The sequence below is a fragment of the Meriones unguiculatus genome, chromosome 6, assembly GCF_030254825.1.
Source record: "Meriones unguiculatus strain TT.TT164.6M chromosome 6, Bangor_MerUng_6.1, whole genome shotgun sequence".
NCBI classification, from domain to species: domain Eukaryota; kingdom Metazoa; phylum Chordata; class Mammalia; order Rodentia; family Muridae; genus Meriones; species Meriones unguiculatus.
Genome location: NC_083354.1, coordinates 7421758 through 7998473, shown reverse-complemented (window position 1 = coordinate 7998473; position 576716 = coordinate 7421758). Strand labels below are relative to the sequence as shown.

The 576716-nt window shown below is 38.6% G+C and overlaps 1 protein-coding gene across 2 annotated transcripts; it reads right to left on the bottom strand.

Moving 5' to 3' along the window:
• Window positions 1–515108: 515108 nt before the first annotated feature.
• Window positions 515109–520674, bottom strand: Htr1b (5-hydroxytryptamine receptor 1B). 2 transcript variants are annotated; one of them, XM_021656672.2, is made up of 2 exons: window positions 520530–520674; window positions 515109–519753 (listed from the first exon to the last, which is right to left on the bottom strand). In XM_021656672.2, the coding sequence occupies exon 2, from the start codon at window positions 519432–519434 to the stop codon at window positions 518274–518276; it is 1161 nt and encodes a 386-aa protein (XP_021512347.1). In that variant the 5' UTR covers window positions 519435–519753; window positions 520530–520674; the 3' UTR covers window positions 515109–518273. The 2 variants fall into 2 exon arrangements, with proteins under 2 accessions (XP_021512347.1, XP_060240676.1); XM_060384693.1 differs by having other exon boundaries at window positions 520505–520602.
• Window positions 520675–576716: the final 56042 nt, after the last annotated feature.

Below are 576716 nucleotides of genomic sequence, written 5' to 3'. Positions count from 1 at the left end.
TGGAGCCTACCACAGATGTCCTCTAAAACACTCCAATCAACAGAGTATCAAAACTTATGTAAAGACTCACAGCCAAACTTTAGACAGCTTGTTTCCAAATTGTGACTATTACAAACAAAGCTGCTATGAACATAGTTGAGCAAATGTCCTTTACGAATGATGGAGCATCTTTCCAGCATATGCCCAGGAGTGGTATAGCTGGATCTTGAGGTATCACTAATCTTAATTGTCCGAGAAAACACCAGATTGATTTCCAAAGTGGTTGTACAAGTTTACATTCCCATTAGCAATGGAGAAGGGTTTCCCTTTCTCCACATTCTCTCCAGCATCTGTTGTCACTCACGTTTTTGATGTTAGCCATTCTGATGGCTGTGAGATGGATTAGATCAAAAGTATGGGTTGCACTTTCAACAATGGCCTCCTGGCCTCTCTTCAGAGATCCCACCACATGGTGCCAAGCCTCAGTCTTCATGATCCAGTCAATCATGAAGTTTTCACTCAACTGAGACTAAATGTTCATCAATGGCATTTTCTTTCATAATGTCAAGCTCAGATGCTCCCCAAGATCCTTTAATCCTGCACCTCTTCTGCTGCCAAACTTGTGATACATGGGAGATGCTGCACATTTACCAAATCAGGGTACAAACTGCATTCAGCCTCCCTCCATTCTGGATAACAACTTCTGTATTCTGATTTTTAGGAAACAGTTCACATAAATATTTTGCCATGGTAATCCTGGTCTCTTCGTAATCACAGCTGACCAACACTGACTGCCCTAGTGAAGTATATATTTCACTCCAGTGTTATCTGATGTCGTTAACCACAATGTCCCCAACCAAATCATCGGCATTGGTCTCAACATGGTTTTCCAACTTCCCACAGAATAGCTTAGTAAGGTCTGAACACTCAGTGGCTTTTCTATCCTATGGTTTCAAATTCCTTTGACAATCTTCCCTCAAACAACCTGGTCAGGTCTGTCACAACGATAGTCTACACTTGGGCACCACTTTCTGTCCTAGTTATTTTTTTTAAAATGCACTCATTAAAACAATGGTAAAAGCAAATTGAGAAAGAGCGTTTATTTTAGCTTACAGATAATAGTCCTTCATGAAGAGAAATCAGGACAGGAACTGTAGCAGGGACCACAGAGGAATGCTGCACTGCCCTGTTCTTTGTGGGTTGTTTCATCTTGCATTTCTCTACAACCCAGTGCCAACTTCTCCAAGGTATGCATCTTCAGAGGGATGGACTCTTCCACATCAAAAAAGTGCCCTACAGGCTTCTCTGATGGAAGCATGTTTTCAATTGAGATCCTTATTTCCAGAAACTCTAATATATCAAGTAGAGAAAACAGATGAGATGGCAAGTCCTTTGGGCATATGACCAGCTCTCATTGTGAAACACAGTAACATAAACGATCAGCACAAACCATACCCTCCTAAAAAAAAAAAAAAAAACAAAAAAAAACATGCCATTCCTACAGAAACTTTCTCTAAGAGCTCTAAGAGAGGAAAGACAAGATATGCATGATTTTAAGTGGGGGTGGGAAAAACAATTGAGAGACTTTCATAACAAAGGTGACAGGAGGACAATACAAAAGGCAGAGAGGAGAGATAAATAACACTTAAGATGTTTGTAAAAGTCATAGGAATTATTATTTTATATTTACCTAAGATTAAGTATGTGTGTGCATACCTATACTGCCATTTCTAAAACCAGCACAATTCTTATACCCACAGATAAGAATAGATATCACTACTCATCAAAGAAGCTGCTCTTTGCAGCAGAAGACCATTACAGAAAAGTACAACTAGTTCAAATATAAAGAACAACACAACTGTTGTATCCCAGGCAAGGGGATATCAAAGATGATGTCATGAAAAGACTGAAAACACCAGTACAAAATTAAAAGAACAATCATAAACTTTATCAAAGAACTGAAGGAGTTTAATGAACACAGGAACAAGTAATTCAATGAAAGTAAGGAGACTGAAAATGAATGTCAGAATATATACAAATACAGCTGAGTTAAATGATAAAATCATCTAGGATCTGAAAACTGAATTCAATAGAAAGACAGAAATATTTTTAAATCTTGGGGTAAAGACTGTTTGAAAACTCCATCATCCAACTGGGAAACTCAGGGGACAAGCCTTACAAATAACACACTAAAAAACAAGATAAAATATCGAGGTTCAAAGATAAAGTAGAGGAATAAGACCACACAAAAGATATCAAAATGTCAAAATAACACACAAAAATATGCAGGAACTATGGGACACCAAGAAAAGACCAAATCTTCAAATTAAACCCATACCTGAGAAGAGTCTCAGGTCAAAGGCATAGATCAGATCTTCAATAAGATTATAGAAGAAAACTTCGCCAAATTAAAGACATAACTATACAGAGATAAAAAGTATACAGAACTCCAAATAGGAAGGACCAAAACAGAAATTCTCCACAGAATATGATACTCAAAACAGTACATGCCCAGAACACACACACACACACACACACACACACACACACACACACACACACAGAGAGAGAGAGAGAGAGAGAGAGAGAGAGAGAGAGAAAGAGAGAGAGAGAGTCAGAGAACTGAAAGCTGCAAGAGTAACCTGACAAATCATATGTAGAGGAAAACTTATTAGGATAAAAGCTGATTTCTCAGTGGACATTTTAGAAGACAAAAAAAGTTGGAGCAGTTTACTCCATATTGCAAAAGACCACGGATACCAATCTAGAATCCTAGGATGATCTTCTCTAGTTCCTTCCATTTGCTTGCAAATCTCATTTTTTCTTTCTTTTTAAAAGCTGAGTAGTATTCCATTCTGTAGATGTGCCACAATTTCTGTATCCATTCTTCGGTTGAGGGACATCTAGGCTGTTTCCAGTTTTCTGGCTATCACTAATCAATCCCCTATGAACATGGTTGAGCAAATGACCTTGTTGTATTGTGAAGCATCTTTTGGGTATACACCCAGGAGTGGTATAGCTGGGTCTTTTGGTAGAACTATTTCCAATTTTCTGAGAAAGTGCCAGATTGATTTCCAGAGAAGTTGTACAAGTTTGTACTCTCACCAGCAATGGAGGAGTATTCACCTTTCTCCATATCCTTTCCAGCATGTGCTGTCACTTGAGGTTTTGATCTTAGCCACTCTGACTGGTATAAGATGGAATCTCAGAGTCCTTTTGATTTATATTTCTCTGATGGCTAAGGATGATGAGCATTTCTTAAGTTTTCCTCAGCTATTCAGCTTAGGCTCCTATACCCAGAAAAAACACCAACCATGGTTGAAGAAGAAAGAAGAATTAAAAAAAAAAATAGTCTAGAATAATTTGTGTCCACCAGACCAGCCCAACAAAGAATACTGGAAGCAATACATTGAAGTGAAGAGAAGAATGAGCAGAGACATATAAACATATAAACATATAAACAGCCTTACACAGAGGAAACACACAGCTCACATAGTATTGCTCTCTCACCCAAAGCACAGAGACAGAAATGTAGCAGGCTACAAATGCTGAAAGAAAGACCTAGCCCAGAAACTTACAGCCAATGAAAATATAATCCAGAATCAAAAGAGAAGGTCAAGACAATCTCAGGTGAAAAAAGTCTAAAAGAGCTTATAAAACAAAATGGAGGAGTTATTAGATGAAGTTTTCCTAATGAAGTTCAAAGTAAGACAGTAGGGAGAACATGAAAGAACAAATGTATAAACAAATGCATTTGTTTTGAAAATTCTAAAATAAATTTAATGTTGGAAACAAAAATAAAATGCTTTCTGATGTAGTCCTAAACACATATAAAGAAACAAATTACTACTTGCATACAAGTGTGATGATGAAGGAAAAGAAACAGAAACTGTAAGCAGGTTGGATTTGAACTGTTGTAATAGTTGTGCCAGTGATTAGGATGCACCATGTAAAGCATCATAAATACCTAAATGCTCTCAGAAGGCAGAGTCTATAAACAAACAGAAGTAAAATTATAAAGAAAAGGTCGAGGAGGGGCAAGATGGCGGCGCTGGGAGGATTCTCATTCTGAGCAGCAGCACCGCAGGATCAGCACAGTGACCAGCAATCAGAACTCTCGGCCATAAAAAGAAAAGGTCAAAGATACCATAGAAAAGACATGGAAATGGAGTTAGAGAAGAAAAATAGGATAAACAGAAAGCAAAACAAAATGACAGGAATAAACTGTCGTAATTCAAGTAGTATATTTTAATAATCCCCCAAAAAACTTATTTCAAAAAGGCAGATAGGATTAAAAAGCATGATACCTCTAAAATAGAATAAAATAGACAGAAAGAGATATATCATGCAATGATTAAGTGAAGAAAACAATTACCATATTAATGTTGGACTGAACAGTTTTCAGAACAAACAAAATGATCAGAGACAGAGTAGGACATTATATAACAAGAATAGTTTAGTTCTCTGAGGTAATAAACTCCTTAAGCACGAAACAACAGACTTGCAAAATGTATTAACCCAAACTTAAAGGATGACAAAAATATAAAAATCAGCATTTGCATTTGAAAGCTTCAACATTCCTGTAGGCATCTGAAAGACTACTAGATAATAAATTATACTAATTGTAGGTGTGTATGTTTGTGCAAATAAGATTTAAAAAAAACTTGAATAAAGAATAGGTCAACACCATCAAACAGTAGAATCTGAATGACAATTATCAGAATCCATCCCTCAATGGCCACTCAATGTGTAAAGATACACAGAATTAAGTTTAAATGAACATATAATGCCAAAATTTGTGTGACAATGTTAAGGTAGGGCTAAGAAAACAATTTATAATATTAAAATAGAAAAGTATGTAAAAATTAGAGGAAAGTATTTCTCAAAATATTAAGCATCGATAATAAAATCTTAGTTGTTCTAGCTGGAAGGAATTAATAAAATTAAGAACAGAAATAACTGAAACAAAAATATAAACTCAGTGAATCAATAATCTTGTTCTTTGTAAACAAAATAAAATTGACAGGTCTCATGAGACATGGCAAAACCTAGCCAGGAGACACAATGCTTCAGTATTAGAAGTGAAGCAGAGGTCACTCCACACCATCTGTAGACATCAAACTAGAAGGAAGGGACTCGGGCCAGAAACTATTCGTGAAGTATGACAACTTAGAAAAAAACAGTTCCTCAAGATGTACACAGTGCTGCAGGTCAGATGGTAGAAACACACTCAGGTTAAGTAATTCTGTACCGATGAAAATTATTGACTTCATAATTTCAAAGCACTAACAATGGGAATATTTATACTGCTTAGTCAGAGGATTATACTAAAGTTTACAGAATGATTTCTGCATAATCTCTTCCTAAAATAGAAGAGAATCATTTTAAAATTAATTTTAAGAGACCAATATTAGACTCATTTTCAAACCAGAAAAAATGCAGTATGAAAAAAGTAAAGACAAATTATTTTTCATTAATATAGATCTAAAATCCCTTAAAAGATTTTATTAAATACAAATCAACAATGGTAAAATAATTTTAAAACATCTCAAGAGTTCTGAGAATTGGTTGTTATGTTATTTCTATATTTGAAAATCTAAATTTGAAAGCTACATATCAATAAGATAAATATCAAATAGTACAAGGTCATCCACAATCTGCATTTCACTTAGCTCACTGTTGATTTACAGCCAAGGTCATAAAATATGAATAAAAGGAACTTTTCAACATGATCAAAAGCAGCTATAACACTATGGCACACATGGAATGACTTGTTCCTAGAATCAGGAATTCAACACAATACTGAAGTTTGGACAAGTACAACTATCAAAAAAACAAAACAAATGATGTAAATAAAAGAAAGAAAGAAAAAGAAAATGACCTTATACCTGTAGAAACAGTGTTCTGCATAAAAAAATCCAAATGACTTAAAAAAAATTACTGAACCTTGACTTCAAGAAGACTGCATAGCCAGGCAGTGGTGGCACACACCTTTAATACCAGCACTGTGGAGGCAGAGGCAGCTGGATCTTTGTGAGTTTGAGGACAACCTGGTCAACAGGCCAAGTGCTAGGATAGCCAAGGCTACATAGATAAAACCCATCTTGAAAAATGAAAACAACAACAAAAAAAAAAGGAAAAAAAAAGATTTCATGATGAAACATAAAATAGAAAATTAATTGTGTCTCTATAGTCCAGCAATGGATAAGTATGAACTGAATTTAAATGTAAAGAATAATTTGCAATTTAATTAAGAATGGGGACTCATAAAAACAATGTGAACTGATGCATTGTTATCAATTATATTTGATGTTAGGTTCAACTCTTCAAATGGATTACTTTGTTTTATTAAAATTTTCTATTACTTTGTGGGTTTAGTTCAACGATTTGCATTTCCTAATACAGTTCTCATTTTGCAGAAGTTTGATATGTGTTTACACAAAGGCATTCACGTTAATTAAAAATTTCTTCTCTTTCAATGCAATTTTCTTTATCATATTATTTTTTTATTTCCTTTTTTAATTGATAAGTTTTTCATTACTTTTGTTATAAGAATGCCTCATGCAATTATTGGTTAAAATTTACAAAATTTATGTTGTTAAAGGCTGAAAGCAAACTAATTACTTCAAAACAAAGTTGTAAAGACATATAAAATATACATATATGTGTTAATATACATGTATGCATATATGTGTGAATTTATTTATATTAATTTCATTTGCATGCATTCATTGTGCATGATAGATTTCATAAAGTCTATTTATTCCAAAGCATGTCATGAGATTTGATCATATTCAGCCCTATATAATCCTCTTTCATATTCATTTTCTCCTTTCTCTGTCTGGTTTTGTCAGAAACATGTATTGAAAGGTTATCTTTTCTTAAGTATGAGTTCTTATCATCATTATTTAAAATCAGATGGAACTTGCTATGAGCTTAATTGCAACGGCACCATTCTGTCCAGTCCTCTATGTATTATCAGTTTTGGTGCCAATTCCAGACTGTCTTTTCTTTTTTAATTTTCAAAATTGTGAAATTATAATTTAATTTCAACATTTAATTATAATTGTAATGATTTAATTACTACATTTCACCTTTTTCTCTCCTTCCTCCAAACCCTCTTATATACCTCTCTTTGCCATCCTTCAAATTCATGGCCTCTGTTTTTTCTAATTTTAATGACATGAAATAAGTTATGTATACATATACATATGTGTATTTGTACATGAATATGTATACATGTATGTGTATGCCTATGTATATGTATACACATGCCTATTGTGCATATTCCTAAATGTCCATTTAGTATTACTTGTATGTGTGTTTTCACACAAAAGTCTCACTGTTTGGCAATGGACAACTAATTGCTAAGAAGGTTGTATCTCTTGCTCTCAACCTCTCTCACTTGCCTGTAATTCTTTTTAAAGGGTTGAGGCATCATGGGCTTTTCCTGTTCCAGTGTGGCATGCTTGTTGATGTCATTCTTGTTCAGCTTCTGTTTGAACAGTGACATGAAGGAGACTTTTTGAAAGATTGTAAGAGCCCAGAATATCAGGGATTTTGCTGTGAGATTTGTCTCCCAGTAATAATAGAAGGTAGATTTGTACTGCCTTGCTTTGCCACTGGTCTGTAATATAAATTTAAATTATGTACAGTAATACCCAAGATTTGTTCTCCTCTCAAAATTTATTTAGCTATGTGGAGTCATTTGTTCTTTCATCATTAATTGCATGATTGTTTCCTTAAGGAACAACATCATGGGAATTTGGGAGACGACTGAATTGAATCTAGAGACAACTTTTGGCGATATAGGCATTTCTCCAATATTCATTCTGATGGCCCATGAGAATGAGAAGTTGCCATCTCATTTGGGCACACATAGATTGTTTGATAAACATGGTGGACAGGATCTCTGGGCATGATCACCCTTTTACAAATGAAAAAGGCACTTTGAGGGTCCTGCAGATACTAATGCGCCAACCAAGGGACTATGTGTTGGGAGGATCTAGAACCCCTGCTCAGAGGTAGCCCATAGGCAGCTCAGTCTCCATGTGGGTCCCTGAGTAAGGAGAGCAGGGGCTGCCTCTATTATGAACTCAGTTGCCTACTCTTTAATCACTCCCCCTGGTGATGCAACCTTGAAATGACAGAGAGGAAGTGCACCCAGGCAGTCCTGATGACACTTGATAAGTAAGGTCAGATGGCAAGGAGGGAGGACTTCTCCTTTCAGTTGACCAGGAAAAGGGGATGGGGGAAAATGGAGAGAGTGTGGGACTGGGAGGAGTTGAGGAAAAGGGCTACAATTAGGATATACAATGAATGAATTGTAAAAAAAAGTAAAAATAAAAAGAAAAGAAAAGAAAAAAGCCCTTTGATGGTGAATGACAGAGCAACTTCAAGGTGCCTGGAGCATACACCTTTCTTTCTTGCTGTATTTCTTAGCACTCTTTACTAGTAAAGTTGATCCTTGTACTCTCTGCGATTAGAGGTGTTCAATGGACCATCCTCTTATTATTATACAGATACCAAAGGGAAATTTGTGTCTAAAACACAGTGTACTTATAACCAGCATACTTTAGATTCTTGAATTTTCAGCTTAAAAACATATTTTCATGCCAAAAAAGTGAGATTTATGGCATCATCTGATGGAGTTTATATTATGTATCAAAATGAAAGTATACATTCAATTCCCAAAAAGAAATATCAAGTTTCTATTATGTATTTAGTCCTAACGTCTGGTCTGTTTCTTGCCTATTATTGTCTAGATGATAGTTTATGAGTATTGTTTTATTTTTCACTCTGACATTTTCTCACATCATGAAAGATAAATCTATGGTTTCCACAGTATTTATATATTTATACAACTTTATTTTCAGGCAACAAAATTAGTTTTCTTGTCAAAAACAAAATTGAACTGAAGATGATTATAAGAACAATTTTCTAAATGTTGATGCTTGAAGCTGATTTTGGAGACTTTACTTAAAATGTAGTTAAACAGGCCTCAGAGAGGACACATAATATTTGGTTAAGACTTGAAACATGCAAAACTGAATTTTAAAGTATTTCTCAAAGTAGGAAATAATCCTTCATGCAGTTATCAGGTAAAATGGCTTTAAAAGTCAGTGCATCTGAACGTTGGGTTGTTTCCAGATTTATCTTCTGTATCAAAGCAAATCTAATGTTGTGTCTTGTATAGAATTATATGAGATGCTCATATGTTTCAACTGATATTGCTTGAAACTCTGTTCTTTGTGAGCTTTTCTTCTCAAACCAAGCACTAACTGAACATGCTCGAGCTCATCTTTAATGTCCACTAGAACCATTAATCAGATGGCATCAGGTTAACAAGTCTTAAAAACAAAACACAACAATCTCCTCCCCTCAAAAACAGTATTTCTTTATACCAGCCCTCAAAATGTCCTTCTAGAGAAATTTTCTCTTACCTTCTGCTGTGCAGCTTGTGTTTCTCACTTGTTAACTAGCTAGGTAATTCTTTTAGACAGGTTATTAGCTTCAACACAGATAGCACTGTTAGGATAATTTATCTACTGTCCAAACTAAAGAGAAATGAACACTCGAAGAACTGGGGCGTAATTTGAAGTAAGAGGGAACATAGATGAATAGTGATTTGGAAGGTGGAAAATTGATTTAAATTTTTCGAATTAAAACTATATTTGAAAATTGTTCTTAAATCAATTAGAAATTGAAGGTGAAAGAGGATCTGTGACATCGCTTGAAATGCCTAGATTGATTTATCATAGTAATAGAATGGTGGCCTCGTAACACTGATTGACAGTCTATGACTAATTCATTTCAATGGAAGTTGTTTATAGGGAAGAATGAAAAATTTTACAGACAATTTCTAGTCTGTTTAGTACTTATTTAGAGAAATAATATCACGCCCCCCTAATAACTACTGTGTGTGTGTGTAAAAGAGAAGGGGGAAGAGAGGGACAGAGGAAGAGAGAGAGAGAGAGAGAGAGAAAGAGAGAGAGAGAGAGAGAGAGAGAGAGAGAGACTGATGTGTTACATTACAAAGCTTAGCTTGAGTAATCTTGGACTGTTGGATAGCAGTTTCCTCCCAACTGGAACAGTCTCTTGTAAGGAAAGGGGGTGGTTCATAAAGCAAGTTACCATAACTTACAAGTCTGAGGAAGCTCCTAAAGGTTATGAGATCTGCAAAGCTCGTCCCTAGGCTTATAAATGAAGTAATAATTGCTGGGGAAGGAGACTCTAATTAGTAGGCACGACTAATTAGTGAGGCAGCTCCAGGCATGCATGTTCTGTAAGTTGTTACCCATGCTGCTTTGGGCTTCTCGGTGATGGAGCAATGTATGCGCCTGTGAGTAACCCATAGACCCATAGCAATCCCAGAAAACTAGTTAATTAAGCTGGATGGTACTATTCCTATGATACCTTATTAATGCCCTCTCTGGAGTTAGAGACATTTGTTACACCTCTATTGTAGTAAACAATACAAAGAAGTAGAAATGAGTGTTGGGCTATAGAATGTTTATTATTAGCCCTAAGATTTTCGTGGCGGTATTATCTAACCCTCTTTCACAAATAATAAGACATAGACACTGGTTAGATTTTATAATTGCCTTATACACCTTCTGCTGGGCAGATATTCTGATCTACACTATCTGAATAGCCTCACCATCCATCTCCCAGTCCTCACCCCATGCCTTTCTCCTGAACCATCCTATCTTCCATCCCTAATCTTATAAATACTTGCTTTTATTCTTCATCTGGGCCTTTTCACATCATTATTGGAGTCCTGCCTCCCAGTTCCACCTGGTTTCTTCTCTAGGCTAACCCATCTGGGAGTCCTCCTTCTTCCTCTTTTCCAGTCTGTCTATTCCTTAGCCATGCCTATCTCACTATCTATCTCACTATCTCATTTCACCCTGTTCTTTAACCAACAATCAGATATGTCTTAAGCAGGTGTCAAAAAAAAAAAAAAGATAGGTACAACCAGATCTTAAGAGACAGTAACATGCATCAGACCAACCTACAGCACACCTCCATGAAAAAAAGACATCTCAGGTGACAGAATCAGCACAACCATGTGTTCAACGTTGGCACACAGACCATTTAGGAATTCAGTGTCGCATAGGGAATAGAGTCACATCAGACTATAGTTAGTTATTTAGCATGTATGGAAAATGTGATCGCTTGTTTGAGATCATGTTTGTGTCTCACTTGCATGTATCACTTAAGATGTGATTGTTCGTAAAGCTATTGGCTTTGATAGCATGGAATGAACTTCTTTTCATCAAGAAAACATATACTAAAGGATGAATGGACACAATCTTGAGGGCACTGTGTCTGTTGACACATTCTGTAATAGAAGCACAAACTAGATTGTGTTTGGTAGTCTCATCCCACAGTTTACAAGGAAGATAATCAGTTTGTTTTCTATCAGTTCAGGAAAAAGCTCAAGACCTAGAAGACAATCAATAAATATATATCTGTTGTGAACAAATACATATCAATATGTTTATTTACTTCATGGTAACAAGGGTTATTTTCTACTGATCCCTTAATGCTGGCATATAGTACTTATAATGAGATAACACTTAAGCAGGATTAGAGATTTATTCTGTTATCTATGTGGAATTAAATTCAGTATTTTAAATGGCATTTGTCCTCATAGCCAAACTTTGGGCAGAGTGCAGGGAATCTTCTGAAACAAGGGGGAGATAGAAAGACCTGGAGGGGACAGGAACTCCAATAGGAGACCAACAAAGCTTTAAAAAAAAGAGCCCTGGGGGCCCTGAAGAGACTGATAACCCAACCAAGGACAATGCACAGAGAGGGCCTAAAACCCTAACTCAGATGTAGCCCATAGACTCAGTCTCCAAGTGGGGTCCCTAGTAAGGAAATCAGGGGCTTTCTCTGGAATGAACTCAAGTGGCTGCTCTCTGATCACCTCCCTTTGGGGGATGCAGCCTTGCCAGGCAACAGAGGAAAACTATGAAAGACAGTTCTGATGAGACCTGATAGGCTAGGGTCAGATGGAAGGTGAAGAGGACCTCCCTTATCAGTGAACTAGGGGAGAGGCTTAGGGGAAGAAGAAGGAGGGAGGGTGGGATCGGGAGGAGAGGAGGGAGGGGGCCACACCAGGATACAAATTGAAAAAATTGTAATAAATGATAATAATAATTTTTTAAAGGGGTTGGGGAAAATAAACAAATTTTAAACAAGTTTTTACAAGTCACTCTTTAAAGGCTTAAGAGATCTCGGAATTTGAAAGGGATTAGTTTTCCTTAAGGTTTGCCCTAGAGACAAAACAACAATAACAAAGCCATTACTGTGGTTAGAATGCGTCCTCCAAAAGCTTGTCAGACCTTTTGCCATTGTGACTGTATTAAGAGGGACAGTCATACTGAACAATCAATGATACAATTTAAAAAGTGGGGTTATCACAGATGTAGAGTCCTTATAAAGGGACAGTTTTTGTTCTGTCCCCTACCCATCCTCCTCTCCACTCTTCTCCCCTCCCTTTCCTCTTCTTCCCCTTTTTCTTCTCTCTTTCCTACCTGGTGTTTATGGCATGGTATAACAGTACAATCCTCAGACAGAAGTTCACATTGAAAAAGCTTGTTACTCTGGTTTGATCTCCAGAACAGACTTCAGAAAACTTCCTTTTGGCTTCCACAAGTGTCATAGCAGGCACATGCCCCTTTACCCGAACACAAAACATACAACACACATGTATACCCCCCCACATGCTCACATGAATAGAAATAAAATACAAATACATTTTTTTTCAATGCAGTTTATTCAGGAACCTTGAACAATCCTCGGACCCCGGGGAAAGCCAGCCCACAGCTTAGCTAGCCTCTGGGTAGCCAACCCAGGCGTGCCACGTGGGCAATGCAGATAGGTCCACATACATGGAAGCAAGCCAGATCCTCAGCCTTAGCCAAATGTGGAATTGTTCGTGACAGAGAGCACTCTCATTGGCGGCTGTTGGAGCTACCACCGGGGCATTAGCCATGAGTCACACTGGGCAGACTGCTCAGACCCTGAACAATCATTTAGCCAATGTAGCTCATGCCTTAGTTGTACATAAAGGAATTAATGCTCAACTAAAAGGAAGCTTGATGGTGTTCAATCAGAGGATTGACCTCGTGCAGGAGCAAATTGATACCCTATGGCAAATTGCTCAACTTGGCTGTCAATGAAAATATGCTGGACTTTGTGTCACTAGCATATAACATGAGAATTTTTCCTGTGCTGCAAATCTGACTAAACAATTGTCGAGCTATATTTTAGGTAATTGGACTGGAGAATTCGATACTACGATGGAGCAGCTGAGAGTGGCCATTGTCACACTGTTAGGCCACAGAGGAGGGCTTTGCAGCCAGTCCTGAAGATACCTGATAAAACAGGATCAGATGAATGGGGAGGAGGTCCCCCCCATCAGTGGACTTGGAAAGGGAAAATACATTTTTTAAAGGAAGAAAGAAAGCTTTCATCAGATGTTCTTTTTAAAAAACTATTATGTACACAATGTTCTGTCTGTGTGTATACCTGCACACCAGAAGAGGGCACCAGATCCCATTAAAGTTGGTTGTGAGCCACCATGTTGTTGCTGGGAATTGAACTCAGGACCTCTGGAAGAGCAGCCAGTGCTCTTAATCTCTGAGCCATCTCTCTAGCCCCCAGATATTCTTTTAACCTCAGGTCTCTCAGTTCCTGGAACCATGATACAAATAAGGTTCTGTATATAATAAATTGCTCAGATTTAGGCATCCTCAAATGGACTAAGCATGACCCAGGTACTGGCAGGTATCATTCATGTATGAACAGTTGGACAGATTGATGAAGCTCTCGACAAACACACAGATGCCCTTTGTGGTCCTGAGGAACCTGAGCCAGCACCTGTGTGTTGAATCACAGCATGGCATTTGTGGAGCCAACTTCAGAGAAAATGCCAGGCAGGACCCTTTTGAGAACTGACCCTGAACGTGCCATCTGTGGGTCCTTATTCTGGGATCTTGCACTGCCTATTGTTTAAAAGCCTTGGTCCATAACCATGGGTTTGTGACATTCAACTTCTTAGAAACTTGGAGTACTGTATGATGCATGTTTTATAGTCTGTATCTGTGTGATTTCTGGCCAGAATACTTATGTTCAATTATTAGAAAAGGGTTTTAGGTAGTGTCCAGTCTGTATGAGTAAGTCAAAAGACTGTCTAGAGTCAAGAGCAACAATACTAAAAGTAAACAAAACCTAAGTAAATACAGATGGACCTATTACCAAACAGTAGTTGGAGGAAAGTGGAACCACATTTGTGAATACATAAGCAAAATGAAAGAAAAGTAGGAAAAAGGGAGGAGTGAGGCTTTTATGACAAGCTGAAAAGAAAAATCGATATATTTTCTCTCCATATTGTTTGAAATAGTCACTTTACTATTTGTTCATGTGTTTTGAATTAGTGTCTCTAGATTCCTGGGACCTTTAACAGGTACAACGTGTGTGTGTGTGTGTGTGTGTGTGTGTGTGTGTGTGTGTATCTCACAGAGACACATGGGATTTGTTTCTGCTCATGAACCTAAGGAAATTAAGCTGTGTGATAGTGAGTCTGGGTTCAGCAGCTGCAGTGATTTAAGAACAGGCTGAAAAACTCAGCAGGAATTCCTAGAATCTCTCAGTTCCCCACACTGACCCTTCCCATTTCCTTCTCCCACAAGGTCTAATTCACAGAGGCAGAGCTACATTATACCTGCAGACCTCAGGAAGAAGCCCCTACTCCCCACAGCCCATGTGCTGGCCTGGAGTATGGCAACCTCTCCACACATGGGCATGCACCTAGAGAATTGATACACTAGGGAATGTAGCTGTCCTAAATGTTCTCCCCTAAGACTCAGGTTTCAGGGATAGACTGGGGCTTTGGCCCTTGTCAAAGGCTATCTTAGCAGGCTTTGGTTATTTTTCTTACCCCTCCACCCAGTGTGACATTGTCTTCTCTGTTTCAGCTGAGATCTCTTGGCGAAATCTTCTCCCTTTACGCAAAAGTCTTTACTCCTATGAATTTTTCTCACTTAGCCAAGCCAGGTTCTCGGGCGCTGTGCAGGAGGAACAACAACAACAACAAAAATAAAACAACTCTAGAACTTATGGAACGTGGCCCCCTGGTTAGCAAAACTACGATGGTTTTGTCTCAAGAGTGGCATAACCCTTAGGACGACATGTCCTGAGGATTTCAGAGCTGTGCTCTGCTGGTTGTCTTTTGTGCTCACCACATCCCTCATGTTAAACATGAGTGTGTGAGTACTCTAAGGGGGCTTCCAGCCCCTCATTGGATAGGATCACTGGCACTCACACTTGATCTCACTTGATAATGCTTGATCTCTTTCAGGCATGGCTGCTGGAGCAGATTAATGATTCGATCACCACCCTTGAAAAAGAACATAGAGATAAAGATTTTTTTTTTTTTTTTAATCGATGACCTTAGAAAAAATTTGGATGAAATAGATTGTTTAGCAAGGTTAGGTAAAGATGTTTCTGCTAATGGCTCTGATGTAGAAACTCTTAGGGAACAATTTGAAGTCTAAAAGTGCACCAGAGACTTTTGAGCTTGGCAAGCAAGAACTATTCCCCAATTAGAACTAGCTTACAGGACTCTCTCACTATAGCTGGACTTCAAGGTGATTAATGTCTTCAACTCATTTTTCCCCTCAGCTTCCTGATATGATTTAATAAAAACTCTTAATGGGAAGATGCACACCTGGAGGATTTAAAGTAGAAATGGCTGATTGAATTTTTATATAAAGGTTTAGATTTTTTATTCTTCTAAGATTTTTATAAGATTACTCTTTAAGATAATTGATTCTTTTCTTATAATCACAAATTACAGTAAAGAAAAGCCAGCAAAGAAAAGCCAGCTGAGAAATCACCTTGTTCATTCACACTTTGTTAATTTATAACAAGTTGCTAAGTTACAAATTTATGTGGGTTCTTGGGAATAATTTATTTTCATAGCTGTCTGGTCATGTGAAGGTTTTAGAGAACATATTTTTCTTATGCATATCCATCATACATTTTCACTTAAAGAAAAACAGAATGTAACCACATTGTGATTTTTTTTCTACTGCTTGAACGATCTTGCTGGCGTAGACAAGCTCTGGGAGAAATATTAAATGTTGTTGGAAATCACTCTTCAGAGCTTGTTCCATTCACCAAATGTATATATGTGTGTGTGTAAGGATGGGTTGGACTCCATTTCCATCCACCTAATGTGTGTGTGTGTGTGTGTGTGTGTGTGTGTGTGTTGTGTTTGGTCTTTTTCTCCCCTTCTTTCCTTTCCTTTTAGATGCTACTACAAGTGAATGCCCACACTAAGAGCCAATAGTTCTAGCCCATGCTTGCCACCAGCAATGGAAGCCCATGTCAGGATGCTACCAGCATCTGACCCGCCACCAGCAATTCAGTTGGCCCCTCAGCTTGCCACTCTTAGATGAAGGGATGGTCTGTAACTATCAGATCAGGCCTGGGGAATTACACACAGAGAAAGCCTGCAGGGTAATCAGACAGTTCCCGCTCTACATGCCTTCAGTTTCCCCTGTTGATGTCAAAGCTGGTCTTCAATACCGGGTTTAATCTTCAGTCACATAAAATAATCCCATTCTCTCCTTCAAACATGGAAAAGGATGCACCAGTACTAATTGATAAATGTTAATTAACAACTTTATGTGCCAAGGCCTTCAGTGATAACTAAAAGCTTAAGAAAGAAAGTCTTCCCTAAAGTCTTATAAGGTAATGGAGAAGTACGGAAAATAACCCTGAGTGAGAATAGTGCCTGAGCCTGAGCCAACAGCATTTAGCTCTGTAGAAAAGGTCAGAAGCTTCTAGAAAGATGTATTTAGCTGAATAACAATGAAAAACATAGTTCTAAAAGATAGCCCTGCTTTTCTTTGATTATATTAGCTCCTTAATTATAGATAAGACAATAAAGCTTGTCACTTCACCATCTCAGCACTCCTCTCAAAAGAGTCTTATTTATATTAGTAAACTTAATCTCAGCTAAGAGTGAATAAATAAAAGAAATCTGTTAATTCATATGATAACTGGGGATTAGACAGTAAGACGTGAGGGAAGTCATAAGAACCAAATCATACCTGCACTGCCTAAAGATGCGCATTTCAAGTTTCCCATTGCTCTTCTGTTCGGGTATGCAATATGAGTGGACTAGATTTGAACTGCTCTGCTAGCTGATCCCTATCAGCTGGATCCATAAAGTTTCTAGAGCAGAGGTCCAGAAACCTGTGCAACATTTGTGTTGTGATTTAGACAAACAGAAATGTAGATATTAGCCATTTTCACACCAGTCTGAATTTCTGTTAACCTAGTCCACTATTTAACTAATAGCACACACATATGTATATAATAGATAGATAGATAGATAGATAGATAGATAGATAGATAGATAGATAGATAGATATCATATAATATATATTACAAGAGTTGTGTCTTTTCATGCTATACTGGAACGAATTATTTGATCAGTAAAAAATCCTAGAGCCCATCTATTTGAACTGCAAGAAGACCTGACCTCCAGTTCTGATTCTGCTGCTTATCAACAGTTTGATCTCATCTCGAGAAAAGAGATTTGCCGCATGAGATCCCTCACCTGGACAAAGTGTCCTGGTGCCTCTCCTGAGCCTTCCTTAAGGACCATGTGCATGAACCTCAATAACGTCTTGTGTAAATGGTTCAGAGGGTGAAGAGGGTCACAGCATCGCTAGATATTGTCTTGGCTATATCTCCCACGCTTGACTTTTCTTTCTTCTTTCTTTAGTTTTCTTTTTGTGTTCTTTCTTTTGTTTTCTTTTTCTTTCTTTCTTTCTTTTCATTCTTTTTTTTGTAGCATCTATCCTTTATGCTTTCTTCAGCATAAAGGCAAGTGACTTTCTGAACCTATGAGTTGAGGCTTTGGTTCTGCTTCATTGAAATCCCTGTATAAATCATTACTGATCACACACATTCTGAACCAGCTATCTGTTTCTCTTATTTGTTTTATCTCAATGATTTTACAAAGACAATTTAAATAATTCATTAATATGAAAATGCCACAAGTGATGGCTGCAGATTAATCCACTTGAACTGATTCTTGTGTTTAATTTAAAGCCAGTGTGTATTTGCTTTAGGGAGAGTAAGGATTCTTTGTCTTGTTTTTACTTTGATTCTGTACAAGAAAAATAACAGATAAGATTTTGTGTCATTCAGATAGATGAAGTTTAATATAGTTACAGAATATTCTAATTGAAGTGATTATGTCAATGTTATTATGGAACATTCAGTGATTGTTCAGGACATTAGTACAAATTTGTTTTCAATGTATTTGAGATGTATTTATTATTTTTATTATATCATAGATTCCCATTAAGGGACTGGAGAATAAATATACTTTTTGACAGTAATATTTTATTGAGCTTCCTTCCCTTAAATGTTTATTTCATGCTTGATCAAAATGGGAATTTATCAGCTGAGACTGTTGTAAAGTTTTGTTTGACACTGAAATGATTTAAATCAGTGGAGAGGAAAATGTATATTTGAATGGTGTGCTCTCTCTTTTATACATAAACCAGTTGTTTTTAATCTTTATTTGATAATGCTCCATAGAGAACATTAAAGGCCAATAATAAATGATTATTTAAGTACCTAATATCTTATTTCAAATATAACATGGGAAATAAAATGCTGAAGTCATAGAGATTATTTAAAATACTTTTTATCTATTTGAAGTCCCAGAGTGATGAAAGATAAACCTTCCACATCATTGACGGGAAAGCAGATACCTGAGAGCCTTCTGTCTGTCTGCCCGTCTTATCAGAAGGGAAGATTGGTTACTCAAGGTTAATCAGTTACCTGCATACTAAGTTATTGCATTTACTGATATTTAAGGCAAAGTTTAAGGAAAAATTTGCAGTTCTTAAATATTATTAATGTAATATCTTTGAGAACCTCGTACTTTAATCATGTTCTTTTCTCCTCTCCCCACTTTCCCAACTCCTTGTAAGTCTTCCTCACGACGTTACTCACCTAACTCCATGTTCTTTCTCTACCTTAAAAAAGAAACTAGGAAAAAACATCCCAATTGTGTAGGCCAAGTATATTTAAGCATGAAGCTGACTTTGGAGTGTGGTGATATACCCAGTGTCGCTTCATTGACTATAACTGAGTTTTCTTTTTCTAGTGCCTATCATTTGCAACTGGCTTTTTGCCAGATGTGAGATTTGATGTGCAATTCCCTTACTCTGGGACTGGGATTTCTGTCTGAGAGGTCTTGCGCATGATGTTACAGCTTCTATGAGCTCATATGTCCAAAAACCCTGTTGTGTCTGGGAAATATTGTTTCCTTGAAGTCCTCCATCACCTCTGGACCTACAGTCTTTCTGCCTCATCATCTATATAGATCATTGAGCCATATGATCTGGACGCATCAGTAGAGCTGAATTCACATTTTAATTCTCTACATAATACCCAGTTTTAAGTTTCTGTGTTAATTACCATCTACTGCAAGAAGAGGTTGCTCTGATGAGGACTGGACAATGCACTGATCTATGAATATAGCAATATCCCGAGTTTTTTATTTATTTATTTTTTTTTAGGAGAATAATAGTAGCATGTTTTCCATGATGGCCCATTAAGCCATACCAGGTCTCAAGTTTCTGGCCTCATTAATGGTGTCAGGTATGGTTTCTCAATTAAAAAAAAATGATACTCCCATAACATCAATGCCATCATTGCATTAGTAAGCATCTCTTGTAATAGGGATTGTAGATCGTTTTCAGGGTTCAAAACTAAGTGACATCTATGATTATTTTTTTATCTTCCAGAAGTGTATATAGCACATTTTAGCTCTGTGGATATTATACAGTCGGGGTGAAGCTTCAAGTTGAACACCAGCTATATTTCTCCATGTTATATGACTTAAGTATGCACTGTCGTCATCAATTAAGTTTTAGCATCAAGTTGTGGAAGGTAACCATGAACACCGATACTAACGTATAGTCTGAGGGATCTATGGGACGGTATTGGTGAATAACTTAGTGGAACCTGTCCTTGGTACTGAGTTGTTTTGATAGTATATATTGTCTAGTTGGATGTCTTTCTTATTATATGCTAACTCTATTTAAGCTCCTGTTACATATGTATATGTTATCCGACTTATGTGTTAGGAAGCTCCCATATGACCCTCTTAAAGACTTCTTGTGTTAGTTATTCCTTCTCTACTCCCTCCTCTACTCTGCTCCATTCCACAATGCATTTAATCATCTCGTTCTAATGTTCTATTTTCTTTCTTTGGAAAACCATCTTTTTCCCCAATGTCGTTTAGGCTACTAACATTTGTGAGTATTCTAAATAAAAGAAAAAACAAAACAAAACAAAAAAATACAACTAGCATCCATCTAAGAGCAGAACATACAATGATTATCTTTATGGCCCTCGGCTACTTCACTTGGGATGATTGTATCTAGATCCATCCATCCATTTACCAAGCAATCTTATAGCTTCAGTTTTCTTAAAAGCTAAATTGCATTCTATTGTTTAATGTACCACATTTTTTAATGCAATCATCTATTGATGGAAATCTAGGTTTATTTTACATTTTCTGGCTATTACAAATAGAACAGAAATGAACATGATTAAGAAAGTATCTCTAGAGTATGTTGTACAGTCCTTTGACTATATTCCTAAGAGTGGGAAGCTGTAACTTGTGCCAGATCTATTTTTAGCTTTATGATTTCCATGGCTGCAGTACTAGTTTATTTTCCTACTAGAAAAATGGATAATTGTCCTTTTTTATGAATCTTCTCCATTTTTATCTCATTACATTCAGAAAACGGCTTTGACAAAATTGATTATTACTTCATGCTAAGTTCTGGAGAGACTAAGGATATGAGAAACATAGCTCAAAAAAAAGAGAACAATTTGTAGGAAGTTTACAGGTACTGCCATAAAAAGAGAGAGAGAGAGAGAGAGAGAGAGAGAGAGAGAGAGAGAGAGAGAATTCCACTAAAACCAGATGCAGGACAAAGTTGTGCACTTTTCACATTTCAGCAGAGGAGAGGATAATTCATGTGTTTACTGTATGTATGTCAAAGGACAAATATAATTTGGGGTTATTTGTTTCTCCATGATGACGTTTTCATTATGTCAATTTTGGATAGTTCTGCCTTAAGAAGGCATGTAATCATGTAATTCCAATTGCATTATATTTGATCATAAAGATTTATGCGTGTGTGACTAATAATTTGCATTTTAATAGCCTAACTCTTAGAAAAGCTAGTTGAAAGTCCATTATGGAAATATTTAAAAAAACATGTGGTTATGTGTTGGTTGCAGAAAGAATATTGAAAAACTGTCTCTAAGTCTTGCTTTCAACTTTACTCTGTCTATTTTACCTTTCTATCCTGTCACTACTCTAATACATCAAGTAACGTTTGTCCTAACAGGAACACAGCCACATTAAGCTCAAGGAGAGGTGGATCTAGTACCAGGCCAGAAAGAAATATGCCCTGTTGTCTTCCCTCACATAAGTGTTTGGCTATTGACTCAGCTTTGTGGAGGAATCCTTGGGAGCATGAAGTCCTTTCAAAAGAAGCCACATGCTACTTTCTTCACTGCAGGTGGTTTATTCAACCATCAAAGGACTTGCTCTTGATCCTCTGTGCTTTTGTACTCCTTCAGTTATTTACCTCTATCAAGGAATTTAAAAAGCATAGCAAAGACTTTTCAGTGTAAGACATTCTTTAGCACTGAGAGACCAGCTGTCCAAAAGAAAGATTAAGTCATAATGAAGAAAGGCAAAAAGGAGTGATAGAAAGGGAGGTATGCATTAACAGTTGGATTTTTTTAAAGGTATTTCCCATTGCTACAGCTTTCCATTCAACCTTCCTATTAGAGAGTGGAAAGAGCCTTTCTCTAGAGGTACTTTAGTAGAGGCCAAGATGTCTTCCTAAGCCAGGGGTATCACAGAAGGCACTGTATAATAATATTAAGTTGAAATGTTGAGTATGTTTGATGTCCCTCTAAATCAATCTAAATTCACATTTAAAATTCGTTATTTTTGTAATTATAATACAATTACATCATACCCCTTTTGTTGCCTTTCTTTAAGCACAAGAGACCAATGATGAAGCAAACTTCCTTTACAAAATATCGTATACTTGGTGGACAGTGTTTTCATCACTGGGTTTGTCCTCACCCACTGACATCTTGGTGCCTCCCAGAGACAGGAACTCCTCATACACACTTTAAGTAAAATGCTGATTTCACTGATCAGAATCTTGATTTTTCTTAGGTTAAAATACAATATGCTACTCTCAAGACAAATACATGAGTCACATGTTAGCATTTTAACTAATATGTCATATTTCACTGAAATCAACCTTTCAATGAGTTGCTTTCTATGACTTTTCACTCTGTCTCTATTTTCCTGTGATTTACTATGTAGGCTAAATATTTCTGAAGTGAAAATTATGTATGCACATCCTTTATACAAACTGCAGGTGCTTTGTCCCCCCGCAAATCATAAAATACAGCTTCATAATTTGCTTATTATAAAATGGTATTATTTTAAAATAGATTTTTATGTGTGCATGTTTGTATGTGTGTATGAGAGAGAGAGAGAGAGAGAGAGAGAGAGAGAGAGAGTGCAGGTGCCTGAGTAGGCCAGAGGTATCAGATACCGCTGAAATGGGAGTTACAAGTTAGTGTGTTCCTAACATGGGTGCTGGGAACTAAACTTGGGTCCTCCGCCATACCAGTGTCTGGCCTTAACCATACAGTCATGTCTCCATACCCTGGGAATTATTTTATAAAAGCAACACATAAGACGTTCAGATGAAGACGCAAAGTACCAACCTAGAGATCACTTCAGAATGACAAAAGCCCTCAAAATCTGGTTGCTTTTTTATTTTTCAATTAATTGGCTGTGAGCTAGATTCCTCTTAGGAGTCTACTCCCACTATTCACCTTCTGGCTCCACAATGTATCACTTGAGCTTGATACTTTATAAAGGAGGAAGATTTATCTAGTTCCCAGTTCTGAATGCTGAAATTCCAAGGTGGACTCGTTTAATAAAGGCATCCTGGCTGGGACTCAGCTTTGCAGATGGTATCATATGTTCTCAAGGTAAGGGTTACATGGAAAAACAGGACACCAGAAAGAGATCTGGGGATCAAGCTTGTTCTTTTATAAAATGTTGCATTCGTGACCTGACCATTTTCCACTAGAGCCCACCTCTTAAAGGTTCCATCAGTTGTTAATACTCCTGCATTGTTGACCACATGCCCACCACCCAAACTTTAGAGGACAATCCACATCCTTGCCATGGCACCAATCTTACATTTAACACACCTCTATTGCTTTGTTAAAAGTACTGAAAGGCAGCCACTCCTGATGAGACCTGAAAGACTAGGATCAGAGGGAAGGGGAGGAGGACCTCGCTTTTCAGTGGGCTAGGGAAGGGGCATGGTTGGGGAAGTGGGAAGGAGGGGGAATTGGAAATGGAGGAGGAAAGGAGCTACTGGGGGGATACAAAGTGAATAAACAGTAATTAATAAACATAAAAATAAATTTAAAAAAAGTACTGAAAGGAGAGGAGAGTGCTGACTAGGACAATAGCATTGGTCCCAGATTGCAGTGTCTAAAAATCTAAAGAAAGCTTTTGTAAAGTGATACATTACACAATGGCTCCATTCACTGAACCTTTGCCATTCTGGGGAGTACTTTACAGGAAAGTTTATATGTAGAACAAACAAAAATCCATAAAAGTCTGGGGACAAGGGATTGATCTTTCCTGTCACAGTTCTAGGGGAAAACAAAACCCTGGCAATATCGCTGAAAAGGAAGACTTCTCAATCCATCTGTCTTCTGCTTGGAATTGTAGTTTATTTGTAACATTCTTAAGTCCTTTAAAGAAATCGTCCTGGAAGTTTGCAGTGGTGTACAAAATATCAAAGGAAACAGACTTTGACTTGTAAGGCTGGACAGAGAACAGCCTCTTAGGAGTTTCTTGTCACACTGTGTTTTCTCTCAGTGTTTTCTCTGTGTTTCTGTCATTTTGAGGTACATTCTTAGTTTTCCTGTTTTTATTTTACTGTGTATTTTAATTATGTCTTAATTCCCCTAAAATTTTACCACTTCTTCTTATTTTTCATTCCATTAAGAATTTAATAACTAGCTGAAATAAAAAACCCTCTATAATTAGTATATAAATGATTTATTTCTTTTAAGATTCTGACAAAAATAGACTTCGAAGACCCCAGTAGACTAAGCAAAAATGTGTTAATAAAGACCCTTGAGTGCTCATTCTTGGTGACCTTAGGCAAGCTTTGTAGTCTTCAAATGTCAGAGGTGCTAATTAATTTTATTCTTTCCAAGTTATAAAATAATGCTTACTCCTTAAAAGTTCATTGCTTGAGGAAATCAATACTGCATATGAATTAATATCAGGGAGAAATTAATCTATACAAAGGAAGAGAAATCTTGTTTAGCTATAAAGCTGGTATTCAAAGCAGAAGCCAAATACTGAGTTAGGAATACTATTGCCAAGAGAGTCTCTACCCTCTTTTGCTTAACGCTTTGTTACACCTTTCCTCAATTTCTTACATCAGGCTTTGCCTCCATTGATGAACTTACTATTTTTCTCGCTGCTGTGTATCTCTAAATCCTACCCTGATTCTCTCTCATGAGCCAGTAACACTCTTTTGTCAAGCCCTGGCTCTGAAGCAGAAATTCTACCACAAGGACAATCCTGCATTCCAGAGCACTGAAAATTCCATCTCCTACTGTTGCTTTACACTCCTCCTAGCTGCCTTCATGCTAATGAATGCCTTCAGCTACACAGAGAAAAAGCTCTTATGCCACAGAGACTTAAGCAAATACATGCTGTGTTATTCCCGCCAGACTTATGTGCTTGTTCTTCTTTCTCACGCATGTTACTTCATGGCCTCAGAGAGCTGCTGGAGTTGTAGACATTTAAAGCATTGCCTCCCTACCACACTACTTCCTGGTCTTTCTAATACTGCCTTCATCCATTTTTACCTGTAACTAATTATTAAGATATATTACTGGCATTTTGACAGAAAATAACCTTTTTATAACATTAAAATTATATCTACACATACAGGCATAAAAATTGATAAATTTCATGGCCAGAATATTTGATCATGTACTTGCCAGAAATGAGACATAAAAGTTCTAAAGACAAATAAATATTACTAGGAATTTTGACTCATGTAGTTGTAAGTGCCTTGGTTTTTAGAACATCACATCAACTACAAAAATAATTCTAGAGGATAAATTTTTCTGTTACTTTTCATTTTATCTTCAGTATCAAAAACCTGTTGGCAAAGTGCTAACTTTGTTAAAAGCATATATATACATTAGTCCCTTTAAATCAGCATTTGCACCCAATCCACTAGTTTGACTTCTTGATAAGTTTATGTACTACCATAGGAGGCCAATTGTTTTCTCTGTTTACATTCCTGGCATTTTTTATGCTTTATTTCTTTTGAGAGGTATTTAGCTGCTGGCAACAATAACAAGCAAACCAAACCAAACCAAAGAAAATCTACCATCCTTCCAGCACTCTCTGTCTCTGAAACTACATATACATATAAAGGCAAATCTATGTTCTCTTCCCTGAAGTCACAGACCTTGGATATGTAAATTATCAACCTATTGTGCAAATAGTTGAGTTAAAACATGAGGAATTTAAAATATTCTTCTTAAATTGTATTACAAATGAAAGCTGTGACTATGTTACTGTTCAGGCTAAACCAACCACACATTTAAAATCCCTCTTCTGAAGCATCTGAAAGAGTAGAGGCAATTGTTAACTACAAGTAAAGATATTCCCTTACAGTGTATTTACTGAGCACACTGAAATTTCCTTGTCTATGTTATTTTTAAGTACTACCTGCTTATATTCAGCTTGCATCTTTTTACTATTCTTTGCTTCTATTCAGCTTGTCCCTGACTGACTTAGCTACTTTTCAGTGAAAACATTTTTTTCTTCGAAGTACTGCATTTGGACTCTGCTGAGAAACATTCTGTGTGTGTTGGGGGGGGGAGATATGACCTCAAACAGACTGGAAAAGACCAGCAAGGAGTTGCCAATCTATAGCTTAATAACTGTAGTTATTAAGTTATCTAATAAAAGATATTATCTAATAAAAGAGAGTTAATCAATATAAAATTGTACATTAGAACTTTGTGTTTGGTAAATGCTGCTAAGCCTGACATTGTTCATTATATTAACACAAAGAAGTTTGAAAAAATGTTTGTTGTATGTTCAAGTAAAACATGTCTTCAGGCTTGTGATTGCCCACTTAAATATTAACAAGGTTTGTTCCTAGTGTATATTTTCTATATGAAAATTTGTTTTAGTTTCTGCTTTGCCAGTAGAGTGTGATGGAGAATCCTGAGTGCAGAATATTTTGAAAGACATCACTATCATAAGATTTGTATACCTTCCACTGATCGTTTGATCTTCTCTGTTTCCCAAAGCAAACTGTACATAGATTGTTATGAACTGAAGTTGCTTAATTACTATAGGAAGAACTTCATATTTTGTGAAGGTTTAAGGTGATTGATTCTCTTAAAAGCTCATTTTTTATTTCTGTGTACGTGTGTGTGTGTGTGTGTGTGTGTGTGTGTGTGTGTATGTCCACAGAGGCCAGAAGAAGGAATTGGGTTTCCTAGAGAAGGAGTTATAGGCTGTGAGCCATCAGATATGAGTGTTGTGAACCAAACAGTTCGTTCTGGAAGAACAGCATGTACTTTTAACCAGATATCCACATTTAAGGACTCAACAGCTGCCTTTTTAATGGCTACACAAGAGTTCTCACTAAAACTGATTTAAGAATTATTTGTGTCCAGACTGTATAGCTTGGAAATCTCAAGTACAAATTGATGAAGCGAAGTCATGTAACCAGTCACATGAACCACAAAGGTTCAAATTCAATTTAGGACTTTTAATATGTGAATAAACTGTAATTAGTAGGAAGATAAATAAATTTTAAAAAAAGATACAAAGGCATTTCTTTCCTGTCATGACAAAAATACATTTTAAGACAGTTTTTTTTTCCATGAGTTACAACAAACAAGTATGGCACTGACACTTAAATATAGTATAGGATATAGATGTCTATAATGACAGAGGTGATTTGGTGGCTAATTACAATGCTGGGAGGATCAAAGACATTAATAGGGGATGCTGTTCAGATATGAATAGGGTCATAAAGGGATATACTAGTGCATCAAAATCACACCAATCTTTGTTAAGTGCACCTTTGCAGCCTTTCCAACTTGCTAAGACTAAGAAAACCATATATAGCCTGGGCTGCACCATTGTTATTGTTTATGGCACAAGGCGAAAAACTCTCACTTCTTATTCTTATCATTTTAGGGAAAGACATTTCTTCCTGTTTACAAATAGAACAAAGTCTATAATATCTAAAAGTCATGTCTCTGCCTATTTATAGTGCTCTGCCTATTTTAAAACTTATCCTGATAGATATGCAAGGAGAATCTATATTTTCAGGAAGCCTTGTCACATATTAAAGTAATAATGTAAGATCTGTGTTACTTTAGATGTCACCTTAGAAAATACTTAAAAACTGAAGCAGCCTGAAGGTGATTGAACTTTCTAGGTTTTTTTTTCCTTCCTCATATCAATCAAAGAAAACACAACAATAACTGTTTCCTTTTTAAATATTTATATGGTGTTTCTAAAGAATCCTAAACAATAGTACAAGTTACATGCAAAGTTTAGAGTCAGCATTCTGAAAATAGCCCAAAGCGCCTCATTGTCTGAATTTCTTGAAGATCTTTCCTAGCCTCAGTAAATAAAAAAGAATCAAAACGGAAAATGTGAACAAACAGAACAAACAACAGCCAGCAGACTAGGAAAAGATCTTCACCAACCCTACATCTGACAGAGGGCTAATATCCAGAATATATAAAGAACTCTAGAAATTAGATACCAACAAACCAAATAATCCAATTAAAAAATGAGTACAGAGCTAAGTAGAATTCTTAACAGAGGAATCACAAATGGCAGAGAGACACTTAAAGAATGCTCACCATCTTTAGTCATCAGGGAAATACAAATCAAAACGACTCTGAGATTCCATCTTACACCCATCAGAATAGCTGTGATCAAAAACTCAAGTGATAACACATGTTGGAGAGGATAAGGAGAAAGGCAAATACTACTCCATTGCTGGTGGGGGTGCAAACTTGTACAACCACTTTGGAAAACAATTTGGCACTTTCTCTGAAAACTGGGAATAGTGCTACCTCAATATCCAGCTATACCACTCCTGGGAATATACCTAAAAGATGTCCCAACATTCAACAAGGACATTTTCTCAATTATGTTCACAGCAGCTTCATTTTTAATAGCCAGAATCTTGAAACAACTTAGATATCTCTCAGTGGAGGAATGGATACAGAAATTGTGGCATATTTTGAAGCATATTTACAAAATGGAATACTATTCAACTATTTAAAAAAATCGTGAAATTTGCAGGCAAATGGATAAAACTAGAAAATATCAACCTGAGTGACCATCCTAAAGATCTAAGCAGAGAGACATGCATGACATATACTCACTTATAAGCGCATATTAGCCTTATAATATAGAATAGCCATACTAAAATCCACAGACCTAAAAAAGTTAAGCAACAAGGAGGACGCTAGGGAGGATGCTTAAATTTCATTCAGAATGACAAACAGGATAGACATCAGAAGCGGTGGAAGAGAGGGAACAGCGTGGGAGCCTACTATAGAGGGTCCTCTAAAAGGCTTCACCCAACAGAGGATGGAAGCAGATGCCGAGATTCATAGCCAAACTTTGGGCAGAGCCCTTGGATCCTTATCAAAGAAGGGGGATAGAAGGACATGGAGGGGACAGGAGCCCCACAAGGAGACCAACAAAGCTAAAAATTTTTAGAAATCAGTCTCTGCAGGGTTTCCTGCAGAAAAATCCTGCACCAACCAAAGACCATGCATGGAGAGAACCTAGACCCCTGCTCAGATGTAGCCCATAGACAGCTCAGTCTCCATGTGAGTTCCCAAATAAGGGGAGGAGGGACTGCCTCTGTCATGAACTCCTTTGCCTGCTCTTTGATCACTTGCCTCTTCCTCTGTGGCCTGGCAAGGCCTTATAGCCAGGGGCAAGTGATCAAAGAGCAGGAATATCCATTAACCTATAGCCTTTACCTATAGAGTCCACAGTCATAAACCAGTATCCAAGATACCAATGTGTCTTATTTAGCAGTGTGTGACACAGAGTTCTGGGTTTCCTGTCAAAAGGACATTTCTGGTTTCTCCTCACCTTTTGCTGTCGTTGGCATCTGAATTTCTTCCCACATTTACACCATTCCCCTAATATCCCTGAAGTCCTATGACATCAATGGGTATGAGGGTTAAAAGTGAATCCCAGATTCACCTCTCTCTGAATTCCCAGGCACCTGAGCCTTACTGATATCACCAGAAGGATAACTCATTAAGTTTCTGATAGCAGCTTATTCAAAATGACTTCGCGCTGCCTTGCCAACTTATCTTCAATTTTTCCATGTCTGACAGTGTTTCTAGATTTCTCTCCACCTCTTAACTCCATTGTTACTTTTGTCATTGACTTCTCTCATCTCCTCTTTCTCAGATACAGTCTTGTTTTTGCCTTCCACCACACTACCTGGAAACAATTAAGTTACCTTTGGCTCCACTTAGAATTCTAGTTCAGTACCTGGCTTGTCAATCCTCATATTTTTAAGGAGCTCTCTCTTTCTTTCTCTCCCTTTCGCTCTCTCTCTCTCTCTCTCTCTCTCTCTCTCTCTCTCTCTCTCTCTCCTTCTCCTTCTCTCTCTTTTTCACTTTATTTTATATATTCACTTTACATCCCGATCACAGCGCTAGCCCTCCAGGCCGCTTCCTTCCACTCTCTTCCACTTATTTCCCCTCCCCTTCTCCTCAGAAAAGGGGAACACCCCCTCCCCCTTCCTAGTACATCAAAGGGCATCAGATCATCCTTATCCACCGAGGTCAGGCCAGGAAGTCCCACTAGAGGGAAGCAATCAAAAGTAGATAACAGAATCCATGTCATAGACAGCACCTACTCAACGAACCCACTTGAAGTTCAAACTTGCCTATTTGTTTCATATGTGTTGGGTGCCTAGGTCCAGTCCATGCATGCTCTTTGTTTGGTGCTTCTTTTCTGAAAGTTCCCATGGGTCTAGATTAGTTGACTCTGTTGATATTATTGTGGCATTCTTGTTCCCTCCGGCCCCTTCTACTCCCTCCACCCCCCATTTTCCACCCCCCCATCTCCCAACAAGCTCTCCATTGTCCACTATAGTTTTAAGTAATTAGATTCATATGCTAGGTCTAGAACCTAAAGAACAAGATGGGGCAGAACTTTTTCCTTTTCACCTGTTGAGGTTGGTCATCCCCCGGGAGGACCTGTGATTCTGTGATGTCCCACATGTTTCAGACTCCTCCCATCTCCTGCCTGTGTAATATTTACAGGATAATTTCAACACTTCTTACAGCACAGTGGCAGCAGAAGCTCAAGGAAGCCCGCTGTCCCTAGGGAGTGGGATGGGGCTAAATAGAAGAGGAAAAGTAAACGGCCATGTGATAATCTCCCTCACAGAGTTTTCCTGTAGGTATCGATGGACAGCTTTCTTCAACCAAACCTTGCTCATTCTAAACTTCAAGAGACATTTGAGAGGGTTTTCATATGGTGAGACAGTCAAGACTTCAGTTTCCACCAACGCTCTTCTATTGAAGGCTTGGTTCCCGGCCCAGGAGAGAATTGGGAAATGATGAAAATTTCAGGAAAGGGGGATTCTAAAAGAAAATTAGGTCGCCAGGGGCATGGATTGAATTAGGAGAAGAGGATGCTAGCTCCACCTTTTCTCTCTTTGCTTCCTGATTACCCTCCTCAGCTACCTGGTCCTACTCTGAAATTCCACCTCACCCTAGGCTCCAGATCACTGGGATCACCTGCACCTGGATTAAAAACATAAATCAAAGTAAATTTTTACTTCGCTCTCTGCTCTCTAGGTTTATCTCACACATGTTTATAGTTGCAGCAACTTGGCTGGACCTGGTGACTGCTCCTTTTAAAACAGAGATTTCAGAGCAAAGAGGAGAACTGTGTGGACTTAGCAAATTTATTTTAGCAAAGAAAATCTGCGTTTTTCTCAGCATAGTACTTTTTGTAGGGTTCATGAAAATATATAGTCACACTTCAATGAAAAACCCTTAAATGTAAATTAATCTAGCTTTTAGAGAGGCAACAGTCATTCATTCACTTCTAAAACATTGCTTATATTAAAGAAACTTGGAAAATATATTTTTTTTGAATCATGGTCGTTTTCTGTCAGTATGTCATAGAGCACTGCAATTATAAGCAGAGGATTAGAATGCAGCATATATAGTGGGAAAAACAAAATGTCCTCAAACACAAGGTCTTCTGGGCCACAAAGAATAGCAATTAATCTTGTATTGGAAAGGGAATGTATCTGTGAAGCATGCTGTCAATGAGTTCCATGCAGACTGCAGATACATACTCACATACAGTACTGTGTTCAGCACATAGTAAATGTTCAATAACAGTTTACATTACAGAAGAAGGAGAGGCAGGCAAAGAATGGGAGAGCAATTTTTCCCCTCATATGTGGAAACCTTTTGCTAAGATATGAAAAGGATGCTCAATCTGTAAAAATTCAATAGCTTGTATTGGTAACACAACCTCCAAGTCGGAAATATGCATGATTTGAGGCTAGAGAGCCGCAGGTAGAAAAATTGTGAGGAATTTTCAATAATAAGCCAAGGTGTGAGACTTTTAACATAAAGGAAATCTTGGTTCCTTGACAAAGCTTAGCCAGAGTATTGCTTAACTTGTTTATTCATCAGGAAGATGCCTCGCAGTATATTCAGGAAGAAGCAGAATGGTACTCAAGATAGGAACGGGTGCAATCGGAGGGACTAGAACCTGTAAAGTGAACAATGTCAGCAGGATTCTGAACAAAGTGCATCGTGGTGTGGAGATGGAGCAGCATCTAAAGATTTCTGGTGCATGTTCCCTCCATTTCTCCACCTACCTTCTACAGGACCATAGCCCGTTTTATCCCTGTGTTGCTGCATTTTCTGTTTCTAATTCCTTCCCATCTCCTATCCATTTAAATCCCATACATCTCCTAAGATGCAGCAAAGCTTTTTTTTTTCCTGGAAAACTTTTCTCTCCCCTATACTAAATTTATGTTACTCTCCACAAACTTCTCAAACACTTGATTTTTCCATTGGACTGAAGACCATTGAACCTAAGAACTGTGCCTTATTAATCCCTTTCCCTAGATCCATGAATAGTTTTGCTGAATACCACAGGCAATCACTCCATTTTTGCAAATGATAAGGGTGTGATTTCACACTGTGCTTCATCAGGCAGCTCTGCTCGCACTGGTACTTCCATGACCTTTGCCAGGGAATTTGTCTTTCTGCTCTATAACTTAAGAACATAAGGAGGTCATACTGGTATTCTTTTCTCAATGTATTTATCTTGCAATATTTATCAAACATCTATTATTCATTCTGCCAGTTTGGGGGGAAAACAAATGTAAACATGGCATGGTTTTTACCTTAACAGGATTTTAATATGAGAAATGGAAGATATAAGCAAAGAATTGGGGACAGAGAAAGGAGGAGGAGAAGGTTTAGAGTTCAAAGAAATAAAATAAGAGGACAGGAGCAGAAACACTGGCATGAGCAGTTGTGTCAAACAGAACAACTAATGTATTGCTAGACAATATTCTGAAGATAACGACTCAATAGAAACAGACCAGCAGAGCAGCATGCAAGAGTCCTCATGTTTAGACCTTGCCACCTAGTGGGACACAGGGACTGAGGAAGCCTAGAAGCTAGGGTGGACTATCGGGAGATCTTAAAAGGCTCCTAGATAAAACTGGGGGGAGCCTGATTTCCTCCTGAAGATCCTTAGATCTTTACTTCTCTTGATTAGATGTTTTCTAGATGAAACTGTGGGACAAAGTGTTGAGATCATTTTGATGGTCAAATTAACATCTTCTCTCTGTTGTTCCCTGCCTTCTGCTTTTCTCCAACAACACTTTTCACTCAGACACAAAATGGTAAAGCGGTGGTATAAACAGGTGGACAGACCTATTTTAATTTCTTCAGTTACAAAATAAGACGTTTATGACTGTGTCAGTGTGTGTGGTTGTCTTTGCGTGTGCGCATTGTACTTAACATCTCCTAATAGCTCATACTTTGAATCTCCCTTGGAGTTTCTTATAATTTTAAAGTATCCTATTTTGATTTTGTTGTTTTTTAAATAACAAATCTTAGAAATACACACGATAATTATCTTCTAGAAAAAAAAACAATGGCTTTAATTTTTGGAGTGTTTCCTCATGATTTATTTCAGGTAAGATTTTAGTTTTTTAATGTTTTTTATTAATTACAATTTATTCACTTTGTATCTCAGCTGTAGCCACCCCCCTGTCCCCTCCCGAATCCCACCCTCCTTCCTTCATATTCTCCCATGTCCCTCTCTAAGTCCACTAATAGGGGAGGTCCTTCTCCCTTCCCTCTGAACCAAGCCTATCAGGTCTCATCAGGACTGGCTGCATTGTCTTCCTCTATGGCCTGGTAAGGCTGCTTCCTTCTCATGGGAGGCTATCAAAGAGCCAGCCACTGAGTTCATGTCAGAGACATGTTTCCTGTTCCGCTTGCTAGGTAACCCACTTGGACACTGATGTGGGCTACATCTGTTCAAGTGTTGTAGGTTATCTCCATGCATGGTCCTTGGTTGGAGTATCAGTCTCAGAAAAGACCCTTGGGACCAGATTTATTGGTTCTATTGATCTCCTTGTGGAGCTCCAGTCTCCTCCAGGTCGTTTTAGCTCCCCTTTCTTTCATAAGATTCCTGCACTCTGCCCAAAGTTTGACTGAGTCTCAGCATCTGCTTTGGTATCCTGCTGGGTAATCTTTCAGAGGCCCTCAGTGTCAGGCTCCTGTCCTGTTCCTTATTTTTTCTATCTTCCAATGTCCATTCTATTTGCCTTTCTGAGTGAAGATTGATCATTTTACCCAGGATCCTCCTTCTTGCTTAGCTTCTTTAGATGTACAGATTTTAGTATGTTTATCCTATATTATACGTATAATATCCACTTATAAGAAAGAATATACCATGTGTGTCTTTCTGCTTCTGGGATACCTCATTCAGGATGATCTTTTCTAGCTCCCACCATTTGGTTAAAAATTTCATGATTTCCTTGTTTTTAATTACAGAGTAGTATTCCATTGTGTAAATGTACCACAATTTTTGTAGATATTTTCTATTAATAATAAAACATTGAAAATATCACTGAGTATCACATATCCACAGACATGTAAGACATTGCTTTTTGTCTTTTTTCTTGCTCTTTGTTTTCAGCATAGTTTTGTAACTCTGCCACTATTAGTATATTTAACTTGAAATTCCCACTCATAGCAGGCTTCAGTGGCCTCTTCCTCCTTATGCATTATTTAATTTCCAAGGAAAGCAGACGAAACCCATCACCCACCTCTTAGTGATCCACAGTAATACACTGTGTGTGTAAACATTTGTACCACAAATATACTTTTCTGAGCAGAGTAGTAACATGACCAAGTAAGCAGATGGAGTGGTGTTGTCTGGGGTAATTATGGGACCTTTAATATGGCCTTCTTGGAGGAAGAATATCACTTGAATGTACTATGTGAGTTTATAGCCTCACCCCACTTCCAGCTCATTCTCTCAGCTTACTGCATGTGTACAAAAGAAAATGTGATCTCATCTTTCTGCTCATGCTACCATACCTATTTACTGTTGCTTTGCCCTAGCTACCATTAAACCCTCCACACACCTCCGGAAAAATAAGCTCTTTTTTAATAAGTATAGTTAGTCAGAGTATAAAACATACCTTAACAGAAAACCAACGAATGCACTGATCTGTGTGCCTTGAAGTATCGTTATCAAGTACAATGAAAATAAATTAGAGACCTTTTTCCAGTGAGCATTGAGGTACGTTTACACTGAAGAAAGAAGTTCTCATATGCATTACAGGGTGGTTATAGATAACAATAATGTTCTGTGAATTTCAAAAACCCAGATGGAACACTCAAAAGATAGTTCTGTTGGAAAGGTGCCTTCCTTTTCAGCACAAGAGCTTGAATTTGATCTCAGAAGCCACCTGAAAAATGCTTGGCATATATACTTGTAAACCCAGAGCTCAGGAGGAAGAGACATTTGTATTCTCAGGACTCACTGACTAGCCAACCAGATCACTTGGTGAAGTTCAGACGACTGAGAGACACTGTTACAAACTCCAGGATGATAATATCTGAAGAAATATTCATGAAGTTGTCCTCTGTCTTACACACACCCTCACATACAAACACAAACAACATACATGCAAATGAATATATACACAGGCAGAATATTCCTTAAAAGTTTGAATCACAAAGAACTGATAAATATTTGAGGTGTTAAATATGTTAAGCTTAATTTGAGCATTATACATTTTATTTGCACTTTGAAGTATAGTTTACCACCCAATTAACGTGAACATTTCTTATGCTTTTATAGATCAGCTGAAAAAAAACTGCAAAAAAGGACTTAATTTAATAGATTAGAAATTTAGAAATTTTCATAAATTAAACAGAATATATTTTAATAATAACAGTCCAGTAAATAGATACAGGGAAATTAAAAACTATTCAAATGAATTCAAATAAAAACATAGTAAGCTTTATGAGACACAGGGAATATGAAGTTAAAGGGGAATTGGTTGCTGAAAACACATTTTAAAAAGAAGAAAAATCTCAAGTCAACAACTGAAACCTACAATTTAGGAAAACATAAAAAGAACAATAAACGAAACCCATACTTACCACAGAGGAATACATAATGAACAGAATACAGATAAACCACACAGAGAACAGAATCAATAGAGGAAACTGAAACAAACAACTGGTTTTCAAGAATTCTAACATAATAGACATCTCTACCCACACCAACAAAATAAAAACAAAAATTGTTATTAAATATCTGGAATAGGTAATGAAAGAGGAAACGTTTCTATTGATTGTATAGAATTTAAAAGTATGATAGGGGAGTACTATAAAAACAATTATATACCCAAACTTCATAGTTGAATGACAAGAAGATGACTTAGCAGACAAGAGAAATTGTCATAAAATCTTTATGACCTGAATTCATTTTTTTTTTGGAGTCTACACACACACATGCACACACTGTGAGAAGAGGAGGGAGGGGGCACCCTTAGGTTGTAAAGTAAAAAATAATAATAATAACTGAAACAAAAATAGTAATTAAATAAAAACAAAACCAAATGTGGGTTTATTATCTTCAATGAAAAAAATGGTTGAACACATAAAATAAATTAAATATTTTTCTAATAGTTAGGGTATGTGAGCTTTCTCTCCTCTGTGCTGGAATGTTTACTGGCTTACTCTTGTGAAAAGCTGCTATAGTCAGCCACAGCTGCTTTGAACTTATGAGTTCAACTATTCGGTCTTGTCCAGATGATTTTGTTTTACTTCAGCGCTTTCTGACCCTAGCGCTTATATTCTTTACAAACAATCTTCAATGGTGGTACATGAGCCTTTGAAGAGTGGGCATTTTTCATATATGTAGCTTAACTGCCATCCACTGTACAAAGTTGTCTTAAGAACTGAGAGCTGCACTAATTGATGGGTACAGACAGATCGATCTAGTTTGATAAAGTATCTGTTTAGAAAAGTATCCCAGAAGCAGAAAGACACACATGGTATATACTCGCTTATAAGTGTATATTAGGCATATAATATAATTGGTAAACATACTAAAATCTGTACACCTAAAGAGGTTTACCCAGGGGGACCCTGGGTAAGATGATCAATCCTCACTCAGAAAGGTAAATGGGACAGACACTGGAAGAAAGAGAAAACAGGAAACAGGACGTGAGCCTAGCACAGAGGGACTCTGAAAGACTACCCAGCAGGGAATCAAAGCTGATGCTTAGGCTCATAGCCAAACTTTGGGCAGAGTGCAGGAATCTTATGAAAGAAGAGGGAGACAGAAAGACCTAATAGGGACAGGAGCTCCACAAGGAGATCAATGGAACCAAGAAATCTGGTCCCAGGGATCTTTTCTGAGACTGATACTCCAACCAAGGACCATGCATGGAGATAACCTTGAACTCTTGCACATATGTAGTCCATGGCAGGTCAGTATCCAAATGGGAACTCTAGTAATGGCACCAGGGACTGTCTCTGACACGAACTCAGTGGCTGGCTCTTTGATAACCTCTCCCTGAGGGGAAAGCAGCCTTGCCAGGCCACGGAGGAAGACCATGCAGCCAATCCTGTTGAGACCTGCTAGGCTAGGGTCACAGGGAAGGGAGGAGGACCTCCTCTGTCAGTGAACTTAGAGAGGGACATGAGAGAATATGAGGGAGGGAGGATGAGATTAGGGAGGGAATAAGGGAGTGGGCTACAGCTGGGATACAAAGTGAATAAACTGTAATTAGTATAAAAATTAAAAAAAGAAGAAAAGTAATAGTAATAGGTTCACCCCTGGAGCCCATGAGCTTCCCAACTGCGGGGTTCTCGGCTAAAAGTACCAGATATGCTTTTGCTCCAGGGTAGCAGTTGGTTACCTTCATGGCATTCTTGCCAGTATTACACATCTTGCAACGCTTGTTATTATGGAAACCGATGGCATAGACAGCTGGGTAACACTGTTGATGACTCTTCTCCCCAGGGACCCACATAGAATTATGTAGTACTTTCAAAACTAGCCACAAGAGAGGGAACTTACTGATCAGTACCAACTTGATCTATTGACCGTTGATGGCTCCTTGGGGAAAGATTATTAGTTCTCTTAAAGTGTATAGACCATGGTACGTCACTAACACTTCAGTGGCTTTCCCTACACCCTACAATTTAACCTTGAGTTTTCAACAACAATTGAGCTTTGTGAATCATAGTAACCAAAAAATCATGAATGAAGAAAGAAGCATAGAAAGTAAGGATGTGTTAGATAGGGTAGGGGTAGATCTGGGAGGAGTTAGGGAGAAGATGGGATGCTGAATATTATCAAAATAAACTGTATTTATATAATATAAATTGTATTTATTATATAAGTTTATATTAAAAAATGACAAAATCAGTTGATATGCCATATTAATGGCGAACGTCATGATAGTCAATACATTAAGTGACATCACTGATAAAATTTAAAACTCTTTTATAATTAAAAGTAACCAGCAAACTAGGGAGAGATGGATTTGTTAATTTCTTTAATAAGAAACAACTTTATTTCTGGTTATATCAGAAGAAATGAGAATTGGTATATTCAAGGAGGAGCCACATGTATATTGAAAATCATAGAACATTTAAAAAAAACAAGAAGTTGCAAATAAATGGAAACTCATCCTATACTGATTAGAAGACTTTGCATCATTAAAAAGTCTTCTAATGTTAACCACGTTTTCTACAGATTTAATTTAATGCTATCAAATTCCTAGATATGCTTTTGTTAGAAATATAAAATATTCTACCTAAAGATTGCATAGAATTTCAAGGACTATCAATCTGACAAAAATATTAAAACAGTAGAACACAATTGAGAATCTCCGACTTTTTCTTTCAAAATTGCTGCAGACTACACATAATACATTTTGGTATTGTGATAAAAACAGAATAATAGATCAATGGAGTAAAGCAGGACGACCAGTCTTTACAAAAAAACTGCTATTTGAGGAAACTGAATTTCCACATAAAAAGAAGTAGGTTGATCCTTTACCTAACATCATTTGCGAAATTTGACTAAAAATTGATCAAAGGCTTAAATGTAAGAGCTAAGTGAATAAAAATCTCAGAAGGAAGATTTAAGGAAAATCTTAAGGAAATAATTCATAAAAATGGATCTAATAATACTCTCTTAGATATAGCTTCTAAAGCACAGGCCAAAAAAGAAAAAAAAAAACACAGATTTTTATCTAAATTAATATTTCTGTATCAAAGGACACTGAAAATAAAAAAGACAACTTAACTAATGGGGAAATATCTGCAAACTGCATATTTTATGCAGCATCATTATCTATCACACTCAGCAACCACAAAATTCCCTGTTCCAAAAGAGGAAAATAAATTGAAGGAAGATAAACTGAAGACAAATATTCAAGTAGGCCCAGGGATAATTTCTCAGACATTTCAGATGCTTCAGAAAATAATTTTATTAAAACTGCAATGAAATACTTTGTTACATTCATTAACATGATTATCAATAAGAGTGGAAAACAAAAGTGTAAGCTTTGATATTGATTTTTTTTAAATTGGCACTTTTGTGGGGGGAATGTAAAGTAATCCAAGTGCTTGTAAAAATCAAACATGGAAATAACATATATTTCACGGATTCTACTCTGTAGTATATATCAATAATAATAATAATAACAGTAAAGAGCTTCTGTAAACCTGTTTTACAGGGATGGTCTCTGACATGAACTGATTGGGATGCTCTTTAATCACCTATCCCTGAGGGAGGGAGCAGCCTTACCAGGCCACAGAGGAAGACAATGCAGCCATTTCTGATGAGACCTGACAGACTAGGATCAGAAGGAAGGAGAGGAGGACCTCCCCTGTCAGTGGACTTGGAGAGGGGCATGGGAGGAGAACGGGGAGGGAGGGTAGGATTGGGAGGTGAGGAGGGAGGGAGTTACAGGGGGGATACAAAGTAAATAAAGTGTAATTAATAAAAAGTAAAATTTAAAAAAGTAATATTAAAAAACCTGCTTGAAAAGTATTAATCACAGATATTTATCAACACATATTTATCAACATATAGTAAAAAGTTACATATACATGTATTTGCCTATAACTATATCTGGAAAACAAGAAAAAGTGAGTGTGTGTGTGTGTGTTATTCAGCCTGGAATAAAGAAGGCAAGTCTGAAATGTTGAAATGGGCTAGCTACAGTATTCATGAGTCTTGCAGATATTACGTACCAAGTCTGATGAGTCTGTCAGAAAGGATAAGTTCTGTATGATTTGACTTATGAAACACATCTGATTCATAGATAGAAAGCAGAATGTGATTACCAGGGACAGAAGAGTTATTTTCCAATGGGTGTAGAGGTTCTGTATAGGAAATTGGAAGAATTTTGCCAGGGACTGTTGTAAGAGCAGCACACCAAATGTATTTAATTCCCCTTTCTATATAGTTAAAATGGTTACAGTGATAAACTTTATGTTGTTTTATACTTTATCATGGCTTATAAAATCGTATTCCTTAAAGCTGGCGATTCTGAGCATGACTTTAGCTCTGCTGCTCACAGTTGAGTCATCATCAACATATCACTTAATCTACTTCCCTTGGTTTCTTCTATGTCAGTCAGTGATAATAACAGTCCCGCTCTTCAATTATTCTGCAGATAATGTGTATAAAATATAGTAAGTTCTTTTACAGGTCATTTGCCATTGAAATTGCTCAAAAAGGAGTTGAAAGTATCATTAAATGAATCTTTTAATAAAAATATCAGGAAAGGATATCTCTGAGACTATGAATTATTTTAATAGATACTGTTTTATTCTACATACTGTATTTATGTAGGTATTTAGGAACCGCTGTTTCTATCCCGTGTGCAAAAAGAAAGGACACTATTCTAGATAAAAGCTTTTCCACATAGTATGGCATAGACATGGTCAGTTTAGAATGTGATTCAGAGCTGGCAATAATTAGAGTTTTCATGATTTTATAGAACAACAGAATCAGGCTAGATGGCATGTAATAGAAATTATTGGGTTGTGTAACTCTGAGTGTTAGTTTTGTTCTGTGAGGCCTTTGCTTTTGTTTCAGGAGAATGAATACACACACATTTGCACTGAGATATGATCGAAATACATTTCTTAATGTGTGTCAGTGTTTTCCATTTTTCTTTTAACCACAAAAGACAAGACTGTATTTTAAAAGAAAGAAGGAACCGTTTGTTTCTGGTATGCTTTAGAAAACCTGGAAGGATGTGGTATTTTAACAACGTAAGATGACATAAAGTAGTTGCAGACAAAATGGTGTGTTCTGATTCAATTAGTCTCCTCACTTCTGTAATGATTACATTTTACCTCTCAATATGACAAATTGATTTTCTAGCTTCCAGAAGTTATACACTTGGTCTCCTGCTCCTCAGTTATGAACAGTTTCCAGAGCCACACACTGTAGATCAGAGATATCAAAGCCTACCTTTTCTTCTCTTAGTGGACATGTGCCTGAATAGCCTGGATGTCACTGAATTTGCCCATTAGAAGGCGGCATGTAAGTATACTAGAATGCACTGGTTGACTTCTGTAGTTGGCTCTGTCTCACTGGCAAGCATTCCGTAGGGTTGAAGGCCTTCAGCAGTAAGCACACAAAGGCTTCATCTCCCCTTGACTTCTAGCCTCCTGCACGTCTCACGACTGACACCATTTAATAGCACATCTTGATACAGTTTTCAGTGGCCTCACCTATCTCTCTGTAGTCTTCCCGCATCCACTTTCCACTTCTCAGTTATTTAGGACATGACTAAATTGTATGAAGCTCAGGGGAGAGAATTTAAGGAAGGCATTCCATATGAAGCTGACATAGCAGAAAAAAAAAATAAAAAAACTAGGGAGAGCAGCCACCAGTCTGGGCTGTGCTACTGCAAACACATTTCCTGTGTGCAGCGTGCTGAGCAGGATGCTGGAGAGCCCCTCACCATGAGGCAAGACTTCACAGAGTAGAGATGCAGGTCTCTGTGACCTAGTTTCTTCTTCAGCATTCAGGACTGGCCACCTGCATCTGGAAATAAAAGCAAAGTACTTTGCTGTGCTTCAGGAAAAACGCTGAGGCTAACCTAGACAGACAGTACTCCATTATTTATATAAGCGTTCTGATGGCAAATCCAGCATCATGTGAATTCTACCACACAGATGAAGAAGCAGTTTAAGCATGTAGGGGGTTGGGGACTTTCGGTTTCGTAGATTAATAACTAAGGAAGACAGAGCTTTACCAAACATGCTGTCCGTGATTGTAGAAGTAGAATTTGGCCAATTCCTTTTATTAGTTACTTTTATTTTTTGGAATATGACCTCATGTTTGGTAAACTCTATTCTCACTCACTGCATAGCTCATGACTTTGGGTTTCAGACCCTCCTGTTTTTATCTTCTTAGTGCTGATACTTCAGATGTGTGCTGTGGAGTTGATTTTATGTGGTTCTACACATCAAATACAGGGTTTTGTGCAGTTAGTCAAGCATTCTAGCAACTGAGTTCCATCCGCAGGCACAATTTTAATGTTTTTTATGTAAAACGTACTTGTGTTACTAATTCCATTTAAGTTTAGCATTTACTTCATTATTTTTTTGAGGCAAAGGAGCATAGTACTGAACAAAATGAATAGAAAGAAAGAATAGTTATAGTTAGTTAAATTGTCTAATTGAGGCATGTTGCTATTATATTTTCTTTTATCATATATTTCAATTGTAAAGTATAATATTTTACTTATTGTCTGATTTATTTCTATGAAAGCTCTCTCTTAAGTTGATGCTGTTAATGTGCTTGTACATATAACAAAGAGTCAAGTGGGTGGCTTTCAGAGTTTCTATAATCTTTCTAATAAATAAGCAAGTGTCGCTAAAACTCCATTTCTCAGACTCAGAAGACTAGACGCTTTGAAGAAAGGCAGTGGAAGAAGCATAGAGAACGACTCTGCTCATCCAGGAAGACAGGATCAAAGTGCACTGCAATCCTGCTCAGCACAGCAGGAGCCATCCATGCTTGGCTTGAGTGTCTGCACAATACCCTGCTGAATGCAGAGGCATCCTGTAGTTACTGGTCCCGGAGTAGCATCATTTAAAACACATTAAAACAGTGTTCACCTCATCCCTGGATATGTAAAGGTTAATTGCCAAGAATGATGTTATTTATATGGGCATGCATTTCCCGACCAACATTTAGGTATTCATCATGTGTAGCAATTACCATTGTTTAAACTGAAGCTAGTGTCACCACATCTCCACAGGTACCTGTGGTCATCAATCTACACTGTCAGCGTGACTGTATTTAGATTCACTTGAGAAACAGACTGTTGTGTGTCTCTGTACCAGCATTTCCAGAAAGCTTTCACAGAGACGGGAAGAGTTATCCTGAGTGTGGGTGGCACCAATCCATGGCCTGTGGACTGAATGCAAAAGAGAGAGTGGAGCTCCAGCATGCATCTACCACTGCTTCCAGCATGTGGCTGTCACGTGACCAACCAGCCGCCCCATTTTGCCATCATCATGGACTATACCATCTCAGTCTGCAATAACCATTTCTCTTTTAAAGGGCTTGCCACTTACTTCTTCACAGCAGGAAAAAAAAAAGTTACCAAAAACAGCCTCATTAGTCATCCTGTCATTTTAATGATTTATCTTTATAGTCCTTTCCCAGTGGAACCACGTAATGTGTATCATACTTACTATCCTTCAAATAATAAGGCGAAAAGCAGTGGGAAGGAAGGATTCAGGACATGTTCGTACTATATAGAAAAAGTTGAAAATGAAAGCCAGTCCAAAAAAAAAAAAAAGTTTGGGGAAAGCTGCAATAAAAGATACATATCAGATATTGAGGATTTAAGAGACGGTAAAGACATACTAAGAGTGACAGAATTCAGTATGAAGGTTGTATGTTCTGACAAGAAGGAAACCTTGAAAAAGTGAAGCAAAAGGAATGAGGCTAAGACAAATAGTGTAGCCAATCTATCAATCTACAGTAGTGTCAGATATTATCAATAGAATGATTAAAAAGAACATCTTAAGTTTAAGGAATGAAAGCAATATTAAAGGAAGTGGATATAGGGAAAAACAGAACCACATATTAACTAATAAAAGGAAGCAAAAATCATCTTGACAAAATGCATCACAACATATAACATTTCCAAATACCTTTACACAAGATAATAGAGCAGAAAGGACAGATGATGGAAGAGTAACCACACATAAACGTTCATATTATAAATTTCATGTCTTTTCTGCCCCAAACACATCAAGTGAACAAAAACAAGGACAGAGAAAACATGTGAGCTACTAAACTTGATAGATATGTATATTTATCACTGTACCTTAGAGGCATGTCATCTTTTATTTATCTTTCTCATAAATTTTATGCAAAATAGATAGAATATTCATATTATAAAATAAGTTTCAATAAAGTAAAAATTGATAAAATTATTTTAAATTTATCTATTACAAATAAAGCTGCTATGAATGGTGGGGTATTTTTTGGGTATATGCCCAGGAGTGTTATAGCTGGATCTTGAGGTAGTGTTATTCCCAATTTTCTGAGAACATGCCAGATTGATTTCCAAAGTGATTGTACATTTGCACTCCCACCAGCAATGGAGGGTTTTCCTTTCACCATATTCTTTCCAGCATGTGTTGTCACTTGAGTTTCTGATCTTAGCCATTCTGTTGGGCATAAGATGGAATTTCAGAGTTGTTTTGATGTGCATTTCCTAGATGACTAAGGCTGTTGAGCATTTAGGTGTTTCTCTGCCATTGTATATTCCTCTGTTGAGAATTTTCTGCTTAGCTCTATACCTAATTTTTAATTGGTTTACTTGGCTTGTTGGTGTCTAATTTCCTGAGTTCTTTATATATGCTGGATATTAGCCCTCTATCTGATGTAGGGTTGATGAAGATCTTTTCCCAGTCTGAATGCTGTCATTCTTTTCTGTGACAGTGTCCTTTGATTTACAGAAGCTTTTCAGTTTCATGAGGTCCCATTTATTAATTGTAGATCTTAGAACCTGAGCTATTGGTGCTCTGTTCAGGAAGTTGTCTCCTGTGGCAATGAGTTCAAGGCTATTCCCCACTTTTTTCTTCCAACAGATTTAGTGTGTCTGTTTTTATGTTGAGACTGTTGATACACTTGGACTTTAATTTTATGCAGGGTGATAGATATGGGTCTATTTGCATTTTTCTGCATGTGGATTTCTAGTTGACCAGCACTATTTGTTGAAGATGCTATTTATTTCCATTGTATGGTTTTATCAGCTTTATTTGTAATAGCTAGAATCTGGAAACAATCCATGTCTCTCAACAGAGGAATGGATACAGAAAGTGTGGTACACCTACCCAATAGAATACTACTTAGCCATTAAAAACAAGGATATCATGAAATTTTCAGGCAAATGGGTGGAACTAGAAGAGATCATCCTGAGTGAGATAACCCAGAAACAGAAAGACAGGGATGGTATATACTTATAAGAGAATATTAGCCATATAATATTGGATAGGCCATCTACAGACCTAAAGAAGCTAACCAACAAGGAGGATCCTAGGGAGGATGCTTAAATCTCATTCAGAACTGCAAACAGGATAGACACCAAGGGTGGTGGAAAAGAGGAAACCAAATGGGAGCCTACGATAGATAGATCCTCTGAAATGATTCAACCAACAGGGGATAGACGCAGATGCTGACACTCATGGCCAATCTTTGACCAGAGCACAGGGAGTCTTATGAAGGAAGAAAGGGGTGTAAATAGTGGGACATGGAGGATACAGGAGCCCCACAAGGAGACCAACAAAACTAAAAGATCTGAGCTCAGGGGTCCTGCAGAAACTGATGCACTAATGGAGGACCATGCATGGGGAGGACTTAAACCTCCTGCTCAGATGTGGCCAATTCAGTCTCTATGTGGATCTCTGAGTGAGGGAAGCAGGGGCTGCCTCTATCATGAACTCAGTTGGGTGCTCTTTGATCTCACACTCCTGATGATGCAGCCTTGCCAGGCCACTGAGGAAGGAGATCCAGGCAGTCCTGATTGGACCTAACAAGCTATGGGTAGATGGCAGAGGAGGAGAACTCCTCCTTTCAGTGGGTGAGGGGAAGGGAATTAGGGGAAGAGGGAGGGAGTGTAGGGCGGGGGTTGTTGAAGGATGGGGCTTCAACTGGGATATATGATGAATAAATTGTGAAAAAAATAAACAAAAATAAAAACATTTTAAGTTTAAAATACTGAAAATATTCCCAAGAGTAGAGAAAAATCTTTCTAGATAAAATTCTTAAAATAATAAACATTGGATGTAGAAATGGCTCAGAGGTTAAGAGCACCAGCTGCTCTTCCAAAGGTCCTGAGTTCAGTTCCCAGCAACCACATGATGGCTCACAACCATCTCTAATGAGATCTAGTGTTCTCTTACGGCGTGCAGGCAGAACATTGTATACATAATGAATACATAAATCTTAAAAAATAATAAACATTGAATCTAATGACATTTATATGGCTTAAAAAGATTTAAAATGTGCATGGCAATCTATGAGAAAATATTTTTATTTTTTCTTCATACTAATTGGCTTACAAATACAATGAATAGGCAGTGATTATTTTAAAACATGTCTGGAGAGAGACAACATCAGAACTACCAGGTAATTTTTGAGAGCATAATCCAATACGGAAGTGAGGAACTCAGCTGTAATTAGTACATAGGAATAAAGAAAATCATTATGTACTTATGGAACTTTAAGTCAACTGTAATGATATGACAACTCTAAATATATATGCATCCAATAATATGCAAGGCATACATGCAATTCCATAATGGTGTGTATATTTTAGAAAAATACCATCACTGAGTAGTTACCCATCAATAAAGAAACACAAAATTGAGGATAAGTCTGTAAATTATATAGTATGTAATGAAAACAAACTAAATAGTAAAAACTGTTTACTGGAAATCATTACTAGAAATTCATTACAGTATAAAGGTTTCATTGCCACATTTTTGTGTATTTACACAGCATGTAATCCCTTATCTCTGTTTCTGAAAAAAGAACATTTTTAAACATAGGAATTTCACATCATTTGAAAATAATACAGAAGTTAAGTAATTTATTGCAGTAAATAATAACAAAAGCATTTCATATGAAAACTTTTAATGACAGTGCTTCAAAGGATAAAATAATGCTACCAGAACAAAAAAAAATGCCCCGAACTTTAAAGAATATGTCTTCATCTTAGGGCTGAGAAGCAACAAAAACAACAAATAATAAAGAAAACAAAGGAAAAATATTAAAAAACATAGAATAAATTCATAAACAAATCATAATAAAAACAGTGAGCAGGAAAGCCAAACACTGTTTCTAAGAGTCACTAACTACAGGACTCCAGAACTTAGAGAAAATTGATGTAAGGTATAATATCAAAGAGATAGTGCAAATTTCAAAAATAATCAGATGTTTTTGTAAATAACTTTGTGGTGATCAGTTTGAAAAAGTACATGGCATGCACAATTTTCCAGAACAATATAACTTACTAAAGTAAAAGCTATAAGTGAGAAACCCAAATGGATAGATTTGATCCAGCACTGAAGCCACCTTCTCTAACCTGTCATTCTAACTCAGTTTCAACTTTTCAGTCTTTTCATTTTTACAGGTTTGGATTGATTAGAATTTCTTTATAGGTGTAACAAAGTTTGTACTCTAAGGTTATATGTATGTGTATACAAATATATGTATGCATGCATGTATGTATGTATGTATGTATGTATGTATGTTTTGTGTTTGGGATAGGTTTTCTCTGTGTAGCCTTAGCTGTCTTGGAACTCACCCTGTAGTCCTGACTAGCCTCAAAGTCACAGAGGTCCTCTGCCACCTCTGGGATTAAATATGTGTGTCATCATCACCTGAATGTTTAAGACATTTTTAACAGTGTCTTGCTTTGTGTTATATAGCCCAGCCTAATTTCAAATTCTCAGTTTTCTGCATAGGTGGTACCATGATAAACTAAATTGGTATGCTATGAAAAATGATTTTCCTTCTGACGGATTGATAGATTTTTTTTTTTCATTTTCATTTCTTTTTTTTTTTTTTTTCAATGCAGTTGTTTATTCAGGAACATTGAACAATCCTCGGACCCCGGGGAAAGCCAGCCCACAGCTTAAATAGCCTCTGGGTAGCCAACCCAGGCGTGCCACGGGGGCAATGCAGATAGGTCCACATACATGGAAGCAAGCCAGATCCTCGGCCTTAGCCAAATGTGGAGTTGTTCGTGACAGAGAGCACTCACCATCGGGAAGGTGGAAGGCGGAAACCAGCTCCATCTTTAAGGCATAGCATTCCGCAGCTCTCTACAGTTCCCCCTTTTTGTTTTAGACGCATCAGGCAAGAGTAGAGGTCTGATCTCTGATATTAGAAATAAATTGGGACTTTGTACAGATGTTCATTTAGGTGTCATCCACCCAAAGAGCATCAGACCCGTCCAATACCTTTTTCTCAGAGGCAGGACCTGGGGCATCAACCCGCATGCAATCAGACATGCTCTTCTCTGGGTCCAAAGCGGCTGACCCTGAGTGCAGTGCTTAGCCTCGCATCCTGAGCGTATCATTTTAGCTTTTTATGGTATCCAACCATGCTTGGGGAGAATGTCCTGCTTCAATGGCTGTAAAGGCCTGAATGATCATGGCTGCATCACACTGTTGTGAGACTCTAATCTTGCATATATACCACAGGCAAACCAAGGAGACCAACACCAGAAGGCCTGCTAACACTCCCATGCCCGCCCATTCCTTCAGATGATTCATGGCTGCAGCAATCCATGTTGATAATCCTGTGGCTAGTCCTGCGTCCACTCTGATAGAATTTACTGTGACAATGGCCACTCTCAGCTGCTCCATCGTAGTATCGAATTCTCCAGTCCAATTACCTAAAATATAGCTCGACAATTGTTTAGACAGATTTGCAGCGCAGGAAAAATTCTCATGTTGTATGCTAGTGACACAAAGTCCAGCATACTTTCATTGACAGCCAGGTTGAGCGATTTGCCATAGGGTATCAATTTGCTCCTGCAAGAGGTCAATCCTCTGACTGAACACCATCAAGCTTCCTTTTAGTTGAGCATTAATTCTTTTATGTACAACTAAGGCATGAGCTACATTGGCTAAATGATTATTCAGGGTCTGAGCAGTCTGCCCAGTATGACTCATGGCTAATGCCCTGGTGGTAGCTCCAACAGCCGTCAATGAGATGGTAGTAACAATGGTGGCTGTAGTTCCAAGATCCCTTTTCTGTCTGAAGAGAGTCATAGCGTGAGGGGCATCAATGGGCATAGGCACCCAGTGAGGCATGCGAGTAACCAGGGCATACCTAACTTTACTAGCATTCCAGCATTGGGCAAAAAAGCAAGTATCATTACCACAATTACTTGGCTCTATCTGGCTAATTTTTACATACCTTTTGACTTGCCTTTTCATACCCATTTCTGTTCATTATCATATTTTCAAAAGGTGCTTCCTGCCTGTTTTATAATTTTTTCTTAAGCTATAACTTTGATTAGTTCCACCTTAAATGCAGTTACTTGAAATGAGCTCTTTACCATTGTCTGTGTCCTAATTTTCTTCTAAGCATTTCCGTATTTTACTACAAGTGTAGTTTGAATGAGAAATATCTCCCCATAGGCTCATTTATTTGAACAGTTGATCCTTGGTTGGTGGTGTTATTTAGGGAAATTATAGATCTTTTCAGATTGTCTATTTCATCTTTCTGGAGTAAGTATGTCTTGGGGGTGGGCTTTGAAAATTAATAACCTACTGTTCTTCCAGTTTGCTCTTTCTGTTTCTTTTGTGATTGCCTGTGTAGCTTTCAGTTTTCTCTTCCAGCAGCCTGCTTCCATGCTTTCTCTGCCATTATGGACTCTTCCTTTGGTACCATTTGCCAAAGTAAACTTTCTTGCCCAGCTGCTTTTTGTCATGGTGTTTTATCACAGCTACAAAAAGTGCCAGGTTTCTGCCACGTGGCTTGGGCCACCATTAGCTCTCTCTCTAATTTTCCTTGATTTCATCTCTACACTTCTGCATATCCTGTCCCTCTTTGTTACAAATTTGTCATTGACTGTGCATGTGTGTATAATATTTCACTGGAATTTGAAGTATTGGCTTTTTAAAAGCCAAGCATAAGGAGTCATCATCTTTAAAATACACTAAAGTTTTTTGTTGTTGTTGTTGTTTATTGGTTTTGTTTTCTTGAGACAGGGTTTCCCTGTGTAGCCTTGGCTGCCCTGGACTCAATCTTTAGACCAAGCTAGCCTCAAACTCACAGACATCTGCCTGCCTCTGCCTCTCCAAGTGCTAAGATTACAGGCCAACATGCCTGGTTTACACAAAAGTATTTTATATTTTATTGATTCTTTCTATTTTTTTTAAGGAAATTTAAAGACATGTGGAGTAAGGCTCCTTCCATTTTAGTCTAGAAGATGTTGATTTAGTTACTGGAAGCTCATACAGAATGACTTCAAAGTTATGCTGAGGATGAAAAAGCAATGGAGAGCCATCAGCCAAGAGAAGCATAGAAAACACATTCCAAGGGGGAGTCGAGGATGGCAGCAACCAGAGCACACTGTATCTGAGGGGCACAGGATCTGAAACTTGGAAACTGGTGAGTGGAGGGGCAGCTGAAGCCAGAACATCAACATTGAAGCTTCCTGGGTGAGAGGGGACAACCCGCGATCCGGGACAGTTTGGATCCAGGTCACCCCATGAACATCCCCAGGGACTGAGAGTGGAGAATATTCAACACCCCTGCACTTCCACTTGCCCCAAGGACAGGCCTCCCTGCTCAGGGCAGGCAGCAATGGTTGCCCCAAGCACTATCCTCCATGCTTGGTGACTAAGATGGCAGAGCCAGTGGCAGTTTAGATCTCCCAGGTCTGTGGCTGCAGCAGGCGATTATACAGCCCTCACAGATCTGTGGCTGTGGCAGGCAGCAGCTAGCTAAAGCAGGACCCTCAATGCTTGGTGATTGAGACAGCAGAGGAGGCTGCCCCTAGCATGGGTCTCCCTTCCCAGTGGCCAAACACTGAGCTGACAGATCTTCGAAAATTTCATTTGCCCTGTGGGCCCAACTCTGAGAGTAGAGAACAGGGGGGAACACTTGTGCTTTCCGATTAGACCTGCAAGTAAGTGCATGCAGAGCCCCAGATTCAGGGTCCCTCCACACTAGTAGCCATACATCAGATCCCTCCCACCCACACCCCCACTGTGGGCAACATAGGGATCCTTGGGACAACATTCTTAACATTGAAGGTCCTGATCTGTGGATCTCCAAGTGGAGTCCAGGTGAAGAATTCCCCAAGCACAGACAGATCTAATAACGGGAGGACAATACAACAGGCCTGTAGGCCACTGAGATATTTAGGGCACCTGCCCATGTGCATTGCACCCATGAACAGTGCGAGCATTCTCTCCATCCTTCCAGGTATCTACACCCTCTAGTACCCTGTCCTTCAAAGCATACTTTCAAGCACATTCCCTCTCTGCACACATGCTTCTACAAACTTCCTCCCTTAGCTACAGCTGAAACACCAACATCCACTCTTGAACTGGCAGACTTCTCTCATCTGCCTGAAGAATACTCCAGACACCAGAGACATATGGACTCAGTCTGAAGTACAGACCCAAGAACAAGCAGAAAAGGTTATAGATAAGCAGATGGCTAGGGGTCTGCATAAGAACACATCCAACACAAATCAGGACATCATGGCTTCACCAGCAACCCCTAAAAATCAATGGATATGCTAATTCATCAAAAACACAGGAAAATGATCTCAAATCTATGCTTATTCAGTTATTAGCGACATACCAACAGGAAACAAACAAAGCTCTCAAAGAAATATAGGCAAATGCAGCCAAACAGAGGCACAACCAGAGGCATATAGAGAGAAAATAAAGAAAGCTCTTAAAGAAATACAGACACGCAAATAGAGGCAGATATAGAGGTACAAGTAGTGGCATATAGAGAAGAAATGAACAAAAAAAATAAAGGCCATCATGGAAAGACATGAATCCACATTCAAACAGATGAAGAAAATGGTGCCAGATATAAAAACAGAGTTAGAATCAATAAAGAAAACACAAACAGGAAAAACCATAGAGCTGGAGAACTTGGAGAAAAGATCAGGAACCACAAAGATAAGTATCACCAACAGAATACAAGAGATGGAAGAGAGAATCTCAGGCACTGAAGATACAATTGCAGAAATTGATACATCTAACAAAGAATAAGTAAAATCAGAAAAGTCTCAGACACAAAATATCCAAGATATCAAGGATGCCATGAAAAGACAAAATCTAAGAATCATAGGAACAGACAAAAAAGAAGATTTAGACTCCAAGGTCCAGAAAATATTTTCAAAAAAATAATAGAAGAAAAAATTCCCAACTTAGAGAAAGAGATGTCCATAAACATACAAGAGGCCTATAGAACACTAAATAGACTAGACCAGAAAAGAAACTCCTCCTGTCACAAAGTAGTCAAAACACTAAATCTACAGAATAAAGAAAATTATTAAAAGCAGCAAGAGAAAAAGGCCAAGTAATACATAAAGAAGACCAATCAAAATCACACCAGACTTCTCCTCAAAAAAAAAAAAAATATAAAAGCCGGAAGATCCTGGATAGCTGTCATGAAGACTCTAAGGATCCACAGAAGCCAACCTAGATTACTATACCCAGCAAAGCTTTCAATAAACATGGATGGAGAAAACAAAATATTCCATGACAAAACTAAACTTAAAATAATATCTACACAGAAACACAGCCCTACAGAAAATACTATAAGGAAACTCCAATCTAACAAAATCAGATACACCCAAGAAAACATAGGATGTAGGTAGATTTGCAACCAAAGTTAAAAGAAAACAAGCATAGAAACACAGTAACACCACCAACTCCACAATAAAAAGAACTAACATTCATTGGTCACAAATATCTATCAACATCAATGGACTCAATTCTCCAATAAAAAGACACAGACTAAAAGACTGGTTGCAGAAATAAGATCCTAACATTTCTCTACATCCAAGAAACACACCTCTGCAACAATGACAGACACTACCTCAGAGTAAAGGGCTGGAAAAATGTTTTTCAAGCAAATGGACCCAGAAAACAAGCTGATGTAGCTCTCCTAATATTTAATAAAATAAACTTTCAACCAAAATTAATCAAAAAAGAGGAGGAGGGGCACTTCATTCTCATCAAAGGAAAAATTCTCCAGGAGGACATTACAATCCTGAACCTCTTGTATTTGGGAATACAAGAGCACCTGCATTTATAAATGAAACATTATTAAAACCTAAATCACACATTGATCCCAATACCTTAATAGTGGGAGACTTCAACACTCCACTCTCACCAACGGATAGAGCATCTAGACAGATGTTAAATAGGGAATAAAGGGTAATTACAGAAGTCCTAATTCAAATAGACCTAATAGATGTCTACAGAACTTTTCACCCAAACTCAAAAGGATATATATTCTTTTAAGTAATTCAAGGAACCTTCTCAAAGATTGACCATATAGTAGGACACAAAACAAGCTTCAACAGATACAAGAAGATTGAAATAATTCCTTGTATCCTACCAGACCACCATGGCCTAAAACTAGATCTCAACAACAACAGAGATAACAAAAAGCCTACACACACATGGAAACTAAACAACTCTCTACTTAATGACAGTTTGGTCAGGGAAGAAATGAAAAAAGAAATTAAAGACTTCCTAAAATTCAATGAAAATGAAGACACAACTTACATAAATTTATGGGACACAATGAAAGCTAAAAGGAAAATTCATAGCACTAAGTGCCTCCAGAACAAAGTTTGAGACATCTCCTACAAGCAACTTAATGACACACCTAAAAGTTAAAGGGAAAAAAAAGAAACAGACACACCCAAGAGGAGTAGATGTTTGGAAGTAATCAACTAGGAGCTGAAATCAATGAATTAGAATCAAAGAAAACAATTCAAAGAATCAGTGAAACCAAGAGATGGTTCTTTGAGAAAATCAACAACATAGACAAACCCTTAGCCAAACTAACAAAAAGGCAGAGAGAAACTATCCAAATCAGCAAAATCAGAAGCAAAAAGGGGGACATAACTACAGACACTGAGAAAATCCAAACAATCATTAGGTCTTATTCCAAAAGCCTATATGCCACAAAATTTGAAAATCTAAATGAAATGGACAATTTTCTTGGTAGATTTCATTTACCAAAATTAAGGCAAGATCAGGTAAATAGATTAAATAGTCCTATATTCCTCAATGAAATAAAAAGCAGTCATCAAAAGTCTCCCTTCATAAAAAAGCCCAGGACCAAATGGTTTCAGTGCAGAATTCTAGCAGACCTTCAAAGAAGAGCTAACACCATTTCTCTTCAAATTATTTCACAAAATAGAAACAGAAGAAACATTACCAAACTCATTTTATGAAGCCACAGTCACCTTGATACTTAAACCACACAAAGACCCAACAAAAAAAGGAGAACTTCAGACCTATCTCTCTTACGAACATTGATGCAAAAATACTCAATAAAATACTCACAAATTAAATCCAAGAACACATGAAAGATGTCATCCACCATGACCAAGTAGGCTTCATCCCAGGTATGCAAGGGTGGTTCAATATATTGAAATCCATCAATGTAAACCACCATATAACCAAACTGAAGGAGAAAAACCACATGATCATCTCCTTAGATGGAGAAAAAGCATTTGACGAAATCCAACACCCATTCATGTTTAAAGTCTTGGAGAGATCAGGGATACAAGGCACTTATCTAAACATAGTGAAGACAAGCAAGCCTATAGCCAACATCACACTAAATGGAGGGAAACTTAAATCAATCCCACTGAAATTAGGGACAAGACAAGGCTTCCCACTCATTCCATACCCACCATTCCATAGTTCTTGAGGACATAGCTAGGGCAATAAGACTACTGAAGGAGATCTAGGGTATACAAATCTGAAAGGAAGATGTCAAAGTATTACTATTTGCAGATGATATTATATACATGAGTGACCTCAAAAATTCTATTAGGTAAGAACTGGGAAATAGTAAGAGCTGGAGAGGACAGGGTCTCCACAAGGAGAGCAACAGAACAGGAAAATTTGAACACAGGGAACTTCCCAGAGACTCATACTCCAACCAAGGACTATTCATGGAGATAACCCAGAACCCCTGCACAGATGTAGCCCAGGGCAGTTCAGAGTCCAATTGGGTTACATAGAAATGTGAAGAGGGACTGCCTCTGACATAATCTGATTGGTCTGCTCTTTGATCACCTCCTTCTGAGGGGGAGCAGCCTTACCAGGCCATAGTAGAGGACAATGCAGCCACTTTTGATGTGAACTGACAGACTAAGATCAGAAAGGAGAGGAGAACCTCCCCTATTAGTGGACTTGGGGAGTGGCATGCAAGCAGAGGGAGGAGGGAGCGTGGGATTGGGAGGGGAGGAGGGAGGGGCTTATGGGGGATGCAGAATGAATAAAGTGTAATTGATGAAAAATTTTAAAAAAGGGAAAAAATAATTTAAGAACATTAAATGACTTTCAAAAGTGGAGGAAAACATGGAGTTAGTCAATTGGCATGGAGCACGTCTCGCCCCTGGGGGCAATGCTCTCCTGAACCTACTCAGACCTCGGACACCACCACTGCTAGTTCTAGAACTGACGCAGGATGTTCCAACGAGGGGATTAAGGTTTCTCATAATATTTCCTATAAGCCCACACCTGTTTGTCTATATCCCCCATTTTTATTCATTATTAGCCAGATAGAGCCAAGTAATTGTGGTGATGATACTTGCTTTTTTGCCCAATGCTGGAATGCTAGTAAATTTAGGTATGCCCTGGTTACTCGCATGCCTCACTGCGTGCCTGTGCCCGTTGATGCCCCTCACGCTATGACTCTCTTCAGACAGAAAAGGGAACTTGAAACTACAGCCACCATTGTTACTACCATCTCATTGGTGGCTGTTGGAGCTACCACCGGGGCATTAGAAAAAAAAAATTCTACCAGAGAACTACTGTAGCTGATAAACACCTTCAATAATGTAGCTGGATACAAAAAAAAAATCAGTAGCCCTCCTATATATGAAAGTCAAAAGGGCTGAGAATGAAATTAGGAAAACTACACCTTTTACAATAGCCACTAATAACAGAAAGTACCTTAATGTGACTCTAACCAAATGTGTAAAAGACATGTTTGAAAAAAAACTTCAAGTCTCTGAAAAAAGAAATTGAAGAAGATATCAAAAGATGGAAAGATCTCCCATGCTCATGAATAGGTAGGATTAACATAGTGAAAATGGCCATCCTGCAAAAAGCAATCAACAGTTTCAATGCAATTTCGATCAAAATACCAATACCATTCTTTACTGACCTTGAAAGAAAAATTCTCAATTTCATATGGAAAAACAAAAAAAAAACCAGGATGATCTTTTCTAGATCCCACCATTTGTCTGCAAATTTCATGACTTCCTTGTTTTTAACTGATAAGTAGTAAGTTTTCCATTGTGTAAATGTACCACAATTTTTGTATCCATTCCTACAGTGAGGGACATCTGGGTTGTTTCCAGGTTCTGGCTATTACAAATAAAGCTGCTACAAACATGGTTGAGCAAATGTCCTTGTTGTGTACTTGAGCATGTTTTGGATATATGTTTAGGAGTTGTATAGCTGGATCTTGAGGAAGCGCTATCCCTACTTGTCTGAGAAAGCACCAGATTGATTTCCAAAGTGGTTGTACAAGTTTACATTCCCACCAGCAGTGGAGGAGGGTTCCCCTTTCTCCCCATCCTCTCCAGCATATATTGTCACTTGAGTTTTTGATCTTACCCATTCTGATGGATGTAAGGTGAAATCTCAGGGTCATTTTGATTTGCAGTTCCCTGATGACTAAGGACATTGAGCATTTCTTTAAGTGTTTCTTTGCCATTCTATATTCCTCTACAGAGAATTCTCTATTTAGCTCTATACCCCATTTTTTAATTGGATTACTTGATTTGTTGCTTTTAACTTCTTTAGTTCTTTATATATTCTGGATATTAGCCCTCTGTCAGATTTAGGGTTGGTGAATTATCCTTTCCCAGTCTGTAGGCTGTCATTTTGTTCTGAGGACAGTGCCATTTTTGTTACAGAAGCCTTTCAGTTTCATGAGGTTCACACACATTATATACTCATTTATAGGTTGATATTGGATATATAACATAGGATAAACATACTAAAATCTATACACCTAAAGAAGCTAAGCAAGAAGGAGGACCCGGGGTAAGATGATCAATCCTCATTCAGAAAGGCAAATGAGATGGACATTGGAAGAAGAAGAAAACAGGAGACAGAACAGGAGCCTACCACAGAGGGTAGGGCCTTTGAAAGATTCTACCCAGCAATGTATCAAGGCAGATGCTGAGACTCATAACCAAACTTTGTGCAGAGTGCAGGGAATCTTATGAGGGGATAGTAAGACCTGGAGAGGACAGGAGCTCTACAAGGAGAGCAACAGAACCAAAATATTTGGGCCCAGGGCTCTGTTGTGAGACTGATACTCCAACCAAGGACCATTCTTGGAGTTAACCTAGAACCCCTGCACAAATGTAACCCATGGAAGCTCAGTCTCCATGTGGGTGCCCTAGTAATGGGAACAGGGACTATCTCTGACATGAACTCAGTGGCTGGCTCTTTAATCACCTCCTGCTGAGAGTGGTATAGCCACAGAGGAGGAAAATGCAGCCAGTCCTGATGAGACTTGATATGCTATAGTCAGTTGGGAGGAGGTCCTCCCCTATCATTGGACTGGATGAGGGGCATAATGGGAGTAGAGGGAGGAAGAGTGGATTGGGAGAGGACAAGAGAGGGGGCCACAGCTGGGATACAAAATGAATAAATTGTAATTAATAGAAAAGTAAATTAATTTTAAAAATAAAATAAAATTAATAAAATGTCCACATTAGTTCTTCATTTACAAATTTCTACAGCAATCCTTTATTTGGATAATTTTGATAAGAGAGATTTATCACTTGTTCTAAAGAAAATAAACCTATTGTGATAAGGACATTAGAATATGATTAAGAGTCTATTTAGTAGTGTTTAGGAGTTTTATTTTACAATAATTACACAAAGTATATTAAAGTTGTAATCAATGCAAATACCTTGAGTATTTAAAAACAGGATTCATAGTTTCTTAAACCCAAAGCTCTAAATACTAAATCAGAGGATACTCAAGTATCCTCTGATACTTGTTCTCTGTAAAAGCCTGGGTAAGCAGCAAGGAAACTGAAAATAAGCTTTCTTGAGGAAGCATGGTTGTTGAGTCTAATGTCCTGTGGGCAGTCTTGCTTTTAATGTCTATTGTGTGACCAAAGAAACAACTGTTTACTCTTTTTTTTCTATTCTCCTGAAAAAGCAAATAATAAGGAAAAGCCACCAAGATGAATATGTGCAATATGTCCATAATATAAAATATTTCATGGCCTACTAATATTTTGATAAAACTGAATTAAAAATAAAAATAATTTTGATCCTATGAACATTAACGGTTCTGTGAACAAACCTTTAAATTTACACTAAATTGGAATTGATGGTTTCTGATAATAATTTTTCTTGTAGAAAATGATGAAAAACACTAATCAAACACAGTATCAGAACAACACAAAAGTAATTATAGCAACGCAACTAATTTTGCTGTAAAGTGATTTTGCTTCATGATGTTTACTTTAATTCAAACAGCTATAACTAAAATCATTATATGAAAGTTCCTTCATATTGTTTTTATTTATAAATGAAACAGAAAAATTTTCCTTCAGTTTCAGTTTCACTTCCTGTAATGTCCTCATTTTTCTATTGACTTTTCTGTTTTTTTTCTTATTAATTTGTATATGTCCATCTTAAGTTGTGAACAATAATCTGTCATATATTATCATATATTTTTCTAATTTCTCATTCTTTAGGGGAACATTTCTAGATTTTTATTTTGCTACTTAAATGAATTTAAATTTTCAGAAGCCAGAATTCTCTACTTTGTGATTTTATAAGCTAGTTAAGACATAACTCTTCATTTGAAGATGGTAACTAAACCCAGCTGTGCTTTTCCTTTTATCGAATTGCTTCATTCCAAGTTTACATACTTGAATAAAGAAAGTGACTTTTACATATAGAAGGATGATCCGTCTGGCTTTGCTTTTTTCCGAGTTGATAAATTGCTGGTCAAGCACTCAATCAGTTTAAAGTCACTTCAGCTCTCCACTGCCTCTATTCTTCAATATTTGTGAGTAGCCAGTTACAAAACTATCCTTTCTCCTTCTGGGATATTTCACTCAGAATGATCTTTTCTAGATCCCACCATTTGCCTGCAAATTTCATGATTTCCTCCTTTTTGATTGCTGAGTAGTATTCCATTGTATAAAAATACCACAATTTCTGTACCCATTCCACCGTTGATGGACATCTGGGTTGTTTCCAGGGTCTGGCTATTACAAATAGAGCTGCTATAAACATGGTTGAGCAAGTGTCCTTTTTGTGTACTTGAACAAACTTTGGGTATATACCTAGCAGTGGTATAGCTGGGTCTGGAGAAAGCACTATTCCTATTTGTCATAGAAAGTACCAGATAGCTTTCCAGAGTGGTTGTACCAGTTTACATTCCTACCAGCAGTGGAGGAGGGTTCCCCTTTCTCCACAACCTCTCCAGCATGTGTTATCGCTTGAGTTTTTCATCTTGGCCATTCTGATGGGTGTAAGGTGATATCTCAGGGTCATTTTGATTTGCATTTCCCTGATGGCTAATGAGGATGAGAATTTCTTTAAGTGTTTTTCTGCCATTCGATATTCCTCTGTCGAGAATTCTCTGTTTAGCTCTGTTCCCCATTTTTTAATTGGATTACTTGGATTGCTGCTTTTCAGCTTCTTTAGTTCTTTGTATATACTGAATATTAGTCCTCTGTCAGATAAAGGGTTAGTGAAGATTCTTTCCCAATCTGTAGGCAGTCGTTTTGTTTTGATGACGGTATCCTTTGGGATATACTCACTTATATAGACCTATAAGATATGATAAACATAATGAAATCTATACACCTAAAAAAGATAATCAATTGAGCGGACATGGGGTAAGATGATCAATCCTCCTTTAGAAAGACAGATGGGATGTGCATTGAACCTATGATAGGAGTCTACTGAGCGCATCTGAAAGACTCTAACTAGCAGTGTTTTCAAAGCAAAGACTCATGACCAAACCTTTGGCAGAGTACAGGGAATCATAAGAAAGAAGGGGAGTTAGTCTGATGGGGAAAGGATAGGAGCTCCACAAGGACCAAATATATCTGGGCACAGGGTCTTTTCTGAGACTGACATTCAACCAAGGACCATGTATGGATATAACCTAGAACCTCCACTCATATGTAGCCTGTGGTAGCTCAGTAACCAATTGGTTTCCCAAAGTGAGGGGAACAAGGACTATTTCTAACAGGAACTCAATGACTGGCTCTTTGGTCTCCCCACCCCCGAAGGGAGGAGCAGTCCTTTTAGGCCACAGAGGAGGGCTTTGCAGCCAGTCCTGAAGATACCTGATAAAACAGGATCAGATGAATGGGGAGGAGGTCCCCCTTATCAGTGGACTTGGAAAGGGGCACGGTGGAGATGAGGGAGGGAGGGAGGGACTGGGAGGGAATGAGGGATCGGGACACGGCTGGGATACAGAGTTAATAAAATGTAACTGATAAAAAAAAATTAAAAAAAAAAGAAATATGAAAAAAAAAAACAAAAAAACAAAAAAACAAAACTATCCTTGTTTTGCTTCTACATTGTGCATTGTGTGTCCTGTTTTGGTGCTCTGTTGATTTCTGAGGAGTAAATTATTTTATTATTAAAACTCCATTCTTTTCTTAACTATCAAACTATCTTTTTCAAGTATTTATTTATGTTTTAATCTTTACTATATGCATGTATGCATGTGTGTTGGTGCCCTTCGAGGCCTGAGGATCATACAGAACTCGGGTTAAAGGTGGTTGCCAGCCACCCAGCATAGGTTCAGGGAAACGAACTTGTCTCCTCTTTATGAACAGTACTTGCTCTTAACCTCTGAGCCACCTCATGAGCCCCAGACTATCAGATTTACCTATGGTAGCCTAAGCCATAGTATCTTTCCCCAGTTTCTCCTTCTTTAATAGCATCCTGATTTGGATTTGGCACAGCTGGACTTCTAAGACTTTCTTCCCAGAAGGACTGTGAGTCAGTGTCTACAGGTCAGTCCTTTTGTCATAGAATTGGAAAACAAAAGGAAAGTAGCAGAGTGTTCTAACATATCTCGACAGCATGACAAGATAACGAGTGATGTTCAAATCCTATGTATATAGCAAGATGTCCTCCAACAGCAGTCCTACCTGATCATTCTTAGTTTGATTTCACCTGGTGAAAGTAGGTGTTTTGCTTCTTAGTAGATTTTAGGCAGTTGCAAGTAGATGTTGTCTGGTAATGCAAGTGTTCACCTGGCTCTGTTAAGATGGATCATTCACGGCTGGCAGAAAACCCAGACTACAAAACCTGGGATTCTCTGTGGAAGACTCAGGAAAGTTTATATCCATGAAGTTAGAAAGCAAAGTTCATGAGTCCTGTGGTTTCATCTTAATGTAACTTTCATTTCTGTGTGTTTTGATCACTAGCACCTTCAGGGTAAATTCATGGTCATTTTAGTTGGAATGCCTAATATCAAATTTAGCATAAGTTTACTAGTTTAAATACTGAGCTTTTTGTGCGTTTTTTTTTTAAAAAAATTAAGTAATTTATTCATTTTATATCACAATTGTAGCCCCCTCTCTCATCACCTCCCAGCCCCACCTTCCATCATCTTTATCCCTCTATCCTTCTTCCCTAGTCCTCAGAAAGGGGAGACACCCTCCTCTATCATTTGACCTCAGCCTATCAAGTCTCATCAGGACTGACTGAATCCTCTTCCTCTGTGGCCTGGCAAGACTGCCATGGGGAATGATCAAAGAGAAAGCAACAGAGGTAGCCCCTGCTCCACTTACTAGGAAACCCATATGGAGACTGGGCTGTGAGTAGGGAGACTAGATCCTCTTCTTGCATGGTTCTTGGTTGGTGCATCAGACTCTGCAGGGCCCCCTGCTCCCAGATTTGTTGACTTTTTTGATCTCCTTGTGGAGCTCCTTCCAATCCTGGTTTTTCTATCCACCCACTCTTCCATAAAACTCCCTGAACTCTGCCCAAAATTTAGGCGTGAGTCTCAGTATCTGCTTCAAACCCTTTTCAGAATCTTTCAAAGAACATCTACGTTAGGCCCCTGTCCTGTTTCCTCTCTTCAGATGCTTCTGGTGTCTATACTATTTGTGCTTCTGAATGAGATTTGAGTGTCCTCCATGGGACCCTCCTTGTATTTTAGCTTCTTTAGCTCTGTGGATTTTAGTATGGCTATCCAATGTTTCATTCCCAATATCCGCTTTTAAGTGTGTATAAACCATGTGTGTTTTTCTGGGTTTGGGTTACCTGACTCAGGATGATGTTTTCTAGTTCTCCTCATTTGCCTGCAAATTACATGATTTCCTCATTTTAAATAGCTGAGTAGTACCATTGTGTAAATGTACCACATTTTCTTCATCCATTCTTCAGTTGAAGTAGACCCACACTTATCACTCTGAACAAAACTAAAGTCCAAGTGGATCAAAGAGCTCAACATAAAACCAGACACACTAAATCTTTTAGAAGGAAATATGGGGAAGAACCTTGAACTCATTGGTATGGGAGACAACCTCCTGAACAGAGCACCAACAGCTCAGGCTCTAAGTTTAAAAAAATTAATAAATGGGACCTCATGAAACTGAAAAAGTTCTATAAAGCAAAGAACACTAGTGAATAAAGTGTAATTAATAAAAAAAGCAAAGAACACTGGCAACAGAACAAAACAATATCCTACAGACTGGGAAAAAGATTTTCACCAACCTTACATCCCACAGAGGGTCAATATCCAAACATATACAATCTCAAGAAGTTAAACTCTAACAAACCAAATAATGCAATAGAAAATGGCATACAGAGCTAAACAGAAATTCTATACAGACAAATATTGAATGGCAGAGAAACACTTAAAGAAATGCTCTACAACCTTAGTCATCAGGGAAATGCAAATCAAAATGACTCTGAGATTCCATCTTACACTGATCAGAATGGCTAAGATCAAAACCTCAAGTGACAGCACATGCTGGATAGGATTTGGAGTAATAGGAACATTCTCCCATTGCTGGTGGGAGTGAAAACTTGTACAACCACTTTGGAAATCAATTTGGTACTTTCTCAGAAAAAAAACAGGAAATAATTCTACACCAAGACTCAGCTATACCACTCCTGGGCATATACTCAAAAGATGCTTCACCTTATAACAAGGACATTTGCTCAACTATGTTCATGTTTTGTGCAGGGTGATAAGTATGGATCTATTTGCCTTTTTTCTGCATGTGGACATCCAGTTAGACTAGCACCGTTTCTTGAAGATGCTATCTTTTTTGCATTGTATGGTTTTGGCTTCTTTGTCAAAAATAAAGTAACCATAGGTGTGTGGGTTTAACTCTGGGTCTTTGATTCAGGTCCATTGATTCACGATTCTGTTTCTATGGCAGTACCATGCCATTTTTATTACTGTTGCTCTATAATACAGCTATTTTTTTAATGATTTTATACATGAGTACCGAACTTACAAAATTTTACCTTTCATTGTCTTTCCTTCATTTGTTCCCGTATATCCTATCCTCCCTCTCAAATTCAATGGCTTCCTTTAATTAATATTTTTACATATACTGATACAGTGCTAAACACGGTATGTGTGTATACGTGCGTTTGTATATGTGTGTTTGTGTGTGTTTGCACTAATGTGTAGATGTGTATGTTTAGGGATACATCTAAGGACAATGATAAGATTTTCTTTCTTTCCTCTTTTGGTGGAGGGTAGATGTGAGCGCTTTCTAAATTCACTGTGAAGAAAACAACGGGGTGGGTGCAGATTATAAATAAATGTTAATCAAATGCAGCTGAACTTTATTTACACTCACAGGGTAAAATTATTTAGGAGTGGGCATTCACAGGTTCCGCTGCCTTGCATTTTGTTTATGTTTATGTTAGGGATAATTTGGAATCATGTTTTAGAGGTTACAGAACCTTCTCTAGCCTTGCAGAGAGCATTTCAGACATACTTTCTTTTACCTTTGAAAAAAAATTATTAAAAATATTTGAGATAGATCGAAGAATAATAATAGATTGAAATAAGCAGAAACACATTTCTTGATTATAAAGAAATTAAATAATTGGTAGGGGTTTGAATAGTGAGATATTTATATACATTATTTGACTCAATTTAGTAGGACAATTTAATTAGTTGGCACTGATTTAATAGAAGTAGGAAGTCATTAAGACATTTGGTTCTATACAAAATAATCTGGAGGCAGAAGCACACAAGAAATAACAAAGTACAATGATTTAAATTAGTCTTATTTTTCAAACATAATGAAAACAATGGCAAAACTTATCATAATTAATGTTTTATAATATAATTACAAAATGAAAAGTTCTTAGAATGGGTCCAAATGTTGCAAGAATCAGCGTGATAATGATTCAGAAAGAGACTGTAGGTTTGTGCTGTTTAACTTGCTTTGTTTTTGCTCACTACTTTCCGGAGCCTTCAGAACCATCAACCGTATAAATACCGTAACTGTCAAGCCCAGCTGTCTAGTATGCACTACCGGAGCCAAACAAATTTAGGATTCACTAAAGCCTGATCCACAGAAAGCTATCACTGTTGAGTCTGTCTGGAAGCTCAATTAAAAATTTCACTCTCAGGAGTTATTTGACATGATTTAAAACACATCTTGCGCAGACAGTAAATCCAGAGGTTTCCATTGAAAACAATACGCGATAATTACTTAAAATTGCAGCTGCTTCAATGGCTGTAAAGGCCTGAATGATCATGGCTGCATCACACTGTTGTGAGACTCTAATCTTGCATATATACCACAGGCAAACCAAGGAGACCAACACCAGAAGGCCTGCTAATACTCCCATGCCTGCCCATTCCTTCAGATGATTCATGGCTGCAGCAATCCATGTTGATAATCCTGTGGCTAGTCCTGCGTCCACTTGGGTGGATGACACCTAAATGAACATCTGTACAAAGTCCCAATTTATTTCTAATATCAGAGATCAGACCTCTACTCTTGCCTGATGCGTCTAAAACAAAAAGGGGGAACTGTAGAGAGCTGCGGAATGCTATGCCTTAAAGATGGAGCTGGTTTTCGCCTTCCACCTTCTCGATGGTGAGTGCTCTCTGTCACGAACAACTCCACATTTGGCTAAGGCCGAGGATCTGGCTTGCTTCCATGTATGTGGACCTATCTGCATTGCCCCCGTGGCACGCCTGGGTTGGCTACCCAGAGGCTATTTAAGCTGTGGGCTGGCTTTCCCCGGGGTCTGAGGATTGTTCAATGTTCCTGAATAAACTGCATTGAAAAAAAAAAATTGCAGCTGCTTACAGTTATATTGGAACAAGTAAGACTATTTTTAATTAACCAACAAAAAACAAATATTGCATAAAAATATGTCCCAAATGAATTTCAAAAAGTTGTGAAATATTATTGAAACCTAGAAAATCATACGTGTAACCATGGTTGTGTATATGCTTATGAAAGACATAAAAGGTTTTGATTTCTCACATGTGATCTTTAAAGCTTTGAATAACAACAAAAATTGCAGGGTTTTAAGCTACCTTTTGGAGTATGGAAAGGCTGTTGCAACATACCCATAAACTCTTTCAATAAAGGAAACTTTCTGTCTTCAAGTGTTATATATATATAATATATTACATACAATGTATAATATGTGACATATGGTACATAATTTACCATGTATAATGTACAACATACAACATAGAAAATAAAAAATATAATTTACACTATACAATATATAATTAATATACAATATAATATAATACAATATACAATGATATACAATATAATATATTGCAGAATGCAATATATAAACTATGAAATATGATTGTGGTGTATGCTTATGAAATATAATACATACATGTATGTGCACATACATATACACACACAAATATATCTAGCCTATGATCAAAGTAACCAAGCAAGTCTTTAGTGTTACACACAAAAAAGATCAGTTTTTTTACATAATCAAAAATGTTTTATGAAAATAAACAGCAACAAAAACAAACAACAAACCCCAGCATCAATAAACATACATAGCCAATAATGGTTTGTAAAGGAGGATTATAAGTTCCAGAAATAAAACATTATAATTCAAATGTCTGCTTTACACTTCAAAATTATGAAGCACAAAATTGAATAGTAAATTTGTGCTGCTTATACTTAGATACAATATAGCTAACAGGTTTTGTATCTAAGCATGTACAAATGGCAGAATTTCTTGAGGTAGATATTAAAGAATTATTATTAAAATCTTGAAAACGATTAGGACTATTATGCCAAATACTGACAAATTTTTGACAATGATGTGCCACAAGAATAAATAAAAGAAAAAATAACAGAAGTTCGGAAATTTCAAAGCTTATGAATTGAAAAACTCACTACGTAGGCTCTGAGAAACATTTAAAGAAGGAAACCTCATGCACAGAGGGATAGAGCAGTTGGAAAGCACAAAGAAATGGGAAAGAAAATTTATCTAAAAGGGTCACGTGATCACTTGGCATGATTAATCACACCTGACTTACAATAGGATGAGCGACATATGTCATGCAATGTATTGACATAAAAGAAAAAGAAACAGCAAATAAATACCTCATTAAAGGTAGAAAAAAGACTTTGATGAATTCATTGCAGCATCTTAGAAAAGTGAGGAAACAGTCATCCTGTTAAACTGATTTGTGGAAAATCATGAGTTTACATCACACTTAATGGTAACAAGCTATGATTTTTCCCATTGATCAGGAAGACAGTCAATGAATATACTCTCACTACTTCTCTTAATATTACATTAAGAACTGTAGATAGAGCAACTGATTAAGAAAAATTTAAAGGTTTGAAAATATATTATTTTTCTTGCAAATAGATCCATATTTATCACACTGCACAAAACTAAATTCCAAGTGGATCAAAGACCTCAATATAAAACAAGACACACTAAACCTGTTAGAAAAAAAAGTGAGAAAGAACCTTGAACTCATTGGCACAGGAGACAACTCTCTAAACAGAACACCCAATCAGTAAATGGGACCTCATGAAACTGAAAAGCTTCTGTAAAGCAAAGGACACTGTAAACAGAACAAAACAACAGCCAACAGACTTGGAAAGGATCTTCACCAACCCTACATCTGACAGAGGGCTAGTATCCAGAATATATATAAATGACTCAAGAAGTAAAACACAACAAACCAAGATATCCAATTAAAAATGGGGTCCAGCACTAACAGAAAATTCTCAACAGAGCGATATCGATTGACAGAGAAACACTTAAAGAAATGCTTAACATCCTTAGTCATCAGAGAAATGCAAATCAAAACATCCCTGAGACTTTACCTTATATACATTGGAATAGCTGAGATAAAAAATTCAAGTGACAAAGCATACTAGAGATGAGATGGAGAAAGGAAAACCCTCCTCCATTGCTAGTGGGAATGTAAACTTGTACAACCAATTTGGAAATCAATCTGGCATTTTCTCAGACAATTAGGAATAGTACTACTTCAAAATCAAGATTTAACACTCTGAGGCATATATCAGAAATACCACTAAACTATACAACAAGAACCTTTGATCAACTATGTTCATAAAAGCTTTTTTGTATTAGCCAGAATCTGGAAACAACCTAGATGTTCCTCCACAGAGGAATGAATACAGAAATTGTGATACATTTACACAATGGAATATTACTCAGCTATTAAAATGAAGGAAATCATGAACTTTGGAGGCAAATGGATGCAACTAGAAAAAAATCATCCTGAGTGAGGTAACCCAGAAGCAGAAAGACAGACATGGTATATACTCACTTATAACTGGATACTATACATATATCATAAGATAAACATACTAAAATCGGTAGTCTTAAATAAGCTAAACAATAAGGAGGACCCCAGGGAAGAAGCTTAATCAACAATCAAAAAGGCAAACAGGATAGATATTGAAAGTGGGAGAAGACAGGCAGTATGACATGAGCCTACCACAGAGGGCCTCTGAAAGACTCTGCCCAGCTGGGAAGTGAAGCAGATTCTGAGACTCAGCCAAACTTGTAGGGAATCTTGTGGAAGAAGGGGGAGATAGAAAAACTTGGGGGAGACAGGAGCTCCACAAGGAGACCAGCAGAGTCTACAAAGACCAATATTCGAACCAAGGACCATGCATTGATCAGACCTAGACCCTCTTCTCAGATGTAGCCCATAAATAGCTCTGTTTCCAAGTGGGTATCCTAGTTAAGGGATCAGGGGCTATCTCTGCCATGAACCCAGTGACTGGCTCTTTGATCTCCTCTTCCTAGTGGTTGCACCTTGTCAGACCACGGAGAAGACAATGCAACCAGTCCTGATGAGACATGAGAGGCTAGAGCCAGATAGTAGTGGAGGAGGACCTCCCATATCAGTGGACTAGGGAAGGGGTATGGGGAAAAACAGGGAGGGAGAGTGGAATTGGGAGAAGGGGAAGGGGGCTATAGCCAGGGCACAAAGAGAATAAATTGTAATAAATAATTAATAAATAAAAATTAAAAAGAAAATACATTATTTTTTTTATCCACTGATACACTATTTATGCCTTTAAAACACCCATTCCACAAAATGTTTTGAACCAATAAATATTTCATCAAGGTAACAGTTCCAAGACCAACACAAAAGTCAGTACTATTTCTAAAAAATAGCAATAAACTATTGTATGTGAGAAGGGGGAAATAGTAAGAGCTGGAGAGGACGAGAACCCCACAAGGAGAGCAACAGAACCAGAAAATTTGAACACAGGGAACTTCCCAGAGACTCATACTCCAACCAAGGACTATTCATGGAGATAACCTAGAACCCCTGCACAGATGTAGCCCATGGCAGTTCAGTGTCCAAGTGGGTTCCATAGTAATGGGAAGAGGGACTGACTCTGAAATAAACTGAATGGCCTGCTCTTTAGTCACCTCCTCCTGAGGGGGGAGCAGCATTACCAGGCCACAGAAGATGACAATGCAGCCACTCCTGATGAGATCTGATAGACTAAGATTAGAAGGAAGGAGAGGAGGACCTCCCTTATCAGTGGACTTGGGGAGGGGCATGCGTGAAGAAGGGGGAGGGTGGGTGGATAAAGAGGAGAGGAGGGAGGGGCTTATGGGGGGATACAAAGTGAATAAAGTATAATTAACAATAAAAAATCTTATTCTGAAACTAAAAAGAAAAAGAAATTGGGAAATAAGTTATTTACAGATGTACAAAAATAGCACAATCTATATGTACTGAGGACAAGTTCTCAGCATTAAACACCACTAATTCTAATGAAATAAAGAATGTCTGAGTAGAACTCCTGGTACCCCATACCTGTGAATCAGAAGTGCTGTAGTCAGATCAACATGCTCTTTAGCTGATCTACAGAATCAACAAAAACCCTATCGAAACTTCCAGCTATTTTTCTCTGAAATTGACAGCTGAGTCTAAAATTCATATAGAAATACAAACATTACGACTATCAAGTCAATCTTTACACACAGACAAAATTGAATTTCTCATATTCCTGATTTCAAAATTTATTGTAAAGCTATGATAGTAAAATTATTGTATCCTGAGATAGGGCAGGCATAAGGAACTAAGGCATATAATTGGGATTATTTATTTATTATTATTTTTACAGTTTATTCATTTTGTATCCTAGTTGTAGCCTCTTCCCTCATCCCCTTCAGATACCACACTCCCCCATTCTTTCTCCCCCTATCTGCCCTAGTCCACTGATAGGGACAGCCCTCCTCCCCTACTATCTGACCCTAGCCTTTCAAGTCTCATCAGGATTGCCTGGAAGTGCTTCTTCTGGGAGCTGCCTAGGTCATCACACCAGGAAGATGTGATCAAACAATAGGCAACCAAGTTAATGTCAGAGACAGCCCCTGTTCCTCTTACTAGGGAACCCACATGGAGACTGAGATGCTTATGGACTGAATCTTTATGCATGGTCTTAGGTCAATGCATCAGTCTCTGCAGGCCCCCCCTGAGCCCAGATGTTTTGGCTTCCTTTGTCTCTTTATGGAGCTCCTGTCACCTCCAGGTTTTTCGGTTGGCATATGTTCTTGTGGAATGTATACAATTTTCCCTTGTTCATTCAAACACTGATTTCTCTACCAAACTGTCTGATTTCAATCCAGACTTTGCATTGTGATTTTTATTCTAAGCATCATCTGTCTCAGGTTTGTATAAACATGCCACCATTTGTTCTCTGTATTTTCAATTAAAAGACCAGCCAATTCTGTGCAATGGAGAGAATAGGGTGGGACACCCTGGTCTAGAGGGGAGAATACAGAAGTGAGTGGGAGGAGTAGGAGAACAAAGAAGCAGGAGAGGACTTCGAACCATGAGGAGAAATGAACTGGACCTAAGATATAACTAAAAGCAAGTACAATGGGTGAAATCTGAAAGGTAGGAAACTACATGGGCCTGGAGGTTTAGAATGGAATAATTATTGCCCAGCATTGTGCTCTAGGTTAATTAAATAATTCTAGTGTCTGTGTGGTGATTTGGATACACAGCTAGTTTAGGAATAACCACTGCTTAACTAAAAGATAAATCAATAATAAATATTAATAACCCACAGCATTTTTCTATCTACCCCTTCTTCCTTAAGATTCCCTCTACTCTAACCCAAGTTTGGCTATGTGTCTCAGCATCTGCTTCGATACCCTGCTAGGCAGAGTGTTTCAGAGGCCCTCTGTGGTAGGCTAATGTCATATTACCTGTCTTCTCACACTTCTGATGTCTATCCTGTTTGCCGTTTTGAATGGGGCACTCAGGGTCAGCCGCTTTGGACCCAGAGAAGAGCATGTCTGATTGCATGCGGGTTGATGCCCCAGGTCCCGCCTCTGAGAAAAAGGTATCGGACGGGTCCGATGCTCTTTGGGTGGATGACACCTAAATGAACATCTGTACAAAGTCCCAATTTATTTCTAATATCAGAGATCAGACCTCTACTCTTGCCTGATGCATCTAAAACAAAAAGGGGGAACTGTAGAGAGCTGCAGAATGCTATGCCTTAAAGATGGAGCTGGTTTCCGCCTTCCACCTTCCCGATGGTGAGTGCTCTCTGTCACGAACAACTCCACATTTGGCTAAGGCCGAGGATCTGGCTTGCTTCCATGTATGTAGACCTATCTGCATTGCCCCCGTGGCATGCCTGGGTTGGCTACCCAGAGGCTATTTAAGCTGTGGGCTGGCTTTCCCCGGGGTCCGAGGATTGTTCAATGTTCCTGAATAAACTGCATTGAAAAAAAAAAATAAAATAAAAAAAAAATAACTCAATTAAAAAAAAAAAAGAGATTCTACCCTAGGGTCCTCCTTGTTGTTTAGCTTATTTAGGACTCTCGATTTTAGTATGATTATCCTATATTATATGTCTAGTACCCACTTAGTGAGTATATACCATGTCTGTCTTTCTGCTTCTGAGTTACCTCCCTCAGGATGATCTTTTCTAGTTCCATCCATTTGCCTACAAATTTCATTATTTCTTTGTTTTTAATTGCTGAGTAGTATTCCATTGTGTAAATGTAGGACAGTTTCTTTATCCATTCCTTCTGTTGAGGGACATTTAGGTTGTTTCCAGATTCTGGCTATTACAAATAAACCTACTATGAACATGAACATAATTAACAATGTCCTTGTTGTATGGTTAAGCATTTTTCAGATATATGCCCAAGAGTGGTATAGCTGAGTCTTGAGGTAGCACTATTCCCAGTTTTCTGAGAAAGTACCAGATTGATTTTCAAAGTGGTCATACAAGTTTACATTCCCACTAAGAATGGGTGATGGTTCCCCTTTCTCCATATCCTTTCCAGTGTGTGTTGTAACTTGAGTTTTTGATCTCAGGTATTCTAATGGGTGTATGGTGGAATTTCAGAGTAGTTTTGATTTGCATTTCCCTGATGACTAAGGACATTGAGCATTTCTTTATATGTTTCTCCACCATTCAGTATTCCTCTGTTGAGAGTTCTCTGTTTAGCTCTGTACTGATACAAATTTGAAAGGAAGAAGTCAATGTATCGCGATTTGCAGATGATATGATAGTGTATATCAGTGACCCCGGCAATTCTACCAGAGAACTCCCCCTGCTCATAAACACCTTCAGCAATGTGGCTTTATACAAAAGACAAATTGACTAAGAAAGAAATTAGGGAAACAAAACCCTTCAGAATACCCACAAATAACTTAAAGTACCTTGGTGTGGCTCTTACCAAGCAAGAAAAAGACTTGTATGAAAAGACTTCAAGTCTATGAAGAAAGAAATTGAAGATGGAAAGCTCTCCCATGTTAATGGGTCAGCAGGAGTAACACAGTAAAAATGACCATCCTATCAAGAGCAAGCTACGGATTCAATGCAATTCCCACTGAAATACCAACACAATTCTTTAGAGACCTTGAAAGAATAATTTTCAAGTTCATATGGAAAAACAAAAAACCAAGAATAGCTAAAATAACCCTGTACAACAAAAAGAACTTCTGGAGGTATTTTCATCCCTCATCTCAAGCTATATTATAGAGCAACAGTAATAAAAAAATTGGCATGGTACTGGCATAGAAACAGACTGTAGGATCAATGGACTTGAATTGAAGCCCTAGAAATAAACCCACACACGTATGGACACCTGATTTTTTACAAAGAAGCCAAAATCATACAAAGCAAAAAAGATAGCACCTTCAACAAATGGTGCTGATCTAACTGGATGTCTACATGTAGAAAAACACAAACAGATCCATACTTATCACCCTGCATAAAATTAAAGTCCAAGTGGATCAAAGACCTCAGCTTAAAACCAGACACAACTTTTGGTATTATGTTCTTGTGGAATGTATATAATTTACCCATATTCATTCAAATGCTAATTTCTCTACCCAGATATCTGGTTTCAATCACGACATTGCACTGTGATGCTTATTCTAAGCAGCATCTGTCTCAAGTTTGTGTAAACATGCCACTATTTGTTCTCTTCATTGTCAATAAAACAACCAGCCAATGCTGAGCAATGGAGAGAATAGGGTGGGATAACCTGGTCTGGAGGGGAAGAGAAAGAATTGAGTCAGAAGAGACAGGAAGAAAGATCTGGGAGGAGAGGATCTGGAACCTCCTGGAGAGATGAACCAGACCTAAGATATAAATAGCAAGTATAATGTGGGAAATCTGAATGGGAGGAAGCTTTGTGGGCCTGGAGGTTTAGGATGGAATAATCATTGCCCAGCATTGTCTTCTAGATTAACTAAATAAATCCTAGTCTCTGTGTGGCAATTTGGGTATACAGCTGATTTAGGAATAACCTCTGTTTAACTAAAAGACAGATCAATATTAAATATTAATAATCAATAACACAAAATAAATATGTTAGAAGAAAAAGTGGTGATGTGCCTTAAACTCATTGATACATCAGACAACTTTCTGAACAGAATTCCAAGAGCTCAGGCTCTAAGATCGACAATTAGTAAATGGGACCTCAGTTTGAAAAGCTTCTGTAAAGCAAAGGACACAATCAACAGAACAAAACAGCCTACAGACTTGGAAAAGATCTTCACCATCCCTACATCTGACAGAGGGCTAATGTCCAGAATATATAAAGAACTCAATAAGTTAAATATCAACAAAACAAATAATCCAATTAGAATTGTGTTTCAAAATAAAAAATTACTCTCATATTTCAATAACAGCATGAAAATAATACATTTCAGAAATGATTTATACTATCAAAAATTATGTCAAGGAGCCAGGGAGATAGCTTAGTGGATAAGAATGCATTCTCTGCAAGCAAGAGTACCAAGAGCTTGAATGCCTCAGTATTTAGATACATGAAAGATGAGCATGACTCCATACGCATCTAATCTTAGCATTGGTAGATGAAGACAGATCTGGAGAGGTTCCTGGGCAGCCAAGTGAACTGAGAAAGGCATATTACATTAAAGATTATAAAATTCACTACTAAGTAGGTCAATACCCTCCAATGGACAAGTGGGTTCAATACAATTCTTATAAAAATAAGAGAAAAGATTTTTTATGGGTATAGTCAGTTTTATTATAATTTTTTTTTAAATTTTTCATCAATTACACTTTATTCATTCTGCATCCCCCCATAAGCCCCTCCCTCATCCCCTCCCAGTTCCACCCTCCCTCCTCCCTCTGCTTGCATGCCACTCCCCAAGTCCACTAATAGGGGAGGTTCTCCTCTCCTTTCTGATCTTAGTCTGTCAGTTCACATCAAAAGTGGCTGATTGTCCTCTACTATGGCCTGGTAAGGCTGCTCCCCCCCCCCCAGAGGGAGGTGATCAAAGAGCAGGCCAATCAGATTATGTCAGAGGCAGTCCCTCTTCACATTACTATGTAACCCAATTGGACTCTGAACTGCCCTGGGCTACTTCTGTGCAGGGGTTCTTTTTATGCAAAATGAAAAAAGAAGAGCAGACAGGAATAGTCTCAAGCTTTATTAAATCCAGTTTTCTACTTTTTGTTTTGTTATTACTATCATTTATTGCAACCTATCACTTTGTATCTCAGCTGTAAGCCCCTCCTTCATCTCCTCCCAGTCCCATCCTCCCTCCCTCACCTCCTCCCATGCCCCTCCCCAAATCCACTGATGTGGGAGGCTTTCCTACTCTTCCTTCTGACCTCAGCCTATCAGGTCTCATCAGGACTGGATGCATTGTCTTCCTCTGTAGCCTGGTAAGGCTGCCTACCCCCCTCAGGGGGAGGTGATAAAAGAGCCAGTCACTGAGTTCATGTCAGAGACAATCCCTGTTCCCCTTACTAAGGCACCCACTTGGACACTGAGCTGCCATGGGCTACATCTGTGAAGGGGTTCTAGGCTATCTCCATGCATGGTCTTTGGTTGAAGTATAAATCTCAGAAAAGAGCCCTTTGCCCAGATTTTTTGGTTCTGTTGCTTTCCTTGTAGAGCTCCTGTCCCCTCCAGGTCTGTCTATCTCCCCCTACTTTCATAAGATTCCCTGCACTCTGCCCAAAGTTTGCCTATGAGTCTTAGCATCTGCTTTGATACCCTCCTGGGTAGAGTCTTTCAGAGGCCCTCTGCAGTAAGTCCTGTCCTGTTTCCTGTTTTCTCTCTCTTCAGATGTCTATACAGTTTGCCTTTCTGAATGAGGATTGACCATCTTAGTCATCAGAGAAATGCAAATCAAAACAACCCTGAGATTTCACCTTATATTCATCAGAATGGCTACGATTAAAGACTGAAATGACAATACATGCTGGAGAGGATATGGAGAAATGGGAACCCTCCTCCATTGCTGGTGGGAATGTAAATTTGTACAACCACTTTGGAAATCAATCTGGCCCTTCCTTAGTCAACTAGGAATAGTGCTTCTTCAAGATTCAGCTATACCACTCCTAGGCAAATATCCAAAATATGGTCAAATACACAATAATGACATTTACTCAATCATGTTTGTAGCAGCTATATTCATAATAGTCAGAACCTGGAAACAACCCAGATGTCCCTCAACTGAAAAATGAATACAGAAATTGTGGTACATTTACACAATGTAATACCACTCAGCAATTAAAAACAAGGAAATAAGGAAATTTGCAAGCAAATGGTAGGGATTAGAAAAGATCATCTTGAGTGAGGCATCCCAGAAACAGAAAGACACACAAGGTTTATACTCACTTATAAGTGGATATTAGACATATAATATAGGATAAACATACTAAAAATCTGTACACCTAAAGAAGCTAAGCAAGAAGGAGGACCCTGGGTAATTTCATAACTTTTTTAAGACTCTGAACTGGCTTGCTTATGGTTCAAGCCTATATTCTCAGCATTTAAGTAATTGAGGCAGGAAAGTCACAAATCCTAAACAAATTTGGCTTCACTACTGATCCATTGTCTCCAAAGAAAAAGCAAATAAGGAAATCAAGACTCTAAAATACAAATCTTCATTGTAATGACATAAACTTTTTCATAGTATCAACAAACAGAGCATAAATAAAATTATAATACGGCTTGGTCACAACATAGATTGTTTTGTCTTAGCATTACTTTAAAATTAATGGTTTAATCATCGTTTTTTATCAATAGCTCCCATTCAACTATCTCAAATAGGTAGAGAGTTTAGGATATAATAAACAAATTAAAAAAACAAAACTTGGAGTGGATTAATTGGCTGAGATAGCATATGAGAAATGTATTCAATGACAGTAATTGCCATGCCTTTGATCCAAACTAGAAAATTACTTCTAAATGAAACAACCCATTATACATGCTGACCATGGCAACAATTGGGTTGTGACAATGAAAAAAGCAATTGAGACAATTAACCAAAGGCCACCAACCATAGCAATTAATTGTCTGAGCAGAGTATCCATTGCTGAGGAAAGGTCAGGATGCCACAGTAAAAGCAGAGAAGTGCAAACAAAATCCAAGTTGGAAAAAGACTGAAGTTATTTTTGAATGAGAATAGTGATTAAACATTTAAAGGCTATCTAGATAGGATGCTTATCCAAACTAGCAAGCCAATTTTCACATGTTGTGGGAAAATACCATCAAATTTTAAGGAAGTTCTAGGGTTGGTTTAGTGAGGTGTGTGGTCAGGTGGCTCCTTAGAGAAGCTTGCCTTCAAGTAAAGATTAGTGTATGAAAAATGGGGCAATGAGAAATAATAATAATGAGAAATAATATTGTCACAGACTTTGCTCATTGAAGAAAGAACAAAATAGCCCGCACTTAGAAGAAGCCACAAGATTTGAACCTGTCAAGAGCCACTTCAATATTGATGAAACCAAACCTAAATCATGGTGTGTTAGAAGTCTGCAATCAGAAGGCTCATGATTCAGTAGTCTTTAAAAACCTGAGAAATTAAGAGTGCCAAGGAGGTTTGAACTCTTGATGACAAATGAAGCCAGCAGTTATGCAAGGAAGGCGAATTGAAGGAAAACTGCCAATCGAACATAATGACAACCAGAATACAAAATGAATAAATTGTAAAAAAGAATAATAATAAATAAAAAGATTATTAAAAATAATAGGTCTTCCCAATGTCCTATACAATAGCAGAACACTGGTCATATGGTATCAGTCCAAGTCTGAAGCCTGTGAATTAGAAGACTGAAGGCATTTGTAATTTCTAGTCTAAATATGGGAAGGTTGGGATCTCAGTCTTAAATAAATATTCACACTTATTCTTCACTTTGCTCTGTTTCAATGGTGGAGTAATGATGCTCACTAACTTTGAGAAGGGCAAACAGCCCGACTCATTACATGGATTCATATGCATGACTTCTTAAAATACCATCCTGGGATTTCATAAATAAAGTTAACTTGTTTTGGACATTCCATACCACAACCAAACTGCTATGTGAAATTAATCATGAAACATCTACTTCTTCAATAAAGAATCATCAACCCTTTCTGTGCAGTTCATCTAGCTAAGATTTTACATGTATATCACAGGTACTCAAGTGACAAGATGACAGAGTATGAGAAGTGTCCAAATAGAGCAGTAGCTGTCAGGAATAAGAAAATATGACAGTGGAAGAGACAAAGGGATTGTGGTTAAGTTTCAAATAGAGGAGAAGCTAAGGAGGAGCATTAAGGAGAGATGTCCCTTGCCTGCCAATCACTGCTGTTAGAGCAATGAGCAAACTTCTATTCTCTGCACAGCATGAAGCATTTTTCTGTCTTGAGGATTGATAAAGCCTTAGATATGTTTTAATCTGCAGATTAAGAATAGATTTCCCACCCTGCGTTACAGACACTGGGTACCCACTACTAGCCCAATACTACACAGCTCACCTCATCAGTTTTCTTAGCTAAGTGATCTTATGAAAGTGAGTTAAATCAGAAAGTTTTAATATCTATAACCTATCAATAAATACATCTGAAAAGTGTAACGATAGCTAGAGCTGTAGAATTTGGTAGATGTACAGTTTCAGTAGTGGGACATCTCACTACATTTAGGTTTCTTAGGTATAAATTGAACATTCAATTCTTTTTTAAATTAAATTTTTATTTTTTATATTAATTACAATTTATTTACTTTGTGTCACAGCTGTAGTCCCCTCTGTCATTCCTTCCCAATTTCACCCTCCTTCCCTCATCTCTTCCCCTGCCCCCCTCTAATTTCACTGATAGGGGAGGTCCTCCTCCCCTTCCATCTGATCCTAGCTTATCAAGTATCATCAGGACTGGCTTCAATGTCCTCCTCTATGGCATAGCAAAGTTACTCCTCCCTTGGGAGGGGGAGGAGGTTGAAGAGCCAGGCACTGAGTTCATGTTTCCCTGACAGTCCTTGTTCCCCTGACTAGGGAAGCCACTTGGATACTGAGCTGCCATGGGTTATGCCTGAGCAGGGGTTCTAGATTATATCCATGCATGGTCCTCGGTTGGAGAATCAGTCTCAGAAAAGACTCCTGTGCCCAGATATGTTTGGTTAAGGCATTGCAAGATTTGTGCCATTTTCATGGTTCATGGACATCACGGTCAAAATAGACAAAGGTAAATATTAATAATAAATTGTATAATACTTAATACATTTTTATGTCAAAATCCAGTCTGCTTCTATGTGTACGCAAGAGATATTCATTTTATTAATGAAATACATTAAGTAAGGTTGGATTTATTTGGGATTTTCTTCGTTAGAATTTTGTTAGCTAATAGAATATCTTTTGTTTGCTCATTTTGAAAACGCACCTGTTGATCGCTTAGGGCAGGCCAGAACTTTGTGTGCTTTAACAAATCTGCTGACTTAATCCTCAATGAAACAGCCCGAGGCAGGTAAAATTTTCAAATAACTCCTCTCTGTACTGTGGAAGTTGAAGTTATAGGGACTGACTATTCTGCTGCAGTAGCAGCCTGTGAGCTGAGGGTGGGCTCTCCCAGGATGCAGTCTACATGATGTAGCCATTGGCACTGCATTCATACCCTGTCCATCTTAGTCTTTCTTGACTCTTATTCTTTTTTTTATTATTATTTTTTGTTTAACTTTTATTAATTACACTTTATTCCTTTTCTATCCCCCCATAAGACCCTCCCTCCTCGGTCCCACCCTCCCCCCCCTTTCTGCATGCATGCCTCTCCCCAAGTCCACTGATAGGGGACGTCCTCTTCTCCTTGTTTCTGATTTTTTTTTGTTTGTTCTTCTTAATGCAGTTTATTCAGGAACCTTGAACAATCATCTGACCCTGGGGAAAGCCAGCCCACAGCTTAAATAGCCTCTGGGTAGCCAACCCCAGAGTGCCTCGTGGGCAATGCAGATAGGTCCACATACATGGAAGCAAGCCAGATCCTCAGCCTTAGCCAAGTGTGGAGTTGTTTGTGACAGAGAGCACTCACCATCGGGAAGGTGGAAGGCAGAAAACAGCTCCATCTTTAAGGCGCGGCATTACCCAGCTCTCTACAGTTCCCCCTTTTTGTTTTAGACGCATCAGGCAAGAGTAGAGGTCTGATCTCTGATATTAGAAATAAATTGGGACTTTGTACCAATGTTCATTTAGGTGACATCCACCCAAAGAGCATCAGACCTGTCCAATACCTTTTTCTCAGAGGCGGGATCTGGGGCATCAACCCGCATGCAATCAGACATGCTCTTTCTTCTCTGGGTCCAAAGCGGCTGACCCTGAGTGCAGTGCTTAGCCTCGCATCCTAAGCTTAACATTTTAGCTTTTTATGGTAGCCAACCATGCTTGGGGAGAATGTCCTGCTTCAATGGCTGTAAAGGCCTGAATGATCATGGCTGCATTATGCTGTTGTGAGACTCTAATCTTGCATATACACCACAGGCAAACCAAGGAGACCAACACCAGAAGGCCTGCTAATGCTCCCATGCCCGCCCATTCCTTCAGATGGTTCATGGCTGCAGCAATCCATGATGATAATCCTGTGGCTAGTCCTGCGTCCACTCTGGTAGACTTTGCAGTAACAATGGCCACTCTCAGCTGCTCCATCATAGTATGGAATTCTTCAGTCCAATTCCCTAAAATATAGCTAGACAATTGTTTAGACAGATTTGCAGCACAGGGAAAATTCTCATGTTGTATGCTAGTAACACAAAGTCCAGCATAATTCCATTGACAGCCAAGTTGAGCGATTTGCCATAGGGTATCAATTTGCTCCTGCACGAGGTCAATCCTCTGATTGAACACCATCAAGTCTCCTTTTAGTTGAGTATTAAATCCTTGACTCTTATTCTTTTAAAATATATTTTTACTAGTTATTTGAGAATACAACATACACACACGATCTGTTGGTATTACTTCATCTTTCAACCTTCCCTTACATCTTCTCAGATCCATTTTCTCCCCTAGTTGAACTATTGACGGTTGATAACATCTGGGGAATGGGAAGTCAGGCTTCCTTAAGAGCATGGTCTGTGTTAAGTAGACCATACTCCAGTGGATAGCCTCAGACCCATGAGTACATGGGAAGCACAAATTAGACTTGATGAATTATAAAAGTAGACATGAATTTGGGACTGGCGGGATTTTATATGGAGTGAATCTTGTTATTCTGTCATTGCAATATCCAGATTTCCCAGATGCATTCATGAGCCCTGGAACAAAGACCAAACATACAACATTGGTCATAGCTACAGGTCCTTTGGAAGTATTACCTAAGTGTATTGCACATCACCTCATACAAACATCTCTCCATTCGTTAAACACTTATTAAATAGCAGCATAATACCCCTGTAGTAGTACTTGCTAGCTCAGACAGACGTTGATGTTTCAATTAGACTACAACTGGAGTATAGTGCTCAGTGGCGAACCTCACACTTTAAAGAAACCATTGCGAATTCTAACTTTGGTGGGTGTTCAAGTACTAAGCTGTGTTAGAGTCCTGAGTGGAAAGTGGAACTACATGGAATGAGTGGGTGAACTGGAAATGTATAAACTCTGAAAACAGAAGAAAAAGGCTGCTGAGGATATATGCTTGGTATGAAAGATGCTTTACAATATTAGAATGGTAGCAAAATTAATAATGAACTTGATAAGCAAGGCACCGTGGGGCATGCTTATAATTCCAGCACTCTGGGAGGCAGAAGCAGGTAGATGGCTGTGAATTTCTGGCCATCATGGTTACAAAGTAAGTCCAGGATGGCCAAGGCTACACAGAGAACCCCTTTCTCGTAAAACAAAATTAAAAAAAAAAATAAAAACATAGACACAACAAACATGATAATATTTGATCCAGAATCAAGTGATGGAAATAGGAAGATGACTGATATAAATTTCCTTGAAATGTGATATACTCCATCACCTGACTGTAGGTAATTGGAAGTAGTGCAAGGGATGTAGTTGCACTGCTTAGAAATCATATTTTATTGCAGCTAAGTCATTTCCAAACTAAAAAGGGTTTTGTTGTTTTGTTTGTGGGATGATTAAAAAATAGAGACAGGCATGAAAAAACTTAATACTAAGATGTAAATTCCTGAGAATGACTATATCCAAAAGCTTGTGACACTTTCTCAAGATTTATTAAATGACATGTATGTTTAGGACCTTTGTTGTAGATGCTGAGGCTCCTTAAAATCATCTTTGACATTTTATAGGTGGGAGAACAACTCCGTTGAAGATCAAGGCCACCAGAGCCCCAATGGCTAGAGTTTGGAAGCGTTACCTTTGTGAACGATTTGTGTTATAATTTTTTTTTATTAAGGTGGATGTTGTGTGCACTGTCTTTCATCTTCATATGAGATGCAAAAAAGATACAGCATCCAAGTGCAACAGGAAGATATCTCTGGGTGTGGTGGAATGTACCAGCCTTGGAATGCTGGTACAGACTGAAGATCTTACAAGCACCACTTTTCAAAACCGTCATAATCCCTAACTGTTTTCAAATGATTCCTGCTTTTACCCACAGGTAAGTGTAGTCCTCACCCCTTGTTAAGGGAACTTCCCTTTGCAGCAGAAACCTGCTACAGAAAGCCAACACCAATAGAAATGCAAAATTATGGAGCCCTATTCCAACTTATTAGGCTACAGTAGAGCTCCTTCACCTAAGGCTCGGATCTTAATGAGGAAGAGGAGACTGAGAAGGAAGAAAGATTGTAAGAGCCAGAGAAATAGTGGTTTTCCTGTCAGATTGTGTCTTATAGAAATATCAGAAGCTACACCCATGAACTCTCATCATCTTGACTGCTACTAACATTTGTGAACCGATTCTGTAACCTGAGCTTTACTGGATTGGTTTAACAGTTCTAACAGTTGTTGTTTTTTTATTTTTTATTTTTTTAGTATTTCTTTTCTTTTTTTTAACGACTTGAAAAAAAAAACTTTGTTGTAGCCACTTGGGTTGGTACATGCCTGTAATTTCAGCACTCAGGAGGCAGAGGCAGGCAGGGCTTTGCAGGTTCAAGGCTAGTCTCTTCTACAGGGTAGGTTCCAGGACAGCCACGGTTACACAAAGAATTGTCTTGAAAATACCCCTCCCACCAAAAGAAGTCTTTGTGGTTTTCCTTATATAGGTTTGTGTCTTCTATAAATGAAGATATTTTTAACATCTTTGTGATCTGAAAAACGGTATTGAGATGTAGGGCAAAACCCACTAAACTCTCAGTGGCATTTTCCACTGAGATAGAAACTGTATGGAACCTCAAGACAAAACCAAAGTATCAGCAGCCAAAGCACTAATGAAAAGGAAAGCAAACTTAGAGGCCTTCTACATACTAAGTTAAAATGTTTTTATAAAGCTATACTGGTAAGAACAGTATAGTATTAACATACTACAGATAATATAGGAAATTAGATTAGTGGAAAAACATGTATTTACTAAGTACAAACTAAGTCAAGTAAATTTTGACAAGGGAAGTAGGAGGACATAGTGGAGGGGATGATCTGAGTGAATGGTGCTGGGAAAACTGGATTTTCACATGCAAAGGAAGAAATGGAACTTTAGCATACATGTTTCACATGACAGAGCTAAATGAAAGAGCAAAACTGCTAAAGAGCACACAGAGGAAAGCCCTAGACATTGTTTTGACATTGATTTCTTTGAGTAGACAATCAATACCAGAACAAGTTTTCCACAGAAAAGCAGGTAATTCACAAAATAACACTGAATGTGCCTTCAAATTAATTTTAAAAACCTGCTACTTTAATGCAATAACTATTCATTCTAATGTTGATACAAATTACATCTCTCTCTCTCTCTTTTTTTTTTTTTTTTTTTTTTACATATTTAGGCACTTCCATTCTGATTTCTCCCTTTTTTCCCCTGGCATTTCTAAAATTGTTTCTTTTCTTTTATTTTTTTTCTAAAATTATTTTTATTTATTAAAATTTATTCACTTTGTATCCCAGCTGTAGCCTCCTCCCTCATCCCCTCCCAATCCTGCCCTCCCTTCCTCTTTTCTTCCCCTTCTCCTTCCTTATAAGGATTGTTTCTTTTTAATTCTTTATTAATTACACTTTATTCACTTTGTATCCCCCCTGTGGTTCCCTCCCTCCTACTCTCTCAATCCCTTCCTTCCTCCACCCTCTGCATGCATGCCCTTCCCCAAGTCCACTGATAGGGGAGGTCTTCTTTTCCGTCCTTCTCATCCTAGTCAATTAGGTCTCATCAGGAGTGGCTGCAGTGTCTTCTTCTATGGCCTGGTAATGCTACTTCCCCTCAGGGGGAGGTAATTAAAGAGCAGGCCAATCAGTTCATGTCAGAGACAGTCCCTGTTCCTATTACAATGGAACCCACTTGGATACTGAACTGCCATGGACTACATCTGTGCAGGGGTCTTAGGTTATCTCCATGCATAGTCCTTGCATGGAGTATCAGTCTCAGCAAAGACCTCTGTGCTCAGATTTTTTGGTTCTGTTGCTCTCCTTGTGGAGTTCCTGTTCTCTCCAGATCTTACTGTTTCCCACTTCTTTCATAGGATTCCCTGCACTCTGCCCAAAGGTTGCCTATAAGTCTCAGCATCTGCATTGGTAGTCTGCAGGGCAGAGTCTTTCAGAGGTCTTCTGTGTCAGGCTCCTGACTTGTCCCCTCTTTTCTTCTTCTTCTGATGTCCATCCTCTTTGACTTTCTGGATAGGAATTGAGCATTTTAGCAAGAGTCCTCCATCTTGATTAGTTTCTTTAGGTGTATAGATTTTAGTAGGCTTATCCTATATTATATGTCTATATGAGTGATTATGGGATTGATTTTTTAAGACAATTCTCTGTGTAACTAACCTTGGCTGTACTGGAACTCACTGATAATCCTCCTCCCCTGCCCCCTGACCCTAGTCTATCAGGTCTCTTCAACACTGGCTGCATGGTCTTCCTCTGTGGCCCGGTAAGGCTGCCCACCCTCCCTCGGGGGGGGGGGTGACCAAAGAGCCAGCCACTGAGTTGATGTCAGAGACAGCTCCTCTTCCCATTACTGGGGAACCCACTTGAACACTGAGCTGCCATGGGCTACATCTGTGCAGAGGTTCTAGGTTATCTCCATGCATGGTCCTTGGTTGGAGTATCAGTCTCAGGAAAGGCCCCTGGGCCCATATTTTTTGGTTCTGTTGCCCTCCTTGTTGAGCTCCTGTCACCTCAAGATCTTTCTATTTTCCCCTTCTTTCATAATATTCCCTGCACTCTGCCCAAAGTTTGCTTATGAGTCTCAGCATCTGCTTCAATACCCTGCTGGGTAGAGTCTTTCAGAGTCCCTCTGTGGTAGGCTCCTGTCCTGTTCCCTGTTTTCTCCCTCCTCTGATGTCCATCCTTGTTGCCTTTCTGAATGAGGAATGAGCATTTTACCCAGAGTCCTCCTTCTTGCTTAGCTTCTTTAAGTGTACAGATTTTAGTATGTTTATCCTATATTATACGGCTAATATCCAGTCATAACTGAGTACTTACTATGTGTGTCTTTCTGCTTCTGGGATACCTCACTCAGGATAATCTTTTCTAGTTCCCCTCCTTTGCCTGCAAATTTCATGATTTAGTGGTTTTTAATTGCTAAGTAGTATTCCATTTACTTCCAATGACTGTGGAATTATAAACATTTTGTCATCATTTAAATCCTTTGCAGTCATCAGAATCTGATGCTTTTCCTTGTTTCCTATAATATACTTCTATAATGTCTTCATCACCTCTAATAAAAATAATTTGGCAGTTTTATAGCAAGTCTTCACTAGTATATTCTCCGTTTTTATCAGGCATGTTGAATCTTTGCTGTGAAATGGTCATCCATCAGAACCTCTTCCATATTCTCCCCAGATGACATCTGTTCAGAAAAACCCTGCCAGTTACTTCCCTGCTGCATTCTGACCGGAAATACTGAAATCTCTAGACATAAGCCTTGAGGAAAAAAATACATTGCCCTAGAATCTTCTCATGTCAGTGTTAATAAGGACCTTAAATACATGCTTTCTTTGGATTTTTATTTTTCCATTACTTTCAGTAACATAAAATGAAATGCTACTCTCCAATACCGTTTATCCAGCAACTGACATTTGGTTCCTTTTTAAAAATTTTGTGGTGATATCAACAAAGTGTTACCACAGAAATTATATATTTAAAAGTGCTTAAGCCAAAGTGGGTGGAAAAGAAAATGAATTTAATCATAAATCTGATCAGTAATAATGTTTATCACATAGGTTTTAATCCTCCAAGGTGTAGAGCTTTTAGTGCATTTACTTGAAAGTCAATTGTTTTCATTTCTTCACATAAGCCTGACCTCTACTGATTTCTTTAAGTTGTTTTATTGAGAAGAATAAAGATGTAATTTAATCCTGGAAATAAGTGTAGAAATAAAAAGTTTCCCGAGGATACTATGCCACACAAACTACAACATATGAACTTATCATTAAGCCAAAAGGTCGAAATGCTGTTAGTTTGACAGAATGGACTAAGGTGTAAACAGAGGTTTGCTTCAGGACTGTATGGTGTGTTAGGAAAATCTTCTGCGAGGGTCTATCGTGAGTGAGCCACAGCACAGGAGGAATGGTAAGTGAAAAGTGCTGATTCTTCCAACCACTCAAACATAGACTCCTTTCAAGTGACATCTTAAATAAATTCTGTATGTAAATGTGTGTTTTGTACATGTTATATATCTTATGCATTTTATGCTATGCAATTTAATTTATAAATTTGACTCACATTTTTTTTTCCTAAAAATCTTGCTTTTCTCTATGAGTGCTCAGTTTCTGAGGCTTTTGTTTCCTTACATTTTATGAAAGGTTCAGCTAATATCAAACATGACATGGTTGTCAAGACCCTTATAATGCCTTTCTGAAAGTATATATATATATTCTCTAGTACCATTTATATCTCAATTACATAAAAACTTCCATAACTTCCTTTAGTAATGCTGTCTAATCTGTCTTCTACAAATCCAGAGTATACTGTTCAAGTATACTTTATTAATTAATGAATTATTTCACTCTTTTTAGATGTCTCCAACAGTGTGAGAACTAGGAGGTGAAATATCTCCTCTCTATAGTTAGATTCTCGAACAGTATCACCCTGATGATAGCATTCATAATGTTAGATAAATGGCTGATTCTGTGGTGATCTGTGGAATGGCACAGACTGCTAGCAATTTCTCCATTCTTTTCTCACTTTTTTTTTTCTGTAAGAATAGACAATGACCCCTTGTTTCCTTAGACTGCCTCTGTGATGTGCTGTCTCTCTTGTTGTGAAGATACTTTATAGCTTGATGTAACCTAATGCGCCTAATTTTACTTTTATAAAGTATTTAAAAAATAATCTTATAATAGTTCCTTTTATTTTCCATAAAATGTAAGTGTAATATATTGCCATAGCATAAGAGTACATTAATTAAAATATTTTTCATTACAATAATTTATCTAAATATTTACATTACTACAATGAGAAACCAGCTATTGTCTCTGAAGAAATTGTATAACCCATCTGAAAGTCCATATTATTCTTCATCATATTGTATAATTTGGTCTGGCATAAATAAAATAAAAGAAACCCTGCATATTATAATCTTGATGTACTTTCAGATCTTCAGTTTTTTTATAATCTATTAACATTAATCCACCTAAAAATGGAAGTTTAAAAGATTTCACTTGCTGCAGAAATCTAACCCATTAATAGAAATTAAGTGAGACCAATTGTTTAATGAGTAACAATAATGAAGGAGACACTTTTAGTTTTGCATTTTGATTATAGTCAGCAACTAGCAAGGTTAATGAAAAACTTGCCTTACATCCAGCAGGGGCAGCGGAAGCTGCAGATTTCCTGATGCTGAGTGAAGACTGCACTTGCTAATGCTCCTGTGAGCAGAATCTCTTTACCACTTCTTGTCATTGGCTGTGTGATAGCAGGCACCATATTTCTGATAACCCAATACATTCCTCGGGCACTCTATTGGAAATGTAGATTTTCTTTACACAGATAACAAATCTGACATTAGATTAAACTTTTATTTTATATGATTTGGAGAAACACGATCAAATCATATAACATGTGTGTTCTAAAACCCTTATGCCATTAAATCAAATGGACAATTTAAGGTTTATGCAATATAAAAAAAATCATTTGGGACCAAATTTGACTAATTAAGACATTTTATTGTAATTTATATTCAAAAGAAGTAAAATAATTGGGCCTTGTACCTTGTGTGGTCGGCACAGGGGAGCTGGGTTTGGTGGTTTGGGCACTGGAAAGCTGATCCGAAGAGTGGAAGAGTTGGAGAGCTGACCCTGGTGGAATGGATGCAGGAGAGCTACTGGTCTAACCAGATCAGAGCACCCAGGCCCAGATGCAGGGCTCTGAGTTGGCCTACCCAACAACCACCCCATCTATGAGCAACTGGAGTGTGTGAAGGGGCCCATCCTGCATATCCAAAGCTGTAGGATCTCTATGACCCAGGGCAACAACAGGATAGCCAAGAGGAGTCCAGGAGAGGATCTAGTATTGATGGTACGGCTGAAACCAGAGGCCTTGAACTAGACCAATGACTCATTGCAATGAATATTTGCAAGTATAAAGATGTGTGGACAACAGGGATATACTTACTATATGACACACTGTGACACTGCAGTTTCCATAGAAGTATTTTTTTCATTTTTGTTTTGTTTTTCTTTGTTCTTGTTTTCTTTGGGGGTGGTGATGCAAGACCTCAGGATTGATATGGGGGGACAGGTAGATGAGTAGGATTAGGGTACATGATATGAAATGTACAGAGTATCAATAAAATTGTTTTTCAAAGAAGAAATGTAAAACGTGAAGTCATAAACCTCTGTTTGCTAAGTGCTAGCCTGATGACTGACAGGTGGCTCCAAATGTTTCCTTGCTCACTAGGCTTATCATCATCTTTACCTTGACATCACCTGTGTGGAATCAATATTTTCTTTATTGCTGAGAATTTAAGCAATGATGGAATATGCCTAAATCATGTTAGTATAAGTATATATTCAGCATTATTTTTAGTAAATATATTATTTGAAATAAAATACAAGAAATGTACTTTCTATTATACAATAATAATATTTATCTGCACTGAGGTCACAGAAGATTGTAATTTTCACTTAGATTCATTTTAACTTAATAAAAAATGTTAAATTTGCTCCTCCCTCTTCTTCCTTCGTATGTTTATCCTGTACTATATTCTAATATCTACTTAATAGTGATTACCTACCATGTGCATTTTTCTGGGTCTGGGTTACCTCACTTAGGATGATTTTTTTCTAGTTCCAACTATTTGCCTGAAATTTTCATGATTTCTTTGTTATTAATAGCTGAGTAGTATTCCATTCTGTAAATGTACCACAACTTCTGTATCCATTCTTTGGTTGAGGGACATCTAGGCTGTTTCCAGTTTTGGGTTATTATAAATAAAACCACTACGTCATTCTGAAGAGGCAATAGAATAGACAGCAGAAATGGATGAAGAGAAGGAACTGGGCAGGAGATGGAATGGGGGGAGAAACAAGTGGGGAGATCAGATGTGGGGAGAATAGGGGTGGAAGATGAGAAGGTTGGGAACAAGAAGGGAAAGTGCAGAGGGACATCTCTTAGTCAAGCGGGAAGGCTGCTACAGGGTAGGTGCCTGGGATGATATGGGGTGATCCTAACGGAAGGAAGAGGTACGTGAAGACTGAAGTGACAACCTCTTATCCAGGCAGGACTAGTGGAAGGAGGGGATCAACAACCCACCGACCAAACCTGTGAATCAAAAATTACCCTGACTACAAGAAGTTGAGGGATAACGAGGGAAAAATCCAAACTAATTGGCCCAACCTGAGACCCACCTCACGGTAGAGAGGCAGCCCCTGACTCTAATAATGATACTCTGCTATGGTTTCAGACAGGAGGCTAACTTCACTGTTGTTTGGGAGCTCTATTCAGCAGCAGATCTAGACAAATGCTGGGACTTGCAGCCAAGCATGCAGCGGAGCTCTGGGGGTCCTGTGGAAGAGTTGGGGGAAAGATGGAAGGAACTGGAGGGAAGAGGAACCTCACTAGAAGAGCAACAGAGACAAGTATTCCAGTAACATGGGGAATTTCAGAGACTAGGACATCAACCAAGAAGCATGCATGATCTGCATTTAGGGGCCCTGCACGTATGTAGCCGACGGGAGGCTTGGTCTTTGAATGGGGTGCCTGGTAAGTCGAGAGGGGCCTGCTTCAACATGAACTCTATTGCCTACTTTTGGATAACTTTCTTCTGGCAGGGCTGCCTTTCCTGGCCTCAGGAGATGAAGATATGCTCAGTCTTGATGTGACTTGATGTTCTGGGAAAGGTTGATACAGGGGAGAGAGGGCTTCCTTTTTCTTTTTGAAAAGGGAGAGAGGAAGGGGAAAGGAGGGAACCCTTGGCATGTAAAGTAAATAAACTAATATAAAATTAAAGAACAGAACTGAGAACTCCTCCTCCTCACAGGAATTCCAATTCAATGGGAGAATGCAGAGTGCTCAATCCTCAGCACTCATTTGTTTGTGAGATGATACATTCAATACTGATTGATGAACCAATGTATTTAATAAACATGAGATAATCTATTAATATTTCTAAAGCAAACAATTATATTTATGAAATAATCTTGTCAAAGTGAGGAGTTTTATTATATCATTACAGAAGATGGATAAGCTAGTTTAAATATCATAGGTAGAAGGTGCTTTGTACTCTCAGAAGAGATTTAGATGCAAGCATTTGAGACTAAATGCAAAGAGCCACATGATAATCCAAGAAATTGAAATTTTGGTGCACACTGGTAATATCTTTGTCCATGTGTCTTCCGCCCTGTCTTAGTTGGTGGAAAAGACACCATGGCAACTCTTACAAAGAAAGCAAAGAATCGTGGGCTTGCTAACTCTTTCAGAGGGTGAGTCCATTATTATTATGGTGGAAAGCATGGTGGCATGCTGGCAATCACACTGTTTTTTTTTTCTTATACAGAAAGACATTTATTTGGATCCATGTATACATGTATATACATATACATATATATTATTCAACTTCATAAAAAATCACAAAAATTTAACGGACTTAGAATACTGAGCATGGAAACATAATCTCAGAAAGAAAAAAAATGAACACATTCTCACTATACCATCATAGTTTTTTTAAAAGTAGCTAAGAGGAAACAGAAAGAGAGAGAGATAAAGAGAGGGAGACCATGAGCCTGACATGGGCTTTTAAAAACCTCAACGCCTACCCATAGAGAAATAACTCATCCAACATGGCCACACCTACTCCAACAAGGTCACAATTCCTAATCCTTTTCAACAGCTTATCAGCTATGGACTAAGCATGAAAATATATGAGCATATGGTGGTGGAGGGGAGGATCTCATTCAAAATACCACATGCCTTTGAACAAAATTCAAAAGTGGCCAGTGAATCAATTCCACAGCTTCATCTGTGGAAAGGAATAATTATCTTTGTCTCTAGCCATCAAAACATGACCAAGTCACCTTCATTCTGCGGTCTTGTTCTTTAAGATAATATGGATCCTTAGTATTAGACCCTCCAGATTTGTTTGAGTATTTTAATTTGATCAGAGATGCTTTCTATTCTATGACATTTTAACTTAAGTGCATAGTTTCCCACATGATAAAACCACTATTTAATTTTTTTCAGCAAGTGATTTTAAAAATGTATTTGGGTTTTGAAATTTGCCAGAAGAAGGAATTTGAAAAACTGAAGGAAAATTTTAGGTTATATAGAGAATTAGAGATGAGGTTTAAAGGTTTATACTTTTTCGTATAGGAAATGTTCAGAGTCTTTGAAATATAGAAGAAAACCCAAGAAATGTATGCATCATGAAGACAAGTTTGACAGTAGCATGTGCACAAATTGGGCTGGGACAGGGTGGAAAAGTCTGAATAAAAAGAAAGAAAATATCTAGTTTCCTGAGTGGTTCCTCGGTGTCATCCCTTTCCCAATTCATTTCGTGGGTGGTACTGACAATATCTTAAAAGGAAAGAAAGTTAAAGGAAAGAAATCTAGATAGATAAAAACATTCTAACTTAGAATTGATTCTAACAGTCTTTAAGAAACGCCTTAACAAAATAATAACAGCGCTAATCAGATAACATTGCACGTAAAACGCTACACAATACACGAAGGATCCTGCATCAGACATGAAGGCTTTGATCCGTGCTGCAGTGCATCCGATTTCATTGTACCCTGCCTGTCTGTCAGGGTGATGGACTGGTCCAAGCTTCATGAGGTTTCTCGAGTTTAACAGTCATCCTTCCAGAAATCCTCTCCAGGAGTCAGGGAGCAGAACTTTAACAGAGATTTCTGCCTTTTAGGTGAAAGCAACCAGGTTTCAGTGTCAACGGGATCCAAGACAGACCTGTTATACTTCATTTAGTTAGCTCACTGCACTTTCCTCTTTCTGTTACTGGCAGTTTATATTTGCAATGCACAATGTACACCATCCATTGTTGAATTGTGTGTGCTGGGATGATGTAAAAGTGATATTTAATGGTGTTAGATAAAAACATCTTATAAGTCCCGTGTATTAATGCTTATGTTTTGTACCAACACTATATTGTTTCAGTGTTAAACCTGGTGTGTATTTTGAGCATTTTTTTTCCCTTAGAGCTAAGGTTATAAAGGAATCCTGAATCGGTATGGGTCAGGTATCACTAGAAAAGGGCCAATTACTGTGTAACATAAGGACACTCACAAGGACAACAGGGAAGTGAAGAACAGAACACACTGCACAAAGTACAGCAGTGAATTTGGCTTTGAGCTCAGTGGAAAAGGGAATGGGAAAGCAAATAAGATGACACAATCTCACAGTTCCATCACGTGAGAACTAAGTACTTGTCAATCAAGAGTCACCATCTGACTAAGTCACATCAATGTTCAGTTGGAAATAATGGGAGCAGAATGTGTTTGGAAATTTAACAGGAGCAAGCCTAGAGCCATATCTTCTAAACCTACTTTTACTCACCTGACATAGTTGTCCTCTCAGAGACTTACTGCCGCTGAATAACTGGCCCTTTTCTAGCTTTAACTGAGCTTTTTTAACTTGATGATTACTTCCCCCCCATGTATTTATCCATTTAATCACTTTACAAACTGATCCCAGCCCTCTCCCTCTTCTCCTTCCAGTCCCATCCCCCAAATCCCCCTCCCCCCATTTCCAATTTCCACCAATCTGCCCTGGTATCTCAAGTCACAGTAGGACTAAGCACATCTTCTCCCACTGGGGAGTGACAAGGCAGCCCAGCTAGGAGAAAGTGACCCAGCATCAGGTAAGAGATTCAGAGACACCCCCCTCCTGTTCTTAGGGGGCCCACATGATGACCAAGCTGCACATTTGCAAGGTAGTGGTAGGGTGTCTACGTTCAGTCTGTGCAAGCTCTTTGGTTGGGAGTTCAGGCTCTGTGAGCCCCAAGTTAGTTTACTCTGTACGTCTTCTTGTGGTATCATTGACTCCTCTACCTCCCTCTATCCTTCCACCCACTCTTCCAGAAGGATTTCCCTAGCTCAGCCCATTGCTTGGACTTGGGTCTCTGCATCTGTCTCCATCGGCTGCTAGAGGAAGCCTCTCAGAGGACAGTTATACTAGACTCCTGTATGCAAGCTAAGCAGAGTACCATTAATAACGTGGTCAGCCCTCTCCTTTGGGGTGGGTCTCAAGCTGAGCCACTCACTGGTTTGACATTCCTTCAATCTCTCTTCCATCTTTGCCCCTACACTTCTTGTAGACAAGACACATTTTGGGTTAAAACTTATATGTGTGGGTTAGTGTCCTCCTCTACTGGAGTGCCACCTGGTTAAGTAGGTGCCGACTTTATGCTCCTTTGCTTGAAGTCTCAGCTAGGGTCACCCCCATAGACTCTCAGGAGCCGCCCCCATTTCAGAGATTCCCCACATCAATTTCTATTCTCTTTCCCAGTTTTTATCTTCAACTCCCTCCTTCTTTCTCTGTTACCTGATCCCCTCCCTTGATCCCCTCCTCATCCCATTTCCCACCCAGTTCCCTCCCTCCATCTACTTTTAATGTCTATTGTATTTCCTCTTCAGAGTGAGATTCAAGCATTTTCCTTGGGCTCTCTTTGGCTTTTTGGGGTCTGTTTATGGTTATTTTGTACTATATGGCTAATATCTGCTTAATAGTGAGTACATACTAAGTGTGTCATCTGGGTCTGGGTTACCTCACTCAGGATGATCTTTTCTAATTCCGTCCATTTGCCTGAATATTTCATGATGTCTTTGTTTTTAAAAAGCTGAATAGTATTCCCTTGTGTGACATAGTTTTGGGAGTATCTAGGTTGTTTCCAGTTTCTCCCTATTATGAGTAAGGCTACAAACGAACACAGTCGAGCAAGTATCTTTGTGGTAAGGTGGAACACCTTGTGGATATATACCCAGGAGTGGGGTAGCTGAGTCTTGAGGTACATATATTCCTAGTTTTCTGAGAAAGTGCCAGATTGTTTTCCAAAGTAGTTAGCACTTTGGAATGTTAGCACTCCCACCATCCTGCCAGCATGTGCTGTCACTTGAGTTTTTTATTTTTTTCTTAGTCATTCTGATGGCTATAAGATGGAATGTTAGAGATGTTTTGATTTACATTTCCCTTATGACTAAGAATGCTGAGCATTTCTTTACGTGCTTCTCCACAATTCAAGATTCCACTGTTGAGAATTATCCCTTTAGCTTTATACCCCATTTTTTAATTGGCTTATTTGGTTTCTTGGCTCTGCTTAATTTCTTGAGTTCTTTATATATTTTGGATACTAGCTCTCTGTCAGATGTGGGGTTGGTGAAGATCTTTTTGCTGATCTGAAGGCTGCAGCTTTGTTATAGTGACAGTGTCCTTTGTCTAACAGAGGCTTTTTAGTTTCATGAGATCCCTTTTTTTATTAATTGTTCTTCTTAGAACCTGTGCTGTTGGTGTTCTGTTCAGGAAGTTTTCCCCTGTGCCAATGATATCAAGGCTATTCCCCACTTTTTCTTCTAATAGATATATGTGCTGAAAAAATAGTGAAACAACACTCTTTTTATTATTTTTTTATTATTTATTAAATGTATTCACTTTGTATCCTGGCTGTTGTCCCCTCCTTCATCTCCTCCCAATCTCACCCTCACTCTGTCTTCTCAACTTATGCCCCTCTCTTAGTCCACTGATAGTAAGGTCCTCCTCCCCTTCCATCTGACCCTAGCCTATCAGGTCTCATCAGGACTGGCTGCATTGTCTTCTTGGGAAGCAGCACTTTTTATAATAACCACAAATAACTTAAAATATCCTAGTATAACTCTAACCAAGCAAATGACAGACCGGTGTGATAAGAACTTCAAGTCTCTGAAGAAAGAAATCGAAGAAGAAATTCAAAGATGGAAAGATCCTCCATGCCCAAAGATCAGTGGGATTAACATAGTAAACAGGCCCACCTTACCAAAATCAATCTACAGATTCAATGCAATTCCCATCAAAATACCTACTCAATTCTTTATAGACCTTAAAAGAACTATTCTCAACTTCATATGGAAAAAACAAAAACAAACAAACAAACAAACAAACAAAAAAACAGAATTGCTAAAACAATTCTATAAAACAAAAGAACTTGGAAGGAATCTCTATCCCTGATTTCAAGCTGTTCTACAGAACAACAGTAATAAAAACTGCATGGCATAGAAACAACGTTGTTGATCAACAGAATCAAATTGAAGACCCAGATATAAACCCAAACATCTACAAACACTTCATTTTTGACAAAATCTAAAACCATACAATGAAAAAAAAATCTTAAACAAACGGTACTAGTCTAATTGGATGTCTACATGTAGAAAAATGGAAATAGATCCATATGTAGTACCCTGCACAAAACCCAAGTCCAAATGGATCAAAGTACTCACCATAAATCCGGATACACAAAATCCTTCTGAACTCTTAATGGCTTGTTCAACTCAGAAGTTCTAGCTCAAAACTCCTCTCTAAGCTGACTGACTCAAGCTGGCTTTTCTTGGCTACTCCTGAGTTTCTCTACTTCCGGACTCCCCAAACTGAACTGCATGAACTCAAATGAAATCAGTTGCACTCAACTGAACTCCACTGAACTGCCTCATACTGTATTATACTGCACTGAACTCAATTCTACCATACTGCCTTCTTTACTGAGCCCTCTACTCTGCTCAACTCTATTCCTTTCTCTACGGTATTGTCTTCTTTACTGAATTCTATAGTACTCTCTACGACTGCATTGTCGTCTCTACTCTGTCTCTGCCGTACCCTACTCTACCCAACTCTGCTGTGCTGCTCTTAATCTGCTTCTCTTTCCTATCTGTAATTGTGAAAGTTAGGTGTATCCTATCTCTGACTCATTCTGTCTTTCTCTGATTTATCACTTTATCTGCCCCTCAATTAGATGTCGCTTTAAAATATTGGTGCTTCCTACTACAAACTAACTGTACCTTCACTGTTTGGGATTAAAGGTATATACTAAAGGTGTGTCTGTATTCCATCCAGCCGGATTAAATAGGCATCATTCCAGCTGGATCACACAAACCTAGAAGTTTCTGGGATGTGAACCCCTACCAGAGTAACTGTGTTAAAATATTTCTACAATATCTTCTGTGCTCTATTAAACACAATAAATATGAAATTCCTGATTCAGAAGTTGCAACTAAAAAATCCTGGGAAAATACATATTTTTTTAGAACTGTTCAGATTTATGCCCCTCCTTCTCAGTGGGTTAGAAAAGCTGTCACATTGTCACCAAGATCATGTTTTCCTGAGAACACCTGTGAGTTCTTGAATCACAACAAGAGCAAGACACTTCTCTAAACACTGAAAGGACATTTGGTTAGAAGAAAGGAAGCTTCAGATCATTTTGGTTTATATGAACGAAAGAGAAGAAAGCACAAAACTGAGATTATCAGTAGTTTGTCCAAAACTGAAATAGGCTGTCCTCACCATTTGCAAATTTGGCAAAAGAGTATGAATATATATTTTGCCATTGCATCCATGTTTCATAAAAGAAATGTAAATGTATGCAGAGTAAATGTTCTGCCTGTCTTATATGCACCACTCTTAAAGGATTTTGTTGTTGTTGCTTTTGTTTGTCTGTTTTGCTATTCTGTGAAAGTGATGTTTTATTATGATTTTTTTCTCAAAATATTCAGAATAAGAAGTTTGAATTTTATGACAGTTTTCGTGTGTGTGTGTGTGTGTGTGTGTGTGTGTGTGTACTCTTGTGCATGCATATGCTTTGGCACACATGCACAGGTCAGACGATAACTTGAAAGATCTGTTTCTTTCCCTCCCTCCATCATTTAGCTGTCTGGAACTGAACTTCAGTCTTTAGACTTGGCTAAACCGGCTCTACTTGTTGGGCTAGGTCTCCGGCCCTTGATGAGGTTTCAACACACAAGTTATTGTATCAGAAGGAGATGGTGTCTTTCTAATGTATCTATGATGATTGTTACCTGCCAAGGGGGCAAAATATTAGTCTGTCGTAAAAAAACATTTCCAAAGCCCCAGCTTTACTAATGCCTTTTTATTAGGAACTGTAACAAAAATCAGAATCAAGAAAAAGAAGACAATAAAACAGAGATTTATATAATTGTTCTTCAGGCCTGAGAATCTTCAAAGAGCCCATATGTTGCATAGAACAGTGTGAGCTGAGCTGTACGTACTTGCATTTCTAGATGTGATATGTAGGTTGAGATAAAAACAATAAAAAGACAACTTTTTTGAAAATAAAATAGCTTGTGGACTCAAACACCTCACTAGACAAGAGGAGCCAAGGTTAGCACAATTTTCACACCTTTAAATAAATCTGTGATTATTTTTTTCAAATTCAGCTTTTATATTTTCAAATTAACCTATCATTAGAAATCATTTCCCTGGGACTGAGATGTCTAGTGGGTAAGTCACTTGCGACCAAGACTGACAGCTTGTGCTCTACCCACGGGAACCTAAATGGTGGAAGGAGTAAGCTAAGGTACAGGTCCCTTTACCTCTGCAGACAATCTTCCACCGCCACCTGCCTCTCCATTTCTCTGTGTCTCTGTCTTTCTCATAATACATACATACACGTATATAAGTAATCTGCATCATGTAGACACGTTAGTACATCTATTATATATATATTACATGTAACTCATGACACATCATGTTTAGTGTAGCAATAATATAAAAACAAAAAATTTCTCTAAAAGAGAGCTGTCAAATTTACAGCGGCATTAATTTTAGTTCATAATATTTGAAAAACATTGCATAACTTAGATATGAGCAGCCTTTCTGATGCGCATATGGACTGTACGGTTCTGCTGGCATCTGGCTGGACTACTCAGCTCTTTGCATTTGGGAAGCAAAGGCGATATTCTGCAGAGCTGGAATGTAACTCACATGCATTTGAAAACATGTTTCTGGTTACTAAAGTCTGAAGTGTCCTCCCCCAACTCCATAGCTCTGTTGGCAGAACATTGAGTTCAATGTCCTCAAGGAATTTGAACATTGGAGAGCGGGATACTGTCAGTTCAACAAAAGCAAAGCCACCAGTCAGAATAAAATTCGTGGTTGGCTGTGCTTGAATTTTGTAACTTCGTAAAAGTAAAGATTTTTTTAATTAATTTAGTTTTTATATTAATCACAGGTTATTTACTTTGTATCCTAGCCATAGCCCTCTCCCTCCTTCCCTCCCAACCCCACCTTCCCTCCCTGGTCTTCTCCCTGCTCCTTTCCAAGTCCACTAATAGAGGAGGACCTCCTCCCCTTCCATCTAACCCTAGCTTATCAAGTCTCTTCAGGCTTGGCTGCAATGTCCTCTTCTGTGGCCTAGCAAGGCTGTTCCTCCCTTGGGGGTGGAGGGGAGTCGGAAAGCTCGCCATTGAGTTCATGTCAGGAATAATCCCTGTTCCCCTTATTAGAGAACCCATTTGGACACTGAGCTACCATGGGCTATATCCATATATTCTAGGTTATATCCATACATGGTCCTTGGTTGGAGAAACAGTCTCATGAAAGACCCCTGTGTCCTGATATATTTGGTCCTTGTGGCACTCCTGTACTCTCTCTAAATCCCCCTTCTTTCATATGATTTCCTGCACTCTGTTGAAGGTTTGGTTATGAGTCTTAATATCTGCTTTGATACACTGCTAGGTAGAATCTTTCAGAGGCCCTGTGCTGTAGGATCCTGTCCTGTTACTTGTTTTCTCCTACATCCAATGTCCATCCTATTTGACTTTCTCAGTGAGGATTGGTCATCTTACCCCGAGTCCTCTTTCTTGTTTATCTTCTTTAGGTGTATAGATTTCAAAGATGCTCAAGTACACAACAAGGACACTTGCTCAGCCATGTTTATAGCAGCTTTATTCTTAATAGCCCCGAATCTGGAAACAACCCAGATGTCCCTCAGTTGAGGAATGGATATAGAAATTGTGATACTTTTACACTATAGAATACTATTCAGCAATTAAAAACGAGGAAATCATGAAATTTGCAGGCAAATGGTGGGACCTAAAATTGATCATCCTGAGTGAGGTATCCCAAAAGCAGAAATACACACATGGTATATACTCACTTATATAAACCTATAAGATAGGATAAATATACTGAAATTTATACACCTAAAGAAATAAAGATTTTTTTAATGATAATTTAAAAATTTTTGAGAAAAAAATGAAACAAGCTTAAAGTCATCTTAAAATACTATGGGGGAAAACTTAAGCATGCTGTTGGGATTTTCATTAAATATGCATATTATTTGTTTGGATAACTTCCATTCTCCTTTAAAGAAATTCTTATATTCACGAGTAATTAAGAGTTTTAATTCATCAAAATGGATAGAGGTCATCTATAGTTATATGTCTGCAAAATGACTGTTGCACAATGATATGACCTATTAAATTTGAATACTCAAAAGATTAAGTTAAATAAATTATACACCAGGTAACACACACAGTACAAAAAAATTGTTAACATTTTCTCATTTACATGCTACTTCTTGGAATAGCTTTAGATTTCGTTTGTTTTATTTAAAGCAGGTTCTCTCTATGTAGACCAGGCTGGCTTCAAAAGTCACAGATCTGCCTGCCTCTGCCTCCCAAATGCTGGGATTAAAGGTATGTGTCACTCACTATGTCCAACATGAATCTGATTGCCACTGTTACCTGGTACAATCCTTGATTTGGTTAATGCTATTTACATACATGAAATGAAAATACATAAAACAGTATGGGATTTCAAAGAAAACACTTTTGCCTTTTTATATTCAGTGTATAATGATACCATTACATGCACTGTTGTTCGTGTATGGCTATGCCTCTCTTTAATGGTTATCCTACATCCGTGACGTTAGACTGGTTCCCTTTATGATCTTGGCTTTCATAGCTAAGGTTTGCTGTCACTTGTCACTTGATGTTATAAGTTCCTTGTTGGTGGAAAATACTTCTTTGAGGTCCAGATCCAGCTTCCATCTGGTTTACCTTCACACCCCTGCTATTCTGTCTCTGCGTGTCTCATCACTGACAGAACAGAGTTTTGCAGTTTCTTGTCTAGTGATTCATTCCTCTGCTTTGTATCAAGACACGACACTATCTTCATATACTCTGATGTGTTCTCAACACCAACACAGTTTCTAAGTGGAAGATCGGCTTCGTCTAGGAATGGGTTTGTCGTTTGAGGTGCCAAAAATGTTAAGTTACTAACCTGTTCCCTTCATTCCTTGTAAGTTATTTTGAACATCAAAGATTTGCCAGGTTGTCACCAATTTTTAGTTTAGTTTTTTTTTTTTTTTTTGCATCCACTTTAGACTTCATGTATTTCCTCCACTATGTCAATTGTTTTAACATTGTGACTGTGTGTGTGCATTGTTGCTACATTACTTATTCTCCACCAACTATGCATCTCTCTTTCAGATTTTCTAGCATATTTCACTTGCTGTCAGTAGCAACCGAGGCAGAAGGCTATTTGGTTAGTCATTTGTCAGTGACATATGCACTGAAGTGTTGAAATAGATATTTCCCTTTGATGTGTTCCATTTTTATTGCTTAAACAGACGTATTGGGTCAGTACTAGATTTTATATCATTAAATTGAACAGATATTTAACGGCTTCTCTCCTTTTTGAAAGAAATTATTTCATTTGAACCAGCATGCTGAATCCATTTTAAAAAGTATATAGAAATGTAAAAATAAAAAACCTAGAATGATAAAGGTGCAATTGACTGTGGTCCTTTGAGAAATGGGGAAAAAAGAAAAAGCTTCTTAGATTTAAAGTTTTACATTTGGTTTTGAAAAATCGAATACATTTATTTAAAAGTAGATTTGTTAAAAAAAAAACTTCGTAGACATATAAAGTTATTGGTTCTGAGAACAAGAAGAACATGTTTAGAAGTAGGATTCATGTTCTCTGTAGAACTAGAGTATAAACATTTTCAAAAGAATTGACTTGTCCTTATGACAATGTCTTTTGCTTTACAGAAAATTTTCAGTTTCATGAGGTCCCATTTATTGATTGTTGATCTTAAAGCCTGTGCTATTGGTGTTCTGTTCAGGAAGTTGTCTCTTGTGCCAATGAGGTCAAGGCTCTTTACAACTTTTTCTTCTAATAGGTTTGGTTTTATGTTGAAATCTTTGATCCACTTGGACTTTAGTTTTGTGCAGGGTGGTAAATATGGATTTATTTGTATTTTTCTACATGTAGACATCCAGTTAGACCAGCACCGTTTGTTGTAGATGCTGTCTTTTTCCATTTTATGGTTTTGGCTTCTTTGTAAAAAATCAAGTATACTTAGGTGTGTGGGTGTATTTCTGGGTCTTCTATTCGATTCCATTGATCCACCATTCTGTTTCTATGCCAGTACCATGTAATTTTTATTACTATTTCTCTGTAGTACAGCTTGAGATCAGGGTTGGAGATACCTCTAGACAATCTGTTTCTGTACAGGACTGTTTTGGCAATTCTGGGTTTTTGATTTTCCATATAAAGTTGAGAATTATTCTTTCAAGGTCTGTAAAGAATTGTGTTGGTATTTTGATGGGAATTGCATTGAATCTGTAGATTGCTTTTGGCAGGATGGCCATTTTCAATATGTTAATCCTACTGATCCATGAACACGAGAGATCTTTCCATCTTCTGATATCTTCTTCAATTTCTTTATTCAGAGACTTGAAGTTTTTATCAAGCAAGGTTTTCACTTGCTTGGTTAGAGTCATACCAAGGTACTTTATGTTATTCATGGCTATTGTGAAGGATGTTGTTTCCCTAATTTCTTTTTCAGCCCTTTTGTCTTTTGTATACAAGAGGGCTACTGATTTTTTTTTTTTAGTTAATTTTGTATCCAGCCACTTTGCTGAAGGTGTTTATCAGCTGAAGGAGCTTTCTGGTTGAATTTTTAGGGTAACTCATGGATACTATCACATCATCTGTAAATAGTGATATTTCTTTTTTGCTTCTTCCTTTCAAATTTGTATTCCCGTGATCTCCTTTAGTTGTCTTATTGCTTTATCTAGGACTTCAAGTACTATTTTGAAGAGATACTGAAAGAGTGGGCAGGCAGCCTTGCCAAACAAAAGGACAGTCAACAGACTGGGAAAGAATCTTCACCAACCTATATCTGACAGAGGGCTAGTATCCAGGATATATAAAGAACTCAAGAAGTTAAACAGCAACAAATCAAGTAATCCAATTAAAAAAAAAATGGAGTACAGAGCTAAACAAAGAATTTGCTATAGAGGAATATTGACTGGCAGAGAAACACTTAAAGAAATGTTCAATGTCCTTAGTCATCAGAGAAATGCAAATCATAACAACCCTGAGAATTCACCTTACACCCATCATAATAGCTAAGATCAACAACTCAAGTGATAATACATGCTGAAGAAGTTATGGAGAAAGGGGAACCCACCTCCATTGCTGGTAGGAATGTAAAACTTTTACAACCACTTTGGAAATCAATATGGTGCTTTTTCAGACAATTAGGAACAGCGCTTCCTCAAGATCCAGCTATAGCACTCCTAGGCATATATCCAAAAGATGCTCAAGTACACAACAAGGACAGTTGCTCAACCATACTCATAGTAGCTTTATTCATAATAGCCAGAATTTAGAAACAACCCAGATGTCCCTTAACTGAGTAATGGATACAGAAATTGTGGTACTTTCACACAATGGAATACGACTCAGCAATTAAAAACAAGGAAATCATGAAATTTGCCGGCAAATGGTGGTATCTAGAAAAGATCATCCTGAGTGAGGTATCCCAGAAGCAGAAAGACACACATGGTATACACTCACTTATAACTGGATTTTAGCCATATAATATAGGATAAACATACTAAAATCTGTTCACCTAACGAAGCTCAACAAAAAGGAGGACTCTGGGCAAAATTCTCAATCCTCATTCAGAAAGGCAAATGGGACAGACATCAGAAAAGGGAGAAAACAGGAAACAGGAAAGACCATGCCACAGAGGGCCTCTGAAAGATTCTACCCAACAGGGTATCAATGTAGACGCTGAGGCTCATAGCCAAACTTTAGGCAGAGTACAGGGAAACTTAAGAAAGAAAGGGGAGATAGAAAGACTTGGAGGAGACAGGAGCTATAAAAAGAGAGCAACATAAGCAAGAAATCTGGGCCCAGGATTTTTCTGAGACTGATTTTCCAACCACGGACCATTCATGTATATAATCTAGAACCCCTGCACAGATGTAGCCCATGGTAGTTCAGTCTGCAAGTTGGTTCCATTGTAAGAGGAACAGGGACTGCCTCTGACATGAACTCAATGGCTGGCTCTTTGATCACCTCCTCCTGATGGGGGAGCAGCCTTACCAGGCCACAGAGGAATGCAATTCAGCCAGTACTGATGAGACCTGATAGGCTAGGGTCAGAGGGAAGGGGAGGGCGACCTCCTCTATCAGTGGACTTGGAGAGGGGCGAGGGGCACAGGAGCAGATGAGGGAGGTTGGGTGGGCTTGGGAAGAAATGAGGGAGGAGGCTACAGCTGGGATTCAAAGTGAATAAAGTGTATTTATATAAAAAATTAAAATTAAAAATAAAAGAATAAAATTTAATGTTAAAAACAGATAAAATTATTTGAAATTACAAAAAAGAATTGACTTGTCAGTTTAGCTGTCTTCAAATTGAAGTCAGTTATGACTCAATAACAGACTCATCAGTTATTTCTTGTTTTCTTTTTTTATTGTTTTATATCTCTCTGTTGCTTGACCAAGGTGATTTTGTATTAGGAATTCGCTCATAGTGTAAGTGGTGAGATAATTTATTTCATAGGAGAAGGATTCCTTATAATATTTAAGAAGACTGTCAACTGATTTAGCACAGGGTTTGTCTGTGTGCCTGCTTGCCTGTTTTTCATTGGCATGTCACTATGTAGCCCCGGCTGGCCTATTCCTTTCTACATAAACCAGGTTCTATACAGAACTCACAGAAATCCTCCTGCTACCTGCCTCGCTTGTGCTGAGAGTAAAGGCAGGCGCCACCACACTCATCTTTTCTTACGGTTTTATTCTTACATTGTGTGCCATGCTGGTTCACTCACGTTACTAGGTCAAGCAGTGTAATCGCAGCTCTAGGTGTGACCCAAACTTTCACTGATGTCAGGAAATGACAAAAGTCATGGCTCCTAGATAAGTCCTGATTTGGCCGTTTATCCATGAGGATTAGTCCTCTGTTACCACAACTCCACATTCACACCAAATTCATCACTGGGGCTTTTTTTACTAATAAGACATAATTTGCAAACGGCGAGTTGAAGCAAAATAAATTACAAGATTTTTTTAACAAGAGATGTTATGTGATAGTATTCATAATGTTTACATTTGGCCTTCTTATTAACTACCCTGAGAGATACGTATGCATTCACTTCTGCTCACTCATGCATCTGTTTCTCATAATCACTGATATCCATCTGTGGTGCTAATAGTTTTCCTTTTACTCTTGACGTTAATATTAATCATGAGCAACCTGTCTTATTTATGTTTCTATTGCTGTGAAACAAAAACAAACAGAAAGAAAAACAAAACAAAACAACAACAACAAAAAGTCCATGACCAAAAGCAACTTGAGGAGGAAAGGTTTTATTTCAGCTTATAGCTCTCAGTTCACGGGCTGTCACTGCAAGAAGTAAAGGCAGAAACTCAAGTAAGACAGGCTGGAATATGGACGCAGGAAGTGAAACAGAAACCATGAAGAGGGCTGTCTTCTGGCTTGCTCAGCTATTTTCTTATATAACTCAGGAACACCTACCTAGAGGTCCACCCACATCAATCATCAATTTAAAAAATATATACATACTTTCCCCACAGGCACGATGATGGATGCATTTTCTCTAGTGAAGTAGGACACTAAAGAATAACTTGTTGTCTCTTAACACATGCTCAGGCGTGTGCTTCTTTGGACAGAGTTCTATGTATCATTTCCTTGTGAGCTCTAAGTGGTGTGAATGCCATCCAAATAGAAATGGGGAAAAGTGTTCTAATGCCAATTGTCTCTATTGGATTCCGCAGGTGACTGGGTATGACACACACTTATATTTGCCCAATATCTATCAGTGTGTGGAAAACAGGGCACGGACTTCCACTAAAGAATGACAGCTTGAATAAACATGTTGTTGATTAAACACCTCTGAGAAATGATTACAAGTGTAAATTATTTATCCCCTCTTTTCTTCTCCAGCTTGAGGGTTTTCAATTAAATCTTAATTATACCCAAAGGCCAGCATGCTAAAGGCCTGATGCCTAGCCCATGGCAGCGTTAGTAGCAACAGTGCTTTTAGGGGTCTCTACCGGAATGAAGGTTTTCTTAGTTAGAGTTTATATTGCTGCAATGAACACCATGACCAAAAGCCAGTTGAGGGGGAAAAGGTTTATTTGGCTTACACTTCAATATCACTCATCACAGAAATTCAAACAGGGCAAAATCTGGAGTCAGGAGATCAATGCAGAAGCCATGGATGGGTGCTGCTTGATGTCTTGTTCAGCCTGCCTCCTTATAGAACCCAGGAGCACCAGCCCAAGTCTGACACTACTGATAATGAGCTGGGTACTGCCTTGTCACTATATAATTAAGAAAATACCCTATAGGCTACAGCCGGATATTATGGAAGCATTTTTTAAAGTGAGGTTTCTTTCTTCCAGATGAAAGAAACTTTAGCTTGTATCAAGTTGGCATAAGATAAAACCTTAAGGGCATGTTGATGAAGTTTTCCTTGTTGACTCTGCCCTGCCTTTATCTCTCACTTTTGCTGTGTTTGGTTGCTCATTCTTGTTCTCACTTTCCTTCTTGCTCTCATTGACATTTCTCTTTCTCTGCTTCCTAGACACTGCAAGGTAAGCAGCCTTCTTTACTGTCTGCCTCTTGCAGTGGTCCCAGTATTACCACAGACAATGGCAGGGAAAAAAAAAAGCTCTAAACTGCTGAAACCATGAATCAAAATAAAGATTTTCCCATATATTACTATGTCAGGAACTTGGTACTAGCCATGAAAAGTTAGCACAGTAGTCTAAAATATGTTACTTAGATTAGTAGCTTCTAGACTTAGCATATCACAAATTAAGAAAAAGTCCTAGAATGATAAAGACCTTTTAAGATTTTTGAATGATAAGAAAAAAGACTGCTTAGGATTTTATTCTGGCCTTGTATGCAAAGGCTCCAGGCTTCATAATAAAGAGTGATACCAAAATTCTTATTCACGATAAACATCTGCTTGAAGACTTACACGGGGAAAAAAAAAGCAGATGTGTACACTTTAAAGTTGTCCTATCTCATCAGCAATTTCTCTCAGATTCTAATTTGATTATGGGTTGTCTATAGCATTAAACAAGAAAATATAGATATATTTTTTGTGGAAATTGGTTTTATCAGAAAATGGTGTTATCACAGCTCAGTGGTCACTACATTATTATTACTCCTAGGATTGAAGTTCTCCTGTCATACTGATACCTAGTTTTGTTATCCTTGCTAGAATAATTGATACATGCACCAGCTTTCAGGCAAGTTTACTGACAAAATTTGCAAGCATTCTGGATCTACGCTATGTGTATTCTGACTAGTCAATAGTCATTTGTCTTTTAAAAAGTGACATCATCTGAGAATCAAGGTTGCTATGTCTAACTCTAAATCCATTCTGCATATTTATCTCCCCCCTTTTCTTTTAAATGTTGCTGATGGAATTTCTTTGGTACCTCTTTCTGGCATGGAGATACAGACCATTGCAGGGAAGGGGTGCCCTGTAATATTCTGTCAGTTCTGGTGAAAAGATACTGGGTCTAAATGTTTCACTATGCGGATTTGAGAATATTCAGAGGGTTGTCTTAGGAGAAATCAGAAATTCAGTGACACATGAGCAGTCTCCTTAGGTCCATATTTTGACAGAGGAAGGCTGTGAAACAGAAGTCGCTGGGCAACAAGATAAAGGGAGCTACTAGCGAAGCCTGACGATTTTCTGAACACTTTCAGCTGATCAGTCCTCTGCACTGTTTTTATTTTCAATGGTGGTCCTTTAGCGGCCTGATCTATGAATTTCCCGGTCTGCTTCTCTATGCCACCTCTGTGAAATCATTTCTAGCCACTAGCATTATTCATATAATTGACTACATTGAATATGAATACAAAATTCCCCAATTTTCATGTTAGTCTCAATACTCATATATCAAAGCCTATTTAATGTTCATCCAAGTATTCCACAAATATTCATTGCTATAATATTGAGCAAAAGAGACTTGGTTCTAGTCATAATGAAGGAAGAAACCAAGTAAATATATAAACAAATGCATGAATGAAAAAATGCCAGACACCATAGGTTAATGAGACAGCACAACTTTGGTCATTATTTAGAATGTGGATGTTTGAGAAAACCTCACTATGAATTTGATATAATCAGTTATAGTATTGAATGAAAAGATCCAGCAAAGCAAACTCATATAAAAGAAAATTTCTCATAAGAACACTGAGCTTAGTATATTCCAGGAAGAAGAAATTCAGTGTACTCATAGCAAAATATACCTAGTAAAGATAAGCATACAGTGCAGGGAAAGGGAAAGCAAGGGCTGTATAGTAAGTTCTTTACTTTGCTAGGTATCATATTTTATCTTCAAAAGTGGTATGAAAATACTAGTGTATATATAGTTGAGAGTTGTATCATTTGCTTATTGGGAGAATGGGAAGGAAGGGTATAAGAAAGGAACTAGCAATGCCATCGTCAAGATATTAAAATCGTTTTGCAAAAACATATTGCCTTGACCAGCTGACAGTAACAGAATGAATAAATTCCTAGAAGATCAGTGAGCAAAAAGGAAGTTTCACTCATTAGCCTGGGTCTTGAACAACTAGAGAGCAGGAGTTACTAGTTTTCAAACATTAAAACTGGGGAATGGAAGAGTTGATGGAGGGGTTACATAAGAAGCTTGTCCTTCGATTGCCTACAGATTGGGAAAGAATCTACACTAACCCTTTATCAGACAGAGGACTAATATCCAGTATATGCAAAGAACTAAAGAAGCTGAAAAGCAGCAAACCAAGTAATCCAATTAAAAAATGGGGAACAGAGTTAAACAAAGAATTCTCGGCAGAGGAATATCTAATGGCAGAGAAACACTTAAAGAAATGTTCAACCTCATTAGCCATCAGGGAAATGCAAATCAAAACGACCCTGAGATTTCACCTTACACCCATCAGAATGGCCAAGATGAAAAACTCAAGTGACAACACATGCTGGAGAGGTTGTGGAGAAAGGGGAACCCTTCTCCACTGCTGGTGGGAATGTAAACTTGTACAACCACTCTGGAAATCTATCTGGCGCTTTCTCAGACAATTAGGAATAGTGCTTCCTCAAGATCAAGCCATACCACTGTTAGGTATATACCCAAACTTTGCTCAAGTACACAGTAAGGACATTTGCTCAACCATGTTTATAACTATGTTTATTTGTGATAGCCAGAACCTGGAAACAACTCAGATGTCCATCAACGGAGGAATGGGTACAGAAATTGTGGTATTTTTACACAATGGAATACTACTCAGCAATCAAAAAGGAGGAAATCATGAAATTTGCAGGCAAATTGTGGGATCTAGAAAAGATCATTCTGAGTGAAATATCCCAGAAGGAGAAAGACAAACACAGTATATACTCACTTATATAGATCTATAAGATATGATAAACATAATGAAATCTATATAACTAAAAGAGATAATCAAGAGAGCGGACATGGGGTAAGATGATCAATCTTTGTTTAGAAAGACAGATGGGATGTGCATTGAACGTATGACAGGAGTCTACTGAGGGCATCTGAAAGACTCTAACTAGCAGTGTTTTCAAAGCAGATACAAAGACTCGTGACCAAACCTTCGGCAGAGTACAGGGAATCATAGGAAAGAAAGGAAGTTAGTATGATGCGGAAAGGATAGGAGCTCCACAAGGACCAAATATATCTGGGCACAGGGTCTTTTCTGAGACTGACATTCAACCAAGGACCATGTATGAATATAACCTAGAACCTCCGCTCAGATGTAGCCTGTGGAGGCTCAGTAACCAATTGGTTTCCCATAGTGAGGGGAACAAGGACTATTTCTAACAGGAACTCAATGGCTGGCTCTTTGACCTCCCCACCCCCCAAGGGAGGAGCAGTCCTGTTAGGCCACAGAGGAGGGCTTTGCAGCCAGTCCTGAAGATACCTGATAAAACAGGATCAGATGAAAGTGGAGGAGGTCCCCCCCATCAGTGGACTTGGAAAGGGGCACGGTGGAGATGAGGGAAGGAGGGTGGGTTTGTGAGGGAATGAGGGAGCAGGATATGGCTGGGATACAAAGTTGATAAAATGTAACTGATAAGAAAAAAATTAAAAAAAAAAAAGAAGAAGAAGCTTGTTCTTCAAAATCAGCCTGTGTGGATTACTAGTGACTTGGGACATCAGTGAGCCACACTTTCGTATGCTTGAAAGCATTTTCAGAGAGAAGTTGTATATGAAAAAGCAACTGAGGGAGAAATGCATGGCTCAAATGTACACACTGCCATCTTACATGCTGGAGACCAGGAGAGGTTAAAACTGAAATTAATGGAGGGTTGATCATTGGGAACAATCTCCATCCTTCTTGAATGGATATGTCTATTCCTGCATCCATTCAAGCACAGAAGTCAGAATTTAACTTTACATTGTGTCCTCACACTAGACACTACCAAGGGAGCCTAGCAACCAGTCCTTCGTATTGGCCAGGTGACAAATGATCAGACCCCCCTCTCCCTGCTCAAGGTTTCCAGCTCCTTTGCGGCAACAGCCACTGGATTTTGCCTCTCCAGTATGTGCACAGCAATCATAAAACTATTTACCTTCTAATCCTTTGAGCAAATTCAATAGCTATACTTATAAATGTGTGTTTCTCTCTCTGTCTCTCTCTGCCTATCCCTTTCCCTTCGTGCGCGTGTGTGTGTGTGTGTGTGTGTGTGTGTGTGTGTGTGTGTGTGTAAAATGAGAGAAGTTAGTCTCAAGCCAATCTTTACATATTTGAATAAAAGACATTATGGAGATTATTTTTTTAGCATACATGTGTTAAAAGGCTGGCTTTATGATTATGAGAATATAGATGTAACTAAAATATCAATGCCTAAACTTAAGTTCAGAAATAAACTATCATTCCCTAAATTGTATTATAAAAACCTAAGATCAAATGGAAGCAATTAAATGAAACTCAGCCAGTCATGGCGGCACATACCTTTAATTCGAGCACTCAGTGGGCAGAGGCAGGCAGATCTCTGAGTTCAAGGGCAGCCCATTCTACAGAGTGAGTTCCAGGACAGCCAGGGCCACACAAAGAACACTATGTCTAGAAACAAAACAAACCAAACGAATGAACCAATGAACGAACAAAAGAAATGAAATAAAATACAACTTGTACACTGAGCACATGTACACATGTGTACGTGTAATGTCATATAAGTCTAGAGAAAATACCTTGGAAGCACAAGTCTGATATTCAGCATTCCCAACTTGACTTCGAGCCATTAATTTCTCTAGTGTCAGTGTTGCTGTTTGTTAAGTTGGTGCGTATCGTGATGCTGAGGATTAAATTCCTCATGGAACAGAGTATTCCTCCAGTGAGCTCTGTCCCTCTTTCACGTGTAGCATTGTTAGTAGTGCTTGCTTTCCAGAATGCATGCAGGTTTTAAATGAAATTCCCTAGGTTTTTTTTTTTTTTGTTTTTTTTTTTTTAGTGTTTAGCCAATTCCTCTTACAAAGGAAGAACTGAAGGATTGTTTTGCTACTATTGGAAACATGGAGCTGGGGAAGAAGATCCCTGGTTATCAGTGGTTTCTTTCCTTTGTGTGGAAAGTAGGAGAGAACTTCCTACGCATTTAAGGAATGTTAAGACCCCAGAAATGCTATTTCTGAGAACTGTAATATGTCAAAGGAAGGATATTTTAAAGGGAGGGGAAAAGAACTAACAGCCTTGCTCACAACCAACTCCTAAGATTCACATCCACAGAGAAAATAAAACTATGTGCTGACTTTTAGAAAGCAATACATGGAAGGAACAGGAAAGTCACCTTGAGGTAAGAGACACTTCAGCCTGGAACAACCTGAACAGGAGGAAATCACAAACATCACTTCTTTAAGTGTGCTCCACCAGCCATAATCCAGAACATCTAATGTAAGAGAAAAAAAGTTTCCAGCCTCTAATTTGGAGAGGTCGAATCAGAATAAGCAGAAGTCGAGATGGTGAATGACAGGTAAGGGCAGCACATGCAGTGGTCATGGCAACAGATATTATGGTAAAGCTGAACACGGCAGACACCCACACCAGCAGATGGAGGAAAGAGGCCCAGCACTGACACGAGGAGGACAACGCCGCAGGGAGCGTCTCCAAGCTCAGAGTTCCAACCAACATCCTAAGGAAGAGGAGGCACTGTACTAATGATAGCTCATGGTGTCACTGGTTTCTATGACCGAGGCATTTTGTTTCATTTCAGAATAAGATATATAACACTTTAAACCAACAGGAACATAAAAAAGTATCAAACCTCTGAACTTCATGAAGATAAAGTATTAGTAAAAGCTTGATCTCATATTTTACTGTAAATAAAACACTTTTTTTTCTCATGCTTTTACTAATTAATGTGAAATGTAAAAGTAAGTTGCCTTTTTTTTTTTTAACCTTGCTTTCCAGATCTGGGTGTACAGGAATTCGCAAGCAGTCTGACACTCCTCCAGAAAGAGTGGAGTGGGAACTTAGTAACACTATGTAGACTGGAAGGAGATAATTTAGGAATTAATATTTTAATCCACAACATTATGTGGACATAGTTATAAGATCATAAAAATCAATGAAAGCAATATAAAGGATTAAATTTAATTTCTAAGTATTTAGTCATTCTTAATAAAAGAGACCAAAGATTAAGAAATGTTACAAGAATTAAAAAAAAAGGCAATGTGTTGTTGACTTAGTTATTAAAATTTCATTATACAAACATTAGCTAAAACTCCAAAAAACAAAAAGGGAAAACAACATGATGGCATTTTAGGCTGTACCCGTCATTCAAGATAAAATCCACATGTAGACATCCAGTTAGACCAGCACCATTTGTTGAAGATGTTACCTTTTTTCCATTGTATGGTTTTGGCTTCTTTGTAAAAAATCAAGTATACTTAGATGTGTAAGTTTATTTCTGGGTCTTTTGATTCTATTGATCAACCAGTCTGTTTCTATGCCAGTACCATGCAATTTTTATTACTATTGTTCTATAGTACAGCTTGATATCAGGGATGGAGCTACCTCCAGAAGATTTGTTGTTGCACAGGATTGTTTTAACAATTCTGGTTTTTTTTTCTTTTTTCATATGAAATTGGGAATTGTTATTTCAAGGTATGTAAAGAATTGTGTCAGTATTTTGGTGGGAATTGCACTGAATATGTAGATTGCTTTTGGTAGGATAGCCATTTTCACTATGTAATCCTAACGATCCATGAGCATGGGAGATCTTTAAATCTTCTGATAGCTCATTCAATTTCTTTCTTCAGAGACTTGAAGTTTTTTTTCATATAAGTCTTTCATTTGATTGGTTAGAGTCATACCAAGGTATGAATCTATGTTATGTTATTAGTGGTTATGTTATTATGAAGGGTGTAATTTCCCTAATTTTTCTCAGCCCATTTGTCTTTTGTATACAGGAGAGATTCAGATTTATTTTTGAGTTAATTTTGTATCCAGCCACTTTCTTGAAGGTGTGTATCAACTGAAGGAGTTCTCTGGCTGAATTTTGGGGGTCACTCATGTATACTATTATATCATCTGTGAACAGTGATACTTTGACTTTTTCCTTTCCTATTTGTATCCCTTTGACCTCCTTTAGTTGTCATATTGCCCTAGCTAGGATTTCAAGTACTATGTTGAAGAGATAAGGAGAGAGTGGGAAGCCTAGGCTTGTCCCAGATTTCAGTGGGATTGACTTAATTTTCTCTCCATTTAGTTTGTTGTTGGCGATAGGCTTGCTGTATATTGGCTTTACTATGTTTAGTTATGTGCCTTGTATCCCTTATTATCTCTCCAGGACTTTAAATTTGAACAAGTGTGAGATTTTGTCAAATGCTTTTAGGCATTTAAGGAGATGATCATGTGTTTTTTTTGTTTTTTTTTTCTTCTTTCAGTTTGTTTATATGGTGGATTACATTGATGAATTTCCATGTATTGGACCACCCCTGCATACCTGGGCTGAAGCCTTCTTGGTCACGGTGGATGATATCTTTAATGTGTTCTGGGATCCAGTTTTCAAGTATTTTATTGAGTACTTTTTGCATCAATATTCATAAATGAGATTGGTCTGAAGTTCTCTTTCTTTGTTGGATCTTTGTGCAGTTTAGGTATCAAGGAGGAAAAATGCAAACAGACCCATATTTATCACCCTGCACAAAACTATATTCTAAGTGGATCAAAGACCTCAACATAAAACCAGATACCCTAAACCTACTAGAAGAAAAAGTTGGAAAGAGCATTGACCTCATTGGCACAAGAGACAATTTCCTGAACAGAACACCAACAGCAGAAGCTCTATGATCAACAATCAATTACTGGGACCTCATGAAACTGAAAAGCTTTTGGAAAGCAAAGTACACTGTCAACAGAACAAAATGACAGCCTACAGACTGGAAAAGATCTTCACCAACCTACATCTAACAGTTGGCTAATATCCAGAATAAATAAATATCTCAAGAACTTAAGCATCAACAAACCAAATGGAGTACAGAGCTGAACAGAGAATTCCCAAAAAGGGAAGATCTAATGGCAGAAAAACACTTAAAGAAATGCTCAATGTCCTTAGTCACCTGAGAAATGCAAATCAAAAGAACTCTGAGATTCCACCTCACATTCACCATAATGGTTAAGATTAAAAACTCAAGAGATGACACATACTGGAGAGGTTGTGGAGAAAGGGGACCTCTCCTCCATTGCTGGTGAGAATGTTAACTTGTACAACCCCTTTGGAAATCAATAGAGGGCTTTCCTAAAAATTAGGAATAGTGCTACATCAAGATCCAGCTATACCACTCCTGGGCATATATTTGAAAGATGCTAAACCATACAAAAAGGATATTTGCTCAACTATGTTCATAACAGCTTTATTCATAATAACCAGAATCTGGAAAGAAATTAGATGTCTCTCAACTGAAGAATGAATACAGAAATTGTGGTACATTTACACAAGGGAATACTACTCAGCAATTAAGAACAAGGAAATCATGAAATTTGCAGGCAAATGATGGGAACTAGAAAAAAATCATTCTGAGTGAGATAAACCAGAAGCAGAAAGACACATCTGGTATATACTCATTTATAAGTGGATAGTAGACATATAATATAGGATAAACATACTAAAATCTATAGTCCTAAAAAAAACAAACAACAAGGAGGACCCTAAGGAACAGGCTGAAACCTCATTCAGAAGGACAAACAGGATAGATTATCATAAGTAGGAAAATAAAGGAGCAGGACAGGAGCTGTCCAACAGGGGCCTTCTGAAAGACTCTGCACATCAGGGTATTGAAGGAGATACTGAAACTCATAGCAAAACTTTGGTTAGAGTGCTGGAATCCTTATAAAAGAAGAGGGAGATATAAAGACTTTGGAGGGGAGAGGAACTCTACAAGGCGACCAACAGAGTGAAAAAACAAACAAACAAAAAAATAAAATAAAAAACACCCAAGCCCAGGGCTCCTGCGGAGACTGATATTCCAACCAAGAACCATCCATGGTAAGTTCCTAGATCCCCTGCTCAGAGGAATCCCATAGGCTTCTCATTCATTTAAGTGGGTTTCCTATAAAGTGGTACAGGGCCTGTCTCTAACATGAACTCAGTGGCCACCTCTTTTGTCAGCTCCCCCTGTGGGATGCAGCCTTGCCAGGCCACAGAAGAAGATGATACCGCAAGCCCTGATGACACCTGATAAGCTAGGGTGAGATAGAAGGGGAGGAGTTCTTCCCCTATTAGAGGACTAGGGAAGAGTCAAAGGGGGAGAAGAAGGAGGCTGGGTGGGAATAGGAGGAAATGTGGGAGGCAGCTACATCTGGGATACAAAGCAATTAAATTGTAAGTAAGTAAATAAGTAAGTAAGTAAAATAAAAAAATAAAAAAGATAACAGGCAGAATTATATATATATATATATATATATATACATATATATATATATATATATATATATATGTATGTATTCCAGATTTCCTATTCAAGCAATAGTGCTTAGTAGGGTCATTTTATCTTTAGTCTCCTTGAAAAGTGTACATGACATTTCTTGCTTTTGTACCTGAACATACAGTGTGAAGGGTGTGGAAGGACAAGGGGTCTTCACATTGTAAGGAACAGAATAGCCTCCAACAACAATAGCAGTGGGTTGAAAGGAGCTCCAAAGAAATCATGTATAAACAAATGTTAAACAAAAGACTATGGGTTCTATTTTTAGTGAAGTAAAATACACTGAAAGTGGCATTGCATGTAAATAAAAATAATATTCAAATGAAACAGAGGATTTTCAGTGTGTATTTAGGATATACACTGAATAAGTGAATATAATTGATATATTTCTCTTTTAGCAAGAAGCCTGGGTGCTTAATGGAGGACATTTTGTGACATCTGAAAAGTCAGCCAGCAACTTAAATCTGAGATAAATTAATTTAGCTCTCTTTTTCTGTCCATAATAGAACAGTCTGCATTACAGAAGCCTCACAAGGAAAATATGAAAAGCAGCCAGAGATCATGAAGAGTCTATTGGAGCTGGAGTACACAGATGAGAGTTCCAGGCTCACCCATGTATCTTTTTAAAGTTACAGTTATTTTATCCCAAACATCAATAGTTAGGTTCTTGTGAAAAAGAAGTTATACTGAGGTGGGGATATTTTGCTGACAAAACCTCAACAAGCAGGAATCATTCTCAGGGTAATGTTTTGAAAACAGGGAGTTCAATGAAAGAAGCTAGAGAAATACGTTATTTCTGACTCAAAGAGCTGAGTTACTTCTGGTTTGAGATGCTGAGTAAGATTTCAGTAACTCCAGATAGAAACAGTGCGTGAAAGAGTAAAGATCCAAGACAATTCAGTAACAATTCAGAATTGATATAGATTGGAGGTTTTAGACCAGCCCCATGAAGGCGGAGAAGGCCTTGGTGAGAATTCTGTCCTCTGCGGATGTTCAAAACCCCCACACTATAGCAATGAAAATCACATTCCCAGGAAAGAGGATAAAAAAAAAAATGTACACCCCAAATAGCTAAACACTATCACTTGTGAAAATCAGATATGCATCTGTCAATCAAAGGGTCTTCTTTTACAAAAGAAGCTATATCTCGTCAAAAAAGATAATATCACCCAGGGATCTACAACTTCTTTATTTAGCATCAAGTAAATTACAATGTCTATAATATGGTGAAAATTAATGAAAACTCAAGGATAAAAAGCACAGAAAGGGAGCCATGTATGATTCTTTTGTTGGCATTGACATTAAAAGTAATTTAAAATGCATCTTTAAGTTTATGCTCATTGAGCACTGAAAAAAATATACCAAAGATATATTGGAGAGCATATGCTAGCATAAACCAGCACAAAGCGTTGCACACTGTCTTTTCATCTCCAAAAGCATGATGGCTAAGTTATGTCAAGGCATCATGTGCTAAAAGGAACAATAGAAATAGAGAAATAGCTTCTTCCCATAGCGATGCCCTGTGAAGGATATGGGAAGAATGACAATGGACAGAGATGAAAACTTGTAAATAATTAGTTCGTGCTCATAAAACTATAAGGATATAATAAAATAATTAATGTGAAGTAAGAGTTTGTGTCTGGTGACTTAATTATAAGAAAATGAGGTTTAAAAAAATCTGGTTGATCAGCCAGGTCAATAGCACAGACAACAAAATTTGAAAGACTGAAGCAAGTTAGGAAGCATCATGGCTCTCTTTCTTGGAAGGGAGAGACAAAGTGAAAGAGAAAAGATAGGATTTGAAAAGAATTTCTATTTTCCTTTTTCTTTTTCTGATTTGTTTGTTTGTTTTTGAGACAGGATTTCTCTGTGCAGCTATGGCTCTCAGGTTGTCCTGAATTTTGCTCTGTAAGCCAGGCTGGCCTAGTATTCACAGATATCCACCTGCCTCTGCCTCTACCTCCCAGGTGCTGGGATGAAAGCCTTGCGCCACCACCACCCAGCTCAATAATTTCCATTTTCAAAGCTTCTCCTAAGAGGCTGAGTATCCATTGGCTATATTAGTCACAGAAGACCTAGAGAGAAAGTACTATTGTGATGATTTGCCAAATGAGGAACGTATATTTGTAGCCAGCATTTTATTCAAATTTACTTTAATCAATATGCTAAAATATAAATTTAAAGCGGCCCTTCAGTTGTTAGGCTTTACGTGATAGGAACATTAAGTATTCTCAAATACAAGGGAAAGTTTAATATCACCTGTGCAAGTTTGTGTTGTAACATCAGGTGTGTGGGTGGGGACACAGACGGGAGACTCACTGTTGGATATAGTAATTATTGGGTGGTAAGGCTTTTGAATAGTTTTTACTTTATTGTGTTTTTTTGAAGATTCTTATAATCACTGTGTATTATTTATATGATGAGATGAGAAAAAATCCAGCACATTTAAGAAGACTCAGTCTGACTCACTCTTTCTTTATCTGTTGAAGCAGCTCAGCTTTACCCTCTTTGGAAAACTAAGGACTCTTTGCTAAGGAAACCCATCCACAGTGGTAGATTTATACATTCTCAACACCGAGGTGTTCTCTTATTTACCACTTGATGATGACTTGTATGAATAAAGAGAAAGTATGACAAATATTATACAGTTTTAAAGCCACATAGAATTACATCTCGAAAGCTAAAAATGTTTTTTTTTTTTTTTTTTTACATATACCCATTGATGTTGGATGGGAGAAAGCAACCCCTCTGTTTAATCATTATAGTGTCCACTGCACTGAGAAACTTTAGATAGTCTGAGATTGAAGGACACAGTGAGCATGAACTACCCCACAAGACCCTCTGCACCAGCTTCTGTATTTAGGACCGTGTGTCCCCATTCTGGAGAGAGTACGCAGTAATTTACTAAGCCACTAAATAGCACTATTAAAAGTTATTGTTATTTATGAGTGTATGTCCTTATATATACATGTACATGTGGCCAGAAGAGGTTGTTGGATTCCTGGAGACAAATTGAGTTAGTTGTAAGTTGTCTGACCTGGATGATGAAAACTGAACTCCAGTCCTCTGCAATAGCAGCCAGTACGTTTCACTGCTAGGCCATCTCTCCATTTTCTCAAATCACAACTTTAAATTATTTTATTAATTTTCATACAATATATTTTGATGATGATCTTTTCTCTTTACCAATGCCAAGATTCTTCCAACCTTGGTACCCACTCACCTTCATTCTCATTCCCTCTCTCTCTCAAAATAACCAAGAAAAGCAACAAAAAAATCCAAAAATGAAAACAAACTAAAATAAAAATGTAACACAATGCATACAAAACAAAACAAAATTTACAGAAAACATCAAATATGCTTTGGTTTGGCTAACTACTCCTAGGCATTAGGACTGTCCAGGAGGGTGTTTGACAAACCCAGAGAAACTGCACTGAATGAAACTGCTTATCTCCAGATAAAGTGGAGCAACAAAGCAAATCTTTACTCTTCAACAAGAGAGCATGCTCAGAAGAGCAAAGATGCCAGGGCAGTAAATATACTTCATTTTTATTCTAATGTAGATTTGTCTTCCCCAATTGGTTGCTTTCCAGCTTTCAAAGAATATTTGCAAGGGAAAAAGGCACTAGGGTCAGTCACCATATCAAGTTCTTAAAATACAGCAGGATCTCTGTGTAAACAAAAGTTTTGCCATGTTTAAGGCAAATTAAATAATTTGACTAAAGGTTTTATGGAGTAAGAATATAAAGAAATTTGAATTACTTGTTATAGCCATATTTTATATTTAATAAACAAGGCTCATACTTAATGTTGCCTATGTTATTAAAGAGAAAAATTATACTGAAGCATCTTAATTAATGACAAGGAGTTTATTTCAAGGCTAAAATAATATCTCTATCCCTAATATACATTTTATGGGAATTTCTATCTTTTGCGATGTTGATTTAAAGGCATTGAACCTGGGCTCCCCTTTGAATCTATTATAACACCAACAATTAGGAGTTTACAGCCACTTGGGTAGAGAAAGATGGGTGGAAAATTACTATGAAATGGCACCCAAAATAGAATTTTTGCTATAATGACATAAAGGTCCTCTTGCACAATAAGAACCTCCATTAATGATGGAGGATGCTTTCATATGCCCCTTCTTTCATAAGACTTCCTGTGCTCTGGCCATTATCCCTTGCTGGGTGCAGTCTTTTAGAGAACATCTGTGGTAGGCTCCAGTCCTGTTTCCTTTCTTCTACGACTTCCCTGCGTCTATCCTGTTTTCCCTTCTGAACGGAAATTAAGCATCTTCCCTAGGATCTTCCTTGTTGTTTAACTCCTTTGGGTCTGTAGATTTTAGTATGTTTATCTTATATAATATGGCTAATATCCTAATATCCACTTATAAGTGAATATATATAATTAATGTTTCTCTGCTTCTGGGAGACCTCAGTCAAGACACTCTTTTCTAGTCCCAACCATTTGCCTGCAATTTTCATGATTTCCTTTTATTTTGCAGCTGGGTACTATTCCATTGTGTAAATGCCCCGCAATTTCTGTATCCATTCTTTGGTTGAAGGAGTTCTCCTTAGTGGGGACACCAAGCCAGCCCACAGAAGAGGATCCAGGCACTTCTAATGAGACCTGATAGGCTAGGTCACACAGATGGGAAGGACTCTTCCTATCAATGGACTAGGGAAGAGGAATAGGGAAGAAAGAGGGAGGGAGGGTCAGACAGGGAGGAGATGAGGGGAAGCTACAACTGAGCACAAAGTGAATAAATTATAAAAAAGAAGAAGAAATACATATATTCAATGAGAAAAAAAAGGAGAGTAAAGAAATTGATAAGCTATCAATGCTATTTGGATACAGATTGAGGGATACTCAAGAAACTGATAACACAGGGTCCTTTGCTAATACTGGGATAGCCTCAGCAAAAACAAGATGGAGGTCAAGACAAACTCAGCCAGGAAGGGAGCATACAAGCAGGAACCTGTCAAAATACTTGATCAAGAGAAGGACTTTGTCAAAATCAACAAATAGACCCTAGACAGACCAAAGGACAAATACAAGGAAAAGTGCTTAAAACCATTGGTTGGTAACAGCTTTAGCCTATTTAAGAGGAGGGGATAAAAGAAAAGAAAATCTCTTATTTAAAGTTTATTTGTTGGCACAAAATGTCCATATTTCATTTGCTAACAAATATTGAATGTCACCCACATATTTCCCTATTTCCTGTATGAAAAAAATTCTGTCAGAAACAATCCTCACTTAGAAAGACAAATATGATGGACATGGGAAGTGGGAGAAAACAAGTAACAGGACAGGAGCATACCGCAGAGGGCCTCTAAAAGACTCTACCTAGCACCATATCAAAGCAGATGCTGAGACTCATAACCAAAACTTCGGTAGAGTGCAGGGAATCATATGATAAAAGGGAAGTTAATATGACCGGGAGAAGAAAGGAGCTCCACAAAGACAAAATTTATTAGGGTACAGGTGTTCTCTGTGAGACAGTTTCTCCAACCAAGGACCATGTACGGATATATCCTAGAACCCCTGATCGGATGTAGCCCATGGTAGCTCAGTATCCAAGTGGGTGTCCTAGTAAGGGAACAGGAACTATTTCTGACATGAACTCAATGACTCGATCCTTTACCTCCCCCGGCCCCCTGAAGGAGGAACAACCTTGCTAGGCCACAAAGGAGGACATTGCAGCCAGTCCTGAAGATACCTGATAAGTTAGGGTTAGATGGAAGGGGAGGAGGACTTCCCCTAGCAGTGGACTTGGAAAGGGGTAGGAAGGAAATGAGGGAGGGAGGGTGGGATTGGGAGGGAATGAGAGAAGGGGCTATGGCAGGGATACAAAGTGAATACCTGTGATTAATATTTAAAAAATAAAAATTAATTAAAAAACATAAAAAAAGAAACCTGTGTAACACTACAGAGAGGAACTCCACTGTTTGTGATAGTAAAACTGGAGCAGGGTCATGGAAACACTGAAGTCTGTTTACAGATCCAATTATTACAGAAACTTCAAAAGATAATTAATAAAAAGTACTCATTAGTTGTAATATTTCCCTCAAGATTCCATGTTTAACTACATTCTAGTTTGAGGTGTGATCTCATGCCCAGCAGAGCAGATTGTTCCATTCCCGTTTGGATTGATTGTTTTTCTATACTTTCTTTTGTTCCAGTTTAAGGAGTGGGAAGGAGAGGGAAAGGGAAACAAAGGGAGGGGAGGAGAGGACAGAGGAGAAAAATGTTAAAAAGGAAGTAAGAAATTGTTTCAAAGTCAGTGGACTTGGAAAGGGGCATGGTGGAGATGAGGGAGGGAGGGAGGAACTGGGAGGGAATGAGGGATCGGGACACGGCTGGGATATAGAGTTAATAAAATGTAACTGATAAGAAAAAAATAAAATAAAAAAAAAAGACCAATGGATTATAAAGCAGTGTCACATCGAGAAATATTTTTGTTTGTTTGTTTGTTGTTTAATTAAAGCTGTCCTTGCACTGAAAAAAAAAGAAATTTAATTTTTTTACAGCTACATATTATCTGCTTCAACCCACTAACTTCCCATCCAATCTGTCTGTCTCCCTGCAATTACAGGTTGTCCAGCTCCTACGGCACCATGTTTCAGGCAGAGCAAGCCACACTTAAAATTCAGCTCTCTGATTTCTGACAGGGTTTTGAAGAAGAGCCTAATCTTAGATTAGTGGCTATATATTTATTAACAGGGGTTCTAGAAATGAACACTCTTACTTCTAGTACTCTTGTTCCTGCATTTGAAATATAGGCGAAACAAAACTTTCATATAACAGGTCAAAGTCACTTAATATTTTATCTACAGTCTCTTTTTCTTCTTCCTCTTCTTCTTCTTCTTCTTCTTCTTCTTCTTCTTCTTCTTCTTCCTCCTCCTCCTCCTCCTCCTCCTCCTCCTTCTTCTTCTCTTTCTCTCTGTTTTCATTTTCTCCCTCCCACCCTCCTTCCCTTATTTGAAGTGTGTAAGAAAGGTATAACCTGAGAAGAGTTAAGCAAAAGAAATCTGAGAAAGCAAAACCACTACAACAAAATAACAGGTTCTTGGGGAATTTAAGCATTTACTAGAAGATGGCCTATATTAAAATCAAGTTCTTTTTGGCAAACAAAGCACAGTAACATTAGAAGTCACTGTTCTTTAGAACTGTGAAGAGTACCATAGTGAAGAAGAATTCAAACATTTGGATTGCTGTCGTTTTTAGGGGGATGATAAGTTCATGAGCAATTACATTTCATAAGAGTAGAGCTCTATGAAACAATTATATACTTTATGATCACAAACAGATTCAAAGTATTATTAACTGTGATATTTATTTTCAAAAGAACATGCATCTTAATATCTTTGTATATTCATTGATATTTTATTTCATCAATTTAAAAAATAATATTGAACAACTAGATACTTATCAGATAACCTTCTGAAATACTCAGGGAGACACATTATCTATTCTAAAAAGAAAACAGCATTTGTTTTTAACAAATCATATAATCATAATTTTTGGTGTGGAGAAATTTACAATGAGCATAAAAGCACATTAGATAATTGGGAGGAACAGTCCTGCTAGGCCACAGAGGAGGACTTTGCAGCCAGACCTGAAGATACCTGATCAAACAGGGTCAGATGAAAGGGGAGGAGGTCCTCCCCAATCAGTGGACTTGGAAAGGGGCAGGGAGGAGATGAGGGAGGGAGTGAGGGTTTGGGAGGGAATGAGGGAGCGGGATACAGCTGGGATACAGAGTTAATAAAATATAACTAATAATAAAAATTAAAAAAAAAGATAATTGACATTTTGAATTGGTAAACAAATTAAAAACTAATCAAGACAGTGGTAAGATGAGGAAAACGAGGTAGGGTCCATAGGGTGGATCAGGATAGTTTTTTTTTTTTTTTGAGCATTATCTTTTATTTTTTTATTAATTACAGTTTATTCATCTTGTATTCCACCTGTAGCTTCCTAACACCCTCCCCTCCAAACCTTACCTCCCATTATCTCCACCCATGCCCCTCCCTGAGTCCACTAATAGTGGAGGTCTTCCTCCCCTTCCTGCTTATCCTAGTCTATAAGGTCTCATCAGGAGTGGCTGCATTGTCTTCTTCTATGTCCTGGTAAGGCTGCCCCCCGCCAATGGGAGGTGATTAAAGAGCAGGCCAATCAGTTCATGTCAGAGACAGTACTTGTTCCCATTAGTATGGAACCCATTGGACACTGAACTGCCATGGGCTACATCTGTGCAGGGGTTCTAGGTTATCTCCATGAATGGCCCGTAGTTGGAGTATCAGTCTCAGAAAAGACTTATGTGCCCAGACATTTTGGTTGCTCTCTTTGTGGAGCTCCTGTCCTCTCCAGGTCTTACTAACTCCCACTTCTTTCCCAAGATTCCCTGCGCTCTGCCCAAAGTTTGGCTATAAGTCTCAGCATCTGCTTTGATACCCTGCAGGGTAGAGTCTTTCAGAGGCCCTCTGTGGTAGGCTCCTGTCCTGTTCCCTGTTTTCTCCATCTTCTGGTGTCCATCTTCTTTGCCTTTTTGAATAAGGATTGAGCATCTTAGCCAGGATAGTCTCTTAAAGGGATCAAGAGCAGACTTAGATAAGACAAACCCTTAGGTGTGTTTAGGTCAAGAACAAAGAACAAAGCAGAGTAAAGGCAAGAATGATGTTCATGAAACTAGAGCAAATTTGGATTATGTAATAGGTTTAGAGGTTTACATTAAGGGAATTACTAAAAGTATATTAACAATTAATCAAGACACTTTCACAACTTTTACCTAGTCCAGGCAGCTTCTCCTAATTAAACTAAGAATTCATTGAAGTTGCATGGTAGAAATATGAAAAATGATGCTTCTTTTTGTTCTTGTTAAGTTCACTAAACTGTTTTTGTTTTTCACATACTTGTTTTGCAGAATGACAGGTCCATAATTATTCACATGTGCCATGTATGTACTTTGACATTATTGATGAATCATAGAATCATATACTCCACTTTCTCTCCTGCTTGCTTCTTTTCCAAAAACATTATCACTTCACCTTTCATGTCATTTATGTATATATATATTCCTTAAAATATATGTGTGTATGCATATAAATATAGATAACAATAAAAATATGTGATTTGATTCTACGAGTGCAAGTATGTCATACATGTCTCAGTCTGGTTTATTTGTTTAGTACTGATTGTTAACAGTATTCATTTCCCTAAAAATGTTATAGTGTAGGTTTCCTTATGAATGAGGAAAATAACATTGTGTTATTTTATATACTACCTCTTCTATATTAATTCCCCTGTTCACAGAAGCCCAGGTTCATTACATGTTAGCTGTGTGCATAGTGATATAATAACCGTGGATGTGAAAGTACTTTTGCAGACTTAGAGCCACTTAAATATACAACCAAGTGTATTCTATCTGGGTCATACAGAAGTTCTCTTTCTGTTTCTCAAGAAAATTCTGTATTGATCTGAGCTCTGCTACCCTGCTGTAGCTTCTCCAGATACTTGGATTGGTATATCCTGAGGAGAGCAGACACTTTGTGGTTTGTTGTGGAAACTTTGCTGTCTGCACTGGTCTTTGAGGAATGCTGGTCAGGGCAGAGGGCATCATAACATCAGGAATATTTCAGGTTTTAGGCACTGATGAGGGATGTCAGCAAACTTCTACTAGCATCTCCATCCCTAACGTCTTTAAGCACTTCCTTTCCTACTTCCAGGAAGTGAGTGAGTCCCACTCCAGTCTATGGTTAAGACCTGATTTTCAGATGTGATGTGATCTGAACTCAAAGTTTTCCCCCACCACCTTCCTAGCAGTGCTCATATGTCAAAACACAGAAAAATCCTCCACAGCTATCCTAGGCTCCCAGAGCAGCCTATCCTAGAGCAGCCTATTCAGAGAAGCACCTTTGCCTGTAAAGCTGGCTAGCTGCCACCTTGACAGGAACATTTTAGAATGTCTTCTTGCTTGTCACTGCTTTTGTCAAATGCTGAGAAGAAATTTTTCCCAATACCTATAAGGTGAAATCAATGTTCTTTTGTGGTTGGATCAAAGGTTTGTTTGGCAAATTATCTAGCTTTCAGTGCATTTTTGAGTGTCTTGTTTTGTTTTCTACTTTTCCCTTGGTTTACACCCCGCCCTCTGCTGATACATGTGTCTGCTGTGGAAATGTGGCCTTTTGTATTGTCATCAGAAGCTATGATGGAGACATGTTCCACAGTGATGTAACATAGAACTCTCCTCAGACATTTGCTCCAGTGGAGCTGGATTCTTGGCGTCGAGGCAATGGGAAATACAAGACAGGGTAGTGTGGTAGAGTTGGGGTTTGTTAAAAGACCATTTACTTATTTAGTATGTGTGTATGGGAAATGCACTTGAAGCGGGGGAAGCCAGAGAAAATCTTGGGTGTCTTCCGATATTGCTTTCTGCTTCATTGCTTTGAGATCTTGGTTTTTTTTCTTTTTTCTTTTTCTTTTTATTAATTACACTTTATTCACTTTGTATCCCCCATAAGCCCCTCCCTCTTCCCTTCCCGATCCCACCCTCCCACCCCCTTCTTCACGTATGCCCCTCCCCAAGTCCACTGATAGGGGAGGTCCTCCTCTCCTTCCTTCTGATCTTAGTCTTTCAGATCTCATCAGGAATGGCTGCATTTTCATCTTCTGTGGCCTGGTAAGGCTGCCCCCCCTCAGGGGGGATGATCAAAGAGCAGACCAATCAGATTATGTCAGAGACAGTCCCTCTTCCCATTACTATGTAACCCACTTGGACACTAAACTTCCATGGGCTACAACTGTGCAAGCGTTCTAGGTTATCTCCATGCCTGGTACTTGGTTGGAGTATGAGTCTCTGGGAAGACCCCTGTGCTCAGATTTTTTCATTGTTGCTCTCCTTGTGGAGTTCCTGTCCTCTCCAGATCTTACTATTTCCCATTTCTTACATAAGATTCCATGCACACTGCCCAACAGTTGGCCATAAGTCTCAGCATCTGCTTTGATAGTCTGCAGGGCAGAGCCTTTCAGAGGCTCTCTGTGGCAGGTTCCTAGGTTGTTTCCTGTTTTCTTCTTCTTCTGACGTCCTTCCTCGTTGCCTTTGGAGATGGGGATTGAGCATTTTAGTCAGGGTCCTCTCTCTTGATTAGTTTCTTTAGATGTACAGATTTTAGTAGGTTTATCCTATATTACATGTCTATATGAGTAAGTATATACTGTGTGTGTCTTTCTGCTTCTGGGACAGCTCACTTGGGATGATCCTTTCCAGGTCCCACCATTTACCGGCAAATTTCATGATTTTCTTATTTTTCATTGCTGAGTAATACTCCATTGTGTAGATGTACCACAATTTTTCTGTATCCATTCTTCAGTAGAGGGCCATCTACTTCCAGCTTCTGACTATTACAAATAAAGCTGCTACAAACATGGTTGAGCAAATGTTCTTATTGTGTAGTTGAGCCTCTTTTGGATATATGCATAGGAGTGGTATGGCTGGATCTTGAGGAAGCGCTATTCCTAGTTGTCTGAAAAAATGCCAGATTGATTTCCAGAGTGGTTGTACAAGTTTACATTCCCACCAGCAGTGGAGGAGGGTTCTCCTTTCTCCACAGCCTCTCCAGCATGTGTTGTCACTTGAGGTTTTTTTTTTTTATCTTGGCCATTCTGATGGGTGTAAGTTGAAATCTCAGGGTCGTTTTGATTTGCATTTCCCTGATGGCTAATGAGGTTGAGCATTTCTTTAAGTGTTTCTCTGCCATTTTATATTCCTCTGCAGAGAATTCTCTGTTTAGCTCTGTTCCCCATTTTTTAATTGGATTACTTGGTTTGCTGCTTTTCAGCTTCTTTAGTTCTTTATATATACTGGATATTAGCCCTCTGTCAGAAAAAAGGTTGGTGAAGATTCTTTCCCAATCTGTAGGCAGTCACTTTCTTTTGATGACTGTGTCCTTTGCTTTACAGAAGCTTGCATCAGATAGCCTACTGTTACCAGGAGATCTTGTTTTTAACCAAATCTAAAACTCATCATTTGAGCTCAGTTTGCTGGCCACTGAGTTCTCAGGATATGTTTCCTCCCCCATGCTGAGGTTACTGGCATAAGTATCCATGTCTGGCTTTTAAGGGGGTGCTGGGAATTTGAATTCAGGTGTTCATGACTACAGATCAAAAGCTTTTACTCACCGAAGCACTCACGTGTGTGTGTGTGTGTGTGTGTGTGTGTGTGTGTGTGTGTGTGTGTGTATTTAAGAACTAAACTAAGGTACATAAAAGAAATAAAGACATTCAGGAGAAGCTTAAGACGTAGCATAGAAATAGGCTAGAATCACAGTCTCTGCCTACAACAGCTCTAGTCATGATTTTGGTGTTTTATGAGGTAATTATTCTCAAAGGGCTGTTAAGGAATATAAGTGAGATCACAGATCACAGGGTGATTCCTGAGGTGTTTTTTGGGGTTACAATTGATAACGTATCCTGGGGATACAGAAGTTAGGTCAGCTTCACTATAACCAAAAGTTAGTAGTTCTGCTTATGAGACTCTCAGGAAATATAAGAGAAAGGTCATAGATGTTCAAGCCTTAAGCCTGGTTTATTGTAACTTTTTTTAAGGAATATTTATTTGTATGACAGCACATTTCACAGTAAATATTGGTATTTGTGCTGAGGTTCTTGACTTTTTTCAGTTAACAAGAAGACTTTAACCAGACTCTGGCATAAGAGGCTCTTTTATCCCTAATATCCCCATATTCTCCCTGACTTCTTATCTGTATCCATCTTCCTCTGTCTACCTCAGCACTGGTGACCTTTCCACACCGCTGCCCACAAACATAGCATAAATTGTTTTGTGCCAAGGGTAGTAGTATAGGCATCTTCTCAGGCTCTCTTCTCTTAAGATAAGGACCCAATTTTCTGCAGTTGAGCTCATTCTACAGTTAAGAACTGAGGACTCCCCATTTGGGAGAAAGCCTAGCTGAATAGACTCTGGCCTGTCTGTACTCTATATTTTAAAAGTTTCCTTTCTTCTTTTTTTTTTTCTTTTGTCACCTCATAAAATATCTGCTCTCCATTGATTTTCAGGCTATTTGCATGAAATTCTAGCAGAGGTTCTAGGAATCAGTGGGGGATGTCATTTGCCATCTTTTTTGAGTACCTTTTTAGTGAGGTTCCCATTATCATCATCTTTTCCAGTGACATTTAGGAAAAATAAAACACACTTTTCAGATGGCCAAGTAACTTCATTAATAGAAGTTGGTTCATTTGAGAAATAGTAAGATGGGTTTTAATGTCTTTTACAAGATCTATGAATATAGATGAGACAATATACATATCTACCCAAAGAACAAATCCAGCCTCTAGAGAAAAATAAATAGTGTCAATAGAATTTGCTATGCCATGCAGCTGGAATCTTAACTTTCAGGTCCCTGCCCTTGGTTAGTATCTGCAGGGAAAGAGCATACAGACTCTAAGACATATGAACTCTTCCTAGACACGCATCTCTAACACATTTATCAGCAGGCCCATCTTATTACTCATTGTCAAAGATATTTAAGTATTGCAATGTGTGTAGTCAGGTTTGTTTTGTTGTTGTTGGGGATCTCCAAAAATGCTCCTAATATTGTAATGAGGAGCAGAGAGGAGGCAAGAAACAGTCCCTGGATGATCTTAGAATCCGAGAGGTTTGGTGAACTCGTTACAAACATTGTGACAGAAATAAGGAATTCAACTTTTCTCAGCCAATTTACAGACTAGAGTTCACCCAGTAATAGGTAATGACTAGGTTTAAATGAATAGGTAATAGGAATATGTCAGAAAAATTATAAATGTAAATATCACACCCTACGTGCCTAGTCATGGCTGTGTAACCTTGCTAACCCATCATGAAATGAGGCTACAGATGAGAATCTTATTTATTCAGACAAACCAGGATGAGTGTTGCCCTAGAAAATATTACATGATATCTTGAATTGCACTTAGATTAAAACAGAATATAAAATGTAGACACTACAATTAATTGCACTAATTTAGACTACTGACTGCAAAAAGTTAAGTAATCAAAATTCAAGGTTTTGCCTAACAATTAGGTGAGATACTTGGCAACTTTGCAAACTAATTAGTCATTGTCATGTGCCTCTCAGTGCCCATTGGCAGTCTGCCATTTACTGATTGAAAGAGATAACTGTGCCAACCATTTCTAAGTTTAATTATCAGTTTTGTTGACTGCTTAGTAGGATTTTTCTTTGGACAAAATTTAGATGTAAATTATCAATTGTATTCATTAAGTTGGAAAACAGTTTAGGAATATTTTTTAACTTTACATTTTGTTAAAATAAATTTATTAATCACTGTTTTGGAGGGGGGAAATGTAAAAATTTATTTAGCAAGGCTATTAAAGCGTTTTGAAGGAACTGTTCTTAGAAGTGAAACTTCATATTGTTCTTGAAAGGTAAATGTATTTGATTTAAATATTCAAGTTCATAGAATATGAATGAATGGAAGAGAGATAAAATTTATGTTCTGTGCAAGATTACCAGGCAACATTTTTGAAATGTAAGAATCAAATAAGAATTACAACAGGACAAAAATAATGTTGACAGCATATCTATTAAACATGGTTTGCTATCTGAAGAGTTTCGGCTTAAAAGAGAATCTGCATTATTTTGAGAAGCAGATAGAAATGTGCAGTAAGTAGACGGAATAATCAAGACTGAGCATAACTGTCTTCTGTGAGGTTTCATCTATCAGCTGATGGAAACAGGTGCAGAGACCCACAGCCAAACAATAGGCCAAGCTTGGGGAGTTTTGTGGAAGAAAGTGGGAGAGGATATGACTGGAGGGAGAGAGGGGTGGAATCAGGCTGCAAAATTATTAAAAAATACGTAAAGAAATAAATAGAAGTGATATGGTATTTGTTGCATAATTTAAATGTTTGTGGTAGCAAAATAAAGGTGTAAAGCACACAGAATGGATAAATTTAAAATTTAATTGAATATGTCTACTACTTCTCAACTTCTACTCTATAAAACAGCCTAAATGAGGAAGAGTCTTCAAGTGGGAACAAGTTTCCCATGTTTTATGCAACAATTGACTGTCAAATACTGTCCCAAGTCCATGCCGACCAACACTCTCATTTAATAACAGCTTTGAGCATGGTAAGTAATTTGATAAGGCATCATTTGTTCTGAAATGTTCATCTTGGCTGGAAAAAACTGATATAAATATCTTAATACTATTCAGTTTTCATTGATAAATATCCCTATACAATTTTGTTTTCACTTCAAATATTTGAGAGTTAGAAACAAATAAAACCAAAATGCAAAATTTATCCCTATGGGAGTGGTTTTATTTCAGTATTTCAAAATTAGACAGGGTAAAATTTTTAAAATCCTCATATTCTATAGTAATGCAATTTAGACCCAAAAATTAAAAAAAAAGAGATAGGAATCTGTTACTTAACTGTGTTTTCTAATATATACTATTGTTCACGTTAAAATTAACACATTTACTATAGAATTGTAACACAAACTATTTTCAGTGAATTATTTCATTTTAAAATGACTACACTGAAAGAACACCTAGAGGAACAGGGAGAGATAATGTGACCCTCCTTTCTCAGATTTCACCACCACTGTGCTTTCCACAAGAAAGCGTGTCCACTTAAGTCGAGGCTAAAGTAACACCACGGAGTAACGTGTGAGACAAAAGGATTGAAAATGCATTTGCATCAATAAGATGAAGTTCTTGCTGGCATCAGTTACTATTACAAACCTCTAACATACATCACAGCACCTGCAAGAATGGAGACAGTCTAAATTTTCTCTCTCCAGCACAAAAAAAAAAAAAAAAAAACCTTTTCAAAAAAAGGTCACAAACTGGTCTCAAAGGTATCTTTATTACTCCAGAATCAGAGATAGAGTCATATGTTAAGGAAGATAAATGACATGTTGCTTTATGATTAATTATAAATAGTATGTATTATTTAAATGGTTATGTTAGAAATCCTAGTACCGTAATATAAGTTAAATGTACCTTTCCTTATAATCAGAGTCAGTTTCATATATGCACATACACACATATACATATATGCCAAAGGTTTGCAAATATGCTTTCAGTATCTTCTATTTAAATTCATGTGTCTACTCATTTATGTTTTATTACTTGCAATGAATCCTTCTGAGCTAATTAGTAGGACCACATGTTTAAAGTACATTTCCTCCAACTCCAAAAACCCTTGCAGGGCACTTGACGCCTTCTCCATGGCCAAAACAAATCTTTAGAAGTACCTGTAGACATATGGTCAAGAGATTGTTCTTTTCTTGCTTTATGGAAATTTCTTTATGGTCTTATTATTGAAAATAATAAAATAAAAGTATAAAATCTTATAAAGGTTAATCTTTCAGCTTTCTATATTGCTAAAAATTTGTACTAACTCAAGATCCAGGTATACCACGCCTAGGCATATACCCAAAAGATGACCCACCATTCAATAAGGACATTTGCTCAACTATGTTCATAGCAACTTTATTTGTAATAGCCAGAATCTGGAAACAACCTAGATGTCCCTCAACAGAGAAATGGTTACAGAAAGTGTAGTACATCTACATGGTGGAATACTACTCAGCAATTAAGAACAAGAAAATCATGAAATTTGTAGGTAAATAGTGGGAAATAAAAAAGATGATCCTGATTTAGGTAACCAAGAAGCAGAAAGACATATATGGTATATACTCACTTATACGTGGATATTAGTCACATAGTATAGGATAAACATACTAAAATCTATAGTCCTAAAGAAGCTAAACAGCAAGGAGGACCGTAGGGAAGAGGCTGAAACTTCACTCAGAAGGGCAAACAGGACAGACATTGAAAGTAGGAAAAGACAATAAACAGAACAGGAGCCTTCCACAGAAGACCTCTGAAAGACTCTCCTCACCAGGGTATGGCAGGATACTGAGACTCATAGGAAAACTTTGGGAAGAGTGCCAGAATATTTATGGAAGAAGAGGTAGATAGAAAGACCTGGACGGGGCAGAAACTCCACAAGGAGAACAAGAAAGCCGAAAACCTAGGCCCAGGGGCACTGGCTGAGACTCATAATCCAACCAAGGACCTTGCATGGAGAGGACCTAGACTCCTGCTCAGAGGAAGCCCATAGACTGCTCAGTTTCCAAGTGGGTTCTCTAGTAAGGGGTACAGAGGATGACTCTGACATGAACTCAGTCATTGGCTTTTTGATCAGCTCCTCCTGAGGGGTGCAGCTTTGTCAGGCCACCAAGGAAGATGATGCAGCCAGCACTGTTGAAATCTGATAAGCCAGGGTCAGATAGAAGGGGAGGAGATCCTCCCCTATCAGGGGACTAGGGAAATGGAATAGAGGGAGAAGAGGGCGGGTGGGTGGGACAGAGAGGAGATGAAGGAGGGAGCTGCAGTGGGGATACAAAGTGAATAAATTGTAAGAGGAAGGAAGGAAGGAAGGAAGGAAGGAAGGAAGGAAGGAAGGAAGGAAGGAAGGAAGGAAGGAAGGAAGGGAAGGAGGGAAGGAGGAAGAAAGTTAAAAACAAAGAAACAAAGAAAGAAAAATGAAAGAAAAAAAGCAAGCAACAAAGAAGGAAAAAACATTGTTGAAATATTATTAAAAAGATATTAGTAAATGGCTACCTGTGTTAAGTCATGAAAATATTTATTATTAAAATGATGATGTTATTTGACATAAAAATGTTTTCAAAGTAGAGGTGGTAGAATAAATATTAGGTAGGCACACCATGAAGTTTTACTTTCTCCAACTCAAATAATCGTAGCAGCAAAAGCTAAGCTACATGCCTGAAGTTATTCTTTAAAATATGACAGCAAAGATTACTAAGAACATAAGAAAGAAAAACATGCTTGCTATGGTAGGAAATATTGATCACTATTGTAAGGATCATGATTTTGCCTAGGAGTTTTTCTGCCTTATTCATTTTCTATTTAGATAGAGTTTCTGATATTGATGTTACTTAAAGTCTAATATATCATCTGTGAAAAAAATTCCCCAACAGAAATAATAGGATTAAACCTTAAGGAGGCTGTTAGAATGTTCGATCATTACTCTATAGCATCCGTTCTCTCTGCCTCAACAAAGTATAATTGGTTCGGGACAGTCCATCTAATTGCCAGGTCTTAAAACTGTTAGATTCCTGTAGAGTCATCTCAAAATATCCTGCCTGTCTTTCCAGAATATCAAATGAACAAGTAGTCTCAGAAGCTCAGGCTTCTTGCATTATTCCCCCCTCATCAAGTAGCGATGTTGGGAGCCATTGTTACAATAAAGGATGTGATAATTATTAAAAGCCTATCAGCGGTGTGTATTTATTCCAGTTAAAGATTCTCATGAAGAACTGAAATGATTGATCCTCTGAGTGTCCTGGTAATAGGAGGAGATAAATAATAACCACACTGTTTTCATTTCATCTTGCCTTGAATTAAGTCTTTCAAAACATTGTTTCTTAAGTTGTTTTTAGTCTACCAATTGAAAGTAAGCAGAATGGTGAACAACCCCAATCTTAGCTAAGGAAATGCTAAGGGACATTTTCACAATTGTAGTGGCTACTTTCTCAATGAGCTCCTAGAATGAATAAAGCCTCTGGAAGTATTTGGCACTTGATCTGTAACAAAATCTCAAGAGCTTCAGTTTATGTCCCTGTAACAAATGTCATCTCAGTATTAATTGTTGCCCTGCACATTTACTTCTGCAGCTGCAACCTGGGCCAGCATATTGTTAGAGCCCCTTGATATGTCTACTGTAACATCCATTGGATTGTCATAGTTATTTTACCTTGAGTTCTTCCAAATGTCAGATGTTACTTTGCTTTGTTTGCTTTTTAAAACAAACAACAGGACAATTGTCTCAGTCTACTCTGAAAAATGACATGCTTCCATCGCTCTCATCACCAGTGTTTTCCTTATTGCTTATGTAATTCTCAAACTCAGTCATCTCTGATGTTTTTCTCCACCCAGTCTGATTGCTCAAGATAATTCCTTTTGTTTGTGATAATGCTTCCATAACTGTAATTATAAACAAAAGGGCAGGACACAGCCTACCTCCATTAGAAACTCACAGATATTATTTTCTGCTCAGTCAAATTCAATTTTGCAACCAGCGTGTTTCACATAGTCACATAAATAAAACCACGGGGTCCTAGGTCCTATGTTAACCAGGGATGTTTTGAACTCTCATAACTAAGGCAAAGATGCAATTCTTTAGGACATTTTTTAAGACAAAAGACAAAAAAGTTGGTAACTGACATGTGTACATGCAAAGGTCCAGAACATCACTGTCAAGTGAAAAAGCCTTGAAAGTAGCTGCTGAAGAGATGTGATTTCTGTGTAGGTTGGGAGCAATATGCTAGCAGGCCATACTTGCCAAAGGGTTGTGCTCTGATTCCAGAAGGGTGTTACCTGGATTAGAACATTAACTAATGAAAGGAATTCCAAGGAAGAGTTCTGGGGGTGAAGAAGAAAATATTAAAGTTAAACACCTACGGCTTTGGATGCATTATTGTAACAACTCTATTACAAAATTTCTCATGCAATAAAAATGATCATTGACCTAGTATAAAGAGAACAGCACCACAAATCAATTATCATAAAAGCCTTAAAATATGAAAGTAAGCATTTTCATGGAAAGAAATAGGTCAAGTCCTCCAAATTACACGTGCCTTCATTATAATTCATAAGCTCCAGATTTTAGTTCTCTGTTCTTTCTGGGAGGCTTTAGAGGTACAGATTTTTCAACTCTATTCTGTGTGAGGAGACACAACCCATGTTTGACAATTTTGCATTTAGGGTTCATCTAGTTCTTCTGGCCTCAATATCTGAAGCAATGAACTAGTGTAAAGAAAAGTACTTTTCAAAGCACCACTCACCTAACCTCCAAACCAAACAAAACTTTTAAATATCTGTAATTTGTACTGATATACTTCTTTTACTATCACCAAAGGTTTTCCTTATATTGTTTATACATGTAAAAGTCTTTAACTATACATAGAAAGAGAAGTAGATAGTCAAAATGTCCAACATATGTTTATTAGAGACTTACTCTCTTACTGGTATTCTCATACAAATACACATGAATGAAAAATCAAATTGTAAATGATTTCTCCACAATGTTTTTTTCTATTAAATGACTGCACTATTTTATAACTGACTTGTCTTGATTCCAAGAAAATATTTTCATCTGTTGATGCTATAGCATCATTTCTTAGTTTAGTAGTTTGTTCCTATAGCGAGCCTTTTACATATGTGTGAAAAACTGCCTTCATAGAACTGCATTAGAAATTATATCAGGTATTGGGAGACAAAACATGAGATGCGCTCTACATCTTGATACTTGGGAAGAATCCAGACTTGTGTAAGTACTCAGGAATAAAAGGGATTTGATTCCCTCTGTAGTGAACATTAAAATAATCAAGTTGTCAAAGCCAACAGACTGAATCCTATACCATGGGAGTATCTGAGGAAATAGTATGTAGAGACAGAAAAATTTGCCATTTTGTCATATATCCAATGGAAATATTAAAAGATAACAAAATGGTCAGAGAGCAGCAGTTCTTGCAAGTTAGAGTCCATGTGTTATTCAAATCTAGTAGCCCACTTTGTGGTTTTCTGAATATCCGACATCAAAGCGGGGGCTTGATTAGATGTAAAAATGTGTTTTTTTTTAATACCAAAAACCATTCAATGAATTAACTAAAACCACTTTTGCCTCCATTCTAAATATCACGTTATATGTATCTGTGGCCTTTTGTTTAAAATTATCTGTTTAGGGAAAGAGATGCAGCTCAGTTGGTAGAATGTTTCCTTAATATTCACAAAGCCTTAGGCCAATGGTTCTCAACCTGTAGGCCACAACTCCCTCGGGGGTCATATATTGTATATTCTGCATATCAAATATTTACATCACATCCCAATTTATAACAGCAAAATTAATTATGAAGTAGCAAAAGAGCTGTATGAAAGGGTTGCAGCACTAGGAAGGTTGAAAACTGCTGCCTTAGGTTTAATTCCCGTACTGCAAAAGTGAGCGATGTGGAGCATGCCCGTTGTTTGGATTCTCCAGAGGTGAGAGCAAATTAAACGACATCCTTGACTTTATAGCTGGTTAGAAGCCCCCTTGGGGCTGAAAAGAGACCTGTTCTCAAAAATAAATATCCTTGTTCCTGAACACCTGCTACAGGTGTATTGCTGTGGATTAGTTTCTAACCAATATTTACTGGGATCAGAGACTGTTCTGTCTTTGGATACGTTACGTTTCTGTTTCTGCCTCTGTGTCTTGCAAAGGAAACCACCATGGCAGAGAACAGTTCGGTAAGCTGGAAGTCTCTTTCCCTACTGAGATGAAGGGTTATCATAGCTTCCTCTGATCTGAGTCACCTTGCCACGATGTTAATAAGAACCATGTCACAATGATGTAGGCTCTGGAAATGTGTAGTTGTGTCTGCTCTACTTATCACTATATGACAGTGTCTGTAGGTGCATCCAGTGAATAAAAGAGGTTCGTTCCATATTTATTTAAAAGCTACTCATTAAAATTAAATAGCCCATGGCTTCCTAAGTCTAGAAGGCACATCACTTAACCTTTCCATTCCTAGAATCAGATAAAGTAAAACAAATATGGCTCTCAAAGCATGTGGTACTCATACACCAGTGATTATTTTGGATAATGTGAAAGATAAAATAAAACACAACATAAAATAATTCATGTTTGTGTTTCTGAAATTTTAGCATAGATCATGATGACAAAGATTAAAAGAAAAGAAAATATAAGAGAATGACAGATGCTATTTTATGTGGATTTTTCTCCTCTTTTAGTTAATTTTATTTTAAAAATTCATTCTTTTTTTTTCTTTTTTTTTTTTTACCACAGTGGTTGGAGTAGCACACATGTCCCTATCTCAACCTCACTTTGACAATGTAAAAACACAGATAAGTTGATTATGTTTGATTTTTTTAATTAAAAGGTTTAATGTTTAATTAAAACATTAACAAATTAAATTACAGTTAATTTACATTCAGGATGTGAGGCTAAGCACTGCACTCAGGGTCAGCCGCTTTGGACCCAGAGAAGAGCATGTCTGATTGCATGCAGGTTGATGCCCCAGGTCCCGCCTCTGAGAAAAAGGTATCGGACAGGTCTGATGCTCTTTGGGTGGATGACACCTAAATGAACATCGGTACAAAGTTCCAATTTATTTCTAATATCAGAGATCAGACCTCTACTCTTGCCTGATGCGTCTAAAACAAAAAGGAGGAACTGTAGAGAGCTGCGTAATGCCGTGCCTTAAAGATGGAGCTCGTTTCCGCCTTCCACCTTCCTGATGGTGAGTGCTCTCTGTCACGAACAACTCCACATTTTGCTAAGGCTGAAGATCTGGCTTGCTTCCATGTATGTGGACCTATCTGCAATGCCCACGTGGCACGCTGGGGTTGGCTACCCAGAGGCTACTAAAGCTGTGGGCTGGCTTTCCCCAGGGTCAGATGACTGTTCAAGGTTCCTGAATAAACTGCATTGAAAAAAAAAATCATTCTTTGAGAATTCTGTAGATATGTCAAGCACTTTCTCTATATCCCCACCCCAATTCCTTGCAGAACCCTTTCAACCCTCCCAAAAGCTTTATCTCTTCTTTCATACATTTAATAACTCACTGAGTTTTTCTCAAAACATGCAGCACTATCTGCTGGATCTACTGGATCATGGGCAGCACACCAATGGCCACAGTTCCCCAAGGATTGCTTGTCTCTCTCCCAGCACTTACTAACAGCCAATAGTTTAAGTGGTGGTGCCTCATGAGATTCCCTCCTGATCCATGATAGAATTTTGGCTACTTTGATTTGTGCAGGTCTTCTGTAGGTAACCAGAGCTCCTGTGCATTCCTCACAGATGCACCAGGCATCCAGTGCCCAGAACTCAGCAATTTGTAGCACTCCTCCCCTTTTACACTCTGTGTCAACTAAGAGTGTGTCTGTATTCCAGCTGGATCTCACAGACCGAGGTCTTTGGATATGATCCCTTGCTAGAGCAGCCATGTGGCTGGATTAAAATTCCTATACAAAGCTCTACGTTTTCAATCATGTAGGCTTTTTGTATGAATTGAATTTTGACTTGTGTATCACAGTCAATAGCTACTCAGGGGATTTTTTTTTTTATCTCCAAATGGAAAATGGAAGAAAAAAATTGCTCTCTCCAACTCCCAAGACGAGACCTTCCATCAGGATACAGGCAGACAGTCTATTTGATAACTTTATTGCTTTCTTGAACATCCAAAGATGATGTACACACATCTGTGACTGGAATCAACACTATAAAAAGAGCCACCTGGGTGAAAATTAATGAGCTGATTGGAGAGTTAATCCTCAGGGATATCCCTAAAGTTATTTTCCTGACTCAAATTGATACAAACATCTTCCACAATGTAAATAAAATAATTAAATAACATATACTAAGGAAAAAAAAGACACGGTGTACATGCAGTTTCCAACAACAATAACACCAACAAAATAGCCAGCATGGTATAATATGTTTTTTGGCTTCCTTCCCAGATAAGTAATTATTAGTGAAATAATGTGTGGAGCAATTTCCTACATACAAAATTTTAGAAGCTGCTGCTGAATCAAAAATTAATTAAAACAATATGTGCTATCAAAGGCTCTAATTAGTTAAACTAGAAGAATGACTATTTGCATTGATATAACAAGAACTCTAACAGAATATTTCAAATTAGGACAGGCCATCATGTAAGTAACTGAATTGGTCACTTCTGTCTATACCATTTAGAAAAATGGATTCTTTTTTTAATTATTTATTTTTTTATTAATTACAGTTTATTCACTTTGTATCCCAGCTGTAGTCCGCTCTTTTATCTCCTCCCAGTCTCACCCTCCCTCCCTCTTCTCCTCACATGTCCCTCCTCCAGTCCACTGATAGGGGAGGTCCTCCTCCCCTTCCTTCTGACCCTAGCCTATCAGGTCTCATCAGGACTGGCTACAATATCATTGGCACTATTCAATTGTCTGATTCTATAACTATCAAATATCTTTTTCATAAAAAAAAAACCTTTTTATAGTTAATACATAGAATATATATTTTTGTTTGACTGTTGATTTTGGATATTCTGATATTTTTAATTAATACAACAAATGTTAGAATTTTCACATTTCTGAATCAATATTGCTAACATTCATAGTATTTTTATTTGATACATTTTTTTTCCAAATAGTCTTTCATTTTTAATGACTTTTGCCACCAGAATAGAGGCCAAGGACTAAAAAGATCATAACTAATGCAAGATTCATAAGACATATAATAGTGATAGAAGTCTTGGAGGAATGAAAATAGAAACCAAAACCTATAAGAATATTTAATTTTTAAAAATGATTTTAATTTAATTATATTAAAAGCAAAATTGCAATTAGGCTTTTAGAATTAACTGAGACAAAGCATTCTAATTGTTCATACTTTAAGATGAAGGGCTAGGGGGAAAGGGTCAGTATATAAAGTACCTGCTATTCAATTATAAGAACCTGATTTGGGAATACCAACACCCATGTAAAATCCTAGCACAGTAACATCCATCTGAAATGTCAGTTCTGGGCATGAAGATAGGTTGGGTTGATGCTTGAAGCTAATTAGCCAGTCAGGCTAACCAATCCATTCCAGTTCATTAACCCATTGTTCAATGGGAGAGCTTGTTTTTATTTCTTCAGATGTGAGGATGAGATGAGAGCTGTACCCAAGCTTATGAATACATAGCTTTGGCTGAAACCAGAGCATTTCTATCCAACTAGGCCCAGAGCTTTTTTTATCTAACTAGGCCTAGGCCTAGGCCTGAACCTTCTAGCCTCAATACAATCTAATCTTCTGCATTCCCAGACCTTAAAGGCTTCAGTTTCCAACCTCTCTTTGCTAACCTTGGCCTAGAATGTTTTCAGCTTCCGAGATTTACTGCTGAATAAACTCATCCTTTCTGGTTCTTTCTGAAGGCTGGCTGGCTGTTTAAACTCAGCTGCTCTGGCTCAAACCTCTCCAAGCTGATTCGACCTGGCTTCTCTTGGCCTGACCCTGAATTGTTCTGCTTGGAAAAACTGCCTCTGAATTCCGTGAACTGCGCCAGCTGCACACACGGAATGGAATGGAGCAAACTGAACTGAACTCAACTCTTTCTCCCTGGATTGCTCTTAGGTACTCAACTCTTTCTCCCTGGATTGCTCTTAGGTAGCCTCTGTTCTGTCCGCTCTCCTGAGAGTGGGCCCTGTCATATTCCTCGCTCATTCTGTCAAATCTTTCTTTGATTCACCACTTTGTCTGCCCTTCAATTAAATGTGATCATTTGGGATTAAAGGTAGGTATTGAAGGTGTGTCTGTATTCCGGCCAGAAGAATTTAAGGTGTGTACTAAAGAGGTGTCTGTGTTCCAGCTGGATCATTAAGACCTAGGTCTTCAGACGTGTTCCATTGCCAAAAGTAGTTGTTGGATTAAAATTTCTCTACCCTCCTGTCTCAGTTGACAGGTAGAAATTAATAAAGAAAGATATTACATATCTGCAATTGCTCATTATTAAACACTCCTAAAGCCAGTGTTTACCATGATGAAAAGATTAAGCAGAATGACAGGTTCCATCAAGTCATTTATTAATTTTTATCCTGAGATCAGAGTGGACAAACCACAGATGCAGTTTACTATCTTGTGGGTTGAACATTCAATTTTATTGTCCTTGATGAGAAGCCAAGATGCAAAACTTTTGTTTAAAGAAAAAAAATTTGAATGGTCAGTAGTATATTTGTTAGCTCTCAAAGAAATTGTGATTGTCCCTATGCCCTTTGGCATGGTTATTGTTTTTCCAGTATTAGAAAGGCACTATTCTTGTTTTCAGCATTTACCATCATTTACCACAAGTCCAAAGGCATTTTTTTTTCTTGAATCTTAGCTTTTAATCCTCAAGTTTTCTAATTATTGCTAGTGAGTGATGCATGTTTGTGCTTTGGTTTTCTTTTTATTTTTATTTTTATTTTTATTTTTATTTTTTCAATGCAGTTTATTCAGGAACATTGAACAATCCTCGGACCCCGGGGAAAGCCAGCCCACAGCTTAAATAGCCTCTGGGTAGCCAACCCAGGCGTGCCACGGGGGCAATGCAGATAGGTCCACATACATGGAAGCAAGCCAGATCCTCGGCCTTAGCCAAATGTGGAGTTGTTCCTGACAGAGAGCACTCACCATCGGGAAGGTGGAAGGCGGAAACCAGCTCCATCTTTAAGGCATAGCATTCTGTAGCTCTCTACAGTTCCCCCTTTTTGTTTTAGACGCATCAGGCAAGAGTAGAGGTCTGATCTCTGATATTAGAAATAAATTGGGACTTTGTACAGATGTTCATTTAGGTGTCATCCACCCAAAGAGCATCGGAACCGTCCGATACCTTTTTCTCAGAGGCGGGACCTGGGGCATCAACCCGCATGCAATCAGACATGCTCTTCTCTGGGTCCAAAGCGGCTGACCCTGAGTGCAGTGCTTAGCCTCGCATCCTGAGCGTATCATTTTAGCTTTTTATGGTATCCAACCATGCTTGGGGAAAATGTCTTGCTTCAATGGCTGTAAAGGCCTGAATGATCATGGCTGCATCACACTGTTGTGAGACTCTAATCTTGCATATATACCACAGGCAAACCAAGGAGACCAACACCAGAAGGCCTGCTAACACTCCCATGCCCGCCCATTCCTTCAGATGATTCATGGCTGCAGCAATCCATGTTGATAATCCTGTGGCTAGTCCTGCGTCCACTCCGGTAGAATTTACTGTGACAATGGCCACTCTCAGCTGCTCCATCGTAGTATCGAATTCTCCAGTCCAATTACCTAAAATATAGCTCGACAATTGTTTAGACAGATTTGCAGCGCAGGAAAAATTCTCATGTTGTATGCTAGTGACACAAAGTCCAGCATACTTTCATTGACAGCCAGGTTGAGTGATTTGCCATAGGGTATCAATTTGCTCCTGCAAGAGGTCAATCCTCTGATTGAACACCATCAAGCTTCCTTTTAGTTGAGCATTAATTCCTTTATGTACAACTAAGGCATGAACTACATTGGCTAAATGATTATTCAGGGTCTGAGCAGTCTGCCCAGTATGACTCATGGCTAATGCCCTGGTGGTAGCTCCAACAGCCGTCAATGAGATGGTAGTAACAATGGTGGCTGTAGTTCCAAGATCCCTTTTCTGTCTGAAGAGAGTCATAGCGTGAGGGGCATCAATGGGCATAGGCACCCAGTGAGGCATGCGAGTAACCAGGGCATACCTAACTTTACTAGCATTGGGGTTTAAAAAAAAGCGAGTATCATTACCACAATTACTTGGCTCTATCTGGCTAATAATGAATAAAAATGGGGGATATAGACAAACAGGTGTGGGCTTATAGGAAATATTATGAGAAGCCTTAACCCCTCGTTGGAACATCCTGTGTCAGTTCTAGAACTAGCAGTGGTGGTGTCCGAGGTCTGAGTAGGTTCAGGAGACCATTGCCCCCAGGGGCGAGACGTGCTCCATGCCAATTGACTAACTCCATGTTTTCCTCCAATTTTGAACCCATCCAGAAAGGCAAAGAGGATGGACATCAGAAGAAGAAGAAAACAGGAAACAACCTAGGAACCTACCACAGAGGGCCTCTGAAAGCCTCTGCCCTTCAGACTATCAAAGCAGATGCTGAGCCTGATGGGCAACTGTTGGGCAGAGTGAACGGAATTTTAGGTAAGAACTGGGAAATAGTAAGAGCTGGAGAGGACAGGATCTCCACAAGGAGAGCAACAGAACACGAAAATTTGAACATAGGGAACTTCCCAGTGACTCATACTCCAACCAAGGACTATTCATGAAGATAACCTAGATCCCCTGCACAGATGTAGCCCAGGGCAGTTCAGAATCCAATTGGGTTACATAGTAATGTGAAGAGGGACTGCCTCTGACATAATCTGATTGGCCTGCTCTTTGATCACCTCCCTCTGGGGGGGGGGGGGGGTTGCAGCCTTACCAGGCCACAGTAGAGGACAATACAGCCACTTTTGATGTGAACTGACAGACTAAGATCAGAAAGGAGAGGAGAACCTCCCCTATTAGTGGACTTGGGGAGTGGCATGCAAGCAGAGGGAGGAGGGAGGGTGGGATTGGGATGGGAGGAGGGAGGGGCTTATAGGGGGATGCAGAATGAATAAAGTGTAATTGATGAAAAATTTAAGAAAAAAAGGGAAAAAAATATTTTTATTTTTTTTATCAGTTACATTTTATTAACTCTGTATCCCAGCCGTGTCCCGATCCCTCATTCCCTCCCAGTCCCTCCCTCCCTCCCTCATCTCCACCGTGCCCCTTTCCAAGTCCACTGATAGGGGGGACCTCCTCCCCATTCATCTGATCCTGTTTTATCAGGTATCTTCAGGACTGGCTGCAAAGCCCTCCTCTGTGGCCTAACACGCTATTTTTAAACCATTATGCCTTTCTAGTTCTTTCTGAACTCTTGCTGGCTGGTTCAACTCTCAAAGTACATCTCTCAAAGGAAAAAAAGAAAAATAAAAACAAACCTAACATTATTTTTAAGGAAGTTCAAATTGAATATATTTAAATCACAAAAGAGTGAGAAATCATTAGACAAGTGTTAAATAATTACAAACATGTAATAAAATCTACATAATATTACTTTCCAAAGTGTGCATCATTCAGGATTCAATGTCTAAAAATTTGAGCTCAGAATTAAAAAAAACACTGTTAAGAATAATAGCCGTGGAGTCAATCCCTGCCAATTCACTTGTAAGCTTCATACAATTTTATCAATTTTTAGAAGAAAATTTTTGGGAACTTTAACAAATGAATCTACAATATATGCAAAAAATAAGAGGTATCAAAGTTCAAAACAAAATTTCTGTATATCAAAAAAATAAAAACAAAAGTAGGAAGGTAATGTGACTATCACTGGGTTTAATACACTTAATATATTGAAACCACTGACAATTCTAAAAATAATTACAATTTAAAAATAAAATAAAGAATTGAATAATATTTATCATATGAAGGTACTAATAGACTTACAAAGTATATCTAGCATTAGAATTTTGTAGCTTACTAGAGAAAAACATAATGACACCCTTGTTTTTTTTTACATTTCAAAGTTATAGTTAACAGACAGACATCAATTCTTAGGATATGAAAAGACCATCTCATGCATGCTGGTAAGAAAATGTTTTATAATACATATAATATATGCATTATATATAATATATGTAATATATAGTATATATTACATACTAATAATATAACATATTACATATTTAATATTAATTAATATTTATACTAATTACATTAATATTTATACTTAATAAATAATTGATGTTTATGCTAATTATTAAATATATTTGCTTTTAACTATTAAGTATATTAATGTATTACATATTAATTATATGACATATATAATATGTTATATATATATATATAATACCTTTCAAAAAATCTTTAAAAATGTACCCAAAACGTTTAATATGAAGATGGAATCAGGATAAAAGTATTTGTGTGAATGGCATGTTTTGTGGTGATGTTTTAACAGAGAAAGTAGAGAAGAAATACAGTATGTCAAATCATAAGTGTATAGAGAGATGCAATCTGTTACAGGGAGATGGCTGGCTTTCCTTCATCTGTAAACCGAGTGTCCAGTTAGTCAAAGACCCTCTTCTCCCCTACCATGGCTTCCATGAGAACAGTTTCTGCTAAACTTTAGGCTCCACTTTAGCTGTGGTGGTAATCAGGAGAGATGTGTTCGTTTTTCTCTGGAAGCTTACCGTGAATCTGTGAGAAGGTGACTGTTAGCTTTACAAACATACTGCCATGATTATAGTAATCAGTGACTAGTCCTATGAGCAGAATGATGGGTGACAGGACAAAAGACCAGCGTGGCAATGAGGGTAGGCTCCCCTTTAGTGTATAGCTATGGAAGGCCTCCCTGATAAAATTTAAAGCTCTGCGGGTCTTTATTCTATATTCATTCAAAAATCACTTATAGTCAGATGAATGGTTTTGTATGAAGCAATAAGACAGTCAAGCATGACAGCTTCAGAACATCTGCTTTATATGTAAATGTGAATTTGTAATGTTAAACAGTGAAAATGAAGCATTTTTTCAGAAAGTCATTTGGGAGAAACATTTCCTTCTTTTGAATGAGTCCACAAAATTTGAGGCCTGAGCCAATAAATGAAAATCTGTTGTCACTTCTCTGCCCTTCTACAACTGTTTAAAACTTTCCTTATATCCACTTATGAGCGAGTATATACTCTGTGTGTCTTTTGGCTTCTTGGATACCTCATTCAGAATGATCTTTTACAGTTCCCTCCATTTATTTGAAAATTTCATGATTTCCTTGTTTTTTATTGCTGAGTAATATTCCATTGTGTAGATGTACCACCATTTCTGTATCCATTCCTCAACTGAGGGGCATCTGGGCTGTTTCCAGATTCTGGATATTACAAATAAAGCTGATACAAACATGGTTGAGCAGATGTCCTTGTTGTATACTTGAATGTTTCAGATAGATGCCTAGGAGTGGTATAGCTGGATCTTGAAGAAGCGCTATTCCTAAATGTCTGAGAAAGCACCAGATTGATTTCCAAAGCGGTTGTACAATTTTACATTCCCACCAACAGAGGAGGAGGGTTCTCCTTTCTCCACATCCTCTACAGTATGTGTTGTCTCTTGAATTTTTCATCTTAGCCATTCTGATAGGTGTAAGGTGAAATCTCAGGGTCGTTTTAATTTGAATTTCCCTGATGGCTAAAGATGTCAAACATTTCTTTAAGTGTTTCTCTGACATTTGATATTCCTCTATTGAGAATTCTCTGTTTAGCCCTGTACCCCATTTTTAAATTGGATTACTTTATTTGTTGCTGTTTAACTTCTTGAGTTCTTTATATACACTGGATATTAGCCCTCTGTCAGATATAGGGTTGTAGAAGATCTTTTCCCAATCTGTAGGCAGTAGTTTTGTTTTGACAACATTGTCCTTTGCTTTCCAGAAGATTTTCAGTTTCATGAGGTCCCATTAGACATATAATATAGGACAAACATAATAAAATCTGTACACCTAAGGAAGCTAATCAAGAAGGAGGACTCTGGCTAAGTTGCTCAATCTCCATTCAGAAAGGCAGAGGATGGACATCAGAGGAGGAAGAAAACAGGGAACAGGACAGGAGCCTACCACAGAGGGACTCTGAAAAGCTCTACCCTGCAGGGTATTGAGGCAGATGCTGAGACTCATAGCCAAACTTTGGGCAGAGTGAAGGGAATATTATGAAAGAGGTAGGAGATAGTAAGGCCTGGATAGTACAGGAACTCCACAAGGAGAGCAACAGATCCAAAAAGTCTGGACACAGGGGTCTTTTCTGAGACTGATACTCCAGCCAAAAACCATTCATGGAGATTGCCTGGAACCTCTGCACAGATGTAGCCCATGGCAGTTCAGTGTCCAAGTGGGTTCCATAGTAATGGGAACAGGGACTGTCTCTGACATGAACTGATTGGCCTGATCTTTGATCATCTGCCCCTGAGTGGGGAGATGGCCACAGAGGAAGACAATGCAGCCATTCCTGATGAGATCTGATAGACTAGAATCAGGGGGAAGGAGAGGAGGACCTCCCTTATTAGTTGACTTGGGAAGGGGCATGTGTGGAGAAGGGGAAAAAAGGGTGGGATTGGGAAGGGAGGAGGGAGGGAGCTACAGGAGGGATACAAAGTGAATAAACTGTAATTAATAAAATAATCAATAAAAATATTAGATCTGTAAAAAAAAATCTGTTTCCTTCTTTACTTCATTTGTGAAAGGAGATAGAATGCCTTGCATAGAACCTCAACAGTGCTCCTCAGAAATATCCTTGTCCTTCTCCTGAAACACGAGAATTCTATAAGATATGTGAAAGTAAAAATTAAAGTTACAGTTGTAAATATGGTTGTTATATACAAACTTTGAAAATGGAAGAAAACTGCAGATTGTTCTGGTGAGCACAATGTTTGCAAAAGTTCTTTAATGTAGAAGAAGAGTGTGAGTGAAGTTGTCACAATGGACTTATATCATATGGTAACTCAACCCTTTCTTTGAAAATGGAGGCAGGACTCCAGCAAATTAATTAAAATAGAGAGAGAGAGAGAAGACACATTTTTCTACCAAACAAACAAAAAATCCTAGCTGTAGTAGCCAAGTAATTTTAGCGTATTATGAGCAGGGTGCGGCATCTCATGCCTCTAATCCCAGCACTCAAGGAGGTAGAGGCAGGTGAATCTCTGAGAGTTCAAGCCAGCCTGGTTTACAAAGTGAATCCAGGACAGCCAATGCTACACAGAAAAACACTGTCTCAAAAAAATATAAAAAATTAAAAAAAAAAAAAAAACAACACAAAACTTTCTTTCTGGTTCTACCCCCAGGGCTGTCAGATAACTGAATTTGTTATAAATTTTTAGAGTTACCAGAAAATAATCTTTTTCTTTTAATTTAGTTTTTGTTTTTTATGATTTATTCACTTTATATCCTAATTGTACTCCCTTCCCTCATCTCTTTGCAGTCCCATCCCCCCTTGCCCTCTCAGTCCACTGAAAGGGGGAGGTCCTCCTCTCCTACTATCAGCTCCTAGCCTATCAATTCTCATCAGGGCTGCCTGGATCCTCTTCCTCTGTTGGCTGGCAAGGTGGCCTCCCCAGAGGGAAATGATCAAAGAGCAGACAACCAAGTTCGTGTCAGAAACTGCCCCTGCTTCCCTTTCTAGGCCAGCCACATGGAGACTGAGCTGTCTATGGACTACATCTGAGCAGGAGCTCTAGGTCCTCTCTATGCATGGTTTTTGGTTGGTGCATGTCTGCAGGCCCTCCTGGACCCAGCTTTTTTGGCTTTATTGCTCTCCTTTTGGGGCACTTGTCTTCTTCTTCTTCTATCTTCCCATTCTTCCATAAAATTTGCTGAGCTCTGTCCAAAGTTTGGCTGTGAGTCCCTGCATCTGCTTTGATCCCCTTCCTGGTGGGGTCTTTTAGGACATATCTGTGGTAGGCTCCCATCCTGTTCCTTTGCCTCTACCTCTGCTTCCATTATATATACTGTTTGCCCTTGTGAATGAGAATTACCCATCTTCCCTAGGGATCTTCCTTATTGTTTAGCTTCTTTAGGTCTGTAGATATTAGTATGTTTATCCCATAGTATATGGCTAATATCCATCTCTAATTGAGTATGCACCATGTGTGTCTTTCTGCTTTGGGTTACCTCACTCAGGATGATCTTTTCTAGTTTCATCCACTTGCCTGCAGATTTTATGATTTCCTTGTTTTTAATACTTGAGTAGTATTCCATTGTGTAAAAGTAACACAATTTCTGTATCTACTCTTCAGTTGAGGGACATCTAGGTTGTTTCCAGATTCTGGCTCAAACACATGGTTTTGTGACAGATAAATAATAACAAAAAATTATTGGAATCCACTGGAAATAACCTTGAAATATTTTTGCTATAGTAAGTATACAGTAATTATAGCATTGAGATAAAACCATGTGTTGTATAACATTCCAGGAGCATGGAAATATGGAAAATTCCATACTTGAAGTTGTCTAGAAAATTTTGAAGGTAGACTCCATATATCTTTTCTATGTGAGGTATTGAAAAAGCCAACATTCTCTTCCTAGGAAAGTAGCCAATTATTGCTGTCCCTTTAAGCATTTGTGGTGACAGAATCACTAATTAAAGACTTCTGTGGACAGTTTTTTTAAGAAAATGAAAAGCATCTTTAACTATGAGCTAGAAGACAAAACCAACATCTTCGCTGGAAGAACAGAGTTAGGAGAAACCTGACCAGTCAGTGTTATTGCTAAGCAATGAAGTCAACCAACTCCCAGAAATGCCATTTAGAAAATGACTTTACTATTTGAGTTAGTTTGCATTTAAAAGCAGCCTTACTAGAATTTTTGCCAAGGCCAGCTGGCTTTTGTGGTTGTCCACAGAGAGACTTTCCACAGATTTCTTTGGACTACTAATTGGCCATCCATCAGCCATATTGGGCAACTCTTTGAGCACTGTTTATGGGTGTTACTGTGCAGGTGGGGAGAGAACACGTGTACTCCACAATTTTTAGAAGCCATTCAACATTGCTCTTAATATCTGTTGGCAGGTTAGGTATTTAACAGACATTTTCACGGGTAAATTGGTGCATTTTAAAACTGTAAGCCAATTAAGAAACTTTTCCAAGATAAATTAGGGAAGGGATACATATGGCCATAACAATAGTACATTCATGGCAGTGTTTCAAACGACATTCTGGTGTGACAGATAATGTGACCTCATTTTTTTATGTGCCTTATGGATTTGCAGTATGGTACATTTTTAGAAGCAATTATGTTGCTATTTTTTTAGCGGTCTATGAAAATTCAGTACCGATGTTTAGATCCATAGTTCATAACCAACGGAAATGCTAGCCATGAGGGACAGACAAGCAAAGTTGGAGCCAAAACTAAAGATAAAATATATGGAGCAAGAAATAATGTGTATGATGGTGAAAAGGGTATGGGTTCCACACAAAGAGAAAATTCCACTAGAAAGTAATCAGGACACCAGGTGGCCTTACAAAAAGACACATATCCATAAATGTTGTAATGGGAATGAGACAAAATCTTATTCTAATCCACTGAGCTATGGGGCTTTGGATAGTTTATTAATCACCTGGCTTCTTTATACAGATATGGAAAATGATATTTATAACTAATACACATTTTTTTGGAAATTTACATAATTTTGTAAATTTTGAAATTGTACACTGAAATGTGTTCATATGAACTCCCCCATTACAGCCTTCCCCATCAACTTCTATTTTTTTCTCAATGTGTCTTTTCCCAATTTCATGTCCTCTTTTATTTATTTTTTAATCCAGTAAGTCAAATTATTACACACACTTTAAAAGTGATACATTGCAGGTCTCCTAACCTTACCTTTGTGGGCAAACCCCAGGCTCCCCAAGCAAGTGCTATAACCCTAGAGTGTACACACACTGACAGATCAGCTGGCAAGATCTACGCTCAGGAATATGCTTAGCTTGAATATCAAGCTGACCTACATACTTAGATACCGCAGTACAGACTCTAGGTCTCAGAAACGTGGATCATGATCTCGATGCCAACTCTAGAACAGGACAAATTCCATTTTTAGGTGTTAAATAGACTTTTAAAACAATTTTCTTCTTCATACTTGTCTAGGTTGGTTTTATTACCAACTTGACATAACTGAGGGTCACCCGGGAAGAAAGAGCCTCAACTAAATAATTGTCTCAGTCATATTTTCCTGCGGCCATGTCTGTGTGAGACTGTCTTATTTTATTATTTATAGGGAGGGACCATCCATCTGTGGGCAATTTGATACTTGCACAGATGGTTCGGGGATATAGAGGAAAGCTCACTGAGCAGAAGCCTGTGAGAAAAACAGTGAGGGATGTTTCTCTGCGCTTTCTGCTTCATGTTCTTGACTTTAGTTCCTGCCCTGAATTCCCTTTGTGACAGATAATGAACAGGAAATGGTATTCAAAGAAACCCTTTTCTCTCAAATTATGTTTGGTAATAATGTTTATTATAGCAACATAAAGGAAACTAGAACTTAACTTTATGATAACAAGCATTCAGATTGGCTAATGTTTTTTGGCTGCTGTTTTTCCAGTTACAAAGAAAATTAATATCTTCTCTTCCTCCTCTCATTCTTTATTTTTCTTTTTTTTTACTTCACAGCAACTGACTTCTTTTAGCAGAAAACTAGATCATGAGCCTTTTACAAGCTTTATACTATTCCTTGTGCATCACTGTAAGGCTTGACCCTGATCATGAAGCCAATGGACAGCTGTTCTGGAGTCAATAGATTACAAGAGGTGCTGTATTGTGATTTGGGGTCTTACTTGTAGTCATTTACCTCATTCAGTTATGGAAAAATTATCTAAGAACATGAGACTGTTTCTTTCTGATTCTTTACATCAGTTTAAGAAAAAGATGGGCATTATAACCCACCTGGAACTCAGAGTGCTCAAAAATAAAGAATGGCCACACAATTTCTTAGACAGGCAAGTTCAGGCAAATTACTTCAACACTTGGCCTTCATATTATTAAAATGATGATGATGATGTCCACAATATCCTTTATATGCCTATCATATTACAACATTAATCTCCAAGAACCTGAAAGTAGAAAATGGTAATGAGGGATAATGTATAAATAGGGAAAGAGAGGATTAGGAGGAGGTTGATTGTGGGTATTACATTGTAATTCAAAAAGAACTGAGAAGTTCTAGAATGTTCTTACACTGTAGTCTGAATATAGATATTGGCAATATTTGTTTACTTCAAAAATCTAGAAAAAAGAGTCTCGATAGATTTTTGTTTTAATAATAAACTAATAAATACTTGAGGACATAGATACATCTATGTATCTACATTGAAATGCTGCATATTGAATATATGTATCAAAATATCAGGATACCCCACAAATTATACATTTTTATGTTTACTTTTACAATGTGAATTTCAATTAAAAATGAGACTCATTTTACAAGATTCTCTCAGTGATAAAAATAAATATTCTTAGAGTTCTAGACTTAAGTACTGGCATATATAAAACCCTATAATAAGTATTAACACTTTTTATTACCTATATACATGGCATGAAAACAATCACATCTCCCAAGTTTTTGCTTAAAGGGTACAGTATGTGCAATGTTGTAAAAAGCAAGCAACTCACAGTCTGGCAGTAATGTTTGCACTAAGTCTGAAGTTTAAGGTGATGAGTACTCTTGGAGAGAAGCACTACCACAGCATATAAATGTCATTCTTCTCCCCTACACTGACTTCCATTTTTATTTGTATTTTTTAAATTTATTCATTTTTTAATAAGTTACAATTTAATCACTTTGTATCCCAGCCATAGCCCTTCCTTCATCCCCTCCCAATCCTACCCACCCTCCCTCATCTCCTCCTATACCCCTCCCCAAGTCCACTGATAGGGGAGGTCTTCCTCCCCTTCCCTCTGACCCTAGCCTATCCAGTCTCATCAGGAGTGTCTGCATTGTCTTCCTCTGTGGTCTGGTAAGGCTATTACCCCCACCTTGGGGAGGGGGGATCAAAGAGACAACCACTGAGTTCATGTCAGAGATAGTCCCTGTTCCCTTTATTGGAGAAGCCACTTAGAGCATGAGCTGTCATGGGCTACATCTATGCAGAGGTTCTAGCTTATCTCCATGTATGTCCTTGGTTGGACCATCAGTGCCCAGTTTATTTGGTTCTGTTACTCTCCTTGTGGAGCTCCTGTTCCCTTCAGGTCTTTCTATCTTCCACTTCTTTCATAAAAATCCCTAAACTCTGCCCAAAGTTTGGTTATGAGTCTCAGTATCTGCTTTGATACCTTGCTGGGTAGAGTCTTTCAAAGGCACTCTGTGGTAGACTCCTGTCTTGTTCCCTGTTTTTTCCCTCTTCTGATATCCTTCCTGTTTACCTTTCTGAGTGAGGTTTGACCATCTTACTCTTATTTAGCTTAGCTTCTTTAGGTGTACAGATTTTAATAGGTTTATCCAATATTATATGTCTAATATCCACTTATAAGGGAGTATAAACTGCGTGTGTATTTCTGTTTCTGGGATACCTCACTCAGGATTATCTTTTCTAGATCCCACCATTTACCTGCAAATTTCATAATTTCCTTGTTTTTAATTGCTGAGTAGGATTCCATGGTGTAAATGTATCACAATTTCTGTATCCATTCCTCAGTTGAGGAACATCTGAGTTGTTTCGTGATTCTAACTATTACAAATAAAGTTGCTAGGAATATGGTGGAGCAAATGTCCTTGTTGTATACTTGAGCATATTTTGAATATATGCCTAGGAGTGGTATAGCTGGAACTTGAGGTAGCACTATTCGTAATTGTCTGAGAAGGCACCAGATTAATTTCCAAAGTGGTTGTACAAGTTTACATTCCCAAAAAACGGAGGAGGGTTTCCCTTTCTCCACATCCTCTCCAGCATGTGTTGTTACTTGAGTTTTTGATCTTAGCCTTCTGATGGATGAAAGGTAAAATCTCAGGGTAGTTTTGATTGCATTTCCTGATGACTAAGGATGATGAATATTTTTTTTATTAATTACACTTTATTCACTTTGTATCCCCTCTGTAGTTCCCTCCCTCCTTTCCTCCTAATCCCTCTCTTCCTACCCTTTTTCCATACATGCCCCTCTCCAAGTCCACTGATAGGGGAGGTCTTCTTTTCCTTCTTTCTGATCCTAGTCTATTAGGTCTCATCAAGAGTGGCTGCCTTGTCTTCTTCTGTGGCCTGGTAAAACTGCTCCCCTCTCAGGGGGAGGTGATGAAAGAGCAGGCCAGTCAGTTCATGTCAGAGGCAGTCCCTGTTCCCATTACTATGGAATCTACTTGGACACTGAGCTGCCATGGGCTACATCTGAGCATGGGTTCTAGGTTATCTCCATGCATGGTACTTGGTTGGAGTATGAGTCTCAGGAAAGACCTCTGTGCTAAGATTATTTTCGTTTTATTGCTCTTTTTGTGGAGTTCTTGTCCTTTCCAGATCTTACTATTTCCTACTTCTTTCAAAAGATTCCCTGCACTCTGCCCAAAGGTTACCCATAAGTCTCAGCATCTGCTTTGATAGTCTGCAGGGCAGAGCCTTTCAGAGGCTCTCTGGCAGGCTCCTGACTTGTTCCCTCTTTTCTCCTTCTTCTGATGTTCATCCTCTATGTCTTTCTGGATGGGGATTGAGCATTTTATCTAGAATCCCTCCTCTTGATTAGTTTCTTTAGGTATATAGATTTTAGTAAATTTATATATAATGGGCATTTCTTTAAGTGTTTCTCTGCCATTCAATATTCCTTCTTGTCCCCAGGGTCAGATGATTGTTCAAGGTTCCTGAATAAACTGCATTGAAAAAAAAATAAGTAAAGAAACATAAAAAAAAGAAAAAAGAAAATTCTCTGTTTTGCTCTGTACCCCATTTTTTAATTGGGTTACTTGATTTGTTGCTGTTTAACTTCTTTAGTTTTTTATATATTTTGGATTTAGCCCTCTGTCAGATTTAAGATTGGTGAACATTCTTTCCCGGTCTGTAGGAGGTCATTTTGTTCTGAAAACAGTGTCCTTTGCTTTACAAGAAGATTTTCAATTTCATGAGGTCCCATTTATTGATTGTTGCTCTTAGAGCCTGTGCTGTTGGTTTTTTCTTCAGGAAGTTGTGTCCTGTGCCAATGAGTTCAAGGTTCTTCCCTACTGTTTCTTCTAACAGATTTAGTGTGTCTGGTTAGATGTTGATGTCTTTGATCCACTTTGATTTCAGTTTTGTGCAGAATGATAAATATGGATCTATTTACATTTTTCTACATGTAGACATCCAGTTAGACGAACACCATTTGTTGAAGATGCTGTGTTTTTTTCCATTGTATGATTTCATTTTGAAATATGTAGCTTTTGATACCTCAAGTAAAAAGCAGGTTTTTATTTTGACTTTAATGACAAATATCAGAATCCCCAAATCCTTCTAGTCCTATATTCTGGTACCGACATAGGAATGTGCAAGAGACTAATAAGACTATTGTAGCATCCACACTACTGAATATCACATGGGTGAGATGAGAAACAAGCATCAAAAACTCCTTTCCGTCTGACAGGGGCAGTTTTGGATGAAATAGCGAGTGTAAATACTTTGGAGATTTAGAAAGAACAATAGAGTTTTTCAAGATACCTGGGAATATCATAGTGAAGACCCATAAGTCCAGAGCCACTGACACACCAAAGACCCCTGTTGAGACTGCATAGCAATAGTTCATCATTTTATAACTAGCACTGCCTACTTCCCTCTTTTCCTTCAAGTCTCTGAATATAGATAGGCTCTGTGTTAAGCAAAGGGTTTAACTTCACAAGGTTTCTGCTGCAGGAGCATTATCAAGGCAATTTCTAATCCAAAGTATCCAAAATCAGCTCATACCCAGTGATGACTTTCTCTTGAGTTCTTTGAATAAAATCTCTTACAGCGTGAATGCCTTCATGTGGAATGCTTTCCCATACATGGTAAGGTCTGTACACATTGACTCTGGAGTACCCCTCCTTAGCTAGTGCCTTTAAGTACTTTGTTTAACCGAAGTTTATTTTAACCTCTTATCTCTAAAATACAGGAAGCATGCCAGTCAGGCCTGGGTAAGGATGAAAGGCGCAATACATTTAAAACAGTTGGGTACACAGTAACTTCTTTTATCATCATTCACATGATTTCATTGCATTGAATCTAGTTTTGAACAGAATGAAAGAAAAAGTTGAAATAAGTTTGTGTCATAGTGCTTCCTGAGGCTTGGCTGGAGAGATAGACATTTTTTTTCTCTATAAGGTCATGATAATGAAGACAACCATTATGATAGTATGCCAGCTGTTTTAAAATTCTTGTTGCTATATTGCTTCATCAAAATCAGAAATTCTTCCTCACATAATCCATCATGAGTCTCCTGACAACTGGTTCATATCATCACTTTATGACACAAATACAAACATAATACATGATACATACTCATTACTTTAAGTCATCAGGTGAAAGTCTTTGCATAATAATTTCTGCATTTCCAGATCCCAATATCTTTGTGTACTTTTATGTTTTTTTTTTTGTCTTGAGTACAGCATCATTATTCTCAGAATGATATCCCCAGTGTTCTAAGCGTGTGTAGACTAGAGGCACAGAGAGGGGCAAGAAATTCCTGTCACCACACCTCGTCCAGTTTTTAGAGAGCTTTCCATGGTGAATGGGAACATGTAGACATACAGACCTTTTCTCCAAACCAAACCATTCGCAGACACACCTACACCTAAGTAGGCAAGGGCCTCCTCTTTGGAATAGGACAATTTGCAGCAGCAAAGAACTCTGGGATGCCTGGATCTTGGAAGGGCATGCTACTTTGTAGCTTACTTCAGCTAAGTAGAATTATCAGCTGATAAGTAGAGAACCTCAGGTATCATGTCAACAACCTTGATATGGCCCAAATGTTAACATTTTATACTAAAAAACCTATTGAGGTGTTTGAAGACTTACTATATCTCACTTGATTTACTAAGTTCTTGGATAGTGAAAAAGTACAGAGGAAAATATGCTTACAAATATAGCAAAAATAATCATTAATTACAATTCTTCTGGTAATTGTGTTTATATGTACATGTAATGAGACTAATTTAAACACATCTAACAAAAATTGTCTTCAAGATTACCATTTTCACCTTTATTGTGTAATTTTGTGTTTACTTTGTTCTCCAATATGAGTTTATTATTAAATATAACGTATTAAGTCCCTATAATGTTATCTGTGTGTATTTTTTTCAAAGTTGTTTATTTGTCACTGGGCAATGAATTAGTGTCCTCTTCTTTGGTAAGAGACACCTTTTCCATTCCTAGCTTTCTTACCTGAGGTGATGGTACATTTTTTAGCTGTATTATGTTATAATTACCCCTTAGCTAAAATTTTAATTAAATTGTATTTTTTTCACTGGCCTGCTGTCATTTAGTTGTTTATTTATTCTCTTACTGAGAGGATCTTTGTATAGTCATTATGTGTCAGGCCTACATTTAGCACTGGTGCTGTAGAAATAAAGTCAAAGATGCTCAGTTTAACAGAATGAACACTAAGAAGCAACTGTATCTAGGGACACAGCCGATTATAGCAGCAACAGTTTCTTCCCTTAGCAGCAGAGAATGGAGAGGGGATTTCCTGACAGTTGTTGAGGTGACACTCAGTGTAGCTATTGGGAGGAAAGGACACTAATTATGGAATGTTCCTCTCAGAAAATCAGTTTTCAGATTATTAAACCCTCTGCCACAGAGTTGAGGTAGTAGGACAAGCTTTCAATGGCTTTCCATGGGGTTAAGAGAGCCAGCGTATTTGGGCTCTCCTTTAAGTTCAGGGATATCTGGGTCAAATGGCAGTCTTTTTTCCATAAAAAAAAAGACTGTCTATGGCTTCTGTGTCCCTCAAATTTTGTGATCTAACCAACCTTCTAAGTGATCGCTGCTTCTTAAAAGGTTGTTGCTGGATTTGTGTGTAGGTATTGTTGAAATTTGTTTTTGTTGTGAATCTTATGAAAGAAGTGGGAAACAGTAAGATCTGGAGAGGACAGGAACTCCACAAGGATAGCAACAGAACCAAAAATTCTGAGCACAGGGGTCTTTCCTAAGACTCATACTTCAACCACAGACCATGAATGGAGCTAACTTAGCACCCATGCTCAGATGTAGCCCACGGCAGCTCAGTGACCAAGTGTGTTCCATAGTAATAGGAGCAGGGACTGTCTCTGACATAAACTAATTGGCCTGCTCTTTGATTACCTCCCCCGAGGGGGAAACAGATTTACCAGGCCACAGAAGAAGACACTGCAGCCACTCCTGATGAGACCTAATAGACTAGGATCAGAAGGAAGGAAAAGAAGACCTCCACTATCAGTGGACTTGGGGAGGGGCATGCGTGCAGAGGGGGGAGGAATTGGATGGAAAGAGGGAGGGAACCACAAGGGAGATACAAAGTGAATAAATATAATTAACAAAGAATTTTTGAAAAGATAAAAAAGGTCGTTGCTGATATAATACCCTAATGTGCCAGTCTTTTAAAATTATTTACTTGACCACTTTACTCAACAATATTTAATTCAGTTAAAATGTCAAGCATGAGACATGATCTTCCAACCAGATCTTGACAGAATTGTTCAGGAATGGCCCTTCATATTCCTCACATCCTATACACACCTGGATGAACCTGTTCATTTTCATCTATGTGCTATACTTTGTTGAAGTGGTAAAGGCAGGAAACAAGTGGAAACTCTTAGTATATGACATTTAAAATCATCAAAATGGTTAAGTGTGAATAGCTAACATTTTTAAGTTTGTAAATCAAAGGAGTGGCTGCATTGTCTTCCTCTGTGGCCTGCTCCTCTCTCAGGGGGAGGTTGATCAAAGAGCAGGCCAATCAGTTCATGTCAGAAGCAGTCTCTGTTCCCATTACTATGGAACCCACTTGGACACTGAACTGCCCTGGGCTACATCAGTGCAGGGGTTCTAGGCTATCTCCATGCATGGTCCTTGGTTGGAGTATGAGTCTCAGGAAAGATGCCTGTGTTCAAATTTTTTGGTTCTGTTGCTCTCCTTGTGGAGCTCCTGCCCTCTCCAGATCTCATGAAACTGAAGAGCTTCTGTAAAGCAAAGGACACGGTCATCAAAACAAAATGAATGCCTACAAATTGGGAAAGAATCTTCACCAACTCTTTATCTCACAGAGGGCTAAGATCCAGTTTATATAAAGAACTAAAGAAGTTGAAAAGCAACAAATCAAGTAATCCAATTAAAAAATGGGGAACAGAACTAAACAGAGAATTCTTAATAGAGGAATATTGAATGGCAGAAAAATACTTAAAGAAATGCTCAACGTCATTAGCCATCAGGGAAATACAAATCAAAATGACCCTGAGATTTCACCTTACACCCATCAGAATGGCCAAGATCAAAAACTCAAGTGACAACACATGCTGAAGAGGTTGTGGAGAAAGGGGAACACTTCTCCAGTGCTGGTGGGAATGTAAACTTGTACAACCACTCTGGAAATAAATCTGGCGCTTTCTCAGACAACTAGGAATAGCACTTCCTCAAGATCCAGCTAACCCAGTCCTAGACATATATCCAAAAGAGGCTCAAGTACACATTAAGGACATTTGCTCAACCTGTTTGTAGCAGCTTTATTTGTAATAGCCAGAAGCTGGAAACAACCCAGATGCCCCTCAACTGAAGAATGGTTACAGAAATTGTGGTACATCTACACAATGGAATATTACTCAAAAATGAAAAATAAGGAAATCATGAAATTTGCAGGTAAATGGTGGGAACTGAAAAGGATCATCCTGAGTGAGCTATCCCAGAAGCAGAAAGACACACAAGGTATATACTCACTCATAAGTGGATATTAGACATATAATATAGGATACACCTACTATGATCTGAACACCTAAAAAAACTAATCAAGAGGGAGGACTCTGGCTAAACTGCTCAATCTCCATCCTGAAAGACAAAGAGGAAGGACATCAGAAGAAGAAGAAAACAGGAAACAAGTTAGGAGCCTCCTACAGAGGGCCTCTGAAAGTCTCTGCCCTGCAGACTATCGAAACAGATGTGGAGACTAATGACCAAACTTTGGGCAGAATGCAGGGAATCTTATGAAAGAAGTGGGAAATAGTAAGATCTACACACATCTTTATACATGACTTTTACAATCTTTCCTTCAGTTATACCTATGTAAATTACACAGCAGACCAAAATATAGACATAGTAAAATAAGAAAGCAAGTAAACAAAACCGATAGAAGACTATCATTAAACCAACTCTATCCAAGTATTTGCATAAACAATGGACATAGCCTATTGTAGTTTTGCATTTTAGGGAGATCAGAAGTCACTGAACACTACTTACTGGACTGTAAGAACATTATTCACTTTCTTTTTCAAGCCACTGTGTCTTATAACTGAAAAAAAAAGTAGGTGTTCAATCATTGAGATTTGGAAGTTAATGAAGTAAATATTTAGTTGGATTCAAATGATTATAGCTGCTTTGTAAGGTGGCTAGATGTTGATAATATTGATCATTAAACACCTCAGCTTATGTTCCCCAGGAATTATGTGTAGTTAAGCCTTATTTGCACTAACTTTTTTTTAATAATGATGATCAAGTTTATATCACAAATACTTCATCAACACCCAAAGACAAATATATTTTATTCCTTGTGTACCTTTCACCAAGACACATGATTTTCAAATCTCTTTCAACTTATTTTTTCCAATACTATGTCCATAAACACTGAAGATATAGAAGCAACAAAAATTTCCCTCACACATACTATCTGTGTTTATTAAGCATAAATAATATGCTTCCTTATGAGGCAGGTTCCTAGAAAAGTTACAACCCCATTGCATTAATGTGAATTTAATCTATTGCCTACAATGACTGTTTTGGAAACAAATATGAAGGAACATTTTAATCTGATTTTGTTATATATGACTGGGAACTATAGCTGAACTAGATTTACTTCAAGAAAATTAGGTTTCTATATACAGCTTTGAATATTAACCCTTAAGGAGCATTTTGCAAAAATTCCCTATCTTCAGCATAATACTTCAAAATAAGTTAAGAAGCCAGGCGAGGTGGCACATGCCTATAATCCCAACACTGTGGCTAACCTGGTCTACAACATGAGTTCAGGACAGCCAAGGCTACACAGAAAAACCCTGTCTTGAAACAAAGCAAAACAAAAATAAGGTATGAAAGGCTTCCACTGAACTCAGACACTGTGAAATTTCAGAAACAATCTTAATAAGAAGAATCTATAGAAGAATTACTAAGAAGTTTTCTTTTGTTTTGTTTTGTATTTTATTAGCAAGCCAGCATCTTACACATATAAGATGACAAGGGGCTTTTGAGTTGTAAATCAACATGAATGACAGAGGAATTGGAAAAAAAATGCCTCAAAGGCATTACCCGTGAAGTTATCATTTTTGATTAAGATTTTAAGCTTACCATAGACTGAATAATGAATCTTTTTTGTTTGTTCATTAAAAACAAAGTAACTATCAGTTGTTTGTGATTGTAATTAACTACCTATTTCAATTACCCCAAAGATTGTCTAATATTGACCTTTATTTACCAACAGGTATAGCCTTCATTTTAAATAAACAGTGGATTGAAACCATCCAAAGTTCTTATACCTGCCAATCAATTCATTTTCCCAGGGTCTTTTTTCTTGAGTTATTTCAGTGGTTGTTGCTATGCTGTGCATACAACAGTTTGGTTTTGAATATATGAATTGAGAAGTCATGGCTCATGTTTTGTGTAGTGAGGAAGCTTCCACAAATCTGTGAAACTAGTGAATGTGTATTGCTTCCTTTACATTTGCTCTCCTCTGCTAGGACATTTTTCTCATTACAGAAAGTTGCAATGACTTAATGTATTATAATAGTCTCATTTGTACTGCTGTCACACCTTGGAATGCTTAGAGATGGAGTAAAAATTCAGACAAAAACCAGCTTAAGAATGAAAAGAATAATGCTTTTGGTTAAACCTGGCAAGCAAATGTATATATTTACTCATATATATATATATATATATATATATATATATATATATTTACTCATGGGAAGTATTAATGCTGTGACTCCAGTAAAGAGATTGTCACAGTTGTGTAAACTGGTGATGAATTTGAAAAAGCCCGAGGTCATCTGCCAAACAAAGGTATTCATTACCATCCTCAAGGCTTAGAAGACTCCTGGAACTACACACTTTATTTTTATACTTAAACTATTTTCTTAAAAAGCCCAAAGGGGTTTAAATATGCTTCAGTGGGTTCATTGATTAAAGACACTTTTTGTTACATTTATTCCAGAAATTGAAAAATAGGTCTGACTGGTCATCAACTATTCAAACTTTATCTGCGCGAATTTTTGCCTTACTTGTAATAAGAATTAAACAATCTAATTACCTGAAAATATCTAGCAGTAAAACATTTCACATGCAAATACTAAATCTCTCCTCATAAAATATGCAAAATGATCATTGTGTATTTCATATACCTTGGAACTTAGTAGGAACTGGATACTTTAGGTGGAAAGACCATTATCATTGACACTGAAAACTATTGTCTGTTTTCTCTGCAAGTAGATAAAGACAGAAAATAACAAAGTCGGTTTTAGATTATAATTACTGATTTCAGGGAGGGAAGGTTTTGTCTCAGTTTTGACTGACATTATTTTTAGAACACACCATCCTATGGAAATATTTGCTTTTATACCACCAATAACATACACATATGACCTAGGCTACTTATTTCATTATACTCACTATGGTTCATGTAATTGTCAAGTGCTGTCAGTTTGGTTTCATCATTCTGTACCACCCAGAAGGGATACAACAAAGTGGAAGAATCTGCAACTGAAGGAGGTAGGAGAGACCCATAGGAGAGACTATAGGACTGTAACGGAGCAGAATCAGAATGCTTCTGAATAAGTGTAACAAGAAGCCTAAAAGGTGATGTAACAGAAATGTTATAGCAAGTAGGCAGCAATGACCAAGATGGATGAGAATTAGAAAGATTACACAAGGAGCTGTTGAGCAATTTGGCTGCAAAAGGAAAGTGCACATTTGTGGGAACTGAACTGCTGCCTGGATTGTGTTCCTTAGCCCCTCTGTGTGCTGAGAGGGTTCACCAGCTGAACAGCTAAACTAACAGAATGAAACTAGACCAGTCTCTTCAGTAGGTGGGAAAGGGAGGCTGACAATATAGGTGATACTATCCATATCTTAACAGTCACAGTTATGCTTTTAATCCAATATTAAGTCAATATGAAAAAATCAATATTTTGATGATAATTTTACATTTCTTGAATTATAACAATACATCCTAATTATAAATTTTAAAATTAAATAAAACCTTTCCTCATTAGGCATATTTTAGTTATTAGATTTATAAGTCAATTATTAGTTATATTCTGAACATTTATGGTTTAATAAAATATTTTACCCATGTGGGTTACTCATCAAACCATGTAAGCACAACTGTTTTAAACTAATAAATATCACTGGTAATATAAGAAGCACACACAGTCATATATCATGCGTAAAGTACAATGTGCGTTTTACAGTACTTGTTCCTGCAATAAAACCAAAAGGTAAATTTATCATTTATATTTTAAGAATTTGGAACTGAAAGCTAAATTTTAGAGCTGATAGAGCTACTGTATGAAAAAGCCAAGACTATAGTCAAAGGTGGTGCGATTCTCCTTGGTGTGTACAAGCAGGCATGGTTCACACACATCTCAATGGCTTCCTTTGACTATCTTAGAAATATCAGTTTTAACATAAGAAGTGCCTCTATCATTGCCTTATTTATGAAACTATACCCTAAATATCAGGCGCAATTATTCTTACCAAAAAGCCTTTTAATGAATAATCAGTTATGGAAGTATTCTGGCTATGTTGAAATAAGATTTTGTGATTTTTTTTTCCGAATTCTCTTAGCATTTGTGTCTTTTCTTACTTAGTATTTCTGGATAAGTATGGTTAAATAATTGAAAGGAAGGACTATTATTTCTGTTCGGGTTTCAAAATACTTTTAAATGTCATCTGTAGTCACAGTGTTTGCTGTAAATTTTTGTGAATCTGTGTGTTTAGGTATAATTTATATACTTATACATTTCCATAACTAATTTACTTCTGTTTGGAGGCACTGATCTTACCAATGTTGTTGTGAGAATAATTTGAAATTTTAATAAAGGATTTATGGACTCTAATACAGTTAGGTTAAGGATTATGATTTACTTAGCTTAACATACTGTTAAACACAACTAAGAAAATGTAAAATACTCTGTGTTGTCAAAGAATATTCAGTCAACTAAAGTTTTGTTAAAATTCTTGCACCCTGGTGGAAAAGGAAATCATGCTGTGATTTTATTTTCCTTTAAAACTTACCGACTTGGACACTGATGTTATAAAACTCTAATAAACATGAGATGGGAAACTTTCTCTTCTCTGCTTTGAGAATAACCCTGTTAGTCTGGAACTGAGGGAGCGATCATCCAACAAAATAAAAGAGTCTTCTCTTCCATGGGTGTCAATAGTAACACATTTTCTGCTCGAAGCTGTCTTTGCGGGAAGATTTTTAGTTTGATTTCTTCAATTAGCGTGAGTTTATTCATGTTCCGTCTTCTTGCTGCTGATTTCTTTGCTGTGTATGTCAATGTCCCTGTCTTAGTTGTTCTGTCTAAATAATCAAATACATCAACCCAAAGACAGTTATTTTTGCTCCTATTTCTAATTTCTACACCATCTGCATTCAGCACTCATTTCATCCCCTTATTAGTATAACTCCCTGAATGACTGACAGTGTGTTAGTGTTTAAAGAGCCAGCTCTTGCCTTTTGTCCTTTTTGTTACACATTTGTTTTCTATTTAATCTTTTCATTTCTTGCATTTTCATCACATTTTATTTTGGTCATTTTCTAACACAACATTGACAGCTTTTAATTCCCTAGTCTTTCCTCAAAGAAATAATTTAAATTTTCCTAGATTTTTTATTAGATCAGTCATTCTATACGTAAGTATATAATATCTCTAATATCAGCTCATAAAGGCAAATATTTCCTAGTACATTCTCTCAGAAACTTGTTGAAAATTAATTGACAATAAATATGGTTATTTATTTTTGAGTTTTCAATACAATTAATATATAGATAAATGTGTACAAAGACAGAAATATATCTATATGTAGTTATGCTAGCCACACAACTTCCGTAACTATACTTTAAAAATAAGTTTTCAATGTATGGAGTGAAAACCCCTCATTTTGATGTTTTTACAGAGTTTTGTTTATTCTAGGTATTTTACATTTTAAAATCAATGTTTACGTCAGTTTGAATTTTTATTTTAAAGTGACAGGCTGCACAATTTTATTTTTATAGTATTGCATCTGCTGATAATTTTGGTTAGCAATGCTAAGCTGCCAACTTTGATTCTTCCAGTTTGTGAATGTGAAGCCTCCCCAACTGTATGAAAGAAGAAATTGATTCTTCTCTTACACAATACGTCTCAACCATCGATTCCCTCTCTTCCACTTCTCCCAACGACTCTCTCAAATCTCTCTTTTCCCATAGAGTCACTACCCCCATTTTCCTTTCGAGTAGAGCAGGCCTCCAAGACACAACAACTAAACACAATAAAACATGATTTAAAAAGACAAGGCAATATCCTACCATTGCCTGAAAATTTTATGATTTCCTTGTTTTTAATTGCTGAGTAGTATTCCATTGTGTAAAAGTACCACAATTTCTGTATCCATTCCTCCGTTGATGCGCATCTGGGTTGTTCCAGGTTCTGCTATTACAAATAAAGCTGCTACAAACATGGTTGATCAAATGCCCTTGTTGTGTACTTGAACATCTTTTGGGTATATGCCTAGGAGTGGTATAGCTGGATCTTGAGGAAGCACTACTCCTAGTTGTCTGAGAAAGCATCAGATTGATTTCCAAAGTGGTTGTACAAGTTTAAATTCTCACCAGCAATGGAGGAGGGTTCCCCTTTCTCCACAACCTCTCCAGCATGTGTTGTCACTTGAACTTAGCCTTTCTGATGGGTGTAAGGTGAAATCTCAGGGTCGTTTTGATTTGCATCTCTCTGATGGCTAAGAACATTGAGCATCTCTTTAAGTGTTTCTGAATGAGTTATCCCAGAAACAGAAAGACACACACAGTATATACTCACTTATAAGTGGGTACTAGACCTGTAAGATAGGATAAACATGCTAAAATCTGTACACCTAAAGAAGATAAAGAAGAAAGAGGACCCAGGATAAGATGATCAATCCTCACTTAGAAAGACAAATGCGATGAACATTGGAAGTAGGAGAAAACAAGTAACAGGACAGGAATCTACAACAGAGGACTTCTGAAAGACTCTACCTAGCAGTGTATCAAAGCAGATGCTGAGACTCATAAACCTTCGGCAGAGTGCAGGGAATCATATGAAAGAAGGGGGAGTTAGTATGACCTGAAGAGGACAGGAGCTCCACAAGGACCAAATATATCTGGGCACAGGGGTCTTTTATGAGACTGTATCTCTAACCAACGGCCATGTATGGATATAACCTAGAACCCCTGCTCAGATGTAGCCCTTGGTAGCTCAGTATCCAAGTGGGTTCCCTAGTAAGGGGAACAGGGACTATTTCTGACATGAACTCAATGGCTGGCTCTTTGACCTCCCCCCCCCGCCCCCGGAAGAAGGAACAACCCTGCTAGACAACAGAAGAGGACATTGCAGCCAGTACTGAAGATACCTGATAAAACAGGGTCAGATGGAATGGGAGGAGGACCTCCCTATCAGTGGACTTGGAAAGGGGCAGGGAGGAGATGAGGGAGGGAGGGTGGGATTTGGAGGGAATGAGGGAGCGGGCTACAGCTGGGATACAAAGTTATCTACAGCTGGGATACAAACTGTAACTAATATTAAAAATATTTAATTAAAAATAAAATAAAGATAAGGCAAAAGCCCTCAAAAAGGTAGACAAGACAACCAATAGGAGAAAAAAAGAGCCAGGGACATACCCTTTCCCTCTCTTAGGAGTTCCACAGAAACATCAAGATAACAGCCATAGCATAGACTCAAAATTCCTGGTGCAAACCAGTGCTTGCCACTTCAGTCTCTGTGCACCCCTATTATCCCCACTTAGTTCATTCAGTAGGCCATTTCTTCCCGGAGTCCTCCATTTACTCTGACTCTTGCAATCTTTTCACCTCCTCTTCCATGGGTTTCCTGGGCTCTGAGTGGAGAGATGAGCCAGAGGCCTCTAATTTAGACCCTTTCTTCCAATTTTTTATCATGGTAGTGTACAGTTTGATCCAATATAGTTACTGAATGGCTCCAGAACCATGGGACTATTTACAATTCCTCACTTGCCTTTGCTCATGCCACCTCAGCCAATCACAATCACTAGTTGGCTTCCCATTCCTTTAATTCCTCAAGACTAAGGAAGTGGAGTCAAATGAAGTATGCTTCCAATTGGTACAGATTCATATTGCTCACCACAGTTTTCTCAAGATTTCTTTTTACATTCTGTGTTTCTTGATGATTTGTTTCTGTTTCTATTTGTTGAATTGTAGTCCATGTTTAGATTCTTAAAACTTCACTCACCATTTTTCAGCTATGATATAATCTTAATTGGTCATGTGTTTACATGAATTAAGCTCAGGAGCAGATGTGTTTAGATTTTCTCTTTATTGAACTTGTATTTAGTAGTGTTTTCTAAGTTGTTCTGAACAAGCTATTACATGACTTTTATAAACATGTGTCTGTATGAATTAAGCTTGTGTTGGTTTGTACTAAATCTATTTTTAATTCAGATTTAGTATTTTCCATTTTTTTTCTGCACAACAAGGGCAATATTTTGCATCCTTACCAGCAAGACATAAAAGATTCAATCTCTATCTTTAGCTGCGGTTGATACTGTTGGTATTTTTTATTTTACCCATTCTGATAGGTAAGCAGTGATGTTTCATTTTGGTTTAGCTTGAATATCTCTGCTAATAATGGAGAGCTGTTGCCATGTGTTATATGCTTTATTTACAGATTGGTCATTGCTCATCAATGAGACTATAATTGATGCTTAGGTACTTGACCCCTTCTACTTTCTTATAATTGTCTAAATTAATCCTAACTTTTTGTGAATCCTTGAGAATTTTATACATGCAGGATAATATAATCTAACAGTGACACAATCCCAGCATAAAATGAGGCGGGTAGGGATAAAATTCCAGCACTATCTGAGGAGCCATTGCCATTTTATTTATTTCAATTTTTTTATTTTTGCCTTTTATTAAAAGTAGATTCTTTTCTCATACAGTATATCTTGATTACAGTTTCTCCTCCATCAACTCCTCCTAGTTCCTTCCCACCTCTTCTCCCATCTGGATCCCTTCTGTTTCTGTCTCTCATCAGAAAAGAACAGTCTTCTATGAGATAACAACCAAACATGACAAAATAAAAATAAGATTTAAAAAAAAAAAAAACACATCACATTGAAGTTGGACAAAGAAAACCTACATAAGGAAAAGAGCCCAAAAGAAGAAATAACAACCAGAAACCCACTCATTTGCACACTCAGGATTCTCATAAAAATACTAAAACTGAACGCTATACTATACATATGAAGAGATGGTACAGAACTGTTTAGGCTCTGTGCTTGATGCTTCAGTCTCTGTGAGTTTCTAAGAGCTTCGCTTAGTTGAGTTAGATGGACTTTTCTCTAGATATATTTCATCTCCTCCAGCTGTAAGTGTCATTGACATTTTATTGTATAGCTTCTAGGAGATAGAGCATCTCCTTCAATGACAAAATTTGATAGGTCAGCCACACATCAGGAAAAGGCCCACTCTAAAATGAGTGGACTTTTTCAGCATGTAATGAGATGATCATGTGGTGTTTTTTTTCTTCCAATTTGTTTATATGATAGATTACATTGATGAATCTTTGTATGTTGAGCCATCCCTGCATCCCTGGGATGAAGCCTACTTGATAATGCTACATGTTTTTGCTATTTTCTTGAATGTGGTTTGTGAGTATTTTATTGCGTATTTTTGCATCAATGCTCATAATGGAAACTGTTCTGATATTCTCTTTCTTTATTGAGTCTTTGTTTGGTTTAGGTATCAGGGTGACTGCAGCCTCATAGAATGACTTCGGCAATGTTCCTTCTGTTTTTTGTTTTATTTTTTTGTGGAATAATTTGAGGAGCATTGATATTAGCTCTTTTTTGGAAGTCTGGTAGAATTCTGCACTAAAATCATCATCAGGTACCAGACATGGATATGCCATCTAGGTTTTGTTTAGTTTTTAATTTAAAATGTATTTTTTCTTTTTAACATTTAAAATTTAGTCGTGTATGTGTGTTTTGACTACATGCATGCATGTGCACCACATGTATGGCTGGTGGTTGAAGAAGTCAAAGGAGGGCGTTGGATTCCCTGTAACTATAGTTATAAATGGTTGTTAGCCATCATGTGGGTGCTGGGGATTGAACCTAGGTTCTGTGCAAGAGCAGCAACTGCTCTTAACCGCTGAGCTCTCTCTCCAGTTCTGCTATCAGTTCTTTAATAATTCTGTGACCTTGGTATAATGGCAACCTCCACTTGCTAGATGAGCTGTTCTAGGCACACTCAAGTGCCTGTGGAGCCAAGACTACACACTGGCCATGTGACCCCACAGGCTGTGCTCTTTCATCATCTTGTGATTCCAGGGGCACATAAATCATAACTTGTGATGTTGATTTCAAGAGAAGCCATAGTTTTGTCTGATTTCAGTTATAACCTCTAATCCACAGCCTGTCTTAGACAGAGGCCAAAAGGACTCTCATTATGGCCACCTGTCCTTACCCATCACAATTGTGAGAGCTGTAGAAGGCCAGATTATGGGGGGGGGAACATGTTCATCATGGACCTGGATGTACCCAGAAGGTAGTCAGCGTTTGGGAGCCTGGCGGGGACAAATACACTGACTTTTTAAAGGAAGGGACCTATAGATCATGTATGGAACTCCTTGAGGATAGGGGTGGAGAAGTTGCTCCATGTTACCTTTCAGTAAGAGGAAGGCCGTCACCAGGACTTAGTGCTCCATTAAGGACACTTCAGTCTGATGGAGAATTGCACAGATGTGTTTGGTCCTAGTGTGGTGTTGGATCAGTTTGGCTACAAAGACGTGAAATGGTACTGCTTTATGCCTTCTTTTGCAGTTCTTTTGAAGCCAGTGCCACCCAAGTGGGCACTCCAACCCATGTTGTCATGGAATTAAGTGATGTGCTACAAAATCTAAAGAACAAGGTAGCTGAGAGAGCAGCTTTACATCATCCAAGAATCAAGGCTCCTGCCTGGCGGCAGCACCACAGTGCAAGCCCTGAACACAGCTATAGGATTCTCAGACATATAGTCCCATGGAGACTTTCTTACCCCTACAGTAGTTTTATGTCAAACAAGATAGTTGTCAGAGGTCGTTGTTGCACTGAACCCTGAAGATTTTAAATTATGTTGAGATGCAAAAAAAATTCTGGGTTTTGCAAAGAAAAAAAGAATTATTTATATGCTATAGGTAGAAGAATTTTAGCAGAAATATAACTTGCAAATGCTGACCTTAGAGTAGAATTTTGCTGTTTTTCTCTCAGAACAGTTAACTTCTCAGAGCCCAAATGTTTTTACTTTAATAAAGTCTAACTCATTATTTTTTTTTACTTTTATTTGTTATGCTTTTGATGTCATATATAAAATCTCCTTTTTAAGCTAAATAACTAATAGTCTCATTTTCTGTATAATCTTCTACTTTTATTTACTACATTGTGGTTTTTAAAATCACCTTCAAGATAATTTCTATATGATAAGAGATAAGGCTAAAGTCTTCCTCCTTTTCTGTTGAAATGGGGTGTCTTAACTTGATAGATATTGTTTTTTCAAAAATGACTATGTGTGCACAAAGACATGTCACGATTGCTTTGAACCACTTCATTGAGGAATTCTTTTGTCCAAAGCATAATTTTATAAAATGAGTTCAAATTGCTTATTGACAATGCATATAAATACAACTGACTTTTATTTCATAGTTTATAGTCTTGTTACTCATTTGCTTTCATAGCAGATTCTTTAAGATCACAGTTTAAATAACCACCATCCAAAACTTAACAGGACAGTGATCTATATAACTTTTGAGATATATATATATATATATATATATATATATATATATATATTAGTCATGTTTCTATATCTAATGGAAAATGCCTGACAAAAAAAATGGACAGGAAGGAGGATTTGTTTTAGGTTACAGTTTCAAAAGTGTTTGTCTATCATCACCAGCATCCTTGATTCTGGACCCGTGGCAACAAGAGAATCACTGCAGTTGAAGTAGATAGCATAGACTTTATGATGGACAGAAAGCATTTTATTAATCCAATGAATTAGGTAAGAGCTTTCAGGTTCTGATTACTAACTAAGAGCTTAACAATTCAGGTTCTGAGTTCTAAGAGCTCAACAGTTAACAATCAAAAAGAGATTCCATATACACAAATGAAGAAATGAAAATAATGCTGAGAGAAGCTATTTAAAAAGACAAAAATTAAGGCCAGCGAGGTAGCACATTCCTGTAACCATAGCACTCAGGAATGCAAAGTGAGTATGGAGTAGATTTTCTGTTGGCGAACTACTTCTTTTTTTTTTTTTTCAATGCTGTTTATTCAGGAACATTGAACAATCCTCGGACCCCGGGGAAAGCCAGCCCACAGCTTAAATAGCCTCTGGGTAGCCAACCCAGGCATGCCACGGGGCCAATGCAGATAGGTCCACATACATGGAAGCAAGCCAGATCCTCGGCCTTAGCCAAATGTGGAGTTGTTCGTGACAGAGAGCACTCACCATCGGGAAGGTGGAAGGCAGAAACCAGCTCCATCTTTAAGGCATAGCATTCCGCAGCTCTCTACAGTTCCCCCTTTTTGTTTTAGACGCATCAGGCAAGAGTAGAGGTCTGATCTCTGATATTAGAAATAAATTGGGACTTTGTACAGATGTTCATTTAGGTGTCATCCACCCAAAGAGCATCAGACCCGTCTGATACCTTTTTCTCAGAGGCCGGACCTGGGGCATCAACCCGCATGCAATCAGACATGCTCTTCTCTGGGTCCAAAGCGGCTGACCCTGAGTGCAGTGCTTAGCCTCGCATCCTGAGTGTAACATTTTAGCTTTTTATGGTATCCAACCATGCTTGGGGAGAATGTCCTGCTTCAATGGCTGTAAAGGCCTGAATGATCATGGCTGCATCACACTGTTGTGAGACTCTAATCTTGCATATATACCACAGGCAAACCAAGGAGACCAACACCAGAAGGCCTGCTAACACTCCCATGCCCGCCCATTCCTTCAGATGATTCATGGCTGCAGCAATCCATGTTGATAATCCTGTGGCTAGTCCTGCGTCCACTCTGGTAGAATTTACTGTGACAATGGCCACTCTCAGCTGCTCCATCGTAGTATCGAATTCTCCAGTCCAATTACCTAAAATATAGCTCGACAATTGTTTAGACAGATTTGCAGCACAGGAAAAATTCTCATGTTGTTCTGAGCATGGGTTCTGCCCTGGAGTGTGATGGATGGACCCAGTGCCATTCCATTGGAAAAAACTGATATTTTCCTTTCTAGCATGCATCAGCTAAAAATAGCTTGTTGTTTAGGAGTAGAACTTGGTGCCCACTTTCACTTGTCAGTGTTGGGATTTTGTCTGGCTTGAACCTCTGCAGGTCTTGTTATCTGCAGTCACAGTCCCTATGAGTTCATATATTCATCAATCCCATTGCATCTAGAAGGCATAGTTTTCTGTCACCTCTGGCTCTTACAATTCTTCCAGTTTCTCTTCTCTCATAGATCCCTCAGTCCTTAGAGGACAAGTTTGATAAGATATCACATTTAGGGCTGAGTGTTCCAAAGTCTCTCACTATCTGCACATTTTCCTATTCTGGGACTCATTAATTTCCACCTAGTGCAAGAAGAAGCTTTCTGATGAAGTTTGAGAGAGTATCTGACTTTTAGATATAGCAATTTGCCCTTAGGAGTAATTTTATTGATATGTACAATAAAACAGTAGTTTTCCCTTACAGCTCATAATTTGTCTAGTCTCAGGTGTTTTGGACACATTAGCAATGTCTCACATACGTTACATCTCACAGAGTGGTCTTTAAGTCCAAGCAAAAATATTTGGATACTCCTATAACATTTATGCCACTATTACACTGCTATATCTTATAGTCAGGTCAGTACTGTAGGTTAGGAGAGTTTGATTTTGGGATGATATTGGTAATTACTTGTTTTCTCTGGTCGTGTGCAAAGTAACTCAAAGCACAATAAGTGAAAGGGTGAAGTTTCTAGTTGGGCACCAGCTTTATTTTTCCATGTTTAAATCAGTATGTAATCACAAAACCCTATACAGAGTAATCAACAGCCCTAGCAATATCGTGTAATATTTTTTATTCAACTCAACAATATTACTCAATATTGTAATATTTTTGCGTCAACTCAACAACTCCTGACACTGAAGATTTTACTTTTTTAGCATAAAATACGTACTAGGTTATCTCTGCAATTATTTGTTTATGACTCCACTTAAATGCTTTTCATATATGTACATATTTTAGGAATCTTCTGCAGTAGTAGGTTTCCAGGTGGCTTTTCAAAAGCCATTTAAGTCTCCTTTACCCTGACCACAATCCTTTCCCTCAGTTTATCCCCCAGTTGATCACAATACATAGAAGTCAGAGGCAGAAGAAAGTTTATTAGTTTGAAGTCAGCTTGGTCTACACAGCAAGTTCTAGTCTAGTGTAAGCTACAAGGTGAGTTATTTATTCCTTCCCTACTTTTTTTTCCTGTGTCAACAAGTCATTGCATTCTGGCAGAGAGCCAACCTAAAGAGTAAATAATCTCAATACGGATATAGTTTTCGAAATTTTTGAATTGATGAGATTTCTCTCAAAATGGACCTTCACAGGAGGTCAGTATATAAGTTAGCATATGAAGAACCATTTCGATTTGGTAAGATGGCGGCACCCGGATGACTCTCATTCTAACCAGCAGCACAGCAGGATTGGCACAGTAACCAGCAGTCAGAACTCATGGCACTAAAACACAAGGATTGTGTTTCCCAGGTGAGGATACCCCACGGTGGGGGATTTAATCAGCTTCAACTCACCCAACTAAACCATGGAAAAGATCCCGTTTCCATCAATTGCTTGGTCGCCAGCCCAGAGCCACAAGCTAACATATTCTGATCACTGTCCCAGGCTGAACTGTGGGCACCACAACATCAGACTAAAATTTCCAGTCGAGCGATAACCCCACGGTGCAGGAAACGATTGAGACTGAACTTAGGTCACCCAGACATCCCCTGGAAAAGGCTTGGGGTTCCACAGGCACCCAGAAGCCAGCCCAGAGTCAGAGCCAGGGACCCAGGCTCCAGCACAGAATCCTGCCTGCACCTGACTCGCTGCCCCAGATAGAACTGTGGGCCCCAGAGCACCAGAGACTGAGTTTCTCTGTCAGGTGCAAACCCACAGGGAGGGGAACGGCTGGTCTGATCTCAGAGAACTCAGCTGATACCACCACCCCAAAAAGGTCTCGAGAAAAATTACCCAGTTTCTGAAGATGCCCAGGCACCCAATCCCCAGAAATGCAGAAAGGCGGAGCCATGTATGATGCCTGCGGATTCTACTCGGCATCACAGACAGAAAGGCTGACACCAAAGCAAAGACTGGGTGTCCCTGTTAGGAGGAAACCCCACAGTGGGGGGATCATCCAACGCTCAGGACATCCAGCTCCAGAAGACTTTCTGGTATCACGCAGACTCTAGGCTTGAGCCTTCTACTGCAGGCAGGAGCAGTGTGCTCACCTGCCATTATTGAGTACCCACAGGGCACGGGGGGCACACAGCTGCATCCTCAGACCTACAAAAGCCAGAGAGCCATTACAGCAGCCCTCAGATACTGCTCCAAGGATCAACCAGTTATCCCTAGCTAAACAGACAGAACTGTGGGAATCTCTGGTTTTTCAGGAGGGCTGCACCCAACAATTACACCTTAAGAGCAATAGCTGCTGCTCACTAAATTCAGAGCAAGAAACCCAGCAGCAGGGCAGCTATCACTAGGAACTTTTCTGATGAGAGGAGAGCCTTCCTGAACACCACAGTTACCACATAGTTCCATACACTTGAATTGAACTGTGACAATTCCTGAGAAGCACCACCATTCAGTTGACCATACCCAAAAAGCAGAGGAGAACTCTGCTTTTTGAATGCCAAGTGGATTCTCCCCACCCCAAGACCCAGCAGGCACCAAAAACTAACAGACAACACGTCAGACAGAGAGATGGGTAGAGGCCAGAGAAAAATCACAACCAACAAAAGGCAAAGCAATATGGAATCTCCAGAAACCAGTTATCCAGAGACAAGTAGCCCTGGAAACCTTAACATAAGTGAATGCAAGAAGATGACCTTACATCTATGCTTACGAGCAGGTTAATGGAGGAAGGAAATAAAATGCATAAAGAATTAGAGAAAGGTACAATAAAACAAATTATGGCCATCCATAAAGAAATACAGGAAGATGCAGCCGAACAGTTAGTGGATTTCACAGAGAAAATGATTAAATCACTGAAAGAAATAAAAAAAAAAAACAGAGGAATGTTCAAACAAACAGCTGAAGAAAATAGAAGGAAAATACAGTCAGACAGGTGAAGGAAATCAACAAAATGGTTCAAGATCTGAAGAGAGAATTGGAAGAATTAAAGAAAACACGAATGGAGGAAATCATGGAGAGGGAGAACCTAGGAAAGAAAACAGGAACTACAGAGGTAAGCATAACCAGCAGACTACAAGAGATGGAAGAAAGAATCTCAGGTGTGGAAGATACAATGGAAGAAATCGATGTATCCGTCAAAGAAAATAATAAATTTAAAAAATTCCTGACACAAGACATCCAAGAAATCCAAAACAACATAAAAAGACAAAACCGAAGAATAATAGGAATAGAGGGAAAAGAAGATTCCCTCCTCCAAGGCCCAGAAAATATTTTCAACAAAATCATTGAAGAAAATTTCCCCAACTTAAAGGGGAGGCCTATAAGAATACAAGAGGCTTACAGAACATGTAATAAATGAGACCAGAAAAGAAAATCCTCCCGTCACATAATAATCAAAACAGTAAGCATACAGAACAAAGAAAAAATACTAAAAGCTGCAAGGAAAAAAGGCCCCAGTAACATATAATGGCAAACCCATCAGAATCACACCTGATTTCTCAACAGAAACTATGAAAGCCAGAAGAGCCTGGACGGATATCATGCAGACCCTAAGAGAACACAGACGTCAGCCCAGGCTACTATACCCCGCAAAACTCTCAGTCCTCATAGATAGAGAAAACAAGATATTCAATGACAAAAACAAATTTCAACAATACCTACACACAAATCCAGAGTTACAAAAGATACTAGAAGGAAAAATACAAGGCAAGAAAACTAACTACTTTCAAGAAAACACAGGACATAAATAACCTCACTACAGCAAAACCAAAAGAAGCCAAATACACAAACACACTACCATAGCCAACATCAATATCAAAGGATCTAACAGCCACTGGTCATTAATCTCCCTCAACATCAATGGACTCAATTCTCCAATAAAAAGACACAGACTAACAGAATGGATATGTGAATAAGACCCAACAATCTGTTGCACGCAAGCAACACACCTAAATCGGAAAGATAGACATTACCTGAGAGTAAAGGTCTGGAAGACAGTTTTCCAAGCAAATGGATCCAAGAAGCAAGCAGGAGTAGCCATTCTAATATCTAATAAAATAGATTTTCAACCAAAATTAATCAAAAGAGATAGAGAAGGACACTTCATAGTCATCAAGGGAAAAATCCACCAGGAAGATATCACTATCCAAACATCTATGCTCCAAATGCAAGGGCACCCACATTTGTAAAGGAAACTTTAATAAAACTTAGACCACACATAGACCCCCACATTAATAGTGGGGGACTTCAATACCCCACTCTCAACAATGGACTGGTCAACAAAACAGAAATTAAACAAAGAAACAATAACTCTGACAGAGGTCATGAATCAAATGGACCTCACAGACATCTACAGATGCCCAAAACACAAAAGAATTTACCTTCTTCTCAGCACCTCATGGAATCTTCTCCAAAATAGACCATATAGTTGGTCACAAAGCAAGATTCAACAGATACAAGAAGATTGAAATAATCTCTTGTATCCTATCTGATCAACATGGACTAAAGCTGGACCTCAATGACAAAAAAAGCAAAAGGACTATACACACATGGAAACTGAACAACTTGCTACTAAATGACAGTGGGGTCAGATAAGAAATAAAGAAAGAAATTAAAGACTTCCTAGAATTCAATGAAAATGAAGGCACAACATACCCAAACTCATAGGACACAATGAAAGCAGTGCTAAGAGGAAAGTTCATAGCACTAAGTGCCTTCAAGAAGAAATCGAAACATCGCATGCAAGCAACTTAATGGCTCACTTAAAAGCCCTAGGAAAAAAAAAAAGAAGCAGACACACCAAAGAGGAGTAGATGGCTGGAAATAATCAAACTCAGGGCTGAAATCAATCAATTAGAAACAAATAAAACAATTCAAAGAATCAATGAAACCAAAAGCTGGTTCTATGGGAAAATCAACAAGACAGACAAACCCTTAGCCAAACTAACTACAAGGCAGAGAGAAATTATCCAAATCAACAAAATCAGAAATGAAAAGGGAGACATAACCACAGACACTGAAGAAATCCAAACAATAATTAGGTCTTACTTCCAAAGTCTATATGCCACAAAATTTGAAAATCTAAATGAAATAGACAATTTTCTTGACCGATTCTACATGACAAAGCTGAATCAAGACCAAGTAAATCAATTAAAGAGTCCTATATCCCCTAAGGAAAAAGAAGCTGTCATCAACAGTCTACCATGCAAAAAAAAACCCAGGGCCAGATGGTTTCAGCACAGAATTCTACCAGACCTTCAAAGAAGAGCTAACACCAATATTCTTAAAACTATTCCACAAAATAGAAACAAAAGGAACATTACCAAACTCATTCTATGAAGCCACAGTCACCATGGTACCTAAACCTCACCTAGACCCTACAAAGAAAGAGAAATTCAGGCCAATCTCCGTCATGAACATGGATGCAAAAATACTCAACAAAATACCTGCAAACTGAATCCAAGAACACATCAAAGATATCATCCACTATGACCAAATAGGCTTCATCCCAGGCATGCAGGGGAGGTTCAATATATGGAAATCCATCAATGTGATCCACCACATAAACAAACTGAAGGAGAAAAACCACATGATCATCTCCTTAGATGCTGAAAAGGCATTTGACAAAATCCAACATCCATTCATGTTTAAAGTATTGGAGAGATCAGGGATACAAGGCACATACCTGAACATAGTAAAGGCAATAAAGAACAAGCCTATAGCCAATATCAAACTCAAAGGAGAGAAACTTTAATCATTCCCACTGAAATCAGGGACAAGGCAAGGCTGCCCACTCTCTCCATATCTCTTCAACATTGTTCCTGAAGTCCTTGCTAAAGCAATAAGACAATTGAAGGAGATCAAGGGGATACAAATTGGAAAGGAAGAAGTCAAATTATCACTATTTGCAGATGGTATGATTGTATACCTGAGTGACCCCAAAAATTCTACCAGGGAACTCCTACAGCTGATAAACACCTTTAGCAAAGGGGTTGGATACAAAATTAAGTAAAAAAAAAAAATCAGTAGCCCTCCTATACACAAATGACAAAAAGGCTGAGAAAGAAATTAGGGAAACAACATCCTTCACAATAGCCACAAAGGACATAAAGTACCTTGGTGTGAACCTAACCAAGCAAGTCAAAGACTTGTATGAAAAAAATTTCCAGTCTCTGAAGAAAGAATTAGAAGAAGATATCAGAAGATGGAAAGATATCCCATGCTCATGGCTTGGCAGGATTAATATAGTAAAAATGGCCATCTTACCAAAAGCAATCTACAGATTCAATGCAATTCCCATCAAATTACCAACACAATTCTTTACAAACCTTGAAAAAAAAATTCTCACCTTCATATGGAACAACAAGAAACCCAGAATTGCTAAAACAATTCTCTACAGTAAAAGATCTTCAGGAGGTATCTCCATCCCTGATCTCAAGCTGTACTATAGAGCAACAATTCTAAAAATTGCATGGTACTGGCATATAAACCAACTGGTGGATCAATGGAATTGAATAGAAGACCTTGACATAAATCCACACACTTATGGTCACTTGATTTTTGACAAAGATGCCAAAACCATTCAATGAAAAAAAAAAAAAAAAAAAAACGCAGCATCTTCAACAAATGGTGCTGGTCTAACTGGATGTATACATGTAGAAAAATGCAAACAGATCCATACTTATTACCCTGCACAAAACTAAAGTCCAAGTGGATCAAAGACCTTAACATAAAACCAGACACACTAAACCGCTTAGAAGAAAAAGTTGGGAAGAACCTTGAACTCATTGGCACAGGAGAGAACTTCCTGAACAGAACACCAACAGCACAGGCTCTAAGAGCAACAGTCAATAAATGGGACCTCATGAAAATGAAAAGCTTCTGTAAAGCAAATGACACTGTTGTCAGAACAAAACGACAGCCTATAGATTGGGAAAGGATCTTCACCAACCCTATATCTGACAGAGGACTAATATCCAGTATATATAAAGAACTAAAGAAGTTAAACAGCAAAAAATCAAGTAATCCAATTAAAAAATGGAGTACAGAACTAAACAGAGAATTCTCAATAGAAGAATATCGAATGGCAGAGAAACACTTAAAGAAATGCTCAACCTCATTAGTCATCAAGGAAATGCAAATTAAAATGACCCTAAGCTTTCACCTTACACCCATCAGAATGGCTAAGATCAAAAACTCAAGAGACAACACATGAGAGAAAGGTTGTGGAGAAAGGGGAACTCTCCTCCACTGCTGGTGGGAATGTAAACTTGTACAACCACTCTGGAAAGCAATTTGACGCTTTCTCAGACAACTGGGAATAGCGCTTCCTCAAGATCCAGCTATACCACTCCTAGACATATATCCAAAAGAGTCTCAGATACACAATAAGGACATTTGCTCAACCATGTTTGTAGCAGCCTTATTTGTAATAGCCAGAAGCTAGAAACAGCCCAGATGCTCCTCAGTCGAGTAATGGATGAGCAAATTGTGGTATATCTACACAATGGAATATTACTCAGCAATAAAAAAAAAAAAGCAAGGAAATAATGAAATTTGCAGGTAAATGGTGCGGTCTGGAAAAGGTCATCCTGAGTGAGCTATCCCAGAAGCAGAAAGATGCACACGGTATATACTCACTCATATAGACGTATAATATAGGATAAACCTACTAAAATCTGTACATCTAAAGAAACTAATCAAGAGGGAGGACTCTTGCTAAAATGCTCATTCCTATCCAGAAAGGCAAAGAGGATGGACATCAGAAGAAGGAGAAAAGAGGGAACAAATCAAGAGCCTGACACAGAGGAACTCTGAAAGGCTCTGCCTTGCAGACTATCAATGCAGATGCTGAGAATTATGGGCAACCTTTGGGCAGGGTGCAGGGAATCTTATGAAAGAAGTGAAAAACAGTAACATCTGGAGAGTTCAGGATCTCCACAAGGAGAGCAACAGAACCAAAAAATCTGAGCACAGTGGTCTTTTCCTGATAATGATACTCCAACCAAGATCCCTGCACAGATGTAGCCCATGGAAGTTCAGTGTCCACGTGGGTTCCATTGTAATAGGAACAGGAACTATCTCTGACATGAACTGATTGTCCTGCTCTTTAATTACCTCCCCCTGAGGAGGAAGCAGCATTACCAGGCCACAGAAGAAGACACTCTAGCCACTCCTGATGAGACCTAATTGACTAGGATCAGAAGGAATGAAAAGAAGACCTCCCCTATCAGTGGACTTGGGGAGAGGCTTGCATGTAGAGGGTGGACAAAGGGAGGGATTGGAACGGGAGGAGGGAGGGAACCACAGGGTGGATACTAAGTGAATAAATTGTAATTAATAAAGAATTTAAATATATATGAGAACCATTTTTTAAGCAGTTTAGCATGGGTTGTCTCAGCTCTATGAACATTACAGGTACAGCACAAAGGGTCGTTCAGATCTCTGTTTTTGTTTGTGTGATGACAGTGAATGCACTACGTGGCATTTTAAACTTTACAGAAGACACTCTTGTGAACAGTTCATAAGTGTAAGAATGAAAAAAATAATCAGAAAATCTGGACATAAGAACTTTCCAAGTTCTATTTTTTTTCAGCTAAATATGTGTGATATTTTCAATGAAACAAAATGGCTAAATGGCTTTCTAACTTCCTACTAAAGATGATGAGATAGAGAGCCATTAAGTTCCTTTGGCCCAGTAGGTAACTATATTACCACTGTTGAGAGAAGAGCTCATGTTCTCTAAACATTCTTACCTATGTATGGATGATAATCTTCTTTTCACTGAGTTACATGAGAAAGATTACAATTATTGGCTTCAGCATGTTCAGAGTATAATGTGCTCAACAGCAAGAACCGTTTTTGGCCACATGAAGTTGAACTACTAGTCAGTTTTAAGGTTATGTTCCATCACTGTTCAGTAATTACATCATCTCATTTTTGTTTATTTTTTAAAACACTTTTGGGAAGTGGAATGAGCCAAAAGCAAAACAATAGAAATGGTTGGGGAAACATAATGGTATGGGTAAAGGTAAATATCTACTGTCTTTATTTACCTATACAGTGGGAAAATGTCTATATTCTTCCCTGGGACATTTATATGTCAGCCATATTTCCCACAGGGAAGCAAAGGTGCATGTTTTGGGGAAGTATTCCCTTACTTTCAGACTTTAAAGTACTTTGTAGAAAATAGGCACCTGAAAGTTATAAGACACAGCAGAATGACCTAAACAAGATGCTGTGTAGCTACTGAAATGTCTTCTGCCTTCAGGTGAGTACTCTAATTTAAATTTCTAATCAACTTAATAGTATTAATGTCTATTGATTTCCTTCCCCTATTATCTGTGGGAAAGGAACACAGAAACCTTCAAATTTTCTTGCCCCCAATTATATAAACAAACTTACATTTATAGATTTGAAAATATGTTTACCTAAGTAATTACACTCCTAGATCACACCCCAGTTCAAATTATTCCCTAAATTGAAATCACTGGACGAGATTCCCCTTAGTATTGTGTGAGTCACTGCTTTCCTAACACAATGCCTAAGATAACTATCCAGGAGACTCTATTTTAGGATGGTGTTTACATAATGAAAAACATTGACTATCTTACCTAACCATGTGATCATTATAAAACCACTAATGGGCATGATTTGTAATTGCTGAAGGAATAATAAGAGAAGATTCTTCCAGCATCATTGCAAGGTATATGGGAACAACCTTGTCCTAGGAAATCAGAGGTAAAATGCTAAGACAAACAAAACAAAAGGTGCATGTTCAAAGGTCTTCATTATCTATCATCCTCATGAGGAAAGAGAAGTGGGAAAGAGAAAGAGAACACTTTTAGACATTAGGTATAAAAATGAATTTAGCATCTGTGCTCTTTTGAAAGTGTGAGGCCCATCATCGGGGCGAGTAATCAAAGAACAGTCAACTGAGTTCATGCTAGAGGCAACCCCCGCTCCCCTCACTCAGAGATCCACATAGAGACTGCCAATCAGCCACATCTGAGCAGGAGTTCTGGGTCCTCTCCATGCGTGGTCCCTTTTTGGTGCATCAGTCTCTGCAGACCCCTGCTCTCAGATCTTTGGTATTGTTGGTCTCCTTGTGGGGCTCCTGTCTCCTCCATGTCCCTCCAGAGGATGTTGATGAGTGGGGAGAGAAGGTGGGTGGGACTGGAAGGAGTTGAGGGAGTGGGTTTCAATCAGAACATATAATAAATAAATTGTGAAAAAATAAAATCATTAAAAAAGAAAGTGCTTGATTTTTTTTATTTTATTATTATTTTTTTATCAGTTACATTTTATTAACTCTGTATCCCAGCCGTGTCCCGATCCCTCATTCCCTCCCAGTCCCTCCCTCCCTCCCTCATCTCCACCGTGCCCTTTTCCAAGTCCACTGATAGGGGGGACCTCCTCCCCATTCATCTGATCCTGTTTTATCAGGTATCTTCAGGACTGGCTGCAAAGCCCTCCTCTGTGGCCTAACAGGACTGCTCCTCCCTTCGGGGGTGGGGAGACCAAAGAGCCAGTCATTGAGTTCTTGTTAGAAATAGTCCTTGTTCCCCTCATTTTGGGAAACCAATTGGTTACTGAGCTACCACAGGCTACATCTGAGTGGAGGTTGAATGGTCCATGGTTGAGTGTCAGTCTCAGAAAAGACCCTGTGCCCAGATATATTTGGTCCTTGTGGAGCTCCTATCCTTTCCCCATCAGACTAACTCCCCTTCTTTCTTATGATTCCCTGTACTCTGCCAAAGGTTTGGTCATGAGTCTTTGCTTTGAAAACACTGCTAGTCTTTCAGATGCGCTCAGTAGACTCCTGTTATATGTTCAATGCACATCCCTTCTGTCTTTCTAAACGAGGATTGATCATCTTACCCCATGTCCGCTCAATTGATTATCTTTTTTAGGTGTATAGATTTCATTATGTTTATCATATCTTATAGGTCTATATAAGTGAGTATATCCCATGTTTGTCTTTCTCCTTCTGGGATATTTTACTCAGAATGATCTTTTCTAGATCCCACAATTTGCCTGCAAATTTCATGATTTCCTCCTTTTTGATTGCTGAGTAGTATTCCATTGTGTAAAAATACCACAATTTCTGTACCCATTCCTCCGTTGATGGACATCTGAGTTGTTTCCAGGTTCTGGCTATTAGAAATAAAGCTGCTATAAACATGGTTGAGCAAGTATCCCTTTTGTGTACTTGAACGAACTTTGGGTATATACCTAGCAGTGGTATAGCTGGGTCTGGAGGAAGCACTATTCCTAATTGTCTTAGAAAGTGCCAGATAGCTTTCCAGAGTGGTTGTACCAGTTTACATTCCCACCAGCAGTGGAGGAAGGTTCCCCTTTCTCCACAACCTCTCCAGCATGTGTTGTTGCTTGACTTTTTCATCTTGGCCATTCTGATGGGTGTAAGGTGAAATCTCAGGGTCATTTTGGTTTGCATTTCCCTGATGGCTAATGAGGATGAGCATTTCTTTAAGTGTTTTTCTGCCATTCGATATTCCTCTGTCAAGAATTCTCTGTTTAGCTCTGTTCCCCATTTTTTAATTGGATTACTTGGTTTGCTGCTTTTCAGCTTCTTTAGTTCTTTGTATATACTGGATATTAGTCCTCTGTCTGATAAAGGGTTAGTGAAGATTCTTTCCCAATCTGTAGGCAGTCGTTTTGTTTTGATGACGGTGTCCTTTGCTTTACAGAAACTTTTCAGTTTCATGAGGTCCCATTTATTGATTGTTGCTCTTAGAGCCTGTGCTGTTGGTGTTCTGTTCAGGAAGTTGTCTCCTGTGCCAATGAGTTCTAGGCTGTTCCCCACTTTTTTTTCCAATTGATTTAAGGTATCTGGTTTTATGTTGAGGTCCTTGATCCACTTTGACTTTAGTTTTGTGCAGGGTGATAAATATGGATCTATTTTCATTTTTCTGCATGTACACATCCAGTTGGTCCAGCACCATTTGTTGAAGATGTTGTCTTTTTTCCATTGAATGGATTTTGCTTCTTTGTCACATATCGAGTATTCATAGGTGTGTGGATTTATTTCTGGGTCTTCTATGCGGTTCCATTGATCCTCCTTTCTGTTTCTATGCCAATACCATGCAGTTTTTATTACTGTTGCCCTGTAGTACAGCTTGAGATCAGGGATGGAGATGCCTCCAGATGATCTGTTGTGTACAGGATCGTTTTGGAGATTCTGGGTTTTTTGTTTCTCCATATGAAGCTGAGAATCTTTTTTTTCAAGGTCTGTAAAGAATTGAGTTGGTATTTTGATGGGAATTGCATTGAATCTGTAGATTGCTTTGGGCAGGATGGCCATTTTCACAATGTTAATCCTACCAATCCATGAGCACGGGAGATCTTTCCATCTTCTGATATCTTCTTCTATTTCTTTCTTCAGAGACTTGAAGTTTTTCTCAAACAGGTCTTTCACTTGCTTGGTTAGAGTCACACCAAGGTACTTTATGTTATTAGTGGCTATTGTGAAGGGTGTTGTTTCCCTAATTTCTTTCTCAGTCTTTTTGTCTTTGGTATATAGGAGGGCTTCTGATTTTTTTGAGTTGATTTAGTATCCTGCCACTTTGCTGAAGGTGTTTATCAGCTGAAGGAGTTCTCTGGTTGAATTTTTGGGGTCGCTCATGTATACTATCATATCATCTGCAAATAGTGACACTTTGACCTCTTCCTTTCTGATTTGTATCCCCTTGATCTCCTTTAGTTGTCTTATTGCTCTGGCTAGGACTTCAAGTACTATGTTGAAGAGATATGGGGACAATGGACAGCCTTGTCTTGTCCGTGAATTCAGTGGGATTGATTTAAGTTTCTCTCCATTGAGTTTGATGTTAGCTATAGGCTTGCTGTATATTGCCTTTACTATCTTTAGGTATGTGCCTTGTATCCCTGATCTCTCCAAGACTTTAAACATGAATGGGTGTTGGACTTTGTCAAATGCTTTTTCGGGATCTAAGGAGATGATCATGTGGTTTTTCTCCTTCAGTTTGTTTATGTAGTGGATTACATTGATGGATTTCCGTATGTTGAACCACCCTTGCATGCCTGGGATGAAGCCTACTTGGTCATAGTGGATGATATCTTTGATATGTTCTTGGATTCAGTTTGCAAGTATTTTATTGAGTATTTTTGCGTCAATGTTCATAAGAGAGATAGGCCTGAAGTTCTCTTTTTTTGTTGGGTCTTTGTGTGGTTTAGGTATTAATGTGACTGTGGCTTCATAGAATGAGTTTGGTAGTGTTCCTTCTGTTTCTATTTTGTGGAATAGCTTGAGGAGAATTGGAGTTAGCACTTCTTTGAAGGTCTTATAGAATTCTGCGCTGAAGCCATCTGGTCCAGGGCTTTTTTTTGGAGGGGAGACTGTTAATGACTGCTTCGATTTCCTTGGGAGATATAGGGCTATTCAGTCTTTCTACCTGATCTTGACTTAGTTTTGGTAGATGGAATCTTTCAAGAAAATTATCCATTTCATTTAGATTTTCACATTTTGTGGAATATAGGCTTTTGTAGTATGACCTAATAATTGTTTGGATTTCCTCAGTGTCTGTGGTTATGTCCCCATTTTCATTTCCGATTTTGCTGATCTGGATAGTTTCTCTCTGCTTTTTAGTTAGCTTGGCTAAGGGTTTGTCTATCTTGTTGATTTTCTCAAAGAACCAGCTTTTTGTTTCATTGATTCTTTGGATAGTTTTATTTGTTTCTAGTTGATTGATTTCAGCCCTTAGTTTGATTATTTCCAGCCGTCTGCTCCTCTTGGGTGTATCTGCTTCTCTTTTTTCTAAGGTTTTCAGTTGGGCCATTAAGTTGTTTGTATGTGATGTTAGGAATTTCTTCTTGCAGGCACTTAGTGCTATAAATTTTCCCCTGAGCACTGCTTTCAATGTGTCCCATAAATTTGGGTATGTTGTGCCTTCCTTTTCATTGAATTCTAGGAAGTCTTTAATTTCTTTCTTTATTTCTTCCTTAACCCAGCTGTCATTGAGTAGTAAGTTGTTCAGTTTCCATGTGCGTGTCAGCTTTTTGTTGTTTCTGTTGTTGTTGATGTCTAGCTTTAGTCCATGGTGGTCAGATAGTATACAAGGGATTATTTCAATCCTTTTGTATCTGTTGAGGCTTGCTTTGTGACCCACTATATGGTCTATTTTGGAAAAGGTTCCATGCGGTGCTGAAAAGAAGGTGTACTCTTTTGAGTTTGGGTGAAACGATCTGTAGACGTCTATTAGGTCCATTTGATTTAGGGATTCTGTGAGTGCTTTTATTTCCCTATTTGATGTCTGTCTAGTTGATCTGTCCCTTGGTGAGAGTAGAGTGTTGAAGTCTCCCACTATTAAGGTATTAGGATCAATGTATGATTTAAGCTTTAATAATGTTTCATTTACGAATGTCGGTGCTCTTGTATTTGGGGCATAGATATTCAAGATTGTGATGTCCTCTTGGTGGATTTTTCCTTTGATGAGAATATAGTGGCCCTCCTTATCTTTTTGGATTAACTTGGGTTGAAAGTCTATTTTATTAGATATTAGGATGGCTACTCCAGCTTGTTTTCTGGAACCATTTGCTTGAAAAATAGTTTTCCAGCCCTTTACTCTGAGGTAGTGTTTATCTTTGTTGCATAGGTGTGTTTCTTGGATGCAACAGAGTGTTGGATCCTATTTCCTTAACCATTCTGTTAGCCTGTGTCTTTTTATTGGTGAGTTGAGTCCATTGATATTGATAAATAATAGTGACCAATGCATGTTAGTTCCTTTTGTAATGGAGTCGGTGATCTAACCCTGTTTCATTGCTTGTTTTCTTTTCATTTTTGTTGGGATATTATCTGTATGCCCTGTTTTCTTGGGTGAATTTGTTTTCATTGGATTGGAGTTTTCCTTCTAGTATCTTCTGTAGGGATGGTTTGCTGTGTAGATATTGTGTAAATTTAGTTTTGTCATGGAATATTTTGTTTTCTCCATCTATGTTGATTGAAAGCTTTGCAGGGTATAGTAGTCTGGATTGACATTTGTGATCTCTTAGAGTCTCCATGATACTTGCCCAGGCCCTTCTGGCTTTCATAGTTTCTGATGAGAAGTCCGGTGTGATTCTGATAGGTCTACCTTCATATGTTACTTGGCCTTTTTCCCTTGCTGCTTTTAATATCTTTTCTTTGTTCTGTAGATTTAGTGTTTTGACTATGATGTGACATGATGTGTTTCTTTTCTGGTCTAGTCTATTTGGAGTAGGCCTCTTGTATATTTATGGACATCTCTTTCTTTAAGTTGGGAAAATTTTCTTCTGTGATTTTCTTGAAAATATTTTCTGCACCTTGGAGCCTGGAGTCTTCTCTTTCATGAATTCCTATTATTCTTAGATTTTGTCTTTTCATAGCATCCTTGATTTCTTGGATATTTTGTGATTGGAACTTTTCTGATTTTACTTTTTCTTTGAGAGAAGTATCCATTTCTGCAAGTGTGTCTTCAGCTCCAGAGATTCTCTCTTCCATCTCTTGTATTCTGTTGGTGATGCTTACTTTTGTGGTTCCTGATCTGTTCTCCAAGTTCTCCAACTCAAGGGTTTTCTCATTTTGTGTTTTCTTTATTGATTCTAATTCTGTTTTCATGCCTTGCACCATTTCTTTCATGTGTTTGAATTTGGATTCCTGTCTCTCTACGATGGCCTCTTTTTTTTTTTTTTTTTTCATTTCCTTCTTATATGCCACTAATTTTTCCTCTACTTGTGTATCTATTTGTTTGGCTATGTTTGCCTGTGTTTCTTTAAGGATATTGTCTATTTCTTCTTTCTTTGCCTCCAATTGACTGGCCATCTCTTTGAAAGACTTGTTCATTTCCTCCTTATGAGCCTCAAATAATTGGGCAAGCATGGCTTTAAAATCATTTTCCTGTGCTTCTGCTGAATTGGAGTATCCATCGATTTTGGGGTTTGCTGGTGAAGTCATGATGTCCTGATTTATGTTGGAAGTGTTCTTTCGCCTACCCCTGGCCATTGGCTTATCTGAAACCTTCCCGGTTTGTTTTTGGATTCTGCAGATCAGACTGGTGCTGTCTCTCTCTGGTATCTGGAGAGTTCTTCAGGAAGCTGAGCACTCTCAGCGTGTGCTGAGGACTAGCTGTACCTGTGGGAGGAAAGTACGCAGGCGCAAACGGGGCAAATGCAAGCGTGTGTGTGCGCGTGTGTGTCTGTGTGTGTAAGTGTGCGTGGACGTGTTTCTCAAGGGACAGAGTGATGGCTAATGTTGAACCCTTGAGTGTGTGGGAGGGGCTCTACACTGTATATGTCGCAGGCTCTAATGATGATCGCAGTGCAATTTCTGGAGTTAACTGTCTTAGCTCCTCAATCAGGCCCACAGGGCAGGAACTTCAATGTCCCTAGTGCCCCTCTGTTTCCCAAAGTGGGTATGTGGGTGGGAGGGGGGTTCGATGCCTGGCTTCTGATTTAGAAGGACCCAGGATCTGGGGAACTGCAGATTCTCAAGGGTGCACTCACTTACAGGCAGGTCTCTTGGCAGAGATAGTGCTATCCGGTGCTCTCTGCTCTTTGGTTTGGCCCTGCTTCTTTGATGTGCTCTGCCAGTTCTGTGCTGCTGTCACTGCCAGGTTCTGAGGTCTTGCTGCAGCTGGAGATTTCAGGGTGGCCACTTCAGCAGGGATGGGGTAACCAGGCTCTCTGTTCTCTGGTTTGGCCCTGGTTAGTCTTAAACTGGAGGGCTGTGGTGCCCCGCCAGTTCAGTGCTGCTCCGCCCCCAAGTCCCGCTGTAACTGGAGCCTGGGTTGCTAGTCCAGATGCTTTCTGGGAAGTCCTGGGATCTCTTCATTGTGCTCTCCAAGCTTGGGAGGCCCAGCGCCTGGTGTGTCCAGGTTGTATGACGTTTCTGCCTGGTTTTGGTGAGTATATAGCATATTCTCTGTCACTGTGGGATTGGGCGGGCCGTACCGTCAGTGATGGCGATCCTGTGGAGCTAGTATGGTGTCTAGCAGATTCATGCCCTGGGAGGATGGTGCAGCCGCTGCTCGAATCTGGGACTCAGGGACACATACTTCTGGCTTTTGTCCGCCGCTAAAGTGCTTGGGGCTCTGTCTCAGCGGCTGTATCTCCCAGGCAGTTAGGTCTGTGCTGAGAAAGATGAGTCTGCTGTGCCGCTGTGCCGAGGAGGAAGGAGGTCTGGGGGAAGGGAGTGCCGCAAGAACAAAGGATAGTTTCTCTCCCTCCCCAAACAAGTCCCCGGGTGACCTGACCGGAGACCAAAGTTTTCACCTCCTGCGATGTTCCCTGTTGTTCAGAAAGCCTCACCGTGGTTTTCCTGGGTTAGGGGTCCTTCCATTCACCAACTCAGAAGATCATTATCCCACCGCTCAGAAACTATGTGTGCTAGTCGCCATCTTGGCTCCGCCCCCTCTCGAAAGTGCTTGATTTTATCTGCAGTTACTTTCTCTAAAGAATGCCATATTTACTTCATATTCAGATTTAACTCACTCATAGACCTGATTCGAGAAAGATTTATAGAAAGATATTAGTGACTTGTGAAAATTCACAGAACTGTACTAGAGATTATTATAGTTATAAAATGAAACAAAAATTAACATAAAATGTCATTGTACCCCCCTAGGGAAAAGATTTAAAAACTCTATGGGTTAATGTTTTTAAAATTATTATTATTGTGTTTGCATGCACGGTATTTATGGCTGTGGTGCATATGCCAAAACTCATGCATGAAAGTCAGAGGACAACTTTGCAGAATTGCTTCTCTCCTTCCTCCTTCCACAGGGGTTGATCCCAGGTTGCCAGGCTTTTGCATCAAATACCTTCTTTTCACCGAGCCAACCACAATAATTGCCTTATAAGTTGCTTTAAGTGTAAAATGCTTGAATTTTACTGTGAACAGCACTAATTTTACCCTTCAACAAACTAGCAAATATTTGCAAAGGCCAACTCACTCTCTCTGTGTTAATTCTTTTCAAGAACAGTTTTCAATTTCCACTCTCACACAAAGCCTAGATCCCATGTTCACACTCTTATCCATGCAGTACTTGGCCTGGCCCCTGTCATCCATGCACCTCTCAGCTTACACCTATGTGAAGCATTTGAGGAGAAAGCAAAGCACAGAGCTCAAGTCCTGTTCTGGCTCATCCTAGCCTCAAGGCAAGCAACATGGAAATGTTCGGCTGAAGATGGAAACCACTGGTAAGGTGTGGATGCTTGCCGCTGTGCTCTTCAGCTAAAGAACTGGAATTTTATGACAGAGCCATGGGAATCTACATCTCTTTGGTGTGATTTAATATAACCCATCTACTTTCACAGGCTTCTGTAAGTTTTTGAAGGGCGGTACATGGCCAACTTCACATTCTATTGCCCATACATGATCTACAATTTTCTAATGGTATTACTGCTGCTAATATGAGAGTATTTTGGAAGTTTGTTTTACCTGATATATGCCCTATATGAACAACTATATACTTCTAAGGGCAGTAAAATTAGTTTTCAATGTTTGAGTAACAAAACCAAAAGCTTATTTCAAGGAATAGAGTTTTGAGTGTTCCCATACATAAATATTTTCTGTAACTATCAAAAGGTATCTGAGACAGAACATCTCAGATGAACATCAAAACATGCAAATGTGTGTGCTTTGAGGCAGCCACTGAGGCACAGAACAAAGGCAAAACAAAATGAAAACAAACAAGGAAACAAAAAACAAATACAAACACACGATCTGTTGTTAGACTTTAAGAGAAAGGTAGATTGGCATAAAGGCTACCATTTTTCAGAAGTATATAAGGCTTTAATTCAAATTAAAACATCCTAATAACTGGGTTAATTTCTGTATATTGCAAGAAATTTCTCTGATGAGGATTGAATAGTGCATTGATTAATTTATATAGCAATATGCTGTTAAGAATAATTTTATTATGAATAGTGAGTTTTCTCCTAGATCTGAAACTAGATACAGTTTCAGATTCTAAGTAAGATTTTAAGTAAGAATTACATAATTTTTAAATGGAAAATCCTAAAGGCATACCATACTCCTGTTACGGTTTGAGTCTGAAATGTCTCCCATAGCCTCCTGTTTTCTCCTGCTTCCAATGTCTATCCCATTTGCCTTTCTGAATGATGATTAAGCACCTTCTCAAGGGTCCTCCTTGGTGCTTAGCTTCTTTAGGTGTACAGATTTAGGTATTTTTATCCTATGTTATATGTTTATACACACTTATAAGTGGGCATACACCATGTGTGTCTTTCTGTATTCATCCTGTGGTTGAAGGACATCTAGGTAGTTTCCATATTCTGGCTATTATGAATGCAGATGCTATCAACAAAGTTGGGTAAATATCTTTGTTGTATGGTTGAGAATCTTTCAGATATATGTCCACAGGTGGTATAGCTGGTTCTTGAGGTAGCACTATTCCCAGTTTTTTGAGAACATGGTCAACGGAAAAAATTGACAGCCTACAGACTGAGAAAAGATCTTCACCAATCCAACATCTGACAGAGGTTTACTATCCAGAATATATAGAGAACTCAAAAAGTTAAACATCAACAAACCAAATAATCCAATTAAAAATAGGACAAAAAGCTAAACAGAGAATTCTCAACAGACGAATATTGAATGGAGGAGAAAAACTTAAAGAAATGGTGGCTCAACAGAATCTAATAGAAGATCCAGAAATAAACCCACATACTTACAGATATTTGATTTTTTTTTTACAAAGAAGTCAAAACCATACAATGGAAAAAAGACAGCATCTACAACAAATGGTGCGGTCTAACTGGATGTCAACATACTTGTCACCTTGCATAAAACTAAAGTCCAAATTTATCAAAGACTTCAACATAAAACCAGACACAATAAATCTGTTAGAAGAAAAAGTGAAGAAGAGCCTTGGATGCATTGGCATAGGAGACAGCTGAACAGAACACCAAAAGCACAGGTTCTAAGATCAACAGTCAATAACTGGGACCTTATGAAACTAAAAAGCTTCTGTAAAGCAAAGGACACTGTCAACAGAAGAGAGAGAACGACAGCCTACAGACTGGGAAGGATCTTCACCAACCCTACATCTGACAGAGAGCTAATATACAGACTATATAAAGAACTAAAGAATTTAAACACCAACAAACCAAACAATCCAATTTAAAATGGGGCACAGTGCTAAACAGAGAATTCTCTCAATGGAGAAATATCAAATGGTAGAGAAACACTAAGAAATGTTCAATGTCCTTAGTCATCAGGGAAATGCAAATCAAAAGGACCTGGAGATTCCAACTTAAACCTGTCAGAATGGCTAAGATCAAATACCTCCGCTAATAATGAGAATGTTTTGGAAGTTTGTCTTACCTGACAATACATACTGGAGAGAATGTGGAGAAAGGGGAACCCTCTTCCATTGCTGGTGGGAATGTAAACTTATACAACCCCTTTGGAAATCAATCTCAGAAAATTAGAAATAGTGCTACCTCAAGATCCAGCAATAGTACTCCTAGGCATATATCCAAAATATGCTCAAGTTCACAACAAGGATATTTGCACAGCCATGTTCATAGCAGCTTTATTAATAATAGCCAGAATCTGGAAACAACCCAGATGTCCTTCAACTGAGCAATGGATACAGAAATTGTGGTACATTTACACAGTGGAATACTACTCATCAATTAAAAACAAGGAAATCATGAAATTTGCAGGCAAATAGATGGAACTAGAAAAGATCATCCTGAGTGAGGTACCAGAAAGACACTCATCTTATATACTCAGATATAAGTGGATATTAGCCACATTATATAGGATAAACATACTAAAATCTATAGACCTAAAGAATCTGTGATGAAACACTGATCAGAACCACATTAGGAAATGAAAGATTTATTTGGCCTACAGGTTATAGTCCATTATGGAGGAGGCCAAAGTGAAAAATCAAGGAAGGAACCTAGAAGCAGGAACTGAAGAAGACCATGGAGCAATGCTGCTCACCAGCAACCTTTCTTATACAGCCTATGACCACTTGTTCAGGGATGGCACAGCTCCCTGTGGATTTGGCATTCCTGTAACAATTCAAACAAATACATGACAGATATGCCCATGGGCTACTTCAAGGGAGTCAATTCCTCAACTGAGGTTGTCTTTTACCAGGTACATCAATTTGACAACTTAAGCTAAGCATAAGAAGGTAGAACCCCTGAACCATTTTCCTCAGCATTTTCTTTATAGAACTCATGTGCAGCTTTATTCGGATCAATTAATGAAACAACCAAAAATATAAATATTTTTTCATTCTTTAGTAGTTCATTAAAATAGTAACATGCTTGGTTTATTTTCCTAAGCTAGTATTTCAGTGAAAATGTCACAGTTTTCATGTTGAGCAAGAGATTCTCTTATAGTACGAACAAACAAAAAGCATCTGGAAAACAGAAAGTGTGACACATGGAGAAGTGATAGATAATCTATTCTGGAGTCTCCATTGGCAAGGTGACAGGGTGAAATAAGCACCATTAATTAACAACTTGTGAACTTCTGTTCTGTCTGCTCTGTGTTCTGTCAAGGCTCAACTCTCCACATGTGCTTCTCAAGGGAAACAGGACTGCATCTGGCATCGAGTACAGCAAGAGAGAAAAACACTGGGTTACTTGTCAAACAATGCCTTGTTGACAATTTTTGTAGCTTCAAATGGAATATAATTTTCAAATCTCAATAGATCAGAAATGTGCTAATTAGAATAGACATTGACTTTCTTATGCCACGTCTTGTTAGCAGGTATTCATGCTGTTCTGTTTTTATCTCCATTTATCTTTCTACGTTAGATAGGACAGGCAGAAACTATTTGCAATGTGCTTAGAACTAATTACACTAGTCCTAGTGAACTAATTCCAGTGAACTTGAACAAGTGAACTAGAACTAGTGAAAGCCATGATATTGAAAACCATATTTTATTTACATATTATCTCTTTTAAAATACTGGGTAACTGTTCTTATTTTATTTTAAAGGTGTACAATGAGATTTGAGAGTAAGCTAATATATACAAAGCTTTCTAAGTGGATCATTATGAACTATCAATGCTCTTCCGAAGGTCCTGAGTTGAATTCCCAGCAACAACATGGTAGCTCACAAACATCTATAATGAGATCTGGTGCCCCCTTCTGGCCTGCAGGTGTTCATGCAGGCAGAACCCTGTGTACATAATAAGTGAATAAATAAATAAATATTTCTTTTTTAAAGAAAACCATTGTAATGTCAAACAATCTTGTTTTGATAACCATAAGCGTGGATACTATTTTGTATTTAAGAATTCAATAAATGTGCTAAATATTCTGCTGGCTTTGTTTTCATCTAACTCATTCTGTTTCATGTTCCGATTGTAGAGTATTCATCAAGAGCCTGCCTTTGACCTTCTGTTTTGTATCTGATAATAAAAATTGCAAGTGTGAGTTGTGAAGGCAAGACAGCAATTTCAGGGAAAGCAGAGATGCATTCGTTGGGGTCTTTGGTTGACATTTGCTCTAATATTTACCAAATCTCTCTTTGACTATGTATGCATTTAAAATGCATACATATTTTCTTTGCTGGAATAGTAATATTTAATTAATGATTATTAGCTTTAATTAGCATAGTGATTGTCTTGTTTAGGTAGTCATATACCATGATGGGCAATTGGTGAGCAGAGTGAGGCATTGGTGGAGAAAGAGATTGTGGTCTGTAATCCCTATGGTGACTAGTTATAGCAATGGGTACCGCTTCTGATGACTGAAGAAAGGATGAGAGCCTTAACGAGAACTGAAAACAGATGGGGAAGCAGCAATGAAATGTCCTCGTTGTAACTGTGAAGTAATTTCTAACCCTGCAGCTTTGCAGTAGACAGGGTTGAGAACCAAGTTTAGGGCCTATGGCAAAAGATGTAATGTCAATAATTACAAGCTTATAAAAGGTGAATGAGACTGAAATCAGAGCCTGTGATGTGAGATGGGCAAGTAGTAACATCCACAAAAGTGGTAGACTGTTATCAAACTTCTTCTTCAGGTAGATAGAGTACCACTATTCATACACTCACAAAATCATTGTCTATGTTCCTGAAAAATGCTTATACCTATACAACACTCACGGCTATTGTATGATGTTGCTGCTGTTATTATTTTTTATACAGGCTCATGTCCTCCACTCTTTCCCTAGCCAGGGTGAGAGCTAGTCAAGGCTGGTCAAACTCTGAAATACTTTTCATGCTTTCCTAGTTAGATAAGCTGTCACAACCAGTGGGAATTCACTTAGTGACAAATAATAAAAGAGTCTTAATATAAAACATGACACTCTGAAATGTTTACAGTAAAAACATTTGATGAAATAGGCATAGGTAAAGACTTTGAATCAGACCTTAATCAGGCAGGAATAAGGACAACAATCAACAAATGGAACCTCACAGCATTAAAAAAAAAAATAGCTTCTACAAAAACAAAAGAATGTTAATTAAGGATCTAGCCTTCCTCTAATCACCTACCTCTGGGGGGGGGGGTGCAGCCTTTCCAGGCCACAGAGGAAGACAATGCAACCAGTCCTGATGAGACCTAATAGACTAGGGTCAGATAGAAGGGGAGGAGGACCTCCATTATCAGTGGAACTGGGTGGGGGGGCATAGGGGAAGAAGAGGGATGGATGGTGGGATTGGAAGGAGATGACAGAGGGGGACACAGCTGGGATACAAATTGAATCAATTGTAATAAATAATAATAAAAAAATAAAAGTCTGGTAGGGGAAAAAAAGGATCCAACATTCTGAATGGGAAAAAATATTTTTCCAGCCACACATATCAAAGAATAGACAAAACATCCAAAAGCCTAAAAAGTTAAAATGGAAGGCTAAAAACTTGAGAGTTCTCAGGGAAAGATACATAAATGGTTGACAGATATTTTAAGATATATTCAACATTCTTAGCCTCAGGGGAATGCAAAGCAAAACAGTTTAAGATTAGGTATCACCCAAGCCAGAATGACATACATCAAGAAAACAAATAACACCCAAGTACAGCAGGCAGGTAGATCTCTGTGAGTTCAAGGTTAGCCTGGTCTAAAGAGTAATTTCCAGTCTCAGAAAATACCCCTGTACCCTGATTTTTTGTCTCTGTTGCTCTCCTTGTGGAGCTCCTGTCCTCTCCAGGTCATACTATTTCCCACTTCTTTCATAAGATACCCTGCACTCTGCCCAAAGTTTGGCCATAAGTCTCAGCACCTGCTTTGATACCCTACAGGGTAGAGCCTTTCAGAGGTCCTCTGTGGCAGGCTACTGTTCTGTTCCCTGTTTTCTCCTTCTTCTGATGACGATCCTCTTTGCTTTTCTGAATGGTGATTGAGCATGTTAGCCAGAGTCCTCCTTCTTGATTAGTTTCTTTAGGTGTACAGATTTTAGTAGGTTTATCCTATATTATATGTCTAATATCCACTTATGAGTGAGTATAAATCCTGTGTGTCTTTCTGCTTCTGGGATACCTCACTCAGGATGATCTTTTCCAGTTCACATCATTTATCTGCAAATTTCATGATTTCCTTGTTTTTATTGCTGAGTAGTATTCCATTGTGTAAATGTACCATAATTTCTGTATCCATTCTTCAGTTGTACCATTCTTCTGAGTTGTGTCTAGGTTTTGGCTATTACAATTAAAGCTGCTACAAACATGGTTGAGCAGATGTCCTTATTGTGTACTTGAGCATCTTTTAGGTATATGCCTAGGAGTGGTATAGCTGCATCTTGAGGTAACACTATTCCCAAATGTTCTCGAAAGTGCCAGATTGATTTCAAAAGTGGTTTTTACAAGTTTACATTCCCACCAGCAATGTAGTAGGGTTCCTCTTTCTCCACATCCTCTTAGCATGTGTTGCCACATGAGTTTTTGATCTTAGCCATTCTGATAAAATACTTGTAAACCAAATCCAAGAACACATCAAAGATATCATTTACAAAGACCAAGTAGGTTTCATCCCAGGTATAAAGGGGTGGTTTAATATATGAAAATTCATCAATGTAATCCACCATATAAGCAAACTGAAAGAAAAACTAAACACGTGATAATCACCTTAGATGCTGAAAAAGCATTTGATAAAATCCAACATTCATTCATGTTTAAAGTCCTGGATAGATGAGGGATACAAGGTACTTACCTAAACACAATGAAGACAATATGCTTAAGCCTATAGCAAACATCAAACTAAATGGAGAGAAACTTAAATTAATCCCACTGAAATCAGGTACAAGGCAAGGCTGCCCACTCTCCCCATACCTCTTCAACATAGTACTTGAAATCCTTGCTAGAACAATAAGACAATTAAAGAAGATCAAGGGGATTCAGTTCAGAAAGGAAAATGTTAAAGTATCACTATTTGCAGGGAACTCCTACAGGTGATAAACACTTCAGCCAAGTGGCTGGATACAAAATCAACTCAAAGAAATCAGTAGCCCTCTTGTATACAAAAGACAAATGGGCTAAGAAAGAAATTAGGGAAACAACACCCTTCACAATAGCCACAAAGGATATAAAGTACCTTGGTGTAACTCTAACCAAGCAAGTCAAAGACTTGTATGGAAAAAAACAAAACAAAACAAAACAAAACAAAACAAAAAAAACACCTTTCAGTCTTTGAAGAAAGAAATTAAAGAAGATATCAGAAAATGGAAAGATCTCCCATGTTCATGGCTTGGCGGGATTAACATAGCAAAAAGTGGCCATCTTACCAAAAGCAATCTATAGATTCAATGCAAGTCCTATCAAATTACCAATACAATTTTATACATACCTTGAAAGACAAATTCTCAACTTCATATGGAATAACAAGAAACCCAGAGTTACTAAAACAATCCTCTATAATAAGAGATCTTCTGGACGTATCTCCATCCCTGATCTCAAGCCAAACTACAGAACAACAATACTGAAAACTGCATAGTACTTACATAGAAACAGAATGGTGGACCAATGGAATCAAATAGAAGACCCAGAAATAAACCCACATATGGAAAAAGATTTTTGACAAAGATGCCAAAACCAGACAATGGGAATCCTCTTTAAGAGACTTATTCTTGTAAACTTCACCCTCTCTATTCTTTGTACAAAGTTGGTTTGGAAGGCTTAGCAAGTAAGGAAAAGGTCACTCCCATCATAGTTAGATATCCATTATTTTATTAGCTTGGAAGTTGATGTTGCCTCTGGACAATTCTTGGCTACTATTTCCAGAAAAGTTGATTTGATATTAAGGACAAATAGATTTAAATGCACTCAATTGTTTTAAATGTTAGGGGACCATAATAGCACTTATTCTTTTCATGGTTTTCTTAGTAATCTCTTTGTTTGAGGAGAGCTGATGTGATCCAGGAAAAACAAACTAACAGTCAAAAACAAGGTAAAATAAAAGAATAATTCAAATACAGGGGCTTGAGAGATGGCTTAGCAGTTATGATTGCTTGTTATTCTTTCAGAAGACAAGAGTTCAGTTCTTAGCACTCACTTCAGATGGTTCACATCCATCATTTGTTGTTCTGTAAGTTCAAAAACCCTCACCAATCTTCCATGAAGACCTGCATACATGGGCACAAACACACAAACACACATACACAAGAACAAAAAAGATAAATCTTTTTTAAATCACAAGAATAAATAATAAAAGAAAAGAAAACTAGAATAAAACTCGCTCTCATAGCAATTGCCTCTCTGTGATCATTAAACAGCTATGATATGAGGAGGACATGTTGGGAATGTGAAACTGGTATGGAAGAAGCTAAAGAAAGTCTCCTGGAGGCAGTGAGGTCTGTAATAAGCGCATATTGCATTATTCGATTCTTCTACAAGATTTCGATCACTGTAGTAGAGTGAAGCTGAGAAGCTGAATGATTTGACCTGATAACACTCTGCTTGCTCCTTAAATTGAAATGAACATCTTTTCATCTAAGCAAAGGATGAAGGCGGATGCTGAGAGGCAAATACAACGGGCCCTGCTCCAACTGGCTTCAGACTATGTTGAGCATATGAAATTCACACGCAGAGGAGATAGCTGGAAACATCAGGGATTTTTGCTTCCATTTCTTTTCATGGTGAGCCTGCTGTTGGTAGGGAAAATATTTATGTGTGAAAGATCAGTGTCTGCCTAACATCATCTTCCATAGCTCATACGGCTCTTCTATGAGTGTGTGTAACTCGGCCTTTTATTCATTGTGAATTAGGGAAGTAGTATCTCCTTGCTGTTTGGATCTTCTGATAATTTTACCTAACCCAGTTTGCTTTTTTCCTTTATCCTTTCATTCAGATTTTCTAGTGTATTTGCTTGAATACACCTCATGTTATTTTAAAACAGCTAATTGTTTTATTTTTACTTGTAGGATGTATTCTTCCAAAGAACAAATTGCTGTAAGCTAATGTTCACAATGCTCAAATATTTCTGCATCCTCCTCCCCCTTTTTTATGCCAGGGTAGTTCACCAGAGCAGTTTCACTTAGGACAGGGTAAGCTAAATATCAGTCCTGATAGGCAAAATTAATTTCCTTGGGCATATGTAGTTTACAACTACAAAGAAACATTTCATTTAGCAAACGTTCAAACAAGCATAGCTTTCTCTTTTCCTTTGTTCCTTTATAAAATTAATTTTTAGTCCGCATACCGAGTGATGGGTCTCATTATGACATTTCCCATACATGTATGTCATTATACACTGTTTTTTTTCACCTCCCTACACCTCTGCCCACTCTTGTCCCAGAGCAATGAATTACTCATCACTAGTAAATTATTTATCACCTTTAAAGCATACTAACTTGTAACCTTAAAATGGGATGTATTTCATCAGAAAACCATGAATTTCTTATGACAATTAATAAATGGAAATCAATAAATGAACAATTAATAAATGGAAATTTATTACTTGTGTCCCAGTGTTTAAAAAGTGATTATAATAATATATGGGAAGGGTGGAATACCAATTCAGACCTCTGACTCTGCCAGCCAGCTGACCATTTTTTCCTACTATTAATCTATTATTTGCATAATTTTTTTAAAAATCTTTTTACATGTATTAAGTACATAATCCATTGCCAAATCTTGTGTAATGGATTCTGTCGTTACCATTTTGTAGGTAAACATACTAAGACCAAACTATATAAATGTTTGTCCACAAAAACATAGTGATTGTTAAAACAGAAACTTTTAGGGCCAATTTTCTCTCATGTATGTCTTGATGACAAAATTTAATGAACTAGAAGTTGTCTGTCCCAGTCTTTAATGAAAAATGGAAGCACAAAAATGGTGTACAGGTTCTACAGCAATGGTTCTCAAACTCTGTGTTCTGACTCTTTGGATTTGTGTATCAGACATCCTTTACATCAGTGATTTACATTGTGATTCATAAATGTAGCCAAACTGCAGTTACGAAGTAGCAACAGAATGATTTTATGGTTAGGGATCACCATAACATGAGAAACTGTGTTAAAGGGTTGTGGCATTCGGAAGGTTGAGAACCACTGCTCTAGTGCATTATGACAATACTGTGCTAGCCACTACAGAATGCGAATGAGATGACAAATGTGTACACGGTTGTTATTGCAATTTAGATATAAATTATCTGTCAATTATAAAATTAGATTTTTTGGGATACCACCTCATTCTTCATTCTAAAATATACCGAGAGAAATCATGCCCTCTTAAGTATCATTACACTTACATGAGACTAAAAACAAAAATGCAGTTTCTTGTACATATCAGATATTCAAGCAACCTTCCCTCTTTTCTTGTCCCAGGCAAATATCTTTACCCTTCTCTGTGTTACTCTATTGTACTAGACACCAAAATGTTGTGTTGGTTGAAGTTATATTGAAAAACAAAAACTTCACTTAGAACTATAATAATATGAAGCGATAATAAAGGCTGAAAGGGTGAGCTCTTGGAAAAGTCCTAAAGAATCCTGTGTTAGAAGTGGTTGGTCAATGAGATGTGAGTTATTCTTGAGTTCTTATGTTTTTTATTCTGCGACTAGGCTACCTGTGCTTGCTAACAACTGTGCACCAATGGATTTAAGTTCCTGTTCTCCCACGGGGAAGAGGCAATATCTTTGCTAATGATTGCTTCTCTAAAGGTAATGTCCAGGTTCAAGAGAAAGATATTCTTTGTAAAATTAACAAGAGGCTGTGAAGTTCATTTACATTTCAAAGGACCAAAGTAAATACTTCAAGAAAAAGGAAAACATCAGTGAACCAGTCAGAAGTGATCTACTTAGTTATTAAAATAGAGGCTTATTCCAGGGGCTCTGCATCAGTCATATTAAAGTAATCAGAGTAGTTTGTTTCCCCTAAAATTGGTTCTATTAATTGAGAGCGGAATAACTTTCAGATAAATGTCTGTGAAAGGCTATAGAGAGGCAAGATTCTTTGAATAAGATTTTTCCAAACAGGGGTTGGGCCCACTGCTTGCCTTCCTTGGCTCTAATTACATCTGTGGCTTCTGACACTACATAATGTGTACCTAGAAGCCTTAATGTAGACGATAAACAGAACTTATTGTTCTTTTTGAGGTTTCCCTCTATCCTTGATAACAAAGATTTCTCTTTTACTCTTCCTGCACTGGCTCCTTTCAGATCATTTTGTGATTTGACCCTGTGGGAGCGAGCACTCTGTCAGAAGGCAGAGCTGCATTTACGATCGCTTGTGCCAGTGTCTTTCTAAACACAAACATATTTGCTCTTCTTTGTATAGGTGTAAGATACTGCCCCAGCCATTGAGTTCCTGTTAGAAATAGTCCCTGTTCCCCTCACTTTGGGAAACCAATTGGTTACTGAGCTAACACAGGCTTCATCTGAGTGGAGGTTCTAGGTTATATCCATACATGGTCCTTGGTTGAATGTCAGTCTCAGAAAAGACCCTGTGCCCAGATATATTTGGTCCTTGTGGAGCTCCTATCCTTTCCCCATCAGACTAACTCCCTTTCTTTCTTATGATTCCCTGTACTCTGCCAAAGGTTTGGTCATGAGTCTTTGCTTTGAAAACACTGCTAGTTAGAGTCTTTCAGATGCGCTCAGTAGACTCCTGTCATACGTTCAATGCACTATTTCTAACAGGAACTCAATGGCTCTTTGGTCTCCCCACCCCCGAAGGGAGGAGCAGTCCTGTTAGGCCACAGAGGAGGGCTTTGCAGCCAGTCCTGAAGATACCTGATAAAACAGGATCAGATGAATGGGGAGGAGGTCCCCCCTATCAGTGGACTTGGAAAGGGGCAGGGAGGAGATGAGGGAGGGAGGGAGGGACTGGGAGGGAATGAGGGATGGGGACACGGCTGGGATACAGAGTTAATAAAATGTAACTGATAAAATAAATAAATAAATAAAAGAAAAAAATACTAAAAAAAAAAAAAATAAAGAAAAAAAAAAAAAGATACTGCCCCAGCTAACGCAAAACACACAGTTCAGACGCGGTTCCAAGGAAGCTCCAGAGCCTCCACTGCACTTCCATGGCCTGAGCTGCTCTGCTTCTGTCTCTGGAGCTGCTTGACCGCCTTTGCCCTCCGCACTCCACCCCACATAAGACAATGTGTTTCCCCATCAAAGCTCAAGGTGAGCATTCTCTGCAGTGGTGAGATTGAGTGTCATCCTTTCTGCCGCCCACAGCGAGCTTCTCCATTCTTACTCATCTTTCCTGGATTCTACTCTGCAATTTTACAAATTGCCACGCCTCTTCCTTTATATAATTGTTCTAAGCTGCTTTCTTTCTTTTTTTTTTTTTCTGTGAACCTTTTATTTCTTTTCTTTCATAAGACACATCTCTATACTTTCAGATGTCTCACTTCATACATAGTATTAACTTTTTAGAATGATAAAAAAAAAACCTTCAGAGATTCACAGCCAAAGTTTGGACATAGCTCAGGGAGTGTTATAGAAGAAGGGGGAGAGAGAAGGACCCGAAGAGGACAGGACCCCTACAAGGAGACCAACAAAGCCCAAAAAGCTGGGCCCAGAGGATTGCAGAGACTGATACATCAGCCAAAGACCATGAAGGGAGGACCTAGACCCCAGCTCAGCTGTAGCCCACACACTCCATGTGGGTCTCTACTAAGGGGAGAAGAGACAGTCTCTGACATGAAGTTAGTTGCCTGCTCCTTGATCACTTCTCCATGGTGGAGCAACCTAGCCAGCACACAGAGGAAGAGGATCCAGGCAGTCCTGACGGGACTGCCTGATAGGCTAGGGTCAGACAGTAGTAGGGAAGGAGGACTTTCCCTATCAGTGGACTAGGAGAGAGGAGTAGAGGAGGAGGTAGGAAGGAGGGTGGGACCCAGAAGAGATGAGGGAGGGGATACAACCATAATGCAAAGTGAATAAATTGTAAATAATAATAATAATAACAATAGTGATAATAATAATTTTCCTAAGGTGATAGTTCTCAACTATTTTGCACAGAAATCTTTTCTTTGTAAAACTCAACCTCCCTGGCAAATACGTGTTCTTATAGCCTTGAACTTCAGTCAGTGTCATTCATGATACTCAGATATTCTGTAACTGGACTGAACTTTCCACGCTGCCACACTCCCAGTCTTCTACTGGTCTTGCTTTGCGTGTTATATCACACAAATCCCAAGCCCACCCCATCCCTGCACACTCTAATTGTTTTCTCCACATTCACGAACACTTCTACACCTCAGATATTCGAGTGTAAACTCAAGTGAGATGAATATGACGGGAAATGACCACATGCCAACAAACAAATGAGTTAACGGATAGAATGTTCGGAAACACAATGGGATAATAGAGTATTCAGCTTCATCCAACTCATTTTGCAAAAGGGCAGAGGGAATTGTATTATGATTTTGCCTCACTGGGGTGAAAATAGCTTAAGGCAGAAAAAGATTGTTCTTTTGCTGTAACTGATTCAATATGTTGGTGTCGTGCACCAACGACAGAGTGGGTGTTACACAGAAAATGCTATTGTTCATAGGTATTGTGCACTCCCTTCAATTCTAACTTCTAAAATATAGACACAATCTTGTCATGTTCATTTTACGGCATTCAGCCTATTGTAAATTGGACTGCCCACATGCTTATGATAAAGGTGACTGTTTTTCTACTCCGAATTGCAGGCTATCTAGCAATGGTCATGACCACTTGTGGCATCAATTATACTTACTTGCTGGTTATTGTGACGTAGCAATGACATACCAGAGTATACCTGTAGCTATGTACTAATCTTGAGTAGGCTAATGGAAAACCATCCTAGAAACCAAATTCCAGGTCTCTTTCAAGTGCTTATAAACACACCCCATGGCCTTTTTCCAAAGAAAATATTTCCCTGTGTAACATTTCCTTTATCCACAGAAATGTGATGTCTTCATTAGACCCCACCCCCTAAGACTCAGGGACCTATATGGACAAAGCAAAAAGGTTGTCAGAGCTTGAGGTTTTGAACGGCTCCAAGAAAATAATGTCTCCCAGGCACAACAGGATAGATGCACATGGAAACTCCTAGAGATTGTGAGAGCAGACATGAGCACTACACAGGTTCAAGCCAGATAAGGTCCCTCAGCACCGAGAGGAGGAAGTGAAGGACAGTACTATTCCTAAGTCTAAACAATCATACCTTTCAGGTCTCTGTTATCCTTCCAGCCTCTAGAATGCAGAGAAAACCTGCCATGTTCTCACAACATGCCAGGGAAAACTATGACTCATATTTCATAATTCAAAGTCACACACTAACTGTGTATTGTAGAACCCTATATTGACTAGTGTCATACAAACATGGTTTGTTTTTCTCAGAATGCATAATTTTATTTGGAAAGATAATGTCTGTAGGAACATTATGTTCCTGTAATTTTTCCTCTTCAAGGGGTTATGCAGAGAATTCTCCAGAATGTCATGGAAAACATGAATCCCTATCCCACCCAGGCTATATTTAAAGGCTCAAAATCATGCTAACCTTACTAATATATAGAATATGGTGGGCTTGCTTTGGTTATTGTGTGTGAAGTTCTACTGCGGCTAATTCATCCTGATTGATTTGTGTGTGTATGTGTGTGTGTGTGAGAGAGAGAGAGAGAGACAGAGACAGAGAGACAGAGAGACAGAGAGACAGAGAGACAGAGAGACAGAGAGACAGAGAGAGATTTGTCTTTAGTGGGAACATTGGGGCTGCAATTAAATGAGAATATTTTCTTTCCCTGTTTATAATCCCACTGAGACAGAGATTGGAGATGGACACTGATCAAGAAATTAAAGTTCTTAAGAAAACAATTGCATTTTTTTTCCAGAGAACTTTATCTAGCAGTGGGTCATAGGTTTGGGTGGGGCTAGGTTTTCTCCCTTTAAAAAAAGAATGCATGAATCACAAATAAAGAAAAAGATTTCAGTAAAAGAATCCCTATGCCTAATAGCATTATCAAAAAAGCTCTGTTTTTTTTATTAATTACACATTATTCACTTTGTATCTCCCCATCAGCCCCTCTCTCCTCCCCTTCTGATCCCACCCTCCCATCACCTTCTTCATGCATGCCCCTCCCCAAGTCGACTGATAGGGGAGGTCCACAAGGAGAGCAACAGAACCAGAAATTTGAACACAGGGGTCTTTCCAGAGACCCATACTCCAACCAAAGCTCTGTTTTAGGAGAAACAGTGGGCTTGTAAGAGTCAAGTGAGAAGCCAATGCTGTTAACTAGAGGCTTTGTACATAAGAGATTTGCTTCATTTAATCAGCAGAGTGCATTTGTTGTTGTTGTTCTGTTTTTGTTTTCTTTTTTTTTTTTTTTCTTCTTTTTTTATCTTTTATTATTATTATTATTATTAATTACACTTTATTCACATTGTATCCCCCCATAAGCCCCTCCCTCCTCCCCTCCCGATCCTACCCTTCCTCCCCTTTCTGCATGCATGCTCCTCCCCAAGTCCACTGATAGGGGAGGTCCTCCTCTCCTTCCTTCTGATCTTAGTCTATCAGATCACATCAAGAATGGCTGCATTGTCTTCTTCTGTGGCCTGGTAAGGCTGCTCCCCACTCAGGGGGAGGTGATCAAAGAGAAGGCCAATCACTTTATGTCAGAGGCAGTCCCTCTTCCCATCACTATGTAACCCACGTGGACACTACACTGCCATGGGCTACATCTGTGCAGGGGTTCTAGGTTATCTCCATGAATAGTCCTTGGTTGGAGTATGAGTCTCTGGGAAGTTCCCTTTGTTCAAATTTTCTGGTTCTGTTGCTCTCCTTGTGGAGTTCCTGTCCTCTCCAGCTCTTGCTATTTCCCACTTATTACATAAAATTCCATTCACTCTGCCCAACAGTTGGCCATCAGGCTCAGCATCTGCTTTGATAGTCTGCAGGGCAGAGGCTTTCAGAGGCCCTCTGTGGCAGGTTCCTAGGTTGTTTCCTGTTTTCTTCTTCTGGCTTTCAGAGGCCCTCTGTAGCAGGTTCCTAGGTTGTTTCCTGTCAGATTAAAAGTTTTCATGGTATATATGTTAGTTAGTTTTCCCATAGCCATGTGTGTTCACACACCTTACAAGAAGCAATGAAAGGAGGACTGCTTTCCTTTGGCTCAGAGTTCAGGTGATACAGTTCGCCATGGCATGTTGGCAGGAGCACATGGCAGCAGGTCACGCTGCATCTATTCTTAGAAAGCAAAGAAAGATGGATGGTGTTGCTCAGATGATCTATTTTTCCAAACTGTTTACTTGGTCCAAGACCCCAGCCCATGGCATGGCCCATGTTCAGGACGGGTCTTCCCTTCTCAATCAAACCTTTCTTGATTTTTGCATTCAGAAGACGTGCCCAGCTGTGTGTCTCCTAGGTGACTCCAAATCCACAAACAGTTTAAAGACTATTAAGAGCTAACTTGACTGGGCTAACATTTGCAAACACTAGTCCCAAGCACAGAAAAATACACTATTTTTAAATGTATGTAGTTAGCACTTGCACCAAAACAGACTACATGTGTTGGGAAGTAATGGAGAAATATGTGTTCTTGTATATTAAATGGTTTTGGCTAAATATCATTTATTATTACCCCTATAATTATTGTGGCAATATTATTTAACCCGCTTTCACTATCAATAAGACACAGACACTGCTATATTATATAATTGCCTTATAACACCTTGGGCTGGAAAGTTAATGCCACCTACACTATCTCAATAACTTCATAGCAAGTCCCATGCTATCTGTCTTAACATTCCTATCCAGGCTGCCTTCTATCTATAGTCTATAAATACTTGCTTGTATTTTTTTTTTTATCTTGGTGTTTTCTCCATTCATGCCATCCTTGGAGTCCTTCCTTTTTGCCATGTGCTTTCTTCTCCAGGCTGAGAAATTGTGGTGGCCTCCTTCCTCTTCTCTTCCCATCTTCCTGTCTGTTTCCTGTGATTCTCCTGAACCCAAAGCTCAGGAACCTTAGCCATGTCTATCGAATTCTGCCCTGCCCAGGTTTTAGGCCTTTTTTTTTTTTTTTTTTTTTTTTTTTTTTTTTTCAATGCAGTTTATTCAGGAACATTGAACAATCCTCGGACCCCGGGGAAAGCCAGCCCACAGCTTAAATAGCCTCTGGGTAGCCAACCCAGGCGTGCCACGGGGGCAATGCAGATAGGTCCACATACATGGAAGCAAGCCAGATCCTCGGCCTTAGCCAAATGTGGAGTTGTTCGTGACAGAGAGCACTCACCATCGGGAAGGTGGAAGGCAGAAACCAGCTCCATCTTTAAGGCATAGCATTCCGCAGCTCTCTACAGTTCCCCCTTTTTGTTTTAGACGTATCAGGCAAGAGTAGAGGTCTGATCTCTGATATTAGAAATAAATTGGGACTTTGTACAGATGTTCATTTAGGTGTCATCCACCCAAAGAGCATCAGACCGTCCGATACCTTTTTCTCAGAGGCGGGACCTGGGGCATCAACCCGCATGCAATCAGACATGCTCTTCTCTGGGTCCAAAGCGGCTGACCCTGAGTGCAGTGCTTAGCCTCGCATCCTGAGCGTATCATTTTAGCTTTTTATGGTATCCAACCATGCTTGGGGAGAATGTCCTGCTTCAATGGCTGTAAAGGCCTGAATGATCATGGCTGCATCACACTGTTGTGAGACTCTAATCTTGCATATATACCACAGGCAAACCAAGGAGACCAACACCAGAAGGCCTGCTAACCCTCCCATGCCCGCCCATTCCTTCAGATGATTCATGGCTGCAGCAATCCATGTTGATAATCCTGTGGCTAGTCCTGCGTCCACTCTGGTAGAATTTACTGTGACAATGGCCACTCTCAGCTGCTCCATCGTAGTATCGAATTCTCCAGTCCAATTACCTAAAATATAGCTCGACAATTGTTTAGACAGATTTGCAGCACAGGAAAAGTTCTCATGTTGTATGCTAGTGACACAAAGTCCAGCATACTTTCATTGACAGCCAGGTTGAGCGATTTGCCATAGGGTATCAATTTGCTCCTGCAAGAGGTCAATCCTCTGATTGAACACCATCAAGCTTCCTTTTAGTTGAGCATTAATTCCTTTATGTACAACTAAGGCATGAGCTACATTGGCTAAATGATTATTCAGGGTCTGAGCAGTCTGCCCAGTATGACTCATGGCTAATGCCCTGGTGGTAGCTCCAACAGCCGTCAATGAGATGGTAGTAACAATGGTGGCTGTAGTTCCAAGATCCCTTTTCTGTCTGAAGAGAGTCATAGCGTGAGGGGCATCAATGGGCATAGGCACCCAGTGAGGCATGCGAGTAACCAGGGCATACCTAACTTTACTAGCATTCCAGCATTGGGCAAAAAAGCAAGTATCATTACCACAATTACTTGGCTCTTTCTGGCTAATAATGAATAAAAATGGGGGATATAGACAAACAGGTGTGGGCTTATAGGAAATATTATGAGAAGCCTTAACCCCTCGTTGGAACATCCTGCGTCAGTTCTAGAACTAGCAGTGGTGGTGTCCGAGGTCTGAGTAGGTTCAGGAGACCATTGCCCCCAGGGGCCAGACGTGCTCCATGCCAATTGACTAACTCCATGTTTTCCTCCAATTTTGAAAGTCATTTAAGGTTCTTAAATTATTTTTTTCCCTTTTTTCTTAAATTTTTCATCAATTACACTTTATTCATTCTGCATCCCCCCATAAGCCCCTCCCTCCTCCCATCCCAATCCCACCCTCCCTCCTCCCTCTGCTTGCATGCCACTCCCCAAGTCCACTAATAGGGGAGGTTCTCCTCTCCTTTCTGATCTTAGTCTGTCAGTTCACATCAAAAGTGGCTGTATTGTCCTCTACTGTGGCCTGGTAAGGCTGCTCCCCCCCCCAGAGGGAGGTGATCAAAGAACAGGCCAATCAGTTTATGTCAGAGGTAGTCCCTCTTCACATTACTATGTAACCCAATTGGACTCTGAACTGCCCTGGGCTACATCTGTGCAGGGGTTCTAGGTTATCTCCATGAATAGTCCTTGGTTGGAGTATGAGTCTCTGGGAAGTTCCCTATGTTCAAATTTTCTTGTTCTGTTGCTCTCCTTGTGGAGACCCTGTCCTCTCCAGCTCTTACTATTTCCCAGTTCTTACCTAAAATTCCGTTCACTCTGCCCAACAGTTGCCCATCAGGCTCAGCATCTGCTTTGATAGTCTGAAGGGCAGAGGCTTTCAGAGGCCCTCCGTGGTAGGTTCCTAGGTTGTTTCCTGTTTTCTTCTTCTTCTGATGTCCATCCTCTTTGCCTTTCTGGATGGGGATTGGACGTTTTAGTTAGGGTCCTCTCTCTTGCTTAGTTTCTTTAGATGCACAGGTTTTAGTGGGTTTGTCCTATGTTGTATGTCTATATGAGTGAGTATATACCATGTGTGTCTTTTTGCTTCTGAGACAACTCACTCAGGATGATCCTTTCCAGATCCCACCATTTACCTGTAAATTTCATGATTTCCTTATTTTTCATTGCTGAGTAATATTCCATTGTGTAGATGTACCACAATTTCTGCATCCATTCTTCAGTTGAGGGGCATCTGGGTTGTTTCCAGCTTCTGGCTATTACAAATAAAGCTGCTACAAACATGGTTGAGCAAATGTCCTTTTTGTGTACTTGAGCCTCTTTTGGATATATGCCCAGTAGTGGTATGGCTGGATCTTGAGGAAGTGCTATTCCTAGTTGTCTGAGAAAGCACCAGATTGATTTCCAGAGTGGTTGTACAAGTTTACATTCCCACCAGCAGTGGAGAAGGGTTCCCCTTTCTCCACAACCTCTCCAGCATGTGTTGTCACTTGAGTTTTTGATCTTGGCCATTCTCATGGGTGTAAGGTGAAATCTCAGGGTTGTTTTGATTTGCATTTCCCTAATGGCTAATGAGGTTGAGCATTTCTTTAAGTGCTTCTCTGCCATTCGGTATTCCTCTACAGAGAATTCTCTGTTTAGCTCTGTTCCCCATTTTTTAAGTGGATTACTTGGTTTGCTGCTTTTCAGCTTCTTTAGTTCTTTATATATACTGGATATGAGTCCTCTGTCAGATAAAGGGTTGGTGAAGATTCTTTCCCAATCTGTAGGTGGTCGCTTTGTTTTGATGACGGTGTCCTTTGCTTTACAGAAGCTTTTCAGTTTCATGAGGTCCCATTTATTGGTTGTTGTTCTTAGAGCCTGTGCTGTTGGTGTTCTGTTCAGGAAGTTTCCCCCTGTACCAATGAGTTCTAGGGTATTTCCCACTTTTTTTTCAAGCCGATTTAATGTGTCTGGTTTTATGTTGAGGTCTTTGATCCACTTGGACTTCAGTTTTGTGCAGGGTGACAAGTATGGATCTATTTTCATTTTTCTACATGTAGACATCCAGTTAGACCAGCACCATTTGTTGAAGATGCTATCTTTTTTCCATTGTATGGTTTTGGCGTCTTTGTCAAAGATCAGGTGTCCATAAGTGTGTGGATTTATTTCTGGGTCCTCTGTTCGGTTCCATTGATCCACCATTCTGTTTCTATGCCAGTACCATGCAGTTTTTAAAACTGTTGCTCTATAGTACAACTTAAGATCAGGGATGGAGATACCTCCAGAAGATCTTTTATTGTAGAGGATTGTTTTAGCAATTCTGGGTTTCTTGTTATTCCATATGAAGTTGAGAATTTTCCTTTCCAGGTCTGTAAAGAATTGTGTTGGTAATTTGATGGGCATTGCATTGAATCTGTAGATTGCTTTTGGTAAGATGGCCATTTTTACTATGTTAATCCTACCAAGCCATGAGCATGGGAGATCTTTCCATCTTCTCATATCTTCTTCTAATTCTTTCTTCAGAGATTTGAAATTTTTTTCATACAAGTCTTTGACTTCCTTGGTTAGGGTTACTCCCAGGTACCTTATGTCATTTGTGGCTATTGTGAAGGGTGTTGTTTCCTTAATTTCTTTCTCAGCCCTTTTGTCTTTTGTATACAGGAGGGCTACTGATTTTTTTGAGTTAATTTTGTATCCTGCCACTTTGCTGAAGGTGTTTATCAGCTGTAGGAGTTCCCTGGTAGAGTTTTTGGGGTCACTCACGTATACTATCATATCATCTGCAAATAGTGATAATTTGACTTCTTCCTTTCCAATTTGTATCCCCTTGATCTCCTTCAACTGTCTTATTGCTCTAGCAAGGACTTCCAACACTATGTTGAAGAGATATGGAGAGAGTGGGCAGCCTTGTCTTGTCCCTGATTTCAGTGGGATTGCTTTAAGTTTCTCTCCATTCAGTTTGATGTTGGCTATAGGCTTGCTGTATATCGCCTTTACTATGTTTAGATATGTGCCTTGTATCCCTGATCTCTCCAGTACTTTGAACATGAATGGATGTTGGATTTTGTCAAAGGCTTTTTCAGCATCTAGGGAGATTATCATGTGGTTTTTTTCTTTCAGTTTGTTAATATGGTGGATCACATTGATGGATTTCCGTATATTGAACCACCCCTGCATACCTGGGATGAAGCCTACTTGGTCATAGTGGATAATATCTTTGATGTGTTCTTGGATTCGGTTTGCAAGTATTTTATTAAGTATTTTTGCATCAATGTTCATAAGGGAGATTGGCCGGAAGTTCTCTTTCTTTGTTGAGTCTTTGTGAGGTTTAGGTACCAAGGTGACTGTGGCTTCATAGAATGAATTTGGTAATATTCCTTCTGTTTCTATTTTGTGGAATAGTTTGAAGAGAATTGGTGTTAGCTCTTCTTTGAAGGTCTGGTAGAATTCTGCGTTGAAGCCATCTGGTCCTGGGCTTTTTTTGGATGGGAGACTTTTGATGACCGCTTCTATTTCTTTGGGGGATATAGGTCTATTTAGTTGATTTACCTGGTCCTGGTTCAGCTTTGGTAAGTCAAATCGATCAAGAAAATTGTCCATTTCATTTAGATTTTCAAATTTTGTGGCATATAGACTTTTGAAGTAAGTCCTAATGATTGTTTGGATTTCCTCAGTGTCTGTAGTTATATCCCCCTTTTCATTTCTGATTTTGTTGATTTGGGTGGTGTCTCTCTGCCTTTTAGTTAGCCTGGCTAAGGGTTTGTCGATCTTGTTGATTTTCTCAAAGAACCAGCTCTTGGTTTCATTGATTCTTTGAATTGTTTTATTTGTTTCCAATTGATTGATTTCAGCCCTGAGTTTGATTATTTCCAGCCGTCTACTCCTTCTTGGTGTGTCTGCTTCTTCTTTTTCTAGGGTTTTTAAGTGAGCCATTAGGGTGCTTGAATGAGCTGTCTCGAATTTCTTTTTGAAGGCACTTAGTGCTATGAACTTTCCTCTTAGCACTGCTTTCATTGTGTCCCACAAGTTCGGGTATGTTGTGTCTTCATTTTCATTGATTTCTAGAAAGACTTTAATTTCTTTCTTTATTTCTTCCCTGACCCAGCTGTCATTTAGTAACAAGTTGTTCAGCTTCCATGTGTGTGTAGGCTTTTTGTTATTTCTGTTATTGTTGAGGTCCAGCTTTATTCCATGGTGATCAGACAAGATACATGGGATTATTTCAATCTTCTTGTATTTGTTGAGGCTTGCTTTGTGACCCACTATGTGGTCTATTTTGGAGAAGGTTCCATGAGGTGCTGAGAAGAAGGTAAATTCTTTTGTGTTTGGGTGTAAAGTTCTGTAAATGTCTGTTAGGTCCATTTGATTCATGACCTCTGTCAGAGACATTGTTTCTTTGTTTAATTTCTGTTTGGTTGACCTGTCCTTTGTTGAGAGTGGGGTGTTGAAGTCTCCCACTATTAATGTGTGTGGATCTATATGTGCTTTAAATTTTATCAATGTATCTTTCACAAATGTGGGTGCCCTTGTATTTGGGGCATATATGTTCAGGATTGTGATGTCTTCCTGGTGGAATTTTCCCTTGATGAGTATGAAGTGTCCTTCCCCATCTCTTTTGATTAATTTTGGTTGAAAGTCTATTTTATCAGATATTAGAATGGCTACTCCTGCTTGCTTCTTGGGTCCGTTTGCTTGGAAAGTCGTCTTCCAACCCTTTACCCTCAGGTAATGTCTATCTTTGTGTCTTAGGTGTGTTTCTTGTATGCAACAGATTGCTGGGTTTTGTTTACGTATCCATTCTGTTAATCTGTGTCTTTTTATTGGAGAGTTGAGTCCATTGATGTTGAGAGAGATTAATGACCAGTGGCTGTTAGATCTCTTGATTTTGATGTTGGCTGTGGTCATCAGGTTGTGTGCTTGGTTGCTTTTTGTTTTACTGAAGTGAGGTTATTTATTTCCTGTGTTTTCTTGAATGTAGCTAGCTTTCTTGGGTTGTATTTTCCCTTCCAGTGTCTTCTGTAATGCTGGATTTGTTTGTAGGTATTGTTGAAATTTGTTTTTGTCATTGAATATCTTGTTTTCTCCATCTATGAGGACTGAGAGTTTTGCTGGGTATAGTAGCCTGGGCTGACATCTGTGTTCTCTTAGGGTCTGCATGATATCTGTCCAGGCCCTTCTGGCTTTCATAGTCTCTGTTGAAAAGTCAGGTGTGATTCTAATGGGTTTGCCATTATATGTTACTTGGCCTTTTTCCCTTGCAGCTTTTAGTATTTTTTCTTTGTTCTGTATACTTACTGTTTTGATTATTATGTGGCGGGAGGATTTTCTTTTCTGGTCAAATTTGCTGGGTGTTCTGTAGGCCTCATGTATTCTAATTGGCCTCTCCTTTAGCTTGGGGAAATTTTCTTCAATGATTTTGTTGAAAATATTTTCTGGGCCTTGGAGAAGGGAGTCTTCTTTTTCCTCTATACCTATTATTCTTAGGTTTTGTCTTTTCATATTGTCTTGCATTTCTTGGACGGTCTGTGTCAGGAATTTTTCAGATTTAACATTTTCTTTGACAGATACATCGATTTCTTCCATTGTATCTTCTACACCTGAGATTCTTTCTTCCATCTCTTGTAGTCTGTTGGTTATGCTTACCTCTGTAGTTCCTGTTTTCTTCCCTAGATTCTTCCTTTCCATTATTTCTTCCATTTGTGTTTTCTTTAATTTTTCCAATTCTATCTTCAGGTCTTGAGTTGTTTTGTTTACTTCCTTCACCTGTCTGATTGTACTTTCCTGTTTTTCTTTTAGTTCCTTCAACTCTGTTTCTTTCATTTCATTCAGTGTTTTAAGCATTTCCTTTCTAAAGGCCATAAACTGTTTGGCTGCAGCTTCCTCTATTTCTTTACGGATGGCAATATTCTGTTTGAGTTTATCTTCCTCTATGTCTTTACGAATCTTATTTGTTTCCTCTGTTATCATCTTCATGAGCATACTTGTTAGGTCATCTTCTTGGATTTCAGTTATGGTGGGGTGTCCAGGGCTACTTGCCCCTGGGTAACTGGGTTCTGGAGATGCCATATTGCTCTGTCTTTTGTTGCTTGAGCTTTTACGCTGGCCTCTACCCATTGTGTTATCTTAGGAGTCTGGGGTTATTTTCTGGTGGTTCCTGGGGATCCTGTGGTGGAGAGAATCCCCTTTGCAGAAAGCTGGATTTTCCTGAAGGATGTCTTCTCAGCTTTTTGGGTATAGTCCCTGGATGGCTGGTGTTTTTTCAGGAGTTGCTCACCTCAAGGATATAGACCTGAGTGGTAACTGTGGTCTTTGTTAGTCGAGAGGGTTCTCCTCTCACCCAGGGAAGTCCTGAGGGCAGCTGCCCTGTTTCTGGGTTTCTTGTTGCAAATTTAATGATCAGCTGCTGTGACCCAGTTGGACATCAGGCGCGCCTCAACTGTTTGTGCTTGTGTCTGGAGCACAGCTGAGTGCTGGCGCCTCGGCCCCACTAGACTACTAGACTTTTTCTAGGGAAGGATTGGGTGATTTAGATCAGTACAGTTTCCTTCCTTCCCCGTGGATTCTCTGGAGACACGGACTCCTAGTGTCTTTTTTTGCCCTGGTGCACACTGCTCAGTGTCCGCCAGCTGGCTGGCCACAGAAATTTGCCTGTGCCTGGAGCACAGCTGTGTGAGGGCGGCTCAGTCTCTGCCAGCTGTCTGGTGCGCAGAAACTGCCTGTGTCTGCCTTTGCGGCTTTTGGGGGCCTGAGTGCTTCCCTCAGATGGATAATTTTCCGGGGACCTTTTCAGGTTGGGGGTGAGCTGAGTGCTCTGAGATCAGACCCGCCGTTTCTATCTCCGGCGGCGAATCAGGCGCGCAGGCAGGCAGGGCTCTGTGCAGGAACCTGGGTCCCCGGCTCTGGCTCCGGGCTGGCTCCTGGGGTGCCCGTGGAACCCGCCCGAGTCTTTTCCAGGGGATGTCTGGGTGACCTAAGGCCGGTCCCAATCGTTTCCTGTACCCTGGGGTTATCTCTCGACTGAAAATTCCAGTCTCTGATAGTGTGGTGCCCAAGGTTCAGTCTGGGACCGTGACCAGAGACACTGGCTTGTGGCTCTGGGCTGGGGCTGGGGCTGGGGCTGGCGGCCGGCAGCCAAGCGTCTGGCGGAACCGGGATCTCTTCCGCGGTTTAGCTGGGTGAGTTAAAAGCTGATTGAATCCCCCACCGTGGGGTATCCTCTCACCTGGGAAACACGATGACTGTGTTTTATGGCCGAGAGTTCTGATTGCTGTTCACTGTACTGATCCTGCTGTGCTGCTGCTCAGAATGAGAGTCCTCCTGGCGCCGCCATCTTGCCCCTCCCCCTGTTTTTGTTTTCTTAATAGATATCACACATTTCCTTAGATTAATATGAGCTTCACATATCCTTGGTCCATGCTGCTTTAAACACACTTGACACTGAAATGTGGATCATTGCATGTGTCCCCAAGGCATTCTAGTTAGATGGCGATTGTATTCGAGACTCTGAAACTTATCGATTTTCTTAGATGACAGGGGAGCAAGGTAGGGTTGAGTGGGTGGAGAAGGGAGTGAGAGGAGATTGATTTTATTTACTTGTTTGATTTAGGTACTATTGCCCCACTAGTAGGATTGAAGAATGTAGACATTTGTTAGGAACTCGTGGTGAAGATGCAGACTGGAAAATCTCAGGGGCATTTCCTTAGTGTGTCATGTAGAAGAGAAACTGTACTGTAGGGATATTCCTCTCTGTTCTCAGAAATTGGATTCTTCAAGTAACTGCAACCCATCCTATTGCTAGACCAACAAATACCAAGGCCTATCTCATTTCCAAGGAGTTGTTTGTCAACTGGGAAATTTGGATCCTAGGATCCTGGGGGAATCTTGAGTCACAGTAAGAAGCAGTTTTTCAAATAGGGCAGATAGAGAATCCCACACTGAAGTTATATATGTCTCTTAAGCTGCTTGTACCTTAAGATCATGGAGAAAATGTTAGCTAAATTTATCTGGCTAACTCTTCAAAGATACTGATTTCAGTAGTTCAGTTATCATTTAAGTGTTCACATTTAATAAAATTAAACACACACAGACACACAGATGAACACACACACACACACACATACACACACACACACTTTCCCAAAGGATTACAAAGATCACTTAGCATGAAAGTATCTGTTTTCCAATGCTGGTGTTTCACCACAAAGTAGGAATTAAGCCAGGAAAAATTCACAAAAATGAAGCTTCAAAAGGTTTGTTGTTTATTTGTTTATTAGCACTCCTTTTCTTTGAACACTGGGGAACAAAACACACCTGTGGTTTTAATTTTCTTTCCGCATAGTAATTCATTTTTATCCTTCAAACCCTAATCCCAGATAAGCCTGCCTGTGCATGTGTCTGTTGGAGACAGCGGCTTGCAGGCTGCTCTACATCTACACTGGAGAGGACCTAGGCTCCTGTGAAATGAGCGTGCCCTGAGTTTGTAGACAGCACCATCTTACAGGGTACAGGCTGACCCATGGAGATGCTGGGATTGCTGCAGACTCTTACGCATAACCCTCTGGAGGCATGATGCAGAGCTGAGTGGAGAGCGATGATAGCTTAACGTACTTGTCCCCACGGGTCTATTCCAAAGAAATTTAGCTATTTCCTGGAGACCTTTGGGTAATACTTACCAGGCCGTAATTATCTTTTGACAAGTATGTTCTGAAATAGACCCCAGATAGAAACATTTGAAAGCCTGGGCCTGTGATGCACTACCTAATGCCTAATTAACATTTCCCATCAGGTACCTTATAGTCACTTCAAATTTAGTAGTTTCAATAACAAATTAACTTTCTCCTTCCATATCTTCTCTTTCAAGTGCTTGCTACTGGAAACCCAGCTCCTCAGCTCCAAAATGAGAGGCTTGATCCAGGAAGCTCTCAAAGGGCTCTCTCAGCTCTGAAGTCAGAATCAACCATTCAACTCTTATTTCATTACTAATGGCTACACATGTCTCTAGAACTTAATGTTTTCAAATCATTCATATCTTTAATTTTTACTCACTTAACTATATATTATTCCCCCATCCCTTATTTTTCTCTGTTTAATCTAGCCAAACAGACCAACATATACATGGCTATAAACCAATATAAGACTAAAGAGCCAGGCACAATGAGTCAAGCATCACAAAGGGTTACCACACTGGCCAAGGGCATGCAGATGTGGTTCTCAACCTTGTCTGCTAGAAATGCTAATGGCCATAACAGACCTACGTAGCAGGGACAATGCATTCTTCCCCAACTGTCCACTCTTACCTTATATTCCCCAAGACATTTTAAATTTTACTGATAATATAGTCTCACTGCTGCAAACTGCCTTCAGAGTCCTTATTTCACAAAAACGGGGGAAGGACATGGGCTTTCAAATACGGTGTTCTGTCCTAGACATGGTGGGCCTCAGCAGGCTGACCTTCCTGAAGGCAGGCCAAACACACAGGATGGGAAAATGGCCCACCTCTCTGCTCTCTGTGATCACAGGGGATCCAGGCTTTTTTTTTATCTGTATATAAGAGCTTAAAATCAACCTTGAATACAGGTCTAATGGAGTACTCAGAGGAGGTATAGGGTGTGTTTGCTGTTCAAACACCTGCTTCTGGGATAGCATCAAAGTAAGAATCAATAACTTTTATGTCCATGTTTACTCTCCCTACCTGAAGTGCCTCTTTGCTCCCAGAACATTTTCTGCTCAGCGCTCTAGTAAACACAAGAGGAATCTGAACGGGTTGTTGCTTCTTTGAAGTTACTGTCAACTTGCCATTTTATGCTTCCCCCCAAATTCTAAAGAAGTGTTACCATTCTTTCAAGAAGTATGGATAATTCTTCCTATACATCTATCAGTGACGTATCACTGTCTTGACATTTACATTTAATGAAAAATAAAATAGTTTTGAATAACAGAAAATGTAAAATCAAAAGTGCTATACTACTTGATAATACAAAAGGCTAACCTTTTTATTTAGTTTTTCATAGTTTCAGTTAATCCAAGTATGCAGATAATAGATAGTGTTTATATTCAGCCCTCCAATTTTTATCTTTTTCTTCACTTATGATAACTTTTAACTGTCTGTATGGCTTAGCAGTAAGTCCTTTCATAGGCAGCTCAGAGGGATTTACGCTAAAAGAGGCATTTTGACAAGCACAGAGCATAACAAAAGAGGAATATTTATTCCTTCAAACGTCTGTACAACCTCTTAAACTCTCAGTGAGAGGACTAGATCTGTGTAACGCACATAAAAATTCTTCTTGTCTCTTAGACTACTCTTGGTTGGTTATTATCCCCCTTCTGTGGGGCCAAGGAACTGTGCAGCCAGGGGAGCCAGTCTGAAGCAAGAATGAAGCCCAGCTGTGTCCAAACTCTGAGAAATCTTGTCTTGAGACTTGCAGGGATAGGATCATACCCTTCCTGTTCTGGGCCTGCATGTCCCAACGTATGTAACACTATAGCCTCCACCTCTGCCATTCTTGAGGTGGTCATGTAGTCTTGTGGGCAGGTTACATGTTAAACTTCCTTTCTCCTTCCAAGGCCATGTCCATCAAACACCTGGAATTTCTTTTCATGCAAATAAGGCATTCCCAGCAACTTGGCTCTGTCCGGTGATGTACACTCAATCCAAAGCCTCTACTCAGTCCCCAAAGGTTTAAATATCCTTTGTCACTCCCTGCCCCCAATTCAAGAGCTGTCTCTTTGAAGCCCTCCTCCTTGGAAGTCTGTTTCTCAATTGCTCACTGCTGCCTGAGATTTCCTTACTCTCTGCTGCTCTTGCCTCCTACTTCCTTCCCTTAGGGTCTATAGGTCACAGTTGCAGGCAAACTGTGTCAGGACAGGAAGGGAAAGAACCTGAATGGGAGATGGTGACTCAATATGGGTCTCAAAGACAGGGCATACAGGAGGAAAGTGAGCAATCCTCCTCATGAGGTGACATCTGTGATCCCCCACTCTGAGGGGACATCAATCAGCCCACCCAGTCTTGCCTCTCGGCATGAAAGCTGACACTCTATCTTTTCCTTCTTTCTCTTACTTCTGGGTTCACACCATTGTGTGGCACCAAGTACGGTGACTGGGCAACTGAAACCTTCTGCTTCTCCTTGGTGCTGGTAGAAGGCCTCCTACCCTCTTCTCAGACTCAACAGCCCGCTTGGGTTTTGGCCAAAACTCTCTATTTTCTCTTCTCTCTTCTCTCTTTTCTCTTCTTTTCTCTCTCTTTCTCTCTCTCTCTCTCTCTCTCTCTCTCTCTCTCTCCTTGGGATATTGGGATAGCATCACCTCAAACTGCTCCCATCAGGCCTTTGCAGTCTTGAGAAAAACAGAAGGGGCTCACTTTAATTAAGTGTGGTGAAAAGGGACACTGGACAGGTTAATGCTCTAAGGGGAATATCCTCCACCAAAAATGTCACCATCCCTGAGACAGTCTGTTCCTGACGCTGCCAAGCACTGGATGAGGGATCGTTGTTCTCGTTATGACAAGGATGCCCTCAGCCCTGGAAGTAAGAGGGAAAACTGCTCCCAGAGAGACATTATGGGTGTCCAACATCTCAGAAGGCTCTCACTTGAAAATAACCATGAAAATAAGTAACAAGCTATTTTTAAGACAAGAGATCTCATGAGACTGGAAATTAATTTCAGGGCCTCAGCTTCTAGGCATAGGAGGCTGCTATCATGCCTTTACCACCAAACAGGCTCACAAGTGGCAGGATCCTGAGGGGTCCAAGAGCATTTTACACCCCTTTGTGGCCTCCAATCTCCTAGGAAAAGACCTTCAAGAATCTCTTAAGAGTCACCCTTACCAGTGAGCCAAAAGAAAGTTACAGTAGGGAGATTGATTATACTCACAATGATAATGATACCCATAAAATCCTTAAAAACCATCCCTCAGGTTACTTCCAGTTGTAAAGGCTACTGTTACATATACTCCCTGATTCGACTGGCTCTCCAATGAGTCTATCTGGGTTGAACAATGGCACTATCAAGGAAGAACCTTCAAGTGTCCACACAGTTAATAAAAGAACAGCTCCAAATTCACTATATCTTCCCTTCCCGGGATTCCATGGAACACCCCTGTGTTTGATTTATATATATTAAGCTCAGGATGGGGACTGCTACAAGATTTAAGGGCAATTAGTAAAACCATGCAGGTTTGGCAATCCCTCCCGAAAGGGGGAAGCCTCTCATCTCTACTATTCCCACCAATGTCCCTTTCTTAGCAATAGACATTAAAGACTGATTATTTTTCCATCCTTCTCTACCCTCAAGACTGTGAATGCTTTCTGTTTTCAGTACCTCCCATTTACAACTCTGGGCTACCCCCATGATATGAATAAACAGTTTGTTTGTTTGTTTCTCAAAGAGTGGCAAACAGTCCACTATCTGTCCAGAGGCTATTGCTACTGCGCTAAAAGCTTATGAAGAAGAAGGACTCAATATTTTTTTATTATATGGATGATATCTTGATGTGGGGAGACTCTTCTGGCTTTGAACATGGCTTTCCCTCCCCACCAATACTCTACAGCATCTCTTTGATCTTCTGAAAGAGGATAAAACCCTCTTCTCCCCATGAGCTCTCTCTTCTGAGGCATTTGAGGCTTTAGATGCCATTAATGCAGCTCTAAAACTCATGACAGGTCAAGCCCTAAGGAGGTGAAGGAGATGCCAACCCTGACAGGACAAGAAGATCTGTAAGGACCTTGATGACCTGTTGACAGTCACCCAGGTGATATGCCTTTCACAGGCTTTTCTTTCCTCTATTTTTTATTAATATTTTTTATTTTAATTTTTATTAATTATACTGTATTCACTTTATATCCCCCTGTAGATTCCTCCCTCCTCACCTTCCAATCTCACCCTCTGTCCCTCTTCTCCATAAATGCCCCTCCTCAAGTCCATTGATGGAGAGGTCTTCCTCTCCTTCCTTCTGATCCTAGTCTATCAGGTCTCGTCAGGATTGGCTGTATTGTCTTCCTCTGTGGCCTGATAAGGCTGCTCCCCTCACAGGGGGAGGTGAGCAAAGAGCTGACCAAACAGTTCATGTCAGAGACAGTCCTTGTTCCCATTACTATGGAACCCACTAGGACACTGAACTGCCCTGGGCTATATCTGTGCAGGGGTTCTAGGTTATCTCCATGAATGGTCCTTGGTTGGAGTATCAGTCTCAGAAAAGACGCCTGGGCCCACTTTTTTTTGGCTCTGTTGCTCTCCTTGTGGAGCTTCTGTCCTCTCTAGATCTTGGTATTTCCTGCTTCTTTCATAAGATTCCCTGCACTCTGCCTAATATTTGGCCATATGTCTCAGCATCTGCTTTGATACCCTACAGGGTAGAGCCTTTCAGAGGCCCTCTGTGGTAGTCTCCTCTCCTGTTCCCTGTTTTCTCCTTCTGATGACGATCTTCTTTGCCTTTCTGAATGGGGATTGAGCATTTTATCCAGAGTCCTCCTTCTTGATTATTTTATTTAGGTGTACAGATTTTAGTAGGTTTATCCTATTTATATATCTAATATCCACTTATGAGTGAGTATATACCCTGTGTGTCTTTCTGCTTCTGGGATACCTCACTCAGAATGATCTTTTCCAGTTCCCACCATTTGCCAGCAAATTTCAAAATTTCCTTGTTTTTTTTTTTTATTACTGAGTAATATTCATTGTGTAAGTGTACTACAATTTCTGTATCCATTCCTCAGATGAGGGGCATCTGGGTAGTTTCCAGCTTCTGGCTATTACAAATAAAGCTGCTACAAATATGGTTGAGCAAATGTCCTTATTGTGTACTTGAGCTTTTTCTGGATATATACCTAGGAGTGGTATAGCTGGATCTTGAGGAAGCGCTATTCCTAATTGTCTGAGAAAGTGCCAGATTGATTTCCAGAGTGGTTTTACAAGTTTACATTCCCATCAACAGTGGAGAAGTGTTCCCCTTTCTCCACAACCTCTCCAGCATGTGTTGTCACTTGAGTTTTTGATCTTGGCCATTCTTATTGGTGTAAGATAAAATCTCAGGGTCGTTTTGATTTGCAGTTCCCTGATGACTAAGGATGTTGAGCATTTCTCTAAGTGTTTTTTGGCCATTTGATAATACTCTATTGAGAATTCTCTGTTTAGCTCTGTTCCCCATTTTTTAATTGGATTACTTGATTTGTTGCTGTTTAACTTCTTGAGATTTTTCTTTCCTCTATTCTTATGGTAGCTTTTCTTATTCTTCATTCTAACTCAGATACTGCTCATCTCAGTCTCTTCTTAACCCTCCCAATACACATCATGATAGATTCTTTGCTAAGAAGACCTATAGTGGACATTACACAATCATAGGAACCCAAGACTGCCCACTTTAAGGATACCAGACCAAAACTGTGATTCCTCTACACCCCGATTCCATTACCACAGCCCTTTTCTCTGCTTTCCTTACTGCAACACAGGTGACTGCCACCAGAAGGCCTCCATGTTGAGGTTGCCAACCTCCATACTAATTTTCAGCTTTCCATTGGTGATCCCTGAGACAAAAGATGACAAGTGGGAGTTGTGTGTAAGCTCAGTCCTAATGCCTATGCCAAATACCCTGTAGCTGACCTACACATTCACTGCCAGCTTGTCTCTGCTTCTAAGTCTGTCTTTAAGAATGTTAACATTCTTCAACAGTAGGATCAAATGCAAAAGGAGGTTCAAGCCACCCTCTCCTGGCTAAAATACATCCAATACACAGATGAACTCCTTCCCATAAACACCTCAACCCCTCTCAATTCTTCATCAGTTTTTCTCTCTCCTGAACACTATGGTTGCTCCCGTGAACATCTCACTTCATGAACCCATTTGGCCCACACCCATGAGAAAGTTACAACACATTCCTCTTTTTAACCTACCCTTCTCCTTTCGCCTCATCGGGCCCTCTTCTATATCCTGTCATAAATGTTATTGCATCATCACTGTCACCAGGACAATATGTGTTAACCCTCTCCCTCTCTGGAACATTACCAGTTCCTGTGTTGATACCCACCAACCCCCTTCCAAGGTATCTGCATCCCTATAATGATTGTTCCTCAGGTTTAATCTCTCTGTGAGCCCAAAATCTAACTTAACAGCTGGGGAGGGACAGAAAGAAAATGGAAATCTTCATCCATCTGCTCATCAGACTGGGTTTCAGCATCCTGCTGAGTGCCACGAAGGCCTCTGGAGTAGCCCTCCTTCAAACATACCACATTACCAGTGACTTCCAGGATTAGCTTGACCAGGCCATGGCTTCCACCACAAACAATCTCGAATCCCTCCACTAAAAGATCACCACTCTCGTGGGTGTTGCCTTACAAAGCAGGAGAACTCTCAGCCCGCTGAGAGCTGAACAGGGAAGGACTTGTGTTGGGGGAAGAGTGCTGTTTCTATGTTAGTGAATCTGGGATAGTACAATGAAACACACAAGTGCTTCAAGATCTCCGGTGAAATCTCTGAGCTTGCTATGATACCTCTACACCATGGTCCTCAAATCCTCCCTTCTTCCTTCGCCCTTCCTTGGCCCTGTACCAGTCACTGCAGCCCTCTTTCTTTGCCCCTGGCCCATCTAATTTGTAAGACAACAAGTGAGCAGCATTGCCAGAGTCATTATCAACCAGGTTCTGATTTAATACCAAACCATTATCGCGTGGAGGCTGATGACTATGATGATACTTCAACTTTATAAAATAAAAATGGGGAGATGTGGGGTGTGGGAGCTGTGTGACTGGGGCTTTCTGCCTGGAAGACGACTGAGGCTGAGGTGTGTATCCAACCCCCACAAATCTTGTCTTGAGACTGTCAGGAATTTGATCATTCACTCCCTGTTCTGCATGTCCCAGCTCATGTAGCCTTGAGGCCCTCACCTCTGCTACCCTTAAGGTGGTCACATATCCTGGCAACAAGTTTACAGGTTACACTTCCTCTCTCCTTATAAGGTCACCTCAGCAAGAACCTGAAATTCCTCTGTGTGCACAGAAGACATTTCCAGCACCTTGAACATGGCCAATAGAGTATCAATGGAGTATACTCATTCCAAAAGCTTTTTCTTTTTTTCACTCCAAAAGCATTTAGCCACTCCCCAAAGGTTTAAATAACCTTTGTTCCCCCAAATTAAATGAACTCTCATTGAAGCCTGCCAGGGGAGGGGGGGAGGTATCCTGCCACAAGAGGTCTCCTCACTCCAGGCTGTTTCCGCTGCCTCCTCCTTTCTCTCCTCCTGATCTGCCAGCTGTGGGTTATGTGGCCAACTGCATCAAGACAGTATGGAAACTGAGCTCCACTGGCACCCTTTACCTAGCATCTCACTTGTCCTTGTTTATATTTCACTCTGACCATTTTATCTTCTGGTAATGTTTTTATTCCATCTCATCCTTCATTCATATTTCATCTCTGAAATGTTGACCTGAAAGATGTAATTTTTCTCCTTTCCAAATACTTAGGCTACAATTATCTCTGGGTAACATTTTACTGTTTTTATTCCTAGTGTTTTCATGACAGAAATAAAATTGTTTCAATAGCTGCCTGCCTCATTTCTTCAATTGAATTCTGTGACTCATTCAGTGTTTTCATTCATTCAGTAGCAGTCCCAACTTTTTTCTTCATTACCCAGTAGCTTTCCTCAGGATGTCTGAATTACTCATTTACCCAAATATACATTGTGATTTTTTTTTTACAGAAGAAATGTTTCTAATTAAAAAATAGACGCTGAGGAAATCATGAAATTTGCAGGTAAATCGTGGGATCTGGAAAGGATCATCCTGAGTGAGTTGTCCCAGAAGCAAAAAGACACACATGGTATATACTCACTCATATAGACATACAACATAGGACAAACCCACTAAAACCTGTGCATCTAAAGAAACTAAGCAAGAGAGAGGACCCTAACTAAAACGTCCAATCCCCATCCAGAAAGGCAAAGAGGATGGACATCAGAAGAAGAAGAAAACAGGAAACAACCTAGGAAACTACCACAGAGGGCCTCTGAAAGCCTCTGCCCTTCAGACTATCAAAGCAGATGCTGAGCCGGATGGGCAACTGTTGGGCAGGAGAACGGAATTTTAGGTAAGAACTGGGAAATAGTAAGAGCTGGAGAGGACAGGGTCTCCACAAGGAGAGCAACAGAACAAGAAAATTTGAACATAGGGAACTTCCCAGAGACTCATACTCCAACCAAGGACTATTCATGGAGATAACCTAGAACCCCTGTACAGATGTAGCCCAGGGCAGTTCAGAGTCCAATTGGGTTACATAGTAATGGGAAGAGGGACTGCCTCTGACATAATCTGATTGGCCTGCTCTTTGATCACCTCCCTCTGGGGGGGGGGAGCAGCCTTACCAGGCCACAGTAGAGGACAATACAGCCACTTTTGATGTGAACTGACAGACTAAGATCGGAAAGGAGAGGAGAACCTCCCCTATTAGTGGACTTGGGGAGTGGCATGCAAGCAGAGGGAGGAGGGAGGGTGGGATTGGGAGGAGAGGAGGGAGGGGCTTATGGGGGGATGCAGAATGAATAAAGTGTAATTGATGAAAAATTAAAAAAAAAAAGAAAGTAAAAAAAAATAGACGCTTAAGATGGCTTAACATATTTTAGTATTGGACATTTTGAAGTGGTAGAATCACTGATGTAAGACTGAACTACAGCAATAATCATCCTGTGTTATTCTTAGTATATATTAATCATACATAATGATAGATTTCATTATTTTTTCCAACATAAGCATAATTCATGTAAATTGTATTCAGCCTGTATTACTCTCCTTTGTCCTACTCATGCTAAAGCCTTTCTTCCCATTTTATTTTCACACGTGTGTGTGTGTGTGTGTGTGCATATCACATGTTTGAGAGTCCATGAGTTTTATTAGGATTGATTATAAAAGTGGAAATGAGTTTGTTTACAGAAACACACACACTTACTAGTGGCTACAGCACTGAAGAAAATGTTTCTCTCTCCCCTATCATATGTCAACTGCTTAAAATTCCTCAGGAAGGAGTGGAGTCCCACAAGCCTTCCCAAATAAGCTGTTGAACACCTCAGGCTTGTGGATACCCTGTGCAAGTAGTCTCAGCTGAGTCCAAAAGTGCAAACAGGCATGACATGCATGGAGGTCAATGTTTCCCACCTCTCCCTCCTTCCTCAAGCCTTCCTTCTCTCCTATTCTCTGCACTCCTTCTTTTATAAAGTTTTCTAAACTGTGAAAGAGATGATATAGAAGTCCTAATTATGGATGGGTACAGGGAACCATGGAGTTGGCCTGGCCTAGCTGCCTTGAGAAGATGTGGCATAGGTTTCTTAGGTTAGAGTCTGTGGCTCCTGGGGCACAGTTATTTTCTTGGAGTTCCTGAGAGACCAATGCACTCCCTCTGCCAGTGTTTTCTTAGTAGTCAAGGAAGTTTGAAAGCTTGACAGGACAATTGGTGTTAGACATTAATCTTGTGTATCCTGTATAACTTGAAAGTGTTATTGAATCCTGTCAACTACAACTGTATTAATTCTGGAAATAGCCATTATATTCTGTTTCTGGTAAAGACATAAAACTTCTGATTGCTTTCAATAAAATTAACACATGCTCAGTCTTCCTGTGACCCCTCCAACCTTAGCTTGATTTTGTTTATTTTATTTTTATTTTTAATTAATTAATTTTACAGCCATATCAGGTAATTGTGGCTTGATAAATAAGTGCAGGTATTTACAGATAGGGATTTAACTATCAGTTTTTTTTCTACTCTTTAACAAGTTGTGAAAATCTGCAGTCAACACTGACAAATGCAAAAAGAACTTTCTCTATCCAAAGCTCACAGCAACTTAATCCTATGGGTATAAGCATAATTATTTAGAATGGAGTTTTGAAAGGTATAGCATATACACTTAGGAGAGGAGGAGGAGGAGGAGGAGGAGGAGGGGGAGGAGGAGGAGGAAGAGAAGGAGGAGAAAGAGGAGGAGGATTTTTTCACACTATGGCCTTCTGAGCTTACAGTACTGGGTTTACAGTACTAAATGCTGATTTTTCTCTTGTAGGGAGAAACACAGACAGAAAGCGGTTATTACACCTATGCAGACTTGCAAATAGTCTACCAGTGGCTCATCTTGCCTGAATGGTCAGTTTATTGCACATAGTGTAAGCAGTGGAGCAATAGTGTTGGTAACAGTTCCTATAACACCTAGTTCTCCTCATACTAGCTAGTTCAGAAGAAAGGAAGCTTCCCAAGAGTTGCAGCTTGACTTTACAACCAAGGCAAATGAGATCTTTTGCAATGTGGTCTTATTTTATAGTTCTGGTGGACAACTGAGAGCAGTGATAACTGTCTGTATTGTTTTTCAGAATACAGGGTTGGGCTTCTTTGAGCAGCAACTCATAAACAGGCAACCGCCCCTGTCAATGAAATATGTATTTAATGACTTATGACTTCATGAAACAGCTTTATCGACCCATAGTGGGTACCTCATTCAAGAACAAACATTCTTTATATTTTATAGTCCTTATGTTAAAGTGTTAGGTTTACCTAATTTTGTATTACAACTAAAATATAGGAGCAATGCCCTAAATTGTTGGGCATTAAACAAAATGGCCAGTCTGTTATTTTATGTGATTCCATTCTCTCCTCTTTGTGCTACCTGTCACAAGACCTGCTTGTTCCCAATCCATCTCTACCAAGCACTTACATGTGTTCTCTCTGTTCCCTCCCTAATGATGAGCTCCTCAATATAATATCCATGTCTTATTCTTCTCTGGATATTCAGGACACCATAAGTCTAGCTTTGAATTGGATGTTTTGTCTTCGCATTTTCATCATTCAAGTTAAAAAATAAAACAAAACAAAACAAACAAACAAACAAACAAAAACATGGCATTTCTTTTGATCTTCAGAAATATTCCAGAAATGACTGTATTTATTTCAGATGATCCTGAAACAGTCAGAATGGCCTTTATCAGGAGAAAATGGTTGCTTGTGCTTGTCATTTTATTCATTCTTTCAGAACATTCAGATTCTAGTTACAGGCTACAAAATGGTGTTGTGTATTGTTTCATCTTTTCAGCAACAAATAACACAGTGACATGATAGAGAATTCCTTATTGTGAGTATAAAAATGAGATGATGTTTGTTTCCAAATGCTATTGGGCGAAAGATTTAGGTTGTCACTGGGTCTACAAGACACTGTTTAAGGTAATTTGAGACAACTGCAATTTCTCCTGAGATAGTGATATATGAATTCTTTCAAGTAGCTTATGATATAACTTAAGTAGAAAATTTTTTTACTGTTAACTTGATGCTGCTTCTTTTTTTTTACTGTTTAACAGCTTTATTTTTTTTCATCAATTACACTTTATTCATTCTGCATCCCCCCATAAGCCCCTCCCTCTTCCCCTCCCAGTCCCTCTGCTTGCATGCCACTCCCCAAGTCCACTGATAGGGGAGGTTCTCTTCTCCTTTCTGATCTTAGTCTATCAGTTCACATCAAAAGTGGCTGCATTGTCCTCTACTATGGCCTGGTAAGGTTGCTCCCCCCCAGGGGGAGGTGATCAAAGAGCAGGCCAATCAGATTATGTCAGAGGCAGTCCCTCTTCACATTACTATGTAACCCAATTGGACTCTGAACTGCCCTGGGCTACATCTGTGCAGGGGTTCTGGGTTATCTCCATGAATAGTCCTTGGTTGGAGTATGAGTCTCTGGGAAGTTCCCTGTGTTCAAATTTTCTGGTTCTGTTGCTCTCCTTGTGGAGACCCTGTCCTCTCCAGCTCTTACTATTTCCCAGTTCTTACCTAAAATTCCATTCACTCTGCCCAACAGTTGCCCATCAGGCTCAGCATCTGCTTTGATAGTCTGTAGGGCAGAGGCTTTCAGAGGCCCTCTGTGGTAGGTTCCTAGGTTGTTTCCTGTTTTCTTCTTCTTCTGATGTCCATCCTCATTGCCTTTACGGATGGGGATTGGACATTTTTGTTAGGGTCCTCTCTCTTGCTTAGTTTCTTTAGATGCACAGGTTTTAGTGGGTTTGTCCTATGTTGTATGTCTATATGAGTGAGTATATACCATGTGTGTCTTTTTGATGCTGCTTCTTTTTGAAGACAAACATGTATGTGTGTGTTGTGTGTGTGTGTTGTGTGTGTGTGTGTTGTGTGTATGTGTAGAATTTCTTTTTTTTTTTTTTTTTTTCTCTTTTTTTTTTTATTTTTTTTAATTTTTTTATTTTTTTTTTTCAATGCAGTTTATTCAGGAACATTGAACAATCCTCGGACCCCGGGGAAAGCCAGCCCACAGCTTAAATAGCCTCTGGGTAGCCAACCCAGGCGTGCCACGGGGGCAATGCAGATAGGTCCACATACATAGAAGCAAGCCAGATCCTCGGCCTTAGCCAAATGTGGAGTTGTTCGTGACAGAGAGCACTCACCATCGGGAAGGTGGAAGGCAGAAACCAGCTCCATCTTTAAGGCATAGCATTCCGCAGCTCTCTACAGTTCCCCCTTTTTGTTTTAGACGCATCAGGCAAGAGTAGAGGTCTGATCTCTGATATTAGAAATAAATTGGGACTTTGTACAGATGTTCATTTAGGTGTCATCCACCCAAAGAGCATCAGACCCGTCCGATACCTTTTTCTCAGAGGCGGGACCTGGGGCATCAACCCGCATGCAATCAGACATGCTCTTCTCTGGGTCCAAAGCAGCTGACCCTGAGTGCAGTGCTTAGCCTCGCATCCTGAGCGTATCATTTTAGCTTTTTATGGTATCCAACCATGCTTGGGGAGAATGTCCTGCTTCAATGGCTGTAAAGGCCTGAATGATCATGGCTGCATCACACTGTTGTGAGACTCTAATCTTGCATATATACCACAGGCAAACCAAGGAGACCAACACCAGAAGGCCTGCTAACACTCCCATGCCCACCCATTCCTTCAGATGATTCATGGCTGCAGCAATCCATGTTGATAATCCTGTGGCTAGTCCTGCGTCCACTCCGGTAGAATTTACTGTGACAATGGCCACTCTCAGCTGCTCCATCGTAGTATCGAATTCTCCAGTCCAATTACCTAAAATATAGCTCAACAATTGTTTAGACAGATTTGCAGCGCAGGAAAAATTCTCATGTTGTATGCTAGTGACACAAAGTCCAGCATACTTTCATTGGCGATTTGCCATAGGGTATCAATTTGCTCCTGCAAGAGGTCAAATCTGATTGAACACCATCAAGCTTCCTTTTAGTTGAGCATTAATTCCTTTATGTACAACTAAGGCATGAGCTACATTGGCTAAATGATTATTCAGGGTCTGAGCCGTCTGCCCAGTATGACTCATGGCTAATGCCCTGGTGGTAGCTCCAACAGCCGTCAATGAGATGGTAGTAACAATGGTGGCTGTAGTTCCAAGATCCCTTTTCTGTCTGAAGAGAGTCATAGCGTGAGGGGCATCAATGGGCATAGGCGCCCAGTGAGGCATGCGAGTAACCAGGGCATACCTAACTTTACTAGCATTCCAGCATTGGGCAAAAAAGCAAGTATCATTACCACAATTACTTGGCTCTATCTGGCTAATAATGAATAAAAATGGGGGATATAGACAAACAGGTGTGGGCTTATAGGAAATATTATGAGAAGCCTTAACCCCTCGTTGGAACATCCTGCGTCAGTTCTAGAACTAGCAGTGGTGGTGTCCGAGGTCTGAGTAGGTTCAGGAGACCATTGCCCCCAGGGGCGAGACGTGCTCCATGCCAATTGACTAACTCCATGTTTTCCTCCAATTTTGAAAGTCATTTAAGGTTCTTAAATTATTTTTTCCCCCTTTTTTCTTAAATTTTTCATCAATTACACTTTATTCATTCTGCATCCCCCCATAAGCCCCTCCCTCCTCCCATCCCAATCCCACCCTCCCTCCTCCCTCTGCTTGCATGCCACTCCCCAAGTCTACTAATAGGGGAGGTTCTCCTCTCCTTTCTGATCTTAGTCTGTCAGTTCACATCAAAAGTGGCTGTATTGTCCTCTACTGTGGCCTGGTAAGGCTGCTCCCCCCCCCCCCAGAGGGAGGTGATCAAAGAGCAGGCCAATCAGAGTATGTCAGAGGCAGTCCCTCTTCACATTACTATGTAACCCAATTGGACTCTGAACTGCCCTGGGCTACATCTGTGCAGGGGTTCTAGGTTATCTCCAGGAATAGTCCTTGGTTGGAGTATGAGTCTCTGGGAAGTTCCCTATGTTCAAATTTTCTTGTTCTGTTGCTCTCCTTGTGGAGACCCTGTCCTCTCCAGCTCTTACTATTTCCCAGTTCTTACCTAAAATTCCGTTCACTCTGCCCAACAGTTGCCCATCAGGCTCAGCATCTGCTTTGATAGTCTGAAGGGCAGAGGCTTTCAGAGGCCCTCTGTGGTAGGTTCCTAGGTTGTTTCCTGTTTTCTTCTTCTTCTGATGTCCATCCTCTTTGCCTTTCTGGATGGGGATTGGACGTTTTAGTTAGGGTCCTCTCTCTTGCTTAGTTTCTTTAGATGCACAGGTTTTAGTGGGTTTGTCCTATGTTGTATGTCTATATGAGTGAGTATATACCATGTGTGTCTTTTTGCTTCTGAGACAACTCACTCAGGATGATCCTTTCCAGATCCCACCATTTACCTGCAAATTTCATGATTTCCTTATTTTTCATTGCTGAGTAATATTCCATTGTGTAGATGTACCACAATTTCTGCATCCATTCTTCAATTGAGGGGCATCTGGGTTGTTTCCAGCTTCTGGCTATTACAAATAAAGCTGCTACAAACATGGTTGAGCAAATGTCCTTTTTGTGTACTTGAGCCTCTTTTGGATATATGCCCAGTAGTGGTATGGCTGGATCTTGAGGAAGCGCTATTCCTAGTTGTCTGAGAAAGCGCCAGATTGATTTCCAGAGTGGTTGTACAAGTTTGCATTCCCACCAGCAGTGGAGAAGGGTTCCCCTTTCTCCACAACCTCTCCAGCATGTGTTGTCACTTGAGTTTTTGATCTTGGCCATTCTCATGGGTGTAAGGTGAAATCTCAGGGTTGTTTTGATTTGCATTTCCCTAATGGCTAATGAGGTTGAGCATTTCTTTAAGTGCTTCTCTGCCATTCGGTATTCCTCTACAGAGAATTCTCTGTTTAGCTCTGTTCCCCATTTTTTAAGTGGATTACTTGGTTTGCTGCTTTTCAGCTTCTTTAGTTCTTTATATATACTGGATATGAGTCCTCTGTCAGATAAAGGGTTGGTGAAGATTCTTTCCCAATCTGTAGGTGGTCGCTTTGTTTTGATGACGGTGTCCTTTGCTTTACAGAAGCTTTTCAGTTTCATGAGGTCCCATTTATTGGTTGTTGCTCTTAGAGCCTGTGCTGTTGGTGTTCTGTTCAGGAAGTTTCCCCCTGTACCAATGAGTTCTAGGGTATTTCCCACTTTTTTTTCAAGCCGATTTAATGTGTCTGGTTTTATGTTGAGGTCTTTGATCCACTTGGACTTCAGTTTTGTGCAGGGTGACAAGTATGGATCTATTTTCATTTTTCTACATGTAGACATCCAGTTAGACCAGCACCATTTGTTGAAGATGCTATCTTTTTTCCATTGTATGGTTTTGGCGTCTTTGTCAAAGATCAGGTGTCCATAAGTGTGTGGGTTTATTTCTGGGTCCTCTGTTCGGTTCCATTGATCCACCATTCTGTTTCTATGCCAGTACCATGCAGTTTTTAAAACTGTTGCTCTATAGTACAACTTAAGATCAGGGATGGAGATACCTCCAGAAGATCTTTTATTGTAGAGGATTGTTTTAGCAATTCTGGGTTTCTTGTTATTCCATATGAAGTTGAGAATTTTCCTTTCCAGGTCTGTAAAGAATTGTGTTGGTAATTTGATGGGCATTGCATTGAATCTGTAGATTGCTTTTGGTAAGATGGCCATTTTTACTATGTTAATCCTACCAAGCCATGAGCATGGGAGATCTTTCCATCTTCTCATATCTTCTTCTAATTCTTTCTTCAGAGATTTGAAATTTTTTTCATACAAGTCTTTGACTTCCTTGGTTAGGGTTACTCCCAGGTACCTTATGTCATTTGTGGCTATTGTGAAGGGTGTTGTTTCCTTAATTTCTTTCTCAGCCCTTTTGTCTTTTGTATACAGGAGGGCTACTGATTTTTTTGAGTTAATTTTGTATCCTGCCACTTTGCTGAAGGTGTTTATCAGCTGTAGGAGTTCCCTGGTAGAGTTTTTGGGGTCACTCACGTATACTATCATATCATCTGCAAATAGTGATAATTTGACTTCTTCCTTTCCAATTTGTATCCCCTTGATCTCCTTCAACTGTCTTATTGCTCTAGCAAGGACTTCCAACACTATGTTGAAGAGATATGGAGAGAGTGGGCAGCCTTGTCTTGTCCCTGATTTCAGTGGGATTGCTTTAAGTTTCTCTCCATTCAGTTTGATGTTGGCTATAGGCTTGCTGTATATCGCCTTTACTATGTTTAGATATGTGCCTTGTATCCCTGATCTCTCCAGTACTTTGAACATGAATGGATGTTGGATTTTGTCAAAGGCTTTTTCAGCATCTAGGGAGATTATCATGTGGTTTTTTTCTTTCAGTTTGTTAATATGGTGGATCACATTGATGGATTTCCATATATTGAACCACCCCTGCATACCTGGGATGAAGCCTATTTGGTCATAGTGGATAATATCTTTGATGTGTTCTTGGATTCGGTTTGCAAGTATTTTATTAAGTACTTTTGCATCAATGTTCATAAGGGAGATTGGCCGGAAATTCTCTTTCTTTGTTGAGTCTTTGTGAGGTTTAGGTACCAAGGTGACTGTGGCTTCATAAAATGAATTTGGTAATATTCCTTCTGTTTCTATTTTGTGGAATAGTTTTAAGAGAATTGGTGTTAGCTCTTCTTTGAAGGTCTGGTAGAATTCTGCGCTGAAGCCATCTGGTCCTGGGCTTTTTTTGGATGGGAGACTTTTGATGACCGCTTCTATTTCTTTGGGGGATATAGGTCTATTTAGTTGATTTACCCGGTCCTGGTTCAGCTTTGGTAAGTCAAATCGATCAAGAAAATTGTCCATTTCATTTAGATTTTCAAATTTTGTGGCATATAGACTTTTGAAGTAAGTCCTAATGATTGTTTGGATTTCCTCAGTGTCTGTAGTTATATCCCCCTTTTCATTTCTGATTTTGTTGATTTGGGTGGTGTCTCTCTGCCTTTTAGTTAGCCTGGCTAAGGGTTTGTCGATCTTGTTGATTTTCTCAAAGAACCAGCTCTTGGTTTCATTGATTCTTTGAATTGTTTTATTTGTTTCCAATTGATTGATTTCAGCCCTGAGTTTGATTATTTCCAGCCGTCTACTCCTTCTTGGTGTGTCTGCTTCTTCTTTTTCTAGGGTTTTTAATTGAGCCATTAGGGTGCTTGAATGAGCTGTCTCGAATTTCTTCTTGAAGGCACTTAGTGCTATGAACTTTCCTCTTAGCACTGCTTTCATTGTGTCCCACAAGTTCGGGTATGTTGTGTCTTCATTTTCATTGATTTCTAGAAAGACTTTAATTTCTTTCTTTATTTCTTCCCTGACCCAGCTGTCATTTAGTAACAAGTTGTTCAGTTTCCATGTGTGTGTAGGCTTTTTGTTATTTCTGTTATTGTTGAGGTCCAGCTTTATTCCATGGTGATCAGACAAGATACATGGGATTATTTCAATCTTCTTGTATCTGTTGAGGCTCGCTTTGTGACCCACTATGTGGTCTATTTTGGAGAAGGTTCCATGAGGTGCTGAGAAGAAGGTAAATTCTTTTGTGTTTGGGTGTAAAGTTCTGTAAATGTCTGTTAGGTCCATTTGATTCATGACCTCTGTCAGAGACATTGTTTCTTTGTTTAATTTCTGTTTGGTTGACCTGTCCTTTGTTGAGAGTGGGGTGTTGAAGTCTCCCACTATTAATGTGTGTGGATCTATATGTGCTTTAAATTTTATCAATGTTTCTTTCACAAATGTGGGTGCCCTTGTATTTGGGGCATAGATGTTCAGGATTGTGATGTCTTCCTGGTGGAATTTTCCCTTGATGAGTATGAAGTGTCCTTCCCCATCTCTTTTGATTAATTTTGGTTGAAAGTCTATTTTATCAGATATTAGAATGGCTACTCCTGCTTGCTTCTTGGGTCCGTTTGCTTGGAAAGTCGTCTTCCAACCCTTTACCCTCAGGTAATGTCTATCTTTGTGTCTTAGGTGTGTTTCTTGTATGCAACAGATTGCTGGGTTTTGTTTACGTATCCATTCTGTTAATCTGTGTCTTTTTATTGGAGAGTTGAGTCCATTGATGTTGAGAGAGATTAATGACCAGTGGTTGTTAGATCTCTTGATTTTGATGTTGGCTGTGCTCATCAGGTTGTGTGCTTGGTTGCTTTTTGTTTTACTGAAGTGAGGTTATTTATTTCCTGTGTTTTCTTGAATGTAGCTAGCTTTCTTGGGTTGTATTTTCCCTTCCAGTGTCTTCTGTAATGCTGGATTTGTTTGTAGGTATTGTTGAAATTTGTTTTTGTCATTGAATATCTTGTTTTCTCCATCTATGAGGACTGAGAGTTTTGCTGGGTATAGTAGCCTGGGCTGACATCTGTGTTCTCTTAGGTTCTGCATGATATCTGTCCAGGCCCTTCTGGCTTTCATAGTCTCTGTTGAAAAGTCAGGTGTGATTCTAATGGGTTTGCCATTATATGTTACTTGGCCTTTTTCCCTTGCAGCTTTTAGTATTTTTTCTTTGTTCTGTATACTTACTGTTTTGATTATTATGTGGCGGGAGGATTTTCTTTTCTGGTCAAATTTGCTGGGTGTTCTGTAGGCCTCATGTATTCTAATTGGCCTCTCCTTTAGCTTGGGGAAATTTTCTTCAATGATTTTGTTGAAAATATTTTCTGGGCCTTGGAGAAGGGAGTCTTCTTTTTCCTCTATACCTATTATTCTTAGGTTTTGTCTTTTCATATTGTCTTGCATTTCTTGGACGGTCTGTGTCAGGAATTTTTCAGATTTAACATTTTCTTTGACAGATACATCGATTTCTTCCATTGTATCTTCTACACCTGAGATTCTTTCTTCCATCTCTTGCAGTCTGTTGGTTATGCTTACCTCTGTAGTTCCTGTTTTCTTCCCTAGATTCTTCCTTTCCATTATTTCTTCCATTTGTGTTTTCTTTAATTTTTCCAATTCTATCTTCAGGTCTTGAGTTGTTTTGTTTACTTCCTTCACCTGTCTGATTGTACTTTCCTGTTTTTCTTTTAGTTCCTTCAACTCTGTTTCTTTCATTTCATTCAGTGTTTTAAGCATTTCCTTTCTAAAGGCCATAAACTGTTTGGCTGCAGCTTCCTCTATTTCTTTACGGATGGCAATATTCTGTTTGAGTTTATCTTCCTCTATGTCTTTACGAATCTTATTTGTTTCCTCTGTTATCATCTTCATGAGCATACTTGTTAGGTCATCTTCTTGGATTTCAGTTATGGTGGGGTGTCCAGGGCTACTTGCCCCTGGGTAACTGGGTTCTGGAGATGCCATATTGCTCTGTCTTTTGTTGCTTGAGCTTTTACGCTGGCCTCTACCCATTGTGTTATCTTAGGAGTTTGGGGTTATTTTCTGGTGGTTCCTGGGGATCCTGTGGTGGAGAGAATCCCCTTTGCAGAAAGCTGGATTTTCCTGAAGGATGTCTTCTCAGCTTTTTGGGTATAGTCCCTGGATGGCTGGTGTTTTTTCAGGAGTTGCTCACCTCAGGGATATAGACCTGAGTGGTAACTGTGGTCTTTGTTAGTCAAGAGGGTTCTCCTCTTACCCAGGGAAGTCCTGGGGGCAGCTGCCCTGTTTCTGGGTTTCTTGTTGCAAATTTAATGATCAGCTGCTGTGACCCAGTTGGACATCAGGCGCGCCTCAACTGTTTGTGCTTGTGTCTGGAGCACAGCTGAGTGCTGGCGCCTCGGCCCCACTAGACTGCTAGACTTTTTCTAGGGAAGGATTGGGTGATTTAGATCAGTACAGTTTCCTTCCTTCCCCGTGGATTCTCTGGAGACACCGACTCCTAGTGTCTTTTTTTGCCCTGGTGCACACTGCTCAGTGTCCGCCAGCTGGCTGGCCACAGAAATTTGCCTGTGCCTGGAGCACAGCTGTGTGATGGCGGCTCAGTCTTTGCCAGCTGTCTGGTGCGCAGAAACTGCCTGTGTCTGCCTTTGTGGCTTTTGGGAGTCTGAGTGGCTCCCTAAGCTGGGTAATTTTCCGGGGACCTTTTCAGTTTGGGGGTGAGCTGAGTGCTCTGAGATCAGACCCGCCGTTTCTATCTCTGGCGGCGAATCAGGCGCGCAGGCAGGCAGGGCTCTGTGCAGGAACCTGGGTCCCCGGCTCTGGCTCCGGGCTGGCTCCTGGGGTGCCCGTGGAACCCGCCCGAGTCTTTTCCAGGGGATGTCTGGGTGACCTAAGGCCGGTCCCAATCGTTTCCTGTACCCTGGGGTTATCTCTCGACTGAAAATTCCAGTCTCTGATAGTGTGGTGCCCAAGGTTCAGTCTGGGACCGGGACCAGAGACACTGGCTTGTGGCTCTGGGCTGGGGCTGGGGCTGGCGGCCGGCAGCCAAGCGTCTGGCGGAACCGGGATCTCTTCCGTGGTTTAGCCGGGTGAGTTAAAAGCTGATTGAATCCCCCACCGTGGGGTATCCTCTCACCTGGGAAACACAATGACTGTGTTCTATGGCCGAGAGTTCTGATTGCTGTTCACTGTGCTGATCCTGCTGTGCTGCTGCTCAGAATGAGAGTCCTCCCGGAGCCGCCATCTTGCCCCTCCCCCAGAATTTCTTATTTTATCTAATTGTTCCTATTTTTTTTTTCAATGCAGTTTATTCAGGAACATTGAACAATCCTCGGACCCCGGGGAAAGCCAGCCCACAGCTTAAATAGCCTCTGGGTAGCCAACCCAGGCATGCCACGGGGGCAATGCAGATAGGTCCACATACATGGAAGCAAGCCAGATCCTCAGCCTTAGCCAAATGTGGAATTGTTCATGACAGAGAGCACTCACCATCGGGAAGGTGGAAGGCGGAAACCAGCTCCATCTTTAAGGCATAGCATTCCACAGCTCTCTACAGTTCCCCCTTTTTGTTTTAGATGCATCAGGCAAGAGTAGAGGTCTGATCTCTGATATTAGAAATAAATTGGGACTTTGTACAGATGTTCATTTAGGTGTCATCCACCCAAAGAGCATCAGACCCGTCTGATACCTTTTTCTCAGAGGCGGGACCTGGGGCATCAACCTGCATGCAATCAGACATGCTCTTCTCTGGGTCCAAAGCGGCTGACCCTGAGTGCAGTGCTTAGCCTCGCATCCTGAGTGTAACATTTTAGCTTTTTATGGTATCCAACCATGCTTGGGGAAAATGTCCTGCTTCAATGGCTGTAAAGGCCTGAATGATCATGGCTGCATCACACTGTTGTGAGACTCTAATCTTGCATATATACCACAGGCAAACCAAGGAGACCAACACCAGAAGGCCTGCTAACACTCCCATGCCCGCCCATTCCTTCAGATGATTCATGGCTGCAGCAATCCATGTTGATAATCCTGGGGCTAGTCCTGCATCCACTCCGGTAGAATTTACTGTGACAATGGCCACTCTCAGCTGCTCCATCGTAGTATCGAATTCTCCAGTCCAATTACCTAAAATATAGCTCGACAATTGTTTAGACAGATTTGCAGCACAGGAAAAATTCTCATGTTGTATGCTAGTGACACAAAGTCCAGCATACTTTTGATGTGAACTAATAGACTAAGATCAGAAAGGAGAGGAGAACCTCCCCTATTAGTGGACTTGGGGAGTGGCATGCAAGCAGAGGGAGGAGGGAGGGTGGGATTGGGAGGGGAGGGAGGGGCTTATGGGGGGATGCAGAATGAATAAAGTGTAATTGATGAAAAATTTAAGAAAAAAGGGAAAAATAATTTAAGAACCTTAAATGACTTTCAAAATTGGAGGAAAACATGGAGTTAGTCAATTGGCATGGAGCACGTCTCGCCCCGGGGGCAATGGTCTCCTGAACCTACTCAGACCTCGGACACCACCACTGCTAGTTCTAGAACTGAGGCAGGATGTTCCAACGAGGGGTTAAGGCTTCTCATAATATTTCCTATAAGCCCACACCTGTTTGTCTATATCCCCCATTTTTATTCATTATTAGCCAGATAGAGCCAAGTAATTGTGGTAATGATACTTGCTTTTTTGCCCAATGCTGGAATGCTAGTAAATTTAGGTATGCCCTGGTTACTCGCATGCCTCACTGGGTGCCTGTGCCCATTGATGCCCCTCACGCTATGACTCTCTTCAGACAGAAAAGGGATCTTGGAACTACAGCCACCATTGTTACTACCATCTCATTGACGGCTGTTGGAGCTACCACCAGGGCATTAGCCATGAGTCATACTGGGCAGACTGCTCAGACCCTGAATAATCATTTAGCCAATGTAGCTCATGCCTTAGTTGTACATAGAGGAATTAATGCTCAACTAAAAGGAAGCTTGATGGTGTTCAATCAGAGGATTGACCTCGTGCAGGAGCAAATTAATTGTTCCTATTTTGAGGTTCTTATTAACTTAGTATCTCTGGTTATTTCCATTTCTGAATGTATCTGAAAGTCTTCCACTGGAAATGACTTGTCAATATTCTCTTGAATTGAGATGCAATCTCCTCCGTTCAGAGGGCTAAATCCAGGCTACATCAACAACAGTCTCGCAAAGAGATGGTACCTTCCTTCTAATGATGTGATTTTCTCTTCTAATATGAATTTTTTATCATGTTTCTCCAGAATCATTTAATACAACTAAAAGTACTGCCACCCAGTGATAACTACCACTAAACTAACGTTGCCACAAATAAAAAATGTGGTTCATGATGTCTTCTCTAAGTTTTTCATTTCCAGGCTTTTCTTGATTTGTGTTTTCTTTATTGATTCTAATTCTGTTTTCAGGTCTTGAACTGTTTTATTCGTCTCCTTTACCTGTTTGATTGTGGCTTTCTGTCTCTCCTTGGTGGCCCCTGTTTTGTTGTATTTTCCTGTATTTCTTTGAGAAATGTGTTCGATTCCTCTTTATATCCCTCTAATAACTGCATAATCATAGATTTATGGCCATTTTCTTGTGTTCCAGCTGCATTAGAGTATCCATTGTTTTGGGGGGTTTCTTGTGGAGCCATAATGTCCTGGTTTTTCTTGATTGTGTTATTACACTGGCCTTTAGTCATTGGTTGTCCATAGCCTTGGATGTTTGTTCCTTGAATCTGTAACTAAGACTGATCCTCCTGGCTCTGGTGTCTGGAGTAGTCTTCTGGATGAAGAGGGAATTCCAGGGGAACATGAATGGGTCCTGGCAATTCAGCAGCAGCCACTATGGGGTGTGTGTTTCAGGAGGCAGAGCATGGGAACAGGTGCCCAGAAGGGAAAGGAGTACCTGTGCAGGTGCTTTAAATAGCAGGGGTGCTGGCACGGGTGCCTTGAAGGGTCAGGTGTGGGGGATCTCAGGTGGTTGCTGATGGGGCACAGGTGCCTCAGGTGGAAGTTCTGGGGAGGGAAGTCTGCCTTAGATGACAATTTGCTGTGATCCCTTGCCTCAGAAAGCAGAAGAGCTGAGGCTTACAGGCCTATCAGACATTACACTTCTGGAGCTCAGACTTGTTTACGCTCAGTCATCTTGGATCCAGGATCTGTATGATTTTATTGTCCATCTAGTCTCCACAGGTGTACCAGTATAACTGTGGTTTGGAGGATGGGATGCTGTCCTCGGAATCCAGACTCTGACATCGTGGGAACAGGGGGCATCCAAACCCTGGATGCTGGATCAGAGGTTCCCTGGACCTTGGGTCCTGTACTCTCTCAAATATGTAGAAAGGGCAGGGGGCTCATAGTTCATGATTCCTGGACCCAAGAGACAGCCATGGGGGCCTGAATCCTATTGTCCCCAACTCTCTGGATGCCCCCTCTGGTCCAAAAAACAACAAAGTCAGTGTTTTGAATCCAGGCGACTACTCACTGGTTTTGAAATCTTTGATTGTCTGCCCCTTAGATATGGTACACACTGGTACTGCCATCTTAGAACTCCTCTAATGTCAAGTTCTTGCTTATGCCAGATGACCATTGTTCTCTTTCAACCTCTAGAGACATAGACTGATGGAAGCTTCAATATGGAACATGCTTCCAAAATTTCCAAGGCATTTTTTAAAAAGCTAGATCTGTAGATCAAACTGTGGCTATGTAAGACCAGCAATAATACACACAGAGCATTTCACTCCGTTGACCCAGGCAACAGGTGTGGCAATGCCTGAAGACCATCAGGATGAATTAAAATGCTGGAAAAGTGCAAAAACCAAACAAGGAGCAGCAAAAAACGGAAAAGTCCACATTTAAGTTAGCAGGTGCATCTTTTTCCATCCTAAAGCCACAGAAAAGCAGTGAATATCCAGGACTGAAGTTAACAATGAAAAGACACATACCTTTTATCATTCATCCCTTCAGATGGTTGACATGACCCAAGCTGCCTTTTTATAAAGGTGAAGTAATTATCTAGCACAGCACATCATGCAATTTATTCCTACAGAGAATATATTAAGCCAGGAAGGCATATTAGTAATATTGAGAGACATAACAATTTCAGATAGTGATTATTATCTGAGACACACCCACAAGTGAAAAATTTGTCTACAGCATTTCAAAGTGACTGACACTAATAAAAATTATATTTATTATTAATAAATAAACAAAAGCTAAACAATTTTGTGATTCTCTCATTGTCAAGAAATAGAAAGCTGCAAGCTGTCTCAAAAGCCTGAGGCAAAGGGATGGGGAAAAAGGGGAACACTCCTCTATTGCTGGTGGAATGCAAAATTGTACAATCAGTTTGGAAACCAATCCGATGCTTTCTCAGAAAATTGGGGGTAGCTCAAGGCAACAGGTGTGCCAATTCCTGAAGACCATCATGAGGAATGAAAGACCCAGCTATACCACTCTTGGGCATAAACCCAAAAGATGCTCCACTATACAAGGACATTTGGTAAACAATGTTCATAGTAGCTTTATTCTTAACAGGCAGAAACTGGAAGCAACGTAGATGTCCCTCAACTGAAGAATGGATAAAGAAACTGTGGTACACTTACACAATGAAATACTACTCAGCTTTTTAAACAAGGAAAGCATGAAATTTGTAGGCAAATGGAAAGTAGAAAAGATCTTCCTGAGACAGGTAACCCAGATCTAGAAAAAAACACGTGGTATGTACTCACTTATAAGCGGTTATTAGCCATGTATAGTACAGGATAACCACACTACAATTCACAGACCCAAAAAAGCTAAGTAACAAGGGATCCTAAAGGAGGATTCTTGAATCTCACCCAGAAGGAGAACTAGAATAATCAGCAGAAGGAGTTGAAGAGAAGGAAAAGGATATGAGAGGGAACACTGAGAGTAATGAGGGTGGGGATCAGTTATAGGAAAAGTAAGGGTGGGAGGGTGAAGGGCTTTCAGACAGAGAGAGGAGAAACCATATGTGGTGCTTCTCTTGGACAATCTGGAGACCTGCAATAGGATAAACCCCTGAAAAGATATGAAGAGTGGGGATGGGGAACTCTAGCTGAGACCATTGGTAGCTAGAGTCAGAGAGGCTACCCTCTAACCCAACAGGAGGGAAGGGAACACCAACACACCCACAAAAAAAAATCCATCCAAAATTTACCCTGATTACATTATGTGCAGGGAGCAAGACAGAGCAGAGACTGATGGACTGTGCTACCAATGCCTAGACCAACCTGAGACTGACTCCATGGGAGAGAGTGAACCCTGGCACTATTAATGACACCTTACTGTGTTTGCACACATGAGCTCAGCATGGCTGTCCTTTGAGAGGCTCCACTCAGCAAGGGATGAAAACAGAAACTGAGACTCAAGGCCAAACAATGGGTTGATTTTAGGGAACATTATAGAAGAGTAGGGGGAAAGATAAAAGAACCTGGAGGGAACAGAAGCTTTAAGAGGAGACTAACAATTCCAACTAACCTCTGCCCAGAGAGGCTTGAGGAGGATAAAGCACTAACCAAGACCATAAGACCATGCTGGACTATACCTAGGCTCTCTCTCTCTCTCTCTCTCTCTCTCTCTCTCTCTCTCTCTCTCTCTCCACACACACACACACACATACACACATACACAATATATATATATATACACACACACACTGGACAGCTTAGCTTTTATGTGGGTCCCCTGGAAAGGAGATCAGAGGCTCTCTGATATGGTCTCTGTTGCATGCTTTTGGATCACTTCCTCCTGGTGGGGCTGACTTGACAGCACACTGTGAAAGAGGAAGTACACAGTCTTGATGTGACTGGATGTGCTGGGTGGGTTTGTTGGGGGGGAACCTCTCCTTTCTGCGGGGCATGGGTGATGAGGAAGGGATGAAGGTTAAGGATGAGGAGTAGAGGAGGAAGGAGGCTAAGATTGAGATATAAAGAGAATATCTAAATAAAAGAAAATAAAAATTAAAAAAAGTCTGAGCCAAGATATCAAGTATCACTTTCTCTCCCTATCTACCTACTTACAAAAATGCTGACAAAGCCTACTTGAGCCATGTGAGAAGTCTAGATGTCTGTGAGCATGATTGCACTGCTGCATGTGTATTTAGAAAAAAGTGTGATGACAAGGAGTGTGGTGCTAGGGGAAGGCAGAACTTCTGAGGAAATTTAGAAGAGATTTGCTAGCAGGTCATTGTAAATGCGAAAAAAAAACCCTCTCTAATCTTCTAATCTTTTGACTAATGATTGTGCTCTGCATTCCATTTCTCATTTGTTGGGGGGATTTTCCAATAAATCTTGACAAAATTCTCCTCTATCTACATTGTGGTGTAAATAATTCCACAGCTGTGAATATATGCAGCTAAAAGTACTTGACTAACCTAGGTCATCTCATGCACAGAGAGAAAATTAAGTCTGGGTTGTAGACTAATTGTTCTTTTTATAATATCAATAACTTAGTCATTAGTAGGTCATGAGTATCATTCATTTATCAAAGAAATGATATTATAATATGGGAGGCCAGATTTAGCCTCCAGGAATAAACTCATTTAGCAATTAAATGAGTGATTCACCTGATTAATTAACCAGTTCTCGAAATAACATTCTACAACAAACGTATCCACCTGATACTGTACTTTACGCAATTCTTTAAGTATTTTTCATTTTGAAATTAGTTAAAGTTGCTTACAAGTGTTAAAGAAAGAGATATGCTTATCCTCTTTCATTTCCATGCAACTAAAAATGAATAATAAAACAACAGACAACAAATAAATGTTTCAGTGGATATTAGGTTCTTTGGCTACACAATTAATGCTTATTATGTAGGATACAAAATATCATTGTTATGGAGACTCTATAGACTGGGGGGAGTTTCAAAAAACATTCTGGGGAGCGTGGTTACTGGCCAGTGAGTTCTCACTCAAAGACAGGTGGAGGCAGATTTGAATGGATAGGAGAGTGTGAAATATAAGCTCTGAAGTTGGAAGACTGAGACGACCAGACCGAAGGTAGGGTGATATGACCCAAGTCCACAGTGTAAAGTGTTGTAGTTAAAAAAAAAGATGTTGGGCTATATAATGTTTATTATAAGCCCTAAGATTATCACGTTGGTATTGTCACAAATAATAAGACACAGACACCTGTCGGGTTTTGTAATTCCTTTATTTACCTTGGGCCAGGCAAAACCTGCAGTGTCTTCATTAACCTCACCATCCATCTCCCAGCACCCATCCACTGCCCTCCACCTTAATCATTCCTCTCTGGGCTGCCTTCCATCCATAATCCCATGGAACTTGCTTGTATTCTTCATCTGGGACTCTTCAAGCTATTATGAGAGTCTTTCCTCTCAGCCTACTTGGCTTCTGCTCCATGCTAACCCATTGTGTCCTCCTTTCTCCTCTCTTCCTGTCCATCTCTTTCCCATTTTTCACCTGTCCTCTACAGCCCAGGAACCTTAACCTATTCTGCCCTGCCTTTATAGGCCTTTAATCAGCCAATCAGGTATAATGTCTTAGGCAGGTTTACAAAACAAGGATAGGTGTAACCTGATCTTGAGAGCCAGCATCAGAACAACCCCAAAATTGAATGGATTATAGAGGATTGATTGACCAATTTGGGATTTTAATTTCTGAATTGGGTCTGTGTTTGGCATTTAGAACTCAAAGTGAGCAGTGACATAATGAGCTCAGTGCAGTTCTTACTGAAGTGCTGAAAGATTAATACCTAAAAAATTACTTTCAAATGGTAGTGAGTGAAAAGTTGCTCAATTAAAAATGGGCTGTGTATATACTTATTACATATAGTCACCGTGAGCCCACCTTCTTCACCACATAGCTGCCTATACTCATTGACTGCACAGTTACCACCTCTCACTTTATCAGCTGAATAAAAATCAGATCTTAGTTTTTAGCTGACAGAATTTGAAACTGTTATTTCTTTTTATGGCTGATTGTTACAGTAATAACTTTTTATCCAAATGTGTTATTTTAATATTACATTGGAATTTATTTATCTATTAGAAGTGAGATGATATAGTGAAAGAAATGGATCATGCTCTGCTCAGAAACTGGAAAATGCTGGTTATCATCATGACAATGAAACATTTTCAACCTACTTATTTGCAACCATTTGCTTTGTGGAAACTAAGAAAACTATACTTACAGATGATCCAAACCTAAGCTTTTCTACAAGATGAAGAGGAAAAACTTGATAATAAATACAAAGAATTAAAAAACAATCACAAGAAAACAAATAGAAATAACGAATCTAACCATTTAGCTGTAATTAATTTTAAACAATTAAAATAAAAGAGAGCTTATACAGAGAATTTTGTTTGCAACTGAATTGTACAAATGGATGAAACAAATGAAAAATCAGGAAATAACTAAAGATAAATGCAAATAGTGCTATGAAATTTGTAGCATGCTTTTTAAAGTAAATTTAAAAAAAAAGGGGGGGAGAGAAACAAAAAATAACTTCCATGCCCAGAAGACAAGGCTTCATGCCTACCTAACCACAGGGTGAGTCTGGTGTCCATAGGAGAAGCGCTGCTAATACCCTGACCTGCAAATTAATTGTCGGCAATTATCTCTTTGGCTTAATCTCACACAGGTGCAGCTCGGGGAAATTCTTAATGAACTGTTGAAACACCAAATTAAGTAATGTGTGAAGACCAGAAAGCAAGATACTTCATCCTCTTCCCCCAACTTTCCCTTTCCCCTTTCCTCTTCTCTTTCTCCTTTCTCATCATCATTTTTGATAGGATATTTGTGTGTTCTCATTATATATTTACTTGTGTTATGTTATGTATAATATATTACATAATGCATAGTATAGATATGCTGTTCTGTGATATGTGCTTTTGTTTTTGTCTAACATTTTTAGCATTTTAAAGTCCAATTTTGATTGGCATTTTTCTGAACGTTTCAGAAGTTCTACAGTTTAATTATCAGTCCAGTGCATTTTAAGTTCCATCTCAGAAAAGTAGACCTCATGATTGTGTCTCACCTGACTGCACCTACAAAATAATTTTAAAAAAAGATCTTCTACATTTTACATCTAAAATAGTCCCACTGTTGCCTACCAAGCCTCCAACTCCTATGTGTTTCATAGCATACTCTTCTGTCCTCTCTTCACTCCTTAATTTCACAACTTATACACATAACCCTTCACTTCAAATCAAAAACCTGTAGACCATATACTTTCCCTAAAATACCTCACATAACACAGTCTCTGTACAATGCAGATATCCAGGTAATGCAAAAGGCTTTCCCATGGCTAGTGAAAATAGAAATGCTAATAAGTTAGTGGGACACTACTGCATCCACCCCTTAAATAGCAGCAGGAAACACATTTCTAAGTGAAGACACCATTTAAGAGGACCAACCCTGAACAAGACAGAAAAAGAAATAGAATTGGAAAGAAGAAAAAAGTTAAAGCTAGCTTTCAAGTTGTCTTGCTGTACAGCTGACTACCTCAGCAGGGTTGTGAACCGTGATTCTAAGAAAGCTCATTCTGATGAATTTTTAAAAAGCACATAAGGACTGAACAAGTGTATGGGCAATTAGGAAACAGAATTACCAGTAAACATGGGAGATGACAGAAAATAAGAGGGAAAATTCAAGCATCCTTTCTTGGGTCCTACTTGTAACTTAGCTTCTTGGGTCTGTGGATTGTATCATGGTTATCCTGATTTTATGACTAATATCCACTTCTAAATTAGTACATTCTATGCATGTCTTTTTGAATTTGGGTTACCTCATTCAGGGTGGTATTTTCTAGTTCTGTCCATTTTTCTCCAACTTTCAAGATGCCCTTGTTTTTAATAAATGAGTAGTATTCCATTGTGTAAATATGTCACAGATTATCCATTCTTTGGCTGAGGAACATCTAGGTTGGTTCCAGTTTTTGGCTATTATGAATAAAGCTATGAAGCTGCTATGAACACAGTTGAGCAAGTGTCCTTGTGGTATGGTGAAGCATCTTTTGGCTATATACCCAGGAGTGGGATAGCTGAATCTTTAGGTAGAACAATTCCCAATTTTCTGAGAAAGCACTAGATTGATTTCCACAGAAGTTGCACAAATTTTCACTTCTGCTGGAAATGGAGAAATGTTCCCCTTCCTAAAACAACCTCACAGCATGTGCTGTCTCTTGAGTTTTTGATCATAGGCATCCTGTAAGGCTTATGATGGAATCTTAGGGTTGTTTTGATTTGCATTTCCCTGTTGACTAAGGACGCTGAATATTTCTTTAAGTGTTTCTCAGCCATTTGATATTTCTCTGCTGAGAATTCTCTGTTTAGCCCTGTACTCCATTTTTAATTCGGTTATTCAGTTTGTTGATTCTAATTTCTTGAGTTCTTTACATATTGTGAATATTAGCCCCCTGTGAGATGTAGGATTGGTGAAGATCTTTTCCCAATTTGTTGGCTGCCATTTGTCATAATGAGGGTGAATTGGGTAAGAGAGCGGATTGGGAAGGGAACAGAGGTAAGGATCAAGGTTGTGGAAAGCAGGGAAGATAGCACCTAGTGAGTGACCAGAAATCTGGCATCTCTGGGATTTGCCAGAGATCTGAGCTAGGGAAGGCCCCTAGAAGTCTATATGGATCGCCCTAGCTAAGACTCCTAGCAGCAGGGCATACAGAAACTGAAGTGACCACCTCTGTTGTTGTGCCAGATTCACAAGACCCCAAAAGACCACCAAGAATCAATTCCATTGCAAAACACATGAGGATCTTTTTATTACAAGCTAGCTCAGGCTCATACCCTCACTGCCAGAGAAGTTGAGGGCAAAAAGCCCTGTGCTCAGGTTAGGTGGTTAATTTAAAGAGTCTGGTCTCTCCCAGTGCTCCCAAAGTAGGGGGATTCCTGCCTGGCAAGTGTCTATTGGTTGAAACACAAAAGGGGATGTTGCATTTTGAATTGATTATTTATAAGAGGGCCCCAAAGCCATTAATGGCCTGGCTTCCCTCGTTTGGCTGTCTTGGGGACAGGGGCCAGTTTCCTAGCAACTGTATCTCTAGTGGGCAGGAAAGAATGCAGTAGAGCTGGTTCCTTGCAGGTGGGTGGACATGTTTCCACCTGGTTAACCTTTGTTCAGGCTTGTGCTTTAAACTTTAAACCAATACTCTCCCAAAATATTTTTTTTAATTCTTTGGTCTCTCACTGTAGCCAGGCAGGACTTCCTGTGTAGTGGTAAGGACACCAACCCATCCAGAAAACTTTAGAACCAAACTTTGTTCTGCTTTCAAGATGTGCAAAGACAAAGACAAAGCAAAGATTGAGGAAATGGCCAACCAAAGACTGGCCGTACCTGAGACCCATCCCATGGGAGAAGACCAATCCCTGACACTATTAATGTTACCCATGTTTTGCTTGTAGACAAGAGCCTTGCATAATTCCTCCAAAAGGCTTCACCTAGCAGCTGATGGAAACAGATGCAGAGAACCACAGCCAAACATTAGACAGAGCTCAGGGAATCACAAAGAAGGGTTGGGGAGATGATTGAGGAGTTGAAGGGGTCAAGGACTCCACAAAAAGACTTGCAGAGTCAACTAACTTAGGCCCATGGGAGCTCACAGAGACTGAACCACCAACCAAAGAGCATGTATGGACTTGTCTTAGGTGGTCTGTCTGTGGAGGTCCAACAACTGGAGTAAGAGCCCTCTCTAACTCTGATACCTCTCTTTGGATCCTGTTTCCATAACTGGGCAGCCTTTTGTGGCCCCAGTGGGAGAGGATGTGCTTGGTTCTGCAGTGACTTAATTTGCCAGGGCAGCATGGTATCCATGGGGGACTGAGGAGAAGGAGAGGGGAGAATGGCAGGAAGAGGTATTCACGGTGGAAGATTGGGAGGAGAACAGTTGCATTCATGATGTAAAGTGAATACATAGATAAATTTTTAAAAAATGAAAAAAGAGTGAAAAATAAGTGAAAGATTTCCATAGTGAGCAATTAGGTTTGGATTAAATCCTGCAGAATATTTCCTGGTAATAATGGTTTCATTTTGACAATAACAATAAAATTGTAATTTGTAATTTATATAACGGTTTAAAATCGACCTTAATCTTCAGATTTTTTCTTATATTTACATTTAACTAAGAAGTATTTAACACAGTTATTTAGGAAAAGCATGTCTTAAGTGTGTTGGATTTCACTGGAAAGACTAATTAATTAGATGAAGCATGCTGAATTTTGTATAGCAGAACCAACAGAAAAGAAAGCTATTGGTTTTGCTCACTTGGATTTTTGAGTTTGTTGGTTTGATCTGTTTGTCAATTAGACATTGACTCAGACATGTGCATTTGATGTTTTAACTGGACAGTTTCTCTCAGGCTCATAAATATCATTTCCTCATCAAACAATGAGCTTAACACTGTGGAGTTTATGAATGAGGCAGATGAGCCTAGATTTTGAGCTCTTTGGATATTGGCTTTAGGCCATTTCCCTTTGAGTAGCCCTGGCACGTGAATTTCAGAGCATCCTTACCCCTATTTACATGCCATGGTTATGTGACACACTCCAAAGTATCTACCCCCAAAATAATGCCTGCACCCAGAACCAGTGTGTCCAGTAGCATTAAGGAATACACTGTTACTATATAAAACTCATCTTCTTTGTTACTTTGTAGCAGACAATAACTAGACTTCCACATGTAGTAAAAGCGACTGTAATATTCACAATGTAATTTACAGATGAAATGCTTAAAACTGTGATGATATTAAGTTATTCTATTGAAAGTGAAAGTAGTCTAAGTAGATAGGTTGATCTTGTGTTCACATACTCAATATTGTTAAAACATCACCTTTCCCCAACACAATCAGTAGATTAAACCCTAGCCAAACTACTGGTGACTGATTGCATAAATATAATAACCAAGGTTAATATAGTGTGATGGTTGTCTTAAATGCCAATGTGACATATCTTAGAATCACATAAGAAAGGTAGCCTCATACTGAAGGAGATGTGTGTGTCAGATTAACCTGTGGAAGTACACTTCTAAGTAATTATCATAAATGCCTTAGTTGAAGTGTGGAGTCTCACCTCAAATATGGATGGCACCTTCTGGGAGTGGCCCAGGTTTAAAGAGAAATAAATAAATAAAAGAACCTGAAAGAAGGAAGCTGTTCACTCTGCTTGCATAACTTTCTTGCTCTACTGTCAGTTAATTTACCTTATTGCTGCTTCAGCTGCTTCCTTCCTTAGTGTAAGAACCTGCTTTCCTAGGTTCAAATGAAGATGGAGGAGCAGTGGCTCTACAGGAACCTTCAGGCCTTTAGCCAGGTTCATGCTTCAGAAGAGGAAGCCTCATGGACTGAACAGCTACTGTGTTCTCTCTTTTGACCCTAATGTGTAAGTCAATTTAATAAATGATTTAAAATATGTATTTGTTCTATCATCTCTTCCTCTAGAGAATCCCGAATAATACAAATTGTCTACATGATTCCAAAACAGATTCAACGCATACTATAAAATTTCACTGTTCCATAAATGGGAGCATTGATGAAAGAATAAACATAAGTCAACATAGATTGCTCAGAAACAGACCCAACAACTAAAGCCATCCACTCTTTCCAATATACAAAGGTATGGTGAAAGGATAGTCTTTTCATCAGTGATGCTGAAATTATCTGATGTCTTATTAACAAATATTTCTACACCGAGACATTACACTTTAGCAAAAATTAATTCAAAATAAATCACCAAACTTGTCATAAAGCTGTAAAAACGTTTTGATTGATTGAAGAAAAAGTATGTGATCTTGGTAAAAATAGATTAGCATAATGGACCATTCATATAATAAATACTACTCGTCTACATAAAGGAATAAGCATGAATAAATGTTGACTGAAGACACATCCTGAAAATGCTCTCTATTTGCTAATTCCATATTTATGACATGTTAAAAAAGGCAAAATTACAAATGCAGTAAATAAGTAAGCTCTTGGTAAGGAGTGAGTGCCAGTTGGGGCTGCAGGCAGCTGGAATCCTGGAACACAGGAGATGATTTAGTGTAACGAAACTATTCTATACGTGCTGTGTGAGGATGCACAAGATGAGAACAGACACTCTCTAGTGTCAGGAGGAAAACAGCAGGTCTGGGAGACTTTCCCTCCAGAAAGGTCAGAGGTACTCTTAATACCTAAGTGGCAACTCTGTTGATAGTAGTGATGTAGTTACTGCACATCTAACTAGAAAGCATTCTTCCTGAATAAAATTAGAAATATTTAGATAATAAAATAAGTAAAGGCATGAATCCCAGCACTCAGGAAGAGGCAGGCTGATCTCTGAGTTCAAGGTCACTCTGGTCTGCAGAGCTAGTTCTAGGACAACCAGAACTACCCAGAGAAACCTTGTATAAAAAAATAAAAATAAAAAAAAACAAAAAATGGAATGTAATATTGGACTATTGGACAAATATAAAATAGATCACCTTGAGTCCATAATGATATAACAACTGATTAATATAATGACAAGTAGATTAATACGTTTCATATTCAGAATTGCAGGTAATATATGCACATAAGCTTCAGGGGAGTTATAACTCATTCCTTAAATTTGGACTTCATCTATAACTTGCTGATAAAATCTGCACGAGTATTTCTAAAATGATTTTACAGGCTTAAGAAAATAACATTGCAGAAAGCTAGGAAACATTTTAGTCAGGTGTATAGAGGTAAAATCAGCAGTGACAACTCACACTCACACACATTCCATTGAAATGTGCCAAGAGGAGTTCAGTTCAACTCTCTGATCTCCCCCACCGTCTCCCCCACACAATGCATGGGAACAACACCAGACAGCTCTAATAAGGAATATTCTACAAGACGCTAGAAAGGACAGTATTCCTAAAAACCACAAAAAGCACAACAAATGTGAGAAACTTCAGCAGTTTGGAAAAACCATGGGGATAAAGATGTCTGTGACCATTCTGAGGGAGGAGGGGTTTAAAGAAAACTGAAAAATCTAAGTGAATCAGCACACACAATTGCTGACACACCCAACAGACTAATGTGAAAATAGAGAAATAGAAAGCAGGGGGAGGGGGTCTGTGGGAGTTCTACTATCATGAAATTTTTCTGTAAATCTTTAACTGTTTTAAATTAAAAGTATATTAAATGCAAAACATCAAGCTCATAGGGGAGATATGCTTCTCAGAACAAAAGTCTTTAGTAAGTCCATAGAAACGTTATATAATTTGCATTCCTAAAATATAAAATATAGATAATAAACTAACAATAGCTGTTCAGTAGAAGGGATCATGATCCATGGATACACATGCAGGCACACAGATACACAAACACTCAGAGGCACAGACACACACAGACATACACACACAAACACACAGCACAGTAGTTAGCAGTCTCTGGAACACAGTTTGGGCCATCTTACCATGATAGGGAAATATAACAGGTGGGGAACAAACCTCCAGTAATTAATTCCCCTAGAGCATGTCATGAGCAACGACTTTCACAAATGTCAGCCCTATGAGGCTAAGAAACCCTGACTGGGCTCTGTGTTTCCAGAGTGATATATCTATATGGGGTAAAGAAAACTGAATGATTGAAACATAATAAAGGTACAGATATGATGAAAATACAGAAGATCTGTTGAGCTTGACAAGAGGAAAAGCATACTAACTTAGCTGTTTAGAGAAAGGCAAGGATTAGGATTATTCAGCATTTTACCTACATATAAATGTGTAATGTGTTTGTTTCTAATTAAATATTCATGTAAACATAATATTATGGCTGGTTCCTTTCCTTCATTTCTCTAAAAATAACTACATTCTGTAGTCTTAAAAAGTATATTTGTTGAAAAAAGACATAAAGCACATTTAAATGTGTACAGCATTTTCAAGAATGAAAGCACGGTATATTTGAAATTTCCATCTTGTTTTCATAGCTAACATTAAAGATTGATAATATATGCTAAAACTTTAAGGATATATATCTTTAATACATGCTGTTTCCAAAGTTACTCTGGAGAATTGTGAGGAAAAAATTTCTTAAATACATTAAAAAGTTGTAAAGATTTCTTAAATCAGTTTTTAGAATGCTTTATGGGCTTGTAAAGCCCCTACCTGACACAAAGGGGTGTGACATTCCACTTCAACACAATTTTCACAACAAAAGTACTTTGCAATCAGATCTTCTTATTTTGAAATAGACACTTCTGCAGAATTCAGTGGCTGAAGGTCTCCTAGTTTTGGCAACGAAAGATGACTACCCATAAGTGATTAAATACTTGCTCAGTGAGATTTAAAAAAAAAATTATAAAGGACTCTAGATAGATACTAGACAGTGAATATTCATTCCCAGCTTGATATTTGAGGGAATGAAAACATACTAAGGAAGCAGATGTTTACATCAGCCTACTCCCTGGGGTCATTTTCTAAATTGTAATTTAAAAAGTGATACTGTTTAGGTAAAAGAAGTAAAATTATTCCAATATTGGTAATGCAGCAAAGAAATAAGAGGCTGAGAGCCACGGGAGGCACACAGAAAGCACACAGCCTGGAAAACTCTGTCAAAAACCTTTTTTCTTCTAAACTGGGTTTGTTAACATGAAGACAACTGGAATAGGGGAAGACAGATATGAAAGTGACAGAGACAGAGAGAAACATGAAGGGGAGTGGAAAGGGAGAAAAAGAAGAAGAGAGAGAGAGGGTGAAAGAGAGAGAGAGAGAAGGGCAGATCAGATGTTTCAAAGATCACCAAGTTTCAGGAAAAAAGTTAATGATGATCTGACAATGAAGCCCAGGCAGTGTTGGAAAGTGCTGCATGCCTTGACCATTGAGGTCAGATCCAAGGTCATGTACCTGAGCTGTGACCATCAGTGCTCTTGGGAAAGAGTAGAAAATGAAAGCTGTGTCATAAATGCATTTTAAATACCATATTTCAGCAAGATCAGAAAGATGGGCATGTTTTTTTTTTGTCTAAAAAGTAAACAAAATTCACCATGTTTAAAAGAAAGTGACATAGAATTGGTATTCAATGTGTTTTATGACTCAAAATTTGTTAAATGTGCTGAGAAGCAGAAAATTTTAATAGGTAAATAAAAACTAAAGCAGTTTATAAAGAAAATCTAGACATGATGCTCATAGTGTGTTTAGCAACAAAAATATTGATTAAACTTAATGTATGAAAAAAAATGGAGGGTGAGTGAAAATAAATTAGACCAACCCAACTATTTCCATTGAAAACAAAAAAGTTTTCTGGAAAAGCCATCAGACCACCACTCTAGAGCTACAAGAACGAATTGATTTTAAAAAGGCATGGTTTTATTAATACTCTGGATAAAGAAAACTAAAAAATTAACAGAATCAAACAGTCATGTCACTGAGTCAGAGGGATCTCAGACATGTGACTTTTCTCAGAGAAAACAAAGGCAACAAGATTTCAGCCCACCACACACAAAGCCATATAAAATTAATACTGAACACGTATAATTTTCAAATATAAGATACTGAATTCTTACATATTCTCCCAATTTGCCATGTCCTAAAAGAAGCCTGTATTCCTACAAGAGCTTGTGTCAGTAAATACATTTTCCTGAATAAGAAAGTCAAGGCATTAGAAATTGCCTCACAGTTTTCTGCACAGATGGTTGTCATATACAGGGTTTTGTTGTTGTTGTTGTTACATTGACAAACTTGGCAATGCAGTATAGTTGGTAGAAATGCCTTTTGCCTATCTTTCTATTAAAACTAGATTATCCAGGAACCTAGGATGAAGCCAAATAGTACTGTTCTACTAAAGAATGTAGACTCCCAATGGCAATCTGCTAGATCACATTTTTTTTTTTGCTCTGCCGTAATTAAAAAAAACAAAAACAAAAACAAAACAAAACAAAAAAACAAAAACAAAACTTGCTTGCCTCCCATTTATGAGGCTCTAGGTACGATTCCCAACATTAGCAAAAATTAGATAAATATATAGTCAGACAAAATTAGGATGACAGTTTACAAATAATGAGTTGTGACTTCTAGGGTAACAGCAATAGCTTCAAGATAGGGCTCGAAGGCAGGCACACTGAAATGAGACTGCCTGACACAGAAGATGGAGCAGCGCGCTGGAGAAGCGCAGATACAGCACAAATACTCTGAGAAACTAACATTGAAATATTTATGTTTACAATTTCATAAACTGAACAGGACCCATGTGGGCTCATGGAGACTGAAGCGGAGAGCATTAGGCCTGCACGGATCTGCAATAGGCTCTCTGTTACAGCTGTTAGGCAGGTGTTTTTGTAGGGCTCCTAAAAATGCGAGTGGATGTATCTCAGATATTTGCCAGCTCTTGAGAATCTTTCACCTATTGGGTTGCCTTGTCTAGTCTTGATATGAGGGCTTTTGCCTTGTATTATTATGTCTTGTTTTTGCCCTGCTGTACTCTCTTGGAGGCATGCTTTTTTTTTTTTTTCTGAAGAGGAAACAGAAAGAGTGGATTTGGGAGAGAGGGGCTGTTTCAGGGGAGGTGGGAAGACAGGAGAGAAAAGAAAGTATGATCTGGATGTATTGTATGAGAGAAGAATCTATTATAAATAAAAGTTCACACATACATGTGGAAAATTTAATGTAAAAAATTATCAGAACCAAAACTAAAATAGTCACAGGGTTTGAAGATTTGCAACTGTATAATGAATGATCATATAAAAATATATATAGATAAGGGGATTTATAAATTTTGTATATATAATGTATGTACAAAAAGATGTACAAATGTGTATTGTCTTCTTGTAAGGTAAACATTTGGAATGTGGTTGTTGTTTCCACATTTTAAAAGTAATAGACACATTTAGTCATATCCTAATCATATTTGAGTATCACTGGAAATCAACACTGAAAAAATAGACAAGTAGCTGGGCTGTAGTTCAGACCTGTAATTCTTCTGTTTGCTCAGAAGGTTGAGGTATGAGGATTGCTAGATGAAGGCAATTCTGGGTCACCTTGAATAACTTAGAAGACATGCTCTGGGGATGCAGAGGTGGGTTATGGACTGTAATATTCAGTGGTAAGATATTGACTAGCATATGTGATGGCCTGTGGTATATTGCTCAGCACCAGAAAAGAAAAAAAATGAAAAGATATAATACTATAATTTGAACTGTTGGAAATGAAAACATTATTGGTAGACCAATTAAATAAGTTATTGAATTCCAGTGAAATCATGTCTTATCTTAATTGATTTTTCTCCTTGGGTTTTTGTTTTCACTTTTGTTTGAGGGCCTGGACAATTGTGGATGGGGTGACCTCTGGGAAGATGGTTACATATGAAACTAACTGGGTGAGCATGCTGGAAGAGCAAGCCAGTAATCAGCATTCCTCCATGGTTCTGCTTTAGTATCTGCCCCTAGATTCCTGCCTTGAATTCCTGCCCTGAACGTCCTCCATGATGAATTACTACTTAAATTTTGTAAACAGAAATAGGCCATTTCCTTCCCAAGTTGCTTTGGTCATGATGTTTAAAAAAAACTAACAAAAACCAAAATATCACTTAATGTCGAATACTAGTAATATTCAACATAAGAATTTTCAAAAATATTTTGGAATTATTTTTATTCTATTTTAAATATTAACTAGATAGTTCATTTTAGTAGATACTTGAAAGGTTCCAAACCCAATGCAATAGAATAAACATAATTTCATCCTGTAAGTTTTATGTAATGTAAAGCAATTAGATTGGAGTTGTGAAGATTTGAAGAAGTTTTCTCTTTTTGTATATTATGTCATTGCAAGGGTTCATGCAGCTAACATGATAAATTATAGCAGAATGCACAGGGACTATTTAAAGAGAGTTGCTAGGCTATTTTGGAGACAGAACAGATGTGCTCTTAGGCAAGAAACTAATATCTTTTTGCATGAATAGACATTTCTGCTATTAGTAGTAGGCCAGATGTTGAGGAAGTGAAAAGGAAGGAGGAGTAAGTTAGGAACCTCAGAGCCCAATGAAAAAGGCTCTTCAAGATTGTTTTTGGTGCCATGACTCTGCTCTGTCCTTTCATCTATAAACTACCAAGAGCTTTCATCTATAAACTGCCTGGAAAATGATTAAACAAGTCAAGAGCTTGAGTTATCTCAGTTCACTATCTTTAATTTTGTGTCTATGTGTTTTACCATATCTTTTCACATTATTTTATATTAAAAATTTTTGTATTGTTTTTTATTTTATATGTGTATACATAATACATTTGCATTATTGAAACTGGTAATAAATAAAAAATCATATGATAAAAAAAGAAAATCACCCATAATACTGCCCCTACCAGGGTAATTTTTTAAAATAATCTTAATGTCATTTCCTCTTTTATTTTTTTCTATCTTCTATCTATCTATACATGTATCTGCAATTCAAATTATTTTTGTTTCATGGATTAAAAAAATGTTCTGTCTGTTAAATTTGTTGATTCTGACCATTTTAATTGATTTTTTCCAAATTGTATCTTTGGGTACAATTTATATATTTGTACATGCATTTAAAAATATAAGCAATATGGTTTTAGAATAATAATCTTTTATTTTTGGTTGTGAGCCTAGCCCATTTAACAGCTGAAACATTTCTCCACCCAGATGCCCCTCAACAGAAGAATGGAAAAAGAAAATGTGGTATGTTTACACAATGGAACACTACTCAACTATTCAAAACAAGAACATAATGAAATTTGAAGGCAAATTGATGAAACTAGAAAAAATCATCCTGAGTGTAGTAACTCAGACCCAGAAAGACACACATGGTATGTTTTCACTTATAAGTGGATATTAGCCAATATTAGCCAGATAGTACAGGATAACCACATCACAATCCACAGACCCAAAGAAGCTAAGTAACAATGAGAGCCCAAGAAAAGGAGCCTGACTTTCACTCAGAGGAGAAAATAAAGCAGACTTTGGAAGTAAATGAAAAGAGGGAACTGGGTGGAAGAAGAGGTGAGGAGGGGAATAAGGGTGGGAAGCAGGTTTGGGAAAGCAGGGATAGTATGGAGTGGTACGGTTAGGAGAGAAATGGGAATCATGCATGGGGATCTGTGGGACAAGCTGGAGACCTGCCTCATGGTAGGCTCCTGGGAGGACTCCTAGCAGCAGTGAATATGGAGGCTGAAGTGCTCACCCCATCTAGGCAGGTAGGACTTCCAATGGAGGGAGAGGCTCACAAAACCATCCACAAATCTTTTGACCCCAAATTTACCCTGCCTACAAGATAATCAAGGATAAAGGAGTAGCACAATTTGAGGAAATGACCAACCAATTGTTGGCCCAACTTGAGATCCACTTCATGGGAAAGAGCCAACCCCTGTCACTACCGATACTCTGCTATGCTTTCATGAATGAACCAAGCTAACTGTCCTCTGAGAAGCTCCATCTAGCAACAGATCAAAAAAGATGCTGAGACCCACAGCCAAACATTAGAGATCTGGGCATCTTGTTGAAGAGTTGGGGGAAAGATAAAAGGACCGAAGGGGAAAAGAACTCCACAAGAAGACCAACTGAGTCTTACCAACCTAGGCCCATGCCATCTCATAGAGACTGAACTACCAACCAAAGAGCATGAATAGACTGGACCTAGGTCCCCTATATGTATAGAGCTAGTGCCAGCTCAATCTTCATGTGGGTCCCTTATCAACTGGGGTAGAGGCTGTCACTGACATGGACACAGTTGCCTGCTTTTGGATTACTTTTCCCTAGCAGGGCAGCCATGTCTAACCTCAGTGGAAGAGAATACACTTAGTCCTGATCCTACATGAAGTGGAGCAGCAAGTGGCTGGATGGCACATGGGGGAAGGGGTATCCTCTTCTCCGAGCAAAAGGGGGATAGGCGAATAGAAAAGGAGAGTAGGAGGGTGGGATTGGGAGGATAAGAGAGAGAAGGCTTCAATCAGTATGCAAAGCGAATAAATAATAAATTTAAATGATAATAATAAGCATATCATAGCAGAAAAAAAGAATTCTAATCTTGGTGACATGGAAATAAAATCTTGAGTAGGAAAAAAAATCAATTTCTTTTAATACTGTATATAAAATTAGCTAAATTTTTGAATGACATAAGTTGCCCCTGCAGCAGAGGGGAGAGTTTGATAAGCAGCATGGAGAGGCTCCCCCTTCATGATAAACTTAGCAAATTCTATGCAGTTTTCCAAGCAACATATCATATTGGTCTGCTGAGGCCCAGGCTAGATGGGAATAAATACCAGACTTCACTAAACTTCCGGGAAAGAGGTGAAGTGTGTTTTGTTTTGTTTTTTTTTTTCAAAGGATGCAGCCCAGGCTGACGTGCCGACTCATCTGCTCCCCTTTGCCACCTCTCCGGCAGAACTCATGGGGCTTGGGAACAGAGCTGATTTAAATAAGTCACCATATGATCTGTTTTAGTCAGATCTTAAAAAATAGCAAGTTATTATTATAGCCATGAATCATGCAGTTAAATGTGGTGTTTAAGATGCACTTTTAATAAAGTTAAATAATTTTAATAATATTTAAAGTCATAAGATCTCCATGCTTATATATATATATATATCTATATATATATATATGCATGTATGTTAATGTTAAAAATATGTTAAAAATATAGACAAGGGTTTAGCTTCTGTAGGTCTGTAGATGGCTGTCCTATATTATATGGCTAATATCTGTTTATAAGTGAGTGTGTACCATGCCTGTCTTTCTGTTTCTGGGTTACCTCACTCAGGATGCTCCCTTCTAGTTCCATCCATTTGCCTGAAAATTTCATGATTTCCTTGTTTTTAATAGCTGAGTAGTATTCCATTGTGTAGATGTACCATAATTTCTGTATCCATTCCTCAACTGAGGGACATCTGGGTTGTTTCCAGATTCTGGTTTTTACAAATAAAGCTGCTATGAGCAAATGTTCTTATTGAATGGTGGGGCATCTTTTGGATATATGCCCAGGAGTGAGATAGATGCATCTTGAGGTAGCACTATTCCCAATTTTCTGAGAAAGCACCAGATTGATTTCCAAAGTGGTTGTGCAAGTTTGCACTTCCACCAGCAATGGAGGAGAGTTCCCACTTCTCCCAATCTCTACAGACCTAAAGAAGCTAAACTCTAAAGAGCATCCTAGGGAGTATGTTTAATTTTTATTCACAATGACAAACAGGTTAGACACCAGAAGTGGTGGAAGAGAGGAAACAGGATGGGAGTCTACTATAGAGGGTCCTCTGAAAGGATTCACCCAACAGGGGATCAAAGCAGATGGTGCTCAGAGCCAAACCTTAGGCAGAGTGCAGGGAGTCTTATGGAGAAAGAGAGGGGTGGGATTAGAGCGACATGGAGGGGACAGGAGCCCCACAAAGAACCAACAAAACTAAAAGTTCTATGCCCAGGGGGTCCTGCAGGGACTGATGCACCAACGGAGGACCATGCATGGAGTGATAAATTGTGATCTTGTGATTGTTCTTTCAAAAAAATATCATACAACAATGTGTTAACTACCAATGCACATTGTCACATGGTATGTTTCAAAATCACAGAGTAAAGGAAGATGCGCAAGTGCTATTTGCACTCTATGTATATAAAAATTTAAAAATAATCAGAATAAATTACAGTAATAGAAGTTGGTAGTCATCCTTATAGAAATCATGTTAGTGACTATGCTAATATTTGATGTTTTAGTTCTACGGTGTTAAACTTTTTAAAAGATGTAGTGGCAATATGGATACCATCTCTCTGTAATAGCTCTCTATTTATAATGTACATGAACACTTGGACATTGTTCTCTGAATAGGTAAGTGGACCTCTGGTCAATCTCACATATGAGCTATGAAGAAAGTCTGCTTCTGACAGTCACAGTTGATTTCCTTCCTTAGCATTCCCGTTGCCCGGTGCAAGCTACCGTTTCTAAACATATTAGCCTCCTCTGTGGAGAGACTATCCCAGGTCAGCAAAAGATGCAATGATATGAAAGCCTAGCTCCTTTGTCTCATGTCAAGGCAGTTCTCAAGGGTTAACCCAGCTCCAAGGTTCTAGTGAAACTATATTGTGGTTGACGTTTTTCTTCCTGATCCAGCTTTTCTCAGTTCCTGACAAATGCTCTTTGCACAGTGATTAACTAATAAACCTAAACTGAACTGCTTCAGAATCAGTGTCTGGGAGAGTCAACTTAATTCAGTTGATATCAAAAGGGGCCCTTGGAATCAAAGAGTCTAAAACATAAATCTCAGGCCATTTTTGTGGCTAAGGTCACCTGACAATGAGGATTTTATTGACGGTGGTAGATAGACAACACACAGTCTTTGATACTTCACAGTTTCAAGAAATGCCTCCAAGATGCAGGAGTATCTTGCTACGAACATACCTGACCTTAGTGGTATATGAGAACAGTTAAGTACAAGAAGACCATGGAAGATGGAAAAAGTCAAGGCATATGTATCAACTACAAACCAACAAATGGTAGTGTTATAGATGAGAATCTTCCTATCAAGTGCATCTAATAAAAAGAATTATCACAGATAACTGCCCAAACCACAAATCACAGGCTTTCATAAAATCCAGTGAAACCTTATGCTGAGATTTCTTATGCAAAATCGGCCTAGTGCACACCAGTCTTAATCTTGAAAACAATCAGTTCTCTGATTGAGAGGAATGGTTACATAGTTCAATCACATTGAGACTGAAAAATTGTATAGATGCTGTATTTACATGACTTAAAAGAACAGAGGCTCTCGACAGTGAAGTCTTTTTCTATAATTTATTAACTATAAAATTCTTCCAAAATTTATTATCTACAAAAGCCTTGGGCCAATTACTCCCCATAGTTTCTTCTATATTATTTCAGAATTTTTTTAGTCACACTACCTGTAATACAAATAAAATCATTTTTCTGTTGACACAAAAATGTAATACATGTATCTAATACATTTTCCTTCTTCTTAGTATTGTTCTATTGTGATACAGGTTGGAGATATTTCTATATTACTGGTAAATATAGAGTCACATTTTCCATAACTATCATTTTCCCATCGCGGGGTTGTGTCTTACTTTAACCAGTTCCATACTGAAGGGCAGCAAGAAAATTTGCAGTATTTTACTTTTGTAAATGGTTCTTTCGTGTGCTTGTTAAAATTTACCCTTGTGGGAGCACAGCTGCTGAATAAAACTGCATAGAACTTTGTGTGCAAAGCATATGGGAACAGTCACGTTCAAATTCTCTCCCCTAGTGTGAATGTGGGTGAACAGTCCTAGCGACACTGAACGACTGTTCTTTTCTTCTTCTTTTTATATTTTATTATTATTTTTATATTAACTACAGTTTCTTTACTTTGTAGTCCCCTCCCTCATTCCCTCTCAATCCCACCCTCCCTCCCTCATCTCCTTCCTGCCCCTCTCTAAGTCCACTTATGAGGAAGGTCCTCCTCCCCATCCCTCTGATTCTAGCTTATCAGATCTCTTCAGGACTGGCTACAATGTCCTCTTCTGTGGCCTGGCAAGGCTGCTCCTCCCTCGGGGGTTGGGGGGAAGGTCAAAGAGCCTGCCATTGAGTTCATGTCAGAAATAGTCCCTGTTCCCCTAACTAGGGAACCCACTTGGATACTGAGCTGCGATGAGCTACATCTGGACAGAGCTTCTAGGTTGAACAACTGTTCTTGATGCCTCAGATCTCACAGAGCCGTTCTACTGACAGGGACGGATAGATGACGTGCATTACTGTACATTTCTACAATCTGAGCAATGCTATACATCTTACAGTGCTGTACATCTTAGCACAGACTGATTGTATTGCTTCTTGTGCAACTCCTATTCACAAACTTTACCTGTGAATCTATCTATCAGATGTCTGGTCTGACATCTATCTTCCAGATGTCTACCTGGGAGCCCACTACATATTGACAAAATTATCAGTATTTTTCTCAGGGTTTCTCTGTGTAGCCTTGGCTGTTATTGACTCACCTTGTAGACCAAGCTGGCCTCGAACTCATAGCTAACCCCTGCTTCTGCCTCCCTAAGTGCTGGGATTACACTGGTATACCACTGCAGCCAGCCAAGTACTTTTATAAAATAAACACACTCAAAATAAATTCACTAATGTTGGTAAAATGAATCTTTTCATTTGAATGATTTCAGAATTTTAAGAGATGTTTAGAAACACTTTATTTTAAGAATTTTTTCCATTTTTTATTTTTTTTCCTGTTATCATCATCATCATTATAATTAAGTAAACTTTATTCTCAAAAATTATATTCCAAGAATGGCTCAGAAATACTGCATGTCTTTACTTTGCAATTTCTCAAATAGATCTGTCCTTTGCTTCTGACCTAGAATGACATTGTATATATTTCTTGGGCTTCCTTGAATCATCTATGAACTCATGAAATCACCATCTATGAAATTTCATGTTTTCAGAGCCTCTCTGATACAGAGGAAAGCTCCCTCCCATCATTTTCAGGGCCTGCTTTTGCTTCCTGTAAATTATATGATTTTATTTTTTTCCTGCAATGAATAAATTATAGTATGTTTGTCAGTTATCTTTCTTCTCTCCCAACTTCTCTTCTTTCCTTCTTCCTTCCCTTTCTCTTCTCTCTTCCTTCCTCTCTCCTCTCTCTCTCTCTCTCTTTCTCTCTCTCTCTCTCTCTCTCTCTCTCTCTCTTTGGAGACAGAATCCATTCTTGAATCTACAAAGATCTACCTGACTGCTTCTTTTAATAATTAATTTATTTTTTATTAATTAGTATTTATTCACTTTATATCCCAGCTGTATTCCCCTCCCTAGTCCCCTCCCAATCCCACCATTCCTTCCCCTTTTCCACCCATACCCCTCTCCCAGTCCACTGATAGGCAGCCCTCCTCCCCTTCCATCTGACCCTAGCCTATCAGGTCTCATCAGGACTGTATGCACTGTCTTCCTCTGTGGTCTGGTAAGGCTTCTCTCCCTTCAGGGGGAAGTGATCAAAGAGCCCTAAAATCTCTACACCTGAAGAAGCTAAGCAAGAAGGAAGACCCTGGGTAAAATGACCAATCCTCACTCAGAAAGGCAAACCAGACGGACACTGGAAGAGGGAGAAAACAGGGAACAGGACAAGAGCCTACCACTGAGGGCCTCTTAAAGACTCTACCCTGAAGGGTATCAACAGATGCTGAGACTCATAGCCAAACTTTGGGCAGAGTGCAGGTAATACTTGACTGCTTCTTAAGTACTGAGATGAAAGGCTTGCCAATCACGCCCAACTTGATGGGTTTTGTAACAAAACATTGGTGGTTTTGTTTACTAACGCTTGTCTTTCAGGAAGCAGCAGTACCCACAAGACATTATGAAGTGTGAAGTACATTTTTCACTTTGAAAATTAGTGAGATACAGGTTTATTTCATTACATAGCGTAGTACTTAGAAATTTAATTTTGGCAAAAAAAAAAAGAACAACTAAATGCATGTGAGTTTATATGGTTTTTCTTTGTAATACTTCAAACCAAATTAATGTAAATTAGTATAATTATGTATTAATAAATATAAATATATTTTATTTATAAATTTATATTCACATAATAATATGTATAAATATATTTTTGAAAGATTTTGAGAAGACAAATATTACCTGGTTTTCATCTTAAAGGATTTACTTGGCTCTTAGGAGATAGGGGAAACGTCAGAAATAGGAGAGGAAATCATGAGCTGTGCCAGTGGTCCAAGTGAAATATTATATTAGCTTGGATCTGATAGAAATGGGTAATATTCTGGACATGTTTTAAAGGTATAGGTAACATAAAGACTGAAGTAATAAACAGGAATGAATTCATGATTTTTACTCAAGCAGTTAGAGAGATCTTCAACTGAACTTGGGAGAAACAAGTCATATATTAAAAACAAACAAACAAAACAAAACAAAACAAAAAACTAGCAATCAATTTTGAAAATTACATAAAAGGTTTCCATTATACATCACAACCAAGCATGAATCCAGATCAGGCACTTAAATAGGTTTAGAGATAGAATTGAGTTCTGGAAAGGAAATAAAAATGTAAGTGCCTGATTACAGTGTAGTTTTGGAACCAAGACTTTGAGCTTGATTCTCTCCTCCACAGCTGTATCTCAGTTCCTACAAACAGTGGATGATGGGGTGGTGATAAGGTGCAGGATGAAAAAGGGCTTTGTTCCTCTGTGAGGCCGCCAAGCACTCTGGGAACACCAGAACATTTTCAGAGGAGCTAGCCAAGATTCCACCGTATTTTCTCACTTATAGAAAAGGCATTGATGCTAATAGATGCAAATAAAGCATTTTCAAATAGGCCACTTGAGGGTGTAGGCCCACCCCAATACCTCTTTGTTCCCAACATAATCAGAGTACTATAAAACAAGAAATGCTATAAAACAAGAAATGCTATAAAACAAGAAATGATTCAATGGATGAGTGAGAGGATGAGAAAGGGTGAATGTAAGGAACTGAAATGCTTCCCCTAGCTACACATTAAATATTCAAAGGATTCTAGAAAAATGGTAGAGTTAGTTCTGTTTTTCCATTATTAACATACCATTGTTCAAATGCTGAAGAAGTGTTTAAGGCAAAAAAAAAAAATAGTTTATTAACCACTTTCATATCTGACCACTTTTCCAATTGAGGGTTTTGTATACCCAATTTCTATATTTGTATCAAGACAGTCAACTTGTTTTATGTCTACCATTTCCTCTCATCTAGATCTTTTTTTTATGCTATCCTGCCTTCCATGAAATTAGTCTATACTCTGGGGCCCTTAGAAATGTCTGAAAGCTCCCTTCTACTTTCTGGGACGCACAGCACTCTTCTACCTAGGGTGATCTTATGTTTTGTTTTGTTTTATTCCTCTTGCTTGGCCAGCATCTACCCTCTGTATTTGGACCCCCTAATGTTCACTCATGCAACCATTTTATGTTAAAACCCACTCCTTCTTTCTAGTCTATAAATTTCTGATCAAGTATTGCTACTGTGATAATTTTTGAATATTTATTTCAGTTATAATTCATAAATAGTTTTGCAATGGCAAACCTGTGGCCATTCCATGCCTTCCCCATACTCTTTTCTCTAAAATCAATATGGACTCACCAGCATACAATTCGTTAGACCTAGTGGACATTTACTATAACCTATGAAAATCTTGTTTACTCTAAGTACTTCATAACATTAGGTGCCGTTATGAGTGTAAATATCATCTCTAAACTCTAAATAACTTGACTGATTTAAGTCAGATTGACTTACTGAAATTTGTGTTACAACATGCAGTCGGTGCCTGGTACATATTGAGTAACATATGCTTATTGAAAGAACAAATGTGTGAGTAAATTAATGAGTAAATTGTCACTGTTATTAGAGCAAAGGAAAACAAGGGAAAGGCTTAAAAATAGGATGACTCTAAGGAAGATGCTTAATTCTCATTCAGAAAAGAAAACAGGGTAGACATGGGAAGTGATAGAAGAAAGGGAACAGGACTGGAGCCTACCACAGATTTACTAGAAAAAACTCTACCCAGCAAGGGATAGAAGCAGATGTAGAGACTTACAGCCAAACTTTGGACCAAGCACAAGGAATCTTATGAAAGAAAGGGAGATAGAAGGACCTGAAGGGGGCCGGAACCCCACAAGGAGATCAACAAAGAAAAAAAAAAAGCTGGAGCCAGAGTGGACTTCAGAGACTGATGGATCAACCAAAGACCATGCATAGAGAGAACGCAGATACCCTTCTCATATGTAGTCCATAAACTGTTCAGTCTCCATGTTGGTCCCTAGTAAAGAGAGAAGAGACAGTCTCTGAAAAGAAGTAGGTTGCCTGCTACTTGATCACTTCTGCCTGATTGGGTGACCTAGCTAGCCTACAGAGGAATGAACATCCAGGCAGTCCTGATGGAACCTTATGGGCTAGGGACAGTAGGGGAGGAGGACTTCCCCTATGAGTGAACTACTGGAGAGGGTTAAGGAAGGAAGAGGGAGGGAGGGTGGGACCAAGGGAAGATGATGGAGGAGGCTACAATTAGGAAACAAAGTGAATAAATTGTAAAATATAAAATAAAATAAAGCACAATACCTAATAAAAATAAAGCACTAAAAGCAAGCACTTCTCTACATTTTCATCAACCCTGGGTTTTGTCATAACTTTCTTTTATATTTACGTCACAAAGTTACCTCTATGATTGACTCTTATGACAAGACTGTTGCAATATAAATATGATGGGTAGAAATATGACAGATTGTTCTAAAAATGAATTTGAAAATTTTAAAAGAGGACATATAAAAACCTAAAGATGCATTTCATTTTTTAATATTTTGAATTAGAAAATAATAACTCTGAATAATTTTGACAAAAATCGTTCAAAAAGAAATTGTGTTATATTTACACAATGGAATACTATTCGACTATTAAAAACAAGGAAATAATAAAATTTGCAGGCAAATAAATGGAACTAGAAAATATCATCCTGAGTGAGGTAAGCCAGAACCAGAAAGACATTCATGGTATATACTCATTTATAAGCGGATATTAGCCGTATAATGTAGGATAACCATATTAAAATCTACAGACCTAAAGAAGCTAACCAAGAAGCAGGACTCCAGGGAGTATGCTTAATTCTCATTCAGAAGGTAAAACAAGATAGACTCCTGAAGTGGTAGAAAAGAAGGGATAAGACAGGAGCCTGCCATAGATGTCTTCTGAAAGGCTCCACCTGCAGGGAATTGAAACAGATGCAGAGACTTGCAGCCTAGACCCCCTGCGCAGATATAGCCCATAGTCAGTTCAGTCTCCAAGTAAGTTCCCTAATAAGGGGAGCAGGTGCAGTCTCTGACATGAACTAGGTTGCCTGCTCTTTGACTGATTCTTCCTGGTGCGGTGGAAGAGGAGGAGGATCCAGGCAGTCTTGATGAGACTTGACAGGCTAGGGTTAGATAGTAGGGGAGGAGGACTCTCCCTTTTCAGTAGACTAGAAGAGCGGGATGGGGAAGGAGGAAGAGAGGATGGGACTAGGAGGAGATGATGGAGGGACTACAATTGAGATACAAAGTGAATATATTGTAAAAAATTAATAAAATACAAAAATTTAAAGAATATTTCAATCATAACCTTTATTAGCATTCTTTTTAATATATTATTAATATATTGTTTGTTAATAATAATGATAATGTATATAGGTATGTAAGAATATTGAGAATATTGTTTACAACATAATTTTGTAGAATATTAAATGAATAATCATACTGAGGAAAATTAGTAAGAATTATTATTAAAAATTGAAAGCAATTTATAACAGACACACTACAGACACATTTTAAAGAATGCTACTGAAAACTCGAATTTCAACATGGAAGATTGAAAATCTGTTCATTAAAAAGCAAATAAAGCATCAAGAACCTAAAATAAGATAAAGTCCTGTGTCAGTAAAACATGAAGACAACATCAATACTCATGAATAGAGGAGTGGTTATATCTCTGGGATATCCACAACTGTGAATGCTTTTTTAATAATTCAAAAGATAATTTATGTATACTATACTAACAAGCAGTTGCCAGGACATGCAAGTTTTAAAGATTTAAGTTGTATGACAGCTCTATACTGTAGGGCAATTTATGTTATCATTTCCATTTATATAAATATAGAAAAAAGTCTAAAACTACCCAGGTAATAAAGCAAAATTGGCTAAGGAAAGGGAAATGGAGCATTGAAAAATTTAAATCATGACATTAATTAAAATTTTATTTTAAAATATGTGACCATGCCCAGGTAAAATGCAATCAAGATGTAAACAAAATAAATAAATATATACAAAATATTTGGATTGAATTCTAGAAAATAAACCATAGCATAAAATTCAGAATCGATTTACCTGTTCATAAAATCAACTGCATCTTGCAAATTAAACTTCAAACCTATGCCTATAACATATACAATATCCTTATCTGATGAAGACTTGAATATTCTATATTTTTCATAATCTATCTATGTCAAATCCCAAAGCAGAAAAGCAGGAACAAGTAAGGCAGTCTTATACTCTGGAAAAAGTCTCAGTTCCCTTGGGAATGAATTCAAAAGCTATGATAAATGATTTCTCTGAGTGAAAGCGATGCTCATTTCTAGTTTTTATTTATCTCTTTCCTTTCACAACCAAAGTTTGCAATGAGACCTAACTATTCTCAAGGTGGCGGGTTCATGAGTTTCACGGATCTGATTGTCACTATCAGCATCTATATTTCTGGTAGTTCCTGTGCACTTTATATTTCTTGATTTGCATCTTTATGACAAGAGCATGCCATTTCAATTAAAAAGGTTTTACCACTGGAGAGAAAACATTTTCTACTAATCTGAAATTTTAACTTGTATTTAGTAAAAGCCCAGCTGAACAGACATTCTTTTATATGACAGTTGGTATTACTATACTAAAGAATCCTATTTAGATCCCTTGAGTGTGACTGTGTCCCTGCTTCCAGAAGAATGCACACAGCTATCTCTGGCATGATCTCATGAAGCGCTTCCTTTCAGCTATACCTTTCTCAGAATAGCCACACAACAAGTGGAAATGCAGCTTTGAGAAATGGCAAATAGTGCAGGGCCACCTAAGAGCTAATCTCTCCAAGAATATAGTATATTCCAAACGTAATTCTCATTACTTTGTAATTAAAAGAACTGATTTATATATATATATAATATTTATATACACATATAAATATATATTTATATATAATGTAGATACAGTAGGTTGTGCTGGAAGCTTTTTATTACTATAGTAACTAACTGAGATGAACAGTTTTAAAGGCATCAGTTGTACTCCCTGGTCTCATTTTTTGTCACATAAGATGGGAACACATGACAAAGAAGTTTCTTTATTTATTATACAGAACAGGAAAAGACTAAGGAAGTGGCTGGTCTAATTCCATTATTACCCTAAGAGTCACACCTTCACTAGGCCACACCTTCTAAAGCACCCATCACATCCCAAAACACCATTCAGGATATCATGTCTTTAAGAAAGGCATTTTATGAGTTAATTTTGTATCCAGCCACTTTGCTGAAGGTGTTTATCAGCTGTAGGAGTTCCCTGGTAGAATTTTTGGGGTCACTCACGTATACTATCATATCATCTGCAAATAGTGATAAATTGACTTCTTCCTTTCTAATTTGTATCCCCTTGATCTCCTTCAACTGTCTTATTGCTCTAGCAAGGACTTCCAGAACTATGTGAAGAGATATGGAGAGAGTGGGCATCCTTGTCTTGTCCCTGATTTCAGTGGGATTGCTTTAAGTTTCTCTCCATTCAGTTTGATATTGGCTATAGGCTTGCTGTATATTGCCTTTACTATGTTTAGATATGTGCCTTGTATCCCTGATCTCTCCAATACTTTAAACATGAATGGATGTTGGATTTTGTCAAAGGCTTTTTCAGCATTTAGGGAGATTATCATGTGTTTTTTTTTTTCTTTCAGTTTGTTAATATAGTGGATCACATTGATGGATTTCCATATATTGAACCACACCTGCATACCTGGGATGAAAGGGAAGGGAGGGTGGGATCGGGAGGGGAGGAGGGAGGGTCTTACAGGGGGATACAAAATGAATAAAGTGTAATTAATAAAAAAACAAAAAAAGTTAAAAAAAAAAAAAGGTGTTTTATTCAACTTATGACTCCATGCAGTCAGAATCTTTCATTCAGACTGAATTTCAAGGTGAGCACATTTGATCTGGTAAATGTAATGTGCTGTAAGTGTAATGGTTCAGAGATATGGCTTTGATTTGGACAGAAAACACAGATGTGAAAATGGAATCAGTATTACAATGGTGGTGTTTGGGAAGATGATTCACTCAACCTCACATCACCTCCAATATGGAGATATCAGAGCCTGCTATGTAGATTGTGTTGAGAAATGGGACCATCCCAAATTAGAAAGAAAAACAACTGGACCTTGAATAAGGGCCAGCTAAAAAAGAAAAACATGTCAGGCAATTTAGGGGAGGACTGTCCTTGAAGCTGTAAGCGGCCCACTACAGAACCGAGAGATGGGAGAAGAGGGGAGGACTGTCCTTGGAGCTGTGAGCTCCCCGCTACAGCTGCCAACCGCATAACTGCTATCTTTTCTGCTGACTAATCAATGTAAAGGCCTGATTTTTTACGAATAAAAACTCTGTGCTTTGTATGCTCTGGGTCGTCTCCTGCTTTGAAGGGACGACCCCCATCGCGATCGGAATAAACTGCCTCTTGCTTTTGCATGGAACCGCGGTCTGTGAGTCTCTTTGGGGGAGGGAGCGGTACGGACCCTGCACCGGGAGTGCAGGTTTTGCAGTGTTCAGTACTTGTTTGCTTTTTTGTTAAGTACTATTATGAACACAGATTCCTTTTGGTTATGTATTCATACTCTTCAGTGCTTTTCTTTACTGATAAGTTTTGGCATGCATATAATGTACTGTGATCAAAACTATCTTCTATTCCCTCCTAATATTTCTCTTATCTTACCTACCCAACACAACTCTTTCCTCTTTACACGCGATTCATTTTTCTAAACCCACTCCGTCAACTTACTGCTATCTGTAGGTGAATGGGCATTGGACTGGATCATAGGTAACCTTTCAAGGAACACATACCTGAAAAAAAAAAAACATGCTTTTAATCACCCAGGAGACATCAGTTGTCAATAGCTTCTCTTCTAGAGGTAGGAATTATGAGTCTCTACCCAGTCCATGCTTGGATTTTTGCTCACTTGTTCTTCTGCAGATCTTCTGCATGTAGACATAGTTTCTGTGAGTTCATGTATGCAATGGCCCACCATATCCAACAAATAATGCTTCTCTGCAGACACTCTCTTTCTGGCTCTCACAGTCTTACTCTCCTTTCACTGCAATGGTCCCTGAGACTTGGCATCAAGGAGAGTGTTAAAGATGACATGTTTGAGCTGAACATCCATAGAGTCTGAGTCTTTGAATGTTAACCAGTTGTGAGTATCTGTATTAATTGCCTTCTACTGTAAAAACAAGCTTCTATTTATGGGGGTTTTGAGATGAACTAATCTTTAGGTATAAAAATAGGAATTTAGAGAATAGTTTAATGCAATGTCTTTTAGCAGAATAATTATTTTAGAAAAATAGTATCAAGTTGCTCCATATGGCTTTGACCACTGGGATTTTTATTTAGTTAACAGAACTAGGAATGAGTTCCATCTTTTGGATCTGTTTTTAAATTTAATCAGAAAGTGGTTGGTTACTCCCTTAACATTTGTTCTGCTCTTGCAACTTGTAGACGTATCTAGCTGAGTTATTTGTTACTATAGTTCACAGGCTCCACATTTGGGTAAAGTTATAGAATACTAGACTAAGGTCAGATGGAAGGGGAGGAGGACCGCCCCTATCAGTGGACTGGAGGAGGGGCATGGGAGAAGAGGAAGGGAGAGTGGGGTTGGGAGGCTGTGAGGGAGGGGACTACAACTGGGATACAAAGTGGATACACTGTAAATAATAAAAAATTAATTAATTAATTAATGTACAGCTATATTGTTTGGTTGTGGCTCTCTGTATTTGTTCCCATCTGCTGCAAGAGGACACTTCTCTGATGATGGCTGAGCAAGACACTGATCTGCAAGTATAACAAACTGTCATTAAGAGTCCTTTTATTGATTTTGGTTTTGCTGGTCTGGTTGTTTTAAAAACAGTGGTATTTAGTTTTACCCTAGGTCCCTGGCCTAGCTAGTCTTAGGTTCTTGGTCATTCAAGCAATGTTGGTTGTAGGTTCTGTCTTGTGGAGTAGGTCAAAAGTCAAGTCAGATATTGGCTGATCACCCCCACAAGCTTTGTGTCACCATTGCACTATCATGTCTTTCAGGTATAACACAGTTGTAGATCAAAGGGTTTTGTGGCTGGGTTTGTGTATATGTTTCTCCTCTGGTACTGTGCAGAGTACCTTTCTGTAGCAAGGATGCTAAACTGTCGGTGCGAAGGCCCTGTGTAAGCACCACCTTGATTCCTCCATGTTTAATTGTTTGTGTAGATTCTGTCTTTAGGAATGGGGTCTTGCTATAATTTTGTGAAAAGCTAACTTGACAAAAAGACTTGACAACAGTCTTCTCATCGGACCCCTTTGGCCAACAAATAAGTTAGAGAGACACTTTTAACAGTAATTATATCTACAACAAATTGCAATTTATAATCTTAATGAACAACCATCAATTATTATTTATTTTAGGAAAGCTAGCATTTGCTCCTTAGGTCTCTGGAAGTATCATTGTCCTGCTGATTCTGCTTGCTCTCTGACAGGTTGACTTTCAAACTATAGAACTGTTAAGGACTTCAGTAGAGGATCAGACATTCAGGAAATCTGAAATGTATAGGGCAGAGATGTAGAATTAGGGTTTTCCCCCCAAAAGTAGGCTGGTCATAAGTAAATCTTCAAATTAAACAGGAAGAGACACCCAAAATTGTGAAAAATATACTGTAACTCAGAACACAATGAATGTGAAAAACAAAAACAAAAACAAAAAACAAAAAAAAAAAACAAAACAATGTAGCTTGACTACTCTAGAAGATTCCTATCTCCTCAACTGCTATTCTCAGTGATGCTGAAATTGATAAAATACTAGATTAAAATTTCAGAAATTTATACGAAATGTGATGACTTGTTTCAAAGAATTTCAACAATCCAAGAGAGGATAGGCAGAGCACAGAAAAACATCAGAAAATGGACAAGAATTTATCAATAGTGAAAAAAAAAACATGGTAAAGAATTGAAATATTGAAAATGAACAAAATAGTAATGCTAGGCCAGCTCATATGCTGTGTTTCTTCTATACATAACAAGTTTAACACATGAAATCTTGGCAGTAGAGTCACCTAAATAAAATCTATACATTGACAATACTACATGGATAGGGAAAATCTCACAAGGCTGCACCCATTGAGTCAGAGCTAAGGCAATTAATGACTCAAGTCAGAAGAAAAATTAGACTTCTCCAGGGACAAGCCTTCAGATAGGTGAACTGTTCCCAAACAATCTGCCCTAAATATATATGCATACAAACAAAATTGAACGAAATATATATGTGCACACATATGTATGTGTGTCTTTGTGTGCTTGTGTGTGTATATACATATATATATATATAGAGAGAGAGAGACAGACAGACAGAGAGAAAGTGAGAGTCTGTGTGTAACAATTAAAGAAGAACTAGAGAGGATCATCCTAGAGTTAGGTAACCCAGACCTGGAAAGACACACATGTTATGTTCTCGCTTATAAGTGAATATTAACATTATAATACAGGATAACCATGCTACAATTCAAAAAACCCAAAGTAGATAAGTAACAAGGAAGACCCAAGGGAGGAAACTTAAATATCACTCGGAAGTGGAACTATAATAGATAGAGGAAGTGGTTGAAGACAGGGAACAGAGTTAAAGAATGAACATGGAGAGAAACAGGAGGCTCCTGGGAGGATATGGGAGTGACTCTAGCAGTGACTTTTAGTAGCAGGGGTCATAGAAACTGAAAAGGTCACACCCTAACTAGACTGGACTCCCAGTGGAGGGAGGGGAACACCAGCACACCCACAAAAACTTCAATTCAAAATTTACCTTGCCTACAAGATGTGCAGGGATAAAGATGGAACAGAGATCGAGGGAATGTCCAAACGATGCCTAGCCCAACCTGAGACCCATCCCATGGGAGAGAGTCAACCCTTGATACTATTAACAATACTCAGCTATGCTTGCAGATAGGAGACTAGCATAGCTGTCCTCTGAGAGACTCCACCCAGGAGCAGATGGACACTGATGCTGAGACTCACAGCCAAACATTGGGTAGAGCGCAGGGTATCTTGAGGAAGAATGGGGGAAGAATAGAAGGACCCAGAGAGGGTCTGAGGTCCACAAGAATGCCAACAGGACCAACTAACCTGTGATCAGAGTGATTAACAGAGCACCAACCAAGCACCATGCATAGGCACTACCTAGCCCCCTTATACATACATAGACAATGGGTAGTTGGCCAACATGGGAGTTCCCTAGAAAGTGGAGAGGGGGTTATCTCTGACATGGAGTCTGTTGCCTGCTTTCTAATCACTTCCCTGTGGCTGGGCTGTCTTACCAGGCCATAGGGTGAGGCCGTGAGGAGAAGAAGAAGCCTTCCTTCCTGATGCAACTTGATGTGCTGATCTGAGTTGGTAAGGAAGAGGCTCCCCTTATCTTAAGAGTAGGGGAAGGGGGATAGCGGAAAATAGGAGATGGGAGGAGGATGGGAATGGGAAGAGAGGGGGAAGGGCTTACAATTCATATTTAAAGTGAATTAATTAAATAATTAATTAAAATTCAAATGTCATGCTCTTAAAAAAAAACACTTTCTTAGACCCTCAGAACTTACATAAATCTTAAACTATTTTTTAATCGAATCATTTATTATAAGACGCAGGAGGTTGATTACTGAGATCAGGCATTGTAAAATTAAGATTCTTTAAATGAAGAAATAGTAAAAAGTTTTAAAAAATGAGGTTATAATTTGAGAGACGCTGGAAAGGACAAATGAAGAGTTTGAAGGGGCATAAAGAGTTTGGAATGATGTAAATATGCATGTATAAAATTTTCAAAAGAAATTACCCACTTTAAACAAACAAAGGGATAGGGGAGGAAGAGAGCAGGAGGGTGGGACCAGAAGGAAATGAGAGATGTGTCTACAACTGTGATACAAAGTGAATAAATTTTAAATAATAATAATAAGAAAAAATAAATAAAAATAAATATGGAGGAACCTCATAATTTGTCATAAGTTTGTTATGAAATTTTTAAGTCATAATACTTTTGCAGAAATGCTGAATTAAAAATGTGTCTGTATTCTGTTTATTGAACCCAGTGACCATATCCTCTAACATACATGGATTTATAAAGGCAGTGGTTAATGCTAATCCATGTGAGGACTAATTTCATCTTCAGTGGAGGATATTATGTATTTAGTAAACATGAGACTCTGTAAACACAAGAACAAGCAGAGCCTTCTTACATCAACCCCTGTGATGTGAGAAGAAAGCCCAGTTCAACATGACTCAGTCTCCAGTGTTGGTTCAAATTTCTAGAGTCTGACAATGGACAGTTTATTTTAGGAATATTTAAGTGAAGTACAATTTGGAAAAAAAGTTTTCGCAGGTAACACAATCCTCTATACACAGAGAGACGTAATTGCATTGACACTCAAAGTGCATGACACTTCTTCTATGAAGATGGATTCTATAGATAGGCTCCATGTGATTTTTAAGGGCTTAGAGGAAGAGCTGGTGTTTTCACAGATAGTACAGAAGTCATCTAGACTTAGCTACCTCCTGCCCTGGTTGTAGGAGCTTGGGGGAGCCAGGTATGACCTGACCCTATCAATACTTTAAGGGTTACATGGGCTATTAACTGACTCCATTCCCAGATGTATATCTTTTTCTTTGCAAAATCAACCCTGAATTTTACCATTCCCTACTTTACTAGTGCTATCTGTGAGTGCAAGGATTTTGTGCTCCCGACAAGTTTACCAAGAACCTTTCCATCAACCGGAAGAAAAATCTATGAAAATATGATTATGGGAAATTTCATAAGAAGTATCCAAGTAAGTAAGCAGGACACGAAGAGATTTTTCAGGTTTATAAATAATCATAATAATTAAAAATTAAAATTAAAATGTAAATATGTATCTCTACTCATGTGTTTGACAGAAGCAAACATACTAGGCTTTGTCATGTTGGTGATGTGCTGATATAAGGTCTCTCTTCCTTCACTTACAACTGGAACAGCCCAATGGTTACTTACATTAAAATTATGCAACTATTATCTAGTGATTTCACTATTAAGAGAGTTTAAGTTAAAACTACAGAGAACACATTTTCTTAACTTTAAATTGAAAATAACATAGGAGTCTACAAGTGAAAGTAAATGGACATCATCATATATACCTTTTGAAAGAGTTAAATTAAAGTCTGTATTGCCATCTAACGGCCACACCCTCAGAAATATGATACATTGCTTTGTTGAGTGACCTCCACCATGGCGTGTATTTACACAGATGTGGTTGGGAAAGAGTAATCACAGTTTCGTAGATGGCATATTCTGTTACTTAGAAGCTACAGAGCTGTACAACCCATTATTGTACCAAATACAGGACTCAACTCTGAGATAATGTAAAGCATTTGTGTGTATATAACATATCTAATCATAGAAAAGGCATAGTGAAAGTAGCACAAAAATATAAATTAAATATTACACCACTAGGTACTTATAATAAATGGTGCTTATAGGGATGTTCCATTGCTGTGGAATTCGGTAAGAAGGTGTGAATGTGAAGTGTCAGGACATTGCTGCCCATTGCTTTGTAGGTTTTGCCAACACCATGCCTTTTGTTACAAAGCAATGGGCAACATTCATGGTAGTATTACTATATATTTTTACATGACTAGTAGTATAGTTTTGTTTATACCAGCATCATGACAAACGCATAAACTCTGTGTAACTCATGGTTCTAAAAGCTATGGAGACAAAGAAATAGGAATTTCAGTTCTATTATGACTCATGGGTTTATACCTATATATACAGTGCATTGAGGACAAGGGTGGTGTTGTTAAATGATACATTATTGCATGTAAAACACAACCTAAATATCTATATTATAAATACAGTGCTTAGAGAGAGAAAGGAATAATAAAAACTGAATTTTCTATATTTTCCCACAAGAATATAAAATACAAAAGAATAAAGTAGTAAAGGTACATTAGTAAGTTATCTATGGGTGAAGAAATTTTTAATTATTTGAGATGAAACAATACATGTGTTATCTTTAAATTTTTTTTCTCAATATGTAACTTTTATAGCTAGTTTAATTGTCAGCGATACGATCTAGAATTACCTGAGAGGAGAGTCTAGATGAGAGACTGTATAGGTCAGACTGGCCTGTAGAATTTCTGGTGGGACTTGTTTTGATTACGTTAATTGATACGAAAAGATCCAATCTCATACAAGTGATACACAACTATTCCATGGGTTGGAGTTTTGGATGTTATAAGTGAGAAGGTAATCTGAAGTGGAAATTTCTGATTTCTTTGAAGGCGCAGTTTTGTCATGTGATGTTTTGGTGAAAGCTGGGCACGTGATGTTTTGCTAGAGGTTGGCTTGTGAGAGGGCACACGATGTTTTGCTGTGCTCTCTCAGTCAAAGGGTGTGACTTTGGCCAGCTGGGAACATCACAGAGAAACATCGCTTTTTCATGCTTCTACCCTTGACTTCGCAGAGAGAAGCATACCAGAGAACTTCTCAGGGCAATCCAACTGAGTCTTGCAACTGACTTTCTGTGGCTGCTTGGTGTTGGCTCTTGGACTGGACTGCTGGTAACCTGACAACTGAGTTTGATAATCCCCTAAACTCCTAGTAACCCTAATCAGCAGAAAGTAAATAAAAGAGGTCTAAAATTGTTTTTCCTACTAATCACCTACTTAAGGTCTCGGATTGGAAGGGAGGTAAAGGTGATTAATTACCCTAAATAAAATAGGCGTAGTGAAAAAAATTCTAAGCCTACACAACCTGAGTTGTAAGCATGAATTTATCCACTCAGCCTGTGGAGGTGACAGACAGCTGCTTCAAGTTTCCACCTTGACTTTTGTACAGTGATGAACCAGGAGAGGCTTTCTTCCTAAGTTGCCTCTTGAAAATATATTTTAATCACAGCTAGGACATAAAGTAAAATTTTAATTGAAGTAGATTTACATGTAATTTATCTGTAGTTCAGTCAACATATTACATAGGAAAATGTACAAATTAATATGCTTTTACTTTACGTAAAGATTCCTTTTCAAAGTCATTACTCTGATTAATAAAGAACTAAAATGGCCACCCCAGTAATTTTACAAAGAAACTTTTCTTTCACACTTCGAGGTACCATCTTGAGTGGCAGATGCTTTTAAAGACTGAAAAATATCTCTGCCAATGAGTCACCATGTTCTTTCTACTTGCAATATTCACTTCAAATTTTCAAATCAATGCTATGTAAGATAAATAAAATTAACTTATATTGGCTTTATATTCTCACTTTACACTCGCACTTTTCATCCTCATACCCCTGTTCTTGCACTTGTTTTGACCATTGAAATTGTGTCCATCTAACTTCCTTTGTGTGTATAATGTTTCAGCTCTTTTCTGGGTATTGCTGCTTCTAAAAGTGCTGTATATCTCAAACGCAGCATGGTTCCAAATGCAGCAGTCATATTCCACTTGAACTGTTTTTCACTGTATTTGTTTCTTATAAATTATTTTAACTGGACATCTAACCTAAAATCCCAGGAGATATCTTTTGCTCCCTTTTTCTTCTCACATTCCTTAATAAGTCATCATGCACTGTGGTTCTTTTTTAACCTGGAACTTTTTGTTGTTGTTTAATTGTTTCTTCTTTATTATTATTACTACCCAACTATATAATACTGTCAATATTGATCACCTGTATAGAGGTTTTCATAATTGTTTATTCTGTTTCTCACTGTCCCTTCAGAACTTGTTATGATGATATCTCAGAGTGAGCTCTTGGAAAATCAATCTCACCTTATTAATTTTATAGCCAGTTCCCTTTGATTGATCTTTAGCTTGTAAGAAATACCACTCACAATCACAAAGTCACTCAAGTATTTCACATACTGCATTATGCAGTTAGCTAAATCAATGGTCATTAATATTTTATATTTTAATCTGTTAATGCATAACTTGAATATACTGATATAACTGTATACATGTACGTATATATATGATTGCTAAATTGTCTCACGTATTATGATCTATTTTCTCAACATAAAAATAAATACTAAACCACATTTTTTTCTAATAGTGGCTTATGTGAAAGTATTTTGTAAATATTAATGTTAATATTGTGGTGATCATTGGACTAAATAATGTTAATAAATCCAAAGCCACAGCCTGAATATTTCTCTTACCAATTAATATTTTATATGCAGTAACAAATTATGATCTTTTTCATTTTTTAATTTTTATTTTTTCAATGTATTTATTTTTATATTCCAGTTGTAGCCCCTCCCTCATCTCCTCCAATCCTACCCTCACTCTCACTTCCTCCGCATCTCCTTCCTCTAGTCCAATGAAAGGGGGAGACCTCCTCCTTTGTCATTTGACCCGAACTTATCACGTCTCATCAAGACTGCCTGGATCTTCTTCCTCTATGTCCTTATATCAGTCAGGCATGTTAAAAATAAAAAAGTAGATAGAGTACACTGGACTTTAAAGAACTTAAATAGTAAACCTATATTAATTCTGAGGACTAGTATTGAAAACTTTATAGAAGAATCAGAATAAATTTTACCCCCAGGAGTGAAACACAGCAACACAAAAGAGCCATGTAGCCATCATGCCACACAATATGTTGGAGTCTTCCCTCTTTCTACTTAAGTTATGGTTCTTCAAACACATCTTAAATTTTTTCAAAGTTTTTAACCTTTTAAAAACAAATTCCTCTATCTGTATATTTCTCATCTCCACTCTGACTGAATGCTATTGGTTGACAGATCATTCTTCCTTAATTACTTTTGAATCTGGTTTTTGTCAGTACTCTCTTCAGAATTTCAATATTGTTTGTTTAATTTCTTTTCAACAATATTACTTTACAAGCTTCCATAGCCTTGATGAATTGAAATAATGGAAATTCATTATCTGGAGAGCAGGTGCTCAAGATCAAGGCACCATTAAATGGGTTCGGATGATGATTCTATTCTTGGCTTGCAGTTGACTGACTTCTGTTTGTCATCTATGGCAGGAGATAGAAAAAAGAGGACTCTGGTGTTTTGCTATTAGGTTCCATCTCTTGGAACCAGGTCAAGATCTCAAGAGAGCCTAATTTTATACAGCCCCTGCCTCTAAATGTCATCATATTCGGGGATGGGAGTTTATGATTCTTTGAGGAAAAATTCAATTCAGTTAATATCCTTCTATCACACTATTCCAAATTCATTTCCTTTTTGAATTCACTGTGTGTTCATTACTTCCTTTAACATTGACTCTTCATTTGCTCCAGTAAAAACTCTAATGCTCAATATGTCATAAGTATCATCTAAATCAGGCAAGGATATGATTAAAGGAATGATTCATCTTGAAGCAAAACTTCCTTCTTCCTGTGAAAAGACAAGTTATATTTGACTTCTAAAATAACTATAAAGTAGTCAGAGGAAAGTCATTCCTCTTCCAAGGAGAAGAAGGTTAAATTGGAAGATAGAGGTGACAATTCTCACGCAAATCCTAAACATGCACAGAAAAGAACTCTATCTTCATGTACAAGTGCTCTGACTCAATATCCAGTCTCCCATTTACTGTGGTGGCAACATCTCTCCAGGTGGAAGACATTCACTGTGTTGAAACTGATCCTGTGTCCATGGTCCTGGTGTCCATGGTCATATGTGAATCTACTTGGGACTCCTTTTTTTTCTTAATGACAGTACACTCTCAAAGTCAAAAGCCATATCTTCACATCCTGTCAAATCTAATAACCATGAACATCTTCATTCATTTCATACTTGCTCCATCCCTGTCCAATTAGAGCTACAGTTTCAATTTGTAGAATCTCATTAATGTGTATCAGACAACATTTCAGCTGTGACCTATCTTCTAAACATATTTTCTTTTTTTTTAATTCTTTATTAATTACACTTTATTCACTTTGTATCCCTCCCTGTGGTTCCTTCCCTCCTCCTGTCCCAATCCCTCCCTTCCTCCACCCTCTGCATGCATGTGCCTCCCCAAGTCCACTGATAGGGGAGATCTTCTTTTCCTTCCTTCTGATCCTAGTCAATTAGGTCTCATCAGGAGTGACTGCATTGTCTTCTTCTGTGGCCTGGTAATGCTGCTTCCCCCTCACAGAGAGGTAATTAAAGAGCAGGCCAATCAGTTCATGTCAGAGGCAGTCCCTCTTTCCATTACTATGTAACCCACTTGGACACTGAACTACCATGGCCTACATCTGTGCAGGGGTCTTAGATTATCTCCATGCATAGTCCTTGGTTGGAGTATCAGTCTCAGGAAAGACCCCTGTGCTCACATTTTTTGGTTCTGTTGTTCTCCTTGTGGAGTTCCTGTCCTCTCCAGAACTTACTATTTCCCACTTCTTCCATAAGATTCCTTGCACTCTGCCCAAAGGTTGCCCATAAGTCTCAGCATCTGCATAGAATATGGTAAGTCTGATAATTTTCCAGATCTTAAAAACACTATGCTGGTTCGGTTTTTGTATTGTTTTTGTTTTCTTTTGTTTTGTGAATTGGATACAAATTAGAATCACCTGGAGAGGTGGAACCTTGATTGGGAAAATTGCTGCAATTGTAGTGGCCTGTGGCCATATCTGTGGGACATTTTGTTATTTGATGGTTGAAAAGGGTGTGTCCAGCCCACTGTGAGTACTGTAATACTGGGAAACTTGCCCTGTGTTGTATAAGAGAGCAAGTTGAGCGAGCCATGATGACCAAGCCAATAAACAGCATCATTCCTTCCTGGTCACTGCGCCAGTTCCTGCCTCCAGGTTTTCACTTACTTTGCTCAATAATGGATTTGGACAGGGAAACGTAATCCACATTAAACTCTTTACACCAAGATTTTGGTCTGTGTTTTATTACAACAACAACAACAAAAAAAAACCTAGCAGAGTTATCATTGCTTTTGCTTTAAAATATTATTTCTCTATCTCTCCTTGTACTGTGTGTGTGTGTGTGTGTGTGTGCGTAGTATGGTGTGTATTCTCTGTGTATGTGAATGTATTCATATGGATGACTGCACATGTGCTTGGAGGTGAATGTAGTCTTGTATGCACATGGAAATTGATACTGAATGTCTTTTTCATTGGTTCTCTACCCTACTTTTTGACATAAGGTCTCTGGGTGAATGTGGAATTCACTAATTTGGCAAGGATGATTTGCCAATAAGCTCCAAATACCTCTCTCCAACTCTGATCTCTTATGACACTGGTTATGGACTTGGCCTTTACTTGAACGCTGAGAATCCAAAATCATGTAGTTATGCTTGCATAGCAAACCCTTTACCCACTAGTCATTATTTTAGCTGCTGAATCATTTTCAAGTGGCCTTTCTTTTTTTTTATGTTCCCATAAGAAAGTTGTTGATTCAATACTTTAAAGAATTTTCCTCAGCTAAATTTCTGTTTTAATTTTTCATAATTTCTACCTTCAATAAAACATTAGGACACGTTTCATAGAAGGCTTCTGCTAATCTCTCATAAGAGTAAACTTTAGTTTTTTAGTAATTTTTCCCTATGACTAAACAAATTACCATAATATTCATATATCAGCACGTATCACCAGCCTTTCCTACGTCATATTCATTTACTAGTTGAAAAGCTTCTTATACATGTTTAGGTAATTATTGTAGAGAAATTTGTATAGGGGTACAAAATATCATTAGGCTACTTTAGATAAATAATGCTAATGTGATATATAGATAGATGATATATAATAGATTAGATAGATAGATAGATAGATAGATAGAAAGGTAGATAGATAGATGACAGATAAGATAATCCTAAAAATGTATTACCAAATGTCATGCTTGTGTATCTACGTATTATATGAATGAATATACCTGCTTCTATTATGTATCTATCTATATTTACCGATCATTTATCTATGTTTCTATCTAAATATCATCCATCTATCTAGAGATTAATTTACTATAAGTAGCTGTCTAATATAATATTGGAGTATAAAATACCCAATTCTCTGTTATCATCACACTAGATACTCAAGAAAACCAATTTGTAGTTCCATCCTAGTCTAAAATCGAGGAAAATGAATGTGTACACTAGAGAAATTTCCTCTCTCAATCTTTGTTTTATTCATTTCCTGTGTTGATTGTTTGAGATCATGCCACGTTAGGGATGTTAATTCATTTTACCCGGCCTCATTATTCAAAGATTAATATTATCCAGACTCTCAGACACATGTCTAGAACAATGCTGACATGATATCTGGACATCCTGCAGCAGAGTCAGGTTGACATAGGAAATTAACTATAACACTCTAGACACCAAGGATTCTTGTCACAACTGTTTTCAAGTTCATGGATTGGAAGGTCATATTACCCATGGAAGACTGCTGAGAAAACAGACATGAATTGTCAAACATCCATCCCAGTTTACTTGGATGCAGATCAAACTTTTCCATTTTTCAATATATCCATTGTTTCAATTCTGACCTAGATATAAGGACCTAGAGAATGCAGCAACTTGCCTGGGGTTACACCTTTTATGTCAGAAAACAGCCATTTCACTTTTTCCATCAAAGCTCCCCTGCCCACCTTGGTTTCCTTTACCCCAAATTACTCTAGGGCCAAGCACCAGAGTCTAGGGGGTCCCCAGGTGCTCAGAGCATGCAATACGATGCAAGATCTTCTACCACACACTGCCTTGATGGCTACCCTCCCTTGCCTCTGCCTCCCCACTGAAACCCCAATAAAGGCAGTGGTCCATGCCTAAGGCACCTTCACTCTTGCAGGCTCCTCACCAGTCCCAAGGCTTTCCTGGAGCTCTAGGCAGAGGGCCAAGCTCCTTCTCTCAGAGGCCTTGTCTGAGGAGAATCTCATCTACTGTCATTCTTAGATTTATTCTTCTGAAGCTCATCGTTGGTATTTTCCTTCTCATGTGCCTTGGCTCATGTTAACCTTCCCTTATAAAAACATCTGTCTGTTTATTGCTAGGTGCTTGTGGTTTTACTACAGAATCAGCATTCATTAGCATAGTAGACAAGGTCTCATCTTAGGCTACAATCTCAGTGTTTGAATCCTTGCATAATCCTTATGTTGAAACCACCAAAATAAATGTATTAAGAGGCAGGCTTTGAGTTGTGATTAAATTAACAGGGCTCTAGTTCATGAGAAGCATGAAGCATTAGTTTTCTTAACTAAAAATGGCTGGAGTTGTGATGTTATGGCCCCCGCATCAAATCAATTAGCTTACTGATACTGGATTTTAAAGTCTAAACAATGAAAACATATTTCTAAGAAATCAAATACATTTCTGTTGTTTATAAGCATCTCGATTTGTGGTATCTTGTTATGGTAGCTGCATTAGAGAAAACTATCTGCCTCCCTGCAATAGACATCAAAGATCATTGTCTTAATAAAGGCTGCAATCACTTTGTTTTAAAGTGTTATATGTGGTACACAAAATGCCAAATAGATTTTATTTCCCAAGACTTTTATTGGTTGGGTACATTTTGCTACCTTTCCCACCAGTGACTTCCTGCTGTGCTTCACATCTATAATTCCCCATCTACAATATCAGTGCAGTCAGGCCATTATGCACAGCATCTCTTTCTCAGCTTTTCAATTCTGAGTGAGCTAATATTATTTTTTTATCAAGGTACTGAGAACTAACTAGACTCAAGATAACTAAACTCAAGAGACTGATGTATTAAATTATAATGAAAACATAAAGATCTATAATAAAATATTTCAGGTGCATTTAATGGTGAGAATATCATCTCTTTTTGGAAAAGCTACTTTGGAGGTGCAATTACACATTGAGGGTTGTTAAATGTGCATAATATCAAATTGAAGAGTTTAAGTTAGCCTGGATATAACTCCATTTTGAAGTAAAGAGCCATCTTGACTGGGAGCTGTATTCAGGAAATATCACAGAATGTATACTTGGCAGAAAACAAAGTTAACTCTCCTAGCAACAGCCTCTAGGAAATATTACAGAATAGATACTTTATAGAAAATAAAGACAATCTCCCTGGCAATAATCAACGAGAATCGGGTGAGAATTGAGTGGGAAAATTCTCCCCAACGTTTCAGATATAGTTTAGGAGAATAACCATTGTGATTAAATGCCTTAGCAATTGTGATTCTGTGCCTCAGAGGTCACCTCGCCCCCCTAATTTTTAACCAATTCTGTAAGGCCAAGGCTTGTGCCCCACTGCTTGCTGTCATGGAAACCCTCTACTCACAGACTTTCCTTTTGAAAACCATGCTCACTCAGAGCTTGGGGTCCCACTTCTCTACTGCTGCATCAGTGAGACTTGGGTCCTGAGTTCGATCGCTCTCGAAATAAAGCTCTCTTGCTCTTACATCAAGACCACCATCCTGGTGGTCTCTGAGGGTCCTGTGATCCTGGCATTACAAAATCAACAGAAAACAGTTAAGACAGTAGTATATTTTACATAGTAATTGGGGCTTTCTCTTCTGCTGTGATGATATATCTTTCTTAGATCCATAGTAGTATATTTCTGTAATATTTCCTAAGCCTGAAGTATAGGGTTGGTGTTACAGATGTATAAATTGAAGCTGGGAACCCAAAGGTCACTGCATTTTGACTAGTTGTAACTTTCTATAATGTTCAGTTTCTGCTTCAAAAAGAAGCTTCCACGATGAGGGTTGAGATCTACAATAATAACTGTGGGCATAAGAATGAGTATTTAGAGTACAGATAGGAAAAAACAGTAAGGAAAATGCAATAACGGATTCTTTTCTGAGTGCTATGACCTCAGTAGCCATCAGCTGTTACCCGCAACCATGGTGCATTTTTACCTTCCCTGTTCTGGAATAGCTATTCCAGGTTTTTTATTCACATATGAAGAACTGGACATAGGAAATCCACAGATAAAAGAAAACATAGCATGTGTCTTTCGGGGTATTTGTTTTCTTACTCAATATAATCTTCATAGGTCCATAATTTACCTACATATTTCATGACTATTTTTCTTTAAAGCTGAAAATAGTATTTCTTTGTATAAATGTACTACATTTTCAATGTTAATTTTATTTTTAAAATTAAATTATTTTTCATTAATTATAATTTATTCACTTTCTATCCCAGCTGTAGCCCCATCTCTCCCTCTTCTTCTACCAATCCCACCCTTCCTCCCTCTTCTCATCCCATGCCCGTCCCCCAGTTCACTGATAGGGGAGGAGGACCATCCTTATCATTATTAATCTTTCAGTTTAAGGCCTCTTATGTTGTTTTCATTTCCTACTTTTTGTGAACAGAATAGCAATGAATATGGTTGAGCAAGTATCTGTGGAGGATGATGCCAAATCTTTGGTGCATATGACAAATATATATATATATATATATATATATATATATACATATACATATAAATACATCATAAGACCATATATATATATGGTCTTATGATGTATTTATTTTTTATATATTTATATTTATATTTATTTATATTTTATTTTTATGTATTTATCTTTTGAAAATTCTTCACAATAATTTCCAGAGTGGATGGACCAGTCTACAATCCTACCATTCCGTTTTTGTTTGTTTGTTTGTTTGTTGTTGTTTGTTTGTTTGTTTAATCTTCTTTAGCAGCTTCTGGTCAGTTATTTTGCTATCTTGACATTCTGACCGAAGTAAGATGAAATGTCAGAGCAATGTTGGTTTGCCTTTCCTAATTTCTAAGTATGATCAATACTTTTTCAGATTTTTTGACCTTTTTTTTTGAGAACTCTCTATTCAGAGTCATAGTCATTTTTTTTTAGTTTTTTAAATTAAAAAATTATTTATTACAATTTATACACTTGTTATCCAGCTGTAGTTCCCTCCCTCATCCTCTCCAAATCCCGTCCTTCCTCCCTCGTCTGAGACTGATACTCCAACCAAGGACCATGCAGGCAGAGGACCCAGAGCCTCTGCACAGATGTAGCCTATTCCCCAGTCCACTGATAGGGGAGGACCTCTTCACTTTCTATCTGAACCTAGCCTATCAGGTCTCATCAAAGTGGGCAACATCATCTTTTGCTGTGGCCTGACAATGCAGACCTCTACAGAAGGAGGTGATCAAAGGGCTGACCACTCAGATATAGCCCCTGATCCCCTTACTAGGAAACCCATTTGGAAACTCAGCAGCCAATGGGCTTCCTCTGAACAGCAGGTCTAGATCTTCTCCATGAATGGTCCTTAGTTGGAGTATCTGTCTCTGCAAGTCCCATGGGCCCAGGTAATTTGGTTCTGTTGTTCTTGTGGAGTTCCTGTCCTCTCCAGGTCTTTCTATCTCTCTCTTCTTCCATAAGGTTCAGGCACTCTAACCAAAGTTTGGCTATGAGTCTCAGTATCTCCTTCAATACCCTGGTGGATAGCGATTTTCAGAGGTCCTCAGTGGAAAGCTCCTGTCCTGTTCCTTGTCTTTTTGAGTTTTTGATCTTAGTCATTCTGATGAGTGTGAGATGGAATCTCAGAGTCGTTTTGATTTGCATTTCCTTGATGACTAAAGATGTTCAGCATTTCTTTAAGTGTTTCTCTGCTATACAATATTCCTCTGTTGAGAATTCTGTTTAGCCTAAAGTTATTGGTGTAAATCTAACCCTTCAAGTGAAAGACCTGCTCTCTAGGCCTCCATCTCATTTAACCTCAAAAGTCTCCAGTTGTTTTTGTTGTTGTTGTTTTGTTTTGTTTTTTGTTTTTGTTTTTTTTTCTTTTTTTTTTACTTTAGCATTAACATTGTTAAGTTCAAGACTCAAAAATACCATCACAGACTTGACAGCTTAAACAATAAACACTTATTTCTTACAGTTTTCAGGAGGGTGAGTCAGGATGCTGGAAAGTCTAAGATCTAGGCACAAGCATATTTTATTCATGGCAAGTCCTTTCTTCCTAGCTTTCAGATGGCTGCCTTCTTTACACATTATCACATGTCTAGAGGATAAACTGTATGTCTATCTCCTTTAAAAAATTAAATATTATCAACTTACATGTATGATGTTTTCCCTTAATATATTTTGGTATACCACATACATGTGGTGTCTGAGGAGATCCAAAGTGAGCATCAGATCCCCCTCAAACTTCAGTTACAGGTAGTTATAATCTACCATATGAATGCAGGGAGTATATCGTCTGAAAGCAAAGTGTTCTTAATTGCTAAGCCACCTTTCCAGACTTTTGCCTTTCTTCTCTTAAGAGCACTAATTCAACTCAAAGGTTTATTTTCATAATCTAATTACCTTCCAGAGACCCAACTTTTACATACTAACCCACTGAAAATTAAGGAAAGAACATATAAATTCTAGAGTGGGACGCAAATGTTCATTCTATGGCCTACTCATCACAATGAGATGAAGAGACAATGTCTGTTTCTTGACGGAAGAAGCCACCTTGTCTCAAACAGCTGCTTATGATACAGTGGGCATAATAGTACAATCATGTTATAAGGCAGTTGGTACATTCTTCTTGTGAAGATTTGAGTAGTCGAAGTGAATGTTCAAAATATTTATGGGTTAATTCTCATAGTGAAGTTTTTAAGATAGGGCTTAAAAATAAAACACTTTATAAGTACTGTATTTTATTATTCTCATTCTAAATGCGGGTGCAATAGAAGGAACTCATACAGATGAGAAAAAACAAACAAACACATCAAACACACGCATACACACACAGACTCACACACGGTTTCTGCTTTTATTTTTTTTTTTTTATTTCAGCAGCTTCCACAGCAGAACATGTGCCCTTTGATCATTGTGTTCAAAAGCGCAGCAATAATTATCATAATTAACTCTAATGTGAGAATAAATAAATAACAAGACTCATTTAAATGTGATTAAACAGATAATTAACCAGCATTCGGTTAACATGTGCTCAACTTCTTAGCAACAGTATCAAGAATGCAGTGCTGTCAGAAGAATAGAATAGCAATATAGGTGCAACTGAAACCTTTTAAACCTTGTGTTTTAATCTAAGATAAGTTTTTTGTTTTTTTTTAATCATAGGTGGAAGGTCTAAAATCCTCAGCTCGGTCAGGTATATTTTCTAAAACTGAAATTTTTATGACAAACTTAACATAAATCCATAAGAGAATAGGGGCTTTCTGGTGTCTTAAGAAAGCAGAGCAGTATCTAGGTGTGGTAGTACATGCCTTCTAACATTGGCGGTCAGGAGGTAGAGATTAGGGACTAACAAGGTCTATATAGTTTCAGGGCAGCCCAGGTTACCAAAGGAAAAGAAATGTTTATCAAAGTATTAACATCGCCCTGTAGTTTATTATTGCCTAAACTATGCATCATTGGTTAGCAGTTCAACTTGAAATTGTCAAATATAACTGAGATGAACTAATACACAACATTAAAATCTATTAAACTAATTTAAAAAAATCTTTTTATTGATTTTTATCATGAATTTCGCATTCCAATCCCACTCATCTTCCATCTCTCCACATCCACTCTCTGCCCTTGCAACCTCAACCCCGAGAGAAAACAAAAAATAAAAAACAAATTAACTGATTGATTAAAAATCTCACTGTGGAAGGTGCACTGTGTCATGTTGCAGCACACGGCATAATGAGTTGTTGCTCAAACAACTTTACTTGCAAATGTTGATTGCAATGAATCGCTGGTCTGATCTGGGACCTCTGTCTTCTGCTACACTATCAATACTGGATCCTCACTGGGACTCCTCTAGGATATCCTGTTGTTGCCTGTGTCATGAAGATCCAGCCTGCTTGGTCCTGAAGAACCTGTCCCCTCATGTGCTTCAGCAGATCATAGAAGGGGCAGATGTTGGGATGGGCCAACTCAAAGCCCTGTATCTGGGCCTTGGTGGTTGCTGAATTGTTCAGCCCACTAACTTCCAGCTCTCCCGTGCTCACACCATCGGGATCAGCTCTTCTGTAACCAGGAAACTAGGACCAGCTCTAAAACACTGCCCTGGTTATGATCAGAGCTAACTCCACAGCTCTCCGGACCTCTGGGTGGCTCACCATCACCCACACTCCCAGGGCTAGCACTACCTTGCTGTCCAGGCAAGAGATAGAGGCTAGCTCTCCTTCTCTCATGCCATGGGGCCCAGTTCTCCCTAACTGCCCAGACAAGGGGAAAAGCCTACTCTTCCAAGTACTGCAGCCAATGAGGGGCAGGGATAGACCTGTGCATTCCTTTAAAAGCAAGATGGCCCCAGGAGGAAGCCCAGACCAGGACATCCTCATGCTGTTTGGTGGTAACATGGGCTACCAATATCGATACTTCGGGGCCACAGACCCAGACATGGCTCTCAGAGGCAGCATGGGCCAGGACCTTACCATGGTCTCAGGTAGCAGCACAGGCCACCCACATCAGGCTGTTTCTCACCTCCTGAGTGTTTCCAGTTCCTCCTCTGATCACAGTGCACAAACCATTGTGCTCCCTTTCTCTTCCATCTCTCTATCCACCACATACTTGTTAATCTTGGTGGTGCCCATCCTTACACAGCAGCAGTCATTCCTCCATGTGTCTCTCTATTAAACTGATTTTTTTAAAGTTCTATCTATCATAAGAGTCCCTGCACTCTGCCCAAGAGTTAGCCATAAGTCTCAGCATCTGCATTGATAGTCTGCAGGGCAGAGCCTTTCAGAAGCCCTCTGTGGCAGTCTCCTGACTTGTTCCCTCTTTTCTCCTTCTTCTGATGCCCATCCTCTTTGCCTTTCTGGATAGGGATTGAGCGTTTTAGCAAGAGTCCTCCCTCTTGATTAGTTTCTTTAGGTGTGCAGATTTTAGTAGCTTTATCCTATATTATATGTCTATATGAGTGAGTATATACCATGTGTGTCTTTCTGCTTCTGGGATAGCTCACTCGGGATCATCTTTTCTAGTTCCCACCATTTACCTGCAAAATTCATGATTTTCTTGTTTTTTATTGCTAAGTAATATTCCATTGTGTAGATGCACCACAATTTCTGTATCCATCTGTCAAGGGACATCTGGGTTGTTTCCCGGTTCCGGCTATTACAAATAAAGCTGTTACAAACATGGTTGAGCAAATGTCCTTATTGTGTACTTGAGCCTCTTTTGGGTATAAGCCTAAGAGTGGTATAGCTGGATCTTGAGGAAGCACTATTCAGAGTACAGGGAATCTTATGAAAGAAGTGGGAAACAGTAAGATTTGGAGAGGACAGGAACTCCACAAGGAGAACAACAGAACCAAAAATGGGAGCACAGGGGTCTTTCCTGAGACTGATACTCCAACCAAGGACCATGCATGGAGATAACCTAAGACCCCTGCACAGATGTAGCCCACGGAAGTTCAATGTCCAAGTGGGTTCCATAGTAATGGGAACAGGGACTGCCTCTGACATGAACTGATTGGCCTGCTCTTTAATTAGTTATCTGTGAGGGGGAAGCAACATTACCAGGCCACAGAAGAAGACAACGCAGCCACTCCTGATGAGACCTAATTGACTAGGATCAGAAGGAAGGAAAAGACCTCCCCTATCTTGGGGAGGGGCATGCATGCAGAGGGTGGAGGAAGGGAGGGATTGGGACTAGAGGGGGGAAGGAACCACAGGGGGCATACAAAGTGAATAAAGTGTAATTAATAAAAACTTTTTAAAAAGATGAAAAAAAGTTTTATCTACTGTATTTTCAAAGTATCTGCAGGACGTATCTGAACAATATTCAAAGATAATGTTCTATAGACAGCCACAGAAAAGATGGAAATGGACCATGCAGAGTTTCGGGATCTACATGCTGCTCAGTCCAACCACATCAGGGAGTCTCTCCTAGTGCAAGAGAAATGAGAGAATGGAGTCTGTGAGAAAACTTATGATACAGAAGGAGTTGTTCTAACACTGTAGGGAGCGGAGCCTTTAGGCTATAACATGTGAAAGACTCATTAAATTAGCTTAAGTATTAAGTCTTCAAAGAACTCAGTCTTAAAAAAAATTCTGTATTTGCTTGAGTAAGAGAGACAGAGACAAACAAAGACAGAGACAGAAACAGAGGAATGAAGGATGGGTCGAGACAGTGCAGGCCCAACTCTACAGGGTGGGATTATGTGACACATTTTCAGATTAAATTTAATTCTGCTGTGCCTGCTTTTCAGTGGCATGCCCCATTCTCCACTGGGTCTAAATATTGATAACAAGAAGAAACTACAGCTATTTCTGCTTAGCATATATCCATTATATAGCCACTCTTGCCATTTCAGATGACGACAAAGAAGAAGAAGAAGAAGAAGAAGAAGAAGAAGAAGAAGAAGAAGAAGAAGAAGAAGAAGAAGAAGAAGAAGGAATACATTTATGACTTTCATTTTGCCTTTTTGCCTCTGGTCTGCTCAACTCTTGTAGAAAGAACCTAACTCAATAGCATTGATATATGTACAGTTCTATCTCCAAGCAATTCATTACTGCGAATGTACATATCATAGTATTTTTTTGAACAGTGGTTAACAAAAGTTGTGGAATGCTAGTTTTATCTTTTATTTCATTAATAAGTTATACTATTCACCATTTTATGTTTCATTAAATGCTTTTTAATTTCCAATTTTTAGGTTTTTTATTTTTATATTTCTGATGTTATACTAAATAATTATGATTAAAAGGAATTTTTAGTCATACTTCGAATAATTATGGTGACCACTGTTGTGTGAAATTGTGCTTGGGGAGATGTGAATCAACATTGATTTCCCCCAAACAGGGAACCAAAAACAGGCCAAAGTACAGGTATCACCCAAGACCACTTTGGTGAATCAATGAGTTTGATAGGAATATTGATGAAGGGTTACTTAAAGGAATGGAAATGACTTAGAGAGAGTTGCATCACTAAAGGTTAACCAGCCTGGATGACATCTCATTAAAGATGGAAACGTGAGGCACAACCTATAAAGTAGAGAGAGTCTTGTTCACATAGAGCCATCTAATCTGAGCCTCTTCCTAGAAGACTGTTGTCTTTTTTTTTAATTTATTATAACTTATTCACTTTGTATCCCAGCTGTAGCCCCATCCTTCATCCCCTCCCATTCCCTCCCTTCCTCCCTATTTTCCTTCTCCCAGTCCACTGATAGGGGAGGTCCTCCTCCACTTCCATCTGACCCCAGCCTATCAGGTCTCATCAAAAGTGTTTGCATTGTATTCCTCTGTGGCCTGGGCTCATCTCCCTCCTCAGGGGGAGATGATCAAAGAGCCAGCCACTGAGTTTAAGTCAGTGACAGTCCCTGTTCCCATTACTAGGGAACCTATTTGGACACTAAGCTATTATGGGCTACATCTGTGCAGAGGTTCTAGGTTATCTCCATGAATGGTCCTTGGTTGAAGTATCAGTCAATTTTTTGGTTGCTCTCCTTGGGGAGCTCCTGCCCTCTCCAGATCTTACTAACTCCAACTTCTTTCCCAAGATTCCCTGCACTCTGCCCAAAGTTTGGCTATAAGTCAAACTTATAAGGAGAGTTCCCCTTTCTCCACATCCTCTCCAGCATATGTTCTCACTTGAGTTTTTGATCTTAGCCATTCTAATGGGTGTAGGTGAAATTTCAGGGTCACTGGTGGCTAAGAATATTGAGCATCTCATTAAGTGTTTCTCTGCCATTCTATATTCTTCTACGAAGAATTCTTTGTTTAGCTCTGTACCCCATTTTTAATTGGATTACTTGATTTATGCCTTTTAACTTCTTTAGTTTTTTATATATTCTGGATATCAGCCCTCTGTCAGATATATGGTTGGTGAGGATCCTTTCCCAGTCTGTAGGCTATCGTTTTGTTCTGATGACAGTGTCCTTTGCTTTACAGAAGCTTTTCAGTTTCATGAGGTCCCATTTATTGATTGTTGCTCTTAGAGCCTGTGCTGTTATTGTTCTGTTCAGGACATTGTCTCCTGTGCCAGTGTGTTCAAGGCTCTTCCCCACCTTTTCTTCTAACAGGTTTAGTGCTGTCTCATATTTCAAGGCAGCTCAGCTTGCCTTAGTGTCTCCTAGGCATTTAAACATCTCTTTGCTTCTTCCAGACAGCTTGTTTGATATGAACCTCTCTTAGGTAGCTCAGCTTGTTTGAAAGTGTCTCTTAGTTGTCCTTACACCTATATTTGGAAGGGTGCCTCCATTGTATCTTGTCAGTTTCAGCAACTTCCTGAAGCTTTTGAGGGTTTTTTGTTGTTGTTGTTATTGTTGTTGAATGTGTTTTTCTTGAGATTAACACTCCTCTCTGCAATATAGAATGTTCCACTTTTCTTAGGACACCCTATGCTTTAACAAGCTTCCTCCAAAAAACAACAACAAAAAAAAAAGGTTTATCTCAGAGAAAATTGTTACACAAAGTCATCAAAAATCTTACTTGGTTATTTATCCCTTTGATTATGTAAAACAAATTCATAAAATGAAAGTTTAATGAATTTAAGAATATAAGGTATACATAGGATAAGACATGGAATTTTCTAAATGTACTTTTAATACCTAAGAATTTTGATGCTTTGTCCCTCTGTACTTGAAACTATAGATGTTTTCTGTATTTCTTTGAAATAATTATTAGTATATTTAACACCCAAACTTTGGAATATATAATACACATATAATTTATTACTTTAGTGGCTTGTCAATCATAATTAATTGGGCAAAGAGGTGCTTCCACACATTATAAGCAGTTTTCATAGCTTCAATATCCCAATACCAGGCTGCTGATGGTGGCATTGTGGATTAAAATGAAACCCAACTTGAATTCCTCAATGACAGCCCTAATTGTAACCATTACAAGAGTTGTTGATCTCTATAATTAACTTTTCATCTTTAATTTTCAGCCATGATCATATCATATTTATGAAGAAAGAAACATGACATTTCAGAGGTAGAATCCACCTTACTAAAATTCACTTCTGCTGAACAGAAAAAAAAAGCCTAAGTTTAATTTTCTTTTATTCCTAGTCTTCAAAAATATATATAATGAAGTCCTTACGCGGTGATAAGAACAAGGAGAAAAAAGATATGACTAATGGATAAGATTCTTAACATTTCCAATTTTCTTTTATTCTCCCTCTCTATTTTAAATCAGAGTACATGACTAACTACATTTAATCATCACAGTTTGAAAAATGGTGGTTGTGCTTTTTTCTATTGTGAATACGTGAGCCATTTAAAAGTGAAAGGACACTTTCAGTACTTGAGAAAAATTAGACAGTGAAGAAGGATGAAAACAAGCAAAGTAAACATTAAGCTAATTTTGACTGTGTGTGTATATGTGTGTGCTCATACATGCATGTACATGTGTGCATATATGTATGTAGGGTGTGTGTGTGTGTGTGTGTGTGTGTGTGTGTGTATGAGTGTGTGTGTAAAGTTGCACCGCACATAAAAGATACTATTTCCACCAGGGTCCATAGATTAGCAAGCAAAAACCCCAGTGTCAGGCTATGGAAATCTCCTTTCAAGCACTGTGTCAGGAGAGTCTAGGAGACCCTTTAAAACAATATAGGCTATTGCCATTGCCTTTGGTTGTCTCTTAGAACTTCAAAGTAAAACCCTGTTGCTGAAGACACTACACATTTTGAAAACATAACTTGGAGGAATTGAGCTAGAACCAAGCTGGATGCTTCTTCTTGAGGACTAACTGTAATAATACTGAAAAGCAAGCTGACACAGAGGAGGACAATGCAGCTAGTTCTGATGAGACTTGATACACTATGGTCAGATGGAAGGGGAGGAGGACCTCCCCTATATAGACTTGGAGAGGAGCATAAGAGAAGATAAGGGAGGGAGGATGGGATTTGGAGGGGAGTAGGGAGGAGCTACAGCTAGAATACAATATGAATAAACTATAATTAATATAAAAAATAAAAATTTAATAAAAAATTCAGTAGTTGTATCTAGCATTAATGCCTTCAAGCAATAACTATGATCATAGTGACAGGATGTCCTATAAGGTATAATAGTGGCACTTATAGCCTTATGGTAAACAACTGCCAAACAAATCGGAGGCAAAATTATGCCAGGTGTTGTAAATGAATATAATTTCTAACTGCATTCTAAATACTTAATCTTATACCCACAGATAAATATAGATCTCACTCAACATCAGTGAAGCTTATTTTTTACAGACAACAGAAACCATTAAAGAAAGATCCACCTATTCAATACACAGAGAACAATTGTATATTGGGATGCTCAGCCCCAATGACCATATCTAAAATGCAACCTCTAACCTAAGGCTCATGTAACATCACAAACGGGTTGAAAAGAGTTTCAGGGACAGAGGACTGGAACAACTGCTATAAGACTTCAGACTGTCTTTTATATATAACATAAAAGCCACATCCATGAAATCCCAACAATATGGCTTCCTACACAGCTCTTAATCAAATAAACAGTAGTTGACATGCCAATGGAGATGGCAGAATTCTTACAAGAATCTAACCATAGATAAAGAGCTACCAGCAATTGTTTATGATTGAGGGAAAATTATTCTTCTCCAGGGATAAGCTTGCTGATGGGTTAATCAATCCCAAAAGTAAGTCTTTTTTTTTTTTTTTCAATGCAGTTTATTCAGGAACCTTGAACAATCATCTGACCCTGGGGAAAGCCAGCCCACAGCTTAAATAACCTCTGGGTAGCCAGCCCCAGCATGCCATGTGGGCAATACCGATAGGTCCACATACACGGAAGCAAGCCAGATCCTCAGCCTTAGCCAAATGTGGAGTGTTTGTGACAGAGAGCACTCACCATCGGGAAGGTGGAGGAAACCAGCTCCATCTTTTTTTTTTTTTTTTTTCAATGCAGTTTATTCAGGAACCTTGAACAATCATCTGACCCTGGGGAAAGCCAGCCCACTTTAAATAGCCTCTGGGTAGCCAACCTCAGCATGCCACGTGGGCAATGCAGATAGGTCCACATACATGGAAGCAAGCCAGATCCTCAGCCTTAGCCAAATGTGGAGTTGTTTGTGACAGAGAGCACTCACCATCGGGAAGGTGGAAGGCGGAAACCAGCTCCATCTTTAAGGCATAGCATTCCGCAGCTCTCTACAGTTCCCCCTTTTTGTTTTAAACGCATCAGGCAAGAGTAGAGGTCTGATCTCTGATCTCTGATATTAGAAATAAATTGGGACTTTGTACTGATGTTCATTTAGGTGTCATCCACCCAAAGAGCATCAGACCCGTCTGATACCTTTTTCTCAGAGGCGGGACCTGGGGCATCAACCCGCATGCAATCAGACATGCTCTTCTCTGGGTTGAAAGCAGCTGACCCTGAGTGCAGTGCTTAGCCTCGCATCCTGAGAGTAACATTTTAGCTTTTTATGGTAGCCAACCATGCTTGAGGAGACTGTCCTGCTTCAATGGCTGTAAAGGCCTGAATGGTCATGGCTGCATTACTCTGTTGTGAGACTCTAATCTTGCATATATACCACAGGCAAACCAAGGTGACCAACACCAGAAGGCCTGCTAATGCTCCCATGCCCGCCCATTCCTTCAGATGATTCATGGCTGCAGCAATCCATGATGATAATCCTGTGGCTAGTCCTGCGTCCACTCTGGTAGAATTTACCATGACAATGGCCACTCTCAGCTGCTCCATCGTAGTATCGAATTCTCCAGTCCAATTACCTAAAATATAGCTCGACAATTGTTTAGACAGATTTGCAGCACAGGGAAAATTCATTGGGAGGGGAGGGAGGGGCTTATGGGGGGATGCAGAATGAATAAAGTGTAATTGATGAAAAATTTTTAAAAAAGGGAAAAATAATTTAAGAACCTTAAATGACTTTCAAAAGTGGAGGAAAACATGGAGTTAGTCAATTTACATGGAGCACGTCCTGCCCCTGGGGGCAATGGTCTCCTGAACCTACTCAGACCTCGGACACCACCACTGCTAGTTCTAGAACTGATGCAGGATGTTCCAACGAGGGGGTTAAGGCTTCTCATAATATTTCCTATAAGCCCACACCTGTTTGTTTATATCCCCCATTTTTATTCATTATTAGCCAGATAGAGCCAAGTAATTGTGGTAATGATACTTGCTTTTTTGCCCAATGCTGTAATGCTAGTAAATTTACTAGCTGGTTACTCGCATGCCTCGCTGGGTGCCTGTGCCCATTGATGCCCTCACACTATGACTCTCTTCAGACAGAAAAGGGATCTTGGAATTACAGCTGCCATTGTTACTGCCATCTCATTGGCGGCTGTTGGAGCTACCACCATGGCATTAGCCATGAGTCATACTGGGCAGACTGCTCAGACCCTGAATAACCTTTTAGCCAATGTAGCTCATGCCTTAGATGTACAAAAAGGAATTAATGCTCAGCTAAAAGGAGGTTTGATGGTGTTCAATCAGAGGATTGACCTCGTGCAGGAGCAAATTGATACCCTATGGCAAATCGCTCAACTTGGCTGTCAATGAAAGTATGCTGGACTTTGAGTCACTAGCATACCAGCTCCATCTTTAAGGCGCGGCATTACGCAGCTCTCTACAGTTCCCCCTTTTTGTTTTAGAGGCATCAGGCAAGAGTAGAGGTCTGATCTCTGATATTAAAAATAAATTGGGACTTTGTACTGATGTTCATTTAGGTGTCATCCACCCAAAGAGCATCACACCTGTCCGATACCTTTTTCTCAGAGGCAGAACCTGAAGGAATGGGCGGGCATGGGAGCGTTAGCAGGCCTTCTGGTGTTGGTCACCTTGGTTTGCCTGTGGTATATATGCAAGATTAGAGTCTCACAACAGAGTAATGCAGCCATGACCATTCAGGCCTTTACAGCCATTGAAGCAGGACATTCTCCCCAAGCATGGTTGGATACCATAAAAAGCTAAAATGTTACGCTCAGGATGCGAGGCTAAGCACTGCACTCAGGGTCAGCCGATTTGGACCCAGAGAAGAGCAAAAGTCAGTCTTAAATACATATGAGGAGCACTAAATAAACTTGTCAAGTTGAATCCATACATTTATCTGTATGTGTGGTGAGTATATAAACTTTTATGTATATGTGTGACAATAATCATTCAAGAGAATGATTGTTAAAAAAAGTAGTAATGATCACTGTAGCTCTACCAACAAGTTGTCCAAGAAGCACACAACATTTCGAATCATTTTAAATCATTGTTTGGGGGCTAGAGAGATGGCTCAGAGGTTAAGAGCACTGTCTGCTCTTCCAGAGATCCTGAGTTCAATTCCCAGCAAGAACATGGTGGCTCACAATCATCTATAATAAGATCTGGTGCCCTCTTCTGCCATGCAGATGTACCCGCAAATAGAGCTCTCATATGTAAAATAAAGAAATAAATCTTAAAAAAAAAAATGCTTGGCATGGCTGCTGAACAAACACCATCAGCATCATGTTGAGAATTGTTAGCAGTGTAAACTCTCACTTCCTGCCTCTGATCTGTGGAATCAGAAATGAGGTTTTACAAACCCCCAAACAGATTTAGAACTGTGAAAAACATTGATTTATATTCTTAAAGATGAATTAATACTTTGCTACTTTATGAAAGACAACTGATTTTTCACAGTCTCTAAAGAGAAGTTTTTAAATCATTGTGGATAACGATCGAATTCTGTAATTCGTTGTCAAAATATGTTCTGCAGCACAAATGTCACAGACAGGCTGTCAGAGTAAACCAAATGGGAAAAAAACAGGACATCAACACAGACTTCTTAAAACTACTTTCCGCACATGGGAGTAAGGAAAAAAGAAGTGAGCTAAAAATGAATATTGATTTTCTTTATGTGTAATCTTTTTTTTTTTTTTTTTTTTTTTTTTCAATGCAGTTTATTCAGGAACATTGAACAATCCTCGGACCCCGGGGAAAGCCAGCCCATAGCTTAAATAGCCTCTGGGTAGCCAACCCAGGCGTGCCACGGGGGCAATGCAGATAGGTCCACATACATGGAAGCAAGCCAGATCCTCAGCCTTAGCCAAATGTGGAATTGTTCATGACAGAGAGCACTCACCATCGGGAAGGTGGAAGGCGGAAACCAGCTCCATCTTTAAGGCATAGCATTCCGCAGCTCTCTACAGTTCCCCCTTTTTGTTTTAGACGCATCAGGCAAGAGTAGAGGTCTGATCTCTGATATTAGAAATAAATTGGGACTTTGTACAGATGTTCATTTAGGTGTCATCCACCCAAAGAGCATCAGACCGTCCGATACCTTTTTCTCAGAGGCGGGACCTGGGGCATCAACCCGCATGCAATCAGACATGCTCTTCTCTGGGTCCAAAGCGGCTGACCCTGAGTGCAGTGCTTAGCCTCGCATCCTGAGCGTATCATTTTAGCTTTTTATGGTATCCAACCATGCTTGGGGAGAATGTCCTGCTTCAATGGCTGTAAAGGCCTGAATGATCATGGCTGCATCACACTGTTGTGAGACTCTAATCTTGCATATATACCACAGGCAAACCAAGCCTTAGGATTTACCAAGCATATATAGCCCTATCAAGTGGAGATCCCGCCAGTGGCTCTTAGACACAATTTAGAGTCTAGAACCTCTTGAGCTGAAACACATTTGGGAGATTTATTTTATTTTATTGAGATTTTGTTTGTCTTTCAAGGCAAGTCTAATGTCCCTCATGGACTTGAATGAGTTTCCTGAGGCAATAAATACATATGCTTTAGTGAAAGTACAAGCTTAAAGACCTTCAAGGCTGGAAAAGCTTTCCTGGTTGAAGATGAGGCAATAAGACTTTCTCAGTGCTTGTAAGCACAACACAAAATTCTGAGCAAGTATTTTGGATATATTCTCCCTTGATGACACAAATAATATTTGATCCAGGGGGTCCTAGTATATAATTTATCTCTGAAATGGATTATTTTATAAGCAGAATGTACCAACCTCAAGGGATTACATGAAAAATGCTGTACAGATAATTTACAAGTATAATAAATATTAAAAAACTACTAGGAACTGGAACACACAGTATTCACGTGAATTTTTTTTTTTTTTGCTATGTCTCTCTCATAGTATTTCATGTTATAATTCTATCTATAGATTTAGAGAAATGGGCTTTTCTACCCAAATGGTGACTTTTACCACAAATTTCTTTTTTTTTTTTTTTTTACTTTTATAACTTTCTTCTGGCTTGTCCTCTTTTCTTTTCTTTTTTTTTTTTTATCAGTTACATTTTATTAACTCTGTATCCCAGCCATGTCCTGATCCCTCATTCCCTCCCAGTCCCTCCCTCCCTCCCTCATCTCCACCCTGCCCCTTTCCAAGTCCACTGACGGGAGGACCTCCTCCCCATTCAACTGATCCTGTTTTATCAGGTATCTTCAGGATTGGCTGCAAAGCCCTCTTCTGTGGCCTAACAGGACTGCTCCTCCCTTCGGGGGTGGGGAGACCAAAGAGCCTGTCATTGAGTTCCTGTTAGAAATAGTCCTTGTTCCCCTCACTTTGGGAAACCAATTGGTTACTGAGCTACCACAGGCTACATCTGAGTGGAGGTTCTAGGTTATATCCATACATGGTCCTTGGTTGAATGTCAGTCTCAGAAAAGACCCTGTGCCCAGATATATTTGGTCCTTGTGGAGCTCCTATCCTTTCCCCATCAGACTAATTTCAAGTTTACTGAAATTTCATCCTTATGAAGTAAAATCTAACAGCTCTAATAAGAGAAAAAAAACTATTCCTAATATTAATTATAAGTTGAATCCATATAAAATATGCTTAAGGGGTAGCCATTGAGTGGCCACTTTATATATGGAAGCATATAGAATTTCATGCAGTTAAGCCATGTGCACAAAAGCAAAGCCAAAGGAAGCATGAGAACTCAAGACATGAGACAATAAATGTAATCAGTTTGTATTCTGCTAGACGGTAATGCTAATGGCCCTATTGTCTATAGACTAGAGGCTTTGAGTATTCAGCGTTGATGCCTTTGTTATTGCTTATTGCTTTTAATACTTTGATCCAATGCTACTTAATAGAAATATTAGAAGGTCCATATTTAATTGTAATTTTTCAAGCATTGCCTTAAATAAATAATAAGTAACATTTATTGTGCAAATGTATATTATTTATTCTACCATGTCCAAATGATTATTGCCATAACATTTAATTAAAATGATGATATTATTATGATATCTGACATTCTTGTTTACATATCAGATCTTTGCAATGAATTTTACCTTCATCAAAGATTAAAGTTGAGTTAGCTACATATGTTAGTAATTATCTATCATCACAGATACAAGAAATAAGTATCTAATATTTACAAAAGACAGTAGTTTCTTACAAGTTCCTTTAACTTCTTTATAAAGAAAATTACTTTCATAATTCTAAGATCTCCCCCAGAGCTAAACAGTTTTATTCTGATGTTTTTATTGTTGTTTACATTTACTGGTAGAAGAAACAACTTGTAGGTAATTAATATGTTTCCAACTAATAAAAATAGAAAGATCAATGAAATAAGAAAAAGAAAGAAACTCCTATAGAGTAGATTTCCAGTGTCTAAGGCCCGAGATGCCTCGGATTTAAGAAAAAACTTGCAGAAAAAAAAATGTGCTAACGTTGGTACTCAGCTAATGAAGTGTGAAGAGTTTCTTATCAAGGAAAGCTGAAGGAATAATGGTGTAAAAGACTTCCTAGAGGCCTCACCAAAGGATTCTAGTAGTAATTACCAGGCTCTAGACATGAGTAAAACAGGTAGCTAGAAACGTGCAATTGGCTTCCTGTCTTCAGAAAGAATGCAAACTCGATTTTTTTAAAGTAATTCTAAAAGAAAAAAAAAAAGTCAGAAGTCTACCTTACTCTTGGAATTTTGAATTATACATAGTCACTCCAAAAAAAAATGTGGAAGTTGAGAGCTCCATATATGATAAGACGTTTAAAACCAGACAATGATCTACTCACACACAGAAAATAATTGGCTCTAACCCTATGAACGCATTACTAATAGTTGTGGTCTATCCCAGATTTCATTCCTAGATGGATAGACATATTTCTGCAAGCAAAAAGACTCCTCAAGTATGAATGTATTTAGTCAGTGGAGTTACTGAGAATCTATTGGGAGTTGGGAACTGCATTGTACTGTTCCATGTGGGGTCGTATATATACTCAGATATTCACAAAAAGTTTAGGAGACTACTTTTGATGGAACTTAAGCCATGAAGATTTCAAAAGGGAAATCAAGTCCTGAATGAAGCACAAAGAGTGACAGAAGTTCGTTGGATTGAGGCAGTCCTGCTGCAGGATGATCTTGCCTCCTCGAGTTCCCATTGCGTCAATAGGACCTCGACTATGTGTCCTGGCTTGCCAAGGGCAATACAGTATTACGTCCATCCCAAGAGACCATCTACTGCATGTTTTATTTAATATCATGCTCAACCTATTAACTTCCTAATACACAATTGCTACTTCGTTACTAGAATTTTCATGTTCTTTTCTTATATGTTAAATGAAAGGGCATGATTCTGTAGCCTCAGTTGACTAGTAAATTTCACGGTCATTGTATTTGCTAGGTAAGTATCAGATACCTTGTTGAAAACAAACATCTAAAAGCTTGTAAATGAGTACATAATTTTCAACTGAAAACTCATGAATATCAACTGGTAAATTGTACATATTTTCAGGTGAGAATAATCAAGCAACAGGAGTGACCTAGAAGTGGTTATTTGGATATATGTGTGTGTGTGTATAGTATGCAAATAAAAATATTGTCTCCTGTGGAATTAAATATTAGGAAGAAGAGAAGCCTCAACACCAAAAGGCGCTTGCCTCTCAACATGACATCCAAAGTGTGATCCTCAGAACCTGTGCTGCAGAAGGACAGAACCTGTGTGGATTGTCCTCCAACCCTCCATATATGCAGTATGGCACACAGGCACCCTGTCTAACACAATAAATAAAAAGTAAAAAAAAAAAAAAGTAATTAAAGATGGAACAGTTAGGTTAGTTAGTGCTATGTTATTGATAGAGAATAAAAAATCCTGTCTTACAATTGAACAGGGACTGTTTCTGACATGAACTCAGTGGGAAGAGCAGTCTTGCTAGGCCACAGAGGAGGAAAATGCAGCCAGTTCTCATGAGACCTGATAAACTAGGGTCAGATGGAAGGGGAGGAGGACCTCCCCTATCAGTGGAGTTAGAGAGGGGCAAGGAGGATATGAGGGAGGGGGTGTTGGGAGGGACTGAGGTAGGAGGCTACAGCTGGGATACAGAATGAATAAACTGTAATCAATATAAAAAAATAAAAATTTGGAAAAAATTGTATAATTTACCAAGAATACTGGAAAGATTGAACAAGCAAGATGTTGGATGTCAAAAAAAGGAATAGGCTTAGGCAGAAAAAGTAGTAAATGCAATGTCCGGGAGCCTTAGGAGAGGAGGTTACCACACGTGAAGCCAGAAGAATAGCAGGAGCCAACTCATTAAGGGCACATTTACAAAAGCCGTAAGAACACTCTGGAAGAACCCTGAACAGGAATCACTTGAACGGCTGTTTGGTAGAGTGAAGTGCAAGAGGATGTAGGGCTGGGAAACACAGTGTCTGTGCATCCCCTTGTTTAGAATATAATCTCATGAGACATCAGAGTAGAAGAAAACCTCACTCTTGTCTGTGATGGAATTGCTTCATTTCAACATTCCCGTCACTAGTTCACTTGCCCATTCTTTTTTTTTTCTTCTCCATTGATTAATTTACTTATTCATTTTACATCCTTATCACAGCCTGCCCGTCCTCTCATCCCATTCCCTTTCCCACCCTCACGAAGCCCTCCTCCCACTCTCCCCTCTCCTTCTTCTCAGAGAAGAAGAGGCCTCCACAGGATACCAATCCACCCTGCACCTCAACTCGCAGCAGGACTGAGCACATCCTCTTCCAATGAGGCCTGGCAAGACATCCCAGCTAGGGGACCCAGAGGCAGGTAAAAGAGTCAGAGACAGCCCCTACTACAACTGTTAGGGACCCATAGAGAGATCAAGCTGCACATCTGTTACATATGTGTAAAGGGCCTAGGTCCAGCCCATGAAAGCTCTTTGGTTAGTGGTTCAGTCACAGTGAGCACCCATGGGCCCAGGGTACTTTACTCTGTAGGTCTTCTTATGGTGTCCTTGACACTTTCTGCTCCTTCAATCTTTTCCCTTTCTCTTCCACAAGACTTCCCTAGCTCCACCTAAAGTTTGGTCTCTGCATCTGATTTCCATCAGCTGCTGGATGAAGCCTCTCAGAAGGCATTTATCTTAGGCTCCTGTCTGCAAACACAACCACTGATAGTGTCAGGGACTGGATCTCTTTCACTGGGTGAGTCTCAAGCTAGGCCAGCATTGGTAGGCTATTCCCTCAACCTCTGCTCAGTCTTCATCTCAGGACATCTTGTAGATAGTACAAACTTTGCATCAAAGGTTTTGTGAGTTGGTTGGTGTCACCCTGTCTCCACTGCAAGTTCTGCCTGGCTTCAAGAGGTGGCCACTTCCTCTCCATATACCTCATTGCTAGGAGTCTTAGCTAGGGTCACCTACATAAACACCCAGGAGCCTCTCCTGTCCTAAGTGTCCAGTTCCTCCCAGAGATACAGTGTTTCAGGTTTTATGTTGAGGTCTTTGATCCACTTGGACTTGAGTTTTATACAGGGTGATAAATATGGATCTATTTTCATTCTTCTACATGCAAACATCCAATTAGACAAGCACAATTTATTGAACATGCTCTCTTTCTTTCCTTTCCTTTCTTTCTTTCCTTTCCTTTTCTTTCTTTCTTTCTTTTTTGATTATATGATTTTATCTTCTTTGTCAAAAGTGAAGTGTCCACAGGTGTGTGGATTTATTTCTTGTTTATTTTTTTATTTTATTCCATTGATCAACCTGTCTTTTTTTATGTCAATACCATGTGATTTTTATTACTATTGCTCTGTAGTACAGCTTGAAATGAGGGATAGTGAAGCCTTTAGAAGTTATTTTGCTGTACAGGATTGTTTTAGCTATTCTGGGTTTTTTGTTGTTTTTTTTTTTTCCATATGAAGTTGAGAATTGCTCTTTCAGGGTCTATAAATAATTGTGTTGGAATTTTGATGGGAATTGTATTAAATCTGTAGATTCCTTTTGTTAAGGTGGCCATTTTTGCTATGCTAATTCTACCTTTACAGGATCACATCTTTTGATGTCTTCTTCAATTTCTTTCTTCAAAAACTTAAAGTTCTTGTCATACAGGTCTTTCACTTGTTTGGCTAGAGTTACACCAAGATATTTTACATTATTTGTTGCTGTTTTGAAGGGTGCTATTTCCCGAACTACTTTTTCAGCACATTTATCATTTAAATAAAGGAAGGCTATTGATTTTTTGTTTAGTTAATTTTGTTTCCAGCCACTTTGCTGAAGGTGTTTATCAGCTCTAGGAGTTCTCTGGTAGAATTTTTGGGATCATTTATGTATAGTGTCATATCATGTCTGAAGAGCAATACTTTGACTTCTTCCTTTCTAATTTGTATCCCCTTGGTCTCCTTTAGTTGTCTTATTTCTCTAGCTAGAACTTCAAGTACTACCTTGTATAGATATGGAGAGAATGGATCACCTTGACTAGTCCCTGACTTAAGTAGAATTCTTTACCTGACCTTGATTTAACTTTTTTAAGTGGTATCAATAAAGATGTTGGAGTTCAGGGGAGAACAGGCAACTTACTCTTCTGGCTATGTCCCAGGTGGACCCAGAAGACAGGGGATTGGCTAAGAAAAGTCTAACCTGCATGTTTCTGGGGCCTGCAGACCTACTCAGGAGGTCAGGCAGAGCTGTGGCAGGAAAATGGAGCTCAGTAGACAGTGAGCAGCTCACTTCTGCTGGCTGTCCATTTGCCAATTCTAATGAAATTTATTTTCCATTTCTTTAGAGGCATAGACTCTCAACATATCCAGTGCTATTGAGTCTAACTCTGAGAAATATAATCTCCTTGTGCTAAGGAATTAAAATGTTTGACTATTCATATAAAAAGATAAAATGACTGAGCAATATTTGGCCTTGAGATTATAATATCTACCACATCCCCAATATCTCTATATGCAAGGCAACCAATAAACACTTATAATCCATAGATTACCCCGTGTAATCCATTAGTACCTATCACCTTGATGGCTTATCACAGAAAAAGACTGCAAATTAACTTGCAAATTTACAATTTACTTTCCATAAAATCATGTGTACTTGTAGAAAATAAGATTGCGTGATTAGATATAAAAGACTTCTACTGTAACATTTAATCAGCAGCATTTACTAGTGGAAACATCAGATTTTATGGACCTTAGATGATATAGAGTTCAAGGCTCATGTTACCACCCAGCACTATGCAACTGTCCCTGGTCTGGGTTGCCCTTTAACCATATTGATGACCAAGGGCTGCTCTGAGCTGGCTCAACCCCTTGATTGCTGCAGCACTGGAGCAAACAAGTTCTGCACTTTACCTGGGCAGCACAGTAGAGCTGACTCTGGTGGCGGGGGCAAGGATGAGCTGACCTGGAGAAATGAGAGTAGGAGGGCTGTTCCTGCCCTTTGTCTGCTATAGCACTTGGGTGACCTAACAGGCGCAGTTCTGGAGAACTCTGGTGGTGTGGCTGAGGGAGACCTCAGGGGATGGCCAATACAGCTACCACCCAGGTCCCAATCCAGGGCTTTGAGTTGGGTCACGATAGCATCTATTCTTTCCATGAACTGCTGAAGTGTGTGAAGGAGCCAGTCCTGCAGATCCAAAGCTTCCGGATCTCCATGACACAGGGTAACAACAAGGTATCTGAGAGGAATCCTGATGTGGATCCAATACTGATAGTGTAGCAGAAGCCAGAGACCTCAAACCAGACTAATGCTTCCTTGCAATGAATATTTGCAAGTAGAGCTGTTTGGACAAAAGGATATGACACACTGTGACACATTGCAGCTTCCAGGGCAAGATGATTTTATTTTGTTTTTTATTCATTTGGATTAGTTTTATTTCTTTTTATTATGTAAATTAGTTATTTTTTTTGTTTTTATTTTTTGTTTTCTTTTCTTGGTGAGGATACAATGGCAGAAGATGGATACAAATGGATGAAGGGATAAGTGGGATTGAGGTGCATGATGTGAAATTCACAAATGACATGAACTCAGTTGCCTGCTCCTTGATCACTGCTGCCTGGTGGGCTGACCTAGACAGCCCACAGAAAGAGGATCCAGGCAGTCCTGATGGAACTTCATAGACTAGGGTCAGACAATAGGGAAGGAGGACTTCCCCAATCAACACACTAGGGGAGAGAGATAAAGGAGGAAAAGAGAGGGAAGGTTGGACCTGGAGGAGATGAGAGAGAGTACTACAATTAGGATACAAAGTAAATAAATTGTAAATAATAATAATGATGATGATGATGATGAGTTTGATCCAATAATAATTTTCCATATTGCAAAAAAATATCTAGTACTTGTAAGGCACCAAATTCCACATGATTTATTTGCTAATATCATATTTATAAGCACCTAGGTTTATCTTTTCTGTTAAATAAAAATATATATATATATATTCATGCATTTTCATTAAGAAAACAAAATGAGAAACAGTCTCATATAAGACCCCTGCGCCCAGATATATTTGGTCCTTGTGGAGCTCCTATCCTCTCCAGGTCATATTAACTCCCCCTTCTTTCATATGATTCCTGCACTCTGCTTTGGTTTGGTTATGAGTCTCAGTATCTGCTTTGGTATGGTGCTAGGTAGAGTCTTTCAGAGGCCCTCTATGGTAGGGTCCTGTCCTGTTACTTGTTTTCTCCTACATCCAATGCCCATCTCATTTGTCTTTCTAAGTGAGGACTGATCATCTTACCCCAGGTCTTCTTTCTTGTTTATCTTAATTAGATGAGACTGTTTCTCCAAACAAGGACCATGTAAGGATATAACCTGGAACCTTTGCTCAGATGTAGCCCGTGGTAGCTTAGTAAGCAAGTGGGTTTCCCTAGTAAGGAGAAGAGGTACTATTTTTCACATGAACTCAATGATGGGCTCTTTGAACTCCCCACCCCCTAAGGGAGGAGCATCCCTGCTAGGCCACAGAGGAGGACTTTGCAGCCAGTCCTGAAGATACCTGATAAAACAGGGTCAGATGAAAGAGGAGGAGGTCCTCCCCTACCAGTGGACTTGGAAAGGGGCAGGGAGGAGATGAGGGAGGGAGAGTAGGATTGGGAGGGAATGAGGGAGAGGGATACAGCTGGGATACAGAGTTAATAAAATGTGACTAATAAATAAAAATTTAAAAAAATGTTTTGCCCCCTCCCCCCAAAAAAATGATTGCTTTCTTTTATTCCTCATCAGAATTCAGAGGAAAGCATGCCTCTTCAAATTAAGGACCATCATCTCTTGTTAAGCTTAATTCAATACTCTACTTCTGGTTTTGAAAACACATCAATTAGAAAGAATTAAACAGCATTAATAGAGATTATAAAAAGGTACCTACTTCAGGAAAGTTCCTATAAAAATTCCTTAACATTATAGTCTACTCTAAGGAAATACAGACAAATTAGGGCAAATGAGTACTATTGTAACCCAATTCTGAAATCATCTATGGTGGCTGGTCAAGGCAGACTTCTATTTTCAGTTTAAAGTGGTAGGAATACTTAGTTTTATATTAAAGATCCCAGCCTGTGATCAGTGAAGACAGATCCACATACACTCTTATCACCAGTTCATAAGAGCACATGACTAAGTTGTAAATGTCAGATGAAGGTCAGTGTAATGGCTTATTCATCTTGTCATACAGAATGGATATAAGCAATAAAATTGTTGAAATTGCTCTTCCAAGGGGAGAAGGGGAAAGTTTCAGTTAGTTTGCAGCAGCTCTTTAACCTGGGCTCCTTTGTGTCACTTTAAGTGAACTACAAAAGCTCAAAGAAGCCGTCCCTCCCTGCCCCCCAGGGAGAAGCAGCCTTGCTAGGTCACAGAGGAGGATAATGCGGCCAGTCCTGAAGATACCTGATAAACTAGGGTCAGATGGAAGCAGAGGAGAACCTCCCCTAACAGTGGACTTGGAAAGGGGCAGTGTGGAGATGAGGAAGGGATGGTGGGGTTGGGAGGGAATGAGGGAGGGGGCTACAACTGGGTCACAAAGTAAATAACCTGTGATTAATATAAAAAATTAATATAAAAAATAAGTCTGAGAAAACTCTCCTGTGTGGGTTATATTTTGAGAATATACAGGAGAAATACATGGTATTTGTAAAGAAGGTCAAAGCTGAAATTATTTTATCCATGATAAGAATGTGAATCAGTAGCCAGTGAGTTCCTGTACTTCTTTTCTTTAGTGATGTGCTATTATTTTAAAGTGCAAGCTGAAACAAACCCTTTATTCCTCAAAGTTTCTGTTGGTCATGATATTTATGACAGCAACGAAAACCAAACTAGAACATATTGCATGTGCAAAAGTTGTCTATTATCTTAGACCTGAGCTCCATGAAAAATATAAAATTGTTGTTTTTTTGTTTGTTTGTTTTACTTTATTTTGGAAGTCCACCAACAACTTACACAAAAGCCTCAAAGTCAATTTAGGGAAGAATCTAGATTTATTCAGTCTGTGAGCAATAAAACCAAATCTAGATTTATCATGTTTTTCTGAGTTTCGTCTCTGTTTAAAAAGTGCCTTTCCTCTCCTATGAAAACAACAAATCACACACACACACACACACACACACACAATCACAGAGGAAAGAATAGGACTCAGGTGATGAACAGCCACAAACTCACATGAACAGACAAGATCTTGACAATGTTATTCTGGGTTAAGATTTTCTTAAGCTAGACTAGCCCTTTTTTTATTTCTAATATTTATAGCAGGTTTGTATTTCTGGCTGTAAAATGACACAATATCTAGAGTTTTTCTTTGGAAATTTGAAACAGATGACCTGCTTTAAGCCAGTCATATTTTTTCTCCTAAATTCACATCTGCAAACTCCAAGAAATATTACTTTCAAACTTTGGGAAATTTTTGTTCAAAGTACAGTTTGTAAGAATAAGAAAATATGACCTTATGGTTATCCCCTTCCCAAATGAGTTAAGGATTACAACCATTTAACCATTTATGGCTTTATCTCTTAAATCGTTATTGAATGCTTAAAATTTGGCATTTGTCTCAGTAACTGGAGACTCAGGTGTGAAACAAGTAAAAATGAATTTGTGCTTTGTTCTCTTGTTATCTTCATAATATTTCAAAACACATCGAATTGACAGTTGAAGAGAGGGTGAGAAGTATTTTCAAAGAAATTACGAGTCTAACTTTTGTAACTTTTGTTATTTTTATAACAGTATTTATGCCCTCACCTGTCACCAATCATTAAATCTTTCTAGGTCATTTTGCTTCAAGATTTTTTTTTCCCATTTATGGTTCCATTTCTCCAAAGAAATTAACTTTCAAAACTACCCATGAACACAGTCAACTTGTGTCTCAGAATGTCTGTTCAATTTCCATCCTTTCTCAGTTTTTGGAATAGAATCAGCTAAGAAAATCATATTTTCTCTTTTATTAACTAATGGGATCAAGGTACTGTACATGGGTAAATTAATCAAGATCCACCAAACCAGATACAGTTATTAACATCTAACCTTATTGGACATCAACCACCAATGGCAAAAGGATTTCTTTACTTGCATTAATATTATTTAATTTTATTTCTAAGTGGCTAAGTAATAAACAAACACAAAGTTGTTAGTTTTCTAAGTCTGTGAGGATAAACATAAATAAACATAGGTATATATTTTAAAGTCCAAATTCTCATAGGTTTCTTAGTTTTACTCTTTTTGTGGAAAAATATTTTTGCTTCCTATACAACTTATTTTAACTGAATAATAAGGTTCTAAAAGTAATGGCTTATCTTATGACGTGAAAAGATCGCCTCAACTGGGAACCGATAATTTGATCAACTGAATATATTTACTATAATAAATCATAAAAATTATTTTCAAACATTTGGCATACATACAATCTTGTCACTTATTAAAGATGAAAACAAGCATGCATTCTAATTAGATGGGTACGTCCGTTTCCTTTTGCATGAATTAAGTCTTGGCTGAAAATTTTATACTACAAGATTAAAGGAATAGTTGAGGTTTCTCAATGCTGATTGAGATGTACATTTTTTAATCTTTAGTGCAGAAACTGCTGCTTTGCATAAATACATAGTAGAAGGCATCAGAAAGAGGTGATGGACTATTTCAGAAATTGTTAAAAATTCTATCCTAATCATAAGAAAAATTAATTATTTTTTCTTTATATAATTCAACTCAAATAGCAATTCATAATTTAAAAATATTTTGCATGAGACTATATGTGTGGTGTATGCCCCTGGCTTACACAGGGAGTTTTTCATAATTGCTTTCCACTTTATTCATTTGGAAAGGCGCTCACAATCAATTCCAGAGCTTATCCATATGACTAATATAGCTAGCAGCATTTTAAAAAAATCTCTTGTCTTGAATTCCAAGTGTTCAAATTTCAGAGAGCCCACTACACCCACTTGGAACTTATAAGATGTGAGAGATCCAAACTCTAGTCCTAATATTTACATTCACTGAGCCACCTCTCTTGTTCTTGATTAACAATTTAAAAATCAAATTTTCTAGGGCTAGAGATATCTCAGGGGTTAATTCCATGAAGCATAGAGCTTCTGCTTACTGCTATTGCATAGGACCAATGTTTGGTTCTTAGCAGCCACATGGAAACAATAACTGTTTCTAACTCCAGTCTCGGAGGAATTACCATCATTCCCCATTCCCACCACAGATGGAGAAGAGACTCTATTGCCTTCATTCTCTAGAAATAGTTCATTCAGAATGAGACGGAAAAATAGAAGCTTATCCTCACAACCTGTGGTCTTAGTATGATGGCTTCAGCTTCTTCTAACCATCATATCTTACCAGTTGTTTGAGTTGTAACTACAATCGCTGAAGTTGTATCGCTAAAGAGTGGTGACTGTGGTATTTAAAACTACCCACGAAGTTCTAGGTATCTACTTATAATGATGTGGAGTGCATTGGGGTCACTACCTATCAGACACAACGAGCTGGGCCTTGGGCTCCCTCAACCAAACACTGCAACAACCTACACAATTACGCTAATTTGAAATTTAGTTCAATGTTCACATCAACAAAATGAACACTTTATGGATATGAAGGGAAGAATCTCTAAGATATTTCTATGGATTTGGCCAAACAGTATGATCAACAACTCTAAAAAGTCAAAATAAAAAATGAACTTCATGTGAGGAAGATGGAATATTCTGAGGCCTCTTTCTGCTTGGAGCTGCTCCACTGCCCTAAACTAAAATATACTTGAAGGTAAGTGAGTTCTATCTAGCTTTTGCTCAAATTGTATTGATATTCTAATAGTCCTTTTGCTGGCATTTTAAAATAGAGCAAAAACAGGATCAGATGAATGGGGAGGAGGTCCCCCCCATCAGTGGACTTGGAAAGGGGCACGGTGGAGATGAGGGAGGGAGGGAGGGACAGGGAGGGAATGAGGGATTGGGACACGGCTGGGATACAGAGTTAATAAAATGTAACTGATAAAAAAAATAAAAAATAAATAAAGAAAAAAAAATAAAGAAAGAAATAAATAAATTATAACCTAAAAAAAAAAAAAAAAAAAAAAAAAGAATGCAAAGCATGTGAAATCAGTAAATCACCTATGGTACTTTTTAACTCAGAATATAAGGATTAGGAATTATTTCATAAAGGTCATTTAAACCAGTTAATGACTTTTCTCAGGGTAAATAACATTCTCCATATAGATCCTTCCACATGCTTTAGCATCCAACGAGGCCTTTATACTAATAATGGTGATTTGGAGAGTGCAGCTGAATTTAGGGACTTGATGTAAGAGTGTTCGCAATAAATAAATAAATAAATAAATAAACCTAGGCCTGGTGAAAAGGCTTGTAATTCTACATTGTGAAGAGTTGGGACAGGAAAGCAAATTTATTGAATAAGTTCAAAGTTCAAAGTAGATTAGTTGAGAGTGCTTGTCTGGGCCTAGTATTCACAAGACCCTAGATTCAGTTTCCAGTATTGAAGGAAAGGAAGGAAGGAAGGAAGGGAGGGAGGGAGGGAGGGAGGGAGGGAGGGAGGGAGGGAAGGAGGAAGGAAGGGAGGGAGGGAGGGAAGAAAAACTGGGAGAAAGGAAGGAAAGAAGGAAGGAAGGAAAGAAAAAAAAGAAACAAAAGAAGGAAGGAAAGAAAGAAGGAAGGAAAGGAGGGAGAAAGGAAAGAAAATGGGAGGGAAGGATGGTGGGAGTGAAGGAAAAAAGAAGAAAAAAGAAAAGAAAATCATATACTTTGGTTTTAGGATATGTTTTCAGAATAAAATCCTACCCTCAGGATAGGTTCAAAAATTATCATTTAAACATTAATTTACCTAATATTTACAGTTACTTATTTGTCTGTTAGACAAAGTACATGTTTAATGATACCATTTTAAGGAAGATTGTATCCTAGTGTTTGGAGAAGAGTATAGGTTTGCAAAAGTATGAAACTGGCAATACATAAAAATCACTTAAGATGTTATGAAGAACTGTGATTAGCTGTGACAGTGATTGAATAGGACTAACACAGACAGGGGGGAGACATCACCACAAGAAGTCATTGAACAGAGGCATCCGTGAGAAAATCTGTTGGCAGATCCTGAACAGAGCATTGCAGGCAGAGAGCAAAGCCTAAAAATACCCTGGTTATAGAAAGGGAGCTCTATGCTTCATGGAATGAAGTCACAAAAGGAGGCTAGTGTAGCAGGAGCAATGAGCTGAAATTGGATGATCAGCTGAAATTGGATGTTTGAAGGCTGCTGAAAGAGGAGATAAGAAGTAATTACTCAAGTCTCCCAAGTACATGTCCAGGAGCACAGCACTGAAGTCTGGGTGCTTCTTATCAGCTCTCATCAGCTTGCTGTGAGGTGGCGCTGCCTTTCTTGCTCTCTGCTGAAATTCCAAACTGCAGAGCTTTGCTGTTCCCTGGAAACATCTCCTTCATTATCTCTGCATTGTGAGTAGGTGGCAGTGTCATTATGTCAGCTTTTATGAAAGAGAAATTATCATCAAAAGAACAGAGTGTGGGGGTCTTGAAAATTGCTCTTCTAACAGGCTAAAGGGTGTAGGGAGCCTGGGATGTTTTCCTTACTGTTGAAACTCAGGTAAAACCCAGTCTCAGAAACCTAATCCCTCTCATTCAAGTGTGGCCTGAGGAATCTAGAAGTCCCAGAAACTCTGGCTGCTTCTCAGTAGACCAGGGCACTGGGAATATGAATCTTAATTCAAAACAAATCATCCCAGTTATATTCACAAAGCAAATAATCTTGGTCTGATCTGTTAACCACGATGTTTGTTTAATGGTAAATGGAGAACATGGCAACTATTGTGTGAGGGCAAATGACCAAGTATTTTCTGATTCTAGATTATATTTATCCTGAACACCATTGCAAAACAGCAACCAACAAAGAGACACAGCAAAAAGGCAAACTTTTACTGCATTAACCTTTCTTGTGATTACACACACACACACACACACACACACACACACACACACTGGAGGGGGTTTTATTCAGGCATGGCTATCTCACGGGATCTATAGATATTATCTTTAAAATATAGGCAGAAGGCAAATTTTTTAAAATCAGGAGTGAGCCATCATCAGACATAAAAGGGGCTGGTACCCTCATAACCTAACAACACCTTAAAAAGTTACCCCTTTTCTGTAATGATAGAGCATGAAGATGCCATTTTTGAGGAGACTTAGTAGAACACTGAATGATTTTTTTTTCTGAAATATGGAAGACAAAAATGTTGAACATGATCTGTATTTCTATGTTAAACCCAACAACCAATTTATAATAGATACATACAAGAGAAAAATGTGCATTAAGAGACCATAAATACATAGTCAGAAAATCATGTGCAAACAAGTGCCAAGGTTCTATTAACAATACTTTGCAATGGGGAGCAACTACAGAAGAAGGGACATAGTCAATCAAAGGATATTAAGTACAGAAGTAACTAATTTCAACATGGGAAACTTATTTAAATTTAATTTAAATAAAAAGGAAACTATTTTGTATACAAGAACTGGAAATACAAATATTGAAATTAAAAAGTCATTCTTTAAAATATTACTGTGATAACTTGTTTCATAGTTAAATTGAGTTAAAATTGCTATAGTTTAGCTATATATGTGAAATATTAAGAACGGATTTATATACTTCAAGAAAGAAAGCACAGTGAAAATGGAATGGATAAGAAAAATTGGTGAAGGTTCAGATTTTAAAAATGGCCATTATTGAAGCAGAATAATTTGTCCCTAGGGCTCTCAATAACATTCCAGTGATTTGCTTTCTATTTATATATTTAATTTTTCCTATTAAAGACATTAAAAGCATAATAAGCCAAAAACTTAAGGGAAAAATGAGGTACAATTTTGAAATTATTCAGAGCTGACTGCATTAGTTCGTAAAAACATTTGGACAATATGAGTGATAAAGAACAATTTACCTAATGAAAGGCAGCTTTTCTAGATATGGTAAATAGCTAGACTAAGGTGTTCATGTAAAATATGTTGAAAGTTTCGGAAAAAAAACTTATACAACTTTTATGCTTGTTTTGGTGCTATATTTTATTCTAAGCCCCAATATAGTAACAGGTGCATATTAGTTTCATATGGAAAAACAAAAACCCAGAATTTCTAAAACAATCCTGTACAATAACAGATCTTCTGGAGGTATTTCCACCTGTGATCTCAAGCTGTAATATAAAGCAACATACTAAAAACTGCATGGTACTGGCATAGAAACATATTGGTGGATCAATGGAATCAAAGTGAAGACACAGAAATAAACCCACACACCTACAGAAACTTAATTTTTGACCAAAAAGCCAAACCATATAATGGAAAAAAATATAGCATCTTCAACAAATGGTGTTGCTCTATCTGGATGTCTACATGTAAAAAAATGCAAAAAGATCCATATTTATCCTCCTGCACAATTAATAATTAAAAAAAAATGCTCCACATCCTTAGTCATCAAGGAAATGCAAATCAAAACTAGCCTGAGATTTCACCTTACATCCATCAGAATAGATAAGATCAAAAACTCAAGTGACAATACATGCTGCAGAGGATATAGGCAAACAGGAACCCTCCTACATTGCTGACGGGAATGTAAACTTGTACAACCACTTTGGAAATCAATCTGGTGCTTTCTCAGAAAATTAGGAATAGTGCTACCTCAAGATCCAGCTATACCACTCCTAGGCATATATCCAAAAGATGCTCAAGTATACAACAAGTACCATGTTGTATATGCTCAACCATAGTCATAACAGCTTTATTCATAATAGTTAGAACCTGGAAACCACCCAGAGGTCCCTTAACTGAGGAATGGATACAGAAGTGTGGTACATTTACACAATGGAATACTACTCAGCAATTAAAAACAAGGGAATCATGAAATTTGCAGGCAAATGGTGGGAACTAGAAAAGATCATCCTGAGTGAGATAACCCAGAAGCAGAAAGACAAATAATCTATATACTCACTTATAAGTGGATTTTGTCATATAGTATAGGATAAATATATTAAAATCTATAGTCCTAAAGAAGCTAAACAACAAGGAGGACCCTAGGGAAGAGGCTGAAATCTCATTCAGAAGGGCAAACAGGATAGACACTGGAAGTTGGAGAAGACAAGAAACAGGACAGGTGCCTTCCACAGAGGACCTCTGAAAGACTACCCACTAGGGTATTAAAAGCAATACTGATACTCATTGCCAAACTTATTAGCAAGAGTGCTGGAAACCTTATGGAAGAAGAGGGAGACAGAAGGACCTCCACAAGAAAACCAACAGAGACCAAAAATAAATAGATAGATAGATAGATAGATAGATAGATAGATAGATAGATAGATAGATAGATAGATAGATAGATAAATGAACTGGGCCCAGGGATGCCTGTAGGAACCAATACTCCATGCGTTGCATGGAGAAGACCTAAACCCTCATTGTTCAGAGGAAGCCCATAGGTTGCTCAGTTTTCAAGTGGGTACCCTAGTAAGGGGATGAGGAGCTGTCTCTGACATGAACTCAGTGGCCAGCTCTTTGATCACCTCCCTTGTAGCCTTGCCAGGCCACAAAGGAAGATGATGAAACCAGCCTTGATGAGACCTGATAGGCTAGGGTCAGATAAAAGGAGAGCTTATTGCCCCAGAAAACAACCAAAAACCCACCCAATACTCCCTTCAAGGGAAACAGGAAGTCGTTATCATGGGCTTCTTCTAGCTGATTTAGGGACAAAGAAATCCTATTTGGGGGCCCAAGGGAAAATGGGAAAAATGGCTAAAAAAAAAAAAAAAAAAAAAGGAGAGCTTATCTTCCCTTATCAGGGGACTAGGGAAAGGGCATAGGGGGAGATGAGGGATGGTGGGTGGGACTAGGATCAGATGATGAGGGAGGGGGCTACAGCAGAGATACAAAGTGAATAAATTATGATAAATAAATGTTAAAAAAAACCTCAGTAAATGCTTGTGAAATTATATATAATTTGACTACTTCCTAACCAAAGAGCATAAAATTCCAAACAAAAGTAGTTCAGGAAAACAAAGGAAAAATCTGTCATAACTACTATCATATTTGTGTAAATAAGATTTCAACAGACTGTGGGAAAATGAAGTCAGGATGTGCTGGGGGACACTCTGGAAAATACTACAAATACCTGGAGCACTGTGTCCCTCACTGCAGCACAGTAGAGATACTGGCCCAGGAACAAGAAGGCACAAGTCTTTCCTAAAGTAGTTCAGAAATTATAGTACAACTAAAAGACATAAATTTATACTACAGATTAAGTTGTTTTTAACAAAATGTGTTGTTTTAAACAGAATATCAAATGTTTGATTTTTGCCAGTAAAGACTTGTGAGCCAGCTGCTGAGGTGTATGGCAGCTAGCTCAGAGATGCACAGAAAGCACCCAGTTGACCTTGCTCCTCAGCCAACATCCCAGAAGCCTGTCCCCAACAGGGCTCTGCATAAGACAGGGCAGATTGGAGAAAACTCACATCATTCTGTCACAGTCACTCTGTCAGCTGTGATGACCCTCACAGATTTGGCCACGTTTCTGAAGTATTCTCTTTTTGTGTTTCTCACAAGAGTTAAAAATCTAACCTCCCGCATTTCCTGGGACCCAGCCTTTCAAGATCACAAACCCCATAGGGAGAAAATATGCAGATCATATACTAATTAAGTAGGTCCATGGCTCTACCCTATAGATGAATTTTAATCCAGCAGCATGTCTGCTCTGGTAAGAGATCACATCCAAAGACCTAGGTCTGTGTGATCCAACTGGAATATAGACATGTCTTTAATGCATGTGTCTCTCCCTTGTTCCAGGGGTAATTGGCCACCCATCCTTGGGGACAAGGGATCAGAAGCAACAAACTGGAGATTCAGATGGTCCATGAATATTATGCGAATTGGCAACTTTCAAAACCAGTTTTAGGTGAACAAAGAGTTTTATATATATCTTTGGGGAGGAGATAGGGTGGGTTAAAATCATTGGTTGGAGGGCTAAGGTACTGAGATGCCTCATTTATATGGAGAGACATTCCAAGAATCTTTGGGGAGGAGATAGGGTGGGTTAAAATCATTGGTTGGAGGGCTAAGGTACTGAGATGCCTCATTTATATGGAGAGATATTCCAAGAATCCTAGGTGCTTGCTGAATGGATTCTTTTTTAAAATTATTTATTTTTTTCTTATAAATTACAGTTTATTCACTTTGTATCCCAGCTGTAGACTCCTCCCTCATTCCCTCCCAGTCCCTCCATCCCTCCCTCATCTCCTCCCATGACCCTCCCCAAGTCTGCTGATGGGGGAGGTGCTCCTCCCCTTCCATCTGACCCTAGCCTATCAAGTCTCATCAGGACTGGCTGCATTGTTTTCCTCTGTGGCCTGATAAGACTGCTCCCCCATTAGGGGGAGATGATCAAAGAATCAGACACTGAGTTCATGTCAGAGACAGCCCCTGTTCCCATTACTAGGGAACCCACTTGGACACTGAGCTGCCATGGGCTACATCTGTGCACAGGTTCTAGCTTATCTCCATGCATGGTCCTTGGTTGGAGTATCAGTCTCAGAAAAGACCCCTGGGCCCAGATTTTTTGGTTCTATTGCTCTCCTAGTTCCTGTCCCCTCCAGGTCTTTCTATCTCCCCCTTCTTTCATAAGATTCCCTGCACTCTGCCCAAAGTTTCGCTATGAGTCTCAGCATCTGCTTTGATACCCTGCTGTGGAGAGTCTTTCAGAGGCCCTCTGTGGTAGGCTACTGTCCTGTTTGCTGTTTTTTTCCTCTTCTGATGTCTGTCCCATTTGCCTTTCTGAATGAGGTTTGATCATCTTATCCAGGGTTCTCCTTCTTGCTTAGCTTATTTAGGTGTACAGATTTTAGTATGTTTATCTTATATTATATGTCTAATATCCACTTATAAGTGAGTATATATCATAGGTGTCTTTCTGAATGGATTCTTAATGGGAGAAAGGAGTTGAACCTATAATTTCTCTAAGGACTAAGTGACACTCCTTAGGTAGAGGATGTAGGGCAGAGAAGAGGAAGCCTCGCAGACAAAGGAAGTCCTCCATTTTGCCATGAGCTCAGGGTTTTCTGGTCATGGCAGACTGTGACTTTAGCAGTCTGCAGCAGGGTTTTCTGTCAGTACATACCTTTAATCCCAAACATTGATGTCTAATTGGGGGACAGACAAAATGACAAATAAGAGGAATGTTTCACAGAATGAGTCAGTTATAGGATACGCCCAACTCTCATGAGAGAAGGAGAGGGCTACTTAAAAGCAGTGCAGAGTTAGACAGACAGGCGGTATAGTACAGTAGAGGAGAGAAAAGCATAGGAATGCAATGGAGTTTGCAGATACAGTACAGTAGAGTTCAGGAGTACAGTTTCTATCTTGGTACTGTTGAGTAAAGTTTGATGCTGTTTGCAGTTCAGTTGAGTGTAGTTGAATTTCTGCGGCTCCTTTCAGTCTGTGCAGTCAGTGCAGTTCAATTTGTGGAGTTCAGAGGCAGTTTTTCCAAGCAGAGCAATTCAGTGAGAAGCAAAGAGAAGCCAGTTTCAATCAGTCAGCTGGGAGAGGGATTTTGAGCCAGACACCTGAATTGAACCAACCAGTTAGAGTTCAGAAAGAACTGGAAAGTGTGAGATTAATCAGCAGTAAGTCTCAGAGTCTGAAAACATCCTAGGGCTAGGTTAGCAGACAGAGGCTGAAGAGAAAGCCTTCAAGATCCAGGATTACAAAAGATTACATTGTATGGAGGCTAGAACCTTTCAAGCCTAGCCATGGGAATTGTTTGAAATACTCTTGGCTTAGCCCAAGTCATGTATTTGTAAAGCTTGGGTATGGCTTTCATCTCAGCCCCTTATCCAAGAAAATAAAAATGATATTTACATTTCCAGAATCCTCTTATTCAATAATTTTCTTGGGATCTTTTTAACCCTTGATTAAACCAGAAATATTAAATAGCAAAATGTCTTTAAGTTTACTTAAGGAGGTCATCCCATCTTGGCCCATTTCTTTAAGCAAGGACACCTTTCACTTTCCCTTCCCCTTCCCTTTTCCCTTCCTTTCTCCCTTTCTCTTCCCCTACCTCTTTCACTTTCACAGGAGCCCTCAAAGAACTAATTTTTATTTCTTTAATGTGGTTAGAAATTGTCCGTTATCAGATTGAAACATTCATTGACTGTCAGCTGTGCAAATATCTCTTAAATAAACCATTTGCTTCAAGGTCAATAGATTTCACGTTTCCCTCTCAAAGAACTAATAAAAACTTTGAAAGATAGATGGGCAAAAGGTAGGGAATTCCAGATGGGAAAGGGTGAGACAAAAACACGATTTAAAAGTCAGCTTCTTATAATGCTATTCTTTTAGTAATAGGAGGAAGTAGAATAATTGTGGAAGCAATGGAATAGATTCAAAACAGTGAATTTTTGTGTTCTAAACTTTAGAATATGCAGTCTTTCTGTTGTTATGTGCTTGTGTTTTCTCTTTCTTTCTTTCTTTCTTTCTTTCTTTCTTTTTTTTTTTTTGGAGGAGGGATCTTTTGTTTTAGACATTCTTTCATTTTGTAGCTTGGGCTAATTCAAAGCTCACTATGTCCCTAACTTGAAATGTGCAGGGATCCTCCTGCCTCAGCAACTCTATAGGAGTGTGATAGTCTTAACCCCTCACCCAGGTTGGCTTTCTCCCTATTTCTGTATTGACTTCTTCATTCCCCCACTTTCTTTCTTCCTAGCTGCCTGCTTTTTGTTTGCTTTTGGTTGTTTTTCTTCCCTCACCAAAGCAATCTTCTGGTAAATAAAAAGTACAATACATTGATGCATTCTGAAAAAAATTAATATTCTTTCCAGTCTTTGTACTTTAAGCACAGCCAGAAGAAAACCTGAGATTGTGCTAGCAAGCTACTTCCTCAAGGGTGTGGAAGTGCAGCTTCAGCTTTGTGGATTCATAAGCACCCAAGGCCATTTCCTCGTTTTTCTGAGGAGTTCTTGTATAGGAGAAAGCAGGTGTGGCCCACAGCTGCTGTATTGCCTTCAGCTTCCCAAGACAGGAGCTAAAGTCTTAAAGAACAATGAAAACACAGAACTTAGTCACTTCCTCGGGAAAACGAGAAACTGTAGGCAGTGCTTCCTCTTAAGAAATTATTCTTTGCAGTCTTAAAAGTTTTCAAGAGGGAGAGAGCGAAAGTGTGAAAGACATCCATGGCATTGTTTACACTTCCTCTTTGTTCGGGGTTATGTAACACCTAAAGATACCAAGGAAGTTTTAGGCACCTCTTGTACATATTGTAATCCCAGGTAGCAGTGTAGAAATATTATTTGAGACAATGGAAGATTAGAAACTTTCTACTTCTCTTGCTAATTATAAGATATATTGATTAGAAACTGGCAAAAATTAAGCTTCAATGGGTAAGAATTTACTAAAAATCAGTGATTAAAACTATTTTTTTCCATAAAAAAAATCAGGGTCTTGGTAGGGTGTTTAAGGTACTGTGAGGGTGGCTGTGTAGTTCAGATGTAACTCAAGAGTTCTCCTGTCCTAACCATTGAAGTGTCATCACCCCAAAAGAGAGATGAACAAGTGATTTCTGTGTTTTAGGTCTTATTATATACTATCATATTCAAAGTCATAAGATCTGTTTTTTGAAATGGGAACAATCATAGAGAAATGATTTTCAAAAGAGTTGAAATTTATTTCAGCAATAATGGGGGAACTAGTTTGTGCCTAGTCTTATTGTACTTGTTATGCTCTGTTTGGTTGACAATCTGGGCGGCCTGCTTTTATCTAAAGGGAAACAGAGGACATGTGGCTCTGGGGAATAGGAGTGGTGGGAGGGGAATGGGAGGAATGAAGGGAGGAAAAACTGTGGTTGTGATGTAATGTATGACAGAATGATAAATTAATAATAAATTAACTAACTAACTAACTAACTAACTAATGAAAAGACCAGGAGGACTAGTTGGTGCAGAGGCAGAATTCAAACCTATGTCAGTTAATTCAAACTGTGTCCTTCCTCACTGAATCCTGTTGCCTTCCTGCTCACTTAGGTTTCTTGGTTTTACGTTCCCTTTATTTGTATTTCCTGTCACTTTCTCATTCTAAGTCCTCCTATTAAGAAGTATCAATATACACCTATGTGAAAGAAAGAAAAAAAAGAAACAAGGAGTAGGAATTAGTAATCATAAAATTTGTGGAAACGGGTTCTATAGCCCTACAGGGAATTCTTGCCTTCTCTGGAAGAGTGGGGCTTTCCTCTGTGTTAGCCATTAGTGTCTGTTAATCTATGAAGAAGTTCAACTTACGGGCACATTTAAAAAATTAGATCTGTAATCAACATGTGTTTCCTCTGTAATGGTTAGCATTTCTCTGTGACTGTATTTGGTGCAGTCTCAGTGTGATGAACCTGTCTACACTGTGGTCATATTTGTTATAAACTATGGGGAAGGTGGTGGGGTGAGGTGGGGTGACTAACCAGTGTCTGTATGTTTTATTTCTTTCTGAAGGTTTCCACTTGAACCTTGAAGCTATCACTGAAACAGTTGCATTCAATAAGTATTCCTTTCATTCCCAAATCCAGCCATATTAACTTGATGGGGATGCTGGGGTACTTGTGCATGTTTTAAAATGCTGTTAATGAACGCATCTGAGTGATCACAAAATCAGATCCAAGACTGGCCAACGATGCAGGTTGTTAAGCACTGCTTGTTCGGTGCTGACAAAAGCTGACAAGTATCAGTATTTCCATCATTAATTCTCATAATTCTCTATGTCTTTGTTTATTATTCAACCTAGGAACTAATTCTTTTTGATTTTCTGGTTTTTCTTGTTTTACAATGAGTTTATATATCTATTTAAAGAAATATTATTTTAAAATCAGGTGTGTATACATCTCTTAATATTAATAAAAAATAATCTCTTTAAGTTTATTTTGTATTTGGGGACCATTGAGGCAAATTAAAAAGAAAATTATAAGAAAAATGCAGTATTAAAATGAATGGAACAAGAATATTTCTTAGGGACTCAGTTGTAGTAGGTGCCAAATGCAAACATCAGTTAAGAAATGTTCAGGGCTCTCTGAATAGTAATATTCTCTCACACAGCTAATTATTAATTACTATATTCTAGTGAGCTACTTATGTCTCAACTCGCTGTGATTTAATATTATCCCAAATTCATCAAATGCTTTTTTAATTTTTTTATTTTTAAAAAATATTTATTTATTACAATTTATTCACTTTGTATCCCCACTGCAGCCCCCTCCCTCATCTCTTCACAGTCTCACCCACCCTCCCTCTTCTTCTCCTATGCCCTTTCCCTAGTCCTCTTCTCCTCTTCTATCTGAACCTAGCTTATCAGGTCTCATCAAGGCTGAGTGCATCATCTTCCTCTGTTGCTTGCCAAGACTGCACTCCCCAGGGGGAGGGGGAGGTGATTAAAGAACCAGCCACTAAGTCCATGCCAGAGAAAACCCCTGTACTATTACTAGGGAACCCAATTGGAAACTGAGCAGCCTATGGGCTTCTTTTGAACATGGGGTCTAAGTCCTCTCCCTGAATGGTCCTTGAGTGTCTAAAATGTTATCAGTATTATTAGTGTTAAGGTCATTGTTATGAGCAAGATAGATAAAAATGTTCACTTGGGGATAATAATTCCGCTTTAAAAAATAGTGTTCTTTTTATTTTTTTAATATTTGTTACAGTTTATTAACTTTGTATCCCAGCTGTATCCCACTCCCTCATTCCCTTCCAATCCCACCCTCCCTCTCTCATCTCCTCCCTGCCCCTTTCCAAGTCCACTGATAGGGGAGGACCTCCTCCCCTTTCATCTGACCCCGGTTTATCAGGTATCTTCAAGTCTGGCTGCAAAGTCCTCCTCTGTGGCCTAGCAAGGCTGATCCTTCCTGGGGGGGGGGGGAGGTCAAAGATCCAGCCATTCAGATCATATCAGAAATAATCCCTGTTCCCCTTACTAGGATAACCCACTTGGATACTGAGCTATCATGGGCTACATCTGAGCAGAGGTTCTAGGTTATATCCATACATGGTCCTTGGTTGGAGAAATAATCTCTTATCTCTTATAAGACCCCTGTGCTCAGATATATTTGGTCCTTGTGGAGCTCTGTCCTCTTCAGGTCGTATTAGCTCCCCCTTCTTTCATATGATTCCCTGCACTCTGCAGGGAAAGGTTTGGTTATGAGTCTCAGTATCTGCTTTGGTACACTGCTAGGTAGAGTCTTTCAGAGGCCCTCTGTGGCAGGCTCCTGTCCTGTTACTTGTTTTCTCCTACATCCAATGTCCATCCCATTTGTCTTTCTAAGTGAGGATTGATCATCTTACCCCGGGTCCTCCTTCTTGTTTATCTTCTTTAGGTGTAAATATTTCAGTATGTTCATCATATCTTATAGGTCTATATAAGTGAGTATATACCATGTGTGTCTTTCTCCTTCTGGGATACGTCACTCAGAATGATCTTTTCTAGATCCTACCATTTGCCTGCAAATTTCATGATTTCCTTGTTTTTAATTGCTGGGTAGTATTCCATTGTGTAAAAATACCACAATATCCATTCCTCCGTTGATGGACATCTGGATTAAAAAAAAAAAAATGAAGCTTGTTCTTTTTAAATAATAGACATAAATGCAATGGATCCAGTGGGGAGGAGTTGTGAAGAGTAGAGGGAGGAGAAACAATAATCAGAATATATTGTATAAGAAAAAAAAAATCTATGTTCAATAAAATACTAAAAAATAAAAAATAAAAAAATAGTGTTCTACCATGTGTTAGTGTTGGGGGTGGTTCTGATGCTTTATTTTGATACTGGTTGCTGGCCCTCAAGATTTGGTTACTCCCCATAGACCTATCCTTATTATGTAAACCTGTCAAAGACATTATACCTGATCAGTTAATTAAATGGCCTAAACTTGAGCAGGACAAAATGAGGTAGGAGTGGCTAAGGTTCCTGGGCTTTGGGTTCAAGAGAATCATTGGAAAGAGATGGATAGGAAGGGAGGAGGAAGGAGGATACCACAATGGGTTATGAGGAAAAGCAACCATGTGGGTGAGAAGGAAGGACTCTGGGGATGGTGTGGAAAAAACAAAACAAAACAACACCAGGATGAAAAAAAAATATAAGCAAGTACATTGGAATTATGGATGGAAGGTAGACCAGATGAGTATGATTAAGGTGAATGGCATTGGATGGTGGCTGGGGGATGGATGGTGAGGTTATTGAGACAGTGTAGGTAAAATATCTACCTAGCCCAAGGTAAAGAAGTCAATTATAAAAACTAAAAGCTATCTGTGTCTTACTATTTGTGATAGCGGGTTAGATAATACCGCCTCAATAATTAATAGGGCTGATGATGATGATGATGATGATGATGATGATGATGATAAACACTGCATAGCCCTACACTCATTTTTTACTTTCTAGAAGTTAGTTTGAGTTTCTATTGCTGTGAAAAAACCGCATGACCATGGCAACTCTTATAAAGAAAAACATTTATTTAGGACTGGCTTGCAGTTTTAGAGGTTTAGCCCACTATCATCATGGAGAGAAGCATAGAGAAGTACAGCCAGACATGGTGCTGTACAAGAAGCTCAGAGTTCTACCTCCTGATCCCCAGGCAGCAGAAGTGAATACCATGTTAGGCCTAGCTTGAGCAACTGAGACTAAAGCCCAACCACACAGTGATTCACTTCCTCTGCTCTGGGATCTCCAGCATTTTGGGTTCTCCAAGGCAATTGAGGCTTCACTTTCACAGCTTCACACAATGACCTCCATGCACGGATACCCGTGACACATGCCTGGCATCAGCAGCTTGCCTTAGTTGTAGGGGAAGATTCCCCAACCCTTCTCTTCTGTCCTTAATTCTAAAACCAGAACCACATGACCAAAGCTGCCAACTTCTGCAGCTTGTTGGGGTTGGAACATGGCACTGCCATTCAGGTAACAGGTAAAATAGTTTTTCCTATGAAGAATGTCTCTTTCTTTTAATCGTATACATAATTTATTTGTACCAGGAAAACCACTTTTATTGTTAAGAAAGTATGGCCCACAGTATTTGCATGGTTATTTCAAATAAATAAACATTTGATTACTAATATCAAAGAATAGTTTCGTGCTATATCAAATAAGTTAAACAAAAGGACTGATATTATCAACCCTAGTTCTTATTTGTTAATATAGAGGAGAGAAGGCCATATAGACATATATAGTATGAAGAGAAGGCCATATAGACAAATGAGGAAAATATCTCTGTCAATTATAATATTCCATTTATAATAGAATAGATAGAACGTTTTGATGGCCTGTGCTTTTATTCCAAGGTAATCGTCCAACAAAATAAAAAGGTCAGATTTCCAGCTTACTAGGCACATGCTCACCTTCAAATTCTTAAACAACTCTTAAATACTGGTTCCCACATCTTTAAAATGGACCCTGAAGGAACAGATACTGGCATGAAAGATTATTCTGATCAAAGTAAGCACTCTCCTTATGTTGCCAACTGTGAGGCATAAGTCTGCCCCCAAAACACTGGAGTAATGAATATTTTCATATCTTCTTTCTAACATTTTATCCTACAAAACAAGGAGTAATTTAACATGGAAAAAGCCTAACTAAATGGAGGTAGAATTAACATAATTGTTTTGTTGTTGTTTGTTTCTTAATAAATGGAAGCATGCTTGGGTTAACCCCTTTTCTGCTAACTGATCTCCAAGGAAAAGTTATATCTCTGGTGAAGGTAGCAAACCAAACCTCCTAAAAGTCCATGTGAAGTTCAGTTTGACTTCAGAGACTTCTTCCTTTCCTGTGGGGTTTATATTTCTAATGAAGCCACATGTTATATCCAAGTGTAAAGATCATCTCTGCTTGGGGACTTTCTGAACAAACATGTCAAGAACAAGCATTGAGGAAAAAAAATCCTTCTTCGATGAAAGCATAGCCAGATTTCAATTTTTTTAATATCTTTTTAAAAATTTTATTTATTTATATATTTATATATATATATTTATTTATTAGTTACATTTTATTAACTCTGTATCCCAGCTGTATCCTGCTCCCTTATTCCCTCCCAATCCCACCCTCCCTCCTTCATCTTCTTCCTGCCCCTTGCCAAGTCCACTGATAGGGGAGGACCTCCTCCCCTTTCATCTGACCCTGTTATAACAGATATCTTCAAGACTGGCTGCAAAGTCCTCCTCTGTGGCCTAGCAGGGATGCTCCTCCCTTGGGGAGTGGGGAGGCCAAAGAGCCAGCCATTGAGTTTCTGTCAGAAATAGTCCTTGTTCCCCTTACTAGGATAACCCACTTGGATACTGAGTTACCACAGGCTACATCCGAGCAGAGGTTCTAGGTTATATCAATACACGGTCCTTGGTTGGAGAAACAGTCTCAGAAAAGACCCCTGTGCTCAGCTATATTTGGTTCTTGTGGAGCTCCTGTCCTCTTCATGTCATACGAACTCCCCCTTCTTTCATATGTTTCCCTGCACTCTGCCGAAGGTTTGGTTATGAGTCATAATATCAGCTTTGATACACTGCTAGGTAGAGACTTTCAGAGGCCCTCTGTGGTAGGCTCCTGTCCTGTTACTTGTTTTGTAATACATCCAATGCCCATCTCCTTTATCTTTCTAAGTGAGGATTGATCATCTTACCCCGGGTCCTCTTTCCTGTTTATCTTCTTTTAGGTGTATAGATTTCATTATGTTTATCATATCTTATAGGTCTATATAAGTGAGTATATACCATGTGTGTCTTTCTCCTTCTGGGATACCTCACTCATGTCTGTGATGCAATCTTTTTGGGGAAACGAAAGGGCTTGTAAGCATGTTTGTCAGGTGAGCACCCCCTTTACAGCCAGGCCAGCACTCAAAGTTGTGTTCACATGATGCCCACTCCAAACAGGCAAATGATCTGACAGAGGGCTGATATCCAGAATATATAAAGAACTAAAGAAGTTAAAAAGCAATAAATCAAGGAATCCAATTAAAAAATGGGGTACAGAGCTAAACAGAGAATTGTCTGTAGAGGAAATATAGAATGGCAGAGAAACACTTAAAGAGATGCTCCACATCCTTAGCCATTGGGGAGATGCAAATTAAAATGACCCTGAGATTTCACCTTACACCCATCAAAATGGCTGAAATAAAAAACTCAAATGACAACACATGCTGGAGAGTTTGTGGAGAAAGGGGAACCCTCCTCCATTGCTGGTGGGAATGTAGACTGGTACAACCACTTTGGAACTCAATCTGGTGCTTTCTCAGACAATTAGGAATAGTGCTTCCTCAAGACACAGCAATACCATTCCTAGGCATATACCCAAAAGTTGCTCAAGTACACAACAAGGGCATTTGCTCAAGCATGTTTGTAGCAGCTTTATTTGTACCTAGAAACAACCCAGATATCCATCATTGGAGGAATGGATACATAAATTGTTTTATTTTTACACAATGGAATACTACTCAGCAATCAAAAACAAGGAAATCATGAAATTTGCAGGCAAATGGTGGGATCTTGAAAAAATTATTATGAGTGAGGTATCCCAGACTTTAATTTTAGGAAGACTAACTTTGTCTATTGCTTTCATTTTGCTGTGAAATGCTACTTCACTAATGGCTAAACGAAATGAGAGTTAAAGATCTGTATTAGAGTACATGTATAGACATTATTTATTTTATTTTATTTTTTTAATTTTAGTTACAGTTTATTAACTTTGTATCCAGGCTGTAGTCCCACTCCCTCATTCCCTCTCAATCCCACTCTCCCTCCCTCATCTACTCCTTGCCCCTTTCCAAGTACACTGAAAAGGGAGGCCCTCCTCCCCTTCCATCTGACCCTAGCTTATCAGGTTTCTTCAGGACTGGATGTACTGTCCTCCCCTGTGGCCTAGCAAGGCTGCTCCTCCCTCTGGGAGAATGGGGGGACGGGAGGTCAAAGAGCCAGCCATTGAGTTCATGTCAGAAATAATCCCTGTTCCCCTTACTAGGGAACCCACTTGGATACTGAGCTACCATGGGCTACATCTGAGCAGACATTCAAAGTCAGTAACCTAGTACTCCAGGGGACTTAAATCAAGGAAGTAATGTACAGGCAAAATATTAGGAAGAAAAATGAGACTCCTTATTTCAAAGAAGCCACATGCTATGGTCTGCCTAGAAAAACAATGTCATATCTTGACTTTCTCAAGATGAGAAAGAGCAGAGTTAGGCAAAAGAATAAAATTTTCAGTGAGATCAATTTAAAATACTGGTACCAGACCAGAAAGAATCGTTCCTGCCTTAGAGGTCCTAAGATGTTTTTTGTGACTACTTAGACTGAAGAAGGTTGAGTGATAAGAAAGTTCATACACTTGATAGACAATTATATGGGTGTTCAAAAAATATCTGAATTTAAAGTTTCTTTTACTCATTAAATATAATCAAGAACTTAAATGGGAAACTATTTTTATTTAAATGGATATAATATATATTATAAATAGTGTTTTGTGGAATGAAACTGTGGTATGATATCTTCCTCCAGGTGTCAATCATGATACACATGTGCACAGGTACATCTGATTACAGAGTCAGAGATGGAGTGATGAGCGAATTAAAGGAAAATATTATATCTAGATCATATCCTTACATTCCTAGTCAGCCAAAAGCAGTATCTTCTTTAGATTACAGATTCCAATAACCAGAATTTTGAAGTGTTTTTCTTTTTTTCTAAAGTACAGTCGTAAGCAATTTTTAGTATTGGCAGTTAACTCTTCCTCAAAGCATTATTGGCGGGAATATTGTCAGCTTCAGAATAAGACACTAGAATTATTACAAGAGTTAAAGTATAATTTGTGTTTTACTAGTCAATTAAGATGGAAATCAAGTGTAACTGAACTTTCAATTTTCCTTCACCTAGAAATCAATCTAAATGTTTGTCACATTTTTTTCATTTTATCCATTTATTATTTTAAAATATATTTGTTTCACAAAACACATTTTGATCATTTCTTTCCCCTACCCAAACTCCTTCCAAACCATTCCCCCCACCCTACCTACTCAACTTGGTGTTCTTTTTTCTCTCTTAAAAACAAGACAAATTAAAGATCAGAAAATAAAACAATAAAATATAAAAATTAAACAAAATAGACAAACAAATGAACAAAAAAGCTTGCAAGAAATAACACAGGATGCACATATGAACTCACAAAGACAATGACGGCAAGCACAAGACTTGCACATGTTCAAAATAGATAAAATGCCAAATCTGAGAGAGAGGGAAGTGAACACAGAGTTCCATCCCTAGCCAAAGAGCTATTGATATCATCTGGGAAATGGAGGACATCAGTTTTCACCAATGGAGTGTCACAGATATATTAACCCTAGGCCAGCGCAGGCCAGATGGCTACGAGTAGTTGGCCAACACAAAAATGCTCTGTGTTATTTCCTACATTACATTTTTAATTAACAAGAATTCATAGGGCATCTAATAAAGTAAAGTTAAAAATAAGATAAAGTAGTAAAATTAAAAAAAGGGAAAATAACAGCTACTAAATGAGACATATTTGAAAATAATGAAAGAGAGAGACAGCTAAAGAGAATAAAAAAGAAGAGAAAATGGAGCTATATGGATGAATAAGAGAAATTTTGGCTTTCACTGGTATACTCGCTCAAAATAATACTAATTTTGATTTATTGGGATCCTGGGTAAAGATGACACTGTATCAGTTCTTTAATTATGATTTTGTTATAATTCCTTGCTCACTCCATTTTTCCTACCTTATTAAACCACCTGGGTCCAGCCAATGAAAATATTCCTCTATCTTTAACTCTATTCACTATAATGAAGATTTCTAAAGATGCAAATGAACTCTTCTCATCTAAATTAAAACACATTTCTTGTATTTGCTTCTCTAGACTTAATTATTTTAATGGTAAACTTAATACTCCTATGACATAACACATAAAACATCATTTCCAAAACAAAAGATAACACAACAGTTAGGCCAGATATGATGGCCAAAACATTAAGACGTTGTGTGAATTTCTTTCTTAATGGGTTTAGGTAAATGATTTCCTTCTCTTGAAGATCTGCCTCCATATCTTCTTAGCCTTATTTTATCATTTTAGGATAGCCTTTCTTCCCAGTGAGATGGGACATAAAACTATATTTAGGGGGCAGAAAACTATAATTTAGGTTTCCAAAAGAAGTTACATCTCTGTTGGTTGTGAGCCCAGTGGTTGTGGAGAGTTCCAATATTACAACCCAGGAACAGAAATGATATTTTGGGCTGCTTTAGGCAACCCATTGACTGCCTCTGTGTGTGAGTTAAAATTCTTGGGATGGGAACTCCAAAACTGCTTAACGGCTTAATGGGATTAATTTTAAAGATAGTCATTACAATTCTATTGAAACCCATCTTTCTTTCTGATGCCTTCTACACAGTCTCCTTTAACCCATTGTACATACCAAAACAAACAACCCATACCTTTCAGAGTGCCTACTTTGCCATTAACTCTATTTACCTCACCTCTTCCTCTTAAATTCATCTCAAAATTAATATCAAACCTCTTCTTGGACATCCTGCCCTATACCTGTTGTTATTCCTTAAATAATTTTTTGATTCTTAGAGATGGGTGCCCCTGTCTTATAATGAGTACAGTGGCATGCTCCATAGACTCATATGGGCGATGCCTTCCTGCTGCACAAATCTAAATTTCAGCCTTTGCCCCAACACCTGAGTATTCACTGAGAGCCGAAGAAGCCCCAGCTCCAGTCCAGTTTATCTTCAAGCCAGATTAAAAGAGCCAGAGACCGAAGTCAATTGCCCATTGTCTCTTGAGTCACTTGCTCTACACTCCTTTCCTCAAAAATCATTCCTCTATCTTTTTTATTTCCACAAAAAAGACTAAGAGTATTAGATTATGGCCCTCAATATGTCTTATTGAGATACTTGCTACTCTAGGGGACCAGACCAGATCTTCATCCTGGAAAATTGAGTTCACATCTGCCACCACTCTCTGAGTCAGAAGTTAAAAAGTCCTGCTGTATCGTGCATAGACTTGACCTAGGGCCCCTACACATATGTAGACAATGGGCAACTCAGTCTTCATGTGGGTCCTCTAGTAAGGAGAGTGGGGGCTGCCTCTGACATGGACTCTGTTGCTCGCTTTTTGATCACTTCCCCATGGCTGGGCTGCCTCAACAGGCCACAGAGGAAGAAGGTGTGCTCTTTCTGATGCCACTTGATGTGTGAGTTGGTCAGAGGGAACTCTCCTTATCTGAGAAGTAGAGGAGGGGGTAAGGGGGAAGAGGGAGGGAGGATAGAACTGGGGAGGAGAGGAGAGAAGGGGCTATGATAAGGATGTAAAGTGAAGTAATTACTTACTTACTTACTTACTTAATTAATTAATTTTTAAAAGGTTCTGCTGTGCTGTGGCCTCAAAGTATTGTATCCTGAAAATCCAAAAGATATTCATGGCTCTGTCTAGTACCATGTGTGTAGTCACGGAGACTAAATCACATGGTATGGAACTTCCTGTCAGCCTGTGAAAACTTTTACAAGCAAGAGTATAACTTATACAAGCAAAAGGGATGTTTTGTCCAGGACATTTCTCTGAAAGCTTGCCCCAGCCTTGCCATGGTGTCTATCTCTTTGACTCTATTATTTTACTTTAAGCTACCTTTTTTACTGTTTATATAACGTTTACAAATGCTTTCCCATCTTAAGGCACAATCATGACCTCCATGGTTTCAAAGTTTATCCCCAAATAGAACTGATTTCTGGAAAGTAATTTCATGTCAACACCTTTCCTGGGCCTGCCACTCTGATTTCTAACAGCAGGCATTCAATGTTATTATATTAGTCTCTTTGTGCCTTCCAAATCTAAATACCCCAAAACTGGATGTTAGAGCAACAGAATTTATTTTCTTACAGTTCTGTACACTCAGTGTCTAGGGTGAAGGTAACATCAGAATTGGATTTTGGTAAGCCTCTCCTCCTTGCATTATATAACTATTTTCCTACTGTCTCAACATTGCCCATGCCCTGTGTGGGCAAAATAAAGAGGTTAGACCTATGTCCCTTCCTATTGTAAGGATGCTAGCTCTATTGGATTAGTCCTTTCCAGCAGTGCCTTGTTTTATTGTGTTGTCTTCCTTAAAGACTCTCTCCAGATACATTCACATTGAGAGCCAAGATTTGAATGTATGAAGAATGGGGTTACAACTCAAGTTACAGCACTAAATTGTGATTTCCCCCAAATGCATGTCTTTATACTAAATTATTCATCCCATTTCTTAGTCCCCTAAATATTGACTACTTCAATAAGCAACTTCAAGCCCAACATTTTATCTAAACATGGGTGATAAAAGCATTCATCCTCAGGCAAAATTATTTTCTAGCTGTGAATCTGTGAAATCACACAAATTATGTTTTTCCAGAATACAATGGTATGATAGGAAAAGGACCAACATGCTCATTCTTACAGAAAGAAGGAACAAAAGTTTCTAAAAAAGAACAAACAGAGAAAGAAAAATCTCATTAAAACTTTAGGCTTAAGAAAAAGTCTTATGGGTTTTTTGTTTGTTTGTTTGTCTCTGAACTCTTCAGGTTCAGGGATGAGACAATTTCACTTTCAGGGCATTGAACTGTCCCTGTCTCACATCTCTGGACATGTTTGTCCTTAAGACAATTTTCAGGAAAAACCAAATATGCTGAGGTCAAAAGCAGGGACCAACCTGTTTTTTAATTTTAATTTTTTATAATTTATTCACTTTATGTCCTGATTGTAGCCCCCTTCCTCGTCTCCTCCCTGTCCCAAACTTTCTCTCTGTTCCCTTACACCCCTTCTCTAGTCTGCTGAAACAGAAAGTCCTCCTCCCCTACCATCTGACCCTAGCCTATCAAGTTTCATCAGGACTGCCTGGATCCTCTTTCTCTGTGGCCTGGCAAAGCTGCCTTACCAGGAGGAAGTAATCAAAGAGCAGGCAACTGAGTTTCTGTCAGAGATAACCCCCTGCTTCCTTTACTAGAAAACCCACATGGAGACTGCCCCACCTATGGGGTCCATCTGAGCAGTGGGTCTATGTCCTCTCCATGCACAGTCCTTTGTTGGTGCATCAGTCTTTGTAGGACCCCCTGGGTTCAGATTTTTTTTATTTTAATTTTATTTTTATATTAATTAGAGTTTATTCACTTTGTATCCCAGCTGTAGCCCCCTCCATCATTCCCTCCCAATCACACCCTCCCACCCTCATCTTCTCCATGCCCTTCCTCAAATTCACTGACCATCTCCCTAGCTTTCCATCTGACCCTAGCCTATCAGATCTCATCAGGACTGGCTGCATTGTCTTCCTCTGTGGATTGCCAAGGCTGCTCCCCCCTAAGAGGGAGATAATCAAAGAGCCAGACACTGAGTTCATGTCAGAGACAGTCCCTGTTCCCGTTACTAGGGTACCCATTTGGACAATGAGCTGCCATGGGCTACATCTGTGCAGGGGTTCTAGGTTATCTCTATGCATGATCTTTGACTGGAGTATCAGTGTCAAAAAAACACCTGTGCCCAGATTTCTTGGTTCTGTTGCTCTCCTTGTGGAGCTCCTGTCCCCTCCACATCTTTCTATGAGTTCAGATTTTTGGCTTTGCTGGTCTCCTTTTGGAGACCCTGTCCTGTCCAGGTCCTTCTATTCTCCCATTGTTTCATAAAATTCCTTGAACTCTGTTCAAAGTTTGGATGTGAGTCTCAGCATCAGCTTCGATCCCCCTGCTAGGTGGAGTCTTTCAGAGGACATTTATGGTATGCTTCTACCACTTCTGGTTTCTGTCCTGTTTGCCCTTCTGAATGAGAATTAAACATCCTCCCTTCTCTGTGACAAAGTGTCGACAGGCCCAGTCTTGTGTACATAATCACCTGTATTGTGAGTTCAAGAGAGCAGCAGTCATGTCTCATCAGTCAACATTCCTTTCCAACCTCTTTACATTGTATAGTTCTTACAATCTTACTGTCCTTCTTCTGTGATGGGTCCCTAAGCCTTGGAAGGTGTATATTAGACTACTCATAGCTAGGTATTCAACAATCATTTATTCTCTATACTTTGACTAGTCATAAGTTTCTTCAGAGATTGTTGACCATTGCAAAAATGTAGCTTCTCCAAACAGCACAAATAGCTGCATAATTCTATGGGTATAAGCATAGTTAACTAGAAGGCACAGCATGTTCATCAGCAAAACAAGAGCAGCAGATTCTTCATTAGAGTTTATGACCTTCTCTACCTATGGACTTTTGACAAGATTTGAAGCACCAAATGTGAATTCCCTTTTGTGGACTGGGCATCAACTCTAGTGAAAATGGTGACTCTCATAACAGACTTGCCACTACTTCATCAAGCTTGGCAGGTCAGTATTATTACAAAGAGAGTCCATAACTAAGTAAAGTCATTGATGAAAATTCTCCTCCTGCTGTCTACATAGAACTTCTACCACTGCAATGGCTCTTTAGCAGAGTGGACACTGTCAGACTTGATTTTGATTTCTGACTGGTACCGAGGTATGTGGTAACTTCAACAATATTACCAAACCATTCCTAAGCACTATCAATAGTAGGGCATGTACCAGGGATCTCTCAGGATAACAACTCCTTGGGAGGTAACCTATGTCCCACAATGATAGTTTCTGTTAACAACCAGTAGTTTCTGAGAACAGCTTTATCATCCAAGCAGTTTGTCCCCATTCAAACTTGCTTTATTTTACCTTTTGATTAGCTTACTTCACTAGATACTTTCTTGTTACTATGAAAAATATATCAAAATAACTTAAGGGAAGAATGTTTATTTTGGTTCTCAGCTCCAAAGTAATATAGGCTGTCATGGGCAGAAAAAAAATGTGACAACTGGACAAGCAACAACAACATGGCAGCAGGACCAGTAGGCTGCCAGCTCACATTACATCTTCAGTCACTGAGTAGAGAATGAACAGGAAGTAGGGATCAGCTATGAAGACTCAAAGCCTGTCTATAAGGACCCACTTTCTTCCATGTAGCTCCACCTATTAAAGGTTCCACATCTTCCAGAAGAGCACAACCAGACAACGACCAAGTGTTCAAACTAGCCACTACGGGAGCTAGTTCATCCTTAAACCATTTCTCTTACCAAGTATCAGGCTTTAATGTGGCTTTTCTCATACTTCATTAGTTTTGTCCCACCCTCTTCCCAAGACCACCAAAGAGGGCCTATGTGGATCCCAGTAGCTGTGCTGTTCTAGCTTGTAGAACCACAGAGATCTGAAAATCTTCGTTTATTCCATTTTTCTCTTCCCTTCAATCCAAACTGGCAATGGGTCAACTGTTAGAATTGCGTCTTCATGCTGGTCAACTCTTAGAGTACTCTCATTGCAGAGTAACACTCCAATTACATCTTGTTGTCAGAAGAACACGTGCTCTGAGGTTGGCAATGTGGACAGATGGTGAAGCTCTCAGATCAAATTTGGTTTTATTTTGCTTAAAAGTTCTTTACATTTATCTCTGTCCTTCTGCTGTTTACTCTGCACAGCAAGAGAGGCCACTTTCTTAAAACCTCATGGATGCAGTTGACACTTCCAAAAAAGAGTAGAGCAAGTTCACAATGTTTCCAGTTTACTTTCTACCTTATAAAAGTATTCTTTCCTCCAGTTTCCAGTACACTTTTCATTTGCATCTTAGATTTACAATAATCACTTTTAGCATTCATGTCTACCAATCATTATTTCAAGACATTTTAGGAATTTTACAAGTAAAAGGCATTTCTTACAGGAAAATATAAAAGCAAAAAACAAAAATGTGGATTTCTGCCCATCCCCTAATTCTGAGATACTTGTTACAGAAGCACTTCTATAGCTCAGATGGCTTAAACAACAGAAATGTATTTTCTCTCAATTGTAGAAGACAATAGTCAAGGTAATATCAGGAATTGGTGTCTGCTAAGGCATTTTATCTTACATTTAGGTATCTATCCATTTACTATGTCATTCAGGGCCTTTTCTTCATGTGCATGGACTAAAAGAGCAATCTTTCATGCCATTCCTTTCCTTGCAAACTCTAATGTTTGTTGTAAGGTTCACAACCACACAAATGATTCATTTAACTTTATTTCAGTGCCCTGTCTACAAATAGAGTCACATTGTGAACCCTTCAACATACATACTTTGGAGGAACACATATCAATTCATAATTACCACTGTACCCTAGGATAGATGCCTAGGAGGGCATCTTTATTGCAGCCAGTAGCTGCTAACCACAACAAATTTCAAATCATGGATTTAATGTATAGGATATGAGTGTCAGGCTGCTTTTGCTTAACCTAGGTAGTTGAGTTAGGTAGTATATAACCTGTGGCTTTATAATTCTTTAGTATAATCTAGTACTTCAGAGAATTGAAGAAATTAATGAAAAACAGACAGTAGAGGATCAAAATAATTCAAAGTTTCTCTAGGAAATTTAAAAAAGAAAAAAAAAATGTCATCTCCTCAGGTCATTTCCTTCGGGCTCTCTGGTCATTCCTGTCTTTGGGTTTCTCCAATCAAGATAAAAGGAAGAAGAAAGAGTTTGATTAATCTTGGGTTTTTGTGATGAGGGGTGAGAAAACTCAATGTTCAGCCTTATCAAGACTTTCAGTGAGCCATTGAATACATTCACAGATAGTTGGATAGTTGTTAAGAGGCAGTCCTAACAACAAAATGACCAGACTCTAGGTAGGCAAAAAAATAATAATAATACATAATAAATAAATACATAAAATTTGAAAAAAAGAAATTAAGAGTTCCAGCAGAGAAGAAAATGAGTAACTGCTGTGTGAGAATTCCTACATAGGGCTTCTCTGACCAATCTGCACTGAGATTCCTCATCTGAGAATGGAGACACTCTATGACGGTATCCTGAAAATGTTAATTTCATGAGCACATAGGTCAGTATCTATTGCTTTTATTTTAAATATAACAAAGGTTCCTATTTTGATTTTGTTTCTATATTCTGATTTAAAAAGTAATTTCCCTTGGAAAAATTTCATCACAGATTAGTATTAACATGAATCACTCCATTGGACTCATATTCTTTTTTTTCCCTCAATCACTTTCTTCTCTCCTTATCACTGTCTCTCAACATAATATACATGTAAGTTCCACAAAATTATCCCTAATACACTATTGGAAAACATGCTTACATGGTTATTTTTTTATTTTTATTTTTTTATATTAATTACAGGTTATTTACTTTGAATTCTAGCTGAAGCCTCCTTCCTTATTCCCTCCCAGGCCCTCCCTCTCTCCCTCCCTCCTTCACCTCCTCCCTGCTCCTCTCTAAGTCCACTGATAGGGGAGGTCCCCTTCCATCTGACCCTAGTTTATGAGGTCTCATCAAGACTGTCTGCAATGTCCTCCTCTGTGACCTAGCAAGGCTAATCCTCCCTCCAGGGACAGGGGGTGGAGGGGAAGGTCAAAGTCAAAGAGCCCACCACTGAGTTCATGTCAGAGACAGTCCCTGTTCTGCTTACTAAAGAACCCACTTGAATGCTGAGCTGCCATGGGCTACATCTGAACAAAGGTTCTAGGTTATATTCATGCACTGTCCTTGGTTGGAGAATCAGTCTCAGAAAAGACCCCTGTGCTCAGATATATTTGGTCCTTGTGGCACTCATGTCATCTCTAGGTTTTACTAACTCCTTCTTTCATATGATTCCCTACACTCTGCCAAAGGTTTGGTTATGAGTCTCCACATCTGCTTTGATATACTGCTAAGTAGTCTTTCAGAAGCCCTCAGTGGTAGGTTCCTGTCCTGTTTTTTTTTTGTTGTTGTTGTTGTTGTTTTGTTTTTTTGTTTTTGTTGTTGTTGTTGTTGTTGTTTTCTCCTACTTCGAATGTCCATCACAATTGTCTTTCTAAGTGAGGATTGATCATCTTACCCTGGGTCCTCCTTGTTTAGCTTCTTTAAGTGTACAGATTTTAGTATGTTTATTCTATCTTAAAGGTCTATTATTGACTTAAAACTGAGTATATACAATGTGTGTCTTTCTGCTTCTGGGATATGTCACTCAGGATGATTTTTTCTAGATCCCACCATTTGCCTCCAAATTTCATGATTTCCTTGTTTTTAATTGCTGAGTAGTGTTCCATTGTATAAATGTACCACAGTTTCTGTATCCATTCTTCAGTTGAGGGACATCTGGGTTGTTTCCAGGTTCTGGCTATTACAAATAAAGCTGCTACAAACATGGTTGAGCAAATGTCCTTGTTGTGTACTTGAGCATCTTTTAGATATATGCCTAGGAGTGGTAAAGCTGGATATTGAGGTAGCACTATTCCTAATAGTCTGAGAAAGTGCCAGATTGATTTCGAAAGTGGTTGTACAAGTTTACATTCCCACCAGCAATGGAAGAGGGCTCTCCTTTCTCCACAACCTCTCCAGCATGTGTTGTTATTTGAGTTTTTGGTCTTAGCCAACCATTCAGTGGAAAAGAGGCAGCATCATCAACAAATGGTGCTGGTCCAACTGGATGTCTACATGCAGAAAAATGAAAACAAATCCATATTTATGACCCTGCACAAAACTAAAGTCCAAGTGGATCAAAGACCTCAACACAAACCAGACACACTAAACCTCTTAGAAGAAAATGTGGGAAATAGCCTTGAACTCATTGGCACAGGAGACAACTTCCTGAACAGGACACCAAATACAGGCTCTAAGAGCAACAATCAATAAATGGGACCTCAGGAAACTAAAAAGCTTCTGTAAAGCAAAGGATATTGTCATCAGAACAAAATGACAGTCTACAGACTGGAAAAGGATTGAAATCAACCCTATATCTGACAGAGGGCTAATATCCAAGATTTATAAAGAACTAAAGAAGTTAAAAAGCAACAAATCAAGTAATCCAATTAAAAAAATGGTATACAGAGCTAAACAGAGAATTTTCTTTAGAGGAATATAGAATGGCAGAAAAACACTTAAAGAACTGTTCAACATCCTTATCTGTCAGGGAGATGCAAATCAAAACGACTCTGAGATTTCACCTTATATGTTTATTTTTAATAAAAAACAATAGTTATAATTTTCAAACTTTCTCAAAGCCTAAAAATGCAAGCAAATTATAAACATGATAATATTGCACTTAATTTGTATTTAACAGGTTAGGAGATAGTCACAGAGTGAAGGTAGTAATTAGTAATTGTATAAAGTTTTTTTTTTTAATCAACATCAGGCAGAGGAAAACAAGCAAGTTGAGGAAACTTTTACATGAGATGGAAGATAGGCCAATGCTTAAAAGCCAAGAACTATAAGCAATGAATCCACAGTGAAAAACACAGAGAAAAGGGAAGAAAATGAAATTAAATGGTATCGCAACAAAATAGCATTGTGGGATAAAATAGAATTGAGGCAGCAGAATATTATGTTGTAGCAGTATTTCAGCTGGAGAATTGTTTACATCATCATCTTCGCTATTCAGTTAAAATGACATGAAATGTTGGTTCACTTAAGTCAAAAGCTATTGAGTGTAGCGTGTGGACCAGGCATTAGTGAAATGCACTACAAGCAAATGCTCTTCTCATTCATTCCATGCACAGATTCATTTGCAGCCATCTGTGTTTGTCTGTTCTCTAATATATGATCTGAGAGGTCACAGAAGAATGGAAGTGCAGCTTTGTTTTCAGTGATAAATGAATAGAAAAGAGTCTCTAGTCAATGGTACCAAATATGGAAATTAACTATATTTAATAAAATGATGTATGTGTGAGACATTCCTTGACATATGCTTGACATGTGTCTTCTTTAATCCTCTAACATATAGAAGGGCATTGAGTTTGCAGTTGAATAAACTAAAAGTGGGAGTTAGGTAAAATTTTCAAGTGCATGTAGGTTTTAGGGCTACTTGGTTTAAAACAATGAGATACTCATGGGTATCCTTTTAATGTAGCATTTGGAACATGCCTGAGGGGAATTTTTACTTAAAGCAGTGACTCATATTCATTCTACTGAGCACATGAGTGACTCTGATTTATACAGACCAATAGAGAACTAGTTAAAAAATGTTTACACAGCAATCATCCTTAGCAATGATATTACTATTTACCCTTATCTTCAACATTTGGGTTAAGTCATATCTACCATGATCTTCTCTTTTTATTCCAAGCAAAACTCACTTTCATAAAGTCTTTATGAAAAGTATTTATATTGAATAATTAGATAAATCCTTACTAAGTTTTTTAATAGAGATACTAAACAAGGATGGAAAAATCCCTGGAGTTCCATTTCTCCTTACTTACAAATTTATAAACTGATATTTGAGAATATCAATTGATCGTCCAACATATAACCAAAAATCAAAGGACTTTCTTTTTTAAGTTGCCAACTCACTCTTCTGAGTAAAGTTGGATCACCCATCTATCACTTAGGTATTTATGTAATGTAAAGAACAAAGACATTAGGATGAGACTTGATAAACTATGGGCAGAGAAGGAGGAGAATGCTCCCTTTCATTGGACTAGGGGAAGGGCATTGAAAGGAACAGAGAGAGAAGAAGGTACTAGGAGGAGTTGAGGGAGGAGACTTTAATCAGAAATTAAAATAGAACCAAGATATGAAATTTAACCTTATGAGTGTATGCGTAGGAATTATTATAGTGCTTCATTCCAGTGCTGTGATGGAGACCCACGACTCAGAACAGTGCAACCATTTTTTCACAAGATAATATTTAGTCTCATTTATATGGCCTCAAAAAGTAAATCCAAAACTATCTATTCTACTTCACCTTCCTAAGGAGATATAATCTCCCCCTTATTTTCTTACTCTAAACCTAAGCTCTGTGGTTATATGGATTGTTACTTGCTTATTGGAGACGTAACAGCTAATATCCACATATAAAGATGTATAGACCATGTTTGTCATTTGAAAGTCTGGGTTTGTTTCCTCACTCGGGATGATATTTTTCTAGCGCCATCTTTTTACCCATTTTTTCTAGCTCCATCTTTTAACACCTGGATAATATTCCATCATACACATGTACCACATTTTCTTTATTCGTTCATCCATTGACAGACATTTTTGCTGTTTCCAGTTTCTGGCTATTGTGAAGAGAACAGCAATGAACGTGGTTGTGGAGTGTCTTCCTAGTGAGAGACCAAAAGATTAAAAATTAGCAGCTATTATTTAAGGCCTGAACTAGGTGGGTGGAGAAGTCCAGGAATGCCCTGAGGGGAAGAACTGATTTACTGCATTCTTTCCCCACCCACTAGAGATACTAGTGGGATGCTAAGAAACTGGCCCATTTAACTAGGAAGGGTCACCAGGTCATTAATGGTCTGGGGACCTTCCCATAGCCAATCAATTCAAAATGTAGCATTTTGACCAATAGATGCTTGCCAGGTAGGAATCACCCCTGCCTTGGGCATGCTGGGAGGGACCAGAATCTTTAAATTACCCAACTAACCTGAGCACGGCCTGGGCTCTCACCGCTTCAGCAGTGAGGAGTGTGGGCCCAAGCTGCAGCTTGTAATGATTTATAATAATTTGGCTGTCAATGGAAGTATGCTGGACTTTGTGTCACTAGCATACAATATGAGAATTTTTCCCGTGCTGCAAATCTGTCTAAACAATTGTCTAGCTATATTTTAGGTAATTGGACTGGAGAATTCGATACTACGATGGAGCAGCTGAGAGTAGCCATTGTCACAGTAAATTCTACCAGAGTGGACGCAGGACTAGCCACAGGATTATCATCATGGATTGCTGCAGCCATGAATCATCTGAAGGAATGGGCGGGCATGGGAGCATTAGCAGGCCTTCTGGTGTTGGTCTCCTTGGTTTGCCTGTGGTATATATGCAAGATTAGAGTCTCACAACAGAGTAATGCAGCCATGACCATTCAGGCCTTTACAGCCATTGAAGCAGGACAGTCTCCCCAAGCATGGTTGGCTACCATAAAAAGCTAAAATGATACGCTCAGGATGCAAGGCTAAGCACTGCACTCAGGGTCAGCCGCTTTCGACCCAGAGAAGAGCATGTCTGATTGCATGCGGGTTGATGCCCCAGGTCCTGCCTCTGAGAAAAAGGTATCAGACGGGTCTGATGCTCTTTGGGTGGATGACACCTAAATGAACATCGGTACAAAGTCCCAATTTATTTCTAATATCAGAGATCAGACCTCTACTCTTGCCTGATGCGTCTAAAACAAAAAGGGGGAACTGTAGAGAGCTTTGGAATGCTGTGCCTTAAAGATGGAGCTGGCTTCCGCCTTCCACCTTCCTGATGATGAGTGCTCTCTGTCACAAACAATTCCACATTTGGCTAAGGCCGAAGATCTGGCTTGCTTCCATGTATGTGGACCTATCTGCATTGCCCACATGGCACGCTGGGGTTGGCTACCCAGAGGTTATTTAAGCTGTGGGCTGGCTTTCCCCAGGGTCAGATGATTGTTCAAGGTTTCTGAATAAACTGCATTGAAAAACAAAAAACAAAAGAAACAAACAAACAAACAAACAAAAAAGAACCTCATGTATTTACAGCGGAGTCTGTTTATTCCTGGTCTTTTGGGGTTCACGAAATGGGCAGAACACTAGTAGGATAAAGATCCTTTTGAAATATGCACAATATTGTTATAGCTAGGTCTTAGGGTAGATCTTGTCCCAGGTTCCTGAGGTACTAGCACACTGATTTCTGTAGTGACTATACAAGTTTGCACTCTGACCAACAATGGAGAAGCCTTCCCCTTACACCGCTCCCTCACCAACATTAGTTGTCATTGGTTTTATTGATCTTGGTCATTCCGATGAGTATAAGATGAAATTTCAAACTAATTTAGATTCACATTTTCTTGATAAACGTTTTAATAAGTGCTTCTCAGACATTTGTGCTTCCTCTTTCGAGAATTCTCTGTATAGTTTTGTAACCCATTTTTTAATCTCATACATTAAAGATCCCAGACAGCCTAGCCAAAGTTTGGAAGAGACTCATTTGTAATACCAATGAAGCATGAGCTCATTGAAAAGCGATTACAAGTGGACTCCTTGGCTGTGGCCTCAGCATAAAGGTCAGCATAATGCACAACATTTCACTGCCATTTGGATGATCATGACATCATGTCCTCCAGCACGTGGGTTGGTGGGTGACACATTCACTACCTATAAATTCCATCGGTTGCTACACAGTTCCTGAGAAGAATGTAGGGCTGAAATTTCATTAACAACATATCTCTTTAACAGTACAGAATGTCATACCAAAGATAAGCTCTGTTCTTAAGTGTATGTACAAATGTGTTGTACTCAGAGATTAACTTTTGTGAAAAATGTGAACATCCTTCTTTTTAAAGATGAGATAAGATAAATTGTTATTTAGGTCAACTAACCAAGGTCATACAGCAAGAATAAAGAACTCCTATCAGGCCCTAGGCCCTCTGGCTGTAGAGACTGACTGTTTTTGGTATTATGTTACATAGATATGAGGACAACACCAACTTATCAGTGAGAGGCATAAACTAGACTCCTACTAATTCAGTAAGCACTTGTGGAGCACAGAGCCTCTTCCCCCACCCCCCATAAGTATTCTAAACCTTCCAACCCTCCTGAGTTCCTTTCCTAAGCTTGCACAAGTCTGACTTGAAGGGAATAAGGTGTCTTAGATCTGACAAGACCACTGTGGCCTCAAACTGGTTTGAGTGGTGCTTTGTGTTTTTAGTCAGCCAAGAGTCAGAAATCGCAGCTTCTCAGTGGACACATTTCAAAGCAAGAGAAATTAAGGAGAAGATGTTTAATGAGTCCCCTAATAACTCCAAGATGAGGAAATGCCTTTTGGGGATGCTATGACAAGTATATCAAAAACTTGGTAGATTGCAATCAGTAATTTATTTATTCCTTACAGGTCTTTAGGCTTAGAAATCCAACTTCAAGCCTGCAGCACACTCTCTGTTTTCTGGTGGCAATTTCAACATAGGCATGCCCTTCTCACTATGCCCCAGAGTAAAACAATCATGGGCACTGTACTGATTCCTTTGTAAAGTCTCTGCTTCCAATTATGAAAGATGTTCCTTTATAATCTAAGCACCTCTGAAAGATTCTAGATTCTAATTTAGAGTGGGAATGTAATATTGAAAGTTAGCGTCCAATGTCTAATTTTTTTAAATACCACTAACAGTTATTCCACAATCAAATTTGAAAAGAAGAATTATAGAAACCACAGATCAGTTCCGACACTAGTCATAATTGGTTAGGATAAAGCAGAAAATGCCTTAGATACAGGCCATATGACAAATGGGACTTTAATTAAATCATAAGATGATTAAAACTAAGAGAAATTTCATTGTAAAAACTAGCACTGTGGTTTAAGGAGACACTGCTCAAGCCCAGAGGCTCACCTAATCCATTATTCTCCTCAGCATAATGATGTTAAAGATTCTCTTGTGTTTTTGGTAGCCCTCAAATGTTGCTGTAAGGAGAAGTCATTGAATATTAATATGTATATATTAATCCCATCAACAATCCTATAGAATAGATTGCATCTCCATTTTAAAATGAGAAAGTAGATGCCCAAAGCAATGACATTATGTTTGCAAGATTATTCAGGTATTCTGTGATGCAGATAGAACTCGAAGGTAAGTGATTTGGCTGTGGAATTATGATTAGCTATCACATTACACTTGTTCTCGGGAACCACATAGACTATATCAGCTCTGCTTGTTCAGAAATCTAGAGAAACAGGATGCTTCGACTTACTACACAGAATGTTCAAACCTCTCTTGCCAAAACCATAGAATCATATGTAATATATGGAAACGTGATTGTTCTATGCCTGTGTTTTTGAAACTTCATAAAATACCCAGTCCCTGTTTTTTACTGAAAAGATCTCAAGTTATTTTTCAGCATATTAAGCTGCAAAAGAAGGCCAATGTGAGCCGACATGTCTTCTTTTATCAACAGGAGGACACTTTTTAAAAGTGTTACATAACCACATCAATACCAAGCATGTTGCCCCCAAATTGAATTTTTTTATTCCAAGGTCTAGTTAAAATTCATTAGCAGTCAACTTCACTAAATTTTAACTCTATTTACGAAAGTGATGCATTTTACTTTCCTTTTATTCCCTTTTAATTACTTTCAGTTTCTCTGGGAAATCTAAATGTTCTCTCCATATCAAGCTTTCATATTCAATTTCACAACCTTAAGCAATTTGATGTTTTACTCTGTGTAGCATTTGAATCCCAAACAATTTTGGAAAGATGGAAATTTAATAGCTCAATACAGCAATCAAGGAGAAAGTCTTTGTATGTCAGTATCACCCCAATGGGTCTAAATGTTTTATCAGCTAAGCTGACTAATGCCTTAAGATCAGTGCTATCTACACAGATTAATATTTTATGATCCTATACTTGAAGGCATATGCCCATGACATCACCAACATATTCTCACCACTTACACAAACATTACAATTTTTCATCATTTTTTTAATATATCATTATCTTGAAAGTCAGTTCCATGCTTGCCTCACTTCTTTAAGTGAAATATAAGAATTTAAATATCCTTAGAGAAAATTTAATTATTTCCAGTTATATAAAATTTCAAGGCAGGTTAAATATAAATGTTTCTCAGAGCCATACAAAATTATCCAATAAATAAATAAATAAATAAAAGATAAGCTGGATATGTAGCACAATGACGAAGTGTGTGCTTAAAATTCTCAAGGTCCTAGGTTCAATCCTCCCTGCCAACACAAAAACATAAAAAGTTCTGGTAAATTTTGTTGAATAATGTTATTGTATTGGTTCATGTAAATGATGTTACAGGCCAGTACCAGATTATTGTAAAATATATTGCAGTTTCAAGTTTGCAGTTATACTCTCCAAAATACATCAACACCATAATTGTTTGTTTTTCAAAAATCGGGTGTAATGGCTAAATTTATGAGAAACCTGACTGGGATGATGACTAGATATACATAAGATACCTGTGAACAGATCTGTGGAAGAACTACTGAAAGACGTCAGCCTTTGAGTAGGTAGTCTGAGTGAAGAAGAAGCCACTTTCACCAGCACATGGAAAGGCATTTAAACTCTACAAATTATCTGAAACTGAAGAAAATATTAGAAAGGCAGATTCTCTCCCTCTCATGCAGTTGGTACCTTCATATTCTCCTGTGGAGAGATTTTACACAGCCTCAGACTCTTGAGCCTCTAACTCTCAGGATGAGTACTCCAACACCTCCTTTTTCAGACTTTTTGCTTCAGTGGGCTGTTAACACCTTGTTTGTCCTGAACTCAGACTTCTACTGACAATTCCATCATTAGCTTTCCTGGCTCCCTATTGCTAACAGCACATTGTGGGATTTTGGAATAACACTTCCTATATTAAGTCTACTCAAAGCTCTGTAGACATCTATTGGTTCTGGGTATTTTTGACTAACATAATTACTTAGCAAAATTTCCATAATTGCTTTTCAAAATATATTACTACCTTCTTAAGCTTGAGTTTGTTCTTCATTTTCTTTTTTTTTTTTTTGGCAGGGGGAAACAAGTGGATATATTCTATTTGCTTTTAAAATTATTGTGCTTATCTATGACTGAAATACTAACTTCTGCCACTCTGAGAAATTTCACTCCATATATCCTCCCTTCTTCCTTCTTTTCCATCACTTCCTACTGTGTTTTGAAATTGGTAAATCTTCACCATTTTTTAACGTGGATTCCATCAACAAATCTCATTTACTTAGCTGTAATTCCTCACACATATTTTACTAACCATTCTGTGCCTTGGTAATCAAGTATTTTCCTACATCTCTTATGCACAAGTGAAACTGGTGGGTTAGTTTTGATGAATGACTTTGGAAACATGAATATCACATTGTTTTTCCTTATCTCAGTTCATTTTCTCTGTCTATACAACTGCATGTTACACACAATGTGAAATGTTTGGTCTATTCCAAAATCTATTTACCTCACTGAAACAAAACCGGTCCGTTTCTATTTGAGTTTCTTCTGTGATTTCATTTCTCTAACCTAATTCATCCACAGTAACGGATCTCACTCAGACTATGCAGCATTCTCATCCAAGAATCCTTTCTATTTAAATTTGGTTTATAGGTGGATAGTTATATCCATTTATATTTGATGAATTTTAGTCATTTCCACTCCTTATTCCCTTTTCTTAGCTCTCTTCCACTGAAACCCTTCTTCCCAGTTCTTCTTCCGGTTGTCATGCCTCAAGTTGAATTGTAATGTCCCACTTTAGAGCTAGTAAGGAGTGTTTAGTTAGCCAGTTGTTAGACGTGAATAGTACCGTGATCTGCCAATGTAGTGACCTACCACTCTCTCTCTGCCTTCATGCCATTTATTCTGCTGGTCATGCTCCCATGATTTCTGCTGATCAAGCTCTTCTACCACCCTCCCTATACTCAAGTGCAAATTGTATGCTATGTGCTGTGCACTTTGACTATAAAGATGATTGGATGATGAAGGTTGTAACTGCAGGTTTGAAGAGATTGAAAATACAACATTTTAAAATGGCAGCTAAAGGATTAGTTTTCTGTTCACTGACAAGCTTCATAAGAAAAAAATTCACCTGCAGATTCAGTCTCCTGTGTGAGGTATTACCTGTGATGAGAGAAGAACAACTCATGATAAACAAGATTAGGAAGCATATAAATCACTGTAGAATTTTAATGCCTTTAATCTTAATGCCTTAGAAAGAGTTGGAATCAATTATTTTATCCTTATGAACGACGACTCTGCCTATGAAGGCTTTGTGTTTACATAGGCATTACCTTTTTTTATAAACACAAACACTGTTTCCAGTTACTATGCTTTTAGGTTTCATCATAACCTAAAGTACTGAATATTTTGGAATGAAATCTTGCAAGAAAATTCCCTGGCTTCTGTGAAATTCAGTGTAGAAGAAGCGACATATATGACCAATAAGAAAGGGGGAGTCTTCCATGCATTATACTGTTGATGCTGGGGCAAGTAGGTTTATATGAATAAACCATCAAGACAAATGCAGTTCTTCCCACTGCTTGATTCCAAGCATGGTTGGATACCATAAAAAGCTAAAATGTTATGCTCAGGATGCGAGGCTAAGCACTGCACTCAGGGTCAGCCGCTTTCGACCCAGAGAAGAGCATGTCTGATTGCATGCGGGTTGATACCCCAGGTCCCGCCGCTGAGAAAAAGGTATTGGACGGGTCTGATGCTCTTTCGGTGGATGACACCTAAATGAACATCGGTACAAAGTCCCAATTTATTTCTAATATCAGAGATCAGACCTCTACTCTTGCCTGATGCGTCTAAAACAAAAAGGGGGAACTGTAGAGAGCTGCGGAATGCTGTGCCTTAAAGATGGAGCTGGTTTCCGCCCTCCACCTTCCCGATGGTGAGTGCTCTCTGTCAGGAACAACTCCACATTTGGCTAAGGCTGAGGATCTGGCTTGCTTCCATGTATGTAGACCTATCTGCATTGCCCACGTGGCACGCCTGGGTTGGCTACCCAGAGGCTATTTAAGCTGTGGGCTGGCTTTCCCCAGGGTCCGAGGATTGTTCAAGGTTCCTGAATAAACTGCATTGAAAAAAAAAAATTAACCTGAGAAAAACTGATGCATTGATTCCAGAAATCTGTTGTAGAACTTTTGTACTGCAGGAGAGTCTCTTTTGCAGCTGAAATCAAGTACTGTCCTGTTTGGGTCTCTGTTTTGATTGTTTTGATAAAGATTTTATGTAAGTTAATACAATGACCATTTCAAAAACACTTAATCGATTCCTAATAAATTGCCCAAATGTGTTTTCATCAGTTTTATGGCTATATCCTATTAATTTGTGACAAGAGTGCCTTCTGAATTGGATACAAAAGAGGCATCAAGAATTACTCTAGAAACATATTCTCTTAGAAAAAAAAAATGTTATAATGTTAAAACTTTTAGTCTTTGTTACTGAGGAAAATGCAAGTTATAAAAATGCAAAGCTCTTTCAAAAGAGTATTGGGAAATGAATGAATTCAGATATTTTATTAGAAAGAATATACATGGAATATGTTGAAAAATTTGTTAGGAAGCTCTTTTCAAATCAATAAAATCCGCTAAAAATTTGCAAGAGAGAACTCTACATTACTCACAACTATAAGTTTTAGGTATTTTATTACATCCTAGAATTCATCCTCATTTAAGTCTGTTATTAGATGCAATAATTCATTAATTTGTTTTTTTAGGTGTAGGCTATGTTCTGTATGTCTATTGTATCCTATGTCTATTGAGGTACAAATGGAAAATACCCTCTGTAAGCTCATGTGTTTAAATACTTGCTCCCTTTGTCATCAATCGTGACAATCAGGGCAAGTGACACTAGATCACAGCTAAAGCAGTCTGGTGCATCTGTGATTCTAAACAGTCTCTGAAAACCCAGTTCGTGACACAGAGACAAAATCAGGCCAGTGACAACAAATGGCCACTAGCGGCATGCTTTCTGTGTTACTTGTAAATGTAGTCTTTCTTATGTTAACCCAAAGAAGAATCATCAATATAAATTTTATAGACATGCACTGTACAAATAGGCAAACTTTGTGACCTTTCTTTCTTTCTTTCTTTCTTTCTTTCTTTCTTTCCTTTCCTTTCCTTTCTTTTTTTTTTTTTTTTTTTTTTTTTTTTTTTTTTTTTTTTTTTTTTTACATCATAAGCCTTTTATTGCACAGGAGTTCAGGAGCGAATATTGATAATTTATCAGATATAATTGACATGTTTAGGATCCCACTGAATAATTCTTTTTTTTTTTTCAATGCAGTTTATTCAGGAACCTTGAACAATCCTCGGACCCTGGGGAAAGCCAGCCCACAGCTTAAATAGCCTCTGGGTAGCCAACCCAGGCGTGCCACGTGGGCAATGCAGATAGGTCCACATACATGGAAGCAAGCCAGATCCTCAGCCTTAGCCAAATGTGGAATTGTTCATGACAGAGAGCACTCACTATCGGGAAGGTGGAGGGCGGAAACCAGCTCCATCTTTAAGGCATAGCATTCCACAGCTCTCTACAGTTCCCCCTTTTTGTTTTAGACACATCAGGCAAGAGTAGAGGTCTGATCTCTGATATTAGAAATAAATTGGGACTTTGTACCGATGTTCATTTAGGTGTCATCTTCCCAAAGAGCATCAGACCTGTCCGATACCTTTTTCTCAGAGGCGGGACCTGGGGCATCAACCCGCAATCAGACATGCTCTTCTCTGGGTCGAAAGTGGCTGACCCTGAGTGCAGTGCTTAGCCTCGCATCCTGAGCATATCATTTTAGCTTTTTATGGTAGCCAACCATGCTTGGGGAGAATGTCCTGCTTCAATGGCTGTAAAGGCCTGAATGATCATGGCTGCATCACACTGTTGTGAGACTCTAATCTTGCATATATACCACAGTCAAACCAAGGAGACCAACACCAGAAGGCCTGCTAACGCTCCCATGCCCGCCCATTCCTTCAGATGATTCATGGCTGCAGCAATCCATGTTGATAATCCTGTGGCTAGTCCTGCGTCCACTCTGGTAGAATTTACTGTGACAATGGCCACTCTCAGCTGCTCCATCGTAGTATCGAATTCTCCAGTCCAATTACCTAAAATATAGCTCGACAATTGTTTAGACAGATTTGCAGCACAGGAAAAAAAAAACCTGGCTGTCAATGACAGTATGCTGGACTTTCCTTTCCTTTCTTACTGACTGTGCTATAAGGTTATGTCATAAGTAGGAAAAACCCAAAGCCAAATTAGGGTCTCTATTAAAGATGAAAACACAAAGGGGGCTCACTGCTATCTAAAGAGTGTTTGGTGGGGAATTACATATGTTTTTCTTTTTTTTTTCCACCAATATAATTCTCCTGAGAGTAACCGCTAGGTAGTAGATTGACATTGAAAAAGTCCCACCCTTTGGCCCAAGGAACTAGGAGATAAGGCACTTGAAGTTATGGGTAATAGTAGAGGAGAATAGAACTATAAAAGGAATTCTATACTAATGTGCCTGAGCTAGTGAAAACAGTGGATTTACTCATGACCTGTGTATGTATAAACTAGCTGCCAGCTCCTAAAATTCCACATCTGGTATGGTGAGAAACAAAAGCTTCATAAACATCACTGACAGTGGAATCAGCACTACCAGAAGGCAAGGAAGAATCCATAGCAGCTCAACTGAACTATAAGTAAGCACAGAATCTACATATCATTCTCCAGAAGGTACTAACAAAATCTACATTCTCAAAGCAACTCATGTCTATGCGTCCAGCATATAAATGAAAATTACTAGACACTAAAAACACCCAAGGGAATGTAAACTATGAATATTATCAATTTTGAGGAGAAGAACAATCAACAAATAATGACTCTGAAATGAGAAATCAATGAGAATTGTCACAGACACTTCAAAGCTCAAACTTGAGGGAAAAGGTATATACTAAATGTTACAGTGAATGCTGTTCTCCACACAAATAGTATCTCAGGAACAACAACAACACAACTAACAAAGATAGTGGAAATTTTTATAAATAAGAGTATTATCTGGAATATGCACTATTTGACTCTACAGAGAAAAGTCAATGATTTTTAAATAACTCATAGAAATGACACAATTAAAAACCTAAAATCCTTCAAAAATATTACATCTCTACAGACCTGTAGGAAAATGAGAGAATATTTACCATCAGCTTCATTATATACCAACAAAATGAAAAGAGTTCCCAAACTTATTGGAAGACAGTGAAAACTTTAGAGGTTTGAGAAGGTAAAGCAAACCAATATTGCATAAACAAGCAAACAAAACCCCAATTGCATTATAATTAAATTACCTGAAATCAATGATTAATAAAAGTCTTAACTCACTGCATGAAGAGAGGAGGTAGCATGGGGATAGCCAGAGTTTGAAAGATGTGGAAAACTACCCTAAAATCTCAAAAAAAAAAAAAATGGGAAAAAGAAATAGCAGCCAATAATTGTGTGTCTCACAAAATATTTTTTAGTAAAGATGAAATAAAGACAAATTAAGAAAAGAAAAAAAAAAAAAAACAAGAAGGTTGTTCTCAGAGAAAAAAAAAAAGTCTGCTCCTGAAAGACATACTTCCACAAGATTTCAGACTGGGAAAATTACAACTGAGCCAAATTGCAACCTGAGGGATGCCAAGGGAGTAACAAGCGTGGCAAATAGGTGAATAAACATAGAACGCCCCCCCCTGGCCCCGATCTTTGAACTATGTGTGGGGAATAAAATGAAAAGGCATGTTGTTTCTGTGGTTTTCTATGTATATAAATGACTACATAAAAGTATAGAACATGAGCATGAGAGTTAAAGGAGTTAAGACATAACCACAATACCATTTCAAATGCAGAACATGTAACATCACTAAAATGCTTTTGTCTAACTTGTAATTCATCCTCCCACTTCATTCATTTACCCATAACACTTTGATGGCAGCTTTTCCTATAGTACAAGATCTATGTAAGGATCACATGAACCTTCTGTTTATTGCCCCTTAACCTGTAATCTGGAAGTATCTCTTTGTTGTGTGTTTTGTAGCATCAATGGCTTGAAGTAGGCTAGTAAGTTATTTTACAGAAGGCTCTGGGTTATTTTGGTCTGATGTCTCCTCATAATTAGATTCAAGTTATGCGCTCCCAGCTGCTGGAATGCTACATCAATGATGGGGGTGACCTTTAGAGGATATCCCATTTGGAGAACAGAGTGTCTGTCTGCCCTTTACTGGAGATGCTAATTTTGATCACAAGGTCAAAATGTTTTCCAGTTTCTCCACTGAACAATTACTGTTGTTTTGCACATAACAAACTATGCATGGGCTAACACTTTGAAATTTCATAGCCATTTTCATGTCTATCTAACTTTGCTACCTAGAATTAATAGTCACTAGTGTTTCTTTAAGTGTTTGTAATGATAAATTGTAATAATTTTCCAATGTTATTAACCCCCATATACCTCTCAATCAATACTGTATAGTTAGAAAGTGACATTTCTTTTTCCAGCTAACTGCTTTCTATTTTATCCTCACACTTAACCATTTAAACTTTCTGCCACTACTTGAATTAAGTTACTTTTTGATTAATAACACTGAAAAAAAAAGCTTTTTAAATTTTTTATTAGAAGCACTTCTTCAGTTTATTCCCACAATAAAGATTGATGACTCAAAGGGCAAAGGTACTTTTCTTTCTCCAAAATGGCAAGTTCCCCTCCCTAGAGGTAGGGCCATGTCAGACTCATTAGCAGTAGAGATAATGGCTGTTCCTGATAGCTTTGTCAGTAACCATGTCAGAATGTTTTCTCAGGATTTTAAACTTTGTCTTTCATGAGTTGAACACTTATTTACATTTAGCATTTTAGAAGCTTTTATGTATACAGACATATAAAGGTTTATTCATGCCATCTATCCATTTTTGTCATGATATTTTTTCTCACAATTTTTATAATGTGTTATATGCTGAGATTAACTTTTTATACCTACCTTTGATATATGTTGCAAATAATTTTTCCAGTTTGTCATTTGTTTTTTGATTTTGCTTATGATGTGCTTTTCTCCATGCAAATTTTAATATAAGTGATTTATTACAAATATTTATACAAACACTTATATAAACATTTATATATTTATGTATAATTCATACATAAAATATTTATAAATATAAATATTTATAAAGTCTAAATAATAACCTTTTCATTTGTTGTATCTTTTATTTTGACACTTAGTTAGAAACCCACACTCTCTGCACTGTTATTAAAATTCACTTGATTTCTGAGTATTGTGCTTAGTATTGCATTTTCTAATTAGAACTCTGGTTCTTGTGGAGTTTGTTCTTTGTTTGTTTTAAGTAGATTGTCTCATTTTTTTCAGTAATGTTTATCCAATTGTCCCAATACCATTTATGTGAAAGGCCAGTGGATTGAGATACCCTTTTATAATGTATTATGTTTACATATGCAGTTGGGTCTATTTCTGGATTTGTTTATCCAAACAGTAGCACTTTAGATTTTGGTATTGGAGGCTTTTCTATGGCTTTAAATATTATCATTAAAAAAAAAAAAACAGTCTCAGAGATCTTTCCTTGAAATGATATTCTAATGATTTTTAGCTGTATCAAAGAATAGTTGACAATTAAATATCAAGTACACAACTTGCTAACTTGATGTGATGAATGAGAAATATCTGCCAACAGCTTTCATATCTGGGCACTTGGTCTGCAATTGGTGGGCCTGTAGAGGACACTTAGGAAATGCTTAGAAGACGAAGTCTTGAATAAAAAAGTACTTCACTTTTTGCCTTTTCCCCGAAACCGGACTCATGCTTCCTGCATATTGATGCTCTGCTTCTATAAGGCTGGCCTCTTGCTGCAGCTCCTGTGACTTCCCCACTATAATCAGACTGCATCAGCTCTGAGACCATAAACCAAAACAAATCCTTTCTCCTTTGAGTAAGGATATGTTATCAGAGCAACAGAAAAGTCACTACTGCTTTTAATACGTGTGTACATTGTAAACCAGTCACTACATCTATGGTAATCCATTCAAAATCTCAAATTATACTGTGGGGAGCATGAGGATGAGTCTTAATAATATTAGAAATGTATTCTTACAGCAAATTCAATAATTCAATGTGGGATTGTTAACTTGTAGCAATGGATATTGGATCTTCAAAAATTATTCATTTCCATAATTGAAACTTCATATGCTTTGACCATCATCTCTCCACCCCCACTTACTACTAGACACTACCAGGATATTCTCTGTTGTTGTTTGTTTAACTAATTTATACTACACTTTTCAATGAGAGGGAGTACTGCTCTTTCTATGAGGCTAATACCAACTTGATATTAAAACCCCACACAGATAACACAAAAAGAGCAAATTATAATTCTATATTCCTTGAGCATATCTATCATCTATCTATCATATATATGTGTGTGTATATACATACATGCACACACACACATATATATACTCACATATATACACATACACACACATATATATATATATATATCTTCTCAGTTAAATGCCAGTGAAAAATTCAACAGCGTATTAGATCACAATTCTATGACCTTTTATGACCAAACTTTAGAAACTAAAAACCTTACTTATGGTTCGTCACAGGTCAAAGAACAAATCAAAGGAGTATTCAAAAAGTATTTTGGGACAACTGACACAAAAACATAACTCACCAGAACATAGACAATGCTATAAAAAAGTGTTAAGAAGAAATGTTTAATAAGAAATACAATTTTTAAAAAAGCAGTGATTTGGATGTGCTAGTAGGCCTATAATCCGAGCATTCCTACCGTTCAGGAGACTATGGAAGGAGAATGGTGAGTTTAAGGCCAGCCTGGGCTAGAATAAGTTTCTGGTTTCAAATATATGATGAAATTAACAATCCCAAACTTTACTCTTCGGACTTCAGACAACTAGAACTGGATGAGTAAACAAAACCTGTAGTTAGGAAATTATGGGGAGGAGATGGGAACTAAACCAAACAAAGTAAACGATGGGAAAAGGATCAACAAAGCTAATTCAGTTTTAAAAAGTAAACTAATTTGACTTTTTTTTTTTCAAGAGACTCAGGTAAATGAAAAAATAAATGAATAAAGAGACATAACAAAATGCATTCCTCAGACCATGAACAATCATTGTCAACATACCAGATGTGGTGGTTTGAATAGGCATGGGTCCCATAGACTCAGGTGTCTGACTGCTTGGCCCATAGGGAGGGGCACTATGAGGAGGTGTGGCCTTGTTGTAGTATGTGTGGTCTTGTTGGACGAAGTGTGTCACTGTTGGGGTGGGCTTTGAAGTAGCCTATGCTCAAGCTTCAGCCAGTATTGCACAGTCTGGCCCGTGGATCAAGATGTAGAACTCTTAGCACCTTTAGCATCTTCTTATCGTTGGGTAGTAAGGCTACTTTCTTATCCTACAAAATGCTTTCCAAACACCCCGTGCATTTCCTTTTTCAGTCGTAGAACCAGTCGTTTTATTTTTTCAAATAGGCTGGAATGCTGTCAGAATCCAAGATAAACCCCAAAGACATTTAAAGCTTGTGGGTTGTGGCTGCTTTTAGTGTTCTCACAACACAGCAAGGAAACAGTGCACCAAGTTAAGCTTTAAAAGAAAAATTTGAAGGAAAAATTATGCATTAGGTCAATTGAGTTGAAGAATCGCCTGGAAGTACAGAGCACTACATTTTAATATTTTTACTTACAGAAAGCACCTGGTAAAATCGCTATTTTCATAATGCTGTTCAGCCACGGAAAATGTAAAATGCAACTATACAGTGAAACTAATAAAATCTCAAAGCTTAATCCACTAAATGGATGGCCTCATTAAGTGAATATAGTAATACTCCTGAAGTTGAATTAAAAAAAAAACAGATGAATATAGTTTTGTGTGCATGTTTTCATGTCTTTCTTGTGTGTGTTCTTTTTTCTTTGCTTATTTTTTTTGGTTTTGTTTTTGGTTTTAATTCTGATTTGTTTAGTTTAATATTTTTACTTGCTTCTTTTCTAAAGGGAGAAGTTAAGTTGTGGAGTTAGATGGTAAGGAAGTGGGAAGTATTTGGTAGGAATTGGGTGAAAGGAAACAATTATTAGAATATATTTTATTAAATATTTTTCAATAAAATATAAATATACATTTAAAATAAATGAATTTAAATTATAAAATTACACTTTTTAAAAATAAAGCCATGTCATAAGATATTTATTTGACCAAGAAAATGAAAATAAAATGTGTGAAAGCATTTACAATCAGCAAAATGATTTAGGATGTTTGTGTTGTCTCTCTCCTAGAATACCAAAAGTAACATTTATTCTTACATTGTGAAACATGTATGAAATGTTTCACATAGAGGTATGAAATGTTGGTACTATTTCACTTATTTCCTTAAGTTTTTGTGAGTTTATTATGTGGAAGTAGTCAGAGTATTTGTGAAAACTGAAATATTACTTTTTTTTTTTTTTCCTGCTTAAGGATCTTGTCATTCAGTTTGACTGAACAGTGAAACAAAGTGTTCAAAATGTATAGAATTGTTTCAGGGTAAAATGTTTCAAAATAAATTTCTTACTATGGAATAAATGCTAACTAGACGCTCTCTTCTTTTTTCTTCTCTGTGTCAACTTAGACAAGGTTGACTATTGTCTGTAAGGGTACATAACCCTCTTCAGCACATTCCCATGTAACCATGTGAGAAGACATCTCTTCCTTGGAACACCCTTTGGGAACCTGCGCCGGCAGACTGCAAATCATTAGAAACACCTACTCCTTGAAGAAGCTCATCATTGGGGTCCCTACTTTACCACATCCATCCAGAGTTAGTGAGAGCAGAGGAGCTCTGAGAAAAAAAAAAATCAACAACCTCCAAAGTCTCCAATTTTAGGCTGTTCCTCTTTTATAGACTCTGCAGGAATACAAAAAGTAGAGAAGACCGCCATTATGCTGGGAATGAGAACAAGGAGGAGGCTGTCAGTCATAGGCTCTGGCTCTGTCATTGTTTCTTTTTCAGCGAGGGCAGGAGATGTATGCTCTTCACTCTTCCTCCTGTCTCAAACCCTTTCTTTTCTCCCCCCTCATTGTGACCCTCAGAAAGGTCTAAGTTTTGTCTTCGTTTTTGCTGTTTCTGGAAAAAAAATGGGGAAGCGGTATGGCAATGGTTAATTCTATGTGATGGCTGTTCTGGTGGAAGGAGGGCATTACGGGAAGCAGATTCTAGTGAAAAACATAAAGATAAGCTATGAAGTTTTCAAAGGACTCTTTGAAATGGTTACGTTCCTCACAGTGTCTGATGCTTCTGAATACAGTGAACATGTTTGTTTTATTTTTATTTTTATTTTAGTTTTTGGCTTTGTTTTTGTTTTATTTTGTTTGCTTCCAAATAAGGAGATCAGAGCCACCCTCCTCAAGTAGTGGGTAGAAACTACCCACCACTTCCTTCCTTCTTTGCCATCAGTCACAGCAGGTTGTTTCTGGCAGCAGAGACTGCATTTGAAGAACATTATATATTTCCACTCCTACCAACTCCCTTTAAGGTGTCAGCCACAGAACATATTTGATCTTCTGATTATGATATTAAAGAATGTTTACTTTCAATATCTGAAGATCAGTGACTACAAACAGTGCCTAAGAGGAAATTACAGCAAGCATTCCCTACTGGGATGTCAGTTTTGTCTGTATTTATTGCCTGACAACCTCCATAGTGACCAGCCAGCTGTCACAGGCAGCCTTATTTTCCCCTACTAACTCCAATCAGGTTCAGGCTGTAGGGACTTTAACCTCAGCAAGTCTCTTTTCTCTATGTCTCTAATTGTCTTTTGCTTTGTGGGAAGAAAGATAATTTCTGAACTGTCTTCTCGTCTTTCTGTCTTGAGGGGGCAGGGTGCAGGGAGTGGAAGTGAAATGAAAATAATGAGTTCAGCTTTTGCCAAATGGTGGATACTAAGTACGAACATCCAGAGAATGATCAGAGTAATCAAATTAGAGAGTTTATGTATATTTTTTTAGGTTATAAATGTGGGGGTGAGTTAAGACCTGAGTGAATGTATATTGTTGACAGGAGCACACCAGAGCTAGGTCCCCAGCGCCTCACATCCAGGAGACTTCCAAAGCCTTCCCCAAGTCAGGGTCAGAGAAACAGCAATGGATTCCTCTGGTCCGAGTACTGATGTTAAGAGCAATCAGTAAGCTAAAGTTAAAGTAAGCTTAAGCTAAAGTAGCACATGCAGAAACTCTCCACCACAGCCTGCTCTCCTGGATTGAGTGCTGGCCCCCCGCTCCAGAGAGCTCCTCCCAAGATTAGCCACTATGCCTCCTCATTCCCACTCTGCTGGCTGTACACCATAAACCTCTTCCTGTCTAAGCAGGGCACAGCAAATGGATTGAGCTTCCATCTGGTGGTGTGTCCTCTTCAGAGCTCGTTCCCACCCATCCCAGCTTTGCTGCTCAAGTGTCCATGTGCTTCCTTTCTTCATTCCCCCTCAGCCCAGTCAGGTCAAGTCCAAAATTGTGAAGAGTGAAGCATGTAAACAATGCAAATAAATTAAACAAAGCTGAAAAACAAAAGTTTTTAAAAACTAATTGTGTTACACCAAGACCGACTAAAATTCAATCACATTAGAAACAAATATGTCAAAGAAGAGATGACTGACAAAAATTCAAAGAGATACACTATATTACTGAACAGAAAATATGGGTGTGGTGGTTTGAATATGAATGGCCACCATAGGCTCATATATTTGGATTCGTGGTCATTAGGGAGTGGTGCTACTTGACAGGGATTAGGTAGTGTGGTCCTGCTGGAATAGACATGGCCTTGTTAGAGAAAATGGGTCACTGCTGTTGGGACTTGAGGTTTCAAATCTTCAAGCCAGTTCCAGTGTCTCTCTCTGACTGCTCCCTGCAGATACAGCTGTAGAGCTACTGTCCAGCACCATATCTGCCTGTATGCCACCATGCTCCCTGCTATGATGATAACAGAGCAAACCTCTGAAACTTAAAAGCAAGCCCCAGTTAAATGCTTTTCTTTGTAAGAGTTGCTGTGGCCATGGTGTCTTTTCACAGCAAGAGAACATTAATTATGTGATATAATATTTTATATATTTATTATTTGACAAATGAAATCTCAATGATTTCTCTCAAAAGAGAAAGGAAGGAAGAAGGGAAGAAAGAATAGAAAGAAAGAAATTGTCATAGAGCTCATGTTCACACACTGCACTTCAGTAAAATTAGGCCTCAAAACAATGACAGATTTTATATATATATATATATATATATATATATATATATATATATAGTGCTTTTTATGCTTTTTTAATTTAATTTTTATTAATTACACTTTATTCACTTTGTATCCCTCATAAACCCCTCTCTCATCCCCTCCCAGTCCCACCCTACCCCCTTCTCCATGCATGTCCTCCCCAAGTCCACTGATTGGGGAGGTCTTCTCCTTCTAATTCTAGTGTATCACATCTCATCAAGAGTGGCTGCATTGTCTTTCTCTGTGGCCTGGTAAGACAGCTCCCCCCTCAGGGGATGTGATCAAAAAGCCAGCCACTGAGTTTGTGTCAGAGACAGTCCCTGTTCCCATTACTATGGAACCCACTTGTACACTGAACTGTCATGGGCTATGTTTGTGCAGGGGTTCTAGCTTATCTCCATGCATGGTCCTTGGTTGGAGTATCAGTCTCAGAAAAGACCCCTGTGCCCTGATTTTTTGGTTCTGTTGCTGTCCTTGTGTTGCTCCTGCCCTCTCCAGGACTTACTATTTCCTACTTCTTTCATAAGATTCCCTGCACTCTGCCCAAAGGTTGGCCATGAGTCTCAGCATCTGCTTTGATACCCTCCAGGTCAGAGCCTTTCAGAGGCTCTTTGTGGCAGGCTTTCGTCCTGTTCCGTTTTCTCCTTCTGATGTCTATCCTCTTTGCCTTTCTGAATGGGGATTGAGCATTTTAGCAAGAGTCCTCCTTGATTAGTTTCTTTAGTTGTACAGATTTTAGTATGTTTATCCTATATTATATGTCTAATATCCAATTATGAGTGAGTATATACCCTGTGTGTCTTTCTGCTTCTGAGATAACTCACTTAGGATGATCTTTTCCAGTTCCCACCATTTACCTGCAAATTTCATGATTTCCTTGTTTTTTATTGCTGAGTAATATTCTATTGTGTAGATGTACCATACTTACTGTATCCATTCTTCAGTTGAGGGGCATCTGAGTTGTGTCTAGGTCTTGGCTATTACAATTAAAGCTGCTACAAACATGTTTGAGCAGATGTCCTTATTGTGTACTTGAGCATCTTTTAGGTATATGCCTACGAGTGGTATAGCTGCATCTTGAGGAAAAGCTATTCCTAATTGTCTGAGAAAGCACTAGATTGATTTCCAGAGTGCTTTTACAAGTTTACATTCCCGCCATCACTGGAGAAGGGTTCCCCTTTCTCCACAAACTCTTCAGCATGTGTTGTCATTTGAGCTTTTGATCTTAGCCATTCTGGTAGGTGTAAGGTGAAATCTCAGGTTCGTTTTGATTTGCATTTTCCTGAGGACTAAGGATGTTGAGCATTTCTTTAAGTGTTTTTCGGCCATTCGATATTTCTCTATTGAGGATTCTCTGTTTAGCTCTATACCCCATTTTTTAATGCATTACTTGATTTGTTGCTGTTTAACTTCTTGAGTTCTTTCTATATACTGGATATTAGCCCTCTATCAGATATAGGGTTAGTGAAGATCCTTTCCCAATCTGTAGGCTGTTGTTTTGTTTTGATGACAGTGTCCTTTGCTTTACAGAAGCCTTTCAGTTTCATGAGGTCCCATTTATTGATTATTGGAGCCTGTGCTGTTGGTGTTCTGTTCAGAAAATTGTCTCTTGTGCAAATGAGTTTTAGGCTCTTCCCCACTTTTTCTTCTAAGAAGTTTAGTGTGACTGGTTTTATATTGAGTTCTTTTATCCACTTGGTCTTTAATTTTGTTCAGGGTGATAAGTATGGATCTATTTGCATTTTTCTACATGTAGACATCCAGTTAGACCAGCACCATTTGTTGAAGATGCTATATTTTTCCATTGTAAGGTTTTGGCATCTTTGTAAAAAATCAGGTGTCCATAAGTGTGTGGATTTATTTCAAGGTATTCTTTTCGATTCCACTGATCCACCAATCTGTTTGTATGCCAGTACCATGTAGTTTTTAGTATTGTTGCTCTATAGTACAGCATGAGATTGGGGATGGCGATGCCTCCAGAAGATCTTTTATTGTAAAGATTTTTTTAGCAATTCTTGGTTTCTTGTTATTCCATATGAGGTTGAGAATTTTTCTTTCAAGGTCTGTAAAGAATTATGTTGGTAATTTGATGGAAATTGCATTGAATCTGTAGATTGCTTTCGGTAAGATGGCATTTTTACTATATTAATCCCACCAAACCATAAGCATGGAAGATCTTTCCATCTTCTGATATCTTCTTCTAATTCTTTCTTCAAAGACTTGAAATTTTTTCATACAAGTCTTTGACTTGCTTGGTTAGGTTCACACCAAGGTACTTTATGTCCTTTGGGGCTATTGTGAAGGGTGTTGTTTCCCTAATTTCTTTCTCAGCCCCCTTTTTTTTGTACACAGGAGGGCTACTAATTTTTTTGAGTTAATTTTGTATCCAGCCACTTTGTTGAAGGTGTTTCTCAGCTGCAGGAGTTCCCTGGTAGAATTCTTGGGGTCACTCAGGTATACTATCATATCATCTGCAAATAGTGATACTTTGACTTCTTCCTTTCCAATTTGTATCCCCTTGATCTCCTTTAATTCTCTAATTGCACTAGCAAGGACTTTAGGTACTATGTTGAAGAGATATGGAGAGAGTGGGCAGCCTTGCCTTGTTCCTGATTTCAGTGGGAATGATTTAAGTTTCTCTCCATTCAGTTTGATATTGGCTATAGGCTTGCTGTACATTGCTGTTACTATGTCTACGTATGTGCCTTGTATCCCTGATCTGTCCAAGACTTTAAACAGGAATGGATGTTGGATTTTGTCAAATGCTTTTTCAGCAACTAAGGAAATGATCATGTGGTTATTCTCCTTCAGTTTGTGGATCACATTGATGGATTTCCGTATATTGAACCACCCCTGCATGCCTGGGATGAAGCCTGCTTGGTCATATTGGATATCTTTGATGTGTTCTTGGATTCAGTTTGCAAGTATTTTGTTGAGTATTTTTGCATTGATGTTTATAAGGCAGATTAGCCTGACATTCTCTTTCTTTGTTGGGTCTTTGTGAGGTTTAGGTATCAAGGTAACTGTGGCTTCATAGAATGAGTTTGATAGTATTCCTTCTGTTTCTATTTTGTGGAATAGTTTGAAGAGTATTAGCTTCAAATAGTTTGAAAAGTGTTAGCTTTTCTTTGAAGGTCTGGTAGAATTCTGGGCTGAAGTCATCTGGCCCTGAGCTTTTTTTGTATGGGAGACTTTTGATAACTGTTTCTATTTTCTTAGGACTATTTAATTTATTTATTTTCTTAGGACTATTTAATTTAATCTATTTAATTTAATCTATTTCTATTTAATTTAATCTATTTCTTAGGACTATTTAATTTATTTATTTTCTAATTTAATCTATTTAATTTAATCTATTTCTATTTAATTTAATCTATTTCTTAGGACTATTTAATTTATTTATTTTCTTAGGACTATTTAATTGGTTTACCTGTTCTTTATTCAGCATTGGCATGTGGAAGTTGTCAAGATAATTGTCCATTTCATTTAGATTTTCAAATTTTGTGGCATATAGGCTTTTGAAGTAAGACCTAATGATTGTTTGCATTTCTTCAGTGTCTGTGGTTATGTCCCTCTTTTCATTTCTGATTTTGTTGATTTGGCTAGTGTTTCTCTACTTTTTAGTTAGTTTGGCTAAGGGCTTGTCTATCTTGTTACTTTCTTACCAGCTCTTGGTTTCATTGATTCTTTGAATTGTTTTATTTGTTTCTAATTGATTGATTTCAGCCCTGAGTTTGATTACTTCCATCTACTTGTCTTTGGTGTGTCTGTTTCTTTTTTTTTTTCTAGGGCTTTTAGGTGAGCCATTAAGTTGCTTGAATGAGATGTTTTGAATTTCTTCTTTAAGGCACTTAGTGCTATGAACTCTCCTCTTAGCACTGCTTTCATTTTTTTCCCATAAGTTTGGGTATGTTGTGCCTTCATTTTCATTGAATTCTAGGTAGACTTTAATTTCTTTCTTTATTTCTTCTCTGACCCAGCTGTCATTTAGTAGCAAGTTGTTCAATTTCCATGTGTGTGTAGGCTTTTTGCTATTTTGGTTTTTGAGGTCCAGCTATAGTACATGGTGATCTGATAGGATACAAGGAATTATTTCAGTCTTCTTGTATCTGTTGAGGCTTGCTTTATGACCAACCATATGATCTATTTTGGAGAAGGTTCCATGAAGTGCTGAGAAGAAGGTAAATTATTTTGTGTTTGGGAGAAAGGTTCTGTAGATGTCTGTTAGGTCCTTTTGATTCATGACCTCTGTCAGAGTTATTGTTTCTTTGTTTAATTTCTGTTTTGTTGACCTGTCCTTTTTTAGAGTGGGGTGTTGAAGTCTCCCACTATTAATGTGTGGGGATCTATGTGTGGTTTAAATTTTGTCAATGTTTCTTTTTAAATGTGGTTGCCCTTGTATTTGGGTCATAGATGTTCAGGATTGTCATATCTTCCTGGTGGAATTTTCCTTTGATGAGTATGAAATGAACTCTTGATTAATTTTGGTTGAAAGTCTGTGTTATTAGATATTAGAATGGCTACTCCTGCTTGCTTCTTGGGTCCATTTGCTTGGAAAGGCATCTTCCAGCCCTTTACTCTCAGGTAATTTCTATCTTTTTGGCTTAGGTGTGTTGCTTGTATGAAACATATGGTTGTATCTTGTTTACTCATCCATTCTGTTAGTCTGTGTCTTCTTATTGGAGAATTGAGTTCATTGATGTTGAGAGAGATTAATGACCAGAGGCTGTTAGATCCTTTGATTTTGATGTCAGCTATGGTAGTGTTTTTGTGTGCTTGGCTACTTTTGTTTTGTTGCAGTGAGATTATTTATTTCCTGTGTTTTCTCAAAAGTAGTTAGTTTTCTTGGGTTGTATTTTTCTGTCTAGTATTTTCTGTAATGCTGGATTTGTGTGTAGGTTATTGAAATTTGTTTTTGTCATTGAATATCTTGTTTCTTCTGTCTATGAGGACTGAGATTTTTGCTAGGTATAGTAGCCTAGGCTGACATCTGTGTTCTCTTAGGGTCTGCATGATAGCCATCCAGGTCCTTCTGGTTTTCATAGTCTCTGTTGAGAAGTCAGGTGTGATTCTGTTTGGTTTGCTATTATATATTTTGATTATTATGTGGCGGGAGGATTTTCTTTTCTGTTCTAATTTATTAGGTATTCTATAGGCCTCTTGTATTCTTATTGGCCTCTCCTTTAAGTTGGGAAAATTTTCTTCAATGATTTTGTTGAAAATATTTTCTGGGCCTTAAAGGAGGGAATCTTCTTTTTGCTCTATTCCTATTATTCTTAGGTTTTTGTCTTTTCATATTGTCTTGAATTTCTTGGATGGAATGTGTCAGGAATTTTTTAGATTTAACATTTTCTTTGACGGATACACCGATTTCTTCCATTGTATCTTCCACATCTAGAATTCTTTCTTCCATCTCTTGTAATCTGTTAGTTATACTTACCTTTGTATTTCCTGTTTTCTTTCCTAGGTTCTCCTGCTCCATGATTTCCCCCGTTTGGGTTTTCTTTAACTTTTCCAATTGTGTGTTCAGATCTTGAACCGTTCTGTTGATTTCCTTCACCTGTCTGACTGTATTTTCCTGTTTTTCCTTCAATTCCTTCAGCTGTTTGTTTGAATATTACTGTTTCTTTTTTTTTATTTCAGTGATTTAATCATTTCCTCTGTTAAATCCACAAACTGTTTGGCTGCATCTTCTTGTATTTATTTATCGATGGCCATAATTTGTTTCATTATACCTTCCTCTAATTCTTTATGCATTTTATTTGCTTCCTCCATTAACCTGCTCATAAGCATAGATGTAAGGTCATCTTCTTGAATGTCACTTATGTTAGGGTGTCCAGGGCTACTTGCAACTGGATAACCAGGTTCTGGGGATGCCATATTGCTTTGCATTTTGTTGGCAATGCTGTTTTTTGCTGGCCTCTACCCATCTGGCTGTCTCAGGTGTTATTCTTAATTTCTAGTGCCTGCTGGGTCCTGAGTTGGGGAGAATCTGCTTGGTGGGGTTCTGAAGGAGATCTCCTCAGCTTTTTGTGTATGGTCAACTGAATGGTGGTGCTTCTCAGGAATTGTCACAGTTCACCTCAGTCAGGTATAATGACCTGTGTGGTAACTGTTATGTTCAGGAAGGCTCTCCTCTCATCAGGAGAAGTCCTGGTGATGGCTGCCCTGCTGCTGGGTTTCTTGCTCTGAATTTACTGAGCTGCAGCTATTGCTCTTAAGGTTTAATTGTTGGTACAGCCCTATGAAGAACCAGGGAGTACCGCAGTTTTATCAATTTAGCTAGGGATAACTGGTCGCACCTTGGAGCAGTATCTGAGGGCTGCTCTAATGGCTCTCAGGCTTTTGTAGTTCTGAGGACGTAGCTATTTTCCCCTGTGCCCTAGAGGTAATCATTGGCAGGTTTTCATGGCACTCATGCCTGCAGTAGAAGGCTAGAGCCTAGAGCCTGTGTGAATCCAGAAAGTCTTCTGGAGCTGGGTGTCCCCCTGCTGTGGAGCTTCCTCCCAACAGGGACACCCAGACTCTGCTTTGGGGACCACTTTTTTGTCTGGGATTGCGAGTAGAACACACAGGCACAGGTGCTCTTGGCCCCACCTTGCTGGTGATTGGGCACCTGGGAGTCTGCCGAAACTGGGTAACTTTTCCCAATAACTTTTCGGGATGGGGGTGTTGGCTGAGTGCTCTGAGATCAGACCTGCTGTTTCCCTCCCTGCAGGTTTGCACCCTATGGAGAGACTCAGCCTCTGGTGCCCTGGGGCCCACAGTTCTATCTTGGGCCGTGAGTCAGGCATACAGACAGGACTTTCAGCTCTGGGCTGGTTGCTGGGCACCTCCTGGACCTCTGGGGTATTTTTCAGGGATTGTCTGGATGACCTAAGGTTGGTTGGTCCTGATCATTTACTTGACCATGGGGTTATCTCTCGACTGGAAATCCCAGTCTCTGATGTTGTGGGGCCCACAGTTCAGTCTGGGACAGTGATCAAAGCATGCTGGCTTGTGGCTCTGGGCTGGTAATCAATCACCTGGTGGAACTGGGACCTCTTCTGTGGTTTAGATGGGTGAGTTGAAGCTGATTGAATCCCATACCATGGGGTATCCTCTCACCTGGGAAACACAGGTTTTTTTTGGTTTTTTTTTTTTTGGTTTTTTTTTTTAGGGCCGAGAGTTCTGACTCTTGGTCACTGTGCTGATCCTGCTGTGCTGCTGGTCAGAAAAAAGTGTCCTCTCAGCGCCGCCATCGTGGATCCTCTTCGATAAAATATATTTTGAAGCCAAAAATTTCCTAAAATTTTAACAATGCACATCACAGTTGAAATAGACAGAAAAGTAAAATGCAAAATTGTCAAATCTAAAATAAAATAAAAGTGCAATATGCCAAAACTAATGAATTCAACAAAATCATGTTATAAAGACTAATGATGAAATACATTTCATAAACAAAATTTGTACTGTTGAGAATTATTTATTAACTAGCACTGTTACACCCACTAAAATCACAGGAAGGAAGTAGTTATGGTGAACAATAGTGACTAAAATATAAATAAGTACTATTAACATAGGTGATAAAATGGAGTACTGATTTTGTATAGAATTAAAAAAAAATCAAATAAATAAGCAAGAGTATCCAATACAGTCAGTATTTTAGGCTTACACTGAAAATAAAGACAAAGAAAGTTCTTGTAAACAACAACGACAAAAAACAAAACAAAAAACCTAGAACTCTGTCTACAGCCTTTGTCCTTAGGGTATTGGTGAGGCACAAGAAGAAAGCATTTATTTTTTGTTAATTACTTTTTCAGTGGCTAAACACCTTGACACGTTTTTTTGTGACTGTTTAAGAGATGCTTGTTCTTTAAATTTTCACTACCTCTGTTTCAGAATGTGAGATTGACATGCAATGCCAACCAAACTGCTCCTGACTCCCAGTTCTCTGTTCCCACAGTTTATCTGGAGATGTATTCCAGCACATTCTATTTCTTCCCTGTGGCACAAAGGTGCTGACAGCATGCTTTAGTGTATCTTGAAACATGTTCAGAAGACTGGCATTTCCCCTGAAATGATTGTCACTGAGTGGCAATAAAGTACATAGAAAAAATAAGCAGAGATTGGCAGAGAGGATGCTGTGAGAGATTGCTAATGAACTTATAGGGAATGCTCAGGTCTAGAGAAACCAATAATAAAACAGCAAAGGCTTGCCTTTGTGTAGCCTCTTCCTATATTCCTCTAGTAATTTGTTTTTATTATATCTTATCAAAGTATTAACCCATAACAGAATTCAAAAGCAGCAAAAAGGAAAACTGATCCTTCAGTAAAGATAGTTTAAGAAGCCCTGTTTTAGATCTGTCTAGCAATATTTAATGCTTATTTTAAGAATTAACTAGAAACGGCCAACTAAAAATTGCTACATGAAATAGAAGCTGTAAATACAAATATTAGTGACATCATTGAAATTTGTTGGGGTCACCTTGTGCTACCTTTTCCAGTCTTGGTGACATTTCTTCACATCCCACCTACTGAAACAGCAAGTAAGCAATGACAGACATAGTGGGCATGCTAAACACAATAATCAACAAAACTGGTGGCCTGGTCCTAGCAGAATATCAAACATACTGGACATATTAACCCTCTGATACTACTGTCCTTAGAGTTTCTCTATTTTATAAAATATGCAGATGTGTTAAAATATAGACAGAATTTTTCCTACTCAATGATAGCAAATGCAAAATGTTACTTCTAATGATAGTACATAAGGCTCTAGAATAGTGTGGTTAGAGATGTAAGGCTAGGTATTGCTGATGGAGGAACTACAATACAGGTGAAAATGAAAGTGCTAATATATCTAGTTAAGCACAATCACTGTTCCTTCCAATAAATTTGTCTCCCAGAAATTGCATCCAGTTCTTGGACCATGGCCTGAGTCTGGTGTGTTTCTCTTCCATAAGTTAGGAGTCAAATTAGAGTTCAGGGTTTATTAGAATGTTCAGGAAATTTCTTAGAATGCTCTCACTGAAAACCTCAGGTACATTGAGGAGGCAGAGACAAGAGGATCCCTATGGATTAATGAATAGCCGACCTAGGAAACTTAAGGTGCCACAGGGAAGTGAGAGATCCCGATTCAAAACAACAATGAGGCAGACAACTGTGAGCTGCCACGTGGCTGAGAAAAGAACCTGGGTCCTTTGGAAGAGCAGCCAGTGCTAACAGGGAACAAGACAGGAGCCTACCACAGAGGGCCTCTGAAAGACTCTACCCAGCAAGGTATCAAACATACACTGAGACTCATAGCCAAACTTTGGGCAGAGTGTAGAGAATCTTATGAAAGAAGAGTGAGATAGAAAGACCTGGAGGGAACAGGAGCTCCACAAGGAGAGCAACAGAGCCAAAAAGTCTGGGCCCAGGGGTCTTTTTTGAGACTGATACTCCAAATAAAGACCATTCATGGAGATAACCTAGAACCCCTGCATAGAAGTAGCCCAGGGCAGCTCAGTGTCCAAGAGAGTTCCTCAATAATAGGAACAGGGACTGTCTGTGACATGAACTCAGGCTGGCTCTTTGATCACCTCCACCTGAGGGAGGAGCAGTCTTATCAGTCCACAGAGGAAGACAATGCAACCAGTCCTGATGAGACCTGATGGGTCAGATGGAGGGGGAAGAGGACCTTCCCTATCAGTGGACAGGGGGAGGGGCATAAGAGAAGAATAAGGAGGGAAAGTGGGATTGGGAGAGGGTGGGAAAGGGGGTTACAGTTGGGATACAAAGTGAATAAACTATAAATAATAAAAATAAAATAAAATTAAAAAATAACAAGGCAGACTGATATGCTGAGGATAGAGTTCAAAGTTTGAATGTTCACCTCCACACTAATGCACACACATAGATGAGCCCCATGCACACACTTATACACTTGTACACACACAGACATACACGCACACACACACCAAGAAGAAAAATGCAACTGCAGATTCAAAAAAAAAAATCTTCAAATTACTCACTGAAACATTTTGTTCATATTTCTTTCCTTTTTCACTCCTTGCCTCCTTAGGAAGATCCCAGGCTAGTCACCTGACAGGCAAGTGTTCTGTGCCTCCCTGAGAAGCTGTGTTCATTTGTGGCTGCTGAAGGTCCACTTAGAACAGAAAATAAAGTAGATGACTAAGTGCAAAACACTTATTAAAGTGTCTACAAACTTAATTTGTATGAAAAAGTGATTTGGCAACAGAGAGTGATCGGTATGTCAAGGATTTCATTTCAGCCAACAGTTTTATTATTAAAGCAAGCCTCAGTTGTCTACATATTGGTTCTGTTCTGGAGATGTGATACAAGATAAATTTAAAAAAGAGCTTTGAACACTGTTATCTGCAGTGCACTACTTCTATTGTAAGCAGAGATAATAACAGTTCTAATATTTTTTTCATTTCCTTGGTTGCTGAATCTCCCTTTCACTGCACATGATGCCCTTTACACAGAGCCTGCTGCTCCAGCATCTCAGGAGACCTGCACAAATAATCAAGCAGTTTGCCTGTTAGGGAAAGAAGTACAGTCTTATCTTAAAACTCAGTTTCTTGCATGTCTTGCAAGGAACAATTAATGTGTTCTTCTGCCTCAGGGTACATCGAGAATAAAAGCCACTTGAAACAGAACCATCTTGTATTATTACTGCTGTTCATCTTAAAAATTAGCTGTTAGGGGAAAGAGGAAAAGAAAAAGAACAGGGGAAGAGGAGGATAAAGAATAGAAGGAAGGAGGGGGAGAAAGAGAATGATGGTTGTCATATCTTTTTTCATGCACAAGTAGGAACACTCCACTGTCCCTTGATGGATATCCTAGAGAATAATTTCAACATTGTTCCTGCAGCCTCTTAAGGTAAATTTAAGGTCTCAGTTCAGATTAATGTTTAACATTAATGTCTATACCTCCTGTCAACTTTGAAACTTTTACAGGTCAACAGTTTTGTGCTTTCATTTCATAAATGCCAAGAGTCGTTTTAAATTATGTTCCAACAACTGAAATATAGAATTTCCTTGAGAGAAAAGACAGGTTACATTTACCACCTACATACAGGAAAAAGCGTACCCTCTCATAATGTGAAAACCAGCGTGTTAGTCATAATTTCTCTGGAGCTTCTCAGATTTCTCAAATACAGCTAAGAGACTGACCTGTCTGGATCCTACATAGAAAGACAGAGTACACAGAAGGAAGTGATCCTGGAAAGCATCAAGGAATATAGAACTTTAGGGTCCATTATATCATGTGGTACTTGGTCTAATTATGAGGCCTTCTAACCAGCATAGGCCCAGATAGTTTTCATCTCAAGATACCAGATGTTGCCAAAGCTGCAATCTGTTTGCAACATGTTTAAAATGGCTGAGATGTGCACACATTACATACGAAGGGCGTCCAGAACACCTGCCATTAGGACAGCTAAGAAACGTTTGAAGGCAGAGTGGAGTCTCCTGGTTAAGAACATAATTTTTCTACCTCACTCTCACAGCTTGCATCTTTTTCAACATTTGGATTGTGAGTAATGCTTTGTTTGAAAGAAGAATAAAAACAGTCACTAAGATAAGCAGCTGAGTAACTGACTTCCATACCTTATCAAACACAAAATGGAGCTTATAAATTATAATATGATCTGATGCAAGCCTAAACAACGTATTTGAACTTCAAAATCTCAAGTGTCAAGGGCCTGTATTACTCATCTTTGTTTTCATAGCTATTTAGGCACAATTGATATAATTCTAAACTGATTTATATGAGAATGTTTGTGTACTTAAAGTTGTAAATCAGAAGGCATCTATAGAAATAAAATATTACTCTTCATAATATTTAATATTAAAAGAAAAATATGCATTTACATTTTTAAGTATAGTTGTGTTTTTTTTTTCATGTCTTTTTTCCCCAGCATATTAAGGTAACAGAATGGATTTGCGCTGAGCACAGTGGCATCTATCTGTCTGTAATGTGCCAGGTCCTTAGTGGCTGAGGCAGGATATTTTCAAGTTTGAGGCCAGCTGAAACTACATAGCCAGACTCTGCCTGAATTTAATCAATTCATTAAAGTAAAAAATAATATTAATTTGAGTTAGGCATTGGAGGCATTAAATAAACCAAACTCAGGATTAGTGGTCAATTATAATAAATCATAGGGAAAGAAAAACACACATTAGATAATTAAAAATCTCCAAGGACAGAAAGAGGGTGACTCTAGATGGGAAGAGAAGTAGAAAGAAGTGGGCATAGAGAGAGGGGAAACTATAATCACCTTATGTTACATGAGAGAAAACTATTTTTAATAAAAGGAAAAATGCAGAGAACATGACACCTCAAAAAAATTAAATGTCTTTCTCTAAATCCCATTAGTGACTCAAATGTGTGAAAGTATTTTTTTAGGCAGAAAAATATCTGGTGGGATTTTCTTAGCTTTTATTTAATTGCCAGTTTTAATTTTCTTATATGAAGGGAATAATTCAAAAGCAGCATGAAGTCGAGCTTAAATTACAGTTTTGAATATTGATTTCTATGGAAAGAAGCCAGATATCACCCACAAAAGTGATTATTTTATATTTAGGGCCACAGATATACAAGATGAACATGTTGTTTTACTATGTTTTTCAACTTTGAGAAACTTTTTTCAATTATTATTTACAATTGATTCACATTGTATCCCAGTTGTACCCCCCTCCCTCCTCTGCCTTCTATTCCACCCTCCCTCCCTCTTTCTCCCCTATCCCTCTCCCCTAGTTCACTCATATTGGAAGTCCTCTTCCCTCACTGTTTGACCCTAATCTATCAAGTCCCATCAGAACTGTCTAGATCTTCATTCTTCGTGCCCCACCAGGGAAAAGTGATCAAGGAGCAGGCAACTGAATTCATGTCAGAAACCATCTCTTCTCTCTGGGTTCCTTATTAGGGAAACCACATGTAGACTGAGCTGCAAGGGGTCTAGGTCCTCTCAATGTATGGTCTTAGGTTGAAGCATCATTCTCTATAGTCTCCCCCTGGGCCCAGCTTTTTGGGGGCTTTGTTGGTTTCCTTGTGGGGCTCCTGTCCCCTCTGGATCCTTCTATCTCCCCCTTTTTCCATAAGACTCCCTGTGCTCTGTCTAAAGTTTGACCGTGGTTCTCTGCATCTGCTTTAAACCCCTGTTAGGTGGAGTCTTTTAGAGGAGATCTGTGGTAGGCTCCTCCCACCCTCTTTCTCTTCTACCTTTGGACACTGGGTCATGAAACTCAGCACAGGAATAAGCATGTAAGGACTTTCCCCAACAGTCTGGAGCAGTTTGATCTCTGCATGAACAACTGATTCAACTCCTTAAAGTATGCCATGAAAGCTTATTATATTTATAGTGAAATTATGTCAATCAATGGTTTATTGTTTTGGCAATTAATTAATTAATTAATGCACCAATTAATTACATCAAAATGGAAAAACAGAGGAAAATGGTTATGTGTGTATCTTGTAATTCTGAAATAAGCTCAATATCCAACTTACTATTAGTTAACAAGTAGACAATGTTCTTCATAAAATGTGTCCAGATTAAAAAGTGTTCAGGGGAGGGAGGGAGGGAGAGAAATGAAAGGGGAGGCTGCATTCAGAATGCACAGTATGACACAAGAAGAAAAAAGTGTTCTGCTTTATATACAACGCTTGGAGAAAATAATAAAATAAGGAACATCGTATCCCATGTGATATGGCAAAATCTTCATTTTATGGGCTCTAAAGGCATACATGCAATGTTAAGGAGTTAGTAAAAGTAGAGAAATCAAGTTGACTCCAACTATTCTTGTTGACTCAATTGACCCTCCATTACAAATGGAGCAAGACACTTTGTGTTACAAGATGTTCTTTGCCAAGAAGTGGAAAGAATTCATCTAAAAATATTTACGTTTTCTATCTTTCTATCTCCCCCTTCTTTCATAAGATTCCTTGTACTCTGTCCAAAGTTTGGCTATGAGTCTCAGCATCTGCTTTATTACCCTGCTGGGTAGAGTCTTGCAGAGGCCCTCTGTGGTAGGCCCCTGTCCTGTTCCCTGTGGAGTGGAGCTCCACAAGGAGAGCAACAGAACCAAAAAATCTGGGCACGGGATCTTTTCTGAAGACTGATACTCCAAACAAGGACCATTCATGGAGATAACCTAGAACCCCTGAACAGATGCAGCCCATGGCAGCTCAGATTCCAGGTGAGTACTTTAGTAAGGGGACTGTCTCTGATATGAACTCAGTGGCTGGCTGTTTGATAACCCCTCCCTGAGGTGGGTGGGGGGCAGTCTTACCAGGCCACAGAGGAAGATAATGCAGCCAGTTCTGATAAGACCTGAAGGGCTAGGGTCAAATGGAAGGGGAGGAAGAACTCCCCTATCAGTGGACTTGGGGAGGGGCATGGAAGGAGATGAAAGATGGAGGGTGGGATTGGGAGGGGACAAGGGAGGGGCTACAGCTGGGATAAAAAGTGAATAAACTGTAATTAATAAAAATAAGTACATTTTAAAAAATAAAAAGAGATATGGAACATATAATTGAGAAAAACCCTTAACTGACTTTGAATTTGATAAACTAAGTAAACCAAGAATTATGTGTATATATATGTGTGTATGTGTGTGTGTGTGTGTGTGTGAATATGGAGCTATTCTGATAGACAAAGTAGATAGCATGTGAATATAATTAATTCTGTCCAGAAAGAGCATTACGTACAGTCGTGAATAGGTTTGATATTCACTGATTTTTATTATCATTTACGTACACTATTTTATTCATTCATTAAACTTAACATTGTCTGTAGGACATATGAAGTGTGATGTAACCAACCAGGGCATGAGTGATTCTCCTTACAGAGCCACCTTCCGTCTTCCTTTGAGTTTCTTTCTTCTTGGTACAAAGTATCTCTGAGGTTTCTTGTAACTATCCAAGGACTATTTGCAGTTTTCTTTGCTTTTCCTACACTCTTACCAATTCCAAGCATGCAATTCTAAATGCTGACTATATTCCCTTTCTTCCATTGTCCTAGGTATATTTTTTATTGAACTGCTCCTTCAAAAATTGATATGAAACTAAATATTATTGAATGGCTATGCTAATTAATGTTTAAAACAGATATAATTTGTAAAAATTTAATATTTTATGAATTTTTAGGAAATATAAAATATTTTAATTGGTCTAAGCAATCACAAAATGCTTTAAATCATAAGTAAAGGAGGTTAAAAATAAGCAAAACAATTCATAGAAGATAGACAAGTATGCAAATATTAAACATAAATACCTCAAGGTAAAGTTTTAGCGGGTTTACATATATATATTATAAGCACAATGAAATGAAGGCGTTTTTCAGACATAGAGATTAGACACAAATGTTCTGATGTGCTACCTTTAAATCTTCTTTCTTCTACTTTATTTTAGTGATTCACTTTGAATTGTTTCCTACATAAAGTTTTACAGTTTCCTTGGTAATAAAATAGTTAACCCAGTTAACAGAATTTACTTGTATTATAGACCAAAACATGTTTCTTTGCATGTTAATTAAGAACTCATTTATTATTTTTAGTCAAAACATATGAACAAAATGTGGACTCTCAGACCCCACACCCTCTGCATTTCTAATGACAACAGAAATCAATCCGGTGCAGCCACAGGGACAATGTGCTTTAGGTATGTGTTGTATTTGAGCACACAGCAATATAGAAAATGAAACATTAAAAATACATGCAACTTCAAAGAAATGTTTTTATACTACCATTTATGAATTCAGGAACAACTCAGTAGCTAACTTCATGCTATCATTTGGACATTTCATTCTGTTTCTTCCTGTTACTATCAGAAAAGCTTCCACCCTATTATAATTTCATAAGAATGTATAATTTCTCTTAATTATATGTGCTGGAAATCCTATCAGTGGACAGTTTTTATATCCTAAGCATGCGCTACATGGCAAATATTCAATGTTCACTCTACTTTTCCTACCTTTACATGGATATATTTACAAACATTAAAATGATGCAAATGCACCAGCCAGACCCATCTATCACTGTCCCCTGACCTTTTGGAAATCACATGATGTCTCACACTGTAGTATATTCATTTATAAAACTTATATCCAACAAGAAGTGAAAGCATCCTCCTCTTTGTTTTACTTACCTACTTATCTCAGGCCTTAACCACTTCAAAAACTGCATACAGAGATGTAGCATTAACCAACTTAAACACATCATTTACTTTGCTTGCCTACGACCTTCTTACTCTTAAAGTATTTAATCAAAATAAGGATGTTTAACCGTAATAGATCTTAATTTGGTGAATGGAGAAGCCACGGTGAGAAAAAGACTCTCCAGTCCTAACCCTGAGCAAGCACAAGGCTTTGTACAATCTCCTAGGAGACTTCAATGCAAACTGCTGGCTAAGAAATAGTACGTGCGTTTCTTCAGTGACACACTGAAACATGTCCTGTGCATTGTCCTTTCCCGAAGAGAGCCGTTCGGCGGGGTTTGTCAGAGCTGTGAGTACAGTAACTGCTTGAAAAGTGTACTTACTGATATGCACCCTGTGTCTTTCCAAGGCTGCATTTTAACATTGACTTGGACAAGTTTCATGGACAATGGTTTCTGCTACACATGAAGTTACAGTCGGTAAGAACAGGAGATTGGTTTATAGTATTAATTACCATATGTACAATTTTTAGCACTTGGTCAAACACACTGAAGGTGCTCAAACAAGGCTTACTGCCAGAATATAATCCCTCCGTAAGCACTTGTCAAGAGAAAGTTTTAATTCAAGGAGAACATTTGAAAATTCTTCCTAAAGCATATTCAAAGCTTCCTGGTTTCTACAACAGCTTAAAATTTGTACAAATGGTGGCTGTTTGTAGCTGTTTAAATGACTCTGAAAGCAAGGTTTATCATGTTTTATCCATGTAAAAACGTGCCATTTTTGTAAATGGTAGAGGAGGCACACATTGAGTCACACATTAAATCTTTCAGATAAGTTCTCAAAAATTTGAATTAATTCATTCTTAGAATTAGGGACTCTCATCTACTACAAACATGAAGGCTTGTAGTGGCCTTAGGAGTCCCACAGGGCCTCTTCAAAGCTGTCAACATGTGTCCTCATTTATGATCAGTACCTGGTACTTGTTTTTCAGGATAATTAAAAAAGTATATATTCCACTATCATTTAAAGTATACAATTTCAGTCTTAGCAATAAAAAATCTTTGTGTATTTTGAAAAGTATAATGTAAAGCGAATAAATCACTTAATCACTTTAAAAATGAAAAAGAAAGGAAAACCCTTATGATATCCACTATCACTACATGAAACACGCTTGAAGGAACAGTGCTTAGGTACAAACTGGGAGGCTTAGGACTCAGCCTACATCACACTCTAATATTTACCATTCTTTGAACAAAAACACATCTCATTTGTTTATTTATGTTATAAGGTAAAAGAGGACTACAAAAATCCTTGGCCATTTTTCAAATCACATATTCTAGGTATGCAAGCTCAGTTTCTAGACATTTCAAGCGCACTTTTTCAAGAATTTTTGGTAAAGGTATGTGTGTATGTATGTATGTGTGTGTGTGTGTGTGTGTGTGTGTGTATTATTATAACTCTTGTTTCAAAAATAAAACTATAAGAAGTTTAGCAATCAAAAAGGAGGAAATCATGAAATTTACAGGCAAATGGTGGGATCTAGAAAAGATCATTCTGAGTGAAATATCCCAGAAGGAGAAAGACAAACATGGGATATATTCACTTATATAAACCTATAAGATATGATAAATATAATGAAATCTATACACCTAAAAAAGATAATCAATTGAGCGGACATGGGGTAAGATGATCAATCCTCATTTAGAAAGACAGATGGGATGTGCATTGAACGTATGACAGGAGTCTACTGAGCGCATCTGAAAGACTCTAACTTGCAGTGTTTTCAAAGCAAAGACTCATGACCAAACCTTTGGCAGAGTACAGGGAATCATAAGAAAGAAGGGGACTAATGGAGTTAGTCAATTGGCATGGAGCACGTCTCGCCCCTGGGGGCAATGGTCTCCTGAACCTACTCAGACCTTGGACACCACCACTGCTAGTTCTAGAACTGACGCAGGATGTTCCAACGAGGGGTTAAGGCTGCTCATAATATTTCCTATAAGCCCACCCCTGTTTGTCTATATCCCCCATTTTTATTCATTATTAGCCAGATAGAGCCAAGTAATTGTGGTAATGATACTTGCTTTTTTGCCCAATGCTGGAATGCTAGTATATTTAGGTATGCCCTGGTTACTCGCATGCCTCACTGGGTGCCTGTGCCCATTGATGCCCCTCACGCTATGACTCTTTTCAGACAGAAAAGGGATCTTGGAACTACAGCCACCATTGTTACTATCATCTCATTGGCAGCTGTTGGAGCTACCACCAGGGCATTAGCCATGAGTCATACTAGGCAGACTGCTCAGACCCTGAATAATCATTTAGCCAATGTAGCTCATGCCTTAGTTGTACATAAAGGAATTAATGCTCAACTAAAAGGAAGCTTGATGGTGGTCAATCAGAGGATTGACCTCTTGCAGGAGCAAATTGATACCCTATGGCAAATCGCTCAACCTGGCTGTCAATGAAAGTATGCTGGACTTTGTGTCACTAGCATACAACATGAGAATTTTTCCTGTGCTGCAAATCTGCCTAAACAATTGTCGAGCTATATTTTAGGTAATTGGACTGGAGAATTCGATACTACGATGGAGCAGCTGAGAGTGGCCATTGTCACAGTAAATTCTACCAGAGTGGACGCAGGACTAGCCACAGGATTATCAACATGGATTGCTGCAGCCATGAATCATCTGAAGGAATGGGCAGGCATGGGAGCGTTAGCAGGCCTTCTGGTGTTGGTCTCTTTGGTTTGCCTGTGGTATATATGCAAGATTAGAGTCTCACAACAGTGTGATGCAGCCATGATCATTCAGGCCTTTACAGCCATTGAAGCAGGACATTCTCCCCAAGCATGGTTGGATACCATAAAAAGCTAAAATGATACGCTCAGGATGCGAGGCTAAGCACTGCACTCAGGGTCAGCCGCTTTCGACCCAGAGAAGAGCATGTCTGATTGCATGCGGGTTGATGCCCCAGGTCCTGCCTCTGAGAAAAAGGTATCAGACGGGTCTGATGCTCTTTGGGTGGATGACACCTAAATGAACATCGGTACAAAGTCCCAATTTATTTCTAATATCAGAGATCAGACCTCTACTCTTGCCTGATGCGTCTAAAACAAAAAGGGGGAACTGTAGAGAGTTGCGGAATGCTATGCCTTAAAGATGGAGCTGGTTTCCGCCTTCCACCTTCCTGATGATGAGTGCTCTCTGTCAAGAACAATTCCACATTTGGCTAAGGCTGTGGATCTGGCTTGCTTCCATGTATGTGGACCTATCTGCATTGCCCCCGTGGCACACCTGGGTTGGCTACCCAGAGGCTATTTAAGCTGTGGGCTGGCTTTCCCCAGGGTCCGAGGATTGTTCAAGGTTCCTGAATAAACTGCATTGAAAAAAAAAATTAAACAATTTTAAAAAGGTGAAAGAAAAAAAAAAAAGAAAGAAGGGGAGTTAGTCTGATGGGGAAAGGATAGGAGCTCCACAAGGACCAAATATATCTGGGCACAGGGTCTTTTCTGAGACTGACATTCAACCAAGGACCATGTATGGATATAACCTAGAACCTCCACTCAGATGTAGCCTGTGGTAGCTCAGTAACCAATTGGTTTCCCAAAGTGAGGGGAACGAGGACTATTTCTAACAGGAACTCAAGGACTGGCTCTTTGGTCTCCCCACCCCCGAAGGGAGGAGCAGTCCTGTTAGGCCACAGAGGAGGGCTTTGCAGCCAGTCCTGAAGATACCTGATAAAACAGGATCAGATGAATGGGGAGGAGGTCCCCCCTCTCAGTGGACTTGGAAAGGGGCACGGTGGAGATGAGGGAGGAAGGGAGGGACTGGGAGGGAATGAGGGATCAGGACACGGCTGGGATACAGAGTTAATACAATGTAACTGATAAAAAAAAACAAAATAAAATAAAATAAAAATAAAACAAGAAAAAAAAAGAAGTTTAGCAGTGACTCTGTTGACAAGCACATATTTTTTTAGATTCACAAGTTTTATGTGACCTAGGCCAATAAATACATCAGTTTTATCTTGCTGTTAACATCTGTTACACCACATTTTTTTTTACTTTATTTTTTTAGTTCTTTTTGGCTAATAGACTAGTAAGTCAGTCAACAGATCAATAAAATCAAACCTAAGAACCTGCCAGAAAATAGTCTCTAGAAGCTTGTCAGTAGGATTCTGAAATTTACAACTATACTTTCATTTTTCTGCTAAGACCTATTAGATATCTGAGGTCAGTACTGTGAAGAGGTGATCATTTCAACGGGAATGTTTTTAGTGTGATTTTGATGGTCACAGACTTTATATTTAAGTGAAAATGCTGAGACAAGTGCAGGTGACATTTTCCAAGTGTGTAACTTTTGCTTATCTTTTTATGGCTAATGACATGGAAATGTTCTCCTTGCAAAAGATTAAACAATCTTTCTGGGGCTGGAGAGGTGGCTCAGGAGCTAAGAGCATGTGTTGGTGCAGCAACAGACCATATGTCATGTCAGAACACAATTATCGGCCAGCTCACAACAACCTGTACCTCCAGCCCCAGGGAAACCGACACTGAAGCCATGGGCACAAAACTCAGACTCACATATATATATATATATATATATATATATATATATATATATACTCACACACATATATATAATATATATACATATTTTAAAAAGCCCTTAAAATTATGATAAGAAACAGACATAATAAAAATAAGCATCTCTCCTTTAGCAGTCACTGCTATAATTGCCCTTAAATAGATAAAACTATCAGCAATACGTCATGCCTCACCTGGCCTTAAATAATGTGTGTAGGCTTGTTTACATACATAGATTTTATATGAATCGGAACACTGTAGAAATGCATGCCTGTAAGGAATGATAGTCGTAGCTTTTGACTTAGGTACATTTAGGTTACTTTCGTTTTCAATAGAAAACATTCCAATCTGTGTTCATACCAAAAACTGGTCACTAGCAGAAGTTTGATTATTTCTATTTCCCCCAGCATACAATGTAAAGGTGAATGTAACTTAAGAGTTTACTGTAGACAAATGTGAAAAATTATTAAAGGATTGATTCATACAAAATGCAACTTTCATATATATTGCAAATTGCACTCTAAAGTAATCTTAATTTTGTTCCTTTACTAACAGTCTGTGTTCCTGTGTCTATATTCCTTACAGACCTTGACACTCTCAAACTTGGAATTTTCATTAACCTTATCATATTCTCTAATACTGGTAAAATTTGGTGGGTTTTATGTGTTTACTGTCCTTTGATTGGAGTTTTGTTTTGTTTTGTTTTGTTTTGTAGCTTTTCCACATCTTTCACCTGCACGATTTCTTTTCATGATTTTTTGTGCTCTCTGAAAAGAAGTCTTTGGATCTAAGCAAGCTGGTACAGATTCTCACATGCTCCTAGTTTGTTGACTTTACATGGCTGTTTTATAGTTTTGACTTGTAAGCCAATCAGCTGAAAGCTGTAGTCCACAGTGAGTATATTAGCTCTGGAAGAAGTATATTCAGGAGTGGTTGACCAACATACAATAGACTCCAAAGTTTTAAGGTGTGCTTTCATTTGCTTATGGTTTGATTTTTTGCTTTGGAGGTTTTTTGTTTGTTTGTTTTTGTTGGTTTTGTTGTTATATTGAGTTTTTGTTTGTTTTTTAGGAGGGAACCTAAAGATGGGTCCTTGAGGTGGAGAAAGAATCTGGAGGGACGTGAGGGAGGGGAAAAATGAAGCTTGAGTGTGGTCAGCAAGGCTCTGACGGGTCTTGCCCTTCTCCCCAATTCCCTCTGCCTTGCTAAACAACACTAGATTGCATTTCAGAAGCTATCCTGCAAAGTCTATTCCTTTATTTGGCCTCTTCCCCTTCCCGAGGCTGACTACCAAGGTCTAACTATCAAAGTAGTGAAGTCTAGCAATCAAAAGCCCCCTTTGGATCACCTAATTAAGATGTGCAATTAAAATTAAGCAGCTCATCTTAGCACTGAGTTTCCCTTTGTCCCTTTATAAACTACCATTTCCCTATGTACCACTTTTGTCTTCTCTCTATCCAGAGACAATCCTTTGTTCTCTGGAGCAAAACCCCTGCTCCCTCTTCCTTGAGCCTTTCCCCTTCTCCCTCATCTTTTATCTCCTGTCTCTGTCTCTTATTCCCTGCCCTCTATACTTCTGGGGCAAATAAATCATGTTTGTGCTGAGAATTTAGGCTTGGGGGTCCTAAGTCAATACTTTTCCTTACAAAAATATGATCAAAATATATTTAAATTTAAAATTGATTTACATAATTTAAAACATAAAAAACATTTTATTACATATAAAAAATCTGCAGTATACTCATTTTCAACCTCTAGGTTATTCTGTTTTGACTTCTGGGTTACATATCTGAGAAAAAACATTCTCAGTTTGAAATTTTTTAAAAATCCAGTATACTTTATTTAACTTGGCTCTTCTTTGGTTTTTACATGCTTTTTATCTGCTATTTTAATTTATCTGGAATTACCTAATGGAAGGATGTAGGTAGGGATCTAACTTCTTTTTCTCCATATTAAGCAACTTTTAAAATCCCTTCTACAAATCTTAAATAATTTATTTTCTCTTATCCGCATTCGATAAATACGTTGAAATGATGCCTATACTATTTAAGATAATATTCATGTACTTGTCGTTTAATGTTTCACTGTTTACAAATTATTTGTGGTTTTCCAATCTGTTCCAATGTATGGGGCACCACACTTTGCTTCTTTGTTTTGCTTTGAGTGCTGCTTTATTTTGTACTTTTTCCTTCCACATGGATTTCACACAGGTGTAGGCCTAGGTCTAGGGAATCTCTGAGTTCCTTCCTTTCTAAGGACAAGAGCTGAGCCCAGGAGACAGTGAAAGTAACAGCTTTAACCCTTCTGAGCTGGAAGGAGCTCAGTCGGAGAGTCTGCTCATAGAATCTGGGTTCTGTTTCCTATGACCCTCCATTCCCACTGTTGTTCCCATTTGATACACGTCCCCGCCTACCGATGCATGTACCCCTCTGCCGTTTCTCCTCACAGTTCTGGGAATACAAAGACACCATGTCAGAGGACAGGCTTTGTTCTCCTTGTTTATTGGGAGGGGAAGGTAATTCTCCTTCATTCCCCTTTCTCAGAGACCAACACTGACTGTCATTGAGAGAGTGATCTAGCTGTTTCCTGCTGTGAGGACATGGTATCTAGCTGGCCTCTTAGGAGGTGGGTTGCTAGACCTGATCCAAAATTCAAAAGCAGCAACCTTGAGGCCCTCCACTGGGCCCATTTGGAGTTCAGGTTCCTTTGTTCTTCTACAGACCTTACAGTTCCAATGGCTAGAAAGTTGAGGGGCTAAGTAGCCTGAGAGATTCTCTCCTTAGAATCCTCACAGAGAAACTAGTCTTCTATATTTCTGAGCAAGGCTGATCAGTCCATTAGGTCCTGCACAAAGGCCAGTCTAAAGAAACAGGCTCTATCTCTAAATCCTTTGGAGTAGGACATCCTAAGAGAATTGCCTGCCTCATGACTTAGAAAGTAATGGTCTTCAAGGCTGGTCTTAAAAGTGATGAAACCAGGACACACCTTCAAGAGTGTTAATACTTGTTGAAATGGCAAGAATCACAATGTGACCTCTTTCCAATATGCCAGAGATGAGACACACAGACAGAGAGAAACAGAGACACAGAAACACAGAGAGAGAGAGTGAGTCAGGGAGCGGGAAAGGAAAAGGAAGAAGGAGAATAATTTTAAGCATCACTTGAATTTTATGTGTAAAGTATTATGGGCGTGTCTCTCTTAGCTGCAGGTCTGTGATGAAGTTTTGAATTGAGCCAAAGTCATGATCTATATATGGGCAGGATTTTTTTCTTATAAAAAAAATTACAGTATTCATGCTAGCCTTTGAGTATGAGAGATATTATATCCATAAATATGTGGCAAACAGAATAGTAAAATTAAAAATATAGTAAATACATAAAAATACATAAAAAAATAAGCAGGTCAATGGCCACAGTATGTGCTGTTTGGAACCCTCTGGGCTTTCTTGACCAATATCCCATTCCGTGCACTAAGAAAACTGCTCAATAGCCTATGATTTCTTTTGATTCTTAGATTAGTTATATTTAAATTCAAATAACTATGAGGATGCAAAAAAAGTTTAACTGAAAACTGCATAGATTTTGTGTCATAAACAAAAGTTAACCCAGTGAAAAGAGTAAATATACTAGTATTAGTATTAAAATGGTAATTTGGTTTCACTGATCAACACAATCCATTAAATGTTCAAAGTTTTTCTTTGAAAACCATAGGTATATAAAATGACTTAATGAAATGATTTTCATTAATAAGTCTAAACACATTGAAAAAAAGAAAAGAGCTACTGTTGTGTTTATGTTTGTGGTTTGCATTGACTATTCTCAACTGGAGTGTCTATTATGTGTCCACCTTGTTTATCTGTGGGCAGGTTGATAACTCACTTGTTGGAATAAGTAGCAGGGCTGGTGTTTCATCTCAGTGACTCATCAAAACATGGCTTCTCCGTCTTGTTTCTAGAACCATCCTAACTGGCTTTTCTTTATACCTTTCTATGTTTTAGTTATTGCCAATAGACTGGAACTACTTATTTTGAAATGAAATAAAGATGAACAAAGTATGTAAAGCAAAGTAAATTGTTGCAGAAATTGATGCGTCTTTAATGGACAAATCTGTTTGAACATTCTAGGCTGGTATAAACTTGAATTACATCAGAACTAGATTTTTACAGCTAAACCAGTCATTGACAACATTGTAAATTTGTAGGGTATCTTCATTTGTCTTTAGCTCAATCTAAAATAAAGTAAAATAAATTTGTGTGTTATTTCACGATTGAAGTCAAAACACTAGTAGACAGTTAAAATTGTTGTTGTATTAATGATAAACATAAAAATAAGAGTAACTGGATAGGGATGATGACTCTGTGGGTACCTGGTCTCGGGGTGAACATAAGGATTTGAATTCTAATCTTCTTCATACAACAAAACTTAGTGGAGTTACACACCTGTAGCACCAGTGTTGAAGACGGCAAAAGCGGGAAGATCCTGGCGACCTGCCTGCCAGTGAGCATGGACAAAGTGTCAAGGTTCAGATTCAGAGACCTTGTTCCAAAAATTAAAATGAAGACAGATAGAGGGAGATGCCAGATATTGACCTCTGGCCCCTGCATGTTACAAACCACAAATACATGCCACATATATTCACACAGAGAGTGAATAATAAGGATAATAGTAATAACTAAGGTGAAACATTTGTAATAAGTGAGGTGCTCTGGTAAGACTACTGCACATATTGGTTGATAAATATATGTGGTAGGTACTTTGTTATCTCTAAGATTAACAGATAAAGATGCTAAAACTTAAAGTATGCTTCTACCTTGTTCAAGGTCATAAAGCTGATGAATGGCTCAGCTAAAATCTTAGTCCAGTGTTTGATTAAAGACCATTCCTGTGAATGCTGAAGTAATGCTGAATGTCCCGTTTTCATATCCTTCATATCTAACCTCCCAATGTAACATTTCACACATTTTCATCCATGTTTATATGGTTTGAGATATATGTGGCCACAAAACTCAGTGCTTCTCTATATGTGCTAACTGATCTTTTCAAAAATCAAATATGTAATGTTCTCCACTCACCTGTGTTACTGGCTCTGAGTGTGGGAACAGATGGCATGCCAGGGAATGTGCAGTGTGTGCAGTCATTCTGGATGAAAATAAATGAGGACCTTAAAGTTACAAAGCAATGCGACGTGAGAAGCAACGCTGCCCCTTTCCTCTTATTTTCAGGAAATTATTTGCTGTGTAACAAAATCATAAATGGTATTCTAACAAATTTGTCATAATTTGACCATTATCATAGACATGAAGAGCTATTTGTTCAGATGAGTTAAATTGAATGGCAGTGCATTTGGCAAACCAATTGCTTTTGTTATGTGCCTGTCTTGCTCCCATCATCTGGGCAGTGTGAGGGATGGACAGACCACTTCAAAGGTTAATCCTCTGAGAAACTAAAAATGTTCATTCATTATCCTTTATTAAGGAATCAATATGCTAAAAAGTGAATAGCCACATCACACACACACACACACACACACACACACACACACATTTAATCTCACAGCCTGTGCCATCCCCAACAGTCCCATGATATGCTCCAGATGTGCAGATTGCCATAACCCTAGACTGGTGAATTTACCAGATCTGATTTTACCCAACTTGTCTCTATACCTCCAGGTCAAGCTCCAGTTTCATAGCCCCTGGACCAGTACACCCAATGTAGGCTAGAATCCCATATCAGATATAAAACCAGCAGAATAAGTCCACATGCCCAGGTCATACCACAAAAACACAAGCAATATGAATACCCAAGACAATATGCCACTACACAAAAAAGGAAGACCTCCACTACTTCTATTGAAATGTTCTCAAATTAAAACTAGATGAATGGGGATTGAGCATCACAAAAGGGGAAAAACAGGGAACAGGACAGAAGCCTACCACAGAAGGCTTCTGAAAGGCTCTACCCTGCAGGGTATCAAAGCAGATGTTGAAACTTACAGCCAAACTTTGGGCAGAGTGCAGAGAGTCTTATGAAAGGAGTTGGAAATAGTAAGACCTGGAGAGGACAGGAGCTCCACAAGGAGAGCAACAGAACCAGAAAATTTGAACACAGGGGTCTTTTCTGAGACTGATATTCCAACCAAGGACCATTCATGGATGTAACCTACAACCCCTGCACAGATATAGCCCAAGGCAGTTCAGTGTCCAAGTGGATTCCATAGTAATGGGAACAGACTGCCTCTGGCATGAACTGATTGGCCTGCTCTTTGATCACCTCCCTTAAGGGGGAGCAGCCTTACCAGGTCACAGAGGAAGACAATGCAGACACACCTGAGGAGACCTGATAAACTAGGATCAGAAGAAAGGGGAAGAAGACCTCCGTATCAGTGGACTGGGGGAGGGGCATGGGTAGAGTATGAAGAAGAATGTTAGGATTGGGAGGGGAGGAGGGAGGGAGCTACAGGGGGGAATACAAAGTGAATAAACTGTAATTAATAAAAATAAAAATGAATTTTAAAAAAACAAGAAAAAAATCTCCCTCCCCCTAAAAAATCTACCTAGATGAAACTTGGGACAGAAATTTTACGAAAGAATTACAAATTTCATTGAAGTGTTCAAGAGAATAAAAGAAGGCATAAACACATTCAGTGATTATAAAAAAAAACAATAAATAAATAAATAAAATTGAAAAAATACCCCGGGTGATGTCCAAGAAAACACAAATCCATGGGTAAATAAAATGATGACAATCCAGGATCTGAAAATTGAATTCAAATAGAAATAGAATAGAAATATCAAAGAAAATTTAGGCTGGAATGAAGCTAAAACTGAAGAAAACAAAACAAAACCCTGCAGTATACTAATTTAAAAACTCAAGGAATCATTACCAGTAGAATGGATCAAGCAGAAAACAGACTATCATGGCTCAGAGATAAAGCAGAATAACTGTAGCACTCATTTAACAAAACTGATAAATTTTTTTTAAACACACAAAATGAATTTACAAGAATTTAGACCCCCCAAAATAGTAATCCTATTCATTCCTGCCACAGAACAACAAAAACCTCAGGTCAATAGCATTGACCAAAATCTTCAACAAAAGTCATAGAAGAAATATTTCCCCAAATTAGGAGGACATGCCGTATACATAACAAGAAGAACATAAAGAAACAAAACCAGAGAAGAAACTCCCCCACCATGTTCTATAGTTAAACAAAAACTAGACAAAACAAAAGGTGTTGAAAACACAAGATTAAAACTATAAATAACATATAAAAGAAAACCCATGGTAAATGGAAACCTTAAAATCCAAAAAAGGCTGAATAATTGTAGACAAAGCTCTAAAATACCATATCCCAACTAGAATTACTGTACTCAGCAAAATAATCTGTAATAGTTGTAAGTGGCAGAAGAGCCTCCCGTGATCTACAGCTGCCTGCTTGAGACCACTCAATCTACCTCATTCTGATACTTTAAACTCATTCTGATACTTTAAGCCTAACTACTCATGGTTGGAGAGGTCAGATGCTAGAAGAGTACCTGCCACTTTGATTTTTGAAAATGACCAAAATGCAGAGAATAAGTTAATGGGAAGGTTCCACCCCAACTGTTACATCTTCAATGCAACCCTGTAGTTTAGAGATTAGTTAAAAAAGATTGGTCAGAAAGGTTGCAAGAGCCAGAGGACCAGAATGTCTGCTGCTGCTGCTGTGTTTTCTAGACAAAACATAAAAGCTGCACCATGAAATCAGAACAATAATGGCTACTTAAACAAGGCCTACAAAATAACAGCACTAGTTCACATGCTGAAGTGGAGGGGAAAAATTTCACAAGGCCTCACTCCAAGATGAAGAATTACAGGCAATTAGTTTTTGCTGAGTGGTGGAGAATTAAACAGATTTCTCCAGGAAAATGTTCCTTTATATGTAGCGAGCAAGTAAAGTCCTGAGTGAATGTGCATTGCTTGACATGGTCCTAGCTATGTCAAAAACCCAAAGGTCCCATGTAAGTGACTGGGCACATCTTAGAGCGATGGTATCTCAGTAGTATATAGAGTCCTTTGGGTATACACACAAGAGAAGTATAATGGCAAAAATATCATAGCTCTAATTCTAGCTTTTTGAAGAACTTCCGCACTGATTTCCACAGTTATACGTTTTGTTCTATGACCCATTTTAAGTTAATTTGTGAAAAGCATATTTTTTTGCTTCAATCACCATTATTATCATGATGAGTTTTATTAACCTTTATCTAGTATGTTGTTCCTTTGTTCCTACACCAATTTTTTACTTTATTTCTTTTTTAATTCTACCTTTTTATTAATATTATTATTATTTGCAGTTGATTCACTTTGTATCTCAGTTGTAGCCCCCTCCCTCCTCTGCTTCCTCTCCCACCTCCCTTGCTCCTTCTCCCCTATCCCTCTCTCCTAGTTCACTGATAGGGGAAGTACTCCTCCTCTACCATCTGACCCTAATCTATCAGTTCCTATCAGAACTGTCTGGATCCTCTTCCTTTGTGGCCTGGTTATTGCCCTACCAGAGAGAAGTGATCAAGGAGCAGGCAACTGAGTTCATGTCAGAGACTGTTTCTTCTCTCCCTACTAGGGAACCCACTTGAAGACTGAGCTGTCTGTGGGCTACATCTATGTCCTCTCTATGTCCTCTCACTGCCAGTGGAAAGGGTACTTTATGTCTTAAATTGATTTAATTTTTTAAAAGAAATAAGTTGTGTATATTTGTGCACTTCAGTTTCTGAGATCTCTGTTCTCTTCCACTGGTATATTTGTTTATTACTCAGCAATTTTCTCACTATTGTGATAACAGTAACTTTATACTAAAGCTAAGTGGCTTCATTTCTCTGTTTTTGCAGTTTGTCATGATAAACCTGCTATGTCCTCTGGTTTTGTGATTTTGTGTGAATTTCAATTCCTATGTTTGAATATAAATCAGAAATCCCAAGTGCAGGAAGCCAAGATTTGGTGTTCTTATTATGCCTTGGCCACTTATTCATGAACTTGTCTTATTTTATAACAGATAACATGAAACATATTGAATGTTTTTCTATTTCTAATTACACCACTATAAAAGATATTGCTTTTATTGTACACAGCTTCAAATTGAATAGATTGATTTTCAAAAATGATAGGGTACAAAATCAATCCAGATTTGAATTCTAAGGGTATGCCTGTGTCTTTAACTTCTGGGATGTATGCACACCTTTAAATATTGCTAGACTTGGTTATCTACCACCTCATCAAATGTTTTGTCTAAGTTCAAGAGAGATACTGGTTTGTAAACATTTATATACATTTCCTTTGCTTTCTAAGAAAGTGATTCCTGCATTTATTTCATGAGATAAATAAAAACTTTTCTCAAATTTTTATGTTTGCTCAATATTTTTAGATTTTCTTTTTTAAAATGTCAAATACAACAAAGCAATAAAACCTAGAAGTTTCTTTTTATGGCAGAAGTTAGAGTAAATTATGATAATTTTTGTATAATTAGTATTGCTACTAATTTCTGACTTAATTAGTTTTTCAAACAAGTATTTCTTTTTATTTTAAACCTCTTAAACACTAAGGTATTTTATGATCACCCATGAAATGTCTATTTTAATGAACATACTATGAAAAGCATATACATTTTTTCAATGTTGCACAAACAGTAACTATGTCCTGTACCTAGTAATATCTCATAGTTATCGTTTTATTGGATTTCTGATGCCACATCATTTCAATAACAAGATCTCTCACAAGGTCACAATATAAAAATTACATGCTCACAATTAGCTACTGCAGTCCATTACTTCTGTGTCAACTGTGTGTTAGTAAAACTAGCCTCAGGACCTCAGCTAAGACAGGAGTGCTCAGGAGCACCAGGTGTGTCTAACAACATCATTGCTTTTAGCAAAGGGTAATGTATACACAGTGTGACAAGTTCTCTATGCAGTAAAACCCAGGACAACAGAGCTCCATGGATAATTGGTAAGTATTTAACTATTATGAGTATGGTAAAATAGAAAAGGAAAATCACAGGAACTTCAAAATTAAGCATGGAGCTTTTCTTCTAAAAGAAATATAGGCTGACACAGGCAAAGGAAGAAGAGGAGGACCTCCCCTATCAATGGACTTGGGGAGGGGCATGCGTGAAGAAGGGGGAGGGAGGGTGGGATGGGGAGGGGAGGGGAGGAGAGAGGGGCTTATGGGGGGATACAAAATGAATAAAGTGTAATTAATAAAATTAAATTAAATTAAAAAAAGAACATGCAGGTGCATTTAAATTCTTGCTGTAAATGTAAGTTTTGGACCAAGCAATGTGCTTCTGAATGCTTGTCATTATAAAAATAAAAAGTTCAATTATACAAAGTAAACATTCAGAGATTACGTTACTTCCAGAGAATGCTTCCTCAAGGCAGGGTGTATCCATTTATTGTTGAAACTTACTTTCCTTCATTGTAGTCTTAAAGGTTCCTGTATAATTATAATTGTTACATAAGCATTTTCCTCCCATTACACTGGAATCTCCACAAGAAAATGTCTATGTTTCTCATATTATTATCTCCCCCATGCTCAACATGATTTTTCTTTTCATGGCTGTGACTATTTATTAAGTCGTCTTGGAATGAGTGAATTTGAAAGCACAGAAAAAATGAACGGAATTATCTAAATTCCCAACACTGCAAATAAATCAATATAAAACCTAGAAAATAGCACTTTCAAAAATTTGCCACTCTTTTTTCTACTTGTTACACATATTCCCTATCATACTGCTCTTACTTCACAAAACAATGTGTCTCCTCCATACTAATATAAATGCTAAATGAAAATTTGTACTGTTTTAAATTTAATTTTATTTATATATTTATGTATTACAATTTATCCACTTTGTATCCCCACTGCAGCCCCCTCCCTGGTCTCCTCCCAGTCCCACCCACTCTCTGTATTTTCCTCCTATGTGCTTTCCCTAGTCCCCTGATAGTGGAGGACCTCCTCCCTTCCTATCTGACCCTAGCTTTATCAGATCTCATCAAGGCTGGCTGCATCATCTTTCTCTGTGACCTGGCAAGGCTACACTTCCCAGTGGAAGGTAATCAAATATCTGGCCACTGAGTTCATGTCAGAGACAACCACGGTACTTCTTACTAGGGAACCCACTTGGAAACTGAGCAGCCAATGGGCTTTCTTTGAACAAGGGGCCTATGTCCTCTTGATGCATGGTCCTCGATTGGAGTATTGATCTCTGCAGAGCCCCATGGGCCCAGGTATTTTGGCTCTGTTGTTCTCCTATGGAGTTTCTGTTCCCTCCAGGTCTTTATACCTTCCTCTTCTTCCATAAGGATCTGGCAAGCCTCCCAAAGTTTGGCTATGAGTCTCAGTATCTCCTTCGAAACCCTGGTGGCTAGAATCTTTCAGAGGTCCTCTGTGGAAAGCTCCTGTCCTGTTCCTTGTCTTCTCCTACTTCTGATATCTATTCTCTTTGCCCTTCTGAATGAGGATTGAGTATCTTCCCTAGGAAGGGGCTGTAGATTTTAGTATGTTTATCCTATACCATGTGACTAATATCCACTTATAAGTAAGTATATACCATGTGTGTCTTTCTGCTTCTGGATTACCTCACTCAGAATGATCTTTTCTAGTTCCCACCATTTGCCTGCAAACTTCATGATTTCCTTGCTTTTAATTATTGAGTAGTATTCCATTGGGTAAATGTACCACACTTCTGTATCTATTCTTCCGTTGAGGGACATCTAGGTTGTTTCCAGATTCTGGATATTACAAATAAAGTTGCTATGAACATAGTTGAGCAAATGTCTTTATAGAATGGTGGGGCATCTTTTGGGTATATGCCTAGGAGTGGTATAACTGGATCTTGAATTAGCACTATTCCTAATTTTCTAATAAAACACCAGATTGATTTCCAATCTGGTTGTACAAGGTTACATTCCCACCAGCAATGGAAATGCAAATCAAAACGACCCTGAGATTTTACCTAACATCCATCAGAATGGCTAATATAAAAAACTCAATGGATGATGCATGCTGGAGAGGATGTGGAGAAAGGGAAAATCTGTAGTTTACAATGTTCAATTTTGAATTTTTCCATATTCACTTCATAGATTACTGGAACAAATATGAGATTTATCTTTGTTGGAATGTTTTTATGGTTGTTATGATAAGAAATATGAGAAACGACTTTATTATTATGGGTGTTTAAAGTATTATTTTTAAATTTTGAAAAGTTTTTTATTTTATTTTGAATGTATTACTCATCATGCCTCTGTAACAGACAATTAGTTCTCTTTTAAAAACAGTCAAGATTTCCTTAAGATATATATATATATATATATATATAAAACTGGTAATATATATAGGTTGTAAAATATCAATATAAAATTACGAATTATAGATTTCAATTAAAAGACAATTTTTATTTTAGCTTTATTTAAAACCACATGATTAAAATCAATCAGAATGAAAAAATTTGGATATTTTTTCTCAGTGTTAATTGGCTTTTGTATGGTATTTTGTGTTTTTTAACGTACAGTAAGTATAGTGAATGCTATAGAAAGAAAAGTTCTTCAGGCTTCAGATGCTGTTTAGGATGGAATGCACACAGATTAGAAAGTCTTTCGACTCTTCAAGAAGATTGTGTTGAAGGGCACCACAGAACATCAGTTAACCTCCACAACATAAAATAACTGCAAGAAAGTATTGATCCTCAAAAATGCTGCCCAGCATGGCATCCTGAAAGAAAGCACAAGCCATGTACACAGCATCTCCTGTTCCTCTCATGAAGAAGCACTCCAATTCCAGAATTTGAGGATGAAAAAGTAAGTGATGAGGGAAGTCTCCATGGAGACAAGACCTCTTACTTTAGCTCAGACCAGCTATAAAGCTAACAAGACCCATGTCCCCATGAGCAGTGTGAAAGAGTAACTGTATCACTCTTGAAAAGGGGTACTTGTGCTTGTTTCTTTTTAACAATGATTCTGAGCAGGGTGAAGACATCAGCCAAATCTCCAGATCTTAATGTTGACTTATACATTGTCTCTTGCACTGTTTTATATCATTGAACATACAAGTCAATGAAACCCAAACCCCTCAGGCCCTACATGTGTTAGGTTCCAATGCACACACTCATTTAGTGAGTAGTGATGTATTTGGGGCCATTAACTGAGGAGAGACAGTGTGTCCACACATCGTGGTATAGACCCATATTCACACGACCTATTGCTTCTCTACGAGGTCTTCACTCACAACACTCAGTGTTTATACATCTTGTCACATATACAGTTTGTGTATTGTCTCCTTAAGTGCTCGGCAACAAACTGGATATGTGCCTTCTACTCATTAAGTCAGCCAGACAGGAATTTCTATTTCCAGTTTCAGACACAGATCTCAAAACTTAAACTTCTTGTCCAAATTCAAGAAACTTGTCAGCATCATATCCACTCGGCAGAGTTTCTGATGTTTCTGATATAAAAACAGTGCATTCTGTTCTTGTGACATTTCGCCTTTTATAGATAGGATTTAGCTTTATGCCCCATCACCTTTCATCACCAGCGAGCCAGCTTATCTAGGTCAAATGCCTTTTAAGACAAAGACTGTCTTCTTTCAAACGTTACATCAATGTGATAAACAGATGCTTCCGGTGTCTAAAACACAGCATATACATTTTAATCTTTCATTTCAATTAAGATCATAAATGCAAATTGTGCTCTAAAAAATAGTAATGGCTGAAGAGTAATTGTGTGGCATGTGGGTTGCCTGTGGGAGCTTGGCTGGCATGTTCACATGTCAATGCATCAATGAGATTGTTTTTTATATTCTTTTCAGATATTTTGACTGTCTAAAAATAAATTGGCTCAATCTAATATGAAATCATATTTATTAATTTGGATAATGATATAAATAAAATATTTTTATGGCAGTGACCTTTGCTTGCTCCTTGCAATTCTGACAGGAAGTTTTATAAGTGAAATGAACCATAACATTGGCATTGGACATATTTATAAAGTCTTTGTTGGTATGTTTGTCCTGTATGGGCGTCTGAACTCTTAGTGAAGCATAGAGAGCAGAAAAATATGACATGAAACAGTGGGCAGAGTTGAAAATGCCTCTTGTGATGTCAGAAGCACATGCTGTAATTTTTATACCAACTTTCCCAAAACAACTTCAGTTACTTACGAGAACACTACCATACCAGGAAATGGAAATTTCCAAACTATTTGTGTTGACACTGCTTCCATGCTTATTTTAATGTCTAGAAATCCAGAATGATACATCACCCACAGGCCCATGTGGCAGCTCTTTTAGAATCAATTAATAAATGGAAACTTTTCTTTATTTTATTTTATTTTATTTTTTTCTTATCAGTTACATTTTATTAACTCTGTATCCCTTAAATGTGGTTATGTGACATAGTGGCTCTTTGATCCAAACAGGTAGTTGCTACCTTGATTCCTACATTAAGATTATTTTAAAAATGATAAACAACTGAAAGAAAATTCTTAGCAATCCACTGTCCTAAATTCTAAAATATAGTTTGGGAGGGAGCCAAGTAGAATCTAGTCATTTCCCTGGGCCTCAGAAATCTAAAACAGTTGTAGTGTTTCATGCCTGGGTAATTCCTGGAGATGAGCACTTCCAACAAAGGCAAGAGATGTAGTGATCATTGGTGGACAGCCCAATGACATTGTGACTATACTCAGTTACTATATTCATTGTCATCTGAAAAAGGTAGGTAGACCCTGAGTAATAGTGGAATATAATAAAGCCAGAAATTTCTATTATTATTTTAGGTTGTATTGAAATTGTGTCTTTCTGTGAAGATCAACAAGATACATTCACTTACAGAAGAGGATCCAGATAGTCCTGATGATACTTAATAAGCTAGAGGCAAATAGCAGGGGAGAGAATTTCCCTCTTTCAGTGGACTAGGGGAAATAGATGGGGGGAGGAGAGAGGGAATGGGGGACTTGGAGGATTTTAGGGAGGGGGCTACAATTGTGACATGCAATGAAAAAACTGTAATAAATAAACAAAGAAATAGGAAAGAAACCCCAAATACCTGGATCCTCAAAATTAAAAAAAAACTAATGAAAATTTGTCCTTTTTTTTTAACTATAATAAAGGAAATATTATACCTTCATTAATTCACATCAGGGCTCTGGACCACTTTGAATCTCAGCATGGCTATGGCTGCTTTGCTACATTCCCTATATTAGGCTCCTAGCGACTATTGGATAGCAAGCAACAGGCAGGTACACCAGATGACTAAGAAGTCATTATTGCCAAAGACAAAGAAACAAACCGCATGAAGAGCCCCGGTTCTTCGTCAATGCTCTAGGGAATTCATAAGCCTGGGAGTTTCAGGATGTTCCTTTGACAATGAAAACTAATTTGCTTCGCATTTTAGCACAGAGGATGGAACATAAGATATTAGGTATTCTTTTGGACTTTGTTGAAAAGTTGGAAATTTATTTCAATATGTTGTTCTGATCCATTTACTGAAAACCCCAAATTCTACCGGTATTGAGAGGGAAAAAAAATAGGAGCTAGGCTAACCGATTGGAATATCTGCCAAGAGCTCTTTCATAGAGCTAAGATACTGGATTCTGATATGATGAAAGTGTATGTTGCAGGCCATATAATATACAGTGTTTTGATAAAATCTTACCCAGAGTTCAACCTATATTTTGGGTACTTTTTTATTGTTTTCTTGTTATAAAATGCTGAAAAGGGGACTAAGAATGTTGGTACATGTCAGCTATACTTAAAATATGATATAATGTCTGACTATTTCGGCAAAATAGGAGGCTAGATGAGACAGAATAGGGAACTGTGTAAATAGATGGTGAAAAGTTGAACGGAGAACTTGGATATGTGGGCATGTAAGGATAGTTTACAAGCTTTCTTTGAAAAAAAATATACATATAACCTTTGGAGTGGTTTAGAGTGTGAAAGTATTATCCAAGATGAAAATGCTCAGCAAAAAAATTGTCCAGTGCAGAGGATCATTCCATTCTCTGGCACCTTTACAGCGGCTCCTTGCCAAGCCTCCTTTCTCCAATGGACGTGCAGCACCAACACTTCCCCAGTCTGCAGTTCGCTGGCTTCTCTTTCCGCTACATACACACATTCAGCACCAGCAAAACATAGTGACCTATATTTATTATTCTCTACGGACCGAGCAAGCTTTATAATCACAGTGCAAAGTGCTGGACCACTTCCATCTGGAGAGTGCTGACTCCTCACAACTGGATTTCCAATGAGTTAACTGATTTCCATATTGAAGAGATGATAATCTGTTCAAACCAGACAAGCATTTACTCTTTGTGTGGTTTTTTTCATTCCATGGTTGACATGATTCTTACAGCGTCTTCTCTCTGGACTTAGCACTTTATCCATAACTGAGTTTCTGACCAAAAGCTAATTTTCATTTTAACTGGACAAATCCAGACAATAGTCCCAGAATTCAGGATGTTAAGGTTTTACCATGTACTCTATAATGCATAATCATTTGACTTTACAGGAGTCTCTCAATCAGACCTGTGCATGGAAAATAGGGAATTACATTCTTTTTTTTAATTTTATTTTATTCTTATCAGTTACATTTTATTAACTCTGTATCCCAGCCATGTCCCGCTCCCTTATTCCTTCCCAGTCCCTCCCTCCCTCCCTCATCTCCACCGTGCCCCTTTCAAAGTCCACTGATAGGGGGGACCTCCTCCCCATTCATCTGATCCTGTTTTATCAGGTATCTTCAGGACTGGCTGCAAAGCCCTCCTCTGTGGCCTAACAGGACTGCTCCTCCCTTCGGGGTGGGGAGGCCAAAGAGCCAGTCATTGAGTTCTTGTACCATGCATAAACCTGAATTTAGAAAATGTAGTTTAAAGCAAATACAGACACACACTAATGATTCAAGATTAATTAAATTCCAGGGAAGCAATGTCAAAGCAGAGACAGAAACAAAAAAGAAGGAAAAATTTAAGTTGGTGCATCTTCATGCTCCTGCAGTTCCTTAGAAGGAAAAAAAGGAATTTGGGTATGAAAGTAATATTTATAGGAATAATTCACTGTAGTCAAGAAGTGGAAGTGTTGAGTATATTGGATCCCTCACCATTCCTTAACTCTCCTCAACAAAGGTAACCAATCAGGCAGGTAGCTCTTCTTTTTCCACTTTCCATGCTTCCCAGGGTGTGTTAGCCAGGTTTTCTGAATAGCCACTGGGATAGTTGAGGCTTCAATGGCCTTATCTGGAATACATATTATTTCTTTAAGTCTCCAATATTGCACAATAAACGGAGCCTGGGAAAAGTCAAGCTCTTGCCCCTGGAGGAGGTTGAAACTAAATATGTTAGAAATGATGAAGTCATTTTGTGTCTTGTGCCAACTTCCTCTGGAAACACGCTAGCCCTAATGGCCAGAAATTCAGGAAGACCAGAGTGTATCCTGTATCCATCACCTGAAGTATGTACTCCTATGTTTACTTGATCAGAGTCATGAACACACAGCATGATTTTAGCTTATTCCCCTCACCCTCCATTTTCTCTGTCTTTCTGTTTTATTCATAGGCTATTTTATTTGAGTGAGAAAGACATGAAATGACTATAGCTTGGTAGAGTTTAAGGAGGTCACATTAACTGCTGAGTTTTCATTACATACACTTAAAGACAGAAAAGTTTCCCCTATATATTTGACAGTTGCATTTTTTAACATTAATGCATGTTGTGGTTGTTGTTCATTGTCAGGATGTTGAAACTTGGAAGAAGGAATGCTGAAGTGGGACAGCTAAAGAATGAATTATAGTAAATGTTTCAATAATATTTCCCCAAAGATTTTGAACATTCTTCTCCTCTTTGGGCTATTTTTTTTTTTCTATTAGATCCTCGTTTCCCCCAAGGAAGAGCCTAGAAACCTACTTTGGAAGTAGGCTGCAGGGGGATGTTATAAGTTCAGGTGATGCTGGATATGCACTGCACTAATTAGGCTCTCAGAAGGTTTCGGTGTTGAACAGAGCAAAGAACACAGATACCAAGTGGGATCTAGTCATCAGCAGGGTAGTAAATGATGAGGAACCAGGCTCCAGCAACAGTGGTTGGAGACCAGTGGCCTTGCCCCATGTATCATTTTGCCTTGCTGTGCCTTGCCTCCCACCACGGTAGGTAGGAGAATGATCTAATAAAAAAAATACATGAAAGTTTCTTTTTATGAAGGTCCTATTTCCCTGACTATCATAGACACTTGGAGAGAAGTATTCTTTTAAGAACATGCCTGCTGCTATTCTCAACTGTAAAAAAACCCTCTTCAATATAAGTCTAAGTTTTAAAGTTTTATTTTACTTATGCATGTGTAAGAGAGAGAAATATCTGTTTGTGTGTGTGAGTGTAAGTGTATATACACCACAGTGTACATGCGGAAGACAGGGAGACCAATGCCCTCCTTCCACCAGGGATAATACTTAGCTAATCAGGACTGTGCAACAATTATTTCCTGTTAAGCTGTTTCAAAAGCCCTACACTTTTGTCTACAAATGCTAAAAACATCATTATAAACTTTAAAGCGAGGTTTCACTTCATCAAACCTGCACATACATGTACATACATATATACACACAGCCAACAAATTCACTCAAGAATACCACAAATAGGAGAAAGGGGAGCCTTCCTCCATTGCTGGTGGGAATGTAAATTGGTACAACCACTTTGGAAATCAATCTGGTGCTTCCTGAGACAATGAGGAATAGTGGTTCCTCAAGACCCAGCTATACCATTCCTAGGCATATATCCAAAAGTTACTCAAGTACACAACAAGGACATTTGCTCAACCATTTGTAATTTCCAGGTTCTGGCTATTATAAATAAAGATGCTTCTACTATATAGCTTATCTCTATGGATAAGCTATCCATAAGCCATATAAGTGGATTAATTATTTCCTTGCTATGCAGAAGAGTCTTAGCTTGATATACTCATAGTTTCTATTTTTGCTTGCTTTTCCTGTGCTTTTGGGAAGCAACTAAAAATAATGTGCCAATTATTTCAAAGTATTTCCCCTAGTTTCTTCTGGTACTTACAGAATTTTGGCTCTCAGATGTCTTTGTTTTTTGTTTTGTTATTTTCATTAATTTATGATTATTATTATGATTATTCTTTCATTTAAGATGAGACTATGGTTAAATTTCATTATTCTACTGGATCCTCAGTCTTCTTAGAATCTTATGAAAGACTTCTGTCAAAAAACTATTTTTGGTGCTTTGCTTGAGAATTAGCAGCCTGAAGACACCTGAGCATATCTCCACTAATATAATGAGAATTTCCATTATAGGTATTCTTAAAGTACCCATCTAGAATTAATATTATTGGCATTACAATTGAAACTTTGAAAGTTGTTTTAGTAACATGACAAAATATTTTGTCCGTAGTTTTACCATTTGTATACCCCAAGTCAGTTTTCATTTTATTAAGTTTATCTTTCACTTTTAAAATAAATTGCTTACCGGGAAATATCTACAACACCTTGTTGTAGAATTTTATGTTCTTCTCATTTACATTTTCTACAGTAGTTTGTTAAAATCTCAAAGTAAATGTGAAATTTTATTTAAGAGTATACTCTGATTTTGTTTTGTTTAAGTACTTTGAGCCATGGTTGAGTGTGTTCCTTAGATTTCTTAGGTTCATTTTATTTTGTGATATAGTCTAATTTCTCCATCTTCCTTTGTGAATTACTTGCTGGGAAATAAGCAGAGAGAGGCTCACCTGCTTTATAACTTGTGTCACTAAGAAGCACAAATCCTATTACTTTTTCCAGTAACCTTCAGGAAACAGGTTTTGTTTTACAAAATATTTGAATTGTATTGTTCTGTAACTCCTTCTGGTTTAAGAGAAAGGAATTATTAGTTCTTTGAGAATTTCATATAATATACTTTGATCATACTTACTCCTCTCCAATAATTCATCCCAGATCCATTCCTTTCCCATTCACTCAACTTTGTGTCATATTTAGAGTCAACAAGATCAACTGAACTGCCCAAATCCTAAATAAAAAACCCTTTTTAATCCTAAAACTTATAGTAGCCATATATAGATTAGCCTTTTTATAAATCAGAGTAAACTACACAAAATTTATAATACTAATTTCTATAAAACTTTACTAATTAGTATATGTTATACACACAGCCACAAAAAGCTCTATATTTCTGGAAAGTGATTATTCAAGTTGCCAAAATGACTCAATTGTGACCTACTAAGCTCTTTAGAGAAGGAAACCTCATTTACTTCATTATGATGGTATAGGCTCAGCTTCCCTTTACTCTCTTCCTTAATGAGCTATTGCTAGAGTACAAGCAGTTAATTATAGAATTCAGGTCTGTGTCAATCAGAGCTTCAGGACGTTTAAACTATTGCACTTTTGAAAACTTTAAATGACACACGTTACACTTTTCACTAATTAGTGACATTGCATCATTTAAGTCAGATGGTGATGAGCTACAATAGGTCACATTTGAAAAGGTCACATTTCAAATAAAAGTGCTGTGGAATTTCCACCAAGTCTACTGTAAGGTTAGAGATGCCATTGCTGCTTCTCAGATCTCGTCTCAGTAAAATTAAGGGAAGAAGAGTCTTTTCCTCACTGAGTCCATTTACTAAGTATGTTTTCAGATCAATAAAAATTGAACTTATTTGAGCCATCAGATTTTTATTAAATAAAACAATATTTAATTGAAAGATTCTTGAGAAAATGTGATGAATGGATGAACAATTAAAGTACATATCCTCTGTCCCAGTATTAATCAATAATGGACAATAATGTGAACCAATATCTGAGCGAACAAACAAAATGTTTCCACAATGAAAACAATGTCCTCTCTCGAATCATCTTTGCTGTACACTATGCACACAGAAGGGACAGAAACTAAAGGAAAAGTCCCACCAATGACCAGACTTTACTAATCAATATTTTGTCTCCAATGAGAGGTCTCATGTATTAATTATTGGTATTAATGCCTATGTTATTGTGGTTTTGTTAAGAAAGTCTTTTTTTGTGATAACTTCCAGCCTCTTCCCTACTTTCTCTTCTGTCAGAGTCACGGTATTTGTCTTATTTTGAGGTCCTTGATCCATCTGGATTTGAGTAGGCTGATAATATGAATTTATCTTTATTGCTCTACATGCCACTATCTAGTCTGATAAGTACAATTTGTTGAAGACCCTGAGTTTGCTCCAGTATGTATTTTGGGGGATTTTTTTTGTAAAATACCAGGTGTGCATTTATGGATATGTGTCTGTTCTGCCAATACCCTACTGTTTTTAATGATTACGTACTACTACAATTTGAAAATAAATGACAGCTAATGCTGGTGCTTATGCAAGGAAAGGGAAACACTCACCTATTGATAGTGAGAGTGCAAACTGGTACAGCCATCATGAAAATCAATATGATGCTTCCTTAGGAAACTGAAAATAGATTCTACTACAAGATCAAGCAGTAATACTGTTAAGTATTTACCAAATTGATCTATAACTTACTACAGAATTTTTGACCATCCATATTCTTTGATGCTCTATTCATAATAGCAAGAAATTGGAAAAAAACCTAGATGTCCATCAACTGATGAATGGATAATAAGAATGTAGCACAGTTACCCAATGGAATATTATTAAGAAAAAAATACATTTGCAGGTAAATGGATAGAAATAGAAAAAAATTCTGTGTGAGGTAATCTAGAACCAGAAAGACAAAGGTTGCATTTTTTTTTCTCACATGTGTTCATTTTACCTTTTATGCTTTGGGTATGCCTCATTTAGAATACCCACAGAGGTTCGGTTCCTAGTAAGGGACCCAGAAGGAGGGAAGAAACCTTCCAAGGGAAGGGAAGTATAATATAGGTTTATAGAGGGATAAAGGAGAAGCTTGAAACTTGAAACAAAGGATTAAGTCGAGTGAGGGAGGAGAGGGCAGGGTAGAAGTGATGGAGAGGAATACTTACCCCTAAAGGACTTTTCAAAAGCCACGTGGAAACATACAACTGCAGAAGCTTCTGAAATGCATGCATGAAGTAAGAGGATAATAGTCTGCACTTCAGGCCTGAAACGGACTTGGATGAATTTTGCTCATTGCAAATAAATTCATTTACTAATTCAGGAAGTGGTGCTAATTTCAGTGCAGAAAACTGGTTCTTAAATACATGGGGATTACTCTTGCAGCTTAGTTGGTCTGAGGTAGTGGAAAGTCTAACTTGTACTAAAATGTGAAACTTTGATAGCCACAGCATGTTCTAACACAACAGATTTCCCTAGGAACAGCTGGGGTCACTTGGCATTATATGTCTTTTGATGACAAGAAGACTTCAAAGATTCAAGTCTATTTCTGGAAAAAATGTTAGGAAGTTTAGCTAGCGCAGTGATTTTCAACCTTCCAAATGCAAACCCTTTAATACAGCTTCTTATATTGTGGTAACTCCAACAATAAAATTATTTCTGTTGATACTTCATAACTGTAATTTTGCAACTGTTATGAATCGTAATGTAAATATTTGATATTCAGGGTATCTGATAGGTGACCTCTGTGAAAAGGACGTTTGACCTCCAAAGGGTTAACAACCCACAGGTTGAGAACCACTGAGCTAGAGCAATGGTTTCTAATGGCACAGGAGTAACAGAGAAAGAAGACAGCAATTCAGAGTTCATTACTTTTCCAAAGAAGATTAAGAAAGATCACAGGTTTCTTGTGTTGTGCTAGGTGAATTTCTTCTGGTTTGCCGTTACAGCATTGCAACCTTGCCAAACTGCATGTAAATATTTAAAGTATGTTCTCCAAACAACTGGAGGCAGGACTTGTGGGCAAATGGGCGTTGCTTAATGTAGAACTTTGGAACCAGAAGTAGCCTAGCCTCAGAGGCTTCCTTAGCGCAGTGACTTGCTTGCACTTGAGGGACTTTTAGCATTTGGATAGTAGTGAAAAGTAATGGAAATCCTGCAGAAAGAAGTACCACTTCTACCGAAAGCACTGATTTTGAGAAACAAGTGTATTTTCTTGTCCTGCATACTCTGTAGACTAAGCTGATGGGGCTGCCCTAGTCTTGTTTGGAGATCCTTAACAATGTCACCTAAGCAGTCACCATGCAATGTATAAAGAAGGACATCTAGCTACATTATCAGGAAAACGAAGTTCCTTAAAATAGACCAAAAAGAGGTGATGAAGGATTTGAATTGTGTTCCTTGAATTATGTACCATTCCAGACTAAGGGTGATCTTAGTAATCCTGATCTTTTGAGAATCATTACACTGTCCAAAGTGATGTAAGCTTCAGTTCTATCTCTAATACTAGAAACCAAGAGAGAAAGAGAGATGGAAAGATACATATAGCCCTACCCTATCTTAAAGATCTTCTTGAAATCATTATATAATGTCTATAGCGCTCTCATTGACAAGAGTGGCATATAGCAAACCTAAGTACAAAAAGGGCTGGGAAAGGTATTATTACTGTAGGGTACAAAGTCTATAAAATGACAAAGACAAAAACAGGCAGATCCTGAGGTCTTGCTGTCCAGGAGTCTGCTTGAAATAGTAAGCCCTAGGCTCAGTGGGAGACCCTTCTTCAAAAAAGTACATTGGAAAGCAATAAAAGGAAGATACCTGGTATTGACTTCTGATCTATACCAATGAGCACATAGGCAAGAACACACGCACAAACACATTTATTTGTATACTAAGTAAATATGAGATGTAATAAATTTACATTTAGGCATAGAAAAATAATGAAGAGATAAGAGAAATATCACATATTTATATAGTTAGTTTTTAAAGTGGTTTCACATATTTACTTTTTAAAATTATTGATTTTATTCATTGAGATTATAATATAGTTACATCATTTGTCCATTCCCTTTCCTCCTTCCAAACCCTCCCATATACTCTTCTTTTTCTTTTTCAGATTTAATTAATGGACTTTTTTCATTAATTGCTGTTATATACATATATGAATGTGTGTATGTGCATGTATATTCCTAAATACATATGTAGAAGCTGCACAATCTGTATAAATGTTACTTGTATGTAGGTTTTCAATGTTGGCTGTTTGGTATCAGATAACCAATCAGAAGGCTCCTGTCTTGGGAAAACTATTTCTCCCACTCGCAGTGTTTCTTAGTTTCCTAGAGTTCTTTGTGTGGAGCTGAGACTTCCTGGCTTCCTCTAGTCAAAGTTATCATGTCCAGTGTGGCTGTTCTTGTGTAGCTCCTGTTTAGTCATTCTTGCTGGTGATGTCTTATGGGTGGAGTACGTGGCTTTCCTAGGAGATACAATCTCATAGGAAACTCCTTGCTCTTCTGTCTCTTATAAGCTTTTTTGCCATCTTCCACAATCATTCTTGAGCCTGCAGTGTGGGAGCTGTATTGTAGATTTGTCTGGTGAGACTGGGCTGCAAAACTTTGCATTTTGTATGTAGTACCCATATTTGCATACTTACATATAATGTGAAAATAGAAAAAAGACCCTTTGGAGAGATAGAAGGACACACATGGGAAGTGGATAAAAAAGGGTAATGGGGGATGAAAATTAGTAAAGTACAATGATAAACATATGAAAATGTCATAATTAAACCCACTTTTGTGCACTAAAAAATTAGTAGTAAAAACTAATCTATGAAGATTCTTTCCCAGTCTGTAGGCTGTCGTTTTGTTTTGATGACGGTTTCCTTTGCTTTGCAGAAGCTTTTCAGTTTCATGAGGTCCCATTTATTGATTGTTGCTCTTAGAGCCTGTGCTGTTGGTGTTCTGTTCAGGAAGTTGTCTCCTGTACCAATGAGTTCTAGGGTATTCCCCACTTTTACTTCTAATCCATTTAATGTGTCTGGTTTTATGTTGAGGTCTTTGATCCACTTGGACTTTAGTTTTGTGCAGGGTGATAAATATGGATCTATTTTCATTTTTCTGCATGTAGACATCCAGTTGGTCCAGCACCATTTGTTGAAGATGTTGTCTTTTTTCCATTGAATGGATTTGGCTTCTTTGACAAAGATCAGGTGACCATAAGTGTGTGGGTTTATTTCTGGGTCTTGTGTTCGGTTCCATTGATCCACCATTCTGTTTCTATGCCAGTGCCATGCAGTTTTTAGTATTGTTGTTCTATAGTACAGCTTGAGATGAGGGATGGAGATACCTCCTGAAGGTCTTTTACTGTAGAGAATTGTTTTAGCAATTCTGGGTTTCTTGTTATTCCATATGAAGTTGAGAATTTTTCTTTCAAGGTCTGTAAAGAATTGTGTTGGTAATTTGATGGGAATTGCATTGAATCTGTAGATTGCTTTTGGTAAGATGGCCATTTTTTACTCTGTTAATCCTGCCAAGCCATGAGCATGAGAAATCTTTCCATCTTCTGATATCTTCTTCTAATTCTTTCTTCAGAGACTTGAAATTTTTTTCATACAAGTCTTTGACTTGCTTGGTTAGGTTCACACCAAGGTACTTTATGTCATTTGTGGCTATTGTGAAGGGTGTTGTTTCCCTAATTTCTTTCTCAGCCCTTTTGTCTTTTGTATACAGGAGGGCTACTGTTTTTTTCTTGAGATAATTTTGTATCCTGCCACTTTGCTGAAGGTGTTAGTCAGCTGTAGGTGTTTCCTGGTAGAATTTTTGGGGTCACTCAGGTATACTATCATATCATCTGCAAATAGTCATAATTTGACTTTTTCCTTTCCAATTTGTATCCTATTGATCTCCTTTAATTGTCTTATTGCTCTAGTAAGGACTTCCAGAACTATATTGAAGAGATGGAGAGAGTGAGCAGCCTTGCCTTGTCCCTGATTTCAGTGGAAGAATCTTCATCAACCCTTTATCTGACAGAGGGCTAATATCCAGTATATATAAAGAACTAAAGAAACTGAAAAGCAACAAACCAAGTAATCCAATTAAAAAATGGGGAACAGAGCTAAACATAGAATTCTCCATAGAGGAATATCAAATGGCACAAAAACACTTAAAGAAATGCTCAACCTCATTAGCCATCAGGAAAATGCAAATCAAAACGACCCTGAGATTTCACCTTACACCCATCAAAATGGCCAAGATCAAAATCTCAAGTGACAACACATGCTGGAGAGGTTGTGGAGAAAGGGGAACCCTTCTCCACTGCTGGTGGGAATATATACTTGTATAACCACTCTGGAAATCATTCTGGTGTTTTCTCAGACAACTAGGAATAGCGCTTCCTCGAGATCCAGCCATACCACTCCTAGGCATATATCCAAAAAAGGCTCAAGTACACAATAAGGACATTTGATCAACCATGTTTGTAGGAGCCTTATTTGTAATAGCCAGAAGCTGGAAACAGCCAAGATGCCCCTCAACTAAAGAATGGATGCAGAAATTGTGGTACATCTACACAATAGAACATTACTCATCAATGAAAAATAAGGAAATCTTGAAATTTGCAGGTAAATGGTAGGAACTGGAAAGGATCATCCTGAGTGAGCTCTCCCAGAAACAGAAAGACACACACGGTATATACTCACTCATATAGAATTATAATATAGGAAAAACCTACTAAAATCTGTACATCTAAAGAAACTAATCAAGAGGGAGGACTCTGGCTAAAATGCTCAATCCCTATCCTGAAAGGCAAAGAGGATGGACATCAGAAGAAGAAGCAAACAGGAAACAAGTTAGGAACCTGCCACAGAGGGCCTCTGAAAGGCTCTGCCCTGCAGACTATCAAAGCAGACGCTGAGACTTATGGCCAACTGTTGGGCAGAGTGCATGGAATCTTATGGAATAAATGGGAAATAGTATGCCGGGAGCCAAAGCTATCTAAGGAAGCCAAAGCCAAATCTATCTAGTGAAGACAAAGGTATCTACGGAAGCCAAAGTCAATTAGTGAGCCAAGGCTATCTACGTATGGAAGCCAAAGTCAAAGCTATCTAGTGGAGACAAAGGTAGTTACTGAAGCCAAAGCCAAGTAGAGAGCAAAGGTCATTTAGTGGAGACCTAAAGCTATGTAGTGAAAGAGTTATCTAGACCCTAAATCATGGGTGATAGATTGTGAGGACATCCTTTGTTAGAGCATCTGTAAGATATCTTAAGAGAACATCCTTATGGTATCTTGCAGGTATAATAGTTAAGCCATGAAAGCACTCTTCCTGTCTCCTGCAGCAGCTAATTACCTTCCCCCTTTCCTGCCTTCTCCCTATATAAGTTGTGTAAAAATTTCTAATAAACGGAAGCCTTGATTAGACAAACAGACTTGGCTTTCTTTCTTGCGCTTCTTGTTCCCCTCCCCAATTCCTTCCGTTCTCCTCCCTTAGGAATCCACGTTCAAGCCCCGCTGGTTGGGGCATAATAGTAAGATCCGGAGAGGACAGTACCTCCACAAGGAGAGCAACAGAATCAAAAAATTTGAACACAGGGGTCTTTCCAGAGACTGGTACTCCAACCAAGTACCATGCATGGAGATAACCTAGAACTCCTGCACAGATGTAGCCCATGGCAGTTCAGTGTCCAAATGGGTTACATAGTAATCAGAAGAGGGACTGCCTCTGACATAAATTGATTGGCCTGCTCTTTGATCACCTCCCCGTGAGGGGGGAAGCAGCCTTACCAGGCCACAGAAAATGACAATGCAGCCACTTTTGATGAGATCTAACAGACTAGGATCAGAAGGAAGGAGAGGGGGACCTCCCCTATCAGTGGACTTGGGGAGGGGCATGCTTGAAAAAGGGGGAGGGAAGGTGGGATCAGGAGGGGAGGAGGGAGGGGATTTTGGAGGGATACAAAATGAATAAAGTGTAATTAATAAAAGTTAGAAAAATTTAGTATTTCAGAGTGAATGACCTCTACTGCCCCACTTTGACTATGAAATGACATGACTCCTATGAGTCAGGCTTGGTAATGCACACCCTTAATTTTAGCATATCAAAGGCAGAGAGAAGCAGATTTTTGTCAATTCAAGAACAACCTGGTCTGTATAGTGAGTTTCAGGCCAGCGAGCACTACATAACAGAACCCTGTCTCAAAACGAAAAGCAAAAACCCCAAAACTAAGAAACCAAGAAACAAAACAAAGACTTGACTCATATGGCCAATCTATTCATTGTATGTATGAATCCCAAGTATAAGAACATCCACTGGCCTGGAAAAGTTCCTTCTCTGAGGTTACTCTTTCTCACACTTCACATGGTAAGCACTTAGAAGGAAGCAGATCCGTGTGCTGTTTGTCTCTGGGTGCAGCACCTTCACTCATCAAGGGCTAGAATAGCAAAAGACAAGGTTGTGTGTTTTCTTCACTAGAGTGCCCAGATCTTCAGAAAGTAAAAGTACTGTCTAGAGGTTTCCAGGTTCTTATTAGTCAGAGCTGTGCATATTCAAGTTCAAGTGGAGTTTTCACGGCACACTTTCCTACTTTAAGTGTAAAGTGAAGTGCAAAAATCCTACCTCCAAAGGGCACCCTTTCTATATTGATGACATCGTCATTATCGTTTTGCATTTAAAATCGCATCTGTACAGGAATAGCCCACCCAAAGTGGGATAAAAGCAAGTATGATTATTCCTAAAATCACTATTTAACATGATCAGCCTTTGCGGGTAAAAGAGTCTTGGAAATAATATTGGATTAGCATAACCTTAGTCAGGTGGTGAATCTAGTCCAAGCTGTGTTCCAGATGGGAGTTCTTTCCTGGAGCAAATCACCATAGCTCCAGGCACCTGGTCTGCATTGCTGGTCTGTTTTTTTTTTTTTTTTTGTTTTTTGTTTTTTTTCCATTTCTATTCCAATTATCTGAAAACCCCAGAAGTTATTTGCTTCCATCTGACAGCAACAGCTGCACACATCCAGCATCCTGCAGTTGGGTTCTGACAGCTCTTCATAACTGGGCCACAGAATCTATTCAGTTAGTCCATAGGAACTTAACTTCCCCATGATCACAAAAGCCCCCATCCTGGTCAACTTTAGAAGTGGAATCCTGCTCAGAGAATATGATTAAAGGGAAAACAGGAGTCCAGATGCTCTGTAAGATACATGCCAGAAAACAGGAGATAAATGGCAACTGCCACTTACGTCAAGGTTACAGCTCAGAAGTTCAAGACCTGCTGAGAGATGGCACTTTTCTTAGCCTATGTTAGACTGTAAAGCAGAGCCTCACTCATGCAGGAGGATAATTCAGGAAGTGGCTCCAAGAAGCAGCAGGGAGGCACTGACAAAGTAAAACGTGAAAAGAGGGCAAAGGAAAGTTTTGGCCAACCCACAGCATTTGGGCTCTCTGAGTTGTAAAGTACAAGCACCAGCTAGGAATGGCAGCTCAGTTTCCCATTGGTCAAAAGTTGTAATTGTAAATTGTAAAACGTGAAATCTCAGTAGATTTCCAAAAGGATCCATCTTACAGTGTCAATCACCTAAAGTAAAAAGGATACAGTGCTGTGGGGCTTTTGTGGATTTATCACTTTGACTCAAAATCATCCACATAAGCATCCATCTAGTATCACTCATATTCAATTAGTTACAGAGTACCAAGATGCCATTAGTTCTCCTTCATTGACAGAGATCATGTGTATAAACTTTGAGTATATGTTGTAGCTTCCCCAAACCAAGGTATCAAAAAGCTTTAGGTAGTGGATCTCAACTTTTCCAAAGGTTTTGGCCTTTTAATACAGTTCCTAATTTTGTGGTGAGTCCCCAACCATAAAACTATTTCATTGCTACTTCCTAACTGCAAATTTGCTGTTAGGAATTTTCTTTAATTTTAATTTTTAAGTTTTTTTTTATACAATTTATTCATTATGTATCCTGACTGAAGGCCCTGCCCTCAATTCCTCCCAGTCCCACCCTCCCTCCCTGTTTCCCCTTCTCTCCTTCCCCTAGTCCACTGAAAGAGGGAGTTCTCCTCCTCTGCCATCTGCCCATAACTTGTCAAGTCTCGTCAGGACTGCCTGGGTCCTTTTCCTCTGTGGACTGGCAAGGCTGCATCATCAGAAGCAAGTGATCAAAGAGTAGGCAACTGAGTTCATGACAGAAGCAGCCCCTGCTCCCCTTACTGAGGAACCGACATCGGCTACATTTGAGCAAGGAGTCTAGGACCTCTCCATGCATGGTCCTTTGTTGTTGCATCAGTCTCTGAAAGACCATCTGGGCTCAGATTAAATCTCATTCAGAATGGGGAACAGGATAGACACCAGAAGCAGTAGAAGAGAAGAAACAGGATGGGATCCTACTATAGAGGTTCCTCAAAAAGGCTCCACCCACCAAGAGATTGAAACAGACGCTGAGACTCACAGCTACACTTTGGGCAGAGTGCAGGGAGACTTACAAAAGAAGGGAGGGCCACAAGAAGACCAACAAAGCTAAAAAATACTGTTAAGAATTGTAATGTAAACAATCTGATATTCAGGATATCTGATATGCGTCCTGTGGGGGTCGCGACCCACAGGTTGAGAACTACTGACCTAGGGGGCAGACCAAAAGTCTGAGAAACAAAAGAACATTCACTTCACTTGTTTCCAGAAGGCTGTTGAGAATAAAAGGTGAACCGGAGTGGACGCAGGACTAGCCACAGGATTATCAACATGGATTGCTGCAGCCATGAATCATCTGAAGGAATGGGCGGGCATGGGAGCGTTAGCAGGCCTTCTGGTGTTGGTCTTCTTGGTTTGCCTGTGGTATATATGCAAGATTAGAGTCTCACAACAGTGTGATGCAGCCATGATCATTCAGGCCTTTACAGCCATTGAAGCAGGACATTCTCCCCAAGCATGGTTGGCTACCATAAAAAGCTAAAATGTTATGCTCAGGATGCGAGGCTAAGCACTGCACTCAGGGTCAGCCGCTTTCGACCCAGAGAAGAGCATGTCTGATTGCGGGTTGATGCCCCAGGTCCCGCCTCTGAGAAAAAGGTATCGGACGGGTCTGATGCTCTTTGGGTGGATGACACCTAAATGAACATCTGTACAAAGTCCCAATTTATTTCTAATATCAGAGATCAGACCTCTACTCTTGCCTGATGCGTCTAAAACAAAAAGGGGGAACTGTAGAGAGCTGCGGAATGCTATGCCTTAAAGATGGAGCTGGTTTCCGCCTTCCACCTTCCTGATGGTGAGTGCTCTCTGTCACGAACAACTCCACATTTGGCTAAGGCCGAGGATCTGGCTTGCTTCCATGTATGTGGACCTATCTGCATTGCCCCCGTGGCATGCCTGGGTTGGCTACCCAGAGGCTATTTAAGCTGTGGGCTGGCTTTCCCCGGGGTCTGAGGATTGTTCAATGTTCCTGAATAAACTGCATTGAAAAAAAAGAAAAAAAAAAAGAAAAAAAAAGTGAACTGAAAGAGTGTGAAATGCTTTCCTGAACCTTCCAAAGAAACTTCTAGAAAAATCTTGATTTTGCAAGCTCTGACTCAAAAGTGGAAGATAAAATACTTGTTAAAATTCCTTGGGTTTTCAAAATAAATAACACATTTAGATGTGCTATTGCAACTCATTTACTGAATGACCCAAGGGCCAGCAATTTTGAATGGGTCCCACCCAAAAGAGAACTCTCTGCTTATGCTGCTATGACTAGACCACAGATGCCATGTTCTTGAAATATCTATGCCAGATTGTGATGCTGAATAATGACTCTTGCAATCTTGGTAGAAAATATATACCAGATGTCCCTGGAGTTTGAAAGTAAATATCCTCAACTTAACAGGCATCTTTTGCCTTACTTCTGCATTCCAATAAAACATAAAATAACTGACTTAAGTAAATAGTCAAAGCCTGGAGTATCTTTTATAATCTGGAAGTTATCTGGGCAAACCATTCAAATGTAGTATCAGCAATAGCCTAACAAGGGAATGTCTTATGAATGAGACCAAGGATAGGTAGGTTCATATGTCCAGTTCATGTAGACCTTCACAAATGGGTTTTACTGAAAAAGCTTTATCTAAATATCTGCTACTAGACCTGTACTGACCCTTATTTTGGATCTCATGGATTTCCATCAACCAAAAGAATGAAAAGAAAACAGGTGAGCCAATATGATAGATTTCTTACCAGGGTAGTGTGACTCTTTATCTGAGTAGGGTTTTTTTTTTCCTTTTTCTTTTCTTTTTAATTAAATTTTTATTTTTATATTAATTTCAGTTTATTCACTTTGTGTCCCAGCTGTAGCCCCCTCCTTCATTAGCTCCTAAACCCAACCTCCCTTCCTCATTCCCCTCTCCAAGTCCACTGATAGGGAAGGACCTCCTCCCCTTCCCTCTGACCCTAGCTGATCAGGTCTCATCAGGAATGGGTATATTGTCCTCTTCTGTAGCCTGGCAAGGCTGCTCCCTACTCAGGGGATGGGGGGTGGTCTAGTTCATGTCACAGACAGTCTCTGTTCCTCTTACTAGGGAAACCACTTGGATACTGAGCTGCCATGGGCTACTTCTGAGCAGGGGTTGGCTGGCTACAAAGTTACCTCAAAGAATCAGAAGCCCTCCTGTATAACAAAGACAAAAGGACTGAGAAAGAAATTAGGGAAACAACACCCTTTAAAGTAGCCGAGTAAGTTTTTATGGAGAAATAGCACTACTCGTGGCTTCAGAAGGCACAGAAGGTAAGAAATAATCATAGTTTCAGATCTTCTTCCCTTCAGAAACAGTGCATAGAGGAAAGAAGCCTACCACAGAGGGCCTCTGAAAGACTCTATTGATTGAGGTATCCAAGAAGAGGCAGATACTCATAGCCAAATTTTGGGCAGAGTGCAAAGAATCTTAGGAAAGAAGGGGGAGACAGAAAGACCTCTGAAAGCCTCTGCCCTGCAGACTATCAAAGCAGATGCTGAGCCTGATGGCAATTGTCGGGCAGAGTGAATGGAATTTTATGTAAGAAGTGGGAAATAGTAAGAGCTGGAGAGGACAGGAACTCTACAAGGAGAGCAACAGAACAAGAAAATTTGAACACATGGAGCTTCCCAGAGACTCATACTCCAACCAAAGACTATTCATGGAGATAACCTAGAACTCCTGCACAGATGTAGCCCATGGCAGTTCAGTGTCCAAGTGGGTTACATAGTAATGGAAAAGGGACTGCCTCTGACATAATCTGATTGTCCTGCTCTTTGATCACCTCCCCCTGAGGGGAGAGCAGCCTTACCAGGCCACAGAAGAGGACAATGCAGCCACTTTTGATGAGAACTGATAGACTAAGATCAGAAAAAAGGAGAGGAGAACCTCCCCTATCAGTGGAATTGGGGAGGGGCATGCATGCAGAAAGGGGAGGGAGGGTGGGATCAGGAGGGGAGGAGGGAGGGTCTTAGGGTGGGATATAAAATGAATAAAGTGTAATTAATGAAAATTAAATAAAAATTAAAAAATAAAAAAGAAAGACCTGGAGGGAACAGGAGCTCCAAAAGGAGACCAACAGAGCCATAAATTCTGAGCCCTGAAGAGAGTGATACCCCAAACAAGGGCAATGCAGGAGAGGCCCTAAAACACTGGCTCAGATGTAGCCCATAGACTCATTCTACAAGTGGGGTCCCTAATAAAGGGAGCAGGGGCTTTCTCTGGCATGAACTCTGTGGCAGGCTCTCAGATCATAGCCCCCTGGGGGAGTGCAGCCTTCCCAGGCCGCAGAGAAAGACAATGCAGCCAGTCCTAATGAGACCTGATAGGCTAGGGTCAGATAGAAGGGGAGGAGGACCTCCCCAATCATTGGACTAGGTGAAGATGGTAGGATTGGGAGGAGATAAGGGAGGGGGCCACAGCCAGAATACAAATTGAATAAATTTTAATAAATGATAATAATAAACAAATTTAATACAAAAAGAAGTAATTATGAGAAGCAAAAACTCCTGTAGCTGTTCCTGTGGCTAACTGATTCCTGTGTAATTACTTTGATAGACCCGGAGATTATAATGAACAAAATTGGACAAGTAGAGACAAGAGGCTTTGAGAACAGATTGTGGAGAGAGAATAGGTCTGAAATGTAAACACACTTCTATTTTACATACATGCTTAAAAGGTGTGTCCTCTACAAATGAGTCTTACAATAGCCAAATGGATATGATGTTCTACCCCCATGGATGCTAATACACATCATTGAACAAGCCACTCACTTATAGTTCTTTAATCAAATACCAAGGCATCCAAATGGATAGGAACAGATGTTATTCATTGGCTCAGTGGCACCATTTCCTCTCTTTAAAGCTGACCTGATTGTGTCCTCACCTAACCTTGATACTCCAATAAATAAGTAGCCTTGGGGATTAGTCAGCCAAACTAGTGAGAGGTAAAGTATACTAGTCTTTATATATATATATATATATATATTATACAGCAATTTGTCCTCAGTGAAATAGCCCTTGTGGATTTAGAGTTTTCTTTCTTAGTTTATCAGTCTTTGGACAGTAATACCATCTACAAGTTTGATTCAGTTCTATATAAAACTTCATGTACTCTGACTCAGAATTTTTGATATTGAGATTTTTCAACTAAAGAAACTTACTTTATAACATTAAATTTTTCTCCTGTCACATACAGACACCACACACACACAAACACACATGTGTGTGTAGAGAGCCTGAAACAGAAACACTCATGTACACAAACATTCACACATAGAAACAAACGTAGATAAATTTTGCCATGCACATATAAACATAGACAGACACATTTATTTTACTGCTTTCAAAGCTCACATTTTATTCTATCTATCCATTTATCTATCTATCCATCTATCATCTATCTATTTCTATCTATCATCCATCTATCCATCCATCTATCTATCTATCTATCTATCTATCTATCTATCTATCTATCATCTATCTATTTATATCATCCATCTATCCATCTATCTATCTATCATCTATCTATCTATCTATCTATCTATCTATCTATCTATCTATCCATCTATATGTTTTTTTGAAACAGGGTTTCTCTGTGTAGCTTTGGCTGTCCTGAACTTGCTTTGTAGAGTCAACTGGCCTTATACTCACAGAGATATGTCTGCCTCTGCCTCTGCCTCTGAAGGCACGTGCCACAACTCCTGACCACAATATATTATCTTTTGGGGAGAAATAATTTTATTATAAACCTAGTTTCTGAATCCTTTGTATTATTTATCAAAACATAAAGATATGACAAAGACATCACCACATTAAAATGTATCTTGTTTCTTTATCCACTGAACATTATCTTTGTCAAGATAATAAAATGTTTAGTAAAATGACTATAGACAGATTTCATCTATCTCCAAACCCTAGAGCACAGCAAATTTCCCACTGAGATCCTGCCACACAAGCACAAGTCACTCCAGGGGTCTCAAATATCTTTTACATTGAAGTTCTTTTAAATGTTTTGAATGATAATGTGACAGACAGAACTAAATATATCTAATCATATTACAAGGGTGTGGACTATGTTTTGGAGATGCCATTTATGAGGCTATTTAATAGCAGATATGATCTCAATACCATTTTCTACAGGAGAATAAAACTAAGAACCAGTAGTTTAGCATTACCAATGCACACGTGATTGAATTAAAAGATACAGGATTTTAGGTTGAGACACGCATATTATTGTATTTTCATCATATATATTAGGCATAACTTCTAACAAAATAGAAAAAGAGCAAAGCTTTTTGTCAAATTGTTGCTATTAAACTTATAAAATGAGTTATGTTCTCTGCTCTCTTATTTCTCTCTAGAGATTTGGTGGTCAAGATATAGCAAAATAACACAAGCCAGGCACATGACTATGGATCCAGACCTCTGAAGGCTGAGGCAGGAAGATTGCCCTACTTTGAGATCAACCTGAGATACATATCAATACCCTACCAAAACAATAACAAACAGTGAAAATGTCTGTAGTCATCTGATAAGGAATTGTCTGTACAGTACAATTCTTCTTAACAGCCTTCTAAGAAAAATAAAAGTACCTTTTTGCTTCTTATAATTACTTCACACTTTTGTAAGTACAGCATGCTCCTGGTACACTTTGCTTCTCTCTTATCTTCGCATACTATTTCTAAAGCAATCAGGGGCATATGAAGAACACGATAATTGTGCAGATTAATTAATTAATAAGCATAACAGATAGGCTTATTTATGAGTCAACTGATTCTAACTCCTGCTCCATTGATGATCCTTCATAAACAAAACATACCACAGATACGGTTGATTATGTGCATATACGTGTTTGCATAACCAAGGGGCTGGCATCTATTCATTTATAGGATTCTTTTATTACTTCACTGGTGTTATTGTGACAAGAGAGCTAATTGTCCCTTCATCATTTAACCAGAGTAAGATTAGTTAATGATGCATAATTTTATTTCCTTTCCCTTTCCCTAGGACATTCCAGAGCAACAAATAATGCAGACCATCATCTGAAAATAAAATAGTTGGAGCTGTAGAAGAACTGGTTGAGTTGAAGAGCAGGAGCTGGGAGGTGGGAGGAAGAACAGTTAAGGGCCCCACGGTAGAGCATAAATCATCCAAACAAGAAGAAACTGTACCTTATATTAAGAGTTTTTATTTCTAGCTCTGGTATAATTTGCCACTTTGAGACTGGGAAAATCTTCACCTTTAAAATCTAGATATGCTGTTTAGCATGTTGACTATGTTGCATAGGTGTGGTACAGTCAGATGTATCATTGTCAGTTGTTTAGTCTACCAACTGAAGTAGGAGGAAGAGTGGCATACATGTTCAACCTGGATGAAGGAGTTTACTAGTACTTACAGCAAAAATCACTGAACCACAAGGACCAAATATATCTGGGCACAGGGGTCTTTTCTGAGACTGATACTCCACCAAGGACCATGTATGGATATAACCTAGGACCTTTGCTCAGATGTAGCCAACAGTAGCTCAGTAACCAATTGTTTTTCCCTAGTAAGGGGAACAGGGACTATTTCTGACAGGAACTCAATGGCTGGCTCTTTGACCTCCCCACTCCCCAAGGGAGGAGCAGCCCTGCTAGGCCACAGAGGAGGACATTGCAGCCAGTCCTGAAGATACCTGATCAAACAGGGTCAGATGAAAGGGGAGAAGGTCCTCCCCAATCAATGGACTTTGAAAGGGGCAGGGAGGAGATGAGGGAGGGAGAGTGAGATTGAGAGGGAATGAGGGAGCAGGATACAGTTGGGATACAGAGTGAACAAAATTTAAGTACTACTACTACTACTACAACTAATAATAATAATAATAATAATACTGTAAAAAAATCACTGAACCAAATTCTGCAACTTTAAGTTGAAGTTTGACAGAGTTACGTTGGTCTTTCATTGGAAATCTTAAAACTAGACAAATCTCATCACTGGACTCCAGGCCCACCAGATTTTACAGGAATCTCAGCAACAACATCCTGGGTTGATTGGCACCCATGAGATACCAATACGCTCCCAGTGTGATAAGTAACAATCTCTTAAATATTACGAAGTGTTCCCTTTGAGAAAAATTGCCCATCGTTGAGAACCATTGAATTAGATACATTAAGTAATTTAGAATCTAGCAGATCTTATAAACACAAACTCTGAAAAGATGTTAAGGCTTCTTCTATTCTGTTTATTAACATTAAAGTCAACGGAACTAGTAAATGATGCATGCAAATTCATTTTGTTTACTCCCGTAGTACAGGCACTTTTCAGATTACTTGCAATGATGTGTAGAGACAGAACTCACAGTGGCAAGTGAAGGATAAGATTAGCCAGAGCATGGAAATACTGAATTAGAATGTTTGTTAAGAACTGGTGTTGTTTCTAATTTGTAGCTGATACTTAGTTACTAATTTCCTCTATTATTGTAATACATGAATTATGGTACATATTTCCTCAGAAGTCATCCATCTTTGAAGTTTTCATGCACCAATATGCAATTTCCTTTGTTTGTAATAAACTCAGAGTTTAGCAAGGCATGGTGGCACACCCTATAATTTTAGCAGCTGGGAAGCTGAGCCCAAAGAATCACAAGTTTGAAGCCAGCCTCGGCTCCATATTAAGACTGTCTTCATTTGCTTTCTGTTGTTGTGATAAAACACCATTACTGAAAGCAACTCAGGGAAGAAAGTGCTTATTTCAGCTTATACTGTATAGCCCATCATGGAAGCCAGAATAGGAACTCAAGGCAGGAACTTGAAGGCAGAAACTGAAACAAAGGCCAGAAAAGAGCACTACTTAAAAAATAAAAAATAATATATATCTCTATATAATTTTACATTATATATAATGTATATATTATAGATAACATATATATATAATATATATTACAATTTATTCACTTTGTATCCTGCTGTGGCCCCTCCCTCATCTCCTCCCAATCCCACCCTCCCTCCCTCTTCTTTCCCTATAATCCTACCCTCCCTCCCTTTTCTTCCCCTATGTCCCTCCACTAGTCCACTGATAGGGAAGGTCCTGACATTAGCCTATCAGGTCTCATCAGGACTGGCTGCATTGTCTTCCTCTGTGGCCTGGAAAGGCTGAAAACCCAACCCCCACACCTAGGGAGAAGGGATCAAAAAAATGCTACTTCCTAGAACCTTGCACAGATGTAGCCCATGGCAGTTCAGTGTCCAAGTGGGTTCCATAGTACTGGGAACAGGGACTGTCTCTGACATGAACTGATTGGCATGCTCTTTGATCACCTCCCCCTGAGGGGGGAGCAGCCTTGCCAGGCCACAGAGGAAGACAATGCAGCCACTCCTGATGACACTGATAGACTAGGATCAGAAGGAAGGGGAGAAAAACCTCTCCTATCAGTGGAGTTGGGGAGGGACATGGGTGGAGAAGAGGGAAGGAGGATAGGATTGGGAAGGAAGGAGGGAGGGAGCTACAGGTGGGAAACAAAGTGAATAAACTGTAATTAATTTTTAAAAATGCTACTTAAGCCAGGAGGTTTGCTCCTCCTGGCTTGCTTAGGTTTCTTTCTTATATACTCCAGCCTACAGTAGACTAAACCCTCCCACATCAATCATTTATTTTAAAAAATGCTCCACAGGCTTGCCTAAGGCCAGTGTGACTAGGGCATTTTCTCAACTCCAGATTGTGTCACACTGACCAAATAGATAATCAGCACAGACTCTGTATCGGAAAGCCCAGAGTAAAATTGATTATATAAAATGAATGAAATAAAATTGGGACACAGAAAATTTGGAAGATTTTCTCATGCCTGTGAAGTCACTTTATAGCAACAGTAGAAACAGTGATCAATGTTGTAGCATTCTTTTGATTTTGTTTTGGTTTGTTTTAGTATGCAGCTGTTTTTCAAAACTGAGGTTAGTTGCTCCTGGGGTAGTTAGTGGCCTGACGAGGCAAAAACATAGTTTTCATTCATGTCTTTTATTAGGCCTGATAAACTGATAATTCATTTCCTAATGTTTGAGGATTATTTCTCTGTCTGAGAGACAGAGTTATTTATTTATTTACTAATCCATCTATTTATTCATTTATTTATTGTTTTTTTTTCAAGACAGGATTTCTCTGTGCAGCCTTAGTTGTCCTGGACTAAAAATAAGTTAAAGAAATTAAGGTCTTGGAGTTATGAGATCCATTTTAATTCTCAGATTAGACATGATCTGAACATTAGGAGGGATACTATGAGGTGGGGATTAGGATTCACAGATACTATTATGCCTTGTCTGTAATATTTTAAATTATACAACCTTTACAGAAGACCATTATTAAACGTAGCAAACATAGGTTGCATTCACCGGAGCAACACGATTTCTCAGACATGCTCGCCTATGGAAGAATTAATTGCTCACGGAAGCATTGTATGTCAGAGCAAAAGACTGGCTGCATTCTAGTGTCACCAACTGACAACTGGGAAAGCAGGCTAGGAACAGTTTTTACCTATCATAAGAGAATGGAAGAACATTCTATTTAGTGACAAAAAAATTGATCTCCAAATGTAAAGATTTACAGATTATGCCAATATTTCTGACTTTGTATAAAGGTGCTGAAGTTATGACTACGCATATACATTCCAGGGTTGTTGGCGCGCTGAGAATCTGTGGGAGGAAACACAAAGAAATAAAATACTGTGAAACAAAAATAAAGAAAAACTAAAATCCTAGTCTGGGTGGAGAGACATAAATCCTTGTTCCCATTATCCAGTTATACTTCGAATTCGAGAAAACAAAATTACCCTTTTGTGCCCCAATGTTGTGTCAGTCCCAGACTCTCTAAACCTTCAAAGATACAGAAAATCTGTCCAATTTGGAAATCCTGAACCCCAGTAGCTAGCATCAAGCAATGGCAGTTCTTGCCCCTAACTTCTTTTGCCTTCTGAAATTCATGAGTATTCTGCGTGTTCTCTTTTACCTGAAGAGATACCTCAAGGGGACAGAGCAGCAGACTACCGCTGTGATGACTGGGTGCACAGGGAGAACACAGCTCATGCTCACACAGACTAGATCAGTTAGTTGCTATCAATAGGGCCCAGGGTTTGTCTATCACCCTGCTCTCGTTTTATGTCCTTAGTTCTCCATTGCTGATGGTCTTCATACCTTTGTCATAACATGTAGACTCCCTCACTTGTTATGTACCATCTTGACAAGTACTTTAGATTAAAGAGAAAACAGACATCCAGTGGCAACCCAAGCATGCAGGTCCAATGATCCGTGCTACCCGGGGAATCATCCTGGAGAAAAAGTGAGGTTCAGGCTTGTCTCAACCCAGAAAATCTTATCTTGAGGCCAGCAGGAGCAGGACTGTCCCTCCTTGCCCTGTATGTTCCAGTGCATGGAGCCTTATGTCCCCCAGCTCTGCCAAGTGGCCACATGGTCTAGTGGCCAGGTTTTAGGTTAAGCTTCCTCTCTCCTTAGAAGTACATGTCCAGCAAGCACCTGGAATTCCTCTTCATGCAAATGAAGCGTTTTCAGCACATTGATCTCAGAAAATGATGTATACTCATTCCCAAAACCCCTACTCACCCCCCAAGGTTTATATACCCCACCCCCAATAAAGAGAGCTACTTCACTGAAAATTATCTCCAGAGAAGGCTGTTTCTCCTGAACTCGTGCTAACTAAGATTCTGCTTGCACCCCGTCTGCCCTTGCTAAGCTTCTCTCCCTCTAGCCCAGCCTAGTGCATAAGCAGACCTGAGATGGCACAAAGTGTTCAGGAGCTGAGGGAATAAGTTAAATATGAAGAGAGGCACAGAGAGAAAACGTTTATACCTTCCAAGGGTTAAAGACTGTATATCCTTCTCCAGATAGCAAGATGTACTGAATATTGCATTAACTCCCATGAGAGAACCTGTGTCCGTCCTAATCAGGTACCACTGAATCCCTTAGCCAACTTGAAAAAGATACAAGGGAGCAGGCTGCTATCCTTGTTGTTGTTAGGAATTTTAAAGGCAGGAAAGTGTTATGTCCTCATCATTAAATGTTCATACCCTCAGTCTTTAGAGACTACCAGCTAAAATATTTATATCCGCATCTTTGTCTCTATAAAGGCTCTCAACATCCCCAGTATTCTGCTTGGCCATATGAAGATCCACGTGAAGATCAAACAAATGGCCCGAAGTGCCCATTCTGTGCTCTTCAGTAAAAGTATCAGAGAAAGTAACACAAATTCAATCCTTCTTTCTATTCTGGTTTAAAGAATAAGCAATCTTCAAATATATCATAATACAAAATTTTCATTTCTCATTTATTTTTGAGAGCATAATATTATGGCATTATTTCTCCCTTTTCCCTTCCTTCAACACACCCTTCTTTCTTTCAAATTCATGATTTCCTTTACCCATAATTATTATATGCACATATGAGTATGTACGTGATAACCTGCTCAGCCTGTATAATATTACTTTTATATATATTTTCAGAACTAACAATTTGATATTGGATAATCAATGAGTGTCCTCTTCCCTGAGGAAGACTGTTGCACTTTCATCATCTCTTAGTTGCCAGTAGCTCTCTGGGTATGGTCAAAGCCTCTTGGGCTTTCCCTGGTCCACTTTGGCATGTCTAGTTTTGTTATCCTTGTTCAGCTCATGCTTGGGTAGTCACCGTAAATGTAGTTATAAAGAAATTCAAAGGGACTGAAGCATAATATGGATGACACCTAAATGAACATCTGTACAAAGTCCCAATTTATTTCTAATATCAGAGATCAGACCTCTACTCTTGCCTGATGCGTCTAAAACAAAAAGGGGGAACTGTAGAGAGCTGCAGAATGCTATGCCTTAAAGATGGAGCTGGTTTCCGCCCTCCACCTTCCCGATGGTGAGTGCTCTCTGTCAGGAACAACTCCACATTTGGCTAAGGCCGAGGTTCTGGCTTGCTTCCATGTATGTGGACCTATCTGCATTGCCCCCGTGGCACGCCTGGGTTGGCTACCCAGAGGCTATTTAATCTGTGGGCTGGCTTTCCCCGGGGTCCGAGGATTGTTCAATGTTCCTGAATAAACTGCATTGAAAAAAAAAAAAAAAAAAAAAAAAGTTCCTTTTAAGATACAGAACTAAATTTTATTTGAGCTCATTTTTTTTCACAAAATACAAAAATTATAAATTACCAATTAAAATAGCTATATCCATATTTTAAATACTTTATATTGAGAAATGTTATATAATATGCTAAAAAATAAAATCCAGCAACGTCCTGTGTAAACTGAGAAAATATTGATGCTACTGCTAATTTTGCACTTTCACCCTAGGCTGAATTCAATTTGAAATGAATCTCTTTCTGCCGATGTTTGAATGGACTCAGAGTCTTTATTCTGAGAGTCAAGACGATGCTCATTTATGCTGTTTACTGCTCGCTGCCTTACACCATAAAGGCACCTGAAGTGTTACAAATGGCTTGAAACATCAATTTGTAAGCGGTGTACAAAGCCCTGTGAGGGTTTGAGGCAGATACCATTTGTTTAGAAAGTCAGTGGTCAGTCTATATGTAGTACAGGTCCATAGGGCCCAGAACAATCTAAGAAAATGACCTCAGTAAAGTTCAGAAAACCGCTATTGTCTAAAGGCTAGCACTCCTGATCCAATGCCACCTCAGAGAGATGACTCTTCTGTGTCTCCTGAAGAGAAGGTTAAGAGGGGAAACTCGAATCGTTCTAATCAAGTGAAGTGTCCCACAGCCTCCCTGCTGGCATGGCCCAGTCACCAACAATCGAGGAACACACCAATCTTCAGCCCTGACGGTAAACCTAGAAACTGACTAAGTTCACCTCATTTGGCCTCTGTATTGTAACCTATTGTGTGTGCTGGGCTGACCCACTCTTGTGCCTTGGAAAGTCCGGTGGTCCTTTCTCAGGAGCATAGATCACACCCTAACTACGTCTTCTTTTATCTGGGCTTTCAACTGCAGGTTATTGTCATCTGTCCTAATGAAACAGGGGTGCATACCACATAACCAAAGGTAACTCTTCTGTCCAGAGCTTTTGAAATATGCAAATCAGGCAATCCTGTGCTGGGTTGCACAGCATCATGCTTTTCTCTCTCAGAAACTGCAATGAAGGTACACGTCCAAGCTGCCCACTGTCCCTTTGCCTGGTGACCGACCTCAGTGTTTTCCCCATGGTACACTATTCATAATTAAACTGTAAAACTCCTCCTGGTTTCTTTCTCTCCATCAATAAGTGGATTCATCACACTGTCCTAATCTCTCCAGTGAGAAAAGAAATGTACAAATAAAGGAGGTGAGCAGCCAGCCACCTCAACAGCAGTACTTAACAGCACTGAGCCCAGCAATGCCACTTCAGATTCTGAACTTCCCATAACACTCACTAGTCCTTTCTTTAAGCTTCACATGAAAAACATGACTCCCCAGGACATGGAACGATAATGCAATAATCATGAAGGCCCACATTTGCCTCATAACTACCAGGGCTTTTACTTTATGTATGTATACACAACTGTTCATATATATATATATATATATTTTCAACTGAAAAAAATAAAAGCATACTCAGAAAATACATAAATATATATGGTGACTACAAAAGCATGAGCTGAACAAGGACCACAGAAATAGCCATGCCATGGGGACCAGTGAAAGCCCATGAGATCTCTCTTACATAAGAGCTAGTGGCAACTGTCTTTGACCACCAAAACCACTTACTGTTTTATCACAGAAGCAAGGCCCAGTCACAACGCAAACAATGAAACATACAAAACTCAGTACACCAAGTGCCACCTTCCTTAAGTGGCGTGCATCTTGTTGAAGAAAAACATTACAATGGAAGCCAGCACTTAGACCTACCCGAGAGACCCACCCCCATCCTTACACAATCAGAAGTAAAGTCGTTTTTCCTGGTTTCCCCCAAAAGCTAAGTCTAGACTTGAATGCAAAGTGTTGGGTTTTATAGCCTAGTCAGCATGATTCAGAAATCAAACCAATCTGCTATAGGCAGATCTGGCTGAAAATTGATACTTGCCCTGAAAAAAAACAAAAACAAAAACATGTTAATGTATAACACTTAATCACACGAAAAAAAGATCAAAATCCTTCTTCCTTTCTGCTGCATAAATGATGTTTTAACTGCTGCGAGCAGAGCTCTCTACAACTGTGGTTGGGCACCTCCTGCTTCAGAAACTTCTTTGTACATACAGAAAATTTTTGAAGTTCTGTAACTTGTTCTGACTTTATTTTTGACAGGCATAGAAATCAAAGTTTCTTCTTCACACACTGGGGTGAAAAATACAGGCAGAGGTAAGTGACAGCTGTGAACTATTTAATTTTCATGAGTCTACAGGGGAAACGGCCAGAACCTTTACAAGAAAAAAAAAAAAAAAAAACATATGCAGTCTTTTCCTAGTACTATTTTTCTTTCATTTAGACAAACAGTGGACCCTGAGTTTTTGTTTGTTTGGTTGGTTTGTTTTGTTGTGCAATCACTGAATGTTTTTCTGGGATGCTGCTGGGATCCAGCTCCAGCAGATCAGGGTTCCAAAAAGGAAATGCAGAGTTGGCTATAAGAAAATGCACAGACATATTATGGATGAAGCAAGCTCATAGTTATAGTTATATCTTACTTACAGATGAGAATAGAGGCACTAAGTAACTAAGAATAATAGTATCACTCCAGCATGTCTTTTGGGCCCTATACTCAACTTATATATGATACAGGGTTGTTGTTAAAGATCACCTGTTGATGATTTGACCCTAATATTACAGTGTAAAGGGAAGAAGCCTTCAGTAGGCAATTGGATCATAGTGGCTCTGACTGTATCAACAGATTAAACTATGCATGGAGTCACAGCTTATGAACATATTTCAAGGTCCTAGAAATTTTAGGAAGTGAGGTTTTATTAGCAAACGTGGGTCATTGGAGTGATACCAGCTCTCCTTCCCTTTTTCTGTTTCCTGTCTACCCTTACACTCCCCACCATGATCATGGCCTCATCATGGCCCAGAGTAAATGGAGCTCTGTGAGTAGGTGATAAATACTCTGAAGCCCCAAGAAAATAAATATTTTCTCCAATAAGCTGGTTTCTCCAATATCTTGTCACAGCAACAGAAATACACCACCACACTCATAAACTTTATATAGCTACCTTTTATTCAGTGAAGAGACCCAGGAAAACATAGGAGCTGTAAACCACCACCACATTAGGCCTTGAACATTTTTCTATGAGGTGGCCAAATATAATCATGTGGTCTGGGAAGTTCTAACATGGAATCTAGGTGAATGTCTGAAGATACAGAGCTCCCGGGAACTTTGAAGAAGGCATAATCAGCATTGGGCGAATGTTTTTTCTTGCTGGGATACCTAAAAGACTATACATACGTTCCAAAGGAGAGATTGAAATTAAATCATGCCTAACATTTTTGGCAATGAAACCGTAGCAAATTTTTTGAGTACTGATTTTTTTTTTTTTTCATGAGAAACAACCTTTTTGGAGCAAGAGACATGGGAAGAGGTTGGCTAGGAGTTTCAAGTAAGTTTGAATTGTACTTACTTATAGTCCTGCAGCTGAAGTTTTACTCTCTAATAATGTAAATTGTAGAGGACCCTAGAATATTCTAGAAACAAAGAATCTACCAGAGAACTCTTTGAGTGTAAAAAGTTCCTTTTTGTCTTAGAGGAGACATGGATTTGTGCCAAAGACTAACCCAAGTTGATAAATACTGTGACAACGAGAGGCATATTCCCCATACCTTGTTTCTTTGACTCAGTCGTATACATGCCCCAAGCAGTTGAGAATGGAACATCTCATGAGATTCTGTCTTCTGTAACTGTTCTTGTTTCATTCCATGCGGCTTCTTTGTATTAAGATGTATAATACTAGACAAGAGCCTTTTTCACCATAACCATGAAATGAATTCCTGCGAAACTATTTTTTGTCAGATATCTCTTTAGGGCAGGAACCAGCCCATGAAACCCCACAGAACAAAACAACACATTACCTATTGTGGTGAATAACACTTTATTAGGACAAAATGATGACTGTTTATTAGTGGTATCTGTCATCAACATCAAGTATTGAGCATTTGAGACTGATACTCTATGGGATGCAAAACAAAACATGTATTTCCTGGGTCTTTTTAGAAGACATTTATTTACCCTTGATTTAGGGTACCTTAAGATGAACTATATCAGAATACTCTTACAGTAACTGTCCTCTTGGACAGCATTAACATGATGGGTGGTCATTCACTCCCAATCCAAGGATATACTCAAGATCAATCATTCCTCAAGAGAATTTTCATTCTTTCCACTACATTAGGCCTCTAAAAATCCATTATCCTAAGGCTGCACTGCACTCATGTCTGCAAGATCACTTTGGTGCTGGCAATGAATGCTGGGATAAGACTACTGCAAAGCAGACGATCATAAATGCAACCCAAATGAGTTCCAATATAACATGAAAATCCATGCAAACTTTGATGATTATCTCAGAAAACTCATCTTGACTAGTATGGTGGAATAGTTAGATAGAAAGCAGTTTACTTTTTCAGCACTTCGTTGAGCAAGCAGTCACAAAATCATATAAAGTGCCTTAATTAGAGAAATTACTGTATAATGGTTTAGCAAACATTAAGATGTGGATTAAATTTAGATAGCAAATATTCCATGGAGACCATAGTTAAGAAAACTAAGAATATCATTCTCAGATAGTGGCTCATACTCTCTTCCCTTTTCTTGGAAAAGAGAAAAAAAATGCTTTCTACTCAATAGATCCTCTATTTCCAGAATTATGTTTCAGATCAAAAGCATTAGAAGACAAAAAAATTCTTTTAGTTCTCAATAACAAGCATTTACTGTTCCTTCACTTTGGAACAAGACTCTCCTCTACCAGCAGGGTATCAAAGGAGATGTTGACACTCATAACCAAACTTTGGACAGGGTGCAGGGTATCTTATGAAAGAAGTGGGAGATAATAAGACCTGGAGAGGACAGGAGCTCCACAAGAAGAGCAACAGAACCAAAATATCTGGGCACAGGGGGTTTTCTGAGACTGATACTCCAACCAAGGACCATGCATGTAGATATCCTAGAACCCCTGCTTAAATGTAGCCTATGGCAGTTCAGTCTCCAAGTAGGTTCCATTGTAAGAGGAACAGGAACTGTCTCTGACATGAATTCAGTGGCTGGCTCTTTGACTACCTCCCCCTGAGGGGGTAGCAGCCTTGCCAGGCCACAGAGGAAGAAAATGCAGCCAGTCCTGATTAGACCTGATAGGCTAGGGTTAGATGGAAGAGGAGGAGGAACTCCCCTATCAGTGGACTTGAAAGGGGCATGGGAGGATGTGAGAGGGAGGGTGAGATTGGGAGGGAAAGAAAGAAGGGCTATAGTTGGGATACAAAGTGAATAAACTGCAATTAACATAAAAAATAAAAAATAAGACTCAATGTATATTTCTTCAATTGCTCTTGCTTTAGCTAAGATTTCCATAAGAACAACTGGTGTAGGCTCCTATGTTGACTGTCAAGTACCCTCCTTACCAGTGCTCTCAAATCTAGGGAAAAGAGAACTCATACCTTTGAAAATATACAAATCTCTAATTACCTACCTACATTTTTTTTTATTTTCAATCTTTGTTCATTCTTGTATTCTCCCTGGATCACTGTGACTATAGTCAAGTTGTGGATTACCAGTCTATGAACTAACGCATCAGCTTAACTGATCAATGATTTTCCTTAGTTTCTAAAAAATTAATGGAATAGTGTTTTTTTTAAAGATTAAAAAAAAAGAATATGAGCCATCTTATATTAGTGGTGCACTCCTTTAATCCCAGGACCTTGGAGGCAGAGGCATGTCGATTTCTGTGAGTTTGAGGCTAGCCTGTTCTACAAAGCAAGTCTAGATCGGCAAAGGCTGTTACACAAAGAAACCCTGTCTTGAAGACAAGACAAGACAAAACAACAGAATCTAGTAGATAATACCACACTAAGTACATGTGAGTTTATTGATTATTGCACACAGACTATATTTAGAATATATATATCCAAAATATAAAATAATCTGGATTTTCCTGGAGGGGGTATGGTGGTTTGAATAAAACTGGCTTACATAGAACTGTGGGGAGTAGCACAGTTAGGAGTTGTGGCTTTGTTGGAGGAGGTGTGTCACTAGGCAGTGGGCTCTGAGGTCTCAGAAGCTCCAGCCAGTCCTCTTCCTGGCACCATAAAAATAATGGAGAAATCCTCTTCACTCTAAGACATCCCTATTTACACGTTTTCCTTTATAAGAGTTGCTGTGGTCCTGGTGTCTCTCCACAGCAATAAAACTCTAATAAAGACAGGGCTAAATAACATAAATGCTTCTAGGTCTTGCTGTTCATATGTCTCAACTTTTCAAAGTTCTTTTTTAAATACTTGCTTGCATTTGAAGTTATATTAAATGATTCAATTTTTAGCTTTAAGAATCCAGTTACGGTATCCAACCATGCTTGGGGAGAATGTCCTGCTTCATACCATAAAAAGCTAAAATGATACGCTCAGGATGCGAGGCTAAGCACTGCACTCAGGGTCAGCCGCTTTGGACCCAGAGAAGAGCATGTCTGATTGCATGCGGGTTGATGCCCAGGTCCCGCCTCTGAGAAAAAGGTATTGGACGGGTCTGATGCTCTTTGGGTGGATGACACCTAAATGAACATCTGTACAAAGTCCCAATTTATTTCTAATATCAGAGATCAGACCTCTACTCTTGCCTGATGCGTCTAAAACAAAAAGGGGAAACTGTAGAGAGCTGCGGAATGCTATGCCTTAATGATGGAGCTGGTTTCCGCCTTCCACCTTCCCGATAGTGAGTGCTCTCTGTCACGAACAACTCCACATTTGGCTAAGGCCGAGGATCTGGCTTGCTTCCATGTATGTGGACCTATCTGCATTGCCCCCGTGGCACGCCTGGGTTGGCTACCCAGAGGCTATTTAAGCTGTGGGCTGGCTTTCCCCGGGGTCCGAGGATTGTTCAATGTTCCTGAATAAACTGCATTGGAAAAAAAAAAATTCTCTTCCAAAAAAAAAAAGAATCCAGTTACTTTTGGAAGCAGAAAGCACCCTCAAAGTTTGTTTTGCTTGTTTGTTATTTAATTGTTCTTGTAGATCAATTTCGTTAGACAATTCTTATCTGGTTTTGGCCCAAACATAGGAGGAAATGTTTACATTGCAATGTGAAACGTCACTGGAGCTCGAGAAACTTAATTACTAATTAATGTCTTCATTTGTATCAACAAATTGATCACTTGATGTCTACTTCACATAATCTTGAAATAAGCATTATTTCAGCGTTTATAACTAGTTCATAATGCTCAGGCTTTCACTAATGCCTTCCACATTTGCTACAAGACTCCACCAATTGACGTAATAGAACTGCATTTGTTTTTATATTTGTGAATAACCTAAATATTTTCTATCAACTGAGATGAAATTATTTTCACTTTTTAAATAGATCATGGCATGTTTATGACTTTATGTATTCAATTAATGACAGTATTAAATTATGCCATCCTTTCCCAATGTTTGGACGTTGCTTAAATTTTGTGGCTCCTTTCTGTTTCAAACCTTTTTATGTTAGCCCATAAGATAATTTGTGCTGATATTTCCTGTGTCTCTAATTACTGGACCTTCTTCCCCACTTTATGAATCTCTGAATATACAGGCTGGCCACTGTCTCCAAAGGAGACCAAGTTTTTCTCAGCCTGAAGATCCTGTCATGTTCTTCCATTCAAGTATAGCTCTGGTATTTTCACCATACTCACTCAGAGATATTTCTCCAATAAGCACTTCCCTCACCTCCACCACAAGACCCTGTTTGTTACTTTTTATATACTAATATTTTCTTGTCACGCAACTCTATATCACTAGAATATAGTCTCCAGGAAGACAATAAAGTCTGTTTTCTTATTCTTACTATAGGGCAACATTTCCAGTATGCAGGATTGCAACTGCTTTGTTTGAGTATACTATTGCAGTAAACATTGACTTGTTTAACACAATTTGTGAAGCTTCTGAAAAATACCATGGACACATATTCCTTCTATTGTGTCATGCACTGGCCTTAGAAGCAGGTTGGCTGTTTTACAGTTAGCCACACCAAAGGTCTTCATCTTGCAAAAATTTAGTGACATGATGTTGGCAAAAGGCACTGCAATTGCATCAAGAGGAAAGAACAGTCCTCTTAACAAAGTATGCTAAGGAAACTAGATATCCATAGACAATATAATGAAGCTGAAATTTACACAAAATATGTGTAGATAAATAGGTATGGTATATATAGTATATATACATATGTTAATTATCATGGGGCATGCTTGTAATTATAGCACTCTGGAGGGCTATGAGGACACTCAGGAAGACAATGAATTAAAGAGAAGGCTGGGCTGCATAATTAGACATTTCTTTTTTTTAATTTTTGTTAATTACAGTTTATTCACTTTGTATCCCAGCTGTAGCCCTATCCCCCATCCTCCACCCCCTCCCAAACCTACCCTTCCTCCTCTTCTCCTATGCCCTCCCCCAGTCCAATGATAGGGAAGGTTCTCCTCCCCTTCCATCTGACCCTAGCTTATCAGGTCTCATCAGGACTGGCTTCTTTGTCTTCCTCTGTGTACTGGTAAGTCTGCTACCCCTTCAGGTGGAGGTGATCATAGAGCCAACCCATTAGTTCATGTCAGAGACAGTCCGTGTTCCTATTATTGGGGAACTCTCTTGAACACTGATCTGCCATGGGCTACAACTGTGCAGGGGTTCTAGGTTATCTCCATGCATGGTCCTTGTTTGGAGTATCAGTCTCAGAAAACACCCCTGCGCCCAGATTTTTTGGTTCTGTTGCTCTCCTAGTGGAGCTCCTGTCTTCTCCAGGTCTTACTAACTACCTCTCCTTTCATGAGATTCTCTGCACTCTGCCCAAAGTTTGGCTATGAGTCTCAGCATATGTTTTGATACCCTGCTGTGTAGAGTCTTAGAGGCCCTCTGTGATAGGCTCCTGTCCTGTTCCCTGTTTTTTTCCTCTTCTGATGTCTGTCTTATTTGCCTTTCTGAATGAAGATTGAGCATCTTACCCAGGGTCCTCCTTCTTGATTAGCTTCATTGGGTGTACAAATTTTAATATGATTATCCTATATGATATGAATGAGACATTTCTTAAACAGTAAGAAAAAAACAAGCAAGAGTTGGCTGGAATATAACATCTGAAAAAATTTTTAAAGTCTTAATTTTTATCTGTTAATTGTTATTATATCACATTTATCTATTTTATTTGACAAATAATAGTTTTACTTACTCCATTGCTGTTCAGTAACAGAACTACATGAGCATTGCCCTCATCCTCCAAAGCCGTATAATAGGGATGGAATCCATAGAAATTAAATTTACTGAAATATAAAGAAAGCATATTTGGGATCAATAGTATATGAGCTAAACCAATTTTGCTTAAATTTATTAACATTAAGCCTGTGAATTAGTGTATTCCTGATTAACAAATTCAACTCTATTTGAGTAAAATAACTTTCATTCATTTAAAATATTAAAACCCTAGTTATGGAAACAGGGACTGTCTCTGACATGAACTCAGTGGCTGGCTCTTTGACACCCCCCCTACCCCTGAGAGAGGAACAGCCTTGTTAGGCCACAGAGGAGGACATTATAGAGAGTCCTGATGAGACCTGATTAGCTAGGGTCAGATGGAAGGGGAGGAAGACATCTCCTATCAGTGGACTTAGAGAGGGGCAAGGAGGAAATGAGGGAGGGAGAATGGGATTGGGAGGGAGTGAGGAAAGGGGCTATAGCTGGGATACAAAGTAAACAAACTGTAATTAATATAAAAATATAAAACATAAAAATAAATAAAATTTTAAAACAGAAAAAAACAATAACAAAAAATAAAGAAACAATAATCAAAGATATACCAATAGCCAATATGAGTATGAAATGCAGTTCAATATCACAAAATAGAGAAATCTAAATTTAAATACTACAATGAAATATGTTATACTCATTGACATGGCTACTATCAAAAGGAAGAAGAGAAGGAGGAGAAAGAGGAAAAGGAAAAAGAAAAGAATATATTGGTGAAGACTAGAGAAATCGGAGCCCTAGTGCACTGTCAGTGGGGATGTAACAGGATAGCCAAACATAATAGCAATTAACTCATTCCAACACACACAGAGCCATTGCTTACCTCATAAATACATTCCCCTTCTACTGTAGACTGCTTTCCTTTCGCACTAGCACCATCAAAATTCAAAACACTTCGTCTCAGTCTCAGTCTCAATAAAAGTAATTTTTTTTCTAGTCCTTTCTAACCCTTCTTACTCCAAGTGCTAGTTTAGTAACTTCTGTTGTTTTCTCAGGTGTCTTCAAAACCTTTCCACTGCCCTCAAATGTGTGTACACATTCTCCTGTGAACCAGTGCTTCCTGAAGCGTAATCTGCAGTGACTTTTGTACTACCATGCCATTACTTGATTTAGAATTGTTGATTATCCAGTCAACCCTACCTACAATTACATTATCGCCTCTGATTGCTCTATAACAACCTTCTTACACAATACATTTACTTGAATTATTGTTGGAGAAATTGTAGCTGTGTTCCTTAAGGAAGTAAAATCATATAACTTGACTCACAGAAAAACTATAAGGATAAAGACATAACCTAGAACCCCTGCAGAGATGTAACCTTTGGCAGCTCAGTCTCCAAGTGGGTTCCCTAGTAAGGAGAACAGGCACTGTCTCTGACATGAACTCAGTGGCTGGTTCTTTGATCACCTTCCACGTCTGTGGGGAACAGCCTTACCAGGTCACAGAGGAAGACAATGCAGACAGATGTGATGAGACCTAATAGGCTAGGGTCAGATGGAAAGGGAGGAAGGAACCTCCCCCAGTCCACTGATAGCGAGGGGCATGGAAGAAGAAGAGGAGGGAGGGTGAGATTGGGAGGGGCCAAGGGACTGGGCTACAGCTGGGGTACAAGTGAATGACTTGTAATAAATAAAAAAATAAATTATAAAAAATCCTATAAAAAATTCTATATGAACAGATACCTCAGAATAGCATCTAAACTAAATTCATATTCTCAAGAGACATTATCAAATATAAAATTCTACTAATTTCTCTGTAATAGGAAGTATTAAATGCATCAAACTAATGTAATTTTTTTCTCTTTTGACCCTCTTTACTGTGATGTTTCTTCCACATTTCTGAGTGATTGGCAAGTATCTGTGATTTATTTATTTTACTAAATTAAGCCTTGTAAAATAATCTAAAGAATTCCTCTTTTATATACGGCTTCTAGAAGAGCAGTTATCATGCACTAACTTTTAAAATTTACTTCATAGCAATTGAATCAATCTGCTTGTATTATTTACTATAATTTTATATGTCCAATACCATAGACACATGCATAGCATAGACAGATGAAATCAGTGGTTCTCCGTGTTAGCTGCAAATGCTTGAGAAAAAAAAAAAAAGCTATTTCCATAGTATTACTACAAAATCATTTTCCCTCTTTACTCACATTTTATCACACCTCTGCTGGGTGGTCTTCCACAAGCTATAAAATCTGTGATCGCACCATAGATTAACTGCAAAGGTGCACTTGAGACTTCAAGATTCTTCTCAAAATATTAAGAAGTAATTTATGTGCTCAGAAAAGTCAAACCTCATGAGAGAACTCAGTGCTGTGGTTTAGTTAACTCAATGACCTGCAACTCATCCTCTGGTTATTACTGTTCCCAGAGAAGCAGTGAGGGCCTAGCCTTGCAGAGTGAAAAGTGACCTGGGAAAGCAGAAGACAGTCATGAGTTGCAGGAAAGTGACAGTTAACAAAGGCAAATGTTGGGGAAATAATCAGTGCCTCTTTATTGTGCCTTCGTGAAGACATTGTTTCAGATGTAAAATTCTCCCCAGCTTCATGCACAATGAATGGCACTAAGAACAAAGTTAGACACTAGGGATCTTAGCTATATTTGTTATTCAAGTTCTTTAGACTCTTCAACTAATTCTCTGCCTTATTGCAAATTGGAGATAATAATGAAAACTAACTACTAAGAGTTATAGATTAGTTACTCTCTAATAAAAACTTGTGCTCTATTTTTAATGCCTAAAGCACAACTATCAACTTTTATTGATAGATACAGAAATATAATTTTAGACTTACAATGTATCAAAAGTAAGAAGTGTCAGAATTGAGATTTAAACTTATGCTGTCTACCCAAAGAACCAGTCCTCCTTAACGAACCATCAGAAAAGATGCACTTAAGTCTGTTTTTGAGAAAGCACTTTGTAAACTGTAAAATAATTTCTATATCGTCACTGCTATGAAGTGTTTGTACATTTTTTTACCTTATTTCTTTCAGAAAATATCTATTGAGACTTTTATTAAAGTTTATTTATTTATTTTTCTTTTTGATGTGATAACACACTAAGACCAAAATAACTTGAGGAAGAAGGGATTTGTTTCAGCTTACACATCACAGCCCATCACTGAAGAAGTCGGGGCAGGAACCCATATGAAGAAATGAAACAAAGGCTATGGGGACTGCTGCTTACTGGTTTGCTAGGCAAGGCCTGTTCAGCATGCTTTCTTTTTATTTATTTATGTGTTATTATTAGCATTATTACAACTTATTCAATTTGTATTCTGGCTGCCTACTCCCAATCTCACCCTGCTCCCCCATACCCCTTGCCTAGTCCCCTGATAAAGGAGGTCTTCCTCCCCTTCTGTTTGACCATAGCCTATCAGGTCTCATCAGGACTGGTTGCATTGTATTCCTCTGTGGCCTGGCAAGGCTGTACCCCCCTCCAGGGGGGAGTGATCAGAAAGTCTGTCACTGGGTTCATGCCAGAGAAAGCCCCTGCTACCCTTACTAGGGAACCCACTTGAAGACTGAGTCTATGGGCTACACCTGAGCCAGTATTTTAGGTCCTCTCCATGCCTTGTCCTTTGTCGGGGTGTCAGTCTCTGCAGGCCCCCAGGGCTCAGTTTGTTTTCATGGCTCTGTCAGTCTCCTTTTGGAGCTTCTGTCCCCTACAGGTCTTTCTATCTCCCCTTCTTTCATAAGATTACCTGAACCCTGTCCAAAGTTTGGCTATGGGTCTCAGCCTCTGCTTCTACACCAATAAAAGCCCAGGGCCAGATGGTTTCAGTGCAGAATTCTACCAGACCTTCAAAGAAGAGATAACTCCAATTCTCTTCAAACTATTCAATAAAATAAAAATAAAACGAACATTACCAAACTCATTCTATGAAGCCACAGTCACCTTGGTACCTAAACCTCACAAAGACTCAACAAAGAAAGAGAATTTCAGGCCAATCTCCCTTATGAACATTGATGCAAAAATACTTAACAAAATACTTGCAAACCGAATACAAGAACACATCAAAAATATTATCCACTATGACCAAGTAGGCTTCATCCCAGGCATGGACGGGTGTTTCAATATATGAAAGTCCATCAATGTAACTCACCACATAAACAAACAGAAGGAAAAAAGAACACTAAATCATCTCTGAAAACATCTGACAAATTCCAAGAAAGCCTTTCTAATCAATGGTTCTGGGAAACTTGATCTTACACACAGAAGATTGAAACTTAATTCTTACTTCTCACCCTGTACAAAAATTATTCTAAATGGATCAAGGACCATAATCTTGGACTTGAACTCTGAAACTACCAGAGGAAAAACTGGAATTCACTTAAATATACATGTATACTTAAAGACATTCTGAGTAAGATTCCAATAATTCAAGAAATATGGCAAAACATTGACAAGTGGGACAGTGTAAAATTAAAAGATACTTTTGTACCACAAAGGGAACTGCCAGTTTAGACCAGAATCAGCTTACAAGATGCCAGAAAAAAATATTTGCCAGATGCACATCTGACAGAAAATTGGTGTCTACAACCAAGAGCTTACAAACTCAACATAAAACATATTAACCCAACCCAAATAAAAAGCAGTTAATGGTAATGAACAGACAGTTCTCAAAAGAAGAAACACAAATGGCTAATGAATACTTTACAAAATGTTAACATCCTTACTTATCACGGATGTTGAAAATTGTCAAAGTATTTATTTAAATTTAAGTGTTGTTGAAAGTGGCCAGGGGTGGAAAGTTCTGAAGAAGAGATATGAAGAATAAGAAAAAGGGAAGCAGAGAAGTTAAAGGTAACTAAGACTAAGGCAATATGAAAAGTTCATATAGAAACCGACCATTTAATGAGCTTTTTTAAAAAAACATAATGAAAAAAGAAAAATGACTTAGAGGTACCTTCCAAGGTTGGATAATGCTCTTTCTACAAGCTATGGGATATTAAGTAAAAACTCTAGTCCCAGTTGTGGAATAACTCCCAATGAAGTCAAGGAGGCCCTATTATAGAGCCCCCTCCCAACAATACAGGCTACTGATGATAAAGCTATACTGCTGAAGACCCCATGAACTTCGGTAAACAATTAAATGAAACCTCATAAAATTGAAAAGCTTCTGTAAGGTAAAGGATACCATCATTCAAAATAAGTGAGAGCCCACAGAAGGAGAAAAGACCAACTCCACATCTGATAGAGGATACATATCTAAAATATGTAAAGAAATCAAGAAACTAAAAATCAGAAAAAAACAATTAATGAAGTTAATAAAAATGGTGAACATATCTAAGCACAGAATTCTCGATATAGGAAACACAAATGCTTAATTTTTTTTTAAAGTTCAACACCCTTAGTCATGAGGTAAATGCAAATCAAAACTACTTTGAGATTTCATCTTACATCTGTCAGATGGGTAAGATCAATAACACAAGTGACAGCTCATGCCTCAGGGTTGTTGAATAAAGGGAACACTCATTCTATTGCTGGTGTGAGTACAAACTTTTCATCCACTATGGAAATCAATATTTACCTAATGGCTAATATGCAGTTATATTCCTCAGAAAGATGGAAAATGCTCTAACTCAAGATTAACTATGCCACTCTTGGACATATAGCCAAAGGACAATCCATCTTACCACAAGCATTCTTGTTCAGTTATGTTCATTGCAGCTTTATTCAGCCAGAAATGGGAAATACCTCGAGATGTCCCTCAACAGAAGAATGGATAAAGAAAAGGTAGTGCATTTATACATAGTTCCAATAGTCTAATACTCAGCTGTTAAAAAAATGACATTATGAAATTTATAGACAAACAGATGAAAGTAGAAAAGAAATCAACCCTAGTGAGGTAACCCAGACTCAGAAAGACAAATATGGTAGGCATTCATTTATAAGTGCATATTAGCTGTGAGCAAGAACAATGCATGGAGATAACCTAGAACCCCTGCACAGATGTAACCCATAGCAGCTCAGTCTCCAAGTGGACACCCTAGTAAGAGGAACAGGGGCTGTCTCTGGCATGAACTCAGTGTCTGGCTCTTTGATCACCTCCCCCTGATGGGGGAGCAGCCTGAGAAGGCCACAGAGGAAGACAATGCAGCCAGTCCTGATGGAAGGGAAGGAGCACTTCCCCTATCAGTGGACTTGGGGAGGGGCATGAGAGGAGAAAAGGAAAAGAGGGAAGGATTGGGAGGAGATGAGGGAGGAGTCTACAGCTGGGATACACAGTGAATAAATTGTAATATATAAAAAAAATGAAAAGGAAAGCAAATTACATCCAAGTTACAATCTGTAGACCCAGAGGGGTTAGGTAGAGAGGAGGGGTGTGGGGAGACAGCATGGATCTTCCTGGGAGGAGAAATAGGATAAATTTTACAGGCATATTGAAACAGATGGAGACAGAAGAAGGGAGATTAAGTGATTGGGAGAGAGATGGTAGAGGAAGAGGTTGAGGGGAGAGAAACTGGAAATGAGGTCATTTGTGGGTGTGAGAAAATTGCAGTGGAAAGTTTCTAGAGTCTGTGGAGGTGATGACTTCTAATAATGGGGGATATTAAGTCTCAGCTGGCCACCTCTTGTAGTCAGGTGAGGCTTCTGATGGTGGAACTGGTTTGCATTCAATTGAGTTGTTGTGCAAGAAGGTTGTATGGAATCCCCAAACAACAGAAGCTGTTGCTCAGACAATGAATTGCTCTCTACAAACTTAGAGTTGGACAACATTTTTGATGACAACATCCACATTGAACAAGTAGAGCTGGTGCTTACATGGAGCCTTCATCCTTACATTCTAGTCTCTGGTGCAGGAAGTTACTCTGCATGCTACCAAAAGGAAAAAGAGGACACCAAACAAGCCACAAACCTTTTTCCTACAATCTGTCCTGCCTTTGAAATATGCTAGGGCAATGGTGTCACATTATGAGAGTAACCAACCAGTGTCTGAATTGACTTAAGGCCAACTCCATGAGATGTAACACATACCTAACACTGCCAGGGTGACAAAGAACCAGAGACTACAAAGCCCACAAAACTAGGGTAAAGCCAAAACCAATTGATCTAAAAAAAAAAAAAAAACAAGTATAAATAGAATGACTCCTAACGATACTCTGCCATACTCTTAGATCACTGCATTTTCCAGTCTTCATCAGAGAGTTTTCCTCCAGTGGGAATAGATACAGATATATGGAAAGAAAGTTTAAGTGGGAGGTCTCCATCAAATCCTTCCTCCTCAGAGCTCAGAGAATCGCCCGGGAAAAGAGGTGGAGGGAAGATTATAAGAGCCAAAGGGAATAGAGGACTCATGCAGAACAAGGCACTCTAAATCAACTAAGCAACATGCATATGAGCTCGCAGAGCCTGGAGCAGCTAGCATAGGGCCTATGTGTCATCTTATGAGATACATTATAGCTATTTGCTTAGTATTTTCATAGGATTCCTGACTGTGGATCCAGGACTCTTGTGTCTGCCCTTGGGATTACCCCCTCTCCGCCCCCCTTTAGGCTGCAATGTCCAACTTCGATATGATAGATTTCTTTCAGCTTACTCTATTTTATTTTATCATATTTGATTGCTATCTCTTAGAAGCCTGTTCTTTCCAAATTAGAGGAAAAAAAGAGAGTGTATCCAGAGTGTAGGGAACGTAGAAAGAAATGGGGAAGAGTAGAGGGAGGACAAACTATAATCAGGACATAATGTATGAGAAAAGAATCTATTTTCAATAAAAGAAAAAAATTTTTAAATGGTATTTGAGACAGCACTTGCCCTGCAGCAATCTGGCTGAAGGGTGTACTTTGTCTTTTTAATACATGCTCACAGGCATTGTTTTACCAATGTATCCTAATCCATATTACCAATATTAGAGTACAGTTTTACAATAAAATTATTGTAACAAAGGTACAAAAATAATGCATAATAGTTTTACTAAAAGACCAAGACTGCAGTGATTTTACCCTATATATAGATTGAGTTATGTGGCATGTATTAAAACCTCTTTTTTTTATTCCATTCATCTTCCTATGATTCATTTCACTTTTCAATAAGCTTTTATTTGAGAGATTCCATAAAGCCCTTGATTATCACTTTTCTAAGCTGCAAAATGTTCTAAGCAATGAAGACAAAAACAAGCAGACAGTTTTGCTTTCCAGGTATTTCTCATCTAACTGGGAAATGACAGTGGAATGAAAATACGCATGTTTTATATACACACATTCTATTTTCTTAGGTTTTCTCTTAAAAATACATCCAAATGTGTGCACATATTTTAATTAATAACTATAAACATATTCATCTAAATTATCTTGATTATGAACCTGAATAATAATCTCAGCTAATGAATCAACAAATTGTCGAATTAGTATTTCTTAATGTTTTTACAAATCTTTATTCTGAAAGGCATAAAATTATTTCATCAAACACACTGACTCCAATTTCCAGATCAGCTTCAAATAGTTCTTATAATTTCCTTATCTAACCTCCACAAAACCTAAGTTCATGGTCATAAGCTGTTAGCCTTTGCCAAGGTTACGAAATGTGTACTCTGGCCATATCTTTCTAGAGCTTCCTTCACCATTCACTGAATAAACCTATTAGTCTAGAATAGCAAGCGTGATAAAATAGTACAATTAAATTATATTTTTCTTCTATTAATCATTACAGATAGGATGTGAAAACTGTTACTAGTCCCTCAATCTGGACTATTATAACTGACCCATATTTATTCTATCAGAAAACTGAAAACTTCATTTTTTTTTTTTTTTCAATGCAGTTTATTCAGGAACATTGAACAATCCTCGGACCCCGGGGAAAGCCAGCCCACAGCTTAAATAGCCTCTGGGTAGCCAACCCAGGCGTGCCACGGGGGCAATGCAGATAGGTCCACATACATGGAAGCAAGCCAGATCCTCGGCCTTAGCCAAATGTGGAGTTGTTCGTGACAGAGAGCACTCACCATCGGGAAGGTGGAAGGCAGAAACCAGCTCCATCTTTAAGGCATAGCATTCCGCAGCTCTCTACAGTTCCCCCTTTTTGTTTTAGACGCATCAGGCAAGAGTAGAGGTCTGATCTCTGATATTAGAAATAAATTGGGACTTTGTACAGATGTTCATTTAGGTGTCATCCACCCAAAGAGCATCAGACCGTCCGATACCTTTTTCTCAGAGGCGGGACCTGGGGCATCAACCCGCATGCACTCAGACATGCTCTTCTCTGGGTCCAAAGCGGCTGACCCTGAGTGCAGTGCTTAGCCTCGCATCCTGAGCGTATCATTTTAGCTTTTTATGGTATCCAACCATGCTTGGGGAGAATGTCCTGCTTCAATGGCTGTAAAGGCCTGAATGATCATGGCTGCATCACACTGTTGTGAGACTCTAATCTTGCATATATACCACAGGCAAACCAAGGAGACCAACACCAGAAGGCCTGCTAACCCTCCCATGCCCGCCCATTCCTTCAGATGATTCATGGCTGCAGCAATCCATGTTGATAATCCTGTGGCTAGTCCTGCGTCCACTCCGGTAGAATTTACTGTGACAATGGCCACTCTCAGCTGCTCCATCGTAGTATCGAATTCTCCAGTCCAATTACCTAAAATATAGCTTGACAATTGTTTAGACAGATTTGCAGCACAGGAAAAATTCTCATGTTGTATGCTAGTGACACAAAGTCCAGCATACTTTCATTGACAGCCAGGTTGAGCGATTTGCCATAGGGTATCAATTTGCTCCTGCAAGAGGTCAATCCTCTGATTGAACCCCATCAAGCTTCCTTTTAGTTGAGCATTAATTCCTTTATGTACAACTAAGGCATGAGCTACATTGGCTAAATGATTATTCAGGGTCTGAGCAGTCTGCCCAGTATGACTCATGGCTAATGCCCTGGTGGTAGCTCCAACAGCCGTCAATGAGATGGTAGTAACAATGGTGGCTGTAGTTCCAAGATCCCTTTTCTGTCTGAAAAGAGTCATAGCGTGAGGGGCATCAATGGGCATAGGCACCCAGTGAGGCATGCGAGTAACCAGGGCATACCTAACTTTACTAGCATTCCAGCATTGGGCAAAAAAGCAAGTATCATTACCACAATTACTTGGCTCTATCTGGCTAATAATGAATAAAAATGGGGGATATAGACAAACAGGTGTGGGCTTATAGGAAATATTATGAGAAGCCTTAACCCCTCGTTGGAACATCCTGTGTCAGTTCTAGAACTAGCAGTGGTGGTGTCCGAGGTCTGAGTAGGTTCAGGAGACCATTGCCCCCAGGGGCCAGACGTGCTCCATGCCAATTGACTAACTCCATGTTTTCCTCCAATTTTGAAAGTCATTTAAGGTTCTTAAATTATTTTTTTCCCTTTTTTCTTAAATTTTTCATCAATTACACTTTATTTATTCTGCATCCCCCCATAAGCCCCTCCCTCCTCCCATCCCAATCCCACCCTCCCTCCTCCCTCTGCTTGCATGCCACTCCCCAAGTCCACTAATAGGGGAGGTTCTCCTCTCCTTTCTGATCTTAGTCTGTCAGTTCACATCAAAAGTGGCTGTATTGTCCTCTACTGTGGCCTGGTAAGGCTGCTCCCCCCCCCCCCAGAGGGAGGTGATCAAAGAACAGGCCAATCAGATTATGTCAGAGGTAGTCCCTCTTCACATTACTATGTAACCCAATTGGACTCTGAACTGCCCTGGGCTACATCTGTGCAGGGGTTCTAGGTTATCTCCATGAATAGTCCTTGGTTGGAGTATGAGTCTCTGGGAAGTTCCCTATGTTCAAATTTTCTTGTTCTGTTGCTCTCCTTGTGGAGACCCTGTCCTCTCCAGCTCTTACTATTTCCCAGTTCTTACCTAAAATTCCGTTCACTCTGCCCAACAGTTGCCCATCAGGCTCAGCATCTGCTTTGATAGTCTGAAGGGCAGAGGCTTTCAGAGGCCCTCCGTGGTAGGTTCCTAGGTTGTTTCCTGTTTTCTTCTTCTTCTGATGTCCATCCTCTTTGCCTTTCTGGATGGGGATTGGACGTTTTAGTTAGGGTCCTCTCTCTTGCTTAGTTTCTTTAGATGCACAGGTTTTAGTGGGTTTGTCCTATGTTGTATGTCTATATGAGTGAGTATATACCATGTGTGTCTTTTTGCTTCTGAGACAACTCACTCAGGATGATCCTTTCCAGATCCCACCATTTACCTGCAAATTTCATGATTTCCTTATTTTTCATTGCGGAGTAATATTCCATTGTGTAGATGTACCACAATTTCTGCATCCATTCTTCAGTTGAGGGGCATCTGGGTTGTTTCCAGCTTCTGGCTATTACAAATAAAGCTGCTACAAACATGGTTGAGCAAATGTCCTTTTTGTGTACTTGAGCCTCTTTTGGATATATGCCCAGTAGTGGTATGGCTGGATCTTGAGGAAGTGCTATTCCTAGTTGTCTGAGAAAGCGCCAGATTGATTTCCAGAGTGGTTGTACAAGTTTACATTCCCACCAGCAGTGGAGAAGGGTTCCCCTTTCTCCACAACCTCTCCAGCATGTGTTGTCACTTGAGTTTTTGATCTTGGCCATTCTCATGGGTGTAAGGTGAAATCTCAGGGTTGTTTTGATTTGCATTTCCCTAATGGCTAATGAGGTTGAGCATTTCTTTAAGTGCTTCTCTGCCATTCGGTATTCCTCTACAGAGAATTCTCTGTTTAGCTCTGTTCCCCATTTTTTAAGTGGATTACTTGGTTTGCTGCTTTTCAGCTTCTTTAGTTCTTTATATATACTGGATATGAGTCCTCTGTCAGATAAAGGGTTGGTGAAGATTCTTTCCCAATCTGTAGGTGGTCGCTTTGTTTTGATGACGGTGTCCTTTGCTTTACAGAAGCTTTTCAGTTTCATGAGGTCCCATTTATTGGTTGTTGCTCTTAGAGCCTGTGCTGTTGGTGTTCTGTTCAGGAAGTTTCCCCCTGTACCAATGAGTTCTAGGGTATTTCCCACTTTTTTTTCAAGCCGATTTAATGTGTCTGGTTTTATGTTGAGGTCTTTGATCCACTTGGACTTCAGTTTTGTGCAGGGTGACAAGTATGGATCTATTTTCATTTTTCTACATGTAGACATCCAGTTAGACCAGCACCATTTGTTGAAGATGCTATCTTTTTTCCATTGTATGGTTTTGGCGTCTTTGTCAAAGATCAGGTGTCCATAAGTGTGTGGGTTTATTTCTGGGTCCTCTGTTCGGTTCCATTGATCCACCATTCTGTTTCTATGCCAGTACCATGCAGTTTTTAAAACTGTTGCTCTATAGTACAACTTAAGATCAGGGATGGAGATACCTCCAGAAGATCTTTTATTGTAGAGGATTGTTTTAGCAATTCTGGGTTTCTTGTTATTCCATATGAAGTTGAGAATTTTCCTTTCCAGGTCTGTAAAGAATTGTGTTGGTAATTTGATGGGCATTGCATTGAATCTGTAGATTGCTTTTGGTAAGATGGCCATTTTTACTATGTTAATCCTACCAAGCCATGAGCATGGGAGATCTTTCCATCTTCTCATATCTTCTTCTAATTCTTTCTTCAGAGATTTGAAATTTTTTTCATACAAGTCTTTGACTTCCTTGGTTAGGGTTACTCCGAGGTACCTTATGTCATTTGTGGCTATTGTGAAGGGTGTTGTTTCCTTAATTTCTTTCTCAGCCCTTTTGTCTTTTGTATACAGGAGGGCTACTGATTTTTTTGAGTTAATTTTGTATCCTGCCACTTTGCTGAAGGTGTTTATCAGCTGTAGGAGTTCCCTGGTAGAGTTTTTGGGGTCACTCACGTATACTATCATATCATCTGCAAATAGTGATAATTTGACTTCTTCCTTTCCAATTTGTATCCCCTTGATCTCCTTCAACTGTCTTATTGCTCTAGCAAGGACTTCCAACACTATGTTGAAGAGATATGGAGAGAGTGGGCAGCCTTGTCTTGTCCCTGATTTCAGTGGGATTGCTTTAAGTTTCTCTCCATTCAGTTTGATGTTGGCTATAGGCTTGCTGTATATCGCCTTTACTATGTTTAGATATGTGCCTTGTATCCCTGATCTCTCCAGTACTTTGAACATGAATGGATGTTGGATTTTGTCAAAGGCTTTTTCAGCATCTAGGGAGATTATCATGTGGTTTTTTTCTTTCAGTTTGTTAATATGGTGGATCACATTGATGGATTTCCGTATATTGAACCACCCCTGCATACCTGGGATGAAGCCTACTTGGTCATTGAAAACTTCATTTTTAACTAAATCGTCTGCTCAAAAATAGAGGAGAGGTAAACATATGTTTAATCTCCACCACCAAGCCAATTTGCTTGTCACTGCATTTCACCTTATCTTCCTGGAGTTTAATTCAGTATTATAAATGTGATGGTCAAGGCCTTGCGTTTCTGTGGTTCAGCACAGTGAGTATGGCAGATATTTGTTAGATAGCCTATCTTTTCAAAATTGGAAACTAGAGACCCACAACAAACAACACATTACCTCCTGAATAAGAACAACAGTGGTACCTGCATTATGTGTGCGGAATAGGAAGATGAAGGGGTAATTTATGATTTAGGATAGAGGGACTTAATCTCAGCCATGGCCTAGTTGAGTCTAATACATCCTTTTTGAGTCAAAGATAGTCACTCATTTTATCCCTGGATAGCTACATAAAATCCAAAGTGTAAAATCTGTAGTAAACATGCCCTACTAACTTGATAATTTCAAAGGGAATTTTCATCACCTTAAGCAGAACATAAGGAGGATTTTAAAAAGGAAAGAAAATAAATAATCATATCAAGAAAATATATTTATTACTAACAATAAACCATTTGAAACTAAATAAATGGATAATATGTCCCAGAAATCCACTCACCTGAACCATCCACACATTTGAAGACCTAGTTCTAGTCTTGCAGTTAACCCATGATCATTTCCTCTTTAGTTCTGCCAGAATCTTGCCTTCCCCAAGCCATTCCGACACTCACAGGCCAAGCTCTGATTCTGCTTAGGGGCAGGGTAAAATCTGACATCAGAACACAAATAATGAAATAAACTAGCATGCCTACAACACACACACACACACACGATGAAAGACAAAAACATTATGTCATCTGCCCACCAAATGCACAGTCCTATAGACACAGTCTTCAATATGAATTACCTAGATGAACCCCAAAATACACAACTTAAAATAACAATCATGAACCTGAAAAAAGAAATCAAGAACTTGAAAACACCTCAGTAAACTTAAAACAATATAGTAATGAATTCAAGAATGATGTCCAAGAAATCCAAATATGTGGCTTAATGAAATGGCACAAGCTGTCCATTCTAGATTGAAACTGAATTCAGTATAGACCAAGAAATACTGAACAGAACTCGAGACGTAATGCAGAAAGAATTGAAAAACCTAATGACCGAATTAGAAAACAGAGGAGAACTCCTTACCCATCAAATGGACCAAGTAGAAGAATGTCAAGGCTAGACTATCTAGTAGAGTAATTGGACTATCCAAGCAAAGAAAATAAAATAAAAAGAAACAAGCTAAAGAAACATATATAAATTTTAGGACACAATAAGAAAACAAATTTTCAAATTATAGACATAGGATAAGGATTCTAAGGTTAACAGCACAAACCAAATATTCAACGGAAAACTTGCACGAAATAAGGAGAAGCATGCGCATACACATACAAGATACATATAGAATACCAAAAACACAGGACAGGAAAAAAAATAACCTCCAGACATATTATAATTAAAACACTAAATATACAGAGCAAAAAGTGGCTATTGAAAGCTGAAAGAGCTGCCATGGGCTACATCGGAGCAAGGGTTCTATGTTATCTCCATGAATGGTCCTTAGTTGGAGTATCAGTGTCAAAAAAGATCCCTATACTCATATTTTTTGGTTCTGTTGCTCTCCTTGTGGAGCTCCTGTCCCCTCCAGGTCTTTCTATCTCCCCCTTCTTTCATAAAATTCCCTGCACTGGGAGGGGAAGAGGGAGGGGACTACAGTTGGGATACAAAGTGAATAAATTGTAATAAATAAATAAATAGAAAAAAAAGAGAGCTGAAAGAGCAAAACCACAAGCCACATACATATAAAGAAAACACACCAAAACAACAGCAGATTTTTAAAGTGGAAACTCTAAGGGCCTGGCAAAAAAAAAAAAAAAAAATGTACATCAAGCTTTAAAAAACCATGGATGCCAAGAAAATCCTTAGCTAAGAGAATACTGAAAGGACTGATATTTCAGACTTCAAATTATCTTATAGAGCTATAGTAATGAAACAATATGGCACTAGAACTAAATAAAATGAAACAGGAAACCCACACATGAACATTCACAACCACAGCTATCTGGTTTTTAACAAAAAGACAAAAAAAATGCACTGAGCGTAACATTTTGGCTTTTTATGGTAGCCAACCATGCTTGGGGAGACTGTCCTGCTTCAATGGCTGTAAAGGCCTGAATGGTCATGGCTGCATTACGCTGTTGTGAGACTCTAGTCTTGCATATATACCACAGGCAAACCAAGGTGACCAACACCAGAAGGCCTGCTAACGCTCCCATGCCCGCCCATTCCTTCAGATGATTCATGGCTGCAGCAATCCATGATGATAATCCTGTGGCTAGTCCTGCGTCCACTCTGGTAGAATTTACCGTGACAATGGACACTCTCAGCTGCTCCATCATAGTATCAAATTCTCCAGTCCAATTACCTAAAATATAGCTAGATAATTGTTTAGACAGATTTGCAGCACAGGGAAAATTCTCATGTTGTATGCTAGTGACACAAAGTCCAGCATATTTTCATTGACAGCCAAGTTGAGCGATTTGCCATAGGGTATCAATTTGCTCCTGCACGAGGTCAATCCTCTGATTGAACACCATCAAACCTCCTTGCGAGTCTAAGCACTGCACTCAGGGTCAGCCGCTTTGGACCCAGAGAAGAGCATGTCTGATTGCATGCGGGTTGATGCCCCAGGTCCGGCCTCTGAGAAAAAGGTATCAGACGGGTCTGATGCTCTTTGGGTGGATGACACCTAAATGAACATCAATACAAAGTCCCAATTTATTTCTAATATCAGAGATCAGACCTCTACTCCTGCCTGACGCGTCCAAAACAAAAAGGGGGAACTGTAGAGAGCTGCGGAATGCTGCGCCGGAAAGATGGAGCTGGTTTCCGCCTTCCACCTTCCCGATGGTGAGTGCTCTCTGTCACAAACAACTCCACATTTGGCTAAGGCTAAGGATCTGGCTTGCTTCCATGTATGTGGACCTATCTGCATTGCCCACGTGGCATGCTGAGGTTGGCTACCCAGAGGCTATTTAAAGTGGGCTGGCTTTACCCAGGGTCAGATGATTGTTCAAGTTTCCTGAATAAACTGCATTGAAAAAGTAAATAAATAAATAAATACATTGTGAATAATGAAAGGAAAAAAATGCACTTGAGAAAAGACATCATCTTCAACAAATAGTTAGGGATGTCCACATGCAGAAGAATAAAAGTAGGCCTGTATTTATTATCTTGAACAAAAATTTGATTCAAATGGATCGAAGACTTCAGTTTGAAACCTGAAAGACTAGAATTCATAGAAAAAAAAATATAGACAGAAATGTGTAGGACTAGAGTTTATGAACATGTCACTTGCCCAGAAATCAAGGTCAACTTTTGACTTCGTAAAACTAAAAACCTTCAAGGAAATACCAGTTGAGTGAAGAAGTTACTCACAGAATAGAAGAAAATATTTGTAAGCTATATCTGACAGAGAATTGATGTCTAAGATATACAAAGAACTAAAACAAAATGAGACAAAAAACCCAAAAGCAAACATAAAAAAATTGATAAAACAAATGACTCAATTAAAAACTAGGTTGTTGATCTAAATATAGAGTTCCCAATAGAAGAAATAAAAATAGCCAAAAAAAACATATGAACAAATGTTCAGATTTTTTTATTAATTATAGAAATGGAAATTTTAAAACCTTGAGATTTCATCCTATAAGAGACAGAAGGGTTAAGACAGCTGTTGGAAGGACTTCTAATCGGTTCACTGCTCTGGATATCATTATAGAAAATACTCAGAAAACTAAAAATAAATCTACCATATGATTCAGCTATACAATTCCTTGGCATGTGTCCAGTGGACTCCAAATCCTATCCCACAGATACTTGCTTAGCAATGCTCACTTCTCCCTTATTGCCAATAGCCAGGAAATGAAAACAATAAACACCCTTCAACAGATTAATGGATAATGAAAATACAGTTTACGTGCACTATGGAATACTATTCAACCTTAACCAGTGAGACCATGAAATTTTCATCTAAGTAGATGAAACTAGACATTATATTTCATAACAAAGCTCGTCCTCAGAAAGACATGTTGCATGTTCTCTCTCATCTGTGGTTCCTAGATCCAAATCCTCAGATATGATCGTACAATATGGAATAATCAAATAAACCAGGAAAGGATAAAGAGGCCATAGATGGGGGAGGAAGAGGAGAGAGAGGGGTAGCAGAATACAGGGGATAGGAGAGGAGAGAAAGATGGGGGTGAGGGCTCCCACTTGAAAGTGAGGAGCAAGAATCCAATGCAGAACGAGAAGGTGAAGGACAAAGAAGGTAAAGATTATTTGTTACAGTCTCAATTCTACAGTTTTGTCTAGCACTAACAAAAATTCCAGTACCAAAATGGGAAACCTTCTTTCTGGTGTTTGGTCAAGACAAGTCCAAATGACTCTCAGTATAGCACACACTATTGATTTAGGCCTTTGTTGCCTCTCAGAGGTTGAAAGTAGGCCCCCATTGCTGAAGACACTTCACACTTAAGACACAGGACTTAGATGATTTGAGGTGGATCTAGCCCAAAAGACTCTTTCCTGTGTCTTACCTTCCATACTACCAGAAAATATGCACACTGTTGAGAAAGGAAAGCAATTAATAGTCCTCAGCTGCAACACCTATGAACCCCAACAATTACCAGCGTATTACAAAACATCCATAAGGGTTCAATCAGTGGCATGCACATGTGTGTGGTAACCAATAATTGTCTAATTGGATTTAAGACTCTCTCAACAGAAGTCATGTTCCTTAGAAAAGAACCTACTGCAACTGCCATTCTGATAGACCAGCATATGTTAGTTACCACATTCTAAATTTTATGCTTCCACCCACAGATAAGTGTAACTACCCCCTCTCATCAAACAAGCTCCTCTTTACAGAAAAAAAAAAAAGGATCTATCAGAGAAAATCACAAATGGACAACAACACAGAAATCAACAGTCATGGGGGGCCCAGTGTCAATGGATGATGTGTCTACATCACAACTCTTACACCTATGGCTCAGAAAACATAGCAGTAAAGGGGATAGAAGTATAGTAAGAGCCAGAATACCAAAAAGTCTGCTGTGAAACAATTTCTTCCAGGAATGGCTGCATTAAAAAAAAACTGAAAAAATCAGAAGATCAATGGGTATGTTAACATGGAAGGGGGAATTTTTATGTGCTTCCACCCCAAGACAAAAAAACTCTAGGCAAATAATGACTACTGGGAGAGGGAGAATTAGCATCTCCAAGGAATAGTAGCCCTTTAGGTTAATGCAGGGTAGTCAGGTTTGAAACTATACAAACATGCATCCTCGCCCCCGACACACAAAAAGACTCAGCAGGTTGTATTTATCTATCTGGGCATGCTTTTTTTTAAGGCGGTTATTAATTTGAAAGTTGTGTGGATGAGTTTGAGGAAGAATAACTGAGAGGCGCTAGAGGAAGTTAAAAGGAGGAAAGAAACTAATATAATTATATTTCAATTAAAATGTATAATTTTTTTAGAAAATCAATTAACATAGCAATGATAAAAAATATATGAAAGTTTCATACTAAAATAATGTAATATTTTAACTTCTTCATTTGCTTGCCCCTACATTTGTTTTTCAAAATGGAGTGTTTGGAGAGAAAATGAAAAGTCCCTGTGAGTCTAGATGTTGTGAGAAAAAAAAGAGCCTGGGAATTGCGGGTGCCAGTCTCCCTTCTGTAGTCTTTTGGGGTCAGTCGTTTTACATCTCTCTAAGACTATTACTGAGGCTAAAGAGTAAGAATACTGGAATATTTCTTCTGCACAGTGAACAGCAAGTACTGTGAGGGCCACAACCTGCCTGTAAGGGTAGGGCATCTGAATCCTGCATTTTGGTTTCTGACCTTAGGGGTCATAATGAAGCTGCATTACCACAGGTCATTTCCCTCTGTGAAACAATTTTACCCCCAAAGCTGCTCTCTGGCATGAATGAACAATGTCTAAAACATAATGACTTTTCATGTGCACAATACAATGTCTTAAAATGTGGTATGAATGAGGTCAATCAGTCACTTAAGTGGAGTTTTGCCTTGATTTGACTAACTTCCTTCAAACTGTGTAAAACTATCTAGCTCATTATGATGCATTTCCACATTAACAATGAAAAAAAAATTCAGTTAAATGTGAACTTTGACACTCTCCGTATCAACCCAGTTATTTTGAATATCAGAAAACTAAACTTAGAAGGAAGTACATTTGAGAAGTTGTGGGGATTACAATCTGTCTGTTTCTGCCTAGTGGCATTGTTATCTACAAGATAATATCTTCAACATCATTGCATTACTATTTACAAGACTTTCCTGTGTTACATCATCCAAATTAGTTCCTCCAAAGAACTAAGCCACCAATATGAGATATATGCTCAGGATTTTGTTCGAAAACTTAGAGAAATTTATATGTTTCCCATGCCCGTCCTTCAATCATTATTCCTGTGGCTCCGACAAAATTCTTAGAGCCATTTTACTGGACATGAAACTGTAGAAGTAAATACATATGCCTATGTGATAAGATAAAATCAGTAAACATTCTTACAACATTAAGATGAAATTTAAAACGTAAAAGTACCACAATTTCTGTATCCATTCCTCCGTTGATGGACATCTGGGTTGTTTCCAGGTTCTGGCTATTACAAATAAAGCTGATACAAACATGGTTGAGCAAATGTCCTTGTTGTATACTTGAGCATCTTTTGGATATATGCCTAGGAGTGGTATAGCTGGATATTGAGAAAGCAGTATTCTTAATTGTATGAGAAAGCGCCAGGTTGATTTCCAAAGTGATTGTACCAGTTTACATTCCCACCAGCAGTGGAGGTGGGTTCCCCTTTCTCCACAACCTCTCCAGCATGTGTTGTCACTTGAGATTTTATCTTAGCCATTCTGATGGGTGTAAGGTGCAATCTCAGTGTTGTTTTGGGTTTGCATTTCCCTGATGGCTAATAAGGATGAGCATTTCTGTAAGTGTTTCTCTGCCATTCGATATTCCTCTACAGAGAATTATCTGTTTAGCTCTGTACCCCATTTTTTTAATTGAGTTGCTTGATTTATTGCCTTTTAACTTCTTTATATATTCTGGATATCAGCCCTCTGTCAGATAGGGTTGGTGAAGAGCCTTTCCTAGTCTGTGGCCTGTCATTTTGTTACTAAAAACAAGAAAATCATGAAATTTGCAGGCAAATGGTGGGATCTAGAAAAGATCATCCTGAGTGAGGTATCCCAGAAGCAGAGAGACACACACTCTGTACTCACTCATAAGTGGGTTCTAGACCTATAAGAAAGGATAAATATACTAAAATATGTGCACCTAAAGAAGATAAACAAGAAAGAGGACCAGGGTAAGGATCAATCCTCACTTAGAGAGACAAATGAGATGGACATTGGAAGTAGGAGAAAATAAGTAACAGACAGGAGCCTACCACAGAGGGCCTCTGAAAGATGATACCTAGCAGTGGATCAAGGCAGATACTAAGACTCATAACCAAACCTTCAGCAGAGTGCAGGGAATCATATGAAAGAAGGGTGAGTTAGTATGACCTGGAGAGGACAGGAGCTCCACAAAGACAAAATATATCAGGGCATAAGGGTCTTTTATGAGACTGTCTCCAACCAAGGACCATGTATGGATATAACCTAGATCCCCCGCTGGGATACAGCTAATGGTAGCTCAGTATCCAAGTGGGTTACCCTAGAAAGGGAAACAAGGACTATTTCTGACATGAACTCAATGGCTGGCTCTTTGACCCTCTCCCCTACCCCAAGGGAGGAGCAGTCCTGCTAGGCCACAGAGGAGGACATTGCAGCCAGTCCTGAAGTTACTTGATAAACCAGAGTCAGATGGAAGGGGAGGAGGACCTCTCCTATCAGTGGACTTGGAAAGGGGCAGGGAGGAGATGAGGGAGAGGGATTGGGAGGGAATGAGGGATGGTGCTATGGCTGGGATACAAACCTGTGATTAATATAAAAAATAAAAAGTATTAAAAAAAGAAAATTAAAATATATCAAGATGTTTTTAAAGAAATAATTATGCGCCACTTTAGTAGCTGGCCTTTTGAGATTGCTGGCTTTGTAATTCCTTCAAATAAAGCTTACGCTCCTCCCAGAATTTGCTTTCTTTATGGGAGTCAGAACTTTAAGAGATGTGATGAAAAGATGAACACAAGACTTTGATAAACTGAGTATGTGGCAGATACTGTTACTAAACATACTATATTTTACCCTAGAACTTTTGCTAAAATGACAAAGTTAATTTAAATATGCCAAGGGCCATGCATTTCTGCTGGGTGAGAAATTTACCTGTGTTTTAAAATGACAAAATACCTGAGCTTATGATGACTTATATTTCCTTTCAAAAGCATATCCCTTAAACTCTGAGGTTTATGTGGCCTTCCTTTTCCAATCTTTTGATCATATTGCTTTCCACAAATTCTCTTATTTATCACTTTCTCCTGGACGGACAAGCAGGTGTGCATGGCTGACTGTGCAGGAATTGGAGTCCCACACCCCACAGTGTGACACGTTTAAATGACACAGTAATAGAATGATCCCAGTGACTCAGGAGTCAAGGCACAAGTATTTATTGCTTAGCAACCCAAACTGATGTCGACAGTCTCATCAAATGTTGAAAATCAAAATTGCTTTGTTATAATTTCCTTAAATTGGTTTCAACAAAATAAAATATTAATTAACTGGCCCATTTATTTATTTGACTGATGGATATAATATCTCGGTGGCCAAGGAGTAAAGTGGCAATTACAGCTAACTGGTCACACTGAAGAGCCATAGACAAATAGGAATTTTAAGAAAACGACTCACACAACCTCTTCTAAAGTTCTAAAGGCACTTCACTTGTCTGCTTTCTGAGCTGACATTCAAGCAGGTTGTTTTTCATGGTTGCTACACAGAATTCTTAGAAAGAAACACACAGTGCTTTAAAACACAATGAAAAATAAAGCACATCTCACTTTAAAACTGGTAGTAAGCTCATTATACAACGGTCCTGAAAACATGAATATTCTGCTAGACAGGAGCTTGAAAGAAAAGAGAATTGCAGGCTACAATCCCTTGTAGGCAAGGTTCTGCACTCTCCATTTCAAACTTTTTGCAAGAAACCACATACAAAATATAAAATATTTGATTAAAACCCAAATTATTGGGCTTCGTGCTAACGCTGTTTTTTCAGAGGATATGAGTGATATTCCCAGAATCTACATGGTGGCTCACAACCATCTGTTATTCTCATTCGGGACACTCTTTTCTGACCTCTGCAGGCACCAAGCTTGAAGGTGGTCCACAGGCATAGATGCACGCAAGCAAAACACTCATATACATTAAGCAAAACAAGCCTTTAAAAATTGACTTTTAGATGGTGACTTATGTAAACCATATTGACTCCTACAGTGAAATTTTACACGTCTTTACATTATTTAGCTTTCTATGTAAACTGAGGAGATTTTTAATATGTACATATTTTGAATGTAATACTTAAAAAGCATAGCAACTTTATTTGTATTAGCCAGAAGCTGGAAACAACCCAGATGCCCTTAAACTGAAGAATGGATGCAGAAATTGTGGTACACCTATACAATGGAATGTTACTCAGCAATGAAAAGTAAGGAAATCATGAAATTTGCAGGTAAATGGCGGGACCTGGAAAGTATCATCCTGAGTGAGTTGTTTCAGAAGCAAAAAGACACACACAGTATATACTCACTGATATAGACATACAATATAGGACAAACCCACTAAACTCTGTGCATCTAAAGAAACTAATCAACAGAGAGGACCCTACCTAAAACGGTCAATCCCCATCCTGAAAGTCAAAGAGGATGGACATCAGAAAAAGAAGAAAACAGGAAACAACCTAGGAACCTACCACAGAGGGCCTCTGAAAGCCTCTGCCCTACAGACTATCAATGCAGATGCTGAGGCTGATGGGCAACTGTTGGGCAGAGTGAATGGAATTTTAGGTAAGAACTGGGAAATAGTAAGAGCTGGAGAGGACAGGGTCTCCACAAAGAGAGCAACAGAACAAGAAAATTTTAACACAGGGAACTTCCCAGAGACTCATACTCCAACCAAGGACTATTCATGGAGATAACCTAGAACCCCTGCGCAGATGTAGCCCATGGCAGTTCAGTGTCCAAGTGGGTTCCATGGTAATGGGAAGAGGGACTGCCTCTGACATATCTGACTGGCCTGCTCTTTAGTCACCTCCTCGCGAGAGGGAGTAGCCTTACCAGGCCATAGTAGAGGACAATGCAGCCACTTTTGATGTGAACTGATGGACTAAGATCAGAAAGGAGAAGAGAACCTCCCCTGTCAGTGGACTTGGGGAGTGGCATGCATGCAGAGAGAGGAGGGAGGGTGGGATTGGGAGGCGAGGAGGGAGGGGCTTATGGGGGGATGCAGAATGAATAAAGTGTAATTGATGAAAAATTAAAAAAAAAGAAAAGATAATTTAAGAACCTTAAATGACTTTCAAAAGTAGAGGAAAACATGGAGTTAGTCAATTTACATGGAGCACGTCTCGCCCCTGGGGGCAATGGTCTCCTGAACCTACTCAGACCTCAGACACCACCACTGCTAGTTCTAGAACTGATGCAGGATGTTCCAATGAGGGGGTTAAGGCTTATCATAATATTTCCTATAAGCCCACACCTGTTTGTTTATAACCCCCATTTTTATTCATTGTTAGCCAGATAGAGCCAGGTAATTGTGGTAATGATACTTGCTTTTTTGCCCAATGCCGGAATGCTAGTAAATTTAGGTATGCCCTGGTTATTCGCATGCCTCGCTGAGTGCCTGTGCCCGTTGATGCCCCTCACGCTATGACTCTCTTCAGACAGAAAAGGGATCTTGGAATTACAACCGCCAGTGTTACTGCCATCTCATTGGCGGCTGTTGGAGCTACCACCGTGCTATTAGCCATGAGTCATACTATGCAGACTGCTCAGACCCTAAATAATCTTTTAGTCAATGTAGCTCATGCTTTAGATGTACAAACAGGAATTAATGCTCAACTAAAAGGAGACTTGATGGTGTTCAATCAGAGGATTGACCTCGTGCAGGAGCAAATTGATACCCTATGGCAAATCGCTCAACTTGGCTGTCAATGGAAGTATACTGGACTTTGTGTTACTAGCATACAATATGAGAATTTTTCCCGTACTGCAAATCTGTCTAAACAATTGTCTAGCTATATTTTAGGTAATTGGACTGAAGAATTTGATACTATGATGGAGCAGCTGAGAGTGGCCATTGTCACGGTAAATTCTACCAGAGTGGACGCAGGACTAGCCACAGGATTATCATCATGGATTGCTGCAGCCATGAATCATCTGAAGGAATGGGCAGGCATGGGAGTGTTAGCAGGCCTTCTGGTGTTGGTCTCCTTGGTTTGCCTGTGGTGTATATGCAAGATTAGAGTCTCACAACAGCGTAATGCAGCCATGACCATTCAGGCCTTTACAGCCATTGAAGCAGGACAGTCTCCCCAAGCATGGTTGGCTACCATAAAAAGCTAAAATGTTACACTCAGGATGCGAGGCTAAGCATTGCACTCAGGGTCAGCCGCTTTGGACCCAGAGAAGAGCATGTCTGATTGCATTCGGGTTGATGCCCGAGGTCCCGCCTCTGAGAAAAAGGTATCAGACGGGTCTGATGTTCTTTGGGTGGATGACACCTAAATGAACATCGGTACAAAGTCCCAATTTATTTCTAATATCAGAGATCAGACCTCTACTCTTGCCTGATGCATCTAAAACAAAAAGGGGGAACTGTAGAGAGCTGCGTAATGCCACGCCCTAAAGATGGAGCTGGTTTCTGCCTTCCACCTTCCCGATGGTGAGTGCTCTCTGTCACGAACAACTCCACATTTGGCTAAGGCTGAGGATCTGGCTTGCTTCCATGTATGTGGACCTATCTGCATTGCCCACGTGGCACACTGGGGTTGGCTACCCAGAGGCTATTTTAACCTGTGGGCTGGCTTTCCCCAGGGTCAGAAGATTGTTCAAGGTTCCTGAATAAACTGCATTGAGAACAACAACAACAACAAAAAGATCAGAAAGAAGGAGAGGAGGACCTCCCTTATCAGTGGACTTGGGGAGAGGCATGCATGCAGAAAGGGGGGGGGAGGGTGGGACCGGGAGGGGAGGAGGGAGGGGCTTATGGGGGATACAAAATGAATAAAGTGTAATTAATAAAAGTTAAACAAAAAATTAAAAAAAGATAAGGAATTAAAAAAAAAGCATTATAAAGTCAGGTATAAGGTTAGTATGTTAGTATTCATTTTCACCCATGTATTAGTCATGTGTTCCTAGCTCACAGGACACCAGTATTATTTAAACAGCATACATGGTTTAAAGTCATCTTCCATATGGAAAAGCCATAGAAGTAGAAAACATGTTTAGAAAAGTGGTTGAGAGTAAGACAAAGATTTCATTCATTTCTTGTCTTTCTATCTTTTTATGAAAATATTGCCAAATCTAGTCAGATTTTCGTTGTATTCTTGATCCAATTTCAGTGGTGTGTTTGCATTCCTAGAAATCTCTTCATCTCATCCAGGCAAGCCAATTGGTTGGCATACAAGTTGTTACAAAATCTCCTTATTATCCTTTTCTTTCAATAAGATTTTTAGTTAAATCTCATTTCCTCTTCGAGGTTTTAGTTAATGACTTAGTTTTATCTCCGTCCTTCCTCTATCTCCGCCTCCCCCTATCTTTTCCTGTTTTACTATCATCCATCTATCATCCATCTACCTATCTATCCATCTATCCACTTATCCATCTATCCATCTATTGATTGATATATCTCCCTTCTTATTAAAATTGTGTCTATTTTACTGATTTTTTTTCAAAGAACTAATTCATTCTTTTTCTTTTTACTAGTTGTAATGTTTTTATTTGTACATATTGTGTCCACTTTTATAGAACGCGGTACAATGTGACATTTCGTAATGCATCCATGTGTAGCAAGTAACTAGGGTACATATTGTATCCATTAGCTCATCTGATTTAAACTGTGTTCAGTGCTGTGCAATGGAGCACCATCTCTTACTCACTGCTACTGTATTCTTCATTTTTTCTACTGCTCTTTGTTTTACAATGTTTTTCTCTTCTTGCAGTGTTTGAAATGGGAGAATAGGCTGTGCAATGTACAACTTTTCTTTCTATTTTAGGCATTATTCACTATCAACTCCCCATCAAATACTATGCTACCTGCATAAAACTTTGCTTTGCTTCAGTTTCATTCATTCTGAAGTACTTTAATTTCTCTGTTCTTTCTTCAATATAATAATGTTTATTTAGGGTTGTATTGTTTGTTTTATGCATTTTTATAACTTTCTAAAGTTCCTTCCTTTAAAAACCTTCAGGCTAGGCTGGGATTCAGTTTAGTGTTTCACTCAACACTCATTAGAGCAGCTTCTTTGTACAGTAGATATGGTTTTGGATATTGAGAACCCATTCTCCTACCATACATGGTTATGGCTATTGGTCCCAAGACAGCCAAGAATCAGTCTCAAGAACACTGTGTTCTTGGTCTGTTATATTCTTGACATGCCCTGTGTTTTCTTGTACAAAATTAATTATATTCCCACTGACTTTTCCTGTTCCTCCCTGGGAATACTATATAAAAAGCTGTATTTCTTAATAAACTTGATTGGCAAAAACATAGTTTGCAGAAAATTTTTCATCCCAAGCTTATCTATTTTCTTACCTTCTGATCTCCTGATCCTCTCTTTCAGGACCCTATTACTGAAAAATGATCTGCTGTTCCACGCCATTCTATTTTATCTGTAATTTTTCCGTTCACATAGCAAACTGCGTTGGGATAGTAACTTGGAAAGACATCTCTTTATCTTATGAGTTTAAGGAATGAATTTTTTTCAGGGAATTCATTTGTTCAAACTCAAGATCTCAGCATGGGGGAATGCTATCACAGCAGTGGTGATTTAGGGAACAATGATCACATGGTAATACAGATAACAAAAGAATGATAATAGTCAGTCTTGCTGTTTTATAACCCCTTTTACAAGAACATTCTGGAAGCACATGGAACTATATTGATACTTTTGTGTGGAACCAATCTGAGTGACCTCTTTACTTTGTACTTTGAGTCCATCTCTTACAGTTTTACCCTTCTAACACCACTCCACTAAAGACCTTAACACTACCAGACTGAAGTTGAGGCATAAACATTTTGCTTCAATGATCATGGGACAGTTAATCTTCCATTAATCTTTCCCCACATGTATGAGCCATCTTTCATTATGCTTGCTTATCACGTATTGAAACCTAGGAATTTTCGATGATACAATGCAGCAAGCAACATGGGGCATCAGAGTCTCCCTGCATTTGAAGTTTGCTGTGCTTGCTGTTTGTTACTGATGTTTTTGAACTAATCCCGTTAAGTCTCTTTCTTTGTCGAGTTCCTGAAGTGTCTTCTCGGCTATCTCAGAATACAGCTAATGATTCAGCAGTCCTCCGTAAGCACCTGGAAATAATACTCTCAATATCTGCCAAAGGTCAGTGTGAATTTTGAGAATGTGTTAAATACTCCGTGTCTTTTCTTGGTCAACATTAATAAACAGCTCTTCACCACAGACAAGAAAATGAGGACAGAAAAACTATTCCCTCCAAGTCTAGATTAATAAACCGGTTGGTTTATTTGGGTTGTTTACAGGAACATGGGTGAGGAGTTACTCACAGGAGCATAAACTGCTTTAAAAGCAGCTGCATCCATGAGAAAGCCACCTAACCATGGGTGACAAATCGTGAAAGTTCCACCCTTGGAGTTCTGTGCCCAACTTGTAGGCACAGTTCTATAGGTCTGAAGTCTGGAAGTTTGTCTCTCTCCTCCTCTATTTTCCTTTACCTCCATCCCCAGCAGTTCTTATAGATTACATAACCTTAGGGAGGGGGCTTGTGAGTCTTGTAAATTTCTGTAATTTCCTAGACTTTTGATTTTTTTTTTTTATTTCCTGAGCCTTCTAAAATGCATTTACTTCATGAGTCTTAAGCAGCCACTCCCCAAATGACATGTTTCAATTCAGAGAAAATTGTTTCACAGCACTGTTCCAGAGCTTATAATTCTACTATAGCCTTCACTTTTGGATTGCAAAGATCTTTCAACTTGAACATAGACGAAAGCTTAGGTTTTCTCTGTTTGTACGGGGCTTTTGATTCTATTGTTGTTAGTGATGATTTTTTTCTTGACATATATACAGCCTTGGGCATGTCAGTAGTTAAATAACATGCATGTGATTTTCCAGATCTCCAGGTAAATAAAAACATTCCAAAATCTTCCAAAAATTTTCTCCCCAGATTTTCTTCCTAGGTTCTTTGTTTAGCCCATTGTTTATTCTTATAGAATAACTGCAGTCTCAGGCAGTCTAAATATGTAACAGTCATCTCTAATTGTTTGGGACAGTTGCTTTTCAAAGAAAGTTATTTGTGTTAAGTGAACTCCACATGCGAAGAAGCTCAACAACAAAATATGCATTACCTGGGTAAAGTCATGGCAGCTTCGCCCAGAGAGGAGCCATAGCACCAGCTGCACTTCTTCTTCTTCTTTTTTTTTAATGTTCTCTCATTATTTAAGCAAGAATTGCTTTGTGTCAACATTTTTTAAAATACATATAGATTTGAATACAAGATGAAAAAGGAATGTGAAAGAAAACAAGTTAATGTTACAGGCATTGCTCTAGGAGTAAGTTTGAACACACTTCCTATAGTGCACTGCTATGTCCCTCTTTTTCCTTCATTCAAAGTGTTCTCAATATTTTTTAATTTTTTTTTACTATTAATTACACTTTATTCATTTTGTATTCCCCCATAAGGCCCTCCCTCCTCCCCTCCCAGTCCCACCCTACCTCCACCTTCCTCATGCATGCCCCTCCCCAAGTCCACTGATGGGGGGGTCCTCTTCTCCTTCCTTCTGATCTTAGTCTATCAGATCTCATCAGGAATGGCTGCATTGTCATCTTCTGTGGCCTGGTAAGGCTGCTCCCCCCCCCAGGGGGAGGTCATCAAAGAGCAGGCCAATCAGATTATGTCAGAGGCAGTCCTCCTTCCCATTACTATGTAACCCACTTGGACACTGAGCTATCATGTGCTACATCTGTGCAGGGGTTCTAGGTTATCTCCATGAATAGTCCTTGGTTGGAGTATGAGTCTCTGGGAAGTTTCCTGTGTTCAAGTTTTCTGGTTCTGTTGCTCTCCTTGTGTGGTTCCCATCCTCTCCAGCTCTTACTATTTCCCACTTCTTACATAAGATTCCATGCACTCTGCCCAACAGTTGGCCATAAGTCTCAGCGTCTGCTTTGATTGTCTGCAGGGCAGAGGCTTTCAGAGGCCCTCTGTGGCAGGTTCCTAGGTTGTTTCCTGTTTTCTTCATCTTCTGATGTCCATCCTCTTTGCCTTTAGGGATGGGGATTGAGAATTTTAGTCAGGGTCCTCTCTCTTGCTTAGTTTCTTTAGATGTACAGTTTTTAGTAAGTGTATACTATGTTATGTCTATATGAGTGAGTATATACCGTGTGTGTCTTTCTGCTCCTGGGACAGCTCTCTCAGGATGATCCTTTCTAGGTCCCACCATTTACCTACAAATTTCATGATTTCCTTATTTTTCATTCCAGCTGCACTTCTAATGGGCACGGCTGCACTTTGTGTTGTGGGTGTTGACTGTTCTAAGGACATATTCACTGGACATAAAAGCATGGTTGTGAGGAACATTAAGAAGCTACAAGCCTGTTCTCAGGGGCACTCAGCTGAGTTCTTAGATTCTGAGAAGCTTTGAGATAATCTCCAGAGTTTTATAAAAAGATTTAACAAGTTTTTAAACAATAAACATATGTTTATGGAGGAAAGACTGTTTGGAGGCCCATACCATTTTTACTGGCATCATCTTCTAATTTACCTTATATCTCTCTTATCAGTGTTTTAGTGCACAACATCAAAGACAGAAATAACCTAACTCTGTTGTAGGATCCACTCTACAGGTGATCACAAAACAGTAGTCGCTACCTCAAGATAGTATGTACGTTTTTATGTCTTAGAATACACCAAATGAATCTGCAAATTTGTCTATGTAACAAGTCTAATGAAAACAGCAGTTTGGCAGTTACTCTCTGTGGTTTGTTTAATGTGAAAAAAAAATCAGAACTAGAGAGTCTGCTGTAATAAATAATTGAATCCAAAAAGGGTTAATGCTCAAGGGCATGTTTTTGTGCACACCATGGCAAAGCAATATGAAATTAAAGTGTCAATAAAGAGACCTTGTTTCTCTAGGTAAAATGACTTCATAAGAGTAATACAAAGGAAAAATAACATTTACTTTTGACTTAGAAGTAGGTTTAGTCAGCTACTCTTAGAAATAGCTGTACAAGGAGATTTCTGGCTGACTTTTAAAGAAACAATCCCTCAGTAGAGCAAAGCACACAGTAATCCCCACTTCCTCTGACTGTGGAGAGCACTGCTTGCTCCAAGACTCTATGTGGAGTCCAAGGGACTACCTCAGAACTAATCCTCAGGAAAAACTCCCCAGTCCTTTGTGGTAGTTTCTCACATTACCTCAGAACTCATCAGTGTTGCCAGATTGTCAACCTAGACAGCCTCAGGGATCTCCCAGCATTTGCCTCTTTATCACTAGTCGCAGAGTGTGTTCATGATTGTGATTCACATTTTCACGTAGGTTTTAGTGATTAACCTCGGGTCCTTGTTGCTTACAAGTCAGGTAAAAGACTATCCTCCCAGCCCTGATAAGTTCTTAAACATTATCTACACTGACATTTTAATTTTATTTTCACTGGTTTTTCCATCCTCACAGCAATTCTGTGAGATAAACATGGCTTCACGTAGTGATGCACCAATTTCATAGGTGAGAGGTCAGAGGCAGAAGTGGTCCATTAACCAGCTCATGGCCAAGCGATAGGACTGAGTCTTGAACTTTAGGGAGCATAGCTATGACAGGCAGTCTTTCCGAAGTTTCATATCACATCAAAGTATTTGGATGCGCAGACTTTCTTTAGAGCCACCATGTGCTGCACTGCCACCACCTCAGATGGAAACCTGGCTTCTAGAAGAAGGCTGGACCATGCCACACACCCACAGGTTAAATCCTTCAGCCATTCTTCCTATACAGGAATGTCTCAGAAGCTCTCTTAAAAGCATGGTACTTTCACTATTGAGCTGACCTCCAACAAACACTGCTGCTTTTTCTTTTTTCTTTCTTTCTTTCTTTCTTTCTTTCTTTCTTTCTTTCTTTCTTTCTTTCTTTCTTTCATGGTTGCCTTGGAAACAAGATTTCTCTGTGTAGCCTTGGCTGTCCTGGACTCACTTTGTAGACCAGGCTGGCCTAGAACTCACAAAGATCTGCCTGTATCTCCATCCCAGAGTGCTGGGATTACAGGCGTTCACCAAGATGCCCAGCTCCACTGGTGCTTTTTCTTGGCATAGAAGCCTGAGACCAAATGCATCCAAAAATGAAATCTTCTAAATCAGCGGCTCTCTATCTGTGGGCTGCAACTCCTTTGGGGGTCACATATCAGATATCCTGCATATCGTATATTTACATTATGAATCACATGAGAGGCCAGATAATTAAAAATTAGGTTTCTTGGGTTACTGAAATAAAAAGTTTAGAGCATATCAGGTCAGGTGACCTTGCTGCTTCTAGGTAGATCCAGCCAGCTGCAGGGAGGAGCTGACCTTGCTGCTCATTAGAGATACGGTTGCCAGGATACCCACCAGATGACTCCCAACTCTTTCCAACTCCCACCTTTGCTCCTGAAAATAGCACAGACTACTCAAGGCCAGCCATTCCCTCTCCCTCTTCTACCCCTTCCCCGACAAGAGAGAAAACAAAGCAAGACCTGTTCATGATTTTGCACTTTCCCACAGCAATTCATTTCTGAACTGTAGCCTCCCTTTTTAACCAATAGAAGCTTGCCAGGCTGGAATCCTCCTGCTTTGGGTGTAATGGGACCTATAAATCACCCACAGTCCAGAGTTTGGGGCTCTCAGCTGGATACCAATGCCTTGGTGTCTGTGAGAGTCTCAGATCGAGCTGCAAAAAAAAAAAAGATCTTCATGTGTTTTGCAATGGACTCAACTCCTGGTGCTCTTTTGGGGGGTCTCGCAAATTGGGCATAACACATAGCCATAGCAAACTTATAGTTACTAATATTTAGATTGTACATAAATCACAGTTTACCCCAAACAAAAGCCTGAATAAAACAGCTCTGTTAAGCAGTCTGTGGCCACTTGGTATTTCCTGGGGCTCCTTAGCTTGTGATGGTTGTCTTTGAGTCCTTTTAGGTGACTTGGTTTAAAATTAGAGTGATCCACATTTCTCACTTTCCCGCTTGATAGTTTATATGTTTAAAAATCACTTTCATTTTGACTTTTCATTTAAATTATGAAATATTTCAAGTTCAGCTGACGTATTGATGTCTTTTGGTCTATAGTAAAGCCTGCTCTCAGAAGGCTTCCATCATGAGTCCTCATCCAGTCTTCAGATTCTGAATTAATTAGGAGTTAAGTGATAATTCTACCTCGACTTTGTAAGTGATTTTAACTGTCATGTGTCCTTCCAGTCTTATTCTGACTTTCTGATGCCTTTGCTTATGATTTCCTTGAATGCTACACCCTTCTAACAGTTGTTTACTCTGTATTAGTAATTTCAGTTTTGGCAGATGGGTTGAGTCGTTGTGGAGACACTGCTGACTTGCAGCCTCTACCACTTTTGCCCCTGTTAGCAAGTCTTCCTGTACCTGGTCATCTACTGGTTTCAGAGGGCAAGGATTCCTCTGAAAGAATGGACTGTTTGTTTGTCCAAATACACAGTCTGATGAATACGAAGAACAAAATAAATATTTTTAATTAATTAATAAATGACTGACATTGGTTCAATTCCCTACATTCTCTTCTGGTTTCCACAGTCACCAGGCATATACATGGTATACATGCAGGCAAATCACTTGTACACAAAAATAAAATTATTTTGAAAAACCTAAAAAAATTACTTATGAAAACAGAAGAACACACATAGGGCCTGCATGGATCTAAGCCAGATGGGTTTTCCCAGATCTGAAAGGAGAAGTAGGCACAGGTCCCGACCCTAATCCAGAAGCAATCTTCAATTGACAATCACTCACAAAGGAAAAATTATTTTTCTCCAAAGGAATCTCACTAAGTACACTAATTTAAGGGGAAGGCTCCATGCCCAAGAGTAGATAGTCTAAACTAAACAAACTGGATGATATTTTTGGTGGGTTGTTGTCTCATAATGCTTTGTCTTTGCATTGTTAACTTACTAGTCATTTGCTTATATATTATGGATGCTGGTTTTGTGTTTTTATGAGATTTTGTGTACATGACTATGTGCCTCTGCATCTATATTTTTTTTCTGGTGAATTGTTTGTTTTGTCCTATTCTAGTTTAATTGGTTGGTTGGTTGGTTTTAGTTACCAGACTGTGTTCTAATGAGAGAGAGAAAGAAAAGCTATGGATTTGGGTGGGTGATGAGGTAGGGAAGATCTGGGAAATGTGGAGGAAGGGGAAATCATACTCAGAATATATTTTGTGAAAAAATATATATTTTCAATAATATAAATAAAATTTGAAAGAGAAAGGGGGCTTAGATACTGTTTCTTCCTTTGCATTACTGAAAAGGTGAAACAAGGTGTTTCGAAATAATAAAACATCAGGCAGAAGCCATCCTGGTCTTAGTTTCTTTTGTTGAGAGAATGAAGCATATTCTTGTACTATTTGTTTTGTCTGAATGCTTACTGCATTTGTGCTTCAACCTATAATTATAATTAGCTTTCATATCTTTATGTGCCTACAAGCTGTTGTTATAGACGAATTTTCATAAGCTAATAAGTAAATAAAATGTGATCCTTCAACTGTCTCCACTGATTTTATTTTTTTTGCAATCACAACAGTTTTTATTGCTAATATTAATAATAATAATTGCTTTCTTTCCCATTTCAGAAAGCAATAATTATATGAATGTTGTTTTTTTTATTTTCAGAAGCCAAGAAAAATAGTCGAAATAAGTTAGCAGCTCAGATATAGTTATGACAAACCTCTCCTCAAAGCCGAAACGTTCTTTGGAAGTAAGGATGAGTTACATGTCAACTAAAGATGATCACTCTCAACTTTCCTTTATCCTTCTGACTATAAACACAAGTCTTTCTTTTATTTTTTGTTAGGAAGATAGATCTTACCTTTATAGAAGAAATGTGACAGCAGTGCACACATGTATGATTTATTGCACAGTATCTGCCCCTTTTCATGAATTCTTTCCAGGTACCTCATGATCCATTCATATCTTTAGGAATAGTTGAGCCTATGAGTGCTTAAGTAGAGAGTCTGATAATTTTGTATATTTCATTAGAATGTAGGACAGAAATTATAAGTCCTACACAACTTTAATTTTTGTATCTTAGTATAGCCTCCATAAATTTATTCTGTGTGTTAATATTTATTATTTCATAACTATAAGTTCTTTATAAATTAGAAAATTTCCAAACAGTTTATTTCACTTTCTGTTGTTCTTCCTCTGCATTACTTAGAAAACAGAGAAGCCACTGGGTGCAGTGGCACACACCTGTAATCTCAGTACTTGGGGAGGCAGAGACAGGTGGATCACTGTGAGTTCAAGGCCAGCCTGATCCACAAGTCCAGGACAGCCAAGGCTATACAGAGAAACACTGTCTAAAACAACAACAACGAAACCAAACAAATAAAAAAAAGAAAAAGAAAACAGAGAGGAGACACTAGATAATAATTCTGTAGTAATTAACTGATGTCATCCCATTGATGGTTGGTGATTAACATGAGTTGCTTGCATGGAAATAAGGAAAATGTCCAGTTTCATCAGAAAGTCACCTCCATCAAATCAGGAATGCTGAAATGTGGGAGAGTGGCTGTGAGCAGAGGAACAGGGCATATATGTCATGTCAAGCATGGGCAGTCATCAGCCAAGAGGCTCTTAGATAAATGCGTCTTGAGCTTAAACTTGGTCTCTTTAAGGGAGAAGAGGTGTAACAACTGGTTATTCTGCTGTGGTTAACAGCTGCCCTCAAAATCACAATATATGTAACAGTCTTCACTGATTGAACTCTAATTCTGAGTTTTACAAAACAAGAAAGGCCTCTCCTACACCACAATTTAAAACTTTCTATTACATGCATTATATTTTATACATCATATGCAGAAAATGCCTTTAGTAAAGTTCCGCAGAATGCTAGCCTGTATTAAATAGTTTTTCTCATATGCTCATAAGTTCTATTTTCAAAAAATAATTGTTAAAATATTTAAGTACCTTAATCTGAAATGTGTACAGACAAAAAGTTGCAGAAAATTGATTTATGGCAAAGACGTGGGGGAGGGGGTTCAGAGGCCTGCCTCACATGTGGTGAAAGATGTGTGCTTCTTTGTGTTGGAAGATGTGCTGCAAGTCAGTTAAACAAGGAGCTATGCACAGACCAGAAAACTCAGGGTCTGAACATCGACCAGCAAGTGGGGTAAGACCTGGGGCATCTGTGGACCCTAGAACTGACTTTACCTATTAGTTTTATAATAAGATAGGTTCTGTGGGTCCCGAGCAAAGTGTTTTCTTTACACGAAAAAAAACAAACAAAGAAACAAAAACAAAAACAAAACCCTGGGATCAGTCACCAAGAAAGGGAACGAAGAAAATAAAATGACTAGAAATTCCACTTTCATTTTGTAGTATCAGGAAGTACTTCTGTATAAACAGAAAGAATGAGTTTCACTAAGCATGACAAAATGGTTAGGTTTCCAAGGTAAAATAATAATAATAATAATAATAATAATCATACAGAAATTTCATTTGTTACTATCATATTAATACAAGTCACTTCTTGTCTGATGTAAGAGCAAAGGAGGCCACCTTATGACACTGACTCAAGAAGATAAGTTACATTCTAGTAAACGATTTTCAAATTTGTGTGTGCAGGAGAAGCACCTCTGTTGGCAGGCGTGCCTTCTTCCTTTCACTTAGCAGAAGTGATTCCATTTTGCTTTAGTTTGATCTTCTGGGGTCTAGTGCAACAAGAAAGCTCACAACAAGAGCCTTCCAGAAGCTTGGTTAACAATGGTTAGCCAGTTTGACAAATGCTTCGACTTCCTCACTTTTCACAAACTGGGTCTTAGCAGTTGGGTGTTAGCACTGAGCCAGAGATCAAACATTTTTCTATTTGAGAAATTCAATACAAAGGAAGAAAATATCTTCCTTTTTATTCTACTGGAATGGAAACTTGTTTGTTAGAGGGTCTCACTCAGGTGCCTGATTTCTTTTCCAGGGCCTCACATCTAAGCCTAGGGAAGAACAAGAATAGCTATTCTTTGAAAAGGTTTTTGGCTCAAGGACAAGCTTAAAATGGTAAAGTCATGAGAGTAATGGGGGAACAATAGAACTAGTAGAGCATCCTCGGAGGGGATAAGAAACTCCCACTCACAACACAAGAGCAAGTTACAGAATCTCTGCTTCTACTGCCATGAATAAACTTCCAGAGACCTGGGGTCTCATTCAGGTCTCACAGTGTCTCTTTAAGGGTTTCAGAGAGCTACAGTCAGAAGTTTTCTAGGGATGTGAGCTCAGCTCACTTGCAGGCCTCTCTTTAAAGATAAAAGTGTGATAATAGCATCCCTTTCTGTCTGTTATAGGACTCAGATCATCATTTCTTTTTAATGTAGCTATGTCCAAGACTGCTCTGAATACCTAGAGCAAAACTTCTCAACCTGTGGGTCTCGACCTATTTGGGGTCGGGGATCACCTAAAACCACAGAAAAACAGATTATTTACATTAGGAATCATAAAAGTAGCAAAATTTCAGTTATGAAGTAGTAACAAAGATAATTTTTTTAGTTGGGAGCCACCATGGATGTTTTGCATTAAAGGGTTGAAGCATTAGGAAAGTTGAAAACCACTGCCCTAGTGGGTATCCATACTTTCTTGCCAAGAAGTTCACAACATGAACATTACTTTTCTCTAAGGTACCACGTGTCCAAGTCTCCAACTCACAAGAAGCTCAACCAATTATGAGTCCATTCTCCATTCCAAGTAACCTAAAGACTAAGAATCAGTAGTCTCCACGACAGGTGACAGATCCCTCTCCATAAAACAATACACCGAAGACAATGAGTACCATCAGAATATTCTCTCACATTCAAGAAAATTTAATTAAATAAGAAGTACATAAGGACAGGGAACCCTGTCTCCATCATAGATATTTGCCTCCCATTGTTTGGGGAAAAACTAATACCCCATCATAGAAAATTCAGTTACTGAAAATTTCTAGGAGAAGCTTTAAATGAAATCTTTGAAGAAATAAAGGAGAAAAGGGAAAAGTGAGCAGGCATGGCAGGGGAAGGAATGGGGAGAGAATGAGAGAGAAAAAGAGAGAGACTGGACATAAAGAGAGACAGAGAGAGATGACAAAGGGTATTTAAAAGAGTGAGATTCAGGGAAATTGTTTAAGAATTCAGTCTAATGTCACAGAAAGAAATAACTCCCATGTCTAATAGAAAAACCTGACTAGCATCAGCACATACACAAAAAGACTCTAAGCCAAAGGAAAGACACCTTTCTCAGTCTATAATACAAGAAAGAAATGTTTTAAATCCCTAGACAGTTAAAAAGAAAATGAACTATGAATCTGGAAGCAAGGTCATAATATAGCAAATGTGAAGACAGCAAAGGAAGCCAGAGAAAAGCAGATGCATTTGAACTGTTAGGGATATAGAGTGGGGAATGAGAACTGTGATCTACAGAGATCTACAGGCATGATTAAACACAGTGTATCACATATGGGACATACAAATGTGGACCATCATGATACACTCTGAATGGCATCACTGGGAAGAATTTGGCTGGGGTTGCTGAACTGCAGTCAGCATATTGATTCTGCACTGCTCATGGTAATCACTCCTGTTTGGAAAGACAACATTGTGATAGGTTGAAGATAGGAAACAAAAGTGAAATATTTGTTTTTATTAGGGACATTTAAGGGGTCAAATCTCTAAAGCAACATACAGTCGATAAATAATTTTAGGAATATATTTAGAAAAATCTCAAAACAAACGAAGTAAAAGTCCCCCCCCATCAGTGGACTTGGAAAGGGGCAAGGTGGAGATGAGGGAGAGAGGGAGGGACTGGGAGGGAATGAGGGATCGGGACACGGCTGGGATACAGAGTTAATAAAATGTAACTGATAAGAAAAATAATAAAATTAAAAAAAGGAATAAGAGCTGGATATAAAGAATCATTCCTCATTATTATCTGATATGATTTGACTTACTATAATGTGCTTGTATTTTTAAATTTTAAACCTTCTAACCATGCATATTTTGGAGTCAGACTTAAGTATGAGATATTCTTTTACTACAGAATACTATTTTCTTTAGTACAGACAAGTAAGATGAATTCTTAAGGATATTTGCTCAAGCATGTTTATAGCAGATTTATTTGTAATAGCCAGAACCTGGAAACAACCCAGATGTCCCTCAACAGGGGAATGGATACGGAAATTGTGGTACATTTACACAATGGAATACTACTCAGCAATTAAAAACAAGGAATCATGACATTTTCAGGCAAATGGTAGGATCTAGAAAAGATCATCCTGAGTCAGGTATCCCAGGAGCAGAAAGATACACATGGTATATACTCACTTATATAGTCCTATAAGAGAGGATAAATATACTAAAATGTGTGCACCTAAAGAAGATAAACAAGAAAGAGGACTAGGGGTAACATGATCAACCCTCATTTAGAAAGACAAATGGGATGGCAAGAGAAAGTAGGAGAAAACAAGTAACAGGACAGGAGCCTACAGCAGAGAGCCTCAGAAAGACTCTACCTAGCAGCTTATCAAAGCAGATGCTGAGACTCATAACCAAACCTTTGGTAGAATGCAGGGAATCATATGATAGAAAAAGGAAGTTAGTATGACCTGGAGAAAACAGGAGCTCCACAAGGACAAAATATATCAGGGCACAGATGTCCTCTATGAGACTGTTTGACTGTTTCTCCAACCAAGGACTATGTATGGATATAACCTAGAACTCCTGCTTGGATGTAGCCCATGGTAACTCAGTATCCAAGTGGGTACCCTAGTAAGGGGAACAGGGACTATTTCTGACAGGAACTCAATGGCAGGTTCATTGACCTCCTCACCACCCAAGGGAGGAGCAGTCCTGCTAGGCCACAGAGGAGGACATTGCAGCCAATCCTGAAGATACCTGATAAAACAGGGTCAGATAAAAGGGGAGGAGGTCCTCCCCTATCAATGGAATTGGAAAGGGGCAGGGAGGAGATGAGGAAGGGAGGGGGGATTGGGAAGAAATGAGGGGCCAGGATACAGCTGGAATACAGAGTTAATAAAATGTAACTAACAATAAAAATAAGAGTTAAATTAGGAAAAGATTTCATCTTAATTTGGAATTTTAAAATATAGTCTCATTTTGATACTTGTGTTATGGATTACATAGTTAATGATTTTTTGCTTGTGTGTTTCAATATTACCATTTGCGCTCACCCATTATTAATGTTGGAATCTCTCGTTTTTATCAACCTTTGAATAGAAAAGTATTTAAAATGTATTAATGAGTTTATACATCTACTTTGGGTAGATGGGTTTATATTTATGAGAAAGTTTTTCAAAGTATTAGAATGCTTACCATACCTCTTAAAGGAAGCAGAAATAACAGAGGGACTCAGATCTGAAAAGCAGGAAGCAAGAGACAAACAGTAGCCACATCAACTGCTTCAGCCCTTCCAGGCTGTTCCTGGAGTTTATGCTGCCTGGTGTCCTGTCCAGAGCATACTCTAGAACACAGTACTGAGGGTTCACTCTTCTGCAGTTGGAACGCTGCTGGACTTAAAATGTTCCTTGAGTTCTTTTTATCAGACTTGACCAGGAGTCAACGAAGGGAAAAGATGGGAAGTGGTATTCAGTAATGGAAAAAGGATGAGGACATCAGCAGAAAAGAAAAGTAGTTCAACCTGTCTCGGGCAAAATCAGAGAATGTTAAGGCTGGGCCATAAAAGCATCCTAGCATTGCATAGGCAAACAAACAGAGAGCCCATTGCTTTTCCACAATGGGTCCCAGAGGACACTTTTGCTTCTCGCTTGAGAACTTCAGGGAGGCAGAACATAGAAAATCTGCACAGGAATCTGCCTCATGCCTTCAGGCTCTGTAAACTTGTTCTAGATTCAAACTAAACACGCACATCCAAAAATTCAGCACTGTGGGAAGACTGTGTTTGCCAACTTCATGAAGAATAGATGAATTAATGTTGTTTTACTTTAATTGTATTTAATATAACTCTGGCAATGATTTTTGTCTAGTGTCTCAGCTATTTTGAGCTGAGAAAAAGTTAGATATGCCAACACAGCCTTATTTTATGAAGATGATTATTTAGAAAACATTTGCAAATAATATGTTTGAGTTGTAGTGACATAAATAAAAACTAGAAACGTTGATCTGCCTTTTTCACAACCAGTTATTGTGTAGCCAAAACATATCATCCCGCACAGAATCTTATACTGAGCATAACTCTTGTCTTTAAGAAGTTGGCTAGTGAAGATGACAGAACTGTAAAAACTAATTTGGGACAATGAGTGGGTTGCCCTTGGTGTGACCACAGCTGAATAATGTTCTCAATTGTGAAAGATAGAGGGTATCTTAGAAGCAGTGTGAGTTGAGTTCTAATAAAGGAACCCCGTTATTTGACTTCAAGTCAAGAGCAGAAATGATGTCCCTTGACAATACCTTTAGGAAATCCATAGAACCTAGAACCAGCAGAGTTTAAGGAACCAGGATTAGGTTTTGTTTGGTGTTGCTTCTATTTAATAAGGAAGCCTTAGTTTAGAAAACCTGAGGTTGGTAAAGTTCCTTGAAAAGCTGGTAAAGGACTCAGTTACATTTAGCTTCTTAATCAACTAGATTAATAAGTGTGTTTTGTTTTGTTTTGTTTTGTGTACAAGATAGCTGTTAAGTCTCCAAATATCTTTTCCCATTTTAGAATGAAAAACAAGACAAACCATGAAAAAAACGGTGTGGTGGTTGTTTACATCGTGTCTGGTTTTATTACCCAGTAAGTTCTGGCTCTTTTATTACGGACCCAAGCTTGATCATCCAACCCCTTCTAAGGGGAGGAAATGTTTCTGACTTGACACATCATCTACTTTAGCACACTGGGTTTTACTGATGAGGAGCAGACACATGTCATAGTAGAAACCACCCCCCGGACTTCAGTGTCTAAAATCTAGCTGCACTTTCCGATCCACTAAGCACATGTAAAAATGAAAAAAAAAAAAAAAAAAAAAAAAAAAAAAAAAAAAAAAAAAAAAAAAAAAACTTAGCTATAACACAAATGAAAAAAAAAAATCTGAAAGATGGAGAGAATAAAGCAGGTTTGCTGTGTTCCTGGGGAGCTGAGAAACAATTCAGTGGTGAGTCCTGTGGATCTGCTGTTTGCCTCCTCCATTGCAAACACAGCATTGATGGAATGTACAACCTGCACATGCCAGCAAGGGCAGACACACAGAGGTGCATCCGGCTGACATTTAGATGAGACTCCGGGTGTTGAACCATTCAGTCGATGCTGGAATGGGCTAAGGATGTGGAAGTCCTGAATGAAATGAATGTCTCCTGCCTGTGAAAACAACATGACTTTGGAGAACATGAGTGAAATACTGAATGTTGCTGCCTACCTCAAATTCATGCTGTCACTTAACACCCGTGTATGAAATTCTCAAAGTGCGAATGTAGTTAGTATAAAATGAAATGTGAAATGTAAAAAGTGTTATTTGCTTACTATGATGATTGCCATTTGTAATTGTGTTCTTCTTGGAAATATATAAATGTGTGTGTATTTATATGTGCATATATATGTTTATTATGTTTCCCGAAATAGTAGAGTTGGAATCTTATCTAAGTTTATTTTCTGTTGCTGTGATGAACATCATGACCCAAGGCAATTTGGGGAGAGTTATTTTAATCTTTTGGAAAGCTAGTCATGAACTCATGGCAGGAGCCAAAGAGACAGAACTGATCCAGAACCATGAAGAGTTCTTCCAACTTGCTTGCTGTCCATGACTCCCTTGACTATCTTTCCAGTCCAGGACCACTTCTGTTGCAAATCCACCACCTACAGTGGACTAAGCTCTCCTCCATCAATCACCAAGTTAAAGTTTCCCCACACACATCGATAGGCCAATTTGATGAAAGCAACTTGATGAATGTGCTCTCTTCCCAAGCAACTGTAGTTTTGTCAACTTGAAAAAAAATGGCCTTATTTAAAAAGATTAAAGAGAAACACATTGACCTTCCTTCATAAAAGCCAAATAGCAAGGCATCCTCTGAGGAGCAGACCCTCAATATTCCCCAAATCTGTGGGGATCTCAACTAGGACAAATAAGTTCCTTTGTTCATAATTATCCAATATGAAGTATTTTATTCTAATAGCCCAAGCAGACTAAGACAATCAAGTAAAGAAAAAATGTGGCATACATCGCATATTGGAGCATCGGCCAGCCTAAAAACAGAAGGAAATTCAGTTTTTTGTGAGACTGTAGGTGAACCAGGAGGGCACTGTGATAACTAAAATAAGTCAACACAAGGTAAAAACTTCATGATTGTACTCACGTGGAGAAGTTTTTAAACAGTCTAACTTGGAGGAGTAGAGGGTGGAATAGTGGTTTCTCAGGTTGGTCAGAGTAAGTTCAGGGTCTAATGACATGACACGTTAATAACATGAATTCTTTTCCCTCAAAAAGGCAAGAGAGAAGAGCGTGGGTGGGGAGTTTCTCACTAATGGGTATAAACATAAAATAACACTAATTAATTAGCTTGATTCAGTCATTCCATATGATAACATGTATTAAAACACCCACAGCATGTGTGTGTACTATACCCACAAAAACCCAGTCAATTAAAATAAATAAGTGCTATACAACTAAAATAAATAAATGCTACTTAAAATGAAAATTCCACTAGTACCAAGAAAATAAAATGTTAAAATAGGTCCATGATAAAAAAATAAATTACGAGCCATGGTAGACACCAATAAAAAGTTCACAAAAATGATAACTCAATTACAAACCTGTCTAAAACAAGTAGAAATGTTTGCAACATCCAAAAGAAGTACAAGATATGCATAAGTATTTAATGGAAAATTTAGAATTTAAGGTGAAATGATTGGTTTAATAAGAGGATTGAAAATAAACAATCAATTAAAGAATAGCAATCAGGAGACCAGGTAGCTTCCCACAGACTTTATCACTCCTTCTGTTCCCCCAGACCCAATCCAGGTGAAGCAGAATACCAGCAGAATTCCCTAATGGTGAAGCAGAATACCAGCAGGAGCTTGTTTCCCCTATATCCATGCTTCTGTGGATCTCACAGACCACCTCTCCAGGGCCTTCCCTCCCTCGTCTTTCCAACACCAGCAAGGACTCTTTTTGAACAAGCCAAGCAGGTCAGTAAATCAGGTAACACACTTTCTGAAAATTCAGAAAGGAAACAGAAACCAAGCAACAAAACACTCATCCAAATCAGAAAAGCCCAGAAATCAGGACCTAGAGCTATAACCACCACAAACCCAGACACTTAAAAGGCTGTATGGACTACTGAGCCTGAAACAGCCATCTTCCACAGCCGGGTAAGTCCCACTGGTGGTACTTGGTTGCATTTGAGTCCGGGTGCTGGAACAGAGGGTTGCTCTCCAAAACTGATAGTGGGACCCCATTGCTGAAAACAACCTCCACACAGCTCATGGAATGTGGAGAGGTTGGGTGGTGCCTGCATGAAGCCTTCATCCCTATGTTCTAGTCCCTTTGATGTAAAGATTCTCTGCAGGTTACACAGTTGAAAAAAAAATGTCAATTTACCAAAAAGACACAGCAGCTTAAGAATACAGGCACCAAACTGCAGAGCTATAAGCTAAAAGAGTGAAGCAAAGCCTGAGAGAACTAAAGACAGAAAGAGGTAAATCAGTCATCACAGACATTAACACAACTCTATCGAAAATTGATTAAGAGAAAATATGGGAACAAGCAGCAGAACATTCCTTTCAAATTTCCACTAGCCTACAAACAAGATTAGATAAGGAAGAGCTTGGGAACTGTCACAAATTTAGGGGAAAAGGTGTGATCTCTGCCCACAATGGAGTAAAACTAGAAAGAAAAGAAGAAAAATCTTTAGTTGGAAAAAATGGGAAGGCTGAAAATGTATCATTTAATCTTCATTTTGCTTTCAATATTTTTTATTTATTACAATTTATTCACTTTGTTGCCACTCTGCAGCCCCCTCCTTTATCTCCTTCCAGTACCACCCACCATCCCTCTTCTCTCCCTATGCTCTTTTTCTAGTCCCCAAGGGGAGGGCCTCTTCCCCTTCTGTCTGACCCTAGCTTATTAGGTCTCAACAAGGCTGGCTGAATCATCTTCCTCTGTGGCCTGGCAAGGCTGCAACTCCCAGAGGAAGGTGATCAAAGAGCCTGTTAGTGAGTTCTTGTCAGAGACAGGCCCTGTACCCCTTACTAGGGATCCCACTTGGAAACTAAACAACCTATGGGCTTTCTTTGAACAGGGGGTCTAGGTGTTCTCCATATATGGTCCTCTAATGCATTAGTTGAAGTATCCTTCTCTGAAGGTCCCCCTGGCCCCAGGTATTTTAGCTCTGTTGTACTCCTGTGGAGTTCCTGTCCCCTCCAGATCTCCCTGACCCCTCTTTTTGCATAAGGATTTCAGCACTCTACCCAAAGTTTGACTAGGAGTCTCAATATCTCCTTCGATAGCCTAGTGGGTAGATTCTTTCAGAGGTCTTCTGTGGAAGGCTTCTGTCCTGTTCCTTCTCTTTTACTTCTGATGTCTATACTGTTTGCCCTTCTGAATGAGGATTAAGCATCATCCCTAGGGTCCTCCTTGTTGCTTTCAACATTTTAAACAAGAAAGTAATCTCCACACTAAGCACTAAGAAATATCAACATTAGTGGACCCAAAAATGCCTTAGGAGACAGTAAGAAAATGTCTATCATGATTTTGGTGATTCTAGTGTATCAAAAACAGACAGGTGTGTGGATACAATGATGATCCCCAATTTTCACTATGTCCTTTATCCTCTATTAATTAAGTTCTTCGGAGAACATTCTTAGAAGGATCCTCCTTTCTTTGTAACACTATCTTCAATATAGTTATTATTTAAGAATTGGAATTGGGTTTAAATACTTACCGATAATTAAATAATCACCTGAATGGACTGTTTTACAAGTACACATATAGAGTTCATTGGTAAATGAACCAAATAGAATTGAATTATGAAACTTTGTCAGAAATATTACATAAGGTTATTTATTCTCAATCAAGCTCTTTTCATGTGAGTCTCATTGTTATTTTTTATTCATTTTATGTGTGTATACTTTAAGAAAGAAGTAAAGATGGGCAGTAAGTGTGCCTCATGTGAGCATTTATAATTAAATTAATCCTTTTGGCTATCTAGTCACAAAAATTACCCATCCACCAAATTTTGTCATCTAAGAAGAGGACGGCAGTGGCCTCAGATACAAAGTGGCCTCAGAATAAGTAAAGTAAAGTTACTATTTAATACAACTGCATTCATAGGACCTGGTGATAGAAGTAGAAGTTGAACTCATAAGAAGTGATAGTCCTAGTGCACTCTATCAGTAGAGTTTGTGTGGAACACAGCAGTCATTTTTGGCATTTTATTAAAAGATAAATGAGAAAACTCTAGCATGCTTTAGAAAATATGACACACTTTCTCCCTCCTCCCATGATGTCTGTCCTATTGGCCCTTCTGACCAGGCCACAGAGGAAGACAATGTAGCCAGTCCTGATAAGACGTGATAGGATAGGGTCAGATGGAAGGGGAGGAGGATCTCTTTATCAGTGGACTTGGGGAGGGGCATGGGAGGATATAGGGGAGGGAGGGTGGGATTGGGAGCAGATGAGAGAGGGAGCTACAGCTGGGATACAAAGTGAATAAATAGTAATAAATAAAAAAATAAATAAAATTTGAAAAACAAATAAACAAACAAAAAAGAAATAAGCCCAAGATGCTACAAAAAAGAGAAAGAAAATATGACCTGCATGACAATACGTTTCTGAATAATATCATTTAAAAATGATCGAGAGCATTAGTAACAAGAACAGAACTCTACTGAAGATCATAATGTCAACTATGGTTTGGGACTTCAACAACCTCTCTGAAGATAGTGGTAGAAATGGTGAAGAAATTAAACTTGTGACAACATGGTTGGGGACATGAGTTATTTCAGAATTAGGCCATGACATCTCAGTAATCACACGTGCTTCCATGGAGGCACTCATAGAGGTAATAGGAGTGGTGGAAAGCTTTCGCTGAGCAGCATTCAATGTTCAATAAACAGCTGATGGAATCAAATGAGCCAAGCCTCAGACCCCATAGCTGTACAATTAGAGCATACCAATGCTAGCCAATTGTCATCATTTCAACTGGACAGTTTTACTCAATCTTATTTCTCAATAGTGATTCACCTTGAATCTTACTTGAAATTAAAATATATAATTCTTAAATAAGACAACTTAGATTTCTTTACTTCTGATTTCATTCTATGACTTTTATTGCATAAAAAAGATACCTTTCAAATAATACAATTAACCAATGTCTTAAATAAATGGACCCCTATTTCTTATTCAAAAGTGTTAGTTAAGGATCCAGTTACTATGACTGTTATCTAGGTAATTATAGACTACTTTTATCTAGGAATGTATAATTTTTAATGTTATGTTTCAGAAAGGAAAACATTTAAAAAGTATAGTTATACAAAGGCAACTCATCATTACGAATGCATAACTATGCCATGGTAGAAGTTAAATGTGTCACTTTAAACAATTCTTTTAAAGAATATATACAGTAAATCCATAAATAAAATATGACTCTACAGTAGAAAGCTATGAACACTCTAAAAATTAGGTATTTTGAGAAAATCCATAACACTTGTAATTACTGAGAGCAGCGCAGGTTGCAGTGTTCACAACAAAACCGCGTCTAGAAGTGTCAGAGCTCTCCCCGAGTCCCAGCACACTGCAAAGCAGCTCTGACTGCCACACACATCGAGAGAATGCATCTCATTCTTCCACAAACACACGGACTGTATCCACATAGGGAAAGGGCTCGTTTTCCCTCCATTAACTCTGATTTTCAAATCTGAGCACTGCGATGACCAGGGAAGCAAAGTACTCGAACTTGTGTCTGAACATTACTGCTTATGCCTGGACAATAAAGATAGGCACAACCATGTCTACCAAAACATACATATAAGAGATCGTTGTAACACAGCCTTTGGACTTGTGATTTTCTTAACTTTTAAGGGGAGAAGTGGGAGAAAGACAAACAGGCACAGAGAGAGAGAGAGATTGGTGAGAGAGACTAAGAGGGATCACCAACAAGCAGGGTTAGGTGATATTTCGCTTGCAACAAAGTTGTGATTTTGGACATTTTATTCCAGAGACTGTAAGTGGGACAGCCATCGTCTGGTAAAAGTTACGTTTCTTTATGAGACCCTGGAGATAAATTTTCACGACCTTCTAAGATTTGTGTTGTATTTTGGGTAGTACATGAGCAAACCAATATTTTTCTTTTAAGTCTTTGAAGTACTAGAAAGAAATGGGTATAATGAGGTGCTTTGTGATGTATAAGCATAAGATGACAGAAATGCATCAGAGCAGCATTGTGTGCTCACAGAATGGTTTTAAAGGAAAATATTAAGAAGAATGTAAATACAGAATTTCTTTTATCTGCTCTCTTGAGAGAGGTGCTTCCTGCACTGTTGACACATTGATTAAATAAAGATGGAGGGAAACAAACTGAGAAGCCTCACCATGTTCGGTAAATCCCACGGGAACAACTCTATCCCGAGAAGAAATCCTGGAAATTCAAAAGCAGTCTGGCTTGATGGCAAAAGCACAGATGGGGGGGGGGACAGAGGGACATTTACTACTTACCAAAAATCTAAGGAAAGTCAGGTTCCATCCCTGTGGCCAGGGCCACTCATCTACAAGTAACTGTGAGTGCTGTGCAGGGTATCCATGTCTTCTGTCTCTACCTTGGAGAACTGGGGCATCTTTCTTACCACAAACACATTTACCTCACCTGACCTAAGTTTATAATTCAGTAGTTATATAGTTGCAAAGATTAAATAAGTCATTTAGTACAAAGTATTGATTAAAGTTTTCTGTTATTACTAACTTCTAAATCAAATGTTAGACAGAGGCACCACTGAAGAACCGGCTTACAGTGAAGCAATGGAACCGAGTTCGAGGCCGTAATCCATCATAGCCTTATATAAATTTTATAAATGGTCTGGCATGTTTTGTTTGGCAGGCTATATTTAGCTCCCCGAACGTTTTCGTTTCCATATTTTGAATTATTTCTCAATACATAAAAATGGACTTCACAAACAAATCTCAACCTTCAGCTCTCTTTTTAAAAAAATGTGAAATATCTGGTAATATTATTCTTGCCAACTCAAATGTCAACCATTAGGGTCAAGTTAAAGCTGTTGTCTTTTTTTTTTTTTTTAATTGTGTGCATTTTGTGTGTGTGTGTGTGTGTGTGTATGTATTATGCTGGTTTCTGAATTTTTATGTTGGTGTGTGTGAACACATTTAGAGGTGCATGCAGAAACCAAAAACCAGCCTCAGGAACAGCTCTCAAAGAACAATCCACTTTGTTTTTCAGCGCAGGGTTTCTCACTAGGACTCGGTCTCACTAACCAGGCTAACATGCCGTGTAATGAGCTCCAGAACTCTTTCTGACTCTACCTTCCTGGGGTCCCCACTCTCTCCAACCACCTATTTACCGGGTTCAAGTGAATGCTGCTCGGCCCAGCTTTTTTCCCATGGGTGCTGTGATCAGATTCAGCTTGTCCTATATACACAGACAGCACTTTACTGACTGAACCCCCTGCATAGCTCCACGTGTTCCTATTTTTATTAAAAACCTTTGTTTGCCATAGTTAACTCTGTTGATATCAATGCGGACAAAAAGTTGAAGCACACTGTGAAAATCATAAAATGAGCATAAAACAATTCTTTTCCTTAGACTTTCACCCCCTCCTCCCACTTAAAAAGGTCACGCAATGTTAGTGGCTCCCTTATTTAGTCTAAAAATGTGTACTCTTAATTTCCGTCTGAACTATAGAGGAAAGTGAAATTAAGTAGTTTCTGAGCATCATCATTTATTTGGACGTCATGTTCACCCAACCCTGTCTGTGCTAGTTCCTCTGCAAAAGTAAAATAATAAGACATGCATGGTTGTACATGTGCGTATTTTAGCAATGGGATGTTGTGCTCTCAAATTTTCAATTAAAATGCTCACGAGTATCAAAATATCATAGTGCCTCAATGTGTCTAACTCAAAAGTATGTTTCAGTAAATTGTTTGTAACAGTCAAAACTTTAATATTTCCTGTTTGTTTCAAGAAAGGGTGATCATTTTTAAATTTTTTTAATCGTACAGATATTTCCTCAAGGTATTTTGCCTCTGTTAGAAAAAAAAAATTACTACAATTAATTGGATAATATATGAGTTTCTGTTTAAGATTCTTTTATGTGTGTGTGTGTGTGTGTGTGTGTGCTTACATGCATGTGTGTTTGTGGGTGTGGGTGTGTGTTTGTGCACACGTGCACGCATGTATATGTGAATGTGCCTGTGAAGGCCAGAGGTGTCAGATAACCTAAGATTTGGAGTTAGGGCAATGGTAACATGGGTGATAGGTACTGAGCAGTAAAAGCTCTTAACCTCTGGCCCATCTCTCCAGCATTAGTAATATATATCGTAAGAAAACAAAATAAAGCCAGGTGTAGTGGCATATGTTTTAATTCCAGAACTCTAGAGTCAGAGCAGGTAGGTATCTGTGAGTTTATGCCAGTCTAGGCTACACAGAGAGCAACAGGATACCCAACACTAGATAGATAATGTTCAAAGGAAGAGAGAGAAAAGGAGGGAGGGAGGAAGGAAAGATAGAAGGAGGAAAGAAAAGAAAGGAGGAAGGGAGAAAGAGAGAGAGAGACTAAGACACAAGAATTAAAAGTTAAAAGCCCTAAATTATGCTTTCTGTGGAATGTGCACTGCTTCATACCATCGTAATAAGAAATCTTGTAAATTTTCCCACCAAAAGGAAAGGACTGCCTGTGAAAGTACATATATATGTATATATTATATTAAACGCATTATATTTTATTATATTATATGAGCATGATATATGTGTAATATATATATATATATATATATATATATATATATATATATATATATCTTTTCTAAAATACTATGAGTTAATTCCAACCTCACAAACAGTTGGATGAAATAAAAGTAGTTATTTTTTGTTACTTTGAAATGTGATAAAAATTGCTATAAATTTACCTGAAAGTCTTCTCAAGGTATGACTGGGAGCAACAAAATTCTCTGAATAATTACATATATATAACAAAAATTACCAAGATCAAAGTATGTCTTCACCCATGCTTTTTTTTTTCTCAAAAATCTCTAAATATTCTACTTGTTGATAACATACACTACTCCTCGAAGGCTCTGCCTAAGAGTTACTATCTTGCATCTCCTGACAAACGTCACCATTGCTCACTGTGGAGGAGGTGAGTCAGTGGAAGTAGAATTCCTCACATTCAAAACCAAGCCCATAAACATGAAGCTGATTACGAAGACCACTTCCTTTCTTTTTTCATTAATTTATTTACTTATTCATTTTACATCCTTATCATAGCACCCCATTCTGTCTCCCTTTCTAGTCTGCTCTCATGTCCCCTGTCCCCCTGTCCCCATTCCCCTTTCTCTTCTCCTCAGAAGGGGAGGCTCCCTATGGATACCAACCCACCCCAGCACATCAAGTCACATCAAGAATAGGAGCATGTACTCCCGCTGTGGCCAGACAAAGCATCCCATCTAGGGGAAAGGGATCCAGAGGCAGGCAACAGAGTCAGAGATACACCCTACTCCCATTGTTAGGGAACCACATGTTGATCAGGGGGCATATCTGCTACATATATGTGAAAATTTTAGGTCCATCCAATGCATCCTCTTTGGTTGGTGGCTCAGTCTCTGTGTGAGCCCCCACAGCACAAGTTAGTTCACTCTGTAGGTTTTTTGTGGTGTCCTTGACCCCCTCCAGTTCCCTCAGTCCTCCCCCCACCCCATTTTTCCACAAGATTTGCCAAGTTACCCCTAATGTTTGGCTGTTGGTCTCTGCATCATTTCCATCAACTTCTGGATGAATCACCTCAGAAGACACTTGTGCAAGGCTCCTGTCCCCAGGCATAGCAAAGTATTATTAATAGTGTCAGGGTTTGGCTCTCTCCCATATGGTGGGTCTCAAGCTGGACAGTGATTGGTTTGCCACTCCCTCAATCTCTGCTTCGTCATTATCTCTGCACATCTTGCAGGCAGTACAAATTTTGAATTGAAGGTTTTGTGGGTGGGTTGGTGTCCCCATCCCTCCACCGGAAGTCCTCCCAGATTACAGGAGGCGATGACTTCAGCCTCCGTATTCCCCACTCCTCAGCTAGGGTCACTTCCTTTCTTGAGGGTCACAGTATTCCTGGTGATGGGTGAATTTATTCTCCATGTTTCTTATGCTCATTCTCCTTGATACACTGAGACATGTATCAAGTGTCTCACGGCATTACCCAGATTTTTGCCTTTGTTTCTCTTCTCTAACAAAACAGGAAACAGAAAAGTGTCTTTCCATTCACAGTTAGTCCTTACTTATGATTAAAGTGAAACCATACATTTCAGGGAAGGATGCCATCAAGGAAATATGATTGAATTTCCCAGTAGTTTTCTAAACACTGTGATATATGATGGAAAATCGCTGTCATCTTCCTCTTTTCATCTGTGAAAACTACAAATCCTCTTCGTAGGTCACTGAGAACATCCCCCGCTGCCTTTCAGTGATTTCAGCTCTCCTGATTGCATTTACATAGTGCTTAGCACCTTCTGAAAAGACAGATATAATGTACAGATCTTTCTGACAGTTTGATATAATAATCTACAGTGTTTCTATTTCAAGGAAATAGAAAAAGGATCAATAAGACAAGAAATAAGAATATTTGAAAGGAAGGACAGTTGAGAATAGAGCCAGCAGGAAAATACTCCACGTCATCAGCCTCTCCATCAAGCACATAAACACACACAATCAATACCACATAGCAGACCATGATGTGTCCATTTTCAAAATAATACCAAATTTGTTTATAGGTTTATTTTTAATTTTGTGGGTTTAATTTTTATGTATAAATACATTTTCTACATTATACTTGGAGGAAAAAAATCACACGCTACAGTGTGGAAGTAAAAGTCAGAAAACAACCTGTAAGATTTGGTTCTCTTTTTCCACTGCAGTTGACCCTGGGTCTATTGAGTTCAGATCATCTGGCTTAGTCACAAGTATTGTTACTCACTAAGTCATTATTCACAGGCTATAGTTTGTTTTTCCAATTTTAATTTTAATTATTTTTAGTTGTTTCTTTTTCTCTTCTGCATGAAATGTACATATTGTATATCTACTTGTAATCAAATACAAAGCGAGGCAATTTTTTATTTGGAATTTAAGATAATTTAAAATAATATATTATTTTATTTGGAATTTAAGATAAATGTAAAATAATATATTACAAAGTCTATTATTATAAATGATATTTTAAAGACATATTAGTGTCTGAACTAACTGTAAAAGGAGTCCAACTCAGGAGTCTATGGCAAAAGGTATCTGAAAGACTCTAACTAGCAGTGTTTCAAAGCAGACACTAAGACTCATAACCAAACCCTCAGCAGAGTGCAGGGAATCATATGAAAGAAGGGGAGTTAGTATGATATGGAAAGGATAGGAGCTCTACAAAGACCAAGGTCTTTGGGCACAGGGTCTTTTCTGAGACTGACACTCAACCAAGGACCATCTATGGATATAACCTAGAACTTCTGCTCGGATGTGGCCCGTGGTAGCTCAGTAACCAAGTAGTTTTCCAAAGTAAGGGGGAAAAGGACTATTTCTAACAGGATCTCAAGGGCAGGCTCTTTGACCTCCCCCTCCCCCAGGGGAGGAGCAGTCCTGTTAGGCCACAGAGGAGGACTTTGCAGCCAGTCCTGAAGAGACTCGATAAAACAGGGTCAAATGAAAGGGCAGGAGGTCCTCCCCTATCAGTGGACTTGGAAAGGGGCAGGGAAAAGACCAGGGAGGGAATGTGGGGTTGGGGAATGAGGGAGCGGGATACAGCTGGAACACAGAGTTAACAAAATGTAACTAAAAAGAAAAATAAAATTAAAAAAAGGAGTCCAGTATTTTAGTAAACTACTTATTAAGTAGAAAACAATGAGCGCTTGTGATTTATGTTATGCATTTCCATATCATTGTTTTGAAAAAAAATCACAAACTAATTCTTCTCCTCAGAAATTAAAACACATGCCTATTTAGAATTTATAAGGTAAATATAAGGGTTCAAACCCATAAGCACTGTAATTCAAAAAAGATATTTCAGTCTGCTTACTACAAGACTTTCTTGGAAAGAGCTGAAAAAAAACTTCTCCTTTACTGTATAAAAATAAAGTAGAGAAATTAAAGTTCATAATCTAAGAATTGACATCTTTTAGAGACAGAGTAAAGCAGTAGTCACTAGAGTCCAAGAAGATAAGGGAAGGTGGGACTGAAAGAAAGCCAGACCTCAGGAACTGAAAAGTGACCGAAGAAGAAAAATATTAGTATTCCACACCCCAATAAGGTGACTCTAGTTTACAAAGAGTCTAGTTTACTCTACTTCATCATGTAGCTTGAAACACACAAGAAGAATGGATCTCGGAAGTCACAAATACAAGAAAACTGAGACGGAAATGGAAGTGATATCTGATGACTGCACATTGAGATGATTATCAAGCTATTCCATTATGTTGCATGACTGCATACAATTCTTAAGCTGAAAACTGTAAAATTCCTGAAAATGGAAACTTTTTAAATAGGGTAATAGTGATTTCAGAAAATAATCCTAACTAAAAAATGAAATTTGATTGGATTATTTGATTTGTTGGTTTTTAATTTAAGGTTTTTTTTTGTATATTTTAGATATCATCCTGTAGTATGATGCAGGGCTGGTAAAAATCTCTTCCCAATCTGTTGGTGGCCATTTTGTTCTCATGACAGTGTCCCTTGATTTACAGAAGCTTCTCAATTTCATGAGATCTTGCTTGTTAACTGTTGATCTCAGAGCCTATGCTGTTAGTGTTCTGTTGAAGAAGGTGTTCCAGACTTTTCCCCATTTTGTATTCTAATAGGTTTAGAGTCTCTGGTTTTGTGTCAAGGTCTTTGATCCACTTGGACTTGAGTTTTGTGCAAGGTGATAAATACAGGTCTATTTTTATTATTCTACATGCAGACATCCAGTTAGACCAGCACCATTTGTTGAAGATGCTTTCTTTCTTTTTTTTTTTTTTCTAGTGTATGGTTTATGCTTCTTTGTCAATAATCAAGGGCCCCTAGGAGTGTGGGTTTATTTCAATGTCTTCAGTTTGGTTTCATTGTTCAACCTGTCTGTTTCTATGCCAATATTATGCTGTTTTTAGTACTGTTGCTCTGCAATATAGCTTGAGATTAGGGATGTTAATACCAACAGAAGTTCTTTTGTACAGAGTTGTTTTGGTGGGGTACAGAGTTACCCAAGAATTCACAACAGAAGAATATCAAATAGCTAAGAAACACTTGAAGAAATGTTCGATGTCCTTAGCTTTCAGAGGAATGCAAATGAGTCCATCTTAGACCAATCAGAACAGTTAAGATCAAAAACTCAAGTGACAACAGATGCGGGAGAGGATGTGGAAAAAGGAGAACAGTCCTCCATTGTTGGTGGGATTGCAAATTTGTGCAAACTCTCTGGAAGTCAATCTGGTGCTTTCTCAGAAAATTAGGAATAGTTATACTTCAAGACCCAGCTATACCAGTCCTGGGCATATACCCAAAGATGTCCCACCATACAAGGACATTTGCTCAACTATGTTCATAGCAGATTTATTCATAATAGCCAGAAACTGGAAACAATCTAGATATCCCTCAACAGAGGAATGGATACAGAAATTGTGGTACATTTACACAATGGAATATTACTCAGCTATTAAAAACAAGGAAATCATGAACTTTGCAGGCAAATGGATGGAACTAGAAAATATCAGCCTAAGTGAGGTAACCCAGACCCAGAAAGACACACATAGTATGTACTCACTTATAAATGAATATTGGACCTATAGTATAGGATAATCATACTACAATCCACACACCCAAAAAAGATAAGTAACAAGGAGGGCCCAAGTGAGGGTGCCAGAATGTCGCTCAGAAGGAGATATAGAATAGATAGCAGAGACAGAAAGGAAAATGGGCAGGACATGGAATGGGGAGGGACATAAAGGTAGGGATCAGATATGGGGAGAATAGGGGTGGGAGGTTAGAGGGTTAGGAACAAGAAGAGAAACTGGGGGGAAGGGCATCTCTTTGTCAAGCTGGAGGTGAGTGACAGGGTAGTCTCGTGGGAGGACATGGGTGTGACTCTAGCAGAGACTCCTAACTGGGAAGGAGACATGAAGACTGAAATGACTACCTTCTAGCTAGGTAGGTCTAGTGGAAGGAGGGGAACGATAACCCACCCACACAACCTGTGATGCAAAAATAATCCTGCCTACAAGAAGTGCAGAGAGAAAGAGGGAACATAGTTTGAGGAAAAGTCCAAACAATAATTGGTCCATCCTGAGACCCACTCCATGGTAGATAGCCAGCCCCTGACACTAATAATGATATTGTGCTATGCTTGCAGACAGGAGCCTAACTTGACTGTCCCCCTGGAGTCTCCAGCCAGCAGCTGCTAGAGACAGATGTGGGGACTTCTACAGCCCAGCATAGTGCAGAACTCTAGAGGTCTTGTGGAAGTGTTCAAGAGGTGGGGAGAATGGAAGGACCTGGTGGGGAGAGGAACCCCACAAAAAGACCAACAGAGACAACTAATCCCTTCCCACGGGAGCTTTCAGAGGCTGAGGCATCAACAAAGGAGCATCTATGATCTGGATCTAGGACCACTGCACACATGCAGCAGATGGGCAGCTTGATCTTCACATGGGGTGGCTGATGAGATGTAGGTCGGCTGTTTCTAACATAGACCCTATTGCCTGCTTTTGGATCACTTCCCCTGGCAGCGCTAACTTGCCTGGCCTTAGGGGATGAATATATTCTCAGTCTTAATGTGACATGATATGCTTGAAAAGGTTAATAAGGGGAGAGGGGCCTCCCCTTTTCTTGGGGGAAAGGGAGAGGGGAAGGGGAAAGGAGGGAAAGTGAGGAGGGGAACTGGGAGGAGAGAGGAATGGGGCACCCTCAGGATGTAAAGCAAATAAACTAATAGAATTTTTTAAGAAATGAAATTTAATAAAATAATTTCTGTGTTTGTCTGCTGACATTTGCAATGAAGTTCAACAATGCACACAGGAGTGCAGATGTTGAAAGCTTCCTTTGGTCATCTGAAGTGAAACACCTGTTAGTGTCCATAACTGCAGCTTATCTGATGGGGCTATTAGCCTAGTGTTTCCATGGTGATTTTATACTTTCCACTTTGTTTTTCTTTCCTTCCATTCCTTCTGTTTTCTGTCTTTTTCTTCAAAGGAAAAAAAAACCTATAATTTCATTGATTTTTTTAAAACGTCATTAGAGGATATAATTTATAAACAAGTTACATAAGGCTTACATCTTGGTATCTTCAGTCAGATACCAGTGATAATGAACGTATCACTACAGAACTATGCTACATTTCCCCCAAATTTCCTGTGTCCCTTTGATTTTGCGTAACAACCCACTGAATGGGAGTTTTCTCACTAACATTCTTTATATATTTATTTTCTATGTCTTATTTTTAATAACACACTCGTTGCGCATGGTAATGGAGTTTTGTATGGTATTTCTTCCTTTTCTCCTTCAGGTCTACTTCTGTACCTAACTGGAAACCAGTGGAAATGACTGTGTGGACAGACCAAGCCCTCTGGACAGAGGTCCGAGTGGATCAGGTGAAGATCACTTCTGGAGGGACCAAGAGAAATGACAGCCCGAACATACAAAGGATATTATTCAGGAAATAGTAATAATTGGTAACACTGATCAATAAAGAGGAAGGGGATAAGAAAAATAAGAAACAAAAAGTCCAGTTTTTTTTCTTCCATAATGTCAGTCAAGGTAAGGTATCTTATAACTCAGATTTCATGTGATCAGATCTCTTGTCAGATCTTTAACCCTATTTCTTATTTCTCTCTTCATTTACAAGTCTTAGACTGCTATAACTATACAAGGTTTTCAACATTTTTTCACACAAAATAGAGTATTATTTTTTTACACAGCTTTCCTATAATTTCAGCCTATTTGGTTTTTGATTTGGTTTTAGCTCTTTCCAACTAAAAGAAAAGCTTGTTGTATTTTAGTAACTTTTGATGAACTTGCAAAATAAATTGATAAAATTGTGATTAAATTGGTTATGTCTTCAGAACATCATTAGAAGGCACAAATCTCAAAAATTCCATTGCTGGGACATTACTAACAGATGATGAACATACATGAAATATCATGAGGACAAGCCTAATCATGGTGTTACTGTTTACTATCACAGGCCAGGTAAACTACCAACATGAGAACACAAATAACAGGACAAGACACATCAGTAATTGGCACAGAGAGATTTAAAACTTGCTGATTCGTGGTAGAGTTTTTTGCATATAACCAAGAAGAACCAATATCAAATAGAGAAAAATGAGGAAGAATTATGAAGTGGTAGCTGACTCTATAGTGAGTGCTGCAAGGAAGCAAACCTGTAGGCCCGAGGCAGATACATGCACATAAGGGGAATGCCCTGTGGAAACAAGCTCAGGCTAGACTCCCCTGACGACCCTCTGAACACTAGAGAACAGAAACCTGAAACATGTAGACCCTTTAACACAGTGTGGGTAAACCTAAAACTAGCCATCACACAGAACAGAAGCAAGAAAGTTCGTAAAAATCGCCTGCATATAAATGAAACTTTTAAAAGCTTATTTGCAGTAAGAGTTCTGGTTTGCAGTAACAGGACAGGAGCCTACCACAGAGGGCACGTGAAAGACTCTACCTAACAGTGTATCAAAGCAGATGCTGAGACTCATAACCAGAATTGACCAATATCCCAGTTTTTAGAGGCCCCAAAAGATGCCATCACCCCCCAGACATCAGGAAGCAATCTTCACAAAACAATGCCCCCCTTCTCAAGAGGGAGGGTGGGTGGCTTTTGGTCCTTCAGGGGATGATGGATGTTTGTCATCATTGGAGGGTTGGTTGCAAGTAGTTAATGGTCTGAGTCAGGGAGGAAAGAAAGTATAGGAGTTAATTTCAGGGATCGCTTTCTCTAGTTCTCTTTTTCTTCTATCATTTCCTCTATCATTCTTTCCCTCCTATCTAGAGTGAGGAGACGTGGGGGAAGATGGGATGGAAATAAAAAAGGAGGCATAGGAATGATGGAAATAAAAAGGGTAGATTATTGACTATATACTTTTGAAAATTTTCCATTATTATTTTTATTATTATTATTTATTAGAATTTATTCACTTTGTGTTTCATCTGTACGCTCTTTTTTTTTTATCAGTTACATTTTATTAACTCTGTATCCCAGCCATGTCCCGATCCCTCATTCCCTCCCAGTCCCTCCCTCCCTCCCTCATCTCCACCGTGCCCCTTTCCACTGATAGGGGGGACCTCCTCCCCATTCATCTGATCCCCTTTTATCAGGTATCTTCAGGACTGGCTGCAAAGCCCTCCTCTGTGGCCTAACAGGACTGCTCCTCCCTTCGGGGGTGGGGAGACCAAAGAGCCAGTCATTGAGTTCCTGTTAGAAATAGTCCCTGTTCCCCTCACTTTGGGAAACCAATTGGTTACTGAGCTACCACAGGCTACATCTGAGTGGAGGTTCTAGGTTATATCCATACATGGTCCTTGGTTGAATGTCAGTCTCAGAAAAGACCCTGTGCCCAGATATATTTGGTCCTTGTGGCGCTCCTATCCTTTCCCCATCCGACTAACTCCCCTTCTTTCTTATGATTCCCTGTACTCTGCCAAAGGTTTGGTCATGAGTCTTTGCTTTGAAAACACTGCTAGTTAGAGTCTTTCAGATGCGCTCAGTAGACTCCTGTCATATGTTCAATGCACATCCCATCTGTCTTTCTAAATGAGGATTGATCATCTTACCCCATGTCTGCTCAATTGATTATCTTTTTTAGGTGTATAGATTTCATTATGTTTATCATATCTTATAGGTCTATATAAGTGAGTATATCCCATGTTTGTCTTTCTCCTTCTGGGATATTTCACTCAGAATGATCTTTTCTAGATCCCACCATTTGCCTGCAAATTTCATGATTTCCAAGGAAATCTGTACGCTCTTCCCTCAAACTAAAAATCATCTATTGGTCTCAAATGTTTAACATTAGTATGGGTTTTTTATATTGATACAAATTTTAAAGTTATTTTTTGTTACAAAATACTGTATTATGTTTCTACTCTTGTTTAAAGTATTGTACCAATGCAATTCATTTTAAAATGTAATGTAAAGTTCTAGTCCAGCTACTACTACAAACTCTTTAGGATAATTAAGAAATGCAAGCTAGTACTCAGTCAATCAAACTTGTAGTCATGTTAGATACTAGTTTAGTTAATTGCAGAAATAAGCTTTATTTGGCCTCCAGTAGATGTTTTTAAAGTTAAACAGATAGTGAAAATCTAGAAACTATGTTTGCCTATTTAGATACACTTATTTTTTTAAGAAATTTTATTTTTTTCACAATTTATTTTATTATATATCCCAATTGAAGCCCCCTTTCTCTTCTTCCTATTTCCTTCTCCTAGTCCACTGAAAAGAGGATTACTGTTCTGCCATCTGCCCATAGCTTATCAAGTCTCATCAGGACTATCTGGATCCTCTTCCTCCGTGGCCTGGCAAGGCTGCATCACCAGGGGTGAGTAATCAAAGAGCAGGCAACCTATTTCATGACAGAGGCAGCCCCTGCTTCCTTCACTCAGAGATCCACATGGAGACTGAGCTGCCAATTGGCCACATCTGAGCAGGGAGTCTAGAGTCTCTCCATGCGTGGTCCTCTGTTGGTGCATCAGTCTCTGCAGGACCCCCTGGGCTCAGATCCTTTAGCTTTGTTGGTCTCCTTGTGGGGCTTCTGTCCCCTCCATGTCCCTCTATCCCCACCCCACCCTTAGTTCCATGAGACTCCCTTTGCTCTGCCCAAAGTTTGACCATGAGTCTCATCATCTGCTTCAATCCCCTGTTAGGTGGAGCCTTTCAGAGGACCCTCTATATTTGCTGGTCTAAGTGCAAACTTGTACAACCACTTTGGAAATCAATCTGGCACTTTCTCAGAAAATTGGGAATAGCACTACCTCAAGGCGCAGCTATACCTCTCCTGGGCATATACCTGAAAGATGTTCAACATTACAACAAGGACATTTGCTCAACTATGTTTACAACAGCTTTACTCATAATAGCCAGAATCTGGAAACAGCAAATTGTGGCACATTTAACAATAGAATACTAATCAGCTATTAAAAACAAGGAAATCATGAAATTTTCAGGCAAATGGTGGTATAATCTAAAAATGATTATCCTGAGTGAGGTAACTCAGAAACAGAAAGACAGTAATGGCACACATTCACTTACAAGTGAGTATTAGCTGTATGATGTAGGATAGCCACCCACAGACCTAAAGAAGCTAAACACTAAGGAGGACCCTAGGGAGGAGGCTTAAATCTTATTCAGAATGGCCAACAGGATAGACGGCAGAAGTGGTGGAAGAGAGGAAACAGATATACTTTAGATAAATAGGTGATTTTCAAATACTTCAGAGAGCTACAGAATACGGCATTTAATATGTTTTTATAATAATGAAAGACTTTCCTTGCAGAGAGACACCTCAGCTCTTAGCAGTACCCTCATACTACTTCAAAGAAGATGGTGGGCTTTGAAGAATCTCCATATGGAGTTTGCTTCAATTGTGTCAAAGCTAGCCACTGAGGGAAAAAAAAAATCTACCCTTTCCTTGACTACTGACAGCAGGCTGTCCAAACTGTGGACAAACAGGACACTGGAAAAACAGCTGCCCCACTTTTCAGAGGAAAGGTAGGACAGTCCGTCAAAATTCCTGCTTCACAGAAAAGTTGGTCAGATATTCTGGGACGGTAGGCTCAAGACTGGATGCCCTAATAACACGGAGAAACCCTAGGTGACAGTCCAGATAGCCAGTAACTTCTGTCATTTCTATACATTTTGGAAGCTGCTTGCTCTGTACTTTTTTAGGGGTAATATTTATCCTTCTCAAGTCTGACAGAGTTGAAAACTAGTTATCTATAGTCTTACAATTTTTCTTTATTAAATAATAAAGACATTAAAATTTAAGTTGTTTAGGAACTAAAACAATGCTTTAGGGTCTAAAATATGTTTTAAAGGTGGCAAATGCAAGTTCTATAAGGAAGTAATTTAGGTACAAAACTTTGGACTCACCAGGATAGGATAGATAGTGGAGAACTTCCTCCAAGATTGCCAAATATATATAAACTGGACATTTGTAAGTGTAATTCTTACTTGATATTGCTCATTATTGTTCTTATTGTAAATAGTTTATTAAGATTAGAGGAAAAGTCTTTTTTTTTAACTAAAAGGGGGGATGTAGTAAGAGTTTCAGTTTCTTTAAAAACCCAGTCATGTTATGAGAATACATTTTTTCTTTTTTCTTTATTATTTATTACCATGTATTCATTTTGTAGCCTACCCCTAACTTCCCACTCTATATCTGTTTCTTCTTTCCCTTTTCTTGATTCACTGAATCCAATTAGTATTGTATTGCACCTGAGTATAAGGCTGTTCATCTATATGTGAAACCAAACAGGCTTCACACACTTGGAGAATACCGTCTCTCCCCAAGTGAGCAGTCAATCTGCAATTACTCCTAAGCTAAGGGTAAAGTATTATGAGCCCTCCACCCATCTATCGTGGATAAGTTATGATTGTGCAGGTCTGACACAGGCATTGATACTTACTTCAAAATAAAAGCTAAAAACAGACATTGTTTAGGACTGCATTATAATATGCTATTGTTTATTGTAAAAGCGGGACACAAAATAAATCTCTTTTTTGTTTGCATAGTTACAACAGAACTTTAAATGAGTACAATAACAGTGATTGCCTACATGTTTATGCTTAGGAAGAAGTGTCACAGTGGGAGACAACAGTGAAAGGAAATTCCATTTTATCTAACTTGGCCGTGTTACTCTATTATTAATCAAAAATTAAATATTCATTATCATTGTAGGCCTAGGAATCACTGCAATTACCATGTACTATCCCTGCCATCCATAAAAAAAATCAATCAATGAAATGTTAAAGAACAAAATAAATGTTAAAGAACAAAATAACCTATATATGTGAGAATATGTATTTATATACAACTAATTGTACTTTATTTTTTTTCTTTTTTTTGCCATATAAATTTAAGGGATCTTTTCAACTGGTCATCACTGGTCCAGAAAACATGGCATTCATTCACACTGATTTCATCCAGGTGTGAAAATGAATTTCTCTTGTGACTCTGAGCTCTACGGTTGCCTCGTGTTGAAGCACTGTGCTCCACAACGTTCATTATAGAAACCAACAAACGATGTTTTAGGAAACTTCTGAAAGTGAGGCTAGAACCCGGCTTCAGTGCTTCTTGGGAAATTGATTGCATAGTGTGACTTGTACATTCCCCCAAAATAGAAAGCAAAAGACCACTGCACTCAGGGTCAGCCGCTTTGGACCCAGAGAAGAGCATGTCTGATTGCATGCGGGTTGATGCCCCAGGTCCCGCCTCTGAGAAAAAGGTATCGGACGGGTCTGATGCTCTTTGGGTGGATGACACCTAAATGAACATCTGTACAAAGTCCCAATTTATTTCTAATATCAGAGATCAGACCTCTACTCTTGCCTGATGCGTCTAAAACAAAAAGGGGGAACTGTAGAGAGCTGCGGAATGCTATGCCTTAAAGATGGAGCTGGTTTCCGCCTTCCACCTTCCCGATGGTGAGTGCTCTCTGTCACGAACAACTCCACATTTGGCTAAGGCTGAGGATCTGGCTTGCTTCCATGTATGTGGACCTATCTGCATTGCCCACGTGGCATGCCTGGGTTGGCTACCCAGAGGCTATTTAAGCTGTGGGCTGGCTTTCCCCAGGGTCCGAGGATTGTTCAAGGTTCCTGAATAAACTGCATTGAAAAAAAATTTTTAATTTAAAATAAAACCAAAACCAAACAAAAAAAAAAAAAGAGCAAAAGACAAGGAAAACTCAAACGCCAGAATTCAAAGGAATTGCTGAAACCAATCAAGAAAAAATGGGTGTATATGTCTCTATAAGAATACACTGAAAAAAAGGAAAAAAAAAGAATACACTGATAAAAATAAATAAATAAGGTTAAACACAATGTATTAGGGCAGCACATAGAAGTGAAATACACACTTCCCCAGAGGTGAAGGAAAACAATAAATGCCAATGGACCTGGTGCTGGTAGAATGGAAACGTGCTTCCTTATTTATCTACTGCAGAAGAGTAAAGGGAGAGGTGGCACCCTAGACCACCTAGACATTAAAACATTAAAAATTCTCTGTTTTCCTCCACATCTGAAGCTACAATGTTAAACAGCCATTTTTTTAATAGATTTCTACATGTAACGTTTCTTATTGCTTCTTTTGTCTTATTTACAAAGAAGCAAACAGTCTGCCAACATTTATAGAAAACAGGTATCAACTTTAACAAAAAGTAAAATAAAATCTAGGAGCTTTAAAGTAATAGAAAGAAGGCACATGGGAAAACACAACTATATTGGCAATTCCAAATTGAACCATGAAAGGGAAAAGTCAAATAATCTGATCACCAGTTCAGCCAACTCAGGACAAAGTGCACTGTGGATGGAGGATGTCTGGGGAGGCCACAGCAGTTATTAACACAACACCCGCCTTTCAGAGCACTAGCACAGCAGAAAGATAACAGCCTCCCGAAACGGAAGACCTCCTCCTTACTTTGCCTACTCTGACACCCTTCAGATCTGCTCAAACACATACTCGTCCGGAGAAGTTGAAACAGAGCATCTGTGCTTCCCTCAGTTTCCTTTACCAAACTCGTTAACACTGCATGTTTTGTAGTTTTTGGTTATTGTGTGAATGCTCATGTCTGGTATTTCTGTTCCAAGAAGGTAACAACTGGACAGAATACAGCTAGCTATATTTGACTCTGCGATTCCACAGTCAAAAGAATTAACAGTGCCACTGTGCACATTCTATTTAGGCCTCTTCATGGTTCTGTCGGTAAAAGGATGGTAGAGGGATGGAGAGATGGATGTCATAGACACTAAAATGTGTGCACTCAAGCATGAAGACCTGAGTTCAGATAGCAATGCCCACATAAAAGCAAGGCAGCAATGTGAGTCTACAACATAGTGCTGGGGTTGGATTGTAGAAACTGGAGGATCCGCCACATAAGCATGAGCAGCTACATGGTCATGTGCACACACACGCACATGAACACATGGACTAAGAAAAAGAAAGGTAAATGTTTGAACTACCCAATATTGTTTGGTCATTGGAACAATGCCAAATAAATGCCTTTGAACCTCCAACTCTCTACATTAAAGTATACCAGACTATTTATTTCATTGACAACCTGAGCTACTATGATCTGGAAATACTCATCAAGAGTATGTGGTGAACTCTCCACCTAAACATACGAATGCATTCTTTTCAATATACTGTTGATATATGATATTACTTCTTCATATATATAAAACCAAGAGCTCCTATATTAGACAAGTTCCTAGCATTAGACAAGTATAGCTGAGTAAATTTGTATACTCATTAATAATACAGGATATTTTCATATTTCTTGGGTAAGCCTAGAAGTTATAATACAGACATGGACATTCGTAATATTAACCACATCATTTAATTTAGTAAGAATTTGTTGGATATATATGGACAAGTCAGAGATATTAGACTCTGGAGAAGCAAAGATAGTCCATGCTGTTAAAGGGATTAAATCGTCATAACAATAAGGCACCTTTCTAAAACCTCAGTATAACAAACATCATGGGTGGTGTTTGAGCAACAGACTCCATGACTACAGTGCCTGTGAGAGTCCAGTGTCTTGTCATACAATGCAGTTTTCTGAGGGCCAAATAAACAGTGGCATAGACTCTTACATACTAGAACACTGAATATTTCTAGCTCAGAATTCTCGAGGTGGTAGGTAGAAATCCCTGTTAGAGTATATAGAGAAACACAACAATGCGACGTTGAGAAAGTTCCCTCATAATGTCTTGCAAAAACATCAGTGAGAAGCCCTGCTGAGCAGTAAGTAGCCGCAAGTGCTTGTCTTGGAACAGGACTTTTCAAAGATTTGGATCTCCACAGTTCCAAAGAAAAATAAATGTCTCTTGGTCAAAAAAATGGGTGTCTTTGCATATCACATAAAATTCTTTTATTGTGAGACCCACATAATAAAAATGGCATGTGTGCTTTAGAAAGCCATGTACTTCTACCGGAGTGGACGCAGGACTAGCCACAGGATTATCAACATGGATTGCTGCAGCCATGAATCATCTGAAGGAATGGGCGGGCATGGGAGTGTTAGCAGGCCTTCTGGTGTTGGTCTCCTTGGTTTGCCTGTGGTATATATGCAAGATTAGAGTCTCACAACAGTGTGATGCAGCCATGATCATTCAGGCCTTTACAGCCATTGAAGCAGGACATTCTCCCCAAGCATGGTTGGATACCATAAAAAGCTAAAATGATACGCTCAGGATGCGAGGCTAAGCACTGCACTCAGGGTCAGCCGCTTTGGACCCAGAGAAGAGCATGTCTGATTGCATGCGGGTTGATGCCCCAGGTCCCGCCTCTGAGAAAAAGGTATTGGACGGGTCTGATGCTCTTTGGGTGGATGACACCTAAATGAACATCTGTACAAAGTCCCAATTTATTTCTAATATCAGAGATCAGACCTCTACTCTTGCCTGATGCGTCTAAAACAAAAAGGGGGAACTGTAGAGAGCTGCGGAATGCTATGCCTTAAAGATGGAGCTGGTTTCTGCCTTCCACCTTCCCGATGGTGAGTGCTCTCTGTCACGAACAACTCCACATTTGGCTAAGGCCGAAGATCTGGCTTGCTTCCATGTATGTGGACCTATCTGCATTGCCCCCGTGGCACGCCTGGGTTGGCTACCCAGAGGCTATTTGAGCTGTGGGCTGGCTTTCCCCGGGGTCCGAGGATTGTTCAATGTTCCTGAATAAACTGCATTGAAAAAAAAAAAAAAAAAAAAAAAGAAAGCCATGTACAAAACCAGACCCAGGTGGCACTGTGATCCCACAGTGTAAGCCAAGAACATGAGAGGGGACTGCAGAGTGAGGAACCCACCTACCGTATAATTAGACCATTGGCCTCCTGGGACTTCACTGGTGTAGCTAGCTGGTTGGTTTTTACAGAGTTTAGTTTCATTTCTTTTTCCTTTGCTCATGACCCCAATCATTGAGAAATGAGACAATAATTGAATTCTCAAACACTCATTTGGGAATGTGGATGATGAATGAGAGGAGGCCACTCCTCCTCCACACAGCTTGTCCTGTTCTTTTCCTCTCTTTCTTCTGTACTTGTTCTGCTTTCCCTTCCTGAAGCTCCAAGAAACTTATTTGATATCAAAACAACACAGCTCGCCCTAATGACCTGATCTGTCTTAATTTTTCTCCTTTCCTTGGCTATGGTTTCACCCTAAAACCTCTCCCATGACTATTTGCATGGCAACTTAGTATTTCTGCATAACAGAGAACAGCCTGAAATAGCTGTAGCGTGTGTCAGTCATCATAGCAAAAGCCTCATCTTCCTTTTCTTCACATCTCAGGCACCTAATGAGCATAATAGTGCTTGCTATTGAAAAATATTATCTTTCTATTGGTTGACAGTTTTTCAAATTTTTGATGCAGTGAGTTCATGAGATGAAAAAGAAAAGTAAAAATGTACACTTGTTGAGTCAATTCAGTCAGTCATGTATGCACATCTAAAATAATTATTCAGGCAGTCAAAAGTTGTTGTTGTTGTTGCTGCTGCTGCTGCTGCTGCTGCTGCTGCTGCTGCTGCTGCTGCTGCTGCTGTACTGGTATTAATGCTGGAATCATATGAGGAAAAAAAACACCCTAATCTTATATAGACATTAACATAAATGTGCCTGATAAAAGTTACTTAGTATACTAATAATTTTTTTTTTTCAAATGAGTAAAGAAAGATATTTAGGGCAGCATCTTCATTCCAGGCAACATTAAAACTTCTTTCAGTAGCACAGGGGGAGATTAGAAGCCTCCACCTTTGGAACCAGAGTAGGGTCTTATTCTATAAAACTTTGTTGTACCTGCAGGACAGGACCAGGGAACCCTTCACTCACATAAGTCCCCCACCAGTCTCTGCTGCACTCCAATTCCTCTTGTGGGTCAGAGACTCAATAGAAAACGTGAACGAGCAAAAAACCAAAATAGGGCCTTCCTTCAGGTAAGAATTACATTTCCATTCATGACCTTGCCCCTAAAACAATGATTCTCAACTTTCCTAAAAGGCTGTGATCCTTTAATACAGTTCCTCATGTTGTGGTGACCCACAAACAAAAATTATGTTGCTAATCATAACTGTGATCTTGCTACTGTTTCAAATCATAATGTAAAGATCTCATATGAATGATATGATATTCAACTTGTGTGAAAGGACCATTCCATTCAAAGGGGTCTTGACCTACAGGTTGAGAAACACTACCTTAGAAGGTTGTAACTATCACAGTACAGTAAAACACTCCTTTAGAGTATTCACGAATCCTTTTTATGTACTCCTTAAACACTGCCTCATCCCCTAGAAGTACAGTCAGTACTCATGCCAGAAGAAAAATATAATCTTGTGAAAGACGAAATTGTGGAATTAGTATTTAATAAACTTAATGACAGCAAAACTGCAACTATGCAGAAAGCTTAGAGAGTAAACTATCCTTTTAACTTTGCTTTCTGGTGCTAAGAGGTACTTGGCCTTTAAGTGCCTTGACCCTTGGCTCTGAACCTTCTTACAGAAAAATCTTCTAAATGAACTAGTGCATGTTTCTCCTTGAGGAAGTTATGGCCTTTAATCTTTTCTGATGATTCAGCGTCTGTTGGTATCTTAGCTAGAGCAAATATGTAAGGTAACAATTCTTTCTTTCAGTTGTAAGATCAAAACTAAAAAATGTTTTAGTAAACTAAATGTGCTGAGCATTATTGTGCAAAATAAAGCATTCATTCATTAGTCAATCATTTTCCAAGTACTTGTGGAATTCCTATCAAGTGTATCAAGGACTGCACCAGGCTTTAGGGTAAAAAGGCAACTGATAATAAAAGTGTAAAGGACAATTATAGGCTAAATACTCTCTTATCTTCTTCCATGTGACTTCTTAACTCTCTTCACCTTCCATTCTAGTGTCCCCAACCATCTCAATCTGCAGGGTGTTTGACCAAATAACTTCAATGACAGTGTACACCAGGAAATGGACTGTGAACTGGCCCAGAGGATAAAGTGCTTGTCAAATACTGAGTTTGTGTTCTTCAAATTTATGTAAAAGCTCGGTTCAGAGATATACCATGTAATTTTAGACAAGAAGGTATGTGGATAAGCCTATTTTTTGGTACACAGATGTCAGCCAATCTACCTAAAAGGCATGCCAAGGTCAGAGAGAAACATTAGATTAAAAACAATAGAGGTGAGAAGTGATATAAAAGGACATCAGACATCCTCCGTACTATACACACGTGGGCAAGAGGACTGTCGTAGGGTTACCGTTGCTGTGAAGGAACACCATGACCAAGGCAAGTTAAAGAAAGCATTAATTGGGGGCTTGCTTATAATTTGAGAGGGTAACTTCATGACCACCATGATGGGGAACACAGCAGCATGCAGGCAGGCATGGTGCTGTATCAGTAGCTTAGAGTTCACACATAGAAATACAACCAGGAGGCAGAGAGAGAAAGAGCTAAGTGGAAATGGCATGGGTGTTTCAATCTGAAAGCCCTCCTCCAGTAGCACATCTCTAGCAAGGCCATACCTCCTAGTCCTTCCCAAATAGTTCCTCCAGCAGCACAAGAGTTCAAATATATGAGCCAATGAGGGCCATTTTGGGGGACTTCAAATGACCCCTGGAGACTGCCATGGAGTTTTCTAGAAACCCATGGATACCTCTCTAAGAATCTCTGTATTATGTACAGTTGAGTAAATTCTTTTATGCCTATGTACTGAGAAATGTTTAGCACTTATCCGGATAATATTGTGGCATGAGGAATATTACTTGCGTGCTGAGTCACAGGGAAGATGGCTCAGTCAGAAAAGTTAATTGCTGAAAAAGTTAATTTATAAGGACCCGAGTTCAGATATTTGCATTCATGTGCAAAGTTAGGTGCAGGGAACTTTTCCTCTATAATCCCTGGATTTGCTGGCAGGCCAGTGTAGCCAAAACTTTGAGTCTTTGATAGAATCTCTCCTTCAAGAAGAAAGGGAAGATGTGATATTGGAGGGTAATATGTTAGAGGCTCTTGGATTAATTTTTAGGGGGCAAATGTGAGTGTGAGAATAAAACATTATGTGCATGTATGAGCTTTTCAAATAACATATTAAAATATTTTAAAAATAAAATTTAAAGGCAGAGAGTTCTAGGGGGACACTCTAGACATGATCCTCTTTCCTTTGCATGTATAGACACATGCAAGTATACACACATCATACACACAGAAAGAAAGAAGAAACAGAAATGAGTCTGATACTTTGAATTTCTACTGTTTCTAATTTGTCTTTGCTTCTGAGGTTCTCAACTGTTTGTTGCTTTGTTTGTTTGCTTGATTGCTTGCTTGCTTTTATTTTCCATCAAAGGTCACTATTTGATGCCCTGAAGTATACTTGGATATAGAGAAATGGGATTGGGGGTTGCTCCTGACATCTAGAGCAGACCTCATGGCGTTAAGTTTCTTAAAATACAGAAGACTGCTCCACACTAAACAATGTTATGATCAAAATGTCAGTAGCGTCAAGGTTGAGAAGCCCTTATCTAGACGCACCCAAGTGGTTGATATAATTTCTATAAGGAACATCTGGTCACATTCACAATCGTTTTTTACAGAGGCAGAAAAGGGACAGAGATACATCATTTTGATAAAAGTAAGTCCTGCTTTCCTTTTTCTTGAAAGATAAGTAGGAAGAATCTTATAGACATTAGTTTTATATTTACAGTATATTTGTGATTATTCTTCAAGGGAAAATCAGATTTGGGGACATAAAATAAGGACATAAAAATATGAACTAATGTTATCTGTAAGGCTTTACTTTTGCCCTGCTTTGGATCTAAAGTAGGTCAGAGATATCACGTCACAAAGACAGGGTTATCTCCTTTGTGCAAAGACACTAATCTGGTCGGTCCATCCGCCCTGTGGTGCTCACCTACAGCAGTTGCTATAGCAAATATCTGAGTCTTCTGAATATCACTGAGTAACTGAAGCAGTCAAAAAATGAAAGCATATTTGATTAAATGCACACTAAGTGACCTTTAAAATTATTTTGTTGTCTCTGGGTAGTGTTTTGGATCACTGTAGACAAATATCCACTCGGTGTGCATTTGTGGCACCTGAGACAGCTTCTACAGCAGAGCACGGTACCATGTGTCAGCCAGAGAGTCATTGGCTCAGCATGCAGGACCGCTGCTCTGAGTGCTTAGAAATGCACCGGTGACCATCAGGAAGCACAGCTGGCGGGCTTATTGTGCTGGGTCTCGGATATACTAACCTATTGACCTTCTCAAATCAGTTTTCTTACTCTAGACTTGAGGACTCATGATATCTAAAAAGAAAAGTCCTATGGAAACATCTAGTCTAAACTGCAAGTATGTCATTACCCCGTAAAACTACAAAGAGATAAGGTCTGTATTTAAAATCATCTTTAACTTCACTCTCTCCCTAGGCTCCTGCGGAAGCTACCTTGTATCTGTACCTATCTACAAATCTGTTGCAAACAGCAAGCTGTCATTTCTTACCCTCTCATACTCAAAATCCATGCCACTTTAATGTTCTGGGTGCAAATAAACTATAACCTGAGCAAATTAACTTGGATTAAGGCTGATGGTTGCTTTAATGTGCTAAAACGTCAAAAAAAGTTTATAATTTAAAATAAAAGGATGGCTCTTTAATTAATAAACACCTGCCAGGAAATATCAAAGTTTTTCTTGAATCACAGCACATAAGGAATTTCTAAACAGGATCAATAAAACTGATCTTATCTCACAAAGTTCTACAAATCTCACTTCCAACAAGAAACAGCATTTATTCAGCACAGCAGTGAAACAGTACCAAACAGTGGCCTCCTGAAGGCAGGATAAAGAGAATAAAGACCTGCTGAGTAGCTCTCTTGCTTCCAGAACTTTCTCAGGCATCTGCTTACATAATAATAACTTGGTCCTCTTGCTAGTCTTCTGAGGTAGAACCCATTGTCCTGTTTTTAGAGAACACTGAAGTGTTTAGAGATTAGATCACTTGTTCCAAAACACAAGTTACTAAGAAGAAAAGCAGCAAGGAGGCTACTGAGGGTAGAGAAGTTGAAGGGGACAGTGGGATGCTGAAGTACAGGGGGACAAGAGATCCAACAAAGACCAATTTTGTTTGAAAATGCCACACGGGCAAACCTAACACTTTGTGTGCTAATTTTCAAAAACAAATAAAATAAGTAAATCCACAAAAATAAAATGTTCTGCTGCCAATAAAAACGCCAATAAAAACACCAATTGGCGCCCGCTTTCCTTTGTCTGGACAGCAGGAAACTGGCTGAATGAATGCCTCATAGGCTTTAAGCACTTTGTGGTCAAAGAAACTTGGTAGCTTTTATTGTCTTCATGGTGTTCACAAGCAGAGCAGGGCACCTCCATGCCCACATTTACACAAGGAAATTAATTTCAGGGGCTGAGGCCAAACGCAAGTCATTCTGGATCTGGTGTCTAATTACAAGTTCTTCCTGATTTCTGTACCGTGTATTCTATTGTCTTTCGAGTAAAGCAAATGACAATAAACAGATACACAATAGTCAGTATTTTGAATAGAATTTTCTTTAAACCAGAGGAAGCCTGCCCATCACTGCCCTGTCATTACTGCAGTGTTTATTCCAAAATAAAAGCAGGTATGCCTTTCATTTCTGTTCTATATCTGTATTTTAAGCCAATTTTGTGAATACTCATATGCTTTTATCACAGGAATTTGTCCGTATTGGTGTTTGTGTAGCATTTTAAAATTTGGAAGGAGATCTACAGGGAAGAAAAAAAAATACTTCACTTAAATCCTTTGACAAAGGAGCTGAATTAATAAGACACCCAAACTGTGAAAAGAAGGAAGAAATTAAAAAGTAAAAAGAAAAAGGAAAAGGTGCAAAGGAGGAGCATTAAGAAGTTTCTGCTCTGCTATGCAAAAATAATGGCATTGTTGGAAACAACTTGTTCCTGAATTGGCTTTTTTTTCCCTCAGAAATTTGACTTCATGTAAAAATAAACAGAATGACTTGGGTTCCCAGGCTTTGGAGAGATGTCTGTCAGTAACTTTCCATAGATGGACGTACCTAACTGGGACCGTGCTTAAAGTGCACAAACACCCGTGCTTAATATTGCCATAGCTGGCAGCTACAGTCACATTTTCATGCAGAAGGTTTCTGAAAGGGTCAGCGGGCACCAAATGTTCACTGGCTGGTGGAGGTGGTTATCACACACGGGGATCAAACCCAGAGGAAATCTGTGTTCCTCCACATATAATGCTGCAGAAAAATTTATCCGTAAGTTCTATCAGTTCTGTTCTATTCTAATGACTCAGAAAACATTTTTTTCTCACATAGACAATCAAAGTCATACTCCTTACACCCCTGGATGCAAATTATCTGACTGGGGCTGTAATTATAACTCTCCAAGCTGAATTACTGGGCTGAATTGTTTGAATACCTAACTCATGACCATAGTAATAATATAGTAACAGAAGCAATCCTGTCTCACAGTAAGACTGTCAGGACCAAGGAACAGTGGGTATTTAAGTCAGTGCGCAGTGGTCCTGTTTCTTTCCCAAATTTTGAAAACAAAATTCCCAGCGATACCGCTTTGCTGGAATCCAGCATGAAGGTCATAATTGTACACAAAGATTTCAGATGGGAGGCTGTGAGCTGCATTCTGCAAATGTGGAATGAAAATGCACAGACACTATTTTCTTAGCTTCAAACACTCCTAAACAAACAAAAATAACTCGATCCTTTCGGAAACATAGAATCTTTTATTCTTATTTGGGGAATAAATAGGGGGAGGGACATTCCTTAATAAAATAAAAATTGCAGAATCCAGATTCTATGAGCGTGTGTACACGTGTGTGTGTGTATATGTGAGTGTGTATGGATATGTGAGCGTATGTGTATGTGTCAGTGTGTGGGTGACTGTGTATGTATATGTGAGTGTGCATGTTAAATATTAATATAGAAGATAGATTATTGGAGAAGAAAACAACCAGCATGAGGGGGATGAGAAAAAGAAAGGGGAACAGCATGGCAAGGTTAACAAAATGCGTGATAAATGCCTATGAAAATGTTATAATGAAAGCCTTTAGTTTATATAGGTAGCATACATTAATAAAACACTGCTAGCTGTAATACTCTTGTAGGAGATGAACAAAATGCTTAATTATTAACATAAGTGCTTAAAAGTCTCTAAAACATAGTAAGAGATAAAAATAGTTTGTATTGAAGAAATATAAATATCTATACAATTTTTTTTTAGTGTTTATCTTATTATTTATTTGAGAAAAAATTCCAGGATAAAATTAGAAAGTAAATAAACAACCACTGCATCCCACTTTTATAATCCCATTGGATGTGAAGATGAGTTAAAACAGCATTTTATATCTTCTTATTTGAAGTGTGTCCTTCATCTTCTTTACTCCTAGTTTCTATATCTGTCCTTTTTTTTTTTTTTTTTTTCAATGCAGTTTATTCAGGAACATTGAACAATCCTCGGACCCCGGGGAAAGCCAGCCCACAGCTTAAATAGCCTCTGGGTAGCCAACCCAGGCGTGCCACGGGGGCAATGCAGATAGGTCCACATACATGGAAGCAGGCCAGATCCTCGGCCTTAGCCAAATGTGGAATTGTTCGTGACAGAGAGCACTCATCTATACAATTTTTAAATGTTCTCATGACTCTGCATTAAAAAAACACAATCCAAATATTCTGAGAGGAAAAGATTATGAAGGAAGCTAAGCCGTTTACTAGGTATTAAGAATTATTATTTCTTTCTTAAACTTGTATTGTAGCATTTGTGCTTTCATTAATTTACTTCTTTTTCATCTCTCTTTTTTTTTTTTTTTTTGAAGGCAAATCTCTTAGTTAAAAATAGCGTGAAGACAAAGGATTGTAGTATTGAGGTCAGTCATACTTTGCTGATTCATGTGCAGGAGTGAACTGTTTTCGGGTAGATTGAAGATGTATAGCTTCAGTAGCAAGCACTTCTATCAGTGGAAATACTTAACACTTGCTGAAATTGAGATGTGAATATCATGTAAAAAAATGAGAAAACACAAGAGGTACAGTTCTCTCATCTGCGAATTTTGTGTGGTTTCAGTTTATGGGCGTAGGGAATGGCTGGCAGATCCTGCACCCTCCTTGGTAACTACAACAAGCTAGATTTCCCTGCAGACCTCTAAGAGACAGTGTGGTCTCCGGGCCAGCCTTATCAGGCTCTTTGGCACACCAAGAGCCAGTCATCTCCAGACCCACTGAATTGGCTTCTGCTGTGCTGCCGCGAACCCAATTCCTCAGGTGGGTCAGATGCCCATGTATTTTTGAGAAACATCATTGTGAAAACTCAAACGTCCTAACATCCCATTTCTTCCAAGGGTCTTCACACCTACGTAGCCTGTGTGGGCTAAGCCTTGTATTAAGAGCCCTGCGTGCCCACCATTTACTGGGTCTTAACTTAGGCCACAGACATCAGTTATCTGCAGACGTTTCAAAATAATGTGCTAGGCTTGATTTCAGTTCTAAAACTCAATAATAAGAAATTGAGTCTGGAAAAAAAAAAAGACCCTGTAAATGAAGTTCACCTAATAAATGAGATGTGGAAATGTATTATCACCGTTCTTACGTGAACACACTGAGATGAGCGTACGTTACAGAGGGACTTCCACATCCTTACCAAACATTTGTTTGGTCGAGTTTTTTCTTAGACTTTTGTGTTGTTGTTGAGAGCTTTCATGTCATCGAAGGGTTCTCAACTTCCCCCTAGGTGACTATTTCAGCATTCAGCAGTTTGTAAGAAAGCCCAGAGAACCGGGACAAAATGGAGGGACTGGAGGACCTGACAGAACTGCACAGCTTGGGTGGAAAGAGAAAGCGCTGTGATAAGGACAGATAGCCCTGTCCTGAACACCTGGTTGTAGGTGTTCTGCAGGCGAACACTTGAACCACAGAGGGAGCTGCCACACTGTGATGAAAAAGCAGCACACACTTGAAACACCCTAGCCACGGCTCCTTGACTAGGTGACGGGGTCTCCTCCCCTTTTCTGTCATCGTTGATACATCACCAGCAGGGCCACCATACTTTTTAGCAAGAGATAGTCTGAAATCTGATTATCCCAAAACAGGAGGACCAACAAGAGACCCAGGTGTGCTGTGTTCCCACGGAGTCAGGGAGGAAGTGAGTCATGCTTGCTGACGCCATTCAAGTAAAGCGCGTGTAATGTTTTAAAGGATTTGCCATCAACCAATTTCTCCGTCGCCATCTGCTCATGCTGGGTACAGAAAACATGACAAGGCCATTCTTAGACTGCCAGCTAACAGCTATAAAAACATGTATCATTTGTGATGTGTGCAAACAAGTGAAGGAAATGGGCATTTTTCCCTTTGCAGGCTATACTCAGAATATTGTTAAGTCACTCTCTTAGTCAGTTGACCCAGTTGCTAGTATAATCCTAAAGTGTGGATGTTGCATTTGAAAGCCCAATTTAACCCACAGATGATTGATAATGACCTACTGCAGAATGAGCAGTGACAGTGGTGCTCACTTATCTGTTTGCTTCTGGGAAAATTATCTTTCTGAACTAGCTGTGGTGCCTTTAGTCCCTCACTTGGGACACAGAGGTAAGTAGATCTATGTGAGTTTGAGGCCAACCTGGTCTACATAGCAAGTTCCAGGACAGATAGGAAAAAAAAATCAAGAAACCCATCTCAAAAACACCAGAATTGTACAGATTTAAAAATCAGCCTTCTGAAAAAGGCTGTTGTGTATGCATACCTTGATTCTGTAGAAAAAGAGCAGACTCATCTTTAAGTGGCAAGTGTTCTTTCTACTTTAGAATTATGGGTATATCAACATCAAACCAAAGAAGTTAAGATAAAAAAAAAAGTGATTTTAAAAATCCCAATAGTGATAAATGTTCAAGTAAATGGTTTGATTTATTTTTAAATAACTGTGTTGCCTCCCAACTTCTGAGTTCATTTAGTGTCATATTAATAAAAAGCCACAATATTGTAAATAGTAAACTAAGAAAACAACTTAGTATGCACACCTTGAATGTTCTTTGGGTAAACTGCCTGCCTGATTTTAAAATTCTGAAAAATCTGCTGATTGTGTATCAGTGACGAACCATCTCTGTGTATAGATTCATGGACCTCTGTTTTGGGGGAGCCTTGAGGAGTTAATGTCACTTGCAAACCACCTAGAAAGAACTAAGACTTCCTCAACTAGCAGCAGCTTTGGCTGACTATTCAGAGGCATTCTGCCCCCTGGTGGACTTCCCAGGGTGGGTTTTGAAGCCTAGAACCTTCATTCCCTTCCCACACCCTTCCCTTCTGAAAACCCAAGAGAGTGCTCCAGTTAAAGCTTTTGCCTCCTCCATATATATGCATTTGAAGCAACAATTTCCCTTTATATAATGTAAAAATTCTTGGCTTCCAAATCAGTCCTTCAGAGCTAAAATAAAATTATACACATCATCATTGGTTATGACTAAAGAGGAAAATGAGGTGATGAAAAGAGGGTGTGAATACGGCCAGAGAATGTAGATTGGAGAAGGTGGCCATACATCTCCAGAAGAGGAGAATGAATGTATGAATAAATAAATAAATGTAGATTTAAAAAAAAGCCATGGAAAACTAAATATTTCTCATTGACCTTATAGCTACTACAAACCATCTCTTGTGTTCCCTTTTGCCCTTTGGACCAGCCAAGAGAGGTAGTTGTGGAAAACTGCTAATCTCAATCACTTCTGTTTAGCCAGGATCAAACCATTCCAGCTAACTGAAACTTCCTCAGTGTGCTCTCTTGGATAACTGATTTTCTACTCTGCAAGTAAAGTCTGTCCCTGTAAAGAAAGCACCTGGAAATAAAGCCTAACAGAAGGTACGATTTCTGAATCCCTCTCCACTTCTGAAGTCAATCCTTTTATTTAATGCATATAGTTTTTAAATCTTTGCTACAACTTAAGGTTAGCTGGTATAATGGAAAGAGAACCACATACTCTACCATCTACATTTATCATTGAAACCTAGGACATTCTGGATATAGAAGTTATCTTTCTGGTTATTCCATGGGTCTTTAGATGACTCAACCCACCCTTCAGGTAATACCGAGTCTATTTTCACTCTCCTTGTTCTTCTCTCCTTTTGTATTTTAATCACTGCACAGGACCTCAGTCTTCAGATTCCAGAACAGTCAGGAATGTCTCCTTTAAAAATGCTGATCTAGAGAACATATTTGATAGTGGGTGTTACTTTCCCTCTTTACAGAGTAGAAAATCCATTTCAAACTCTTCCTACACACATCAACTGAACTCCCCAAACCACGGCAGCACACATCTGTCTATCACACCGTCACCTGTCATCACAGAGGCTCCAACTTCAAAGCATAGCCCCAGAACCCAGTGACCCGGTCTTTCCATAATAATAAAACTACCACTAAACACTTCTCAGAACACAAAAAAGGACTTTTATTTCAGCATTTTCCTAAATTTAATTTCCAATGACACATTTGCTGAGAGGTGGGAGACCAAAGGCAATTTCAGACACAGAACTCCATCGAATACACACAGTCTGAGGCGTTACTGCTTGGGTGAGTTATAGTCCTCTCAATGCTTCCTGCTTAAAGAAGATGAAACTTAGATAATAGAGAGGAAAAGTGAACAATATTGTTCTGTATGAAATTTGTTGAACTCTTTAAACATTCATTCCATGGGTGCAGTGTCCATTTTTTTTTTTACAAAGGAAACTCTAAAGTTCCTACAAACACAAGACAATATTGGTAATTTTAGATGAGTATACATTCATATACTTGTGTGAAAATTTGTGCGATTAAACAATATGGAAAATGGTATTCATTACCATAGTCGATGAAAACATTTTCATTTCTATGTAAGTTAAACATTTCCATCTCCCATTTTATGTTCTGCAAAGAAGCCATGTGTCTAGCTTATGAAACAAACTATGCTTATACGCAGTAGTAACTGAAAAGGAGCTTAACTGTCCTAACTGCATACCCCTGGGATGAATATACACCTTGCATAATCGTGAGCAATGTTGGATGATGATCCTAGATCTCTTATCACTACAAAGGTTTGCAAGCTTCTATTTGATACACGATGCCCCAAATTCAGTCAGTTCAGCCAAATACTCAAGCAATAATTAAGGTGGGTGATTTACAAAATGGCAAACAACCCATTTGACTAAATTGACCATGTTTTGTTTACATGATGACAAGACCATTGTAGGTGCCCTATAAAGAAATCACTTGTAAGTGGCTATTGGTTTCCATTAATTTTCCCCTAAGGCTCTTAGAAGTTGACTCAGTTGCCTCTTAGGCCCCAAGAAAACACAGCTACACAAACAGACAACCAACATATTAATAATATAAAAAAACAAATACCATGCTCCCTGCGCATTCCTCCATAGGAGAAATGTCACAAAGCACAAACAAAGAAAGGAGGAATCCAGCAGAAGAAACTGCAGATCCCAATCAATAGGATTATCCAATGCCTCAGATTTCAACTTACTCCAGTGTCAGGTATAACGTTGGTTGAAATTCCCTTTTTTTTTTTTTTAACCTACAGTACATGTGAACTTTTGAATAGCATCTTTTCAAGAGTCATTACCCCATGTGAAGGTCTGCACAGTGAGCAAGCAACATCTATTGTCTGATGATCTGGATTGTGCAGCTTCACACAGGGAGTGGATCCGTTTTATAAAGACAACTTCCTTCTGCAGACAAAAGGTCTCCAGTACAGACAGCCTCTGAAGCAAGGACTGTGAATCTTCTTTGGCATATTAAACATTCCACACACGCACACATTTGTTCTTACAGATGACCCTTCGGGACTGCTTCTTTTTATTAAAAAGTGCATTTCTTTAAAAAATCTTCTAGTATGTGATTTTACTCTATTGTGTACCCCTCAGAGTGAATTCAAAAGAACTAAGTGTTATCAAAACTTAGAAGGAGAGACACCCTTAAATTATTTTAGATGTTAGTCACTGAAGAGGCAGGTCAGTAACTTTTTTCCAAGGCTAGAAGGTTTTCTAGTTTCCAGGTTATTTGGTGAGCCTGAGGTTTGATTCTATAATTTACAAGAAAAATAGGTTCAATTTCAGGCTCTTTCAGCTTTTCTAAATTTCTAATGTGTAATTTTCCTAGCTGTTCCTACCCAAACTTCAATAGCAAGGATAAAACAAGGTGGAGTCTCAATCTCTGTCTCTGTCTCTGTCTCTGTCTCTGTCTCTGTCTCTCTCTCTCTTTCTGTCTCTCTCTCTCTATCTTCTTCTCTCTGTGTGTCTCTGTGTCTCTCTTTCTCTTACACACAAACACTTTAATATACTTCCTGGGGGCTCTGGCTGCATTTTGAAGATTTCTGGACAGGGAAACCAGTTCTCTTGGTTACTTTATAAAATTTGCACACAAAGGAATCACAAATGGGAGAGAGTGCAAATGATTATCAAAAATTGTCTCATGCAATTTAAGATTTTTTTTACAAGTCAAAAAATATACATCCTCCTATTCTCCCCTTCATTCCTTAGTTATATAAGAAATCACTTCTGTCTCATCAATCTCCTCCGCCTATCACAGAATTGGATAAGGAATAGAGATACTCTCCTGTTAAGGAACTGTATGTAACTGTAATCCACTTGTCAAACACCTCTGGCAGCAGCAGGCTGGGTTTAGTCACCCAGCATATCCTCCATTGGTGGGGATTTAAGTGTGTAAAATGACCGGTACATGAGATTAGGAAACGAAGCAGCCTGCAGACTTTGGCACTAGCACACATCATGTTTTGTTTGAGTTGTTAAAGAGTTGTGGTTTGACGCTCACTAAACAGGATATTTAAAAAAAAAATTAGAAATCTGAAGAAAACAAACAATCTTAGGTGTTGATTCTTAGAGTAACACTCCCCTCCTCCCATTCCCACCCACCGCCCCCATATATTTTTCGATTGTAATAAAAATAGAGATCTTAGCATCAGAAGTTTGCCGTGTTAACTCTCCAAGGTTGCTTTGTGCCATCCAAGCCACATTTAGCATTTGAAGCACCAAATCCACAAGTTTCTCCAACCACATTTAAATAAACAAATGAAGACGGAAGGATGCCAAAGTAAGTGTTCTAAAATTAAGCTGTAACACAAAGTTCTCCCCAAAGCACAGGGTATTAATAATGGTCTAGTTCAAGTACTGCCAGGCTGTATGTAGATCTGTCTCAGACGGGCTTCAGACAGACACCTACAAGTGCCACTGGCTTAGAGGGCAACCAAGTCCATTATACCAAAGGGGGAAGGATTCCCCCGTCCATCATCAACGTTAAAAAGTCGCAACCTTTCCTGTGATTGGCTGCTGGAGGATCTGTGCTGAGCCCAGACTTTGAGGGGAGGAGGCTTACCTCCTCGTTATGGAAGCTTTACAGTAGTTTGAGCAGTTCACCTTTCAGAGTGCTCTCTCGGAGCTGCCTGGCTTCTGAGGATCCATCGCCCTTGCCCGGGAGAGAGAGAGCCTTGCTTCCACCCAGTAACAGGGAAAGAAGATTTGACCTACCTGTGGAAAGACCCAACTTGGTCCCCAAAGGTCGCTTAGGCGACCCCACTGCCACTGACAAGTCACCCTGTGCACTTAAAGCGTATTAGTTTATGGAATGCTTGTTTGAAGTCCTCATTGGACATCGTGTAGATGATGGGGTTGATGAGAGAGTTAAGATAGCCTAGCCAATTGAAGAAGTCAAAGATGGCCATGTGAAACCAGCAGGCATCCTTGCAGATGGGCATAACCAGGGAGATGATGAAGAAGGGCAGCCAGCACACAATAAACGCTCCTAAAATGATCCCGAGGGTCTTGGTGGCTTTGCGCTCCCTAGCGGCCATGAGTTTCTTCTTCTCCAGCAGGGCGTCTGAGACTCGCACTTTGACTTGGTTCACGTACACGGGAGACCCGGACTCGCTGGCTGCATCGGGAGCCCGGGAGTTAATGGAGGTGACCGAGGACGTGGACCCTGGGGAGTCTGTTATTAGCTGGGCTCGGGTCAAGCGCTTGCCGGCCTTGTTGGGCGTCTGTTTCAAAATCCGAGAGCGGGCTTCCACGTAGATGCGGCCATAGAGGGCGATGAGGAGCAAGGTGGGTAAGTAGAAGGCGCCCACCGTGGAGTAGACCGTGTAGAGGACGTGGTCGGTGTTCACGAGGCAGTCCAGCACCTCCTCCTCCGCTTTGGCCTGACGCCAGAAGAAGGGCGGAAGCGAAATAGAGATGGAGAAGACCCACACCAGCGCGATCATGATGGCAGCCCTTCTGGGGGTCCTTTTAGCGGAATACTCCACCGCATCGGTGATGGCCCAGTAGCGGTCCAGGGCGATAACACAGAGATGCATGATGGAAGCGGTGCAACAGGTTATATCCGACGACAGCCAGAAGTCGCAGACTACCTGGCCTAGGGTCCAGCGTCCGGTGACCGTGTACATGGTGCTGACGGGCATCACCAGGATGGACACGAGAAGGTCAGTGACCGCCAGAGAGGCGATTAAGTAGTTAGCCGGGGTGTGCAGCTTCCGGGTCCGATACACCGTAGCGATCACAAAGGCGTTGGAGAACGTGGTGGCCAAGGTGATGAGCGCCAGCAATGCAACCAGCAGGACTTTCCAGGGCAGGGCGATGGAGTCCTGGTAAATGTAGCCGTCGGCGCTGCAGTTGTGGGAGAGGTTGGAGAGAGGTGCTCCTGTCTGGGAGGCGGCGGGAGGCGGCGGGGCGCACTGGACACCCTGCTGCTCCATGGCTCTGCTCGCCCTGGCTGCGGAGCGCGGCTCTTGAGCATGGAGCGGACGAGAGAGAAAACAGAGGACGGGAGGATCATGGAGGCCACAGGCTTGTCTCCTTTGGCTAGCCAGTTCCGTGGACTCCTCAGTAACTCCTCTGCCTGTGTTCTCGGCCGGAGTGAGAGGTCACAGGCGCGGCCACCGAGCCCGCGGGCGCGTCCCCTGCACTTCCAGTGCGCCCGGCGTTGTCGCCGAGTCTGCTAGCTCCTCTCCACGCCCCGTCTTCACCCAGGTGATTAAAGCACCGGCCCACCCAGTCCGGCTCCGCTCAGGCTCCCTGGAGGCAAACAGTGGAGAAGGGCGAAGATTGGCTTGAGAAGGGGTCTCGGGTCGAGGGAGACCTCCTACCCCAATTGCCTAGGTCTTAGCCTCTCCTAACCCGGGCGCTCGGGAATCTGCAGACTCCGCCCGCAGGAGTTCGCTGGCTGTGCACACCGGAGCTTGCAGGCCAGTGCAGAGTCCGGGGCTTGCATCCCCGCCCCGCGCCCCCGCCCGGAGCCGGGCCACTTTCTGCAGCTGCCTCCTGACTTGGGGTTTGTCAAGTGTGAGAGCCGCGCCGCGCCTGGCGCCGGAGCTCCACGCTCCCTCCCTTCTTTTTACGCTCTGACCACAGCGGCGAGCTGCCCCGCGGAGACGCGGCCACCAGAGGGGAGACTCTGGGGCCCCGGCTGCCGCAGCTGGAGCCGCCCTGCAGTTGTCACCACCTCCAGGGTTCCAGCAGCGCCGCTGGGAGCCATGCCGAGGGGCGCACGGGGCCGGGGCACCTGGAGCCGCACACCAGAAGGGGGCAGGTGTCTGGAGGAGCGGCTGGGACCCGGTGAGCGCCAGCCCGGGTGCAGGTTGGGAGTCTCGGAGCCGGCGGGGTTCCTTTTATACTAGCTGGGTCCAGCCTGGGCCAGCCATTCAACTAGTGCAGTGCGGCTGGTGCAGACGCCAGCTGCAAAGCACCTTCCCTTTTGCTCTCTCCCTCCCTCTATCGCTCCCGCCCAGTTCCATTCCCTGCCACAGAATCTCCCGCAGGGTCCTACCGCCCTCTCTCGCAGCTTTCTTCACCTTGTCCCTTCTCCAGACCCCGACCCCTTGGAGTCGCCTTTCAAGCGGGGAGTGGGGAACGGGACGTCCTGTTCTTGCCTCTGAGGACTTTGAGTCTCTGAGCTCCGCAGTCAACCCACGCCCTTAGTCGCTGCCACAGACTTAGTGCGGGCGTCCAGGTCTAGGCTTCCGCCTACCCTCTTTCCCGGAGGTTGGTGGGTAGGTGGAGCAAGCCCCAATATCTGAACTCTTCTTTCTGGAATCTAACCCCACACCGAGGGCCACACCCAGGTTAGAAGGAGGCGCCAGCGACGCTTCCTTAGAAGGAAGCTTCCAATGTGTGCATTTTTATGCTTCAGGCTTGGGGCTTTGAGACATCTTTAACTCTTGGTACGTTAACAACACAATTTTCCCATCCACGTTTAGAAATTTGTGCTTGTCATTCAGTCCTCCCATGTAACTTTGTGAGTCAACGGGGAGGAGCTGTCTACAAAGATGTAAAGCAGCTATCCCAAAAGAGAAGCCTGCTGTATGGGGAATTTAACCTTCCGCTCCACCCTCCTGCTCCGGTGGCTCCTCCTCAGCTCGGCGTCCGAGTGTCCAGGGAAGCGCTTTCACACAGCCCACCCGAGAAAGGGAAAATAAAGGCGCCTCTGGGCCGTCATAACTACAGTCGCCAGACTGTCTCCTTTGCCCTCGACAAAAGGATCGCGGCGATTTTGCCCTAGGGGGCCACTGAGCCTAGCAGCTGGGTCCCCAGACCCGGAGCAGGTTCTTTATCCTCGGTTCTTCTTCTGCTCTGAACAGTAGGAAATACAAGGTCCTCACACAAATCCGAAGTTTAAAGTAAAGGACAATGTGTTCTCCATAAGGACTATGTGGCCCCACTAGCCTAAGTTTGTTTGGTTTGTCGGATGGATCTAATAAGAGCCACGGGATAACTGGATCCATCAGGTTCTCTGCAGATGTGTGGTTTTTTGTTTTTTTTTTTAAGACTCAAATCATTCCATCTCAGAGCTCAGCCTAGGATCCAGGGATCGTCTGCTCCATCTTCCATCCAGTTTTGAGGGTGGAGCAAATTCAGAACTATTCAAGAGACTTTACTGAGGGTGACATGGCCCCAAACCAAGTTCCCTGCGTTCTTGGCCCTCTAAGCCAGGCAGGCAGATAAAATTAGAATGCATAACTGAGGCTGGGTATTTTCCTCCGCACAAGGAATATGGAGACGAATAGGGCAAATTCAGACCCAGTTTTACAGCTCTGACAGTCTAGGAGAGGCAAAGACAGTGGGTGAAGGTCAACTAAATTACTACACTTTCATTTGTCATGAAAAATAAATGCAATTCTTCCAAGCTCTGAGAAGGCGCTCCTTTAACTGAGGGGTTTAAGCTGGGCTGCAGTAGACGCTTCGAAGATAAACAAACAAACAAAAAAACAATAGCAACTTTTTTTCTCTGTTCCTTTTCCCAAGACCAGAGACTTCAGTATATTAAAGGGTGTTTTGTTTTGTTTTGTTTATTTTGTATTTTTTTTCTCCACCACGTTTTAAGCTGCCCCCATCCTCTAATCCATTCACCTACACCAGGCAGCTTCATTATCTTACTAACACGCCACACTCAGTAGAAAGCCACTGGAAGGGAAGAGAGGCTGGCGAGTTTAAACCGCTAGGTGGGGGCGTTGACCAGGATGGAGCAAGCCTGTGCTTGAGGGGAAGGAAGGCTAGGACGCAAGGAAACGATTTTCCTGCTATTGTAGCCTCTTAGGCTAGCTAAGGAAGATTGAGGAAAACTGTTCTAGAGACGGGAGAAGAATATTAACAACCACGGCCAGCCTTCTTAATTCTGTTTCAGAAGCAGGAGACTGAGAAAGCCACTCCTTGGTGTTGGGGAGAGAGGCAGACACCTGTGGCGTTCACATGGACTTCTCTGATTTGCAGAGCCCCAAGCCCTGAGCAGACTGTACCACTTGCGGGCTGATTTTGATTTCACCTTCCGTTTTGAAGCTGTGTGAATGCCAGGCTGCAGCGCAGAGGAGATTTCGGCAGAGCTCGGTGAAGAGCCACAGTTCATGAAGCTAGTTTCTGAATTTCACTCATTCCTTTCCGGACTTAAAGCATGTAAAAAGCAGCTGTTTGCACCGCAGTGAGTATCTGTGAAATGAGCAACTCCTCCTGTGGCCACTGGGCACCATTCCTGGCCTTTTGTTGCTGTTGTTCCAAAGCTCCAGATCGTTTAAAGGCATCTTCTTTCAAGACAGTGGTGAATCCAGAGCTTCAGAGAACAGTAGAAGTTCACTGGGTAGAAAAAGCTCTTATTGAATGTCAGTGCAAAACCAGGTAGTGAGTGAGTCATTCCTGGTGGGGCCTGAATCACCCTCAAGGAGGCTTTCCTCTACCAGGGGGCTGTGCTTCTCATACAGGGAAATTCCAGGTACAGTCTGAGAGGTTTAGGGTTTGGTCTTATCATAGGAGACACTACAGAGACTCTCCCTCTCCTGGCAACCACAAGGAGCATGTCAGAAAACTCAGAATTTGCTGTTCAGCACAGTCCACCTCCGCTGAAAATCTTAACTGAAAAACATTCAAGGGACAGGTCCTACTCACAGAATGTAGGAACTGAACAAACACTTCTTTCGAGTCTTTCTTTCTTAAGTGTAAGGCCAATGTCCGATGTTTTCCCTGCTGTTATTTTAAATTTCCACAGGGGAAATAATCAGCAAGGACTTCAGCAGTGAACAACCTTTTCCTATGTAGTGATAGATAGCACATAGGCAGACTGCTCCCAAACATCCTCACTATCTCTGAAAGTTGATTGGTATCACTGAAAATACAAAAGCTTCCCAAGGGCCTTGATTCTAGTTTTGTGTCTTCCTTAAGGAAAATATGGGGGTGTTTGGATAAGCCAACAAATGAAATTCTTACAAGTTCTGGGTGCTTCAGGATCCTTTTCCACATTCATTAGCCTCCAGAGTAGGCTTGTGATTTGATATTTGTGTCATAGTTCTTCTGTGCTACCTACTTTCTTAAGCATTTTTAAGTAAGATCAAATTACTTAAGATTTACTAAGTAAGAAGGTCTGTTCTTCCTAGAAGGAGCCACTCTGCTATGTTTCTATATATGGTGAACAAGACATACTTATATGTTGAAAGGAACAGTGACAACATTCATATATATATATATATATATATATATATATATATATATATATACATATTTCATAGTCGAAGACCCATCTTTTTAATAGTAGATCCTGTGTTAGTGTTCTTTTACTGTTAAGAGTCTCCATGGCCATAGCAACTGTTATAAAAAGAAGGCATTTGATTGGGGCTTGCTTACTATTTCAGAGGTTTACTCCATCATCATGGTGAAGAGCATGACAACATACACGCAGACATGGTTAGAATTCTAGAGGCCAGATTCTAAAGCAGCAGGAACAGAGAGAGGCACTAGGCCTGGCTTGGACTCTTGAAACTTCAAAGCCCACCTCAGTGATGCCCTCCAAGAAGACCACACCCTCTCCAGCAAGGCCATACACTTAATCCTTTCAAATGATGCCACTCCCTGGTGACTGAGCACTTGACCATAGGAGCCTATGGGGGCCATTCTCATTCAAACCAACAAGGACCCTTTAAACAGATACCTGCGACAAATGTATTAATCCTGGTTCAAAGCTAACTCAGTTCAAACTGAGGAGTTCCCAAGTAAGACAAAAATCATATACCATGGCTGAAGATCTAAACACTAGTACCAATTGCCTGGATGAGGAGCTCCACCCAGCAGCCCATCTTTCTCCTTGGGAACAGTAGGATGTCTCTGTAACAGAAACTTCTGGGATGAGAAAGCAATGTCAAGTAGGTCTACTAAAGGTAAAAACAGCTTTTAAGTGAACTAAATCAGAGCATTTGATGATGAAATTGGCCACCAAGCCCTAAGAAAACAGCCATACAAATGCTTCCTTCTATATTCAAAATAAGGAATGTTTTCTTCCCAGAAGAAGAAAATTGCATCACTGTGTACTTTAAGTTTGTAAAGAAAACAGGCCAAGCTGTGTTCTACTGCTTCTCTACCTGTAATTCATGGCTAATAATCATTATCTTACTGAGCACTGTGCTCCACACCATATGCTGTGTGTCCCACACACATCCCTCATTTAATTGTGGCAACACTCAGAACTGTCATTATCATTCTCAATTTCTGCGTGAGGAAATTGAGATTTAGAGAATTTAAGGAACTCCACTAATAACAGACAGCTGGTAATGTGAAACAGTCCAAACTTGAGTCTCTAGTACTGCCTGTTTCATCCCTTTCCCAGGGTTCTGCATTAAACCAGTCCTGCACTAGTCAGCGCTGGCAGCCATTTTAACCTGCCTGCCACTTCTACCTTTTTTTCTTTTCCTTTTTCTTCTTTCTTTCTTTCTTTCTTTCTTTCTTTCTTTCTTTCTTTTTTCTTTCAGGACACAACAGCAAAACTTTGTAGCTATTTGATTTTCCAGAATAATCTCACAGATTCTTTCCAATTCTGAAAGGAAAGAAGAGTAATGGAATCAATTATGGTTTTAAACTTGAGATATAGAACCAATTTACTATGATTACATATGGATGGCTAGTTGTTATAAGCAGTATTGACTGGTGAGTAGTGCTTGGTTTTATATCCAACACTCACATGAAAACCACCCTAAATCCTTACCTATGAATATGTTTACATAATTATTGTCACGGGACAGGGGTCCTTTCACTTTTTTCATTCTTCACATTTCACCTAGCCTTTGCTTCTGAACACAAATATATACACTGATTTTAAAAGTCATCAATTAGAGTTTATTTGAATCATGAAGAGGAGGTATGCTAAATACTGTGACATTTCCCCTCTCTAAAATTTGCCGTACTACTTTGACTATCATAATAATTACAAGAAATTCAATTGCTTTTCTTTTGACTTGTGTATTGAATTTAACTGCTTCTCTTCTATACCTGGGGCCAAATAACACAGCAGAGTAAAAAAAAAAAAAGGCAAAAAGATTCTTCCTAAGGGTCAGTTAGTATTCAAATAAAGTTATTCAAAAGGTAGGTTTAATCAAGCCAGGCATAATGGTGCATGCTTTTAATCCTAGAACTCTCAAAGCAGAGCCAAAAAAAAAAAAAAATGATTCTCTCTGATTTTGAGGCCAGCTTGGTGAGGTTCAGGACACCCAGAACTACATAGTGACACCCTGTGGGAGAGACAGAGAGACAGAAAGAGAGAGAGAGAGAGACTTAATCAACTATAAATTAGCATTGTAAGGGTTTTCATCTACTAAAACCAATGCAAAACCCAGGAATGTATACACAATTAAATCTAGATGCCAACATACTAAAATGTTTATGTTACATGTAAAATATGTGATATTGTGGCTTTCAGTGTTAGAAATGATCATTAGAAATGATGAGAAATATCAAATAGTGGATTGGATGTATCAAGAACCCCAATGTTTTATAAAGTACTGTGAAGCAGAGAAGAAATTAAAGGCAAACATTCAAGATTGAAATCCTAAAAGAATGACAATAATGACATTACTTATATAAAGATATTTAATTATGTAACTAAAAGTTTCTGTCCCAAGTGATGGTTAACCAACTTAATTCTACGTGCAAATAAAAGAGAGAGTTTGCTTCCAGTAAAACTAAGAGAAAAGCTGCATTAGCACGCTTTGTGTCTGAGCTTCTGGAAATGTTGAGAAATTTCAGCGCAGTCCTACTCCTGCAACAATAGTCCTGTTCAGTCTTGAGTGCTGACATAGATATTAGTCACTACACTTGGCATAAGCGAACACTGTTAATCCTGTATGTAGAAGTGTTGATTATTTTTTTCTTTGTTTTTGTTTTGTTTTGTTTTGTTTTTAACCCACATGACTCTTCATGGAATACCTATCTTACTGCTTTTTAGCCACATATCAGCAACCAATTCAAACCAGTTCCAAGTTCACAACATTTGAGGAAAATAGATTTTGCTTCTAAATAAAATATAGGAAATCATAAAAAAAATTGGGCACACCCCTGGCCCCTAAGTGAGAACTTAAAAAGACACATTTTTTTTTCAAGTTTGAAGAATTGTACAAGCAAGAAGAATTGGGCAACTTAAAATTCCAGGGACAGAGAAGAATTTCCCATATGTAATCCTTTGAGGTGTTTTTCTGATTCTGTCCTCAGGATACCAGTCAGAGGTTCCCCTGGGGAAAGGGAAGCAAGCCAGGGTTAGTAACATTGGAAGATTTGCTACATGTTGCAGCGAAACAGAACAGGGGAGAGGTAAGAAAGCTCCAACCCAGAATCAAATCCACAGGTCTTTGAAAGCTCAGAAGAGTAATGCCCCCTGAAGAAAAGAGGCTTACTATAAATCTAACAGTTGTTTTCCCTTCAATCAACCAATGAGAGTTTGCAGCGCAGTTAGGATTGAAAGCAGAAGGCAGAACAGAATCTAGTGTTGTTTGGGGCCTGAAGAGACAGACCCCGAAGAGACTCATCTAAAAGCAAGGACTCAGAGACAGAATGATTCAGAGATGGACCAAAAGTCTAATTGCAAATTACTGTTGTCTCAGCTCAGTCTTTAGGCAGCTGCTAATTCAGGTCCTCATGCATTCTCTCTGACCCTGAGAAGGACAAGCCCTACCTGCAAATACTCTCATTCGGTGTCTCCACAGACCTTTTCAGTGCAATACCCCTGTCAATTCTGTGTATATACCATCACTGGATACTTTTACAATGCACAATATCTGTTTATCCTATGAAACACAATGTCTGCAGTGTGCTCAGAAGAATGGGACTAATAATGAAAGCCCAGACAACAGAAATAGTTCTATACAAACCCAATATATTAGAGTTAGCAGGAAAACTAATATGATAAATATAGTGATTAGGAGAACTAATCGCTAATGTGATAAGGAAAACCAAAGAGTAATAGATTCGTTTTAGAGGTAGCATATTTAAACCAAAAACAAGACTGTTAAAAACAAAGTAATGCAGGCTTTCTGGAAATTGGATGGATGTGTTAAATCCATTAGTACACCAGTCTCAGCAGAAACCAGGAGTCACAACAAAGTTAAGAAGAAAGTATCTAAACAGAAGCATGAAGAGAAGCAAGGTAGAAAGAAAAAAAAAAAAACCCACATGATTGAGGTCAAGTCACATGATTTAAAGTACATATGCAGCCAAGTGTGGTGGCACACACCTTTAGTCCCACCACTCAGGATGCAGAGGCAGGTAGATCTCTGTGAGTTTGAAGCCAGCCTGGTCTATATATGAGACTTCACATCAGCCAGAGCTACATAGTTAAAACCCGTCTCAAAACACACACACACACACAAAAAAAAAAAAAAAAAAAAAAAAAAAACTATTCATATACATACACAGAAGGAAAGAAACCGATGGATGGGGCTGTGGTACTTAAAGACATAATTCCTAAAATTGTTTTAGAAATACTGAAATCATCAAACAAACACTTCATAGAAAGCTCAAAGAGCTTCATCAAAACTTAATAGTGGTATAAAAATATTTGAACAGTATACTTAAGTTTTAAGCAAACCACAGAGAAAACATTCCTATTAGTTTCAAAGCAATACCCCTTCAAGACCTCAAGTAACATTCACAGAAGAAGGGTCCATGCCAGGCAAAAGCAAGTCTAAAGCAACTGAAAGCAACAATTGTTCAAAGAAGATGATTAAGCAAACAGTTGCAATCAAATGAAATAATTTCACCATGAACCATCAGGGAAAGGCAAAGCAAATCACAGTGAGATGCCAACACACATCAGTTAAGTATTTTATATTAATTCAGCCATTAGAGAGCTTAATCCAGACACTAGCAATGTTTAGTGCGGGCACAGATGAACAGGAGTTGGAAGCATTGGGTTTTTATTTGTTTATGGTTTGTTTGGTTGGGTTTATTTTCTTCTTGTTTGTGTATGTGTGTGTGGTGTGCATGGATCTATGTATGAATACCCACATGTGTGCAAATGTATGTGCCCTTGCATGTGCATATGTAAAGGACCAAAGTTGACTACCAGTGTCTTTCCCAATCTTACTCCATTGCTTGTTGAGGTAGGGTCACTTGCTGAAACCAGAGTTAGGTCATTTTGGCTGCTTCAGTGTCTTCATTTGCTTTCTATGAATATGGTAAACCATGTTTTATGCGACATGTCCATATGCAGCTGGAGAAGAAAAGACTTTATTTGGCTTACACTTCTGTGTTCAGCTCATCATCTAGGGAAGCCAATGCAGGAAATCAAAAAAGGAACCTGGGAGGCGGGAACTGAAAGAGAGGCTATGAAGGAATGCTGCTGTTAGCTTACTCCTCGCGGATCTCTTTCAGCTAACTTTCTTACACCTCTCAGGACTGCCTGACCAGAGTTAGCACCGCCTCCAGGAGGCTGGGCTCCCCACATGATTCATTAATCATGACAGTCAAGAAAATGTCCTACAGACTTGCCTACAGGCAATCTGAAGATGCGCTTTCTCAGTTGAGGTTCCTCTTTCCAGACAAGATGACAAACAATAACAAGGGGATCTATCTAAACAGCTTCCATCAAGGATTCTCTGTCTTCACCTCTTGCTCACAAATGGGATTAGAGTTAGGCTGCACACCTGGGTTCTGGGGATCAAAATTTAGCTCCTCATATTTACATGGCAAATCCTTTTTCCATTCATCCAACTTTCCAACCTGTAACTGGAACTCTTGTTAGGTGTGATATAACAAAATAACACAACCACATTGAAAATCAGTTAAGTATTTTATATTAATTCACTGTATGTATATATAAATATATATGATCTAGGAATTTTCCATTTCAAAATCTTTCTCTATGCAAAATAAAATCTATGTCCATAGAGAAAATTAGATATGAATGCTTAAGAAGGTATATTCATAATTGAAAAACTTTACAAACAACACAGTACAGCCATATAATAGAAAACTACTCAACAATAAGAGAGAATAAACTAAGGCTTCCTATAACTTGAAACTTAGTTGTGTTTTACTCAGTGAAAGAATGCAGGTTAAAGCATGTATGGTCCATCTATATGACACTGGGTGGCACCATTCCCTGGGCAGGGAATTTTGAGCTGTGTAAGTTGGGGAATATAAGCTGAATGCTAGAATTCATGACTGCATTCATTGTTCCCTTCTGACAGCAGACATAATGTGAGCCAACGTTACAAGCTCCTGCTGCCTGCATTTCATTGCCATGATGGACTATTCCTTGAACTCTGCCCTAAAACAAGCCCCTTCTTTCATGAAGTTGCTTTTGTCAGAGTATTTTATCACAGCAGCAGAAGAGAAACTAGGGCAGCTATCAAGTTGTATTCCGTGGATTTGCCAGCACGTAAATCTAATGCAAGCTTCCCAAATACAGAGATGGGTTCCATCTTGTCCTTATCAAATTGCCCCTGTCTTCCTGTCATCTAATTCAAAAAGCTGATGGCTGACACAATGGCTACAAAGTATTTTACTACCTCATCTTGATCACTTATCCATTCAGTAAGGCTCATTGCTTTGGATCTTAAGTGACAATATTTTTTCTCTGCACATTAAATGATTCTGATGGCTTCTCTTGTTAGAAAGTTTTACTTTCCTGACAGATGTATACTCTATTTTCAGTATTAGACTATGCTTTTATCATGTTTTTAGCTCTGTTCTAACTTGAAAATAGCAGATTACTTAGGAGAATTGGTCCTGAGGGTGTGAGGGTGGCACTTTTTGAGGTTAAAACTTTGTGAGTTCTCAGCTCATTGAGGGTTTGCTTTCAAATGAACTTTGAGACCCAAGTTCTTCCTTCCTCCTCTTTCTACTTCCTAGTCATCAGGTAAAGCAGTTTATTATGCACCCCCCACCATGGTCATCTGACATCCTTATCAGAAGTCCAAAGATGGGCTGACCAAATCTTAGAATTTTCAGTCTAAAAGCCTGATCCAAAACAAAGCTTTCTCATCTTTAGAAATTAATTGATTAACATTTGGGTTGTTTTCACAGTCACAGGAAACCGACTAACCAAGTCCCTTCCTGTCCTGAAAGAGGGGATCATGTTTTTTATTCAATGCTTTTTGTGGTGGTATTTTTGTTGTTATTGTTGCATTTGCATTTTAAGTGTGACTATGCATAGTAAATTGGTCATTTAATTGAATACAATTTACAAATTAAAAATGGCTGAGTATTTTTGACCCTTGAAAGTGGGCTGTCGTTTGTTTTGTTTTCGTTTTTCTTTTTCAGTTGTTTTATGTGTTTTGTTCTGTTTTCCTCCTATCGATGTTTTATTGTTCAAAACCTGTGAACACACTATTTTGTACAGCATTGTGCTTCAATAATTATAGAATACATGTACATGTATGTACATGTATTTGCAGTTAGTACCACGTGGGAACCCACTCATTTTATAAAATCTACCATCAATAATAAAATCAATGGAAAAAACACAATGTCAACCCAAAAGGCGTAACTAGAGTTGCATAGACTATCACCATGCTATTAGCATTTCAGGGTCACTGCCAACAAAAAGGAAATTACAAAAGTTGCCTTGATCAAATGTATAATGATAAGGTTTGTCATATCAGTTCAAAAAGATTTCAGCATTTACATGATTTGAGAAAAGGAAAAAGAGTCACATAAAAAGTAATCACACATAGATACTGTAATTAATTATATCCATTCAGTGGGCTGTTCCAGGTTCTGAAAGTTATAGGGTAAGCCTTTAGAATGACCGACTCAAGTTTATACTCTCATCTTTATGTGCCAGAACTGCAGCTTTCTTATCCGAGGAAATAATAAGGATAATGATAATGACTAAGAAATGAAACGTCAGGAGCTTAAAAATGATGCATTATTGAGCTTTTGCTAAGGTTCCGCTATACTCACTGGATGTACAACAGAATACTAAGGAATACATTTGGAGGGGCAATGAGGTACCATTTTTAAATCTAAGTTCGATGCTGAATGGGGTGTAGGAGTTCTGACTCCACATAGTGCCTGAAGGATGAGTTATCATTGTACCACTTCCCATCCTTACCCTAACCAGCTATAGCCCTCTCATGGTCTACCTCCTGGAAAGCGCTGCATTTGCTTTTCCACCTATTCTGACACTTCTGGATGTTGGATATGTCTTTATTCCTTGCTAAAAATATGATTCCTCCCAACCCTAGGAAGCAGTCCTACCTAGTATATCAATCGCTTTCAAGCAGTTTCTCTGAGACTCACTATTACATTATGAAGACATTCTAGGAAGCCCTATATAAGAGACCTGAATGGCTGTCAGAAGAAAAAGAATTCTGCTGAGTGGGTTTGAGCAACAATTACCAACTTATGTAGATTAGATTTACAACATGTTTGACTCAATTTAAGAACCATCGATGGTAAACTTTTACAAAATAATGAAAAACATTTAATTAAAACCTGGCTTCATTTTCTGTGTAGAAATACACTTTACATGTTAAATAGTACTATAATAGAATTTTATATTTTTTGAGCAGAAGAAAAAGGGAAATCATCGGGGTTACAAAATTCTTTGCCTCAAGACAAAAAGCCTTTTCTTAAAAAATTGCTTTTTATAAGTGGATCAATGTGGCAAATGTCTTATTGACTGGACGTTTGTAATTCCTGTTACACATTATAATAGTTAATGAGATTTAAAAAGAACAAAGTTCATATCACCGCCTCAAAGGAATTGCACTTTACATTTTTTTAATTCAAAATGGTTCTTGCTACCTCAATACATACAAAGTTGAATTCACATAACATAATTTGCAATCGAAAGAACCCAATTAAACTGTCAACATTTTCAATTTTTATGTTTTTACCTTAAAAGAATTTTTCACAAAGGTAAAGAAAATTTTCTTTACATAATATTTATATAAACAAAATAAGCAAAAATGTTGTTATAGTGTTAAAATCTCTTAGGAATCCAGGTCTTCTGATTAGCTGAGTAGAATATTTCATTTCTGTCCTGCTCATCATCATCATCTGTTGCCAACAGCATGTGCAATACAACATTCCTACAAGAAATCACGGATACTTCCTCCGGCACTTTTCCCCTTAAGGGAACATTCTGACAATATTTTCTCTACATATGTAAAAATATATGTGAAAATTGACAATCACATTTAAACTTTACTTAGTAGTTGTATTAAAAATGTTCAAATATAAAAAAACCATTCATCTTAGCCTTGATATTGAACTATGGTAAGTTCAATATATGTAATTTCTCAGCTGTCAAGTCTTCTGTTTATCAGCTTTGCCTGAACAGTCGTAACAGTCAGTGTTTTCATAGCTCATCATAATTAAATTATATGTATCTCAAAAATTTAAGATTAAAGATAACATCATCATTTAATCCTATTAGTGCTAGAATGAAGGATACAAATTAAGACAATTTGGTTGTAATTTCAAACATAATTTGTTAATATAATTATGGTAATCAAGTTTGATATGAGTGAATGTGGGAAATGTAAATTAAAACTCTTAATATGTTACAAGTTGAAAATAAAACTGTTATAAAAATAGCTATAGAAATATATAGGAGGATTCTTCATAATAAAAAGAGAAACTGTAAGGATTTCTGGTACATGAAAGGTTGAAAAAGGAAATCATAGATGAAATAGGAAGAGACAAAAATGGCAGACCTATTTAGAGAAAGATACCAGAAGCTATTCAATAAATGATATTAATGAAAAACTGTTCCCTTTTTTGAACATATGTTATTGAAAATATGTTTTCTGGTTAAAAGTGCTCATAGTTCTAGGCCAGTTAATGAGGAAAGACATGCCCATAAAGTGACCTATATTGTTTCATTGTTAAATATATTTTTTGCACATCTTTTAAGAATTACGGAAAAGGGAAAGGGTAAATGCTTTTAACAGGAAAACAAAGTTTGTTCAATGTTTCTTTTATCAGAACTCCATCATCAAAATATAATAGAGAAGTCTTTGTAGACTTCAAGACAATGAAAGTCACAAAGATTTGCATACCTGGACACTGTTATTCATGCATAAGAAAAACAGAAAGTCTAGACCTGCAAGAAACTGCTTATCAATCATTCAATATATACGTGAAAAAAATACAGCTAAATTCAACTGAAAATTTCTGAAGTTCTTTTGGTAGTATAAATAACTCTCACTAGATTCTCCTTTGAAATATTGGTTTTATGTGAAATTAGTGTTTTATGTAAAATTAGTTATTTTTTTGTTTGCTTAAAAAGACTTTTTATTTTTAGAAGAACTTTAATAGGCATCTTATAGTAACGAAGAAAATGACACTGTACAGTCAAAGACCTCACAATTCATTTGACACCCACAACAGGTTCGTTAGTCACAAAGAAAAGAATCAGTTCAAACTTAGCAGCTGCTGAAACAGAATTCTATCTCTTAAAAGTAAAGATCATTTAAAGTAAGGTCAACACATCAAACTGTAACACTGAAGCACCATCCAAGTAAAGAAATCGTGAGCTTTTCAGGTAAGATAGTAGGCTAGAACAATATGTCAAAACAATATATCAAAACAAGTCAAAAACAATATGCGATAGATATTCTAACATCTGATAATGCAGATTCCAACCAGAATAGAAAAATAAGGCCAATATATAGTAATAAGGATAACTACCAAAAATTACCAGTGGCTTCAACAATAAGTAGATGAACAAAGTAAGGAAATTAACCCAGTACCCCTGGACAGAAACAAACAAACAAACAAACCTGAGGGGAAATGTCAGGAAAAAAAAAAAAGCAGAAATGTAAATTTTAAAAGCCAGAAAAAAAAAATGGAACACATCAGAAAGGAATTGAGATATTATAAAAATAAAAGATTGGAAGAGAAAAATTCAGTGGATCATGGATCAAATTAAAACTCAATGGAAAGCATCACCAATTCAAGCAATTAGAAGAAAGATAACAGAGATGGAGGAGAAGGCTGAGAAAACTTTACATTCAAACAACAATAAAGGGTGAAAATGACCATAAATACACAGCCAAGAACTCTACCAAGAGACCAAACCTAAAAAAAATGGATGTGGCAGAAGAAGCATCTGATTGAAAACTAAAGGCACAGAGGAAACATTTTTTCCTCTGTGAAAATATTTTTCAAAACTTTTCCAAATCTAGAGAGGAATGGCCATCTAAGAACATCACTCCCCAATGAGAAGCATTCAAATATAGGAGCCTGTTGCTATTGTTCTTGGCTGCTCACAAGAATTTCATTGTAAGATCCTGTTGCTGGAAAATGTACCGCTACAGGACATGGGCGTCATCTCTGCTGGATAGCTCTCAGAGAACTGGAAGGTGTTCTGCATGCCGCTGAGGAACAAGGGGAGTCAACAGTCTTATCCAGCTGTGACCTTACAAATTATGATTATGTCCACAAGACAAGACTGACCCATGATTATTGGCAGCATAAATGCTATGGGGTAAAAAAGCAGTTTCTGAGCCTATTCCACTGAGTGCACACACTCATACAAAACCAGAGACTGTTCTAGCCATGAACCAGAAGTTGCGGAGATCAGGGGACTCAAAATTGCACCTACTCTTATTTTGCTAAATGAAAATAGTATCAGTTTGTTGTCTAATATCTCTCTACACATAATTTAGTACAACACTCGGACCACATCAGAAAAGTTTCTTTGGCAACTAGTACAAAATCTTATAACTGGTCAAAGTGTAGAGAAGCTAAGTGGAGGAGGAGAGCTAAGACAAAAACAGGCCATGTATAATCTCATCACTCCCCAAAGCCCTGAGACCCTTTTGAAAGATGAAATGGAAAGATTGTATGAGCTGTAGGTAGTGGAGGACAGCACTGAAATTCTTTCTGCCTGCATGAAAAGATCTCTGATCTTATGAACTCGTAGCAACGGGGGTTGCCTGCACACAGCCTGTGTAATATCAAGTCAGTTAATGTTCTAGCAATTAAGAAAAGTCTGTGGGATTCCCCCAATAATGAGGAGCTATTGACAGTTAGTAGCCTCTGGAGGAGAAAGGGAGTTTTCTTCAGGGATGTGCCTCCTGGTGGGTTGATGATGTTCCAGTGGAGGGCACCACATTGTAAGACATATTGCATAAGCAATACAAATTGGAATCTGTGGGCTATGAATAAAAGGCATGGGCACAGAGTTGGGAAGGGGGGTAAAAGTAAAGGGAGTTAGGGGGAGGAATGGGATGCGACTATGACCAAAATACACGCATCGGTGAAATTCACAAAAATAATAAAATTTATTTTTAATGCAAAGGAATAAAAATATTTTCTTACGTATTATCATGTAAAAAATACTTAGAAAATGGGGTCAACATCCTTAGCCATTGTAGAAATGCAAATTGAAACTGCCATGACAGTCCATCCCACTCTAGTCAGAATGACTCCTCAAGAAAACAAATGATAACAAATAATATAAATGATAACAGTAACAAAAAATAGAGAGGGTTTGGGGAAAGAAAAAAAACTCTTCCATGTTACCAGCAGGACTGCATGCACTTGTGTAGACACTGTGAAAACTAGTATGGAAGTTCTTCAAAAGATTAGAAATGAGGTAGTAGGGATATTAGATAAAATCTCCCTATAGAGATATTAGAATATTCATTTTTATTGATACTGTGTTCATAATAGCAAGGCATGGAATGGGCACAAATTGTCATTCACAAGTAAGCAGATCAACACAAAACAAAACTAGATGTAAAGAAAAAGCATGAAATAGTGACACTGTAAGGAGGATGGGTACAATTAGAGATCTTTATGCTAAATGAAATGAACAATACTCAGAAGGACAAGCATTAGAGTTTCTCATGTGCTAAAGAGCATGGAGGAAGGGGACAAAAAGAGATGAAGAATAGGGCCAAAAAGGAAGCAGCAAATGAGTGATGGTAGTGGAATAAACGTACCCTGGGTGAGAATTGAGGACACTTTGGAGCCGAGGAGGCCACAGTCAAAAAGGGATGAGGGAAACGGGAGGCTGGGGGAGTGACAGACAAGACAAAGGTGTTAAGATGTGAAAAAGTACCACAGTGAACCCCGTTTCTTTGTATGGCACACAGTAAAATGGTTAGGAATAAAGATGAAAGAGAAATCTTACCGTACCCATCACCTGAATGGAAGCACTTGATTTGCAAACCCCCCAAATTGTTTCAAGATGATTTCTGCAGATGGTGAAATGATAGCAGGTGTATCAGTTTTCATCCAATTGAAACATTTCATCTTGGGGGGAGGCTCCCAAGACTCGGGAAGTAAACGACAAAAAGAGTCAAGCATCAGCAAGTTCCTGAAACAGGACTCCCAAGGCCCCTTCCCTAAGGCTGTAAGGAATATTAGAAAGAGATGAACTTTTCCAGCTGGTCATGTTGTCACTAAGTCATGCAGAGGGCACCAGAGATGCCTCTTTCATGAATAGTCACCAAGGCTGAGGTTAAGAAGATGTCACTGATTCTGAGCCATCCCTTCTCATAACAGCACCCATACTAAACTAACTGGTTCTCAAACCTAGCCTAGGTTGTGAAGGCTCCTTTGGCCAGGTAGAGCTTGGTGGACATGGCTCTGGCAGGCCTTACCTTTTTCCCCCATCCCCCTGCCTTGTATAACCTGTTAGATTGCATTCCTAAAGTTAGCCCCGAAAGTGTATGCCCTTTTGTGGCTGCTTGCTCTCTCTGAGGCTGACTACCAAGGTCCAGCTATCAAAGTACTGAAGGCTAGCAATCAAAAGCCCCCTTTGGATCGCCTAACTAACATGTCCAATTAAAATTAAGCATCTCATCCTAACAGGGTGTTTCCGTTTTCCTATGGGCCACATCGGTCTCCTCTCTATGCAGCCTTTTTCCCCTCTAGGACAAATACTCCTACTCCCTCTCCTTTATTTCCTTTCCTTTCTCTCTTGCTCTATATCTCCTGTCTTTGTCCCTTATTCCCTGCCCTCTGTCCCTCTTTGGCAAATAAATCTCCTTTGTTCTGAGAACTTGGTCCTTGGGGTCCTGAGCCAACACTTTTCCTAACAAATTGGAATTGTTTCTTTGTTTGCCAGTCAGTGACCTATGTCAGGTGAATAAAAAGTTCATGTCTCCTCAGGAACAGCACATGGCTATATCAAAATGGGTTACACCCATAAATTTAGAAAACATACCAACATATACTTGAGCCTTAACAGCAATTTTGTTATTTTAAAATGCTTGTAAGCCTGTTTTGAATGTGAAAAATCTTTGGTGGCTTTCTTTGTTCATCCATGGCTTTCTGGCTCCTGTTTTGAAGAATTGTGTTTAGCACCTGGGAATGGTGGTATATAAGTTTAATCCCAGCTGACAGGAGTCAAGATTCAGACATTTCTCTGTGAGTTTGAGACTAGACTCATCTACAGAGCAAGTTCCAGGCCAGCCAAGGCTACACAGTGAGCCTGTCTTAACAAAATTTGTGTTTAGTAACATATTTTAGAGTTCCTAGTCACATATCTCCTATGTTTTACCACATATGGCTTAGAAAATGTTTCTAGACAGAGTGGAGCAATGTAAACACTACAAATTTGACTAAAATTTCATTTTCATTTCAAGCATAAACTTAAGAGAAATATTTCACATGTCACAGCAGAAACTAATACATTTTAAAGTAACAGCTTCTGAATTTCTAATTTGCTGAACTGTTAAAAAATACTTTATCTCTCATTGCTTAACAAAAATATCTCATACTTTCTATTTCAAATCTGAAAAATATTCTTTACATAAAGCCGTTTCCTTTAGGTAATGGCATGGGTTGGTTAGTTTTATTATTTTAGTAAATAGAAACATATTGTTCAATAGCTGAATATTAATATTTACTATCAAACCAGAAACTCCAGTTCTCTACATCCTTGAAGAAATGGGGTCATGTTTGTCCACACTTACACAATAGCTTCAGGGCCAAGCATTATGCTGCTCCCACATTAAGCAACTGAATAAATATTTGTGTTGGGAATAAAAAATTAGCTGTTTCAAAATGTATCCTGGAACACAAAATACATGATTGCTGTTTTGAAGATCTTCCTGGAGGGGCGTTAGAATGTAGTGTGAAACACTTCCCATTGTCATCATAATTTTGTTGCTGTGTAATGAAAATCAGTGTTTCTCAGGCTGGAGAGATGGCTCAAAGGTTAAGAGCACTGACTGCTCTTCCCGAGGACCGAGGTTCAATTGCAAGCAACCACATGGCAGCTCACAACTGTCTGTAACTCCAAGATCTGACACTCTCACATTGACACACAAGCAGTCAAAACACCAATGCACATAAAAAATAAATAATTTTCTTTAAAAAAAAAATCGATGTTTTTCCATTTTTGTAAAATATTTTTAATGCTTCCATTTGGTTTTAAAACCCCAGCACAGTTCATTGAGATACATTTGGTCTTATTTAAGACCTCACTAAATTAGTTGTCTAGTTTTAATCAAAATATTTCATTTGAAGATCTAGGTAATAATGCATATTTATTATTTTGGAGGGGGATGATACCAGGAAGGAAACAGAAACTAATATATTTGGGCTATATTTGTTTATAGGTGACTACAATTCAGTAGTTTTTATCTATTGCTACTATACACCCTCATTAAAAGAAAGCCTGAGGATGAAGTTCTTTCAATACATTTTCTCATCTTTTATAGGAAATATAATAATATGCATGGAGCCGTTCCTGGGCAGAGCTATGAGGAATTCTGTTTTGTAGTTCAGGTAGCCACTTGAAGCTCTCCTAACCCAGTGAGCAGTGGGGGTGCTGAGTAAGGAGGATGCTGAACCTCAGTGGCAGAGGAGCACAGATTCCAGCTAATCCTGAGAAACATCTCTCTCAAGCCTGAACTTAACTGTTAACTCCAGATTCTGTTGTTATAATGTTCTTTTGAAATGTATACACCTTGCCCTTGTTCATTCAAATGCTGATTTCTCCCCCACCCTAACCTGCCAACTCTGGTTTCAATCCGGATATTGCATTGTGATACTTACTCTGAGCATCCTGTCTCAATTGTGTGTAAATAAAAACAGGGGAGGAGGCAGAGGGCAGGAAATGAGTGGGAGGAGAAGGGGGAGAGGGGAGCTTAGAGAGAGAGCTGGAGGAGAGATTTTGGAGGATGTGGAGCATGAACCAGACCTAAGATTTCACAAAAAGCAAGTATAAAGTGAGAAATCTAAATGTTAGGAAACTATGAAGGCTTGGAGGTTTAGGATGGAGTAACTATTGCCCAGCATTGTGTTCTAGGTTAACTAAATCAACCCAGTCTCTGTGTGGTGATTTGGGTATACAGCTGTTCAGCTGTATTACCAGCATTACCAGAAGATAAATTCAGCAGCATTACCAGAAGATAAATCAATAGTAAATATTAATAGTTACATACAACAAGATTCCATCAATTTTGTTAGGCTCGCTGTTATTTCCAGATTCCAAATGTGCAGCCAAAGCCAATTCCTAAAAGCACTTAAGATGGTCTTTACCTTGGTGCATCAAATATAGTTATACTTTAGTTGCCAAATGTTCTAGTTCTTCCTTTGAAAACATTAGTCAGGAAACTGATTTCATAGCAGTTGCTTGGGACGTCTCTGACTACACATTTTCTTCATCCTACAAATAAGTTTCTGAGCATGATGGTCTTAGAGTTAAGCAGGGTACACTTCAGAATGTATATTCTGGGCTAACACAATGAGTGCATTTTGTTTATCCATGTCAAATAAATCAAAAGTACTTTAAAAATAAAATTGTCAGTTTCTTAATTCCTAAGTTATATTTAATTGCACAGTGAAATAAGTACCATTAAGTACTTAAGCACTAGTAACTACTTAATAGCCTAGAATTTGCCGCCTTCAAAATGTATCCTTAAATTTTACCAGTATTATCTGTCGCTAGTCATGTAAAGGTATTTTGTATGATGCCTTTAGTTTGGAGAAAGTTGCAAGACTTATTCAGAAGGGATATCCTCCTGATTTTTATTAAACGTTGATTAAAAGATATAAGACCTGAGTGCTGGAGGGTTGGCCCAGTAGCTGAGAGCACTTGTTGCTCTCATAGGAAACCTGGGTTAGATTACCAGAAACCACGTGCAGGCTTATAACCACATATAGTTTCAAGGGATCTAATGCCCTCTTCTGAACTCCATGGGTACCAGGTGTATATGCAGTATGTAAGCAAACACTCATACTGAATTTTTTTTTAAATTTTTAAAAAGATTCAAAATTTGATGTTATGTATCTGCAAGATGATTAAGTAGGGAATACACTTAAACTTACAGACACAGAAAAAAATCTTTCTCTAAGGCAAGTGATAAGACCAATGTTTGACAAGTGGGATTTCATACAACTAAAATGCCTCTGTACAACATGGGGTACTGAAAGGGTTAGACTAACTTTGTAACCTGTACGTATTCTAAAGCCTATAGTTTTGAGTTTTAGGTTCAGGTTAAGCTACAGCCTCTTAGTACCTTTCCAGAGAATGGAGAAATGTGACCCTATCTGTGAGGACAGATAAAAAAAATAAAATAAAATAAAATAAAGCAAGCAAGCAATGACCTTCACTCAGCAAAATGAAGGACCAGACCCTTGTCTTTGAGATAGTGTTTCTTAGCAACCAACCCAGACTTCTTCTGAGTAGCTCCTGACCTCCAGCCAAAGGATGAGCTAACCACCCCCACCTTCAGTTGCAGCTGCATCCACACTTGGCAAGACTGGCCAAGCTTGAGCACCTAAGACTAACCAATTATATTACTTTATAGCTTCCTCATCCAATCCTAAATTGCCAAAACTGCAACTTCAAATTTCCCACAATTTTTCTTTTAAAAACCTAAAGGCCTTTGTCTCCTGGTGCCACTCTTTGCTGACCAGCAGGGGTGACCCCGTTGCACAATGGTTAATAAACCTCTTGCTTTTGCAATGAATCGTGGTCTGTGGGGAATTCTGGGAAGGGCGCGATCTTGAACTCCTGAGCTGTGAGACCACAGGTCTTACAGTACCATAGTGCTAGGGAAGAGGGAGTCTACATATCAGAGAAAATACTGGCTAGATATACATTTAACATAGAATTTAAAACATTAAGCATCAAGAAAACAAGCAACTTTAGGTGAAATTAGGACATAGAACTTAACAGAGTGCTCAAAAGATGAAATACAAATAGCCCAAAATAACTTTAAAATAATTGTTCATTATCCTTAGCTTGCAGAAAAATAAAATTAAGTCTACTTTGAAATTTTATCTTATGCTACTGTGGATGTAAAAAAAAAGGAGAGCGCTTACTCAGTGTTGGTTGGAGTGCAAACTGGTGCCACCACTACGGGAATCAGAGTGAAATTTCCTCAATAAGCTAAAGGTAAAACTACCCTATGATCCATCTACACCAATTCTAGCCATATTACCAAAGGACTCATTTCTACTCCAAGATACTTCTTCATCCTTGTTTATTCTTGCTATATTCAGAGTAGTAAAAAATGAAAATAACCTAGAAGCCCAGAAATTGATGAATTGATAATGAAAATGTGGTACATAGACACAATGGAATTCTGTTTAGCTATCAATGAAAATGAATTTCCCAGGTAGACAGATAGAGATGGAAATAATCATTCTGACTGACGAAACTGAGACCCAGAAAGACAAATACTGAATGTTCTTCCTCATATGTAGATGCTACTTTTGAATCTTTCGATATGTGTATTTGAATTAAGGTACCAATAGAAGGCAGGAAGCTAGTAAGGGGCCATAGAAGGTGGATTTCAGGGAAAAAGATACAGAATACAAGTGGAAAGAAGGGTAAATAGGAATGATGGAGCAGAAAGAGATAAATAGGCTTGGGGAGCTGGTAGTCAGGGTAGAAACAGGAGTATGGAAATCTTTGAAAATGCTGTATGAAAACTAATTACTGCAGAAGTTTCAAGAAACGCACATATAAACACGATAAAGAGGGATTGCAAGGAGATACCCTATAACAGGAGAAGAATTACTCATTTGCTATCAAAACAAAAAGCTCAAGGACAACTATGGGTTACTTCTTTAGAACTGTTGGTCAGTGAGGTTCCACAGACTCTCACACATTATTTATCTTCTGTAGAGGTTTGAATGAGAATGGCCCTCACAGGCTTATATCTTTGAAAGCTTGGAGTACAGTTAGCAGAACTATTAGGACAGGTTCAGGAGGTGTGGCCTTGGTGGGGTAGTTGTAGTCTTGTTGGATAACTGGGGGTGAGCTAGAAGGTTGCAAATGCCCACAGCAGGCTTTGTTTTTCCCTGCCTGCTGCCTTTGAATCAGAAAGTAAAACCCTCAGCTACTTCTCCAGCCCCATGCTTGCTGCCTGCCTGCCTTCCACCACAAGTCCAGCCATGGTAATAATAGACTAACACACTGAAACTATTAATAAGTTCCCCATTAAATGCTTTGTTGTATAAGTTGCCTTGGTCATGGCACCTCTTCACAGCTACAGAACAATAACTAAGACACCTTTAAAAAGCAGTTGGTGGACTTGGGGAGGGGCATGCATGCAGAAAGGGAAAGAAGGGTGGGACCGGGAGGGGAGGAGGGAGGGGCTTATGGGGGGATACAAAATGAATAAAGTGTAATTAATAATAATAATAATAATAATAATAATGAAAAAAAGTTGGTAGGATCCTGTTGCTAAAGACGCTTCATATCTGAGTAACTAGAACATGGAGAAATCAAGCTAATACCAACTGGAAGCCTCTTCCCTTGTTGCTAGCTTTCATAGTCCTAGAATATTTTTTTATATATGTTATCAGGGGCAGAAAAGTCATTATAGGTCCTACCCAGCTTTGAATCTTTATAATTACAGTAATGGCTTGCCTGGCAAAGGAATTCTGTTGTTGCTATAGTGACATGAACATTGTAGGAGTAACCAAATACTTTCTTGTTGGATTTGGTGCAAGCTCTGTAAGATGGGTCCTATGTCTGGTCCGATAACTGAGCCTCAACTCATGACCAGCCATGTCATATTTATTCCCTAGGGAACGTCTAAGACTATTTTAATGTTGAATGTCTATAGTAATGAAGTACCCCTACGTTCTTATATTTACACTTAAATGAGTGCATCTCTCAACCATCATTTAAGAAGCTTCTTTTTTTTTGCATTAGAGAGCAATTAATACAAAGACCAAAGACTGATCAATGTACAGAGAACAAGAGAGTTTAGAGTACTCAGCTCTAAATGGATCCTACATATTACAACCCTTTCCCTGAGTCTCAAGAATCATCATGAATGAGAAGGCAGAAGGATTATAAGAGCCAGAAGGGGCAGATGTTTGTGGTAAGCAGTATTTTCCAGACATGACAACACACTTACACATATGAGCTCACAGCAGCTGTGACAACATACATAAGTCCTGCACAAGATCAAGCCCAAATCCTAGCAGGGATCAGGGAGATGCTCGTGAAGCCCTCCCATTACCTGAGGAGCTATTAGTAGTGGGTAGCTACTGGGGAAGGGACAGTCAGCTTTCTTGACGGACTTGCGTTCCACTCATGCTCTAAATGGATTCAACAGCAGCACTAAATGGACTCGATAGGTATTTACTTTTCAAAGACAGGGAGAACACAAATCAGCAAAGGAAAAGTTGTGGATAAAAGAGGAATTAAGAGGAACGAAATGGGTGTGGACTGGCACCAGACACATTAAATATGGTTAATGTAGTCAGTAAGCCAATAAGACATGAGAATACTTAAGCTTCATAAAGCTGATTGGCACAGTAATTGCATGATGCTAATTAATCAGGGTGGCTCCAACAGAAAATGAAAAGATAGGATGTAAAGATACCCAGACATACTTTTCTTTAAAGAAGTTTGCTACAATGGACAGAGAATAAAGAAGTGATAGTTACAGAGAAACAAGCACATTGGAAGGGCCTGATGTGTATGAAACTCTTTAACTGTGTTTTAATTTAGTTTTCTAAAGCAATTTCCCCCCAAGAGGCATCATTATAAACTCTATCCATTACTTCTACCGGGAAAATGTGAAAGACTGTAACCTGAGCTGAAATCTTGGAAGTCAGTGCAGGAGACAGCCATCGCATTATTTATCGGCTGGAAGTAGTTTGTCAGGCATTCTCTCCGCCGGGATTTTCCTCTTGTGACTGAATAAACAGTGCAAACTTCCTCATGCTTCACACCTTATTCCTTTGATTCAAGGCCTTTCCTGGAATTCAGTCCATTAAAAATGGAATAAAAATTCTTTGTAATAAAAAGGTAAGAATCGCTTACTCTCACATCTTATAAGGTATAAGGAACAAACTAAAAAATTTGGCCTAAAATAAAAAAAGAACATTTCTTTCTGGTACATCCGAAAACGCAAACCAATGTGTTCATCGTGTTCTTTGCCTTCCTTCGTTTTAAAATGCAGTTCAAAAGTAACACGCGCATAAATGTTTTAAACTTCTAAAATTTTCAACACGACTTGATAATGTTAAATCAGCTTTGAAAAGGTATCAGTTGGCTGTGTTCTTATAAAAGACCTCTTTGTCTAGGTGTGGTACCCATCCTTCAAAGAAAACTTAATAGCAATGTCAGTAAGCTTTATACTGTCTTGAGAATGCGGAGCACCGTGAAAGTCTGGATGCAGTTAGTCCCTGGGAAATCTGTGGTGCTCTGGGCTTTTGTTGGTGGTGTTATTGTTGTTGAGGTTTTGGATTTTAGACAGTGCCTCTCTCTCTGTAAACTTAGGCTGACTTTGAAATGTTTAGGTTGCTTAAACTAGACCCACACTTGCAACAATCTTTAATCAGCCTCCTGCATGCTGAGATTACACTCCAGTGTCTACCTAAAGAATCAGAAGTGTTATTTTTAGTTTCAGTGCTTGAATTGTATCTAGAGTCTTAAATATGCTAACCTCATGCTCCACTCCTGAGCTTCACCTTCAGTCATGTAGTGCAGGAGAGTGGCTTTTCAAAATCACTCTCTGCTTTCTTTTTTAACATAATACTGTTTTTTTCCCCAAAGAAAAAACTAAAATGTACATCTGATCGACCAACTAACATGCGTTTAGACACTATATTTTAATAAGAAATAATACTCACAAAATGTTTGTTCTCCCTTTGATCAACTTAATATTCTTTCATCTAATGAATTCTTTTCAGCCATAGGTTCTGAGCTTCACATAAATAAGATAAATGCATTAAATTATATGGGCTTCACATTAAAAATGGCCATTGTATTTGATTTTCATGGTTTTTCTAGATACTGAGTAAAGCAGCTAAGTACAATACTATATAGGATGAGTATTTGCACACATGCATGCAGTGTCCACAGAGGCCAGAGGACCTGGTAGGTGGGTGTTGGTAATTGAACTGAGTTACCTGGTAAGTAGTGAAAGGGTTAGAGTAACCTATATGTAACCTATATGTAACCTATATGTCTTCCAAAGCCTATAGTTTTGAGTTTTAGGTTCAGGTTAAGCTAAAGCCTCTTAGTACCTTTCCAGAGAGTGAAGGAATGTGACCCTGTCTGTGAGGACAGATATAAAAAAAAGCAAGCAAGCAATGACCTTCACTCATCAAAAAGAACGACCAGACCCTTGTCTTCAAGGTAGTGTTTCTTAGCAACGAACCCAGACGGCCTCAATCCTTCTTCTGAGTAGCTCCTGACCTTCAGCCAAAAGCCAGCCCTAATCTTCAAGGATGAGCTAACCACCCCACCTTCAATTGCAGCTGCATCCACACTTGGCAAGACTGGCCAAGCTTGAGCACATAAGACTAACCAATAATCTTACTTTATAGCTTCCTCATCCAATCCTAAATTGCCAAAACTGCAACTTCAAATTTTCCACAATTTTTCTTTTAAAAACCTAAAGGTGTTTGTCTCCTGGTGCCAGTCTTTGCTGACCAGCAGGGGTGACTCCGTTGCGCAATAGTTAATAAACCTCTTGCTTTTGCAACGAGTCATGGTCTGGGGGAGTTTTTGGAAAGGGCACGATCTTGAACTCCTGACGTGTGGGACCCCAGGTCTTACAGTAGCAAGTGCTCCTAATTATTGAGCGCCACTCCATAAAATATCTGTTTATTTGCCACACAAATATCTTTTCTCTGTGTGTCTGACCATCCCTTCTTACAAAGAAATCAGTCTCAGGATATATGTACCATCTTCATTTAGTACGTCTTCTTGTTTAGTAGCTTCAAAGACTCCTTAAATGAAGTAGCATTTTGAAGCTTCTACAGAGACGTGATTTCAGGGAGATACTGATGAACCCATCAGTCTCATCAACAACTCATTTCCCCTCAGAATATGTGGCAATTCTGAGTAAATATTTGTTTCATGGAGGAATGTGTTACTGGAAGAACAAAATGTATAAAAGACTTATGAGATCATGCTTGACAAATACTGAGTCCATTCCAAACCCCTTCAAAGAAGGCTGTCAAGGGGATGGAACTTTCAAACTAATATCTTTAAGTCTAGAGAAAATTAAAAATAAAGGGAAGTACTGGGACCTGAAAAAAAAAACACATTATTAGGAAAGTTATCAGGTTTTGGACAGAATATACAGTGGCCCTACTGTAAAGAAAATAAAGTCATGCAATCAATTGCAATGAGGTGAGGCCTTAGCCATGGAGCCATATACACTGTTCTGGTAGAGATGACACTAATTCAGTCTGGATTCCATGCTATTCTGCTAACACTTTTGTAGCCACAAATGTTCAAATTTTAAATCCCAAGACTAGACTCAGCAGAATTCACTGATGACTCCTAACAAACATTTAGAATAACTAATACCAATTCTCTTTAAGTTGTTTTAAGAAAGTAGAAAAAAATATTAAGCCAAGTAGATTTTGCAAGTCCACAATTGCATTATGCCAAGAGCAGGAAAAAGATGCAACTAATAAAAAGAGAAAAAAAGTGAAGAAAGGAGAGAATAGACATAGAAAATAAAATAGGAGCCACCCAAACCCAAGAGCATATTCCTATGATCATCTGGATTCATCCTAAGGATACAAGGATGTTCTAATATATACAAATTAATGAACATGATGATAATAATGTCAACACAATGAACAACAACTATGTGGTCATATCCATCAGTGCAAAATGTGCATTCAATGAAAATCAATTTCCCTTCACAATAAAAACTGAATGATTGGAGCACTCAATGAACATATCTCAACATAATTTATTATAAGCCAATAAAAACATAGTTTTTAATGAGGAAAATTGGAAAGCTCTGGCTCTAGAAATCAAGAATCAGGACAAGACAAGAATGCTTACTGTAAGGTAACATTTATTCTCCTGAGGTAACTGTTGTCTAGGAGGCTTACTGTCTCCATCTGCTAACCTAGGCCTAAGCCTGGACTCTCCTTCACACAATCTAATCTAGGCCTAGAATGCTGTCAGCCTCTGAGACTTATTGCCGAATAAGCTCATCTTTTCTAGTTGTTTTTCGTTTGTTTGTTTGTTTTGTTTTGTTTTTTCTGAACTCTGGCTGGCTTTTCCAACTCAGTTGTTCAGGCTTAAACTCCTCTCCTAGCTGACTGATTCTCTTAGCTTCTGACTGAATTTTCTGCTTGGCCTCAAAATAACTCTAGCAGTCTGTCCTAATCTGGCTCTTTCTTACTTTCTGGTTCATTCTGTCTTTACCTGTCCCTAGCATTTTTTCTCTTCAACCGTCTCTGAAACACTTCTCCTGGTAAAACTGCCTCTGAATTCCAAAAACTAAAAATGCCACAAACTCAACTCCATTGCGTTGCCTCTCAACTCACTGACTCAACTGAACTGACCAGAAAATTCAATCTTCATGTTTCTGTCTCTTGAGTGCTGGTGCTTGTACCACCAGGCCTACACCTAAGCTTTCCTTTACCTGAAACTTGCTCAATACCAGGCTGGGCTTGAATTCTGAGGTCTGTTTGACTCTGTCTCCTGGGATTAAAGGCATGTCTGATTCCAGCCAGATCACACCGACATAGAAGGTTTTGAATCTGATCTTTTTCCAGAGCAGCCATGTTCTGAATTAAAATTCCTCTACAGTTTACTTCCACAACTTCTTTGCAGCAAATTTCTGGGAGTTTTATCCAAATCATTTAGGTAAGATAAATATAAAAATGCATCTAAAACAAAAACAAGGCCAAACTGTCACTGTGTGGAAAATGTGATTTTATGTATAAGAAACTCACAATACTTTACCAAAAAAACTATAACTAATACATTATTTCATTAAATAAATAAGCTCATCAATGTTTCAAGATGAGAAATCAACATACAAAATAAGGACTATTGCTTTGTACCATAGAATAATCTAAAAACATGAAACAAAAAAGTAGATTCCATTTTTTAGCTATTATTTTGGCTCTATATTTATAGCTAATTATTTTAACTTCCAAGAACAAATTGGCTAAGGAAAAGAAATATGTCCACAATGAAAATGTTAAAATACTGAAGGATAAAACTGAAGACTGAACAATGAGGAAAAGACCTCTAAGATATGTATGGAATGATACAAAGATAAAACTTTGAATCATCAAAAACATTTTGAGCAAAAAGAATAGTGCAGGATAATTTGTACAACTTCCCTTCAAAATACACTACAAAAGTGTCATAAACACTTTTGTATTGACATAGGAGAAGATATCTGCATCAGTGAAACAGAACATATAGCCGGAAACCAAGCATGTACACAGTAAATGAACACATCTGTAAACAACCAATTTGTTTTTTCTCTGTGTAGCTCTGGCTGTCCTGGAACTTGCTCTATAGACCAGGCTGGCCTCAAACTCAGAGATTTGCCTACCTTTGCTTCCCAAGTGCCTGGGATTAAAGGTGTGTGCCACCATCACCAGGCTGACTACTGACTTTTTACAACAAGTTTAAGAATGTGTATTGGCAGGGGTCTTCACAGAGACTCATACTCCAACCAACTACCATGCATGGAGATAACCTAGAACCCCTGCACAGATGTAGCCCATAGCAGTTCAGTGTCCAAGTGGGTTCATAGTAATGGGAAGAGGGACTGCCTCTGACATAATGTGATTGGCCTGCTCTTTGTTTACCTCCTCTGATGGGGGAGCAGCTTTACCAGGCCACAGAAAATGACAATGCAGCCACTCCTGATGAGACCTGATAGAGGAAGATCAGAAGGAAGGAGAGGAGGACCTCCCCTATCAGTGGACTTGGGGAGGGGCATGCATGAAGAAGGAGGAGGTAGGGTGGGACTGGGAGGGGAGGAGGGAGGGGCTTATGGGGGATACAAAGTGAATAAAGTGTAATTAATAAAAATAAAAAATAAAATAATAAATAAATTTTAAAAAAAGAATGTATATTGGAAGGAAGACAATAATCACAGTGTTGGGTTCTGAGAAAATTGTACTTGCACATTCAATGATTGAAATTAGACATATCTCTCACCACTTACAAAGATCAACCCAAAAAGATTAATGATTTAAAATTTTAGCTTTATACTATGAAGTTATTGAAAAAATTCAGGGAGAAATTTTCAGACGTTGAAGTGGACAAGAACTTTCCTAACAGTACCTCACAACATGAGAAACAAAAGCAAACATAGACAAGTAGAATCACCTCAAATTGAAAGAAAACCTTTCATGCAGCAGGGGATATACCAGGCAGAGCACAGAGCCATTTGCAGAATGGGAGAAAACATTTGAAAAGCATTTATCTAGCAGGAGATTGATATCAAGAACACATAAGAAAGTCAAGAACTCATTAACCAAAAAGCAAATAACCCAACTGAACAATAGGAAACAGACTTAAACAAGCATTTCCCCAAAGGAGATATATTTAGGCAGCAGTATCACCAAAATAACTGACATTACTAATCACCAGAAAACTGAAAATCAAAACCACAAGGTTTTGTCACATCACTCCAATAACAATGGCTAATATCAAAAGATTAGTAGACTAAAGGTAAAAAGTGTTGGGAGAAACATGGAGAAAAAGCTCTGTTTGAACACCCAGTTTTTATTTCATAGGAAGATATGTCAGTAAAGTAATATGGAGATCCTTAAAATGTTTAAGCTATAACTACCGATTATAAGCAATTCCACTAGTAGAGATACAATCCTTTCAAAAATTGAACTAGTGCATTAAAGATATCTACACTTCTGTTTTAGCTATACCACTATTTATAATAGCCAACAAATAGAAACAACCCAACTGTTGTAGAGGCTGAGTAATACTGAAGGGAATACTAGTTAAGTACAACTTACTTATAACACTGGATGGACCAGGAGATCATTGTATTAAGTTAATAAAAGTCAGTAGAACAAAGCAGTTGTACATGATCTCATGCATATGTAGAATTTGAACTTGGAAGCTGAGAGTACGGTATTTACAAGGAGCCAAAGACTGAGGGCAGTGTCGTGGCTCAGACGTAAACCTTTTCCTATGAGACGGTACATGAGCAGTTGTTTGCTGTCTTGGAAAGTTGTAGGACCTTTAGGAGGTGGCACTAGTTAGAGGAAATGGGTCACTGGGAGGCGACCCTTGAGGATTTCAGCTCAACCTCAATATCTGTCTATTTTCTGCTTACCCCTACAACTGTGCTATTATCACAGCCCTGGCCATATCTTGTTAATTTGATTGTTATTGCAGCTCAGAAGGTTTATTGATGGGCAAGATTTTTGATGACCGACCACCACAAACTATCCAAAAAAATGAACGATCTCTTTAAAATTGTTTCAATAACAGAACAGAGCATTTATAATGCTTTAAAAGTTGGCTTGTGGTTTTTAGCAGGGTTATTTTAATGCTTGTTTATTTGTGTCATAAATGTAGACACATCATTTCTATTTGGCTGTTGAGCTTAGAAAGATTTTTAGAGAACACTGGAGATGTAAATATCTCACTTCGGTGTGAAAAATATCTTAATATTGTGTTAATTTATATAAAGCTATGTACTATAATTGGTATCTATAAATTCATCACAGTTACATAAAATGTGTTACTATAAAAATAATATATTAATAAATGGCCATGTTGAAGTATAATTTAAAATCTCTTCTCTCCCGTCCTACTAAATAAGTGTTTCCATTAATTTCAAATTTCACAAAGCTCTCACAGCGGTCTGAAATGGCACCTTTCATTTCTTTCTTCAGTATATCCAGTTGGCAATAACTTCATGTATAAGGTCGACTTCAAACCTTGGCTTAGAGTGATCCTACAGAATTGCTTAGTATTTCTGGCCCCTTTTCCTTACAAGAAAGCAGTGATGTTAATAAGTAACTGCCATTTCAGACTGCTGCTGAGGACATCAAACAAGGTAAAAATCACCTTCCGTAGCACAGAGAACATGTGGTTTAGTCTTTGTGTTTCCCATTCAGGCCTGTCATTTTGGCAGTTTATGCAATAAGCTCACGGCTGGTGGTCTTTTAATCCTTTTGAATTATTCTTCCTCTCTTTTACACTCCACTAGTTGGTGATTAGAAAATGAGCATTGATCCTTTCTAGTATTTTCATTTTCTCAGCAATAAAATATTAGTTTTCATTAAGATTGCATTATATGTACCCTGTTTCAATATTATGTGAAGTCCTCATTTTCTACTTCTGTCCTCACAAGTTGTGTGATCCACTGCAGCCCATTTGTCTTGCTTATTCTCACAGGTGGTTCCTCACCTTCCTTCTCAGTAAGTTAGTGAGGGTTGATGGTGTCCCTTAAGGTGGAGGGCTGTTCTGGAAGTCTCTGGTTGTGCACATTTCTCAGGTAACTGTCTTTCAACCAGAAAAGTTTTTTATATTAAGGCAAATAGTCTGACCAGGAAAAAAAAATCATCTTAACCACAATTTGTGGAGCTAGTTTTCTTTGTTTCTTTTTATTTTTCTTGTTTTTAAAATTCTTGGATGTATTTTTTCCCCATCTTAAATATGAAGATATGTACCTTCTGGATTACATACTTAAGCAGTGGATTATAAATCATAAAGCAACTTACTTGCTGTTATGTAGTGAGGGTTTGGGCAGCATGGTGTCAGCATTCTGATTTTCATTTGTTTTTCATCCACTACTGTTGGCTTTCACCTCTACTATTAAGAAAGCCCATGGCAGGGCTGTGGAGATGACTCGGTGGCCAAAGTGTTTGCTGGGATGAGGACGTGAGTTCCCATGCCAGAAGCCATGTAAAACTGAACACAGTAGAGCAAAACTCTATTCCTGTGCTGCTAAGGGGAGGTGCAGAACAAGAGAATCCCTCAAACACATGAGCCTGATAGCCTAAATTATGGAGGCCCATAGCAAAAGAGAAAGACACACACACACACACGCACGCACACACACACACAGACGCACGCACACACACACACACACCACACACACACACACATTAAAGAAAAGGACCATGCCAATGGGAGACCTTATTAAACCCTGCCAAATTCTTGCCAGGCTTGACAAACTAACAGAAACCCATTGCCTTTTGTGTGCAGGCTTTATCTTGGCCCTCCACCAGTCCTTTCATTTACTGATAATGGATTGGTGTTTTTGTGCTAGAGTGGCAGCGTTGAGTAGGTATGACCAAAGGCAAAGCCTGAAGTATTTATTACCTAGAACTTAAAAAGAGTTTGTTGACACCTAATCTGCGCAATATGATTGGAGATTGTTTTTATCTTAAGTGCCCAGTGACATAGCAGTCCTAAGCTCTCCTATGGTGCTCTCCTAGAAGCAAATGTCACTGGGTGTTTCTCTCTCTAGGGTGTAGTAGTAATGACTGGCCTGGAGATGGGACCAAGTCACTCAGTCCTTCAGCAGTATTCCACTCATGAGCAGTCAGTGAATATAACTGTTCACCATAAAGAAGCTTTGTGTTAAACTATAAATATGTCTGGGCTGGGATATCTCAGTAAATGTTTACTAGGCAAAGATGAAGCCCTGACTTTGGATCCCTAGCAAGCAAGTGGAAGAGGAGGAGGAAGGGGAGGAAAAAGGTAAAGAGGAGGAGGGGAATGAGGAAGAGGAAGGGAAGGTGGAGGGGGGAGGAGAAGGAAGAGGAGATGGAGGAGGAGGGTAAGGAGGAGGAGGGGAGAAGGAGGAAATGAAGACTATACCTGTAATCCGATCACCTGGAAGGCACAGCCAGACTAATTAATACCTGTGACTGATTGGCCAGCCAGCCTAGTTGAACTTTATGGTCAGTGAGAGACTCAGTATCAAAAAATAAGGTGGCAAAAGATCAAAAGAGCATTCTGTTATTGATCTCTGGCCTTCACATACATATGTACATGCATACAGATGTGTACATATATAAATACCACATACATACATACGTACATGCATACACATGATTTCTGTTGATATGTATTTAAGATGTTAAAGGTAGCTCTTTCAGTGTTTGACATAAGATCCACCAAATAGTAAGGCTCATTTTAGATATGTTCATTTCGTAAGATTAACCAGTGTTCACACAGCTACTCAGTATCTACCTTTCTGGTGGTGTTCCAGCTAAACTTCAGTTTTTAGTGGCCTATCTCCAAATCATCCTCTGTGGAGGATTTTATCTTAAAATATATCTTAAAACAGTTCTACTTCCTATTGCCTTTATTTCATGTTTTCGTAGCAGGTTTTTCAATCTGCATGTGAAACAGCCTCCATCTTACAATGCTATAGCACGTGCCCCTGGAATTCTGATTTTGTCCCTAACATTGTTATTGTTTTCATCTGAAAGCAAAGCAGATGAACAATACATACATAAATATGTTGTAACCCAAAAGATCTGAATTTCATGGTTTCCCTTTTCTAAAATAAATGAGCTTGAGAAATACTGAGGTTTCAGGTTTGTTGCCTAAATGAAACAAGGTTTTGTCGCATTTGCATTCATCTTGCAAAACAGACTTCTGTGCGGCATTTGGGAACAATATCTAAAAGCTCAGATCCAACCAAATGTGTCTATTGTTCTAGTTGATTAATAAAATTGTAACAAAATCAGGGACTTTTTGCAAGTCCCTAAATATAAAATCTATTAGTTAGAAAAGAATGACCTATTTGTTTTTGTTTTCTCCTAGCGTAAAGATGAATGAGCCAGAACAGAGTGAATACCCTTAGCCCACATTCTGGATGAAGGTCGCAGTTTCGTTCCAGCAGAGTCCTGCACCTCAGGGGATGCGCCTGAGCCATTTCTAATCTTATTGATGAATGCTGCTACAGTTCAAGTTTCAGAATCAATCGGGGAAAAATTTGAAGTGGGGCTTCTCATGAAGAAGTGGCAGGTCTGTTCTAGACTGGTGTGCAGTAAATCAGAGTTTTCACATTTCATTGCCTGGAACTGACTCAAACTGTCAGAACGTGGCTAGGTTTAAATCATGCAGTTAAGGAGGAGGGTGGACATCCTGGGCTTTGGTGCCTAACACTGAAGTTATGCAAAAATCAGGCTCTTTGGGAAATAATCAACCTAGAAAAGTCAGTATTAAGACACTTGTGATGCCAAGTACACAGCTTACAGTGCTAAAATAGTCAAATAGCCATTGACTTGTATAAACAGTAATAATAGGATGAATTTCATTTCATTTATAGTTTAGTTTAAAGAAAGATGCTTGATATGCGGTTACCAAGGATTGCATTTAGATTAAACAACAGTAAACTGTCTTTATAAATATAAAATGACCTGAATGTTCATTGTTCTTTAATTTTATTTACCAAACAGTAAATTAACTTCTCATCCAACCAATACTTAGTGTGTAAATTACAGGAGGATCTACATTTATGGGTTTTTTTGGGGGGGGGAGTTCACCCAGGGTAAAAAACACACACGTTTGTCTATTTCACCTACCTCATGCTAAAGTTTCTCAACAAAAGTGACACAATTTAGGGCAATGATGGCCTTAGGACTAATCTACTTCATGTTCTTCACATTCAGTGTGATAGAGCTGATCTATCATATCTAATATTTAATGGCTTACTGGATAGGCAACTCATGGCGTAAATCCATAGAGGTATGAAGCACAAGTTCAACTTTGTTAACTTCTCAGTACCTCAGTTTCTTCTTCTGTCTGTATAAAGACAATTATATTTTTATCCTGCTTGGGAGAGCTTATGCCTTTATTCTAACATCAAGACACTTTATTCTAATATAAGCCTTGAAATTTCTGTTTACTCCATTTTGAATCTACTTATCAGGTTAGGACTCTTGGTCAATGGAATACATTCTTAGCTTTTTACTCCAGGTCTACATATCAAACTAGAGAGATGTGTAACTGGAAAGCTCGTGATGCAACTGAAAAGTGTCTCCACACTCTTCCATAGCCTGTCTTCACACAGAATTGTAAATGAAAACACAGAGATCTTTAGATATGTTTAAAGGGTCAGATATTTGACGGACTTCTTTTCTTGTTTCCTCTGAACTGAAGCAGTGAATGAAGTTGCTCTCATCTCTCTAGCCGTATTGGTGATAGCAGTGAGGTAGAGCCGGAGGTGGGGTCATGTGAACACTCATCAGCTTCCTCAGATCACCCACAGGACTTGAAGATAATGATTACGCAATTCCAATGCACTTCAGAGAAAACTGAGGGTCTGAAAGAGAGCTACGTATATGTCAGTAGAATAGAAGGAACTGAATGTGGAGAATCAGACCTATCAGCTACCTACCGACGTGATGTTCTAGGTTGGACAGGGTACCCAGGACACTTCTGTGGACAGAAGAAGAAAGGATGTGATGTTAAAAATAATTATAACTCTACCATTGCTATGTCTTTGAAAAGTCTAATGGTGACAAAATTAGTCGTATACTTCTTGCCAATGCTTAGTGGTGTCTCGTAGTCATTCTCTCATAGGTTAGGTTAACAGCAGACCCGGTGGTTTGCAATGTCTAGAGCAAATGTAAATGCTTGGAAAATTACTAAATCTGGTTACTTTTATCAGAAAGTGACTAGCTTATAATTATTTTTGTCTGATTTAGTAGGAGTTTTAATTCACAGATTAACCTGGTGAAAGTTAGGTGCAAAACAATTCCCTCAAAATGGCAGCTCCGGTTACAATGTGCCAAACAGGACTTTGTAAACAGGAAAGGTATACAGAAGGATTGTCATTGAGTAAACAGGCCTTTAGGTCTGGTTCCTGTTTACTAGGTTCCTGTTTACCTTTCACTACACCTTCACTTACGCTATGTAATAGAATTATGCCGATATTTCCAATGAAAATGGATATACATATTAACTTCCTAATACAGTGTTAATAATTAGGCTAGATTAGTAGCTTAAACATAAATATTTATTTTTCCTGTAGTTCTGAAGCTCAGAAGTCCAGACTGGGTTTCATGGTTCATACCATGTTAAAAGGCTGTGCTTTTTCTAGAAACTCTAGAGAAGACATTGCTAGAGGCTACTGCAATGCTACAGTGCACCCTTTCTCCAGTTTCAGAGAGAACAGTATAATGACATGAAGCTAATCTGACCTTTCACCTGTCATGCCTACCTTAAGACTACTCTTGCAACCACTTTTAACCTACTGGGATAACCTCTCTGAAGATCCTAAATTATACATGCAATTTTCCTTTTTTTAATGGAAGATAATACATTCACAGGTTTGGGATTAAGTTATGAATGGAGAATATGGATGGCATTCTGAGTTCCCTCCAGGCTCATGTTTTAAATGCTTGTGGCACTCTTTTGAAAGCTGTTACCATGTAGAAAACGAAGCCTGGGTAGTGGAAGTAGGTTTCCAAAGATGAGCCTTTGAAGGTCATTGTCTAGTTCTCTTTTAGGTCAGTCTCTGCCTTTGCTTTGCCACACCATGAGGAGCCTCTGTTATAGTGTTCCCACCACCATGAACTGCATATATCATCTTGTGTCAGTTCAAAATGAATAGGCACCCACCACTGTATAAGAGGAAAAAAAATAATTATGGTCTGTACCAGATCGTCTTCTAGTAAACTTTTACATACAATGGGATATATGTTGAAGTAGAAGACTGAAAAACATAATCACTGGCATTAAAAAGATGTAAGGGCCAGAGCTACACAACTACCCCATGGTACTGACTTCTATTGTTCAACCTATTCTTTGGAATCCTGCTTTATTTGCTAGAAGAAAATAGCCTCCCTCAATCAAGTCATGAAACCATGTAAAAGACTCCAAAAATGTTGGAAGTAAAATGATTTAGATGATTTTTTGAGGGCATGATTCAGAAGATTTTTGCCAGTTTCCAGAGACTAGTTCTCCAGTTCTCTGTGCAGGAGAAGACTGTGAAGGAATAGCCAGGATCCATGGGAAAAATATAGTGAAGAGTGGCTGTGTTGATAGAGAATGGCAGCTCATAGGTTTAGCTGATACTACTAGTCAGGATCGAGCCCTTGCATTTTGGGTGCATTCACTTACGGCCACTCAATTCTCAACACTCACCATGGACCTCTTTGCCTGCAACCATGGTGGTTCCAGAAACCATGAGGCACTATATCTTTAATCTATTATAGGGAAGTCTTAGATAACTTTATTTCTTATCTACATCTTAGAGTTTATATCTGTTTCCAAACTAGGAATTCTAACCTAGGATGAACAACTATAATATGTTAATAGATACTATTCCAAAGTACCTTGTATACATATCAACAACCTTGAAAGAATAACTTCATAATTTTAAATAAATTTTTCTTAGATTCTTATATGAAATGTTTTGGCTTTTTAATTCATAGCTATCTCTGTGGATTTCAACAACATATTCCCATAGTAGTTAGTTTTGAAATAAGTGCTAATTGGTATTTTAACATTCATTTTGTTATGCTCCCAAATTCTCTTTCTCTAAATTGTCTCTACTTACAAAGAATATTAAGCTCTGTGCCTTGCTGTATGGTTTTCCAGATGTTACGCATGGTTGTGTCATGATGCCATCCCACAGAAGTACAACCTTCATGGTAGTTGAAATGGTTCTTGTGGACAACTTGCTTCTATAGAAAAATATTTTCTATTTTTTGATTAATGGAAAAGGCTAAACACATTGTGGACAGGGAAACCCTGAGCCTGGCAGTCCTGAGTTCTATAAGAAAGCAGGCAGAGCAAGACATAGGCAACAAGCTACTAAGCAGCACACTTCCATGGCCTCTGCATCAGCTCCTGTCTCCAGTTTCCTGCTCTGCTTGAGTTCCTATCCTGACTTTCTTCAGTGGTGATCAGTTATATGGCAATATGCCAATAAGTCCATTCCTCCCTAAGTTGCTCTTGGTCATGGTGTCTCATTAAGACAATAGTAATCCTAAGACAGCTATGTGTTCACTCTAATGGCAAAAGTATCTTTAAATACAATGAAGGACTCCAACAAGTCAGTTGTCAAAAAAATTACCTTGGTTTATGTGGTATAAGAAAATAGAAAAGAACAAAGCAGAAGAAATCACTAGTTAGTAGAAAATAATATTTTTATTTATCTCATTAATATCTTTCAAGTTTAAACATGATGAAATAAGTATGTTTAATTTATTGACAACTAAATTTTGAACATAGATATGGGAGAAATGATCATGACTGTCACCATAGAAGATTCCTGAACACAAAGATTATATAACCAGTTTATATATGTTATTTCTTAGTTCATTGGCACAGAGTAGAAAAAACACTAATTAGTAATACTGTACTTTCCTGGGAGGCAATATGTTGAGGTCAATGATTAATTACATTTGGGAACAAATTACAAAACACTTCATTGCTTTCATTTTTATCAACTAATGGATATTGAAAAGACAGTACATCAATGTCCATTTAAAACTACTAAATATACAGAAAATAAATCCATGTGAAAAATATTAGTATAAACTATTGATCAAGACCATAATGAACTGAGCTAAAATAGAAGGAGAAGACAATAGAATGTATATATAGCAGATTTCATTTGAATGAATAAAATGGTTAATGAATTCTGAGATTCATATTCACAAAGAACAGCTTTCAGAGTTAATTACATTAACTAGAAAACTGCCACTTTGGACAAGTGAATTGTGTTCTTGGACGTAACCTTATGTAGGAGTGGTTTACTGCTGGATTCTAAAATACCTGCAAATCTAAAGGAAAATGTAGGTTCTTAGCGTTCCCCAGACTTTTCCCCTTTCTTGTTCCCAACTGCTCTATATATGTATGTCATAAAAAGTAACAGTTTCAACATCACTCATGCTTCTCAAGTCCTGTTTATCTTAGACAAAAGGCAAAGAAGTATGTTTTGTCACTAAAATGAAATTTAGCAAATTTGTGCATATCCCACTCTTAGATTTAAAGAGTCAAGCTCTCAATCTGAAAAACTCATTTACAGACCCAGACAGTATCCTCAGCAACCAGTGGCAGAGGGATGGGAAAGGGAAAGGTAACATACTGCGACAAGAGAGTTTTACCACTGACATACCCGAAGTTGTTGATATGTAGCACCCTTGAGGGAGCATCCTGACTTTCAGTTGGTTTTGGAATCATAGCTATGTTCTTTTCCACTACTGAAGTTCATTATGATCTGCCCTCAGACAGGAAAACTGCACTGCTTCCCTTCCATCCCATCCCCATGGCTTGCCAAGGTCCGCATCCACGTGCCTGAAGCAGCACTCTTACTTTAAATGTTAACAGCATTTGTGTCAGGAAGCAAAGGGAAAACAAAGTTAATATTATACATCTTATTCTAGAGATCATTCCTGTGGTGATGGAAGCTTGATTCCATTCACCTCCTAAGCTGTGTACAGAAAGCCTCTCAGAACTGTCCAACCAAATAATGAGAGGCACACCATTTATCCACCAGCTTCTACACTTTTGCTAGAGGCTTGATGAAGCAGAATCATAGATGAGTTAGATGTTTTGTTTTTCTTTTGTTCCCTTCCTGATTTTATTAGCAAAATTCAATAATTGTTACAGTGGTTGTAATGGCCCCCTTTTTTCCAGGCTGCTAAAATCCATAGGTCAAGAGGATCATTTGTCACTTTGATTCACTTGAATTCATAATGTCTAGCTAGTGGTTCCATGGTGCTTTTTCAAATGCACCTACATTCAATTTTCAAGATAATACTGCAGTTCTTTTTATTGTCATTACCACCCTTATTCATAGTTTTGAAATGAGAACTGCCCACTTGAATTCAACATAAGTAATCATCTTTACAGTGAGGGTCTAAGTTCATTTCCTGTGGTTTTTCTCTATTATCTGTACTTTCCTCCTTAGAAGGAAGTAAGAGACACGGTACCTACTGATAGATCTCCCACTTACATGCTTATAATTTCTTTAGTTTGAAAAAAAGAGGGGTAGAATTGATTTGGACATTAATTAGAAAAACAAGAATGAGAAGATAAAATGTGATGATGACATGAGCTTGATTCATGTCTACATTTTTCAAATTATTCAGTTTACTCTGGTCTGTACAGTTTTCTGAAGGGCACAGTTTCAGTCAGTTTCCAAGCCAGCATTGTCAAATACACTGTTCTGCTTTCCATTATTATCTTCACTTTAAAGATGTCACCTGCAATGTGTTCAGCATGCTGAAACTGTACCATGGATTATTCTCAAGATAAGGAGCTGAAGCCTATGGTCTGCATGTGACTGAGACAGTCCTGAGTGAATCGTCTCTGTCCAGTGACATTAGGCTCATATGAGAGACCTTATCCCCTAAGCTCCTGGGAGAGCAATGTTCGGCTTCCTGACATATGATGAGAGTGTGAAATAGTAAATATGCATTATTCATTTAAGCTGCTAAGTTTTCAATTAGTTTGTTATGCAGTGATTGCTAGAGAAAGAAGGAAATGGTAGCTAGGCACTTGGTCTCCTTGTTTGGGATACTCAACTGTTCTGTGTGCTTAAAGCTGGCAAATAATAATAATAATAATAATAAGAGTCATAATGTAGCCATCTGGGATTCAGCTATGAAATTCATATGAAAATGTGAAATGATATATTTATTATTATAATAATTAGGTACATCTTTCTTGTAGTACAAAGTCTATGTGCTCAAGATAAGTCCCAGTCATTTACATTCTACAGCATAACTGTTTCTACGCAAGGTCTAACTGAAGCTGATGTTGTTCCCGGGTGATTTTACCAAAGTAAAATGACCAGATTTTTCAGTCTACAAAAAGTCATCTGAAGATAACATAGATATACACTACACTACGGAAAAATTGGGTTAAAATAATTTTATATTTTATAGAAGTAACAGAAGAAACACCTAGAAGAAGGGGTTCTAGGTTATCTCCATGCATGGTACTTGGTTGAAGTATGAGTCTCTGGAAAGACCCCTGTGTTCAAATTTTCTGTTTCTGTTGCTCTCCTTGTGGAGTTCCTGTCCTCTTCAGATCTCTATTTCCCACTTCTTTCATAAGATTCCATGCACTCTGCCCAAAGATCTGATAGACTAAGATCAGAAGAAAGGAGAGGGGGACCTTCCCTATTAGTGGACTTGGGGAGGGGCATATGTGAAGAAGGGGGAGGGGAGGTGAGATTAGGAGGGGAGGAAGAAGGGGTTTATGGGGGATACAAAGTGAATAAAGTATAATTAATAAAAGTTAAAAAATTAAAAAGAAACACTTTATGTTTAATATTTTATTATTGATGTATATGGCGTGTGGACATGTTAGTGTCTGCGTGCACGTGTGTGTGTGTGTGTGTGTGTGTGTGTGTGTGTGTGTGTGCACATGATCACATGCCATGGCATGGAAATGGGTAACTATAGGCAATTTTCAAGAATGGCTTCTACCCTTTCATCTTGTGTGTCAAGGGATCAAATTCATATCACCAGGCCTGGTAGCAATTGGCTTTCCATGCTAAGCCATCTCACTAGACCCAAAGAAACATCTTTTAAAAAATATATATGTAGTATTTTATTTTTCTTCTTGAATCCAAATCATGTTCTCAATTATTTTTTTATATTCTCTTATTTTTTAATTAATTTTTTTGTTTTTTTAACTTAATTATATTTTATTCGCTTTGTATCCCAGCTGTAACCCCTCCTTCATTCTCTCCCAATCCCACCCTCCCTCCCTCATCTTCCATGTCCCTCTCCAAGTCCAGAGATAGGTCCTATTCCCCTTCCATCTGACCCTAGCTTATCAGGTCTCATCAGGACTGGCTGCAATGGCCTCCTTTTGGCCTGGCAAGGCTGCTCTCCCCTCAGGGGTGGGTGTTCAAAGAACCAGACACTGAGTTTATGTCAGAGACACTCTCTGTTCCCCACTAAGGTACCCACTTGGATACTTAGCTGCCATGGGCTACATCTGAGCAGGGATTCTGGATTATATCCATGAATGGACCTTGGTTGGAGTGTCACTCAGAAAAGACCCCTGGGCCGCGATATTTTTGTTCTGTTGCTATCCGTGTGGAGCACCTGTCCTCTCCTGTCCTGCCCTGACCAGTTAGTTAGGTCTTACTAACTCCCCCTTCTTTCATATGATTCACTGCACTCTACCCAAAGTTTGGTTATGAGTCTCAGTATCTGCTTTGATACACTGCTAGGTAGAGTCTTTCAGAGGCCCTCTGTGGTAGGCTTCTGTCCTGTTTACTGTTTTCTCCTTCTTCCAATGTCCATCCTGTTTGCCTTTCTAAATGAGGATAGATAATCTTTCCCAGGGTCCTCTTTCTTGCTTAGCTTCTTTAGATGTACAGATTTTAGTGTGTTTATCCTACCTTATAGGTCTGATATCCACTTATAAGTGAGCATATACCGTGTATATCTTTCTGCTTCTGGGATACCTAACTCAGGATAATCTTTTATAGATCCCTAGAAATTTGCCTGCAAATTTCATGATTTCCTTGTTTTTAATTACTGAGTAGTATTCCATTGTGTAAATGTACCACAATTTCTGTATCCATTCCTCCATTGAGGGGCATCTGGGTTGTTTCCAGGTTCTGGCTATTATGAATAAAGCTGCTACAAACATTGCTGAGCAAACGTCCTTGTTGTGTTTTTGAGCATATTTTAGATATATACCTAGGAGTGGTATAGCTGGATCTCAAGGAATCACTATTCCTAATTGTCTGAGAAAGTGTCAGATTGAGTTCCAAAGTGGTTGTACAAGTTTACATTCCCACTAACAATGCAGGAGGGTTCCCCTTTCTCCATATCCTCTCCAACATGTAGTGTCACTTGAGTGTTTGACCAAAAACATTTTTAATATCAAGCAATTATAAAAATGTTGAAAATATTTCTAATAAATAAAATATTAACAAAGTGATAAAGATAGTTGGAACATGACATGAGCATAAAACTTTTGGAAAGCCATTAGCTGTTGTGCAAGACTTTTCCTAGGGAAACACAGCATGAACATCTATCTTCCTGGATAGATAATATATGACTGGTGAACATAATAAACCAATGAGTTTGTCATGTTTATTTATAGAAGTCTGTTTTGAGGTCACTTACAGTGGTGAGGACAACTGAAGGCAGTACATCAACAAATAACCCACCCTGATACTAATCACAGTTCCTAAAACTCTGCTAGCTTGGAACTTTCTGCAAGACTCTTAGTTTAACTGGTCGGAGAGTCAACAAATAGCTCAAGTTGTGGGAGAGCCTCTTCTACAGCAGGGGTTCCTGGTCCTAGATCCCTGTGAACTTTCAGCTTCCTCAAGCTCAAAACATGAGAGAAGAATGGAAAGAAAAATAAAAGGAAGGAAAAGAGGAACATATGGATGAAAGAAGGGAAAGAGGGAGAGAGGGAAGAACAGAGAGAAGGAGGGAGAGAGGCAAGAAAGCAGGCAAGCAAGGACTATGATCTGGTCCCTCTTTGGTACCTTGTCATAGCTTCTCCCCCGCCTCCACACAAAACATTTTTTTCTCCTTGTTCTTAGAACTAATCAGACTATGTCTGCTTTAAGATCTTTGCCTTCTCTTTGGCTTCTTTTTCAATATCTCTTCTCTCTTTTGTCTGCCTGCCTCACTCTAACCCTTTCTGTTTTTGTTTTTGTTTTTTCTGAAATGCTTTGTCTCTTAGTGAGGAGTTTATGACTCTGACATTTTGATTTGGGAAATAATGATTGCATTGCTTGCTCCTCTTATATATCTCTGTTTGACATTTTAAATAATTTTAATTTATTTATTGATATTTTATATATGAATAGTGCATTTACATCATTATACCCCTCCCTTGAATTCATCATGTATCCCTTCTACTTCTTAAATTTATAGCCTCTTATTCTTTAATAATTGTTACACACACATACACGCACACACACACACACACACACACACACTCAGGTTGTCAGAAATCTCCCACCAACATTGGCATGCCATTTGGTGTTGTCATTGTTCAGGTAGGTTTAATCAGTCATTTTTTTAATATATATTTTCTGGGTGCCACCCCCATTTCTCATGTAGAAGATACTATCTTATGACAGCTAGCCTGTCTTAGTCCTCCTGTACTTAAAATCTTTCTACTCCCACTGTATGGAATGTTCTCTGAGCCTTGGGTATAAGGATTGTGTTGTAAATATATCATAGGGGTTGAATATCCCACAGCCAGATGTTCATTGCAATTTGATAAGTTTTTGTTGTTGTTATTACTTTCTTATATTCCTTATCTCTGAAACAGCTAGTAGACTGCTTGGCAGTTTTCAATAGATTGTAAGGTCTGTGAAAGCAGAAAAGAAAAGCTTTAATGGTTTGTTTGTAAGTGTTGCCCTTTTACTTCAATTGGTGATTAGTACACAGTAAACTTTCCTTAAACTACTAAATGAGTTTGATGTTATTAACTGATTCAATTAATCATTTAATTAGGTCAGGAAGGTCCAATGGTCAGTCTTTTCCAGGGATGGCTATGTCCCAATTCCACAACCCACCTTCTTTTAAAGATACACTGGTGAGTAAGAAAAAGTATAACTTTTGGAATTAGGCAGAGCTGGGTCCAAGTAAAGATTTGGATTTTTTTTTTCTGTATAACCTGAAGCTAAATCTAACTTTACTTTTCTTACCCAATAAAATGAGATTAATAGTAAAACCTGCCTCACTGAGTTGCTGGAAAAATCAAATTAGCTGGAGTTTGTCAATTGGTAATTACATTCAGTACAAGATATGAAAAATAAAGTTTATTTCCTCACATAGTAAAGGGGCTTGACTCAGCTGTTTAGAGTTATTTCAATTTCCCAAGAAACTAAAATACTATGGCTCTAAAGTTTGTCAGTAAACTAAAACATAAACAAATATTCAGATCTTCCTATGTATTAAACAGTTATGTAAAGCGTAAGAAAGACTGAAGTTCTCAAGGAAAGTAAAACTTGGTTGTATATAATGTGAAATATCTTTATATGGTGATTTGAATGAGAACGACTCCCTATGTTTGAACAGTTGGAACTGTTTGGGAAGGACTAGGACTTGTAGCCTTGTTGGAGGAGCTACATCACTGCGGACTGGGCTTTGAGGTGTCAGGAGGCCACACAGTTGTTCTCTCTCTCTCTCTCTCTCTCTCTCTCTCTCTCTCTCTCTCTCTCTCTCTGCCTGTGCTTATGGATCAAAATGTGAGCTCTCTGATAATGTTCCAACATGTCTGTCTACCTGCTTTCGTGATCTCTACCATAATAGTCACAGAACCATGAACCCCAAATTAAATGTTTTGTAAGTTACCTTGGTCATAGTGTTTTATCACAACAATAGAAAATTAACTCAGACACCTTCCTACAAACTCAATTTTTAAAACTGACTTCATCATCTAATATATTATGGGCACTACCACATTTTGCTTCCCAAATGGGTGAATTAAGCATCTTCCAAAATTTCTAAGAATAGGATCCTGAAGCAGGTTAGTCTCCTCACTGCTGTGCTTCACCAGTTCAGTCATTCTAGTAAAAATCAAACAGTTATGATATTATCATCTATAGTGCTCCTTTCTTTGCAGATAGTCATAGGAGATCTTGTCAAATAAATACATTGTTAAAATTCTGAAAAAAAAAAAATTCTGATACTGAATTTCTCTGGTACAAACTCTTAGTACCAAGCTAAAGATTATTCTAGATCTAGAGATATTGTTCTTTCTGTTTTTTCTCTAGTTAATTTACCTGTTTGTTGACCCAAGCAGTTAATCTACATTTGTCAAATATATAACTAAATGTTGGTTTCACAAATTAAACAAACTCTACTAGTGTTTGTAAAGCCCTCTTGCCTTCTACAAGTTTTCAATTGCAACAGTAACTGTAGACTAGGAAATTATTTTCCATGCTAAGGTTGTGGCCATGTGAAAATTATTGAAAATATACCCCAGCCCACATCTTGTCTTTTCCTTGGATTGTTGTATCTATTTCGGCCATGTTACTTGATGAAGATCTGTTGCTTGCTTGCTTGCTTTGGCCAGTTTCAAGCACCAGTTGCTTTGACACATAAATCATATTTTAACTAGCCCATAGTCATTTCAGATTTTCCATATGCTTTTATCAGGAATGTCCCAAACACCTGTCTCAGCCCAAACAGCAAGGTACTTAGTACTTCTTAGCCTGATTTGATGATGTCAACTGATTTTAGGTTCACTTCATCATGGCACAACTCCTCCTACTCTATACTCCCCCTAAAGGATTAAAACAATGCTCTCTGTCATCCCTCAGCAGGTTGAAGCTTTACTTTAGCCTTGGAAATTCTACTGGCACTAGTACATCACTCACTCCATGAAGGGCGATTCCACTTGATGTCCTTTTTGAACTTGCCTCTCCCTAAACTTAACGCTAATCTCATGCTATCCATTGCCTGATAAATATTTTCAATGAATCTCCTTTGACATGGACATGCTCCAGTCCATCAGGACTCTTAGCTGCTCCCCACTCTCACCCACACATCCATCTCAATCTAATTTGTGGGTTCATAACATAACCCCTCCTTAGCTTAGTCCAGTGAGCTTGTACAAATATCCCTTAAATGTTTATATTCCAAGAACTGCTCTGAAAGTCCCATAATTAATATTTAAAGAGAAAATAATCTATTTCAATGACATGACATAAGAAAGAAAATTAGATATTCATATGTGCATAAAAGGAATATTTGCAGACTTGTCTTTCCACATGTATGTATGCTGTAGGACTCCATAAAGCAAGCCAAGAGAATTCGGTAGAAAGATACATTGCCTTTTGCATTTATGGAGAAGTAATAGCTCCAGGTATAGATTATATGTTTGTGTTTGAAACAGATACTCTCTCTTTCTTTCTCTATTTCCCTCTGTCTGTCTTTCTGTCTATATGTCTGTCTGTCTCTTTCTGTCTGTCTGTCTAACAAACACTACATGATACATCTTGGGTATGGACAACAGTCAAAGGTTATGGGTACTTCTGTTTTGTTTTGTTTTTAATTTTAAGAAGGGGATCTAAATACTACCAGGTTCTCAGAAGCTAAAACTTATGAAAAATGTGTATTTTTCTTACAATTGAACTTCAGACTCATCAAGAGTTTATAAACACCTTAAAACCCCTTACTGATGCACTCAATGAAGAATTTGTTTCTTGAAATGACTTACCTGGTGTTTATGAAAAGATCTCCAATTCAGTGTCATGGTGAGCGTTTCTATGCACCTATGGTTATTATGTATGTGCCCATCACTGGATCAAACGCTCTGAGGTCAGAAGATAAAATGTCTTCATAATGTCTTTGGAGTCAGTCCACTTATTCCCCTACATTCACAAGCCCTTTTGTAATTTGCTGTAATGTGATAAATTTGCATATATGTAAGGACTGAAGCAATAAAACTACTAAAAGAAGAATAAAATGCAAAGTATACTGTAAAATGCAGTTCTTCCATTATACATATGCAATCCCTAGTGGGATACAGAATTTTAGAGCATTATGAAATTTCAATATGATAAGCTCTAATAAAATGCTTTTAAAAGGGAAGACACTCTGTGTAGGCAAGGTCACCACTGGGAAGGCAATGGCACATTTTCGTATTCCAGTGTCCTTGATAATGCTTTTAACATTTCTAACTCTATTAATCTACAATTTTATATGTATAACCTTTCATTGCTATGATAGATTAGATACAAAGTAAATACAGAAATGAGAATGTAGAAAATAGGTAGGTAAAAAAAAAGGAAAACAATAATAGAAGAGAGACTGAAAATGTGGACAGGGCTAGCAAGTGAAGAGAATGATGACTACAAAAAAATAACTTGAACGCTCTCTCACCCCACACCTTTTACAAATTTATTTTTAACTTAGATATAATAACAAAATGTACATCACAATGGGACTACATTCAATGTTTGATACCAGTGAACACTGCATAATTTTATCCAAGGTTAAACAGATCTCTCTCCCTCACACTTTTATTATATCGTTGGAGTTGAAATCTTTCAAATCCTCCCTTCTAGCCTCTTGAAAAGTACAGCACGCTGCCATTTTGTGTAGTCACCGTATTGTGAAATAACATACTGAAATTGTTTGCTCTTATCTGACTGTAATTTAGTTCTTCTTGAGCAACTTTCCCACACTGCCACACTCAATTGCCCTGGCCTCTGATAACCACTTTGTCTTGGGATCAACTTTATTTTTTGTGTTTTATGTCTGAGTGAGATGATGTGATACTTGTCTTAAATTGACTGGCTTATTTTAACTCAACATCATGAACTCCAACCCAATGGCTGAATAGTATTCCACACCGTATGTGCTCCACAATTTCTTGCTCCTGTCCTGGTCAGTGGACATTGATGTCTTTATTTATTGGCTATTGAAGATAAATGCTACAATTATCGTGAATGTACAAAAAAATCTTTTCAATATGCTTATATAATTTCCTTTCAGTGTATACTAAATAGTGGGTTTGTTTAGTTTTCTGCACTTACCATTTTTAATTTTTTAAGGCTCCTCAATACTGTATTCTCTATCTATACTAACTTTCATGCTCACCAACAGTGAATATATAGAAGTCACATTCTTATCAGCATTTGTTATTTTGAATCTAGTTAATAACAGCCATTATTTCTAGAGTAAGATAGTTTCTCATTGTGACTTTCACTTGCATTTTATACTAATTTTCTATAACTTCTTTTTGGAAATGTTCTTTTAGAGTTATTGTTCCTTTTTAAATTGAGCTAGTTAGTGACTGAGTCCTTGTATTTCCATATATATTCTGGGTATCAATCCCTTTTTAGGTATATGATTTACAAATATATTTACAACAATTTTTTATTCATTCTATAGGCTATTTCTGAACTCAGTTATTTTCTCAGCTGCGCAGAAACTTTTCCGTATGACCTTAGCTCCATTTTTTAATTGTTTTTGTTTCTCATGCTTTGCAGATCTTTATAAAAAAGTCATTGCCCATTCTGTAATGGAGTCTGGAGCTAAAAGTTCCTGTCTAGAGGTCTTGGTCCTTTCTGTAGCTGAAGAAGGAGTCAGATGCCTTAGAATCAACAAAGACAACTCAGAGAAACCCAAAGTATGCATTTCTGAAGTAATCAGAAAGCACCCTAGAGAGAAGGTGGGTTCCCCTGTGGTCTATGGGCCAGACTTTTAAAGGGCTATTGGGCTCCATGCTCCTTCTCTAATATTAATTACATCACCTCCTCATCTGCATGGTCTTTGGCCCAGGGAGAAAGATGAATGAGCTCACATCCCAACTGTTTCAAGAGGTGTTATCTCTGTTTGCAGACTAGCTGCTTTGTGTAAATGTAATCTCTTCACCAACTTCTTCCCTGTCTGCCTATTTCCTAGTATCTCCTCACCATCCCAGTATCCTGATGTGGTTCATCTGTTTTCTTTTAGTAGTTTCATAGAATGAGTCTTACAATTAAGTCTTTTGTTGTTATTGTTGTTGTTCCTGTTTGAGTCAGGGCGCTACTCTGTAACCAAAGCTAGCCTGGAAATCACTGTATAAACCAGGTTGGCCTCAACTTCTCATGGACTTAGATTACAGGTATAAGCCACTTCTTATTAGGTTATATTTAATTAAGCTCAGGTCATTTTTGTCAGTGGTGATAACCAGAGATTAGATCTTTTTCTTTGGCATGAGGTTTTTCGACTTTCCTAGAACCTTCGGTTGAACAGACTGACCTTTCTCCAATGCATGTTCTCAACACTCGTATACAGAGGTTTGTCCTTGTACTGTCAACTCTATTCTCTTGGCTCTGTGTCTTTTATTATGAGAGCTGCCACGGTGTTATGATGATTGAATATTTTTACTATACTTTGAAGTCAGGTAGCACAAAGAGTCTAGCTTTGTTCACTTTGCATAAGCTGGTTTTGGCACTCAGGATTCTTAATATTTCTATATAAATTTTAGAATTGTTTTTCAAGCCTGTGAAGAATGCAGTCTGTAGTTGTATAGTAATTGCAGGTGGTCTGTAAATCGTTTTAAGTGCTGTGCACATTCTGACAGTACTGATTCTTCTAAGTGATAAACAAAGTATGTTCTAACTTTTGAATCCTCTATAGTTTCTTTCATTAATATTTTTATTTTGTAGGATGTATTACCATTTTTGCTCTTAAAAATTATTGGATATATTAATGTTTTTAGCAATTGTAAGAAAGATTGTTCTTTTTTTAAAACTCTATTGCATATAATTACATATTGACATATGGCCATGCTACTGTTTTGCATGCTGTTGTTCTGTCTTTCACTCTTGCTACATTCATTTTTATTGTAACTCCTCTTCTCTGAAGTTTTGAGAAATTATATATATAGTCATACACAAATAGTGACAACATGAATTATTCATTCTTAATTTGGATGCTCTTTATTTCATTCTCTTGTTTAATTGTTCTAGATAGGTGTTCCTGGAACTTTGTTGACTAAAAGTGATCATAATTGATATCCTTGCTTTATGCCATACCTGAGACTGAAAACTTTTCATTTGCCAAGTTTATGAAAATGTTAGGTATTGGCTTCTCATATGATCCCTTTGTTATACAGATGTGTTCTTTCTATGTCTAAAAATCCATGTTTTTATCATAAAGGTGCTTTGAATTTTTAGCAACTGTTCTTCTTCATCCATTGAAATGTTCGTGCAGCAATTTTTTTGTCTCTCATGTTTACTGGTTTGAGTATGGTGGGTTTAATTTTTAGGATGACTCTCCCTTGATCACTGAAAATACGTATTTTTGGTGTCCTGTGGAACTGGTTTTCTAGAGGTTTTTTTGGTGTTTTGTTTTTTTACATCTGTGTTCATTAAGAATGGTGACCTGTAATCCTGTTTATTGTTGTCCCGTGTCTATTTCAGGGTCAGGGTCAGAATCATCTTTCAAACACTTTGTAAAGTGTTTGAAATGGTCTTCTTTCAGAGTTCATTAGAATTATCAGCAAATGCTGGTGAATCTCTTGTTGGGTCTTAATTTGATAAGGTATTTTTATATCGACTAAGTCTTGTCACTTATTTCTCTCTTTAAGATTACTGTTTTTTTTTTTTCAGTCTTGGCAAGTTATATGTGTCTCAGAATTTCTTCATCTTTTCTAAGTTATAAAATTCATTGGCAAAAAATTAATACTAGTCTCTAATTACTGTCTGCAGTTTTGTGGGCCTATCTGTATTCCTTAGCTATCTGTCCATGATGTTACAGACTGACTAAGAAGTACTCAATGGTTTACAAGATCTCAGTGAGAAAAACCTATGTTGAATATGCCTGTCTATGACTTAGTACTTAGGAAGCTAAAGCAAGAGAACCGGAAGACTGAGGCCAGCCTTGGCGCCACAGGGAGTTCTTTCTATTCCAGTCTTGATTGCATAGAAATATGTTGAAATAAAAATAAAGGTAAAGTATGGGAGATCATAAAAATGAAAATCTCAAGAAATTAAGAAATTAAGGCATTAAAAAAAAATTAGGACACATCCTACCAAAGGTGACCTTTTTTCAAAGTATACATCATGCCTAGGCCAAGGCAGAAGATACCAGCTGGGTAAATGGCTCCATATACAGATCCGTGGTGCTAGACAATAAGAAAAATAAAGGCAAAAATCTTCACAAGTGATTTTTATGATAAGCGTGATAAAACAAATTGATATGTTAATTTCAGTACTCATCATGAATTGTATTAAACGACATAACATCATCAATTCAGGTACCCAGAGCTGATATAATGGTACTTCAAATTTACCAGTAACTGAAAGGTTAACTTGGTTGCTGCCTAAGTCTTCATTTACTGAACAGTTGGTTTTCTCATTGAAGGAAAATATATATATATGTGGTGTAAATGTTTGTATACATCCATGTTTTATGCACATGTGTATGTGTGGGTATGCTTACCTGTATGTGAATGTGTGGAGAACAGAGATTAACTTTGCTTATCTTCTTTAATAATTCTCCATCTTACTGTTTTGAAACAGGCTCTCTCAATAAACTTGAGGCTCTCCATTTTGGTAGACTGGCTGTCCTGAGAGAATGTCTACGATCTGCTTGTCTCTGTCCCCAGTAATGTGATGTAGGTACTCACTGTTATGTTGGGCTTTTATCGTAACTGCTCATTGTCAAACTCAGGTTATCATGCTTTCAGAGCAAGGCCTTTACACACTGACTCATTTTCCCACCCCCAATGGTAGGGCTTTTTTAACAGATAGCTAAAATAATGAAAAGTGCCACAGCAATGGGTACCAACACAACATTGCTGCATAAGAGAAGCATCATAATTTCTCAAAGGTAAGTAGCAAAGGAAAAAGAATTTACTTAACCAACTTGTGTTAAGCTTCATTTTCTCCTAAGAAACCTGGAAGCCTGCATGCACACAGAAAGTGGTGTACCAGAGTCATTTAATAAATGTTTGCAAAAAAAAAAAAAAAAAAAAAAAAGATTTTAGCCAGTTCTATGCTCATCAGCAAATTGAAGTGAAACCCACTGCATCTTCTGCTGATCTTGTTATCACTTCTGTGGGACACTTTCTTCACACTGTTATTTGTCCCTAAAGACAATCTCTTGACTTTTCAATCAGCTTCCCAATGGAAATGAAAAAAAACGATGCTAAGATAGTCCCCCAGTGCCACTTTATCAAAATAAAGAGTACAGCACCATACATGCTGACCTACTATACTTTTCTTCCAGCTCCCTCAGGTATTCCATTATACTGTTACAAAATCAAACACAAGCTCTCAAATGTCACAAAATTGAAATTACAGATTATGTTTAATCATGTGTTAATATCATCACCCTTGTTATTTTCTTCATGCTCATCTGCCATTTCCCTATTGTTGCCCATAATCATTACTTACACTTTAAACTCACACGTAATATGAACTTAAATATGACATAACAAATGCCACTAGAAACTATACTGACCATTAATATATTAATCAGAAGTGTGAGCCTTGTGAATTTCATGAGCTTTTGAACATTGTTAGGTTTCTAAGTCTTGATAACATCATATGCCTTATAAGCCTATGCTTCCTGCATGAAGAAATACTTCAGTTTTCTGTAAAATATTCCACTCCTTTCTCCAGCCCTATATTCTTTGTGTCCCTTCTATTATGATGTTTTCTGAGACTTAAAAAAGATGATATGGATACACTATTATTCTCTTATGTCTAATCATTAGGCTGCTATGCCACATCAATGATTCCTTATTCTCAGCAGTTCAAATGATCTGATGTATCCTTAATAGCTGTTGTACACTGTAAAGAAAACAGCCATTGATTGGAGCTACAGCAGAAGCAACTTATGGGCAGACACACAAAACTTTAGGAGGAAATTTCACAGAAACATAACATCCATTTCATAAATCAAAAACAGCAACTTCAATTTTAAGGAGTAATACTTCCCCAGCCACAAATTTTGCCCTGGATCACAGTACCCAATACAGGTTCTCTTTTATGGATAATAAATTAAAGCCAATGACAAACTAGTCAATTGTACATATAAGAATGGATAAAGAAGATTGGTACACAATGGAATACTACTCAACAATTAAAAACAAAGACATCATACAATTTGCAGGCAAATGGATGGCTCTAAATCATCCAGAGTGAGGTAACCCAGACCCAGAAAGACATGCATGGTATGTACTCACTATTAGCCATAAACTCCAGGATAGCCATGCTATAATCCACAGACCCAAAGAAGCCAAAGAGGGACCGATAGAAGTTGCTTGAATCTCACTCAGGAGAGGAAATAAACTTCTGAAGTAGATTGAGGGGGAAAACTGAGTGGGTAAAGGGGTGAGCAAGGTAACTGGATAGACATGGGAAGCCATAGAAGAGAGGGAACAGGACTGGAGCCTACCACAGATGTCCTCTAAAAGACTCCATCCAGCAGGGGATCAAAGCAGATGCAGATACTCACAGCCAAACTTTGGACAGTGCTCAGGACTCTGAGAGATAGAAGGACCAGGAGGGGATACAAGCTTTGTCTTCTAGGCAAAGATACAGGAGAAAATACACAATCACTAGAGATTAGAACATATGTATTAATATGTATTACTCAAAAGCTGAAGCAAACTTGTAAATAGTGACAGTTGCTAGTCCTCCCTGAAGAGGCATGTTTATACCTTCACCCTATTTTGATAATTCTCCATTAGGAGAATTGTTACAGTGAGAGAAGGCAGAGAAAGTTCCCCTGGGCAACAGTTGTAGGATAGCAAACATAGAAAGAAGGATTAATGCTCATTATCCCTAACTTACTTCTACAGTGTAGGGAGTCCTTCCAAGGGCAGTATACAGGGCAAGAATGATGCCAGGCCAACACTACTCACTGATGTAGACACAAGAACAGTGAAGAAGATATTTACAAATCAAGTCCAACAAAAATATAAAAAAGGATTATTCACCATGATCAAAAGTATAAAAATGTTCTACCTACACAGATAAGAAAATATGACCCATCACGTTAACAGAATGAAGGACAAAATATTGTCATCATAATTGATGCAGAAAAGGCATTTGATGAGTATCACTTCCTGATGAAAGTGTCAAATGAATAATTAGGTTCAGAAGGGCACATTTCAATGCAATCCTGGTCATACATGTTAAACACATAGGAGGTGAAACAAAACCAACATGGTAACTTTTACTTCCTTAATTTGGAATAGTATTGGAAGTCATAGATAAAAACAATTTGACAAGGAAAAGAGTGCTGGTTTCAAAACTACATGTTCTAATGTATAGAAAACTTCATATTTTATAACAAACAAGCAAATAATAACAGTAACATATGTTAGAATGAGGTGTAGAGATATAGCTCTGTGGTAAAATGCTTGCCTGGCATCGAAAATACCCTTGATACTCTCCAGAGTGATAAAAAAATGATAAGGATTCAAAATAAGAAAAAACCACTAGAAATAATAAGGTTATATTTAGGATATAAAAGCAACAAAATAAGTAAAGCTTTTATATGTCAATAGTAAACTATCTGGAAGAAAATCAAGATATCTATCACATTTACAAAAACTACTTTTCCACAACATAATATTTGTATTAATTATTTGGGAATTTCATACAATGTACCCTCATCACACTTGTTATCCATTCCTTCCGGGTTCACCCTTGTGACACGCCCACAAAGCTGTTTTTAAACCCTTGAAAAAAGGGGTTTAGGTGGTGAAGGAGGTAGACATTGCTTTAATAAAAAACTACAAAACTCCAATGAAAGAAGAGACTGAAATGCTATTTTACAATGGGAATATACCTTGAATTCATTGCATTTATACAAAGGAAAAATTAATGTTAAAATAGCAATAATATTCAATGCAAGGTACAAATACAATGCAATTGCTGGCAGCTATTAATTGAAATATTTTCTTCCGGAGTAAAGAGGAGTACCCATAACACTCAGGTAGCTAAGGAGAATTAAAAGGCTCAAGGAACTCATGAAACGTAAGAGGCTCTAGAAACTCAGACTTACAAGATTTACAAAGCCCCTATTAGGTGTTGTAAACACAGTAGCATTTGCTGGGCACAGAAGGTATTCCTTGTGGAGATACCTGGAAGTTGTCCATGGAAGTCCAAAGTTACAATTTTCATGAGTGGGGGTCGGCTTTTCTGTGATGATACCTTTTAGTTCCCCATGCTCTTAATTTCACCGGACTTGAATAAAGTCATTGCTTTGTTCTGTCATTAGTTACCCTTTCTGCAGTAAACATAAGCTTGTTCACATCACCCCATACCTAGGCTGCTGAGAAAAGTGACAAAGACAACAACTGTGAAAACACCAATGGCACTCTTCCCAAAATGAAATGGAAGTTCTTGAAATGTGGGTAAAGCCATAACATACCAAATAAAGACAATATCCACAAAAAGAATGAAAAAGGCAAGAAATGTACCTAAAAATACACAAAACCTACACTAACCCAAGCAACTGGATTTTAGTATAAAAACACACATTTGAACCAATAGAACAAAAGAGAATCCAAGAGCTAAACACACAGACTTACACTCAACTGATTTTTGATGGTCAAGATCATACACAGAAGAAAAGATAATTCAGTCTTTTAGGGGAAACTAGGTACTTAAAATCAGAGGCATGATATTAAAAAATAGATTAAAATTAGAATTTAAAAA

Coding starts and splice junctions, on each gene's coding strand:
- Htr1b (XM_021656672.2), bottom strand. CDS start 519,434: ATGGAGCAGCAGGGTGTCCAGTGCGCCCCGCCGCCTCCCGCCGCCTCC.